Source organism: Aquila chrysaetos, chromosome 14, assembly GCF_900496995.4.
Source record: "Aquila chrysaetos chrysaetos chromosome 14, bAquChr1.4, whole genome shotgun sequence".
Lineage (NCBI taxonomy): Eukaryota > Metazoa > Chordata > Aves > Accipitriformes > Accipitridae > Aquila > Aquila chrysaetos.
This window is the reverse complement of record NC_044017.1, coordinates 16,550,932-17,127,647: the sequence shown is the minus strand read 5'-3', so window position 1 is coordinate 17,127,647 and position 576,716 is coordinate 16,550,932. Positions and strand designations below refer to the sequence as shown.

The window sequence follows — 576,716 nt, the reverse complement described above, 5'->3', positions numbered from 1 at the left end:
AGCAATACAACAGTACATCCAGCAGTACCGTGAAAAAGGTACTAGAGCTTTTATAAGGTCAGTATCCCACTCTGATCTAATACAGTTTTAATTTGATTCCTGTTGATTTTAATTTTTATTTTTTAACCATTTTTTCTGAGTGTAAATTTCATCCCTGGACAGGGAAGATGATTGATTTGTCTGATTATGAGTATATGCAAACTGAGAGTTTCTCCTCTGCTTTTATTTATTTTCTTTCCTTTTCATTATTAGTCTCCTTATTTTTTAATTTCAAATGACTACATTTTTATATTGCCAGCCTGAGCTCTCTCAAATAATTACTACATTCTTACACATTTTTTCTCAGGTACTTACTGAACACAATCCAATTACAATATATTTAAATTCATTGTTACATTCCATTATTTACCTCCCATTTACTCAGTTAGTAGAAATTGCAAGTGCTAAACTACTAGCACCATTTACAGCTTTGAAGTCAAAGCAAAGCTATCCACACAGCAATTACTTCCATAAACATGAGCGTCTTATTCAAAACAGGAACCAGCACGCTAGCCCATCACGCTGCTCATGGGAAGAGACCAGCGAGGAGGAGGGGGGAGTGGGTTGCAGGAAAGCCAGAGCAGAGAGACTCGTCAAAAAGCAGGGAAGGCAAGAGAAAGGGAGAGAAATAACCAAGAGATAAGTAGTGAAGAACAAAGCCAGAAAGGAGAAAATCAAGGAGAATGATAAACAGAGACGGAAGGGAGAAGAGAGAAAGAAGGGAAGATAAGGTGACTGATGTAAGCACCACGGAGAATCAGCATGTTCATCACAATCTCCCTTACTTACTGAATCCTAAGGAGCATTCTGTCACATGTACCTAGAGCCTACATGAATTGTAAAGGGAGTGAAATAGGATATCAACCAAAACCGCAGCACCAGAGTTTCTGAGGCCATGATTTTATGATACAGGAAAGCCTGTCTTCAGGTTCCCGGTACCAGATCAAACTGTTGCAGCTGCAAGGAACAAAGCGCTGATCCCGCATAAGCTTGCTCTACTGGTTCAAATTAGTGCAGAACTTCTGCTGTGTTAACTTTGTACTATTAACAGGCTTTATCACGTGTCATCTGTCCTCCCACAGCTGACATAAAGCCAGCATAACAGCATAAATCTAACATAAAGTTTGTGTTGTGTGCTCTGGCTAATTCAGCAGAAATGTGTTCATAATCGGATTTATAGTGCTGGTCCAGGAGGGCATAGATTTGGTAGTAAACCGTCTTGATACACTGCAAATGTTGTTATGAGCGGAAGGGAACATACCATATACCTGAAACTAAGTATTTACTCTTAGTCAAATTAATATTTTAACAGTCAAAATTATTAACCCGGTTACAAAAATATATACGCATTGTTCAAATTGATACAGAGATGTCTCATCAGTAATAGTCTTAAAATTGTTTGGGTCTGCTTGGTGTTATTTCACGCGTTTTGCCAGCAAGACCTGCCTGCTTCTCCTCAGTTCCCAGGTGAAGTGTGAAAGCTGCACAGCAGCCTCCACCCGCCCCGAAGGGCTGTTGCTTGTCCCATGATGACTACCTAGGTTTGTCAGGCCTTTGCCACGTGCAATATTCCCAGAGATGAAGTTGCAACAGGACAGGCATTCATTAGTCAGTTGACCACTATACAATTATTAAAGCGAGCTAAGGTCAGCTCAGGCCAAGGCAAGGCCAAAAAAAAATCCTTAGACCCTGAGCTGTCAGGTCAGCAGAAAGCCTGCAGACTTTTACTAATAATGGCAAAAATCACGTTTACTGGGGTACAGCCTCAGTGTTGTGTGTTCTTTTGAAATCCTTTGTAAAACTGTCTGGTGCTCTGTAAATCTGCTTTATATTACTGGTAATTGGAAAGATGATCAATAGGAGCTTTCTTTTGCTTTTCAGCTGACAAATCAGCTGTACTATGTACCTGTGAACTGAGCTATCTGGGTTCCAGTGACTAATCCTTAAAATGATGGAGGTCTGAGCTTATATGTTTCTATATGAGGAAATATCCCTGATGCACCTTCTTTTCTCTGTAAAGCATTTAGTTTAGCCTACCTTGCAGAAATCACAAAAGGCATTAGTTCCATCTCAATTATTGCAGTTGCGTTCTGTTAGGATCTAAATTTATTTCACAGCAGCCTGTATTTATGTGTTGTTAACACCTGATTGCTGAAAGTACCAGGCTTAGGAAAGCATCACTGGCAATTTCAGTGGGTCCCTTGAAAGATGGCTTCTAGTCTCTACAGAAAAATAGTGGATGGGCAAACAAAACCCCATGAGGGAAGTGCTGACAACATCTGCTGTGCTTACCTTTATCTAGCTGAAAATTTTGGCTACAAACTCCCCACACCCCTTCCTTCCCCCTTCTTTTTTTGCAGGTCTGCCAAGCATGAATAAAGAGCTCATTTCAGAGCTCAGCAGATGGCGTTCCTCATTGTTATTCCTATTGGTACCCAGAGATGTCTGAGTCCATGGGCATGAGAATGTTATTGCCCACTGCTGTTGTAGTTCCACTTTGACTTTAATTTCTAAGTGTCCATACTGCCAACATAATCTGTGATGCCTCTTAATTAATAATACTTGGCATCCAGTATTGCTCTTAACAGTTTTGAAGTTGTGATATGTATCTATATATTAACAGATTGCTCATGCTGCATTCTCAGTCTGTCAGTAGAAAGCAGAGCATCCAGATGATCCTTATAACCTGGTGAAGAAGGCTGAATCACAAGAGACAACATACTCACCTCTACATATAAGGAGAAAATTGTTATTGGAGCCCTGCCTCCTCCGGTGCCCACGCTGGAAGGTGATCATGTTACTGCTAGAAGAAGTATTTTGCAAAAGAAGCTGTTTTCTCTATTTTAAAAACAGACAAACTAGTGGGTTCTTTTCCTATGTGACTTGCCCAAGAAAATTTAAGCAAATCTGAAAGCAAAGTACCTCTTTTTTCTATGACCTAATCTGTGTGTTTTACTAGCCTTGAAAAAGCAGGTTTAATTTTGGAATTTCCTAATTTATTAGTGGCTTGATTTTGCAGTCTTCATCACTGCGGTTGTAATATTTCTACCCAAGATGTCCTTATAGAAAGATGCCTTTCTATTCCTGGATAGAAATAAGTGTGGGTATGCCAGGATGCTGCAAAGGTTTTATAGACACTCCGAAAAAGTATTAAAAGCAATTGCTACTTCTAGAAAGTGGTGCTGTTATTTCAAATGAATCTTCAGAAAGGGTCTTCAAAACCAGAGAGAGACCACAAAACCTCTCCCTTTTTGCCAGAAGGGTTTGCTGTCTTTCTGCCCAGGCTTCAGATGATATTAGAGTGCCAAGTCTGTCTAGTTACCCTTGGATAAATAAGAGATTTGGTCACTGGCTCGAGGCAGCAGTACATATCTTCAACAGGTTTCAGATTATTTATGTGACAGTGTCTGTAAGTACATGTCTGTATGTGTGCTGAATGTCTAAATTCCCACTATAGTCACTGGAGATCTAAAAGAGGATTCGGTTGCATAGAAAAGTATCTCAGTACCATATGCTAAAAGCATCCATATGCTAAAAGCATCCATAACTTCAACTGTATTTCTCTGCTTCAGTTCTCTGTAAAACAGAGACAATAATAGTTGTGAAAATCAATCTGCTGATATTTTGAAGACCTCCAGTAAGTGGCATACCAGGGAGAAAAATAATTCTCTTGTCTTTTCAGCAGCGTATGATGCATGGGAAATGACAGGGATGCACGTTAATCAAGAAGAATAGAAATTACTGAATAGATGCGCTGACCACTTCATCCACTGCATGAGGGAGAGTGTGTTTCTTAAAAATAGTAAGAAATTCAGTGCTGCATCATAATGCATATGTTGCAGTGATGGCACAAAAAGTGATGTTGCACTAGATGGCAGAAAATCTTCATCTTGCATTTTGTCTCTATTGCAATCTTAATATTTCTTCAGTTAAATTTGTGGGGTTTATGTTTAGAAGTTGGCTTTACAACTGTGCACTTAATGCTTTGCAAATAATGCAACAGGCCTAAACTTCAAATGTTTGGCCACAGGCACATTTTGCCTCTGGGTAAGATGCAACAGCAAATGAGATGTATTTTGGACCTGGTTTCCTTATATTTTTTCTCTTAATGAAACTTTAAACACACTTTGCTCTCTGAGGAATAGTTGTTGTGGTAAGGAAAGAGCAATTAGAAAAAATTGGTGATGATATCTTGGATATCTTGTGAAAGAAAATTTTGTCACTGAGTTTAGCTGGGTTAGGATTTCACACATGGAATGTTAACCATAATAAACGTAACAGGCAGAGTCTGGGTACACTGCTGTACTTCATTAAAATGGCAAAATTGAATTTTCCCTACCTCTTAAAATTTTCATTTTTTTTAGAAATAATTTTCCAGCAGGTATTGATTGTTGAACTCCCTAATAATTTTTCTGTCAGCAGATTTCTATTTACTTTTTTGTGTTCAATGAAAAAAGGGAGTCCTAAGAGTCAAGAATGAAAGTACTAGGTTGCCTACACTAATTATATATCAAGAAAGTACCAAAGGAAGAGGAGATGATAATTCCTGGGATTCTTTCCTTTAGGAAATGAGATATCAGAAGAGATTTTGGAATTCTAATCATCCTAACTCAGGCAAATGAACTTAAATACTCCTCTATTGTAATTTTTTATTGAGAACATGGTATCTTCTTGTTTCTAAAGGTGGTGATTTTAATAACTTAAGAACCATGGCAATATTAAATATACATATTTGGTAATCAATTTCCTTCACTACCTTCAGTCAGATGTTACACAGTGTTGTATCTAGCCATATGCAGTTGTGAAAGGGAATTTGATTATCACATACAGTCTATATAATGTGGCATTGCTGACTGAATCAAATGCAATAGCAATGGCGGTCTTCAGGCCCTGACCCTGCAATCCATTATTCTAAATCCAAATAACGTCCATGGGGCTAAAACATCTAATTCCTAGAGTTCATTTCTACTGTCTAATGCTACATTTTTAGGAATAAACTAAAAAGCTAAGAGCTCAGACCTTTATCTCAGGTCTTCACTTATTGAAGAAGCAACAATTATTCCCTACTTTCATCCAATTCATCCTGGCAGGTAAGTGAAGAATTATTTTCAAACCTTTGCATTTGGAAATGACACCTACATTTCAAAACCATTATCTGCATTCAAGCTATGTTTCTCTGCCTATCCAAACCTCTGTTCCAGGTTCTGTCACATTTTCACTAATTCAGAGTGCTCATTTTAAAAAATGCCAGACTGGGCACAGGCAGTAATAATTCATGATACTGGACAGGGTGAAGGCAAGACAATTTTGTGTTAATGCTTTTTTCAATTCAAAATTGGAACAGACAAATAGAAGCCAAGTCTTAGCAAACCAAGACCAGATGAAATATCTCACTGTAACATATGTATTTACGCATACATATGCATGTGTGTTTTGTACGCATTTCATTGCAGAATGTGATTGCTCGTCTTAAGACTATGTTACTTTTTAAAACTCCTGAAGATGTTTAATTTACATACTTGGGAATGTTTTGGTATTTATACCCAGTATTTGCATTGTGTGCAACAGAGCTCCCTACAGGCTCTGAATTACTGGGTGTTAAACAGAACAATCCTTTAGTTCCTCCTGCATGCAGAGAGTCATTTGTGAGCAAGGAATTAAAAGCCTGGATTCTAATATAACAGCTGGCAAATCAACATTGTGTTTCATTCATTCAATTAAACTACACAGTACGATTTTGGATCTGGTCCAAGTCCTATCCTGGAAGATTATGAGTCTTTCACGGAGAGTTTGATGTAGTCCTCAGCAACTTGCAGCTATCAAATAAACTGCAGCTACCACAGCCCTGGAAGATTTATGACCTTCACTCTAAACCTGACTACAGCTCTCAAGTCCAGAGTTTGAGAGGACCGAGTCTCTGACACTCATTGAGTAGATGGGCTGTATTTGTCAAGCTGACTAATCTCATATAGAATTGATGTGAAGCATTCTTCAAAGTACTGTTAGAAAGATGCTGGATGTCAGACCTGAAAGAGGTCTGTCATCACTGGGGATAACTGCTCCAGTGACAGGCACACAGAAGCAAAATACTCTGCAATACAATAAGAACTTAAAATATTGGCAGGTACATGAACAACAAAATTTGTTTTTTCTTTCCCCACACAAACTGAAATGATACGTATCAGCATGGTATGACAAGTCTCTCTCCTTCACTTATGGGTCAATAAATGAATTTATGCTAAATGATCATGTCTCTTTCTCTTCCAGTTGGTCTTTCTGACTTTGTCCAAGGTCATCGCCCCTGTATAGACTCCATATTAATTGCTTCAAGGAATTACTTTCCACCTGTTCGCCTAAACAAACCCCACTCCCAAACCCCGAGCTTCATTGTTGCACAACATTTTTTCTAGATGCTACTTTTACTTTTTATTTTACTTGCCTCATTTCTCTTTGGGTCGAATTCAGACAACTCAAAAGCAGGAGTCTAAACTGACTGTGTGCATATGTGGTTTTATTTTTTCCAACACGTTTCTGAAGGCATATCAAGGTAAGATCTAGAAACCATATTGCAAAATAATCTTACATATTTTTTTTCAAATCCCTGACAGGTTTCAAATATAAACTCTTCTCTAAAAAAAAATCCTGCTTTCTGTCCCTTAACTTTAAATAGCTTTGTAGATCCCTTCCATACTTCATTATCTATTCCCTGTCATTACCTGCTTTATTTAAATCTGCTGTTTTTCAATTACAGGTGAAATTTTTCTTTACATACTGGAGAGTTAGAAAAGACAGATTCTTTCAATGTTAATATTACTGCTAACATTTTTGTTTACTAAGATAAAAAATCGAACCTACAATCAAACATAAGTTACTAAAAGCACAGCCAGAAAACTTAGATAGAATACATTAGTCTGTGCTATACAGAAGTCCATCTTTGGGCCATGACCACATTTAAATGATGCTATAAGACTCTTCCATTAATATATGCATTTTGACTCTATTATATATTGTCAGACTACCCACAGACATTGTGGTTTCCACGAGAATACAGAAGGACAAATAAAGATGTTACCACTCCTATCAGCCAAACTTAGTGCACCTTCAGCTTACATCATCTCCTCTTTCAGTTTCATAAACTTGTTTTTCACACGTTATTCCTCATGGAGAAAGAAGATACAGCCAGGATGTGGATGGAATATGATGAGAGCTTTCCTTCCGACAATAAGCAAAAAAGTTACATTCTTTCATGATTTTGCATGGTAGTGTATTGGCTCTCAGGAAAAAGTATGACTTTGGTACCTTCTGTTTTATCTCCTGTTTTATCTGCACGTCTTCATTGACAGTAAGAACCTGGAAGCAGAGACAGCTTTAACAAGAAAAGATTTTAAAAATATGCTGGGAAACATGTTAGTTTAAAAGTAATGATTAAGACATTTATTTTAAAGAAAAGAGAAGTAGTCAGACCTGCCTAATTTAGCCTTGGTTTATCTGTTTTTGTGGTATTGTGTAACACAAGTTTAGTGCAGATTTGCACAATAATCTCGAAACGCCTTCAATTTTCAGAACGATAAGGAATTGGACTTTAAACTAATCAAATTTGATTGTGTAGTAAACTCCAAAGTTAAAGTAGATTTGCTTTGTTATTATCCCTTCAATACTTGGAAGTTCTTACAGTGGCTGTTTGATACATATAAGAAGCCTGGCTTCCTTTCACAGTAATTTGTATTGGTGTGAGTCATTGGAAACACTAAGGCAAAAATTTGGGAACAGAGAGAAAGACACCTTTTATTCCTGACAGTGAAAAGTGAACCAACACTTCCCACAGACAGGAGAGACATTGCCTTCACAGCAGATACAGGGCAAGGCATAGGACAGCAAACACCTCTCCTGGTGAATCACCTCCCTGCGAAAAAGGACTAAGAAAGAGAAGTGCCTCTGATTATAACTTCCTTTATTCACTGTGGTTTTTAACAGGAATTAAGGGATTTTCCAACATCCAAACACATATGAAGGGAAGCAAATGGACAAAGGCTGGTGACGCTAGCAAAATGGGAACATCTTCCCTTTTGGTGGTCAGAAAACAGTGAAGAAAACAGGAAAGACAGAAAACCCCGTGCTTGTTCACTCTCTGTTCCTAGTGCTTGGTACCATCATCTTTTCTACTCTTCTCCCCTTAGGCTGACCTATATGAACTATATAGCCTCGGACTGTGTAGCGTGTATAGCCTCAAGCTGTATAGCCCTGGCAGGAGGGATACTTATTTGACACCTGACTGAAAGGCGTTAAATGGAGTTGCATGGAAATTAGGAAGCCAGGTTAGTGAGGTCCAGGACTTGAGAAGCTGGGACTGTGGTTCCTCTACCATAGGAAAGTGCATCCTTTACTACTTAGTTAATCCCTGCAGGAATCCTTCTCATTTTGTACTGGGAATAATTTTGAGTTAACAAGAAAGAAACCACATGATGCCTTCCCCCATACCCTTTACACATGTTTGATATTGTAATCCTAACACTTCACCCCAGAGTGAAGTGTGCTCCTAAGAGATAGCAGCAGAGATAAAAGCTGATGACTGGGACCTAACAAGTCACTTTTACCGGAGAAATTTAGGAATATTTGTCTTCCCCTGTGTCTCTTCAAAAAAAAAAAAGAGATTATCTCAGCTGTGAGCAAGGGAGTTCAAATCTGCTAGCTAGATTCAACCTAAAATGCCATTGTGTGAGAGTCTGCTTAGCTTTGGCCTTTCTAGTTGCCTACATAGTGTTTTCTCTGCAGATGGCTCAGTCACTGAAAAAACACACTGAATGTCACAGCACCTATCATATCGGCTATGAGAAGTGGATATAGCAGCTCAAATTCATTGATACTGTAACTCCAGGGGAAGGAAAGTAAGCTGTAACATCTGTAAACTTTAGCAGATTTGAGGCACCAAATCTCTTTAATTCAGCTCCAATGTTATGTGGCTAAGCAAATTCTAGTTTTCTAGTTTCCAGACAACTTTGACTCTATCAGCTTTCTGAGTTAGGTATTTGTCATATATGTCTTCTATATTAAAATGTGTATTAACGGCTCTGAGTGGACTGTGCTAATGCATGAGAGCTCAGGTGTGAGAATTTGTATGGCTTCTTATTTTGGCTGTACAAGATACTGAGCTCAGGGACGTTTTCTGAGTTCATAATAGTTGTGATCTTACCATTTCATTTTTGTGCACACAGCTCATGGTATTCCTTACACTCCAACAACAAACTTATTTCTAGATTAATTCCAAAAATATATCAATTGTCATAAAAATAATTTTCAAAGTCATGTTCATGTTTTGTTCATACTAAAAAAAGAAGGAATGATTACTCACACACAAAACAATGATGTACCAGTAACAATTTTTTGTAGGACTAACCATCGCTGGAGAGGTAAAAAGAAACTGCTCTGAAAACCATAAATATAAAGCCATATATATGAAAAACTGTCATTTGTCAGGGATGATCTTCTAATTAAATTAGAAGTGGCTGAATTTCCAAATTATATGTGAGTAGCAGGAAAGAATAGAAATATTTTTGCATGTCCAGCACTTGCCATGAGAAGTCTGCATGAGACCTGAGCACAGAATCACAGAATCATAGAACAGTTTGGGTTGGAAGGGACCTTTAAAGATCATCTAGTCCAACCCTCCTACAGCAAGCAGAGACGTCTTCAACTAGATCAGGTTGCTCAGAGCCCCGTCCAACCTGACCTTGAATGTTTCCAGGGATGGGGCATCTACCACCTCTCTGGGCAACCTGTGCCAGTGGTTCACCACCCTCATTGTAAAAAATTTCTGCCTTATATCTAGTCTGAATCTACCCTTTTAGTTTAAAACCATGACCTGTTGTCCTGTCGCTACAGATGCTGCTAAAAAGTTTGTCCTCATCTTTCTTATAAACTCAAAATCTACCATCTAACTGAATTTGTGAAAAATAAGACTCAGTTTTGGTTTGATTTATGTCTTGAGCTTTCAGCAACGCAAAATTCGTATTTACAGATGCTTGTTAACTTTACACAGCACCTACAGATTGTGCAAACATCACAATGTATTTCATTTACATGCTTCCTGGCTAATCATATGCAGAACACTATTTGTGTGAATTTAACTTTATTTTCAAAAGGACTATAGGGCTGAGGAGGCAATCCCCTAAAACAACATTGCGAGGAGCAATTTTGTGTTCTCTGTTGCTTCATTACACCCATAGGCTTAGCAATAACATCAGCCTGATTAGTTCGATTCAGCATGATGCCAGGATTTTAGTCCACTCCATACAGACACAGTCCCACTGTTAGTACTTGTTACAGCCACATAGGGAAACTTGATTTAATAGTTTGTGGCCATATTCAGAGAAGATGTAAACAAACAGAATTGCACTAGTTTCATTGGGCCCAAGACAACTTACTCAGGACCTGAGCAATGCACTCTAAGCTCACAGTCTCCAGATTTTCACTCTAAGGTAACAGCAGACTGAAGGGAACCCAAATGACAGGATAAGACTGCGTTATTGAGCTCAGGTATGGGTTACCTGTGGCTTTCGTACCATGTATGATCATTAGCAGGTCGAGCGCAGCTACCGTGATTGTAGCCCTGCTCTTTTGGGGCTAGTGGGCAGAGGAATAAACTGGATCTCTGTTGTGGGAGTTAAAAAACCATCAGGAGCTACTTAGACTGATACTGCCAGATTATCCTGCAACGCGTGGCAATGCTGAGAGAGAACAGTGGGACTCCTTGGGAGCCTGATATCTCCCATATGTGCGATGCCTCCTGTAACCTTCCTCTTGGATCTCTGTGAGGTGTGCTATGTGTCCTGCTGATTTTGCCCACATGGACATGAAGACATGTGGGTTGGAGAATTATGAAGACTATCTGCTCTTCTTCTAGCTCAGATGGGCAAATGTAATACTCACTTGTGTCACTGGAAATGTTCTCACTGACTTCAGTGTTTGCTTTGCTGGGGCTGTGAGTCAGAATGACACACAGGTGGTGGGGACATGCTTATCCCTTGAATGTTTCCTGTCTATTTTAAGCAATTATACTTATCTGGTTCAAATGACTTTAGGAAACTCAGCATGGAGTTTCCAACTAATTCAGGAGGAAACATGCAAGAGAAACTGCCTGATGATCTGCTCATATATAAATACAGCCTTCATAAACCACAGTTTTCTTGCTGTTAATAACAAGCTGCTGATGGAAGAAAGGAAAGGTATAAATTCATTATCCCCTCCCTTTGTTTTGTGCTTTTCTTACTGAAGGCTGCTGTAATGAGACAATTCTACCTAAAAAGATATGCCTCTCTAATGCAACCTGTTATGGAGAGCAAGTTTTAAGGCATTGAGGCAGTATAAGGAGGTGAAGAAAGGCATGCCCAGTAAGGTCTCTAATGTTAATAGAAGGGATGTCTATTCTGTTGAAGGATGAAAAAAAGGAAAATAATCAAGTTCACACCTATTTTGCTCTCCTGACTGATGAGTCTGGAGCCAAAAAAGGCAATACTTTTATGGAGGGTTAATAGTCTTTCTTAGATCAAGTGATTTAGCTAGAGAAAATGAACAAATGACTGTCCTGAAATTAAGACAGAAAGCCCCAGAGGTATACTGAGCAGTCAAGGCTACTAAGAAGCCATGGAGTCTCACTGCATTCTTCATTGATTTGTATGAAGTGCTGAGCTCAGTAAGGAGGGAATTTTGAGCCTCTACAAATTTTGTAAACTCTGGTTTAGAGACTTGAAAGAGATTCCCCCCCCCCCGCCAAAAAAAGGCAACAACAGAGGACCTTTTTTCCTATTCTCTTCCCTAATTTATGACAAAGACGAACATGTCCTTTCATCTTAACAATACCTTCCTGATTACATGACTTTAGCAACAGTTTTGTTTCCTGTAAATCTCCAGGTACTTTGTGCTGCTCTCTGATTTCCTGAACAAAGACACTCCTGCAGTTCTTTCTGTTTGTGCTGCCTCCACTAATGAGTTCTCAGAGGTACATTAACCTAAATAGCTTTATAAACGAGAGATGTTAAAGGAATTCTCTTGGTTAGTGCAGGGAGATTGGGAGTATGCATAAGAAGCCTTCTTCTCCTCTATTCTCTCTCGTCTTGCATGGAATTTGCTATACTAGCACTTTTCCAGGGAAAAGGGAGCTACCATTTCCATTAGGTGCTGAGCCTGACCTTGATTGGACTGTGTCATCTTTCCTTGCTGAGAAACACAGTACTGCAAAGTATCATACATGCCCATGAGAATAAAAGTCTTTTAGCTCTATGCCTATTTTCCTTCACCAGTTCATTGGTGCTGGGGAACATCAGCTACTCAAAGAGTGAAAATGAACAGAACTGAGCTTTATAAGGGATACAGGCAGGCACCTCAGCATGAATAAGAAATCAGATATCTCTGAGACTTTCATGTTAATTTTCATTAGTACTTGTTTAGTCCCAAGACAAAAAAAAAAATTAAAAATTCATGTGCAAGTTGCCATGCTAAAAGCAGAAAAACCATTCAACCAGGAGCTGTGGTGCAGTGAGTAGGCTGAGATTAGTACTCCTCATTAATATCTGACTACTGTGAAGCAAGGAAGTGAGAGAGAGTTCCTCAGGCAAGACAGGGATGGAGCTAGGTGGCAAAAGATGGCAGCTTTCTCCCCATGGAAGGAAGCTACTGTATTATTTTGCCTCCTTTAAGTGGTGGCAGATAATATGAGGAAGAGAATGCAGCTGTTTGCCACATGCCTAGCAATCAACCATCATCTTTGTATGGTGGTAATTCAGAGGGGAAACAAAAATAGTTAAAATACTTCAAATGGCATCACTGGATAAGGCTTGATATTAAAGCTACTGCAGGTGTGGGACTTATTTGTTCAGTCCTTTTCTCCATGAAGCAAATCATTGGCCAACTGCTAGAAAACCATTAGTGCTGTGGACTGCCATTTTGTGTTCATTTTGTTCAGTAGCAATGATTTATAAATTACTGTGACTCTACAGTAGGCCCCCTATTACAAAATACCACCCCAATCCTTCTTCCATTGTGGCTGATAGAAAAGCTCTTATTGGTTTTAATAGGAACTGTATAAAGCCCTGTGATTGTAGTGGGTAGTCAGGAATAATTTATGCCACCTACTGATCAACCAATAGTCTCTGGCGTTTTTTCTTTGTGTTTGGAATAAGGGAACACAGAAGACTTTTTATTTAAGATAATTTGACTGTAAGACTGCTGACTGGGATTGAACTGTGTAAAGTGTTTTGTCGTGTTCTTATTTGATACTGGATAATAGTAGTAATAGGACTTACTTGTAATTTCTGCACTCATTAAGGTCTTTGAAGAAGGATGGAAAATGAGCTACATATTTATGACTTCCTTGAGCAAGCTTATTAAAAATGTTTATTAATCATGTTGAACTTTGAGGAAGAATTCTGTCAGGTTATTTACCAGAACATTTAACATTTTCATTAAAATTATTTTATTTCAGTTGTCTAAAGTTCTGTAGTTATTCCATGAAGACTTTGAATTGAGCTCATAACCTACCTTCTTTTTAAAAAAAACCAACAAAACAAAACAGAAAAAAATAAACACCCTAATTCAATAGATTCCCATGTGGCCCTCTTCCCTCCAAAAATATATTATTGACTCACAAAAACTCATTGTATGGCTAAAAAAACCCATTATAAAAGTTAGTCTGTCTCAGTGCCTAACAGTTGAGCAAGGATGAGAAATGGTAGGGAAGCACATAAGTCACTGTCCAAGAGTATTGAGAGGGGAGACAGAGCTGTATGAATGATCAGGGGGCTGGAGCACCTCTCCTATGAAGACAGGCTGAGCGAGTTGGGGTTGTTCAGCCTGGAGAAGAAAAGGCTCCAGGGACACCTCATAGCAGCCTTCCAGTACCTAAAGGGGGTCTACAAGAAAGCCAGAGAGAGACTTTTTACAAGGGCATGTAGTGATAGGACAAGGGGTAGTGGCTTTAAACTAAAAGGGGGTAGACTTAGACTAGATATAAGGCAGAAATTTTTTACAATGAGAGTGGTTAACCACTACCGGTGGTAGATGCCCCATCCCTGGAAACATTCAACATTCATTTGAACTGATCTTTCTACTTTTAGTAATCGCCCCTTACTTCCAGTATTGCAAGATTTGGTAAATAAGGTTCTGCACTCAACTTATCCTTTCATGACTTTTCAAACATCTCAGTCACACTTCCTTAGGCTTCTCCCCTTTGAATTGAAGTCTCAGCCTTTTTAGCCTGTCCTCACAAGGCATCTAGTCTGCCATCCTACCAATTTTAGCTGTCCTCACCATTACCCTTTTTAAACTCTGCTATGTCTTTCTAAAACATGGAGATTTCCACAGTTTTCTACTTATCCAGCCTGAACTTTGAAGACAGCGATCCTTCAACAGAACTTACACTATTCTTTTCTGAAAGAATTTTTCAGTCCCTTGCAGAACAACGCTTCCACTGATAAATTTGCACCAAGGGTGGTCCAAATAACAAGGATGACAGAAAAGAGGGCTAAAGAATAAAAAGAAGAATCTGAGAAGAAATGTAAACGTGTGCTATGCTTTTCATGCTTAGTTTTCAAGTTGGACTCAGAAGATGGTTCAAAGCATCCTGCCCATGTGTTACTTAGTAGGGAAAAAAAGTGGCAAAATATTTTGAAACATTTTTTGATCTTTCAGGAATTGCAAGAGAGTCAAAAGTCAGAACGTCTTAATTTTTGCATTTTGCAGGGAGGTTTTTGTCACCTAGACCTGCACACAGTCCATGGCTGCAAATATCTATGTTTATCATTAGCAGTAATTGATCTTACATAGTACTGTAATCAAATGAGATGGAGCTATGAGATTGAGTAGTATGCAAGAAAGTTTACATGTATGCATATACAGGCCCATTTCCTAGACAGCCTTCTTGAAACATTCGTCTTCCCTTTTCCAGAAACCTCATGTTATATATCTCAGTAGCCCTTAGGTCACTTCTAGCTGTACAGTTTTGCATTAGTAATTGGCAAACAGAGGACTGGAATCCAAATAAAATTAAAAACTCACAAGTGAGTGAGTTAGGAGCATGACGCTGCCCAGTTGTGGGAAATGAAAAGGGAGTGATTCCTTTAAAAAAATCTGCAGAAGAGAAAGCAGTTTCTCCCTATTGCCAACTGAACAATATTGAGCTCAATTACTTGTGGATAAACTGGTCTGTAACACTCAGGAACACTTTTAATCTTGTTTTAAAACCATTAAGTGGGAAATAAATTAACATACAGCTTGGCAGTAGTTAATCCCGTGATTAATTACTCAGTTACATTTATTTCATGTTGACATTTTTTTTCTGTCTTCAGTTTCCAACTATTTCCTATCATCTTCCAGAGATGGGTAAGCCAGTTTGGACAAAATAGAAATTGCTGTCAAGTTCAACTTCAACTTTACAATTCTCCAAGGAGAACCAGAGTCCTTTGAGACTGTGAAAATGTTTAGGAAATGATGTTATAATACTTATTTTTTACTCCACGTACACTTTGTGGTTCTGATATTTGGACATTGGTTTGCAAAATAATAGTGCTGAAATATGTTTTCGCCAAAACCACTCATCAGTTCTACTTATTCCATAGTGGATTGTGATCAGTAAAACTGATCACATGTTTTATAAAAATGGTATTCAGATTAAAAAGTCTTTTTTTATTTGTGTGAAGATATCTTTTTAAAAATTCTCTACGAATTTGAAAAATTATTTTGAATTTTTATATATATAATACATTGGTGATGAAAGCCACTGTGATACAGTTGTGGCCATCTGATCTCATACTTGGCTTGCAGAAATCTACTTATTGATTAAAATAAAATCGAATTCTGAAACACGTTTTGCTCTTCACATAGCTCTTTTCAGTTGGCTACTATGTAAGTGACTGTCGTGGTTTAACCATTATCAAATCATGATATTATTACTATGTATCATTACTTTGCCCTCCAAAATAATTCATAGGATTGGTATAGGTGTGCCTAAGTACCTGTGCATGTGTCTTGGAAAGCAGGCATTTCCAGAAAAAGGAATACATCAGACAATATGCAAAGCGCATTTGCAGCTAGTTATAAGCTTTTTAAGAAGGCCAGTGAAAAGATTTTTGGAGATGTGACTGAGAATCTGCTCACTTTCTTTACAGTCACTAGTGCATTATTCTGCCTGAACCTAGTGTGCTGCACTGGAAAAAAATACTCCTGTAATTCAGTGTCTTTAGCTAACCGATCCTTCTAATCTCACCTGTACCTGAACTTCAAGCTTCCTATGCCACAGTTCTGTTTAGTGTCGTATCGCCGTAACTGCATTAGTTACTGATCAGTTATTCAGGTTTCCCAGCGCAGGAAAGGAAAGCAGAAGCTGGCCCCAGTTGTGAAAGACGCCTTTCAACTACCAGGGTGAAAGCTATGCGGAGCGGCATGCCTCCCGCTGGGCCCTTTGCCAGGGGAGGAAACGGCCGCGACACCGCACTTCGCGTGTCCACAAGGGTTGGTGCTATGCCAGGTAGCCCCCTAAACCAAGACAAAAAATAAATCCCCAAATTTCTTTTCAATAAAATGCTTTAACTGAAAGGGTGCCTCATAGGTAGTATCAGCAAGCGAGCTTCTGTAGCATTGTTATCCGCATCCCATCAGAGCGGTCGGCTCAGGAATCCCCGTGGAGGACAGCCCGGAGGCCCTCGCTCTTGCTGTCTGTTGTCTTCAGGACTGATAAAGACAAAACTCCCGAGTATGCCAAGTCGGCCTCTGGATCCGTCTGTGATTTCTTGTGGAATTAACAATGATACTGTTAATTAAAGAGGGTTGAAATTCCACTCTCCAGTGAGTTGTCTTTTAGACAACAACATACCCTTCAAGATCTTTGTGCTGAATAAGCTAGTTACACGATACGGGCCTGTTTCTATGAATTAAATAGAGAAGGTGTTACGTTTCGACTCAGAAGGAGGAAGCGCAAAAAACATGTCATCAGCTAAATGACATGCATTTTAGAAAAAACTGACGGATCATGTAATGTCAGTCAAAGCAGCTCTCAAACTCCAGCTACCCTCTCGGAGCAAAAATTAACTAGATCCAGATTTCTAAGATAGAGCTGTCTGTAACCTCTTTTGTAACCAAATTAAAATTTCACGATGTGTGTGAAATTACCTCATGACACCAGAACACCTATAAAATAAAAATAACATAAAGCAAGCCTCCCAATGGATCTCATTTGGCAAAGTAGTTACTGGGTTTTGCATCACTGTCAGTGAAACTACCTTTTACAAGTGATGGAAAACCCTAAAGCCTTGCAGCTTAGAAAAGCAAATATAAACCTACAAGGATCATCAAGGAACATAATCATTATATGTTTTATATTGCAAGTTGATTTCTGAGAATTTTTGAGATTTTAGGGAAGGGAAGGGAAGGGAAGGAAGGGGAAGGGGAAGGGGAAGGGGAAGAGGAAGAGGAGGGGAGGGGAAGGGAAGGGAAGGGAAGGGAAGGGAAGGGAAGGGAAGGGAAGATGTTCAGGTATTTGACAAGTTCTTACTCCCTTTTCATCTCACATCTTCCTTTTCCTATGTTCTTGGTTCTTCCTTTTGTAAACAAATACATAAATGAAACAGGGAAACTGAAGCCCCATTCCTACATCCAGACTAGGCACCAAAATCATATTTTGCTCATCCTCTCAGAGGCTGTTGGATTATTTTAAACACAATGGAACAGATTAAAAAAAGCCCTAGTGACTAGTGCAATGTCAGCCAGCTAGGATGTTGAAAAGCTGTGTCCTACTATGTGTTTCAATCAAAGTTTATTTATGTTAAATAAACAGCATCCAATAGAGTCCACTTCAGCTCAGGATAGTGGGTCAGTGTCTCTCAGAAAGATACATGGGTTTAAATCTTCTGTTGTAAAAGGTGGAAGTGAACTTGATTCCTCTGAGTCCTGTGCAAGCACATCATTCACATTCACCTCCCGAAAGAAAGGAGACTAGTACATTATCTGGTTTTAGTAAAATCACGGTTCTAAATAGAAATACATTTGTATTTCTCCAGTTAGGAATGATTTGTAAAATACATATTTTCAGGAATGACACACGTTTTTTGGCAGATTTAATGTTTGTGCTTCAGAACACGTGCAGCTGCAATTAGAATTATGGTGGAAGTGTAATGCTGTACTCTAGCCACAACTGTTGAAATGATTGTAAATTATGAAACCACGTACAGTGTTACTGCAAACATTCCAGGCATACATTTAAGTCTTGTGCTTTGCTGAGTATGGACATAACAGCAGAATTTTATGCACCAAGTTTAAAAATTTGATCATAAATGTCCAAAATTAATCAAAAAAATCTCCTTATTTATAGATTCAATATGAAAGGAATGTAAAAGGGAGTAATAAACATTATGAGTGATTAAATATAGAGTTATAGTTCTCTGTAATTAGTAAAGAATAAGGGAAGATTTATTTAAATGCTTATGCTTTTATAAATCTAAGAATTATTATTTTGCTGCTAATTTCTTACATGTTTCTTCTAGCTTGATCACTGCATTCAAAAACGTGATTTAAGCACTCCTGAAAATACTGACATATTGACTCCAGGTAAGCCATGTTTTCCTTTTCTTAGTCTGAAAGGTTAACATCTGAAGTGTATAATATATTTGCAAAACTCTAGTCAGATTGTTGAGATTTGATACTGTATTTATTTTTGGTGAAGAATCTTTATTAATTTTAGTAGAATAAAAGCATGAATTCATGCATTATGAATATGTGTGTGAGTTTAATCAGGAGTTGTCTTGAAACATTAAGTTAATGAACAGAGTTTACTTCAACACGGCTCAGGTAAAATTCCCTTTCTTCTCAAAATTGAGGTCATGAGTCTACAAACATGAAGACTTTGTAAAAAGATAATCACCACGTTGTTTTGCAGCTAAACAAATTATGTTTGTCAGGTGGCAGTAGGTGGCATTATTACACATAGCCTGCAAGTAAATCCTCAGAGTTGCAAGAAGCCATTGTCCCGTCAGTTTTACGTTAAGTCACTCTCCGGCTGATACCATAGCCTTTGGAGCGGTGCTTTCCTAGAAGGAGGACAGTTTCCTCCCTTCTTTAAAATTTGAGTAAATATGCAAAACTAAGAGTTTCTCTGCATACCAGCTGTTGTGTAATGCCATTATTCCTGGGAGGGAGACTGGCTTCCTGTTGTTCGCAGTTGTCTTCATTTTGCGGCTGCTATGGTATGTGTATGGGTGTGCACGTGCACACTGACAAAATAAGCCAAGTTTAAAGTCTGTTCACACTATGTCCTTGATTTCTCCTCCACTGGAAAATTCATGTACAAGTCCCTGGAACTTTACCGCTGAGCAATGAGGCAGAACCACCATAAGAAGGGACTACCGATGTTGAGAGAAGAGTGTGCAGCATACACGAAAGCTAATCCAATTACACTTGTACCATCGAAGTCAGTTGTAACAGATTAAGTATGTGATTGATTATACCTTTCTAGGGGAAATCTTCAGATTTATCTGGAAGCATATGTTTAACACCACTTAAGTTTTCCAGCTAGCTAAATGAAAAGGTATCTGCCACAGTTTGTCCTTTGGTGATGTTTCCGTTAAGTATTAAAACGTCTTTGCAGGAAGCATACTTAAAGAATTTGTAGGCTGCTTTGGAAAAATATTTCAATAAGCTATTGTCAGAGTTGCAAATTCTGTCAGTGTGAAACTTATAAACTGCAACCCATTGCAACCTAATGTATATCTGCATCCTACACAGTCATAGTTATTCAGTGGCTTGCACTCAAAGCAGGGAAAGAAATGATAGTGGAGACTAAGAATGCATAGAATGTATAGAAACTGATTAAACAATTACTCATGAGAATGGACTAAATATGTAGCTATCTATTCCCTACAAAGCCAAAGAGAAAGATATATCTCGTGTAAAAATAATTAACCTCCAAACATATGCTCTAGGAAAGAGATTTCAATAACAGTAATTTTAATAAACCTCTTATTAGTATTCCAAAACATAATGAGCTAAATGAGTTCAGGATTAATTGCTACAAATACCTGGGAAGGTGGAAGTATTTTCAGTGACCTGCATTCCCAGTATTAACTAGGAACTGAGTAAGAAACATAGGTGAGACCACCACCACTGTTAATTGCCAGATGCTGCCATTTACCTTGAGCTCTATAGAGCATCACTAACAGTGTGCCAATCACGAGTATGAGTTCTGGACTTTCTGTCAATATTGTCCCATTTGGTACTGAATAAAGGCAGATTTCTGACCCTGAGGACAAATGGCATAGCACAACCACCATATAGACTTTCTCTACTCCCAAAAAGGAGCTTTCTCCATGCTTTTATTGGGATCATTCCTGGGCTTATTCTATACCTCAGACCATTCCCAGACATACTCCAGCTGACACAGGCCAAACCATTTTGAATTTGCTGAAAATTTAACAATATAGATAAATGTGTGCCAGGATTCCAATCTATCCTGGTCCTGTTTAGTTTACTGGTATAGACGTATACATTGAGCTGGCTGGGAGAAGGAGTGATAGACATTCCAGATTCTGACCTTGTTCACATAATTCTCATTAAATCCCTTGAAACTGTAAAGAAATCTTTAGAGTCACACGAACACTAGCGAGATCAGAACCCGGCTTACAGTGCTGGTTTCAAAGGCCTAGTCTGAAAGTCCTAATGGCCCCTTAGATATAAGCTAGAGATCCAAGCAGCTCCACAGTGACAGCCAAGGAAGGAGGAGGACTTTATTAAGGTCCAATTCATCTCATGTTAAGGTAGCTAGCAGAAAAGGGCCACATGAATAGCCCACTTCTCCCCACTTTATGTACAGCAAGTCAAGGCACATAACTTAAACATATCCTCCATAATTCTTCCATACAAATTTCTTTGTGGATTTAATCTAAAGTCATCAAAGTAACAGAATTTTGTTCTTATGACTTAGTATCAGCTCTAAGGTAGACAACTGTTCTGTACTTTATCTGCTGACTCCTGAAGCTATCATCCAGCTACCAAACTCTTAATTAGCAGCTATTATTACTGACTGTTATGTTGTACACAAGCCTTTTTTGTTTATTTGGTTTTGTGAGCAATTTTTAGCACATTTAATTTTCACTCTCTAAATACTTCCAACTTTCTAGGAAAGGGACACTCTAAATCTCTCTAAAATCAGCAGGGGCCTTCCATTGACCATGAAAAACTATAACTCAAACAAATGTAAGGGCAAAGCACTTTCAGAATATCAGCATGGTAATAGAAATGTCATTAGATGAAAAATCTTAACAAACAACAAAGAATAATAATCTTGAAATAAATGAGACACGTAATCTTACAGAACCATATGGCCTGCCCGCACTTATAGCTCACTTTTCTCTTATGATCTGTGGGGAAAAAAGAAAGAAATTCTTCAACACTGTTGTTCTGAAATCCTGATATAGCTGCATTATGCACAGACAAAAGAAAAGTCCTATTCTCAGTGAATGGACTTTGGTGTCTGTCCAAGGCAATGCTTTAAGCTATATTGGCAAAAGAGGTCTTTGGTCACTATAAGCTGTCTTCATGAGAAATGAGGGGTGAAGAGGTCAGAGGAAAGATTATTGGTATAAATATCTACCAGAAAGCTTTTTGAACGTGCATAACAACTAAAGATAGGCAGCACAGACTGCATAACAGCTAGATAATTACATTCACCGTGTTGGCATATTCATGGGGAAAAAAAAAAAAGTACTTTTAAGGATTTTGTACCCAAAAGATTACTCTCAGAATAACAAGCACTGAAAGGAATTTGGATAGCACAAGTCTGGGACTCTGTTTACTGTTAGTAACGGCCCACTGCAATTACCCATTTGGATACCGTACTTCCAAGTTTTTGCCTATCTGTAGCAGATACTAATTCCATGATGCTTTATCAGTGTGACAGTTACTGTTACCTAGGGAAAATGTATCAGTGATTTACTGGTTTTCCTTTCATAGAGACAGTGAAACTGAAGGACCATTGGGAAATATGCACTACATTTCCTTGAAAAATATTTATAATTTACTAGTTGAAGCTTACTTTTAGAAAGATCATTTCCTGACGAAGTCTCATTCCAAGTTTGTCAGAGTAACGACTGGAACTGAAAAACTGAAGGCGTTTTCTTGCTTTGGTAGCTGAGTTACAGGGAACAGTGAGTCCTAAGTGGTAATGGGAATGCAATGAATTCCCACAGCTTCAGGTACAACGCTCTGGTTTCAAGATGAAAAGACCAAATTGGACAGCAATATTTTGCTAACACTTCTTTAGAGAGCAGTCTATACTTTGACATAATGACGTGCAGGTTTTTCAGGGTTGAATGCAAACTTTTACATCAGATGCTTTCCAGCAGGAAAGACCAGGACAGTATGAGGAGGAAGTTTGTAGTGTGGATACCACCAAGCAGCTCCGGGGAGAGCAGGGTGGGAGAGCAACACTTGGCAATGAGTGATCTAGGGCCATGGATCACTCCCTGGGGCATACGTGTCTCGGAATTTATATGTATCTAATACAGCATCAGCTGGGGCCTAGTAAGGCTGGAGTAACAAAAATGTGTTATGCATACTGGCAGAAATGGTTCCTGAAAAAATACAGTCATAGCTACATCTTTCTCTCTTTTTTTTTTGATGGAGGAAGACTTCGCCTTCTTTCTGCAGCTATTTAGTGGGTAGGCATCCATTCAGAAAGCAGATATGTACTGTCAGGTCCCTGCTCAGCAGGAAGGGTGTTTTGAATCCACATTTGCTGCATGCGGAGAGGGTCCAGTCAGCTCTCCAAAGGCTGGCATTCAGCTGGTTAAAGTGATGCTGCCGTGCATGGGATGAGCAGGAGAGGCAGCAAGAGGGTGTGAGGGCTGCCCAGCTGGGCTGAGGCAGTCAACTGGCAGGGACTGCAATGATGAACTCAGCCCTTTAGCTAGGACTGCTTGTACCTTCTTGATTAAGTTCATTGGAAGTCGGGAAAAATGCATCTTTCAGAATCTTGGTATTAGTTATAGATGTGATGGAGGGGGTAGGGAAGAGCTTTGAAGTGTCTCAGACTGTGTTATCTTCTAGTTGACAAGACCCTGGCTTTCAGGATGTCTTGGTCAACAACAGCAGAGGTGTTGCTGATGGCATTTATTAAAACAGTTCAGGATCTGCTGCAAATACACAGTCCAACTCATAACATTCACTGTAGACCCCATGAGTTCTCTCAGATATTCTCTTTTTAGTCATCTTGAGTTTTCATAATCAGCTCAGAGAAATACTTTCTTTCTACAATGGTGGAGTGAGTCATAGTGGCACCTCTCACTTAAATATGTTCAGATAGACACTTGTACGTTCGGTTCATTATGGAACCAAGACTAGACTAGAGATGAGATGAATTTTCTCATTAATGTGAAAATGCCAGTTTATTTACAACAACAAAAAAGAGTTTGTGGATGTAAACCATTTTCAAACAGAAGAGCTCGTCTTAATTTGTGCCAGATTTGAATGCCTTTAGTGGTTTTTCATAATGGGTAAAACTCCTTGAATATGTCACTCTACAAAGAATGACAGCAAAAAAAAATAAAAAATCTTTCTTGGAACTTGGCTTCTGAAGTGGGTTTTCACTAAAGATGGCACCAGAAGACTCATAACAGAACCCTGTTGTCTGCATCCTTAGCATGATGCACAACTCTTTTCTTGCTGGAAAGAGCCTCTTCTGGCAGCTGAATCTCATTGTTCTTTACAGTATCTGCTAAGGAATTACTAAACTTTGTGGGGATTTCCCCAGGTTTCCCCTAGTGTATTTTCTCCTGTTGCAAAGCTGTAAACATGGGAAATTACTACCAGATACAGTGGGCAGGGCACCATCGTGTGTCCTGTGCTGATGAACTTCCATCCCATGAATGGCCCTGATTTATGTATTTGCTAAAGAGAAAGCGAGGATAATCTCACAGAAAGTTGTTGAAGGATAATCTCACAGGGAGTTAAGAAGGATTAATGTAATCTTATTGAAATAAAACTAATTTCATGTATAGAAGGATATATTTTGCCTAATGAAAGAATAGATAAAATTAAATCCTATGCAATACATTTAACTGGGTCTCTGTAAATATATTTGAAAAGAATAGCAGTTAACTACTATGTTTAACATGTAATGTGAGTTGGAGCCGTAAACCAAAGTTCATATCCCAGGCCTTCCCTTTGTCTGTAACCCAGTTTTTGAGATATTCGTGTGTTAATGTACACTGGTAAGGACTGTAATCCACAGATTACTCCCACAACATTATGACAGCTCCAAAATATGCACTTGGCTATTCAGAAAACTTTAATCTCTAGAGCTGTGTTGTATTTAAAAAGCAATATGTTGTATAATCCTGTAGAATGCTTTCCTGCACACACATACTGCTGCGTGCTAAAAACCTTACCAAAAATTACTCTAAATCAACCTGTTTACCATTTGTTCTGCCACAGTTTTCAATAATTAGGGGATCAATTAATTAAAAGATCAAAAGCACTAAATAGTAGGTCAATTATGATTTTCCTTTTAAAACATATTTTATATGCTTCTATTTATAAACATAAAATAGCTGTTCATATTGAAGCGATCTTTGGGCTTCAAAAGAACAGACGCATTTGAAGCCAAAGTTACCTTTTTTTTTTTCTTCTTCATTTTTGCTATGCATAAATCTTAAATGAACACCAGGCTCCATGCTGTAGCAAATTAGAAGCCTGTGTGTGTAAGGAACATGCAATTTCTGCACATTTCAAAGGAAAGCTCCGAGTCTTGCTTGATAAAACCCTGATAGTGCAAAATGGCTAAAGAATACACAAACCTGTAAGGGGGGAAAGTGTTTAAAAGCCATTTCTGATGTGCAGGGACACATTCCTAATGCTGTTTGTCCTTACCAGAAAAGACTCTTGTTGACATGGCAAAATTGTGTTACAAATTTTCATACCATCAAGGTCCATCACCACGCACACCCATGCATCATCCTGCCATTCCCAGCTACATTTTCCCCAGCTGTAAACATAGAATCATAAAATAGAAACATCCTATTGTCCCTCCTGATACCATGCAGCTTACCTCCCCCAGACCCTCTTTTCGATAACCCTCATCCCTCCTCCATCTGCCCAAGTCCCACAGACCAAGACACCAAACTCTTTGCACCTCCTGCAGAGCCCACAGAAGATGTTCTCTCCCAGCCTCCCATTTCACATCCCGCCTCCCCTGCCATGGTTGGCTTTGAACCTGGAAATGCAAATGTTGACACTGGTTGAATTTCTGCATTCCTGCAGGATTTAAGTGGTACGCAGTTCCACAGGTGGGGCCGGGAGCTTTTGCCTTAAATAATTTTATCCTTAGGAATTTGCTGCACTGATGAAGGAGCAGCTTCATGGTTATTATTACAGCTGGGAGACTGCTGCCTGGAATGAGCTGCCCCTGTGTCCAAGGATCGATTCTGTTATTTGGACAGTTGGTCAACAGGCAGGATTTGCACTGTTCCTGGATGAGTTTGCGCATTCCTGTGCTGTAAAATCATGTTCATTGTCTGAGTGTTTGCAACTCATCATGTGGCTTTTTGTAACAATTGTGACTTTTGTATAGTTCTGAAACCTCTCTAAATACCTTGTGCCATTTACGAAACTAGCAAAAAGCTACTTTATTTCACTGATATTCCTTCATGTAATTAGTTTTTCCTTTAAGCAGCTTTCTGGTCTCTGTTTCTCTTTGTTCCTGATACATACTGTTAAATATACTCAGAAAATGAACTAGGAAATTAGCACTCTGGGGATAAGTAAATCATGTTTTTCTGTTACATTTCTTCTTTCTATATCTCCTTAGAAGTTTTTTCAGGGAAGTCTGTATTGCAAATGGAGTTTATTATTGGAATTCACTTCATTACCCCTAACAGACAGAAAATTTTAAATTTAAAAGATTTAAAATATCATAACTTAAATGCTATGTTTTTTCCAAAGATATTGTTTGATGGGAAAAAAATTTAAAAGGACACCTGTTTAGGAGGATTTTTTTCCTTCTGTTGAAATGCTACAGTGGTGATATTGCCTATAAATACCATTCCATGAAGTTATCAATCCATGAATGCCTAGATCCAGCAAAACATATGATTGTACAGTTACACTTTCTCAAAGCCAAATATTAAACACAGCCACAAATGTTTTCTAAATTAAGGCTGCAATGAGGAATACATAGTTAAAATGCACTGAGAAGAGGTTTCTATAGAACACCTCTTATTTATGCTTTTTTGAGAATCTGAAAGATGATTCTGATATCTTTGGATTGTCACTAAAGACGAAGGTGCTACATCCGTACAGCTAAATTGGATGTTACCAGGGACCACTACTGGTCACTGGATTATGTTATATATAGTACTAAATCAGTATGTTTTAGACCTGCACCAACCAGCATTCTCCCAAACAACTCCTGGGCATAGCTTGGAATACACGGACTATTGCATTGTTTTCAATTAATTTTGAATGTGACCCATTTCAGAATGTAAATGTGTTTGATGTTATGAATATGGGCTGATCCATATTGTTGCACTTAATGGCAGAGAATTGCCCAGACCTATTTAATATATAGCATGGAAGCCTTAACCTTGCCTTGAGAAGTGTTTGGATCTATCACCATTTTCAGAGGTGGAAATAAATTGTAGCCAACTTAATTTTATCAGTAATTAGAGATCTTTTTTTCTGTAACTTAACATTTCATAATCAGTCTCTGAATACTTCCTCAAATTTCAAATGGTTATTACCCAATCACAAATTCAGCCCTACCTGCAGACATTTTTGTATAAATGCTTTTAGTTTTGGTGTGGTTTGTTTTTTTTTTTTCATATGCCAGCAAAGAAACAGCTGTATGTATGCATATTTTTATATATATATATATATCTCCCTATCTTGTTTTTTTCTGCTTGCCCATTCCTTGCAAAATTACAGATCACACTGATCCTTCTTTTCGAGGTGCAGTACACAAATAATATCTTTAACTAAGTGCATTAGGACCTTGTATTTCTTGTGGGACTTTTAGTATTATCAAGACCTTCTAGGCAGACATCAGCCATGAAAATATTCCCACACTAAGCCAAGCTGCAGAAAAGCTTTACCAAGACCCACATGGATAGCAAATCATCAGGTTGTTCACAGTCCCCTCTGTCTGCCCAACTGAAAGCATTGCTACATTTGGGCAGCTGTGAAAGATAGGTAGTTAAAAAGCATGGGAAAGCAGCAGCAGCAAGGAGACTACACATTTCATCTCCTATTGTCAGTTAAGCTTATTGTGAACAAATGCCATGTCTCCTTTTACTTCATCACTGTGTCCTATATGCCATCCTCCTGTCCCTCTGCATTTTCCTCCTGGCAGGGCTAGTGCTTATTTCCTATTAGCTGTTCTCTCTCTGTGCCAGGCAGCCTTTTATGAGTAACTCTGGATGCTATGTAATGCCCCCTTTCCTCATACCTTCTTTTTGCTCCGGACTGAAATCCTGCTCATGTCCCCCAACTTCTCCTTCTCCCCAGTGGCAGGGCATCTGTCGTGGGCTCTGTCATTCTCCTTGTTCCATTAAGACCAGACTAGACCAGACCAGTTTGTCAATTCAGCTGCCCAATACCAAATGTTTTATTTGCTGGGTCATCTTGCCCCAGTTCTTTCAGGGCCATGAGTATTGCCTTGTCCCATTCCCTGCTCCTCCTGTCCTGCATTCACCCACTCCTCTCCTTGCTATCCAAGGGGCAACTCCAGCTTTTCCTTCCCCAGCCCATTTCCTCTTCCTATTCCATCACATTATCATTTGTCTGCAAAATACACTATCAATCCATTCTGTTCTATCAGGAGAGCGCCAGGAGTTATGTCGTATTTCAGGATGGCCTTATCAAGTGTGAAATGACTGATGGATGGAGCTACAGATAGTCACAGAAGTGCTTTGACCTGGGGTTGTGTTAAACAGATGGCAAGGAATGCGCACACACACACCCTTTTCAATCTTTCTTTTCAAATGCCCCCAGTCAATAGTTTTCTACCAAAAAATTATTAGAATAGTCCCTAAACATCTGGATGTGATTGAATACCATCTTTGAAACTACTACTTCATGAGTAAAGAAGGCGGCAAACTGACACTTTTTTTTTTAAATGACTGAAAACTCAGAAAGTGGTGTTAGTAGGGCTGTCCTACAAGTAATGTCAGCTTTTCTGAAATTCCTTTTTTTTCATGGTGCATGGTTTAGCCATGTACTTTAAAGGTATAACTAAATTAATTTCTTTCCCACTGGCTTTTCCTTCCCTTGCAGCCATATGGCCCAAGGTTTGTAACTGAGAAGAGTTCAACTATTCACCACAGAAAAGTGGTTTCAGAATTTGCTGAGCCATACGCATGTCTAAGATAAAAGTGTTTCTGTCAAAAAATACAAAATTTGGCAGGAAAAAAATGTTACCAAGAAGAGAGACTTCAGTTCCTCTCTTAGACTATTCCTATATGTTTTTGAGAATTTTTATTAGCAGTGGTATTTTGATAACAACTATAAAATCTGCTGCACTCACTTAATCCTCCCATTATGTGTAAAAGAGCAATACTACATGCTTTAGGTTAATTAGAACATCATTCCCCAAACAACATACATATGTGCTGGCACTAAAATGAAAACTTTAAGCTGGATGGCTGATTTTAATGCTGCTTTATCATTTACCATCTGTCAAAAAACAAACTAGTAGGCTATTCTGTTCCCTTCTGACCTCTTGCAGAGATAACACTCAGTAGAGAAACACATGGTTTTATCAGGAAGACTTGAATCATCACCCAGTCTCCTAGTTTTGCACAATGCTAAGTACTGCATGCAAGGTAGTGAGCACCATGACATACCATTTGGTCATGAGATTTCTTCGCACTTTTCAAAATTGAATGTGTTTAATAGTTTTCTGTAATTTCCATGCATCTATGATAAACAGGCAGCAATCTGTGCTCTATTCAGTAAGTAACATTGCCTTTCCTTCAGTATAAGCCCTTGCTCAGAAACTTGCGTGAGCAGGGAATATTTAATACTTAGGCAAACTGCCTGCAATAAAACTATTTTGAGCTCTCTTGTAGATGATCTGCCCTTTAGATTAGTTCAGGTTCACACAGCTGCACAGCGAATAGAAATATTTCACAGCTCAATAAATGGGGCAGCTGGTATTTTGATTCATCTCAGAGCAATTTCACTGGGAATCAATAAAGTATGGTGCTCATTTTGAACAAAAGAGCACATTTGATGGGATATCATCTTTGTCATCATGGTCAGCTTCTAGCAGCCTAGAGATGAATGAATCTGTCTCTCAGAGCCTTACTTGTTCTCGTCTTAATGTAAACATTGGCATTTTACTTCCCTATCAGTTATTAGCTCACAAGCATTTGTAACAAAACAAACAAATAAACAAACAAAACCAGAAAAAGGAAAGAAGAAAAAAGATAAACAGAAAGTGTTAAGAATTGCCTGTATGGAAAACAAAAAGCGGTTGAGGTTTCCCATGCTTCCTGGGAGGAATTACCAAATAGGGATACCAAATAGTATCAACACTCCAGGAGCACCTCACTGCTCTAAAATCAGATTTCCATTTTATTTTTTAAGTTCAGCAGTGGTAACCTCTCTGCTCTCTGCTCTGGTTTTTACTTGGCTGTTTTGGACTTGCCAGTACCACTCTTTTCTCTGTCACATTTCAGTCCAGTGGTCTCTAAAATATGGCTCTAGTCTGTCAAGAACTTTATCTTGCACTTTTTTCCACAGAAATAATTCTTAAGTATTCATTTTCTTCTTCTGTTTTCTTTATGTCAGTGATGTTTCCTATCTTTTCTGTGAGATTTTGCTTGAAGGGCTATTGGCAGCATTTCAGATATTCCTTTATTTGTGAAATGCAATGATAACTCATTTATTTTGTGAAGACAGAAAGATGGAACCAGGCATCATCTCTTTCAATAAAACATCATTTGAAGGCCACTGAAGGTCATATCTCTGGCTATTCAAGCCCAAGACTACATTTCTGTTTAGAAAAAAAAAAAAAATTGGCTTGTCCTTCCTTTGCTCCCTCTGATTTAAATAGGTTTTCCTTGCATATTTTTCTCAAGCCTAATTTTCACCGATCACAATTTCCATTAAGGCATAATATAGCTAAGTCGGTAACTTCGCTTCTACAATCATGTAGTTTTTACTCATATGATCTCTTTTTAGCCTGGAATTCTCAGCACTTGGTCTTAGCCCAAAGTTATTTCCTTTTGCTAAAATGGAGTTTTGTTCATCTTTCAGCATTAGGACAGAAGAACCTGCTCTTAAAAATCGTAAGACTATGCTTCATGGGAAACAACTGGACAGTGAAACCTTGCATGTAGCTAAGGATTTTTTTCTCTGAGTAACTAAGTTACTAAACAGGAATTCTAAGCTCTTCTTTCCTTATTTCATTTAAGTGATCATATCTGTCCTGGTTTTGGCTGGGATAGAGTTAATTTTCTGTCTAGTAGCTGGTATAGTGCTATGATTTGGGTTCAGTATGAGAAGAATGTTGATAACACACTGACGTTTTCAGTTGTTGCTAAGTAATGTTTAGTCTAAAGTCAAGGATTTTTCAGCTTCTCATGCCCAGCCAGCAAGAAGGCTGGAGGGGCACAAGAAGTTGGGAGGGGACACAGCCAGGGCAGCTGACCCAAACTGGCCAAAGGGGTATTCCATACCATGTGACGTCATGCCCAGTATATAAACTGGGGGGAGTTGGCCTGGGGGGATCGCTGCTTGGGAACTAACTGGGCATCAGTCAGCGAGTGGTGAGCAACTGCATTGTGCATCACTTGTTTTACATATTCCAATCCTTTTATTATTATTTTCATTTTATTATTGTTATTATTATCATTATTAGTTTCTTTCTGTTCCATTAAACTGTTCTTATCTCAACCCACAAGTTTTACTTTTTTTTCCCCTATTCTCTCCCCCATCCCACTGGGTGGGGGGAAGTGAGTGAGCAGCTGCGTGGTGCTTAGTTCCTGTCTGGGGTTAAACCACAACAATATCACAAAGTGAATACTTTGAAAAAAGATCTGTATGGGTGAAATTTTATTTTTTGTTTTAAATCACAGCCTTTTGAATCTGACCTTGATGTTGGGTTAATACCTTCTCTCCTGAGCTCATTTAATGGCTTGTCTCTCAGCAGATCTGTGACGCCTCCATTTTTTGAGTACTGTGTCCATCACTCCTATCCCAAACAAGAGGATGATGAAGCAGTCAGTCAATGGCCTTTTGACCACTGATGATGGTATTCCTAAAAGAAACTGTAGATGGAGGCAGTAAACTTCACTTTCTGTTCTAAACACTTGAAGAAGGGTATATATTGGCACAGACTAGTACCGTACCTCTTAGAAAAACTATGAAAAAACCCAAACATTTTTCATGCTTTTTTCAAGAAGCCATGTTTCTTTCCCATTCTGGGAATTTGTGGCTGGGGTTTGGAGCACAAGGAGCCCATTGGCTTACAGTAAAAGATTGTCAATGGGATAGCCAAAAGGGTTTCTTGTCTCTGTGCATGATGTTCACACTCATACTTTCTGTATTGCAAACAGTGGGATGGATTTTGCCTGTGGACTCCAGTGTCCACTGAACACAAGTGCAATTTGCCAGTTGTTCTTAGGTGGATTGTGATTTCTTAACGCCAAGATAACAGAGTTGTGTTAACTGTGTTTTGCTAGTAATTTCATATCACCGTGATTTCGGCAAAGAGTAAAGAAAAAAATTGCAGAAAATAAAATGTGTTTAATGTAATGAGGGATCTTTATTTAATATATTTTTACCAACTGGGAAAAGGTTTCTTTTATTTCTCAAAAGCCCTTGCAGCAGTAACTTTATCTTGAATGGTGGTATTCCCCATACCCCAAATATTTTTTATCTTCCAGAAAGCATTTTGAAGACACAGTTAAAATGTACTTACAAGAGACAAACAGTACTGTTACAGGAGTAGCCAGCAACAGACAAAGTGATATTTTAAAGCTATATATAGGAGAAAGGGAATATCCATTTGACTTGCTGTTAAAATATATTGAAGCTCCTGGGATTTTCCTTTTTTCTGTGGTTTTACAGTGGGAAGAAAGGCCAAGAATCTTAAAGGTACTTGGATGTCCAGCTGCCTCTAAAGCCGTGAACAAAGGCATATAAGCCAAGCTAGCTGTCTTGGTAAATAACATTCACGTTACAGTGGTAGGCTGTTGGCAGCTCAAAAACATTTGTGTATGGCTTTGTAGTCTTCTACCTCAGACCTGAGGAAGAGCTTTTGTGCCCCAAAGCTTTCCACATTTCATCTGAATAGATTTTATCTTTCTACAAATCTGTAAATAGCTACATTCAAAAATTTAAGTCCTCAAAATCCTCCTCAAATCCTCCTCAAATTCTGCCTAATTCTGGGTATGCCTGCAACCATATGGTTCTACTTTTTGCCTAGGCATCTGCAAACATATCTGGGGGAGCACCCAGAGTCAGTTGCATTTCAAGGTGTAGGAAATGTGTCACTGAGGCCAAATCCACAGAAGTCCTAGCAACTAGAGGAGTGAAGTAGGAGATGGAGGAGAGCTTCATGTCTCAGCTCTTCTCAGTTTGGTGGGGTATGGATTCTCTATTTCCAGCTCGCAGGAGAGCAACACAAAGCTGTGAAACAGGCTAAACACATCTTCATTTTTCCTGTTGCATCTATGTCACTCTGTGGAGAGAAGTGCAGGATGCAAAGGCCAAAAGAAAGCAATTGAAGATGTGCAAAATTCTACCTGAAGGGGACAGGAGGGAGGAGCTCACCAAGGGGAGGGAAATGCCCTGTATTCTGATTTCCGTCACTCAGTCTTTTAGACACCACTCACTGAACATTCATTGAGTCACTACCAACATCTCTGCTACATCCGAGATTCTGGCCACTTCAGTGGGCTATAGCATCAACAGATTCCACCCAGAAAAATAAATGCAGCCATCCTGACAGTGGTCCTGGAGCCAAAGGAAATGGCAGTACAGCTGCAAACTCCTCTAAGCCTTCATGATCGCCCACTGCCACCACTTCTGACTTGAATTTGAAATTAGTCGAGCCTTGGCAGCTGTTCTTCATTTGTGATCTGATCTCATTTGACATGCAGACCATTGACGGTTCTAGTTGTTGTTAGTAGTACAAAATTTTTTGCAGGACATATTTTAATGCAAAAAAGAACATTGTAGAAAGAGTCTGGGTAAGTTTCTGAAAAAGCAGATATCAACACTGGTATTTCTGTGGGAGGGAAAGGCAACAGGAACGGATTTCAAGTCTGAGGAGTAGATTCATCAAAGGGTTTAAGCATGTAAATCTACCTGCTCCTGTGTTTTAGTGGTAGTATGTTGTAGCTCAAACTGTATTTAGTGTTGAAGTTTGCTGTGTCTACTTTAGACCATCATGTGATCAAAGCAATACTTTGGGCTGAATATTTATATTGCTGTGTGCATGTCACCTTCTAGACCTGACATCGCATACCTCATGTGCCAGGGAAGTCTTAGCTGCACAGTGAATTCAACTCCAGGTTCATAAATAGCCAAAAGACACATTCTTGATACATGTTGCTATAATTAAAAATGAACACATATGGCCATTATAAAACAATTTTAGCTGCCCTTTAAATACAGTGGGATTTCCTTTCTGACAAGTCTCCAAGAAATATGGTTTTTTAACCTTTAGACTACAATTTATCAACCCTGGATTTGTTTGTAAAAGTACTTTTTCTCCTGGGGGAAAAAAAAAGTAATGTTCTTCAGAAAGAACATGGGAATGTTTCAATGGGCTTTTTCCCATGTCTAAAGTCTAATGTATAGGAAATTACTGTCTGTTCCTGGTAAAGAGGCCAAATGTATGATCTGTATAACAGCCAACCAAATATGTCTTTAACTGCCAGCACTTGAGAGAAAAAGAGAGAGGGAGAGAGAGAGACCTGCTTAGTGCAACTTCACTAGAAAAACAACAGGGTTTTTTTCAGGGATTTTTTTGTTTATTAGTAACCACAGAAGGTAAAATCAATCAAATAACATGAATTCTGTGATCATCTGAAAAGTACTGGGATAATGTAAGTGCGTGCTAAATTATTTTTCCTTGTGTTCTGTCACCTTTCTAATTCCTTTCATATTTTCATGTGATATAGTAAAATAAAGATTTTAAGGCTTTTCCCCCCTTTCATTTATAATCTTCTTTGAAAATTTAGTATGCTGGTCATAGCTATATAGCATTTAAATACAGCCTAGTAGCCAGGCTACTAGGCTGTGTAGAACTGTAGTCAACCTTTTTTAAAAAACTCCACAGATGAAATGAACAAATCCCAGACTGAGTGAAACAATTCTACTTCAGAAATAGAAATATGGTAAAAAACTATAGGCAGAAATAAATCCCCAACTTGTTCTTTTGCAGGCTGTCAGACATGGTGTTTTTGAAGGCTAAGCTGGCAGGTAGCAGGAAGGGTACTGGGAGTGTTCTGCAGGAATTCCTTTCCTCCATATGTCCCTCTAGGGCTGTCCCTTCCATCCAGCAGAGTTTCAGGCTGAAGTGGTTATTCTGTAAACGATTGTTGTAGGTTTCTGTTCTCCGGCTAGTTCCTGCCTGTTGTATTTTCTTTTCAAAGGGTAGAATACATAGCAATTATTTCTTCACTTGTAACTTATTTCTCTGAGGCCAGACACAAAGCCATAAAACTCAGAGTGACCAAAGAAACTTCAGATGATATAAAAAGAAGTTACTTATTTGGGATCCAGAGATAGAAATAAAACTGGGACTGCTGTTGGAGGCTGGGAGTCTCTCCTCTCCAATACAACACAGTGATAAAGAAGAAGAGAGAGAGAGATATGAGTGAGTGAAAGAAAAAATTCCAGATAAGTAGAGGAATGAAAGAAAAAGGAACTTTGAAGATCTTCACATCCTAATTTCAAAATGTGCCCAACAGATACTGCTCCAAACTTTTTTTAAAATCCTTACTAAAAAGGTTCCACAATCTCCCTCAGCAATCTGTTCCTCCGCTTAAGCATCCTTTCTCTTAGAAGTGTCTCTAATATCTAACCTAAATTTCCCTCTCTGTAGTTTTAACTTTTTATTTTTTGTCCCATTCCCAGTAGACATGAAGACAAGTTTGTTTGCCTCTTCGCAGTTCCAAGAAGTATACAGAACATGATTTTATATTTTCCCTCATTCTTCTCTTTGCTAGACTAAGCCAAACTCCAGTTCTCTAAGCTTTTCTTGAATATCTAATTTTCTAGACTTCCACTTATTCATGAGACTCCCCATCGCAATATGTCAAAATTGGCCCATGTCTTTCCTGACTGTGCAGACCCCCCTTTCAGCAGCTCTGAATGTTATGGAAGGACTGCTTCACTATTTCACTCAATTCACAGCCCCATCAGCATAAATATCAGTAGTTTCACTAGAAATTTGGAGTCACGGGGTGAGATCCATCTGAACAAATGCAGATATCTAAATCTGATCTGGTCACCCAAGCTTATTTGGGTAAGGGAAATGGACAGTTCTGAAGCATGATTTAAGTAATGCAAAAGGAGATGTCTACATTTGTTTGAGACTTGACTTAAGAGGAAACAGACCTAAAAGTGCCTATTTTTTTCCTTTAACTACATACGGATCCTAGAGCTAACTAACCAACTGAGAGTGCAGTTGCCTAGCAGTCAGTAATAGGAACACATAGCATCATATGTTCAGAAAAACCAGGATAGGGCAGAGTAAAACCAGGATAGGGCAGAATTTTGCTGATTTCCCATGTGTGCTTAAAGAGAAATAGGCAACTGTTTCTTCAGGAATTTCATATTTGCCTTGAAAATGGTGGCTAACCTTCAGAAGCTGCGCAGGCATTCACTAGGACATCAGATGTTACCATAGGATTGAATATTTCTTTAGGATATTAAAGTTAAAGGAAGAACTAGGGGACAGAGATAAGTGAAGTAGCTAAGACTTATCATGAACTGATTTTTCCTATAGCTCTGCAGTTTGGCATATATATGTCACCTTCAATATGTGATGCCTGTTTCATCTGTAATATGCATGCAATTTTTTATACTGCTATAAATTCTTTTAATATCTGAAAATGCTTTTCCGGTAAATGTAATTCTTCCACTGGGAGCACTGGCAAAATTCCCAGTGACTTGAATAAAAAACAATAAAATGCGGAATAAGGGAACAGGACTTAAATCAAGAGTGTAAACCAATTAGGTGTTTTCATGGTTGGCCTTTGAGCTTCTAAATATAATGCCTATTGTTCTGTTTCCAAAGGCACCAATCCTGTCAACCTCGCTGACTCTCTCAGCCTTTTTCATGCCAGCACTAAGGGCTGTTTTCTTCTGTTCTGAGGCTTCAGCCAAACACCATCATTTGTCCTTCCCATGTGTCCCTCTCTTCCTTTCAGTCACCAATGTTCTTAAACTCCTTTTTCTGATCAAATCTTTTAACAGATGATAAGAGGGCAGAACATATGCAAATTATCTTAGTGAAGTGGATACTAAATATCTGAATCAGCAACATAACTTCCAACTACTGCACTAATTAATCTCTTATTTATGACTCATTGTCAACTGTACATTTTTGGAGTGCTGACAGCTATAGCTGGCATCCAGCAGTAAATAATATTCCAGTGGTCTCTTACAAAGTTGGATGCAATTTAAAGCTGTGAATTAGTCAAAATAAGATGCAGTAATGTATAAACACAGACAGAGAAAATTATTTTATTCCATCTTAATTACTTTTTTTTACTTTTTTTATTTGGCTACTTCTGTATTAGAAAATTGAAAGTGTAGAATGTTGTGCTCATTTGTCATGTGCTTAAACACAACCTAAGTTGTTGGACCTTGCTGAATGATATCTATTAAACAGAAATGTTTGTCAGAAGTATCCCCATTACTCAGCAGTCAATGCCATTCACTACCTCAGGCCAAATTGGTTCCCTGGGATGATGCACAGTTAAGTAGATTCCCAATGCATCTGATTAAGTAAAATGTAGAAAGCTACCTATGAATCACTGTAGCATACTTTGCTCACTAAACTTTCAGCCTTCTACAATCTTAGTAAGGGTTTTCCTTCCCGCTCCATGGAAATTACTCTCAGTGAGGCAATTAAACACTCTGAGGATGTGAACATTAGAAATATGGCAGATTAGACTAGGCAGATCTTTCCTGACCAAACTGAAACGGATGATACCTACTCAAGGGTCTTGAAACTGATTTGCAGGTGGTCCTAAAATTGATTTACTTTGTCTTTAATTGTCCTCTAGTAAAACTGCTTCAAGTAAACAATCAGAAAACAGAGTCATAGCTGAAATATTCTCCTTAGCTCTTCTTACTGTCCCTGTGTATATAGCACAGTTCATGCCAGGCATTCAAAACTGTTTTAAAATAAATCAGTCCCTTATTTGAACATACACATTATCAGACTGAATTCTGTCTGAATAACCTTCCCATCTCTATTTGTGGCTATCCCTTGCACCCGTGGGATAATTGCTGTAACAGTATGAGGGATAAAAGCAAATCCAGTAGGGGCCTTCTTGCTAAAAATAAGTATGCTTAAGTAAAAGAAAAACCTTTGTAGCATGCATACTGGTGAACTCAAGGGGATGCTCATCAAAACCTCTCTGCAATTCACAAAGGAAAGAGTCTCCAGATCTACAAGTCTCTATTCGTTCTCTGATTCAGGCTGGTTAGCCTATTCTATCAAATCTTCAAATTTATAACATTTATTCTGTTATTTTTTGCAAGATATGGAGCAAAACTACCTCCAGTTGGAGCCATCATTCCTGTTGTGTGTGCAGTTCCTATTTTTGGGACAACATTTGCATGTACGTACTCAAAATCTTTTAATGTTCGATCTGTTGCACATTCAGAGTTAAACTGTTCACATCTAACTTGAATCATCTGAAAAATAGACCGTGCAGAAGTTAGCTGATATAACCTCCTTTAACAGATTATGGCAGGGAAAAAAATCACTTTTAAAAGATGGCCCAAAATAAGCATGCAAGACAGACTTAATGAATCTCCCTGAGGAATGTCATGTCTCTTTACTGACTACAGGGAACGCCAAGATAGGTGGTTTATGCCAGAATTAAACTGATTTAGTTAGACTTAGCTGACAAGAATCACACCCACAGAGATATAATCATGTCTCTCAACACAGGATGATGACATGGTTCCTAATTTTATCACTTGGCGATTGTAATAACAGAGTTGAAAGTTGGGTGGGTAGGGACAAAATTGTGAAACAAGATGAAAGGACCGTTCTTATGAAAAACATTTCACAGAAAACTGCTGTTTTACAATAGTAACTGCTGTTGTTTAATAATGACAACGTACACTTTCATGAAAAAAAGGTAATAAAAACAATTGAGCATGTTATGAAGGTTGATTAGCTAACTTAACAGCATTTAGTTTTTCAAAACACAGGAGGAAAAGACTAGTTACTGCACAAAGAAAGCAGCCCTCCTAAGTAGGGTAATTGTACATCCTGCTGTCCTTCAAATGACAATGGTTTTCCAAAACATCCATATCTCTGTTGATTCAATTTCTTTAACAAACCTTTGTCTTTTTATAATTCTCCTGTGCATGGATTATTCTTTTCTGCACAGATTATTCTGCACAGATTTTCTTTTATCAAATACTTCTTGGTTTGTATTTTTGACAAAAACCCACTTGTTTTCAAAATTGGAAGTACTTAGATAAAAACAAATAAACCATTTTTTTCTCTTTGTACACAACATCATGGTGAATTTCCACTTTGAAACAAACTTCATCTTCCCATACCATATCCAAATAGCATTTTTCTGTGAATTGAACAACAGTTATGTATGGAAATAAAACTTTTTCAGAGAATCATTAGTAAATGTCACCACATCTTAGCTTTCTACTAAAGCAGCTAATGTGTTATCCAATGCTCGAATCAAAGACATTTGCTATATTAAGTACTGGATCCAAACCGTTAGGCACTTTGTCAAGAAGTTTGTTTTCCTTAGGGGGATTTTCACTGATACAAAAACTGGGGAAGCAGGGAGTGTTTACTAACAGAAAGCACATGTTGAACTTCTGTTCAAAGAGACTGGCAAGAGACTGTATCTCCTTACAAGAACTGACAGTTTATACCTGATACCTTGTTTATGCCTAGAAGAACGTGGACTGTAATTCGTCTTGCTATCTGTGAATTCTGTAAAGAATTAAGCGTTCAAATGGCTAAGACTTTCAAAAATGTCAAAAGCATGCATTTATTCCTGCTTTAAATACAGGTCAGCATGAAAACTTGTAAGGAGTCCACTCAAACAAAAGTAACGAATTTTAAGTACTGGAGAGCTTTTGTAACATCTCATAATGCTTATGTGTCCACAGGGAAAAGAAAGACCCAAACCCAAAGACAGGGGTTGGGCCCGCAATTATGGACATAATAGAAGAAAGGAAAAGGTCTGTAAGAGAGGCAATGTGTTTCTTTATATCTGCGAAGTATAGAAATATCAGTTCAGAGTAAACCAAGGTATGTCAGTGTCCATACAATCCCCTTGAAGGCTGATATAGCCATTGAAGATTTTATACATCTGAATTGTAAAATAAGATAGATATACTCATTGTCCACAAACATAGAGCTAACACAACTGGTTACTTTTTTCCTTCTCCTTTGCAGGATTAGGTATCAATAACTTTATTGTCTAGTCAGAGGAAAGTAAACCTGATAGTGAATGACATAATATGAGACTTTAAAAGACTAGATGAGGTGGAGTAAAAGCCACTGCTTTTTTTTCCTCCACAAAAATCACACTTTCCTATATTCCTTTTCCCTTTCTTGTCCATTAACTTTCACATTGCCTGAATACCATTTCCTTCTTCCACAAAGCAAAGTATCTTTTGAAGAATGGAAGAATAGTCTCTCTCTAAACGGGAAGCCAATGAAGCAAGCCTGCTTTTTCAAGTTAGCACACTAGCATGATGTCAAGAGAGCATGCTCAAGCTATGCGAGAATCTACAGGCTTGAGAATGAGAGAAAGAGCTCTTCTCTAGATTGGAGGCGCTTTGAATGCAGCCTCGTCTCTCTCTGCTGTTGAGCAAAAAGGACAAGGCACAGTTCATGTAATGCTAACAGAGCAGGAATTTTTGCTGCTGCTGAGGTCAACATTCACACACGAATGCAGTCTGGATGGACTTCAACTAAACATCGCTGAGCTGAACCTGTCACCCAGGAAATGTGAACAGATGGAGGAAGCAAATGCAAGAGAGGAAATATTATTAGGTTGGTGCTATTTTGTCCTCAGTGGCATCATTTCTGTTCTTCCACGAGACCCAGAAGATAAGTTTGAAGATGAAAAATACACTGATGGCATTCGATTCATTCTCTTTCTACTCTTCAGCAAGTAGTTATGCTGTGCACCACCACCAGGTCTGCTGACATGAAAGGTCAATCATTCTGTATTTTGAGCAAGTGCTTATTCATCCCCTCCTAAACAATAAAATCCCCTGTGTAGTACAATGTAACGAAATGACTCAAAGCTTCTCAAGCTTTTCCTATGCACCACTTTTACATTTTTCAACTTTTCTTTATTCCCTCATACCTTTTATACCTTTCAGTTTCTACCTTTTTTCTTGTCCTTCTTTTCTCACTTGAAGGAAGCCAAGAACTAAGACCCCTCTCCCAAAGCGCTTGTATTACTGTGAGCCCCTTCCCCTTTCATTTAGGCAAAGGTTCATGCAGTAGGTAAGAATGAAGCGGGATCCAAGTAAGAAAATGAGCCCCAGGCTGCCTATGCCTTTTAAAGCAGCTGGAAATATATTGATACTAGAGGTGTGCAGTCTTCTGAACAGAGCTCCAAGCTGTGCTCCCCCATGATTACAATGAACGCTGTCAATCAAATCTGTGATTTTGCAGATATCTTGACCATTCCCTTTAAGAGCAATGTCATTAATTTCTGCCTTTTTCATGCCTCCCTTTCTAACGTATTCCTTCTTTCTTCAGTGTCCCCTACAGCATGATTAAATTTGTTTATCTGGTAGTGGTAAAATCAGGGTTGTCTTTGGTGATATGTAGTCTCTGTTCCCTTTAAAATATCCAGAATCCTACAGTGGGCAATAAGATCACTGGCTTCAGGAGAACTATTGTTTTCCTGGAAGATTATTCTTGTGTTCACATGAAACCAGGAAGATGCCACTGAGATCAGATTTCAAAGAATCTTTCTCTTCTTAGATTTCTAAATGTAGAAATACATTTCAAAACACTCAGCTTGTTTTAAACCTACTCATTAAACTCTCCTTATTTTTCCCCAGCGACTTCTGAAAATTAACCCAGACGGGTGTTGGATTAATGACTGGTGGTATGCTCCCTTTTATTGTGGGCATAGAAGATTAGGATCAGCACCTGTTTTTTTGACATTTCTGGCCAGGCGTCAACATAGATATTCAGTGATAGTACAATGTTCCTTGGTGCTGGATGCTCATGCCCATCTGCGAGGATGGCGTTGTTCCCATCTGTGAGTTCAGAGTGCCTTTGTCTACGATCAGCGATTGGTTTAATTGAGCAGCCTGTATTGGAGTGAAAGCACTATTACTTCCCCTCCACCCTCTCATGTGCCAGAATGAAGCTGTGGTGACACCTTCCTCATCCTTACTGTCACATCTTGATATTTATGTAACCCTGAAGAGCAGAATGGAAGGAATCAGTCACTATTCACAATGACTGCTAACTGCCAAAAAGACATATTTGTATTGCAGATGACGGAGAATTTTAGTATGAAAGTGTACATAAAAAAGGGCTTTTTAAAAGCTCCCTGCGTGCAGATCCAGAAGACACACAGGGTCAGGAAACACACTAAACCGCTGAGGAGCATTTCTGACTGTGCTCAGGAACAACACCTACAAACAGCTAATTTGGAGGTAGATACTCCCGATCAACTGGCAGCAATGTAAGGGATTCTTTTTATTCAGCAGAGTAAAACACTGTTGCCCAAAGACCATGCCAATCAGTTAAATACAAGACATTACTGGCTATGTCACATCAGGAGAGAGAGAGGGAGGGCACTGGCATCTGGACTTGTAAAGGCATTAAATGCTATTAAAGTCAGAGCTGAGCTGACCGAGGCTCCAGTCCACTGTACTTCCCCTGCTGTCCAGAATTTGGCTTGCAATGTGCAAAATCCAGGTATCCTGAGTGTATTTCAATGGCAGCAGTGAATATAAACCAACAAATACCTTCTCCTAAGTGCACTCCTTATCTCTGACCCAAAGCAAGGTACTGTCACAGAAAAAGAGCATTTTTCAGGCATTTGCTTTTATGTACCCTCCCATTGTGAGCTCCACCATTCAGAAATGCGAACTTGAGATCCTTGTTATCCAGCTGCTTGGTTTGAGATGTGCTTAAGTTTATAAACACATTTTTTAAAGGCTTTTTTTCCTTAAAGTGCTTTTAGTTACACACAGGTTTCAGCTGCAAGAAATGAGATGTCTTTCATGAGAACAGTCTGCCTGTTTTAGTTTCTGTGCCTTCCTGCAAAGCAATATATATATCCATCTTGCTTTCATTTATTCTCCTTTTCATTTTATGGAGGCCTCATTTAGTCTAACTACACTTTTTATTTGCTGATAAGGTGATTCCATAAATTATCTTACTGAAGTAGGTCTTTTAATTATTTCCTCCTTCAGAAAATGTAGTTTTCAAAATTCCTTATTTCCATTACAGTGAATACCCTTTTTTTATATTTCTTATGTTGACAGATTTAATTTAAATATTATTCATGCTGTGCTCTGATTTCAGTGCATTATTTAAATATGCTGACTTACATATTTTCTGATTAATTTGGGGGAAAAAAGGTTATTACCATTAACTGTGATTCTTGAATAATACTGCTGTTGCATATTCATGCTTGTGGCGTATGCCAGTACTATGCAGTGCTAGGACTGCAGAGCTTTTTTAGGGAAACAGGTCCCATACAAATCAGATGAGCACTTCTCCCAAATGTGAATGCTTGTTGCTGATATTATCAGAAACAATTAAATTCCCAGCTACTGCCAATATCTCTGTTAAATCCTTGGGCACTAAAGAAAAAAATTCTGTGGATGCCTTTGAAGTGCGGGAAAGGGACTAGGAAAAGACAGAAAGGAGTTGGCACCAAGGAACTCCAAGGACATATCTACACTGAGAAATAAAAGCATATCAACAACAGTTTGCATCTACACTGCTTTGGGGGAGCTGTCCCCACCACTGATTTGTCTTGGAAAAATTTATTAAGAAGGTCCCAAACAGAGACAGAGAGCAAGCTGGAAATTAACTGGTGTGTCCCTGGGATAGCCACTCTGTCCCCAAGCCAGTGAGACTTCAGGGAAGATCTAAAGCTCGGCATCTGCAAAGAGTGTAACTACCTGTAAGAGCAAGAATAGTAGTACCAAGGCTGTTTATGACTGTTTATACCTTCCCTGAATTTATGACATTTCTTCTTCCCCTGCATTAGAGGGGCAGGCTGCTGCAGGTCTCACCGTGCACTGGAGTCTGTCCTTCTGAAAATTTTTGCTTTGATATAGTCACGGTTTTATTTTTTATGCTCTCATTTTGAATAACTATTTTGTTAGTTTATCACCCTATGGTGATTACTCCTAAAACAATAATTGGCAGCATCCCTTTGAAGCCTCAAAGGGGAGAGGGAGACATAATGTAAATAACTGCTTTAGGCCTAATGCCCAAACACTATTCACTGACAGAAGATATCTCCAAAGCCAGTGGTGGGGATAAGAGAATATACTTTGTGTATTACAGCATCTCTTTCAAATAACCTTTATTCTCACCTAGGGGAGTGAATTATTTAAATACTATGTTAAGGACACTAATCATGTTTCCATTCCCTTTCAAGATATTCTATTTTCTTTTAATAAGGTTTTTTCATATATTAACCAAAGTTGCATTTCTTAGAGGTTCCTTCTTCATGGGATGTTTCAGCCTATAATTAACTGTTTGACGTTTAAGCTTGAGAAGAAAAACAATTTTGCTAGGGTTATTACTAGATGTAATGCATGTTATATACTTTCCTTTCATGTTACTTGTAGTCCGATGAAGTTCAGGAATACTGAAATTCATTTTATGACCAATAGTAAGGAGCAAAAGGGAAATTCACCAGTCAGTGGGGAAACAGGGAGTCTTTCAGACAACTGCCTCAAATCCAGTCCGGAATGGTTGTGAATTGAGATCGTCATTATCCAGTGGACTCTGGCTCTTGGTGAAACAACTGCCTGCCTCAGAGTCAACTTCAAGTGCGCAGGAGGGGAGTCATGAGCTGAAGGGATTTTGAGGCTGAACTACTTTCCTATGTCCAGGAGTGGGCAGTAGAGCATCAGTTTGAAAGAGCAGTTCAACTATTTAATTTAGAGCAGAATTAGTATAATTGATTTCAAGACATATAATGGGGCAACTCACTTGTTTAAAGCTAAGCATATCCTCAGGGACATTTTAATTTTGCAACTGGAGCCATCTTAGTGTTAAGGCACTTTAGTAAGGCAGTAGAGGAAGTTGGTGTGCTTTTCCCAGTTTATAAACAGAGGACTTAACTTTTCATTTCTCTCAGAGCATCACATTTTGCAAGCATTAAACTCACAACACAAATGCTAGAAGTAAAGGAATAGTAGGGTATAGAAAAGGATTATCTAATGGCAAACAATCCACCCCATATTCTGTGAACCTAAATTGTAACTAATGTATCCTGGCACTGCAGAAACCAGATGCAAGGAAGCTATGTAGCATAAAATTGCTTTAAACATCTGTCAAAAGCAAACTGAGTTGATTACATTCTGCTTTGATTTGCTGTAAACAGAGGTTAGTTTCTGAAAAATTTTAGAGGTGTAATCACATTTCTTTGACAGCATGAGACAAAGGTCCTTGATAATATAATATAGGAATTAAGTGGGTTTGAATGAATTAAGAGGCCTTGAATGAATGGTTGGGACCACACAAAAATTCTGTGTTTGTGCAAACAGTGGTATGAATCAAACACAGGGAGAGAAGGAGGGGGTTATGGAGATTAAATAAAATAGCCAACCTTAATGAAATGATTGCCAGCAGCGGATCTCAATGTACTCTGTAAAGGAGGGAAGTCTGTATTTCTTTTGGGGAAAGGGAAGGACGGAGAGGAAGAAGCAGCAGAGTGACAGAGCAAAGCTCTCCTCAACTCAAGAGTCTCATTTCATCTACTAGGCTGCAAATGAACCAAAGCAGTAATAAAAGTGTCATGAAGAGGGCATGGTAGCTCTCCTTTCCAAGAAGCTTCTTTGCAGCGGGAAAATGCTAGTTTCTCAAATCCAATATGGATAGAACAATGAGAAAGAATGACAGAGATGTTTCAGGACATAGTTTTTTGCTAAAGCAGTCAGAATTATGTCAAAATAACCAGTAACCCAGTGATCGAAGGATACAATTGGCATGTGGAAGACACCATCAAATTCCTGTCTATCCTCTCACAAGCTAAATGAGGGCCTGAGTTACAGAGTCCACCTCTCCTTTTGTGCTCTAACATTTTATTTAAACATATAAATATACACTAGTGAATGAGATCTTGATTCGGGAGTCTCCATGGTCTTACTGGAAAATACTAAATCCTTGTACGATTACCCAGTTATCACAGACCCTATCTCTGTGTGTCATACTCTCCTGTTCTTTCTGCCTTGCCAAATATTTCTCAGATTCAAGGCAAATTCTCTTGTCAAAACCCATGAGAAATACGTTAGGACAGAATATGACCTTCAGGACATACAACTTCTAAACAGTTTATATGCAAAATGGAAAATCTTTAAAATGTTGATGTCAAAATTTCTTTTGAAGAATGGAAGAATAGTCTGTCTCTAAATGGGAAGCAAGCCTGCTTTTTCAAGTTAGCACACTAGCATGATGTCAAGAGAGCATGCTCAAGCTATGCGAGAATCTACAGGCTTGAGAATGAGAGAAAGAGCTCTTCTCTAGATTGGAGGCGCTTTGAATGCAGCCTCGTCTCTCTCTGCTGTTGAGCAAAAAGGACAAGGGACAGTTCATGTAATGCTAACAAAGCTCATTTTTGCTGCTGCAGCAGTCAATATTCACACATGAAAATCATAGCAAAACACTCAGAATTTCTGTCTACTGTTGAAATAGAAGTTGTAAGAGGCTTGCAGTCTGGATGGGTCTTCAACCAAACATCGCTGAGCTGAACCTGTCACCCAGGAAATGTGAACAGATGGAGGAAGCAAATGCAAGAGAGGAAATATTATTAGGTTGGTGCTATTTTGTCCTCAGTGGCATCATTTCTGTTCTTCCACGAGACCCAGAAGATAAGTTTGAAGATGAAAAATACACTGATGGCATTCGATTCATTCTCTTTCTACTCTTCAGCAAGTAGTTATGCTGTGCACCACCACCAGGTCTGCTGACATGAAAGGTCAATCATTCTGTATTTTGAGCAAGTGCTTATTCATCCCCTCCTAAACAATAAAATCCCCTGTGTAGTACAATGTAATGAAATGATTCAAAGCTTCTCAAGTTTTCCCTACATGCTGCTTCCTTTTCTTCCACTTGTAAAAGTGGGAGGTGAAATGAAATCCATGCTATTTATTCACTTTTCCCCTGACATACAGTGGGTGATACCTTGTGTATTGTGCAGAGAAATGATCTGGAAAGTGAGTGGTGCTGACTGTAACTGCCTGGGCAGAGCTGTGGGCTTGAACGCAGGCTTGCATCTGTGCCATCTTAAGGCTGCACTCGGAAATCATAGCTTGCATGCTCTGATGCACGGGAGTACTCTGAGTGTGGGGCCACAGTTCCTTCGACCAGAATCAGTTGTTACCATGAAGCCTGGCATATTTTGGTACCCCTGCTGAACTGGTGCTAAAGTGTTTCTCAGGAGCACACAAGCATGACTGTGTTTCTCAGCGGCAAAAGTCAGATGGATCAGCCAGTAAATTAAGTCAGGATCAGCTTGTATATTAAGTTACAGACAGACAAAAGTGTGGCAGAGATATTCAGTGACTGAAAGGCTTGAGAGGCTTGCAAGTTTGTCCAATTTTTTCAACCTCATTTAGCCTACTGCAAATTATTTGTTCCTGGAAACTTCATCCTTCTTAATTTCAGATTATACAGCAAATCACTGGCAGAGTTGGCATAAGTGGAAGGGATCTCCTGGCAATCATCCTTAAGTCCATACATGCTGAAATCTCATTTTTCCATAATGTATTTATTTTAATTTTCAGCTTTAAATCACAGGTTTCTTACTGAAAAAAAAACATTCAAAACATTCAAAATGGTGTAATCTCCCTTGAAACTTTTCAGTTGGCTTTTGTTCTGTTTAAAATGGATGAAGCCAGTTTAAACATATGTTCCTAAATGTACAATTATAGTTCTTTTTTATAATTGGAGGGTTTTACTTGAAGTAGTATTTGAAATACTTCCGTGACCAGCATGTGTTATGAGGCATCTGGAACTTGGCTGGCCAGAGAACAACACTCTTTTTAAGTCCTTTGAATGAAGGAAGCAAAACCATAAAATATCAATAAAGCTATCCATCCTAGGCAAAGGGTGACCAGACACAAAGACAGTCTCCCATCAAGAGTGCCTCAGCCGGGTTACTGTAGGCCTTTCCAAGTCTCACAAAAGCCCTGCTGCTCTTCTCTTTCTCTAGTGCTGGCAACAGCTCATCTTCTTAAGTACTTCCACATTTCTAATCTTTTTTTTTCTTTTCTTTCTTTTTTTTCTAAGAAAGAAATCAAAGACAAATGTGAAGAGGAGTCTTTAGAAACAGGAACCTCATGTCTTCAGTAGGCCTAGTTGTACAACAGTAAAAACCAAGAGAAAAAGAAAGCCACAAACAACAAATTCAAACTTTCAGTTTGTAGATTTGCTTTGCCTACCAACTCTATCAACTAACAATGCAAAGACATGGAAATACCATGCTTTATAAAGAGTTCATGAAAGTGGTTTTAAGGATTAGAGGATTCAAGTTAGGTTTTGCATGAAAAACCCAGGACAGTTTATATTGATGTTTTCCCCATTTAGCCTTTATATTTCACATTGTTAATTTATATTTCACAGAGATTGCATTGGCTATGAAGATACTGTAAAACTTGGGTGCTGAAGGTCTGAGTACAGTGGATAAAGTCTACTCACCTAATCACAAAACCCTTCCTCTATATATTTCTTGTATATGTTCCTCGTAACTTTTCATACTTTACTAACCCACTGCACCTCTCTAGATAGTATACATACATACATCTGTCCACGGCCCATATCTTAGTCTGAATTTTGTAGCCATTCAGACATGAGGACATGAATTCCTTCACCTAAAGAGTGAATGGAACTTCTCTCTGTCTATAATTTACTGCTGTGGTTTTCTTGGTACAGTACTTCATGGATAGCTTCAAGTGCATCTGGTTTCACTTAACCCTTGTTTTGTCTCTATAAATAATATTTTTCCCTTAGTCCATCTTCTGCCCTTTGCTTTTTTTCCCCTACTCTCCCAAATCTGGGGTTTATGAAATCTTTAAACTCAGATTTTTACACCAAAACCTCATGTAAGGAAGTCTGCATTCTCCTTTTCAATATACACTTACAATCCATCAGAAAGATGGTTAAGAAAAGAAAAAGGCTGGCCAATACTTTCATTCCGTTTGTTCTGAATAATCTAAACTCAAACAGAGCTTTCTTCACACCTGTTCTGTAAACTCTCCATTCATATACAAGACAGTAAAACAGGAAGCTACAGGCATTGCACTTTTTATCTATAGTACTTCCACATTTGTGTTGCTTCCAATAACTCCAGATGATGGATGAACCAACCTATGAAGACAGATTTTGCAAAAAAAACCCAAGGTATAGCAGATCTTTCACAGATGCTTCTCAATCATTACTCCTTCCTTTCTTTTTTCCTTTAGAAAAATAATTTAAATTAAACAGATTCATTATATGCAGCACAGTGTTGCCATATGAGCCCTGAACACTTTGTTCAAGAGCTAGGAGTCCAGCCAACTGCTTTAGTTCCTTAAAGAATAACAGATGTGTCCTTCCAAGTCTCATGCTAATGGAATTTAGGCTGTGGTAAGGAGTTTAAAAATACTCTCAGTTGTCTGCAGGCTCTGTTTCGACCCTGTTCTTTTGGTTAGCTTGCTTCAGGTTTCTTTTTCCACATCTTTCAGAAACATTGCATGAAATGTCCAGTTGAGCTGAAGCCACTAGTAATTTACTTTCAGTAACTGAAAACAAATAGTTAAAAATAAAAATCTATGGGTTTCAGTTCTGTATGATAGTTTCTACCAGTTTCTGACTCTGTAACTACTATTTAAAATACATTGAGTAAAATGCTCTCTCTTTGTGTACATACAGTAAAAACCTGTAATCTTTGCTCCTTTACTACCAGCATATGCTTGATATCTTTATTTTTAGCTCCAAATATTAACCATAGTTATGTAAAAGTGAAGCAAGAGATTTGGTATAACCATCCTTAAGCAGAAGATGTCAGTATGTTGAAATGGCAAATGAGGCCAAGTAAGAAATCCTTTGCTTTGCAGTTCACGTTTTATATGTTATGAAGGCCTTAGGATCACAGGGAAATCTGTAGCAAATAGGAGGGGAAGCTACAATGCAGTGACAGTGCAGGAGAAAGTGCTCTTCCACTGTCAAAGCTCTTACTTCAGCTTTCTGCACTTCAACTGTGTGCAGACTAAAGTGAATGATGCTTATAATCTGATTGTTGCTTTGCTCTCTTGTCTCTCTGGGATTGAGAGTGTTATGGAGAAAGTTCCTGAAGGGAGTAGTACTGCAAGTTGCTGTGGTGAGCGCTCTGGCTGCTTGTTTTCACCATTTACTCTGAGTGGTGGGCAGCAAAGAGATCTGGTGGGTAGACACTGGGAAGGGAGCAGAAGAGAAGAGGCCAGAGGCACTGGCTGTGGATGGAAACAGGAGGCTTCTGTATGGCAAGCATTGCAAAGGGAGGTCCTTTATTTTCCTTTTTTCCCTTTGTCCAAACTTGTCTCCCGTATTCCCTGCCCACCAACTAGTATTATTATCACCTTTTTTCAGACATTGCCTTTGTCATCCTACATACCATTCATGTCTTATGTTCGTGCTTCTTCTCTTCCTTGTGTGGTCTTTAGTGCTTGTGGAGCTCAGTTCTGGGAACTGGGATTCTTACAGGCTTTTTCCTCATTCCACCTCATATCCTACTAGAACATTGCCTGGGTAAGGAGGCAGCTACCCTGCATCTTATTCCCTCTGCAAAACTGATGTGGAAACAGTTTTTTGGCCTCTTTATCTTCCCTGTCCCAAGCAAAAGCTCATACTTCTTTGGAGAGAAAAGAACTGGAAACCCTGGAGCTCCTTGTTTGAACAGCTAGTAAGGAAGAAGATGGTCATGGGTTGTCTTCTTCCTCCACAGTGCCAGGTGGCGTTTATGGCAGAGCATATGACCAACGAGGCTACACTGTCCCTTTCCATGAGGCAATACAAAAAGGCAATGAAATGTGTTGGCTCTCAACACAGGACAACCTGTAAGGGCTGGACAAACTCTGTCCCCCTCAGCTGATAGGAGCTGAGGGAGAGGGCTGGTGGGAAGAGAGGAGATTGTTGATGGTTTACAAAGAAGAAGGGAAGCGTATGAGAGATTTTGGTGAAAGGATCTTTAACTGAAAATGATGCTAAGTGGCAGGAAGAAAGGATGAGAAGTGGAAGGATCCGCTGAAGATGATGTATTTCTTCAATATTCCTACTTTACTTCCTTAAATTTATCTCAGAATTGCTATTTCCTAAAAATCATCCCTTCAGAAATACCCCACCTCCCCAACCACTCATCCTGTAAGAATTCTTTCAAGCCGGCATTCACACTTGATTTCCCCTGTTTCTTTCCTATTCCATCTGCCACTCTTAATTTCCTCTTATATTCTTTCCAGAAATCCCAATATGTTTCATTCCTTTGTCCTCAGTTCTGCACCCTTTCCTTCACTGAGACATTCACAGTCCCTTTTCCATTCAGTGACACTCTCACTTCACATTCCTCTTCAGTTCAGCTCTCTTTCCCATACTTCTTTCTTTATTTACTTGTTTATTTTGGGTTCCCCCACGGCCTTTACCACTCAAAAATTTTCCCTCTTAACAGTTTTTTCTTTTCTTCACAAACCTCTCTACTATCTTCAATTTATCCCCTGGAAACTCCTTCATTGCCTTTCTAATGCTTTACTCAAGCAATTTTTCTTTAGATCTATTATTTCCATTTTTTTCTATTTATTTTGTTTTCTTCTGATCTTTTTCAGTAGAGGAAAATGAAATTTCCTTGACTTTTGATACCCAGCAACATAAATTGCAAACTCTTTTCTGGTGATTTCGAATGCTGTAGCCCCAGTAACACAATACCTAACACACAATGGGCATCACATCATAATGGTAGCCACTCTTACACATTATCATCATTAACAAAAGGCAAATGGTACTCTGTAAATATCTTGGCTACACGACTTCCTCATCTTTCAAATCATCTGTAGCAGAACAGTTTGTCTGTAGCATTTAACTTCCTTAATTTTATTCAGAATTATGAGTGAAAGCTTTTAAGCAGCAGAAGGTCATACTTTATATGACAGAGTGCAGCAGAATATTCATGTAGTCATTATTTTATTCCTGAACATCTTCACTCTGATCAGGAATACAAAACCAGTGAAATCCAGCATCTGCTGCAACTGGGACAAGAATTTTGCCACTGATTCTGTGGTCCAAGATACTGTCCAAAATTAAGTATTTCACAGCCTCTTCTACCTGAGTTTGAGTTCTGTTTTGTCTCCTTTTTATTTTTTAGGACACTTAACTCCTAATCTCCAAGCAGACTCTTTTTTCTCCCGCTTTGCAACTTACATTCAAAGCACAGCTCTCTAGTGTGCAGACATCAGAGGCAGTAGGTATCACAGAGCAGGGATAAGCTCCACAAAAGCATAGATATTATGGCCATACCAAGCTGATGGAGCTGTGCGCAACTGTTTAAAAAGTGAGCGTAACAGATGTGCCAAAAAGGACGAGGGTTTTTAAGATATGACATTTTTTGCTCAAAATGCTTTACATGCAGGTTTCTCTGAGCAGAGCTTGGCTTCCTTAGCAGCACAAGAAAACAAGCAAGCTTTGATTAGAGATATTTTACTCTCTGAAGCATGATATTGCAGAGCATGGGTGTTCCTGAAATTCTGTTAGTAGGCTAAAGACAGTTTTCAGTTTGAAGAGGAAAAAACCAGATATATAAAACGTAAAAATGAGGGAGACTTACTTGGTTTATTGGATAGTTCTTGTGGATAAGTATATCTGAAAGATCTAACACGAGGATTCTCAGGTGCTAGGTTTTTTGCTCTAAATTATCTGATTGCACAGCAAACTCTTCAAGAAAAATTCCACACTATTACGGAGACGCCAGTGTGTGAGTACAGCTCTGGGTAAAAAGTGCTATTATGTGCACATAATCCTAAACAGGTAACTAATAATAACAATCATCTCCCTATATTCAGTGTTTGTGAGCCATCTGAGACATACCACAGAAGGTAAGAACCAAATTTAATTCTGTTTACTTCTGCATACATTACTAGCATGCAAAAGAAGTTCATTTGAACCTCTTTCTATTTCTTTAACTTTCCGAACCTCTTTCTTATTCTGTCCTCTATTTTCAAAGCTGTAAGGTGGAAAAAGCCATTGGCCGGCTTAATTTCTGGATAATTCCAGTGATCAAACTGGACTGTGAACTGTCTTCTACCCCACAGTTTTGCAGGCATGGCTTTTCCCTGCTCTGAACCAGCAAAATTTTGCAGCCATCCATAGAGATGTGGCTGCTTCTACTTCTGCTCTTACTCTGTGCATGCCATAATAACAGGTCTTTTGAGAAGAAGCAAAGCACAGAAGGCAAAAGATATAATGATGAACCTGGCACTCCTTATTGCTGCTAACAAGCTCCTTATCTGATCTGTAAGTTTGCTACTAGGGGTTACAGATGTGCTGATTTGCCTGACTCCTGGGAGTGGAGAGGACGCATCAACACTTGCATAGTTGATTGAAGAGGCATCTGTGAGGCACTTCTGCTGCTGCTGCTGAGCTGCACAGATAAGCAAGCAACGCCAAAGAAGAGGCAGCAGGAGCTTTAGGCTCCGCTTCCTCTCTGCTGCTACCCCCTCACCAGCCTTTGCTGTCATCTTGTGTGGGACTGAACCAGCTGGTGGTGGGGGAGCAGGCACAGCTCACTATATTAGTCAAGTATTTGCACCATTGAAAAGGGTCAGCTGCAAAATGAAGGTTATTCTGATGAGTATGACATCAGTTTGATATTATTAGCTGTCAATATTGCATGTTTCCTGTGAGTTTCTTTGTACATGACAGCAACAAAACTCCATGGCAAATACCTGCTTAAAAGACTTGTATGATTCCGGAATCAGTAATAAGGGTCAAATACTCTAAGGAGGGGAGGGTGCAAAATAATAGAGATCTCGGGAATCTCCTTATTTTAACCGGGCATAAAGAAATTGCCAGCAAAGGCCTGAATTTATCTTTCTCCAGCCTGTCCCAGCAAAACTTGTCTTGGTAGCTGAAAGCCTAAAAGAAAAAGCTGTTTGGAACTGGATTCAGAGAGTTTGAACTGAGGAGAAAAGCATCTGTATTTTCTGCTAACACCCTGCAAATGTGTTCCCACCGACGCCTGGTTTCCAAATCTAGTCGAATGAGAATGTTCTATATGTTAAAATAACCACTCTTGATCACTCTGTGAAGCTATTTATATTTTCCTATTTAAATATCCTATTTATTAATAGTGTTCAATATTAGCATAAAGAACCCCCTGCATTCCCCAGTCAGCAGGTAGCAGACATCTCATGTCAGCTATTTTATGAGCAATATAATTAGCAAGGCAAACTGTACAACTTCCAGTTTGATTCATTTGCTGATGCTTATTCTGATTCATTTACAATTATGCCAGTAATTGGCATAACTGTTTAGACGTATTTGGAAAACGTCCATAAGTGGATATCCTAATTATAGATTTATCCCAGTAGCAGATACTCACATTGTATAATAACCATTTTCTCTATCTATCAGGAAGTGCTATGCTGATTCCTAAGGCAAGAGACTAGTGGAGGCTGTGGTCTATTAGATTATTGTGGGCAGAATAGGGAAACTCAAGGGAGGTATCACTGCCTGTCCTCTGACGGTGTTCTTTCAGATTCTAGGCGCTCAGGAAAGCAAAAGTCCTGCCAATTCCAATGCAAGCTGGCAGGGGCATTTCATTTTGTCATGTGCCCAGCCAAATACACCAGAGAAATCCAGTTCCAGGGGAGTTTAAACCACAGCTCTCTGAAGCACACCCAACGGGCAGTTCTCAGACTCATGCCAACTGAGTGAGGGGGTGAGGACCTGCCAGGACTGGAAAGTCCTCAACGTAAGGAGTGCCCCCAAAAGCAGGAAGATCCAACTTTCAGCTCCTCAGACACTCGTGTGTGATCTCCATGCTTGTGCATCCCCAGATTTCTCCACGGGCGATGGGACTTAGCTGACAGCAGCCTACCTCAACCCGCCTTCCCGCGTGTGGGTGCCAGGGGACTCCCCGGCTCCGTACATCTGCTGCCACAGCTGCAGCACTGGCCACGGTGCCTGCTCCGGCGTGCAGCCCCGGCCGTGCACCTGCAACCCTTACAGCGAAGGCAAAAATGCGGAGGTACGCCTGAAGCAGGAGAGAACACTGGGCACTAGAGGACTCAAGTTGTGTCTGGCTTAATGATTAGGAATCTTTAACCCGCGGGCAGCTACACCGGCTCTTTTCATAAGGGCTAGATCAGTGAACTGCATGTTAAAGACATGATGACTTTTACTTTGAGATGTCTTTAATTCACTTCTGATTATGAGACGATCATAACTTTTAATGAAAACTGGATTGTTTTATGAAGAACGGAGTTAAATGAGATTTTTTTCCTTTATATCTCAGATTAAAAAATTAAGAAAATAAATAAAACAACCCCTCCGGTTCTTTAAATTACACCAACTACCTGTTCCACTACAGATAAGTTTTTGCACAATAACCTTAGAGCTGCTTTCCCCTCTAGATAAATTCTCTGAGTTGCTGTTTCCACCAGAAGCAGTTTCTAAAAATCAGGCTGAACGCAGTATCTATCATCAGGCTATTTGACAGAACAAACCTCTCAGCTTAAAAGCAAAGCTACATGTGCCGACTCTAGATCCAAAGGGGCTCTGCGAGGGCTGGTTTAGCACTTCCATGTCATCTCTGCACAGAAGACATCTATACATAAGATAATCACAAATGCACGATAATGCACTTTGCATAACTTCCCTCAGCTTATTCTGATATATCAAAAGTGCTGCTAATTTTGCAATTAGTAACGTGTATTTGAGTACTTTCTCATTAAAACAGAGTATTTTGTACCATGATAACACATTTCCATCCTTTCACTCTTTTCTATAGTGAATGAACTTTGTAAAATGAAGAAAAACATTTTCAGCTTTGCCATCTTCAGAAAGAATAGTTTTGCTTTCATGAGGCAGGAGAAAAACATCTGCATTTTACACAATACAGTAAACCAAAAAATGCAGGTACTGATATTTGACTTGTCTATAACTGAAAGTCAATAGAAAAGTTTAAAACTTGCTTTAATTTCACTTACATCCATCACAAAGACTAAACCAAGTGTTTCCGTTGCATAGCTGAAGCTATTTCTGGCTGTTGATTTTTTCCTCAACTTCATTTCTTCAAAATGAAACAGACATAAAGTAACAATCATCAAGTTTATCCTGATTCCATAATTTCACATACAATGTAAGTTACATATAGCATCAATAATATGACAGTGATCCCTAAGGGCTTTAGTAACATGTAAGTCAAAAGCATCTTGTAGAGAAGAGCTCACAAGGTGCCATGGCAAAATTTCTATCTGATTTTGACTGGAACATAATTTAGTCCAAACTACGAATGAACATCTGGTTAACACTTTGTTTTTTACACACTGAAGTTCATCACTGAGGTTTGTCAATACATCACACTTTCAGAAATAAACTATCAGAAAAAAATGGCCTCGATCTTCAAGTTGATAGATTTTTGTAAAAATTCACAGCCACTTGCTCTATATGTCAGTATGATCTGTTAGCAGGTATAGAGAATGAAATTGCAGAAATTGTTGAGATTGCAACAACAGTTGATTAAGGAAATTAAAAACCAACTTTTTCAACACACTAGTTATCCAGAACCATAGAGCAGGTAGAGAAAAGGGTTAATACTCAGGAAAAAAGCCAGCATCGACAGGGGTCTTATCTACATTGTAATTTAGAATACTCCTTCTGGCCTTTCAATTTCCAGTCTCTAGCCTGGGAGAGATAGGGGCAAGCTGCAATTTGTGTGTGTGTCTGTCTTTGGAAGGTTTATTTCAGCTGCTGCTGAAAAACACACTGAAGCATAAATCTTATCCTTTTAGTTGGAACCAAACAGCATTGTCGTCATTGATTTATCTTCTGTTTGTTTCCTCCAGCAGTCTCCTCTGATTTACTTCCTTGCGTTTAGGATAATATCACAAAAGTAAATTGATGTGCACATTAACAAAAATATATTTAACTGTCTTACTCCCTGCTCCAGGATCCATTTAAGTGTCCACACAAATTTGTACCGAGGGACCCAGCACCAGGTGCCGTCTTACCCCACTTTCACCATTATTTTATGCATCTACCTTGTCACGGTGTATATTTTTTCTCATAAAGTAGACAGAGTTCAACTCTCTGCAGCTATTCAATGCTGGACAGTTTTTCAGCTTAGATTTGAGTCCTGTCTAATATTACAATTGATTAGCAATATCTTTGCATGCCACTAAATTTTAGAAAGTAGTGTGTAATGCAGTGTTACCAGTGAGAACTTGTCTTTACAGAATATAAAACCAGCTATAGGGAACACTCAAGAATGTCATGAAAATTGCAAGCAGAGAAAACATTATGCTCTTCACTTATAAAAAGATTAAACAAAGCAGCTAAGGTTTATATACCCTTTTCTCTGCCCCAAAGAGACTGTTGGTCTAAATGGAATAATACATTTCTATTATTACTTTATTACTGTTTTATTATATTGAGCTATATTTCAGCTTCTTATGGAATGTCAGTGATTATGCACACAGACTTTTCATATTCTAATGAGTTTCATTCTGTCTTGGGAATTTTTTCTGAAAATTGGCACTCCCCTTTTCTCTCGTTCTTATTTATTTATTTATTCTGAAATTATAATGCAAAAGAGTCTCTTTGGGGGGTTTACCCATGAGACATACAAACACACCTGTCTCTTCTATTGAATACCTAATTCTCCAGGGGAGATTTTTGTTCCAAAAATGGTTTATAGTGAAGAAAATAAGTGATTTATACTCTATAGTCTTATGTCTTTCATTGTCTGGCTCTTTTGCTTTTTCCTGCAATTGCAGTACAGTCCTGAAGGTAAATTTGAGAAATCTGTAAAAGTAAACTTGGCTGTCATTTCTAAATCCTGGCTTCTGCAAGGAATCTTGTGGAAGAAAACTAGAGTGGCACCGGAGCTGGGGGAGCTGATAGACACAGTGCAGTGCCCTGGCAAAGTGGTGTAAAAGCTTAGATGCTTCATAGCTTTGGCAAGAAGAATTAGCTTTGTAGATAAGTAATGGAAATATATTTAGCATATCTGCTAAAGTCACTGTTTATTTTGCTCTTCCATTCTCTATAGCTAGCACATTACAGTACTTGCAACAGGTAACCATGGAGGCAAGACAAAAGCTAGAAGGGACTAAAGTTGGGACTCCCCAGTTCAGGTAATGTGCTTCAGTGGTTCTGATTTCCTTAAAATAACATTATATAATGCTTTGGACCTTATGTCTTCCCAGATATAGTCAGCAGAGAATTACAGGACCAAAAGAACGGAAGATACATAACAACAGTTGTGGCTTTGCCCAGGAATCCATAGGTCTGATTGTGTCTGCACCTATCCTGATTAAGATAGAGCTCTTAAGGATAAATTAGACAAAATAACAATCCCCAAGTAATCTGTTATGTATTCTTTTTCTTCAGAATTGAAAACAAATCTCTTCATTTGCTTTCATTTAAATCATACTCTTTAAATTTAATCTTGTTTTGTGAAGATATCCTTTTTTGTTCTCTAGTGAAAAAAAAAATGGACACAACGGAAAAAAAAATTACAGTAGGAAAGGTCAAAGGGAGTGCTGATAAGGGTTTTTTCAGTGAGAACAGTTTATACTGGAACATGGCAGTTTGTCAAACCTTAAACTTTTCATGTAAATGTGTCATTTTAAACAAATCCTCATTGCAAAATCTGTGTAGCTGCAAGGCAAAAGACGAGGAGAAGAGGGAAAAACAGCTTCACAAATTTACTGACAGGAAAATGCTAAGGAAATATCCTGAAGATGTTGAAGAATTATATGCAAATCTCCTACTGTTTTGGATCGATGAAGAGTAGTTAATCCTTCTCAGTCCTTCCTTTTGAAGCTGTTCTTCATTATTTATTGCTCCCAATAAAGACACTAAAGCTGTAACCTGTGCACTAGGGCACTCAATGGGGAAGTGAAGTGCCAGCCCTGAGTCAGTTAGAAGTGGGAATTGACACATGATCTCCTATGGATTAGGTGAATATTTTATCTGCAATGTCATGGTGGGTTATCTCTTTGTGGTTTTGTTTTCTTTTCTGTCTTGCTTTCCCCGATGAAGAATCTGAAAATATCCTGGATTTGTTCCAGTGAAGAATAAAAAAACTTTTTTGAAAACTAATATATTTTTTTCTGAGCCACAGTTCTTGTTTGATAGACTTCTAAAATCAGGAGTGGCTAAGATCTGAAAATGCAGCAGAGACCAGCCAAACGTCTTGTACTGCAGATGGTTCAAAGCAAAGATAAAGAAGCTGAAGAATAGATTGTGCTTTTGGCAGGGAAACCATTAATTGCTGTTTCCAAGTCACCTTCTATTGGTACTTGGACACTTTCAGGCTGTCAGGTTCCTGTTTATTTACACCGGAAAATATTAAATATTTTCTAATGTTCGAATATGGCTGATACACCGGGGGGTTATGCTGTCATTCAGAGGGATGTCAACAGGCTGGAGAAATGGGCCGACAGGAACTTCATGAAGTCCAACAAGGGGAAGTGGAAAGTCCTACACCTAGGGAGGAACAATTCCATGCACCAGTATATGCTGGGAGCCAGCTGGCCGAAAAGCAGCTTTGGCAAGAAGGACCTTGGGGTCCCGGCGGACAATAAGCTGAACACGAGCTAGCAATGCACTCTTGCAGCAAAACAAGGCCAGCAGTAAGTACCGTCGGCTGCGTTAGGAAGAGCATAGCCAGCAGGTCGAGGGAGGTGATCCTTGCCCTCCACTCAGCACTGGTGAGGCTTCATCTGGAGTGCTGGGTCTAGCTCTGGGCTCCCCAGCACAAGGGAGACATGGATGTGCTGGAAAGAGTCCAATGAAGGGCCATGAAGATGCTTAAGGGACTGGAGTCTCTCTCCTATGACAGAAGGCTGAGAGAGCTGGGACTATTTAGCTGGTAGAAGAGAAGGCTCAGGGGGGATGTTATCAGTGTATACAAATACCTTAAGGGAGGGAATGAAGGGGACTTTTCTCAGTAATGCCCAGTGACAGCAAAAGAGGCAGTGGACACAAATTAAAACACAGGAACTTTCATCTGATCACACTAGAAAACCTTTTCACTGTGGGAGTGATCAATTACTGGCACAGTTTGCCCAGAGAGCCTACAGAGTCTCCATCCTTGGAGATACTCAAAAGCTGCCTGGACATGGTCCTAGACAGCTGTCTCTAGGTGACCCTGCTTGAGCAGACGGGTTGGACCAGATCACCTTCAGAGGTCCCTTCCAACCTCAGCCATTCTCTGATTCTTGGGTTGTCATTTCTGAGAGATTTCTTCACTAAATTCACTTTGAGAATTCTGAGATAGAAATAAAAATATTTGGCCCAAATATTACGACTACACTTCTCAAACAGGACCTATATCCAGTACAGTGTATAACCAAATTTTACACCCGACAAACGTAACCACATTTCAATTATTAACTGCTGTGGGTTCATTGTGAGCTACTGCGAGATAGGTATTGAGTAAGAAAGGGTTAACCTGAGAACTAGATCCATTCTGCATTTCAGGAATTCAAGAGGTAACTGTTGAAGTTACCTTTTCATGTAGTCAGTTTTATTTAAGTGATTCATAATTTACTGAGGATCATTTTGTTCTTTTTACGTTGTGAAAGCTCCTGCCAATTTCCCTTTGCTTAGTAGCCCTGCAAGTTTTCCTGAGACTTTGCTGGAAGAGCATGTACAGTTATTCAGACACCCTATGATCTTCTTTTAATATCTTTGAAAAACTTCCAACACATGATTCCAAGGCGTCAAATGAGTTTTATTTAAATATAAACATCTTTTATTCTTGATTTCCCAGTGACGTTTCTTTTCAAACAGATGCCAGACAGTGTTTGCTCCTTGAATGTTTATTAAACACTATCTCTTTCACTCATTTAAATGGGTCCCACCACTCACCAGAAAAATATTTAATTAGTCTGGAATGCTCTCAGCCCAGAAACTGTGATCTGGGAAACAGGCAGATCCTGCAGATACAGCCCCTGTGTGCAGTACAGCCGTTAATGGGTGACAGAGAACCAATTTCCTCTACATGATTTATCACGTCATTGTGTTCTGTATATGGTACCCATGTAACTGAGACATATTCAATCAGTGTTGTAAAGTTACTTTTTTTATTACATTTTGCTCATGGCAGAACTAAGACAGTTTTCATTTCTCTCATATGCATATGGATTATGTAAATTTTTATATGGATGATCATAAGGTCTTTCTTCCATAGGATGTTATACATTGGAGAGACAAAGTTGACTGAGGGCTAGTTCATTCTATTCTTCTATGTGGATGTGGATAGCCGTATCTACTGTGTAGCATGCCAAACGTAGACATTTCTGTACTGCTCACTCTAACCCCATCATGTTCACAATAACCAAAATAAACTACTCAATTTTTATGTTGAGCTTGAGAGAGGGAGAAACAGAATTACCACTGACTTTCAGTTAGGGAACTAATGCAGGGAGAGAGAGAAAAAAATCTCTTAAACTAAAGGGCAAAATTAACCCAATTAATTGCTTAGGATCACAGAGAAATACTGTAAAAGAATGGAGCAAATTCCGTTTTCCAGGATGACTTATAAGAATGTATACCACAAAATCTTTATTTTTGCATTGTTCAATCTGTTTTGCCAAAATTCCAAAAATATACAACTCTTGTGGAAATAATTTGGTAGGTATAAGCAACTGGAAGAAATTCTTGAGGTTAAAAATTGTTGGAAAACTTTAACCATACACATTTCTATCAGTAGTGTGCCTGCAAACTTCTGGTGACATACAAGAAAGGTTCAGATGCATGGTCCTAATGTACCCTCTTATACAAGGAAAGTACGCATTCTCTCTGGGCTTGCTGAAAAGAAGACATGAGATGGGAATAAAAAAAAAAAAAAGGTACTGTACCATCTGTTTGCTCCATATCTGGCTTTGAAGATAGATCTAACATGAAGGGTAACATAAGATCTCTAGATGTATCATATAAAAAGGGCCCTCAGAATTTTATTCCATAAAGCATGTTGGGCCTCTCAAAGACTGAATAATTAATCCATCTGATACACTTCCTGATAGTCCTGCCATCATCCATAGGCACACCAGCATCTTGTGGTCAAAGAAATGAAAGCTGGGCAACTGGTTGTAGGATAGCATTAAATATTAGTTGAATCTTTGCAACACAGTTTTTTTTTTTTATTGTTTTGGGGTTTTTTGAACAAAGTGCTAATAATTACTTTGAGCAATTACTCCTTATAGGGTCATTTTATTTTCATAGACCCATGGAAATTGAAAATATTTGAAATCTAATGTACCTACTTAATCTTCAGCACCTGGAACATCTGTTCTGTCTGTGCTACAGTTTATGCTGCATAACTTACTGAGGTGACTGACCGAAGTTGTTCAATGACTGTGCTCGCCCAATGGCCATGATTATCCAAGACGTTTTCTTGGTGGCACTGTGAAAAAGGTTTGGCACAACATTTGAAACTTTCTGCAGTCTGACATTCGCAGCCAGTCTAATAGGTACCCTATATGTATATGTATGTATTAAAGACTATACAACACTTACATCTGAAAATGGCATGTACTTTGAACACATTCAGCTTCATAAATAGAATAAATAGAATAAAAAAGGGCTCTTTTGTTCTTAGTGGATGACACCAAAGTACTGGTGGACCCAGGAATAATTGCTCCAGATGAGGGTAGGAGCTGACGGACAGAAGGGAAGGAGATCTAGGGCTGGGAAGACGCCATCTTTGGGGCCACATGGACAACACGTTGATGCATTCGTTTATCACCACGCTCAATGGGTGCAAATCATCATCAAGGTTTGCCTGATGTAGCATCGAGCAGGTTCTGGGATTTTTGGGGTGCTCGGGAGGTTTTGTAGGTGTATTTTTGAAGCAGGTGTCAGTAGCTGGCACTATTACAAGGGCTTTCACAGGGTGTTGTGGGCGAGCAGCAGGAAATCTGTCTGTTTTGGTGGTGGTGGTAGCGGGTGGGTGGGAAAGTAAGGGCTCAAATGGCAAGGGAACTGGTTTTCTTACACCTGCTAATACAGCAGGATCATTTATGGAGGCAGAGTCACTGCCTGAAGCCGGGGCTGATGCCAGCTGAGCTCCTGGAACACCAGCTTGGCTGCGACTTGGTCATGCCCACCTCTGTTCCGAGAGGGTGGCAAATAATCTGGAGAAATGTATGACACTATTACATGTGTAATTTGAGGATTTACACAGGGAGAGTGCTACTCGTTTGCCCTCTAAGAGAAGCTGATGTACATGGCCTAGAAATTGGGTGATGCTTAGCAGAGGGACAACAGTATTTTAGCACATGAATATCATGTAAAGGAGATAACTATGTGATTAATTGCACAGCCATATGAGAAACCAATCTCTGCACTAAAATCTCTCCCGTAATCCATCACAAACAAAACTTATTCTGGCCATTCAAATAGCTAGCCTAAAATATTCCTCTTGATATGTTATGATAATTTTTTTACTTCATATATTAGTTTTCTGTCAGTCCTCCTGCCATAACAATTTTATTGTCTTTTATAAAATCCGGTTTTGTAGTAAGTCAGCATTCAATGAAGGTTTGATATTTTGTGACTTTTTGGATTAGAAAAAGGACCTTTTTTACCCATGGGTCTGGGTTTTTATGATGGACACACAGCTCTCACTTTTAGCTCTGACACAAGCTCTTGGAAGTGGCACATTTAGTTCAATAAAGCAGTTTTATGTCATTTGTTAAGATATTCATATTTTCCTCTGGACTCTGAACATACTTGTGATGTCTTATTGTCAGCAGGTGTAAAGACTAACTAGCTCTAGTAACATTTTTTAAAATTCCTTTATTTGTTTTTAATGACTCTGGAATAAATCTACAGGTATAGAATGGTGCAAAGGCTTTTTTATCAGGAATTTTGGATGTCTGTATTATCACTATAGCAAAGTCAGATATGAATTGACCTTCATAATTAGACATGATTAAAACCTTTCTATACTTACCACATGGCACAAAAGTAGTAAAATACATCGGTTTTATACACATTCTTTGGAGGTTTGTTATGTAGACTTTCTTACAGTTTCTGGTGTTAGGATGGTTATTAGTAAAATAGATTTCTTAGAGGTCTGTGCTTCAGAGTTATCACTCTGAATGCTTATTTGTCCATCTGGGGCTATAGCTCTGACAGAGACAAGGTGAAGGAAAATCTTTGCTTTAGAAAAGGGCTATTCAAAGTGATCTAAAATCCATTTCTAAATAAATCTAAAACCACATGGCATCTGGGAAATGGAAAGAGTAGTAATACCTGTGCTCTGGGATGGAGAAAATGATGAACTGTGTCATTTCTCCAGTGTTTTGCCTTGTATTGTGTACGTGCTGTGCTAGGAGACTTGCCTCTCAGGCAATCACAGAAAGCGGAAAGAAAGCAGATGCAAAGGTCAAACTCAGCTGAAATCCCTGCTAGTGCACCTGAGGTATTTGCTGAAAACAGCAGGGAACGACCAGGCTAAGCAGGCAAGAAACTGTCGCCCTGCGAGAGGGTGCTGTTTCCCCCTGTGTTTGGGAGAATTCCAGTATCAGTCGATCAAGATCTGCATGAGGATTTGTGTGCAGCTTTAAAGAAATGCCATTACCTCACATTTACAACTTCCTCCAAAAGGAGATCATTTTTCTCTAATCCCGAGTTACACAGAAATGGCAAAGTTTCATTGCTTCTAAAATTTCCTGAAGACTCAATCAATATCTCTTTACTTGACCGTCTAAGTAGTATTCTTTTGCTTCAATAAATGATAAGCAAAATTCAGTTGCTATGTGTTGCAGATATTTTCAAGTGCCTGCAACTACCAAAGCTAATCACAGTGGGTTACTTCTGTTTTTTGCTCTTGGTGCAATTTCCCAGTCACATATCCTCCTTTTTTTCCGTTTCACTTACTTCAGTATTTGCACACACAAAAAAATCCAATACAAACAATCTTTCTCTTGAACAGTGACACCAAAATGGTTTTTACATTAGGAGCATAGAGCCAAGTGCATCCAACTCCTGGTAACTGAGGGCTATCTCCATTAGTAGAGACACAGAACAAAAGTGATCATGAGTCTGCAAGTGTAGTAGCACTCAGGGTACTATACCTGGAAGAGAAGAGATTTGGGCTCCCACCCCTACTTCACTTAACAATTAACACAAAATTCTTTGTAGGTTTAGATCATAGGGCCAGGGCCCTATGACTGGCCCCACTACTACAGTTAAACTGTGCAGGCAAAGTGATACAAATACAAGGTAATTATAAACTACACTCCTACCTTCCCTACCACTGTTCTTGGAAGAAACTATACTGCATCAAAGATGGTCAGGGTGTTTGCCTGGGAGCTGGGAATTATGGGGTCATGTTTTTTAGAGAAGGGATTAGCAAAGTCTGTGGAAGCTTAAAAGAAAAAAGCTCAAGTCATGAGCACATTGTATTTGTTACCTTACCTCTGTGTCTGTTATTGGTGAAACCATGCTGAGAATAATGGGTTTGGTTCTGGAAAATATAGTGGAAGGAGAGCATTGAATTGGTCTCTGTTCAAAGAAGAGCTAGAAAACAATCAACATGTATTTCTATTCTTTTTAGTGAAAACCTCTGGGTACTCTATTTAACTTTTTGAAGATAAAGCTGTAACTTCATCTACTGAAGAATCAACATGATGAATAATATTTTCATAGAAGGATTTTTGGTCAATCCAGGTAAATGTATAATAAAATCCAACATTTGGAATTTGAAGCAAGACAAATTCAAATTAAAAATCAGGTGAATATGATTCATTGAGTGGCTATCTGATAAACCAAGCTGTTCGCCAACAGCTACAGTGGATTCTCTCTCCTCTTAGGTCAAGATGGGATATTTCAATTAAGGCAAATATAGTTCAAATGGAAGCATATTCTGTAGTTTCTCATAGGGGTGGGTGGATTGATGCCCACAACCTCCCATCTAGCTCTGTGACCCAAAGCTGATCAAAATGAACCTAGAACTGAGAGTGGCACATTGCCATGTGAATGTGTCAACCTCTTCTTGAGAAAGGGCTGATCTCCTGCATTCTTGAAAAGGGAGGTCCCAAAAGTTTAACCCCAGGAGGGCATCTGAGCTGTGAAGGGCTCTCCCGTAATGAAGAGAAAAGTCCAAGATGCACCACACTTCTTGCAGGACCTGCAGGCATGACCTGCTCCACTTGGCTGGGGCAAGGAGGAGTACTGCTGACTGGGAGGGTGGGAAAGGGAACCACAGCCCATCTCCAGGCCATCCCTTCTGCTGGGTTGGCTGATGAGAGAGAGGAGGCAGTGGTAGAGGAGGTCTGGGGAGTGAAGACTCAGAGACCTCACTAATATTACAGATTTTGTGACCATATCAACAGATAACCAATTTGATATTGTTTGGTATTCTTTTTTTCATAGAATCGCAATGAACGAACTACCTTGGTAGTTTAAATTCACCTGACTTTTGATGTCCCTGAACAACATCAAGCATTTGGACATTCCTAAGCCTGCACAGGTTTCTGAAACTAGTTGTGTCAGGCATGGCCTGTAGGCATTCTCAGAGGCCAAACACAGGACCTGAACCTACGCAAAGTCAGCCAGGGGCTATAGTATCATTATGTCTATTCCTTTTGGCATTCCCCTATAATGTTAAACTGCACCTGTACTGCTGAATGCTTCTGCTCTGGGGCTTTCTGGCCTGGTGCTAATGAATGATTGCATTCCCAAACTATTCCACTCTGGGGCACACTGAGCCCAACTACATTGCATAGCCCAGAACCTACCATCTTTATTATTTTGTGCAGTTTTTCAGTTTAAAGCAACTGACCTAATGCCAGAGCTCTGCTACAACCCACCAGACAGTTTTATAGCATGCTACTGAGAAAATCACTGTTGTGTTGGAGGTTGCATAGCCAACTGGGATAATGATGGAAGGTTATGTTGGCTAGAGGGAGCCAAATGTGGTACAGTTTGGTCTGTGCTCTTCAGGAGCAGACTCTGTAGTGAGCTGTCCCAAGAACTGTACCTGAGTTTTGTGAAATGATGTTTATGTTGTGTGAACAGTCAGGGTGCAGAAATGAAGTGGGAGCTGAGACCTGCCTCATAGGGAACAAGCAGGAAGCAGTTTTCAGGAGAGTAGATCTTGCACCACTAAAGCTCTTTGCTTTTATATTAATAACTGAAATATTAAATATTCATCAGATGCAGGACATTAACAAGATAGGTTCACACATCTATCTTGACTTCTGTAAACACCAGCATCTACAACTGTTAATTTGTCTCTCTTCCACCTCCTCTTTTTTTCATCAGCTCATGATTCATGTTTGTAAATCCCAGAAATTTTAAGAGTCTAGTTTTGAGTCTTTAATAATTGACTGCTTGTGTCTCACTGGATATATTCTGTGAGCATAGCAAGAGCTTATAGCACTGGTCTCAATAAACTGCAACATTTCAAAGTGACAAACTAGAAAAAAATGACCCAAATATTATCTCTACCTAGAAACCTTGTTTTGCTGATACCCTTAGCCCATTGCAGCTATGACAACAATACCAGAGAAACTGATAACATCTGCAACTACACAATTTCATGGAGCTAGTCACTTTTGCTAACTGAGATCAAAGTTATTTCCCAAAGCCCATGATCTAATTTCTTCTACCAGGCTAGTTTCGGCTTGTAACTTCTTAAGTTGGTGAAGAGTTGTTAAGCAAACTCCGAGAAAATTGCATATATGGCATTAATTACAGCAAGGCAGATGTAATAATTCTAATTTTATATTCTCAGAAATAAATTCTGGAAGTAAATGAAGTACTGACCAGCAAACTAATTCACAGGTTCATTCTGTGAATAAACTAAAGCGTACCTGATAATCCTCTCTTTACGTGATTCTTAGATCTTTTACTTACTTAACAAACATTGCCCATTGCACAGCTCTTGGATGACAGAAGGTGGTCATAGTCGTATCTAACCCTGCCATAACATTCTGCAAAGTTAAAGTCACAAAACTTTGGGGTTTTTTTCACCACTAAATGGGGATTCTGCAGCTAATTACCTAGGCTCTTTTTATAGTTAATGAAGAGTAATAGGCATTTCCAGAGGATGATTCGGTATACCTATTTTAAAGATCTACCTTGGGTGGGTTGAGCCATCACTGTGAGGTGCCCATGTCTCTGTCCATTAACTATAGAAGGAGCCTAGATATCTAGTTTACACCTAGATGACTAAATCCTAGATGGCTTAAGTTAGGTGAGATAAATCATTCCTGGTGACTGCAGAAACAGATAAGTCTCTACCAGCAATAAGGAGGAGTGTTTGCATTTCAACCTTCTCTTGCAATTTGACAGTCTTGACACAGCAGTCGTCTGTGAAGGAGGCACTCCACTGAGTTAGCTGCTCTCCTTAAAGGGAAACTCGCATGTGGCAGCTCCAGGCCCCATTTGGGTAGATGACTAGATTAGAAACCCCACGCTTCCTCTCCTTTTGCTGAGCAAAAGGAGGTCAGCTTTGTTCTTCACGGAAGGGAAGAACATCGCTCCACATCAGTTTCAAATCCTGTCCGGGCAAGGACAGCCGGCTGACTGTAGGCCATCAGAGACCATCAATGGGCGCTATGGCTGGGCTGGAGAGACTGAGAACAAACCAGGCATATTTTAGAGGTGATGCTATTGCTGTTGAGAGCAGTCGGCAACGTAGTAAAAATCCACAGAAACTGGCTCCAGATTGGCCAATGCTACAGCGAGTCAGTATAGGAGCACAAGGAGTATCGTGGCCCTATGGCCATGGAGGCAGGCACTGACCAGCGCAGTAACCTCCACTCCAAACCAGTGCTACAGATAATCATTTGCAACTACTGCCAAAGTTGGAAGTGGACCAGCATGGGATGGAAAGAGCTGAAGGGTCTCCAGAAGGAGCCACTCAGAGCAAGTCACATACCAAGGGACTAGTGCTGCATGGTGCTGGTCGGTCAAATCCAAACGGTGGATACAGGGCTCCCTGTTGTGGAGTGCTTGCACAGGCAGGGAGCCTGCCAGACGTTGCCCCTGCCAGCGTCTGCGCTCTGACCAAACTGCCTTACATAGTGCTGGCTTTTGTGTAATATAATAGCCAGCACTAACCGATAAGCACAGTGCTATATGAGCTTCTCTGCAAAACACAGCCAGTTCTCGTGGCAGTCTCATAAAGGAACAATTTTGCATATATTGCTTGATACTCACAATTACAGATGCTTCCTGGGGAAGGACTGTCAACGAACTGAAGAATTTAAATGCCTATAAACAACTCATTACTTAATAACACTCAAAGCTCTGAAATGGTCTGCGCTGTTATGTGCATGGGTGGATATCTGGGAATGACCCTAATGAATCATAGAATATCTCAGGTTGGAAGGGACCCATAAGGATCCTCAAGTCCAACTCCCTGCTCCTCGCAGGACTACCTAAAACTAAACTATATGACTAAGAGCATCGTCCAGATGCTCCTTGAACTCTGACAGGCTTGGTGCTGTGACCACTTCCCTGGGGAGCCTGTTCCAGTGACCCACCAATCTCTCAGTGAAGTGAATGTACTAGTGAAGTTAGTTAATTCACCAGCTGTGTCATGTCTTATGGCTCATATGTGAACTCGGAGTGATTTCTGACTACTGGGGACTATCCTGACCAAGATGGTGAAGAATGATCTCTCTCCCACCTCATATTCTCAGAACTTATCATCCCTTCCTGCAGAGTATTTGGATGAAGTGACAGCTGAGAAGGTTATATTACTGATGCTAACAGTCATTTTATTTTCCCTTCTGGAAAATAAACCATTTCTCATGAAGAAATGGCAGCTCCCAAGACTTGAAGATTTGAAAAAATTTCTTCTGCCTTTTTTTTAGATAGCTGTTTCAATACATCTATATTGCTGTAGCATTTCTGCTTAGGTACAGTAACATCTGTACTTTCAAGTAACGAATTTAGAATCATGAATAGTTGCTTTTTAAATGATCAAATTTTATGAACAAGTAGATGAGAGTGTACTAACATAAACAAAGAAAATAGGTGTTAACTTTATCTGAAATGAACTACTGTAGGGTCCTTACTTTGCATTCACTAGTGAAAACCATTCAGCCCTGTTGGCTCTCTGCTCTTTCTGCTGCCAGCAGCACTAACAGCTCACTTGGACTCCAGGATCCAGCTGCCAGCCAAGTAATATAGCTTGGCTTGGAAACTGGAGCTTTCCTCTAGCTTGCGACTGATGCCCAGCTGCTGAGATGATTTAGAGGTCCAGTGCTATATCCTTACTGCAGATGCTTGTTCCATGTGATGCAGCTCCCCAGGCCTGAGGCCGGTGGCTGGAGCATCCAGGGAGCTCAACCATTCCCACAGTGATACTCTCCAGGAGCATAAAACACAGGAAGGGCAGGTACTAACCAGTGACTTTCTTATGGTTTATGTACAGTAACTCTGCGCTAACAGTTAAACTGCTTTTGGCTGTTATCCCCCTAGCTGTACCAGCCTGAGGCAGTCAAGCATCCGTGCTTGTGTCAAAGATGCAGCCACCTGCCCCAGTTTCTCCCTTCCACCTATAAGCTGAAAAGGCCCCCAGGTCTTTGTGACACAGCTCTCCCCTGGGTTCATGGAGTTCGATAACCTCTTACTGGCTGCACATAAAATCATCCCAAGAAACCGTAAGTGTAAGCCCTCACCTGGAGATTGATAGGTAATTGCCTATTTGCTCCCAGCACTGTTCTCTCACTTACTTTCCAGTCACTTACCATTTGTGATCTTAATAACTTTCTCCTCTGCTGTCCTCTCCCATTTTCCCTCAGCTAGTGTCAATGTTTCTTCTTTGAGTTCTACCCACTCCTCCTTCCCATGGCATAGTGACAGCTTACATCCTGAGCTGCAAATCTTCCACTCTCTCTTCCCAGCTCTTAAAGGAAGCCTCTGTGTTAAATGAAGCAAAGAATTCTGTCACCATGAGCCGCAATAAGAACGCAAACCACCTTGACTGAACAGTACCACACAGTCAGAAGGATACTTCCTTTTTTTTTTTTTTAAGTAATTAAAAACATAGGGGGTTTGAAAGGGAATTGGTGACCTGAAGCGGGAGGTCAGCCAAGAGCCTGTGTTGTCTTATCTACCTTGTTATTCAACACCCATTTTCCAGAGAAGTGGAATAAGTGCTATAGAAAGTTACTTCAGTTTAGCGTTCCCACCCCTAGGCTCGGCAGAGCTGTGGGGAGACCACAGCATACATCCAGCAAAGCTACTGCACTCAGCATTACAACTATTTGTTCTTTGTGCTAATTTCCACCAAGGGCAAAATACAATCCAGAGCCCAATCTAAACTCAAAATGTCTTTACAGTTATGGTGAAAGAAGGCACAGCAGGAAGCTTTGTTGTTAAAATTTTATACCGGTCCTTGTTTTAGAACAGATCTGTGACAACAACATCCCCCCCTTCCTCCTTAGCTGCAGGCAGCTCTAATGTGACTTGGTGCTTGCCAAAGACTAACCTTTTGCTTCAGTTTTGCCCATGGGTTGGTATGAGAGATTACTAGGTCCCGGCTCCAGTTAATTACCTTACAGCTAGCCATCAGAGCTCTCAGCAATAATGCCCCGCCGCAGGAAAGCAAAGGGGAGTGTTGTGGATACTTGGGAAGGAGAACAGTGACTGTGATAGCAGTGAATGTAAAGTAAGATCAGGTGTGTGCTCCTCTGTTTTGTATTATGCTCCACCCTGCTACAAGTGTTTCTCCTCACTGGGGCGGGCGGGGGGAAGTTATAAATAAATAAATCATGTGCTGCCTATAGCTATATACTGCTTGCAGCTCTGTTTCCCCCTCTGCTAAGGTAAGTCTTCTGGTACTGACATTATCCAAGCTATTTCTTTCAGTACCTCATCACTGCTGTCTAGTCTTGATTATGTACTGCTTCTTCACCATAAAAGAAGTATAATTTAAAATTAAAGCAGATATTTTATTGATGTATCCTGTTCAGCACTGAGTACTTCAAGATTAAAAACTAGAAGAGATTAACTGTAGAACACAGGGCTTGAAGAGACTGAAAGCTCACCTGGCCCAGCTCATGGCCCCCAGGCACATTCAATTACACCGAAATGATTCCTGGAAATGTTTGTAGAACCTGTTCTTTAAAAACACTGGAGATTGCAATTCCAGAACCTCCCCAGGCTGTGTACATCAGCACTTCACCATTCTTATGATTAGAAGCTCCTATTTTAAGGTCAGAACTACATTTCCCTTTACTGTTATTACTCCCTTTATTCTCGGTGTACATAGGGAATAATTTACAGCTGTCCTCTCTATGAAAACTACTTGAAGACCATTATTCTGCCTTTTAGTCTTTTCCAGTCTTAACAATTTCTTCCAGTCTGCTCACAAGCCTTGTCTCCTAATCCACCAATCTTTTTTTTCACCTTTCCTTTTCTTTCTCTATTCCTTCCAGGTGGTCTGAATCATTCTCAGAACTAATTCAGTTCAGCAAAAAGGTGGAATTCAGCTCTAGATTTAACTCCAGATTCAGACACCTAGATTTATTTGTCTGTAATGTCTGTCTTCACAAGCAAGGAGGGTGTCTAAACTCCTCATAGTCTATGGAAATCTAGTTAATGCAGTCAGTGGAGTCTAGAGAGTTATTCAGATTATCCTAAAGTAGGCAGATTTAGTCAGCTAAACAGTTCTGAAGACTCCACTGGGCTCAGTGCAGTTGCCTAGACATGGATGTCCAGTGCTATTTGAGATGTCTTTGAATGTCCTGGTCAGCATCCAGCTATCGGTCCAGAAGGACATGGTCTCCTATAGTCTCCATGTCACATCAGCAGCCCTATGTCTAAGGTGCCCGATGACACGTCAAAGTGTAGAGATGGCCTCAGATGTTTGTATTTAGGCAACCAAACTGAGTCCACAGCTGACATGTAGATTCTTACACTGCAAAATCAAGGTCAGATACAGATTCAGAGCCTTATTGTCTAACAGTAAGAGTTGGACATGGCATCAGAAGCTGTGCACACAGCCTATAATGATAAATACAAGGATGGTCATAATTTACTAATTTATAGAAAAAAATCGTAACATCCACAAACAGTCAATCTTGTCAGAAGAGAAGAATCTTTTTTTTTTTGTCACATTCTGTGACAACCTGTGCTGGAAGCAGAAAGGGACTCCAGAATCTAAAATTATTATTATTCTAAACTGAGGAGGCGACGATGCTTGCTGGTGGAATAAAATGTGGTATTAGATGACTTTTCCATCTTTTAGCTTACAAGATGTGGGATGCTGTGATAGCTAAACCACCCTCTTCTTCATGCTACACAAATATATACATGAGTTAAATGATTGCTTGCAGCTTCTGTGTTTTCACTTTAAAAATGCCATGTATAAAAATGGATGGCCTGTCAAAGTTTCATTCAATCTAGAGAAATTCATTTCTCCAAGGGGTGGAAAGTAGAATCAAGAGGATCATTTGTGCCAGTGGTGCATATGACATAATGGATGAGTGAAAGTTATAGCTCAATAAAAAGTAATTTTATCTGGGCTGGAAGCTCCCTCCTCATATCATTTTGGATCAGATTCTCATGTGGAGAACAGTAGACAAGATGACTAAAATAGGGAGGATGATAGAAAGGAATTTTGGAGCTATGATAAGCTCTCAAGTTCATAAAAAATGTGCAGAGCCCCTCTAAAACTGCTCTAGATACTGTGCTAAGTAGGAAGAGCATGCCGTGGGAAGAGCATGCCAAGGGTAGGATGGAACAAAGCTGATTTAGTAAGCAACCTGTTGCTGGATCATCTGGGTGAAAATTCTTGCTTTACTAATAGAGTATCAACTCTTCCACATATATTTCATTTCTTTGCCCTCCTCTGGATATTGGCTTGGGGCAGTTCAGGTGGGATTAACTGTTTTCTAGGAAAGTGATGGTATTGAGGGAGCAGGGACTTGCAGTCAGCCTAAAGTAACAGGACAGTCCGTGCAGTGGTCAGGCTCCTCACCAGTCTTGCTCACTCTCTCCCTCTGCAGGTTCTTGCAAGGGGTTTGCCCTCACCTTTTCTCCCCTCCTGACCCAAGAAAAGTCAGTCTTGTTTCTGCTCATCCTCCTGAGCACATGTAGTATTTGCAGCTAACCAGGCAATTCAAGTCAGTATCATTTTACCTCACCTTAAACAACTCATTTCAAAACATGCCAAAAAAAACTGCCATGAAAAACTAAGCTGTATTGATGTTTTCGCTGATACTATAGGAAAAAGGTAGGACACGGAATTTTGGCCAAACATTTGCTGAACTAAAAAGCTTTTCCCGTCCAGTAGCAAGTCAATCAATAAAATTTAGCCCCATGTTCAGGGTGTCCATGTGTGCACTTGGTTTTAAGTCCTCGGCTGTCTAATTGACATATGTCTTCCTTCCTGACACATTGTGCAATACTGTTAGTTATTTCTAGGAAGAAACTGGATGTGAAAATACCCAGTGAGACTGATTATATTCCTGCTGTTTAAGCATGTTCTCCTGAGGCACATTTAGCTGCACTTTGAATAATGTTTCAGTTGAAATTACCTCTTTCCTGGTTTGTTTTTTTTTTTTTTTTTGACAGATGAATAACGAGTACGTAGTGGTGTAGTAGTCCATTTGGTAAGCTTTAGAACAAGGTTATAACCTTTCTACCAATAGTGTTGCTTCTTGTATTTGTAACTAAATTCAATGCAATGAATGTATTAAATTGCTAACCTATGCTAGTAGACTCAGTACCTGGAAATGAACATTGTCTTCAATCATTTTGCCCTTCTATCCAGAAGTACATCAGATATACACTACAAAAATGAGGGATATGACATGAAATTGGAAGATGCCAGATTGAAAAGACATGTTGCTTCTTTAATTTGGTTGTATAATTACTTTCTCTTTTCTCCTTTTTCTGCCCACCCCTTCTCTCAAGATGCTCTAATGTTTATCCCGGGTGTGCTGAAATTCCATATATGAAAATATTCAACCTACTCTCATTTGCCTACATATACATTGAAATGCAAACCTTCAAGTGGAAGCCAAGACACTCAAGAGACCTTCAAATGTAGCATTTTTTGACGTTGGTATTTTATTCTTCCGCTATTGCTGTCCTACATTAAAAAAGCTTAGATACTGTTTTACTAATTACGACTTTTAAGGCCACAGTGGGAATTTGTGGCCATGCAGCAGGTCTCCAGGAGCCTGGAGTAAGAGGCAGCAGCCACTGCTACAACCCTCTGCAAGGGGTGCTATTGGCTCCCCCTGAGCAAGCTCAGTTTTACTGGTCAACACAGAGGGCAGAAGCAGGACCAAAAAATCATCTCATCTGGGTTAGAGTTTCAGGCACCTCAGCAGCTAATTCCTTGCAAGTTAATGGAGAAGATCTGGACTTAGCTAAACCAGCCTGTAAGACTTCAAAAACAAAGGGCTTGTGTGTTCCAGGTGACACAAGTCAAGGACTGCTTTCATCTTAGTTCATCTGATGATTCAAACATGTGTAAAGGCTTTTAAGATTTTGCATTATAAAGTGAACATTTGAAATCATTTAAGATTATTATTGTTATTTAAAAAGAAATATTTTATATGCTCCAGCTGAGAACAGACTTTTTGTTTCAAAGTCATAACAACATGTCTCAGCCAAAGAGTAATGCAGTAAATGAACCTCTACTCTTCCTTACCAAGCACTTTGGGGTCCACTGGTGAAAAGTGCTATGGAATTTCCCATTGTGATAATTACTGTTATTAAAACTGAATTCAATTCAAATGGGGGATGTAGTTTTTGAAGCAAAGCTGTGGCTAAATAAAAGTGAATTTGTATTATCCCCCAAAGCATTTCTAACCACATCTAAGCAAGATATCAACAGCTGAGGCTGTTAACTGTGGAAGCACATGTTATTTTTGCTCAAGAACATTGCTTGTCATTTTCTATAAAGAAAAGAAAGTATTTACATTACCTCCAGAATTTCCAATCACTATGTAACCTTAAAATAGTTTCCAGCAATCTCCTGGAAACAAAAACAAATACATCCCAAATTAGCAAGAAAATGTAGAAGGTTTATGTTGTATTTTTAACAGGGAGTGGACTTGTCATACTTCCATCAGATTGTTCAAAATGTCCATAATATAACTGTTCTTAATTAAATGACTGAAACTGCTCCCTTCATTTCTGCTAATGAATTCTCAAGTCCAACTTCTGCTATGCACAACTTCTCTTTTCTTTTGGCTGAAGTCTCACTTCTGTCATCATAAGAAGAAACATTTACTAATAAGATCATTTTCTTTGTGTGGGCAGACATCTGTTTCCAATTTAGCTTTCGAAAGCCTGGCACAGTCTCTATCAGCTTACAGCGATGTGACAATGTTCATCTTATTGTGCTTCATAGAAAGAATCTTTCCAAAAGTTTGGTAAATTCAGATGTATTAAAAAATTTATAATTTTCTTAGTTCCCAATGTGATGGTCTCACAGTAATATCACTTTTTGGACTCCTTTTTATAGAGGAAAAGCAAGCTATTCTTACTGTGTCATTTATTCTGTTTGGTATTAGAAAACATTCAAACACCTTAATGTTATTAAAACTCATGTCCTGTAATCTGGTACACAAAGGTCATGTATATGTAGCAGGAGAGTATGAATTTCAGCAGAAATTAAGGAAAAAGTGACACAGACAGTGATAAGGATTCTATGGGTACAGATACATGTTCTCTGGAAACTGAAAGACTTGTTTCTTATTCTCCAGATTGTACAGTTATTTTTAATATTTAAAGAGTAACTAAATAAATAAAGGTTTTCAGAAGCAGAAAAGTGAGGATGCAAGCAAATAAATGAAATGTCAACATCTCGCCAACAAAGCAGAGATATAATCATTGTAAGGAAACTGAAGTATGTCCATCTCATTACAGTGCTGCTTCTTTGATCCATTTTGGATATTACTGTTCTGTTCCCACTAATCTTTGTACTTATTCCCTGTGATTATTTGATGTCAGCTTGGGACATCAGACACAAGAAACTCAGCTGAGCTGCCTGAACACAGGCACTGTGTGTCCTTACATGTCCACATGGGGCCCCCCCCCCGGGTGCTGCAGGATGTGCTGGAGACCTTCGTCCAGGTGCCCAGCTCAGGTGGCACTAGATGCCTGTGTTTAGGGACCTGAATCGAACCCAGCATCTCCACAGGCTTCAATAGCTCTGTCTTTATTGTATGACATACTGGTGCTTCAAAGAGCTATGCTGGCATTTTCTATGATGCGTAAATAGGGCTTTATTGCTTTCTGTCTCGTTGCTTTAAAAATACTGATTTCTAGACCCATTTTTACTTATGGACATGGTTCTGTTCTTTTTTTTATCTCTCAATGGTGATATACTTCCAGATTATGCACAAATGTTGACAACACTAGACAACTCTGAAAAATACTATTACAATAATTAATACCAACGGTTTTTGAAATTATAATTAAGACTCTTTAAAGCTTGATTGAGGGGAGTTTTCAGGAACTGCAGTACATGCAAGCAGAGGAGATTTCTTCAGGCTGAATGCCTTTGGATGAGAAGTCTTTCAGCTAAGCAATGCTGAAGTGTATATTGTGTCAACTTTGTTGTTAGGGAGAGTAATTCAATCTGCAGTATCCCAAGTCTGTTCATAAACATTAAATTCAGATGAAAGAGATAAAAGCAATTTCAGTAACATGCAAATAAATTGGAATCTGGAGGAGCTAAGGAATCAGCTTTACGATACACATTGCCTTAAAGATGGTGCAAACAGTTTCAGAAAAGCTATGCAAAATGTATAATTATAGCATTATTTAATGTACATTTCCCCTTCTTCATTTAGCAACCACCAAACAAGAAATTTTGCTTGGATTTCTAAATGATTCTTCATCCTTATCTGAATAGCTGGGTTTTTTTGCTACAGTAACAGCTGTGGCCAAAACCATGGCAATTTAAAAAAAAAGGAAAAAAAAAACCCACAACCCTACCTAACCCTTGCATAAAGGATCAAAAGCAAAATGTAAAATATATTCAGTCTTTTCTAGGTCAATTCACATTCTGCCCTTATTTTAAAAATTAACATAATTTCTATAGCAGCAGTCCAGGGAATTCCAATTTATAATCACTGTTACTTCAAATTTTTAGCCATTATATTCTGATGCCTTTTAAAGATCTTATTTTCTGATAATTAGTTTATTTTCATTAGTTGCTTGTTGATTCAAGCAGCATCAGCAATTTTGTTACTAAGTGAAACTGGAACATAGAAAAATGTTACATTTACTTTAATGTGAAGTATTATTTTCCTTTGCGGGGGAGGGGGGAGAATCTAAGGCATAGATCTTAAAAATGCCTGTAAAAATATTGTTTTAATTCCCACAAAAATGAGCTGAAGAAGTCTAGAGCTCATTCTCATGGAGAATTTAAAATAATCCTCAATTACACTTTAGAGCCTATAATATAGTGCCAGCTCTGAGTACTGCTGGGAAACAAGGGCCAAGTACTTAACTGCATTTGTAATCATGTTGGGTCAACTAAAACAAACCAACCAACCAACCCCACTGTAAGGGTAATGGAGAAAACACAGAAGTAAAATAATCAACTTTTCCTCTTTTAACACATTAATGCAGAAATTAATATATAACAGGACAGCTCACCTGTGTTCTGTTTTGAATGGTAAAAATTTTAAATAAAGATGAATCTCATTAAACCTAATTGTCCGATAATGCAGGATGGAAAAATGGTATTTTACTAACCCAGGCTGATGACTATCTGATACCTCAAAGTAACAGGGAAACTCAGGCATTGTATCTGCATTGGTACTGTTTAGTCATAACCACTGCAGAACATCCCACACAGTTTGCAATTACCAGGAAGCAGCAATCACCATGGATATTCTCAATTTGATCATTCTGTAACACCAAACATTATGTTGCCTATTATGAGTTAATTTTGCATTACATATCTTCTATGCAGATGTTGATGCTGGGTCAGGAACATGGTGCTGTCATGGGAAAGGAGTACGACAGTGCTTTCATGCACTAGGTGTCTGCTCATCATGAACAGTCCCTGGTACAGAAGTTACTAATGACACCTTCTTCATCAGTGTAGCAGAATTCCAACCTAAAAGCTTTTTTCGCTCTCTGAAGATGTTAATGTATAATTCTGTAGAACACATTTAATATAAGGACAAAGGAAAACAGATAAATGTCTTATCAGGAAAGACAGTAATTTCATGTCTGTCTTTTTGATTCCAGTTTGAATACTGGATGTTCTTTAATTTCTAATGACTTTCTCATAAGTCTCTAGGAAACTTGTTCAGATATTTAGTCATTTTATTTGGAGTAAACTGTCACAAACTAGTGGGCATTTCCCCTATTTCTCTTATCATTTGTTTGTTTGGCTGTGAAATCTTGATTTAGTTACACACCCAAGTATTCCCTCAGGCTATTAAGTGCTCAACTACTCCAGCAAAACCTAGGAGAGATGACACAACAGATCTCTTCTACAAGACATTATTTCCATTAGGAGTAATGTTCTGCACTGCAGCAAAATGCATTAATAGCATTGCATTATAATGTTATAATGGGGCTACTGATGCATGTTACCACTCAGCACAGTTCCTTATCTTGTGATTAAGGTATGTGCAGTTTTACAGATACTTTTCTAAACAGCTGAAGTACTTCTGAGAAGTAAAAAAAAAAAAAAAAAAAAAAATACTTTCAGCTAAAGTGCTTTGCTTGTCTTGCATTTTGTGTTTTCTTTCTGAAATCCTACATACTTGTTATATTCTTATTTTGAGTCTTGAATGACAATCAACATTTTCTACAAGATAACAAGGGAATAGAGCAAAATAACACTAAAGAAAAAGACATGTTAACATTTCCTCCAAGGGAACATTACTCAGTAACAGCTTCACAGCATTCAGAACTATTTTGACAGAAGTAATCTGTGCTGCCTCCTTTTTTCATGCATTAATTAAAATTGTAATTAGTGCATCTGTAGAAAAATCACCACCTAATATACAAGTGTCTGTCCAGAGATAATTTTTCTCTCTCCCTTGCAGTTCACTTAATAGTCTCAGCTCTTCCGTGGTGTCAAGGTGACTAGTGAAATTTCATTACAGCATCATCTCATTTCATTGTTTAAGTCTGTGGCTTATATTAGATAACAAAGTACAACATCAATTTTATCCTTGCAGACACAGAGTAATTCAGAGAATTCTGGTTGGTTTGAAAACACTGGAGACCTCTTCTTTGTCTCTTTTCAGAAAGTGCATCAAGTTTTTCTACTATATTGCAGGCTACCTCCACAGGAGCAGGGATGCATTTTTACTGTTCCTGTTGATTAAAGAAAGAGCAACACCTAAAAGCAAAGACACCTAAAGTGGTGATGTGAACATTCAGTTCTGCATTTACAGCTGCTAGAGTTTCTCACGATACTGTCATGTGCCTCCATTCTCAAAGTAGCTCTAGACAGTAGGAATCTTGCATTTCAAGATCTTGTTTTTCAGTGAATCACCTTCCATATAAGAAAATTAGTAGGAATGACTGGAAACAAGGTAGTTAGTAGATGTTAAAATCAAAGACAGCCATAGAAGCTTCCTTGGCTATATGATATTGCCTACTGTTAGCAAAATTATAGAAACCAAGACAATCTCCCACCCTAATCAGGCAAATAGTGTAGAGTTACAGCCAGCACCAGTTTCCCTAAGTGTTCATGGTACACTTAACACTGAATGGTTTCTTCACACTATGATATCCCTGTAAGGTAATAACAAATTCTTAGGTGTCTCAATTTTTTTAAAGAAATTATTGGATAAGGAAGAACTCCTCTCCCTCTCCCTTGTTTATTTTCCTCTCCCTTGTTTACTTTTTTATTTTTCCCCTTTTCCTTTTTTCTTTTTCCTTTTCTTTTTTTCCTTTTCCTTTTCAAGAGGCAAAAACCTCAGCAGAGCCCAGCACATCTTTCTGCTTCTGGGACATCAACCTGCCAGAGCTGGCTCTTGACCCCAACACTCTTAGCTGTAGCTCTCCACAGCTTCCAATCAGCAGTAGATTGGTCTACAAGATTCTGAATATAGGGGATAAAAATCCATATTCAAAGGCATAGAAATGGAAGACTCAGAAAAATACCAATGGGATAAGATTAATATAAAATTACTAATAGCAGCAAAGCATTAATGAAGGCCTAAAAATTTGTAATTGCAAGGATGATACTTTTAGAGATTACTGGATGCTATTCCATTACATAAAAATTTGAAAGAAGACTGAAAAAGAAATAAAAAAATTCAGAACAAGTGCATCTTTTAATACTAAAGTTCTGTAGATAACTGGATCGATAGTTCTATTCAAGGATTGGTATGGTTCGCTGTATCTGGATGATTTTTAAAAGTGCAAAGATTTATATTTATAACGCCTTTAGTACCTGAAGGAAGCTCATCTTTGAGTAAGCAATGAGGAAATAAAACCCAGAACAATGAAGGCACCGATCCATAGAGATATTTAAGGACTTTTCTCCTAACACTCCTAGCACCTAATAATAGAAGGTACATGCCAAAATGTATTTGTATATTCAAATGCTTTATCTTAAGATCTTTCTATGACTGAATCAGAAACTGAACATAAGTTTTCTAAATCAAAGTTGCATGACTGAGTACAAGATTCAGCTCCTTTTTTACCTTCGTTCCCTCCACGTCCTGCCTCTGAATGTTCATGGGGCCACTTACTGTGCAAAAGTGCAACAGTCACTGCTTTACAGTGACTTGGTTTAACATACCCATAAATAGAAATAAATGCTCCCAAATGTTGCAGGGTAATTCAAAGTCTTCTACTAACTAGTGAAATATCATTTTGACAACACTAAAAGAAAGATGAAAAGCAATGCAACAAGTTTATTCTGACCATGCCCACTTTTCTCCAGTTAAAGAACGAAAAATATTATTTTAAAAAAAAAAAAAAAAAAAAAAAGGCAAATTAGTGCCTGGAGGACACTCCAAAAGGAAAGGAATGATGAATGTCATTTAGAATTCCCTGCTTGATTTATCTGCAATATTCATAAGTGTGTGTTTATCCAAAAGCTTTGTCTCAGATCAGGCAATTAATTAAACTAGAGAAGATCTCAAGCAGGAAGAGCTGAGAGTTGTTAACAGTGTATAGCTGATAATCAAATTTGGCTCTGCTGTTTTTCTTGGGACACGTTCCTCTGTTTGCACTTGTACAGCACTAGAAAGATGTGAGATCCATGGCTAAGTAGTACAACATGTAATAAGCAGACCCAACTCTTCAAAATTTGAACAGTTACCCGTAGTGTTAGTGTTAACATTTGTCAGCTCTAGCAAAAGGATGATTGCACCTGAGCATATCTTCACTTCTGTGGGCATATGCGCACAAAGGCTTTTATCCAGCCCATTTTACTTGAGGGTAAGTGAGAAAGTAGGTGACTTCTGTAATGTGAGGTCAAAGCTGAAAAATAAGAATAGCAGAAATGGCAAGGCAGGACAGAAACAAGATCAGGACTGGTAAAAACCCTAAGGGTGAGGATAAGACTTGGTTTCAAATTGTCACAGAAGGTTGTGGAAAGCACAGGAGAAGTCAAAACATGGCAGTAGGAAGGAGGAGGTTTCAAGACCATCCTTGTAATTTTGGTATGGATCTTTCAGAGCACCTAAGCCAGTCCTACATTCTGCCACTTTGGGGGCACTTGAAACCTTGAGACCGCAGTGGCTTTGCCCATAAGAGGAAGAAATGAAACATCCCTCACAAACCTATATTATTTCTACAGCCCAGATCAAATACTGGCTTGTTGCCCCAAGTGCTAGGACTGCAATTTTGTTTAGTGCTTCTGTAGACTGCACCAAATCAAAACAGGCTCCATAAAGCCTCTTCTGGAAATACGTACTCAGGCAGGATTTGACTCCAAACTTTGATACTACAGGACCTTTTTTCCAAGCTTGTTGTTCAGAGTTATGTGTCTAAGTCACCACCAGAGCATCTAAATGTTAGAACTTGTCACAAAATTTAGAAAGATATAGTTGATGTATTTATGTCTCTTCATGTTAGGCAGTTTGAATCCACAGGCTGCAACTTTTACCAAAACCAGAACTCCTTCTGACTGACCCATGGGAATTCGCCCACCCTCTGTGGAAGCCAATACTTCTTGGCAATAAGACTTTCCTACACTTCTTGACTAATGGGCCTGCATATCTCATGACACCTGAAATGGCTGGTTTTTCATTGAAAACCCAGTGCTTGAAATTCATTAAAATCCCCTCGATTTTCATTTATACTGGTAATTCCAACGAAGAAAGGCTGTCAGTGCACGTCTAGATTCCTGAAAATGCGTAGCAAGTGCTTAAAATAAGCAGATACTCCCCTGTACACATATGCAGTCAGCAGCTACACAGCCTATATACACTGTGGGATGTAGTCTTAAAATTAGATCACAAATTAAGATAAAAACATTTGAAACTCTGTTATACTGCTGTAAGTGGAAACCAGCCAACTCCAGCTTTATTAAATTCACAGGTCTTAAAAAAACCCTCCTTTTTTATCTAGCATCTTTCAAAAGTTGCTTGAATGTTTTGTATGTCATATATTTTTATTTCATTACAAAAATGAAGACTACTGTTTGTTTCCTGCATTTGGAAATGTGTTCAGTCTTTTCCCATTTAACGATCTCAGAGTTTTACTTTAAAAATTAAAGCAGATACAAAGTTAAGCAGTCCTTTTGACTGCCAGGGTCACTCACATTCCCTGTACATTACAGAGGCAGGATTGTTTCCTAAGTCTGGGACTCACAAGACCAACAAGTCTCTTAGATACTGAGACCCAAAGTCTCCTTAGATACTGAGCAGAAACTCTCAATTCTCTACCAGCTGAAATGACGGAAACCTGTAAAGTCCTCCTTTTGGCTGCTTTTTGTGGGAGTTCTAGTCTTATAAGACTCCTGTTTGAAAATGACATGTAGTACATAAGTAGTGAAATTACTAATTAGAGAAGCCTGCTGAGACTTATGCATGAGCTCGGTTCTCCAAGCAGCTCTGGGACATCAAAGACATAAGCACATTGACAGTAGCTAAGCAATATGGGACTTGAACATTTCATTTCAAGGGGAAGTGGTTCACGTGGTAGCTCTGTGGCTAAGTCCCTCTCTAAGACCAATACTTCAATTAAAGACATTTCATCAGCATCCTAATGAAAAAACAGTCTGCACTGAAGCATTTTCTGTTGCATTAGATATGCAACAGGAATAGACACAAACTATTTACTGCTAAAGTAAACTTGCCATTCCATTCTTACTGGAGTAAGGACTGACCATCTATAACAAAATAATGAAATACTTACTGGCCTCACTCATGAAAAAGCATGTTCAGTGATACTCATTTGACTAATCCTATAGACATGTGATAACATTACAATTTTTTAATTACTGTAAAAAGTAAATACTTGGATGTCAAAATCAGACAGAAATCAAATAGAACGAGCTAAATGGCTAAAAGAGAGTAAAATCAGTAAAGCAAAATTGTTATGCCCCCAAATATTTGTTGTGAATCAATATTAATTACTGAAATGCCAGTCATTAAGCTAAGAGACTACGTATTTTTTTACCTTTCTGTGAGTCTGTCACTAAACAACAGCTGAGTCAAGGACCAGTTCAGTACTGAAAAAGCATTTCCCTGAACTTGTCCTGCAGGGAGAAGCTCTTCAGCAGTAAGAGCCTGGCACAGGACATCTGCTTGTTTTTCAGATAAGCAGAAGAGCTAGTTCATACGCTACTTTGTAAGTGAAAAGCATCTCCCCAGTCATTACCCCACAGAAGCCAGAGGAGAAAAATCCACAGATAAAGATGCCTAAATTTAGGTATCTGCATGTAGGTATCTATCTGTGAATTAGATGTCTAAGCTCCCATTATAATCAATGGAGACTTTGAGTTCAATTCAGTTGCACATAAATAGGTATTTAGAGCATTTGAAGTGCCAGGGCTATTCCAGTTGGCCTCCAGCAGACATTTCAAGCAGGCACGAATGCCCTGTACAAAGTGTGTCATCTGCCAGCCCTGTGAAGATGTCCATAATATGCATGTGGGAATAGCAACTTCTCTGGGGGAAAATTAATTGAATTCCAGGCCTGCACCAAGCGCAGCAGGAACTTAGACATCTAATTCACATGTGGACATCTACAGCCTGGGACTTAGCTCACCTTGCAAGACACTTCAGTGCCTGCAATACGGAGATCAGTCCCACCTTAGGGGAAGGACTCATTTACCTAAACGTGGGCACCTAGCACCATTTGTGAAGTTTATCCATAACACCTGTGCAGCACTGGTAGATAGGACACAAGGCTTACAAGAGATCTGCAGTCTTCTGGAGAAGTATCCAGAGGTCAGGCAGGATATCCTACTGCAGAGTATCCTAAAATGCATACATACAGCAAAGGAATCCCACCAGAGCTGTTTGCCTCATATGACTGTAATTCCTTTTCTGCATTGTCTGGTAGTGGCCGAACTACTTCTTGCTCCCTGGATAAGGTACCTATAGCAGGTGGCTGAATAAAATTGTAAGGAATATGTGCACCTGCATTCCTAAAATAATGATGATGACTCTATCCTCCTCTGACATTACTGCAGAGTGATGCCAAGTAAATGTATCATCTATATATGTGGCACGGTTAGCACTGACAATTTTAGTCCTGGCTAAGTTAAATTGATATGCTGCCCCTTGCCTATATCCTTTCCACACTGAGAAAGCAGAGCAGCTAAATTACTGCAAAATTTCCCAATGTAGAAAACCCACAGTTATGCTTGTACAAGTTTGGGATTTTTTTTAATTGATTTCTGCTACAGTAAGAGGTACTGAAATCAAGTTCTGCAGCTCAAGGGAATTAAGTAAAATAATGCTGTCTCTGATGCCAGCATATGAAATAGCGTAACATTTTCCATTCAAAATTAGGCATCGTATGAGGAAGATGACCTATGTTTGACCTTCCTGTGTGGGCATGATCATCTAAATTTCACATCTGTTTGTCCAAAAGTAAAGGGCAGTTCCAAGCTTAGCATATACACCTTGTCTGCTCGTGGCTGTCATGATAGCCTGAACTGAATGTAATGAATTTAATTTGTTAAGGGATCAAGTAACTTCAAAGACAATTTGCAGCGTGAGCTTGCTCTGGGAGGCAAGGCATAGCGTTAATTTCCTCTCTCATAACTGAGAATTCCAGAATCACTAGCCTCCAGTATTGGAAAAAAACATATGAAAAAGGTGAGAGAGCTTTCAGAGCCAACTGCATGTTTGGGTGTTGGTCCAAACATCTGTAAGTGTGTAAATTATCTCTAGACACTTAGCAACACTGCATTTGTTTTTCAGCACAGCTTTCCCGTTCTTGTCTTTCTCATCTGGAATATTATGGTGGCATGAGAATAGTAAGGGTGACCTTCCACTTAGCCATGTAAGGTAAGACCAACATTGTTCACAAGTTTTCATCCTCCTTTATGTGAATCTTCCCTGGACCTGTATGTCATACTAGTGACCAAAATCCTTAATCTTTTAGTCACACATTGCAGATATTTAGATTAAACTGGTCACAGAAAGTAAGACTGAGAAGGAACTTTTTCTCCCCTCCCTTCCACCCATGTAGGCAGACACTCATCTTCAAGCATCCCAACCCTAAGAACTGAAAGGGAATGATCCAATAGGATCAAGAGGACACATCCCATATATGTGATTCCTGATCACAGACACGTGATATTTAGCATTACTTTATCTTCGAGTTCTGTCCAGCAAAAGTAACAGCAGTAAATCATAGAAAATAAGATAATTTGTCTAGTATCTTCTGTTTCTGAAAGAAATTTCAAAGTGAGGGCCTAGTCATGAAATTACAATAGAAAAACTGTCATATTATCATGCATGCAGCCTGTAGGTTGTCTGTCAAAAAGGAAACAGTATTTCAAGTAGTAAGTGCATTAGCTATACTCTGATACAAGGATACTTACCAAACAGAAATCTTTTCCTAACCCTGACAGCAATGGGATCCTTGAACCCAGCATCAGCTGAAATGTTTTTATTCCCAACCCTGAGCTTCTCAGGTAACAGAGACCTTTTTCCTCCCCTGGCATACAATACAGTTGACTCCTTCTCAGTCGTGAATCATCTGTCAACATGAGTAATGCCTTTATACACAAAGAATGGCATTTTTTAAGCACTGGGACTGCCTGTCAGTGTACTATACCAACACCAGGTACACTGGAAAGAGACTTGCAAGCATGTCACTGCCCAGGCCCTGTTCTGGGAGAGCGCTGCATGGGAGACAGGCATATTCCAGCCATGCTCACCTGGGCAGGTGGCAGCAGTTCACCTGCCCACAAAACCACTGAAATTTATTGCTGTGCTCTCCCCTCCATAAAATTCTTCTCATACACCCCAACACACAGCCGGGGAGCCACTTTGTAACTAACAATCTTAATGGCTATGGTGAATTAAATCCCCACAGGAGGCCTTCAAGTGCATCTCTCGGTCCATTGAGTACGCACTCAAGGAAAAAGCTTCACCAGGCACTGAAATCTGAAATGGAAAGTCGTAGCACCACCCTGTGATATGCACCTTTCTGTAACCACTGGCTTTCACACTGTTCCCCTCACTTTGAGCATGGTCCAGAATGACTCCCTAAAGCTGAGAACAGGATTAGCTACTTGACAATTGCGAACCTCAGAAGCTGAGATTCAGAGTAGCTTCCTTCAGCTGGCCAGCTTTAAGAGAGATTTACGGGCTCCACTGCTAGAGCGACTAGAAAACTCCGGGGATTTTTGTGTTATAGATCAGGCCGTTGATGTATTATCTTCTGCTTCCTTTAATCTAACAATAATAGTGATCAATTTGCTTATCTCCTCAATTTTCAAATACTTTATGAAAACACTTCTGTGGTAAAAAAGATTGTTTCCCCACACCTTACGTCTCTGTCAATGCCTGCATTTCAGTCATTTAAAACAGGATAACAATTCTGATTTTTAAAATCTTTCTGTGGAATGAAGAAAACTTCTTAATATTTGATCCCCAAAAGCAGAGCTCTTGACTGGACTTGAGAGCCTGGTGATCAGCACCCATTCCTGAGACCAATAAATTCAATACTATTTTTATTTTTTTTTTACATTCATTGCACACTAGATAGAGTTTTATCAGTGCAGTACATAAGTTTATCTGACAATGTGCACATTTGCATCACCTAGGTCTTTTTTTACTAGTTTGTAGACTTACTGCCAATGCAGCTGGATGAAATTCTGTGATGCAGTGAAGGTCACATAAATCAACGTAAGGACCCCTTCTTCCCCCACATCCATGGCAGTTCACATACTTTACATGCAACCTTACTGAGTCTCTCATTAACTCTACAACAGAGGTTCTGGCTCATGTTGTCTTTTCCATTGGTACTTTCTTGTACTACACATTTTCACCAGCTGGGACATTCCTGTGAGGAAGGATGCCTCTGCAAATAAATTAGCTAGCTTCTATCTCAGCTTTCTACTCAGGTCTTCACACAGTAAGGAAAGCAAAACAGAAGTAGGGGGTAGAGGAACATTTTCACAGCAACATTTTTACTTGGCTTTGGATCTGCTGAAACATCGTCTAGAGGAGCAGCCAGCCCTTCCTCTAGTCTTGACTTCTTTATGAGCTGAAGATACAAAGTACTTCACTGTTTTGAGAACTTCAAGAATGGGGAAAAAAAGGTCATACTAAGTATAAAGGAAGAATATAGCTAGAGCTGGTGTGGAAGAAATCATTCCACCTCTGTAAGGTAATGGTACATACAGAAACCAGCATTTCAGAAAATTGGTTCATCTCACTATTCTATTGAACCATATCCAGACCATTACAGCCCTGTCTCAAATGAAATATTTGTAGCTCAAGATGTCATGCTAATAAATGAGATTTTAAATAGAAAACTATTAACAGGTTATCAAAGAGATGAAGACAGGCTCTGTTTTGGCTATGCTGTGACTACAGCTCTGAGTGGAGGAAAGATAGTGGGTTAAAATCAGCAGTCTGTATCTTTTACACATACCATCTACTTTCATTCAGGCATACACACAGAGTTGCTGCTGAAGGAGCTAAATTAACTCTTGGAATAGATGAGAACAGATCCCTATTGCCCTAAGCTTACAACAGTCACAGGAGATGCACTATGTCTGGTGTAGCAGGCTTAGTACCCTGGCAATATCATGTTACTCCCTTCATCTGCTGCCACATTTTATTGCTGAGATCCCTGGCTGCTGGCAATCTAGGAGCACTAATGGAAATCCTGAGTTCTGTCCTGGTCCTACAGGGGTAATTCCCAGGGCCTTAATTTCGTATTCAAACTTTTTTTTTTCCTCATTAATTAACTTCATTAATTCAGTTCTTTTAGTTACTTAATTCAAATTTCCAAAAGCCTTCAAAACTGCCAGGGATAAAGTCAGTTTTACCAAACAAATGGTTTTTCACCACATTTCTCAGGTGACAGCAATGTAGTCAATAACGGCATGCATAGGTAAAGTCCATCAAGCTTGGAAGTAATGATACAGGACAAATAAGAGTGGCTTGTGTAAATACTTAGCTGTGGAGAAAAGCACCATAAAGCAAACTTACAAAATCAAGCTGACATGAAGCATATCCACACAGATTTGTGAAATACATTTCCAAGACACTGTAACGTGAAAGTGTGTATTTATGATCCTATAGCATCTCCCATAAAACTACATAACTCCCAAAAGCGGTGGGCCCTTTTATTTTGAAAGCAGGGACAGGCATTTGGAGAACATTAAGGATTAGAAAAAGAATAAAATACTCCTACATCCCATCAAGATACTCAACCTACCGGTGAAACACAGTATGGGATAGGAAAGTTCTGCCATTGACAAGAGATTCTGTGGAGCTCAGACAAAATACTGGTACCACTGTCAAATAAAGTGTCTGTGATGGCTTGATAAAGAGACACCTCTACTTAAAACAGTAAGTTAAGGATTGTCCAGTTTCCTTTCTACTATTGAAATCATGTTGCATTTTCCAGGGCTAAAGTTTCTCACATAAATCATTAAAAGTCTGCATTAAAAATGCTGTGTACATTGTGTCAGAGAAGAGAGTTATTGGATTTCATGGTAGATTTGTGCTCTTGAAGATACTTCACCCTTGAGGAAAGCCAAGTTGTTAATTTTTAAAATGAGAAGTTCCTTTCAGGCACGCTGTGTTTCCTTGTAAACAAGCTAGACCACTTAACTACCTCACTAACTACCTGACTGTATTTTTCTGAGGCATTTAATTTAAAAGTTCTACCAAGCAATGACATGACTTTTGAGTATTTTATTATGTACAACATCTTTTCAATAAATGGCACCCTAACTCACCTTGTAGAATCAAGCAATATAGGGAGTTAAATAATAAATGATAACAGCATGAGTCAGAAATTAAACAGTAAAAAAATAGGTGAAAGAAATGTTAAAGGTCTAAGTGAGGGGGATTGAATCCCACTCTTTTCTCTTTAAGTACTTGTAATCAAATACCCAGGGTCACCTGAAGGAGTATGTATGCCTTCAGGGAAATGCTGCATTTCTCATCCTTAATGAGATATTGTCCCGATAAGATGAACTTGTTATTAGGAGGTCTCCAAAAGCATGAAGGGAAATGGGAGACAGGACATGAAGGAATGTCATCCAGACACCAGTGGCTCAGAAAATCCCCCTAAAATATCTAAAGGATGCTTTCCTCATGCTACCTACTGTGATTAAAGATAGCAACTGCAGGTACACTGTCAATAGCTGCATTCAGGATTATACATAGGATATTATATATGATATAATAATATATGTATTTTTTTTAAATATATATACATATATATATGAGAGAAGTCAGGTCCTCATGGTCAAGTGTTAAATAAAGACTTGAAGTTTGTTTGGCAGCTTGTTGTTGATAGCTGACGTCTTTACCCTGTTAACCTAAAGGAACAACAGGGAAACCTCTAGAAATCCATGCAAGAACTGTTGTTTCCACCATGAAAATCAAAAGACCAAGTCCAGTGCCAGATGTGACTTTTAAACTAAAGAGAATGAAGCTTTAAATTAAGAGAGAGTGAATTTCTCTGAACTCCAGCAGATTGCAGACCAGCAAGCGTATCATTCAGCAGATCTAATGATGGCTCTTTCACAGCTGTCGCCGTTAACATAAAGTAATTGATCAATGCTGTGTAGAAACAGTACTCCTGCTCTTTCACATCTCTTTGCGGGGGGAACCTAAAACATACTGAAAAAAAATCTTTTACACCAAGAACCTTAATCTACAAAACTCTGTAATTAATTAAAGCTGAAAATCTGATTTAAGACAACCTTGAGTGCTTCAAATCACACTTAAATATGATCTACATTTAGAGGATCTACCAAGACTATCAGTTTAAACTTCAGATTTGCCTATTTCTATAACAATAATCCATAATGATGTGGCTGTTACTCAAAGCGTCCTGTACCTATTAGCAGACTGTTAAACAGAAAATGTACTCGCTGTCAAGTGAGATGTTTTCTCTGCTACTTTAACTATGTCATTAACGAAAAGAGAACTGCAGAACGTTAAAGCATTTATAACAGAGTTCTATGAAGTTCACCATCAAATACCACAATGCAAGCCTCCAGAAACACTGCCTTTCTGTAAAACTGTAACATTGTCAATCCCTAACTCTGGGCGGATGCTCAGCTTTTACATCCCTCCTTTTTTCCACTTTCCCCTCTTCCTCCACCCTCTTGTCCATTTTCCTCCTAATCCACCCCACCTAGGTTGATAGGATAGTCTGAGTAGGTGTATCTGCAATTTTTGCCAAAGTAATGTTGTCTGGAAATTTGGGTCACCATGAAGACTACTTCTCCCTTTAATACAGAACAGTCAATTATTGTCTTTCATCTCTATCCCTCAGTTTATATGAAATCTCTCTGCTCAGTTCATCCTCTTGGCTGACAGCAAATCCTTGCATATCACACTAATATATGGGAATGAGATGAATGTTCATTTAATCTCCTATTAAGATTCCTGGAACAGCTGAATTCTGCTCTTGATCCTTTCACAGGACTGAACTGTGCTGGGAATGAGTCTGGCTTACGTGACCACTGATCTCGAACAGCCAAGATGGAAATGTACAGTGATTTGTATGTTTCAGTGTTTTCAAATTCATGAAAAAGCACACAAAATTTCTTATTGAAGAATTCAATTAGACTGCTACTTGCTGCTGAAGGTCAGTGTCCTTTCTGCTTCTGGATTTACAAAAAGAAAACTGTAACTATCCACAAGTCAAATGGACAAAAGCAGATAGCTGTATTTTCAGGTACATCTCCTTATACAATGTTTGAATGCAGCTCATATCATACTGCACGATCAGATCCTGCTGTTACAGTTCCCACTTAACCAAACTCTTCACCTGTTTTATTCCATGGTTTAAGGTAAAAGGAATGAGTTAAAGATAGTTGAACTGGAGCTGGATTGGTAGCTGAAAGTTTGGTAGTGCATGCAGAAGACACTGCTTGAGCTATAAAGGCTTTACTTTTTTTGCCTGATTTTTGACCTGCCTTAGTCTCCTTTCATGTCACACAGCTGGTTTCTCCCTTCTCCAAGTACAAGTGAGGGATTCTTGGTCCTCTTCGTTTCTGAAACAAAGACCTTGTGCCATGTAGCTTGTTCTGGGCTGTATCTCACCAGACAACATTATGGGCATGCTACACACTCCTGAACAATCTGCACTCTTAAAAAGAAAACAACAGTTTAGGATATGTGAATCTGCTGACAAGGTAAGTCATTTGTAAAAACTAAAAACATATGGCATCCTATTTGTTGTCATATTAAGAAAATGATTCAGACCTGGCAAAGAGTAATTTAATCTGCTGGACATAACTATGACAAACTGGAAATGCACCTTAGAAAGGGGAGGAGGTTAGAAAGGGGTCCTGTGATGCAGTGAAAGACTCATTTTTGCTGTTGTATTGCTCTTTCACCTTCCTATTACCCCAGAGCTGTATTCCCACAAGGGCTGAAATACACAGTGAAAGGATGGAAATGTAGGTTAACACAGAAGACAGATCAAATGTGGGAATCCTCTTCTTAACTACAAAGGGATGAAATTCTTACACTGCTCTTACTATGCATAAATTCCCACAGTTTCTGGGTATATTCATCTCCTTTTAGATTTTGTAGGCTATTGCTACATTTGAGAGAGGTTCTGAATCTTTGAATCTGCTCAAAAGACTAGGAGCAAGAGTGCTTCCACATTGCACAGTGCAAATCCTCACTGCTCTCATCTCATGACAGAAAGTTTTGACTCAACTACTCAACAGAGACTCGAAAGGAGTCTGTGTGAGGAGTAAGTAGCCTCAATGACTTCAGTGCAACCTGGCAAATAAACAAGCATGATCTTAGCAGTTGATATCATTGCCATAAAGATAACAAATAGGGATGAATATAGGTCTCAATTTGTTTCTCACTGAAAGCAAAGAGATTTTGCACTTCATTCAGATTGCCACATATGGAGGAAAAAATTGCATTGCTCCATCTGGAAGAGAAAAGTGAAAACTAAACCTGACCAAGAACTACAAAAATATCCTCAGGTCCAGATTTACGAAGTTGCCTAAGGACCATAACTTCTTCTTGTTAGTGTTGCAAAGTGTGGTATATTTACCTGTGATTTCTAGGCAAGAATAAGCTCAGAGGAGGACCAGTAGCAGCAGCTCCACCCAGGATGCCTGGTGTCCAGAAGACTTTAACAAATGTTCAGTCTCAATGCACAGCAGATATGCAGTTGGTTCAGTATATCTGTGACATGCTGGCCCTGCTTCACACTCTGTGCAGTCAGTCTGCACCTCTGCACATCAGTAACACATCTTCTACACACTGTGGCATAGAGATGCTTCGCACATGCACAGTGAATCTCGTAAGACCCAAATTTATGTATTTCCCAATCTGAGAGCAGCTGCTGCCACAGCTAAACATCTCACAAGAGCCCCTGAGTAATAAAGCTATGGGATATACAGGGAAGGACATTCTCACCCTCCTGGTGAACCTGTAGTATTGTGCAGTGAGGAAGAAAAACCCTAAGGTACCAGAGAGAAAGAAGACGAAATTTAGTGCAGAGTTTAGGCCACAGACTTGGGAGGGGAACTAAACTCCAAGTGCAACTCCCTCTAAGATTCATACATTTTACATTATACACTCAGTGGATGAAGACAAAAAGTGTCTGGGAGCTCGAAGAACTCTGTGTCTTTCACCTTCTGAGTGCTCTGATCTTAGGCTATTATGCCAAAGATGCTCACCATCACTACACAAATACTGTTCCCTATAGACTGCATTAGAAAAAAAGATGCCTAAAATAGGTGAGCAGTATTTTCCCTCTGCACATATCAGAGAGATCCTTCTCATTCTCTTGACTAGGTAGGGTGCTTGCTTTAGGAGACTGTTAGGTGAAAGAGTGCTTCAGTTTCCTTCACATCAAGTACCCAAGTATGTAGTTGCCAATGTACTTTCAAATTTTTTTCAGTAGTGCTAAGCCCCAAACTCTCTCCTTCTATACAGGCTCTTCTCATATCACCAGAGATCTTAAACCAGCATAACTGAAGCACGTGACAGATGCAAAAAGAATCAATGTATGTAAATAATAAATATTGAAAAAAAATGTCTGCTTCTGCAAATTAGGTTGTTTAACTCTTTTTTCATTTATTTTAAACCTGCTCTCACAAATCACATGTTCTGTCCTATCCTCATGATACTTCACACAGCATGGTAAGATGGATGCAGAGTTTCCTCATGTAATCTGAATGACAATATGACTTGCTTTCTTCAGTGCCTTGCATGTGACAAGTAAAACTGCAACTCTAATGCATCTACAAGGGAGGGAGATATTATTTTTGTCTTACAGATTCAAGGAACTATGACTAACATTTAGTTAATGTTTACACAGTGCTTTGATGCTCAGACGTGCTAAATTAGTGACACTGCAGTGCTTCTATGAAGCCTTTTCATGCAATTTCAGCTAAAATACTACACTATCTTCAGCTTGTATTTGGCCAGCAGAGAGAATCCGGAAAGTTTGCTCTGCCACATGAATATAATAACAAGCTTGAATCCAGAACAGTGCTGCTTCTTTGCTTCTAAAGAGCCAGCACACTGTTATTTCTTGATAACTAAGATTTATTAGAGCTGCAATTTTCTCATTGTTTTTATTTCCAGTCACTTCTTAATCCCTTGCACTGCTGCTGTTCTTGTTTAATGGAATAATGCCTATGGTATTAAACCCAGACACTTAAGGTTCCAGCTAACAATGACATTTACTGCAATATCTTTAAGGAAATAAATAGCATCGACTTCTGCATTTCAGGTAATAAAACCCTTAGCAGCATAAGATTTCTGGCATGAACTTCAGATACATTTTTTATCCCTGAGAAAAAAATGATGATTCACATTAACATTTTGAAGTTTCTAAGTGGTGTTTACAAGGTACGGATAAGTAATTATATGTACTCATTTTTCAGATTTTCTCAATGACCATTAGACCATGGAACAAGTTACATTAATTCCAGTGTTATTTTTTTTCCAGGAAAAGTTGCGACTGCAATGGAATTTTCATTATTGTGGCTATCCGTTAGAAATCAAACTGAGATAATAAATGATAAAGATAACTCACATTGAAGAATCACTTATGTGCAAATTCTCTATGCAATGCTTTACTAGGTTCACGGAGGAAGGGCAAAAAAATCAATTTCCTGACCTGCAGGGGGTCTGTAGAGCTATCTGGTAGATTAAATATGTTTCATGGACCCTCGTGTAACCCTTTCCACATGCTATAGGAGAAGGAAAAAACTCCAGATGGAGCCTTCTCTACGCTAGCGCTTATTTATCACTGCATAACCAATCAAACTCTTGGACACCGAAGCTTGGGATCTGCCCTGAATCTTTTCCCTCCCCTTCCATAATCCATGGAAGGTACAGCAACAAGGGAGACCCAACAGGGGATTAAATAGATTTGGTACTTCAGGAGAAATTATATGAGATCATTACTAGTGTCCTGTGGGACCTGGAATTCCACATCTATGTATTTTGTTATGAAGCCCACCATCTCCTATAGCATTAAGCCCCACTGCTTCAGCTTTTATTCTAACAGAATCAAAAGGAAAACCTTGAAAAAGTAGTAATGGGAACACCAAAATTTACCAAGCATCTTTTTCCTGTGCATTTGAGTTTTAGGGTTGATTGGAAGTTCTGATAAAATATTTTTATTCATATTTAAAGCATTCACGTAGTTTTCCCACATGGATTCACACCTGTTTAGTAATATATATACTTATTCAGCAGTCTTTCTCTTAGTGAGGGCTGGTACAGGGTCTCCTTTCTCTATGCAGAAGACACTTGTAGGTCTTACAGACAACTAGGTTCCCCTGCTTTTGATTCAAATGCAGCTGAAATGGTCAGTGAGTTTGCTGTTCAGAAGTTAAGGACAACCAGACAGAGAGCGATCATGTAAGCCTGATTCTTTAGCAACCAAGCTAAGAATGTTAGTATTATTTAAAGTTGCACAAAAAACTCTGAGAGTATGAATACTATCAACCAATTAAAATGCTTCCATGAATCAGCACAAAACTCAAACCCATAATTAGGAACTTTGTTTCCTCGCAGGTTGTGTTAGAAGGAAAAAATACATGTTTCCTTTACAAATTTCAAACAGACTCTTCTTTCCTCTTCAGATGACCTCACTGTGAAGAACAAAATGTCTAACTTTGCTTTGATCTCTTCTGTAGTGCAGTTAAGCATTCAGAGGAAAAAAAAAAGATCTTTGGTTCTCTGAAAACTGATACTGTTAGGACAAGTACAGCAAATGGAATTGAATACCAAATTGATTAATACAGAGAGGATGGTACTGACTGTGACATTTTTTGGTTCATTAGAATGTTCTTCTTCATGGTTAATCATTGAGCAGTCAGTTTATTGCAATAGAAAATCTGGGCTCCTCCTTTACCTGAAGAGTATACTAATTACTTATCACAAAAGCCCGTGTCCTAACTTGTATTTACAATGATGGAAAAAATTGACTTTCAGAGGACTTCATAATTAAGCATTAACAGTACAGGCTTTCTTTGTAGCTAGATATTAAAGAAACATATTACCACATCTGGAAACATTCTGAAAGCAGTTAATGTTTTATGTCTAGTTGGTGCTGATATAGGTAGTAAAATTTGCACACAAAAAATCATTTAGAGGTTTTGATATTTTTCAAGTTTCTGCTTAGGTCTCCAGCTATACAACACTACATGCTCACCAGCAGAGAACAAATTCTGAGCATCCCAGATGATTTACTAGAATTCAGAATTGTGCAATACCACCTCAGTCTCTGCAATACCTATAACACCAAGTCTGGGTAGTATTCAATAATCATACCACTTATTCTTTTATTTATTCTAGTGTCATTAGTTCCACCAAGAAGACTGTGACATTCATAGAAATGCCATTTCTGTGACTTCACAATTCTGCAACATACTACAAATTGCAGCCAGCACTTTTCTGGAAATGTCAAATTTCCTGTTTCTGCAACATATTGTAGCAGACTGAATTACAGTGCTAGAGATGGGAAAAGTTAGTCTGTTTCTCACATGTGGAAAAAAAAAAAAAACATTGCCAGAAGCAACTAGACACTTGTCTGATAAACTGTAAAATGTCTTCACAGTTATTAGCTTGTTTGAAATAGAGAAGAAATCTCTGGTTTGGAAATAAATATTTCATAACCAGGAAAGATTTCTGGGATGTAACACAGCTGAACTGACTGCATTCAGTGCTTTTTGTTTTAATAAGGGTATTTCCATTTGGTTGAATATGAACATTTATGCTAATTTCCCTTTTTTTTCTATATGAGTCAGAGAGTTGGATGCCTACCTAATGAGTGTGATGCTTACCTAATGAGTGTAATGCCTACCTATTTGAGTGTGAAGACCTGTAAGAAGCCTGTAAATGTGGCCTTCAGTCATTCCCTCCTTTCTTCTGCAAAGGTAGGATTCAATAAAACTGACTTGGTTAGAGATCCATATACCTGCCATAACCTTTGCCTGTCTCTCCAGCCTCCAGTCAGGTACTGACTGCTATCTTTGTGCCCACTAGGTACTGTGCTAGAAATGGCAATGAAAGCCAGAAATGGAACAAGAATTGACATTCTGCTTTTCCACATAGTTAAACTTCTCTTGGGGCTTAAAAAAAAAAAAAAAAAAAAGAAGAGTGCTTAACTATTAGCAAAATAATCAAGGGGAAAGTCTTGAAGAGATACTGTTTATAAAAGTACTAGCAAGAATGCTTGAGCTTGACTGTGTGGCTAAAATGACTAAATAGTAATCAGTGTGTAAGCATCATTCAGCTTCTGAGATCACTCCAACCTTTATTAGATGGTTATTAGCTTTGGGGTCAAACATCTTTTAAAGCTGTGCAAAGGACCATAGACTTGCCATAAAGTCCTCTCCAATGTTTCTGTGTTCCCTTGGAATTACATTTGCAAAGACTGGGAGACTCACAAGTCTTCTTACAATAACAGTGCTATTGCAATGGAAAGAAACTCCATAATTCTACACAATCCACCCAACACTGAGGCCTCTGTCCACAAATTAGTAAGTTTTTTTCATATTGTAACAAAATATCGAGGAGAATTGTTTAAAGACTGTACCATTTCTACGTCGCAAAATAAGGAGGCCTTGGAAATACAGAAAGAATCTGTCTTGTGATATCCTAGAGAAGCAGTGAGGTAGAAGAATAGGATTTAAGCTAAGGATTTACTAAAAATAAGAGACCATCATATAGTGATCTTATGAGTGATCTTACGAATGAGCAGCAGAGTATCACTGCACTTGCCTGACTGAACTTGTCTTATGTCCTGGGACTCATGCTTATGAAAACTATCGTACTGTTTCAGATGGTTATAGTTATCTATATGTTTAACATGCTTCTTCCTTCTGCATTGTACCAAGACAACTTCTTCCCTAGAGTTTTCCTGACCTTGAAGATACAGCATTGTTTACATCAATGTCTTTTGATCCTGAACAGCATCTGTCAAGCTAAACAAGTTAAGCTCCATAAATCTGAGACAGCAGCTCTAGCTTTTCAGATAACATGGGATTTCATTCACTCTGAAAAATGGGATTATACCTAATACAGCTTTGCGTCAAGCTAAAAATAAGAGCTCAAATGCATAAGTTCTTTTTTCCTTTTGACAGTACAACTGAGCAACAGGCTTATAGATTTTACAGATGTGGATCGCTTGGGGCCTGACCACTGAAGACAAAGAAAAGTCTCCCTGTAACATCTTTGGGCTCTTGGGGCAGATACCTACCCTTTCTTTTTCCTGCAAAACAGTCTACTCCCTCTATAGATGCTTCCTATTATCAATTACTAACTGGTTGTACAGCCTTACATCTGTATCCAGCTGACATACTAATCAGGGAAAATAAAAACCAAAACACTAGGCTGAATTTAAGCGATTGTGAAAGAATGAAATAAAATAACTTTAAATTTGTGTGTCACTGCTAGTAATAACTCAATAGTAGCTGGAAGGAAGACTTAAGGTTTACAGCAACGCACATAGCTAGGATCAGGGCCCATCAATACAAGGAAGTTGTGGGGGTAAGCTAACAACTTCAGCAATGTAACATCTGAATGCTGATTAAAAAGAGGGAAAGTTAGTTCATGTCCAGAACACTTAGCAGCTATCTTTGACAGGTGATGATGAAACATAGGAATTAAAAAGATATGACTACTGACTCCCTCACATTTATCAGTATATCTGCTTTAATATAGTATACAGACTTAGGTGCTCCAGTAGGTCTGATAGCATCAGTCAATGAATTTACCACTGACAGACTGTTCAACTGCTATTAAAACACATCAAAGCTTTATGTTTTTTGTCTGCCTGGTATGCAAGGTCATTTGAAAGGATTCTGATTATCACTCATTATTTCAATGCCATTTTTCCTTCTCTTTGCATTGAGCATCCTCAGATTCTGGTTTTCATTGTGACTTGTCGTGACTGTTCTTGGATTGCAAAGCTATGAACTGGAGTCACCAAAGAGTTTGTCTAGAGATTTCACAGTGGGCTTATGTATGCGTTCGTTGTTCATTAAAGCTATCCATGGCAGAAGACATCCTCTAACCAGGGAAGACAGACAAGAGATAGGGGGAATGCAGTATCTCATCCATGTGAGTAGACCAAGACAGGGAGGGATGAAATAACTCATAAAATTGGCAAGAAAGCAGAGCTATGAGTTAAATCCATCTCTCCTGAGCTTTAATCCATTACCTTCACCACAATGTTGTCTTTGCTCCCACTCACAGTTTCTACTTGCATCTGAACAAATAGCCTTTCTTCAACTAGAAGATCTGTACAGTGTCATAATCTGCCAAAAGTCCTGTGCTGTGTTCTTTCAGTTTAAGGCTGATTTTCCTAGGTTTGTGCATACCTCCAAGGTTATCCAAAGATCTTCCTTTTATAGTAAAATGTATTTGGAAAGTGGAAATGCCAGATCCTGAGAATGTTCTGAGAAAGTCAATTGCAGTTCAAACACAATTCTGTGAAGGCCTCATGAACTATGGCTCTTCTGTCTGTTTATGACTTCCTAAATCTATTTTGCATTGTTGGAGATGAGAGATCGTACTCAATTCTAATATTCTGTAAAAGCTACAGCCAGTTTAACATCCATCATCCCATCTTCTTACCAACACAATTTTCCTTGAACATGTTGGTCCATTGCTCATGTCCATTCATGGGCTCACTCCCAGCTTGGGCACAGCTCATGGAGTCTATGTTTCCTCTGATGTCAGAATCTCTCAGTGGGCCTTGTTGACGTTTGCTGCCCCTGGGAGTGTGTCTTCTGCACCAGAAGAGCTTTCACGATGACTACCTGCCACGGATCAATGAAACAGAGCACAGTAAGATTCCTTGGGGGCTAGTATACAAACTAGGGATGGGGCACACTGCTCTTCAAAATTACTCCGTAGCCTCTCCCTCATCATGATATTCCATGCATCCATTGCATAGACAAAGTACAGACAACCTCCGTCTTGTGCTAGACGTGTCTGGTACTGCAAAGTAATAAGCATGTATATCAGGGCTCACACATGACCAAATGCCTATGTATATTCACCTCACACAAATGGCTATGCATTATTCATCTGATGGAGTATACTTTGGGGAATGTACTTTCAGTCATAGTATGGACAAGCTCCTTGGTCCCTGGCTGTGTTTGAAGGCCCTCGGGCAAAAAAAGAGCAAGAAATGGGCTGAAGACTAGACAAACTGTGCTGGTGAATGATATCTAACTGAGATGCCAGGTTTATACTCCTGATGTACACTGTGGAGTAATTCCTACAAACAAGAGGACCATAGCACTATGGAAATTAGAAACTGAATGCAAATTAATTGCTTCAGCTCAGCTTTTCTTCATCAGTTTTTTGAGTATTTGCGCAGAGTTCAGCAATTGATTTTCATGCATATACATAAATACAACTAAATAAACTTATGTACTAACAAAGCTGTTCATTTACAGCAGGACAGAGAGAAAAGGAACAAAAGAAATTGCTAGGAACTATAGGCAACTCCAGCTAACAGAGAAAACAGGGTCCTATCCTCTGCTCCCTGTGCTGCCTTCCTAACCTGTTCTCAAGTGGCAGACATTTCAGTGATTCTCAGTACCACAGCACAAAAGACTTAAGTGGACCCTTATGGGACCCAAATCCACAGTTTTATCTACACACATTAAAAAAAAGTGACTTTAATGGGAAGAATGCTTTGTGTGAAAATCTACAAGTTAGGTGAGCTTTTCACGTACTTCCTGATAAAAGATGGGCACCTGAAAACATCTAAATGCTTTTGTGTATCCCTGTACTTGCCTTTTTTTCCCAGGGTATTCAGGATACATCTACACCTCTACATAACAGAAGGTCTGGGAATTGCTTAAGCACTGGACCCATGACTGTCCACATTGCCTAACTGCTTGGCGGCTTCCTGTTTTCATCTCGGTTAACTCATCTCGAGACAAAGCCTAGGCTTTCTCAACATAGTTCACTCCAAGGATTCCTTAAAAAGGCAGCATAGATGAGACTTCATCAAATTTGGCTGTCTCCACCCTCCACAGTCTGCCAGAACTACCCCAGACAGTTTTGAAGCCTTATTTGACTCCATATACCCTCTAGCCACACCTGAGAACATAAACAATTCACTCTGCATTTCGTGCCATGACAACACCTCTGTGATGGGCTGCAAAACAATCATCACGTTATTTCAGACACTTTGAAGTGAATTAAAAATACATTCACACAACATGTCAGTTATGACTTAGCATCACCAGAGAATATCCAGAGCCAAAGGCTATGTCATGTGAAGATGGCTATTCTGTGTGTTACCTGGCCTCAAGGCCAGAGCAAAGTCACTGTTTTATCATTTAGTTTTATCATTATGGACAAAACCAGAGACTGCATGATGCATTACATCCAGTCTCCCTCTATTACAAGCATTACAGATGTTTCAGAAAGAGCAAAAACACTGGACAAGAGACGATTGAGAAAAAAAGTGGGAAAAACAGCCCTGCAAGCACCAAGGTCAGGTAGGAAGGTGGGAGATGAGGTGCTCCATGGTGGAGCAGATATCCACTGCAGCCCACGGAGGATCCATGCCAAAGCAGTTTTTTTTTCCTGCAGCCTGTCGAGAGCCCACACTGAAGCACATGAAAAGTGTGAGGAGGAAGGAGCAGCAAAGAGAAACTGCTATGTATTGACAATAACCCATGACCCCCGTCCCCCTGTACTGCTCAAAGGGGTTAGTGGAGTCTGGGAAAAGGAGGAAGAAAGGTGTAATTTTCATGTTTATCTTTTTGTTTCCCACTACTCAAATTAGTAAACAAATATTTATTTTAATTGACAGTAAGTGAAGTTGATTTGTCCCAAGTTGAGGCTGCTTTGCCCACAATGGTAATTGGTAAGCAATCTCCCTGTCTTTGGCTCCGTCCATGAGCTTTCTCATTCCTGTCTGTTCTATTTCCTCCCTCCATCCTGCTGAGGGCAGGGGGGCAAGTGGCTGAGTGGGTGTTTGCTTGCTAGCCATGGCAAATCTGCCACAGAGTTCAAAGCCCCAGAAGGAACAATATAGGAGCAAAAGAGATTGAAGGCATCACCAATGTCATAAGTCCCTGAAGTGGCAGCTGGCTAAAAAAAGACACCCAAGTGATCCTAGGAAACGAACCATGGCCTACACCAAAGAGGAAGTTGGAAAACCAAAACCAAGGCGGCAATGGTCACTGCCAGTTAGGCTGAGGATGAAAATCTCTTTGACTCCAAATCTGATGATCACATTAATCCTGAACATGTGAACAAGACACAAGCCACATTTCTCAGACTTTCTGTACCATGTGGTGGGCTAGCAGATCTGACCAACATCCCATCTCTGGCCACAGCCTGTCATCACTGTCTCACAGCAAGATGAATACCACTTCCAGAAGCCAAAATACTCATCAAAGAAGAGGGAAACGGTAGGAGGAAACCTCCCTGGCCTTTGCAACACAGAACCAAAAGCCTCTTGAATGAAACTAACACAATAGGGACAGGATGCAACAAACACTATCACAAACAGAACTCAAATATCTTTGACTCTTTTTCAATATGCCATTAAAACAAACAATGAACCATGTCTTACATAATTTAATTGCTTTCAAAAGGCTCTTAGGCATGACACTGATGAATGTTACACAGGTACTCTGTAATATAAGAGTTGTTAATTCTATGTTTAAGTATTTCAAAGATGTCCAGAGAAGAGATTAAGTATTTCAATAGTAATTTCAAATTCCACTCTCATGAGACCCCACCTGGAGTACTGCGTTCAGCCCTGGGGCCCCCAACATAAGAAGGACATGGACCTGTTGGAGCAAGTCCACAGAAGGGACACAAAGATGATCAGAGGGTTGGAGCACCTCTCCTGTGAAGACAGGCTAAGAGAGTTGGGGTTGTTCAGCCTGGAGAAGAGAATGCTCTGGGGACACCTTATAGCAGCCTTCCAGTACCTAAAGGGGGTCTACAAGAAAGCCAGAGAGAGACTTTTTACAAGGGCATGTAGTGATAGGACAAGGGGTAGTGGCTTTAAACTGAAGGAGGGTAGATTCAGATTAGACGTAAGGAAGAAGTTCTTCACTGTGAGGGCGATGAAGCACTGGAACAGGTTGCCCAGAGAGGTTGTAGATGCCCCATCCCTGGAAGCGTTCAAGGCCGGGTTGGATGGGGCTTTGAGCAACCTGGTCTAGTGGAAGGTGTCCCTGCCCATGGCAGGGGGGTTGGAACTAAATGAGCTTTAAGGTCCCTTCCAACCCAAACCATTCTATGATTCATTCTATGATTCTAATAGGTAATTTATTTGTTCTGAAGGTACTTTAGTTTGACTGCATTTTAATTTCAAACTCTTGTCACCCATTGATTTCCTTAGGATGCCAATAAGATAAATAAAGGTGTTAACCAAATGAGACTTTACTTATAAATCAAAATGCGTGTAATAAACTGCAGGCTTTTTCTGTTTGCTACCAAACATTGTCAGTGTTAGAAAGAATTTCTATGAGATTTGCTTCTCATAAACACTAACTAGAATTTAAATAAGGACATAATCAATAGCTCACAGAGAAGGAGATTTTCTATGAATGGCAATGTCTGATTTTGGTTACTTCAAAAATAATAATAATTTGGATCATGGAAGACTTATTTTAACTTTACTAGACAAGCTACACTACATATTTGCATTGGTAAAGAGAATGCATCTGCCATTCTTATATAGATTAATATGTATCTCGTTCTCCTTGTTTTTCAGTTTTTATTGGCACAGTGAACAGAATAAGGTACTGTTCATAATAGGGGTTACTTTTTATAATCGGGGTGGAATTAAATCTTCTGAGGCATAAGCCACAGAAAATAATAATGACTGCAAATGTTCAGAAAGTTGAAAACATTTGATTGCTTTGGGGAAAAAAAAATCAGTGTATTTGAAAAGAATAACAGGATAATCAAGCAAGTCATGTTTTACTATTCCAGTCTAAAGAGCCTTTTGGGTTTCCAACACAGAAGGCAATTTATGGATCATTAATCTATTATTTGTGGAAGCAAAAGGAAAAAAATACTTTTGTCTAGAGACAATGGTCTTGATTCTGATGTTTTTGAAGCAATAAAAGTATATACAAGTCTAGTTTATATTTTTGCCTTTTTTACTGTAGGCACCATTTTAGAATCCCAACTTACTGCTTACAAATATTATTTGCATTTATCAGTTCAATAAACAGACACCTGGCTGCTAAGTCTGCCTGCTCCTTTTGAGGGGCCAAATTAAGCTTTTAGAACTAGTAAATATACGGTTATTATACTTCCAAGATCCATAACTTGCCAGGTCCTCAGAGTTCATAAGATTTGTCATTTGTGAATAATTGCTTTTGAAGTGGAGGTCAGGAACTGAAGCCAGAAATGAATTGATGCTGGCTATAGTTTGTAAACAAGGCTCCCTTGCCATGCTAACTTGATTGTCCCTGTTGTTGTTTCCTTTGGCTTGCTTTTAATCTTGTCCAATTAAAGTAACTACAGAGAAATTAAAAGACTGAGTTTGGGGAGATGTATTTTCTCATATAAATCCAACATCTTAAGAAAACAGTCTAGGGCATTCACATTTTTTCACATACATCTGGGGATTCAACTTTATATTCTAAATAATATGGTGGTTCTACATGTTCAATAGATATGTAAGAAATTATTACAGCATTTTATTTCATTAAAAAGCTCAGAATTAGGATGACTATAAAATACTGCCCTCTCTAAATTTACTCATATTGGTCATCTATTAGCTAGATTTCTATAAAGAAAACTGTGGTTACTGAACATAAAAAAGCAAGAAAATAAGCCTTCATTCTTTGTTCCTGATCTTTTAGGCCAAACTAAAACTTTGAGAAAACACTGACTCCAGGAAGTAGCAATGGTCATTCCAGCAAAAGGAAACAAAAAGTATCTGGATCAAACAACTGGTGATGCACAACCAAAATCTCGTTCTAAGCAAAAAGGAACACAGTGTACATATGGAACTAAGAATTCCTTGCTTGTCCCATCAGCATTTTAGCAGTGTAGTTATCCAAATCATTAGTCCAGTTTTGATGCTACACATTCAGATCAAATTATACAGAAAAATCTCATAACTTATAGTCTTGTAATTGTTATACGATAAAAGTTACTATTATCTACCTCTTTCCCCTGGAACTATGTTCACCCTTCCAATGTTTGTTTGGGTTGGGTTGGCAGTGCCTATCTTCTTCCTCCATCAGAGAGGAGTGTGTTTTACAGCATGTCATCACCTCCCTGAAGGTTTAATTGGGAGGGGTAGGATGTCCACATTAGTGGAATCCTTTCCTCCTCAGTCTTGGTGTCCAACTGGAGTTATTTTTATATGTTTTCTTAACAAGGTCAGCTTCCAGCCAAAATCTGAAGTTTGCCCAGTAGCATCCCTTAGCCAAATCTAACACAAAGGGCTGTTAACTTGTCCCACGATGACTACCTAGGTTTGTCAGACCTTTGCCACATGCAGTATTCTCAGACATGAAGCTACAAGCAGTCACGCAAAAGTCACTTGACCACTAGGCAATTATTAAAGCAAGATAAGGCCAGTTCAGGCCAAGGCAAGCACAAAAAATCCTGAGATCTTTCACTGCCAGGTCAATACAAAGCCTGTGGCCTTTTACTAGCAGTAGCAAAAATCACATTTACTGGGCTACAACAAAGGAAAACAGTGGGAACAACAAGGAAAATCAACAATAGAAAGAGCATGTAAGAAAGAGAATAGAAATGGGTCTAGTGTCTCTGAAAAAGCAGAGGTTCATGTAACAGCGTGGCCACAACCGTGTCGTGTCACTTGGAGTTCATGAATCAAGTCAGGTACTGCTTTTTAATGGCAACCCTTTAAAAAAGATTAAATAGTTTTATAAAGATGATGCCAAAGCATTGCAGTCTCTTTCAAAGTAATGTGATGAAGATGAGCTGATGAAAGCCTGTGTTTGCAATAAAGATTCTGTAGAACTGATGACAAACTGGTGCTTTACAGTTTGTTGGGAATAAAATAATGAGCTTTTTAAATTTTTTTTCAAAATATGTCAATGCTTTTTGTATAACAAAATACTAGACTCTGTAGGATGAGAAAGGATTTTTCATTACACAGGGGCTTAAAAAATTATTAGAATTTTGCAACGACCTGTTGCAGTTCAAAGATTAGGGTTATGGAAAACTAAGAATTTTTTTAGAGGGGCTATGAAGTAATTTCATGCAGGCCTTCCCTGTCATGGCTTTAGAGTAACCACAGTACCTGTCACGGGGCTTGGAGTGGCTGCAGTGCCTGTCATTTTGTTGTGAGATTCAGAGACCTTCTGTTCCACTTGAGGGTACTGAGTAGTATTGAACAGGGCTCGATAGGCATGGGCTAGGCCCCAGCATGCTGCAGTCATTTGTGTCTCTCTGGAATTGCCAGGGTGACAGCATACTTCTTCCGAATATTTTACTAGTTTTTCTGGATTCTGCACTTGTTCAGGGATAAAGTTCCAAAACACTGGAGGTGCTCACTATCCTAGGTACTTGCCCATACTATCCCACACACTCTGCCACTCATAGTTATCCAGCCTCAGGGCAGATCTCTGGGTGATCTTCTTAAATAGTTGTTCAACCCTAAATGGGACCTGAACCACATTCAGGAACATACTAGTTCCTAGCAAAAACGTACTGGGGCCGGGCCCATGCCTACTGAGCCCCACGCTGGGCGCCAAAAAGGACTGTCATGGTTTAATGCCAGCCAGCAACTAAGCACCACGCAGCCGCTCACTCACTTCCCCCCACCCAGTGGCAGGGAATCGGGGAAAAAAGAAGTAAAACTTGTGGGTTGAGATAAAGAAAGCTTAATAGGACAGAAAGGAAAAAATAATAATGATAATAATAAAATGGCAATAGAAGTAATAAAAGAATTGGAATATACAGAACAAGTGATGCACAATGCAATTGCTCACCACCTGCCAATTGATGGCCAGTTAGCTCCTGAGTAGCGATCTGCACCCCCCAGCCAACTCCCCTCAGTTTATATACTAAATGTGATGTCACATGGTATGCAATACCCCGTTGGCCAGTTTGGGTCAGCTGCCCTGGCTGTGTCCCCTCCCAACTTCTTGTGCCCCTCCAGCTTTCTTGCTGGCTAGGCATGAGAAGCTGAAAAATCCTTGACTTAGTCTAAGCACTACTTAGCAACAACTGAAAACATCAGTGTGTTATCAACATTATTCTCATATTAAATCCAAAGCATAGCACTACACCAGCTACTAGGAAGAAAATCAACTCTATCCCAGCTGAAATGAGGACACCTCCCTATATATCAATATCCTTACTTGTTGCATCAATTTTTCACACTGGGTCCTGAGAATTCAGTGGTCTGCATCTACTTACAGGAGCTCTCACTGGCATAAAGGTGGATTTAATGCAATGCTCCAATGAATAACTTTAATCATCCAAGACAGTGGTGTTTGGTAGATCTGTGATTAAACTTGATAGGAAATTTTACCTTGTAGATGTATTTTTTTATAAAATGCCAATTTGTCAAAGTGAAAATTGTTTAAATAAAGACAGCTTTTTGATAAAGTGCTTTGGAAAAATGTTTTGACATTTAAATCCCCCCAAATTAGTATTTTTTTATTTTAAAAGTATTTTCTTTTTAAGATTATACTGAGTCATATTAAAAAAAGATGCATGAATTATTTTACAAAGTAATGAAAAAGAATAATGAAAATTAAAAAAAAGTGTTGATTTATATTTAATGAACATTTTTAGACTCCTGATTCATGAACATTTTTTGGCATTTTGAATATTTAATCCCTGTTGAGAATGGGAGCTTCCTGTGATGAGAAAACATTTTCCTTCCAGTTCCATTCATGAGTGTCCACTGGGAAACTGCAGTAAAATCTCAGCTATATTGCTTACTGATCTTTCTATTTCTCGGGGGGGGGGGGGGGGGGGGGGGGCGGAATCTAGGGAAAGATGCTTTCTAAATTCAGTTATTACTAAAATTTTAACTATTTGCCTTTCTTGTAACTTTAAATAACCCAGCCAAACCACACCATTCTAGCCAGCGGTGATCAGCTTTGATGCTGTTCTGTCATCTGCTGCAGGAACCTGCTTCTGATTCATCTCTCAGTTTGAGCCACTGGGTTTAGGTCCAGGCAACATGGCTAAACCTTCACTTTCTTAATCTCCTTTTGCTACATAGGTGTTGCAAATGATACCATATATGTATGTCAAGTCCTGAAGTATATGCTGCTTCTCAGACAGTTGAAGTGAAGTTGGATACAGGAACACAATTTTGATTGCATATATGCCTTTAGTTCCTTTACTAAGAGTGTAATGTATTCTGAACCTACAGTTTTTCCATGTTTAGCGCATTCTTTGATGCATTGTCATGAAAAAAAAAAAAGAGAAAAAAAAGCGCCAAACTTTGGTTGAATGAAGTTGCCAGATCTGGAATGTGCTGCCCAGCAAACATCAGGTGGTTCCAGGTGAGCTGGAGAAATGCAGGTGAGGAAGAGAGCTGCAAGGGAGCAGGCTGTTCCCACTTTCAAATTCTGCCCAGAGAAGGAAAACACCCGGACTTGAGCAGGTTTATAAGGAGGAGGCTGCTTGCTAATACAGATACACTTCTTGCGACAAAGGTCAGCAACTACAAGGAAAGGGTTTGCTAGATAAGTCCAGTTTGGGAAGCAACTCTGGTCTTTAACAGCCAGCATTAGCAAACTACACCAAATTGCTTCCAGTGAAGTTCTGCTCCAATCTAAGATGCACAAAGAAAAAAACATTCTTTCTCATATTTAAGTATTTTAGACCAAGTGAAATTTATTCTGCACCCTTGATGAGGAATCCCACCATGCTTAGGCTCAAAATGAAAGTCTCCTATGTCTCTTCAGCAGTTAATATAAGTGCCAAGTAATCATTTCCCCCTATCTGATAAAAGTCAAGTAGCTTTATTTAAATGCGAGCAATCATCCTGCTTCCTGCTATCTCCCTCCCCTCAACACGTCCTGTCTCCTCTAATGCACAATGTCAGTCAAGAGTTTTGATTCTAGCACAGCTACTTTGCATTTCTTCATTCCACTGGGAGTTCTCCACTCTCCCCACGTTCCCTTGGAGAATGAGCTTTTATTTGGTCAAAATAATTCAAATAACCCCTGTTTGCCTTACTAGGTGGTGAATTAATTTAACCTGTTCTACTCTTCTACAGAACCAGTAGCCCCATGGACCTTATGCTTCTTTGGACAGCAATGTGAAGAAGAGGAAGTAGGTATCCAGAGATGGTGTCTTTCTCATGGCTTGAAGTATGCTCTAATACATATCCTCCTTTGGCTTCTCTCAAAAAAATGAATTCTCATCCTGACCCTTGCTCACCATTTCAAATGCATTCACAAAGCCTCCTCCAGTGAAGGAACACAAAATACAGTCATTCTAGTCTCTGTTACTTCAGAATGATACACGGGTTCAGGGCCCTTACATTTTTAATTTTGGGGGATAGGATCCATCTGTCTTGCAGCTGTGTGCATTACCTAAGCCAAAACAGGTACTATTGCATTCCCAGCAAATGAGCACACTCTTTAACACTTAAAAAGTAATTATGGTCATTATTTATGACCAACATCTTCAGTGTGAGAAAAGATACTTTGCCCTTCAGAAACTAAATAGACCACAGTCCCAAGCAGCAAACATCAGTCTGACTATGACATTTTCTAGTACAGCTCATAAGCAAAAGAAATGTAAGCAGTTGAGCTGTGCTGATGCTGTGATGACTTAGGGCTGTCTTCTATTTCATGTGCTAACTTTCTCCAATGGATTTTTATTTAGGATGTATCCACCCTATACAGTACTACGCCATGCAGAGATACCTTGAACTGGTGTTTCTGGAAATAGTAACTCTGGAATTTGAAGCTAGAGTGAGTGGTTACCCCTAGGCTAGTTTTCATCTGCTCTTTTTGTAACTCAGGCTAGCGTCTCTGTGTATCACTAGCAGTGCTGTGTAGACAGAGGCAGCACAGCTCTCTGCCCAGTGCTGAACTGCACAATATAGACAGTTTCAAATACAAGCAATGTATGGCATTGCTGCAATGTATTACCTGCTCATTATTGTTGCTCGTGCATCAAGTGTTAGACGGAGATGGAGAGTAGTTATTAAACCATAAGGAACACATCATTCAAGAGACCTCTGAAAAAGGAAAAGCTGAAGAATCAGCAGTAATTACTTTAATCACCTTTGCCAAATTTGTATTCAACCTCCAACATACACGTATGCTCTAGCACATATGCTCCTTTGGCTGTGTAAGGAGAACTGCATTTCTTTAAAATGCAAACTTTCTATAGTTTGTTATAATTACTAGAATTATGCTCCACAGAACAGCTGTGTGACTATTAAAATGCCTTCACAAATGCAGCTTTGCAGAAATACTTTTCACTGAAGTACACTTAAACCTATCCATTTTAAAAATCTAACGTGTGAAAATGTTCTTCAAATTTGTAGCCAAATGTCCACAATATACAGAAAAGACAGGGGGCATGGGTACATACAGAGAAAAATATATACCAGATGTACTTTAAATTCAAAGGACACACTAGAACACCAAATAGGGTTTTTTCATGGTGAATATTCACAGAGCTTAAATCTCACCTAATTCCTGGTGGTAAGTCAGCAAGGGAGACAGCAACTTTGAAGGCTTTTGAAAGGCTCACATATGGCTGTTAGAGGGGAACTGGATCAAGCCAGTGAATGGGAGATAATACTTCAGGCAGAACTTAAACTGTCTTGAGTATGACCTGCAGAGAATTTCTAAAAAGCATTCAACCAGTAACACTTTGATCACAAATGTCCAGCGTTTCCAGAGGCCTTGCAAACATCAAAACCAGTATTTCCCAAAGATGCACAAAGATAATTTCACACTACTGGGAATCAAAGAGCATGTGGTGAGAGGAAAAATCTGGTGACTTTATGAACGGTACGTTTCTAGCATCAACCTTAATGTGTTAATCTGATAACTTTGTCTACAAAACAGAAGGAAAAAGCTAAGCCAATTTCCTTCATTTCAGTGTTGTTATTATAGTTGGAAGAAATAAACAATTCATGGAGTTCTGCAGCAAAAAAAAATTTCCATTGAGTCAGTTCCAAGAATATCTGGAACTGAGTAATCACAACCAGCATTTGCTTGACACATTTAATAATGAGCAGCATATACCTATAAAATATTTTTGATAAAGCTGATTTTCAAATTGTAAAGACATTAATAACTTCTTTGATTAAGTGCTAAAAGATCATTTTATTTTTACAAATAGTTTAGAAATATAAAACCGTGGCAACTGAAGCACTTGCTGGAAGCAGGATTTTGGTTTAGGTTTCATCAGTTCTATGGAATCTTCCATTATATGACTTGCTGAAAGATGCATGATATGATCGGAATGACTGGTGATTGACATGTCCCAGGGAGCACAGTTTTAACTGTTCCATATGAAATAGCTGTCTATCTACCACGGACAAAGTCCACCAATTTCCCAACCAGCCACAAGCCTAGGCTAGTATTATAGAGGTAAATTGTTAACTTGCTGAACTTCTTTTTTCTTTTAATACAAGATTCCCAATGGTAACAAAAAGTTTCTCTTCCTTACAAAGATTTTTATGAAAGCTTGATGTAATCTTTCCTTGCCACTTCAACCTCCCCTATGTGTAAGAGAAAAAGGGGCAGCTCAGACACAATAATTAATACTATTTTCCTTTCCAAAACTAGCTAAAAAGTAAGGAAGGAAATCTACAAGGTAGTGTTTGGGGAACAAACTCGAATATTGAAAACCTGAGAGTCTGACATTGGCCACCTAAACTAAGTGAGGGACTATGTTCTACAGGAAGTACCTGAAAAGCTCATACATTGAGATAAGTACATCAAATTTTTCTTCTTCTGGTTCCACACTTTGATAAGCAATTTTCCTGATCAGTCATGTTTGTATTGCATTTTCCATCCCAAGAAATGCCAACATACATCACAAAACAAGACCATATGCTACCAAAATAGCATACAAATATGTTTTGGAAACAAACAGTTGTCTTCTGGAGTGAAAGATTGAGACCCAATTCACATTACAGTTTTCCAATTATAATTTTGTCAGCTAGAACGTGGAAGATATATACCCCGTAACCAGTTTACTTATGCCAGCAGGTCCCCGGGCGCCAGTACTCCTATGCCAACAAAAGCTCCACGGCTTAGCCTTCATCCTGCAAGAGGGTGGTGTCAATCTGTCAGCAAGAAAGAGTTCCTTCTATCAGCTTACAATGACTCTCCGTGATGGAGCTGTGACTTGGCAAGGACTAGTGTAATGGAGCTCAGCCCTAAGCATGGAAAATTCCAGTCCTGAAGTAACTGATTTGATCAAGTTGTGATCTAGTGACATTTTGAGAGGCACAAGGATGGGATCAGAGCAAAAGCTGGAATTCAGCCTCTATTATAGAGCATATTGTCTATTTGCCTTACAAAAATAGGCTGCTTCTTACAAATACATTCTTCCACTGTGCATCATAAAAAAAAAAATCCAGAGATTGACTAGTATAGAGTATCACAATGTAATTATTAATCTTAAAACTGACATAGTTATTACAAGTAAAATGCAAATTTTTACCTGAGAGGAAAAACTTAACACTGCAACTATATATCAAGGGCTGTGGTAAAATCACTGGCTGTTTTTTAAATTGAGACTGCATGTTTATCTAAAAGATATGCTCCAGTTCCAGTAGGAGTTAATTCAAAATCTTATGGACTGTGTTATGCAGGTCAGACTATGTAATTGCAAATGTCCCATTACAATCAGCTAATCTACTAATTCAATTTTATACTATGCATTTCATATAAATGCTTGTATCCAAAGAACAGAGTCACAATGAATGATTTTAAATTCTTTTAAAGGCTAGAAGAAAACTGAAGGGTTAGAAACACAGTAGAAAACATAAGCTGTAAAACAAAATGGAAAGGATCCCCAAATTATTAACTCAATAATTAGTACTAAAATCTGTTACATAATAAGCAGACAGCTAACATTGGGTTATGTAGACCCAAGATTACTCTTCAGGTGTGCACCCTAAGTACTAGACTACCCTGTTGTTTTCACTTCTGGACTTTGTATTTGTGGCTTCACAGTAATTCTGTTATAATGGGAAAAGAGGAATTTGACCCATCTTCTTCAGCCGTGAAGATAATTTGATGGGGCTTGGTGTCACTCCTTCCTCCTCTCAAGCAGAAGAGGAGATCAAAGTAGTCAAGAGATGGTCCTTGACTTCTCCTTCCACCCATTTTTTAAATGACAGATCTCTCGGCCACTGTGTTTTGTGATGGACACTGATAAGTGTCAGGTGTCTTCTGACTCCTGTTAGAAACAATGCAGGGCAGCAAACATTATGAAATAGGGTATCTTAACTATGTCAGGTACACGCTCGGGCCATTGCAAACAAAGCAAATTAGAAACTATTATTGAAATAAATAAATTCTTATCAATTTTGCTAAAGGATTGGGTCTGCAATCACACAAATGCCTAAAATGTGTTCTCTGCATACACACTGTACTGGGTCTGGCTAGGATAAAGGTAATTTTCTTCACACCAGGCTGTATGGTGCCATGTTTTCGATTGGTGACCAAAAAAGTGTTGATAGCACACCCATGTTTCAGCTATTCCTGAACTGTGCTTGCACAGTGTCAAGGCCATCCCTGTTTCTCACTGTGCTGCCCCAGAGAGCAGACTGGGGTGGGCAAGAGGTTGAGGAGGGACACAGCTGGGACAGCTGACGCCAACTGACCAAGGGGATTCTCCATACCATATGACACGACGCTCAGCAATAAAACAGAGAGGGAGCTTTTCCAAATAAACCTTTGCTTGGGGAATGTCTGGACATTGGTCTACTGGTGGTGAGTGATTGCTTTTAGCATCACTTGTTTTCTTTTCTTTTTTTTTTTTCCCCCTTTGCTTACTAAAGTGCCTTTATCTCAAGCCATGAGTTTTTTCTCACTTTTACCCTTCCAGTTCTTTCCCTCAGCCTGCTTGGGAGGGAGTGAGCAAGTGACTGGATGGGGTCTTAGTTGATGGCTGGGGTCAGCCCACCACAGACACAACATTCAAACTTGTGTTATTAATGCTATGTGTATACCTAAGTTATTATGGAAACAGTCAAATTTTGGAAAACATTTTGAAAACAATATTTCTAAATTGTAAAATAATATAATATGAATATGCATTCATATAAGTAACGTATATTTGCTAAATTCATACTGATGTAATGTTCACTTAAAAGATCTGTACCATTTTAAGGTAGGAGAAAAACTAGCTGGAATTTCTGAAGATAAACAAAATTCAAAATTCAATAGGATTTGAGGATTTGGTCACCTAAATCCTTTACAAGGAGATTCTTAAAGGACAGAAAATGCATAACCTATTCTACAGATCGGTGCAGATTAAGGACTACAGACACAAAGAACATTATTAAATTAAATAAATGTGCACAAGATGTCTGTTCAACGCCCAATATATTGTTCAAAACAATTTTTAGACAATACTTCTTTTTCTGCCAGGGTAGTTTTTAATATACAGGATTACTGAAAGTATTATGGAAACACAAGTGTTTATGCTTACAGTATATCAAATTACAGCATATGTAGCCAAGATTTGGCTTAAAAACTGTAAAGAAGCTATGCATAAATGTCCCAGTTTGAAAAGCATTTGTTCAGAATGACAAAAGTTAATACCAATAAAAGTTAAAAATGTGAAAATAAAGAATGAGTCCAATTTCAAGACTTTCCGCTTGCATGAATATTCTGGGCAAGATATACTGCACATGAATTTGTTTTTTCCAACAAGAAATACAATCTTTATGTAAAATATGCATAGAGAGAGGATAAATCTTCAGATATGTAAATTTTTTTAGCATTTTTATTTCAGTATTCTGAAATATGACTTACATATTGTCAAATGTTTCTGCCTAATACAACCAATCATTTTTTATTTTTCCTAATTTGTGAAATGTCACTAGATTCCACGGCAATACAGAAGTAAGTAAACTAAAAACTTGGCATGAGTAAAATTCACTAATTCACATTTTCTAAAATAGCTCCATAATAACTGTATAAGTTCCACCTCTTTTTAGCCCTGTTAAAAGTACTTTTCACAAAAAAAAAAAAAAAAAAGACTTATAATCCGTAATTCAATCAAGCAATGTTGTTGTATATAATACCCTAGGGTGATGATGAAAGCTTATTTTAAATGTGTTCATAGTAATTTCGGACTAATCTGAGCAGAGAATAACTTAGTTTTTTCAGTGTGATCATTGCCCGTGTTGAACAAGTAACTATTATCAATTTACTGTTATGATGGAAATGGGAAACATCTTAATTTTGCTAGTACTTGTCGTCTTTGCTATAGTCTGTCTTTTTTTTTTCCTTCCTGTTTTTTCTTTGTCTCAAAGAGCAGAAACATATGCCTGAGCACTACATTCTAGAGAATATTTTCACATTATAGTTCTCATTAGCCAACTCTCCTTTCACAAACACTGCTGTGTATGAATGGAGGAAGAAAGAAGCAGTTTTCGCTTTCTCTGGAAAACACACATATGGCTTAAGGAGAAAAGGGCAGTACTCAGGAAACTGTGAAATTCACCATACTTAAACCAAGAGTTGTACTGGCTTAGCTTCTTCCAAATGTTAAGGAAAAAAAAAAAAAGGAAAAGAAAAGAAAAAGAAAAATCTGATAAACCCCCAAAACACCAGTTGGTATAAATCAAACACCTGTGGAACTGCTACCATTACATCCGCTACTCTATCTCCAAGTACTTTCTCTGGAAAGAAAAGCATAGATCAACAACAGCAATACCATCATAACCAGTTCCCAGCATAGTCACGCAACTTTCTCCAAATTCTCCTTTTTCTCCAGAATGACAATTCTTGCTTTGAAGAAAATTTGCTGACCACTTTAATTGGTTATGAGTTATAATGAGAAGACATCTGGGTCCTTATAGCCCTTGCATGGTCACTGCAACTTAGTGCATGAGTGCTCCTAAATTCCCTAAAATCTACTTTAAGCCAGGCAGAAATGAAATGTAATCCAAATAGTATACCTATTCCCTGTATATTATACAGGTAAACTAAATCAGCTTTGATCTCAAATAAATTTGTGATTATCCACAAATAAAGCTGTGTGGATTTTACTAAACTGGTTTATTGCGCTAAATTACAGTTTTTTCTAGGTATAAACTGTACCAACATGGGATGCCTCCTTATAGCAACTAGGTTAAATTAGTCCTTCTTTTGTATATACTTTTCTCCCTGGGTTTGGGGGGGGGGGGGGGGGGGGGGGGGGGGCGGAACACGGTGGTGTTTGGTTGGTTGGGTTTTTTTAGTTTGTTACATTCAGAGTGATAATATCAGACCCAGTGAAATAAGTCTGGAAATTTCATTTAGTCCCAGGCTGAGGTGTTCTGGTACTCTGCTTTGCTAGCTCAGCTGTCAGAAAGGTTCCTACAGCCAAAAGCAATGAACAGCTGTGGGAACCTGAGGTAACCCCTGAAAACTGCCAGAGCCATTTGTGTAAAAACCATCCGATGACAGCCGCTGGTCTGTTTGCATTTTGCTTGTACCAGTGTGCATCAAAGGAAACCCTGCTGAGTCTAACAAGCCTTTCAAAAGGGACTCTGGGCCTCTACAGGAAGATCAGGATGTGCAAGATCTAGGTTTTGCAAAATCTGTGGAAAAATAAGGCTTGCCGAGGCCTTGCCTCTGTGTCTAAATGAACTACCATCAATTCAGGTATAACTCTGACTCCTTGTTGCCAGTGTGTCTCTCTTTGGGCTACAACATTTGATCTTATGCATAAAAATTGCTATGCCAGGTCAGATCAGCAGCGAAGTATTACAATTTCCACTCTACTCCCAAATCCCCTAAGCAGCCAGTTATATAGCAGCCTTCCCCTGGCTAATTTTTAAATTGACACCCAGTGTTTACTCTGTGCACTAGGGCACACAACTCAAGCTTTTCACTCTGACATTTCATTTTTTATTATCTGTGTGTATATTTTGTCCTTCTCTAAAGTGCACTAACCCAATTATATCAGAGGGAGGCAGAGGAGATGAATTTCTTATATTGATTGTTCTGTGAAAAAAAAATCAGTTGTAAATGTCTCTTTCCAGCTCTGCTGGAATTCCCTAGTCCTTTATATATCAGGAGAGAGTAATTGCAACACTTTCTGTACAAATTATTTTTTCTATGAGATCTTATGGATTTCTTCTTTACTTTAATGATACTCTTCAGATTGCCTTCACATAGAGGTTTTCAGTGCTTTTAATAATTTTGTTGCTCATTCCCAGCATTGCGTTAGCTAAGAATTTATACAGCGTGAGCTATTTGGCCAAAAACTGGAAATGAAAGAGAAAAACCCAAGAGAAGGTTTCTTTCCTTGCAGTTGTGTTTACTTTTATCCTATTCTGTTACAGTATGCATAGGAATCGGACTCTTACTCTGAAAGTCTTAAGCCTGTCAGAGTTTAAGAGGCATTTGGACAATGCCCTTAATAACATGCTTTAATTTTTGGTCAGCCCTGAAGTGGTCAGGCAGTTGGACTAGATGATCATTGTAGGTCCCTTCTAACTGAAAGAGCCTATTCTATTCTACTCGGAAAAAAAATAAATTAGATGCTCATCCAAACAGGAGTCAGGTAATTTTTTGTCATTTCGAACTTACCAATAAAGTGAATTTTGAGCAAAGGTGACAGGATAATTTCCCATAAATAACGCATCTGATTCTTGCAGTCTGTTTTTCTGACCAGAGAAATTCTGAATTTTTTTCTCTGTTCTTTGATTTTTTGAAAGTTTTTCATTTTTTTTCTTTTAATCTGTGGCACATTCAGACCTTACACTAGCTGGTAACTGCCAGTTTTTTAGCACCGTTTCTTAATGATGCAAAGATCAGGCAGCCGTGATTTAGGTATGCGCATACATCTGTCAGTCTGTGGATCACTACTTTCATCCATGCCACCTGGGTTTTGTGAAAACAGGAGACCAGGTAATCCAGCCACTGATGGAAAGCTGGTGGTCCCCGTTTTCCCAGGAATTTGTGCTTCAAGTTCAGTTTTGAACTAAGTTATGTTAGTGCAGCAGAATGGTTTCACCTCTTTTTCCTCCACAACCCTGTGCCCCTCCCATGAGAGTGCTCTGGCAACGAAGGGCTCCGCTCCTTTCATCCTGAGCATACTTTAGTTTAAAAACTGACCAGACATAACACAAAACACAAAGCGTCAACAATACTGAGGCTCTTTGAAGGATTTGCTTGAAATACTTGTCATTGCAAGAAAACTATATCCCAAGTGCTTCTGCTCTGAGGAAATCATCTGGTATCACTTATTGCATGAATGAAAGGGTTTCCCTGTGAACTTTGCCAGCAGGTTAGGCAATTCTGAGTTGACTGTGGGTTTCTGATGTAACAGCATGCATCTCTTACAGTAAATTAGAGATATATCATCCTTAGTTATATGATGTGTTCTCTCATTAGAAGATTTTGAGTGTGACATTTGTTACCAGATGTCTGGGATCATCTGGATTCTCCAGAAGGGAAAAACTCACTGTTCCTTTATTGGTTTTTCCCCGCCCAAGAGCACAACAGGATAGGGCCTTTTGTAAAAATTAGCCTACTGCAGCCAGGTTTTATCATCTGAACTTGTATCATCCAACTGTAATTTATGTTCTTCAAACACTGGACCTTATCTGCTGTCTTAAATGAACCTTGCCTGTGAGAAAGCCAGAGGCATATTTTAATTTAAATTTGCTAAGATGAAAAGGAAAAATATCTTATTCTTGCTTTTATATAGGTGATGAGGAACTTCAGTCTTAGAAACAGGGAATGTCAATGTCCTGTGCCAGAGTGATACTAAGTAAAGTGGATGAGGAAGGTTGATCCAGTAGAGGTATTCTGCCCCTTGTCAGATAAATCAAGGAAAGCTGAAGGGCTTGTTTGTTAATTTTTTAAAGAACTGACTAGAGATGATAACATGTCAACATAATTTCCCAAAATGAAGGAACATGTGAAGTAAAAGCAAATCCTTGACATGCATTTAACTTACCCGATATGAAGCAATAAATAAAATAAGGAGACTGCTTCTGTAAGTTGGAAAACCTGGTTGTACTAAAAGACTAAGGGTGGATTTCACCCTACTTAACTTCAGTCACCTCAGCTGAGCTGAGTGTCTCCACTCTCCCTGCCCAGGGACTCAAGGGCAGTAGGCACCTCCAGGGAACAAGTCATCCATCCTGTCTGAAGTGTCTGTGCCAATGTCTATTGATTGAACTATTCAAGTGCTTCCTTGACTACACAGGGCACCCAAAATTTCAGACAGCTAACATTCTTACGCAGGAGCTAGTTTGGAAACTAGGAATGATTCTTTTTTTTTTCAGTCATGTAGGATTTTCACATCTTCTCCAGTGAAGGAAAAATGTAGCCAACAAAAATGAATTGTGTAAGAGCACTGTGTGATGCAAAAATGTCTCCAGCAATTGCAGGGGGCATCTGTGTGTTTTGTACCAGCTCTCAGCTGAGGACTTGCTATGTACCTATTACAGTACTTCTCTGCTTATATTTTGCTCAAGCCATTGTTGAACTATACTTGAGCATCTGTGCCAGATCCATAATTATGCATAATCAGAACTGACACTATCTCAGCAGTTCCCGACAAATGAGAATTAAAAAATACAAGAAGAGTGATTTTTTTTTTAATTATTATTATTACTATAGATTAGGGGCAAAGAATAAAAAGACTTTCTCCATTGAAGTCTGTGAAAGTAATTCAAAAGGATAAATCTCAGTGACTTTACTAAGTCCTTTTCTTAGAAAAGGACTACTTCCTTTTCTTAGAAAGTACAAGTGTCTTAAAACAAAATAAAGTTAAGTTAAAATCCAAACATCTCATAAAAATGCAATTATATTTCAATAACCCCCTGTGGATTACATTGAAAAGAACGTTTTGATTCTGCTGCCCTTGGCTCTGAAAGAAATAGAATAATGAGAACTCTTGGCATTTGCTGCACATAAAGGTACGTGGCAAAGCCATTTTCATTCTAAAACAGTAATTCTTGCTTTTTGCTTATTTAGAGATTTCTTGAGATTTTTTTCTCCTCTATCATTACTTCTAGAACTGAGGTCACATCTGAGCCTTTTTTTCCATTTGCTTTGAACTTCTTACGGAGGTCATCTCCCCTCTAAGCAGCATCTCGACACCCAGTCACTCCAGGTGAGACTCTTGCCCCAAATTCTTTACCTTCATAGCAAGTAATGGTCCCAAAGCAAGGTCTGCTTCAGCACTCTGTGTTGAGGGAATAGATTATTAACAACTTTCATAGATTGCTTCCTATTTAAATATTTGCTGGAGATAGGGATAGCCTTGATTTCCAGGTGATTATCCACTGTTGTGCCATTCATTAGATGTCTCATTAATCATGTTATTACTTTATGCAGTGTGGAACATCACCTGGAAAGATCTGAACAAAACTCATCACGTGCCAGAGAGTCACAAACTGCAAGGATTCCCCAAAACTGCTGTTTCCAACCTTAAAAAGCCTCTGTATGGTATCCTGAAGAATACATTTTAGTTGCAGCTGTCCTTAACAGAACAACAGACAGTCAAAGCTGCTGGATCTCATCTGCCTGCATTAGGACTGGAGTGAGTGTCTGGGCACTTGGAGATCATTGGCTGCCAGTCAGTCCAGTTATGTCCAATACTGCTAATAAAATTGGGCCAGCAGATGAATCTTGGCTCTGAGGCTTCATAGTGTGGACTGGCTTATGTCCATATTTGTGTATATAGTTACAATATAAGTGTCTATATCGGAGCTAGTCACCTCAGTCCTTTTTTGTACTCACTGTAGAGACATGCTTTTCTCAATGTGGTTCACCCCATCCTACAGTAAAGATCTGAGATAGATGACAGAATGGGATGGGCATTTTTGTTACTTGCATCTATTATCCACCTTTATTTCAGGATAAGATGAGTCAGACTTAGGCATGCATCTCACTGCTGATTATAAAGGGAGCTAGGATGACTGGTTTTGACATATGCTGTTAAGTGATTTGAATCCCCTTCTGATGGTAAGAAGCAGTATTTGAGGCATACATTGCATGGACTAAGGTACATTGTACTCAGGAGCAGCACAGAAAGGAAGAGCCAGCTTGAGACACTGCCCTGGGATCTGGGGAGTGAGGAGACATGCGAGACCCAGCAAAGGATGTGGATTTTACTGTAGAGCTGCAGGTTGACCCCAACACATATTAAACTCCCTTCCCTTGAACAAAAACTGGCAGGAAGCCTTGGCCTACAAAATCATGGTTTACTAAGCCATGTAGGTGGTAGAAGGTTTAGGTTTTCACCAACGAAAACATCAGGGGGATTGAACAAAGGGTATCCCCAACTTGGGTGAGCATTCCAAAGTCCTCCTGGACAGAGGTGTGTGTGGAGGGGATCTTACTGGCAGTGCATATGCTGGGATCCCCTCCTTCCCTGCTCAAAATAAAAAGTATATATAGTTTGCAAATTTTACCCCCATTGATTCTGACCAACCAAAAATGTATTCTTCAGTGAACTAAGTATAATAAAAAAATTCATTTAGCCCTAGCTTAAAGCCATGGACACCTCATTTTCCCCATAGGCTATGAATTCTCATCAGGGACTCCTAGAAAAAAGAAACTACTTCTGTCTTTGGCAAGCTTTAGATTCGTGTTCACTTGCTTTTAAGTCATTAGCTTTCAGATCTCTTGTGAAAGATGATATATTTTACAATATGAGATGATAGTGATCCTTATAATTAAGAATATCAAAGAGCCCCAGTGAGAGGTCTCGTTTTGATCATTTGCAGGCTTTTGAAAGTTTCATTTGTTACCCTCCTTTTTTCCCAGAAATCAGTATTTTGGGAAAGCTTGAAAAAAATGGCACTCTACCACTTCTGACTCTAAAGCCATGAAAAAATTATTTTTACTCATTTCACAACATTTCTGAACCATTGTGTGCAAACGCAATTGTATATAAAGAACAAACTTGTTGAGTGTCCTGGTATTATTAATTACTATGATGATAATTGAAATTCACATAATAAAGAAGTTTTTCAAAGGTAGCAATATATGTGAGAGAATCTGATGCATAAAAAAAGCAATACCTACTCATGTATAGTATCAAAACCCTCCTGTCTGGCATTTCTTGGCAAAATCAGATGGGTGTAGAGGAGACTCAGCAAGGAGAATAGCTCACTAAAGTTACTCACTGAGATTATTTGAATTTTAGTTGGGTTAAAATGCAGTTAATTTTTGAATTAGAGAAAAATAAAGTATTCAAGTAATGCCAGAAAATGAAAGGACAGGATACACATGCAATTAGGAGCTATGAATCATCTAGCTTGATGAGGAAACACAGTAAGGAATTGCTGAATGGTGTGAGTGGATAAGTCTCAGGGAGCTGCTGCTGAGGACATGGTTTTACCTAGTGTCAAGGACTCAGTTAAGTGCTCTGTACGCCCTTGAATCATTCTTAAAGAGCATGTATTCTGGGGAGGCAATTTGATTGTGTTATAGATGCTGAAACTGCAGAGGTGGCACACAAGCTGAAAGGGTGTAGAGGCTGCTTCAAAGGAAGCACACATACCGAGGTGGAGGGCAGCGCTAAATTTGCTGGAGTTGTGGTTACACAAAGCAGCAGGAAGCTGATAGCCTCTGCCCTTGGCATCAGAAGTGTACTCACTTCAAGTAGCTTCCCCAAAGCTTCATACAACCAGATGATGGAGCTGCTGAATTACTGGGTTTCAACAGCCCTCAGTGAGATGAAGTGGAGGAGGGGAGTGGCTGACTTAATACATAATTTTGTTAGTAACGCAGCGCTAAACAAGGACTAAAGTGAGTACTCCTCAGTTCTTATGAAGTATTATTATAGTGGTTTTCCATAGTTTATTCTTTCTTTTCAGATATTTTCTTTGTCTCTTGCACTTGATACTTGTGAGTAAGAATAGCTCATAAGGGCAGCCTAGCCCTGGAACTCAGCCATCAAGGGTATTGCCACTGCAGCCACCCCCATCACTTAGTTTCCAAGGGTTTTGCCAGGGGTCAAGATGATTCCTTCAGAGGGAATATGAAACCCAGCGCCTTTCCTTCTAACGGACTTGGCAGAAGAATTGCAGCTAGAACTATTAAACGGAAAAGCACCAGGCACACAGTGTCCAGAGTGGGGAGAAAACTATAAAAGAGCACCAATGAAAAGCACTCCAGAATCTTCAAAAAAAAAAAACCAAACCCCAAACTCACACAAAGGCCTGCTAGGAGATTTCCACACAGAAATGCAGCTGAGATACCATTACCATTACTAAGTGCAATATAAAAGAGTGACTGATATCAGCAAAAACAGAAACCAAGGGAAATCTCATACTGAAGACATAAAATATTCAGTCACTAGCCTCAATATCAAGTTTATGCACATTGATTCTTAGAAATACTAAGCATTATTAGTTACCAAAACTTGGACTTTGCATTCATACAAATAATCATAACGCTATGAATTCACTGTGAAACTTTCTATTTTCTGTGGAGCAAGAACATCGCCCCTCATGACAATACCCACAGCTACTGGGAGATTTAGTCAGCCACCAAACCACACCTGTCAACCAGAATTCAATTCACTTTACTTTATCCTTGTCAAGCCTATTATAAGTTCATCTTGGCTTGCTTGGGGGTTTTTTGTGGGTTTGTTTTTGGGTTTTTTTTTAAAATTATTATATAAAATACGTAATCTAAAATACATGTATGAAAATTAGTTGGTTCCACCACCCCCCCCCCAAAAAAAATTTGAATCAGTTGCGACACCTGGCAAACATATGAAATTTCAAATACAAATCCCATTGATCTGATTGGCAGTTAATTTTAATGGAATGATTTTCCTGTAAGTCAAATCAAGGAATAATTTCAGGCTTTTCAGAGCCACACCACTGTCACTGGCTTAGGGGGAGTGTGAATGTAATTTTAAGCCCCCTTTATCTGACAGGATGGTGTAGTGTCCTAGATTTGGTATCTTGTTTGTTATTAGAAAAGGGTATTCAGCTCACACATTCAACTTCCGAAAGTCCATGTCAAACTTCTCCCTGCTGTTAGCATGTAATCAATATAAAATATTACTCTGGAGTTTCCCACTGGGTAGCATTTATTGCTTGTACTATCTAAAGCATTTCCAGGAGTGGCAGGCAGGAAGCTGCTGGTAGCTTCAGGGCACCCACAACTCTGGCAGATGCCAAAGAAAGCCAGTTTGCAGGCACTTTTTCAATAGTGTGTCCTTTTTCAGAGTCTCAGTGATCTGACTATCAATGATGAATCTATTTTTATTCAGGCAGCTCCTCTCAAATAAGTGATCCCATTGAGTAGTTTTACTTTGAATTTTAGCATTATAGAGGGCAGATTTCTAATAATTCTCCTTTCCAGGATTTTTTTTCCCCTTTTCTCATTACTCTGGTAATGATCTTCCTATTGTCTGTCACCTAACAGAATTCAATCTGGTTGATATTGACTTATGAGATGTCTGAATGACAGCTGTAAGCTTTGCTGCATATAGGTGTCCTATTGACTTCAGTGACGCTTAACATGTGAAAGCAGGGATGTACCTGCAGTGGAACTCTTAACTCTGGGGTTAAGCTCATACGGTGCATTTACCCTACTTAATTAAAGAGGGCCAGGAAACAAACTTCAGCACTGGATCGCTGCCTGTCCCCGATGTTGGTTAGCTCACTCACTCAATTTTGGCCTCCTCAAACTAGCTCACTCCAGGAGGGGCTAGTCCCAAGCAAAGCAAACAAGAGAAACTTCTCTGGCTGCCCAGAGGCTGTGGATGGCCCATCCCTGGAAGAGTTCAAGGCCAGGTGGGATGGGGCTTTGAGCAACCTGGTCTAGTCCCTGCTGTCACGGCCCGTGCTGGACAGACCAGGGAGGGGCCGTGGCGAGTTCGGAATTCCCTGGGGCCGAATTAAGGTGAAACGACACCAAACGACCGGTCGAACGTTTCGCTGACTGCAGAAGCAGCCTGAACGGGCGGCGTTAACAGCAGGTGGCGGGGTTTCTCACAGCGGGAATTGGCGCGAAACCCCCTCGGCAGCCCGTGTGACCCGCGGTCACCCTCCCTCCACAAACACACCCTGCGGGCCTTGCTCCTCCGGGGAGCAGCTCCGGGAGGAGAATGAGGCGAGCCCTCCCGGCGGGCCAGGAGGCTCAGAGCGGACCCCCTGGCTTTCCAGACTCCCTCTCGGAGAGGAGCCCGGCGGCGGCTGGAGCCGCTCCGAGTCCCAGACCTGGTCAGCGGTTGGTGTCCAGAGGGATGAGGTGGGGGGTTATGGGGAAAGCAACGAGAAAGCTCTCACCGGCCCTGGCTCCAGCGCTGCTCCCCTCAGCCAAGGGGTCCCGTTCCGCAGGGCGGGCGCAGGCGGGGCTTCAGTTCGCGCCCTTTTATCCTCTCCCGGCCCCTCCTTCGGGCGGGCACTCGAGCTCATTAGGCTCATTAGGCGTGACGGGCGGTTCGTGCTTCCCGAACCTTCGGGAAAGGGGTCGGCGGGCTGTTCGGGGGCGACGTCCCCTGGGGCGCAGCCCTGACGGCGGTCGGGTCTCTGGCCGCGGCCGGCGAGCTGCCCCGCTCGGCACGTCAGAAGAGCGTGTGCGAGCGGGGAGCCGCGCGCCCTCCGGCACGGCACGGCCTCCCGCCCCGGGCTGGTGTCCGGGCCGGATCGGGGCCGCTCGGCTGCGTTTCGCCGGCGGGTCCTTGCTGGGCAGGGTTCGTGGTTTGAGGCAGAACGTGCCCCGCCGCGATGCTCGAGACATGAACTCTTTCCGTCTCTCACACCTGCCCATGGCCAGGGGGTTGGAACTAGATGGTCTTTAAGGTCCCTTCCAACCCAAACCATTCTATGATTCTATGAAAATTGCTGCAACAGATTTCTCCAAATGGGAACTGCACATATCAACGTGTTGAGTGGTGAAGTAACTCCATTATATGCTCAACTGAGTGAAACAGACTCGTCCCTCCTGAAAGGACCACAAGACTGCAGTGGTCCCCCTACAAATAAGACCCAACACATCTTAGAATCACACATACTCATGTAAGTCTTTTTCTCCTCTGGCACAATAAATTGTGATTTATCTTTTCTGCACAGTAGCTCTGCCTTGACAGGCAAGGTGGGGACTGACACCCTCAAATTCACCCTCGTCTTAAAGTAGCCTGCAGCCTGGTGGCCAGAGTGCTGTGCTTTCCAGCGAGCTGAAGGAAATGAACATGATATTCCAAAGCCTGGGGATTGCTCTGTCACATAAAGGATAGCACAAAACCAATATATTTAAAGAAAGCAGCTGGTGAGATTGTGTTTTGTAAAGTGCTGCCAACAGTATGCCCACCTCCTTTCAAGGGTTCTAAAAAATAATTTTATGGAAAAGGACAAGAAAAGGAAGTTGGAAGAGTTGGGAGCAGTGGTAGTAAACGTGATATTCATGGAGAATCTTCATCAAACAGAAAATGAGGGAAATTCCCATCTTCATAAAATCTGCGGAAAGCCAGGACCCCTTTGTCAAAAACATGTTATGATTGACTCCCATCTGGGCTTTATGAAGATCCAACTTCCTTGTTGCTTCACGAAAAAAATGCCCCAGGAGGTCTTTACTATAGTAGAATCCAGTCCACTAATGGCTTTAAATAGAGGTTGTTCCTGAATTAAGCTATGGAAGATAGATCATACTTTAAAAGCATCCTTGCATTCTTTGATCTACAAATTCAGAAGTGGATGGCAAGCAGAATCTCCATTTTAGTCTAGGTTTATTTGAAGTATTTTACATACTTTTCATACTGTTAATATTTCCTCTGATAAGCCTTGGGCTTTTTTACTAGAAATATATTTTTGTGTATATCCTCAGAGCAGCGTTTAATATAGAAGTTTTACCTTGTACAATTACAAATACATTAAAAGAAAAAGGTATGTTGTCTGCATGTTTTAGTCAATCCAAGTTTAGGTGCACAGCTGAGATTCCCACTTAAGAATGTAGCTGTTCTGTGCTTCATTTATGGTCAATAGAAAGAGACAGGCACTTAGGAGAGATTGATTTCACTTAAGAACCAAATTGTTCTCTTACTCAAGCTATTTTGCACCATGATGACTACAAGACAACCTTGGCAAAGGTGTGTGAGTTCGAGCTAGATATCCAAGTCCCCAGACCCTATGAATCACAATAACATGTAAGTCATTTCATCTTATTTAGGGAAGATTATAGGAGACAGAATGCCACTGCAATCAGTGTCACTTCAAACGTTCACGTAAAAGATGAGCATGATTACTCATGTTTCTACATTATACTATTCTGTCAATTACTCTTACTTGAAACTGAATATTATGGATTTGCAATATAATTGTTTATATCAAACACAGAATCCTATTCCTTCAGCCCTAAAAAAGCTGAATTATTACAGTATTTAATATTGTCACTGTATCACTTCATATTAAAAATAATTACTCTAGCTAACTTAGAAATAAAAGAACATTAAATACTATATCATGATACCACACTTTTTGGAAAAACTGTGGGTTGCCATAACAGTTTTAAAGGCTGAAGCTTTACATAATGTTGAGGAATGTACAAGATGTAGAACATCCATACCCCAAAATAATTACTAAATCATAAGCATTTTGACTGTGGAAAAATATAAATATAGGGACCATTACCAATTGAAGCAAGAAAATAATACAGTAAAATTGTGATCGGAATTTCAAGAGTTTCAGTTAATGATGAGATTCTTACTAAAATACACTTTTTCTTGACCTCTGTTCCCTTCTGTAGTCGAGTCTTATTCAATTTGTCATAAACAAATATTACAATTTTTTACTAGCTGTCAAGTCACTAGGTAAGGAAGGACATACTTTGCATAAAGAAATGCTTGTGGGTGGATTGTGTTACTTATACTCTTCTGCAGAACCATAATATGTTCCGACTGACTTCAGCAGAAGTGCAATGAGATTTATGTCCAGTGAGTTACAGAAATGCAAAATAATTTCCAAGCACAGAAGGTGAAGATGAGGAGACCAGGGGAAAATAAGGGGTCAGTTAAAGGCAGTGTCACTTCATGCAGTTAGTCAGAAATCTCTGAAATGTCTTCTAAATTATTCTATCAGCCTGTGCTCAGCTGCCTTAACAACAAAAACAATCTCTTCATTTAGAAGCCTATGGAGATTGATAGAGGCTGCCAGAGATATTTTGATTTTGATTTTATCAAAAACTAATATAATTTCCCTGAATGAAAAAAGCCTGAAGAAAATGATCTCCAAATTTTCTGAACCGACCAGAGGATGCAAAGAGAAGATGAATGCTCAAAAAAAGTTTCTGAAGTTTTGCTTAGCAAGCTCCTGTATAAGTGATTATCATATATGTAAGGTTATACAACTCTGTACTAGAAACAGATATAAAGTTAACCTACAGCCATAGAGATGGTCTGATTGATTTCATAGACACTTAGGCAGTTCAGGGGCCTAATTTAGGAGTGTAGTCACCCTGGGATCTTTATGGAGTCAGTAGAGAAAGAGACACCTTCAGAGGGTGACCCAGATATTAAGTCATCTGACTTAGACAACCTCTATGTTTGCCCATACCTCTCTTTCAGCTATGTAGGACCCTCTGAGGCTCATCTACCTTCTAACACTCTGTGACTCTGGTGAGATCTCTGCTTGATGTAATTTTATTTGCAATGTCTCTTATTCTACAAACAGTGTATGACAACCTTATCGATGGATGTTATTGCCTGTTAGCCAGGCAATGGTGCCTTACTTAGAGCAGAAGGAGTTTATCATTCCCGCTGAAATGATGATGTTCCAGACTGTTTCTGGGTTGGGGCCCAAAGGGATGACAATATTTCCAAAAGACTAATTGATTCAGGGCATATTGAGAGTACTTAATATGATGTCACATCCCTTCTCAGTTCCATTCAGTGCTGGGTTGAGACTCACTGAAAGTGGATCTAACCACTGGATTTCATGTCCCCAAACCTGTATCTCCAGAAAACACTCTGGCACACACTGTATCTCTGACACCTTTCCCACAGAGCAACACTCTGGAAGCAGCCTCTCTGCTACCCAAGTCATTCCTCACTTCCACATAACCCCCAATAGTCAACCTCACGCTCTGCCCTTTCTGAGTTTCCCAACAAACATCCAGGCTGACAAGCAAGAGAAAGAACCTCAGTAAAAAGTATTTGTTAACCACTGGAGTTTTAGCTCTTGAGGAAATATAAGAGAGTTAGAGTTTGGGGGTTGGGGGTTGGGGTTTTTTTTTTTGGCAAACAGCACAGCCCTAAATTTCATATCTTTCTGAATCTCAAGCCACCCTCTCTGTGAGTCTGACATTTGGCCATACCACAGGTAATCTCATCAGTCTTTATCCCTTCTCTATGTCATACCTCTCTGACCCTCTGTCATGCTGTCTCCTTGCTAATGAGTCAACTGCAGCTTACCTTGGTCTTTAACCCTTGGGGCATGTCCTGCAACACAATTTCATCATTTATGTTGATGGGCAAAAAATTGGAAGTCAGTCAGTAACTGGCTTATGACAGTTCTTCATTCAAAATTTTCCGGAGGTGGTCCCACACTCTTACTGACCAGATCCATCTCTGGAATTGAATATGTTGTCAGGGCTATTTGTTCCAACATTAAACACAAGCTCTGTAAGATCAGGATGCATCCTCCTCAGCTGCAGCTGGCAGAACTCTACTTGCATTGCACGTCTTTGACAGTCTTCTGTAATTTATTACCTTCAAAAATCCCATTCTGTTCTTTGATTTAATAAAATCCCTCAAGATCAGCTATGTTTCTGTTTTGATTTCTTATTGTAGGAAAAGGCCAAACCATAATAATTTCTTCTTTCTGAGTTTTATAACACCCAGTTTAGGTTTTTTTGTATGTTTAGCAAGTATACCTTTTAGCTAAAATGGCTAAAGAATGATAGAACAACCATTCTACCACATCTTATTTTTCAGTATACATTAATCTTTTCAGTACTCTTTTCAAAAATGCTTTTAAAAAGTAAAATATCCTATAAGAATGGTTCTGCTACTTTTCTGTCAATTAAGCCCTGTATATGAATTATTATTGTGCTAATGAAACAGGAAGAGTAGCTATTTTAAGTGTGATGCACACTGTGAAGCTATAATTAACATTGCACATTGTATACATTTACTTGTCCTTAACCAAAACTGGGGAAAATGAGCTTTCTATTTTCATTGTGCATGTAAACATATTGCTTACACTAGTGAATAATCTGAGTAAAACCAGAAACAAATTGCCCTATCAGCATGTCATCCTACGGCCAAATTTCTTATGATTATAAAACCATTATTACGTATTCCTCCTACGGTCCAAAAACACCTACACACAGATGAAAATTAAACTCCTGCTGAATTGATTCCTACATATCCTCTGTCTATTCCTGATGTTTATGAATGTCCATGACTTCTAAAAAGGAATCCTACCATTTTTCTTCCTACTTTCATGCAATCCTTTTGCAGTCTGGTTCAGCGACATCATTCTTAGGCAAGCATAGTTTGGGAAAGCGGTCGAGAAGAACATGACACAGGCGGTCTCTGGTGCTGCTCCAGAGACTACCTGTTGTAGCTTTAGGATAGTTCCAAAATGTACACTCAGATACAAGGAGAAACACTGAAATGATTTCATATTACTGACATTCAGACTTAGAAGTCAGTTATAAAAATGGGGCTTGAGCTGTAGTTGGTCTAAGTTCTTTGAAAATTTACCTAATATCCTTATAAATTAGTTATAGCCCCTGCCAGTTAGACAAGAGAGGTCTCCAGTCATCCTTTCTTCTGTTTCCCACCTCCAAATTGGTATGCAAGAGCTGACCTGGTGCTGTACTTGTCTTATACCCCTGGAGGATTTTCCTGAAAAGAAAAAATCTTCAACTAAACAAATAAATTGTCTTCCCCATTTCTTGCACTGCTGTACTGGCAAATAGCAGTGGTGCAGATCTGGAATTTACATAGGAGTTCAAAGTGGTAGACAGTCAGGCTGCTGGAAGAATAAATCTGTCCAAATTGAAGGCCAATTTATGGCCTGAGATAAATGTATATTTGTATGATGATTTCCACAAGCATTGTGCATTAGTATATCTGAGGGCAGAACATGATCCTGAATTTCAAGCAATACTCAACTGTATGCTTCTTGAACGTTTTCTTGTGCTATATCATCTTACCCTTGCCTAGCTTAGACCTGAAAAAAAATCATATTTCAGTTGTCAGAATAATGCAATGTTAGGTTTGCCAGCAGAACTGGTAATTCAGTGCAGTTTTGAAAAATTGAGCATGAGGTACAGCTTCTGCTCTCACAACTGCTCACCTGCATGGACCCACACAGTTGTGGTACAAGCAATTTTGGGAAGCAGAGCTTCAAGACAGTGGCGGCTTTTGGAGTGGCTTATCTGAAGGACAACTGGGCATCGCCCTACCCAACATTTGGTTCCTCTCTGACTCTAGGCTTTAAAGAAAAGGAAAGGAAGAAAAGTGATGTGGGAAGTACTGGCCCAGCCCTTGCACCCGAAGAGTGTGAGGAAGGTAGGCCTGCTAGAGATGGATAATATCTTCTATGAATTTTATTAGGGAAAAATCCTTCAGATATCCATCCCACCTCCCTAAAATCATCATTAGGACTAGTTTCTTCTTATGACCAACATGAATAAACAAACGTAAAACTTGCCACTATACCATCACAGCTCGGAATTACTGCTCCCATAATAGTACCACGGAAATCACTAGCTCTTACATTGCACTTCCTGCAGTGCCATCTGTTGATCCAGTGCACCAGATGTCCACATCTAAACCACACAGCTGAAATTAAGTGCCACTGCACATCAAAAGGAACACGCACAGACAACTGATCAAGGATCAAAATACCTAGTTAACCGGGAGGAAGATGTTTCTCACCATAAGGCTTCTCCGGTACTAACCTCCCTGTTCTCATCCCCAAGTGAGACATCTCTCCTGTTTACAAAGTGCCTCCAAAAGATGGTCTTGAGAACTGAAATTACTAACTCTACTCAATATTAGAAATCATAGCTTTGATAGAAATACAATCTATTTTTCTCACATTCCATTTTCTCATATAACCACCATTTTTAACAAGTGATAAATTAACATCTTCTCTTCCTCCCATAGGCTACAACTACTTTATCACATCCTTCTATTAAAGTTTATAGTTTTGTCCAGAAGAATTGTTCTCAGCTTGTGTTTAGCTTTAAATTTTTCTGTTCCTATTACATATTTAAAGAAGGGCTTACACGCCTAAAAGTCTGTCTGTTTTTCCACTTTTAAAAGACATTACCTCTCCCTACAAACTTTGACTCATTCAAGCAGGAAATCATCTACCCAAAGAGGCAATATTCCATGGAACTATGGGTATGGGGCAACCAATTCTTCCTTCTCTTTTGAACCTTCCCTTTTTTCACATGGACTTGCAATTACACGGTGCTTGGCTGCTTTTGTTTTTTAAAATATATAAGATTTATAGGCAATATTACAGCCTGACCTCCTTCAGTACATGGCTGCATGTGTTCTTCTTAAGAGAATCCCAGATCAACCATTTTTCTCTGTTCAGTGAAAATTTCCATATATGCTAAATTGTGTGCAGTGAGCAAGATGCTTTTATGTCAGGCTCTTGGGAGCACAGAGGAAACAGTATTTCCCAACTATGTGTTCTGAAGTGCTGGGAAAATCAGGGCATCAAACAAGACATTGTGAAAGAGGATGCACAGATCCTGTCCAGAGTGCACCTCATTAATCAGAGAATTTTTTTAGCTTCAGTGAGCTTGCCTGAGTGAGACCCAGTAGGCCTAACAGTCGAGTCCCATATGTCAGTGAGACTGTTTTGATTTTCACTACTGCATTAGCAGTGCTGGTATCAATGCTAATCAACCACTAATTTTACAAAAGAAATGCTATAAATCTCAGTAATAAACTATACACAGCACACAGATGTAGAATACTATGGCAACAGGTTTAGCTGCAGTTACATCTCCAAACAGGTGAAAGGGGAAGTGACCTAAGGTTACACAAGCAGAAGCTGGAACTTGAAAACATGCACTATGCTAAAAGAATATTTTTACAGTTGTAAAGTCAGCATGAGGTCTCAGCTTAGCTCTCAGCATCATTTTCCTTATCCTTTCACTCGCCCTGGTTTCACCTAGACTCTTCCCCTCAGCAAGTACCATGCTCTTGCCTATCCCAACTGCCTGGTCCAACTTTCATCTTTCTGACCAAACTGAAACTCTTACCCCTACAATCTTTAACTCTATTACCCAACTTTTCTAAGCCAAATTCTTGTTCTTACAGGATTTGAGCCCTGTAGATCTTTACAATACTAGGGCAAGGGAACCTCAAAGCCCTGTTTTCATTCCTGATCCTTCTTCTGCCCATGCCAGTCTATAGACAATGTGAGTCACAGCAGTCCTAAGACAGAACATGCTGTCTCCTTCATTTGGGATCATGATTTTGACTCTCAAGGTCTTTGCTGTAACAGTCTGCTGCAAACACGTACTGTACCAGACCTCCACTGTGGTTGGACCTTTCTTTTTCTAATGTTTATCTGCAAAGCTCCTTTAAGTCTGTGATGTGCCTGGCAACCTCCAATTATTTTTATTTTCCTCCTTTTTCAAGGTAATAACAAATTAAAGTCAGTTCTGTTGGAATAACAGACATTTTGAACAGAGACTACTCTCCTGACAAATTTCAAATTTCTGCTCCAAAACATGGTGCCATTAGATCAATGAAGACATCATCCAAATGTTGGGCTATCAGAAAGTATTTTTCTGTGTGTTCTTTTCCAGATGTAAATCACTGGGTGGCAACTGTCACCAAGAAATTGAAAGAAGATAGTGTTAGCTGACAGCTTGATGCATCTGGCTGGCTGTGTGGTTATAGTGGTATCCCAGTGTTTTGGGGAGCTACTGAATCACCGTGTAACAGGAGGCTGTCTACTTCTCTGTGTACAAAGTAATAAAGCAGTATACAGAAGAAAATATTAGACAGCTATACTCCTTGGACCAATTTTTCTCACAGCTATCTACAGTAAATCAGAAATAACTCCACAAACCTCTGTAGAGCTATTCCAGATTTATGTTTGTAGAACTAAGAGGAGAATCTAGCTCTTTTAGTCTCATGCTATCATTTTATATAGCCAGCTACTGAAATAGTGACTTAGGGCAGGAGTTTCTGAAAAAATATTTGTTGTCAAAGCACATTTATTTTTGCAATAGTTTTGACAGCCAAAGGTAAATGGAATAGTGAGAATATACTGGCCACTTTTGAACTCTTTGCTGGCTGTGTATAAGATATATGTGAACTTTCTTCAAGCATTTAACATGCAACCTAGGCAGTGGTCTCCCTGCTGATTTCTACCCTGCCACTGTGCATCTGTGCATACTCTGTGCATTTTCAGGGAGTAACATGGCCTCTTTCCCTCTTTTTCCCCTGGATCACCTACAGGAAGGGTATTTATAAAAAAAAAAAAAAAAAAAAAAAGAGTCCCAATAAAGAGCATAGCCCACTCCAGTTCTTCCCCACTCACACATGAGCTCAGTTGTTCTGTCCTTTCCAGAGAGCCAGTGCACTACACAGGTCCTCTTCCAAAGAGCAAGTAAGCTAGCCATGGTCGCATAAATTGGAAATCTATTATTTGAGAAGTCTGACCTGTGTAATATGAAAAATTTCAGAGTAAAGTAAGACTTCTAAATGTTACCTGAAATTACTATTGATTTTATCTAAACTGAAAACCAAAAATTTCAAATTAGTTTCAGGACAACTTATAGTGTGGTTGAAGACAAAAAAGTCTGTTTTCTACTTCAGAGTCATTGCAGTGCAACAGTAACCACGTAACTCTTAAGTGCCTGCCTTATTACATGACATTCCACTAAGGCAGCAGTCATTCTAATAGCTATCACTGACATAGATGCACCAGGGTTGTTGAGATTCTTTATTTTCCATCAAGATTTAGAGCTTTTTTTTTTTTTTTTTTTCCCAAATAAATGTAGTAGGTGAAGGTAACTTAGATTGTGCACACTGACAGGCAGCAGATAACTGCGTGTCTGTGGGTGAGTGGGTGACTATCTGAAACTGAACTTTTGAACTCATAAGCAAGCACGAGCCTGCCGCCTGCTAGCTGCAGCTGGTATGGGCTGGCTGCAAATTTTGTTAACACCGAGATGAAATAACTAACTGTGGCATGTCTTGATTCCTCCAATTAATAAAAAGATGAGACAGAATCACCAGTTAGGAAGTTGATTGTGCATTTGCTTATGCATATTGACTATTTAGATTGGGAAATCTGTGGGCTGGAGGATGCAGAAAGAAGGCAGTGAAGATCCCAACTGGAGAAAAGATCCTGGAAGTGGGTTGAAGACCCTGGAGATCAGAGCACTGCATGGAGAGAAGTGCTTGGGACGAGGAGAGACCTTGGCTGCTAATACCTGAGACTGGTACCTGTGAGCAGTGGCACAGCATCACCCGACAAGGCTTTCTGTCTGTCTGTCCCTGGCCAGCAGCCACCTCCCTGCAGGGAGGGACATTGAGACCTGGGGAACATAGTGCTGGTGGGGAGGGAGAGAACGAGCGTGTGAGGAAATCAAGCAGGGTAAAAGCTTTAATCTCTCTGGTTCTTATATAAACCCGAAATTCCAGATCTATCATGGGTTGTTGCTTACTCTGTCTCACCTGTGACAATATAAGATATAATTTGCGCAACCATATAATTAGATCCCCGCCAAACTGCATACCCTTGTACGCAAAACACAGTATATACATTCACAGCAGAAGACCATGCTACTTGTGCAATGATCAATGACTCACCAGCAGCGTAGTCTTCTAAATTTAGTCCCATGCCCTATTGAGGAGTTACTCTGACAATTTACCATGGTGATGCTACCCTTACTAGCTTATTATGACTATGTTCATATTCTCCCTCTTACTGCTGCTGGAAAACAGGCATAAATACTCTAGTGTTTTTCCCTTGTTCTCAGCTGTTTTTCCTTCAAATTCTAACTTCTAAATTGCACAGAAAGAACTGAGGGACAGAAACTGAACAAAGATCACTTAATCTTGTTAAACATGGCAGCAAATCACATTTGTGTCAGAGTGGTGCAGCAAAAAAAAGATACATCCCAATACAAACACCTGTAAATCAACTACCCAATTATTTTCAAACATGGTAAATCAAATTTAATGCCAATATATCTATACATGAAAGAACAGACTGGCTGAGAAAACAAGGAAATTGTATAGAATTATGTGAGTTGTACTTGAACTGAGTTTTGTTCATAATGAAGTCATCCTTATTTGCTTGGGGTTTTTTAGATATTTTGAAAAAGGAACTGAAAACACAAGTTATTAATAAATATTTTCATGTAATTAGACTGTGGAAGAGTCTTTCAGTAGAAATACTGGAAGCTCATTTAAATGCTCAAAGAGACATTTGAGCAAAACTGGGCAGAGCATTACAGAAGAGTCTGCATAATGTTAGTCACATTAGTAAGTAACTGAAAATGGCTGATGTTCTTTTTCAGACTTTTATCATAAAAATATGGACTGCGATTAAACAAGAGCCTGTTTTCTCATAAGGGAGGGACAAATATCCGCTAATACCGGTAGTGCTTATTGAATTTCCTTCTGCAAGTATGACATGATACAGCCAGCACAGACAATTCTAAAAAAAGCAAAGACAAGTGAGGTCAGAACATTGAACCGATGTCAGATACCATTTCCGCATCTCATCTGCTCTCTGAACAAACTGTTACTGCATTTCTTTAAATCAGTAGCTACTCACTGGCTGTTATAATTTCTCTATCAGTTCCTAGGAAGGCATGTATTTTAGCTCTGTCAGGATAATCTGGGTGCCCTCAAGAAAGAGAACTTGATGTCAGCCAAGGTTTTACCAAGATGTTTTCAGCTCTTTCTGAATCCAGTTGTGCAAATCTTTGGCAGCGGTAAAACATTTGCTGTGGATATGGATTGTAAAGCCACTTTGTTTCAGCTCTAACCCTCTCATTTTAATGTCTTTTTTCTAGTTTCCCCATACATAAGTCATGTAATTATTTCAAGATTAGTTCTCCTTGGTTCAAGCAACTTGACAGAACTGGGCACTAAAATATTTGTCTGTCTGCCCTGTTGCTTGAAAAATTGTCTCCAACAACATCCTTTCTACTGATAGCAGATTTTCTTCCTCCTGACGTCTTAGCTAATGTTACATTATGCTTATTTCTTTATAAGAGGTACTTAAAACATTCTAGACATTTTGTAATTTAGCTAAATAAGATAAGCTACACAGCTTAAGGATTCAGGCTGCATCAGTGGCCTCATCTTTTTCATTTCCACACAAATCAGCTTATTTCTTCCTAAGTACTCCCAAAAGCTTATTTAAATATGCCAGAGTACTCACTGCTTATAAAATACATCTCTCCAGATGGCTATATGGACAGACAAAAAGATTAAAAGAGTGCTGTTCACAGGTGCAAAGTGTGAAATTGTGGATGCCGGTACTATACAATCCCAGTGTAAGACCCTTTCTTAAAGAACATAACAGTATTTCAGCTGAAAGCAATAGTATAAAAGAGACTAAAATCCATAGTTTATGAAGCATGGGCGAGTTCTGTGAAATCTAGAGGACTGGATTCAAAGGCATTAGAGTGGTTAGAGCTTTTTTTCCCCCTTATGAGGAAAATCTTCTAATGACAACCTCTGATAAACAAGAAATTAAACCAGTTGGAGAGTCATGAAGCAATGACAGGAAGGATAGACACAGTCATGAAGGATAGACACATCATGGAACACATAGAATAGATGGAAGACTGCAGGCATGCCGGGGAATCGGGATGAGAGAGAAGGCGTTAACCATGTCAGACAATGTTCAAGGACAACATTTCAGGTGGCGAGGGGCTGGGGAGGTTGGGAAGGGAAGGGGAGACAGCTAACCGCAGCAGGCTGGATCTAGCAAACTGAGCAGTTAGAGGCTGCTTTGGAAAAGAGAGATGGATCCTGACACAAGAGCGGAAAGACCCAGGGAACACCACAGCCATAAGGAATAGTAGTACACTTAGTTATTTCCCAGGATTTGCATCGCAGAATGGCTTTTGTCCCGCAACAAATTTGATCCTGTCTAGGAGAAATCCTGCATACATGGCATTTATATGTGCTGCCTCGTTGCACAGCTGCTGCTCTGGTTGCTCCATACCAACCAGTTTCCTTCCCTATAACTGTTCTGCCTGTTTCCTTACCTGGGAGATGTTGTATCCCAATCACTGAACCACTTGATTTCAACAGGTTCTTCAGCTAACCGGCCCTAGTGCTATACCTAGGGAGCAGAGCTGGCTCTGCATACGCTTCACTTTGCTAGAGTAGTATTGTGACAGTCTTTTTACCTTTGCTTTGCATTTCATTAGAAAGTCCTGTGCCGTAATGTTTTTAACAGCAACAGTCCCTTACAACTGATTTGGATGGAGGCAGCTCTTTTGGAGCACACCAGGGCAAAGGGTTTTCCTTGTATTTCCTCAGTACTAGGTTGTACACTAAAAAACTCAGTACTCATACAGTTCTCAGTTTTCTAGTTTCTCAGTAAGGAGCAAAAGCTGAGCTGGAAGGGATGGTATTCTGCTAGATGCCATGCAAACAACATAATAGACAGTCTTGGCCTCAATACATCTGTGATTCAGGCAAGACAGGCAAAAAGTAAGGGAAAGAGTTAAGCCATACATCTCATGTCAATGTAATGGTACTTCTTAAAAGTTAAAATCCAAAGCAGAAGAGAATATTCACATTTCTGCTCCAAGACTTGCTAACTAGTCTTCTAGGACTCCTGGAAGTTGATGGAGAAAAATAGACCCTTCCAGATGTATTCAGAGCACTTAAATTAGGTTTCGTACTGTAGGAATCTGTATCTCCTTATAGGATGTGCCTGGAACCTCACAAAAGCAGCTGGCTAAAGTGTGAAACTCAACTTGTGCAATGGGAATACTTCCTCCTCACCGCACTATATTTTTTCATTTAAAATTTCCAGTGAAAAAGCCGTGGGAATGCTTTATTCTGGAATTTCAAAATTCTTGTCCTTTTGTAGTCACACAGGTAGGCACAGGTAGGCAGACTTGATAAGTGACTTCCTCAAAGATCATATAAAAAAATTGCACATATGGAGTCCCCTCATAGGTATTCAAAATTATTTTACTGTAGGCCAACTTGTTAGCATCATGCCTACCTGTTCCTTGCTTACAAATAACAATGTGTAGCCCTCATTTTGGTTTGGGCCTCTGGACATTGTAACAGCAGAAACAGGAACACAGCATTTGGTAAAAACAAACAGCAAGCAAGGAGTGGATTCATCTTCCAGCTGTGCTTAGTCTGGAACTGCTGCTTTCCTTTTTAGCATCTGTGAACTGCTTTTCTGCATTCAGTTTCTAAAATGCAATTGCCTGGCAGCTGCCTTCTACCACCTGTTTATTAGATTTCTGGCATGTATCGTTGTCAAACTGTATAAATAATTTGGGACCTGCTAACCTGCTGCTCACACTGGGGTCAGTTTTCATTTTGTGTGACAATAGTTGCAATTATTTTTGCACCTTTTTCTTTTTCTGGGAAGTTTTCAAACAGCAGTGAGTTGGTGAGCAGAAAATGATAGCTTTTTATATGTAAAGAGGTATAAGCAGAAGTATGCAGAGAATAGCTCTAAGATATCTACTACATTACCTACATTGTTCTCAGAGTGAGCTATGAAAACCAGAATGTCTCAGTTGGAAAACAATCCAGAATAAAGGAATAGAAATGAAAAGTAGACAAGCAATGTCATGACATTTCTGAGGGATTTGGGCTTTTACTTAGTCAGGCTAGAGCTATTCAAAATGATCAACTACAATCAGACATCACAATAGTTTTGCTTTTTATGGCTTTCTTTGCCCTGGTAGGCCATCCAGTTCATCACTCCATTAGCTTTTTGTTGTTGTTTCTCTTGGGTTTTGGGGAGGGGGCTTAAAGTGCATTATTTGTGTTTTCCTCCTCAAAAGCAGAGAATGGTAAAGAGACCACATCCGTCCTTCAGTGGCTTAGTCTTTTGAAGGGGACAGTTATTAAGCACACTGTGATGCAGACAGCTTCCTCTATAATCATATAAAAAATCCCAAATACATGGGTTTATGTAGTGTCCATTAGTTCATGTTAAGATAGGTGAGTACTCCCAGAAGGCAGGAGCTTGTGGTAAGTCAGCTGCCATATGTGACATGAGATGTCAGCAGCTAGAGGGAAAAATCCAACTCAAGGTGTTTGACTCCTTGGCCAGGAATCTATTCGCTAGTTTATGCTGCATTTTACAAATCCCCATTGTAACTCATTTCAGCAAACCTCAGGAACCAGTGCATAAACAGGGGCAGACTGTAGGTAAATATAGTTCATTTTCTCTAAGTAAACTGAAGACAAAGCCACAGGAGAGTGAGGCTGTACAGGTGGAGCAGACATTGTGTAGGTCTGACTGCATAACTGGCTGCAGAAAAGGTACGGACAGTAAAAACCTCCATTTAAAATCTCTTCTAGTATCTCAGATGAATTTGGGAGTGCAGAGGGATGAAGTCTAAGGCTGCAATATTATTATTATACTTCATATGGATATAAAGTATTTGTTAGGCTGCAAATTACTGATCGGGTCATTTTAACAAAAGAAATCATATGATTCTCATTGATACAGTGTTAGAGCGCATAAACTAGAGAGCAAGAGATTAATTTGGAAACTTGGACCAGCATTTTTTCCTTTGGTAAAAGACAGCTTTGTTTGCCCACAGAGCACCACTGATGGCCAGGTACCATAGAGGACATCCCTTCCGTTGCCCCCATCATTAACTGCCTCCTTTGCTGCTGAGATGTCTTTCTTCCCTTCTTCCCATTCCTAAGTTGCATGGGAGATTCATCAAGTAAACACCTATTTTAGGTAGGTAATATACTAAGAACTGGAAAAAACTTAAAAAATCAAATACATGTAGGAAGAGTAGGAACTAGTATAAATGCATACACATTGCTCATCAATGAAGTAATTAGTTTATTTAGGCAGTATGGAGTCTATTTTCTTCAGGCTTCACTTTACAGAACAGTGCTGAAAATACCAGCAGAATGGTGCAAAGTGTGCCCTCATTTCCCCTTTCTTAATAACACCCCATGTTACCAACAACTGTGAATAGGTGTGAGGAGATGGGCATTGTATCTCATTTTATCACTTTGGAAGCACAGAATTTCTTCTGAAGAACTTCTTGTCCCCCTCTGGTTCCCCAGCAAATATTTACACCATGTGAGATGCCAGCAAGGTATCAAACAGTGGGAGTAAGTGAACACTTCTGCCGAAATGGTCTGCAGTGAAACAGCTGGTGATGTTGGAAGTTAAATTGCCAGTGTTAGACATATAGATTCAGGCTATCTGTAGATTTTTCACAGTCATGCTATTGATATTAAGTTTGGGGCACTAGTAAATCACAAAAAATCAATGTGACAATCTGTTCAAAATGAAGTGGGTTTGAATAAACAGCTCTATGTTAGTATAAATGTGTTCACATTACAGATTTGGATTAAATGAGCTACATTTTTCAGAAGCTTTGTGAAATGAGAACACTAATTTAGAAAATATTTCAATGTGAAGTTCAAAACTGTGGACGATAAAAGCTTTAATGTTGACACACAGTTCTGTGGTGAGTTGTAAAGGCTACATGTCAAAGAGGTAGAATTTACAGGGTTTTGCTACGCATGGACTCTCAGCCCCAGCACAAGTTGTCTAATGGCTTTTGCCAGCGATGTGGGCTAGGCATGGGATGCTGCAGGAGAGGACAATTTCTACCTGCAGGACTCCTGGGAAGCCACTTGCTCAAGGGACAGATCGTGCAAACAGAATTATAAAGAAAAATCTTTGGTCATTCTGCCAGTCCTACAGGGAAAAGTCATGCCTGTCATTTGCACCGTGCTTTCCTCCACTATGCACGCCAAGACCAGCTGCCCAAGCTCAGGCTGGAGGTCAGCAGGGGCCACCAGGATGGGGGTGGTCCCTGCAGGAGGACCGTGACTTTGGCCCTGCTAGGTCCTCTCAGCCCTACCTGTCTTTCCTCTCAGACCTCCTGCCTAATGTATCCGTGGGGTGGAAGTCACACAGGGCTCACATCAGCATCTTGAAGGCAGTAGTGGGACTCGGGAGCTGTTATCTCCAAGTCCTGAGATTGTGAAGATGCTATAGTTGACATTTGTGTATTGAGGCTGCTATTAAGAGACACACACACACACACACACACACGAGACACACACCCCTTTCTGTAGCTACTTTCTACTACTGCTGGTAGACATCACTTTTTCTGCACAGCAGGTATGTATCCTTCCTTTTTCTCACAATAGCAGTTCACCCTTCCTTCTTCCTGATTTAGTTTCAGTATTAGACCTGGTGAAAAAGAAGAGATTCTGTTTTAAGTTGCCAGTTGAAAATGAATCTACAAATGCAGAATAGAAACACAAAATGTGAGGGCAGGAGAGGAAAGAAGGAAAAAAGGACCTTGAAGTACTTTACAAAGAAAGTTTAAGTGCTGAATGACAATGTGCAAGAACAAAATAAAACATTGTATAATGGTACAGGAAATAAAAAGCAATAATAGAATTTAGGAAACTTTTAGTAGATCAGACTCCCATTTAAAAATGTTGCTGGCCAGAGCTGTGTGAGTCCGCAGCCAGAATTAGGTTATACCCCTGCAATAGGAGGTCTGACGGCAGCATGGAGACAGACCCACACCACCTGTATGTAGGCACCATTCACTGCATTGCCATAGTCTTTTGCGCATCATCGCAAGCTGCCCAGCCTACTGGACATCCTGAGTGATTACATGGAGATTAGCACCCCAGCTACTCCGTGACATGGTAGCCAAGATACTGAAATTTAAACTAAGCTGGGTGCCTCAACACAAAACTCTGACAGCATATCTATGGAGCTGTATTGCCTTCATGCACTTAGTGCATTCAGGATGGGACCTTATGTTCGTAATGTAAACAGGAACCATTGTGTCACATGATATAAAAATTTCCCTATATTCAGATGCAGTTTCTTCCCATTGAAAGGAACAAAAGTCTGACCTTGCAGATTTTTCCATTGGAAAAAGGCTTTTTATGAAAAATCAACTGAACTGAAAGTATTTTTCTTTGACCAAAAATTATCTAAATGGCTAACAAGGTAGCTTGGTGGCACTTCGTTTATTTAGGAGAATGGCATTGGTCCAGGAAACCAAATGAGTGCTTGGGAACAGAGTACAAAAATATCTCAGAGAAACATTGGCTGAATTTCACTGCTGATGTAAACGAGTGCAAGACTGTTGAGCTCAGCTGAGTTGTAGTTCCTTATGAGAGCTGTAAATTTAGACTAATATGTTTAATGAGTGAAGCTGGTTCAACACATACTGCAACTTGTCCCTTATTTAATATGAGTGCAATAGCTTTAATTCGTCCCAGAAGACATCAAATGGTGGGAGCAGCACTTTTGCTACTCTGGTATGAAATGCACTAACAAACAGCTTCATTTTAGGAAGAGTATCAGCATGGTATTACTCTTGTAGAAGATGGTTTCTTTACATTACAGCCTCTAGAAGTTGCTCAGAAATATGCTATACAAACCTACATTCCAGGTGCTCTGGCTCTCGCTCTGGAGGTGTTTTAAAGTCCCCTTCTGTTCAGTGGGAGGGCTTTTTGTACAATGATGCACATACTTCATCAGTTCTTTTAGCAAAAGTTGTTTCTAACAAAGTTCTTGGTGCAATTATGACTAATGCAAGGCAGCCTGATAACTCTAAATTTTCCCATTGGCTCACAAATACAATTTGACTGGTTAGGAATGTGTTGGGGATGGCTCAGGACAGCAAGGAAATGCTTCTGATCCTATGTGTGCCAGCACTGTAGAGAAATAATTTGATTGTGCCTGTTGTTGCGTCTAGATTTCAGAAAGGTTTGAGGGAAGCTATGACAGCTGGTTTTGAGTGGGTATTTGTTGCCAAGATGCATTTGAGACACTTGTCCAAAAAGGCTGCTGTTCGTGAAGTCATTTTGGTCTAGCAGATGTAAATATGCCTGGCTTGGTAGCATGTGACTCAACAGTAGCTAAAGAAAAAACATAAACTCTCTGCATATGCTGCTTACCATTTCTCCCATCCTACCTGTGGCCAAGACAGCCGCTACTACTAGAGAGCATGGCAGCTGAAATTTTCCTCTCAGTCACATCCTAAATTTTTATCAAATGCAGTGTTAAGTAAGTCCTTTGTTTTTAAAGTCCTTCATCTCTTCCATGCTTTGCTTCATTCCATATCTGGGCAGTGCTACCAGTCAAATGTAGATAACCTAAGACCTCATTTTGGAAAGCAAGTGTCGCTACCAACAGAGGGAGTGCCTGTCTTCATGGAGTACTTTATGGCTAAACATGGGTACAGGGATACAGCCTGAGAAAGGCCCCTTTCTCCCTTACATAAGCCCATGCTTAGGTCCACATGTAATCTATTCCTGCGTTTCAAGTGAAATAACAGAAACCACTGGGGCAGTGATAAATTCCTATGCTATCACGGGATCGTATATTGAGTTCCACTTCTGTGAAACCCCTTGCAAAAATATGAGACTCAGATGAACAGGAGCCAAAGAGACTGAGTCCTGCAAACAGGTTTCTATTATCATCTAACGGTTAGTTTAACTAAAAATACGTATTTCAGTACGAAACGGACTTCCTTCCAGTTTCCACGTTATCTCTAAAGCCTCTGGCTCAAGGAAGTAACCTGTATTTTAAATGAAGGTGTGGGTTGTGCCCTGCCATTTCAGCTCTACCCAGTGGCAGTGCTGTTCTTCTCTGAGTCCCCTGCCCTGCAACTCAGCAGGTGTTTCTTCAGTGGCCGCCATCCTTCAGATCCCAGTCTGCTCTCACACCCATACACATCAAGACCTGGCCTTGCGAAAGAATCTCCGTTGGATCTGGCTTCTAACACATCAGGTTTTGAAACGGAAGCATCTTAGCAACAGAGATTAACATAAAGCAAATGATCATCAACATAATTTGTTTACAGAGTTGTTTAGCCGTGCTGGATGTAAAGCTAACTCAAAACTTCCTGAGGCCTGTTTCTTTTCAATAACTCCTCTTGGAAGAGGCTTTTGCTGCCACCCCCATAAATTTCAAAAAGTGGGTGACCTCATACTAGGCCCAGTTTGATTTTCAGGAATGAGATGTGTCACACTATTACTACAGGTGGCAAGAGCTGACAGAGGCAGGGTGTGCTCTCCTTTCCCAGCAAGATCATCACCACAGAGCTGGACTCTGAGGATACCGTAACCTCATCAGTGCATGGTCTGCAGCTGCTGCTTGGTTTGTCTAATTTGCAACTGGGAGGCAGCTGAAAAACGGCATTTATTAGTCCAGAAGTGGCATCGCCGTGAAATAGCCGTATTGCTTTTGAGACCCACACCTCTCTCTCTTCATTACGCTTGTACTATGCTGTCAGGGAGTGACAACTCTCATCAGTATTAGGTCAGGGAGCTTTGTACGTTGTGTTATTGCATGGCATAAACCTGTCCTCAGGCCTTTCGGGGTGTCAATCTTCCACCCTGGAGTTTCCTACAGGTGCCAAAAGCAGTTCTGCACTCTGCAGGCCATCCATGAGCTACCTCTTTATGGAAGCGATGCAGACACTTCAGAGCAATGCTAGATGAGATAGCTCTGGTGAAAACAGCTAAGATGGGTGGTTGCTTCTTTTTGTTCTTAACACAGCCAGTATGTCTGTATGGCCCTGCAAAAGGTCATGCAAACACACCCTGTTTCTCTCCATTCATTCTGGCACTTAACTTGCGTCCAACATTGCCAAAAATGGACTGAGACTCCTAATACCAAAGTGCTGTATTCATTCCTACATCTACCCTCAAAGCAAACAGAAACACTATTTTAAATCTTCCTGGTGCCACCATAATGGCTAGTCAGTTTTTATTTTCCCCTTTGGACATGGCTTTTTCATAGTTAGAAGGCTACAGAGCAGCTACAGGTACGCTATTTCCATTTTCCAAGCTGGAAACACTCCTGATGGCACAAAGCTATAACCACATGTCCCCGATAGAGTGGAACAGAGAAGAGCTGTGCAATGTCATCTACCATAAGAATATTGCTGTGATTTGTGGTCTGGTTGTCAACCTGTATTTACTTCTTTGAAAATCTTCACTTTTAAAGTTCTGTTTTGGAAAAATGGGGTGGGAAGAAATGTGCTTATGAAAAGTCTGTTAAAGACTGTTCTGCAACGCAGAACAGTGAAGACAGAAAAATACCCAGCCAAGCCAGGCACCATAACCTTAACTCCTTCCATCGATGAGGAGCTGTCAAGGCCTGATGCTTCAGATCAGTTGTATACAGGATGAGTCAAGGTTAGTTTTGCACAAACAAACTGGGAGGATAGGGCACTTATAATCCTCACCCAAAAGATATCAGGTTACGTGAAAATCAAATCCGGGCTGTAAATTCACTGTCTGGAAAATAACAGAGCAGAAACAGAGGAGGACGGTGCCGCAGGTCAGTGGATTACACTGAAAACTGCACGTGAAAGCACACATAATGAATGGCATAGAGATGTGGGGTGCGAGGGTGAAGCTCTACTTTGCAGTCATTTTTTGGAGGCTGATCCAGCTACTCCATTTAAAGCCAGAGCTTGGGCCAGTGCAACCTGCTCCCAGTAGGGTTAACTGCTTTTCTCTTTGTCAGTAACCAGGTTGCTCTTTAATGAGCATATCTGTTCTTGGAAGGACCCATACCCACCCCACTGGTGAAATTAAGCACAGAGGTACTATTTCACAAGAAGCCTTTAGGAGAGGAAAAGAACAACAAACTCCTATGGAGGAGGCAGGCACTTAACCTTTCTCAAGTAACCTTTTCTTCATGCTGCCCTTGCTAGTGTCTCTAGCATCTTCTCTGTGCAAAACATAGTGACAAAGCAGTACTGTACCAGTCTGAAACAATTTTTTTATCTCTGTCGGTCTGTGTTCTGGTTTTAAGCATCAGGATAAAAAAAAAGAAATTACATTCTCCTTAATGCTGCCTGCTCTATCTAGCCCTTGACACGGTTCATCACCTGGCATCAGCTGAACTAAAGTTCAGGAGTAATCAAGTCCAACGTGGCACTGAGGTTACATGACATTAGGCAATGAAGGACAAGAAGGAAGAAGGAAGGACAGTGAAGGAAATGAAGGATAAGGCTGGAGCCTTTGCTTTTGCTTTGTATGAGTAAAAGCTTTTCAGATTGTTTTCTTTCTGTCCCCAAAACAAGCAATATGGGAGACTGCACATCTACAATGTATAGACATGCTGCTGTATCCATGCTGGCAGGTCAAAGCAGGCTAGAGCTTTCTCTGCCCTTGCTAGCTCTGAACTTGTAAGCATAAGGAAACAAGGTCTAAAACACCAGAGCTGACTGGACATGAACCATTTCAGCTCTGAAGGTGACCTAACCTGGTGCTAATCCAGCTCAGCAAGTGAGCCCTGCTGACATTTTAGTCACTCAGGTGCAGTTCTGGACCATAGGAGCTAGAAGGCTCCCAAAACTAACTAATCGGGCCGAGCTTTTTACTATACAAGTAACTCTTTGCAATTCAGCAAAATTTCAGCTGGCAAGCTTAGTGGAAAGGACAGGCTCATACACAGAAAAGAGTCTTTAACCCCAGGGGTGATAAAGACTAGTTGAATGCGGTCAAGTATTGACAAATCAAGAAAAATAACATCACACAGAAAAAAAAGTGAATTCTGAAAAGCATATCTGGTATTTGGATCCATATTTGTGAATTGAGGTAAGGATTAACCTGAGGCCAACTACTAACTAAAGACAGTTCTATAAAAAAGGAGGCTACTGCGCTTTGGCCCTTGAGTGACCTGCAAGACAAAATGTATTTTACAAGACTTGAACAAGGAACTTGATAGCATTTCCTAATACGGAGATTACTAAACCAAGCTTGTAATAGAGGTGATGTAAGTGATAGAAGTGATGAGAGTAGGAAGCATGTATGGTTCTTATATGTGCTTTAGAAAGAGAGTTCAGGCAGTGTCAGACATCAAGGCCATGTTAATAAGGCAGTGTGCAGGGTACAGAAAACATTTTAGCATGGGGCTTCCGTTATATTTCAGTTTTAAGTTCACCTTATTGTCAGCCTTCTCCAGTCAAATCAAGATTCAGAAAAGAGACCTTAGATTATTTAGTCAGAGAAATTTTCCACTCTTTACATTCTCTGTTCCTTCTGCTTTGACCATGAAATATTTCTTCCATATTCAGCACAATAATGCCTTTTTTTTAGATATGTTCTGCCCCCCCCCCAAAGAAGAGAAAGAAAATACTTGCTCTGTCATCACAAAGCAAACAATATTCACAGATCAAAACCAAACAGCGTGATCAGTTTATGAAATGGATTATTTGGCAAAACAAACTGCAATTGCTAGACATGGGATGAGAAGCTGAAAAATCCTTGACTTTAGTCTAAACACTACTTAGCAACAACTGAAAACATCAGTGTTATCAACATTCTTCACATACTGAACTCAAAACATAGCACCGTACCAGCTACTAGGAAGAGAGTTAACTCTATCCCAGCTGAAACCAGGACAGCGGTACAAGAGGAGCCCATTCAATTTGATTTTTAAGGTTTTCATGAATTTCAGCTGCCACAAATCTGCACTGCTGTCACTAAAACTACTTTGACCTGTGACTGAGAATTTACACTGGTGTTTTCATATAAAACCTGTTCAAGGAATATCCAGAAACATCTTTTTTTAATCTTTTCGTAGAGCTGGTATGTGAGAGGAACTGAGACTTTCTGGCAGCATTATCTGTAAGAGAGGTGAAAAGAAGTCTCTATTCAACAAAGACCAGGAAGTTATTTTCCTCTTATGCCAATATATACTAACAGTGATTCTATTGCAACTAACAAAGTATAACCTCCATAAAAGATATGCAGAAGAGAGAGGGGTGGACCCACCACTCAGGCTTGAATGAAACCTCAGCAAAGACTATACAGGGGAGAAAGCTGTGGCGCAACACTTTAGAGGAGTGGTAAAAGGTGTGCCCTGGCATCATCATGTAAGGCTGAACCAGATAGATTATTAGATTACTATGTTTTTTTAATATGGTATTATGATATCACCTCTGTTTATTATTTTACTCTACATTTATCCTCTTAGATCCTCCCACAGATGAAGGGAGCAATCCCAAAGGCCAGCTATGGCCAAGGGAAGCTCTTTCCGTCTGTAGAGGCAATGAAGAACAAGGTCTGCTCTGCGTGGAGGTTGGGGTGGAGAGGAGGAATGGGCACACACGACTGTCAGGGCTTCTCTTAGCCTGGGTCTTTGTCGTGAGTGGAGAAAAGTCAAAGTCTGGCAAGCAAGGGTTGGTCTTTGGGCCTCTTGTAACAGAAGAGGAGAACTCAGAAAGAAATTTGCATGACAGGAGCTTTGGATAGGAAAGGGCAACTTGAGCAGGTCCCCATAAGGGAAGACTGAGTTTGCTGCAGGAGAGGCTGAGGTGAATCTCTTGAGTTTACCGGCTGTCATAATGACCCATTTGTTCCATGCTGCTGTGTGTCATTTTGAAGACAAGCCAACGCTGAAATTATATGACAGAAGCAATTTAGGTGGGGGAGCACTATCATAAGTGCTGCAGCATCAGTGGAAGAAAAAGTTGGAGGAAATTTCAAAGACAAAAAAAATTCTTATATTTCACACCTGTTAGGAAGGTAATTTCCATACTGTCATCTGGGACAGCATGTCTGCAATGTATTACTTGAATTGTCTGATATAAACCACCGGTCATTTAGACCCTCCTTTTCTGACAGAGGAAAAGCAATTGATTTCTTATTCATGCCACTGTTTGCTGAAGTGGACTTAATAAATTAGATCCCAGAGGGACTCTATGATGGGTTTTTAAACAAACATAGTGAAGTATAGCTTAACCTCAGTGGCCCTTTATGCTATATTTATTAAGCATGACAATAGATTAGATCATTACAGCCAAGGTCTTCCTCATTCCACTAGAATTGTTCGCATTAAATTTGGATTTTATTAAAAGGCATTCTTCAGGGGAAATACAAAATCTCATTCTTTAAAATTTGAATTTTGCTATAAATTTTGACATTTAAGGTTAGCTATAGCAAAGACTTTTCATTTAAGCCCCTTCCAGTGTTCACTGGTTTAATTTTATTCAGCTGTGTATGTGCAAGCAGAGGTGGTAATGAATAAAAGGTGTAGGGTAATGTTGGAAGGGGATGGTGAGCAGAAGTCACATGAGTAGTAAAATAAGAAGAAAACTAATATTGCCTAGCAACCTAGGGGAAAAAAAATGTGCCTGGCAACAGAAAGGAAGGACTTAGCTGCAAAGAGAACACTTGCCAGGAAAGAGAGACAAAGAGAAAGAAAATTCATAACATAAAAAGCCTCAAAAGTGGGGGATGGAAAGGAGCAAGAATGAATAGTTTAGAAACTTGGAAAAGAAAGCCAGCTAGAGCTTGTCTTGCACAGAAATGTCAAAGAGCTCTACAGGAATGGCTATCAGTAATCATTTGCATTGGCTTTTTATCGTGATGAACCAAAACAGGAGATGTAACAAATGTGTGGTCACCCTTGCCATTATACTTGGAACTTCAAAGGGAAAACTGAACTCAAATAATTCTGTTATAAAAACATGAGGCCCATTACCTGGGCTAGAAGAAAATATCCATTTATTTTCCTCACAGAATAGGACCTTGTCCTACCAAGGACTCCAGGCTTCTGACAGTGTAGACAAAATTCAGCTAGTAAACAGCAGCAATGCACTATCAAGAAGCGAAGATTTAGATTAGCTGGTAGCAGAAGAGCATGGACAAATTCACCCTGCCAATTAGGTGCCCTGACAGGGGCAGCTTAAATAGGGGTTTAACTTGCCAGCAGCATTATGTTGTTGACTTTGTGTGTGTTGGAAACAAAGCAAGGTGCTGACCATCACAGCACAAGAGGGGACATTTGCCCTCAGTCCCATTAAGAGCAATGGGATTGAAAACCTCTTTGAAAAGAGAGAAGTTCTTTGATAGTTTCACTGATGGGAATAGTCATATGCAGATGAATTTTCAGCTATGCTAATCTTGGCACCAAATGCCATGTAATCTTAAACATTTCTTCTCAAAATTCTACTCATTGCAGCAAAGGTAACAGGGGTCAGCGTAAAAGAATTGAAAGTAAACCATCAAAAAGTGGAAAAGTAATTTATTCTGCTCTGGGACTGCAGAAACTGAGAAGCTTTAATCACAATAATATGGCAATTGTACCATGGGACTATGGGGCAGAGTTAAGGTTGTTTCAGTGGCCTAATTTTATGCACGGGGGATTTTCTGTTACTTGGGATAACTGCAACATCGATGACATACCATGCTGTCAATCATTATGTGTTATTTTGTACACATCTTAAATCTGTTTGGAAATCCTTTTTTAAATTTTTTTTCTTTAATTTAGCTGTGGCAACAACTTATTAAGTAGAAAATAATTTTAAAATATTTCTCAGAAACCACAGTTATTTCTTCGTTTCCCCAGGAAAGTTGAAACTTCAATATCCTAAACATTTTGAATGACACTTTCAAAAGCAGGAATGAGGAGGATTTTAGACCTGGGGCATAAGTAAGAGATTAGTAGTTTACATTAGCTCCAGATTAGTTAGCAATTTGTAAAATTGAAACTCCACTCCCCTCTAGCTGCTGGAAGGGAAAAGGAGCTTGCTGCTTTTTTTCTAATTTCAGAAGACTTCTTTAATTAAAAAAGGGCTTTCATTTTTTATAGTCTGCCCCTACTTTGAAGTTGTCTTCAGTTACAGCTTCACTGCTATCCTGAGTTTATAACCAACCCATATGACCTATATCACAGGTCCCTCCTTTGCCATTATTTTATATGGGCATTTGATGGCAAACATTGTGCCTAGCAGTCTCTGTTTCTTGTGTCTTTTATTGTAGCTGGGTCTCTGCTTACGATGTGTTATCTTAGCTATTTGTACATACCAACTATTTGTTGTAACAGAGTGCCCTAGCAGGAAGCAGAGCCTTGATTTTCTGACACATTTCTGCTGATCTCTGCTCTGCACAGAGCAGCAGTACTGTGGATAGGTAACCCCTGCTGCCTCTTGGCTTTTTTTACTTTTGACTTTTCTTTTCCATGGCTGTGTGAGAGCCTTGGGAAGCGATGATGCACTGAGGAAAATAACACTAGTAATTTAAGTGTAATGTTATTTGCTGGTTTCCTTATTTCAGACTAAAAGGAAGTATGTGATTAGGGTCATGGTTCTTATTTAATGTATTATTAAGTTTTATGCAAAAAGATGGGCTCAATTATTCCTGTGTGAAAGCACTTTCATTTCACAGGTGTTAGAAGTTATTCTTCTGGATTCCAAGTAAATACCTATTTCATTTTTGTTTCTTAAGAAAAATATTACTATTATTCTTCAACATTTCTGGGCATGACAACAACACAGCAAAGGTTGTTTTTGCTACAGTGTATTGGAGCATCATGTAAGAATTACACATCCTTACATGCCTTTCATTTTCCATATGCCTTCTGTTTCCTGACTTTAGTATGTCTGGGATAGTCCATATTCCAGACAATGGAGCAATAATCTATGACCTTACTTCTCTTCTGTAAAAACAAACTAATCTGATCTTTCTGATAGGTGGGCTGAGATTTCCAAAGGGTAAAATATTCTTTGCTGTTCTTGATTATTGTAGTCTTTACACATCCCATAAGGTTCATGGGCTGTTCATTCCTCAACAGTATGTTTATTTCCAAATTCACCCAAGGTTTTTTAATATTGTAGGTATAAATTGTCTGTGTTTACTGCCTGGTCATTAATGCACAGATTACCCTCCAGCCAGTGACAGAAACATATTCCTGTGACATTGTCTCCTTATGCAGTGGGAAGTTTGAGTGCATAAATAATTTTCTTTTCCTATCATTCACGCAAGGGGATGCTGCTCAACCTAGAGCTTCTTGCCATAAGTAGCAAAAAATTCAAGTACAATGTTATTCTATTTCCTGAGCCACTTAAGCTGCACCAGAGAAATACACTCTCTTCAGTTTATCTGTCCCAAGGAGTACTTTCCTGGATAATATTTGGTCAATGGCCTCTACATGATGCTTTCCAGTGGCTTCTGATGGGTTCGTACCCTTGCAAAGAGCTAAGATTGAATGACAAAACTGTTCCATGCTGGAAAGCCAGTAACCAGCATCTCTTTTTTTATCCAAACTTATTCTTCTCTGTGCCGTTCAGGACCCTAATGACAAAGCTCGTTTTGCTAGAGTGTTGCTCTCAGGTCTCATTCAGATGCATTATTCTCTTGATCCAGCTGCCTCACAACTTTGTGAATAATTTTGCTTGGTTTTGTTTATTATTGGAAAAGGTATTCCTGAGTCTCAATGGTGCCATCATGTAATGTTTCAAGGGCAGAACATAACAGAATCTGAGATATTCCAATAAAACCTAAGATCTGTCAGATCTTTCTCATAGCAACCCTGGGTCTTTCCTGTATTTTGATCTAGACATTCCCTTGGAGTTTTAGTTTCCGGGGGCTGTCCAGATTTCCTCAGAAGCCAATAGATTACTGATTAAGAGGATCTGAGTTTTCCTCAGCTTCAGTATGCCTACATTTAGACCAATACTCACCTCTCAACATTTGCTTTGGCAGTGTTACAGTCTGTCTTGCCATGGCATTACCATGTAGTATGGTCTTTTCATAAACCATACAGTAAATTCAAATTTGGTCTTTGATAAGGGGAATTCTGTTCAGCAATTTTGTGCAAATATCAGCTTCTGATACCAAACATTAGCTTTCCTAAAAGTTTTCTTGACATTTACAGGGCTGCTGGTCTACTTGGTAGTGTATGATAATTCATTTTCTTTGCTGGCTTGCCAGTAATCTCATGGTTTTCCCATCAGCACCATGAAATATATCTTTATAGTCTGTTAAAATTCCTAACAGGGCCCAAAATGATTATACTCTTTCCTCTCTCAGTTTTGTTTTGCAGTCAAATATGTGATGCCAAGCAATGAAGAGAAGAGCTACTGTGATTTCCAGAAATGTTTTGTTGTGTATTCCTCAACAACTTATGTTTGCCTGTTGGCACCATCATAGTTGCATAGTATATCCCTAGTAATTGCATTTCTCCTCAGGTCAAACACCGTTTATGTCCTTGCACATTCACATGGCACCACTGGATGTTCCTGCCTGGTTGGCACATACATGCCTGACTCAGCTTTGTTTGTTTCTTAATTACATTTTCTTCCTTGCTGTAAGTCTCACTAGCCCCCCATCCATATGTTTCATATACCACATGCTGGATTATAACGTAATGGGCCTACTTATTTCTATAAGAAATCTACCTCCTTTTCAGAGATGCTGCAGGCACAGGAAGAACTCCAGCTAAATACGGTACAGCGTGTCTTCTTGGTGCCTTCTCCAAAGTCTTCTGTAACTTGTGCTCCTCTTCCCAAGCTCTTTGCAAACTGCTCCTGCCTTTTTTCTGCCTATACTTTCAATGAGTAACAGCATAATGACAATGAATTGTTCTTGACAGTAATAATTCTTAATCAGTGATACTAAGTGATTTCTCACTGTATGTGACTGGAAATAGATCCCCCCCCCCCAGTATTTTGAGGGATGGAGATGTTGTTGATTTTCATTGAAATTCATATAAGACTTTTGGCTTGGGCTTTGCAGCTACCTGTTTAATCAGTGGGTTAACCTGAATGAGGAGAGAAAGCTTCTAGCTCTCACAGAAGAGGTTTTCTCAAAGGGATTGGTATCTTTATGTCCATTTTACAAGCAGGATGCAAGAGGATAGTGGCAAACAGATTTCACCTGTTTGTTCAATACAAAATGTGGGTAAGATTTGTATTACCCACATTAGATTTTGCAATACCTGCTCTGCCACTGAAGCAGGAAATGTGTCAACTCGCCGTTCAGTGGAAATACTGTGGTAACAGTCCAGGTTTTGAGAGCTGCACTGCAGTCATCTGCCCCAACATAAAATCTCTTTTTTAGGTGTGGGTGGCTTTGTTCAAAGAACAGTGTCCACTTTTCATCAGCAATGGGGACTTCTGTCCGAGTTCAGCATTTGAACTTATCTTGGCAATCAGCTTTGAGATTACAAATGTTTTTCCATGTAAATCACAGCTAGACTGTGGTGGTTTTTTCCTGACATTTTCCTCATTTGCTCCCTTTTTTAAAAACCTTTGATATTTAGACAGACTACATATGTCAGCCAGAGATATATGCCATGGACAGAAATGACGACAGGAAAGAAATAGATTGGTCCCAAGGCACTGAGTCAAAATTAAAAGCCAATTTATTTAATTAAAATTACACAGATGACAAAGAAAATCATCAAAGTATTAAAATGAGAAATAGAATGGGTAATAAAAAAGCAAATGCAAAACTGTATGTGAAACCGATAAACCCATCTACTCCAAGGATACCAATGAGTCTCAGAGATATCCAGGTCCCCACAGTCTCAGTAAGACTTGCTCAGATATTGCTGGAAATTCCTACATCCTCTCTGTGACTCTGTTCCCAGCCCCAGGTGATGGTTTCTCTGCTGGTAGGTATTCTTGATTGTGGCTTGACTTCATGCTGTGCAGCTTCCCTAGTTAAAAACATGCAATTTATGTACTGAGCAGGTCCACCCCGACAGTAGGTCGTGGCAGGTACAGTTGATAAACAGAACAAGCAGACCACAGCGTTTCTTCTCCTGGTGTTCCCAGTGCAGCCCTGAGCTGCACAGCCACCTGCCTCATCCAGTTCTGCTCTGCTCTGGAGGAGGGCTGCATTTTAGTCCTTGAAGTATGCAGGGTGGATGTAATACTGGTATGACCAGAAAAGCTATAGTTTGCATGGCACACGCTTTGGAGGAGCCATATGTTTGTATGGCACATACCTCCCTGGCTGGCTCCACGGGGAGACAGGGCAGGGACCTCCTCCAAAGATCTGGCAGAGACACATCTGGAATACCTCACATGGAGGGGTGAGGAGATACTCTCCTGGGCATACCTAAGCATGGGCTCCTCAGCATTTGTGAGAGATTTCTTCTTCATACAAGCCCACTGTCCCTCAGCAGCCTGTTCTTTGCACACAAGCACAAAGCCTCAAAAAAGCCACAGCTTGCCCAGTGCCGTCCCAGCAACTCTGACATCAGCGCAGAATACTGCAGTTGTCTGAAACACCATCATCCAAAGACAGGTTGTGAGATGTCAGTCCATAGTTAAAAAACCTTCTCCGTAGTGAAATGGGACTGAAAGTGGAAGAGAGAGAATAGTAGCTAATAATTAACCTATAAAAAGGTTAATGGAGTTTCTCTTTGGTTGCTATCTCAGATAGCCTCAATAGCTGGCCATAATAATAAAGGAAGTCACAGCTACATTATTTATGAAAATCTAAAAATAATCAAAGCCCCTAGATAAATATGTAAGCAGAAAAACAAAAATCATGTCTCTCAGCTCAGACTCCTGAGGACTTCACAGAGACACTTTACCACAAAGACTCTTCGTGGTACTTCAGTAATATGTATACCACTAAAGTCAGTTGGCAACACAAACAGCTGGTAAAGGGCTTAATTCAATTTCTGACAAAACTGATGGAAGTAACCCAACAATGTCTATTTCCCCCCCCCCCCCCCGTTTTTTTTCCTTCTGTTTCTTTCCCTGGCAGGTTCTTTGTTTCTGTCTTTTACAGGGATGCAGTCTGCTTCCTTTTAGGTTTTTTTTCCTCTGCTCGCTTCCCTCCCGCTTTTCATACCCTCTTAATTTTTCCTCCCTTAATATTTCTCTCCCTCTTCCTACCTGATGCATGTACACACACACACGACTAGTCACACAGAGTCCTCTTGATATTTCCTTTTCTTCCCTCATCCCTTGTTTTTCCTACCAGATGGACAAGCCAAACATGCCACAAGAACAGCTTGTTCTCATGATATGAAAATACTACAAAAGGAGCCGCTGTATTTTCACCAAGAGAGACCCAGAAGATGGGGTTTTTTTTCCACTGACCACAAAGGTTTCTTCTCCCTTAAAATTCACAATGCTTTCCTGCTTCCTGCTCTGTCACTTAAAGTAGGACAGCTGCTCCCTGGCTGGATGAAGACAAGTTTCAGCAGGAGTACAATTCCCAGATGCAAACATCCGTGGCACAAGTGCAGGTCTGCACCCTGTTTTATCACTAAATGAGGTTACAAAGTAGTGATCCAGGAAATGTTCACCTAATCACACTAAGTATCTCATAAACATGAAACAAGACAGCACCTGTCACAAAGCATTTATAATCTAAATTAATCTAAGTAGAAGACGACGCACAATGGATACAGACAGAAAGCGGCAGTCAAAGGGAGCAGTGAGACATTATTTGTCATCATGATGGGACCCAGGCTCGACACATCTGCACTATAAACAGTGTTAGAGAGACCGGATGCTAAACTCCCTGACAAAATTACTGTTTCTATGATAGTTCTTATTTTTATAGAAGACAGAAACATTAACAAGGAAAAAGAAAATCCTCCACTGAGCTCTTTCTTGGGACGTTAGGTTCTTCCTCTACCTCCTTCACTCAGGGAGCTCCTTTCCTTTCCGACTGCAAAACGTGCAGACCTCATACCTGTGGGACAGAGCTGAGCAACTTTTAGTTGAGTGCATGTATGTCTTCAAGACTTGTCTTCAACGTGGGAGAGGTATTTGTTGATGCCTTTCTTTTTTGGAATACACATTTTAAGTCAGATTTTTAAATGTTTGGCACCTCTGTTTACAGCACAAAGTCTGTAGTTTATGTTACCTTTCAAACAGATATAGCTGTTCAGTCCTCCAAATAAATGTGCAATGAGACAACCTCATGATCTGGCACAGCACCCTGAAAGTAGCCTCCCATTAAAACATGGAAATCTAATTTTCCAAGTGCCCTCCGTTATGGCGTCTGGGGACACAGTAGACTTCATGCTGGGTCCAGGATGATCAGCTTTCAAACCTAAAAAATTGTCAGTAGGAAGTCATGCAATTTTCCACAGAATCATTCCCAAACTGGAGTAACTCCACTTGCCTGTCCAGACACAAGTGAAGTCAGAATCATACAACCAGGGAACAATTCCGCTTGCATGGGACCACTGGGGGCCACCAGGTCCATATTGCACTCAAAGCAGGGCCCACTTTGAAGACAGAACCTAAAATCTGATGTGCAAGGAATAGTATAGGAAGCTACAAGACAGAGACAGAGGTGGAAAAGTATCACTGCTACTGGATGCAACCAGAAGGAGATTGTACTGCAATGAATGGCAGCGGCAGCGAAGAACGAGAGGCAAAAGGGTGCAGACATGGCAGCACACTCATTTTCCTACAAGCCAGACATTTGTCCTCTCCTGCACCAGAAGTGAAGCTGCCTGAATGCACTTCTGATGCTGACGCTTCTCTAATTTTGCCAGAGAACACTGGTAGGCTGTAATATTAGGCAGAAGAGGAAGGAGGGAGAACAGGAAGTACTGAAAAGAGACTTGTTCCCTGAACTTTCATTTCAGTAGATGAGGACTAAGAAGCACGATAACTGCCACGTGCATTGGAGCTCTATCTACCACTCGCATGTGTCAGTTGCTAAGGGGTATTGGAGGCTTTTGGGGTTGTCTGGAGTTTTCTTCCATCCTTCTGGGATGGAAAGAGGTGATGCAACACCGGAAGCCAGGGTAGAAAGAGGCAGGAGGATGGGGATTTGTGAATTCACACTGAACGGGCCTTGGCAGCTGGTCCTAGAGACTTATATATTCCAGAAACATCTTGACCCTCGAGCCAAGTACACTCGCCATTGGTTATAAACTCCCACTGAGCAGGCAAGCTTCTGAGTCATCCCTCCACTTATTTCTGGGCAGTGAATCATCCTGGATTTGAGCAAATCCTGTTCTAGAATTCTGTAACCTCACCCCTAGATGTTAAATCTGGCCACTGTGCTGCCAGTGATGCTCAGAAGAACTTGCCTCTGCTCATTCCCAAGCTCAAAGTTGCGGGTGAAAGGAGAGAGAAGGCCTACGCATCATCCCAGGATCTTCATCTTCTCCTGCCTACCTGTAAGATCAGCACTGCGCAAGGAGGGGAGGGAGGCATGTCTCTCGCAGCAGCCCTGAATGACTTCTCTTCTCTAGGAGGTAAGAACTTGCAGAAGGCAGTCATGCTGGGATGTCCCTTCCCACTCTCTGAAGGCTAGAGTTTCTCTGTCACATCAAGACTGGCTCCAGCAGGAGCCAAATAACATTACATGTAGTGAAATAATTGATACCCTGCATAAGGCAGAGTGCTGCTGTGCCAGGACAGCTCTAATCAGACCATTCTGCTACTGCCTTTGGAATTAATCATTCAGTTTACTGGAAAGGCCTAAATTAAAAGGTGCTTTTTACAGCTCTTTCTAAAAACTGCCCATGTAGGAAACAGCATGATACTAGGGATGAAGGAGACCAAGCTGTGGGAAGGAAGAGTGTGAAGCAGGCACTAGGAAATCACTCTGTGCACACGGCTGAAAAAAAAAATCTAGCTGCTGCAGGAAGAACTCCGAAAATTCTTGTTTTTAAAGAAAAGCCATTTTTGCTCAATTAGAACATGGTCATCATATTATTACCCAGCATGCAACTCATAAAAAAAAAAAAAAGGCTTTGTGTTTCAAAGTATTTCTTCAGGGGAGATCAAAATGCTCTGGGAAGAAAGGGGAGCAGATAAAAGAGCACAGCAAAGCTTCTGAACCTACAGTTCCAGTTACGTTTTGTGTCAGCAAATAATTTGCTTAAACTGCAGACTGTCACAAACAGAGAACAAGTAAATGATTTATGCTGTACATACAACTGCAAAAGCATCACTCAGGTCGTCTGTTTTCTATTAATGTAAATACATAAATTTCACAGGTGGCTTCTGTCTAAAGAATCTATGGCATCCTTTGCTACCTCTGTGTTCTGTGAGGGAAGAATACAGGATACAAGTTATGAAGCACAACAACACTATCAAAAAATGGGAAGTTATGCAAGGGCAATGAAGGAAATGGAATATGTTTTCACAGTGAGCTCAGGCTGTCATAACACCATGGTGGAGGTTACAGAGAGATATGCATTTAAAACAGAAATAAAAAGCTTCTGTGTAATTCTGTGCATAAACTTAATCACAAAATTTTGGGAGAAAAAAACTTTAGAAAATTGAACTTTTCAAACTTAAAAAGTCTTCAAAAGGTATTTATTAATCCTTGCAGAAAGAATATTTTAAAATAATCATTCTTGTCACGGTTGGGTTTGCTTTTTGTGTCCTAGCTACCAAAATTTGCATTCTTGGGCATCTCCTGTCATAACATCCCAGATGAGGGTGGATTTTAAATCATATACAAAAAGAAATTATTATTAATCACAAGCTGATTAATGTTTACCAACAAAAATGAGTTCTTTCTTAATTTCCCTCAGCTACTTTCTTTGGGCATGCTTCAGGGAACAGCTGCCTGCAAGCTACATATTGCTGATCTCTGAATTTTGGGCTTTTCTTCTTCCTCTTTCCCTCTAACTGTTTCTATTTCAGTCCTGGATAATTGGAATGAAACAAGAACTCAAAACTCTGGCCCAAAGGCCAGCACTCTACTTTTTAGCCACCTGTAAAACATTTCCTATTTTAAGTAGCTGTATTGGCCTTATCACTCCAGTATCATAATCTTATTGAAGACTTTCAACTTTACTCTATCTACAGAGATATACCCCTGCTGTTATCCACCTGGGAACTCAGAGGAGGGCTTAAAAATTGTGGCTTGCTCAATTTCAGGATGCACATTTGACCCAGGAACCAAGCATCCCCACACCCTGCAGCATGGCCGGAGGGCAGAGCAGCGCAGGTGCCCTGGTGTCACGCTGCCGGATGGGGTTGACCCTTTGAAGGCAGTTAAATTCTTTGTATGTGGTCAGGAGCGAAGGGACACCCTGGCAACTCCGAAGGTTTCCAGCTGCAACTTTGAAAATGGCTATAACTTCAAGCACCAATTACACCCAAGTGCAGGGACACAGCAAGTCTACACACAGAAGAAAGGAAAGGCTGGGTACTGTATCTACTCTCTGCTTGGAGCCTCACGCTCTGTTTCTTGAACCTAACATAAGATCTGTCCCCATAAGATATGAAAGTTAGTAGGCTACCAGCTGCATGACAAAAAGGAGCCAACATTGGCCCTTTCTGCTTTTTATCTCCTTTCTAAAATGGGAATGCTTGTATTGAACTGTTTTCCATGGTGCTTTGATGCCTACATATCCATGTCTATGTAGAAATGTTTATTTGGCTGTATTGGCTTTGTGTGGCAAGGTTTTGGTGGCGGGGGGAGTTACAGGGGTGGCTTCTGTGAGAAGCTGCCAGAAGCTTCCCCTGTGTCCGACAGAGCCGATACCAGCTGGCTCTGAGACGGACCCGCCGCCGGCCAAGGCCGAGCCCATCAGCGATACTGGTAGTGCCTCTGGGAGAACGGATTTAAGAAGGAAAAAAAGTTGCTGGGACAGACAGAAACGGCAGCCGGAGAGAGGAGTGAGAACATGTAAGAGAAACAACCCTGCAGACACCAAGGTCAGTGAAGAAGGAGGGGGAGGAGGTGCTCCAGGCACCGGAGCAGAGATTGCCCTGCAGCCCATGGGGAAGACCGTGGTGAAGACCATGGTGAGGCAGGCTGTCCCCCTGCAGCCCCTGGAGGTCCACGGTGGAGCAGATCTCCACCTGCAGCCCGGGGAGGACCCCACGCCGGAGCTGGTGGGTGCCCGAAGGAGGCTGTGACCCCGTGGGAAGCCCACGCTGGAGCAGGCTCCTGGCAGGACCTGTGGCCCCATGGAAAGAGGAGCCCACGGAGCAGGTTTTCTGGCAGGACTTGTGACCCCGTGGGGGACCCACACTGGAGCAGTGTGCTCCTGAAGGACTGCACACCGTGGAAAGGACCCATGCTGGAGCAGTTTGTGAAGAACTGCAGCCCGTGGGAAGGACCCACGTTGGAGAAGTTTGGGAAGGACTGTCTCCCATGGGAGGGACCCACACTGGAGCAGGGGAAGAGTGTGATGAGTCCTGCCCCTGAGGAGGATGAAGTGGCAGAGATAACGTGTGATGAACTGACCGTAAACCTCATTCCCCGTCCCCCTGCGCCACTGGAGGGGGTAGGTAGAGAATCCGGGAGTGAAGTTGTGGCCGGGAAGAAGGGAGGGGTGGAGGGAAGGTGTTCTGAGATTTGGTTTTATTTCTCATTACCCTACTCTGGTTGATTGGTAATAAATTGAGTTAATTTTCCCCAAGTTAAGTCTGTTTTGCCCATGACAGTAATTGGTGAGTGATCTCTCCTGTCCTTATCTTGACCCATGAGCCCTTTGTTACATTTTCTCTCCCTTGTCCACCTGAGGAGGGGGGAGTGATAGAACGGCTTTGGTGGGCACCTGGTGTTCAGCCAGGGTCAACCTCCCTCATTGGCAAATGGGAAAAAACAGGAATAGAAAAAAAATGTCCTTTTCTGAGTTTTTGGCAAAGTCATGCAAAAGCTTGACCAACAACAGCAATCAGGAGTAAAAGATACAACAAGTTCAGAGAAGGGAAAACCAAAAGATCAGATAACTGATATTCGGTTTCCCATTTTCCTCCACAGTCACAGAAGAAAGAGCTCAATTTTTCTGAAAGACCGGAAAAGATGTAAGGCAGTTTGGCAGGTCAAGAATTAAAGGTTTTAACAGTGTGGTTGGATGTACTAGAAGATACCTTGGAGCTTTCTAACATAGTGATAGTTTTCTATATGTGATATATCCATGGTTAGATACACACATGATGTGTGTGCAGATATAACAACATGAAATTCTAATACCAGGTACATAAATAATTGTGTGTGATTGCATTGAAGAAGAAGAAAATAAAGGTCAGATAAAGTGGATAACTATTGTCTATCCATGTACATGCTGAGAAAATTTCCTGCCACGTACCACAGCGCTTTACCTTCCACTTACTAGGAACCTTGTGGTGGTTAATTTCCTGATCCTGTTCTTATATACCCAGATTTTAACGTCACTCATGCTTTCAATGTGGCTGGAGACCGCCATGAAAGTGAAAGGAAAACAAAGTGAAAATGGGATGAAGCTGACACTATGTAAAGCTGTCTGACAAATCTCCCAGAATATTACAAACATTCCCAGTGCCCAAGGCATACCAGCCTCCATGGAGTCACATGCACTACAGTATCAGCTGCTCTGAATTCATCCCCATGTGTATAGGAATCACTACACATTCTTCAATACCAGCACAGCTTTTCAGTATTGGGTTTATTGTGATTGTAAGAAGTCTACATAATTTAACTTCACTTTTGTGGCTTCACAATGTTGGAAACTTTGTCTTTGAAAGAGTTGATTTTCAAAGTCACTGTAAGAAATTACTGTATCAGAACAGAAAGGAGAACTCATGCCTGTTCCTATTTAATATTGCAGAACAGATAGTACCTATGAAAAGTAGGGACCAGAGCTTATTCTTCCTTCTGTACTGTCTGGATTACTCCTGATTCCCTTATACTGCGGAAATCCTCAGTAATCCTGGCCTTTACCCACGAGGGCAAGTGAAAACTGCTCCACTGTCCTTTACAACACAAAGACAGCCAGGAAGAAAAAGTTGCCGGCACTCAGCTCAATAGAGAGGAGACAAAACAGGAATGCTGTGTTTCCACAAACAAAGACATACTGTTAGCATTCAGAGAGGGCTGCAGGGCTTTGTAAAAGCGTTCTAGCTTCCTCGCCAAGCAGAATGTGTTATCCATCTTCCATAAAAGTGTATAAATCTGTTTCAGCCACTCTTCTGAGAGTTTTCCAGATTCCAGTGTCTCAGTGTAAATGACAGCACAGAAAGAGCTACGGTTTGCTTCAGTTATTTTGCACTGGTTTGTGTATATAGTCTGCCAGTAATCTGACTGAAATGTTTCACTCTTTAGCAGGAGGGGGAAACTTGGCTAAGGCCAAAAATGCAAGAAGATAACCCAGTTCATGAACCACTGAGTTCACTTGTGAAGAAAATATAATTTGCTTCATTAGATTTCATTCTCATAGAAGACAAAGAGATAGGAATCAAATCACTTTTTGGGTGTCTTTTGTGAGTACCAAACTAAAAGCGATGGTTATTCAGAGCTAAATTTTAAGTATGAAAATACGATGCAGGCAAGTTTAGCCTCAGCTGTGCATATAAAAATTGTAGTGAGCAGTAATTTGAGTACTACATTTCCCTAAAATAATGAAAACAACTTTAATATTAGCACTGAAATCTCTGGCTCCTTATTTTCCCTTTTCGTTTTTTATGTTTTATTTAAAAGTAGATTCAATAATGCACAACCTACTTCAGCAAAGCATGTTTTGGGGTAGAGAGAGGCTAAGCTTACAAACCAAGGGAGTGAAGAGTTTTCTTGGTCCAGATGACAGCTCACGAGATACATCTAAATGCAGTCAAAGACAGTCCTGCCGCTCAGACAGAAACCCTTGTGTGTTTTAACTACCCAGAGAGGGCACAGTAGCCATGGCAACACAAAACTTAGCACAGGCTACAAAATCTGCCCCAGACCTTGGGTGAATGCCAGGGTAGCGTTTAACGCACGCTTAAATTTATCCTGCTGCTTCCAGATCCTAAACCAGATTACACTTGCCTTGGTTCTGTGCAGGTTTTTTACTTCCACGTGCATCCATTCCTTATGATGTATGTCCAGTTCTTGAAGGGGAAGGAAAGATGTGTAGCTGCTGTGATGCTGCTCCACGTGCACAGGGAGCCCTAGCTTTGCAGGATGCTCAGCAGTGTCTTGTCACCTGATTGTCACTGCTGCAGCATTGTAGGTATAAGTAAGGATGCTTCTCGGGCAGTCAGCAAGCACACAAATTTCTTCATGAGCTGCAAGTGGCCTGTGCAGCCTCTGTCATGTTTTCCTTTTTCTAACAATCGTGTCATGGATTAGTGGAGCCACTTGCTTGAAGGACTAAAGAAACGGTGAAAAATATTTGGAGTTGAAAACAAGCAGCTTTTTGTGAGGGAGTCTTGGCAACTTGTCTGGGTAGAGAAAAAAGAAAATTTCCCTCTGAGCAACAAATCAACAGATGACCTACTAGTACCTACTATGGTGTAACCACTAAGATGCAGTTTTTCAGAAACACTTGTCACATGTAGGAGGCAGGCAGAAATGTTTCAAGAATACCTTTCCTAACACCACTGAAAACAGAATTTGTCATCCTGCAGCAAGAGCCAAGTAACACCGTTAGATTTCCGATTGCTCACTGAGGCTGGCCCTTGGGGTCTCCTTTGGGTCAGAGCGGAGAGTTCAGTTCCCGGGGGTGTCAGAGAATGAAATAATATCTGCCCTAGGCTCCTAGAGCTGTTTCAAGCAGAACTATCTAACATTGTTTCTTCAAAATCACCCTTGCCCACAGTCTAGCTGATGCTTATGTGCTTATTGGCCCACTGGCAGTGGTTGCCCGTGGCTTGTGGAGAATTTGCATAACAAATATTGAAGTATAAGATGTACATAAAGTAAAAAAAAACAAAACCAAAAACTTTCAAAGATTGTTAAGAGGGCTCCAGGAGGAGAGGGACCATGAAAAGTTACATTTAGCAGAACAGGAAAATTAAAACTTGAGTACCCAGCCCACTGTGCACCAAGCCTGAAATGCCAAGAGAGCTCATTCAGACATATTAAAAAAAAAATGCATGACTGATATTTTATTCTATTTGAATAGTAGAGCAGCAGAGAATAAAAAGCCAGTATTTGTGTCTTTGTCAGAGATGCAGGAAGAGCCCAACACTGCTTTTTCATTATGCTGACTTTATTCCATTTGAATACATAACAGACTTTGTGCAGGTTTGCAAGAATATTTTTTTTTTGCTGTGTCAAATAAGATGTGTCCTGGGAATTCTGCATAAGCCTTCACAAGAAAAAGAAAAATAATGCCTCGCTCTTCTTCCTGCCCACCCACTAATGGCCACGCTTATGGTATTTCTAGGATAACACAAATATATTATATGCTTTCATAGGCAAATGATAAAAACTTTGCAAAAAACTCCATAGTCATTTCTCTGCCAGCAGCAACACATTCATATATAGCCGTGATGGGGGCAGTGTTTTCAAATCACATGGGGATTTCTGGATGGGAAATAATGTTTAGTCAAAGAGCAAGCAATTATATACAACAGCAATATAAAATTGGATTACATTTTTTCCAAGTGTAATCAAAGCCAAAACAAGTATCTTTGAAGGATTTAGGAGCTGCTAAGATTGTAGGGGAATTAGATTTTTTCTTCTACCTTTTGTTTCATGGATTATCCAAGGGGTAACAGAGCTCACCAGACAATTTTGAGCTTCTGTACTAAAAATGAAAATGATTGCCATCTGCTTTCTATGCTGTTTTCCTAAATACTGTAAAGAGAAGCTTAATGATTTGATATACTGAACTTGTCAGGCTGTATCAGTAATACAGAGAAGACTAGCTGTAAAAATCTTCATTAACGATAGGGAAGAGAAATTACTGCCTCTAACAGTGCTTTGGTGTTTATTGCTCAACAGAGAAAAAAGGTGTACTTAAAAACCACATCAAGCCAGAAAATTATAAGGCACTTATTACTCTTTTCCTGTTCAAGGGACTCAACTGGGGAGGGGATGCTAAATTGTGCCTGATAAAGGAAATACTATGACATGAACATCTTGAAGAGACCATTCCTGCTGATGCAAAAGATTTCCATCCTTCACGCATGATCAACCCAACAAAAATGTTTGACAGTCATGTTCCACAGAATAATGTGCAGTCTGGTGTTCACTGGAGGCAAAACAGCTGAGATTCTCAAAAGCTTTTTCACTGAGCATGTCAAGTTATCCCAGACCTGATTTGGCGATAAAGCACAAGGATTTAGTCACAGTTTTAGTCAGGAAGATAGATAGCCTAATATCTGCAAATTTGTGTGTTATTATCATTGATTATATAGCACCATTCACATGCAAAATGTACTTATTACAAACATCCTTTGGTAACCATCATTAAATAATTGCAACTGTCAAAGCACACAATGAGACCTCTTATTTCAAAAATGTAAAGTTTTAAAAGCCGTGGTATTTCTTTCAAAAACAGTATGTCTTCGGGGAAAATATTAGGAAGTGGCTATGCAAAAGCTCCTCTGGCTCTACTGAAAAAGAAGCAGCACATCTGTTTAGTGGGTTTTGATAGATGTTCTGGGTTTATAGAGGTTCCTCTTTTTATTACTCCAGGAAGCAAGCAAAAACTTTCACAGCATTGTGTTTAGTCCCGACACTGCAGCTGAAAAAATTACTGATAACAAACACACAATTTCTCATTTAGATTTCCAAACTTTATGCTATTACAAGATTTCCACATGGCTTTTTTTTTTTTTTTCTCAACCTATCATCCACTAGTAACAAGTTTTGAGACTAAGAAATATAGATTCCTATGAGGGGTCCAGGAATATGAAGGTATGATACAGCAGTATTTAGGTAGAGAAGATTCTCCAGTTTCTTCAGTTTACCAGTTTCCAAGGGTAATCTGCTCTCCCTGTTTAATTATTCTGTGTTGTTGACTGGTTAAATTATTTTAGTTATATATTAATATTTATGTAGCTGACTGTTCATTGTTACTGGGTGTCAGCTGTTAGCTTCTGCAGAGATATAATGTTTAACTCATGAATTTGGACAGCTGTCAAACTTTGTGACACTATGCATACTTCCCCCTAAATCCTGGGTTTCCCCCAAAACTCAGTTCGAAGGTGCGCTATGCTTTTAGGTATTTCACAATAGACGTGGCATCCAGCATCCAGTTGCTAGATACACCTCAATGGATGCATGGCATACAATTGGTTTCTCAGATATCCCAGCAGTGTTGTTGGGGCTCTTGACAGCCACAGAGAAGCAGCTGATGGGAACTCTCATCTAGGGGGAAATGATGCAGTTTAATGCATGTGGGAGCTTGGTCACAGCACTAACAGACTGGGCAGGACAGCTACTGAGCTTTTTATTGTGGAGCAGGTGTCAATGTTGCAGTGAATGACAAAGGTGTGCAGAATGGAGACTGAAAAATCTGTTTATTTTAGACATGGAGCAGAAGGCCAGGCCAGATCTTGTTTGATTACTGGTGATTCTCAGTCCTGCTAAGCAAGATAGTGTTCAGAAATGGGCAATGGAACAGTTTACATGGCATGTCAGCCACTGGGATCCAGAGAACATGGACATCTTGAAAAACAGGGAGTTGCCACTGACCTGTAGCCCCTGTGAAATGAGTTGTGCACCTATTTGACATATGTCACTTTTACCAACCTTTGCAGCAGATAGGACAAGTGTCCCTGCTCCTATGAGGCAGAGCACTCTGGATCAGGACAGAGTTCACCATGAAGGGACTACTGCTTCTGTCTTCATCAGTTCTAGGCAATAAACAAGCCATCATTAATCTATCACTTTTTTATCAGCAATATATTCAGATAAAACATATTATAAGACGACAATTTTAACACATCGGGTTAACATCAGAAAAGGCAGAACAGTTTGTCAGAACAGATGTTAAGAGAAGAAGCAGTAAATGTAAGTAAGAATCAAATGCAAATATTTCAAAGGGGACTTAAATGTTTTGAGTGATTTATGGACATAACAAAAACCTGAAGGGACAGCAAGGAGTAATTATAAAAGCAGAGATTAAGATAAAAACTGGTATAATTAATATTAACAGTTAATTTGTAAGTGGTACTTGAAACACTAGAAAGTTCAAGAGTATAAAATGTGGCAGTTGCTACTGTCATGACAGCAAATGGGTGGTCAGCTTAAGGAAGTCACCAGCACTGTCACAAACTGAAGAACCATCACAGTGGAAAGCTCAGCTTTGATCAACAGCATAAGAGGATAATGATGATTACAAAACTGAAACATATCGTGACAACAAGCCACAGCTGGAAGCAAGGAGTTTCACGGCTGCTGTTGCCTGGTGAAAGCATGGAAACCTCCTGCCTCAAAGTGCCTCGGTTGCACTGGAAGAAGAACCAGCTGTAATGTCACCTTATAAGATGCAGTATTTTCTTTGCCCACTCTGGTCATCCAGGTCTGCAGGTCAACATGCAGAGAGGAGCCTTTTCAGTGAGGGTAAGAGACTATCTCAGCAGCAGCTGAGCAGAAGGACAATCCCTGCTGGGTCTTATGCAACCTGCAGGAGTTCCTGAGCTACCGAATACACATTTGAATACCTGTTTTCATAACTCCTATGAGTTACAACTGGATTTATAAAAGTACTACAGTCCTAAAGATAATGCTGAGAATGCCTTTACATTATCATTCAAGAAAAACACCATACTAATCACCACCAATTTTTCATCTCTTTCTAAAAAAACTTCCTAGACTTATGTACTGTTTCATCAAATACTGACTTTCAACAGGTGTCCTGGTTTAAGACCAGCCGGCAACAAAGCACCACGAAGCCACTCACTCACTCCTCCCCCCGGGCCCCAATGGGATGCAGAGAAAATATAAAGAAACGCTCATGGGTCGAGACAAGCACAGGGAGGGATCACTCACAACTTATGGTCATGGGCAAAAGACAGACTCAACTTGGGGAAAAACAAAATCAATTTAATTTGCTACCAATCAAATCAAAACAAGGATGATGAGAAGCAAACCCAACCTCAGCACACCTTCCCCCAGCCCTCCCTCCGTCCCGGCCCAGCCCCACTCCCGGTTCTCTCTCCCTCCTCCCCCGGCGGCGCAGGGGGACAGGGAATGGCGGTCGGGGTCAGTCCGTCATACCTTGTCTCTGCCGCTCCTTCCTCCTCAGGGGGAGGAGGACTCTGCACTCCTGCCCTGCTCCGCCGGGGGTCCCTCCCGTGGGAGACAGTCCTCCACGAACTTCTCCAGTGTGGATCCCTCCCACGGGCTGCAGCCCTTCAGGGACAGCCTGCCCCAGCGCGGGCTTCCCCAGGGAGCGGCGGCCATCTTGGGGGGCACCCACCCCCTGCCCCGGCGTGGGCTCCTCTCTCCCCGGGCTGCAGGTGGGCATCTGCTCCCCCGCTCCCCTCCGTGGGCTGCGGGGGGGACAGCCTGCCGCCTGGTCTCCCCACGGGCTGCAGGGGCATCCCCTCCTTCCTCCCTGCCCTCGGGATCTGCACAGGGGTTCCTCTCCCAGCCAGATCCCCCGACTCCCGGCAGGTTTCCCCTCTGGAATCTGTTCTCCCAGAGGCGGGTCTGGCTCCCGGCCGGGGAAGCTTCCAGCAGCTTCCAGCAGGAGCCGGACCTGCGGGCCCTACCCCGGTACCAAAACCCTGCCACACAGGCCCAAAACAACAGGTTATTTCACTTTCAAAGCAGCTAAGAGTAATCCTGTGACTTGCTGTGCCTCTTACTCAGATGATTTGGTCATCGCTTTCAGTTGTGAAAATAGATTGATCAGTTTCCATAGAAATTTTTCACTCTTTTTTTTTAAATAAATAACAGAACTAAAATAATAACATCTGAAATAACAGCTAATAGCTTCTCTGCAAGAAATATCTCAACAATATAGAGCTACACATTTGAAGTGGATTCTGCAGAAAACAAAATTAGCTAATAAGCAAAATTATCTAATACTGAGTTCTGTGCTTCAGAAATTAAGATATTTATACAGTACGTTTAATACACAAAATACAACAAAATCTTTAAAAAAACCAAAAGGAATAAAAGTAGTATACTCTTTCAAGAATTTTTGAGGGTAAGGAACTTCTACAGTATTGAATGTGTCTATACATTATTTAATATATCTCATAAAATATTTTTAAATTAAAATAGTTTGACACAATCTCTAAAACTTTCCACATTCCCTACAGATGGAGGCACAGATACAAGTACGTGGGACAATGTATATCACATGCTTTAATGTATTCCCTGGCCTGCCTGCCTAGCAGCAACACAGACACAGCTACAATAAATTTCAGACTGCAGACACTCCCTGCATAGCATGGAGACTAAAATCCTATATGAAGTTGCAGAATTTATTTTGAATTATCGTAGTAAGTTGGGTTACAAGAAATTAAGGAACACAGAAGGGAAAGGCCGTGAGAATTGGCACAACTGTTGTGTATGCAATGTTGGTCAAGGGGAGGCAAAGCCAATGACTTCGGGATCCAGATGTTTTCTTTCCAGTTGTCTGGACATGAAGGTAAATGTGTGCACACGCACACACTCACATGCACACGTGTGTGTGTGTCTGTTAGCTGGCATAAGTCTATAGGCCCTCTAATATCTGGTCTCCAACACCCAGTCTCTCCAGTAACCAGCCCCTAGATTTACAGCCCTTCCAGTATCTAGACCTAAATCTCTTGTTGGGCTCACCAGCTAGTCTGGCTTGAAGCTCACCGGTGTCCCACACAGAGCACAGAGAGCACCCTTGCACGGAAAAATAGTTAGGAGATCAGATGGTGATCAGATGCAAGGTGGGGCCAGACCACCCCTCTTTATCCTCCTTCTCTCCTTATTCTTATGGTTTTTCTGCCCTTCCTCCCATTTTCTTTTCCCTTGTTCCCTCTGAAATACACAACTTTCCACTAATCACTTTTCCCCCATTGGTCCCAGTTTTCATACGTCTGTACCCAAATTTGGCATTTCTGGTGCCGTTACCTAGGTCATCTCTGCCTTACCTGGTGTCATGAATGGGTTTACCCTCCTCAGCCCTTGTGAGAGCTGGCCATCCCTCGTGACACTGTTGGTCACTTTTGGCAGCTTCAGAGCCTGTTCATTGTTTTGTTGAGCAATGTCTCATGTCCGATCCTGTAGTTCCTCATGTTGCATCCAGTTACCTTCACCTCCAGCCATGGACGAGCCATCTCCAGCATACACTGGCGATGTCTTATGCCTATGCAGCAGTATCATAGCAGCCCTAGACCTATTTAGAGTGAGTGTGGGCTCCTGCCATTCATGTACTATAAATTCTGTAGGATTTCAGACATGAATGGCCAAATAATGAATCTAAATGAAACTCTGCTTACCTTTGCAGTACAACTGATGCAGTCAAAATCATAGATATGACATTATGGTTAGAAAAATGTAAATAAACCTGGTTTCCTCCAGGACAGAAGGGGAACTGAAGGCTTGTGGAAGGTGCTCTTAGTTGCTATTTTCCAAACAGCCATGCCTTTAATAAAATAACATTTCTAATGGAGTACAAACTGTCTTTTGTTCTAAAATACAAAAATAATGCCAGAAAATAGACCCTGAAACTGCGATGTATGTCCTGAACCATGATAGTCCTGAATCACAAAGGAAAGTTTTCTACTTTGCTTCTCTTACTCCCATGCCTTTCTAAAGTATTTTGACATAAATTGACAGACGTGTTGTCTGCTGACTTTACAACAGGCAAAAAGAATTGACTGAGGGCTAAACCTATCCTGAATTATGCTTAATGCAACCAAATTTGAATTTTTTCTGCTTGCAATTTGCTAGGTTTCATTGATAAAATTCTTTCACAGTAGAATTCAAAATGGAATCTGAAAGTCAAATCAATATAATTATGAAGTGTATCTATAGCTCATTCAACTATAGAATTGCATAAGAATTTTTTATAAATGGTAGATAAACAAACAAATCCATTTGCAAATTTATCTAATAGCTTTCTGCAGCAAGATCCCTGTTTACCCTTGCACTTACCAAACATTTTATCATACTGCATGCATGTTATTAAGTCCCAAGATGCTCTTTAGTGAGATTGACTTGCTAAATTGACTCAATTTTGTTTAGATCAAATGGAAGTGCTCTGCACCATCTAAACCAGAGCTTCCATCATAGGGAAGATGGTGGCATCATGCACTATTCTGTACTAATGGTGTGCAAGCCAAGGTTGCATCAAATTGCAGTTGCAACTCCAAACTACTGTGATGTGAGGCTTGGAAGTCCTTAACAGAAAAATTCACACATCAGACAAATTAATAGCTATTATGTAAGTAGGAAATAACAGTACTAACAGTGAATATGCATCTCTTCCCAGAAGGGGTGCAGGTCAAATGTAAAACCATATAGCTGCAAAGCAAAAAAACTCATATACAGCATGACAAAACATTTCCGAGCAGCTCATCAGCTCTGGTTCTTTAGCTGATGATAAACATATGGAGGAAACTAAACTTCAAGATAAATGAAGCCTGAAGATTGAAAAGCTATGAGGGATAAAGTGTATTTAAATAAAAATATTTCCAAAAGCATGAAGTGTAACTTGGAGGACATTTCCTGTTACTGTGGTGGATTTCTAAGTAAAAAGCCTCTCTTGAAAACCCTCTTGCCCAGACTGCCCTGCCTGAAGTCTGCCAAATTTTAGGGCATCCTGGTGAGTGCCTGTCCTGGTTTCAGCTGCGATAGAGTTAATTTTCTTTCTAGTAGCTGGTATAGTGTTATGTTTTTGGTTCAGTATGAGAAGAATGTTGATAACACACTGATTTTTTTCAGCTGTTGCTGAGTACTGTTTATACAAAGTCAAGGATTTTTCAGCTTCTCATGCCAGCTAGCAAGAAGGCTGGAGGGGCACAAGAAGTTTGGAGGGGACACAGCCAGGGCAGCTGACCCAAACTGGCCAAAGGGGTATTCCATACCATGTGACATCACATTTAGTATCTCAACTGGGAGGTGTTAGCCTGGGGGGGGATCACTGCTCAGGGACTAACTGGGCATCAGTCAGTGAGTGGTGAGCAATTGCATTGTGCATCACTTGTTTTGTATATTCCAATTTTTTTATTATTATTGTTATTATCATCATCATCATTATTATTTTCTTCCTTTCTGTCCTATTAAACTGTCTTTATCTCAACCCATGAGTTTTACTTTTTTTTTTCTGATTCTCTCCCCCATCCGACTGGGTTTGGGGGGGCGGGGAGTGAGCAAGCGGCTGCGTGGTGCTTAGTTGCTGGCTGGGGTTAAACTACCATGGCCCAGCCATGTGACACACCGCCGTGGATGCTCCTGGTCACTCAGTATAGGCTTGGAAACTCTCCATAACTGTACCCAGGGCAGCTTTTCAGTACTGCACACATCCAATTAACCCACTGTGCCAGCATCTGCTAACTTGTATTAGCATGGGATGAGGAAACCCGTGGGATGCATAGGACTGTTAACTTCACCCACTGGACCTGGTTCTGCCAAGGTGATGCATGGTAAACCAGTGCTTCCCCTACTGGCTCAGCTGGCTGCCCCAAAACTTTGAGAAAGGGCACACTGTCAGGAGCTGTGGTCTCCCCACAAGCAACCTGGATCCAAGTGTCCCCTCTAAAGTGAGAACCTCCATGGATGCCTTCTCCCCATCCACTCTGTAGCATCCTCTACATTGGCATGGCGGTGAAGGGGGAGCACAAGGCAGCCTGGTGAAGGCCTTTGTGGCCTTCAGTTGTGACACTGTGGCCTTTTTTCTACCCAGTGAGCTGGGAGAGAAGACGCATGTCACCCAGTCCCTTTATCCCAGTGAGAGCCAAGGTCCTTACAAGATTCCCACAGAAAGCAGAGACAAGCTGTTGACAGAAAATAGGATCCCATAGCTCTCCTACAAAAAATTGTATCCTCTTGGTCTCCATGCCTGGTATTGGCACCTAAACTGGAAGCCACACAAAACTCTTAATGATTTCCTTACCAAGGGAACTGAATGATTCACCATCAAATTGGACAGTCCTGGCAGGCCCAGAGATAAGGACCGAGTGAAAGACAGACAACATGCACAAGAGCCTTTTCAGTCTACTGAATGCAAAGCACCCTGTAGCTTTTGGCCCTAAACTAAGCAAAACCCCACCCATGAAGGCTATTTTCCAGGTTACTCCTCAATCTGACTTCCTTGCCGCATCTCTTCATGGAAAATCCCAAAATACACAGATATTCCTGCAGAGCATGAGGTCTGTTCCTGCTTTCCCTTTTATGTCCCTACAAAAGGACGTGGGTACTTGGTCCTGCATGCTCCTCCAGGCACAGCTGCCTGCTTTGGCCAGCATTGGAGGTGGTCTTGGGAATCTCCCCATTTTAGTGAAGCAGAATGGGTTTGGGAGAGGCTTGGTAGAGACATCACATCAGCCATCACGAGCCTCTCCAAGTGCCAGTGCAGGTGGGAAGAAGAGATACATCCCTCTTATTCCTCTTCCAGACAAATGTTCTTCCTTTTAATTACTGCAATCTGGCAGGCTGCAATACTCTCCTAAGACCATCGCAGGCACTTTGAACCAGAAACAACACACACAAACTAATAATGAAAGCTGCAAGGGCATCCGATGGGCCCCAGGGCTGAGCATTTTGCAGCGTGGATGTGGCTGGGTTACTGAAGTGCAGAGTAGCCCTAACCGCATCCCACTTGGCCTGCGGACTCAGAATCCGTCTGGAGCAATTACATTTGTCAGGATGGAGGTAGCACTGCACTAGACAGGTGAATTCTCCGTTTTCCTGTTTTCTATTTCTCTATTCATGTATGTGTCTACCACTGTTTAATCTTTTTTAAATCCAGTATATAGAAGGAATAACTCCATTGCGGTCAACTGGAATACAATATTTTGAGAAGGTGTGAAAGAAGAATCGGGGCTAGAGGTCCAAAGTCTGCATTATTTGCTACTCTTGATGTTGACTTATTCTTTAATCCTTCAGTATGAGGCTTTAAATACACTAGGAACCTCACAAGCCAAACTAAGGAATTATTATTTTAATACAAATTAACCAAAATTCCACTGATTGTTCTAAAGCATGCAAAAGAAAATGACATAAGAAGCCAGGTTTTACCAAAACACAAACACCTCTAACCAGTTGAATCTCTACAGCATCTTTGCTTTTAATTGGATTTTGTGCAATTTTTTTGCCTGCATTTCAGGCATCACTCGTCTATAGCTAGTGAATGGAAAATTAAACTGCTTGCTTTAATACTCAAACCTCTTCCCCAGATGAATGGTTTGGAAGGGATAGAACATGCATTGACTTCAAAATATTATAAAAATTACTTCAGTCATGAAGGTGCATCCACTTCACAGGGCCTGTAGTTCTATCCCAAGCCAAGTATAACCTGAACAGCTCATTATATTAAAAATCCAGACATATGTGCAGGCATAAGCCTTAACTTTATAATCAGAGCCATATAAAGAATTTATGTTAGCAATAGAGCATTTTAAGAGGTTCTTCACAAATTATGACAGTTGAGATAAAAACTGAACTTTCTATTTCTTTGGGTTTTTTTTCCTTGCTTAATCTTATCAATTCACTTTTAATATAAAAGTTAGTGGTGAAAGAACTTTACTTATCTAGAGCTACATTCTCAGCTGTGTTGGGGTTTTGCTTCTTTTTTTTTCTCTCATGAGCACTTCTGATATTATAGTAGAGGTATTCACAACCCAAGGGTCCCCTAGAAATCTGTTAATCAGTTTTGTGAAAGCTGGGATATTTTTCTTCTCTGTGAAGGCTCTCTTATTTGAATACTGCTAAATCATCTGAACTGAAAATGATTTATAAATTAGTTTTGCAGAACAAAGTCTTTGCCTTTAGAAAAGCCTGAATTGCTGTAGGTTACAATATTTTGAAAAGAACGTTACCTAATGCATTTATGCAGTCTTCATTTTAAACCTTTATTCAAATTATATCATTTGAATACAATGTTACACTGCAGATATAGGGCACACTGTATTTCAGGAAGCACATATAAATATTATTTTTTTTAGTAAAGAGCTGTCTAATACAAGTTTGTGGCCTTTCTAGTTATAACCATAAAACAATTCTTTTCTTAAACAAGAAAGTAAATTACTAAATATCATAGATTTTCATACTCTCTGATTTTCACACACACATGTGCCAAAAGAACTCATATCTCTTTTACACTGGATTTATTCTAGACAAAACAGTGCATGTCTTCTTGCTTTATGTTTTGTTAACTCTCCAATAACCTGTTTGGGGCTTAAGCATCTCCCCTTTTTGTTTCAAGTATTTTCACATTATAACCCCTAAAGACAGGCTGACAGCTGGGATCTTGTAACATAAGCAACGAACCTATGTGAACTGACTTTTAACTTTAAAAATCACAGAGACAGAAGGGACTACAGGTAGTCATTAGGCCATGCCTGGCCTTGCACTTAGATCAAGTATATCTAAGTTTTTTTGACACACACTGGTCTAAACTATTCTGCAATGCCTCCAGTTTTAGGGATACAACCTCATCAGTATTCTACCGACTCTTTCCTATCCTTATGCGTAAGCAAGTTTTCTCAGTTACTAACTGGAATCTTCCATCCTATAATTTTGTTATTCCTTTTCCTATTCACCATGGAAATCAGGGACAAATTACCGTCTTCTTAGCAACACTTTTTCACATATCTGACTACTGTCTTCATAGCCCTCCTATCTTAGTGATTAAATAAATTCTCCAATCTTTCAATGCAGGTCATATTTTGTATATTTGTGATCACTCTTAATCCTTTTCTCGGAACTTGTCAGTTTCCTTTATTTAAACGCAATGCCCCAAACTGAGATACTGTTCTGTAACCTTGCTGATAACAAGCAGAAGGAAAGTAGTGTTTTATGTCTTACATACTATATTTCCTGAATATATAAAAATGACTTTTGCCTTTTTCCATTTGTGTCTTATGCTCACCTTGTGATCCAATGCAGCCCCCAGCTCTTTTTCTGAAGTATTGCTATTTAACTAGATATTCCTTCCCCCATGTGTCCAGTTGATTACTCCTGCCCAAGAATAATACATTACACTTGTCCCTATTCAATTTCATCTTACTATGTTTAAGCTATTTAGTCAATTTTTCAAGGTCATTTTGAATTCCACGTTCTTCTCATGCCGCCCAGCTCCATGTCACCTGAAAATTGAGTGAGTGTATTCTTCAGATCATTAAGAAAAAACCTGAACACAGACTGAAGAAACATCCCTGGGGAATCATACTAGATGCATGCTTTCCTCTCTGTTGCAAATTATTGATCATCATTTCATGGGTTGTGAAACCTACCCAGCACTTCTGTATCCACAATATGTAAGTGCTTTATAGAATCATACCATAGCATGGTTTGGGTTGGAAGGAACATTTGAAGATCATCTAGCCAAACCCCCAGATATAGATCATATTTCCCCAGTTTGTTATATAAGACAATACAGAAAGCCCTACTAAAGTCAAGATAAATGGCATTTATGTTCTCAAATCCTGTTGTCCTGCTGCAGGAGGAAATCCCATGGAATTGATAATTTTGTATTGGCTGCTACTCACATCCTTCTTGTCTTCCAGTGCTAACAAATTGTTTGTTTTGTCAGTTGTTCAAACATTTTTCTGAGAGCAGAAATTAAGCTAGTGGCTGAATCACACCCCGATCTTCCTTTCTCCTTATTTAAAGACAGACACTGGCTTTCCCTTCATGAACCTTTCAAGACATTTCCTGCCCATCACATGCTCTCAAACACAACATTATTATCTAATATTTCATCATGAAGTTCTTTAATTTCTTCATTAGGAAACTCATAATCCCTTGCTGACTTGAAAAACTCTAATCTCTAAATTGTTCCTTTCCCATTCAAAGTTAGGGTCTTTACTTTTATCACTGGTATGAACTATAATACCCCTCAGTTGCAACTGATCATTCTTGTAAGGACTGAAGCAAAAAAGTTATTACAAAATTTGACCTTCTGAGTATCATCCAGCAATAGCTTTTCTTCTCTGCTGAACAGCTGACCAATTCACCTTTTCCTTCACCTTCCCTCTGTTACAATTGCACTTCTAAATTGATTGATACCTCTTGGCAGATGCATCTTGGTTTGAGCTTTGGCTTTTTAAAATTTTGTTCCTACATGTTCATGTTATATTTATCATTCATCCTCAGTAGCCTGACCTAGTTTCTGCTTCCAGCTTGATTCTTTCTTGTGTTTTAGGTTCATGCACAGTTCATACTTTAATCAAGCTGATCTCTTACTGCATTTTCTTTCTTTTCTTCACAGTGGGATAGTATATACCTGTGGATGGGTATTGTGTTGTGTGTATTCTTTCTAAGGTGCTAACCCTTTAACAGCATTTTCCTTTACATGAGATCTTGCTTACCCATTCTGTGAATTTATTGAAGTTCACCTTCTATCACTAAGCTGTTATTCCTTCTTCTTGTCCTGAATGGTGATGAATCTTTTTTCTAATGGCCACTTTTAAATGGACCTTCCAGCCTCAAATTCTCATCCATGCCTCACAATTGTCAATGAATATGAAAGAATCTCTCCTTTATTTGCTTTCTTTACTTCCTGAAGCAGAAACTTTTTCCCTGATGCAGTCCAAAGGTTTCCTAAGCAATCTGTTGTATTGCTTTCCCAGCAGATATTCCTCATTATCCCCCAGTTACCTTGTGCCGCATATAAAAGTTCTTGAGACATATCACGTATCATTTTTTCCCTCAGTTCTTTTCTGTTTATGCTACAAACAATGGAAATAAGATGCAATTTAATGCTATACCTTGCATTCAAAGACTGAGTTTTGGAAAATTTATGTTTAGCACATGTCTTGTTTGATAGGCATACAAAGGTCAGGTTCAAGATAGCTTCAGTCATTGACAGCACATCCCAGAGCACATGAGATCTTGCAAGTAAGGACATGTCATATGCTACTGATATGGCACATGGCATTAGGGAGTGAATATGTCAGCAAGCAAGTCTAGATAGTCCATGTGCTTGCGCACAGTCAATCTGGGGTTTGCCTACAGGGTCTTAACACTGGAAATCAGTGGATCTAAGAATAAGCCAGGCTGCTAGCTGCTCATGTATGTCCTGCCTAATCTCATGATAATCTCACTGAATCACACGGAAGGGAGAATACTGGGGAGACCTGCTACAGTAAAAGAAAACCTTTTTGAACACAGCTGAACCTTCTCCAGGAAACAAAAGACACTTCTCAGTATCAAAATCCCAAAATATAAATCTAAGTAATTATGCTAGCTTGAGTGCTATGAGCAGAAAGAACATTAAAATAAAAAAAAAAAAAAAAGAAAAAGATAAACGATTTAAAAATAAGGTAATTCTAAGACACTAAATGTAAACTCCTCTATTTTATTTAAAAAAGATGGGGGTTTTATAGTTCATAGAAATACAGCATAAGAATAAAATAGTAATCTCATAAGATTATACTTGTCATGTACCAGCATACAGGCCAAATGTCCATAGAAGAAGCAGACGTGGAAGTTGTCATTTCAAGTCAAATAAATAAATACTTGTCAAACATAATACAAATGATAAAATGTAAAGCTTGCAAGGTGAAGTTAGATGCTGAGCAGACTTCTTGCATGCAGTGACATAAACAGGGTACATGATGTAACACTGGGTTTCCATGAGGCATAAGGGTTTTAACAGCATGAATTTGAAATTACCCCATTGCAGGATTACCAAGGAGCCACAGATAAAGTGTCAATGGACAAGGTATTTCAAGGGAAGCCAATAATACCTCTCAAGCAGAACACAATGATGAAGACGCTTTTTTTTCTTACTATATACATAGCACAAGTGGGTTTTATAACAGAGCCCAGAAGAAGCCTTATTCTCTATCAGATCATACATAGGGCTTGGGATCATACTTCAGCATTTCAGCTTTCATTCTAGAAAGAAGTGTTTAGTCATGCTGAATATTTAAAAAAGGGTTTAAAAATGTAACTTTAATGTAACCAATATCTTGATTTCTCTCTGTGTCTGTAAAGATCTGGAATTAAGAGATATCAAAAGCACAAACTGGCCCATATATCATAAGGTCTTATTTTCAAGAATGGTCTATCAATCTTTTTGACCTTCAACTTCTAAGTTTTAGATATATTAAGTGAAGAAGCTTTTTAAATCCTAGCCACCTTTAGAGGCATAAAACTTAAGAGAATATAACCACCTGCACCCTAAAACACGGAGGCCTCACCAGCATACTCTTAGTGCGAAAAATCCTTGCAGGAAACAGAACAATGGGAAGGATGCAAGAGATGAGCTAGTGTTTTCCAGAAACTACTTAAGCCATCTCAGCAGTAAATAACAGGTATATGCACTTGTCTTTGTGATGTAAAGATTAGCTTAGTGCTAAAATAATACAACACTCCAGCCTAAAAGGGCTCCTTCTGTACTGAATGCAGAGAAACCTCTCCTTGCAGGTGCTACCAGGAATTTATAAGAACCTTAGAGTTAAGTTAGCTTAGACTTAACTAAGTTAGCTAAAGGTGCCTTCCATCAGTAAGAATCTCCCTCCTTTAATTGCACTGATACCTTATGTGGTGCATTATTCTTCAGGTACATGTTGTGCTGTGTGGCAAAGACTGTATGTAAATTTTTAATTGCTAGGTCATGGACACTTGGTGTCTCTGCCGTTGATTTCGGGGACTCTAATGGTCACAGTGCAGGATTAGGGGTTATATGAATGACTACTGGGGGATGAAAGATTTATAAAGACTATCATCACTGCATGCATGAGAAGAGTGCACTGTGAGAATGCAGTGGGACTTATCTAGCCAGTTATATGTTACCATGGTAAGGGTGGCATTCCTGTCCTCATGGAACACCCCCTGGTTCTATTGTCAGGAGAAGTAATGGTTGTGAAATTGTTGTCCTTACATCAAATAGGTAAGAAGTCCTTCATTATGGTTTGTGAGGCCTCTTCCTTTCCCTTTGTCACACAGAATAGGTACTGGTTAGACATTTTAGTGTCTCTCTTGGAACCACTTTTAATCATGAGCACAGAGCACTCCTTTATTTTCAGCCATTGTTAAAGGGCTCTGAAAGTGCTGAAAAGTGGTGTTATCATACAGTTTATGATTTGAGACACCTGTAGCATATCTAGCTCCTTGCTGTTTTTGTAAAGCTCCCAGAATCACACCCTAGTTCCTGAGATTAGAATCCTTCAGCTGCTGTACTTCTGCACTGATAAGAAAATTTCTCATCCCCATTGCCAGTCCTAAGCACCACAGTGACCCTTCTTTTTTTGAATTATGGCTTAAACACAATAAAATACTTTTTTTTTAATGCCAAGAGTAGAAAGAAAAAGAGCAATATGTGGCCATCTACCCAGAGAAACAGCAAGCAGCATTGCCTGAAAAAGACATAAGATGTACAGCAATAAGCATGCTTAGTAATAGCCCATAGATAAATCAGTTAAACACAGGAAAGGAAGAACAGGTGTGAGCGGGCAGAGTATAATGATAGCTGTCCCTTGGATAGGTATGATATCAAAATAATTTCCTATCAAGAAATAAGGAGCAAATTGAGCCTTCTGCTCCTATACTCAAAACCATACCTATTTTACAAGTGAGGAACATAAAAAGCATAGTTGTTCTATAAGCACGAAATCAAATGAAGCCCAGGTCCGTTATAGGTGGACAGTCTTCCTCCCAGCGTCTCCCCCATCATAATAGCCCCAACACTTCTCCACATCTCTAGTGCACCCCAATGAAACAAGAGGCAGTAATGCTGTTGTTATCCTAGACAAACGCATGTGCTGAGGCACCAACAAGATCCTTCAGCTCTCTCTTAGCTGGGCCATTAGCCTGGACCTCCCTTCTACCGAGACATCAGTAATCACTACAAGGGTGGTAACATAACTATCTTTGAAACTCCTACATGTCTTCCAGTTTGGCTTGAGGTGGGTCAACAGGCCCAAAACTTAGCAGTGGGAGGGAGATGATGTCTAAGTGACAGTTAGCACTTTTTTTCTTTTTAAAAAGAGATAAAATATCCACTAAAATTCTAAATGTTCCAAAACACTTTTCTAATATCACAGATAACACAAGCATTCTGTACACAGGTAGTACACGCAGTACAGAATGAAGGAATATTTTAGCACTGTCCAGGCATGGTTACCCTCCAGTAATGTATCACTGGAAAATCTTGTAGTCTGGCTATTATTAAAAATGATACCATCAAGAATTTTCTTCCACTCTTTCTGACTATTGTATGCTGTTCTCAGAGTTTTACCTCTGATGCACACGAGAAAGATTTTATCTTATACCCTCCAGCATCACGTGACTCTTTGGTGCCTGACCTGGTCTTATAGCCTTAGAAGAATGAAATTTTGCATAAACAGAAACAGTTATAAGAGATGCTTGAAATGCCAAGGAGATTTTAGAACAGATGGTCAAAATATGTGATAAATATGATTTGTCATACCACATAGAGATACAAAAATAAAGGAGCATATGAAAAGAATTTTGCCTTTGTTTTATTTGGGATTTGGTTGTGTCTAATGGTTAAGTATCTACCTGTTGGTTCAGTCTTCCTCAAGTAAATGAAACAGCAATAGAAAGAAGAAGGTGCTTTTGAAGATGTCCCAAAAGAGTTCCAGTTCACCAAAACTAAGCACTTAGTTATTGACATTAATGAATTTTAAAAGTCATTTTAGTTGGAATGGATCTCCCTCTGCAGGCCTTCGAAACCACCTACCTTTCTCCTACAACTAGAAGGGGATTTTTTAAATTATAAAAATGTATTTTATTTATTTATTTATTTATTTATTTCCATAGAGAGAGATATTGGGGGAATCACCAGGCACCTAGGATGAAGACATAAGTGCTGGAGCTAGATTAATGGATCTCCACCCATTATCTTTCCTTTGGGAAAGCAGAATTAAGGAAAAGTTTTTAAGAGAAAATGAAAACAAGCTAGCACCACTGTGGAACAAAATAATGTTTCATTACTTTATTTCTGAACTTTCTTGTAACTAGTGATATTAGTAGGAAAGCAAAAATGAAAGTAAAATACATACCTTTCCAATGTTGAAGACTGATAAATGAGGTCCCTTTTAAAGACAATGTTATTTACATATTCTTTATCTGAGAGTTTGCAAAACTTTTATCTCCTCTCCCATCTGCATGAAAGAGAGAGCCCTAAACTTTTCCTAATAAGTTCCCAAAGCTTCATGTTAGTGTTATAATACAAAAGGCTACTAATATGTTAGTCTGGCTAGTGTACACAAGCAAAGGAAGAGCTGACGACCAACCGCTGTGCCTTGAGGCAGTTTCTGCAGTGAAAAAGAAACACTTGGTCTGAACTCAACTATATAGACATAATGCCAAAAATTAACTAACTCCTGGCTTTAAAGCCCCTGAGAGTCACTAGAAAACTTCCCCAAACTTCGGATTACACTAATTTATTTTCCAGTGATTCTGTAGTGAGTAAATCACTGAACAGACATTTAGGAAAAGGAGTAGGTTTCCTGTTCTTGACACAGATTACCTACAAGACCCAGGATCAGTCACAATGCAGTACTGTAAAAGATAAATTTTTTTTTTTTTGAGTGCATACATACCAATACTGGAATATTAGGCTGGAGGATGGCGATGGTACCACTTATAAGGCTGACAGTGGAGAGTTCATAAGTGGAAGTATGATACCTGTAATACAGGAAGGATGTGTATAAGTTAGTGACATCTGAGAGAAGAAATAGAAGTTTCCCAGTCCACAAAAAGAAGTTATTGAGCCTCTTGAACCATCTATGAAACAATTAGGAGACCTGTCTTCTGCCTGAAAGTACCTACCAAGAAGAAATTAATAATGCAGAATGCAACAGGAGCTTCTGGCTAAATTTTGACCTGAAAAGATGGTACATTTTTTAGCCTTGTTATCCATAAACTAAGTTATTTATTTAATAACTTAAAATGTTTTTAATAACTTAAACTTACTTAAATGATCTATGAGAGTTTAAAACATTTATTCTACACCTTAAAATTAGTGATTTGATGCAGAAATTATCTGATATACAGTAGGTTGGACCAGCTAATAATCGATGTTTCTTCTGGATTTGAAACCTTGTGGATCTCCTTCTGTTGTAGCTCACCCATCTCCAACAACTTTGTGTAATAGGGAACATAAAGTCATTTTTAGGTGTTATTACTATGCTGTTAGTTTTATAAGCAGACAGAAATTACATTCTCAGTACCTATCCCATAATATATGGAGAGTACGTGTTTTAAATCTCTCCCTTTCTGTGTCCTCATTAGAGACTATACATTCAGGAGCCAAGGGAATGCTACATTAATGGCATGAAGTCCTCTGCATGATGAGGATGTTAAGTACTATGGGTGTAACTAATGTCTCAGGCATCTCTAGGGGGAAATTAATGCTGCTTCTTACAGGGTGCAGCTATGCAGCAGACAAGAGAGTGCTAGCGAGCAAGCCCAAGCACTGGTCCTTGACCACCCACACAGGTTACCCCTCACCTCACTCCCTGGCTCTGCTTGGGACTCTTCTAACTCACTCTCAGACACACTGGCCACAGACGGGGCTGGTCCCACACTGTATAGACACAACTTAGTCTGTACCTGGCCCTTTTTTATTTAGCTATATAGACGTTGCCTTAGAGACTTACTTTAAGTCTGCTGAATCAGTCTCTAGGGGATATGAATCCCACACTACAAGCAGAACCACCAATTTGGGCACGAATTCATTGAAAGACGTGGGTACAAACTGAAACACATGAAATTCTGTCTGAACATACCACTTTTTTTTTTTTTACTGTGAGGGTTGTTGAACACTGCAATAGGTTGCACAGAAAGGTTGGGAAGCCTCCATCCTTGGAGATATTCAAAAGCCATCTGGACATGGTCCTGGGCAACCAGGTCTAGGTGACCTTACTTTGAGCATGGGGTTGAAGCAGACAGTCTCCAGAGGTGCCTGCCGACCTTCAACATTCTGTCATTCTGCAAATCTCTTAACCGGTGACTCCAATCCTAGACGAGCTATTGTGATTCAAGCAGCATTACCAGCCTTGGATAAAGGACATACATACAAAATTACGTGGCTATATTGAGGGTTAGTTCTGCAGTTAGCATGCTCATTTGCATGCAAAGGCAGAGATTATATAAGCAGAGAGCTCCTACCACTCTGGGTAGTTGGTGATTACTATGTCTATCAGTTTAGCACTCCTCATCTCTAAGTTCCTTATAAGCAGGGTTAAATACTACCTTCGTTTTTCAGATAGGTCAGCTGAAGCCCCTGGGGTGTTCATGTTGCTAATTTTGCTTGGGAGACTCACATCAGGATTCCCATATGATCCATGGAGAGCAAGAGTCTAAGGGAGGGTCTGTGTCACCCATGACAGTGACTGTTTTACTGTAGCTACAACGCAGGAAACGTAGGAAAACTAATTTCCCTAGCTTAAAATAAATTTCAGGAGGTAGAAGGAGAAATGAGGGGAAACTTCAAAAGCTACACATCCATAGTTAACACAAAAGCCAGTGGTAGTACTGAGAACAAAGTCCTTGTTCATGGATCTTATAGCTCTAGAAACTGAGATGGCTGGATTTGCCAAGAGCGAATGCTGTAACAATCTCTGAGAGTACCTAAATTGAGGGTGGAAGTTTCCCCTCCAAGCTTTTAGACCATCTGAGAAAAACAGCTTCTTGCAGAAAAATATAGGCACACATGGAGGTGCTCTCTGTCACATGTTGGTTTGCTGTGTTAGCCTAGACTTGGAGGTTGTGCAAAAGGGGCCCTTCTGGTGTCAGAAGAGCTTGTTAGAGCCTGTAAACGTCTCATAATCCTATTCGTTGTTCTCAGCACTTCCTGCTTCTCATGTCCTTCCTTTTCTATACGAACAAATTTAACTTGTCTTTCGAAATCTCATTACCACAAGATTGCTCCTTCCTGTGTCAGCCAGGCTTTACTGGTTGATAAAGAGAGAAAACATTTTAATGAAAAGTAGGATTATTAAACTGCAAGTTGTTTATACACAGACTGGTATTCCCAAGTTAGAGCATGCACTGCAAGTTCCCCAGCTGCTGCTCTGCCATCAAGCTCTGTATGTGCTGATTGCCCAGATTTTTGGGCTAGTAAGAGATCATACAGTCTTGTAGGCGATGAAGTGCACTGTGAGCAAAAGGAAGAGGGGGGGGGCGCAGCTAAAACTGTAGCAGTGTTAATGTAGTAGAGCAAGCAAAAGAAGCTTAAAAACGCATGCATCATAGTGTGTAGAAAGCTTAGCTTCACTCCAGCAGAAAGTTGTTCCAGTTAGTTCATGCGATCATTTTGCTATTACTTTGTCATGCCAGTTCCTAATAACAGAAAGGCTCAAGGTACTTTTTTATATCTCTGACAGAAGATACTGAAAATTAGTGCAACAACAAGGGACCCTTCAGGAAGGGATCCTGCTAACTGACATTCCAGAAATTCCTTCTTGTTAGCTTAAGCAAACATATCAGCTACAGTGAAGATATTTATCTGACACGTATTATGTGAGACATATGTGTGACATGGAAGGAAAACAGAGGGTTCCTCAAGCTCAAGTGTTTTCTGAGGAAGGGACTGTCATGCATGACTGATGGTATTTTTCTGCAGCTATCTTGTCTGCCTTAGTTTGCTGTCCTTCCTGTACACTGGGAATGAAATATAAGGAGGCTGATAATGGGAACATGAAATCAAACAATATAAAACAATTTGGATCCTCAAAAGAATTATGTAGGAAATATAATGCTTGATTCCTTCTGGCATGACACAGCTTATTATTTATAAGACTAAAAGCTGGTTCCAGGAAGAACTGGAGATGAATATGCTTTCAACAGTCTGAGGATTATGCTCGAAGTGGCTGAAACCCATAAAAAGTCAGAGATCATGATGTGACCAAAGCAGTCTGCTTTGCTAAGCCAAAGTGGGAGTTAACTGTGCTGGGGAGAACTTACAGAAAGAGAGGAGAAACATGCACACAGAATTTATCAGGGATTTTTCAGGGTAGATATATAAAGTAACTGTTTTCTACTGTTTGCCAGAGAAGTTACGCCTATTTGTGTACCAAAAATTGTGAAGTCAAAAACTAATACAAAGAGCATCCTTTGTGTTATGTGGATTCAAATTTATGATTATATACACATTCAATTCAATCAACAAACAGTTGTTTCCCAGAGAAATGAGAATATTGTGCCTGCCGTATCCACAGATTATAGACATTATCTTTGTTAATTGGAAACCAATAGGACCTTATGTGCATATTTAACCTCCCTTGGCTTTACAATTTCAATGGGAAATTTGACAACCAACAAACAATTTATGGTTCAGTATTATGCTGATGTGTGCTGCAAAGGATGGAAAGATCTGATCTGTGAGATTCTTTAGGACTTGCCTTTTATAAAACCCTTGCATCAAGAAAGATAGTGTTCAAAATATGATACTACCTAATTAGGTATGTGCCAGTGAAAATAAATTACATACACAAAAAAGGTACTGAGGCAGAACGTCTATTGGGTGGTAGCAAAAGCAAGCAACACTATCTTAGCTCATCCTATATCCATTAAAACTGTAGTAAGCAATCTTCTTCAGAAGAGGTCATGTAGATTACTCCAACTCTAACTGAAAGATTAATCTCTTCAATAAATCATCCTGAAGTTAATTATTTCCAACTGACTTAAAAGATCCATGCTGAAGCAGCAGTTTTTAATTGCATTTTAAGTGATTCATTCCTTTGTACAGTCATTAAATGTATGTATGATCAGTTTCTTAGGTCACCAAAATGTTAATCAGTGAAGGTTTATGAGTTTAATAGAAGGTCTATAGGGGGTGGACACTTGTCAGTTTGCCCAGACCATTATATTGCCCAAAACCAGGCTTCAGCAAATATGTAACACAGTCATCAGTTCAGGATCTGTTATGTTAATTGCATTTTGCAGCATTCTGTATTTATTTGTTGCTGCAGAACAAATTTGGAGCAGGGCTAACTTCAGACTTCAAAGGTTTTTTTTCCAGGAAACTACTTTTCAGGGTGAATATAAAAATTGTATCCTTGAAATAAATAGTTGTAAATGATTATTCTGGGCTCGTCTACTTTGCAGAGCTTTTTATAATATCAGGCAATCTCTCTTAACAGGGAAATCTCTCCCTGTTTTTAAGATTCCCAAGAAACAAAACATGCAATCAGCAGACTGAGCCACCTTTTTACTTTATTACTGGCAGTAAGGGTCAAAGCTGGGGTGGAGGAGGGTTAAAAACTGCTTTTTGGACAAGTTGAAATCTTGCGCTATTTAAGAAAGGAACAAAAAAACAAACTGCAGGGCATGGACCTGAGGTTTAAAGTGCAAATCTTCTTGAATCATGGTCTAGTCTTATAGGCTTCCCTAGATACCTGCTAATGGGTATTCTGAGACACAACAGTAAATAGACTTCTGACCCAGTTCAGCTTCCTACTTCCAGACCCTAAATTACAGGAGTGTGTATGAAGGAGTCAGTGTAGCTACATTTGTGAGCTCTGCAAGCTACAAAGAGAAGAGGAGGAACCATACTGAAGATGAAAATAGCAGAAGACTGATCAGAGGCAGGGAATAACAAAGAATGACCTATTAGACAAGGGCTCTGCCCTGGGAAAGTGATGACTAAGAGGACAATATGACAGACAGCTAAAGAAGTCATGGCAGGGAGAAGGTGAATGAGGAATGGTTATTCTTTTCCTATACAAGAACTAGTGGTTGTCAAATAAAATTATGTGGCAGGTTCAAAACAAAAAGGGGAATGAAGCTCTTTAGCATGATATAGCTAAGCCTTGGAATTCACTGCTGCTAGATGTTGGAAATATCAAAAATTCACAGGTGTTTGAAAAGTAACTACATAAAAACTCATGGTCTGGAAATCCACCGAGCATTATTAGATGTGAAGACACTGCTACTGGTTTAGGATGTGAGAACAAGAGTAGGAAATACAATTACATGTTTGCTTTACATTTATGTGCCTTTGCATTCTTCCCTTACTTCTCCCTTTCTTCCTTAAACTTCCCTATTGCTCACTTCCAGAAAGACAATACTGAGCTAGAAGAACCTTTTGCCTGACCTGGCGTACTTGTTCCCATGTAGAAGCCCCTTGCTCCACTGACATTTCTCCCCATTTGCTTTTCCCCTGAACTGCATATACAATTGAACAGTTAAGCACTTAAAATTTCAGAAGGTAAAAAGGGCAGTATGCCCTTCCCTGTCACAACACATTTGGAAGTTTCTCCTCAGCTGTTAGGTTTCAGCTGTAAAAAACTAGACAATTGTAAAAGATGTGGACAGATGAAAATTTGAAAGGTGTCAATGACTGCTTTAATATTTCAATAAAATAAATCCAAGCAAAAATCCTGGACATCTTTAATCAAGGACTAGGCATGGCCATGTAAATTCTATGGTCCCTCTTAGTCCCATGGTGCCTAATTAGGTCATTGCCAGCCTTGCCTACTTCTACCCAGTCTACGTTCAGCCCCTGTTGGGATCATACTTCTCTTTGCTAAGCCCTGCGTATGGGTGGGTAAAAGTTGCTCTGGGGTACAGCGATCTGGCATGCATTATTCAGCAGCAGTAAGGCCCAAGGGACTCTGCTGGAGATGCTAGCCTCACTAATGCTGTCAAGAGTGAAGGGGAGAGCAATTAGGCTAACCCTAATCCCCCCCAAAAATCGCTGGGTAGTGAGGTTCCTGACAATTAAAGGAGAGGAAACAGGACTGTGAGAGTGAAAATATCCCAGAAAGTCAAGCTCTTTGTCTACCTATACAACAGAAGTGTTCTGCTGTGATAAAGTCAGAGTAAGTTCTGATTTTCGCTGCCCCACTATATGGTTATGTATTGTAAAGGTTTACTAAGAAATAATTGTGTTAGTGTTCTTCCTGGTTATGCATCCGCATCTTATAATGAAAAAATAGATGATAATGTCTTTGCTGTACTACATTGTTCTGTAACTGAGAATTAGGTTGTGTTTCATTTTAAGCATTTTGAAAAGATACAGATAATTACAGCTTTTACTAAGAGCACTGAGGCAAATGTGAATTCTCTGGTGAGCTTTTAAGCCTCATCTCAGCACGTTTGATGTAGGACCAAACATTAAAAGTACTCTAGTATTTTTTGTCAATGCTTTCCTGCGTAAATTCTATTAAAAACATATATTCTTTTGGTCTTTCATGCAGAAAGTATAGTGAGAATAATTTTAATATTGCAATGACTTACTGAGATGTCAAAGATTAAATTAGAAATATGAACTACCTATATTTTTTACATTTACTTGCAGCTGGTCATAACAATCTGCAGGGAATATATGTGAAGTAAGTCATCCCTATTATTTTCATTCCTGGGTTATGATACAATTTGGCACAGATTTTTAGCTCAGTTGCAAAAAGTAATGCTGGGCCATACACATTCAGATTGATACACGGTCCCTAGAGGCTGTATGGGAGCAATACAAAAAGTTTGGTAAATTTCTTTAATAAGTAAAGGAAAGCAGCATGCATTATGGAAATGAGAATTTAGTGCAGTATTCAACTGACAAAGGACAGGTCCTGTTCCTTTTCAGCTACTACACAAAGATATTCTACCATATCGAATGAGAACAATTTCTAAGGAAGTAGACATTTTTGAGCTGGAGAAAAGGCAGATCAAACAGAAAAAAGAGAACTAAAATCTGCAGCAAAATATTGTCTCTAAAGGAAGATTATTTTTTTTCTTCTGCATAAACACTTGAATAATTACTCTGCAGTTCTCCAAACTGGAAATTTGCAAAAAGCTGTTTAGCGTGGCTTTCAGTAGTATAAAAAGCAAAAGCTCTTCAGGGTTTCAATTACATCTTCGCAACAGCTGTAGAAAATGTAAACATGCAGATTGTTCCAATATATGAAAACACCTTCATTTACTACTTATTTGTCATACAGGGAATAAACTAGCAGTGATGACCATTGGAAAGTTTTTGATAAATAAAAAAACTTCCAAAGTGGGAAAAATATTGTGCTATCAGGTAGCTGCAGCTTTCCTGTGTGAGCTAATTATTCATGTAGAGTCATTTTCTAAATGTGTCGCTTCAGACAGTAATGGCTTCTAATTCTAAAAAACCATTTGCCTAGAGCAGTAGCTGCTAGTGCTCTAACTTAGCAACAAACCCAGTGCATCCTCCACTACTTTAGCTGAACGAAGATACTTGGCTGTCATGGGCCACTCTTATGACTTCCATGCTAATAGTATCAAAAAATTTTCATTAGAAAAATTTCCACCTCCTTCCAGAAAATACAACTAACGTCCCTAGCTGTCTCCGTTTCCTATTGCACCACAATTTGCTGTATTTCAAAACCAAAGTTCACCAATGGCTGGTTACTATCTGAGGGCTCAGCCCAACTTTTGCTGCAGTCAGGTAGAGAATTTCCCTTTAGTCTGGCACCATTGAAGTGCTGATGTAAATATAAACAAAAAAAGGTATATACAAGTTCAGATTCTCTAGTAAAACAATAGAAAGAATATGAAGAACTAGGTTTTGTCTACTGTCTCTCACATATGTAGTCATCAGCTCTCCAGAAAACAGAGGCTGGGCGGGTTGTCGGTAGGCCCATGAATATACCAGCTGACTGCTGGGCAGTGCCAAGGAGAGCACTAGAAAAAGCACAGACCCTTTCTCTGACCCAGAACCACCGTTCTCACATTCCTAATGCATTTGATGCTCATTAGTGTTTGTGCACGTATTTATTGTAAGACAGGACATCAGTCAACAGTCACAACGCTAGTCAGTCTCCAGAACATTTTTCTTATGCTTAACATGTAGACCACTTAACAATGGCATGGCTACCTTACAACATTTTGTCCTGGTTTCGGGTGGGATAGAGTTAATTTTCTTCCTAATAGCTGGTACAGTGGTGTGGTTTGGATGTAGTGTGAGAATAATGTTGATATCACACTGATGTTTTAGTTGTTGCTAAGTAGCGCTTATCCTAAGTTAAGGATTTTGCAGTTTCCCGTGCTCTGCCAGCAAGCAGGTGTGCAAGAAGCTGAGAGTGAGCATGGCCAGGACAGCTGACCTGAAATAGCCAAAGGGATATTCCACCACATGAACATCATGCTCAGTGTATAAACTGGGGGCAGTGGGCCAGGAGGGGTGGATTGCTGCTCAGGCGTTGGTTAGTGGGTGGTGAGCAATTACATTGTACATCACTTGTCTTTTCTTGGGTTTTATTCCTCTCTCTTTATGTTATATTCCTTTTCATTACTAGCATTATTATTACTGTATTTTATTATTATTATTATTATATTTTATTATTAAACTGTTCTTATCTCAATCCACAATTTTTTTCCAGTTCTCCCCATCCCACCAGGAGCAGGGAGGAGTGAGTGAGCAGCTGCATGGTGCTTAGTTGGTGGCTGGGGTTAAACCATGATATGTTATTAGGTTAATATCAACATATCCTCCCTCTCCTGGTAGCAATATTTTCTACAGGAAAAGGCCAGAACTAACACCTGCTATAAAAACATGCCTGGTTTCCAGGTCAGTTCAGTCCACACTCAGCTTTGCAGCTCAAGCACAACTCTGTGTTATTCATTCTTATACCCTCGCATACCTTAATACTTTATAAACATATACTATTCAAAGAACTCTTTGGAATCTACTTTTCACAAAAGCACCTTACTTTAAGTTCAGGCCTAACTTCCACTGAAGCTAAAGCGGATTTTAAATCTAGGCTTCAGAATAAGCATGACTGCACACATTTCCTGCATACGAGTACATGCAAGCCTAAGTTGGGGTTAAGGGAAAAAGGCAAAGGTGGAGTTCTCTGGAAACGCCATCTCCCGCCTCTGCCACCAGAGCGCATCCATCCCCTTTCTCCCCGTCCCCTAACAAGGGAGAGCCCTTCCACGTGGACCGCTGCTTCGGCTGGAGGAAAGATGTCCTTCTCCCCGTGGCAGGGGGACGCCGGAGGGGAGCCACCGGGCTCGGCCACCTCCAGCTCGCTCCCTGCCGCTCCGCTCCGCAGACGTGGCGGCGCCCCGCGCCCGCAGCTCTGCCTGGCCCTGGGCCGGCTGCAGGCGCTGAGCAGCAGGGAGGGGGCGGCCGGCGGTGCCGCTGGCGAGGAGGAAGGCGAGCCCGCCGAGTCCCTCGTCCTCGTCTGGCCCTGCGGCTCCTGCGTCCCCACTTTCCGGGCGCTACCCGGCTGCGGCGGGGCACCTCGGGAGCGCTCCCCGGGCTGGCGGGAGAGAGAAAAGGTGGCTTGGGTCTCACGCGGCTCTTTCTCCGCCCCTTCCCCACGCACGGGCCGCCAGAAGGAGCGGAGGGAGCCCGGGTGACCCAGCTGCCCTCCGTCAAGCTCCTGCTGAAGGAGCCGAGCGGCCGCAATGCTGTGAGCGTCCCTCCCGGCTCCGCTCCGCCCCCGGACGCCGCTCCGGCCCGGCATCGGGTGCCCCGCTTCTCACCCTCTGCCCTTCTCCCCTGGCCCAGGCGACGACGCTACACGCCAGCAGCCCGGAGAGGCTGGTCGAGCGCCAGGCAGAGGTGAGGATCGCTCGGGGTGCAATCGCAGCCCTCCCCACCTCTCGCACGCGGCCAGGGGCCGATGCAGCTCGCCGGGGGCCCTTCTGCAGCGGGGCTGCTCGGCGAGCGCAGCGCGGGTCTTGCAGGCCGGTGCAGAGCGGCGGCCGCCGCCCGTCCCCTCTGGAAGAGAACGTGGACGTGGCCACGTGGCTGGTGAGTTCGGAGCAGACGGGGGCAGGACGGCCCTTCTCTCCTGCTCTTGCGGGCGGGCACGCGTGCCGCACCGGGGCCGCTGCTGCCCTTCCCCGGGGCGCGTCTGTCCCCGCCGCTCTGCGGCAGGGGAGAGCTGAGCCCCCGGGGCCCCTCGCTCCCGGAGGACACCTCTCCACGCAGGGTTTTTTGCTCGGTTTTCCTCGGCAGCAGGCGGGACCCGCGGGAGGAGGATGGGCCTGCCCCGGCCCTTTGCGCGGCGAGGGACCTCGGCCGCCGCAGAGGTGCCCGGGCCGTCGGGCTCCGGAGGCGGGGGGGCTCTCTTTGGCCGGCCCCCGGCAGCTCTCTGCCGCCAGGACGGCACGCTGCCCCAGCCCATCCAGGTAAGCAAGCCTGGGCGGGGGGTGCCCACCCCGCTGGCTCCTCCGGAGAGGCGGTGCCCCCAGCAGAGGGACCCCGGGGGGGGCTCGGGGACGAAGCCATCTCCTCCCCACGTCGCCCACCTCCGGCCACCCCTGCGTCCCGCCCCAGTGAGAGCTGTGGAGCCGTCCACGCTTGCCCCTGCCCCTGAGGAAGGTTCGCCTGCCCCAGGGCCTGTCTCCGGCCAAGCAGCTCTCCTCCTCTGTCCCCTGCAGGACCTGCTGGCTCTGCTGCACGAGCACGGGCCACCCGCGGAGGGGATCTCCCGGCTGGCGGCCAGCGAGCAGGCCTCCCGGGAGCTCGGGGAGGCCCTCGACAGCGGAGCGGAGGTCCGCCTCGAAAGCCAGCCTGCGCACCTGCTGGCCGTCGTCCTGAAGGCGAACCCTGCCGACCTGGAGCCCGGCAGCTCCGGGCTCTGTCGGTGCCGACGGGCGCCTGCGAGAGCGGGAGCCAAAACCCAGCCGCCTGCTCGTCGGCCGGAGTGCCAGGGATGCTGCCTGTGCTCCCGGCGGCGGTGGTCCGAGACTCACCCGGAGCCCTTGGCGTTGCAGGACTTCCTCCCTCCGCAAGATCCCCTCCAAGCTCCTCGAGGCAGAGCTCTACGAGGAGTGGATGAGCGCCCTGCAGAAGTCCAGCAGGCGGGAGAAGCTGGCGGGACTGAAGGAGGACGTGTGGCGAGCAGCCTGCCGGCTCCCTGGGGAATGGCAGAGGGCGGGACTTGTCTGCAAACGAAGGCGTCCTTGACAAGCCGTCTTTCCTGCTGCCAGCCACCTCTTGGGGGTTGCTCCACGAAGGGACTCTTGCCAGAAGGGCGGGGAGGGAGGGAGGGAGGTGGCCGTATCTCGGCGAAGGCAGTCCCTCTGCTGGAGACCAGGCGTGCCCAGGGAGCCTTCCCTCGGGTGGCCTTGGGTGAGATCAGCCTGGGAGGCCTGTGTTGACAACGTCTAGTTGATTAACGTTGCGTTCCTGTTCCCGTTCCCTCAGGGTGGCCGGCAAGTTGCCCGAGGACAACCTCCTCCTGCTCAAGCGCTTGCTGGCCCTGCTGCAAAACATCAGCAGGAACGCGGCCACCAGCAGGATGACTGCCGGCAACCTGGCCATCTGCGCGGGGCCAAACCTCCTCAGCCCACCCGAGGAGAACACGCTCCCCCTGGACGCCCTGGTGCAGGTGACGGGCAAGGTACGCTGTGTTTACCAGCTGGCTACGGCCTTCCGGACCCACCCCAGCTTTGCTGTTCAGAGGTACCAGGCTGCCTCCTCTCTTCAGCCAATGCTCCTGGGGGAGCTGCCGGGAAGAGCAGCCCCACAGCTGCAGCTTTCTGCACAGAAGCGAGGGTCAGGAGTGGGAAAGGCTGTTTGACCCGTCTTCGGCCATCCAGGTGGAAAGCAATGGTTTGCTGTGTGCAGGTGACGCGGCTGGTGGAGTTCCTAATTGAGCACTATGGGGAACTCTTTGAGGAGGAGGAGGAGGAGGAGGAGGAGGCGGCTGGGCTTGCCAGTGCTTCGGCCAAGGAGTCGCCAGCACCAGGGGCAGAAGTGGGATCAGCAGAGGTACGTCAGGTCCAGAAACAGCGTGACAACAAAAGCCTTCTCCCTCAGGAGGTGGGACTGCTGCCGCAGGGACAAGCAAGGTCATCCACCAGCCTGCAGCTCTGCAAAAGCGCAGAGCGAGGCTGACGCAGGTTGGCCATCACGCTTTGTGCGATGATCCCACCAGAACTGGCTCAGCTGAGCTGAGCAAACCCATCCCCAGGATCTGCCCTTCAGAGCTAAGGTAGCAATCGGGCAGGTAGGTCCTTGCCACCTGTTAGCTTCCACGTTTCAATTGCAGGTGCCTCCAGTCGCTCCAGAAAGCGAACCCCAGAAGAGCTCGTCTGGGGAGAGAAGGTAAAATGAGCTAGCTTTGGTTAAGAGGAGAATTGATTCATGTTTATCATGGCTTTACCTGTCTAACAATACTATTGAATGGCAAGGTTGCCAGGCTCTTCACAGGAAAAGGAAGAACACTCCAACAGAAAGAGAAAACTAAGCTGCAAAGAGGAGAGTGACAGCCAGCCAGGGAACAAAAGGCAGAAGCTGGAACCCGAGATCTCGGGAATGGGCAACTGCAAAAACCCGGGCAGGGCGAGAAGAACAAGGAGCCCAGATGCGTAAGAGACCAACCCTGCTGTCCATCTTTCGACTTTTAACGCTGCTCTGAGTATTGGAAATATTGCCGAGGTGTGGACACATATTTAATTAACGGTCGCAAGAGCATTCCAGACGCCTTTAGAAGGCCTTGAACAGAATAAACAAGAAGACAAAAAAAAGAAAGATACCAATTAGAAAAACACAGGTGCACATTCCACGATAAAGGGAACTTGGCACAAAGAACCTCAATTCGGCAGTTTATCTTGACCAATTAGACTGAGACAAGTTTCGCATGTTTTAGTTGATATAACCAATTATGTCCTATGTTTATGCGCGTGTACAGAGTTAGTATAACCAATTATATCTTATGTTTATGCGCGTGGACACTATGTGCTTGCATGCAGCAACCAATCAGAGCTTTTAAGGAACTTAGAGAATAGTATAAGAATAATCAGCTATGACTAACAAACTGGCGACTTTGATCATCATATTGGTGTCCTGTCGTCCGTCCCCGCATGGAATTTCTCTACATCTGGTGACCCCGACGTGATCCAGTAAGGAACAAGAGGGGAACGCTAACAACTGAAAAGGCGGGGGAGATTGTCGCGGATGCCGGTGGGCTTATAAGAAAGCGCCGGGCTGCTCGAGAGAGGCAGGAATCGTAAGCTTACGTGATAAAAGGCGGCATGGGTATCGCAGCATCTGCGAATGAAAAGGCAGCCATAAAGACATTTATGAGGCTGGTTGAAAAAACAGAGACGGATATTAAAAAGGACCAGTTAGAGGATTTGTTACAGTGGGGACAAAGAAGGGGATTTTTCAAGGACTCTGAGGCTCTCTTCTCGTTGTCTGTTTGGGAGAACTTAGGAAGGGAAATACGGGAGTCTGTACAAGGAGGAAATAGAATAGCTGCGCGTCTGGCAGCATATTGGAAAAAGTGTCTCCAAATGATACAACAAATAACATCAGAAACTGGTGTTCAGGATGCGTTAAAACATGCTTTAGCGGCAGAAACTCGAACCATTAATGCTCCTGCTCCTCCGTCGAATTGTTCGGAAACAGAGACAGTATGCAGAGCACATGAGCCCCCCCCCCCACCAACGGCGCCACCATTAGAAGAAAAAACACCGGTTGCGGCTTTCCCTGTAGAAGAGCTGAATTTTTTGCGGGGGGGAAATAACGCCGATGTTTCCATGGCCCCATTGACACCTGAGGAACAGGCAATGGTAAATCCTTCTGCGAAAAAGACAAGTCAGCCGCTACTACGAGCGGAAGACATTCCCCTGCCCATGGACTCTGGTGATTGGCGCCCAAACAGGGACCCCCAAATTCTGCACTACATTTGGAGAATGAACGGCAGGATAAAAGGAAGATGGGAGGATCCCGACCTATAGACCGGCTGCCCCAGCTGGTGTGCCCATAGAGGCAGATAAGACAGTGCTGTTGTTTTTTCACCCATCGAGGTGAGGACTCGCCCGTAAAGGAGGTGAGCGGTCGGGGGAGGAATGGGGTCTAGGCTTTCCAAAGAAGAAGAAGTGGTAGTTAAGCTCCTCCATATACTCTCAAAGAGAGGCATAAAATATGATGAAGTTTGTTTAAAGTGGCTTTTACAATGGAACAAGGACAGAAACCTTTTAATTAGTGTGGGTACAGCTTTTGAGCTTACTACCTGGGAAGCTATTGGAACCTCCCTATGGGATGAAATTAGTGACGGGTCTAAAGAAGTTAGAGGTCTTGCAACTTTATGGAAATTAATTAAGACAACTCTACAAGAAATGAAAGCAGTTCGTAAAGCATCTGCGTCTGCTTTTGCTGCTCTCTCTCCAACCGCAAGCGAAGGGGAAACGCAGGGAGAAAAACATAATGCAGCGAGAGAAACTTTTGGCTTCCCCGGAGCTTGTCCGCCTGCTCCTGTGCCCTTGACTTCTGCTCCACTCCCTGGGACTGCCGATATTAATCAGCCATCTGACAGTTCCCAAGCCTCCCTAACCGTACACTTAAAGGAAACCCTGCAGAATCAGGAAGCGAGTAAAAATCCGCCTAGGAAAAAAACAGCCCCCAGATATCGCCGCTCAACATGAACAAATTATACCTAGCATATACCCTCCATTGCCTTTGTCTACGCCCGGGTCACCTCAAGAGCACGAAGAGGGGCCGGAGCTCACTTCACAGCAGTTGCAGTCAGTAATAGAAAAGCTGGCACAGCTGGAGGCTGCTGTGAAGCGAGAAAAACCGCCAGCCGTATCCTTTGATGCACCCCTTTCCCCCCCCCCCACCCTCTTCCTCCTCCTCCTCCTTCAAACCCTCTTTTTTTTACCAATGCCCCCTCCTTGTCCTGCACCTATACCTCTGCCTTCTCCACCTCCCAGGGAACCGATCCCCACCTTTCCAGAAACAACGGACCCCCAGAACAGATGGTAAGGAATTATTCGCGATGCCTTAATTGAGGGAGAAATCATAGCAGCTCCCACAGCGTTTCCGGTTATTGCTGGGGCTGGGGGTGGACCTAATCAATGGGTTCCATTTGATTGGAAAGTCATAAAAGAAGCAAAGGTTGCAATTGCTCAGTATGGTTTAAAATCTCCTTTTACGCAGGCAGTTTTGTCCCATATATTTTCTGGGTCAACTTTAACTCCACATGACTTGCGAATGCTTGCTAAAACCTTGTTGTCGACATGGAAATTTATTTATACTGCGCTGGTGCATTTACAGCCAGCAGAGAAAATCATATCAATACAACCTGATACTGCTTTTGAGGAGACAGTCTGTAAGCAGGCCGCTAACGAGCAGGATTCTGATTCTGATAATAATTCTTTTGTATCAGGCAGGGTGGACTCTGAAAAAGAGCCGGATTTATATCCCTCATTACCTCCACCGCCGCCCGCCGCGGCCACCCCGCCGCTGCCTCCCGCGGCCTCTGCGCGGCCGGGACCGCTGCCGTGCCGCCACCGTCCCCCCCCCCCCCCCACCCCAATCGCCTGGTACTCCCTCTCCAGGGTTTGCTGAACTTACAACGGAACCTGGCTTTGCTGCACTGCCTGTATCTCCTTCTCCTGCTAATCCCTCTAACTCTATACCTCTGTCTAATCCGCGACGATTCACTTAATGATTTGGGAAAAAATATACATAGCTTGATGCAACGCTGTCGAGAAAAGGCTCTACAGCAAGGAGATACCATGTTTACTTTTCCTGTTGTATGCACACCTGCCTCAAGTAATGCAAGAACCTCAAGAGTTAGAGTTGTTAGGATCAGTCATCATGAATGTCTGTGTGATGTTTAATTACACCTATAACACCACTCGAAAGGGTCAGAATGTAAATGCTATTTTGCCTGTATATAGAAATGCTACAGCTTGGTGTAACTATATCTATTCCAGAATATCACACTCTTTTTTCTATTCCAGCTGCTTTACCTACGGGGATGTTTTTAATTTGTGGGAATAAAGCGTGGGAGAGGAATTCCATCGAAACTTAACGGGAGGCCATGTAGCCTCGGACGACTTACGTTACTAACACCCGGTATCAATATGATTCACAGTAAAAGGCTCACGATAACTGACACAGGGTTAAGTGGATGGCTAGCAAGTTTGGGAATTATGGGATGGTTGAAAGATTGGCTTATGCATGGCTTAATTATTTTAATTGTAATATTAGCAGTTGTAATGATTGTACCATGTATCATAAAAATAGTTGAACGTATGATTGCAAAAGCATTTCATGTAATTTGGCTTGCACAAAAAAACAAAAAGGGGGAATTGTGGGAGATTTCATAGAAAATGGGCGACATTTCTTTGAGCCTGATTATTTAGAGTTAGCATAAGTAGGCCGCAGTTAGCATGAGTGGGCCAGAGTACGTGACAGCTGCAGTATGAAAGGACTTTGAACCACCAGAAAAACAACAGACATGAGGAACTTGGACAGTGGAGCAATTAATAAACAAGATAACAGAACTGAAGAGGCAAGAAGGAGCTGCAAGAGCTTTAATGCAATTAAGAAAGCTGTCATTTCGGCTTAGAGCATTTAGCTGCGGGATGGGGACTTAGGAGTTGGTTTGTATCTTTGTTAAAAATCGGGGTTTCTTTTATTCTTGTGTATTTTATTAGGTATAATGTTGCTTTTACTGTGTTTAATTAATTGTGTTCATAGATCTTGTAGGTCACCTTGGCCAACATAACAGGTCAAGATTCTCTGTGCATTGCAACCGCATCACAAAGCCCATGAACCAATAGACAGGATGCCTATGACTCGTGCGGCGCGCGTGGCCAGCGAGCACATGCGTCATAGGCTCCCCATGTTGCAACCGAGGCGGATTTTGGCACCCGCTGGCCACGTGTGCTGAAATCTGTTCCTCTCCAAATGTATAAATACCGGGATTTTCCGAAGAGCATCGGGCTGGTGTACGGCAAGGCCATCGTTGCCTCCGTGGGGACGCCCACGTAAAGCTGGCACCTACCGACTGCTGGGCTGAGCTCGCGGCGCAAGACGGCACAAGAATGTATGGATGGTCCATCTTCCTCACGGTCCTTGGATGGACATAGTCATGGATACTGCCGCAAGCCAAAGAAAATATCTGGATGACCCTGGCTGACGTGACCGGACAAGATTGCTTATGCCTCCGTACAGCAACACCAAGCAATCCCTTTTTCACAGGTTTAATAGGGGGTTCCACTGGCATCAACAAAGTTTAAGAACTTATTGATGGAGACCCCTGTGCAGCTGGTCATGGACTCAATGGATGGGAATGCCTGGTTTCCACGGATCGGGCATTCACCCTCGTTACCACCCCAGGAATCACAAATTCTGGGGTCCCTGAATACAGATTGGTATAGTATTATCTGATTTACTGTTAGATGTAGATAGTATTAGACACACAACCTTACAAAATAGAGCTGCTCTTAAATCATTAGTTAAGATAGTTTTGATTTATCTCGTAGTGGGTTTTTTGTATTTTAATTTGTGTGCCTTGTATGTTGCAATGTGTTTAAAAATTAATTGATAGATCAAGTAAGGCTGTGTTAATTGACAGAAAACAAAAAAGGGGGAATTGTGGACACATATTTAATTAACAGTCGCAAGAGCATTCCAGACGCCTTTAGAAGGCCTTGAACAGAATAAACAAGAAGACAAAAAAAAGAAAGATACCAATTAGAAAAACACAGGTGCACATTCCACGATAAAGGGAACTTGGCACAAAGAACCTCAATTCGGCAGTTTATCTTGACCAATTAGACTGAGACAAGTTTCGCATGTTTTGGTTGATATAACCAATTATGTCCTATGTTTATGCGCGTGTACAGAGTTAGTATAACCAATTATATCTTATGTTTATGCGCGTGGACACTATGTGCTTGCATGCAGCAACCAATCAGAGCTTTTAAGGAACTTAGAGAATAGTATAAGAATAATCAGCTATGACTAATAAACTGGCGACTTTGATCATCATATTGGTGTCCTGTCATCCGTCCCCGCATGGAATTTCTCTACACCGAGGTGCACAGAGATGGCCCTGGAGAGGAAGCATGCACCTGCCCTTGGGAGAACATGTATGTCAGGAGAAACATACCACTCCAACCTCGGCAGTTTTCGTTTTGCACAGGTTGAAGCTCTGCTTGTGCAAGGCTGAGCAGACACGCCGGCAAGGTCACAAGACTCACAATTCTGAGTTCTTTGACCTGCTACCTACAGAAAGAGGCAATGTCCCACCTTTCTGTTCACATCAGCTGGCAACCCTAGCGCTGACTGGTATCGTCTGAATCCCAAAGACACAGCCAGCAGTTGTTCCAAGTAGCTATAGACACTGAGATATTGGCACTTCTTAAAAAGCTCCCATTTGGCCTGAGATAACTGAGGCAAGGAAAAAAAAACCAACCCACAATTAAAAAAAAGTATTCTTTGACTGCAAACGTGCGATTTTAGCATGGGACACTGAGGGATGGTGCTGCTCGGGTTTTGGAAAGGACCATGTCATAGCTCCTCGGGGGCTCCCTGCTTGAGCCCTACTGCCTGGCAAAGGAGCACTGCACTTCGCTGTCAACTTGCCGTGCCCTGAGGGTATCACACGTGTTGAGAAGGGGCCGAAGCAACACCACAGTCGCTGCCAGTAAGGGTTCTCCCTCCCGTGCCAGGAATGACCCCTTTTTTACAGCATGCTTCCCAAAGGACGGGGGACAAAGTCACGCCTGTTCCTGCCTTCATGGTTTCACCAGCACTTTCTGACTCTGTCCTTGTAGGTGCCCATCTACGTTTCCTGCTTGGATTCCCCAGATGAGCTCTGTTACCTGGCCTTCGAGGGGCACGATGCAGCCCCAGCACCACCTCGGCGGAGGCGAGGAGAGAGTCACCGTGCCCTTCTGCTCTGGCCGGCAGATTTCACTTGCGCACCACCAAGCCGGAGCGGGCCCGCACTGCCCGCAGACCCATCCCACCCCTCGCAGGCGGCCTTGCTGGCTCGCTCCTCGGCTCCGTGAGCAAATGCCCACCAGCTGGCACATCTCCCCAGGTGGGGAGGTGGCATGTGAACTTCAGGTTATAGGAGCATCTTACACAGGGCGGTGGATATCATCCGAGAGGGACCCAAGGGACATGCTGGACAGCATGTTCCATACTAGAAAACCCTCCAGGTTAAGTCAAAAGATGTTAGGCTATAGCATAGCTAAAAGCATACCTATCAAGGATTGCTTACAGTGTTGGTATATGAAGCCTGTGAGAACTGCAGGGCTATGCAGCCCTGAACTGCATCAAAACCTGATGTGCTCAAGCAATTTCAAAGTAGCAGTCCATGGGATAAAGCACCGTTCCCATGTGCAGAGCTGAATTTCACGAAAAACAGAAAAAAGAGTTGATCCTAATTTGCCTTCAGATACACTGGAACTGTGTAGCCAGGTGATACCCATTGACGGTCAAAACTGGCATTTTCCCTGCTCGTTCACATCTCTTGGTAAGTCCATAAACTGGGATTCCAATAGTCCTGTATTACTATGTCTTATAGAAACAAATTTATGGATATACTTTATACTTTTTTGGATACACTTTATAGTATAACCTGCAAATGTAGTGTCTTATCTTCCTTACCTCCCCTTAAGCCAATATATACACAATGATAGGAGTTCCGGTTTAGTGGTTTTGCTATTTAGAAAGCAGTCATTTCACATTCTTTGAGCACTTGCTTCTAGTAATTTCATTTTGTTTCACAAGACTAGTCTTAGAGTGACTTTTCAGCTATATTAGTAAAAAAGCAGCAAGAATGACAGAAGTCATATCCCCCTACCTTGCCATCTGCATCCTGCAGTGTGCAAAATGGAAAAGAAAGTGTACTGAGAGTCTATGGATTAGGAAAGAAATGACAGAAAGATAATTATGAATGCAAAAGAAGAATGGTAGCTTGTCACATATCTTACTTGACATTTCTGAGTGGGTGTCAAGAAGGTGGATAATACCAGCAGAGCTGCATTGCCTTTTTGCTACAGGAACAAACCACTGCACCTTTAAAAAAATTCAAATAAACTCCAGAAAAGTATTGACCTGCTATCAGAATACAGCTACATCTCTTATACAGCTGTTAAGGTCAGGAAGTAAAGAGAAAATAATTTCTAAAAGAAAAGGCAGACAGGCAGGAGAAAGGAGCATTGAATTACTCCACCGCATTTTTATTTACAGCTACTCATTCTTGGCAGAGAGATGCTGAACCAACTTGCTCGATACACGAAGGGAGCACCCATTGCTGCTCTTTGGTCAGTGCAAGTACTTGTATGCAGCGCACAGCAGAATACCCTTTCTTATAATTCTTGCTCAGACATGACTAGCTTGCAGATTCCATTAGGTTAACAACTCCAGATCAGCTACATGGAACATTCCTTTCTTACTTCTCCTCCGGCAGATCAACTCTCTCTGGACTGATGCAAACACACCCCTTTCTGTCAGTCATAGCTGGAGTTTTGAAAGCAGCTCTTCCAAAGGTTCCAAATACTTAAACAGCCTCTATCATTTTGATACTTGAGCCCTGTACGATGCCAAATGGGGTCAAGCTCCTTTCAGAAGGAAAAATACAAGTGCCAGGCACAACAGTGGAAAGAAATTGCACAGCTGATCTTCAGATCTTGCAGTGATTGTGCAGGTGTCAGCAGAGCATGGAAATTCAGGTGCAACTCTCCTAGCTGGCACCTGAAGTGTTTCAGATGCAATGCCATCTTTTTTTCACAGGCAAAGGCTCACTTGATACCCTCAGCAATCACTGGGCAAAGTAATTAAACTCCCAACTGCTAGGAGCTCTGCACCATGGCAAAACTGAGGCATTTTAGAGAAAAAAAATGCCTAAATCCTCTTTGGAAAATAAAAAATCCCTATGCACTCAAAAGGGAGAAACATCAGATCTCGAGACCTGACTCTGGTCTTTCTTACCATCTCCCTGCCATTCATTTCCCTGCGTCCGTAGCTGAGAACTGCAGATCAGCATTTCGTCTGGAGTTCCTAACCACAACGCGTGCTCCAGATGCTGCTGCTCTGCAGGGCCAGTCTGGGCAGGCAGAAAGTGTACCTGCCGTCTCTGGAGCTTACTGCACACAAGGGTGGAAGGAAAACCAAGGATGCCAAGCGCACTCCCGCCACACAACCATGTGGATGTGGGAGTCGATGGTGCTATTGTACACGCAGCTGTCTGTTTGCTAGTGCTTTATACAGACTTAGAGTCTCTGCTAACACATTGCAATACAAAGTTGTGCCCCATTCTCTTTTCCGTCGCATGAATGTCCCAATGTATATTGCAACCAAAACACCCAATAAATAAAGGATTATTTAAATGCCATTAGGAAATGATAGCCAGCATCCCAGCTGTCTGCAAACAAAGCTGCCTCAAGTCTAAGTACTGACAGAGCGATTTGTTTGCAATAGGACTGAATGACCGATATGTGCCTGTTCCCCTTGCCTTTGCTGGAATACATTGTATGGACTGTCTGCAGTTCTTAGCATTTCTTCACATGCCCTTCTTTCTGAAATTTCTTACTATTTCTTTATGGAAATAAAGTGTCAAATGTATATCTGGCCAGTCTCAGTATTTGCATGAGTCCCTTCCCTTCCTTTCCGTTCCTTTTTAATTCCTCTCTTCTTCTCTGTTTCACCCCTCTCTCTCTGATATTTAACTGTCCAAGAAGACAAAAAGTTCATGCGAGGGTTGCACTTGTATAAGCCTTTTCTGTCTCCCAGGAGCTTTGTTTTTTCTCATAGGAAACCTGAGGAGACACCTGCACCCAAGAAAAGGTCTTGACAAGGAAAGAACTGAGTATGTTACTACTTCTTCTGATCTGGGAAAAAAAGCACCACTTTTTTGCCCATCACAGAGGCTACTGGTCAATATTTCTATTATCTTCCTATGCTTTCTTTCTATCCTTCACATTCAGTGCCAAAGCCCCAAACCTCTTGGCCATGTTGCCATACCACAGACTCTGTTAGGAAAAGAATAATTTAGAGATCGTCAGGGAGCTTCTATTTATGGAAAGGAGATTTTTTTTTTTTTTGTCACCTAGAAAAGATAGATAGAACTGGTAAGTTACAAGGGGACAGCCATTTCAAATCTACCTCATCTAAATAGTAGCTGATGAATTAAAAATTATTCTCTATCAGCTGGCAATGATGGGGAAGACTCCTCTTCCTCAGGAAAAAAAAAAGTACAGGATGCTGAGAATGAAGGGTTGTATGAAAACTAATGTTACCGTGTCCTTGCTCCAGCAAGGGACAGCAAGACAGGGGCAGGGGCAGCAAGGGAGATGAAACATGTTTCCTCATCCCTATGGACACTTTCTACCTATTGGAGCAAACTGGAATGCATGATCTGGACCGCCCAAGATGATCATGATGCCCTCTTGGTGGTCATACTCACTTACAGTGTGCTGGGATGACTGAATTATGCTAAGAACTATATGCCTATGTATGCACTCATACTTATGCAATGTGCAATTCTGATTTTATTTCTAAAAATAAGTACATACTTAGTAAACATGACTCACTGCTCTTTATTCTGGCTTGAAATCTGTATTTGCTCCCCACGTGCTGAGAGAGGAGGGATATCTGGGAAATGGATGCTCACATTGTCAAAACCAACATCAACAAAGATCCTAGGTACTGCTTATGCAAGTCCATTCAGCCTTCTTATCCCTGCCCCATCCATTCCAGTGACTGAGGAGACCTTCTTGCCATTGTAATAGGTTGTGCCCCCTAATAGAGGTCTCGCGCGGGGGGGAGCACACATGCCCCGGTTGTCTCTCTGCTGAGACAGGACCAGTTCCAGTGCTGTACTTGTGATGACCTCTGGCACTTCAGCCCTTTGCTAGGCGGTTCCCCAACACTAGGCTTTCCCCATCTGCATTGGGCTAGAAAGCTTCTCATGATCATGCAGGACCTATGCTCTGCACAGAGGTACAGTGACCCTGCTTAGAGTTTTCACAAAAAAAGCAGCTGAACTTGTCCTTCCAGCCCTTTAAAGTGGATCAGTAAGACTGCAGACACCCATTAGCAACCTGGGCTGGGCACTCACCTGCAAGGGCTCATACAAATTTCTGCTTAGATCAGGCAAAGAGAAGCTGTATTCTGAGCTCCCCTACCTGAGACAAGTTTTCTATTCCATTCAAGACAGGCAGCTAAGGGAAACTCCGGTTCGCAGTTGATAACCCCAGGCCCTTTGGTTTAACCTAAAACAATTGAAGGCACTGTCAGTTTTACTTATGTCTCTGTTTTCACATACCTAAAGCTCCCTGTGAAATGCATTTTTCAGCAATGCAATTCACCAAAATTTGCCCGCCCCTACCCAGAGGTAACTATCCTAGTGTTACACAGCTTGTTACCCTAGTGCAACTATCAATCCCTGTACAGCTGGAGAGAATTTCAGAAAAAGAAACTAAAAATAATGGTGGGAAAGAAAGTTTTAACAAAAGAGGAATTAAGTAGATGCACCTATATATGCATATGAATTTGCCTGGTCCCATAAAGCTAATGTAGGCAGCAAGTTTTAGCTGGACAAGTAAAAAATCTCAAGATTACTCTGTTAAATTCAAGAAATTTGATTGAAAGCACACAACAAGCAGATTAAAAAATCTTCTAAAATATAACAATCAAAAACATTAAATTCATAAAGTAACAATAAAGAGGAGAAACCCTGAGGAAAAGACTAAGGCTTTCACAAAACTAAAAAAATCTGTTTCTAAATCTTTTACATACAAAATAACCATGGAAAAGAACTTTTTCTTATCAAAATAAGAAAAACATTCTCCAAAAATCACAGAGCAAATTCTTCTTCATTTCAAGGGGAAAAATATAATATATTGGAAGAGCTGCAAGTTCTTTTACAAAGCCTGACCCAAGTGAAGCTGAGCAGAAAGAGGAGTGCAATTCTATTTATACGGTACTGGTAGAGTGTAGCTGCTGTGTAGGTACACCAGCACTGTGTAGGTTTTTCCACATATGTAAACCTGAAGAACATTCAAAATACATTTCTTCTAGTGACCTTTCCTTAGAGAAAGGAAATCAGCAAAGCATAATACTTTTACATAGTACACTTACAGCGTACAATTCCTTATGGAACGCATAAGCAAAATGCTTTGCCACATACTTAAAAATGGGTTTATGGCACAGTACTCAGATGTTCTGTGGGCTTTACCGAGATTCTTACAGTTTACTTTGATGTACCCACTGTCAGTCATGATCAGAGAAGATAAAAGACTGAGCAAAGCAGTTAGCTGAGATGGTGTGGCAATTCCTGCGTACCTAGATACCACAGATTCAGATATGCCATGTGTACACACAGACAGAACCATGTGCCTCAGCCAGAAGCCTTTTCATACAAAAGAGGTGAAAATGTAAGAGCTAAAAGAGTTCACAAAGTAGGTAAATCACTGAATCCAACATCGGACTTATTAGAAGTACACATGTAGCAGCTGTTGCAGAAGATTTAGAAAAAATAAAGGTTCAGTTAAGGAAGATAATAGCTGGAAAGCAAAACTGCAGGCCAATACATCGCCTTAGGAAAGATGAAAATTGCTGTAGAATGAGAGCATCTCTGTAAACAAGAATGGTGAAATATGTTTCCTAGCTGGTCAGAAGGAAAACACAAGAAGTTTCATAAGGACACAGTATCTTTGGAAAAAGGTGGGAGACATGGAGGGGTTTATAATTCTGAAATGATTGTCCTGTGTTCTGCCTTTCTCTGTTTGTGAAATGTCTGCATGATACACACTTCATCTTGGGGAAAACATTCAGTATTAGGCAACTGCTATTACAGAAGAGAGCCGCTCTGACCTCAGGAAGACTTTCTTGCTTGATTTAAACCAAGTTATTCAGAACTACATATTCTGTTATTCCATATAAAGGGAATGACTTGCTGATTTCAGCCAGCAACTATTTTATTCCCATTTGCAGCTATAAAAACTAAGGTTAAAAGTAATCTCACATTGTCTAAGGATGCTAATTTAAAGCTGCATTTCTTCCTCTAATTTTCTGTAATCTAATTCTGCAAATGAAAATATGGGAAGAACATTGAGCCACTTAAGAGACTATCAAGGGAAAAATGGTGAGGACAACTGTATGGGTTATAGTGAGGGAATTATAGCCAAAAGCTACAGTAGGGCCTTCTCTTGAGGAGTAACCTGATGAATACAAAGTAAGAGAAAAGCTACTACAACCTATGACTTGTAATGTTAAGTGTTTATTATTTATTTATCCAGACAGTCTCAGCCTCCACACACCATAAGTTCGTGGGGTGGGGAGGCAAAGTGTGCAGCCTCTAGGAGCTAAGTTGTCACTGATGACACTCTTACCTGGCCACATGCCTTTACCACAGCTGAGGTTCCATGTTGTTCCTCTGGTTTCCACACCAATTCATACATATCAGAAGAATGTATTGGAAGCAGGGCCTCAAAAAAAGCAAATACCAAGTCCAGTGAGTGCAAGTCCAGGTAAGAGCAAAGGAATGAGCTGTGTGCCACAGGTGTAGCACTCCAAAATGCACATCAGCAATGTTCTTAGGTGGCTCTGTAGATGGAGGTTAGGAATAACATAAATAACTGAATATAAGGAAGAAGCAACTTTCAGATGTGTCAAAACAGTGCTAGGAAAGATCTGAGAAAATACTCCTTTGGTATATCCTCTAGATATTCTTTGGACATGCACCACAACAGAATGAGATTAAATAGTCAAAACACAAAGTAACATTATGGTAAAAATTCCCACTAACTGCATATCAAGAAACTTACCTTTAAAAATACTATATTTCTAAATCCTAGGTTACAGTTTCAGCAAATAAATGTAAAGTCCTGAATGTAAAAGAGAGAACTGTTTTTGCTAAATTGTCACGTACATCCTGCAGTGACAGCACCTTTTATTGAGATCAACAGGAGCTACAGTTATCCAGTACATCCCAGGACAGGATCCACGTAGCTGCTATTAAAAAGTCATAGATATAAACTCTAATAGGGAAAGAGAAGGCTATCACAACCTGTATAAATAAAAAGCTATAAATTCCAAATGCTGTACTAATTACATTGTATAAATTCAATAAGGTAAGGAAAAAGAATACAAAGGAAGTAGTAGTCAGCACGATTAAAAATGAAATTATTTGATTTTATTAGGAGCAATGTGAAAAATTGTATTGCTTCATTACTAGATGTAAGTTGGAGGCTTACTAGTTCAGTAAAACTATAAAAATTTTGCTCTGCAGGTCTGTTGAGAATAATGAACAATTTCCCTTCTGAGACTAATCCAAAAAAGATGAGCAACAAGTATTTTTTTTAATCAGGTCTGGCCAATTTACATCTAGTGTCTTTCTGAGCCTGTGTAATTACTAATGCAGCCTTCTCAGAAAGTCTCAGAACCCTGGGGAAGCTCCAAAGCACTGGGAAAAACATAAACTGTGTTTGAAGACAGTGGTTAAAAAAAATTGGGTAATTTGGGAACTTTAAGCCTGCCAACCTGCCGTCAGTCCTCTGCCATCCATTTATCCAGTTGAAAACTACCTATGCAATGTAATAACTAGTAAAAAATGATACCAAACATTTGTGTGACACAGTAATGTCCATCGACAAGGATGTATAGAAAATAGATCCTCTTGTATTAGTTTTGCTTTGGTTTTTAAGGCTATTTAGTTGTTAGAAGTTAAACTGTGGTATAATGTTTAATAAGAAAACACCTTGTACACTGCTATGCATTTTGACTAATAATTGGGACAGCATTTGTAGGACAGAACACAGGTGCTCACAGTGGTGGTTTACTGAACATAAACTCCAGTGATGCTTAAATCCCTGGGACTGCCAATGCAAACCTCAGACAGATGAACAGAAAAAACAGAGGACAGGACAGAAAACTTGTACTTGGCTTTAGTGCATTCACTTACTAGAATGAGCAGTATCTGAAATCAGCAGTTCAAAAGATGTTGAAGAGGATTTAGAGGAGAGACACGAGATGACTAAAGGTCTAAATAACGTGCCTTACTGACAGACCACAGGAGCTCACTCTGTTTAGTCATCAGACTATTCTCCTGGCACTGGTAACTTTATTATGCTGTGAGCCAGTTGAGGGAGCTGCTCCAGTTGACAGCTAACCTGCCTTTTTCCATTTATTTGTTTAAGGTTTTCATCTGCACCGGGTCCCTCAACTGGTTCACTCCATGGCCACATAAGCAGTGCCAACACAAAACTGGTTACAGGGACAAGTGGCGGGGAACTGAAGGAAAAGACGGGACAGTTTGTCCCCAGATTTAGATCAAACGAACTGCCTCCGTACGTACCCACCTACAGGATGCTCCCTCCAGCCTCTTGGTGTCGGTGAAGAAGACATTACAGACCCTTCTGGGTGGAAGCCAAAGCTGGTGACATTTGCAGCGGAACAATTAATCAAGCACTGTGATGTCTTCTTTTTCACCAGCAGTATTGTCCATGAGATTAGATGGCAGCCTAAGAGATTCACTGCCTGATTTAAAGACTCTATTCAGGGAAGCCCTGCAGTGTATGCTATGTAGAACAGCAGACTAGATGATCTGGACATTTCTTTCTGTCCTCAAACCCTAGGACGTGATGTGTTGAAAAACATCCAGTCTTATAATCTGCAAGCAACCTATAAACTTTTCTTTTAGAAACAGAAATGCTAATGCATTTGTATACATATACTCTTCTTCTAACATTTTTCTGAAGAAATATGACTGTTTGGTCCAGTTACCTGCAACTGAGCACTCTCCAGCCTTTAACGTGATACAAACAAGTCCAAGTGGATAAATATGCTAGTGCTCCAGCAAAACTAAAAAAGCCATAGTTCTCACCTATAAAAGAAAAGGTGCCTTTACCCAGTTTTATTATAGTTTATGCAGCACTTTTCATGGTTTATTCAGACCACAAAATTTTAAGGAACTGTAAAACTATTTTTAACTGAGTTGTCTTTATCGTCCCTTTAGCGCCACAGCAGATAAACTATTAGGCAGCCTACTGCAAACAGCTAAATCCTTCCCATGTTCCAGACATACCCTGAGACAGCAGATAACATACAGACCGTGAAAGCAAACCCTGGAAATAAGTGGGTCAGAAGTCTAGGGGAGAAGAAGTGCCAGTTTGTGGCTGTTGGGCTGCATGGAGCTTACCAGAATACAAATGCTGCTTTTTTATTCAGGCAAGGTGCCGGCAGCGAGACCGTGCTGGCTCAAGGACTACTGAGCCACCTCGGTCGTGGCCGGGAAGGAAGCAAGGCAGAAGGGGCAGCTGTGGTCAGCTCCGGTGGGTCATCCTGGGGCTTGGGACCCAGCTGCCCACCCAGCTTGGCTCTGACCGCAAGAGTGACCACAGCAGGAAGGGATTGCCATGTAGCACTTGTGAGTCATTGCAAGATCTCCTGGTCCTTGCAGCTTTCTGAAATATTTGTGCCTTGAGCTGTCAGCCATAGGAAGATGTGGAACTGAATTTTACAAGGTGAGGAAAATCAGGAGTGTTTGTACAAGATGACAGATTTGGAAAAAAAAAAAAAAATCCATCATTGAGTTCCCTTACTGAAGGGGAAAAAAAAAAAAAAAAAAGCCACATTCCTGGAATGGTCTCTGCCCTTTTAAAGGAAAAAAACTTTAACCTCAGGCTTCTAATAATCACAGACTTTGCTGTAATACGAGGAGTGAGATTATCACTAAGCTATTTGGAAAATCTGAGTCAAACCCAAACTATATCCAAATCTACAGAAATCTACATAGTTTTGATGATATGCTCCGCTAAAGGACCATTTATTAAGTGTTGGTGTGACCCTAAAGTTCAGCCATGACCAGAAAAACAGTCAAAACTGAGGTGGCAGCATTGTGGGTTATTGCAGTTATCTCTGAAATCAAAAAGAAAGGTCGTTCCCATCACACCAGCACTACGTTCCCCCCCCCCGGGAGAACGTGTGCAGGGAGAGGACTGCAGGAAAGGGCTTTTCCATTATTTTACTTTTTTTTTTTTTTTACATCACAGCCTGCTCCTCCATAAACTAACCAAGGTTGTGGCTTAACCTCAAAATTACAAAGGAAAATGATAGATCACATGCTCTTTATCAATGGAGCTGCTTTTTTATCGCAGTCTAGATAGGCTGTTCTCATCCTTTCTAGCTGAACTTCAGTGAGTTAACACTTACTTAAAATTCTAGTCTGGGAAAATTGTTAAGCTGCAAAAACCAAGTCAGAGGCTTTGTGGAGCTGGGCATCATCTGTATACTGACATCACAGGACACATTGGCTTATTCCTATACACTCCTGTGTGAACTTCCCTCCCTTTCATATGATGTTGAATTAAAAAGGATGATAAAATATTAACCCACATCTGTCCATATCTCTAAGCAAGATGTACTGCTAACATTGTCATTTCCCCACAGCTAAACAGTGAACTTTTTTGAAGCAGAAGAAGAAAATTTCTTTCATCCAGATGATATCAAATAAGACCTAGAACAAACAAATTACATCAAGGACTATAGCTTTTGGGGGGGGGGGGGGGGGGAAGCATTGCAAGATAGGAGCAATGTGTGAATGCATTACTTGGATTGACAGAAAAATACCCTGAATTTCTTGTGATACCAAGAAATTTCCCCATGAGGCTGCTCCCATTTTGTGCAAGGATTTTTCCTGGCTCTGATTTCCTCACAAGGAAATACTTCAAAACCCTGACTCACCGCTGCCAACAGCTTTGATGGAAGTATCAAATACTCCATAGTATGTGCTAAAAAATTTTTAGAGCAAGAGATGTATAACAGAGTTTAATTTTATTCTAGTTTGAACACAGTGGAGAGTGGAACAGGGAAGAAATGTGATAATTTGACCGACTATGGTTTTGACTGTCTCAGCAGTTGTGCTGCGTATTTCCAACAGACTACTAGCAATGGCAGTATTAATACAGCAGCAGAGCCTTACATCTAGTACAGTTCACTCCAAGGGGAAAAACACATGCAGCTCATTTTAATGAAAAACAAAATTAGCATTCAGTTTCATAAAACTAAATGCTAGTACTTTCTAAATAAATAACGCATTTCCCCTAATTTTTCATTAAAAACTATGCTGAAGGTTTCCTATAATAGAAAAACATGAGTCAAATCTAGCCTTCAGAAAATATTTTCCTGCACATTTTGATCCATTTTTGCCAGCCAAAAGGGCAGAAGGAGTCCTAAAAGCTCCATATTTATAACAAAAAGTTTCTCCAGAAAAGGTACCAACAGACAGGTTTAAGACAGGCAGCCAAGAAGGGCTGTTGTAACAAGGCTCAAAGCTGTTTGAGCTACACTTGGAAACAATGCAGGAATTTGGAGGCTGGAAATATTTTTAAGCCATTCTCGTCCACCCATTAATTTGTCTGACTGGCCAGTGTCGCAAAAGTAAGCGTGACCACTTGCCTCCTCAGTCTATACGGATTTAGTACACTCGGACTACTCTGTCCTCCTTTGACAAAAGGTTTTATATAGACAGTGCCAGATGTAAATTACAGTAATTTGTTGTTAGCTTTGTTTGCTAAGGAAATAAGGCTCATACACTTGCATTGTCCATTTGGGTGGACATCTGTCCCCCTTAACAACTTCCGAGATGATGGGTAATTTCAAATACAATTAAAAGAAGTAAAAAACCTCACAGATGTTATGTTCTTACAAATTCCATTAATACTGCTGGCTGGGTAAAGGAAAGGGAAAAAAAATCTGTAGTTCACTGAGGGAGAAAGGTAGAATTCAGCCATAGCCTTCAGCATAGCAGAAGCTGGCTCTGTCAAAGAATGTGCCGTCTTTTGCCTCGTAGAAGTGAAATAAAAGGGATGAGCGTGAGCAGAGTAACTGAGGTGGTAGTGTAAAGGAAATGAGACCTAAGCCTGCAGAAAGACAGACTCAAAGTTTTGTTGCTTGTGGAACAACCTCCTTTCTTAAATTATTGCATGATGACAAAGCTCTCAAGTACTATCAAGCTGTCAAATAAAACAGTTGATTAAACTACCTTCAGCTGGTTCCTTTGCATTATAACCATGCTACCCGAGAAAGCTCTATTAAATACACACGCACTTCACACACGTGGATTATACTAGCAATTCATTACTAACTTTCAATGAAACTGACCACAGGTTTATTATAAATCCTCAGGTTTGTAATAGGTTGCTAGAGATCACAAGGTAGCTAACAAGATCACCCCTCTGCTCCTTAACAGAATTTCTAAACGCATTTCTCTCGGATCATCTATTTCCTTGGGTATTAATGTTTCTTTCATTAAATGAGCACTATATCCAATGTTATTCTCCAGCTTCATAAAACACATTAACATTTTATTTCAACAATTATTCTGTGCTATTCAAATTAAGCTGTTTAATCACTATGGTTTCCTGAGGACTGATTTATATTGACCAGTACTACAAAAATTCTCTGTGACACTTAAAAGTTCTGTTTATCTTGTCATGGCTGTTACTAGAGATGCTTATACACATAATATTCTTTGCTCAATGTTTCTGCTTTACATATTAGTTTGGAGTCTTTGCTGAAGTTACGAATATGATACTGTGGAAGAGAGAGCAAAGCTAATGACATCTTTACCAAGAGTAAAAAGGACAGCATAAACCACACAACTGAGTTAATATATAAAGAACAAGAATTTAATTTGGTATGCAACATTTTCCTAGGAGGATCTTTATTTTCAATGCTATACATGTGAAAATAAGAATGAGTAAGTGGCTCGTTATCTACATGTATAAAAATATAAACATCCTATCAAGCATCTGCAAAGTCACCCTTCTTGATATGCATCACTGAAAAGACCTATGCCTTAACTTCTAATTAAAAGAAAGACTGCCTTTGTTTTTTTAATAGCACTTGTAAATGCTACTGCATTCATCCGTAAGTACGTGAACTGTGAACAACGACAGCTACAAAATGTATACAGTATTGTGCCTTTAGATTTTTGTCCTTCTGCATGTCAACAGGTTAGCAGAGTCATCGTGTTTATCCATTCTTTGAGCTCTCAACAGAATAGACCAGCAAAACCCAGTGACTTTGCCTTGGGTGTTCTACCTTTTAAATATTTTACTGAAATTACTGAGTAATGTTTAAGAAAAATATCATCTTCTGTGGCAAACCATCAAATGACTATTGCGTTTATGGCACCATCATTTTAACCCTAAATGTAATGAGTTGTCAGTAAATGAAGGGCCCCATTTCCTAATACTATTAACGCTTAGAGTTTTTAGCACAGACACAGAGATTAAAAAATCATCAGTTTATATTTTTATTACACCCATGTTTACTTAAAATATGAGAATTTCTGGGTCATCTGCCAGCAAACAGATAGGCAATCATTGATCAAAGTACAGGCAATCTTTGTTTTAGAGATGCATTCAGCCACCTGGAAGCTAGTTACGACTCACATTCAAGCAAATACGTAATCGATTTCAGTTCTACAAGTTGATATTCATATTCAGTTTTTCCATAGAAATAGGTATAGGAAACCAGTAAAACATTACCGTATTATGTACACAGCGTTATATGTAAATGCTCAGCTAGATATATTATGAAATTCTGTAGCACTAAAATGATTAAAAAACTAAATGATTCGTGTAAAATGCTTATATACTGTATATATATGTACACTAAATCACAAGTTCAGTTTAAATCTGCCCCTATTCATAGCTCCTATGATGGATTTAGTAAGCTACCAGATTCTTAAAAAAAGAAAGCTGTCTAGAGTGAATTTGAACACTTTACTGAAAACTGATTTTATACAAAATCTTAAAAAACATACTTCAGAATTACTTAACAGAAACTAGAAAAAGACAGTCATTATTCTCAAGAACGGCATTGTAAAGACCTAGTAGCTGTGATCAATGTCCTTTCACTTGTGGTATAAATAAGTTAAGCACAAAGAAATCATCTCAGAGTAAGGCATAGGACAAACAGGTTTCATTCCATTTTCAGGTGTATTGGCCTCTCACTCTATCTTATTGCTCATCTAATTTGGCAGGTATGCATTTCTCTCCTTTTAAAAATACTCCATTATACAACTATCTACAACTGGACGATACCCAGCGCTTTTGTATGCGCATCTTCCATTTAATCACATTGATAAACCATCTTTCTAATATAAAAAAAAAAACCCATAATGATGCAAATTATTTTCAGTTTTATGCAGTTGTGCATGCACTTAATGAAAGACCAACTGGTGAACAGAGAGACTAAGCACTGAAACTCAACTCAATACATATGTAGCTATAGCTCTTTTCAGAGGAATTAAAGTTTTAAAAATAAAAACCTACTGTGAAATTCTTTGGTTAGAATACTAGTGCTAGCAGTATTTCTAAATTTGGAGTTAGAACAATTTATTATTCAAGAGTTTTAAAAATGTAACTTCAAGCCTTTAATATGTACTGCTAAATTCTTCAACACTTTGGATACATTTAGGATATTTTTTCATGAAGGTCTGAATGGACAGGCTTTTAAATCAAGTTCAGGTTTTAAAGGAAAGTGATTTTGTACCCCAATCTTCAAGAATTTATTAGAAAGAGCTGCTCAATCTTCCCTAGTGTAAAACCTGCTGCTTAGATCATCTGTTCCAAAGCAAGCTATGGCTGCCTCCTCCGGGAAAGAAAGACTGTTAGACAGCACGAACCAAATACAGCTTAGAAGGGGTAATTTCCCCTGAAGAAAGTTGGCATCGTTTTTGTTTTTTGTAAGGACGGGGCTTAATCCTTTCTAAGAAGCACTAAGTTTGTCAAGGAAGAAGTACTTAACTCTCAGCAGAGTCATTGCCCTGGTTTCTTAAAAAGTGGTTTCAGCATCAATCCTGTTGGCTTCAAAGTTTTACAGCACTAACATGACAAAACTTAAAGTAACAAGCAGGGTGCTCTTGATTACACTTATGATGTACATCTGCATTAATTCAACATACAAGATTTCAGCTTCCCAGGAAGCAGGCCCTACCTTCACTCTGGCATGCCTGGTTTCATCTCTCCCCCATTGTTTTGAGGGTGTTTAAGTAAATACGCATTGAGATTTCTACGCATATTATAGACAGTAACTTCAAGAGAATTATAAGGACTTCACACCACCCATGAAAGTTACGATTCACAAGCACTTTAGTTTTTCCAAGCGTCATTTTTTTTTACCTCTCGAGGGAATAAATGCGTGTCTCTGAGGACACTTTATAGTTCAAATGGTTGGTTATCCAGCGAACCTGTCCTTTTACTTCAGCCTTACGCGCCTGCTGTGCAGGCCCTGGTGCGGTTTAAGAGCTTGGAGAGGGGAGTTCAGAGAGATAGGGAGCAGAGAGGGGAGATGGATGCAACCGGTCAGGAAGGGCCACGCGCACGCCTCCTGCAGAATTACTCGTCTCTAGAGATGAGGTACGAGCCGGAGTGCCACACCCTCACAAGTCAGGCATCACTTCTATGTGATGGTCCTTCACAGACATGCATCGCTTTGATGGGATGGGAGGATAAAACGGACCATTACGGGTCCACCCAACAAGGCGAAATCCTGCTTAAGGGTATGGCGATGAGAAAAGACAGCCATTTATCGTGCCATCTTCAGCAGAAGTTGCTGAAAAGCAACCGAAAAGATCCTCAGTCCCTAAACGGGTAGTTTTTAAAACACCCCAGCGTAACCGTGCGCGGACAGGGGCAGGGGCCGGGCGCACGCTTTCCTGGGACGGGTTATTTGTCTGCTCCCGCCACCCCTCTCCTTCCTCGCTACCGACACAGCTACTGGGAGGTCTGGGAGGGCGGACGATGGCGCGAGCCAGGATAAGGCGGCTGAGCAGGGACGCGGCGGCCGAGGCACAACACGGTGGCCTCCTGTCCGCGGGGCCATTAGTAGGTGCGTGCAGGAGGGGTGGGAGCTGCGCTGGGGGCTGACCCGCCTCGTGCGCGGAGGCAGACGCCGGGGTGAGGGAAGGGCGGGGGGCCGCAGCCCCCCTCCACGTCCTCCTTCCTCCAGGCCGGGAGGGGACGGCGGGCGCGGGGGCGTGCGGGGGCCGCCGCCTCATCCCCACGCCAGGGGCCGGGCGGACGCTCAGTCCCGGCAGAAGACATACTCGGTGTAGCTGGTCCAGATCTTGTCATCGGCGGGACCGCCCTGCTCGGGGGCGAAGGCGCAGGTGCCGGTGGAGGAGCAGGCGGCCATGCGGAAGCCGGCCTCGGAGAGCCGGTCGAAGGCTTGCTCGAGGAAGTTGAACTTGAGGTAGTAGCGGGCGGTGTAGCGCTCGGGAGGGCGGTCGGGGTCGCGGCTCTCGTTCAGCGTCTCCCCGAAGACCTCCTTGGCCAGCGCCGTCTTGCCGCAGACGGTGATGCGGGCCACCCGCCGGAACTTGGCGTCGGCCTGCGCCTCCCGCCCGATGGTGTAGGAGCCCCGGTAGCCGATGGTGATGTAGCCCGAGCGTCGCCCGCCCGCCCCGTCCAGCGACTGCGAGGGCGTGAGCAGCGGCCCGCCCGAGGGGCTGCGGCTGGCGGTGGGCGACGGGGCGGAGGCCGCGGCTCCTTCCAGCGACTCGGCCTCCAGGTAGCCCAGGACGGGCGGCGGCGGCGGCTCGTCGGCGCAGAGCGAGCCGTCGCGCTGCAGGGCGGCGGGGCGGGCGGCGGCGGCGGCCCGAGCCTGCGCCAGGCGGCGAGCCAGGTCGGGCAGCTGGAAGTACTCGGCCTCCCGCTGGAGGCGGCTGCGCTCGGGGAAGTGCTCGGGCAGCACCAGCTGCAGGTCCCGCAGGTAGTCCAGGATGTAGCGGAAGAGGAAGCCGTCGCGGTCGAGGAAGAAGCGGCCCTTGCTGTCCCGGGGCAGCTCGCTGGGCTGCTGCTGCGAGAACATGCGCCAGAGCAGCGAGTCGCGCACCGAGACCACGGTGCAGCGCCGCGTCACGTACACCTGCCCGCCCACGTTCAGCTCCACGATCTCCGGGAAGGACGACCAGCCGCCCGCCGCCGCCGCCGCCCCGCTCCCCGCCGCCCCGCCGCCTGCCGCCGGCGAGACGCCGCCGCCGTTGGGCAGCCCGCGGGCGCTGTCCGCCAGGGCCATACCGGAGGGAGCCCGCCGCCGGCGGTGAGCCGCCGCCCTTCCTCCTCCTCCTCCTCCTCCTCCTCCTCCGGCCGCCTGGGCTCCGGCGGGGCCGCCGCCTCCCGCGGGGGAGCGCGCAGCTCTCCGCCGCTGCCCGCCGGAGCCTCCCGCCCCGTCTGTCCCCGGAGCCGCGCTGCCGCTCCGCTGCCGGCCAGGCGCCTCCGTCGGGCTGCGAGCGGAGAGCCCCGGCGGCGGCGGCGGGGCCGTGTTTATGTAGCGCGGCCGCACCTCGCGGGAGGCGTGGGAGGCTGGCGGGAGGCAGAGCCGAGCGCACGGGGAGGGGAAGGGGACGGCCCTGCACTGACGCAGGGTCCCCCGTTGTCGTCCGTTCCCCCCCCACCCCCCCCGCCCCGGTCCTCCTTCCCCGGCTGCGGCGGGGACCCTCTGCCCGCCCGCCCGCTGCGCGGCCGCCGCGCTCCCCTCGCCGTGGACGGGCACGGCGGCGTGCGGCCGGCGAGGGTAAAACCTTTAGGGGGGGCGGCTGCGGGAGCGCCCCGGCCGCCCACCACCCCGGCACCCCTCCGGGCTTCGGGTCGCTCCCCGGCTTCTCCGAGACGTCTCGTCTGCGCGCAGGCAAGACCCCCCTCCCGCCTCGGCTCCGCTCGCCCCGAGGCTGCCGGCACTCGCCTCACCCGGGTCCCTTGCCTGCTTCCGGGCTTGCGAGACACTCGCGCAGCGCGGGTTTCTAACGCCCTGAAGGTCCCCGTGAGAGCCTCCCGCCGATCCCCACCCCTGCGGGGAGACCCGGCGGCAGCCGCAGCGCGCCCCGTCGGGTGGCACGGAGAGCGCCGCGCTGGGGGTGCCCCGCCGTGGGGCTCGGCTCCCGCGGGCCGGGGGAAGGCGCTGGCGGCCAGGGGGACCCCCGAGCGGGTGGGGTCCCCTCCAGCTGCCTGCCAAGCGGCACTTTACCGGGAGAGCCTGGCTCCTCGTGCCTGCGTGGATACGTGTGTAACTGGGTGCCCTTACAGCTCGGATTTAATTTGGATTAATGAGGTACGTCGGGATCTGCGTGAAACATAAGCACCTGTTTAACGTGCGTTGGCAGAGAGCATTTAAATTATGTTTCAGGCTTTTGCTTGAATTTCATCTACATTTCCGTGGCTCTTTGCAAGCAGCGGTGAAGAGCTGCTGCCTCCATGTACTCAGCTGCTGTCCTCTGGGAGTTCAAGTGTGCTTTCCTCCCCGAGAGAACAGCTGAAAGGACAGGAAGGTCTGAGGAGTACGAAGGCAACGGTCAGTGCCTTCCTTTCACAGGGGTGAAAGAAGCCCTCTCTAGGCTACCCTGCTGCGAATGCCCTAATGCATTGGTCCATGAAGTAGAAATGGAAAGATGCAGAGGCATGGGGTAAGAAGTCCTTCAAAAATTGAGAAATGGGAGGGGAAGGACAGGCAAGTTAGCTCGCAAGAAGTGAGCTAAGTTTGCCCAAGAGAAGAAGAGGAAGAAGAGGAAGACGAGGAGGAAGAGGAGGAAGAGGGGGAGTTGAGAAATAGAAGTTTTGAAAAGAGAATAGATGACAAAAAAGCACAATGTGTCCAGGGAGAGCTGACAGGGAGATATTGTGGTCTAAGGAAAGAGATGGGGTGGACTTGGGGCACCGGACGCTCAGAAGTTACAGGAGTTTAATCTGAACAAGACTAAGAGTAGGGTAGCAAAGATGCGGAACATTACTTTTTTCATGCGGGAAAGCCAGCTGCCAGGACTTTGACCACCAAGTATTTTCATTAGTGGGAGCAAAATGGCAAAGTAGGTTAATCTGATGTTTTGCTGACATTTTGTAGCAAGCAGCTCGTTTCTCTCTTTCTTCTTTTGAGGGGAGTAGGAGAGAGGTGAAAACAGTTGTGAAAGATCAGGGGAAAATAAAATAAGCCTGAATGAAGTTGATTTGCTACCCATTTAAACATCTGAGTTTGTTGCTACATAAAAAGGGGGAAGTAATGTGACTTATCTGCTAGCACTCAGGGAACTTTTGTTTTCCTCCCTTTTACTATTTTAAGGTCAATTCACCAGACTAAAAGCACATGAAATTTTCATATGGTGGTTTGCTGGTGACAGTTTCATGGAGTTACTTTAACCTCTCAGTCTCTTAATGTGCCATCTCCCCCCACGTCACCCTGCTCCCGGCCATACTTAGCAAGAAGCCACCTCAAGAGCCTCCCACAGATTCATATTTTAAACTCCGCTTCCCTAGTGTGGGCTCTCTCTCGAGAGCACTGTGATTAAACTGTGCACCCAGAAGATGAGATCATATAATGCTTGTGCAGGCACTTATTCATAGCAGAATTTATAGTGGAAGATTTTGTACCTACCAGCAGGTGAGTCTTACAAATGGTCCCATATAAAAAAATGGGATGTTTAATTCATCTGTTAATTAAACATAATTTCACTGGCATTAGGCAAGTATTAATGTAGGTTAACAAAAATAGCACTAACATATTTATTAGACTTGAGCTTTTTATGTGCCTTGAGCTTTGGTAGATTTGAGACCAGACTTCGTAAGACCTGGACTTAATGGATCTTCCAGCTCACGTTTTCAGAAGTTTCACAGCTGAGTAAGTTATGCTGCTCCTTCAGACATTGGCTCTCCAGAGCTTTAACTCCACCTGCCTATCGTGTAGTGGGAGGCCAGATGAGAAAGACCCACCATTCTCCTGTGCAGCACCGTATGATGTCCAAAGCCATGCGCATTGCGGGGGGACACACGACATGACACACGACATGACACACGACACAGCTGCAACGAGCACCTTATTTGGGCCACTGTCCAAGGTCTTTCTTTAGGAGTACAAACCAGTCTGTCCCACTGCAGTGTCTCGTGTGACAATGTGCAAGCTGACCCCTGACTCCCCTTCAGAAAGGGAGCAAGGAGCCTTCTCATGGGAAGATACTGTTCATACAGCCTGTTCAACAGTCCTGGGCAAAGACCCAGCTTGCAGTGTTTGCCCCTGAGATAGCTGTCATTTTCAGGGCTTAAAAACACGCCCAGCACTGAAATATCTGGTTTGAAGCAACCTCTCTTCAGAAGGATTATCTTCTCTGGGCATCTCACTGCTGCTTTATGCAAGTGAGGATACTTTGCCTGGCTGAAAGGCTTTGGTTATTGTAACTTCTTTAACAGATTTTTTCCTCTTTTCACAAAATATTCAACTGGTTTCTTCTCCATTTCCATTTGTCTCCAGTGAGGAGAATTGGACTTCATCTGGGGGTATTACAATGGGTAAATATAGCAATATTTTTGCTATATTGCAATAGCAACTATTTTTACTTATGTGTCAGTCACCAGGTTGTGTAACATAGTCATAATCTCAGTGTTTTATTCTTATTTTGTGTGGGAGACAGTGAAATATTAGTACATGTAACATTCAAGGCTGCCACAGAATGCCTCGTAAGGCATACACCCCCTGTAAAGGACCTTAAAATATTAAATATGGTCTAATGGGCAGGCTAGACTTTATGACAATAAATGTGTAGTTGAATTTCTTTGACTGTGCAGCACCATGACATTTCTGAGCAATAGCTCCTTCAATAAGACAGTCACATTTCAGTGTTTGCTATTAGCTGCCTACCAGAACTAGCTACGTGTTGGGTGCCTGCTGTCTTAATCTGATGGGATCCAACAGCTTTTCTTCTTTTAATATTTTCAGACGTTTCCAGTGGTCTTGGGGTGTTTGGGTTTTTTTTTTGGGGGGGGGGGGGGGGGTTGGTCTGTTGTTGGGGGTTTTTTTTGGGGGGGGGGTGTCTTTTGTTGCATCAGTGTTTAGAAAGATGTTTCCATCACGATGGGATGAAGAATGAGCCCCTGTTCTGCATTTTGGGTAGCGCACCCACCGGTGGTCCAGCTTTACTCCGGCAGGACGGTTTCCTTCACAAACCGTAGAGGAAGGGTAGCACCTAGTGGGAGTAATCCCACATTGCAATTAAGAAATGCGAAGGGCTCCGAACTATTGCGAGCACGACCCAAGATACATAATAAAGAGAAAACTGTACTTTTTTGGTCATAAAAAGTAGATGCAAACTATTATATAGTATATTCAACTTCTTCGTGAGAAACTTCACAAAGCAAGAACACATTTTATCCCTGTTCTGAACTAAAAGTGGTTGTTAAGGTTTATTATTTCTTCTTTCAGTCCGTATTGTGTGAAATGGTGTAATATTGCTTAGAAAATGCCTAATTAGATATGACTGAGTTATTTGCATTTTTAATACTGAATTCAGTGAAATATTTAGCCTCCTGAATAAAACCAGCAAAAGGAGTGAGTGATCTAAACTGAACCAGAGGCTCAAATATGCTCATTTAAGCTTCACAATCTTGCTTAGAGGATGCAGGAAAAAAGAGTATGGTTAGTCGCACAGCAGAGTTTATTGCCTAAGAGTTGGGAACTCTTCACATTTTTGGGACTTGAATGCTCTCTAAAATGTGTGCAGTTCCATAGGTTTGACTTTGACAGTCAATGGATGGCTACTAGACAAAAACCTTTCCTATTTCTGAATCATTGCTCAGGGAGAAATTATCAGGGTCAGCGTTATACTCAAGTGATACCAGATAGTTGCCAAAGACTTGAATTGTGCATTGTTCCACCCAAAGACAGAATAACTCAGCTCCTTCTAAACAGAGTGCTCGCTCTCTGCAAACTGGCTCACATACTGCATATAGCTGGGCAACAGAAATACACAAATTCATAATTTCCATATTTCATGTGAATTGTAATGAATGGTATCTGTGAAGTTATATCTGATAATGTCTGTTCACAGAGATTGTTTTGCCTGTGTGTTTGCATGTACAGTTGAATATGTTTAGCTGGAACTGCATGTTCTAGGAAGTCCAGTTGTGATGAAAATACACATGTTCAAGCATGAAAGGTATTGAAGAATCATAGAATAATTCAGGTTGGAAGGGACCTCAGGAGGTCATCAAGTGCTCAAGCACTTTCCTCCTGCCAGTGTGATAGACATTGTTCTGAATAATTTTGTGAGGGCAATGCTCTGCAGAGCCTGGGGGAGAGGGAGGGAAGGAGGGAGGGAGGGCAGCCATTAGCTGTGTATTACATGTCCTTGGCCAATACAGAGCTACAGCGTGGCTGAGAAACATAATCAAGTGAGCAATTAGTGAAGTTGAGAGCTGTATTAATTTCCTTCAAGCGCCTTTGCAAAAATTGGAAGGCAAAAGGTACCCTCTCAATGTCATGGTGACATGCAGGTTGTTTCTGCCTCAGTAAAGAAAAGCATTGAAGGGGACACCTTCCACATGCATCTTGAGCATCACTGAATTTGGAGGACACAAGAAAAGAGGCTATGCACCTTATGCCAAATGTGGAAGTACTCCCAGCTGCTTCTTTTCAGGTGATATCTAGGAAAACGTGATTCTTGATTTCCTGTTTCCCTGCTTTGGTTAATTATCAGGAAGTCACAGCACTGTCTGATACCAACAAAAGCAGAGGACAGCGATGTCATTTTATAACATGTAGTGGTGTGGTATTTTACATGGGCAACATGTGAGGTTTTTATCCTGTGCTAAATTGCTCATAAACCCTATGGAGCAGTTTTAAATCAGGGTTCTTCTTGTGAGCCTTGGCTCTCTGAAATTAATCTTCTGTATCTCTGTGAAACGTTTCATTCACGTCTTCAAATCTTCCCTTGGTGATTTTCCTATCTGTGAATAAATAGCATTCTGACCTAGCTTCTACTACAGCAACGACAGAAAGACAACCAGACCTTTGCAAACATGAGTGGAAACTACATTGATCTTCTCCATTAACCATCAACATGGATCAACAGCCTTACACTGTCTCCTAGAATTCAACAGTATAAGGATTCAGCAAAAGAGCTTCTCCTAATAGGAAAAATGCAACTCTATCTAGATAATTAGGATATCAAAACCAACCTCTACGCCCACTTCTTATCAGCCTGCCTTCCTGTATGGTTGGTCAGGCTTCAGAATAGGTTTTAGTGGGGAAAAAGCACGTTTTTTGGAGGAAGCTACAATCAAAAGATAAGAGCATTGGTTTGCAGAGGAGGAAGGTCAGAATTGTCCCTAAGCCTATTCCTCTGAGAAGCTAATCACAAGGGTGGTATCATGCCTCGACAGGAACTCTATCCAAGAGAAAATGCTTTTTAATGACATTTTCAAAACTTACAGGTCTTGCTTATACCCTTTTCTTAGAAAAATGTGTTTTAAAAAAGGAATTAAAAATGTACTGATATAATTGTTCTTTTCAACAAAGTGGTTCTTCAATGGTAAAAGAGATGATAATAATTACATTGGTGATTTTGTGTTTCAGATTTATGTATTTGCTTTAGCTGTGATTATTGGAGGTATACTATTCACTAATCTAGCACTTTTTACCTAAGCTCGTACCCTCGATGGCAGAACTGACCGTATTGGTGTCAAACCCCGCTTGTTTCACAGCCCTTGTAAACTGATAAGCAATATTAAACTGTCAAGGAATCAATGGCTTCACAGTGCTTGTACAGTGCTTCACAGTCCCCTGCTTCCTCGTGTCCCCCCAGGGTAGCATTCCTGAAGGATACTTTGAACACAGTAGAGGTGGTTCCAGCTTTCTGTTGGGCTCCACAGTTAAGTATCTGTCCACCAGACTTCATTATCTCTTGACACAGACTGAAATGAAATTAATGAAGTCTCATTAGAGGCTCAGTGTTCACATTCCCACCTGGAAGATGAAATCCAGTTTATATACACATAAAGAGAGAGACCCTGTATTGTTAGGATACTCAAACTTGTTTCTCCTTTGGCCTCAGAGCACAGACCCTCCTACGCGGAGGGTGGAGCTCCACAAGCTCTTAGCTGCTCCAGGCATCCTGGAAAATACCCATTCTGTCAGGAGCTTGCCAAAGTGCATGTCACTGATGGCTATAACTAGGGTTCATGCCAGTGGGGACATCTGGGAGTGAAGGCTGTAATTAGATACTCTTAGCTCTTGCAGGCAGCATATCTCAGCTGTGGAACCCACGCCAGAATGGGATGCTGGACCTCTATTCACCGATACCCTCCCTGACCTGCCACGTAAACTAAAGCGTCACAGAGAATACGTTTCTTTTCACTTACTTGGCAGGGGAAATTATTTGCTGCCTAACTGCCAAAAATCTCTGCCTAGGGAGTGAAATAGCAGAAGTCAGCCTCTGCTGGGGCCAAAGTTGAGTTTTCCAGAACATTTCCTTCAGCCCTCATCCTCAGCAGTGTTTCCAGAACTACTCCTACCCGTTACCCACTGCATAAGCCAACTTGTTTTTCTGCTCGGACTGAGTCAAGCTTGAAGAAACTTGGAATCAGCTTCATCAGGTGTAGCTGATGGTTCCCCAGCTTCCTGATGTGCCATGCTAATGAGTTGTAACTGCCCAAAGTAATGAAAAGCAGCTGTTTCTTACCTGTAAAGAAAAACTGAGAGTTGCTGCAGTTTGTTTGGAGGTGAGTTTAGCAAGGTTTTCTTCCTTCTTAAAAAAGTTCACTGCATGTATTTTGCTCTTTAGTTGGAGAGGCCCAAGTAGGATTAAATTAAAGTGTCTAGAAAATTCTGAATGTGCTTTCCTCTTTTGAGTGTTTACATAGTGGGATTACCACTCTGCTTTATAGGGATTTCTGGTAAGATATCATCTGTCTACAATATCTGAGGGTTTCAGTCATGTATGTAAATATAAATAATACATTATTGCTAAAAATGAACATATCAACAGAATAAATGTTTGAGAGACTGTCAGGATGTTTAAGAAATATATGAAATCAAGAGTGTAAGTGTTTAGATATAATGAAGTTTTAATGAAGCAAATGTCTGAATTCACAGATAAATCACAGCCACTTAATTCCAGCGGCCTACAGAGACTTTAAGCCCTCAAGAATATAGGATTAGATTTTAAGAAGCTCTCCTCTCCTTGTATACCTGCGAGCTGTTGACAAAATAAAGATTATTTATTAATTACTTATGAACTAAGCACAGAAATTATCTTTCGTGTATCTACAACAAGGCAATGGCAGAAGTATATGCCATAAAGTTTTGCTAGCCTGGAAAGAGTTATGCCCGTGCAAAGGAAATTGATTGTTTGTTTTCACCTTTTAATTTTTCATGTGTGTTGTGTTTGTACAGTTTTTGCCAAACTGGCTTTCTCAGAAAATGGAAAGCTTTCTTCATTGTTGCTTGTATTTTCTAACTGCATGCTGTGAGTCTAGATTGTATCAGAACTGAGTCCCCTAAATTAAATCCTTTCAAATAAAGCAAGCAAAAAAATCTGTTCATCTCAGGGAGGTTAAATCATATAGAAAGAGGTTGAGATTATAGGATGGAGCTTAGTGAAGGGGAGGCTTATCTGAAAGGCAGGAGATAAGCATAAAGCCTGCAGTCATAGTGACAAAAAAGGCTTCTGGAATAAGAAAAGATCTCTTTGTAAGTCAAGACACTGTCTGTGACTGACAGTCCGAAAAAGGAAAAAATTAAAATTGCTAAGCATAAGGCTTGTTAAGAGGGAAGAGGAGAAGGGAAGAAGTGAAATATATAGCTAAGGAAAAACAAAAGAAGTACAGAACAATGACTTCTGTATTTTATGAGCCTTCAAGTTCATTTTCTCAGTATTTTAGAGGAGTACAATAGCTACATAGCCAGCTCTTTAATACTGTATATAGATAATAAATGTGGTTATTCAGGCCTGTTCGATAGTGGAGTGACTTTAAACAGTAAAATACTCAGCAGTAACCTACCCAGGTAACCTCTCTTCCTAACCTCTCAGCCTCTGTCCTCAGGTCAAGGCTGATGTGGCTGTCCCCTCGATTTCTAGTGGAAAAAGGTGAAGTTTGGATCACTGCCATTTGATAACAGGAGATGTACTAGTAGGGCATGTTCTGATTACTTTCTCCAAGAAAACTCTACCTTCTTCCTTTTATTGTACTGGTGCTTTTTTCCATCATCCAGAATGAATATATTCAATGCACTTGTTTAGGTTTTTTTGCTTTGTAGTAGGAAAAAATGAAAATGTTTGGGAAGCCGTAGGGGATGCTTACCTACAACCCTAAGAACTGGCATCTCTGCAGGTGCAAGAGGCCAGATTAGCAACAGTGCCAAATTAACTACGCATCACGCGTCCAGAGCAGCGGTCAGGAGTAGGATGGACTGGAGGAGCAGATGAATGGAATGGAGAGGGTCTTCTGGTAGCTGTACAAAGGAAAAATATTTGTAATTATGTTTAGTATTAGTAACTATGTTACCCACAGGAGCCCTTCAGAAGTGAGCTGGCTACATTCCAGCAATACATATTTGATATACAGGTTGGGGAAACATCAAGATAATCTCATCTATACGTATTATAATGACTGACACTCCGTAAAACTGATTGTACAACCACTGCCCAACTAGTTTTTCTCTGCTTCATGTAATTTATTCTTCTGCATAAAACCCTTTTTTCCCATCCAGTGAGCAAAAATTGTTTTGCTGATATTGTGCTTTCTCTGTGAAGAATAAAATTTGGTTTACTAATCTCAGCCGGGTATTGTCAGTAAGCTTACTGAGAATTTAAACCTTACAGATCACACCAGCTTGAGCTAACACCTGCTTTGTTCCATTCACCAGCCCTGCATCTTATTTTGAGTGTTCTTGTAGGATTTAAACAATTCCTCTTCTCTCTCTATATTCTATATATATAATATTCATCTTACCTAGAGCACAAATACTAGGTTCTGTAAGAAAATTTATGCCACTGTAAAGATTCTTGGTTAAAGACAGAAAGCTAATTAGTGGTCTTAGCCACACAATTCCCACTGACATTACTTGGAGCTGTTTGGCTAAATCTTGGACTAGATGATCATTGTAGGTCCCTTCCAACCGAAATATTCTATTCTATTTTCCTCAGCTTTGAGTATCTCAACTCTTATTATTATGCAGATCATAAATCCATCCATACTACTTCTGGCAAATTGCTGTACAGGAAAGCATAGCTAATTTCATTCATTAATCCCTACCCCTAAAGCACAAACATCTATCACCTGAGCTAGTTAGACAGTAGGTAGTTTTGTGCTCTTTCAAGATGCTGTAGCAGACTGAGAGGCGATACACTGGTAAATGCACGTGAAGTCTGGATATGTTTTGTCTGCTAACACTGCACAAATAAGCAAATATGTACTAATTTACCCCATATAATTTTTTTCTTAAGTTCCACTATCCATCCTTGTTACGTTTGAACTTCATAGTAGCTTACTACCCCAAGTTATATTCAGATGATTTCTTGGGGGTTTTTTTAATTGTTATTATTTTTTTGTGTGTGTCATGTTTTAACTAGTCTGGGAGTATCACGTTCAGTGTCATAATTTGTGTTAAGATTCATAGTAATTTTCTTTAGAAAGGACTCAGAGTATGTTCACAGTGCTTTGGCTGGGCAAACCTCCTAGCCTGATGTATCCCAATGAGGACCCAGTCAAATATGCTTCAGCTGGGAAATGCCAGGCACCTGGTTGTCTGGGAGGTAATGCCGTTAGTCCCTTTCTCACAGCTGAGAATCGTGTCTTGCTGTGGAAATATTCCTTTGCCCCACTCTTGTTCAAACCATAAGTGCTAGAAGCTAACTTGTTTGAATTTGCACTAAAGTAATACATTGGCATGCATTTGTCTCAGCTTTTTTTCTGACAACCTGAAGAGTTTCCAGGCATAAATAAAAATTACTAAAGGCAGTAGTAGAGCAGGGCTCAGGTTCAGCGATTTGAATTATTTATGAGTGAGGACTCTAGCAGGGACAAAAGAATGGGCTTACAAAGCAGTATTAATATACCTTGGGTAGTGAAGCAGTAGGCAAGGATGATCCTGATTCAAAGTATCGGAAGACAAAGTATGAGCAGATTGTAATGCCACATTGTGTGCCAAGTGCTGGTTTTAAAGTGAAAAGTAGTTTCCTTTAGAATCTACCGTGAAGAAATGATGTTCCAAAAACCAGGAAGCAAATCTTTCCTGCTGAATCCACATGCAAATGTAAATATAGAAGTTGTAATTTTGGTCTCTCAACTCGGTGGCAAAGTTCCCTGTGGTTTGAGCCAGGTTTTCACCCAGCATGCATGACTGACTGCACTGTATGCATGCCTTTCCATATACACTTCTTTATTTCATCTAAGCGTTTCCTAGGGGAAGATCTGAAATCTAATTTCCCAAACAGTACAGTGACTTTCCTTCAAAATTTACATATGTGTTGTTGCAGGAAAAAATCACCACCTGTTTGGCAGTTTCTGTCAACCTTTGCAACTCAGTAGTTAAATCACAAATTCTAATCAAATTCTTTAGCACTGACTTTATGGTGATCTTAGAACTACCCTTCACTAGTCAGGTCTGTTGTAACTGAATTAATCTAGATGAACCGCGTCCCTTGCTAGATGCAAACATCGGTGCCCTGTTTCCACAAAGCTTTAGAGTAATAGCAGTCTCTATTAGCTTGTACCAATAATGTACCATTTTAGCACTACGAATATTGTGATAGTTTCTATTATGACCTTAAAATAGTAACTTTTTAGGTGCATTTCTCATAGCTTTTATCAAGGACAAGACTTCTAAGACTCAGGATAATAATTTCAGCTGTTTAGGACAGGTGATGTAGAAAAAAGTGTAAATATGTGCACTATCACTTTTAGGTCATGCATTTTAATATGATTTTGAACTTAGTTTTCTTGTGTGTTGTTCTTTCTATTATCACTCTTGTCTGTTGTCCATCATGCCTTTCTTTAAGGGCAGCATTGTTAATATAAAGCCTTAGTCTGGTGAGATGTTAATTGCCTACAGTTTCAGTAAATTCCTAACAAAACTCTTTATACTGAACTAGCCAAAGACAACAGCATCAAAGTATGTGACTAAGCTGCAAAATAGGGGTGGCAAGATGGCTTGTTTTCTTTTTGAAACTGTGACAGGACCATAATGGTAGCTTATTTTATTCCCTGATGCTTTGCAAGGGGCAAAGTTGGTATTTAATTTTATCGTAAATAATTTTCAAACGATGAATTTTAAAATTATTCTTTAACATTTACTTTTACAGTATACCACCCAAGCTTTGGTTCCCCCGGTGAGAGCGAGAGCCATGTCCCTGGGAGCAGTAGGTGGCAGTGCTGTCTCTGCTCTCTGTTTTTAAGGCACTGCAGTAGCACAGCTCGAAGAAGCCATTTCACGAAGAATGTTCAATAGTTCAGGTTCCTTCAAACAAAGGCACTTCTGCTTATGGGCAGTGCCAGCCAGCCTCATCAGGGTGGTGTGAACTTACCCTCCAGACTCTGAACGGTAGCATTCTCCACGTGAATTCCTCCGAGTCATGCATATAGCATTCGCTCCAGTCTGTGTAGTAAGGAGTATAGCTGTATAGGTATGTAGCAAGGAGTACAAGTGACTTTTCATTACTTTTATTTTTAACCCAATTTTTATTTACCTAAAAGTGAACGAACTGTATATCTTTACTGATGCTGTTGGCAGCCTTCACTGGCAGGTGCAGTTGCCATCTATTCCTAGAGGTTAAAAAACCATGGTACCACTGTTGTGCAAGTAAAAGGTTGTTCCAGAATCACTTGATTAATTAGGAATCACTTTTATTTTAGCTCTTTTCTCAGCAGTAAATACAGTAGCAGTGTCATTGACAGGAGCGAACACCACTAATGCAATAAGGCTAGTGCTTCACCACGTAACTAGAAGTCCATCAGGAAGGCAGTAGATGGGATGGCTGGCCAGGACTTTGTCTTCTCCAGATCTGCAAATTCTGTTTGCAGTCCGTGGTTCTGAGATCAGGGGAGACTGGCTGGCTCGTGTCCACTCTGCTAATGGCTGGGGAGCAGGTTGTCTTGCAGATAGAGCTAACTGAAGTGGTCCATAAAGAACCAAAACACAAGATTAAAGATTAAGCAATGTAGATAATCAGGGGTCCAAAACCAGAGCTCACCACCGCACTCTTTCCTGTTTATCAGTACGGATATGCCAAATAGGACATCTGCTACCTGCAAGGAGTGGGGACAGGACTGGAGGAGGACAGGAGCAGGGACAGAGTGACAGCAGCTGCCTTAGCTTATTTGAAAGTGGTGGTGAGTAAGCCAGAAGAGCAGACCTCATGATGAGTGTGATGATGTACATCAAGCAGGGTCATCCTTTCTTTTTTTCTTCTCCTTTTTTGCCCATATTTTGAATGACAAAGACAAAAGCAGAACCAGTAAAAACAAGAAATGTCACCTGTGTGTGGCCTCTGTTATCCCAAGAGGACTCACATAACAGATGAATTAGGCCTCTGGAGTTCAAGGGAAGTAAGATAAAAGGCACAACTATAAACTGAGAGAGTAAGTGAAGTAAAATATTTTTCTTTGAAAAGATGAGATGTGAATCACTGAGGTCAGCAGTCTCAAGACATGCTAAAACTAGATGCCTACATAATCATCAAAGCATTTCTGTCAGTTTATTATATAAATATGGATCTGGTTTTATCTTTAGTTTGGACTCCTCAAATGGGACATCTGAGTTACCTGATTGGCAATATATTTGATGCAGTGTCACCAAAATAAACAAAATCCCTGGCCTTTTAACACTACACACTGAAAAGACATACCTGCCAAGCTGGAGACACTTGGAAGTTCCCCCCAAGATTAATTTTAAAATTTATTCCTCTAAGTAAGGTTGTCTTATGAAATGCATTTTTCAGAAGAGGTTTGGATGAGAAGTAGTATTTTGGTGAATCAGCTAAGTAAGTCGTTGATTCCGTAAGGGCAGACAGAAGTGGGAGAAGGAAATGAGCAGAGGATGTTGACCCAAGGCTCACTGCCAGGACCAAGAAAGGGGAGATTACTTGTGCATCAGCCTGCTTTGGATTCGTAAAATAGATAGGCCGCATCTGGCAGCGGGGGAACAGACAGCATCAGCACAGACCAGTGTTAAGTGAGTGAAATTAAATCAAATGAACACGCACACACAGAGGCCTGGAGGAACTGCAGACCCATCTTCAGGATTTTGTTCTTTCCTATTCCATGTGTCGGTTAATACTGCCATTCCCATTGAATTATCCCTATGATAAAAATACACCTCTCATCAGTCAGGCAGTCACAACCTTGTTTCACACTGCTGAATCAGGATGGCAATGGCTTTAAAAATGTGTGACTGACAACAAAACTTCAGAGCAAAAAATACATGGAGCCCAGCGGGGAGAAATATGGGAGAGTCCCGTCTAAGGTAGAGGAACCGATTATTGTATGATGTGTCTGCAAACTTCAGCATTCTCATACACAAACTGAAAGAAGATGCTAATGTTAAACAGCGGAATGAGGAACAAGTTAAAAAATAAACCCTGGTACATGTCACAAGTGGTTGTCAGTGCAGCCTTCTGACTAGTTAGTTCACAGAGGCAGTGAAATCTTTTGAAGTTTCCTCTCCCTCTTTAATAAGTCCCATTAGAACAAGTAGATCCCAGCTTCAAAGGTAGCAGGGCTTGTCGAAGAAGAAAGCTGCCCGCTCCTCAAACCGAGGATGGCAGCTTTGTGTCCCACAGTGGCGGTTCCCACGTGAGGCTGCACAGCATTGGCAGGGTGGGTGTGATTATGCAGCAAGTTCTGTGCTCAGATCTCTTTGAAGGGCTTACGCACTCTCCCTAAATTGTTATTGATCCTCTCCATTTGACAGGACTTCCAAAGACTTGAAAAGATACTCCATAAAGCATGCTTCTTAGCTTGATCCCTCACCTGTAAAGTCTAAGTGAATCCACAGACTTGCTGCATTTGAACTGTTTTGTCTATTTCTTTAGATAACAAAGTTTTATTAATTAAAGAAATTGGCATATTTTCTTAATAAAGGCCTGTAAAATTTTTTTGGTTCTATTAGTCCTACAAGGCTTTTCCCAGAACCTCCCTACAGTAAAGGGAGTAGGGAGTTTTGTATAAGAAAGTTGTGGTGTTTAGCTTGTCCCCAAAACACTTCACTAGAGAACATCATTAATAACGGCATTTATTGACTATGGGGAGACAGAAGGTTAGGTGCACTTCAGTATTTTCCAAATCTGATTCATTGATTCTGCAGCCTGTCACTTCTAGAAAAGTTTTCCAAAAAGAAAAAAAAAATAAATTCCTAAATACCACACATCTCTGCTTCGTTTTAACTCCAGTTTCACACTTCTGCAGTTTGAATATGAATGCGACTCATATTTCAATAAAAATTTGCTGTTTGTTATACTTTTCTTCTGATATATTAATAAAATTGTATATCTCAGTGTACACGTTTCCCAGCTGGTGACCCTACTTCCAGTATTAGCGACTGGATTTCCATCATGCTTGAGCAACTACTTGCAAGTGTTGCAATCTCATTTGCGGTCTGAACCGTAAGCCTGGGAATCACCTCTGAAGTATGACTTATTCTCATGGGCTTATTTTCATGGTGTATTTAGAGACCATCTGTGTAAATCTAGGAAGTTTTCCAAAATACAAAGCAGATCATGAGCGGTGTGTCTGATAACGTGTCCATGGACAGTGTGTTCACAGATGCTTCTCTGGTCTTCAACAAAATATTAGTCAAATAGCAGTATTAGCATCTGACACTGTTCTTGTTAAAGTCATTTTTCCAAGTAGTATTGAGTTCAGGTAGAGCTAATTTAGGCAGGATGGGTGAGCTCAGTAAATGGTGAAGTCAGAAGAAGGGAGGGATGGAATGAATCTCAAGAGATCATCCTCCACTCCACCTCTGCACTGAGGCAGGATAAGAAACCTTGGACTAATCCTGGCAGACATCAGCATAATACACCGGTAATGATTCCAGTGAAAGAAATTCCACAATATTCTTATGTGTGGTATTTTAATGTTTCAGTACCCAGTACCCTTCCTGTTATAAAGGGTTTTTTTCACATAAACCAAGAATCTTTGGCAAATACCTAGCAGATTTCTTTTTGTCTTCTTTCTCAGTGGATACAGCAAAGTTGCTCAACAACCTCTTCTTCCTAAAAATACACAGATTGTATTTCTGTATCATGTACCCACATGTGGTGCACTTTCACATTAAAGCTAAGCCAGTCTGAAGGTTAGCTGCTGCCAAAATGAACAACCCTACTTTTTTCCCCATTCAGCCAGCCCTCGTGACTGTGATGAACCAGTTCAGAGGATAAAGTGGAGAAGCTTTTGGTTCTTCAATAAGATTAGTTTTCTGCTGACTTAGTTCATTGAATCAAGCCCAGGGGAGGGCATCAGACAAGTGTCAGCGGTTGGACTGGCTTAGCTGTGATGTGAAACAGTACAACTTCTCTTTTCTACGCTAAATAAACCTCCTTGCACCTCTTTCACAGGCCATGCTTTCTAAGCCTGTTATTGTTCTTAGACTCCTCTGAATCCTTTCCAGATTTTCTGTATCTTTTCCATACATGGTGCATTTAATATATTTCTGTACCCAAAGAATGTTTAAAATGTATGATTCAGTTATGAATGAACAAGCCATCAGGAAAGTTAAGAAGATTTGCTGTTGCTCATGTGCTCTTCTGCCCATTTTTCCATGCCTAATTTGTGTGTGCCATTACCGTGACTTTGCCTGCCTGTGTAATAATTATGCTTACAAGATGGATGGATAAACACAAGCGTGTCATCCTGTGCCACGCTTTTTCAGTTTAAGAAAGGTCATTCCTATCTGCACCCTTCCCTATGTGGTCACTGCTCATGTGGCTATCTCATCATGTTTAATTTGAACTTAGGACATCATCCAAATTTCAGCAGAACCTCAGGCAAGAGTGTATCTAGCCGGAGAAGAAAATTTCCCTTAAGTTTCCTTCAGTTTTGCAATGTGTATACACTGACCTACATTGAGAGTAGGTACATGACAGATCTCAGTCAGTCTTTCATGTAATATGAACTCTTTTGGGGTTAATGGCTTCGTGCATGTATAATTTTGTGGCAATCTATAGGAATAACATGTTAAGATTTGCTGTATTCTGTCTTTTAGATATTTATTAATAATTTATATTTCCCAGTACAGATTCACTCCTGATTCATATTAATATAGTTCTCTCAACACCTGATCTAGAGTCTTGAAGTATTTGTTTCTTTCATTTAAAGCCATCGCCACCTGAAGTCATGTAGTCAACTGAGAATTTAAGGTTTTATTATAATTGTTTCTCGCTCTTATCACTGTAAAAATGTGGAAGATGTGAAGCCTGAGGATACAGAAAGAGCAAAGTTAAAGCAATAAAGGTCCAAAATATATGTGGTCTTTTAAACCCATCGTTTGTTAACAATTGCAAGGTTGGAGTCTGTGCTAGGGTGTCTGCTCTGGATGAAACCCACACTGTAGAGAAGGATGCACCAATAAAGACTCCATCATTGACTGTCTAGCTGAACTTGTCTCCCACTGCAGACTGCGGTAACCTGTGAGTTCCTCTACCCTATGTAACCACATCCTGTCTGAGATGAGCCAGCTTGCTCAGAAATGCCTCATCTGAAGGTAAGGATTGCTGGGCTTTCATGTCCTTCCCTTGAAGGCTCTCATGTGGCTCTCAGAGTACAGAAACAGCAGAAGCCTATGGGCAGGCTCTGGATACGCTGCCCTTCAGGCTCAGAGATGATGTGGATGATGGGGACCTTCAGGCCACGTCTCTCCACTACAGGCTTCCTTGTAGTGTGATGATATGGAGGAAGGAACCCCACTCACCTTTATACGCTGCCCACCCTCCTGTGAGAACCTAATGAGCTTTTGAAGCCCATCTTTCCATATCCTCACAGGGATTTGCCGAGGACTGACCATACCTGTGTCACAGCCCAGAAGCAGATTTTCCAATTCAGCTTCCCCCCTCAAGCTTGCACTTTTTTTCTTGAATGTCCCTGAAGCTCCAGGTCCTCTGTCAGAAACACCAGCCCTTGTGGAGATTATTCAGGCTCATGACTTGTGGGACAGGAGAGAGAAGAGGGCTCACCACTTTCCAAGTGCCACGTCCAGCACTGACTGCCAGCCCCATCGTGATTTCATTCCAGCATGCGTCACACACAGTCTGACTAAAGATCACTATTTTCCAGCATCAGTGTGGCATCCGCTCCTAGGGCGTAAACTGGAGTGGACTTTTTTTATAAAGTTATGGGAAGTTGGCATCCCCTGCACTGGTTTCAGGTGAGACATGCTCCCAGCTGACCTACAAGAATAGAGTGGAAGGAAGGAAGGAATGAAGAAAGGAAGGATGAAAGGATGGACAATTTCTCCACTAAAGATGGGATATAATACCAGGCAGTAAATCTCACAGCACGCTGAGAGTGGCCATAGATCTATCAATATTTTTCACTTGGAGTCAGTGAGTAAGCTCACCATACCTCTGACTCTATCTGCACGCAGCATCACATTAAAATATATTGCATTTCACCCAGTAGATAGGAATAGATACTTTCCTCCCTCCCTTAGCCATGGTTTCTTTCCCACCTTTTTCATGAACACATGGAGAATATGTGGAGGTCTGACCACAAGCCCTTTCTCCTTCTCCCAGACTCTTGAACATTTCCGCTTTGCTGACCTATAGTCTCAGGGAGGGCTTCAAGGTACAGGTCCTCCTGGGATACAGGAATGAAAGGCTAGTTTGGATGCATGATGCAAAATTGCAAACTTTGGACCAGCTGCCTTAACAGGTACTGGCTAGCAAAGATGTCTGTACCTACAGGAAAAGACTGTGGGTACAGTTAATCTGTGAGAGCAGTCTGATCCTAGGAAAGAATGATCTGCTTGGGATTTTTGGCTTGGCTTGGGGTTTTTCTTCTCAGCCACAGCTCAAGAGCAGTCATCAACATGGTCAATTCCTATGTTGTGTCAAACCCCCGTGTCAAGAAGTCTCTGGCACAAAGTCAACTCACAGACAACCTTCTTACTGCGTCTGAAAGAGGCAGGCAGCATTTCTGACCAGAAATGATGGCACTGACAGAACAAAGTCTGGAGCGGAGGACAGATAGCACAAGGCTCGTCTGCCCTAGTCCTTGCATGCATGGCCACGAAAACAGAGGGAAGGAGCTGCTGCCACCATTGCCAAGCAGCTCCTTCTCCAGATGTGTCATACAGCTGGACACAGCCCCCATGGGTATTTTGAGCTGCTCTCAGTTGTCCAGAGGACCAGGAAGAGGCAAGCCAAATGCTGCCAGCAAGGAAAATGAGGGCAGACAAAAAGCCATATAACCCTGGCTCAGGGAGACACGCAGAGCAGCCTGTGTTAGTGCCTGCCAAGGGCCAGCACCGACCGAGTGATCGCAAACTACACGTGGACTGTGGTAGAGGGTGTGGACCTTACTGTGCTGCCGAACTTGGTACCGATTTAGGCTCAGCTACAGAGGCTCTCTGGGCCAGCTGGTTACTCCTGCATCAAATAGCTCTGTATACATTGACCAGCTCCTTCTAAAACACCAAAAAATTTGAGCAGTTGCCCTTTATTTCATGGAGGTTAGTTAAACAGAGGGGCCGCTCCTGTCTCAGCTTGCTGCTGCTAAGGGAGGCATGAGAAGTTAGTGCTAGTCCTCCCTTCCCAGGCAGCAGGGATTTATTCAACTTCTCAGCAGCACAGGAAAATTCAGTGTTGCTGTAAAGCACGTTTCTGGGGGCTGGGAAGAGGAGACCTGGGAGGAATCAGGGCACCTTAGAAAGTGTGAATATATAAGGGCTTGGGGTCTCTTTCTTCCCCTTCTTTTCCTTTCTTCCTCATCTTTGCTTTCCCTGCCCCACAAAAACGTGCTCTTCCAGCATCCCTATGAGACGGGTCACATTTTATTCCCATACAGCCCCATATTATCTCTTTCCTCTCCTCCTCCACCCTTGCCAAGGAACCATCCACCTTCCCTAATTGATTTCCACTGGATAGGCTTCCCAAATTTCCAGGGAGTAGAATAGCATGGGGAAATATGCCTGGGCCTTGTTAGCACAGGAGGAAAAGGGGTAGTGCAGGGCTGGGCTGGGCTTGGAAGGTGGAGGACAGTCCTGTTGCTGAGGTCAGTAGGGCGAGACAGCAGGAAGCTGTGGGGAAAAAACACTTCTGGGCATCAGTCGCCCCGTTCCTCCTCAGGAGCCCTTCCTTTGGCAGCAACAGCTCCAGAGGAACGCAGAAGCACAAAGCAGCGACGGGTGGATCAGGCTGAAACCCACTCAGCTTTATTTTTTTGTTCATAGGCAACACAGGCAGAAAGCTGCCTCCTAAAAGTTGCTGCCCAAGGCAGCTTCCTGCTTTTCTCAAGCAGTGAAACAGCATTGCATTGGCCCTACCCTGTGTGCTGCTGCTTGAACGGTATGGCTTACAACCCGCTGCAATTGTGCTGGCATTTTAGGATGTGCCATGTTTCAGTATTCCTTCATTTGTGACTCAATTAGTTGGGGGAAGAAAAAAAAAAACCGCACCTCCTCTCTCTTCTGACTCCCCCCCCTCTAAGTTTAATAAAATACCATAACAAATCAAGGAAATATAAAAGGAAAAAAAAAATACCTAAAGAAAACACAGACTTCAAAATAGACTTCAATTTGGCCAGATTTGCCCAATTTGATAAAGAATGGAAATAGCCAGATCACAGAAATGGAGAAATCTTCTAATTGTGGGAAGGAGGAATAAGATTGGTTTATTTGCTTATTATATTAAAACCAAAGTCACAGTGCTGGCATTGTGCCATGCAGAACAGTTACCCATGTCAGTAGGATAAGCTGTGTGAGTTGGTGGTACCACTAATGTATATTCTCACTGAATATGACCTGAAGTAATTTTTTAAATAAAAAACGCCGTGACTCAAACAATATATTATTTTCCTTACAGCTAACTCTATTGCTCCTCTAGCATCCAAAGCCACATAAGGAGGGATATCTTCCAGCTACTGTAGGGAATGAAAAAGGTAAATAAAATACTGTCCACTACATCTGACAGTAGGTACCATTTTTAGGTGAATAGTTTTAAACCCTGTTGATGCTGAAGAGTCAACATGGATGATCAAAGGTTACAGAATCATTCCTTTCATTTTGTGAAAGTAGTTATTTTCCTTGATTTCTAATGTTTCCTGCATCTGTCTTAATCTACTATGCTGAAGATGAGTAATGTTAGGGAAAAAATAGTGTCATTATAAATTCTAAAACCCAAAATTCTTCAAATGCTACTTATGTAAAAAAGGACCAATTTAAATCAAATCATTAGCTTCTGCTTAAATGTTCAATTAGAAAAGTGTAATAATAAAAATGTTTTATGTATTCACAGCTCTTGTCTTCAAATCTAACTTTTCTTCCATTTTTGCTGTTATTTCTCCCTTTCATAAATGTTGGTGTAATTAAGCCCGTTTTCTCTTTAGAGGTGAATATACAATCACAGCTAGAAATTCCTCAGTATATTTTACAGTCTGTAACATGTAATATTCAATCTCATGGCTATTAACTACCATGGCATGTTTTGTAATTACACCATAAATCAGACACTGCCATATTTAAAGTGTAATTTTAGGCTGTTTTGCAATAGTTTTTGGTACTTTTGAAATGTATTGGGGTGCAAAGTGCATGATCTAGCTACCTACAACCACAGATGAGGAAAAAAAGTCTTTCTCCAGTTACTGGATCGTCCCAAAAGAGATGCTAAAGGGCAGCGACATGTGTGTAGCTCATGGGATAACCAAGCTGCCTTGGAGAGCTCAATGAGAGCCTGTTGTCTGAGCAGATGTTGCAGTCCAGAAAGTAAGAGGGGGAAAAAAAATCAACCCATGGCGCAAGCTTGCAGAATGAGCAGTCCCTTAGCAACAAGTACTCTGTGGCTTTTGCAACACGGTTCATTGTTCAAATCCTTCCAGGGGGTTTATGTTTGGGAGGGACTAAGCTGAGAGGAGGAGAGTGAGCATCTGCGGGCAAAGCTGGAGGAACACTTCTGCCAACTCACACAGCATCTCCCAGTACCTGTCTCAAGTGCTTCTGCAACTGCTGACAGGTAAATGATAAACTCCCACAAAATTAGGTGAATCTTTCTCCCAAAACCTGTTTCTGTTTGAAGGATAATGTTTTGTTATTCATTCTGCTATATGCTTTAGGTGTTATTTTAGCCCTTCCAGTGCATACAAAAGTTTGTAATGGCATCTGGGATAATTTCCTAGGGGTTCAAAATCCCTGAGTAATAGTTTAGATGCAGAGACACTCTTTTAATTAATGTTGAAGCTTGTCATATACTAGATCTTGATACCCCATCTCCCCACTGGACCACCACCACAGGCTTGCTGGGAGCTGTTATGGCCTGACATCTGGACTTGCTCTGAAATGATCAGGAGGGTGTCTTTGCTGGGTCCTTTCTGTGTATGATGCAGCAGCCCAGCACAGTGACTAAAGCATCGTTTGTACCACCGGCGTTCTGCTGGTAATTTAATTTAAATTGCCACATCCCTCACATACGCTCACACTAATTTGGTTTCCGCTAATCAAACTCTGAATTTATGTTAGTCAAGTTTTATCATCTCCCCAAATGGCACAAGTCCTGTGATGACATCTGGCTGCATTTTGGCCAGTTAATATAGACAACATGATTGCTCTTTGATTAAGAGACCAATGTGTGCTACAGGCTGCCCCAGGCTGCCAAACCCATCAACAAGGAGAAGTTACGGCAAAGTTTACGCATGTACAGAAAACGTATGTGATCTCCTTGTCCTGGTTTCAGCAGGGATAGAGTTAATTTTCTTTCTAGTAGCTGGTATAGTGCTACGATTTGGGTTCAGTATGAGAAGAATGTTGATAACACACTGATGTTTTCAGTTGTTGCTAAGTAGTGTTTAGACCAAGTCAAGGATTTTTCAGCTTCTCATGCCCAGTCAGCAAGAAGGCTGGAGGGGCACAAGAAGTTGGCACAGGACACAGCCAGGGCAGCTGACCCAAACTGGCCAACGGGGTATTGCATACCATGTGACATCATGCCCAGTATATAAACTGGGGGGACTGGGGGTGGGGGGATCGCTGTTTGGGAAGTAACTGGGTATTGGTTGGTGAGTGGTGAGCAATTGCATTGTGCATAATTTGGTTTGTATATTCCAATCCTTTTATTATTGTTGTCATTTTATTATTGTTATTATTATCATTATTATTTTCTTCCCTTCTGTTCTATTAAACTGTTCTTATCTCAACCCACAAGTTTTACCTTTTCTTTCCAATTCTCTCCCCCATCCCACTGGGGCAGGGGGAAGTGAGTGAGCGGCTGCGTGGTGCTTAGTTGCTGGCTGGGGTTAAACCACGATACTCCTACACCTGCTGCTATTATTCATACTGGAGGTCATGCCATATAGAAATCCTACGGCCACCTGCTACTAGTCCAGGTAACACTATTTCTTTAGAAAATAGGGTGGGAAGCTACAGTAGGATGAAGAAAAGCTTTGGGAATGTGGCTGCGAGGCATCCCAGGAAGAAGTGGTGGTACCCCAGAGTAGAGAGGCAGTTCACAGGGGACTGGGGCTGGCTGCGTCACCTTCCCCGACACCTCCTCCTCCTGAGCTCCGAAGCCAAGGCAGCCGAGAATGGTGTAGCCCCTTGTGCTGTCAGCATCTGAATGCTGGCACTAGTACTACAGTTAAAGGCTATAGTATGGGTGAGACCTAAATTTTACACTGGGTCAACAGGAATTTCATGGAACTGTGGTGCCTTCTCACATTGTTATAGTTCAGACCCCTTCGCGCTACGCCATAAACGATGTCGAAGGGGCTTGCCTAATCATTCAGTGACACATTCTTTGGCTTCAAATATGCTTTTGCTGCTAGTGGAGCAGCTTGAGCCCTGTTCACGGTATGTCTATACTGAAATGATCGATCTGCCTTGAATGAGATCCTACATGATTATCCCAGTTATGTCTGGTACCTCTATCTTACAGCTTATTTAAGCAAATCAGTGTCTACATTACAAGTTTAAATGAATTACAAGGACTTGCCTTTAGGAATAGCACCACTATTTTATGAAGGCAAAAAGGACAGTGTAATGCAGACCTAGTGCATTGACTCATAGCAACCTTTACCAGAATGTGGCCTGGCACTTCCAAGATTTGCTGTGGGAAGTTCAAAAAAGGGAATCAAGGGTGATGTAACTTCTCAGAGGTTGCACTGCCATTGTCGCTAGTTGTGCAAGTAAGTGAATAAGAGAACTAGTATAGGCTAGAAATTTCCAGAATTATACATTTTGTGGTGCAGTCATTGCCTACTACATTTGCTGTGTATTATTGCTGGCTGGGTCAGTAACTGCTGTCGGGGTGAACATGGGAAGGTAGGCTTGGGGAAAAAGAGGCACAAGAGACTATAATGATAGTGGTGCAGAGTTATGGGATCCCAAGATTTATGGCTATAGGGCTGCTAACAGGATTTAGATCAAGCTACGCATTCCAGGCCATTCACTAAGATTCTCACCTCTTTACTGTACTTAAAATATCCAAGTAGATGGAAAAGGAGCAGGTCCTGCGCTTGTAAGGCATTTTCAGACCCTCAGCAATAGCAGAGGCTCTGTAAACAGAGCACATCTTTGGCACCTGCCTCCCGTTATCTCATCTTAGTACAGCCCATGAACAAAGTTACATCTTAAAAGCTGGCTTAGAGAAAAGGAAGCCTGGACTCTGTATTTTGTCATAATTTTTTATATTTCTTTAGAACAAAAGGAGCATGAGGCTAAGGCCAAAACTGCTTTCAGTTGCAAACATACAGCTTGCAGGTGTGGGCAGAGTTTAGCCTAAAATAACTGGAGGCAAAAGGAAGAAAAAAGCAGCTTAAAAATGTGATGTCAGCAGGAGAAAATAGACTCTGTGGGGCACTGGATTTCTAAAGCCTTGTTCTGTAATCAACACAGCTCATTACTGTAGCTGCGCACAAAGTTGCAAATGGCGTTTGGATGAACACATTTTGTCTTTCCATCATGCTCACTAGTTAACAAATTGTCTGCCCAAATTGCTGAACCACACGTATTGTGTCAAAGAAGAGGAAAGCAGCAGATTCCTTTTGTCAGGCTGGACAGCCTGTGCCAAACTCTCAGTCACAGATTTTCAGCCTTCTGTTTAGACCCCTACAAATTCTCCTGTGGAGGTACAGGACTTTGTATAGATGCATCTTCCCCCTGCAGTAATAATCATGTTGCTTTCCTTTTTCATGTTACTATTGCAATGCATGGGACCATCCATCCTGCAGTCATGGTTATAGAAGGACGTGACCGTGTATCTGAGATCAGCTACCAGCGTGTGACCGCACATCACGTTGCAAGGCACATCACGGGTCCTGGTTCCCATCTGAATTCACTTTGGAGTCTCTACATGGGATTAAAGGCAGCTGGACCTCTGCGCTTCTTTCCTGTAACAGGTGTTTCAAAGTGTTTGGGGGGAAATAAGACATAGGCTGTAAGCTGTTGTATAGACCTTGTTTTGAGGCGTGATGCAGGCTGATGATGCAGTCCTACACGCTGACACTACACTATGCCTTCTAGAGATGAAAAGGGTTACGGGCCATTTTTGCCCCACTCTGATTGTGGGCTTTCCAGTATAATGCTACCTGTATTAGAGCAGTCATTAGAGCAATAAATTAGATTAATCAGGAGTTGTGTTACTGCATACTTTTCTGATACTTTTCAGCTGTTCAGCTGTATTCACTGTTCCAGCCATTGGAGTTGTCAGGGGAAATGAAAAGGGTCCCACAATGCTGCTTTATACTAGGAAAATTCCCCTTAACTGGCTGTGGGGCTGTTGTGTCTCTTTTGTGCCATCAGAAGCACAGAGGGGTCAAGGACATGCAAATTTCACTTCAATCTCACTTGAGGAGGAGGAAGAAATGAGAAACTGCATGGGATTATAAGTGATATCCCAAAGGTAAAGGAAAAAGATGATTGAAAGAGGACTGACTTTAGGGTTTGAGTATCTTCTATTTAATATGTAATTTTATGGTGGTCAAACACTGTCACAAGTTGCCCAGAGAGGCTGTGGAGTCTCCATCCTTGGAGATATTAAAAACCCAGCTGGACACAGTGCTGGGCAACCTGCTCTGGGTCGCCCTGCTAGAGCAGGTGGGTTGGACCAGATGATGTCCAGAAGTCCTTTCCAACCTCAGCCACTCTGTGATTCTGTGATTTAGCTATTTTCTTCCATTTTTCTGGAGGGAAGAATGAGCTGAAATAACGAAAGTAAATTTAACAAAATCTTTCCCTGTTTCAGCCTAATAGCATGAACTTCTATCAACCTTTCTAACCACTGCCAACCTTGTCAACATGAGCCATCCCATTAGATGGGCTGGATTTTACCAGCACCAAAGGTAATTCTTCAGTACATCCAGGCTACTTCTGAGGTTTTCCTTAACGTGGAAATAAGGGGGCAAGGAAGAAGCACTGAAGCACATTCCAGTTCTGTCTCCCCAGTGGGGTCAGGATTTGGCCAAAGCACACATCTCACCCAGGAACTAGGAAATGCTGCTGGGATGTTTTATGTAGATGCAGATTATACATGCGTGAGTGAGGAAGCTGTAGTATACTCATAGAGACATGTATGAGGGAAGAGGTTTAGTAGCCGTGCTGAACAGCTGCTTATATTTAAGAGAAAGACAGGAAGAAGTTTTAAATGGAGCCTGCACATAATGCAGGTTAGCCCATAAGAAGTATGTATGTGTTTGTAGGGCTGGGTTTTAGGAGTCCTGGGCCTCAGGCTTTGGCTACATCCATGAATAGACACACTACTGCTTCTATCATTTAAGGCACTCTCTTACCCAGTGCAATTTTTCAGAATCAAGTTAGGCACCTGAAGATGATGTCCATAAGCAGAGCTGGCTCAAGGCACAGGCAAAATAGGCAGATGTCTGGGTTAGAGCTTGCTGGGGAACAGCTGATCCCCTCCCAATTCTTTTTACCTGTCTGCGCCCTCCTAAAATTTCACAGAATACTGCTAGCCCTGTTTCTCTCTCCCTGTTTGTGCTGCTAGATTTAATTTTGCATTTCTGAGGCACTGAAACTCAGTTTTGCCTGACAGCTGAGACTCCCTAAGCTGTCTGTGGAGACAGGCTGGACCAGCTCAGAAAGGGGTCTGCTCAGCAGCAGCGCTGGCGCGAGGAGAGGGAGGACTATGTGTCCAGGGACAGGAGCAGGGAGAGGACACAGCCTGAAACAGGACCTTTCAGTAGCCGCTCAAATCAATGTTTAACTTCACCTGTAGACCCATGCTGGTCTCTACCTGGAAGCAATCAGGAGTTAGATAAGGCTTTATAAAATTATTTGAGGCTAGGGTGAGTAAAGGACTGAGGTTCCTAAAGTTTCAGGCAGCACTTAAGCATGGAAGTGCAAGACTGCAATTCTGAAAAAACTTGATACTTTATTCCCTAATCCAGGAGGTTCCCAAATTTCAGACAAACATTACCTTTTCACGTCAGAATTGTTCAGTGGCCTCTACTTATGCTCCTCTAGGGTCTGCTCCCTTCCTGATGGGATGGGCAGGGATTTCTCACTCACCATCTTGTAGTAGTCTGACATTCCCACAGAAGTGAAATCCCTAAACTCGTGGTGGGAGAAGTGCCTCCTTCCTCAGAGAAGACATCCTTGCCTGAAATGCAGAAAACCTGATAGTAGAAATGATGGCCTCACATAGCAATTCATGCTGTTAAAACACTATTAACCTGATGACCTCTTTTCTCCATGCTACCAAATGTAAGACACTCGAATTAGTTTATCAGTTTCTACCTGGTAATAAAATATCACATATATCAATTTACACAATGTGAATGTGACTGGCAAAGTCCTATCACATATGTCCCAGCAGTTTATAGCACAGTTAGTCACAGGAAAGTTGAAAGTGAAGAAAAAAGGAACATCTCCAGGCAGAGGAGGAAATGGGCAGGACAAGATGAGCAATAAAAAAGGCCTAATATTCCTTCCCCCACCCCAGACATAAGCATATAAACAGTGTGAGAGTGATTTCCCCTGATCACTGGCTGCAGCTTGTTTGCTGCATCTTTCTGGGACCACGCACCATCCCTGCAAGATGTGGGCAAAGGTACTGTCTTGTTTCTTTGCACTGTAAGATGCACTTTTCTGTTTAAGCTTTTGTATCCTCGCTCTGTATGTTTCAGTAGGCGTGCATCACACCATGGAATAAGTGGTTCACCTGCTCTAAATGACTTCTGTACCTCAAGATAGTCTTAATGCTTTAGTACAAAGCTGAGTGAGAACTTGTCTGAAATAATGGGTACAATTCTGGTCACCACTGCCAGAAAAGAGAAATCCTATCAGAACAACGCAATGAAAAGCTACTAGCGTAGCAGGGGTGAGTCTGCATTATAAAGGAGAGAGCAGCACAGTTTCGTTTGTTTAACTTAGCAAAATGAAGGCCAAGAGGAAATATCATCACTCTGTGTGGCTATGTGCAGGGGAGCAGAAGAAAGAGAAAGATAAGGGGAAATGGAAAGAGACAATTTCCAAAGAGGGAGAAGCGCTATGTTCAGTAATGCCTATATAAAAAAATAAGGGTGTGTATAGACTGGTTGTAAATAATATATGCCTCTACAGGGAGAAGTTTCTAATGGTCGGAGAAGGGAAGTTCTAGATTAGTTTCTAACAGAGATATCAACAGCAGCTAACACCATCAGCCAAGAAGAAGCAGGCTGAGTTTGCATAATGGGTCAATGCTCAATAGGAAAGCAAAAAAAAAAAAAAAATTAGAAATATAATTGCCAGATCAGCAGGAGCCAGGAACAAGGAGCCACTGCTTTTCAAAGAGGTGAGATCGTGTCTCAGAGAAAAGCTGGGAGTCCAGCTAAGCGTGAATTCAACGGGAGCTGGGAGCCAGGAGCGGCAGGTGCACGGTAGGGCTGCCAAGTCCCATCTCCCACTGACCTTCAAGCTCAGCAAGACTTGGGATAGTAATTCTACTACTCAGGGAGATTACATCTTGCCTCCTTGTGTGGTAGTGGCTGCACTGGATTGAAATGCCACTTTCCCACTGATTTCAATAGCAATAAGAAGGTGCTATGGGAAGCCAGATGTTTTTTCCTTCTATTTGTTTTATATATATGTGTGTGTATATAGATATAGATGATATAGATATAGATATCTTGCAGAGTTACATTACCTGCAGTGCTTACCCTCAAGGACTCAAGTCAGGGATGAAGCAGCAGAAATACAGAACAGACAAGGACACTGATGAAAGTATAAATAAAATATAAATAACACTGTGACATTTCTGGGGGAAAAAAAGGGGAAGAATTCAAACTTTAGTTTTGCTGATGCAATTCATGTAAGCAAGGGCAGGGCAACAGGAATGGCCAGCACGCTAAGCAGTAGCCCAAAACTGAAAGCAAAAAAAAAGAAGAAAGGAAAAAAAATGTGTTTTATTTAAATTAAGAGAAATATCTACTTCTTCTTTTTTTTTTTTTTCCCTCTCAGACAATTACAGGAAATTTTGCCAATGTGATTCATGGTTTGAATGCAAACCACTTGACAGACCAAGTCATTCAGAGAAGCAAGCGAATGATTCTGGATACTCTTGGAGTGGGTCTTCTGGGTACCAGCACCGAGGTCTGCCACAAAGTGACACAGTACAGCAAAGTAAGATGTCTGGCATTAATAAACCCTAAGGTTTAGCTATAAGAAAAACATAGGAACATTTGGGCTATAAGGGGAAACTTTGTCATGGTAAAATTCTTTTGGGGATGGAAAGAGAGACATGGTGTTCTTCCCACTGGAGATGGGGAAACCTCATTGCTCCAAGTTACTTTTAACTCTGGATGAGCAAAAGTCTGTGTAACACTGTACGCTCAGACACATCACTGCAAACACAGTTAATTAAGAATCCCTTCCTTTCTTTCACCTATGAGATCTTATTAAAAACATCAGCAAAGAAAACCACTTAACGCTGGACTTCCCAAAATAAGGGATTGTTAAAGGGATGGAGAGTTAGTAGTTGGTTACTTCCAGTCCATAAAACATAACTGTTGTCTGAGGTACATTGGTCTTGTTTCTCCTCTGGTCTTGCTCTCCTTAAACTAGAGGAGTACTTGACCTTGAGGAGAAGCCTTCCCAACACAGGAGAGCATCAATGAGGAGGAGTTTAGCCCACTGTTTTATCAGTCAGACCTGGCTAGTTGGACTCAGGCTCCAGAGCTCTGTAGGCAAATAAGTCTCTTCACACAGAGATCCCCCCTTCCCAAACCGTGGTAGTTTATGCCCTTTTATTTAATTCCGTAAAGATCTCTTCATTGGCTAAGAGATCTGCACAGCAAAAGGAAAAGAGCAGAGCCCTTTACAGCATGGGGATACCAGCATCAATAGGCCATATATCATTTACCCACAGTCTTGCTAAAATGTAGAAAATCTTTAACTGGAGATATTCGCCAACAAGATGATGACAGTCCTGAGAGCACTGCCGACGGGCAGGGAGAAGGGATGTCAGTGGCCAGAGGTTGTGTGAAGGTACTGAATGGCCGGGCGGAGGGTGGTGGTCTGCCCCCTGAGGTCTGTTTCTGTGGAAGGAGCCCTTGACATAAACCAACAGGAAACAGAGTTTCTTTTCATACTTTCTGATAGAACAATATTTTTCTCATGAAAGGGAGGAGTTGGGTCCCAAGAGGGTATGGTCTGATCTCGGTTACATCAGAGGTACGGGGCACATTTACCCTTGGTTTCAGGACTTTGAATTAATTTACGTCAATTTGTTTCAGATCTACAGCTCAGATATATCCAGTACCATCTGGGGCCACTTGGATTTCCGACTGCCTCCTCTGTATGCGGCTTTTGTGAATGGAGTGGCTGTAAGTGATGCTCTTTTATTTGCTCTTAAATCACACTAATTGATGCCATTCTTGCTCTAGAGAGAACAGAATGCTCCTAAAATCTTAGTTCACTTTATTCTTCTACCTGAAGCCTGCTACAAAACTTTCCCAGACTGTTCTCCTAATGTGCTTCAACTTTCTTCCAATGAGGCCAAGTTCAAATTATAATATATATCTCATCCAACTCAACAGCATCCCTTACCTTTAATGTGGGACTTGGGGCTGTTTTCAAAGGTCAGAACTCTGCAGTTTGTCACAACCATGCTACAGCCACATTACAAAGAGTTACTCTAGCTCTCACTGATTTCACCAGGATCCAAATATCATGCCAACTGGCAAAGTATAGTTACAGAAAAACACAAATACAGACAGATGCACATATACATACACACATATAATATCACAAGGCAATTTAATCTTCAGTTACGCAGCTTGCAAAAGCCAATTATATATTTTGGACACATACTTCGTCATTAAAGCAATAACTGACTCCCCAGACATTTGTCTAAATTCAGATTGAGGCTGAAACCATTTGAAATCAAAATATGCACAAGAGGTGGGGTAGGCAAATTAGGCAATTATGCAAAACTAAGGAAGGTGACCAACCAAGGAAATGGTAATATTAAGCCTATCTAAATTAGCGTGATAACAAGATCAGAGGTCCAATTTGACACCTCATTTCCAATGTAAAGAAAATTACCTTGGAAATGAGATCTGGTACCCCCTTAGCTCCTAGCAGCCCGTGTGATATTCAAATCTGGCTGTTAGCATGTATATGATCATTTCAGATTACATCCCGCTCACAGGTCAATTCTAAGTGCTTATTGAAGATGTCAGGAACACAGTTTACCGGGTATTGGGCGCAACTTTCCTTATTCTGCACTGGCATCAGTTTTTCAAGGCAGGGACTGGGATTTCTTCTGTCTGTTCAGAAACGCAGTCCTCAGAAGTGCATATTCCCAGTATTACGGGGCAAGACCTGAGCACTGGGGAGCCTGACCACCTTCCCAGTTTGCCGTGAAGTAAGACACAGGTGAATAGGTGTGAAAGTTCAGCTTCTAAGGCATTCTTATGTTACTAAAAATGCTGTCCCTGATGGTCTCAAGTCCTTGGGGGTTGTCAAAACTTTGGGAGTTTTCTGACAAGCAGTACATTGCAAACACTGAGTGCACTGCTGGGAGCAGTTTGCTACCAGAACAGCAGCCGTGTGCCATGCTGGAAATGGCCCAAATCTTCCCAAGCAGCTGGGCTCTGGGCATGGGAAAGAGGAGGCACCTCTCTGGATACTCTGAAGGGCTAAGCAGCTCATCCCAGTTTTAAGACTGTAGCTTTCTCCTGCTTCCAGCAACCCCAGGAAATCAGGTTCCTCATGTGACAGGTCTTGTTTTGACGTGCTGAAAATTGAGGCTAAAGTCTGATCTACATTTGTAGGCTTATGCCTGTTGCCTGTGGATGGTTGCACCAGAGAAGTGCTGCTACAACTTTCAGTTAGCTGTATGTTAGCCTCTGCTACAGCTTTAATGGTGTGAGCCCTAACGGCAGCATCAGTCGCAGCACTGGGAAAGTAATTTCATGTGTTTATATACTGTTTTGGGGGAAGTGAAGATTCACCACTCACATCATGGACCTAGAACTGCTGCTTTAATTATACTAGTCTAATTAAAGCAGCAAAACCCTATTGTAGGAAATAAGATACATTGTCATACTGGTTCTAGACTGGTGCAACTTCAATTAGAATTAAACTCCTCTGAGGCAAGATTTGTATTGCACTGCCACTTCTCACCGAGCCATGTTGGGAGTAAAGCTCTGTCCTGGTTTTGGCTGGGATAGAGTTAATTGTCTTCCTAGTAGCTGGTATAGTGCTATGTTTTGGATTCAGTGTGAGAAGAATGTTGATAACACACTGATGTTTTCAGTTGTTGCTAAGTAGTGTTTAGACCAAGTCAAGGATTTTTCAGCTTCTCATGCCCAGTCAGCAAGAAGGCTGGAGGGGCACAAGAAGTCGGGAGGGGACACAGCCGGGACAGCTGACCCAAACTGGCCAAAGGAATGTTCCATACCGTGTGATGTCATGCCCAGTATATAAACTGGGGCAGTTGACCTAGGAGGGGATGGCTGCTTGGGAACTAACTGGGCATCAATGAGCGAGTGGTGAGCAATTGCATTGTGCATCACTTGTTTTGTATATTCCAATTATTTTTTATTATTATGATCATATTATTATCATCATCATGATGATCATCATTATTTTCTTCCTTTCTGTCCTATTAAACCGTCCTTATCTCAACGCACAAATTTTACCTTTTTTTTCCGATTCTCTCCCCCATCCCACTGGATGGGTGGGAAGTGAGTGAGCGGCTGCGTAGTGCTTAGTTGCTGGCTGGGGTTAAACCATGACAAGGTCTTAAAAGAAAGAACTTTGAAGTTTTGTTTTCTAAGGAAAATCTAGTTCTTCGGTCCTTTTTTATACCAGTTACCGTAGTTTCATTTGACTGAGCCAATCTTGCCTAGTCAGAGTTTATTTCTGATGACGAGTCAAGGCTTCTCTTTCCATTAGGTGCACTCAATGGATTTTGACGACACATGGCATCCAGCCACACACCCATCCGGGGCTGTGCTCCCCGCCGTGATTGCACTCTCAGAGGCCTTTCCTCAGAAGAAAAAAATCTCAGGTCTCGATCTGCTCTTAGCTTTCAATGTGGGAATTGAAGTGCAAGGCAGGCTGCTGCGCTTCTCCAGCGAAGCCAGGAATATTCCAAAAAGGTACATAGAAATGCTGTGAGTGGAAGGATTTTTTTCTTGGTGTTAGTATACTTAATTAAATGCCAGTTAAAATACAAATGGCACAGTTAATCATATTTCCTATATCACTTGTCTGGAAATTTAGGAAAGGTTCATCTTAAACATAAATGCACTTACATGACTCCTTACGGCTTAGCTGATAGAAAATGCACTTACATGACTCCTTACGGCTTAGCTGATAGATCTCTTCTTGAGAGCATCGATCAGTTTACAAGGAGGTGATGATCTCCCTATTAATTAAAAACACCAGCAGAAGGGCAATGTTTAAGACCAGAGGTCTCAGGCTCTCCTGGATACACACGATCATGCCTCACTTGCAAGCAGTGGTTTGCTCTCAGCAGAAAGGGGTGACCGCTGCTGGCCTCAGAGCAGAGCCCAAGATGGGGTGTGCTTAGGGGAAAGCCTTGAAGTGTGCAAGGGACTAGATGTCTTCCTTCTATTTTTCTGTGTGTTCCTTCTACCAGTTTTGCAAAACTAGTTCAGAATAATAAAACTTGCCTCCTCCAATATGTATAATTTAGAGATGACTATAAATTATTTACAGATAATTTATAGATGACTATAAACTGTGACGCTTTTGCCATTATTCTGTTCAGTATGCCTTGAACTATGAGCAGTTCTAATGTTTCAATTGCTTTCTGGGGAAGACCTGCTGTAAGTGGTACTACTCCAGTTTAACTTGTTCCTGGGGAAAAATGATAACTTTTTCCATTATGACCACATGTGAATTCTGCATGTATGTTTCTTTAAGGTCCAATGCATCCTCCACAGCAGTGAAAGGAAATTTGAGCTTGTGTATATAGTGAATTCAGATGACTTTTTGAAATATTGTAATGAAGAGATTTTGTTTTCTCAGGTTTCACCCACCGACTGTGGTTGGTACGATGGGGAGTGCCGCAGCTTGTGCTAAACTGCTAGCTCTTGACCAGCTGAAATGTAAAAACGCCTTGGCTATTGCTGCCTCCTATGCAGGCGCCCCACTGGCTAACGCAGCAACCCAAACGAAGCCCCTCCACGTTGGCAACGCTGCCAAGCATGGACTGGAAGCAGCTTGCTTAGCATCACAGGGCCTTCAAGGAAACAAACAGATCTTGGACATGGAGTCAGGGATAGGTGCCTTTTATACAGATTACAACCCACAGGCTCTGCCAACCTTGCATTCCTATCCCTGGCTGTTGGACCAACAAGACGTGGCCATCAAACGCTTTCCTGCTCATCTTGGAACACACTGGGTGGCTGATGCAGCATCTTCTGTTAGGAGGAAGCTTGTAGAGAGCAGTGACAACTTTCTCCCCCTTGATAAAATTGAGAAAGTCATTCTCAAAGTCCCAGAAGTCAAATATGTGAACAGACCCAGCCCTACCTCAGAGCACGAAGCTCGACACTCCTTCCAGTTTGTCGCATGCTCTGCTTTGCTGGATGGCAGCGTGTCGGTCCAGTCCTTCACCAGTGAGAACATTCACCGGCCAGCCTTGCGGGAGCTCCTCGGCAAAACGCAGCTGGAGCACCCTCCTGATAACACACCTAGTTTTGAGAGTCTTTACTGTGAAGTGAGTGTCACACTTCGGGATGGCAACCTGATCAGCGACCGCTGCGATACATTCTACGGACACTGGAGGAAACCTCTGAAAAAGGACGACTTTGAGAAAAAGTTTCAGTCCAATGCCTCCAGCGTCCTGCCTGCAGAAGCCACAGAAGGCATTCTAGAGACCGTGTACAACCTAGAAAAAGTAGAGGACTGTTCTGTATTAAGTAGATTTTTATCAGGACAGTCAGCTAGAGTGCTTTCAGAGAAGCTATGCTTCCTTTGAATGTTCCAACCGACAGCTAGATGCTGTTCACAAAGCAAACGCAAAATTCAGGACAAATTCTTATTTAGTGACTCAAGCACTTTTTAATAGGGCTCCTGTAACACAAGAGCCATGCTCAGTCCAATATTGTGGTTTTAGACCAAGTAAATAATTTAGCGATTGTGTGCACATCTCAATCAGGCTGAACAGAAGATCCTCTGCTGGCAATCGACTTCAATTATCTTTATACCTCTAGAGGCAGATCACTGCTTGCGCACAACACAAAAATTTCCCGGATCTTCTGCCAGAAGTTGGCTGAATGTTCTGCTTCTGCTAAATAACTCCGTAAAGGAAATCCAAATTCTGGAGGAGTATGGAAATGCTGTGCCCATGAGAAACATCACTGTGAGAAGGACAGTAAAAAAACCCTTTATATATTTATTTCTGTAGATTTAGCTCTAAAGCCTCGTTGAAGAGGCCACATTACCTCTGAGCTTTAACGTTTGTGCTAAAATAAACACAGCACATACACAGAGTAGTAGCACTTGCTACTCTGCAACGTGTCAGGCTTTGCTGTAATGATTGGTCTGGCATCGATGAGGTAAAGGTTAGTGCCCCTCCTGATCTCACCAGCTGCTGAGCAAGAGGCACAACTAAACACACCTTCCACTTTTGGCTGCTCTGTGGTATAGGTTTGCTCCTGCTGTATTCCCGCTCCAGTTAGAAGGTGCTCACTCAGCAAGACATGATTAGCACTAACTAGTGATGACAGTTTAGATTACTTCAGGCACTGCAAAGCATGGGCTACAATACACTCGTTATGAGTGACAGAGACCTGTGAGCATCAGAATGCTTCTTACGCTGAGACAATTAAGTGTCCCCAGTGACAATCAACTTACCTTGATAATGAATTCTGGGAATTTTTAGCTCCTGCAGGAGTACAAAGCCTTGCCAGATTGTGCTTCTAAGGTGGGCTGACGACCTTTGCTCACATTTGCAAGATCAAAGCACATGTTCTAATATATATAAGATGTACCTTCCTTAGGGCACTAAACTGTATGCAAAAAAATCACAAAATAAAGCTAATTCATTTTACTAACTAAAAGTCAAATTATTTCATTTATTAGAGCAAAACTTGTGTGTTTTCCACATGCAATGTATTCATTTGTACTTAAGCCTTTGACTCTTGGTTTGTAAAGTCAGTTTATCTAGGGGGCTCTGCAAAGATTTTGGAGGTCTATTAGTTATACTTGCTTAAAGACTTGCAAGGGAAGAAAAAAACCCCAAATAACCACATTCTTTTCTTTTTCCCTTCCAAATAGAAAGTAGAATTTAATCACTCACCTATACTGAAGGTATACAGACTCATTTACAGCTATTTCATCTGTAATGACAGATGGGTAACACCAAATGTGAGTTACTGATAATCATTAGTGATGTGATAAAACCCCATTGGACATGGAGGGTTCCTACATTATCTTATCAAGACTGAATACATTCAGATTCATGAGGAAAAAAAAAAAAAGGGGGGGAAAACCCCCAACACCACCACAACCTTCAATGCATGCTTTCTATTTTAAGAGAAATAAATAAGATAAACTTAGCAATAAGCATTTGATGTATTACAGATTTAAAAAACATAAAACAACAAACCAACCAGGAACTGTAAAGTTTAGTAGTTGCATTATTTTATTAATACAATCAAAGGAAGCTAAATACTTATGCTTAGCTAAATTGATTTCCTTGCAGAAGTCTGTACACTTCCAGTCAGGCAAGTTTCAGGACTTCTTGTACCATTGTTCCGATACCATCAAAGATTTCATGCAGAGGAGCCTTGCACATGAAAGCACAGGTAGTAACTATTTTATTGGCATTATCCACATGGGATTCATTTACATTTTTGCAAATGTGCTTACATCCAAGCTCTGCTATAGCAGATGCCGTTTCAGCATCAGGAAATCTGTAAATAAAAAGACTGTAATTAACATAAAGAGATGATACAGCCATAAAGTTCTGCCAACATAACTTGAATGAGAGAACTACAGTAATATTTAAGTGACTCTTCAGTTGATGATGACAAGGGAGTCAAACAGACTGCCACTATCAGGTTCTTCCATCCCCTATGGACACAACAAGTGATCCGATATCTTTGAAAACAAGGTCTTAAATGCAGAGCCACAGTACGTCAGTTCTGTCACAGTATGTCAGTGTTCTGCGCCTACTACTATTATGCAAGTGAAAATTTGAAATATGTGAAAAATATCACTAATAAGTTACCCAAGGTCTACTGGCACCAGAGACCTCAGACTTTTGCACAAAAGACTGGCCATTTCCCAATCCTAATTCCCATGTAAATTACCTCCATCCATTTTCTTCTTACCTTCCATCTATGTTTTTATCTTGGCCGACCGTGACCTCACAACCAGGAAAGACTTTAGCTGCCAGAACTGGTGATATACAGCACAAACCAATGGGCTTTTTAGCACTGTGGAAAGCTTGGAGTGTGGAGTTCACGTGCTCATTGACAGTACAGTTCTTGCCATCTACAGCCCAGGAACAGAGGTTCTTTGCTACACCAAAACCACCTAAAAAAAAAAAAAAAAAAAAACCAAAACCCCAAGAGCTCAAATGTAAGACACTGCTAAAAGCCTTTAAATTCAATACCAGACAGAAGTTCTCCTTTTTTTACAACATACGATTGGCATATATAGGACCGTTAAGTTACTATACTGAAAGCCTTCAGCACATGAAACGTGATGGGTTTACAATGTTAAAAGTTTAACTGCACAGTTTTTATACCATATATGTTACATAGGCCAGAAAGCTTAATCTTGCTTCAATGAGCAACAAATAGACAAATAGGAAACCTCACATTCATTCGCTAGTCACTGGAAAAGCTGCAACATCTGATATGTACCCCTCAATAAGCAAGAGAGAAATCAGAAGAAAGACCAATGATAGTTAAAAGTAGAAGAGTGCAATTCACAAGAGTAATGCAAACAGTGATTTGACCCTCTACAGTAATTCACTCTCGAGTTTTAGTTCAATACTTAAGCAAATATAAGAGAGCTTTTTTCCTCCCCTAGAATTATTTTTGGATTTAAAAAAAAAATGTTAACACAATAAAAACAAAATGGATATTACATAAAAAGGAAATGATAACATATGATATTCTGAGACATACCAGTTGTGAATGATAACATAATTTCCTATTAAAAATAATGCTGGATTTGTCTTTCTAGGAACTAGTTATAACAATCCTTTACTTGCATTTAATCTTCGTTTAATTGTACTAGCAGATTATATTTTACAGCACCTTCATTTACTGGATTTATAACCGTCAGAATAATCAAAGAAAGAAGGTTATTAGTAAGTGTAACCATCCATTATATTTGATTCCTAATGGAATGTGTGCAACATCAACTTCTCTACAATAAACAAACAGAAATTTCCACAAGTACTTCAATGAACAACATCAAGAAGCTTTGCATTTTTAATATTTTTCCTTTTACTCTTTGCTCACTTTTGAGTGTTATCTGAAATCTCTGAGGTAAGATTTTAATTTCCAAACTTAATAGGGTTTTTTTCCCTCTAACAGTTATTACAGCAACCCTCCTGAGCCTGGGTTATAACAGCATGAAATTAATAACGAAAATATTTGCTAGCCTCTACTCCCTGATCAGCCCTGATGTCACCGACTCATTTTAGCGTTGGAAGTATGTTTCTCTGCGTTACACACCCACTCCCTCTGCTGGCCTTACAACAGAAGACAGTGTAACAACTTCAAAATCAACGCTTAGGCAGTTGTGAAGGAAATATTTAACAGTACTATGAATATTCTGGAAAGTGATCTTCAGCAAGTCCTAATTTCCTCGTGATGCTTTGGTTTCTTCATTTCTAAAGTGATTACAATTAATTCTGTCTGAAAGGCAATTCTGTGGTCTATAAATAAAAAATTATCCATAAACATGTTTAGTATAACTTGATCAGCAGCAGACCAGATACATAATTAAAGCAAAATGTACTCACATCTGACAGGGAATATAGTCTACTTGGCAATCTACTATTCTGCCAACAATTTCAGAGGCCCTAAAAATAAGGCATTACCATGTAATGTCAAGTTCTGGCCTTACTTTTTTACTCTGTTCAGTGTTCTTGTCCACAAGCAGGTACTAAAGTTTCCACAATCTTAAGAAAGAAGGAACAGTGCAATGTATGACCTAACACCAAAAGAACACCCTGGCATTTAAAATTAATGAACTATAAATTAATAAATAAACTGAGATGACTTGCCAGCCCATGAGAGCTTGCTGAAACATTTTCTCATCCTCAAAAGAAAATAAGTAAAAAGAAAGAGAAAACCCCCACACATCACAAATTCAAGAGTATGATTTATTTTCTAAACAGATTTAGAAATAAAAAAGTTGCAGAGGCAAAGCAGTTATTTGCAATTGAAAAACCGCAATTGATTTTCTTTTAAAAGCACCTACCAGGGAAAATGACCGCATCAAATTCACTAGCTTTCAGTTCAGCCAGATCCTGAATGTCTCCTCTTGCCAGTCTGGCACTTTCAACTAACACATTTCTGTTCTCTTCTGTTGGACTTCCTTTTAGGTGATTGACTACATCCCTTTGCTCAATATCGGGGGCAAATATCTTCACCTAGAATATAGGGATGAAGCAATTTTGTGAACATAAACAGAACTCATACATATTGATCACAATAGAGAACATTTAATCAATACAGTTTTTGTTCCTGAAGTCTCTTATCCAAGAGAAGTGGACTCCACAGGATGGATCTATCACATTAAATACCTAAAGTGACAGGTGACACATTAGGATGGGTAAACCTGGCCATCCTCCCTATCCTATTCCTGCAGGTTTTTGACAGGAGTCCACTCTTATGCCAACATTAAACTTACTGATTTTGCCAGGGCCTGCCTTCCCTCTGCAGATAACCCCAAGGACAAACAGAGCACCACAATTTATACCAGCAGCCTGACTGGACACACAGCTGAGTCCACAGAAAGGCTGCTCTTAACTGTTATGGTATCGGAGTGGCAAAAGAGTTTTAGAAAAAAAAGGTTAAAACATAAAGATGCAAACTTTAGAAGCATTTCTAGTGCAGACATTAGAGTTACTCACTTTCCTACAAGACTGGTAGCAGGAAGGAAAAGCAAAAAATGGAAGAACATATTCTGGTTAGGCACAAAAGGGGAAAGCTGCATCAAAAATGTAAAGTTCTGTGAAAGGCGTACTGCAGGAGCTGTTTTCACGTATCTGTTTTGATGCTTGCTTTGCAGACTTCTCAGCGCTCGCCGCTTTAGTTAATTTTAGAGAAGACAATTTTGTGGTAAACGTGGGGTGCTGCCGTTACCATCAGACGCCTGAGCGCAGCTGCACACAGACAGAAAGTGACCGACCACCTTCCGCCACCTGAAGCCACGGACGGGACCAAAGCACACCACATCCCGGTCCAGGCTTCTCCATGGAACCCCGGTTACCGAAAAAGCCCAGGAACAGCTAGCAGAAAACGAGCAGGCGAACCCGAGCGAGGGCGAGCGCCCGACTTCTGCAAAAGCCGATCAGGAATTTTAGCCGGGTCCCGTCTTCAGGAGCAGGGCAAGGCCTCCCGCCACTCCTCGCTCCCCGGTTCAGCCGCCTGCCCGCGGCCGCTGCTCCTGTCAGGGGGGCATTCGCACCGCTGGGGAGAGGGGTGAAACAGGACGGGAGGGAAAAGGTAGGGAGAGAGGTTATGAGCAGGCTTGGTGGTGCGCAGCGGCGGGGAAAAGACCGCCGTGAGGCGGGAGAGGCTCCTATCCCGCAAACAGCCAGAGCCGCAGGATGGCCTGCCCTGCGCAGGGGGTCCCTCGGCTGCTGAGGGGCTCAAAGCGACGGGGGAGACATACCTCTACCTCTACCTCCTCCTCCTCCTCCCCGCCCCCGGGGAGCCTGTCACAGCCGGCTCCGCACACACCCCGCGGGGGTGCCGGGGAGCGGGGCCCCGCCGCCCCCCTACCTCCGCGCCGCCGCGGCTGAGGTGCACCAGCGCCGCCGAGGCCTCGTGAATCTCGCTGCCATCGAAGACGCCGCAGCCGGCGAGAACCAGAGCCACTCGCTTGCCCATGGCGGGCGGCCGCCCGCCCGCCCGCCCCTCAGGCCCGGGCAGAGGCTGCTCAAGCCGGCGATCCCGGGCCGGGCAGCACCCTCGCTGCTGCTGCTGCGCCTGCGCGCTGGGAGCCGGCGCGGCCTCCATTTTGCAGCTTCGGGCCTGCTGGCAGGAGCGGAGCGGCGAGGCAGAGGAGGTGCTGCGGGGTGACCCTTGCCGTGCTGTCACGCATCTGCGTTCCCGTAGCACGTCTGAAAGTTGCTCTGCTTCCAGTAGGACCTCGCAGAGGCTCAGCGGTGTACGTGTGAGGTTGGTTCGTTGTTCTACACGTAGGTGTGATAAATATACTGCTTTGAAAGCCAGAAAAAGTGGAGTTTGGGTAGAGGCCAGCAGTATGGCTGGGTCCTGTTGCTGTTTGTTTCAGTGATACCCTTACTCATCAGACCCGCGTACACCTTTTGGCTCCCTTAACCTCATGTTGTGTTCTAGGGAGCGGCTCCATTTTACCAGGAAAAACAAGAGTTTCTTTGGAAAACCAACCTTTCTTCTTTCACCCGCTCCCAGGTTAGTCATTAAGGCATTGCCCTAGGGAACCAAAGGGCTCGCTTGGGCCAAGGCAGACATTCACTTCCAGTCTCCGCTTTACAACTGTGCACACAAATGCCATACCGGCAACAAGTTGCATTTAATTTTAGCAAGATCTCTCAGCTCTGGGTCCTTTATTTTTTGTGAGCTGCTTCTCTTATAAGAAACTTGGACTTAATAATGAAAACCTGCAATTTTACTGGACCAGAGGGCTGAAAAGCTGGATCTTGCAGAAAAATGAGTGTTTTACAAAAATTTGGAGTATGGGGGTTCTGAAGGGGACATGACAGTGCGTAGACTGGGCAGAACAAAAATGGCATATGAAAGCAAAGTCTCTGTAGTAAAATGCATTCAGCGGTACACTGAGAGGTCAGGATTCTGTGCTGAATGATGGATAGGGAGATACTTGAACAGGAAAGGGCCAAGATAGGGAAACTCCTTGCTTAAGGGCAGATGCTGTCTGCTGAGCAGTGTTTGCTCCAAATGAATGTAGGGCTACAGCTCGGTCTCTACCACAGTCCACACTCTGCCTCTCAGGATTTATCAGGACTGCAGTGCAGCTCCAGCTTAGAAAGCCCTCAATTGCCTGACCACCTAATCCACAGTCATACACTGGGAGATCCCTCTCAGCTCAAAACCCTAGAGTTAGAGCTCTGTACAGCACCAAACCCTCACCTTACTTTCCAGGCTGAGTAGGACCACAGGGAGATTCCAGGGGAGCCATCTCAACCCAGACATGTTTGGTGAGAGTGGAGTGGCAGTTCAACATACTTACTGGCATGGGACTCCTTAGGCTCAGCTGCAGGAGGAGGGTGGGGGGGTATGGAGATTGGGGAACTGAGAGTCTCCAGAGCTGGAATCCCACTGGAGTCCTCCTCATGCTTGAGAGCTAGGAAGAGGCTGCTGTCTGGAAGGAGTTTAAGTTCAATGCACGTTTGGAGATACGTTTGGAGTGGAGTCCCAAACTCCTGTGTGTTAGGGCCATGGTTAATGTTAGAGCTAGGGAACTGAGCACCTTCAGAGCTGGAATTCCCTGCTCCTTTCTGTTTTGACTTACTGGCTCGTCTTCCTGGATGGACCATGGACCTGAATTGTCAGTAACCTCATCTCCAGTCTTGTTTCTGGCCCTGTCTCTTGAGTGGACCTCAGACTCACATTGTAGGTAGCCCCTTTTCTTGGATGGACCTTGGACTTGATTGGGATTTGATATTCCCATCCCACTTCAGGTCCCCCATGTCTCATCTCTGTGCCAGCTCCATAACTGCCCTGGCTCTGTTCCATGGTCTAGCTCCAACTTGCTCATGCCATGTCCCTGCCTTGGCTTTGTGACCTTGTCATGGTCCTCTGTGTCTGTCTTATGTCCACGTTTTCATACCAGCTCATGACATGTTCTTGCCCTGGCTCTGTATCACCCTGAAGTAGCCCTGTGATGACTCTTCCTTGGCCTGGGCCCACAACAGCAAGTAGCAACAAGACCATTTCATAAGGAGTACACCTCTGAAGCCAGATCTTTGCAAGGTGAGAGGACACACCTTGATGGGAGAAGAAGCTGCTGTCAGAGCCCTGAGTGCACTAGTAGCCCTGTAATTAACCTGGCCAGCCTCAGCTGTGGCCTCCACCCACACACCCTCTGGCCACGAACCCATGGGCAACATGTGAATTTAGGCCTGGACATGGAGACATGACCTGAGCTATGCTGTAGGTATGCATGTCCAGTCCTGTTTCCTGTTGTCCTGACATACAGGCTGGTCTTCTTGCACAGACTGTGAACCTGTGCTGCAGGTAGCCTCATCTTCAGTCCTGCCTCCTGGATGGACTTGGGACACATATTGTAGGTAGTCCTGGGCTTGACTCTACTTTGCTGTGTCTGGGGCTGTTGCTGGATCCAGCCACTACTACATACCTGTTCCAATTCAGAAACTTCAGGACTGCACTGTGGTCATTGAGGTCACTGCCCTTGCTTGCACCGTGGTCACCTCTGCTCCTGGCTCGTCCTCCCTTGCAAAGCAGCCCTACTCCTGCTGCTCCCTGACACCCCTAGAGCTAGCATAACTGACAAAAGGTGTTATCTGACTTCAGATAAATGTGTATTTGGAGTGGGGAAGAGAATTCACTGCTCTGCTATGTGGCAGCATCAGAGTTAGGGTGCCAGGGCACAGCGAGGGTTGGATGCTCCCCAAGGGGAGCTGAGCACAATAACAGGGCAAGTGGAGGCAGGTGTCCCAGCAGCCTGGCCCAGTCCCACCCTCCTTGAGCAAGGCGAGCAGGGCAGCTCTGGTGATAGCAGTGACGTTCCCCCAAGAGTCCGATCACGAGGCAAGTCCATGGTGATGGAGCAGATCCAAGGTCAAGCTGGAATAACAGATGCGTGGGTTGGGGTCTGCATCAATGGGGTACGGGGCTGGGCCCAGGCATGGCTGCAGTGTAACTCAGGTGGGAGGCAAGAGCCTCAGCTTAAAAGCAGCTGCCCAGGAAAGGAGCAGGGAGCCCCTGCTGAGGTGTCTCAGCAGAGCTGTTTGGGAGAGCCTAGGAAGGAGCCGTTTCTGGCTTTTTTCACAACAGTTCTTATCAGACCTTGAGAAACCAGCTACACACCCTGAAGGGGTTAAGTGTGCCCTGGGCTTTGGCATACTGTCCCCTTCAGGCTTCAGCTGGTTGAATTGCAGCTCTGTCCTGGACCCCAGCCATTTTCCTACTGCTCAGGATTTGAGAAAGATATTTTCTCTAGTGGAAATCCTGCTCTGAAGGGCTTTAGTTGCCTAACAACAGATTCTCAGATTAGCTTCAGTTTGACTTGGGTAGCTCGCTGTATTTCACAGACTGCATCCAGTTGACTCATCAATTCACTTATCCCTACCCTGCAGCAGATCTGAGAGAGTCACTCTTAGCTTAAAACTCGTGATGAACTTCATCTGCATCCTTATCCCAGCCCTCATCCTATCTCTCAGGCTTTAGCAGAGCCCCTCTGGAATTCCAGCGTGGAAAGAAATCATTTCCCTCACTTGCCCCCTAAGCTGCCAGACAAATCAGGGGCTGCCCTGCAGTCCCAAATGCCCACTGAACTGCACATCTGTCCTGAGCACAGCCCTCATCCTAGCTCTCAGGGTTGAGGAGGACCTGAGGGGAACCCTTAGCCCTACCTTACACAGTCACAAAGCCCAGCCATTCTCCTTTCTTCTAAAAAAGACATGGCATCTGACTTTCTCCCACCCCAACACACAGTTCAGATTGCATTTCAGGCTACGTAGCAGAGTATAGGTGCAGAGGAGTCCTGTATCTGGCTCCTTTTCTCAAGAAGTCTGGCTTCTATATGAGTTCAGGTAACAATTTTATTTTTCAGTGTGCATCCAGCTGACTCAATAGCTATCGTATGCCAGCGTGAGTATAAAAAACCCCGCGAGCAGCAAAACTGCCAGTTATGTAGTTTTGTCTATTGTGTTCCATATATAACTGTAAATTTCTTACGGAATGGCATATTGCCAGTATATAGGCTGGCAGATGTGCACCTGAAGATGTAAGCACCATCCAGAGAAGCTCATTTTTGTGAGATAAGAGCTGTTACTTCAGGTTCAGCAGCCTCTTTGCTGTGACTATTACAGTTTGATGACTCATGTAGATGTTCAAAACAAAACTAGCTGTTCAAACCCACAACTTTTGGCTGCAGCAGCAGGGTTTATTTTCCCTTCTCTCTGTTCCTTCCATCCTGTCGCTGTCAAGGGCAGAGATGGAGAAGGTACTATTTTATAATGGGAAATTGCCGAGAGTCTTCTTCATTGTTTCAGGAAAATGTTTTGGTTTTCACTAATCAAAAGAAAATACTCTGGGAAATGAGAAAAATTTAGGAATCCTTTCAACTCCAGAAGCTGATCTTTGTAGCCAGTCTCAATCTGTCCTCTAAGCCTGCTAGTGGACAAAGATGCAGATCAGCTCTGTGGGTTTATAAAGGGCACTTTGACATGTTTCTGGATAATAAACGAGACATCTGCTGACTCAGAAATTGCTGATGTGAGCTTTTTAGCTCAAGTATTTTTATTCACAAATTTATTAGTCATTTATTTTCTGTGTTAAAATATGGTTCACAACATAGGTCATATGAGAAGAAAAAACAGTACTGTGCTGCAAGAGACTCCTACAGGATGCAATGAAGTAAGATACAAAAATGCTACTAAAATGAAGAAACACCCCCCCCGCCCCAAAACAATAGCTTTGCCATCGTAGTCATTTGACCTGACACCTTCAGCAACCACAGCAGTGTCTGAATGGAGACTTAATAGAGCCAGGACTAAGAACCAGTTCATACTGAATTTCTAGTTTGACTAACAAGCAGTAACAGCACCTTAATTATGTCACTTCACTTCCCTGCATCCTGGTTTCATAGAAGGGATAAATTATGCTTCCTGTATTTCATAAAGCACTTCCCGATTTACACATCAAAATATCTAAAACTAGGAATTACAGCTATATTCCATACAAACACATACCTTTTTGAACAGATGAAAGAGCTGGCATCTTGTACTACACTCAAGCTAGGAAACACATATGAGTAATAGGACACTTTATTTTATAAAGAACAAAACCAGAGCTTTACTTTAAAGCAGATACAACATGCATGAGATTAAAACGAAATACAGAAATATAGGTGTGTATAGATTATGTATACACGCATGAAATTAATGTATTGTGCTGAATGGCATGGATTTTAAAGATAAGCAGTATAGAATCAGACAGCAATGAAGTGAGAGACAGAAATGTTGCTGAAATTAAATATTTTAATAGCTGAGCCATCTTACGGTTTTCTGAACACCTTTAGTACCTCCAGCATTACTGAAACTGATATTCAGCAGCCTATCCTGCATTTTTATGTAGGATGCATGGTTTTCCACCTCGTTTTGTTTGGGTATAGCCTAGCATAGTGCTGACTAGAGAACTGGTTGTTCTTTAGGGGCTCGTATGCAATGACCAGGGATATTTGGCTCCCGATAGTCAAAAGTTCACAGCACAGTTATTTACCCACTGAACAGCACACACCAGCGCTTTCACTGCTGATGCCAACTACCAAACTTGGCCTCCTGGACTCTGACGCCAGCATAGCCGGTTTTGAACTCTACAGAGCTAGAAAAAGCTGCGTTTGCTGCAGGGATCCTGCCGGCCAACCTGTCCTCTCTGTTTCTCTTAGCCAGAGTTCATCTTAAAGATAGTTCTCGCTATTGTCGTAAAAATGAGAGAATAAACTGCCCTGTAATCCCAGCAATGTAAGTTGTTACAACCTGAGTAAGTGTTCTGAAATGGGTGATGGGTACACGAACAATTTAGCTTGAAGCCCTGAAAGGCTTCAGACAAGACTTCTGGCCAGCCAGAAGAGGCTCAGGGCTATGCCGTTTACCACAGCAGAAGCCCTTCTGCCATTTGGTGAGGCCTCACCTCATCGTGCCGGGTCCAGACCCAGAAGTCATCCCTCTCGGTGGATTCTGGTCGTAAGGATGGGCATTGGATGTGCATTTTAAAGTGGCTCCGAAGCAATGCTTGAAACAGCATACCGGGCTGGTGACAAGGACTTCGGCTACATTAAAAGAATGCGTAGCTGTCCGGGTCTCCAGAAAACCGAAACCGTAGTTCAGTCAAGTGACGTCTTTAAGGGACGATTCAGCACACGGCTGGTTTTCCTCAGGAGGAGGACGAAAAACCCGCGTTTGCTCAGCACCCTGCACGTAGCTCGCTGCCCGCCTCACGCCCTCCAGCGCGGGCCCTCGGCGGGCACCGCCGGCCGCCCCGGGCCCTGTGGGCGGGCGCAGGAGCGGCCTCCTTCCCGCCCCGCCCGCCTCGGCCCCGCCGCTTCCCCTGACCGCCCGTCCGCCCGCCGCACCGGGGCCCGGCTCGCAGCCCCGCAGGCCGCGCCGCCATGGGCGCCGCCCGCCACTACCGGCGGCGGCGGCTGCTGCTGCTGCTGCTGGCGGCGGCGGCTTGGGGGCCGTGTTTCTCGGGGGAGCTCCGCTCCCCGCAGCGGCGGTGGCCGGTGCCTTACAGGTGAGTGAGGCGGCGGGGGCCCGGCGGCCGGAGCCGGGGAGAGAGGCGCGTCCCCGCGGCCGCCCGGCACCGTCGCCCGGTCGGCCGGCCCGGCTGCCTGCGCCTGACCGCCCGCCTCCTCCTCCTCGGCCCGCCAGCTTTCCGTTCGTTTATTTAAGTTTTAGACTAACAAGGCCATGAGTAGTTTCCCCTTTTTTAATCACGGGGGTGTTTGTCATTTATACGGTATGTGGTGTGTGCAGCTCACAAGCGTTCGGGAACGGGTGCCCCGTCCCTGGCCTAGAGCTGCGCTGGCTCTGGCAGCAGCGGGATTGCTGCCCCCGGGAACGGCAGCCCTTGCTTTGAAGATGGTCCTTTCATTCCTGTTCTAGGAAAAAGTTGTGATGAGGAAGCCTGGCTACGATTTATTTTATTTTTAAAATTTAAGTTTGCTTCATACTTCGGTTCATGTTAAGTGAAATGGTATAAAATCCCGTTCGTGGCTCTGGAGCTGTCTTAGCTCCAGGAGAAGACCTGGTGGTGTTGGGGAAAGCAGAACAGTGCATGTTCTGCATTCTGCTGAAGCAAGTTGCTATGGCTTTGGTTATGCTGAGGAAATAACCCTCTTCAGGAGGAGGGCTACGCTTGCATGTGTATTTTGTGTGGGCTTCCTGTTTATAAAGGGAGGCATTATAGTTTAGCTGCTATCTAATGCACGCCTGAAGTTTTGAAATCCTGTTGCATAATTCCTATCAGTTAAATTTGTATCAGGTGATGCCAGAAGGCGCAGATCTTGCAGTCACGAGGCATTCGGGCTTTCCAGCAAGTTCAGGGGTTGCAAGGCTGGGTCTCGGGATGGTCAAAACTGGAGTATGAGCCTGTCAGTGTGAGACACTCAGAAATGTGGTATTTTAATGCTTCTTAACATGCTTGTTACCTTCTTGTCAGATGCAAGGTGCAGTGGGAGGAGAAATTGAAAAAGTTAGGTGCACGGTTTAGAAACAGGACTTAAATGTGTGTCTGGCATAAGTCTTTTGTTGGTGGTTTTTTTCTCTTTCTTTCTTTTTTTTTTATTCTTTTTTTCCCCTGGACAAAATAAAGGCAGACATGCTGAAGTACCCAGCAAACTTGGAGAAGAAGTCCATAGGGAAAATCAGCGGTGTCTCAGCAGGGCTACTGGACTATGGCTCAGGAAGTCCTGTGTCCTTGAGTCATCTCATGGCTGGGGTATTTGTGCTATTCAGTAGCCCTGGGCATCTGAGTGTGTTAGACTTTCAGGCTGTGCTCTGGGCAACCTGTGTAGCCAAATCTGTCTTGGTAACACGAATATAGGAACCTTGTTTTAAGTGAAATACAGTGAGTGAATCTGAAGGAAATTGGGAAAGGAAGACTTGTCAGAAAGGTTTTTTGCTGTTCGTATATAGTGTGGTATGTAAGTGGATTCGGTCTTCAGTTTTTGAGTTTTAATAGGAATGATGAATGAAAACAGTGATCCTAGCTAGGTTCTTAGGCCTCTTTATCTAAATTAGCATAGAGGAATAGAATATTTCTGATATTGGCAATATTCTAGAGTAAAAATAGCTCCATCTGGGGAGCTCTTAGTGTAGAATAGTTTCCAAGAGCAAACTGGTCAATCCCTGGGTAGACAAACTGTTAGGAGAGTGTTTTGAGGCACGTCTCAAACTGTCCTCTACCCAGCATCTATGTGTCTCTGATTTTGTGAGTACAAGTCACCTTTTGTAATCTGCATCATTTCCACTCCTTCACTATCAGTACTGTGTACAGTGTGACTTGCATTCATGAGTCTTAAGTCCATAAGTCCTGTTTCTGCAGACATGCACCTCAGTAGCCTTACAAGCTTGTGTACTCCAAGTGTTACAGCATCTGGATGACAGAATATGTCTTTGGGGGTGGCTGGACTCTTGACCTCTTCCGCTCAGCCCTTAGGAAGCCATGAGACAGTTACTCCGGCCATGAAGCTGTGCTTATCATTCTGTGTGCTTCTTTTTCTCAACACAGGCGCTTTGATTACCGTCCAAAACCTGATCCTTACTGCCAAGCTCGTTACACCTTCTGTCCCACTGGCTCTGCCATTCCAGTTATGAAAGAGGAGGATGTCATTGAAGTGTATCGATTACAGGCTCCAGTATGGGAATTCAAATATGGAGACCTACTGGGACATTTGGTAAGGTGATGTTTTTGTTTAACAAAGTTATAGTGGCAAATTCAGCTGAATTCAACAGCAGGTGTCAAGAATGGGAGCTGTAAGGTTGTATGGAAGAGTATTGGAGCACACAAGCTAGGCTATTTATAGGAAAGATACCCAAAGAGCAGTAAGTTTCAAACAGGAGTTACAGAACTTAGCTCGGCTAAAGAAAAGGGTATGACCAGCACTGTTAGTGGGTTTGAATGTGTTCCCCCCCAGAGCTGCATATTGGGAGTGTTTTGTATACACACCCCATTACATTTTGGGTGTCTTTTTTTTCCTGCACTAGCACTGCATTGGGAAAATACATTTATTTGTCCCCTTAAATCAGATGAAATGCTTGCTTAATGTATTAACTTTTCTGTTGTTAAAAAGTTACATATTTGCATGAACATGGATATCTGTCAGGAGTGGACGGCTAGCTGGTCAGAACGGTGGATCATGGGGAGTTGGTTGCTTTTATGGTTCTTTCTTCAATGTTATGATCAGTATTGAATTAAAGTCTCCATTCATAGAGTCATGCAAATATGAAAGAATCTCAACTTTAGTAATATTTATAGCTATAGCAGTAGCATAATTAAGCTTCAAAGCATGATCTCTAACAAATAAAGAAATACTAGTGAACATGAAATGGCAACATCAAAACCAAGCACAGAGTCAAAAATAGAAATAGCTTCAAATATCATTACCTCAGTTGTTAAACTAAGGCTGAATTTATGTATTTACTATAAAGCTTTTAAAAGAAATATTTATCTCATTCCTTTTAAGATCTGGTTTTGGTAACTCAGTTCTGCTCTTTATTTCTTTGATACCCCTGTGAGGTTAAGGATTCAACAGTAATCTTGAGTTTTGATGATGAGCTCCCACTGAGTATCTGCCTCCAAATAACAGAATTTACAATGGATGGATGGACAACCACTGAGACAGTGTGACTGTGACAAAAGTATGTGTGTGATACAATATAGTATATTGTGCATCGATGCTACTGAATCCAAGATGTTAGAGGAGCCCCTTCCCCTCTTCTCACCCTGTTACACAACAGCTCCCAAGCATCGCATCTTCTGTACAGGTCAAGCTGAAGTTGTTTTTATGTTAAAGTTTTGGGGTTTTGGTTGTTTTTTTTCTTTTCCAGAAAATTATGCATGATGCTGTGGGTTTCAAGAGCTCTCTAACGGGCAAAAACTACACAATGGAGTGGTATGAGCTCTTCCAACTTGGGAACTGCACATTTCCACATCTCCGGCCTGGCATGGATGCACCATTCTGGTGTAACCAGGGAGCTGCCTGCTTTTATGAAGGAATAGATGATGCACACTGGAAGGAAAATGGAACTTTAGTTCTCGTGACCACAATATCAGGTAGATTTCAGATGCTTTGGATAGTGCTGATATCATAAAATATAGAGTCAGCCTTGTCTTCGTGTCAAGCGGTATCTTTTATGTTTTGTAGGTTATTCGCAATGTTAGTCATTGATGCTAATTTCAAACTGAAATACTATCTCTGCACTCTCTTTAATACAGAAAGCAGTATGAGGCTGCTGCTTTTGGAGCAACACACACTGAAGAGTTGTTAAATGAGAGTCATTTGGTGTTGCTGTACAAAAACACTTGAGTCTTTTGAGTGTAAAAATAGCAAAACAGCTTATACAGAACCATTATGGACTCTTTTCACGTGGTTTCACCAAAACAAAACCTTCTATTGTGAAGTGGCAGATGACTGCTGAGATAGAAAAACTGGTGAAAATGTGTACATTACTGAGCAAACAAATAAGGCATATTTAGAAATAGTCTCATAAATATAAAAAATATTAATCTCTATTTCCATCTCCCCCATTATGTGTCATAAAAACTGCGCAAATATCCCCAGTAATAGGTCTCTGTCATATGTTGTAGAACAAAACCAGGATTTACTCCTCTACGTGGATGATCACCAGAATAGCTTCCTGGTATATACTGAGCACTGAAATCCTAAAATAAAAAGGTCATTTAAATAAATCTGGTTGATTACTGTAGTAATACAGTGAATGACTTACGAACAAAGTCCACTGAGGACTTGGAGAGTTGCATTTTGTGTGACCAACACCACTTACTCTCTGAAGTTAGCAGAGTGTACAAGGCACAGTGGAGAGTCACATTACAGCTAGTGTGATGTGGTGCTTTATGTTTGCCTGCTTCCACCTTTAGCAGCTTTGCTGGACTAAGTCTCTAGATAACCTATCCAGTGCTGCTAAGAAATTCTAGGCTGTTCTTTAAGCAATTAAATAAGTGGAGCTGCTTTCCTGTGAGTTTGTAGCTCATGACTTATATCTTTGATGCCTGATATCGTTGGATTCTTTTGTATCAATACCAAGTTAAATGTTTTCATACAGTTGTGGAACTTGTAATACTTCCTGCCTGTGTGGATTATTTGATGCCTAAGAAAGGTGAGGTTACGCTGGTGCCTTGTGGAGGCATTGTTACAGCCCTCCTTGTCTCTCTTGCTTCCTGTTTCCATGAAACTTTTAGGAAGGTAGCATCTCTGAGAGTTTTGAATTGTCTGAATTTGACGAGGAATCTGAAAGGTACTGTGGAAGAGGGTGAGTGGGTGCAAGCACAGATGGACAGCATTATGAGCTGAACTTGCTTCCTTCAGAGAGCAGGCAAAAAGCATCCTATCTCATGGGAGAGGACTTTAATGTATGAAACAGCTGGACCCTCTTTGCCCTTGTGAGATCCTATAGAGCTGTTTGTCAGCAGTGTCAGAGACCACAGTGGAGCAATCTCATTTTCTTTTAAAGCCCATTGGCCAGGTTAATGTTATTTAGGGGTATGTTTCTTCTGTGAAAATAGGGCAGGAATATCCAAAGTCTGATTTTTGATTGTCTAGGCATTTTCCAACAGATTATCATGGAGCCATGCATTAACCTGTAATACTTTTGTTTAATTTAAGATGTAAGGCGAGAACTGCATTAAGTCCATCCTGGTCTTGTTAGGAGAGGCAAATCCTTTTCAATAACATGCCTTACAGGATACACACTAGGAAGCTAATCTGGTAGGAGTTAGAGAAGATAAAGGGGAGCTTCAAGCCCATCTACAGTGTATAGGAAGTACCGTTCTTGATAGAGATTGAATGACTTGCTGTTTTATTAAACCAAGTCATGGGCAATTAAAAAAGAAAGTATCCAACACTTTCACTAAACAGAATGATTGTTATGTTTACTGTGAAGCCCAAAAACTCTGAAGTCTGAAGAACAGTTATAATGCCTAGGAGGTGAATGTGCAGAGCTTTAGTTACTCTGAGGTAGTAGCTTGCCCACATGCCTTACCTTCAAGTTAAGTGTGAGATGTGTTTACTCTCTGATGAAGAGTAGAGCCAGCAGTCTGACCTTTGCATCTTGTTTTGGGGGGAGATGTGTGGCATGCAGTGCTTTTCACTGGTCTTGACAAATGCAACATTGCAGTGAATTGAATTCAGACTTAATGCAAGAGGCTGGCTGTTGCGTGCAGGGCAGTGTTAGTGACACAGATCTGTCTGGTGTCTGCCACCCCTGAACTGCGAGGTAACTGCTGCCAGTCTCTTGGCTTGCAAGTCTTGCCTATGTTTCAGCAGCTACCAAGCACAGTTACTGTACCCACAGCAGTAACACTTGCAGCTAAAGAGAGATCATGGCTTGGAACATCATCATGATTGCAATCTGTTGTCTGACTGTGTCTTCTGACGTATCGCACAAGAAGGATCTGCAAAATTTGGTCATGCTGTGAGTGTGAGGTGCTAGATGGATTTGAGTCATAGATGGTTGTACCTTGTGCTGTGACTGAGGAAAGAGAGGGCGTGAAGGGCTAGGCTGACGTGCAGTGCTAGGACTACAGGAAAAACAAATGAAGGAAGATTAGTCCTGTGCTTCAGCTCTATTTTGGGGCAGCAGATGCATCAAATGAAAGGAGCTACCGGAGGGATGAGCTGAGTTAAAGATGTCTTCCTCATTCCAGTTGTGAAATCACCAAAACACTCCAAATGTATTCTAAATTAAAAAATAACCCATAAGGTCTTTAAGTTTACTGGTCTTCACATCCAATTCATATTGTTTAGCCTAGCAGCTGCTCAGCCAGCAAAGCTGAACTAGAAAAGCAGGGTGGCTCAGTCTAAGGTTTCTTTTGTGGAGAGACATGAAAACTTCTGCCCTGAATTGCTGAATTTAGTTAAAACTTGAGGAAGCGCAGAAACACCTGTTGCACTGGTGAGCACTTTGTCAGGATCTCTTCTGGATTGTACCACCTGCCCTGTTTGTCTACATGGATAAAACAAAATGAGAAGTGTCATGGTTCTCTGACATTTGGATGTTCTGGCATAGTAGCAGCAAATGGGGCAGAAAAAGGAATTACAGTTTAAATAACTTACATATAAGTATAGTTTATTCAGTGGGGTATCACTTCTCCCTCCAACCCAAGCCTTGTGTCTTTGTATGGTTAGGTAATGTTGTAGGTAAACTTTTGCAGGGAAGGGAGGTGAGCCTTGAAATAGATGGAAACTATTTTGAGTCACTTTGTATTTGTTACCTTATCTCTGTAATACTTACTTTCATCTCTTACAGGAACCATGTTTAACGAAATGGCAAAATGGGTAAAATACGACAATGAGACTGGCATTTACTATGAGACCTGGACAGTTCAAGCAAGTCCTGACAAACAGTCAACAGTATGGTTTGACTCTTATGAATGCTCTAAATTTATACTGAGAACATACCAGAAGCTAGCTGACTTAGGAGCTGTATTTAAGAAGATACAAACAAACTATACGAGCATAATTTTATTCAGTGGAGAACCTATTTATTTGGGAAATGAAACATCTATTTTTGGACCACTAGGAAACCGGACATTGGCAGCAGCTATAAGAGACTTCTACTATCCATTCAAACCTCATCGGACAGTTGGAGAGTTTTTTGTGGATCTTTTAAAAATAATTGATCGTGTCATCTTGAATCATCAGTTTTACCTCTTCTATAACTTGGAATACTGGTTTTTACCTATGAAGTTCCCTTATCTCAAAATAGTTTATGAAGAGGTCCCTTTACCTATTGGAAGCAAAACATCCTTTGGTGTATAATTGCTTACTGAAGAACTGAACTTGCCCTTATGTCAGAATATCCTTAAGGATTTTGGCGTGCTACCATGATGGTATTGAAGTGTTGTATGTTTCACTGCCAACTGTGAAAGTTGTGTTGGGAAGGCTTTGCTCAACCACATGAAAGACTATGCCTTTTATTCTTGTTACCTGTATAACACATTCATGAACGCTTCAGCATCTCTGACTTGGCCAGCTTCTGTGTAATCGTGGACACCTGCTGCCCGAAGGTAGGCTGATGTGGCTCTTCTTGGCTAAACTCTGCAGTGCCAGAGGGTGAGTGGGAGGCAGCCTGCCTGCTCTGGTCTCAGGCACTCCCCACATATATGGCCGTGTGGCGACAGATAGCACCTGGCCACCAGCAGAGATGGGACACAAGCGTTACAAGGACCTTCTGGTCTGACCAACTCGGCTAATCCTTATGCTGGAGCTAACAAACCTGAGTGCCTAGATGTGCCCAGTTCCCTCAACATGTGCCTTAGATGATTGGTCTGTATTTCTTTGGTTTGTACAACTGGGACCTATGAACTGTTCTCTGGTTCATGACATCACAGGCATTCAGTGTGGTGGGAAGGGGCAGTGAATCTGTTAGAAGATGGCATGGGTGGTATCTTTTCACCACTTTGCTTCCTTCACCTGTACTGTAAACATAATACATATGGCTTTTCCTAAGATTTGTGTGTGTTTTCTAGCACAGATGGAAGGCAAAGACCCTGTTTTGATGTCAACTTTGGTGCATAATTAACTAACTGCAGTGTTCTAGCAGTCTCCTGTCTTAAAGTCCACTTGAGGCTTCAAATAGGTCAGTTTCATAGAAGTCATGTTTATATTCCTTTTAAATTTCTTTAAAAAGCATAGAATCCTTAATGTGAAAGAAGCGATCACAGTTTGGGTGTCAAAGTTGCAGTTAAAAATCTGCACTTGTCACAGGTTTGCCTGTAAAAGCGATTGCAGCCTCTTACTGGCAGTGATGCTTGCACTCATGGTGCTGTGCCAGCTGTGATGTCCTTGAGTCCTGTTCCAGGCTATGCCTAGAGTGGCTTGGCAATTAGTTCCCTTTAAACCCAGTGGACCAAAGCCAAGGGAACACTGGCTTTCTGGAGACCAGTGAGGTGCCTATACACAAAAAATACACCTGCAGCAGCAAAATCATCTCCAAGTGTACACTGCTCACTTTGTTGTTTTGTTTTTTTTTTTAAACTAGTTGCAGAATGAGTAGCACTCCCGCAGAGGTTATTACTGCATCATGGCTAAGCAATAACACAGGAACCCAACTCTGCAGTTTCATTTGGTTTGAGCCAAGTTAATAGCCTGCTGCGGCCAAAGAGGGGAGTACACGGTGCAAGTACACAGTGATTTGATTCAAATCATAAGAATGGCAGAAAATTTACCTTCTATTAAAAAGTCACTAAAATTAATTAGTTGAATTGCATTATCATGTAATGGGATGAGCATGAGAGCTAGTGTGAGAGGAGTGAGGTGATGAGAGCACCTCTGTTCTGCAGGGAAAAGCTGCTAATTAGTTGAACTGCTACATAAAACTTCATCTTCTGCCTCAACTTGAAAGGCTGACTCTTTGCAGCTAAAGTCAGTAGCCCTTGCTTTAACCAGCTGAGCTTCAGATTCTTTAGATTACCCACCAAGAAGGTAATCCAGGAGGCACTAGGGAAGATAAAGGGGTGCAGCAAGCCTGTCTGCAGAAGGTATGTTCTTGTTGATGAATGGTTTTATGACTTTGAAACCCTCAACATTGTTGAGCCCACATTTATCATCTCAGGAAAAAGCCTCAACCTCAAAACCAGTGTCTAAAGCTCTGAAGGGGAAGTAGGGTCATGGAACCAAGCCAGTAGAAGCCCCAAAAGCTGCTGCTTTAGTATTTGCTAAAAAGCTTGTAGCATTGATGCACGTAGAGACCTTTCAGAGCCGGTGGTGGGGTAAGTTATGCTCCCTCATAGTAGAGCAGGTCTCTGCTCAGCCTGACAGTGCTGTTCGTTCACTGTACAGTACTTCCTTGTCTTCATATGGGACCCAGGGAGCCTGCACACCAAAGTCATTCTTTTCTCCTAATAGTTTCCCCTAATAAGTATTTTGTGATGCATAGAAGAGCCTTCCAGAACTGGAAATGCCAAATCCAGGAATACACAGCTAATGGTAGCTGAATCCCACATATCAAAGCTGCCTTGTGCAGCTCCTAACAATCAAAAAGATGGGTGTTTGTGGACCATTAATACTTAAAGAGATTATACAACAGCTTGACACAGCTGATGTTGCAGAGGTAAAACCTTCATGATTATTAAAGAACTTGATCAAAAATAGTAGATGTCTATATGAAAGAAGTAATCACTTTTCAAATGTAACTTCAAGGTTCTGTCAGTACCAGTTTATAATATCCTGGGCTTTTTGTACCTAAATAACAGCCCTTCTCACTTTTCCTATTTCCTGTACAGTCTGCTTAATTTAGCATGTTTTACTCTAACCGTAATACTCTGGATGGTACAGGGAGCTGCTTCAAGGAGAAACAGCTACATCCTAGCATGTATTAGTTGCAAGTTAGAGGATAGTAAATTAGCAGCAAAAAAAAAAAAAGATGAAGACAACTGGACAGGTACTTGTCAAGGATACTGCATCCCTTCCAGGCAGAAGCAGAAAGAAGCGGCTGTATCTGAGACAGAATCTGTGAGTGTATTCAGCAGTAGGTCACACTGACAATCATTTGATGATTCTTTTATGCAGCCACGTGTGTATGCAAGTCTGTTTCGCACTTTGAACTCTATCCTCAGTTTAAAGGTACTGATTATCAATGTAGGAGTTGCCCTTTTTTTAACATACTTGAATTTCTTCTGAGGCCAGTATTTATTCCTTCTGGGCACAAGTGCTGGGGAGAGAGCCCCTCACTTTTTTTGCTTCTCTCAGTTTGGGAGTTTTTGTTCAGAACCTTAAAAGCCAACTGTTCAGACTGAATGCACAGCTGGGTGGAAATAAACCTCCACCAGCTCAAACTGCAATTCTGGAAGAGGTGCAGTAGTTGAAGTTGACTAACTACTGCACCAGAAGTAGTTTCACTAGCACTTAGACTGAAGTTAGCGAGTGCAGTGCTCTGTTGTAGGCAGAATCCAGAATCCTTGAGTTAGGCATATCGTGTTAGATCCAAAAATAACACTGAGGTGATGAATAGGCTACTTCTGTGAAGTTTAGACAAGCCCAGAACAGATCCATAAAGATGACACTTTTGTCACTTAAAAAGCAAATGTTTGTGACATCCAACAGCTTCTGTACACCTGATGAGCTGCTGTTGTTTGTGCCTGAAAACCACCTATTTAGCTCAAGCAGTTGAGGTGGATGTCTTCCTGCTGAAAAAGTCACACAGGGGAGTAGGTATAATAGGATCACACCTAACATTTCACTCACAACCAGCTGGTATTAGCACTTAGTTGCCTGACAGTAGGAACCAGGGGACTGTCCTAATTGCTGGGCTCAAGGATAAGCTCCTGCTTTCTCATTTACCTGTCTCCAGTGAGTGTGTCATTGAGTCATTACTCATGCTTTGCATACAGGAGTTACTGGTCACTTAGACTGTGCATGGTTCTGCTCCCTGCTTTTATACATGTTGCACTTAAGGGTAAAAATATGTGATCATTCTGTAATACAAAAATTTCAATGTCTGCACAGTGGTCTTGTGCAAAACTGCTCAATTTTTATACCACTGAGCTGCTTGGGGTTGTAATCCACACTTCACTCCAGGAGGGTTCTCAAGCAAGGGAGGTCCTGACTTGTCGTACATCAAGGTCAAACAGAGCATGCAGCTCCTGTTCCCTGAAGGACCATGCAATGAAAATAGCTGGTACAAACACTTTCTGCCTTCCCCTCACAGATGTCCTGGATTAGGAGAGCTGCTGCCTTCAGTACCATAACTGAGGATGGTGTCAGTGATGCTGAGGTTCTTCTGGTTTTGAAGTCACCACAACTCACAACTAGGGAATAACTTGAAAAGCAGAGCAGGCTTCTGCTCTTCCACTTACAGCAGAGTCTAAATTCTAAGTCTAAAGCATAAAAACCCGCACCATAGGGTGCTGATTGCAAATTAGCAAAATTAGATAGTAAAAATAGACCTTACCAGCCATCCAGAGAATATCCTCTTTTCAGTCTAGGGAACACTAATAGAAAGAAAAGCATCATCTCCCATGTCACATCACACTTAAAATTTAGTATTAATGGTAGACTCAAGTCTGTGGGGTTCCGTGGTTAAAAACTATTATTATGAATGAGACTTCTGTAAGGAATTTTCCAGCTGATACCATACCATCTAATTTAATGCTGCAGGCCGTGGGAGAAGGGACTGTTCTAAAGCCTGCCTCTTTCCCACAACATTAAGGGTGTTACAGAGTGCAGGGAATAGCTTTTGGGTGCCTGAGCCTCCGAGGGAAGAAAGGAGCCAGCGGTCAGGTAGGTCTGCAGGACTTCCAGCCCAGATACTCTGTTACTGTCAGAGATTTCAGCAACAGGATTAGGAAATCAACCCTTTTCCTCCCACCCTCAAGCCTTTGTTTGGGGGAGGGTTCAAGGGTGGCATTTTATCTCTTAAATCTTGCTCCTTGGGGATAAACCAGCAAAACTGGTATGATGCTACATCCAGCAAAGTTCTTGCCTTACTAATGTTTAAATCAGGTTTTGAGATCCAGGCTGCTTGATTACCAGTTCATTGATTTAAGTCTGGATTGCACATTTATCTTACATCCATAAATGACCATACAACAGATAAAGTACAATACAAGGAATCACAAGAATCTTTCTCCTTACTCATATAACAAATCATGACAGCTGATCTTTGTGCAGGATCATCCTGAAATGGGAAACTATGAGTTTTCTGTCATCCTGCAAGTCTGGGAGGAACAGATACTTTCCTCTGAAAGGTCTGAAGCTGTCCCAGTTCCTCAGCATTTTGCGAGAAAATGCCATCTTACAAAAGCACAAGTGCAAGACAGAGCAGACGGCACACCACAGTCTCTGTTTCAAAGCACATGAACTACAACAGCCAGCAGCGGATGTGATCCTATAAGAAAAACCTAACAAAAAAGATAAAAGATGAACATCCGGAACATCTAAGGTTAATTGTGGTTTCACTGTCCTAGTTTTGATATTATTAAACTTTAATCATATCTCCAAGGAACTTGTTTCTACAGCACCTGTATTTTAGGAAAATGAATTTACAGTTTGTAGTCCGAACTACAGACACTGAAGTTCTGAGTCCCTTTAAGATTTCACAAATTTCCTCATTAATCAATGCTCCAGTTTTAGATACAGCAGCAGCACTTATTTTTACCATTCCATGTGCAACCAACTAGACCAGCCAGAGATGAAGACAGATCTCTCTAAAGTCATGTAACAAAGTTTAGGTTTTAGTCACGCCTACACTCCAAATATAAAGAAGAGGCCCAGTTGACCCCTGCTTTAAATTCACAGGGAATTGATTTGACACACATCAAAATTTTAACAATTGGAATATATATAGCTGATTTATACCTATGTAGTTAGATCAGTTTGCATAGTATTAGTGAAAGTTTCTGACTTAAAAATCCCTAAAAAACTCACTTAAGTTCACAAGTTTGTAGCTTTAGGTAAACTGCAGGAGTTAGTTAATGTAAACAGCTGCTCTTCAATCACTCACCTTTTCACTTTTAATATAACATCTCATGGTAAACTAGCATTAATGGTCAGGATCACCCCAGCTGTTTGGCATCAACAGCTTTCAAGGGTAATTTTATATCCAAAAAAAATGAAGTGATGAAGCACTTGTGTCCAGAGGTAAGATTTGTGACTGCACACATTAACAACTCCTACCCAAAACTGGACAACGAAGCCAATGCTGGATTATCCTGTTATGAAAACTGAAGAAATAAAGGTGAACCCAGGGAAAATTATTTTATACAGCTGTAAGACACCCATGTTCATGCTTCTAGTGAACTTCATGACAGTCTGTGGTATTCTTGTCACTACTTGTGTCATGGATTTTTATTTATTATTATTCATTTGTTCCAACATGTGTAGAAGGCAAAATAAGAATTTTACAAGATTCGCTAAAAAGGAGCATTGTAGGTTTTCCTGAAGCTACTTAGAATATAGGCTTGCCTGGGAAGTTTGTTTTATAGCTGGACTATTTGAGCCAAGGATGCTGTAATTGGTTTGATGTATAAAAACTGCTGACCTTCAGTGGAAGAGAGAGACAACTGCTTTCAAGTGGTTTTCTTACCCTTGAACATTTTGATAACTGTTACAACCCTGTGTCGCATCTGTGAAGGCCTTTTTGAAGTCTATGCAATAAAACAGAGACCTTCTCAGAAAAGGCCAGCCACTTACCTTGCTGGGGAAGCAGTTCCACTACAACTAAGCATAAAGCCTTCAGCTGCTAACATGTTCCCCACCTCAGGATCTGATGGAGGTCTCTCTGCGAGAAGCCGAACGCTGGGCTTCAAAGATACGAATTCCAGAAGTGAGGGAACTCGGATATCTAGGCTGTGTCTCACCTTTCAGTTATTCCCACTACCGCAGTAGTATGCAACAGACCAACTTACCTTGCCAACAGCAGGACACCAGCAGTCAAGGCCCAAAGAGGTTTTAGCTGTGTTACTAATGAGATTACTTCACACATTAATTTAGTGAAAACATGTCCTCTTCCCCACATCAGTAGTGTTACTCCACCTTTATCATGCAGGCAATTCCAAAAGTCAGAATATAAAAAACAGTGAGCTTTTTTACTTTTACAGACTAAATATATTGACACCTTTTATACAAATAAAAGCAAATTATAGTATTACATTAATTTAACAAATTCTAATACAAAAACTGCGTATTTCATAAAATGTGATTTTTAAATCAAAGGTCTACAGAAACATACAACTCCCCTACAAAGATGTCCAGTCTGCCGAGCAGTGTTTGCTCAAAATATAGTTATGAACTTAAATGCGCTCATAAGTGTATTACACTTGAACTATACGTCTGGATAAACATTACTGAACTCAGAAATGAAGAAAATCTACCGATTACCAGAACTAGCTGTACAGCCCAAATGAGAAGCAGCCACCAGCTACGTTCAGTACAGCCCACAGCTGGGGCGGCTTTGCCTTGCTGGTGGCTGACCACACCTCAAACACACTCAGCAGTCACCGGAATACTTTAGTGTTACCAATCAATAATGTAAAAGAGAAAATATCGTAACTGTTGGCGGTAAGAAATGAAGTCACAAGCCACATCCAGAACACAGGCAATACATTGCCTACACCACTTACAGACTAAAATCTTTCTTTAATGAAACCGATTTACCAAGTATTCAAAACAAATTTTTGCCTATTGCTCTACTTCACGCAAGTTCACTGCTTTTAGGTGTTTAAATATTATGAAATGATTGAACTAGCTGAATTAAAGGTATACAAAATGATCATCTATCAAACATTCACTTTATACATAAACATTTCTGAAACAGATTTACAGTATACAATTAGTTTATACAGCCTAAGCAACTGTTACAATGTCATTTCTTGCCAATTGAAAGCAGACAAAAGGTCTTAAGATTTTTGTTAAAAGGTTCTTGGTCACCGTTCAAATTTTAACTTTCTTGTCTCACACTGTTCATCACGTCATCACATTTTAACACTGCAGGGTTCGTTTAATAAACTATACATTATTCCATCTAACCGTATGCTGCAAAACTGGTTAATGTGCAAGAAAAGCTCATTAACTCCGATGTGTTTTTAAATACAATGTATCTACATTTTTCCCCAGAATGCTTTCGCTTCCTGAGCTAGACATAAAATACCTTAAAACAGGTTTAGACACAGATCTGAGACCCCATAAGCAAACTACGTTAAAATGCATAGAGGGGAAAAAAATCCACACCACTTTTGGTAGCTTGCACTACTATTTGTTTGCACTCTAAATACATTTTAGATGGATCTAATAATCTGTTGAATAAGGTAGCAAACTTAACATTTTAATTATCTAAACTATATTATTGTGTATTGCTCTTGCCTTTTATGACTTTCATATAAAAGAATGTGTATATTTCACAACCTACTAAATGCTCCTTACAATCTTAATCCTGTCATCTAGGTGACTGGATTTAGAAATACTATACTCTGCAACAGAAGCGTGCAATTTTGGTGGGGTTTTGTTTGTTTTTTAAGATCAAATCTGATCGTGTTCAATACTAGCATCTAAATCAAAGAAGGACAGCATATTAAAACTGGTATTCTGCAGGTACATTTCAGTATTTTAAATACATTTTTTATTTCCATAGAAGTTTGAGGTCACTGTCAATGAAAAAGAACAAATCTAAGACAGAAAACAGATTTTTGTTTGGATGAGAAAGGATTTTGGAGCTATCCATGATTTCTATTTTTGAATCTGGATTTCATAAATCATTTTTGAATGAAAAATTAATTTTCTAATGAAACAATGAAGTAACTTACAGTAAAAACTATAGTATCATATAAGCTTATACAGTAAATTGCAATATGGTAAGCTTGGGTTTAAGGTGCTATTCCATCTGCCCTGAAGTCTTTTAAGGACTTTACCATGTGGGCATCATGTCCGGGAACCAGACTCTACCGAGATGCTTTGAAACTTCCCAATGAATCTGCTCTAAGCTGTATTTCTGATCAGGAATCAAAACTTCCTCCATAATAGAAAGCTGAGAGAGACGACCACCACACATCTTCACAAACTCAACAAAGGCACTGCAAGAGACTTCACATTCTCCTAGGCCAACGGCTGACAGATACTTGCAACGTTCCGCAATACGGATCAGCTCCTCATCAAGTGGCCGCAATCCGTTGGCGCACACCACCAGTTCAACTAACCGAGGACACGTCATCCCAACACGGCCAAGTACGTCTTTGCTTACCGATCTTCCAAAGTAAAGGTGAGTGACAGGTATTTCATAACGAAAGAACGGGTCAAACTCTTCTTCGTACAAGAAAAAGTACATTACTAAATTTACTTTAGGAGAATGCTTGATGAAAGCGTCCCAGCTGCTCTTCTGAATTGTGTGGAACTGAGTCTGTCCAGGATTTTCACTGACAACATCAATGCGCAAGTGTTCTAACCTGACATGTTTTTCAGAAGACAAAGCAAGCAGAAGCTCATCACTCAGCAGGTGGTAGTTCAGTGCCAATTCACGTAAACCATGGCACTGGTCAGCCACGCAAAGGATACCTGGGAAAAGAGAACATTATGAAAGGGGTTACACAGATAAATATACTAATAACCAAACAAGAAACATATGAGTGAATTTGTTTATGTACGAAGAGGGTGCAAAGACCACTTATTTCAACATGCAAGCAAGACCTAACATCAAAACAAAATCATACTGGACAACCAAAACATGAATCTTTTCCACATAAGCATGGTCTTCTGACTTCTTTGTGCCTACACGGTAAGATGCACATACACTATGTGACTACATCACTATTTTGCTAGGGAAACATAAAGAAGTTAACATGTTGCATTGTGTACTTTCCCATGGGGGTTGATTCTCCTGTGACAAATATATAAATACCATACTCTGACTGTTCTGCCCGGTTGTAGGACCACATATACTCAAATTCATTTTTGTAAGAGGGGCTTACTCATAATAAAAGTATTTCCCTAGCCTGCTCTAGAAGAACTGCTGTCCCGCTCTGTGGCTGACAAAGCAGCCATGACTGAAATCTGTCACCTGAGGAAAGCAAACCTAAAACGAATGCTAGATTTTAACTAAATTCCAAAGTCGCTGCTGTCAGTATTTGTTCTTTCTAGCAAAGTATTTAAATTTGGAAAAGCAACAGCAAAAAACAGGGAAAACTCTAAAAATTGGGAGCATTAATTCCTAGAACAGTAATTTTCAGACTCTAATGAATCAATATAATCTGCTGCTCATGGAAGACAAAGACATTAACAAAAAGAATTCAGTTCAGTCTATAAGGTTTCCACTCATCCTATTTGCAGATATAAGCAATGGTACCACACTAGTAACAGTACTTAAAAAAAAAAAAAAAAATAGCATACAGCTTTCTGCATTTCATGTGGCCCAGAAAACTGTGAAATTCAGGATATGGTCTTTCCATTAATATAGGAGATGAGAACACAGCATTTAATATGCAGCTAAAAAACCTGAGCTCAATACCCTATAGCTTTGAAGCAATGGGAAGAAATATAGAAAGACAGTGGTTATTTTAAGGTGCAGTTATTAAACTCAAAAGAGAAGCCTACACTGAGCCTAAAAACACTTCCTTAAGAAAAATTACTGTAAAAATATTGCATCAATATATACACTAAAAAAGTATGTATTTTCCACCTCAGGATCTGCAAGAACACATCCATCAGAAGCTCTTCTAACTATATCAAATACTGTCATTTCAAATATAAAAAGTTCGTTAGATGAATAAAAAAAGCAGAATTTAGGTAAACAGAATTTTAACCCAACTCTTCTTGCAACTATTTCCTATAGAAACAGTTTATCTGTGTAAGCACACTCATTATTTCATTTGGGGGGAGGGGATGGGATCCAAGATGAAGTGAAAATCCAGGGGGGGGGTTTTGTTTGTTTTTTTGTTTTGGTTTGGTTTTTTTTGTTTTGTTTTGTTTTGTTTTTTTAAAGATTGGACTACAAAATTTGAACAAGTAAGTATAACTACAAACGTTTGTGTACCTTCAAAACATTCCAGAGATCATTTCCTGTCCATAAATCATAACAAACAGTTATTCTCACAGCAATACTCCTGCAAGAGCTACTACAACCACTCCATTTAAGCAGACCCAGGTGTGCTGCTTCCTAACACCTAGGTCTGTCGACACATGAAATATTTTAAACAGCGTTTCAAAATTCAGATACATTGTCTCATCACTACAGTTTCAGAAAACAACTTGCTACAAATTTAGCATCCAAACCAGCTTGTGCAGACTGCCATCCTTCAACAAATTACCTTTGTTAACTTTAAGGGTACCTTATTGACTAGTGCAATGCAAAAAGGGAAGAACTGGGGTTCAACTTGCTGCGATCTTTTATGGGTCTAGGACTGGATATCCACATTCCATACTGTCAGTGAAATTATGTATCCTGCATATAGAACTGACAATGAATACACTGTAGATAGTTACTGGACGGCCTGCCTGGAGCCCACGCAAGTGGTACGTTCACAGAACATCCCTAGGCGCTGCCTAAACCTTTCTGTCACCAAGGGGTAAATCGCTCTGGTGTCATACAGCACAGATTCGCATCAAAAAAATCCCTTTACTAAACTGCTGATGCAGACACACCCTACATTCAACTCTTGTCCCCTACCCCCCCACTCAGAGAAGCAACCCTTCTATCCCCAAAGCAGAGCAGAAACGCAACCCTTACAGAAATGCTTTCAGTTCCCTCTGTTCCAATAGCTAATATTTCAGGTAATAAACAACAGCACATTGATGTGGATTTAAAAATAACCATTATTTTGTTTTACAAGGTACTGTTGCAGTTCTAATGCAAGTTAAAGTTCAGAGGGGAAAAAGGAAGCAGAAGAAACTTCAGATATGCTCACAAAGATTAGAAATACACCACTGCCTTTATTTCTCCAGCCCAAACCCAAACATGCCTCTTTATCTTTGTACAGTAACTTAGGGATTATTCAGAGCACCCTTTGGAAGCAATTCACAGTTTGATATCAATCTTTTTCCTTCATTCCTGCAGCAGTGAAGTCTCTCTTGCACTACTTGCATTACTGTTCTCAGTCCTTCACTAACAGATTTCTTAAGAACTTACCTAGTAATGAACATTACACCCTGCCTCCCTGCCAGAACCGCAATTTGAAGGCATGTTACACCATTTTAAGTGCATCTATAAGTAATTAGTTTTGCATAACTCATGGCCCCTTTGGTTCAATTAAAGTTTTTCCACACTTATAGCAGCCTGTTAATTGTAATATTCCCATTAGAAAAAAAATACAGGTAAGTCTCAGTACTCAGTTTCTCATTTTCCTTCAAGACTGTCATTTTTGCAGCCTGCCTGCTCTGAAGCCAACTATCCACATACCAGGTCCTTTCTTTTGTTCCACTTTTTTTCTCCATCTCTAGGCTCACCCATACCTGAATTAAGCCATCAAATTCTTCTGCTCTTTGCTTAGCACTCTCTTGTTTTGTCACTAATGCATCTGATCCCATTCTATTCACCTCTGCTCCATGAAGGACAACTGTAGTTGTGCTCCTTGTTCCTTAAACAGGCATTGCCATTTCTTACCCATTGTTCCTTCAATTTAAAACATCGTACAAGATATATCAAACAGAATACAACAGTCAAACAACTTCATAAACTCACGCCCCTCTCCCAAATTACCAAGTGTATGATGTTCCATAAAACCTAGCAAGGATTAGCCACAAGCCAGCAAAGTCTGCCAGAGCTGACAGGTTGCTCTTGGATCCAAGTCCAAGGAAATTACTCTCTTTGCCTAGCTACAAATTACTGCTGGAGCCTATGCCTCCTGAAAGACATATTATGCCTCCTGTGCTTCTCAGACACAAGGGTTCTCAAACAAAATTTTAAGTCAGAAAAACCAGTCACTCAAGCTAATTTAAACAACCCCCTATCTACGATTACAAAGCTTTGAAGGAAATAACATTCCAGTTAACACGCTGGTGAACACTTTGCTGGACAAATCTGCTACAAACCAAACCTGCATTTTCAGGACTTCTTTATACAAAGAAGTTTTGTTCGAGAGCTATACCTGCAAGAGGTATTAAGTTTGCATTTTGTTTGATATCACTATAGCAACATGCCCTCTGCTACGGTATCATTTTCACCACATATTAGGAGTCCTGCTGGTGAATTTTACATACAATATACCTAATATTTACAGTTGCAGTATATTTGCATGAAGAAAGTTATGGCGATGACAGTAGTTTCTACTTGTCCTCAGAAAAGGAATTTAACTAAGTTGCCAGCATCTCACTTAAAACTCCTCTTCCATTTCTCGGTGAAAAACTGTAAGTGTTAAGTTGATGGGCTGTGAATCAATCTTAAACTTGCTGTGCATTGCATAAGTCTTCCACAAACGTTAATATTATGAATCTCAACAATCTTAAGTGATTTCATTCTGATACTAGCTGGCTTCATTCTTAATACAAACACACTTAGAGTGTTAATGAAGTACATTTGGTAATGGCAGAAGTTCTGCACAGCTCAATCTCATCTCCCCTCTCCAGCAAAAATTAAACTGCTTTCTTTCAGAATTACTAAACCAGCATCTCCATAATCCATGACATTGCAACACTCAAAACCCATAGATAATGAACTGCAGAAAAGGAACTCACATCACAAAAAGCTTAACTGTACTGGAATACTTACATAGTCATTGCAGAACTAGTGCACTATCAAGTCAATACATACTCTTTTAAGTTCTACAAAAGGTTAGTTATTTGTCCAGAACAGACATGCACTATTTTATTATTAGCCCAGTAGTCACTCTGCAAGTGGTAGGATGGACGGACTGACTGACAACCAGTTGAATTAGTATTTTATTCAGTGACAGTTGCTGTAGATACCACATTCATCCTCACTCTCATCCCACCCTCATTTTTTCAGGGGTTTACTAGTTTCAGACAGAATTTAATGCATACATTAAAAAAAACCCCAAACAAACAAAAAAAGCCCCAAACCAACAAAAAACAGAGTAGCTTACCAGCTGGAGAAACATGAGGACAACTGCTCATTTTCAACAGTTTGAGTGTGTCACTGTTGTTAGCCACTAGCACTTTGAGAGATGGATCATCTACTGGTGTATCATCAATCTTAAGCGAAGAGAGGGATTTGGAGTTTACAAACACCACTGTCAGTGCAGAAATAAAGTGAGACTGGGAAAAAAAAAAGTTTAAATGAAACAGTAGTATCTGAAATAAAAATCTCAATGGTTTTACACTGTTCACAGCAGTCCTAGTTTTCTTTTACTTATTGACAGCATTTGCTGAAAAAGCATTCTTTTAAATTATGCAATATCAAAATTAATACTAAAATTGACATATTTGTAAGCAGAGGAAGTATAATCATTTTTTGCTATCAATCTATGTATTTGGCAAATCAGAATGTCTAACATTAAACAAATCAAGAACCTGACCCAGGACAATCCACTACACAAACTTAAATCTATAGGAAGAGCACAAGCAAAGAGAATGCCTAGAGGCCCTAATTTTGAGGGTAATTTGCAAGTTGCACTCTAAAAGAACCATCTTCTGGAACAGGAATTCCCACATGGTGAGTTGTGCTGCATTGGCGAGAGGCAAACACAGTCAAGAGTGGAAACCCTGTACTGTTAAGATGTGTCCAAAGCCAAATAATACTACTCCCTGTCTACCGTCCACACAGAGTATTTAGGGTTTGAACAGATTTGTCTTGGAATGCTAACTGGAGTGGTCCAAATGGAGCCAAGGAGCAGGTGATCAATTAATTACTGATTAAGGAGCATAGATAATGGCAGTCCATTGCTCAAGGTTGCTCCTCAGCATTTTTATGTAACCATGGAAACTTACCAGTAAAGACAGAGCCCAGGACACCTTAACTTGAGAAACACACACTAAGGAGCAGATAGAGCCGTGCTTGTATGAAGGAAGTGAATAATTAGCTTATCTTCACAATTTCTTAAAAGATTGACTAAATAGAAGACTTAAAAAAAAGTACTTCCTCCATGCACTACATTAAATATCCCATAAAATTACCTGCTACTTTGATTTCAATACTGTTTTACTCTGAGCCACATGCACATGTAGAATCCTGAATAGTTATATGAGAGAAGACCTGACAACAGTATTTGCCCAATCTTAGGTGACATAAGATTGGTTTTGCTAAAACTCACACACAATTAGATTTAGAGCAGGAATTAATATTTTTATAACTGTCAGTCAGTTCACGCAAATGGAAGCAAAGTTCAAATCAGAAGCATTAGGCATTTTGGCTTTAGGGACCGCTCCCAACTATACTGACAATACACTGATTATATATGTCACGTACTAAAGACAAGGTGCTTTAATAGTATTTCCACTCTGTATTTCAAAAGTGTTAGTGTTACATTCTAAATACAGAAAATAAAAATGCCATCTCCTTCACTAAGAAGGCTGTAAAATAGAAAGGCAAAGAGTTAACCATGTTTACAAAAACAGGTAACTTGAACGTGTAGTTTGAAAAGCTAACAGAAGACAGGCAGTATCCCAAAATGTAAAAGCTGGGAATTTAATGTCTTTTGAATATTGACACATATGTAGCCTACAGTATGATTCTTTAAAAGATTTATGTAGAATGTGCTCATTGAAAGGACTAGGCAACACAACACTAAATGTGATTTACAAGTATTTGGCAGACGTCTCATTATTTGAAATCAGAAGAGCGCCAGTGAAGATAATGCAAAGTAGTTCAGACTTCCTATACAGTCTGATTAAAAAAAAAAATTAAAAAATTGTGTAGTGTTAACCATTTTTCAGATCCATTCATCTTTGCCTGCTTCTCATCCAATGGGCCTGGTACTAACAGCTTCCCCTAAGAACTTATTCATGGTCCAATTCTCTTCTTTAAAAATCATTGCTGCTGGTAACATGTGCCAGTGACAATATTATTGGAGTGGTAAATATCAAAAGGCAAATTATGCCTAGAGTTGATTTTGGCTCATTTTGAATATAGTTTTAAAAGGCCACATGTGAACCTGTTAGGAACAAAAAAACAGAAGCCTGTATTTTAGAAGCATTGAAGCTGAGTAAGACCATAGCATGAATGACTACAAATAATTATTCAGCAAGCTGAACAGGACCATAACATACCCTTCCAGTGAAAACTAAGCAATAGAGCTAAACCAGCATTCAGATTAAGAAATTATACAATATGCAAGAGCTGAAAGGACAAAGTATTGCTAACACACTAAGCCTGTGGAGTGTTTTCACTACATTCAGGTTTTCTTAGTCACAGCTCAAAGTACATGGAAAAATGAAAAAACCCCATACAAAAGCTAATTAAAGATCTGGAAAATCTTTGAAAAATAAGGATTAAAAATACATATTCAGGAGGACTACATGACGTGGCTGTGATCACTGCCAAGGACAATAATTGATAATCCTTCTGTAGCTAACCTTGCTTAAACCCTATAGCCTACTTCCTTTCCTGAGGCTGTCCCTTCTTCCTTGTCCTTGTTGCCATCATCAGCAATGACATCACTGAGATCCAGCTAATAGGCTAGCTGTATCTGGCCCTTCACATACATTTGGACTGGATTCAAGAACTGCGGCTGCAAGACATCCAAGATGTCCCTGCCATAGAACAAGCAGCCCAGGTTACCCCAACCACTCTCCTACTCCTCAGCAACAGTACATTTGTACCTCGCTAGCAGGAATTCTTGTTTAGAAGCACATATAAGAGATTTGCTGTGTTCTAGATTAGCTGTCTTCTAAATAAATCTAATTTTTGGTAAACATGCAAGGTAAAAATCTGACAGATAATTCCAGAAATACAGAGCACTTTACCTCAGAATCCGACAATCGACTGCGTAACATGAAGTATTGAAAATCATGATCATATTGCTTTCTAAAGAGAGCTCAGTGATAATATAATCCCTACAGCAAGTCCACATGGATAAAACTCTACCACTCATGCAATTATAATTGTCTCCTAAACATCTCCCACAGTCTCACAGTACAATTACACAGACACAAATCATCTAGCCTCCTGACTTGCATCATGTTGCTCAGTATTACATTGAGGTCAATAGACAGGAGGACTTGGAAGAACAAGGTCAGGACTAAGTTCTCACATGATGCAGAGAATGAGTGAAACTTTAGTTAGCCATCTGTCCTGGGTTCAGCTGGGATAGAGTTAATTTTTACAGGAACCTGGGAGGTGGGGGGGCATAGCCGGGGCAGCTGACCTGAACTAGCCAAGGAGCTATTCCATACCATGTGACATCATGCTCAGTATATACATGGGGAGTGGGCCGGGGGGAGGGGGCGCCTGCTCTCGACTTTCGGTGGGGGAAGTGGCGGAGCGTCGGGTCCCGGGTGGTGAGCAGTTGCACTGTGCATCACTCTTTTCTGTATACTCTTTCATTAGTACCGTCGTTGTTGTTGTAACTTTTTTTGCGTTGTCCCAGTAAACTGCCCTTATCCCAACCCTCGAGGTTCCAGTTTTTTTTCTTTTCTCTCCTCCGTCTCCCCCCTATCCCACCGGAGGGGGGCGGGAGGAGTGAGCGAGCGGCTGCGTGGTCCTTTGTTACCGGCTGGGCTGAAACCACGACACCATCTTAGTACAACATCTCAGTTCCTCCCTTTAATAGAGCCCAGTAATAAAGTTTTCCTTACCAAAGATTCTTATTCTTACAATAAAACCTTTCATAAATTATAGAGATACTGTATGAACCACTGCAATATTTTGCTATACAAAAATATACATATTAAAATACCTTTGGTAAATCCATGAAGCTTGGCCGGGCAGTTGAAATTAGCCCAAGTGTTTTCAGAGAGCAATTCACAAGCTGTGATAAAATATCACAAGCTGCTTCTGCAGATTCCTTGCTACTGTCCACCTTAAAACAAAACAGATTTATTGTTCAGAAAACACTGAATCAAACACACTCTTTACAAAAAAGCAGAGTAGAGTAGATTTACTTCAATGGTTTTTTTCACTTTACCTTCTGAAATGTGATGTCAAAAAAACCCACAAAACACCTCATTGGGAATCCATCAATGTCATTCTTTTCCCCTCCAAAATACATATCAAAATTCCAAGATAATTTGCTATAAATTTACCACTCTTCTAAACACTTTGGTAAAATTCTGCATCATAGAATCATATAGAATGGTTTGGGTGGGAAGGGACCTTTAAAGGTCATCTAGTTCCAACCCCCCTGCCATGGGCAGGGACACCTTCCACTAGACCAGGTTGCTCGAAGCCCCATCCAACCCGGCCTTGAACACTTCCAGGGATGGGGCATCCACAACCTCTCTGGGCAACCTGTTCCAGCGCCTCATCACCCTCACAGTGAAGAACTTCTTCCTTACATTTAATCTGAATCTACCCTCCTTCAGTTTAAAGCCACTACCCCTTGTCCTATAGCTACATGCCCATTTAGCATGGTGAGGGGTCAGCTAAACAGTTTCTTCCAAGATATTCAAACCACATAAAGTAATAAGCAAGTGGAGGTTCATTTGGGTCCAGAGCCTACCTCACTTCCTCTTTATATTCTTCCTTATCAAAATGCAGGAATTCTATAAATCCTTTACTGTGTGAAAAGCTGCTTCCTTTTACGGTGACTCAGCTTATAACAGAGCTGCTGGAGAGTTAAGTGCACTATCATATGTACCTATATGACTGGGCCTTCATCATTAATATCACAACAGATATGCAATAGATACTCTGAAAAAAAATCTTCATTAGTCCACTTGTTACACAACCGAATCACTTAATGTGCCTCCAGTGGAATTTCCCCCAACACTCAGATGTGCCTTCTGAATAACCTCTTATATACAGTAGGCATGACAGCTTTGCAAACCTACAGAACAGTAAAAAGCTCGATCACAATATCAATTTTAAGTCTACCATAAACCATGCTACCTTGTCAGCAACTGATCTATGTCCAATGAATGTTCATTTTCTGCTTGAACACAAGCTGAAAAAAACTCCATTTTCAACAATCCAATCTTTCTTTGCCTACAAAAAAAAATCCTCAAGTTTTCAGCCTTGGCAGAGTAACAGTCACTGTTATATCCAATTCTTTGTGATTATTCTTGCTACTTAGTATTTCCTGCGATCTAGTGTTGATTCTGCAACACTAAAGGACAAGTGAAGCGACACGTTCAAGAAATGATGTGGGTATCACCCTCCCAATGAAGGGCATCCGAAATCCTTCAAAAACACTTGGTGCAAAGCAACATAGACAGGAGATAGACACTGGAAGGTCATTCCAATACTGCTATAAATTTTCTTTATTTGGACACTGATAAAAACCCTGCAAACCTTGTGATAACAGTTTGTAGCTGGTATTGCATCAAGCAATAGCAATACACGTGACAAGGCAGAGGTGCCCCAGCTACCCGCACACTGATCATTCCTACATTAAAACTGCCAGATTTCAGAATCAAACAACTAGTACGTCCACCTTGCTGCATAAGTTACTTCCTTTCCAAATTTGTCACACAGCTGATGCATATGCAGCCATGACTGCTTCACAGCATCCTTCCAAAACACAGTGATATGTAGGCCAATGTTAAAGGTTTTCATCTGCTGAAAATAATTCCATGATGTTAACAAAGCCAATTCTCACCAAATGGTATTTGTCTCAGCCACGCACAATCAGTAGATATACCATCCTGTGCAAATACCATGTATTTTTTCAGTTAACTGAAACACAGCTGTGCTGAGGAGGTGCCATACACAGACAGTCCCATACAATTTAGTACTAAAACTGCTAGTTGCTTACTAGTAGTACTGAAGTCTCTCTCTATGCGTTAGATGTTTTCTGACCGTGAATATTAGATCCAACTCTCTAGAGGATGTGAAACGGGGAAATGCTCACTTTATGCATCCTGATCAAGCTTAATTCTGAGGCAGATACCCACATGTAGAGTAGTATCAGAACTGAACTATTTCTGCCCTCTCATTGAGGCAGAATTTTAAGCAGCTAAGATGCTACAAGAAAGAAAAAAAAACAAACCACCAAACAAAAAAATCCCCAGGCAATGAAAAGGTATGTTCAGAACTGTTATTCCAAGTTTTGGTCCTGAAAACATACCCAAATAAACAAATGAATTGGGAGGTAACCTCCATGTCTGCATGCTCATTTAGAGAACCCATTTCTTCAGTATACTACGCCTGAAAACAAGGCCCACCACACTGAGAGCTGTTGTACTTCTTTTTAAATAACTGACAATCCTAATCACAAAAATAACATCGTAAGTCTTTCGTAACATTTTGTGATGTTCTTTAATTTTCAGCATGTTAAAATGTTTTGATCACAATTGTCCATTAGCACTTATCATCAGTATTTCAATTACTGACAATTAAATCATACTTCTCATGCTGTGATATTTATATAGATGAACCATCAAAGCTGTCTCAAAAGTATCAGAGATATTTCCTTAAAATATTCTGAATGAAAAAAAAGAGAAAGAAAGAAAAATAACTAAGTTTAACAGATGCTTTTATTTTTATAAAATTACTTTTTAAAAGCCTATAAAATACACTACCTTGAAGCTTACATACTGCAGGTGATTGGAATGCCTCTTTATTATTTGCTTGATTAGTTCAGGATGCGTAGCCCTCAAGTAAGACGTAGCTGGTTGATTCAGTTCAAACTCAAAACACCTCCAGAGATCAGGCATATGAAACACTTGGTTCCAGCTTCTGCAGACCTGCGATGCATGAGCACGATCCAGAAGGGGCAAGTACTGAAACACCTGCAGGATAATGTCTTGAAGCAGGTTTGCCCAGTCAGGACTCTGCACAACTATGGTTTTCTCATCTATAACCTTGTGTCTCTTGGATTCTTTCTCAGTTGTCTCTTCAGATGAACTGCTGTTGGCCTCATTCGTTTTCCTTCCTCGTTTCATTCTATAAAAATATATTAAAAAAATTCTATATATTTTGTAAATGTAACAGAGCTGAAAAGAACAGTATTAATAGAAAACTGTGGAGGTGAAAAAGCACGTTTTCTGTAACCACACTTTTGCAGGAGTGTGTGCCCCCTGCTCCCCCCAAAGGAAAAAACCCAATTAACAATGAGTTTGAAGTGGTAGTCTAAAAATAACATTACCATCTAAACAGATATCTTTAATATTACTTCTTTAATCATTAACAGTGCCAATCCATTTGTAACAGCCAATCTCCTTCAGTGTTTCACTTTTGTTTTGGGAACACTTTGAACCTAATTTGTTTTACTATTTTGTTCATTATCGCTCTACTTTCCTACTGATGGAAAGATATTCTTCTGAACAATTTTGTGAACACTGACATTCATATTGCTGCCCCAGTCCTATTCACCAGAAACAACATTTGAAACTGTGGAAGGCAAAAGGCAGGCAAGAAAGTAAATAGTGAGCGTATGCATGTTTGCAGGTATTGCATCTTGCAGATGTTGTATCTGGCCAATTAATTTTTATTCCCAGACAGGAAGAACATTTACTTTCTTTTTACTTATTTAAAAAAAGGTTACTTCAATATGCTTCTATTTTAAATCAGTATCCTTAAAAATATATTTCATCAAGAACACTGGTGTGCTTTCATCTTTCCAACTAACTAGTAAATAGGGATTATGAAAGATTTTCAGTAACAGTCTGGAAGTTTCAACCCGCAAAAAAAGTCAGCAAACTTTCTTCAAAATCATATTAAATTCAGCAAGTCTGAGGCAAAAGGTTGTCTCATTCTCAGTAGCACATACTTCTTCCACAGCGGTCTCACTTACAAAAGTTCTACCTTATATTACACTATTAAAGAGGAAAAAAACTTCACCACTACATAAATCTGAAATAAATCTAGCTTTGGGTTTTGATCAAAGCATGTTCTTTTGTACATGCCAGCTTACAACTGAACTTAGCATCCAATCATTTATTTTTAAAAGCCTCAGTGCAATGCACATCATGTCCTAAAGAACGATGAATGAGACCTCACGCTAAACTACAATACTCAACTGTAGTCTCTAAAAAGCTAAGAGAATCCAGGGCTGTCGTGGGCTTGATACATACAAACACCCCCCAGCCCCCGTGATTTCTACAAGATAAGCATGGACTTTGTACAAAGTGAAATAATTCTGATTTAACATTCAAGTACAATTACACATACAAGATTATCATATGCCCAGTTCATTTGGGATCTGCACAATTAACTTTCCCTGCTATGTACCACAAGTAAGTAAAAGCTTAGAAGTCTTTTTTAAAACAAAGTGTAATATCCTAGATATACAAGTGAAAAATTATACTGTTTATCATCCAATGCATCATAGAATATTTTCTCAAAGCCAGCATCTCCTTAACTATCTTTGAAACACTTTAATCCTACCTACTCACAAGACAATAGCAAGCTGTCACTTAAGGTCTGAAGCTATTCATAAAATGATGCAAACAAACCTGAACATACTGTCATGAAAGACTGATAGAATTTGCCTTGATTTTTTCAACTTCATTTTTTAATCCCAGTAGCACTGGGGGCAATCATTAGATGAAAACAACAAAAATCTCTCCTTGCTCCCTGAGAACTGTTTACTGTGATTCACAGCTCATGACTATGAGACTACGCAAAACATGACTCCTGTGCTAAAACAAGTTTTCCACCTGAGAGAGAGTTCTGTTGCTGAGCCACTAACTTCACTGGTATAGAAGGAAAGCAAGAAAACTGAATAGTGACTTAGAACCATCTGCAACTAACAAAAAGATGGAGGAACTGGATTTTGCAACTGTGAAAACCGAATAATTAAACTTAATAACTAATCAAGAATTAGATTAGCAAATTCACTGCAAACCTGTCATGTCTGTGTTTGAGATAACTGCTAAGCATAGTCCAAGCATATTACTTGTAACAAGCTAGTCTGAAATGCAATACTCCTTTAAATTTTACGCTAAGTTGTGGGGTACTATCCCAAGTTTTTATAGACAGCAAATGAAGAAGAGACAATACGGCCATCACTAGAGCTATACTGATGATGAATTTCAGGTCACAGTCTCCCCAGGAAAATAAGATGCTATGTGTTCTAAGTGCCATAGCTTGAAAAGTAGGGGATGGGAAAAGACATTTCCAAACAACTTTTTTGTTACTGACATCTCAGATGCTCCTGTAATTGAAAAGAGGAAGTAATCATAAGTTTTCAAAAATATTTCCTTGTGGCACTTTTTTAAAACAGAAAAACGTATCTAAGCTCAAGACTAAAAAATCCAATTTTAAGAATCAGATGACTGTTTTGTCACCTAGCTTCTAATTAATTTGTTCATCTAATTTTTGTCATCTTGTTTCAGAATTTAAAGTATTGGAATAGCTTTTTAAAAACATAACTGGTTTCAACCTCTTCACATGCCTAACAATAAAATAAATACAAGATCAAAAGAATGCAGATTTGCCTACAGAAGTTTGCAGAGTCATCTAAAAATTATTTATAAAAAAATAAGGCCACTCATGAGAGTAAACCTTTCTGCAAATTTAATATAGCGACAGGCAAATGCAATTAGGCAGTTCAGTTCACTTTGATTTATGTATCTGATAGCATAAAGACCTAACCATTTTAAACCCAAAGCCAACAGAAATAACTTTTCAGCGAGAAAGACACTGATGCAAAATTCCATGGTAGCATACTACTGCATGGATACAATCTATTTTTCAAACAATGATTGCTTATCGCCTCTTACAATGCTTGAGCCATCAATCTTGCTTTTAACTCTCTCTGGCATACTCAGGACATGCTTATCACTGATCAGTTTTTCCAAACTGCTGCTATAATCAACTTTGCTTTAAAATCGAAGACCTTGACAGAAAGGGGGGGAAAAATACGCAACTGTACCAGGACAGAAAGATGGGTGAAATCAGGATGCCTGACTCCTTAAGATTTTTCCAAGCAAATTTCCCAACCTATTGTAACAACTTGTTTCTGAACTCAGTGTTCTGAACTCCGCATCTGGGCGCAACCCACGCTACCTTCTTGCAATAGTCACGTTCGACCATAATCGCATAGTTCAGTCACCGAGGAGGAGGAGGAGGAGCAAAGCACATGCTTAATATTGTTTTTATTACTGAGTGAGGTGCAGACAGAACACAATGGCAGTTAAAAACAAAACAAAACAACTGTGGACGGCTGTTTACATCTTGCTGATAACGCTTGCCCATGAACAAGCCTAACTGAGCTCGCTGCGGTGTTTCACCGCTGAAGTAAGGCTGTTCTGGAAACAGGAGGAGGAGTGCGTGCGCTAACGGGGGGAACGGACTGAAAGAGGGGGCGACCCAGACGCAAACCTAACCCCTCACCGCCGCGAACGACTTGCTCCGCTAAAAATCATGCGAGACGTACCACTTATTACTGCTATCAGGAGAAGGCTGCGAGGCAGCGATACTCTACGAATACCGGGGGTAGGTTTCAAGCCCCGCTGCTCCCGGAGAAGCTTCCCCTCAGGGTCGGCTCCTTCGGGCCCGGGCCCGGCCCGGGGCGCGGCGCCGCCGATTTCTGACGGACGGCGGGCGGACGCTCCGCGCCCGGGCAGGGCCCCAAGCCCTGCCGCCCCCACTGCTGGCCCGCCCGCCCGCCCGCCTCCTCCCCGCACCGGCAGCGCGGCCGGGGTCCCCGGGAAGGTCCTGCTGCGCCGCCGCCGCCCACCCCCTTCCAGCCCCTTCACCTGCCGCCTCCCTGCTGCGCTTCGCATTAACCGGGACTCGGGCCGCGCTGGCGCCTCCGCTCCGGCCACATCGGCTCCCTCCACCGAAGCCGACCCCAGCGCCTCCTCCGCCCGGCTGTAGCTCTGCTGCCCGTCCCGTCCCGTCCCGCCCGCGATCGCCGCTTCTCTCCTTCCCTCCCTCTCTGTTTACTTCCCAGCAGCGGAAGCGACGCAAACCAGCCAAAATGGCGGCGGGCGGGCTGCGAGGCGGCGCCTCCCCTCACGACCCCCCCCCCCGGCGCTGACGGGCGGTTGCCCGCCGTGGCGGCCGCCCTGCCGCCGCTCACGGGGACGGCGGGGGCCGGTCCCGCTGAGGGCAGCGGCTGCTGGCGGCCGGCCGGCCGGCTCGTCCTCCCGCCCTCTTTCCGCCTCCCCGGCTGCCTCGGCTCGGCGCACGCCTCCTCACCGGGCCGCCGTGGCGGGCCGCCCCTTGGCTTCGCCCGGCTACTGCAGCGCGGGGTGGCAAGGCCCCGGCTGGCCGGAGGCGTCCCAGACGGGTGGTCGGCGGCCGGGAAAGGGAGGACTGGCACCTGGGGAAAAATAGCGGGGTCATACCGGCAGAGGGGCTCGGTCTTCCTCACCGATAGCGCCAGTTATCTCGGTAATTTGGAAGCGCCGTGCCAGGCTAGCCTGAGGAGTGAATGTAACGGAGAGAGCAAACAATCAACGGTTCGTGGGTCCAGGAGGCGCCGGGAATGAAGCGCTTGGGATGTTGCCTGGCAAAGAAGACGATGCTTGGGATGTTGCCTGGCAAAGAAGACGAAGTGATGTGTGACAATTCCGTTGGGTTGCAAATGCCTTCTTAGGACATGTCCCCCGTGTACGTAGTGGTTATGAGCCCAATTCCCATCACTAAGTTTCTTTGGAACAGCCAGATGTGTGATCCAATGCTCTCCCCAATCTTGAAGTGGCTTTGAAACACAGTAACGGTTCTTCAGTGTCCTCTCAAATGTCACCATCTGAAAGTTCTTTGAGAAGCACTTTATATAAAAAACTCTTCAGCAGCATTTTGTTGCATACTTCAAGTGTATTAAAAAAGAAACTTTGGGGTTTTTTCTTTCACTTCAAAGTCTAGTTCCTTGAGATTATTAGTGGGGAAAAAATGACTTGCATAGAAACAGGAACATTTTTCAGTGATAAATGTTCATATTAGGTTTGAATTTCTATGAGGGAATTGTGTCTACTTCTCCAATTCAAAATGTCTTGAGACATTTACAACAGCTCAGCCATTATAGTTCTGTGTGTATTTATAAATCTATGTCCAGCCTTCAGCTTTTCAGGAAGTGCAACAAAAACCTGGAAATAAGAGGTGGGTTATCACCTCACCTTGAGCAGATTAATGAGCATCTTGGGCATGCTTGTAATAGCAAATATGTGACTGTGTAACTTGTTCCCTTATAAAGAACAGCTACACAAACCTTGGTAAATAATGATGAGGTGTGTTTATGGCTGAAGCCAATACTGTCAAGAAAACTGAAATAACTGTTTTGCTGTCCCCACTGGGAAATGTTCGGTGTCTTCCGTTCTCGCCGTTCAGGAATTCTCCTTTCGGCCCCACGTTCCAGTTCATAGCTGGTTCTCTAAAGGTGGCAAGGTAACAGCCCCCAATTAGTTTCTAGTAACGACAAGTTATACTTGCAGTTATATAACTTGCAAGCTGCTGGAGATGCAGGAGAGGAAGGTAGGTTGACTGCAAAGGTTTGACCCAGACCTGGGCCCAGTACCTAGAGAGAAGGATCTACTCTTTATCAACGAATGCAGAGCAAGCAGCCGCCACTTCTCCTGGTTACCTCCCTTATTGTTTTCAGGCAGCATTATACTGATGATGTGATGTAACTGACCTGTGTCATGTGAAGTCAGTAGAAATACCTTTTCACCAAGGTTAATGCTCTGATCAAATTCTGCTGTCTGCAGAAAAAAAATTTAATATCTTGTGGCAAAAAAAAAAAATATTTTCTGGGTCTGTGTAGAAGTCTTGGGAGATGTACGATAGCTGCAATGTCATTATTTTGAGGTAACGTTATTTTAAAACCCCTACTGCATTATCTGAGTTTAGACGTATTGACTCACTGGGGGAGACTTATTACAGTGCCTTGCAGTTTTATTTTGCTGCCTGATATTTGGAGCAAACAAAGTTTGCTTCAATGCCTGTGCCCTGATTTGCTTTGTTGTAATTGCTTGAGTATGTTTTAGGCATGCTAAGTGTAGGAGGAGAAGAGAACTAGTGTAGAAGGAGCTCTTTGAATCACACTATTTGGGGACATAGCAGCCAAAATCAGCAAGAAAGGCAGCTGCAGCTCCGTACTTAGAGCCAAATCTGGCCCCGGACATGGCGCAGAGCGCTGCCAACAGTGTCTGTTGGCAAAGCATGAGAACTGGGGAGTTTGTGAGAACTGAATAAAAGAAAACCTATGGGCAGCTGCTGATGTGGGCACCCTCTCCTGGCACCTGGTGAGCCCCCCATGGGTGGCTCTGGCTTAGCTGGTAGGCAAAGCCATGCTGTTTGTAGAGCTCTTGGCCTCTGAGGTAGCTGGCACTGAGACAGGTGGCAGCAGGTTAAGAAAGGTCCAAGTAGCAAAGGTCCAAAGACAAGATTCAGAGCTCTGGTCTGGTCTGTGAAAGAGCTGTCTTGTTGGCAGCTGTGGCAGGGTACCTTGAAGCTTTGGTTAGTAACTTGAAAATCTTTAACACGTGTGTCTTCATTAGGTGGTTTCTCTGCCTTACTTATCACTTAACTAACAGCAGATGTGTTTTTGAGAGAGGACTATTTTAAATGATAAAGGTGAAATTATTTTTGTGTACAATTTTAATAGTACCAGAAAAAGTCCAGTGGGCTGTACTGAGCCCGGGTATGCAGAAGCGAGACTATTGAGAAAACTGCCTTGTAATTTTTTATTTTTTCAAAAGAGAAGGGGAAGCTTTCTGAAGTTTCAGTCTTTCTGGTTGGAGAGTCACTTGAGTATGGCAGGGATTTGAAGTAGCCCTCACTTTGATCATGTGAAGATGAGGAACAGCCCACAGACGCCCTTCCATAAAAGCCAAGAGAATGATAGTCGGTAACAGCCTACTGTCTAACGGGAGATCTCACCACATCAGGCTGAGGCCGTACAGGTACACCTCTCCCTATTTCAGTTGACAGACTACCTGCCTGATGAAACCTGCAGCAATGTTGTAACCACGAGGTCTTGGTTGTAAATGCTCCAGCTTTTAGCACTGAAAGTCTCATTTGTGCTGATTTTCTGGCTGCATTCAAGTAGCTCTGAAGCAGCTGTGCTCCGCCCTGATAAGCCTGGCTTGCATCTGGCTAGGAAAAAAGTGCAAAGGCTTAAATAATAGAAGCAGTTGGAAGAGAGTTAAGTAACAATAAAATAGAGCAGATCCAGCTATGAAAAATACGTGAGGCTTGCAGGGCATGAGTAGCCCACTCCAATTTAATGAAAATACAAGCTGTGAAAAATATGGGCAGATTAGTGTGATGACTCAGTGGCTGAAGGACCTGTTTTAGGCTGCCTGTCACAGTCTTATTCCTCAGCAGACTGTGCTGAAAAAGACAGGAAAACAGACTGTGTTCTTTAACAATGCCAAATGAAGTTATTGTTTTTCAGCAATGGATATCATTGTTCAGGAAACTTCCCTTTTTTTATCCTCTTAATATGTCTACACAGGAATTTTTTGTAGGGGGAGGGAAGTGCTTACACTTTTAGAATACAATGTTAGGGACTGATAAAGTAAGTAAATATTATCTGTCACAAACAAGGCCTTATAGAACAGGAGCTGAAACTCACCTGTTTTTCAAAAAGTAGCCACAGGCAAAATGGTCCTTAAAACAGAGGGCCTCAACTTAAGGCCTCACAGCCACAGAAAAATAAAAAGATAAAACTAAGGATGAGTGACAGCAGGGTGGACTGTTGCCTGCAACAGGCTGGTTACTTGATATTGTTGCTCATGCTTCAGTTAAAGCTGGGGATAATTGCTTTAAAAGGTTCCTCAAAACTCACTGTCTAAACATTATTTCTGTCTCTAGAGTCTATAGTGATTCTTCCCAGATGAATGGCTCAGATGGTTTCTTCATTTGTAAAAACTATCGTATCACTCTGCTATATATTATAAGATAACATAGTAAAATTTGCCATTTGCTAGAGCTTCTCTGATAGAGGACTATCATGGGCTGGCTTTGGCTAGGAGATCCATACAAACGGGCTGAACGTGCTGAGCTGTGCAGACAGCAGCGTGGACAAGAACTGAATGTTTTCATAGTGTGGACCATGGATGACCAGCTGACAGGAGAACAATACTGCTGGAAAGGGGTAGTGCCATCTCATTGATAGGTTGCCCTGACAACATCCCGGTAGAGGAGCTTATTGGTTTACAGGAATTTTCTCTGTGTTCTGTACACGTCCCTGCAAATCGCTTCAGCTGTCTCTGCCAGTGGGTGAGGAGTTAACATGATTAACAAGTTAGTGGTAAGATTAAAATCCCAAACAAACAGGTTTATTGCTAAGAGAGGGCTGGCATTTGTATTAGGATTGGCCTTGGTACCAAGGCGCTGAAGGAGGGTACCTTATGTAGCATGTCAAATGGCTCCTGCATGGACACCCTAATGCTGGTTTTCAAATATGGGTCCAGGGCCTTGTTTCTAACTCTTGTATCCCAGCACTGGGGGCAAAACCTAGATATTGTTCATCAGTTTCTTCAAGATACAAGCGTGCTGGAAGAACAGATCCAATGTCCTGCCAGTAAGCACCTATTCATGGGGAATGTCAAACTCAGTCAGCAGTAAGGCACTTGGGGCTTGCCAGAACGTAGGACTTGCCTGGTGGGAGGTGTGTAGTTGTGCTCAGCCTCCATCAGGAGGGAAGAAAACATTTATGGACCCAGGCCATACGACACCGTACCAGGAGTATGGGACAACCCAAAGGTATAGAAGTAGAGACAATAGTCTTATGAGTAACAATGTCTTGAACGGGGATGTTGTTGCTCAAATCCTGTTTGTTTTGGGGAAAATGGGGACAGAGGTGGATGCAGATGCAGCGTATCATCTTACATTATGTGTATTGCAGCAAAACCTATGGGGGTAAGTTTTTGCATTTATACTGTACTTGGGGTCATCCCTGTTGCTATTACTGCTCCTTGACAGAGTCCACTGATATGACCTGCCTCCAGGCAAATGCTTTTAAAGGGCTGTTCAGGTTCACCAGTCAAGTTTCTAAGTCTCATTGTTAGGAATCAGCATTAGGATGGCAAATTACTGCTAGTGGAGTATACCCTGCCCGTCATACCGAACTGCCTGAATCTCTAAGCATTCCGAGATGGTACAGCTCTAAGTGACGTGACAGTGCTGCACACATGTCCACAGTGGAGTATGCATTTCCTGCATGTGCCAGTGTGTTTAATGCCATCCTTCCCTCTTCTCATGGCTGCTCAGATCGAGTGGACACCACAGGAGAGACCTAGGAATGATGCTGGGTGGAGTGGGAACCCTTTCCAGGGCAGCTGACCAAGCAGAAAGGGTAAACTGTGCAGGGGAGTACGTACACAAAGCCACATCGTGGCTGTCACAGGAAAGGAATATTAGGGAATGAACAGAAGGGGAGGTGGAAATATCATCCAAGAGCTAACATGGGCTAAGGATGCTGAAATCACCTGGTCCGTCCCCAAGCAGGGAGCTCCTCCCATACCAAGGAGTGGTGCTCACTCATGCAAGTAGCTACAGCGGTAGAAGCCAAGCTACAAGCAGGTAGCTGCATGGGGGATTAATGCAAAAAGGGAGGCGTTTGGCTAAAGGGCACTGCCCCGACTGACCCTCAGTGGTGCAGTGTGCTTTCCTGTGGCCTCAGGTGGAGCAGTAATGGGCCACAAGTAGAGCTAGGGATTCAGGGGTTACCTGCACCACTGCCATCCTTGCCAGATGGGGCTCCTGCAGGCTGGTTTGTGCCTCTGCCACGTGTAGTTGAGGAAGTCGGTAGGCGCAGCCCTGCATTGGTGGCTGTACTGATGTCAGAACAAACTGGAGCTGTAAATAACTGACCCATGGATGCCACATTTGTCATTCTGGTATTGTCTACCTTATAGAGCCCTGTTTATTGACCAGTTTGACTTATAGATAGGTGATGTGCTCTAGGTAGAAGAAAAAGTGCAAGTAGTGACCAATGGAAATGGCACTTTGTGAATATCAGCTGTTACACCAGTATCCAGGGAGGATGGTTATCCCAGCAGGCTGCAAAAAAGAGTGGGAGTGTAGAAGCAGTGCTATGATGGTGACAGCAAATGGCACTGTGTGTGTTGCTCAGCAGCTAACCCAAAGCAAAGCCTGAAGTACTGTTTAAGGTTTCAGTGGCCAAACCCCCTATTAGGCACACCATGGGAAGAAACTGTTACAACCAAAGTGACTGAATTTCAACTAGCAGCAGACAGCCTACACAAAACCTTGTGGCAAGAGCACAGAGCACCATCACAGGTGCCTCTTCAATCCCAACAGACTGCAGAGCCTCAGGCCATTGCCTGAGAAAACTCACTGGCTAGCTGGTGGGGGACATCTTTGGGTGATTGTCGATAACTAACTTGTGATGTCCCATTGCACCTGATTGCTGTGCGGTTGATTGTAATCAGTTTGTTGTTCTGTATTTGGTTGCATCTATGTAGGTATACGTGGTGAAGAGCCCACCACCTGGAATGCTTGGTAGCGCAAGTTCATTACTACTAGAACCCAGCAGTGAGAGCAGGGGGTGTGACAGCGCAGTCCTTCCAGTATGCCTTGGGCTGAGGGACATGGGGCGTTCTGCAGTATAACTACTGCACTCTCAGTCACCTGCAATGACTGGCATGGGTTAAGGAGGTGGCTGTGGCGAAAACCTACGAAGTTTGAGTTACATCCTGAACGACTGGATGGTCCTGAAGCTCCCTAGCTAGACTCTATTTAGGTGAAACAATGAACTAACTTAGTACGACGTGATTAACGAAAACCGTTTCGTAAGGACCAAGATTATCAGGCCCTGACGGTGACTGGTTAACTATCTATCTGTGCCTTATTAACTTTTACTGTTCATTTTGTGCTCGGTGGGTGGGTACACCCGTGAAAGTTTAAGCTATTTGTAAATAAATGATGTATGATCTGAGTGGGAGTACTGTGGCCTCACCTTGGCCCGGAGCTGAGTTCCGTATGAAGTGGCTGAGTGTGGTGAGCTGTGGCAAACAGGGTAGGGCAAACAAGAACTGAGTATTTCCCTTGCGTGGGCTGTGGATCAACAGCTGACAGAAAAGCACATGAGACTGCTGGAAAGGCATACAGCAATCTTATTGTGGACTGATCTGATTAGTGGCCTGTACTGGCATCTGGCTATAATCAGCGGTAGAGATCGGTGCAGGGGGAGATGTGGTGACGTGAATGTCTGACAGTGTAGGAGTGGAGTGTCCGAGGCGCAACCATTATGTGTGGGAGCTGAGCTCTACCCAAGAGCCTGATGCTCACGCTCGGCTGTGCCATCTCCCTGGAGTAGTAATCAGGGATGGTCTGTCATGTGAGAGAGAAACATTTCCCTGACACTGCCTATTGCTCACTCAGTCCACTTAATAAACTGAACATAGCAGTGTCATGTCTTTTCCCCACTGTAATCTCAGTTTCCTAAATTAATACTCATATTAATCTAAAATGAAAGAGAAGGCTGGAAAATTCAAACCCAGAATTAATTTGTAACTATTGTGCTACACTCAAATTTTCTAAAAAGGATAGTGGGTCAGACACCTCAGATTTGTCTGCTCTCTAACTCATTTTTCCAGAATGTCAAAGACCTGGGACCTATGTCAAGAGCCTATGCATAAAGATATAAACCACTTCAAATTATGTGCATTAATCTACCACTGTATTTAATTTGTCTTTCTTCAATATCCTTTTTGGGCAAAAGTTTTCTTTTTGTATTCTCTTTTAATGATTCCTCATCAAGTCAGTTTACAATTAGAAAGATGGCTTTTCTAAACCAAATGCCCTCTGAATTAAGTTTCTATTACAGACATCTAATCCATGACCTGGGAACATGGAAGTGCTGAAATCCCTGGTGTAAATGCAGCCATACCTTTTATGTACTGGTTGACAGCTGCATTCTGAACACTTAAAATAAGCTTTCTCTTTGTGTACTTACACAGGAAAAAAAAGTTCTCACTTTTTGTAACATCTTATATTGGCTTTAAAATGGTACAGCACACGCTGTACACTGGATTTGGCAGCTCCAGGTTCTGCTGTGTGTCTCCTTGGCTGTGTGGTCAGCCGGGAAGAGCAGCAGTGCCCAGTCTGTCCGGGGCACTGCTCCTCCACATGGCAGCTCTGCTCCTGCACACTGGGGTGGAGGAAAAGGCTCCTAAAATGGAGAAAGAGCAGCCAGAAAACAATGAAAGGAGAAAAAGGGCTTGACTGTGGTAGATTAGGACAGAAAACAGCACCTGAGAGTCCTGGTGAAGAGCAGGGGAGCAGCGACATGAGGCTTTGAGTGTAGGCGAGAAGGGAGTGAGGAGGGGGGCTGGGTTGTGAAGGAGAGACATATCTGAACAGTATGATAGGGGATCCTTAAATACACTGGGCTCTGCTTTCTTCCACCTTCTGTCCTATGTACACCCTGTTTTACTCTAACCACTGGTTTAATACCACTGGTATAATCCAAATTTACTGCAGTACCTCCCAACTAATAGGTATATTAGTTCTGATAACCCTACAGCACATTTCTTGTGTGATCAATAGTGTATGATGAATAGAAGAGTCCTTAGAACATCATTCTGCATCTTTTACTCTACACCTGCCATTCTGAAGTGACTCAGGATGTACCCAATAGGAGTTCACAGGCTGTAGATACAGGATTGACAAGTATTGAGTAAGGAACTTATATTTTCAAATAAAGACACTTAGTCTTTTTAAGGTCCATAGTAGGTCTCCAGGAAGTATCCGGCAACATTAAAACACGAACTTCCAAACCTCAGACCACAATGTCTACCCTCCACCTGCCAGGATGCACAGAGTGCTATGCCAGAAGAAAGGCTGATGATCTGTTCATGAAAAAAAACCCCATTAACCAGGGAACATGGAGCCACAAACATGCAAGAACACTTCAAACTTTGACCTTTCACTCTTCGTATCTCGACATCCTCTCACCCCCCGCCCCCCCCGCCTTGGTTCTGAAGGCTGTGGTGTCATGGGTTCAAAACATTGCTTCTGCTTCAGACTGTAGAGTAGGTTGTGGTGACTTAACTTTAAAAATGGACATTGTAGTCATCTACATCTGAGCTATTCAGGTGCCTTGTGTTTTATATTGAGATGAAATGAACCATATCCCAGAAGTGCCTGCCCCTCCCCACTGAAGATGACTATGTCTGAGGTAAACATCTACAGTATGGACATAATTTGGACAGGTGAGTCATACTCTCTGTTTCTGTAACTGAAATACAACATAGGAAGAATCTTTACTCTTCAAGATGCTGAATAAGAACACCACACTGGCTTCCTCCTAACATTCAAATAGAGGGTTTAATGTGATTTGAAATTGTGGGTGATTTTTTTGTGGAATGAAGGGTTTCATCACTGCAGGCACAGGACCAATCTTTCTCTTGCTTGTTATTCTTTATGTGCATTGCAAATTAAGTTTTATCTTGCACCTTTCCCTGCCTGCTACTCATCTGTAGTAATTTGATTTTGTTTCCTTTCTTTTTTTAAATATATAATTCCTGACTTGGCTACACTGACTGCTTAGTACAAGTTATATCCTTTGTTTGCACTAGGATAGCTGCTGGCTGTGATCTTAGTATAGCTGGTTGTTCTAAAGAAAATGTCAACTCCCCTAAATAATTTATTTCTTTACACTTGATTTCCACAGGATCTTACCTGAGACTTCTGTCAATTTACTGAATTTCTTTATCTTGTTTTCTCTCTTCTTTCCTTTCAGAATCATGAATGTTGTCACTGTGTGGTTGTTTTCCTCTAAACTGCCTTTCAGTCATAATCAAATCTAGTAAAGCCACCTTTTAGTTACTTTCTCTACTTCATATAGCGTTTATTTCAAATATATTCCAAGAATTTACCAAGCAGCCTATCTCCTGGCGTATATCTTTCCAAATAGATAGATACCCAACTAGTTAAAATTCCTCACTGTCACAGGTTCAGTTGGTTGGATGACTGAGCTGTTTAAAAATACGATGTGGCATATTTCTTTGCAAGTCTAGCGCAAGGCCTGTGTTTGACAACCTTCGTCTCTATGCCTGCAACCTCTCCCACCCCCCCCCATTGCTACTGTGAATAAGATGAATTGTATTTCAGAGGTGTGTGTTTTTCCCCAGCTACTCTAAAGCGCAGACAGACATATACATTACAGATGGCTGAAGTTAGGTGAGATGGTTCCAGTCCGATCAAGGTGCTGTGACCTATCAGGATGCCACCTACCAATATCTTAACTGTGAGAGCAGTTGTTCATGTCTTTACTTGAAGTTATGGTTTGCTTTTCACTATAGAGGAGCAGAGGACTTGGGACTCTGATGAAATGAAATGAACATTTCGGGATTCATGGCAAAAGTGGGGGTGATATTTTACTGAAGTCTTAATAACTGATAAAAATAATGTAAAATAGAGTCATCTTTTGTGTTTTAAAACATTGTTGGAAATTGAAATGGAAGTACAATACTTCATATGAATCCATACGTACATTTATCCAGCTTTTCTTTCAAAGTTTTGAGCAGCGCTTTTTATGTCTTAGGTACTTCCATAACCACCATTTCACCCAATAAACTTTCCTACTTCTTTTAAAAGAACCTGCTGAAGTAATTATAAAAACCAACCCCCTCCTCCCCCCACCCTGTTTTAAAAAACATTTCTGAAAATAGAGGCTTACACATTCATTAGACTTTCACTGTATAAAAATGTACAGTGGCTTTATTGACATGTACATTCCATTATGTTTACAGCTGCAAGATATGAGGCACACTCAGTATTGCACTTCATTAAAATTTCAGGCTCAAACATAACCCAGAAGTTTAAATGAAACTGCTGTTGTAATTTAATAATTCTTATACAGGACAAACATTGATACCTTTATATACAGTGTGATACTTGTTACATTTATGCCTTCCTAACACAATTTTTTTTTTTTATAACAGTCTAGGAAATAAACCAGAATATTCCTCTTTCCCATCCCCACTTGTGATGCGTTACAATTGTACAAGATTACAAAAAGTCAGTATACAATAATCAATTTTTTTTTTCCTTTCTCCTGAAAGCCAGCATCATTCATAGTCCACAGACACACAGATCCTTTAATAGCAATTATTTATTTGTAAATGTCCAATGTTTCCTAGCCGATGACTGTAATGGCCACATGCAAACACCTCACAAGTTTTGATGTCTCGGTTCAAAAAATGTCAATATCTCACAGCAAGAATTATGTACATGGTATTTGGCATCCTTCTTGCACTGTAAATTGTTCCTTTTACCCGGATTATGAAATGGTCCCATCCTCATCCCAGCTGGACTTTTATTTTCAGGACACTTGAGGGATGAGGGCACCTGTTTTGCTCTGGTAAAAAAAAAACAAATGCTAGTCTAAAAAGTGTGAGCATTTCTGCAAACCCCACAACCCAGAGCAAATTCTTCACCAGTGGGTGGATGGACAACATGAAGTGGACATTCTGTTCCTTCAAGTTGTTTACCTTTGGGACCTACAGTGAATTCAAGGGTGAGGGGAAAAGAAAAGAAAAGATTAATGCTTGCAGACTCGATGTAAATAAACATACATTACACTTCCTCAAAACACATGCTAAGTGAAGGTAATATGTCTATAATATGAACTTATAAGGCATCAAAAATGAAGACGTAAGAAACAGCAGATAGAAAGGTGCTTTCACACAGTCAAATCCAAGCAAGAAGTCTAGAGGCTTAATAGGCCAAGAGAAAAAATGCCATTCAATTAGATCTGACAAAAAATGATCAAGAACTGTTAGCTCCTTAAAACAGTTATGTCAAATGTTGAACTGGTATTTGAAGGGGAAAAAAAAAATATCAAACTGCTGTGTAATTTAAAATACACCAAATTCAAAGTAAAAAAAGGCAAAAAACTTACAGGGAGAATCACAAAATAAGTTTAATCTCATTAATACTGTGGAAGAAATTAGCACAATCTAAAAGCAAAATCGATAAATATGATCAAGACGTACACTCCGCAGTAAAAAAAAAATTCTAAGGTTATATCAGGAATCTTTATTTCTTTTTACTTTTTTCATGTAAGTATCTTAAAAAGATCTCACTTTTTTTCAACAGCAAGATAAATAACGTGACAATGGCACATGAAGTTAGAAACTAAGGCACTGGCAACAGTTTGCACATGACAGGTACCTAACTACAGATATATCATTTAATAGTAGTGTGTTAATTTTTTCAATATAATTGTAACACATCATTACACATCTGGAGTCTGATTTGGTGTAGGTAAATTGAAATGCCTTTCCGTATCAAAGTATCTAATGTTTAAAGGACTGGTGTGATGACGTTGCCTGTATTATTGCCAGAAAAGCAAAAAAATCAAAAGCTTGCATTGAACAAACCCATTCTAATATTATTCAAGATACTGAATTTAAAACTTGTATGACTGACCCTGTGGTTTTTCTAAAAATCATCAGCAAGAAAAGATAAGAATATCAATTAGAACGGATTACTCATCTCAGAATTCAGTGTGGTAAATTTGCTTTATAAAAATACTACCTGCAGGACAGTGTGGGAGTTCTTCTTTAGGGATGCTTGTCATTCTTTGGAAATCATCATGGCAAGCATTGCAAAAATGCGTTGTCCCAAAACAGAAAAAAACAGCAACTGAACAGCAGTAGCGGCATTTGTATTCTAAGAAATCCGTACCGTGTTTGGGACACATCTAAACAAAAGAAAACAAACACCAATAAATGAAGTAGCCACGCTGTAACAATCTGAACAACACATTTCTACATTCTGTAGTATATATTAATATTATACAATACATATAATTACAAATGACTGTGTACAGCTCGGGTACTCTGAGCTTCAGAATGAAATAAAAACATGAATATAAGTTCTTTACTTACCTGAGCCCTTGAAACATCAGAGCATGCACCACAAATAAGCTCTCTTGGATCATAGTCATCTCCTTGTCCAGCTTCAGCATCACAACGAGCTTCACCACCAAAATATGCCTAAATTTCATATAGGAATGATTGGCCATTAAACCAGAGACAACTATTATTTTAAAAATTCAATTTGTAACAGGAAAATGGTGAATAAGGGTCATTACTGTAGTCTCCACTATTCTGGTAACTCTTGACTCTGACTCTGGTTACATGTTTTTGAGGCACTAAGACAATGTCTCTTGATCTCAGGATAAACAAGACTAAAAATTGTGCAATGTACTCTGGTCTATGCAAGTGACTGTAAAGCTTTTGAAACAGTATTTGGATGCTCTATGAACTGTATGTAGGAAAGACAGGACTGAGGCTGAAGGCAGCAGAGAAACTTTCTACCAGGAGGGCTTTTTACTAGCCGAAAGGAGTATCAGTTTTTATGCTCGTGTGGGATCCCTTATAATTAGGATTTTGGTATTTTCTACAAATTCATTCTACTTTCTCATCTTATTCTACCAGGATATACTGGGCACAAAAAAAGCACCAAGTAAGACTGCCAGGTCTGATGAATTTCCTCATATACTAACGTGTTTTCACTTTAGTGAAAGTGGAGTAGCGAGATGAGGCAATGAGTAACTTCCTTGCTTCCTTTGTTACCATATTATTAACTAATTAGACAATGCACAAAATTCTTGCTTTCAGCAATTCTCGCCTTTTTGCAGTGATTGTAAAAGGATAGGGAAGGTGGTCTCAAGGCAACTATGAGGAAGGAAAAATTCGAGAAGCCCACCTTTCCCCCAAATCTGCAGACTAAAAAGAAAAGGGAGAGTCCTATGCAATGTATGTCAGGGAATTAGGTAGTAGTTTCGGGTGAACAGGTGCTGGAGGAAGGAAAGAAACTAGAAATTAGATAGTTGAATGTTGCTGTTCAGACATATGGACACAGTATGAAAGGGAATAACGAGATACAAGGGAAGGAAAAAAAGGCAGTAAGATAAACACTGAAATACTGAGTATTAAATACTGGAAAGAAAGTGTAATGAAAAACAGGGACAGGAATAAAAACTGGAGAAAGTAAGATGAAAAAAGAAATTATTTTTGTTAAGGGAATTAAAAAAGGCAGTACACAAGTTGCTGAAGGATGAGGAGTGAAAATTCATTAAATGTGGGAGGCAGGAACAAAAGTGAACTGAGTAACTGTGTAGTTATGAGCGAGAGGGATTCACTACTGCTCTTCTCTAGCATATCAAAGTTAATCCTTTGCCCTCTTATTTCCAAATTGTGCACTTCCATTTAACAAAAAAATTATTGGGGTTTCCCTTGAAAATTTTATCAAGAAATTGCCTTATTCCATTCATTCCTAAGGGAAAAAGGAAAAAGGTGTGATCAAGATGGGCAATAAAATCAGCTTCAGATGAAAGCAGCAATGGGAGGGGGTTCAGTGATTATCCAAAATTTCTCTAACCATAGATAAAGACTGTTTGTCTCTTCTCTGCTGGTGGGGAAACCAGGGACTGTTTGTATATGATTTTTGTTTTCTGGATAAATTTCATATTGTCTACCTGAAGACAACTGCACGAATGTGACCCAGAGTCTATCAGGCCATTTCCTCCTTCTACTCCTTTTTCGTTCTAACACTTCTGCCCCAAAGTCAGTTTACTGCAGTTGCAATGAACTCCCACTTGTGTAAAAGTGATATTTAGGTGGAATCTTAGTAAGGAACTCTCCATATCAAAGAATTAGAATGAAACCTATGTTTATACTGTTTTAATGTTCACGTAAAGTATGAGTTGGAAGTGGGATGAAGGGATGGGTGGTGTTCTAACACAGTATCATCTGCACATTCTTCTAAGAGGGCTACCACCTCAACATGCTTTTGGTTTCTGAACTGCTCTGTATATACTTTTGAGCTTTACAAGATAAGACACTATGGACATCTAATTTGCTCAACACTTTTCTTTTTAAATTATGATTTAACAACAATTTCTTTTCCTGCTTTTCTACTCCACATACAATATATTAAATATATGTTGCATTCTTTAAAAAATTACTTTCGAAACTATAACGTAAGTTTAATTTGAGAAAGTACTAATCAGCATACCTTTTTGCATTTGTAGCAAACATAATAAGCATATCTGTTCATAGCATAGCCAGCTGGGTCATTATAAAATCTAACACCTGGTGTTGTGATGGCCTCACTCTTGTGCAACCCTTCATACTCCAGTCTCATTAGTGCTTTTCTCCTTACATCTTCATAGAGTTCTTTGATTGGATCAAGCAAATCCTTTAATACTGTATGATTGATTTTGTTCTGAAATTAAAAAAAAATGATTAAAATATCTTGCATCTTTATTACAACAGCTGTAAGCATTTGTATTATGGTCAAACAATATAGTGTAACGGATGTCATAAAAACCTAAGAGCTAATGGACATTTAAAAAAATGGCTGATATAGTATATACTTTGTATGCTGCAAAAATAGTAACCAGGAATGCTTCTTATATGGCCTTTTGTTATATGAAATCATCAGCCCTTACAACAGACTGTAACAACCACAGAGGGATGATAAAGGGTACATTAAATATTCACCACAGCACAGGAATATTCTGATCGTATGTTTTCTCTGATTTTGGTCCTTTTTGACTTATTGCTCAGCAATTAAGAATAATGACTGACAGTCCTCTATGCCAGCTCTTTATCATTTAATGACCACAAGCTATTGCCATAGCAATACTACCAAAATACAGCATGAAGGAAGAAAGTCAGCATGCAGAATGGCTGACCATTCACAGTTTCATATTCCTAGGGTGTTAAGGCACTCTCCTTCCCAGCAGCTGTCCTATGCTTTTGCTTATAGCAATTATGATTTTGTAGAGTACAAGAGGAATTTTTAGTAATTTAAGCTGAACTAAGTACATAGATTCTTCAGCTCTGTCCTCATACTGAAAAACAAAGCAGCTTTAAAAGAGGTTAGTAAAATAGAGAAGCCAAGTTTCCTGCTTCAGACAATGTGCATTAAGACTACTTCTTCCTCTCCTTGCTATCCCCAAATATTGGGAATTTACAATCTGATGGTGCCAAGAATAAAACAGCATTAAGATAACGTCTGCATTATGCTTTCTTTTTAAGAGGACCCTTACTTCAGGGACCAGTAGGGGAAGGTAAAAAGACGCATCAATGATACCCTTTCTTTGGTGACATGAGAAATTAAGGAAACAAGTGATGTATAACTAATTTATATTGTAACAAGCAATATATTATTAAAAAAAATCCAAACCAGAAACCAACGACAGTATTAGGTAACTTTTTTGACCTAGGTAGTAAACACATAGCTCATTTACCTTGCAAATAGGACAGGACATAAACCCGAAAGTTATCCTTGGCCCAAGCCATCTGTTTTCTAGTACTCGTTGACAGCATTGCAAATGGAAAACGTGGCTGCAGTCCAGCTTTAGAAAAGAATACATGTAAGTGAACACTGAAGTTACATTAACCACTATAATAGAAGTAGTAATTTGCTTTTAAATGGCAACATGTATAAATTCCAAGATTAATTTATTTAAAATCCTAGAAGACCCCTATTTTCTTCTTAACAAAGAATATAAAATGGTCATTAAAATCATAACCTTTCCACCCCAAAAGCACCAGTGGATATATCAAATATATACGAAGTATATCCATTAATTACCTTAGTTGTTTTTCTCATTATTTTATAAAATATCATATATTTTAATAAAGTAGACACAGCAAACTAAATTGATACAATCTGCTTTCTTGAAATGGCAGTAATGCCAGACAAAAAGAAAGCTTTTAAAGTACCTTACATATTGTTACGATGTCTGTTTTGAAATTTTTAAAAGTATAATCTGAAGGATTTTGTATTTTAACTTCTTCCACACTTAACATTACAACCATAACACTAATCTCTTAAAAAGAAGGGGGAAAAAGAAAGGATAAACCTGGATAGCCGGTGCTGCTGAAAGTGCTTCAGTAAAGCAGATCATGCACATGTCATCAGCATCTTGTTTAAGAGTTGTAGCATTCTTATCACAGCCATGCAAGCATGGCAAACAGTGCTCTTCATTCTTAACGCCTCCACATGGATGACCACAGGGGTGTGTCTTGCTGCAGGCAATTTTAGCATACTCCTATTAAAAGTAAATAATTAATCTTCTTTTCCCCTCCACTGAACAGTTTGATATAGTGTTGCTTTTTGAAGGATTGCTGGTTTGTGCAATAAACTAAGACGAAAGAATCATGATTCATGTTGTCTGCTGCTACAGCAGGTACTTAGGAAAAACTGCACATTTTGTGTACTTGAAGTAGAACTGATACCTTCGTTTACTTTTGTTACTCCCGAATAGCAATGGTATAACGAAGCCATAATTTTTAAATTTTAACTTTTAATTTTAATATAGTGAAATATTCTTTAATCCTCCATGTGTATTTTGTATATTAACTGCCTCATGCATAAATATTGCTTGCCCTGTATTACAGTCTTTAAGATATCTGCAGATTTAGGTCCTTCAGGAAAGGTATGAAGCAACCCAGTCTTAAGAACACATTATGAGCTGATCATTAACCAGCATAAAGCACTTTTATATGGAGATGGTATTTTAACCACCTCTAATTCCTATCCCTAGTAAGTAGAAAACTTATAAAAGTTGCCCAGAAGCTAACAACAAATTGAACTGAATCAATATAACAATAATATAATATATTCAATAGGCTGAGAGAGAAAAAAAGAAGACAAATTTGTCACACAAACAGAAATAAGCAGGGTGGGATAAGAAACTGGTTAGGATTCGGCCCTCTGCCAATTGTACCTGTACTATAGGGCAAAAAACCACTTAGGACACATGGAAACAGCTGACAAACCTGGCCAAGTCTTAAATGTTCTGTGCTCACATAATAAGCAGGCTGTTATGCACGCTACTTTTACCAAGCCTTCCAGTACACTAGACTTTGTGTTGATAGTGTATATTGACTTTTTACTTGGAACAGTATTGTGAAAACTTGAGATACTTTTGAATAACAAAACTACCCAGTATTTTGGTTGACTATTGGTGTTTGTAGCCTGTAGTTAAACTAAACATTTACAAACTCAGAAGTATTTGAATTACAATGTAATAGTCAATATTCAAACCTTTTCATATGAGAGGTCTGATTTAAAATGGATCACAGGGATGAACAAGGATTACTCAAGGAATCAATTCGATACTGCAGTCCCTTCTATTCATGTAATTCACGATCACTGATATTTGTTAATACACACCTGGCAATCTGTATCAGAACAAACGCTTCCCACTGCTGATAATTCTGTTCCACTCCTACATCCACAGAAACGACATGCTTCAGAACTGCTCGTGGTTGGTTTACCTAAGTCCGCAAAAGTAAACAAAACCAAAAATTGTTGTAACAAAACATAAGGGACTGATATTCTAACAACAATCACAGAAAACAACCAGAAAGACAGCAGTTCTTACACAGTTGAACTGTTTTATTTTATTAACAAACAGTTAAAAGCATTGCCGTAAAGCAGGTGAAAACCCCAACTGTTTTTTTTTTTTTTTTTTGGACAAATGCTCATGTAAAAGGTAAAAATAATCAGGATAAAGAGCAAGTAATATCAGTTATGTTTTACCTGTCTGTTCTCTAAACTCCACCATAGCCTTCATAGTTTTAGAATCTGCTAATGCCATCAGCCAGAAAAGTTTGGTCCTACCACAACCCTCATGGAGATCAACTTTGATAGCTTCTTCTTCTTCTTTGAATACCTGTCAGGTTAACCAAACAGATAATAAATAGGATCTCTATGTTATTTTTGTCACCATCTCTCTGGGTGTTAATCAGATGTTTTATAGATTCTGCAGAGTTTGTCTACTGCAGGCTATTTGGTTTATGATGCATTCCATAATTTGTAAAAATTGCAGAATGGATAGGTAAAGGCTTGGTGCTTTTAAAAGTAAATATAAATAAATAACACTTGAGCTAACATGTCTGGGAAACAATAGTGCAACAAGGCTAAGAAGAGAGCTGCACAACTTTTTTTCTAATTTAAAAAACATGGGGCTTGGACTTCATAACTACTATTCAACTCATCCAGTAGACCACAGTATATTAAAAGCACAAGATAACATTAGAAATATCTTCACATAACCATGCTAGTAGTTTATCAAAGCAACATTGATAATTATGGTCTTAATAATATGTACTATATAATAACAATTATATATAAGTGTTTAATACTAATATTTTTTACTTTTACATAGAGTGAATACTTTTGGCTACAATAAGGAAAATATAAAATTTTGCAAAATTCAAAAAACTGCATGAGATCCTTAATGGACTTCATACAGTCTCTTCTTTTTCTCCTTTCCTAAGTTTTGAAGGCAGTTCTGTTTTCATTCATTTCACCTGCAGTGCAATAAAAGTTAGAATTTTCCTAGGTATGGATGTATAGACTCAATTTAAACTTTGTTTTAATTCCTATTAGAATCAGGAAAAAAACCCCAATTGCTTCACAAAGGATTCGCATAAGCAGGTTGTAGTAACTTACATGCTGTCCTTTCTTGGAAGGAAAGAAAATACATTAAAGAGGTATGTATGACAGAAATTGGACAAAAACCAGGAAGCTAACAAAAAACTGGAGACAGGGAATGTGACAGAATTTAAAATTTGAGGGAATTAACATGAGAGATGTAAAGGTAAAGGTGGTAAATAAAGAGTATAAGTTTAAACATGCTTTCAGAAGGAAATAGGAAAATCTGAGAAGTAGCTATTTTGGACAGATTAAAGGAGATGCAAGGACTTCTTTGAGACAAGAACTTACTTTTTATCAACTGTAATCTGAACAGGCTATATAGGAGAAATCAGAAAAATAAATGAGACTAGACTGTGCTGTGCCATGACAGAAGAGTAGACACGTAAAATCATCATCTTAGGATGACAAAACAGGAAAATTTCAAAGGGGATTGCAAAGATTCTGGCTAAGAAATAAAAGATAACAGATCCACATGGAACTTCCAAGGCTGAGTCTATGCTGCAAATGCTAAGGCACCAAGAAGACCCGTAGAGTGAAACTCAGTGCCAGTGATCTGAAGTTTACCTGATGCATGCTCTAGACTAGCTGATCCCTTGCACTGAATGACCATTAGCAGCGTGTCCCTGCATCTATCTTTTTTTGTTGTTTTTAGTTTCACTTGGAAGGAATCCAGTTTATGCAATCCAAGGCTGCTCTATAACACAAATCAAAGCATGGTAAGGAGATAAGGAGACCTGCTTCAAAAGCCCATTCCTGATCCTAACTAAAAAGAGAATGTAGATGCACTCTAGGAGAAAGAGAATGATTTCCATTGAATTAACTTTATTAATGAGGTTCATTATTTTAGCCTTTGTACAAACATAAGTAGTCAGAGGAAAAGGGGAAAATAAAAGACCACAAAAAACACAAAGAAAAATAGTGTCAAGAAAGAGGAAACGTTCAGTAGTTTCAGAAGTAAAGCCATCTTCAACACTAATTTCAATGAGAAAAAGAAATATTCCAAGGAGAATGTAGTTTCAGGTTTAGAGGTGAAGAGGGTAAGAGAATAACACAAAAGAACACTAATTAGCAGAGTAAGAAGCAATTTGTAAAAACTCATCTAGGTAAGTCAAAGACAAAAGATGCTTCAATCCTAAAAACAAAACCAAAAGAAATCAGGAAATTTTCAAGCTTATGGATATGACAACATATTTCTCTGTGAAGAGACAGTGAGAGCTGGAGGAATACTGAAAAGTAAGAGAAGACTGTCATAAAGGAACCGGTAGGAATATTTGCTGTCAAGTGGTCTTCCTGAATATTAAAAATGTATATACATTAAAAATGAAGGGGTTGACAAGCACTGACTTATATGATAGAGGGAGTAAGGGAGATATAATTTAACAGGAATAAAGAACCAATGTGTACTTAAGAAAGTCTATACAGTTCCTAGATTTTCCTAAAAAAATGTTCGAACAAGAGAGAAGAAAGCTGCTGTAGCCTAAGAGTTTGAAGTAGGGACAGCTACACGATTTCCCAGTCTTCTTCAAAAGATAAAGGACAAGAGAATTTAACCAGAAACAACTAAAAAGAATTAAATGGAAACTTATCTATCCCATCTCAAACATAAAAGAAAATACCTTTTCAGATTTGGTTCTTGCTACTGCCTTTTGTTTGTACATTAATTGGGGAAATGCACACAATGTATGCACTGCATACAAAGTGATGTCATGTATACTCTACCTGTCTCTGATGAGTTTTTGTTCGCCGATGGAGATGAAGGAATCGGTCACAATCTGTACACAAATTCCCACAGACATTACATAAAATGATTGCGGCAGTTTCACCATCATCATGGTTATCACACATTGGCTGAAAAAAATTAAGAAAAAAAAATTAAATAATTCTCTCTTTATTAAATCCCTCATTTCCTTCCAGCATCTGTTTTTATTCTCCACCACTCATCCCCCCCAAATCAATACAGAGGGATAAAGAGCTTGTTCGGACTATTAATTGTATCTTTAGAATAATCAGTACCTAAACAATCACTCCTGGACACAAAAAGCCCCAATTTACTATATCAGTTCTTCAGATATTCTTCAAGTTATATTTTGCGCGATGTAGCGAAAATGCGTTTTTCAACAATATAGTTGAGACATCTTTTTCAACTAGTCTGAGAAAAGATTTATGTGGTAACAACGGGTTATGGGAACGTTAACAGAAAAGTTCAGAGATATCAGTACTCAGGTCAGTCAACATGTACGATATTAACCCTTAATTACTTTGATACGTTTACTCAAATATCTAATTGAAGCTGTAGGTCATATATAACTCAGAGAGAATACAGTCGAAGTAACAAACTTCAAAACCCACCATAAAATTAAGTTGCTCTACTGATACAATTTTTTAAAAATTCAACACGGTTCTGTTTTGCAGTTCAAAATACCTGTACAAATAGAGTTCAATGACTGACTTTGATTATGCATATGCATACGTCTGAGAACAAGTTTCCATTGTGCTCCCAGAACATATGGTTTCCATGATATTGCTCATGCAACTTAGAACAGAATCCTTTCAACAGCAGTCCTGGTGGGGGACACACAGTTCACCTCAACATCTGAATATCCTGGTATAAAATAGGATTGGGGAATTTCAGGCTGGGTTCAGCAGCTTGTATCCCTGCTTGATGATGTCTTGGCTACTCTTCTGACATTTCCAAAGCTCTACAGAAGTGCCTTGACTTTCTTCATCACCTCAGAAACTTTTGTGTCGTCCTCCTTCTCTCAGCAGAGTTTTAGTCCTTGCTGCTGCTGCTGCAGCACTCTCTCCTGTATTCTCTTTCTGCCTACACTAAACTGCCTTGGGGGCTTCTTTGTGCTAAGCATCCTCGGTTGCTAGCGGGAAGGCACAATATTCCCTTGCCTCCCAAAGGGACTCACCTAACCAAGTTATAAAGAGACCAGCTTCATTATTTTGCTCTTTCCAGGTTCGTATTAAAAAATCATAAGCTTTTTGTGATACTGAAAATATAGACGGAAACTTGGATTAATCCATCATATTCCATATTAAATTTGTAAATCCTCTGGGTAAATGGTAGCTTTACTAAATTCAGTTAGAAAGAGTTTCTTTCTCTTTTGGGCAATCGCTCTCTACTAAGATGGGGAAGAAGCAGCTAAATTATAGAGAAGTAGTTATTGAGGAACACAAAATAATTTACTTTATTATGTGACAGAGATCCAGATAGAAAGAAAAAAGCTCTGATAGAGGGTGTTGTATAACTGAGTCAATCTACTCTCAAAAATCCATCCTACAGGTGTTAGGAAGGCCTTGCTCCATCCTGAATACCAGTAGACTTGCTACCTTATTGTTTTAAGTTGGAATTTTTGTTTTCCGAGTAGTGCTTTTCTAGAACACAAATACTTCAAACATGTACAGTCTCCACTGGGGACAAAAGGGAGGAAAAAGGTTAGGCCAAGCCTACCTTTCCTTATTATTTTCAATTCTTTGACTACTGAATAAATCAAAATAAGACACAAAAAGATATGATTTTCAGTCTCACCATCTGTTTCTGTTGTCCATCCTTTCCCATCCATCTTCCTGAGGATAGTCTATCAACATGATCCTGATCAAGTACACAGAGGGATGCTAAGGCCAGCCATAGCTATTGAAAGGCAAGGTAGAATTAAGTGTTTTAGGAAAAAAAAAAAAAAAAAATTCCAAATACTGAAAATATAAACTTTGGCAGACAGGAATGTCACTGTTACCTGCTAACTATATCATCGTTAGCTGAAGACTGCCCATACAACGCAAGTTTTTTCTTTTCCAAAAGAAGTCAAGCACACAATAAAACTTACTGAACTTTTGGTAACTACCTTGTTTCTTTCAGTTGTATCACTTTATGGTCACAAATATAGTAGTTAGCACACAAGAGAGAAACAGTGAAGAAAGATCAACCAGAGTATATTATAGAAAAAAATGGCAAATACAGACTTGCATATCACTCCCAAACACTACAAGCTTTGGGGGAGAAGAAATTCAAGGACACAGTCTTAATTTAAAAAAAACCCCAAACAACAAAACTTGTAGGTCATTGAGATTGGTTTCCCTATGTTCTCTCCTCGCTGCATGGGGCATTTGAGATTACCTAGAAAAGCGTTCTGAGCTAACTATTCTTCAAAGGAAGCTTTTCTCTCTTCCTCTCCATTGGCTACAGTGAAATCCTAAAGAGATAAGCTACATGAGCATAATTTGTCGGTAGGCCTGCAACCCAAACTGAAACACACTTGACAGCTGCATTTTGCAATAGTTTTTGATCAAAGGTTTGATTTGAACAAAACGGCTTCAATTGAAAAACTCTACTGCACACCTCCATGACAGAACTAAGTTCATTCAGAAGGAGAGCTAGGCTGACGTTCAGGGCTCCTCTGAGACCTGATTAAACTAACACAGTGACAGCAGAAGCTGGTGGTACTCTAAGACCAGGTCTTCCAAAGAGCAAGAGAATATATGAGTAAGGGGATGAAATGGATGACTGGCACAGCCTTTTAGGATGGAAAACAACATGAGTGTCAAATGCTTGTAACCATTACAAACTTGTTCTTTTACATGTAATTATTATGCTTGAGAAGCCAAAATCTGTACTCCCTAAGATGGTAGGAATGTCATAATTTACAAGTATGCTTTTCATGGTATTTCAAGCAATCTATTAAGGTTAAGTTAGTCCAAGTTTCTATAAAAGAGTCATGGAAGAAGTAAAGACAGAGAAAAAAAACCACTCCAGGTAAATAATAAAGGGCTCAGCAAATGATTTTTCATTTTGAGACTAAAACACAGGTGAAGCTTAGCTTAATTGTCCTAGAGAATATTTGTTACTAAGTGTTTTCATAATAGTCTTGAGATGTGGCAGCTGATGACCTAGAAGTCAAACCACTTAAAATAATCGTGCAGAGAGCTGGAAAAAGACAGCTGATACATATTGTGCAATTTTCCACACAGATGATCTCATAAATTTAGTAAAAGGCAATTATCACAAACTTAAAGCAGAATTACCTCAAGGATAAAACCCCAAATGTATAAGCATAACACTTATTCTTCATTACTTGGGAGGTACCCAAGGTAGATATTTAATTAAAATTCATTTTTTACTGGTGTATTTCTGCCACAAAGAAGAAAACCCAGTCTGCTGGGACAGAGAAAGCAAGACTTTTATTAGGACAAACAGTTATTGCCTTAGTTAGGATACCTGTCCATTATGCACACAGCTAGATTTGGAGAATATAAACTGTATACTGTATGCACTGTTTCCTGAAACAACCTGTGTAAGGAAGTTTTTTCTAAAATATAGGAACACTCTTGGATGGGCTTCTACTGCGTGTTTACAATGAACTAATGTTAAGTTCAGTAAAGTTCTTACTCTGGTTGTTGCAATGCACCTCACTGGTGATCTGTATTCTTCTTCCATTTTGGTCAGAGCTATGATGGTTTCAGCAATAGCATTCTTTGTCACACGGGACCAAGCTTCTGACAGATGACCCTGTTAAAGAGGAAACTCAATTTATTACAGCTTTTATTACTATTAAGAACAACTAAAACTGTAATTAGAGGTGCTACAAGCAACATCAGGTTGGGATCTCAGGTTAGAATAGAAAAAGAGGAAGTCAGGGATGACTGACAAATCAGGTGTTTTCAAATCAGACAGATCTGGTAAAAATTAGCTCTCAAATAGGTGACTGAGATAGTCTCTCAGCAACTATTGGAACAACTAACTCAGAATAGGTAGAGGGCATGTGATCTGAAGAATGAAAGGGCATATTCCTAAAGCCCTGCCTGGAGAAAGAAAGATGTAGAGCTGGAGCACAAGTAAGTGACTGTGAACAACACACAGATTACAGTGGGTTCTTAAAGAAATCAGCTTCACTTGCCTAGCTCGGCTTTCCTGAATACTCTCCACTGTTTCTATATTTGAAAGAAAGAAAGAGGAATACACAGGAAACATCAGAACTATAGCATACTTTCCAAACCAGCCTTAAAGATTCTGAGCCTATGGCACTGACTCACACCCTAAAGTTTCCGATTCAGAGATTGCTGAATCCTTAAACTCTTAATGTAATCTCTAAATTTCTAAACCTCATGCTAAAGGTGACAGAAGTAATTGAGACTCACTGGACTCTAAAAAGGAAACTACAGTGACTAACTCAAGTATAGGTACCTACACATTGCAAATGTTGAAAAAGTGAAAAGAATCACATTTGTAACTCTTACAAATTGGCTACTAAGACTGATGTCACCCTACTGATAATTAGCAGCTCTAAAAAGCCTCAAAGAAAAGTTTTTAAACTAGGACCACTCTGTCCTGGTTTCAGCTGGGATAGAGTTAATTGTCTTCCTAGTAGCTGGTGCAGTGCTATGTTTTGAGTTCAGTATGCAAGGAATGTTGATAACACACTGATGTTTTCAGTTGTTGCTAAGTAGTGTTCAGTCTAAAGTCAAGGATTTTTCAGCTTCTCAAGCCCAGCCAGCGAGAAAGCTGGAGGGGCACAAGAAGTTGGCACAGGACGCAGCCAGGGCAGCTGACCCAAAGTGGCCAACGGGGTATTCCATACCATGTGACGTCATGTCCAGTATAGGAACTGGGGGGAGTGGGGGCAGGGAATCACTGCTCAGGGACTAACTGGGCGTTGATTGGCGGGTGGTGAGCAATTGCACTGCGCATCATTTGTACATTCCAATCCTTTTATTATTGCTGTTGTCATTTTATTAGTGTTATCGTTATCATTATTAGTTTCTTCTTTTCTGTTCTATTAAACTGTTCTTATCTCAACCCACGAGTTTTACTTCTTTTCCCGATTTTCTCCCCCATCCCACTGGGGGGGGGGCGTGGGGGGGGAGTGAGTGAGCGGCTGTGTGGTGCTTAGTTGCTGGCTGGGGTTAAACCACGACACCCTCTATTCCTCCACCCTCTTTTGGGTAACAGGGCTAACTCCCCAAACAAGTTCTGAGCATGCCTAAGCCACAGAGGACCCTTACAAAACATAATAAAGAAATGTTATTACTCCCACCATTGACTGGCCTCAGTCAGGTCTGCCTCACCTAGAATGAAAGGCAATAAAGTTCAGATCTCTTCTTCATAAAGGAGGAGAGGAGGGTCCTTACTGTTCAGCTACTGAGTACTTTAAACTCAGTCCCAATCATTCCTTAAGGAGCTGCTACACTTTTAAGTAAGCAATTCAGAATCTACTGAAAGAGGAATTTATATCCACGTCTCAGAGGACTACATTTTATCTGACTGACTTGATCCCTTTCTTTTTTGTAATAAATAGTTACATATTCCTTCCAAGTAGAATGGCTTGAACAAGAGAATTCAAGACCCACACACCAGTATACCCAAAAGCCAGCACAATCGGAAAACTATCAGGTATGTGGGAGACGGAGCCTAGCATACTTTGGATATGCATACAAGTTGCCGTATCTGACTCCAGACCTTTAAGAACATTCCTAGAAACTTCTGCAATGGTTTTGGAGAACCAGATATTAGCAAATGCAACAGTTTCATGGGTGAAGGGCTTGAAAGGCTAGAGGAGCTGCTTAGACAAAAATAAAAGCATCTGATTCTAGTCAGCCAGCCATTTTCTGTTTCTACTAATCTCTTTCTTTTATTCCTGGCAAAAGGTCTCTGCTCAGCTTAGTTTTAATCAGCTGTTCATTAAGGGACAGGCTCTCCCATCATCATGGGAGCCAGCATCCCATAGAACAAGGACCACAGAGGTTGCTTCAAAAGACTTGAGCAGGACTATTTAAAAATACTGCAGAAGAGACTTCACTGTTTCCCTGATGTTTTCCCATTTACCCCAAACATACTTACCAACAATGGCTACAAATGATACTGGCAATAACCCTTAAAAAAAAAATAAACCTTGAACAAATTACCACTCCCCCTCCCCAATTCATTCCCAATATGTTGCATCTCATACACTGAAAAAAGTACGGTGCCTGAGAAAACTATATAGGCATATACATACAGGGGGCACCACGTTAATCCTTGCATTTACTATCTTCTAACTACTTGTCTTTGCAACTGCTAATTTTTTGGTCCTAGTTTTTATAAGCAACTTCCTAAAATGTTGATAAAGTAAGCAGAAACAAAAATCCATCACGTGGAATCACAGTGGTATCTACGACAGACCTTTCCCCTCTAGTCATTGCAGCAACTGAAGCAAAGACTAGAGCGATCGTTTTATGCATGGACCAGCAATACTGAGGGATGAGACACACTTTAATTGTAACTCTTAACTAAAGATGAATTGTGAGATTCCGAAATCTTGTTGTCAGAATCAACAGTAGCAATTGCAGAGAATTCCCATCGAGCCTCAGCAACTTTGAGAAGGGATCTCCTTAATCTAAGCACAGTGAATCGTTTAGATAGAAGACTATACCTTTTTCTTCTTGAGACCAACTTACATTTAACAGCTCAACCCAACACTAACTGTAATAGAAAGTAATGAAAAAAAGTACTCTTCATTATCAGAAATATTTTAATATCCTCCACTTATTTTAAGGATAGAAACTTACTGCTGCCATGTCTTTAATGAGTTTAATAATGATCTCTGAAATCTGTGTAGGTGTTGAACCCTTCATCCACCAATGGCTTTCACCTCGCCGAATGTAGCTGCAAAAGACATATGGAAATAGATGAAATTAATCCAAGTAATTGGATACTATTTGTCAAAATCCACCACAGATGAATAGCGCACATATTCAGCATATAGGAGGTTGTGGTGTTTTGTTTTGTTGTTTTTTGTTTTTTTTTTTTTTTTCTAAATCAATGTCACTAATAACATGACTCATACTGTCAAAGTGTCATACATTTTTCTGTTTATAAAACAAAGATTATAAAAGACAACATAACTGACTTCAAAGAATGGAATTATTTTGTGCCTTTAGCTTGAGATTGTATACATTTTTTTTAAACAAACCTGGAATTGAAGATCATTGGAAGTGTGACTGTAGTAACTCCTTTGCCTGCAGTGGTGCCAGCTGTCCCTGTTATAGTAGTTCCTTTGGCTTTTAGCTGTACAGTGAGAGCTTTGGCAATGCATCCCAAAAACATGTCTAAGATACCTAGTTTATTCCAATCTCCTTTTTCTGTTGAGTGAATGATATCACTTATATCTGCTGGTGGAAGAGACTTCACTCCTATAATACTAGCCAGGCGACTAGGGGTTACCTCGGGCAAAACACGTCTTAGTAACGATGTTACCTGGAGAAAAAATCAGAACACCACACTTATTACCAAGACAGCTGGAGCTTTCAAGCAAAATCAAATAAAGTCTTTCTTCTTCACAAGTGTCCTAGTTTCAGCTGGGATAGAGTTAACTGTCTTCCTAGTAGCTGGTACGGTGCTATGTTTTGAGTTCAGTATGAGAAGAATGTTGATAACACTGATGTTTTCAGTTGCTGCTAGTAGTGTTTAGACTAATGTCAAGGATTTTTCAGCTTCTCATGCCCAGCCAGCGAGAAAGCTGGAGGGGCACAAGAAGTTGGCACAGGACACAGCCAGGGCAGCTGACCCAAACTGGCCAACAGGGTATTCCATACCATATGACGTCCCATCTAGTATAGGAACTGGGAAGTGGGGGCGGGGAATCGCCGCTCGGGGGACTAGCTGGGTGCCGGTCGGCGGGTGGTGAGCAATTGCACTGCGCATCTTTTGTACATTCCAATCCTTTCATTATTGCTGTTGTCATTTTATTAGTGTTATCATTATCATTATCCGTTTCTTCTTTTCTGTTCTATTAAACTGTTCTTATCTCAACCCGTGGGTTTTGCTTCTTTTTCCCGATTTTCTCCCCCATCCCACTGGGTGGGGGGGGGAGTGAGTGAGCGGCTGCGTGGTGCTTAGTTGCTGGCTGGGGTTAAACCACGACAACAAGTTATTTCAGTAAGGAGGACTGAACCTACTTTCTGTACTTAAATCACACCTGTAAGAAATTCTGTAAAATTTCTATCTTTCTTTGAAGGGTTTATTAATATGCCCAGTGAGACAAGGCCAAAGAGTCCAGAACCAATCTTACTCAAACAATACTTAGTCTTCATATAATAATAAAAATATGCTTGGTACTGGACTTATGATACAACTCTGCTTTGCTTGCACCTTACAGACATGTTACCCACTTTGCATATAATATTTAGATATAATCTTTAGATGTCACTTTAGACTTCTGAAAACAGAGTACTTGCCCTGAGGTACTGAGAATCATGACACTCTTTTCCCCCTCCTTTAATTTTCCTTGGGATATACTAACTGGAATTTTTTGAAAAGGAAATCTGTGCCTATTGCTCTGGATCTAGCAGAAGCTGTCTTGAAATAACATGCTTCAACCTTACCAGCTGGTGGAACTGGGGTTGAAATTGGTTATATCATGCAAAGTTTGGTCCAAATCAGGATGTATGAAAACTTAAGGAGTTAACATTTCTCAAGCCTTCAATGTTTTCTTGAAAAACTGTTTACATTTTAAGGAGAAAAAACAGTTATTTTGCGTATCTGCAATATATCAGAATTACTAAGTGGGGCAATATCTGCCCCTGGGCAAGTTGAGATGTGACATTGTAACAGTTCAGAAAATTGGAAAAGCAGAGAGTATGAGATGGAACTTCTGAAACAGGAACTAAAAATTCACCTAGAGAAGGGATACCAGCTAGCAACAACAAGCTAGTGCATTAACTGTACTAAAGCAAATATTTTATATGTCTATATATTTATATCATGTGCAAATAAATACACATATACTCAGACAGACAACATTCAAGTTCAGAAAGAAACAGATATTAGAGCTCTACCTGAGGATACCAAGAGTAGAAAGGAATCGCCTAGTTCCTTCCATACTACTACACTCATAGCCTGAGTGTAAGACAAAGATGCTAAGGACTCATGCTAGATCAGTAACAGATGCTGCTAATTAAAAACCTTTCATCTTACCTATACAGGCTATATGGGCTTTAAATATGCACAATATAAAATACCCAAACAACACTGGAATTTTAGGTCCTGTCCATGTGACAGACATTTCAACTGTGCTCTACTCATTCAAAGTCTAATCTCAACCAATGAAGCCTCTGCTTCATCTGTTATGCTGTTTTAGCAAGACAGTCATTAGATATATCATAATTCTAGCTTCCACTGTGCCTCAAGGTCAAATACGATATTAAAAGGGCAAAAATTAACTATGGCCTCCTCAAATCATGCAAATATTTACCAACATTTGGAGTATATGCAGCGCATATAGACAAGGGTAACCGTGTAGCACTCAGACCCTTTCCCCACAATGAAGTGGCACAAGATCTTACTAAAAAATAAGCAGTAACTTCACTAGCTTCCTTCCACACCTAAAAACATAAGAATTCTGTATAAAAAGCAGTTATTTGCAACAAATAAATGAACCAGCTTTTAAACTTCATACATTTGAGAAATGGGAAATTAACAGCTTTAATATTTAAAAGAAGCACCTCTTGTTCTTGCAATTATATATAATAATTCTGGATGATGATGTCCTTTATAAATAAAGTAGATAAATGCAATACATGAACTTTAAGTTAAAGTCTCCTTTTTGGAATGTAATACGTAACTCTGGTCTAAATTTAAGTACTACCAGTCACAAGGCAGTGCCAACTTCAGAATCTGAACTTTCATCTTAAAAAAGAGATTTCTTAGTCATTGCAACAGAAAGGAAATACCTGACAAACTGAACATACATGACAGGACATGAATGAATCTGTTGAAAACATGAACTGGGCTACTGTGAAGTAAGATTCATTGAATACTGTGAAGTTCAGATTCACTGAAGAATCCTTTGCAACATTGCTCCAAAAATGAAGGCCGTGTGTTTACATAAAAGACCCCCATTAGGGCACACAAAATGATTAATTGCTCTTCTGCATCCTACTTCATTTCAGCAACAACCCCTGCCATACAAAATGTATGTCCCTTTGATATATGGTTTGAGAAAGCACTTTATCCTGCTCTATTCAAAATCCTTCAGAATAAGGACAAGAAAGGTGAAGACTGATATTACTCAAAGGTATTTCAGAATAGTTTGCTGATTTGGGTTCATGATGACATAAGTGTTAATTAAGCAATTTTGGGTTCCTACACCTCAGTTCTACCTCTTGGAGACAAAGCGTTACAAACTTACTCAAAAGTGAGTTTATTTTAATTTCATAACTGTAGCCTTCATTGTCTTCAACACTGTTTGTGCCTCCTACAAAAAGTTTTATAGAGTCAAATTGTGGTGGTGCTGGAGTATATATGTATTTATATATCAAACACATAAATCTTTATCACTTTAACCCCATTCAAAAATCGGGAAAAAAACCCTAAACCTCATACTTAAATTCCAAAAAGAGATTCTGTAATTTGTTTTTAAATGTTCATAAATTTCTATTTGCCCTCTCCTCATGACTGCAATAACAAAATGAGTTGCTTTATTTACAGTTATTCCCTATGTAGAATATAGGGATGATCTGAGTATGATTGGAAAAACATTTTTTGAAGTGAAAACACAAAATTACATTTCACCAAAAAAGAAGTTAAAATACATATTATACTATCACGCACACAATTATAGGATTCTAAAGACTTTTTTCCGGGAAAACCAAGATAAGGAACAGTTAGCACCCACCTGTCTCTGCACCCTGGGAGAAGCAGTGTGTAGTAATGAGAAGAGATCCTGAAGCAGAGTCAGCTGCTGAGCCAGATACTGCCGGCCTACATTGGAACCGCTCAATGCCAGAACCATTGATAGCAGCTCAAAGCAATAAGCGTCAGAAGAAGCATCTTCATCATTAGGCTGCGAGTTGGCGTTCTCTTTGCTAGAGATGGCATGCTCCCATTCTTCACGCACACGCGTTGCTTCCATTCGTATGGCCTGGACTATATGAGCACATACCTATCGAAACAGGATCCAAATACATAGTAACTCTTAAAAACTTTTAGAAAGTGAAAGAGATTGTGGTTTATGTACTGTCACAGCTATGACTAAAATGGCAAGCCTGTGAAATTTGGCCTGTGCTTAAATTACTTTTCAACATAAATTCAAATGAAGAATAAAATTTAGGGTTAAATTTATAGTAAAGATCGGGTAAAATTCTTTAGAATTAAGATTTAGATTTAATACTGAATTTGCTCAGCTTCATTCTGGAAAACTTCACTGAAATACATCTTTTTTTTAATTGTAGTTCCTGCCTTTTAATTTGCTTTTTACACAGAATTCAGATTAAAAAAAACACACACAAAAAGCCCCAAAGAAATACACTTACTCAACACCCACAAAAGAAAAGGACTTAAAGACTTAGTCTCATTTAGTTTACTATTTGAGAAGCTTAAAAAATTTTAGAAACCATGTTTTCATTTTACCAATAGCATGTTAAAAAGCATATTTAAGAGATTTTAAAGTTTGCTAAGATGGGTGACAAAAATGTAGATTCTGCGTGACTTACTAATCTGACAAACTTCAAAATGAATCTAATAGCTCTTGTATTACTGTGAAAATCTTTACGGCAATGTTTGTCTTGTGATAGGTGTAATAGAGATAATATAAAAGATGCTTTAGTTCGTGTATTTAAAAAAGTAAGTATTCAAAAGGAAAAGAAAAAACATACTCTAACTACTGCATTATGTTAAAAAAACCAAAGATAAGTAAGAAAACCACAGACCCAAACTTTCCTTGATTGCAGGAAAGAATAATTTAAGAATATACACTGATTACCTTTTTTAGGATTAATTTTATCAAACCTAAATACTTCTTGATGACAGAAAAGGGGAGAAAAAATGTGCAAAACTAAGAATCTAAACTCTGTCACTGAATCTCTCCTAGAAATTTGAGAGAGTCTACTATTGTGCTAATATTATCAGCAAACATGAATAAGTACCATTTACAACTCAATTCTAAAACTTTTCTTTTTAAATTGAGTCTAATACGATATAGTTTTTTATCCTACTAAAATGGATTTTTTCAGTGTCAATGCAGATTTTTCATATAAAATGCACACACATATTATTTAAAACGTAAACCAAAAGTTGATTATAAAGAACAGAAGAATTGAAAGTGTTAAGTAAAAGATACTGCATTCACTGAAAATGAGTATATTTATTACAACACGCAAACATTTAATCCTCAAAGCATTTCAGAATGAACAAACCTGCTTTTGCAAATTTGTCAGTTTGCTCCGGCTGAATATGATCCCTACCATGTGCTCCTTCAGGTCTGCATCTGATGTTGCCTTCATGAAAAGCATATTTAATATTAGATAAAGAGTTTCAAGAACATTTCCTCATTACTGTAGCAATTAACATGGAATATCAACAAACTTTGTTCTAAAAGTTTGTAGCTTTTTGTTACAGAGAAATGTTATATAAGCAAGATCATTGAACTATGGTTAATAAATACCTCTTAGATGTATTTACTTTCTTTTTATAAGAGGAAATTTGAGCAGGAAATAAAAGAAAATAATCAATAAGCAAAAGAAGTGAAGCAATAATTATCTGAGATTCAGCCTTTTCCACATAGCTTAATACAATCACTGATTAAGCCTTTGTAAAGCAGTGCATGGAATATACTTTTCAGTTTATATATTGCACAATAAAAGAAACAGGGAATGCACAATTAAGTTACCACACAGCAGGTGTGAGAAAAATACACTTTTACAAAATGAGTAATTCAGTCATGGAACTTATTGCCACAAGATACTGGGTAGAGCAAAACCATACATCATCTGAAAAACAAAATTACTTTCATTGAGGACAGTCCAATCCTGGCTATTAAACATGATAGTCCAGATACAGTGACCTTTTCAGGAACACTTCTTAAACTAATCCTTGCTGGAAGACAGGAGAGTGTACTAGGTAAAAGGATACTAGTGTGGTTTCTTAATACTTTTTCTCGAAACATCAACAGAGCCCCTCTTAAGGCACAAGACAATAGGCAAGAAGGACTTTCAGGTTGACCATTACTGCGGGTGTTAAGTACTTCTGTAATTGGAGGCATAATTTGTGCCACCACTGCTGTGATGTTTCCATTAAATGCATATGCTCAAATTATAATTTACTAATTAAAAAAATCAATGATAATTTTTAAAAAATAAGCAATTGTGACATTTTGCTTCTGTTTTGATCTGAAAATTATGTAGCGTAAGACATAGGACAAATACTGAAAATCATCCTGGATCAATTTTTCAGCAAAGTATTATTGATAGAATACAAATAAATACATTGTGTACTTTTTCTTCTCCTTCTGGGGAAGACAACAGTGCTTTTTCTTCTTGTTCTGGGGTTGGCTCAGCATCTCCGGAGATGAGTTTTCCAAATACCTGGAAGAAAGACAGTGACAGTTAGCTTATCTCAAAGACAAACTTGTGCAGACGCAACATTTTACAATAAAGCATAAAGCATTGAAAGTCTATGATTTATAGTAACTTTCACCATATAACACATCATTAAATACCCACCTGGGATGTAATAAGTCGGAATACTCGCAGCGTCTCAGATTCACAGTTTCTTTGTTGAGCTACACTTGCAGAAATCTGGCCTGCTATTTTAATGCTTTCTCCATCTTTCCATCCAAGAATTTTCACTTGTCGAACTCTTAGTGTGTTCTCTGGACCCTTCAATTCAATTTTGATGATGTGATTATCACCCCCAGGAAGTTCACTTGTTACCCAGCCAATATGTCTTGAATCCAAGTCTACCTATTAAACAGGAATATAAAGATGGGAACTGACAGTACATCAAACAAAAAAGTCACCTACCTCTAAAACAAACCCATCGTATCACTGAAGCCAATACAGTGTTTGCTATGAAATTTTCATCCTGAGCAGTAAGACAATCATGTTTAATTATAAAAATATTCAACTTCATGAATTCAGATAAAAAAATTCTGAAATTTAAAAAAATGACATATAGCCATTTATTTTTTGTCTTTAAAGCCTATTAGAAATAGTTCTCTATCCCTTTTATCCTCTAAGCAACAGTTCACATATTCAAAAAAACACTTTGAACTAGTATTTGCTCACTACTTTCAATTAAAAAAAAAAAAAAAAAAAAAAGCCGCCATAATTTAACTGAAAACTTAACACACAATTATCAGTAGTTAAGTTATTTCATCCCTATTTACAAAAAACCCTGCCAAAGAAATTGTAACTCTGTGGAAGTCAATGTCTGATATCCTTATCAAGAGATGCAGGACTTAATACCTGTAAAAAAGACAGACGAATTGTATCAAATTAAGTTTATTTAAAAATAAATACGGTTAAAAAAAAAGAACGAAGACATTATATGATTTAAACTGTGATGTCACTACTGGAAGCCAAAAACCGATAGGGTGCAGTGCCTCACATCATTGCTCAGAGCAACTCCAGTGGGCCCCAGTTACACTGGGATCTGAGCTAAGTGAGCCCTCTCTCATATCCACAGGCTCATTTATAATCAAGCTAATATTGGTTCTTTCCCATTTCTATGCTAATTCTCAGTGTCTGCACTGAACTGTGCTGCAGCAGACAAGACTGACTTTTTTTTTAAAATACCACAAGACAGGGTATGCATCAGTTAGCAAATAGCACGTGGGTGTGTCTGAAGATAAAAAAAAACCTGTTGGAGAAGTGTCAGAGGACTGTTCAGCAAAGAGGGAGCAAAGCTGAACCAAGTCCCGTCCGTCTTCTGGGAGTGAACCATCCCTGGAAAAATGCCTGGGCACTGTGTTTGAGCAGACAGAAACAAGGCCAGGCAGCAAGCTAACAAGCTGTACGAATGAGTCCAGCGCCTGAGCTCTGCCGTCGCCGCCTTTTATTTAGCTGGATAGCCAGGCATAACAAGTCAGTCTTCTCACAAAAAAAGAATTCTCCAAGAGGGGTGTGCATGTCCATCTGTATTTTCTGTCTACATTATATATACTCACAGAGAAATACACGCACAAACTTTGTATCTATCTACGTATATACACACACTTCACTGTTTAGTATGAGCCCACTGTACCAAAGTTTTATTTCTTCTGATTTGTAACGTCTTTTGGAGCTGTATCTTTGCCTTAAATACTCTCTGAGGATAAGAGGTAGAGAAAAGCAAACCATCTCTCTGTAATAAGGTAATGCTTCTTCCTGAACAATTTTACCACTGACTGTCAATAATCCAAATAATAAAGTTTTGAGCCCAAAATGGTTAACTGCCTGCTTGAAACCTTAAATATCTTTGATGGGTCACACCAGTGTCAAAATACAAAACCTTGTTCTCTGTGTAAAAAACATACATCTACCCTTTGGCTTAGCAACAGAAGTATAAAGACCGAATACCATTCTGAACTTGAGTCTCTGGACATAAGTCTTCAGCTACCTGAAGTTGAGAACTAAAACGGCAGGGTAAAATGTGTGCTATAAATGTCTATTAGACCATGTAATGAGAAAAACTCATGTTGAAGGTAAATGATTTATTTTCTCCTTTCTCATGGTGTTCTACTTCTGCTAACTCTTAAGCTGCATTTCTCTAATGAAAAATGATTCCATGAAGCAGATAGAAGACAATGACAGTGCAGCCCTAAGAAGCCAGGCATCAGAATATCTAACAATGTGTAACACTACTTAACGCAATTACTTCAGGTATATTCAGATATAAGTACCCTAAAAGAAATCAAACAGCTTGTTGGATCCTATATAATGCACTCTAAACAGTCTTTTTTGGAAACTTTCTACATGATCACTTATCCTTTCAGCTGTTGTAATTAAAAAAAATAAAAATCTAAGGAACATTTTATATTACCTTGTTCTGTTTCAGTAAAAGACTAAAAGCTTGATCAATATTCAGTATATATGATTGAATTCTGTCATTAATAATACAGTATTTTCCAAGAATATTATAATGCCTCATATTTGTAAAATAATTTCTCTACCATATGAAATGGAAGCTATTTGCTTAGAAAATCTCTGCTATATGCAGCCAAAAAATGATGGCATATTTTTCAATGTCAACTGTTAAAATGTTTACCTGCTTTATTCTGCAGAGATCTTCTACTGCCTTGCCAGTTAGAAAGGTCATTGAAGTCACTTTGTTCTGCAACAGACAAGCAAAATAAGAACAAAACACTTCAACCAAGGACCATTCTGACTATTTCTTCCATATTAAGAGAGTAAAAGAGAGACAAGTTGTTTCATTACCAAAAAAAATTTAAAAAGTGATCAAAACCAAGGACAAAGAATTCCAAAGCACAGCTCTGAAAAAAAATATGTAATTTGCTCCTTGTATTAAAAGCTGTAGTTGAAATAAAAATATATTTGTAACATTACTGTACAGATCAATAAACACAAATGCACTAACTCTAGAAAATAGTTCAGATTTTATGAAAACTCCTTATTTGAATGCTTTTACAGAAATCATGAGCAGGAAAAGTAACTTATGAAATAATTAAATGCTTGAAAATGCATCGGAAATTGAACATGGCACTGAGAATTAAGGTAGCCCGTCTTAAGTTCATGCAAACTGCAATTTTAGTTAGATCAGTCTGATCATATCAAGTAGTGCTTTCAAAACCACAGCAATTAGAAACTTTACTTTGAAATGTGAGCTTCTGAATCAGAATTACAAACTCAACTGGACAAAGAAAATGGTCATTCTTGATTGATAAATATAAACAACTTTGACTATGCACCTTCAATGAGACACATTTAATTTTCCTCTTACCCCAAGATCTCTGGAATTATCTACATGAACACACACATAACGTGCATTGATTCCTTTTACACAGTTAATTGTGATGTTTTTAGTTTTGTTTTTATCTTCATCTCCTGACTCCCAGAACGTTTCTGTAGACCCATCTGTTAAACTACCAATCATGGCAGGTCGGCTTGATGTTTTAATGTCAACAATGCTGGTTAGGTCTTTTAGACAAACCACTATACACAGTTCCTGTGAAAACAAATGTAAATACTTAAATTATCTGAAAGTAAGCCCAAATACAGGCATTATTTACAATTTTTAAAACCATACAGACATTTCTGTTCTGAGGAACATGCTCTCTGAATTAAAGAAGAAATTAGTCATTTATTGGTTCAAGCTATTCAGCCCTTTAAACCAAAGGAAATATGACTAGCCAACAGCTGAATATATTAGTAAATGCCTAAATGTATTAATAAATGGATAAAAACACTTTAAAGATTTTCATCAGGAGTACTGATTTGTGCTCCTGAGAATAACAAAAGGAAAAAAAAAAGATATAAGCAAGTAAGAACTGGAAGTACACAGCATTTAAAAAAATGAACTAACTCAATGAACCAAATTAATTAACTAAATGAACTATGAGAGATCCCCAAACACTTTACCTGCAAACAAGCACTTACAAGCACTGCTTCAAAATTTAGGTTTGAGTGATATACAGGTTAAGGGTCAATATTTGAACGTCTACAGCTACATATGAGAACCTGAATATCAGCAACAAGATCCCAAACTGAGATACATTCAAGGAAATATGACATTGCAATAAAGAATGTTTTAATTCAAACAGAATGATCAGAGGAAGTACAGGGTGTTCACAATTGATCTCTGCTTCTGAGAGGTGTAATACTTGCCTGATTCATGACTTCAAAACCAGACTGAACACTGATACTAAAACTCTCTTCACTATCTCCATCATCAGATTTAGACAGAATATTGTTGATATGATGAAAAACATTGCTCTGGTGCAGGAACTGGTGATCAGATTGTTTGAATTTGAGACTCCAGCACCTGAAAACACATTTATGGCACTTTGAAATTTTGAATATTGTTGAAAAGACATAACTTACCAGTGAAACTATTAATTACATTTTTGCTTCTTAAAATACTTTCTATAAACTTTTAACTTCAAATTTTTGCAGCATCTTAAGTGTTTCTATGCATCATTTTAAGGAAGGCAGGAGTAAACTTTTCTTAGAATTTTAACAGTGAATAGAATCATTATTAATAAATCCGTATCTTCGAGACAAGATACACAGGAAAAATTTCAAACAGTTTAAGGATACTATTCAGACGACAGATTTCTGAGCAAAAGGTATTATGCTACCATGCACATACACAGAGATACTACCATATTATTCAATAATACGTTTTTTTTTTCACAGTGGAAACAGTACAGAATTTAAGAGCAAATACATTTTTCTCTATAAAGTCTTTTAGACTATTATATATATGTATAAACACGTATACATCTTTTACATAGATCTTTCCTATGCATAAGGATAGACATGCTCCTTTTCACACAAGCATATAAAGTTACTTCAAGCTTCCTATCTACACTGCAAAATCTTTCCACCTATAACGTTACAATGTTTACAGCCTTTTAAGAATTTTCTTAATTTATGCCCACCTTAAGGCCATTTGCTGTAATGCACTACCACTCGGAAGAGACATCATAAGATCAGAGATTGTCTGAAGAAGGCGATGAAAAGTGTGGGGTAATGGGTGAGCTGCTTCACCAGCAATCACAATATCTGACAGAGGATGTTCACATACTCTTGTGTCTTTTTCCTGAGATGTAAAGCAATTTGTATGTTTTTAACGGGCTTTCAGAGCAAAAAGGTTAAATAAATAGAAATAAAAACATTTATGATATTTGGTTTAAGACTAACTGCAACAATCCTATAATGAATGTGAACTTCAAAGCAGTTCTTCTCAGAAAATTTTTACAATAACAAGCTATACATGAACACCAAACAAGGAATTCAGAAAGTATATGGTATACTACCACATATTTCTCATGATTTAAAGATGTGGAAAAATTACACTGCAATAAATTGAAAACAAAAAACAAACTAGAAAAAAATAACATATTCCAGCTGTTAATAACTTTTTTTGAGCAGCAAAAACCAGCCATAACAAACTTGCTAATTAAGCTAAGGTTATCCACTGCTTTTTCATTAGAGCTGTGAAAATAATGATTTAGTTAAGGTGTGTCAGTATCAGAATGGCTGTGCATTGGGAGCCAAGTTCCACTAGGCAGTGGGTACGAACGCAGTGGCAGAAGACCAGAGGGTGGGGGCCATCAAGGTGTGTTATGGGGAAGAGTAGTAGAGAAAGAAAAGGAGGTTCTGATACCCTGTTTCAGAAGACAGGACTCATCTATGAAGGATACAAACTGTTTTCTTTGATTCTTTTTTAAAAAGAAAATCTGATTCTGCTTGAACCATGGAACCCAGCTGCATGCCCCCAACGTACTGACATCCAAAGCCAGATTCAGACTTACTATTTTAAACCCATTAAATTGTCTATGTATATTCTTGCAAGTAGATTTCCCATGGATCTCGACTGCTTGAATGCCTAGAAATTCTATGGTATTATTTGAAATGAATTTTAGGCACATACTTACCTAGACAAGAATCATCAAACCAGACATTTCTCTGTGTTTTCCTGGAGGGTGTAATATGGTAAAGTGTACTCGGCATATGAGGCAGGAAGCATAAGATTGAACTCTACACTAAATATAACCAATTCAGAAAAAATTCAAAGCCTAGGTATTCCCCTACCTCCAAGGATCCTATCTACACAGAGAGCATCCTGCTCCCCCGTCTCCTCTGCAGCTTAGTAATTTTTGCATTTTGTTTCACTTTAGCCAGGACATTGCCCTTGAACCTATATCTTCCACGTTAAACCATTTACGGTTCCAGACCCCCATCCCCCATTTTTCCAGAATTCATCACTGGGATTTCTCATCCTCTCTCAGTATATTAAAAGAATATGTAAAAATATTTCACATAAGGAAATGAATCCCAGTTGTGGGAAAGAACCAAACTACCTTGGATTTATTACATTGTGTACATATTTTTACATAGGTATTTTTACCATATGATCAGACTACTGAAGGAAGATGTTGTGATTTGAATATGTCACCTGAATGATATTTAACAATTAGCTGAAAACTGTTGCCAGTTTCTTGTATGCCATAAAATTATTCATCCTAGCCAAGTGACCATAGGGAATTTTTTAAGTCCCACCTTCATTATATCAAAAGAGAAGCAGCATTCCCACCAGAGCAAAAGTGGCATATTTTAAAACTCCTTTCTAACGTCCTTTATCTTTCGGTCAGTAATTATCAAAACCACAGCTAAGACAATATTCATTTATTCTTTTATATAGTAAAGGTTCTTATTTTGGAGGCTAACCAGCGTAAGGACCAGTGGGAACACATTTCACTCACTCTAGCAGTGGTTTTGAGGTAGCAGTTGAAATTATTACAAGATAGAAAATTGTTGGAGCCAAGCACAGAAACATTATTCAGAATATAATACACAGCTACTGCAAATCAGCTTTAATGTATACATACAAGAATTTGGCACACTTGAAAGTAAGTAAGTAGAATTATAAATCTGCATGTTGATACAGTAACATGGAGAAGTTGATATCCCACATAAAATTTAGGACAAGATTACAGTTGCTTTGTAAAGAACTGTAGCAACGTACCAGGGCTGCAATGCTGAAAAGACTCATTTCAGAACTTCTCATTTCAAAGCTGGATTAGATTTGAAGTGATAAAAATTACCCTGACTTACTAACAGCACTAGCATGATTTCTTGAGCTATTCATTGTGGACATGACAATGTTTTCAGAGCTAAATCTAGAAGAGATTGTATGAAGATACTGTCCTGGTTTCGGCTGCAATAGAGTTAGTTTTCTTTCTAGCAGGTGGTGTACTGCTATGTTTTGGGTTCAGTACTAGAAGAATGTTGATAACACACTGATGTTTTCAGTTGTTGCTAAGTAGTGTTTAGACCAAGTCAAGGATTTTTCAGCTTCTCATGCCCAGCCAGCAAGAAGGCTGGAGGGGCACAAGAAGTTGGGAGGGGATACGGCTGGGACAGCTGACCCAAACCGGCCAAAGGGCTATTCCATACCATGTGACGTCACGTCTAGTATATAAACTGGGAGGAGTGGGCATGGGGGGAATCGCTGCTCAGGAACTAACTGGGCATCGGCCTGTGAGCAGTGAGCAACTGCATTGTGCATCACTTGTATATTCCAATCCTTTTATTATTATTACTGCCATTTAATTGTTGTTATTGTTATCATTATTAGTTTCTCCCTTTCTGTTCTATTAAACTGTTCTTATCTCAACCCACGAGTTTTACTTTTTTTTCCGATTCTCTCCCCCATCCCACTGGGGATGGAGCCAAGCACAGAAACATTATTCAGAATATAATACACAGCTACTGCAAATCAGCTTTAATGTATACATACAAGAATTTGGCACACTCGAAAATAAGTAAGTAGAATTATAAATCTGCATGTTGCACCACTGGGTGGTGGGGGAGTGGGTGAGCGGCTGCGTGGTGCTTAGTTGCTGGTTGGGGTTAAACCACAACAGATACCTTTTGGAAGCATGATATGTTAGAGTATACCATTTTACATGCTACATTTTCAGAACTACAGATTTTTCTTAATTCACTAAATTAACTATACCTAGTGTATATATAATTACTTAAATTAACTACAGATTTTCAGAATTAAATATAGACTTAAAGCACTGAAAGACACAGCAGACCAAACAACAAAGCTTCTCTGAAAAATATTTTCTCTCTCCTTTTTGGGGGCAAAGGAAGAATAAAAAACAAACAGCAATTTTTTTTGTTACTGGATTAGAAATGTCCTTGTGCTTTTTTTTTTTTCTTCTTCTTTCCCATGAATACTTGCAAAAATAGTGCATTAAAAGACTAATTCATCAGCACACAAAATTTGGCGATTTTAGATGAAAAATTATTTTATCTATGACTATCAAGAGTTCAACTACAATTTAAGACTAAGAATTTTTCATTCCATAATTAAGATTCTGTTTCATAGAGAGAGGTTTAAGATTTGTTTGGGGGTGGTGTTTTGTTTTGTTTTTACACACATAATAAAAATATTTCTAAATAGACTACAAAATCAACAGAGATACTGTATTTATGAAAGGAATGCTGAACCTCTTACTTGTTCTGCATTTTCTTTATTTGATTTATTTTCTTCATCCTCCTCTTCTTCAGGCTCTACAGGTGCAGGAGTCAGGGAAGCCACAAAATGCCATAAAATATCATGGAGAGAAGTTGTTTGAATGACGTTACAAAGAAGCCAGTTGAAAGCCTAAAACAAAATACACACAAGGTTAAGCAAACCTGGAGTAACACCATTTCTTAAACCATTTATATAACACGGTGCACTGATGCTTTTGGACAAGCAAATAATAATGCAGAGGTCTTGAAGACACATTGCTCTGTAGCTAAAACAGTTTATTAAAATGACAACTATATTACCAAAGACATAGCAAAGTAATTCATAAACATCATACACAAAAATAAGTTCTTTGAAAAAAGCTTTAAGGATGAAAAAGCAAAGTTCTTACATATTTTCAGAGATTATTACAAGATGAGGTGGCAGCACTCCTTACTATTCAAATTGGTTAACAAAGTAAAGATCCTTTTTAATTTAGAACTCTGTAGGCTGAGATTTTTTGGTTTCCTTGTTTGGTCTCTGCCATTGGCTGAATTAATCAAAACAATTCAGCCACTTCCAAAAAAATCAACACAGTGAGGTAAAAAAGGTTTTTTAAAATTGTAACATTCTTATATTCGTCTAAAAGCTGAAATACTTCTGCATGTTGATGTTTGGAAATTTGATGGGTGGTGCTTAACAGTAGAGGTGTGTTTTTTACTTTATCTGAGAAAATCCACCTATATTTTCACACATTACAAATACTTGAAAAAATCCATGCTGTATACAAGATCAGAAAAAACTCTACTAAAGCTTAGCTGAAATTATTAAAAAAAAAAAAAAAAAAAAAAAAAGACCTCAGTGAGGATGCCTCTTGCAGCTTTTATTGAAGCAATTGATCCTCAATGGATCTTTTGGCTGCTCATTCACTATCTACATAACAGGGGTAGCATTCACCCATCTCAGAAGAAGTTGTGAAGTATCTAAATATTACCAGCATCAAAACAATTCTAAAAAAATAATACTTAGTCCAAGATTTGAAAAAGGAATAGCAAGACCAGGAAGATGGTGAGCAAATGGGGAGAAAACAGTATTTGTGTAATTGATTTTTTGCAGCCTTAATAATATTCTTTTATCAGAGATTTTCTACACAACAGATATACTATTAAGAAGGTTTACAGGCAATACTTCTGTATTCATAACTTTTAGAGTTAATAATACACGTAAATGAACTTTTAGAATAGGTTTACTGCACATCACAAAATAATTTCTTTTTTGTTTTTTTGATTCTATATAAAAATTCTTCAAAAAATTTCTAAAGGCAGAATTTACAAATGTCTTATTTTAATCATACAAGATCCATTAGTACATTAATACCTCCATGGCAAAGACTCGGCAAGCAGATTTCCGTAAGGCTTGTTTCATTGCAATTTCAAGTCCTTCCAGATCATGGTGCTGGATTACAAATGCCAATACTGGCCACTGGAAATTTCTCTCTCCTTTGGAAAGAGAGCTGTGGGCGGAGATTAACCGAGAAAGTTCAGGAGATGGATGTCTCAGGAGAGAGGACCCCACTTCTATTCAAAAGCATAAAAATATGCATACATTAGATTCTTCGTGCATTTTAATTTTATAGCCACAGTAAAAATAAAAAGCAATCAAGTAATTTTAGAATTGATATTTTTGTTCATTTTTTCTATGAGAAAAATGCATTAAAAAAAGCAATGTGGAAAAATGATGCCTCAACTGAGAGAGAAAATACCACTTTAATTTTTAAATCAAGCACAAAAGATGCAACACAAATTTCAGAACTGCAGTAATTCCTGAGCTGTTCTTAGGCTAATCCTGTGCGGATTAACAAACAGCTAAAGTTTATTAATAAACACAAATAAAAGCCATTACATGTATTTATAAAAAATTACATTTGTCTACAGTTTCCAAGAAAACTGCAAATCCAATGCCATATCCTTGAATATTTTTTTCACTACTTCTGATGTCTGTGCTCTTACCCGCATCTCCACTGTTGACTCTTCTCCTAGGGATTGCCTTTACACGTGCTGGCAAAATTGAGTGCTGTTTGTCATATTCTGATGCAACAACTGAATATGATCTTTGAAAGACTGTACGCTTCGCAAGATCTGTGTCTGTTATTGGGCTGGTTTCCAAACTACAAAGAAATCAGTGAAGTTATAGACCCATTAATGAACATATAGAGTATACTTGAATTATACATAAATATTAAATAAAGACACATGCATTTCATAATGACAATGCTACTACTGCATGAAAGTTTGTCTTATGTACCTAATAACCGTTTAAATGCTGGAAAAGAAGGAACACGTATTAGAACTACACATGGTGAAAAAGCATGCAAGTGCTTTATAAAGAAATATAATGAAGTACATGGTAAGTTCCAAGAATTTAGGTATTTTTTAGAGAATACAAACATTCAGATCATGCCTAAATTGAAGTTTCAGACCAAATTTGCCCTGAGAATGCATGTGAAAACATCTATGGAGTGAATTTTTAATATGCAAGCCAACTGAAATTTAGAACTTTATGTGAAGTAAAAGTTTCTGACATCATTAGCCTTAAAGCCAATTTTCAATTGCTACGGCTATGCCTCTGACATGTTTTACTCCTTACCTTCAGTGGACTTCTTACAGTCTGCAGAAGAACTCCCAGCTTATGCTGTCCCTATAGACCTCAGGAGATCATGGTGTCCACAGTTTTAATAAAGGAATATACCAATACGATGCACTCTTAAGGAGTTTTGTTAGAAAAGTTCTATTTCTGAAAAGACTACATTGTAGATTGTAGTATTCCAATAAACTGTTTTTGCAGTCAGTACAAAATGTAACAGATTGAAATAAAAACAGATTAAAAGCAAGTTTTCTCTTTATTACATCCTCATGATAATATGAGGAATCACCATTTCACACCTGAAAACCCCGAGCATCTAAGTTGATTCTGGACTATTATTAAGTAACAGTAAGAGCCTTTTTTTCCCTGGCAAAACAAAAAATTCTGTAATTGCTTGAATTAGATCACGGTAAACTTAATGAGATAAGCAGCAGCAACATTTGCTTTGAAAAATGTAAGCTAATGAAATTCCTTCCTGTTCAAAATTCCCTTCAGAATGAAATCTTGAAAGGAGTTTTAACAGCCACTTCCTTTCAAAAAGGCCATTAATCTGCACTACAGTCAGTTGTGTTAAAGAATAGAAATACAGGGGGAAAAAATTGCTATATTTTCAAGGAGTTTGCAACAGCTATGGTCCTTGGACCACTGCTCTTTAGATCACTTCTTCAGTTCTGTACTTCTGGAGATTCTGGAAAAATTGTATTTGTCTCTACAGGGAAATAAGCAGTCCTGGAGTAAGGTTTTATATGGATAAATTTCCCTGAGGTATGCTAAGAGTCCTTATCAATTTCTGAACAAACTTTTTTTCATATTTAGGTTGTAAACCCAAGACCTTTCTAGAGAGAAGCAATTGGTTTGCATTACAGTTAAAAGTTTCAAACCCAATTTGCAAACTTGCATGGCTACTCGTTGAAAATATACCTGCTATGCTATGATCCACTGAAGATATTTTTCTAACTACAGCTTCATATGATTTTGGCTTTTTTGCTGCCATTTCAGAGATTGACCTGAGCTGATGTGATCCTTTAGCTACTTAACTACAGCAATGTTTTGGGTTTTTTTTTGTTGGGTGGTTTTTTGTTGGGTTTTAATTGGTGTTACGCTAATGCTTTAGCATTTTTATGTAGTAGCTAGAATTACAAGGAAGTACCTTGGGGGCATAGATTTCATGTTACTCTCTGGCTCTTCAAAGACATTAGGGCTTGCATCAGGAGTAACCGAGATGTATGGCGCAGGTACTGAAGTTGAGCGCAGGTACCTCATCTCATCCTGGAAGAGGTTGTCATCCTGGTACCCAACAAAATTTTCATGATGATGCCTACATCAAATTAGATTTTTAAATTAGTATTGAGGAATACAAGTTCCTGAAACACAGGCATAAACAAAAGTCCTTTGCTAATACATTTAGCCAGCCAAGGCTATTCATTTACTCCTCACCTAACACATTTAAGCTGGTTGTGACTTACAAGTGTTAGTGGAAAATATAACGGCATTTTCAAACAAGAAGGAGTGGGGATCACCCTTTGCTATCTTTTAGTATTTTCATTAGGTATTTCCATCATGTATTTTAGGCCCAAATGTCTATCCATCATAAACACAAGACACTACAGTGAAATCTACTTAGAAATACCAAGTAAGCACAAGTCTTCTGGTTTCCTTCTTACTGTTTTTAACTGTAAAGAGAGAAAAGTAGCACATATGTCTGCTACTAACACACCAAGTTAAACTCTTCAGAAAATTCTAAATTCTTCGGACAGAAACTAAACTGTTGTTAAAAAATATTTAGCATCTGAAAGCTATTCAGGGTATATTTGACCCTTGGAGCAAATACAATCTAAGAAATTGAACAAGATCATGGAAACAGAAGAGAAAGAAGAACAAAGATCACAAAGAATTAGGAAAATATGTGTTTTTCTATATAAGTTTTAGTTTACTTTATACACACACATTTTTATCCAACACTATAAATAAATGAGTATTAAAATCAATATTCGTAAGCTTCCTTTAATTACCTTGCTAAAGTCTGTAGATAGAGACATGGCATTTTAATGGGAAAGTCTTCAGAAATTCCTTCTTTGACACTGGGAAGTTGAGATTGGAATGCTTTTGCAGGGTGATAGCAGAGGATACTAGGCTCAGCAGCACTACTCAGCGACAGTAAATACAGTGCATTGGCTTTAATCACTTGATGAGCTTCCATAGTTGGCAAGGCACGAGGAGTCTTAACTTGCATTGGTTTTCTCCTAGATTGTTTAATCTAGAGGAATTTTTAAAAGGTGTATTTAAATTATACTTCATCACAGGAAAAGCTGGCAGTGTCACATACTAAAGTTGCTGGATTCTTCCTGTTATAAAATATTTTCTACTACAAAATGGCCCTTCTATTATTTTCATAACTTTGCAAATTTTTAATAAACAGCTAAAAGTTTTGATGTTTGCCTCAGGATGAATTTTGTATGCAAAAAGTTTCAACAAATTTAGTTTCAAAAATCAAGTTAAATTAGCACTGTTCTGCTTATCTTAAAATCTCAATATATCTGTGTACTTTAAACAAGAATTTGAAATTGGTCATGGAAGACCAATATAAGAAGAACAACTTTTGTCCTATTCCCATTAAAAATTGCTCTAGTTTGCCCAGTGTTTGGCACCTGTATCCAATGATCTGGATGATTAAGAATATTAAAGAAACCATAAACATATAAAGTTAAAATAATACTCCTACTTCAGTAAACAAATAAAACCAAATTCAAAGTTAAATAAAGTGACACATACTTTTAAAAAATAAGGCGTGAGAGATTGAAAGAGTTAATGTCTCAAACATTGTGGTGGGACAAGTTCTGCTTAAAGACAAACCCTGCACAGCAAGGAACCCAGGTGAAAAGCCCATCAGGGAGGGCGTGCTGGAGGGCGGGCAGCTCCCTGTTCTGATAAGCTGTTCTGATACAAAGATCAAACAATGGCCGTGTCTGCAGGGAAGGAGAAGTTACTCCACAAACAACCCCCAAGCCCAAAGGCTCACAAACTGCTCATTAACCTGAAGGAGGGGCAAGGATGATAAAAGGACACAAACTGAAACCCCAGGCACGCAAGCCCACCGGGACTGGACCCCTCGGCTGACTGGACCCCTCGGCTGACTGGACCAACGCTGGACCCAGGACCGGTGAAATCTTTCTCTCTTCCTTTCTCTCTCTCTGTCTTCTTCTCTCTTTCCTTTTCCTTTTCCACAATCCTTACACCTCGTCCATTTTGAGACATAAACCGTTGACCAAGTCTGAGACTAAGAGTGGATCCAGCCGCCCCTAGACCCTTCTCTGAGGAGGAGTCTGGAAAGCAAGGGGGTCTGCTCTGAACCTCCTGACTCAACGGGAGGGATCTCCTTATTCCCTGAATTGACGTATATGGTTACACGGTTTACAAAAGTAGTCTTATGCCAATTCCTGTTGTGAGAAACCCTGCCACCTACTACCACGCCTCCCCAGTTCAGTTTGCTTCTGTCATGAATAAAATCTTTAACTGATCATTTGGTGTCATTTCACCTTAATTTAGCTCGAGGGAATTTCGAATTAAACACGACTCCCCGGTCTGTCCAGTCTGGGTCGTGACATAACGTACTACATTCAATGCTGCAGTTGTATTGGGATAGAAAATAAAATTACTTTACAAATTTGAAAACACTACCATCTGAAGGGAAGAAATCTGGTCAGAAGTAATCAGTAAAGTTTCTATCTTATTATTTTAAACCTATCAATGACATAAATGGATATTCCAAAACCTTCCAAAATTCTGAAATTCCACATTTTTTAAACTGGCCCTACATTATTTCTAAGTTGTGAACACAGTACTATTAAGCAGATAGAGAACTAAACATATAAGAAACAGATGAAAATACCTTCTCTCTTGCTGCTGCTTGCTTTTCACGGAGATATTTTTCTCTGCATCGATCACAAACCAAATACCAAGTGCTTCCTCCAATACCACCATCGCCACAATTACCAGCCCATCCTCCACAAAAGTGCCCGATGCTATTATAACCTTGGCCACCTGCATAACGGCCACAACCTACACCCAGGAAAAAGATGAAAAAAATGTTACTTCAAAAGAAGGATTATTATATTATTATTTATTATTGTAAAAGAGGGATGGAGAGGGGGAAGGAAGATGCTTCTTTTACTGGCCTATTTTTCTCCTTTTCTGTATCTCTGAACTGATTAAAAACAAGGTGCATATCCATGTGTCCCACCAGTATCTAAAGAAACCAAACACACTGCAGTTTTCAAGTTTTTATTATGAACTTGTTCAAAAAATCAACAGCTCCCTATTCAGACAGCGAAGTGATGGTAAGGTCAGTATTATATGTTAGCCAACATTATCTATAATTTAACAAACATAAAAAACCTACCCCTCTGTCTAACAAAGCTTAAAAGGTAACGAAGTGCATTCCTTTGCTGATTACTGTTTCTCAGAAAGATTCAGGGCATTTATAATTGCTGAATAAGGCAGCTCCTTAATTTTGATTTAACTTTGCATACGGTGCTAAAACGAGCACGTACATCAGCCTGAACTTCACTAACTGGCAAAATAATTAGTTATGTTTACAAGCTAGAAAACACAGAAAGCATTTTGTCTTTAACAAGGCTACTTATTACTAGCTATATTGTAGCTAATCCCTTCTATTAGTGATCCCTTTTCTAAAGAAAACACAACTTATGTACCTTTTGAACTCAGTTGACTAGCTAAGATAATACCAAGCTAGCACTGATTTATCTCATTTTCCTAAAATTAAACAAACTCCTGAAAAAAATTCAGGGACCCACATAAAGATACAAAATAGCAGGCTCTGGCTGTATTTTACAATACAAACTGTCTACAGACTTGAACTGGATTTCTTTTTTTTAAGATACATTTTAAAACAAAAAAATTAAGTCACTGATACCCAGTGCTGACACAGCAGATAAATAAAAGTTTTCTACTATTCATACTAGAATAGTAATAGAAAAAAATTGGCAACATAGAAACTCTAATTAACCAAACTCATATTTTTTATTTTATTTCCAATTTTCTCATCACAGTTTCAAGTCCTAAAGTGTAACAAATTGCATGCTTCTTGAAGAGCTACTGTAAAGCTAGCTCATTACTTTGGCCTTGTTTCAAACAACTTTCTTCAGCACCTTTGAAAGCTTAAATCCATAACTACTTAAAAGTATGTACACAAACATGTAAATAATTTGTAAGTAAGTGTGTGTAAGTTTTAATTTAGCTTATATAGTGAACTCTGTTAAAATGTTAGACAAGACAGCCTGACACATTTTCATAACAGTAACTAATACCAAACTGTGTGTGTGCAATATACTTTACAGATGGACACAGTAACTAAAAAATACGTAATCTTACCTGGATGAGCTTGTCTCATGTGGTAAGTCACTGGATATGGATGGGATTCTCCACATAACTCACAGATGGTGTCTTTTTCAGGTCCTCCCACTGCAAGCTGGGCCATCTCACCAAAAAGATTTCCCCTTGGCCTAGTCTCAACCTTTTCTTTTTTCTTTTTCTCTTTTTTGGTTTTCTTGTTATCTTTGTCACTTTCCTTCTTCTTTAACACTGCACAAGAACCAGGACTTGGAAAAATCATGTTTTGGGAAGCTGCTTTAATAGTTGCTAAAGAAATATCTTCCCAGAAAGCTACCAAGTGCTGCAGTGTTAATGGAAGAGGAGACTTGGATTTCATTGTGTGATGACTGGATGTTTCAAAGGAGGTAGTTTCAGTTTTTCCATCCTCACACTTTTCATGCAGAGGTGGTTCTTTTAACATAGAGAGGACTTTGTTTTTATTGATGCTACCCATCTTAGATATATCTGGTCCATGAGGTGAGATGTTGAACATGTTAAGAGCAGATGATATTTCCAATGAATGTCTATTTTTCAACTTGGTTTCTTTTTCCTCTGCAGGTTGTTGAGTAAGACTGCTTCGTATTGGCGCATGCTCTTTGGACAGTTCTGGATTAAACTTCAAAAAAGATGAACAAGCCATAGCATCATGAACTATTCCTTCATGCCAAAGAAATGCAGCAAATACAGCTCTAGCACATTCTGCAACGGAAGGTGACATTGCTTGCTTGGCAGGCTCTACAGGCTTGGAGCCATCTCCTTTGAAAAGAAAGCTGGATTTTTCCTTTTTGGGTCTTGTGTGCCTACCAGCACATTTACGGCTCACTTTTGGAGATGCTCTCATGTCTTGCTCATCTTTCAGTGGTGCTTTTCCTATGCTGAAATGAACTTTATTAGAACCATCATCCAGACTTCTGAATTCTGTGTTGTCTTCACAAGTGCTATCTGTAATGCTGTTAGTCTTTAAAGTACTTGAAGTACATACTTCAACTACCTCACTGTGAAGATTTTCCTGTACAACATGAGGGGAAGGAGCTCTATTTTCAGTTTCTGTAACAGGTTTTCCATCTTTTGCAATAATTTTTGGTTTGGGTGAAGTAGACCGCCCCCTTAAGGGTTCTGTTAGTGGTACTTTCTTTTTGCGAAGCGTGTCTGGATCTAATGTGTAAGAATCTGATTTGGAGCGTTCTCGAGGAGGATCAAGCTTTGTTTTTACAGGGGATGAAGCTTTCTGAGGTAGAGTTTTGTCATGGGGTGATGAGGATCGTGGAGAACTAGCACCAGATCTAACGGCTGTAAGTGTCTTTGTCTTTGGAGAAGATGACCGGGTTCCTGGCCCTGGAGATTCAGCTCTCAGAACAGTAGTTGTTCTTCCATCAGTTTTTAGTGTTTGCAAAGTGTTATGATTTGGAGACAAAGACCTGCTGTGAGAGTCTGACCGCAATTTTGCAGCATCTGATTTCAGCATAAGAGACTCACTGGCAGATAAGCCTTCTGTATTCCTAGGTTTCTTCTGATCAGCAGCAGCTCTATTCATTCGCACATCAAGCTTGGGTGACCTGCTGTCAGCTCTGTGTTTTGATGACATGTCTGATTTTCCTGCTGGAGAAATTGGTCTAGCAGCTCCTGTGAAATTCATTCGGTCACCTGTTCAGTATATTTTATAATTAAATTATTATAAATTGACAGAGATACCTTTAATAATACAAAACAAGGGTTAAAGACCTGAACACAAGATAAAAATCAAACACATGCTTCTGTTCACATCAAAATGAAAGGAAATATAAAGGGAATTTTTTTCCCCAAGAATATTTTCAATACATTTCTTCTAACAAAGATACAAAGATACAAGTGTTAGGAAATATTTACAGAGAAAACACTACTATGGAGGTATCAAAAGGCACAGTTCACTATTTCCACAAAACACTAGTAGAGGAAGCACAATTTACATCCTTAGGTATAATGCCAGGAGTTAACTAAGTTTATCACAGCTGCAACAGAAATCAGGGATTATTTGCTATCTCTATCTGTGTCAGCCTGACTGCAATAAGAGACTTGCAGAAAGATCAAATATATTACCAGATTTGTTTTCTTTAATGCTCAAAAGTCAGGAAATGTAGGAAGTAAATACAGCTATAAGGCAAATTGCGTAAAAAGGCTTACAAACACGCTTGAAATGATTCACGTTGATGATGTCAGGTATGCACCTTTTTAAGGCCACAAATTATCAATGTTCTGCTACCAGAACAAAACCTACTAAAAAAAAACCCCCATCTTTTTCAACCACTAAGCTAAACCATCAACTCTGGTCAATGATATTCTCTTATTTTGATGCACTAATTTATTGTTCTTATGCACACTGACTTTATACATACATAAATCTACAGAACTATAAAAACCATGGGTAGCTTAATATAAACACATACAAAACAAGTATACATGAACAAGTAGCTCATTAAAGCAATCTACTTCTAATAATTCTGTGAACACACTCAGTCTCTCTTGTAGAATTTGTATTTTGAAAATTCAGATCAGCAATGTTGAAATTACTGGCAAGCAATGCAGCAGTTGTGAATTAAACATAACTGTCTCTCCACAAAGCATTACACTGCAAAGTCTTAAACGTATAGTTAAGTTCTTCTGATTTGAATGCATTTTCATTTGTTAAACAAGAAGCTTCTCTAGTAAAGCTTATAGAATTAGGTCACTGTACTTTGGATTATTTTACATTTCTAGACACTAAAAGGTTATTTCCACTCATCTGGGCACATTTTTGGGGAAACAACTATTTGTTAAAAGAATAAAGTTTCAATTAATCAGAGAATATTTGCAAATTTGGACCTGGATTTCTAATGGGAAGAGTCATCTTTTATCTAGTACCTTCAGTATTTACTTAGAAGGTGGGAAATCTGTGTTTACTTCCTTCTGCATTATGGGATCTGAACCAACTTCTTCCAGTTCTCAGTCATGAAGCCTTACCCCTATGCTAATATACAGAGGCATGGAGTGATCTCAGTTTTTCCTACTGTTACCACTCACAAAAACAAATGTATTTTTTGGAGCAAAGTCTAGCAATCCAGATGTTTCCTCAGGTTAGAAAACAATTCATATTATATTGTTACCTCCATATTTAAGTAGGTTATAATAAAACAAATAGCAACAGGAAAAAGTGAAGGATATCGGAATATTTAACAAGCTTGAAGGTTAGGGTGCTTTCTTGGCTTCCCAGGACATAGGACATGGTAGAAGTTCATACTTTCCAGGCAGAGGAGGAATATTTTGTCTATATTCAGGAACAATATGCCAAATATAAACAGTAGAATATAATGAGAACATCTCAAACATCATCATAATCAATTTTGAGATTCTAATCAGTCCTTATCCTTTTTTCTTATGAGTTCTATAATTATTTTGGGGGGTCAGGGTGGGAGAGGAAGGGAAGAAACAGCATTGTACATCATAGTTTATAAAAAGATTGTTCTTGCTAAAACAAAAACCTAAAAAGTTTCTTAAATATCAGTCCAAGCATTTTGCTCATGCCAGCTCAGTTGTTCACCAATTCTACTGATGAGCTATTTTAAGATGCCTACTTCGTGAATATATGAATTCAGAAAATTATAATTATTTTATACACACTTTTCCCAGAAACAAACAAATAAAAAGATGAATTTAAGGTCTGCCAGATGAGAAAATACTCTAGATAGAACCTTTTACAGAATTCCTCATAAAGGAAAATATAGTGAAAAGATGACAATAATCTTCTTAGAGGACATAAAACACTGCAAGCCATTCAGCAATGTATCAAATTCAAAGTATATGCATGACTAGTGAATATCAAGCAGGAGAACATTCTAGAACAAAAGTGCTTATGCAAGGCATAGCTTAACACTAGCTTCCAGCAATAAAAAATTTTACATTTTTTTAAAAACGAAGTTTAGAATTTGCACAGCGGTAAATAATCCTAATTAGCATTCTAGACTATCAGCACAAAAAAATCCCCCAAATGAAAAACTGCATAATCACGTAGCAAACTGTTTTATTCGTATGCAAACAACGCCCACCATGTATTTTTCCCCTTTCTTCTTCCATATTTCATTTGCCTATTGTTTGAAAACAGGTGTTATTAGATTAGATTAACAGTCACCTTTCTGTTTACAAAGCAGAAAGATAGCTAGATCATGTATCATGAAAGTGCTGCAGCTCAGGAAGGCAACACTGAATTGGTTATATCAAACAAGCTCCCAACAAATACCAAGCTTGAACGTTTACTTCGAAAACATTATTTTATTAAGTGAATGAAATGAAAATGAATGGAAAGGGAAAAAAACCCCATTTTGAATGTAAAAATCTGAATAACCTTGCTGTGTTGGCAGGCATACCCACCCTTCAGTTTGTGAGAGAGAGATGAAATAGCAGAGGCAGGCCCAGCTACATCACTAGTTTTGTAAATACGCTCACGAGAAGCAAGGCAGCAGGATGGAGTTTCTACAGTGGAAAACAGTTGTACAGAAGCAGCACAGATTCAATGGAATAAAGCAATAAAGATAAAAACAAGCATTTCAAATTATATGCATCTCCTTTGTTAAGTATTCTGAATTCATTGTTTAGACTTCTACATTAGTTTTAAATGAGAAACAGTTACTTCAAAATGTTTTCCCTGATCTAAAAGAAGGTCTTCTGTGATTTCAGTATTAGTTTCTAGGATCTAAAAATGTAATAAGTATAGACTAGCTACTAGAGATTTGTGGTTTATTATAAAAAACAGCAGTATCTAGTTTTGAACTGAACTCTGGTTTGAAATGTTAACTTTTAATCTGTGAATTCAGAGATGAGTTATTTGAAACTGCAATATAGCCTTCTAGATGACCAATTCTCACATTCTTTTGAGAAAATTAGAGAACAACTAAATCTTTGTGTTGGAAAGTCTCACTAATCACTGGAAGGAATGAAGAAAAAGATATTAAACCCATCAAAACTATCTGTTTTCTAATCTGAATGCACCTCAATAACGTAATGTTTTGAAAAACTTCATGTATGTCATGTGAACCGTAGTTTCTCAATACTATCAAGAGACATAACTAGCAGTAGAAGAGTTTCTATCAAACAGTATAGATGAAAACAAATCTGTATCAGCCCTTAAAAATAATTTTGCCTAAAGAAAAAAAAACAAAGTTAAATTCTGATGTAATCCAAGATAATTTCAGTAGAGAGTCTATTGACACCAAATCCGTTAGAGATACAGCTCCAAAGGAAACTTGGAGTGAGATAATAACAGGGACTTTTAGTGTATCATTTTACTTTCCTTTAATGATTTTAATTCTAATTCCTATTCCTCTCTTTAGAAAGAAGTCAAATTCTTACTGCAATAGTAATTTTAAGAGAATTTGGATGTTAGAAGATACTGTATTTTAGAGACACCCTTTTGTACAAATGCAATAAGAAAAGTGTATTGAACATAAGTGATTTCATTGCCTGCACTGCTTAAGACATCTTTTTTTCTGGTACTACATTTACTAACTTGTACACATAAATATACCAAACCCCCTATCTTATGCAATGAGCTATAGTTCTATAGACTCTACAATGAGAAGATGTTCACGTTTGACATAATTTCATTCTTTAAAACAAGAAAATAATGTCTATTTTCTCAATCCAGTATTACTATATATTTGAGAACAGCAGTATGATGCCTACAAATGACACAGAGAGATCCAATACTACCTATATAGCTTCTGAGTAACAGGATGTCACTCCACCAATTTTTAAAGGTAAAATGCAGAAAAACACATTAGGAGCACAAAGCAGCAATAGAGGCAATCCTAAGAATGTCAATTTGACACACTAGCATTCCACTCTATGAATAATTAAATTAAACTCTTTACTAAATCCACTTTCACGAATGCACATTTACACTTCATTCTATGAGAATACTTACATTTTATAATGTTGTAATCTAGTTTATGTTGAACAATGTACTACTACTCAATCGTTTCAAGGGGACTGTGGGTCAAAGAGAATAAGTTTCCCACACGATCTCCTTGCTGCCTTAGCAAACAATGTATGTCTATCCAGGATAACCGGTCAGCCCCAGGGACCAGTTTTTGGTCAGGATTCCTTCTTTTTGAATCACCCTCAAAGACTACAAAGACTTGAAATACAAGGTAGGCAAAGTCTATCTCACATCACATTTGAACGTGACAGTGTATCTTTAGTCGCACTCCTTCCTTCAACGCAGAAATAGCTCCAGCTTGAAAAGCCACACAATATGGAGACATAAGAGGCAGTTCAATTACTATGGCAGGATGCAGTATTCTAACAGCCATGCCTACTGCCTCTGAGGAAACGCTGGTGAACCAATCCAGGAGCCATGACATAGCACCAACTGGTCCACGTTAGTCTTTTTTAAACAAACTCTAAAACAAAGTGGTAAGATGTCTCTGGAGAGTGGAGATAAATGTCACTGCTTTTCTGCATGATGATGAAGGAAAGCACTGACCTGCTTCTGCCCTTTTGCCTAAGCAATAGATGCCTCTTCAGAAAGAATGCATTTCTCTTTCACTCGCTGTTACTGACATGGAAGCTACAATATGGCTGTTAGCTGAATTTCCTCAAGCACTGCAATCAATGTATCTTTTTTCACATCCTGAAAATGCCAAATGCCATAGTGACAGCTGGACAAGGACTCTTTTTTTTTCATGAGTAAAAGAATATACTGAAGTCAACAAACATTTGAATATTAAGTATTAAAAAGGGCGAAAAGTATTAGATACTGTTATAGTAGGCAAATGAGTGAGTGAATGAAAGCAAAAGCTGAAATGCAGTATCATTAGAAAAATATTAGCAATGTTCTTTACCCAAAGGTAGGGTCTGGAGCACCAATACTTGAGTCACTTAACTTTATTAACTGAAAGAAGCATTCCTGTGCTAGACGAGTAGATAAAAATGATTCTATAATTTTATAATTTGTACTACGATTTTTGAAGATGTGATAAGCTAAATTTATTTCTAAAATAAAGCTTGACACAATTTGTGCTCTTCCTCCAAACTTTACGATACCAGTCGCCCATGCACCTGGACAAATGTATGCTTGATACTTATCTCCGATTATCAAATCTGTAAAGCCTAGGGTATGAAACTGTTCAACTTATTAGCCCAATTTTTCAGGAATGATGCTTCAGCAATATGCAGCATCTGAAAAAACAGTTAAACCAATATTGTCTGGCTGCTTCGCATGACAATTAAGTCATTTCAGCATAATACAGAGGAGATCAGTGTGCTTGGTTGAGATTACTGTCTCACTCCCTTTTACTGCGAACACTACCGAGAAGGGTTATGTGCTCCATATGTGGGCTGGTCTTTTGTGCCCCCTTTACAGTTTAGGAAATGCAGATAGAAACACTGCAGGCAAAGCCAGTGGTTCTAAATGCTCTGTAACTAGCACCTAGAAAGGAAAGGAACAAAACCAAAAAGAAAGTGGTAGCACAATACTGAAGGGATGTATCAAGGAACTTCTGACATGAATGGTAGGGGCTAATCATATATGGTGGGACCATATGCTGGATTGCAGCTCCACGGCATGGATTGGCAAGGAAGCAGCCTGAGAGGACACTATGAACGTACTGAACAGCAACTCAGCGCTGCAGCTTCTGCCTGGACTGAGATGAGTCAGGAAGCAGCAGCTGTGCTGTGCAGCGGCTCAGTGAGCTGCCAGGGCTGCAGTGGAAGAGGGAGAATGTGACAGATAAGGCTAACAAGGGGGGTCCAAAGCCTCTTCAGCCTATAAATCCGTTCTTCATATGCAATAGCAATTGAGATGTGAGGAAACATGGCATAAAGGTCTAACATTGGTGACGGCAAGGTCTCACACTTCCCTCCCCAAGTTCAGAGTTCAACAGTCAATTGTGAAATTTTGATAACTGATGCTGGACAGCCTGGCGAGATCCCATTTCCCTGACTTGTCATATCTAAGGAGTTTTATGACCCAGCACACACTGCTGAAGGTTGAGAAACAAGTTGACCCTTTAGGTTTCTACGCTTCACCTATACTCAGAATTCAAGCAGAAATTTGAGTCTTCTGTGCTTTTCACAAAGTTCAGAGACAAATCAATCAAGCAATCAGTAACAATCTTGCAGATATGGGAGGTTGAAGTCCTGAGCAGATCTGTTACTGATGATCTTAAACTTCTCAGAAGCAAGCATATGCAGGCTGGAGTAATTACAGATTGTTTTGTTGAAATAATCAAGGAAGAAACATACATAAACTTGAGCTCTTTCTGGAAAAAAAAAAAAAAAAAAAATCCTTGCTAAGATTCCAAGTCAATACAGCTGTTCCTGAACTCCAGGTAGGTTCAGGACTCCATCTCTTCTAGCTTTTTTGGACTTTTAGCTGCACAAAAGGCTGACAAGGAATTAAAATACATGACAAGAGCATCTTAATTTTGTCTGTCCCCGTGAAAAAGAAAACAATCTCTCAGCTTTTTTCCCTTGTGGGACCATGTGTGAAAATTAGCAAAGGAATTAAGTAGGACAGAGCAATCAGCCCTTTATAGAGTTCTAGCAAATAACACAAAACTAAGTAACACTGTTCCCCCTTCTTTTTATAATACGCCTTCTGTAACAAATTCTTCGACAAAATACACAGGACTCTTGTTAGTTTAACTATTTATGATGTAAAAAGAATAACAGAGACACTTCTCATTTTTTCAAGCATTGTATCTGAGGAAGTGGTTGTCCAAAACTGTAGTATTTCCACAAAAAAATAACCAGACACTGTATCGGAATATAAAAGGTTGTGACAAGTCCTTTCCCTCTTCCTTAAATGAATTTCGAAACCAAGCCAAACTGCAAGCACAGAAACCATTTCTCAGAAGAAACCAGCTAGCTACATACTCTTCTAAAGAAAAACTACAATCTGTCACTGGCACAGAGTATGTTTTATAACCAGACCAACGTTTTTCTTCCTACTACAAAAATCTAAATTAAGGAAATAATTCTAGAGGACATTCAGCATGATCCTAACTTTCCTCAGATCATGCTTCCAAATAAAATTTCTCCCCAGGAGGACAGATATCTGAGGAAGAACAGAAAAATGGAAGTGGTAGACTAAACTATTTAAGCAGACTTTCAATCAAGACCAGTATTTAGTATATAACCTCTGCACCATGGAAATCTAGGCTGGCACAACTTCTTTCAACTATTAGACTATCATTAGTCCCTTTAAGATAGCAATTATTGACTATAAACATTAATTTTAATTTTTAGATCTAACTGAACTGCAGGAAGCACTTAAGGACAGAGAACATAATTTGAAACTAAACCTAAGCATATTTAGGGTAAAAATCCAAGTGACTTGGGATATGTTGTTTAATGGATTTAACTTTTAATTACATGTTTGATAACAGGAGGCTATAAAGTGCTTTGGAAATCATGAATGAAAATTGCACACTTAATCTGTTACAGTTCTATTATAGCTGCATCAGTGTTGAACACAGATTAAAAACCACACAGTGGAATTTGACCCAAATAGAATTTTTCTGTCTAAATATTTTTATTGCATATATGCCTTGCTATTCTAATTAATCTTATATTGCAAATGAATCCATTACTTTCTAATATGTAAAGTTTCAAGAAATACAGTAATAATAGAATAACTGCTTAAAATAAAATGTTTAATCTAGAGTGCCTTATATTCCTCATAATTTCCTTGACTATTAAATGAACAAGTATATGAATATAGTCTTACAGGCCTCCCTGACAATATTCTGCATTTGGATGAACTTGTAAATGGAGGATTAACAAATTTGCAAAAGACTAAGGAAGTTCAAACAGGAAATTTCCCCCATATAATTCTTAAATTTTGATAGTGAAAACAAAAATGTTAACATTTCTCTCCGTTATGCATAATTTATATTATCTGCATCAAATCTTAAATTACATAATAAACTGTTTGGAAGAAAGTCCTTGTATCAAATCACAGTTAGTGCAACAGTACACCAGTTCTGGTTGATGATTTTTGCCCTCCTGGAAGGGCAAATAACCATATCAGTTGAGATCTTGTACTAAGCTAAGGTCCCAAATCAGACACAAACTTCAAAAATTTTTCCAGTTTCATTATTATATTATTTGGTAGACTACAAGTGCTACCCCTATCTGACAAAAAAAGGCTTCTTTTTGAATCAGGGATCCTTACTAAAACGCAAACCATGGATGTAGCTTACTGAATACAGTTTATCTACATCTGTTGGATAGGTGAATCCATTCAGCAAGATCTTGTTGGGCAACTAATAAAAAATGTTGACAGCTTTTCTTTTCATACAATAGAGATCTAAATGCTAAAGGACAAATCATCTGAAATTTGAAATAAGACAGTTAGGGTTATTTTTGATGCAAAGTTGAGTAAGAAACTCTGACTTTACTACTCTGAACAAGAGAAGAAAACTAGAAGTGATGAGAAAGAATATACGATCAACAAATTCTCAACGACGGTGTGCTGATGCCACTGGCAATCAGCTGTTTCATCTGAGTAGGTTTTGGAATATTCTGCTTTCAGGATGTTGGTCTAAGTCCAGCATAAGTACAGAAGATCACTGTCAGATCTCAGACTATTTCTGATAGTCTTTATAAAAGTGAATTAGAGATTTCAATCTAGTTCTTACATGAAGCACTTCACTGTCACTTCAATAAGTTGAGCTGGATAGATCCAGGACTACACAGACACGGGTAGGGTCTAACAGGGTCCCACAAGAAAGAAATGAGGCACTTCTGAAGGACATTTTCTCGGAGACAGGAGAAGACTAGTATTCCTGTGACCCATACTATACCTGGTTCTGCATATAAGGAAGAATTTACTACAATGTCTGCTATCCATTGTGAATGCTGAGCTTTTATTTTTCATTAATCAAAACCTAAACAGTTTCCTGTCCTCCCAGCAGTAATCGGGTTAACTGCTATTCACCTCTAGGTGCAAACTTTCATGCCCATGCCAATCCTATGAGCACCCAACAGAAAACTACCAAAGCCTTTCTTACAAGTAGTGCCAAGTTGTTCCCACTGTCCAGCTACATTCCTAAATTTAGGAATGATGACAAAAATAGAAATTTAGGAGGTAAGAAAATTTAACACCTATGAATTTACTGCAGTCCATTTTTGATGTTAAAAGAATTATCAACATTTTGTACCATATAAAATATTTACCTTAATTATAAACCCAGAGTTGCATACAATATTGGAAATGCACTTTTATGACTTATCTACACTGCAGAACACATACAAAAGCAAAATATCGTCAATATAGAAATTAAAGTTGAACAAGTATACTTCTTTAGGAGCATTACCTCACATGCTTCTGAATCATGAAAAACTTAACAAAACAAAACAAAACCAGGAAGGTGCACTGAGGGATGATTAGTAGCTGGTAAGCAACTGAGAACAGCAATGTCAAAGCTGCAGAAATGGACTGATGAGGCAGGTAAGGCTGACAAACTTACTCTGAAGCTGTGGCTGAGGCTGCTGGAAGGAAAGGGGCTGTCCGAACACAAATGGACTGTGGACTAGGGAAGAGGGAGGTTTTGCAGCTTGATCAAAGATGGAAGGAGCTGGGAGATTTGGCCGTGACTGAATGGAATTCAGTATGGCACTCAGTTGGTCACCTGTAGTGGGCAAAACAGTCAAAACTACAACCTGTTACTTGTCATTCTCCAGAAAGGCAGAGTAAAATGGTGCTCAATTAAAGTTTAAATGATGATAATAGAGAAAGCTCATAAATCTTATTTAGCCACATATAACTTTGGTTGTGGCTAAACATAAAATTCTCACCCCATGCATGGCAATAAAATTACTGAAAAGTACAAGCAGGGTTTTGAAGGATCATGGATATTTTACTGCAATTACTTAAAACACTTCAAAATAGAGATTTATATTCGCCTTGCTAAAAAATGAAAAGCAGCCAAAGAAAAAACCAGAAATCCCTAGCATTTACAATAATACACACATGCAACAGAACATGCAGAAAAGGATTAGAAAAACTGATGAGAAGGGAAAGATAACATGTAATTAGGCTTTGGCAAGTGTATTTCTGTGCCAAGGCTTTGGTAAATATTTGCTCATTTTTGCAAATATCTTTAAAAGTATTCTGTCATGCAGTTTTTCAAGATCAGATTGAAGATAATTTTAAAGAAGTAAGTACCACTTAGGAACTGGAACTGGTTTTCTGAAGAACTACATGTATTTGTTGTGAGGCAAATGAAGGCCTTCAGAAAACTAGCATGTTAAAAATAGAGTTTTAATTTCTGTATGCCAATTCTCAAAAAACTCTATGTGAGCATTAGAAATACATGAAGCCTACAGTAAGAAGGCAGTTTATCACACCATGTTATAACTTGAAGTATACTTAGTAATACGAGCTGGGAGACGCCAACGGTTTGAGAGCCTCTCAGATCTGAACCATCACCAAGCAAATCCTAGCAGCATCACATACTCTGCAAATTCGTATCATTTTGACAGCATTCTAGAAATCTTAGTAAAAAAATTAGCACCTAATACAGAATTTACAACTCACTGAACTTACAACATTTTTGGGTGATTGTCAATTGTCTTTTCACGGAATTAGAGAAAGACTGGTAGGTGTATGGAACCCTGTATTACCCAAGAACTCCAAAATTAAATTTTGCATTTATTTTCTTGATATTTTGGTTTCAAAATTGAGAGAACAAAAATAACAGAAAATAGCTGGAATGCCTTTCTAAACAATCATCTACAGGTATCAATAAATCAATTTTATTCCACTGTTTTGGAAGTAGCATACCTAAAAAATACTGGATTCTGTACTTGGGCAGCAATCATTCCTACCTTAATAACCCAGAAGTGATTGACATGTTTGACAAACCACTATTATTCTTAAATACGACGGGCCTATTTCCTAAAATGAGTAATTATTTTAAAGGGAATAACATCTGAGAAGAGGTTGAAAGTCATCTGCCCACAGTGATTAAATATGGAAGTGGGTAGGGCCATTCATGAGGAATATTAAAGAGTTGGCTGCTACGTAGAAGGCTGGAATAGAGAAGACATAGCTAAATCAAACTGAGTGATTGTGGGATGTCTTCTGCCTCTCAGGTAACAACACAAACACAGACCTATTACATAGGAATCTTTACATTTGACCAGCAGTTTGAAATGCTCATAGATTGTGACTGAATTTTCATTGAAACTAGTGCATCCCTAGAACAGAAGTTCTTTTTACAAACAAGCACCTCCAAAAGAACTGCTTTATTCAGAAAGTCCCCTAAGAGGTCGTGTTTGTGCCTTCAGTTTTTTATTTTCCACAAAACTCAAAGCTTCTTTGACATGAGAATGCAAAAAGACTGTATATAAAGTAATGATACAGCTGAAGAATTCTGTTTTGGGGAAAATAATATCATTATTCTTTCAATATAGTTGCCAGCAACTCTCCACTCCTGGGCAATTCAGAAGGAATTGCACTACACGGAATGAATGAAGTCATCTAGCTGAGTTGCTCACTCACACTAAACATCACAGCTTGAGGGTACGTCCAGAGAATAATATGTATAAAATGATATGGAATTTAATACCAGGAGTAGCTTCCAAACTTTCTGGAACTGTAATATCCCAAAGAAACATCTTAGAAACTGTTTAAGATAGGATATAGTAAAAAGAATCACAATGTCTTCAGAAACTAGGATGCCTGTTAATATAGCATATTGATCTCCAAGATTTTATCTTTGGACAACACAGGAAAAAAAACACCTTCTCCTAATATGATTCTGCAGAGAAAAAATAGATAAAGCTTTTGCACTATTACACAATTGACATTGAGAGACAAGCTGTAATACTGCCTCACACGCTGAACATCTTAAACACTTCCACTTTTGTGATTCAACCATTGCTTTGAAATGAGTATGGCTGAACTGGGAAAAGCAGTTCTGTATAAAAGGCCCCATAAAACAAAAGAAAAACACTTCAACTTTTCCAGGCTTTGTCCAAAAAATGGGGTTTCTATAGCAATGCATGGACAATTATGAACTGCTTCTTTATGCAGTAAAACACCATGAAATGATATAAAACTATTTCATGTTATGAAAATAACAGACTAGAACATGTAAGGATAATTTTTTCCCTTACCTCTTCTCCTTTAAAACAGGTCTTAAATCAAGTTGTTTTATTTGAGTGACCACTAAGAATACATGCTGGTGTTAAAAACACATAGCACAACTTAGGCCCACATTTGTAGTGGCATGGACAGAGTACAGTGATTTAAGAGTAGAATGACAAAGCTCTGTGTTTCAGTAATATTTCTTAAGGACATCTGCCCCAGCAAAAGTCCCTTCTGTATTATTGAATCTTCTTGATCTAATCAATGAATGAACAGAAGGCATGCAGTTTGAGTTTATTGTGATGGCTTATATATATTAACATCTTGGTTAATATAACAACAAAATAACCATGGTTAAAAGAAACAATTATTTTATGTCAGAAGAATTAACAAGGTTTTATTTATTTCCCAGCATTTGTAACTGGTATCTACGTGACTGAAAGGTAACTTCAGTTTTACAACTTAAATCTCAAATGGTATCTTTTATCTTGTCATCCCATTAAAGGCACTTAAAAAATGTCAAGACAGGTGAGAAGTGTTTACAAATGTTTCTGATCATTTTAAAACACGTTTTCTAAATCCAGTAATTTTCATATCGTGTTTTACAAGGATGTATTTTTCATTTCTGCATTATAGTTTTGTGCCTACAGAAAGTCTCAACTTTAGAGTACTATGAGTGAAATTTAAAGCAGAGAAAAAAGCAGTTACAACATCAACTACATGTTTTGTAAAACACCTTGCAATTCATTGCACTACTGCTTATGTCTTTTGGAGGACATCTGATGGTGCCTAAAAGAGTAGGAAATGAATAATAAAAATAAAAGCAAACTTAAGAAAAACATCATTTTTTAAAATGTGAGTGTAAAAACATACCTTTGTTATTTCCAAGGCCATAATCAAACCCTTGTCCATTACTACAGCTTGTCCCCTTACTGAAAGCTTGTATTGAAAAAGGACTTGGGGGAGGAGTCTGAACATTTTGATCTAGAAGGACTTGCTCTGTAAAAAAAACACATTCCTTCAGAATTAGACCTTCTTAGTAACTGATTTACATTGGAAAGATGAGTCACAAGGCAAAGGAGTGATTTTTTTTTTTTCCACAGATAGCCCTCTTCCACTCTACTCAATTATCTTCAAAAAGAAAAGCACATCTCTCTTCTTTAGAGCTCATGCTCTAAAAGTATGAAGATGGAGGACATAATACCATGCACACTGTTTTTATGTTTGACTGAGTTGCTGCTAGCTGCCACTTAGGAACAGGCTTAACACTGTGTTTCAGTAACATCACACCGTTCAATGTTTATTCTTTGGACAGCAATTGTTAAATTCATTTGAGAAAGCAGGGTGGAGAAAGGATAGTTTTCAGAGTGGCAAACTCAGAGGCAATAAACTTTTAATCCTGGCTACCCCTTAATAGTTCACGGGACATAAGACATTTTTTTTCCCCGACAGATTTATCCATATCTGTTACTGAGTACTACAGTTTTGCTTTCTGTATGATACTAAAAAAACCTCCAACCAAAACCAGCCTGGGGTCTTTCAGAATATCCATAGAAACAGAAGAGCCAAGATAAATGAGAGATAGAATCCACTTGACTATTTAGATTTATGGAGACATTACTGACTTAATGTGATCAGAAATATCATTCCAAGTGATGATCTCTAAGAAAAAATTCACAAGAAATCTCCCAAGTGGAGGTTAAAAGTTCAGGTTGGCAACTTGAGCTTTTTCTGTTGTAAACATACTAAAATTAATAAGTATTCAATTAAAAAGAAAAAAATCACAACTCTTCTAAGAACTATTTTTAGAAAATTGCATTTCAGGCCAAAACTGCATTTCAGGGTACAAACTTTTACATAACACACATATTCAAATAAAAAAAAAAAAATCACAGAGAAGGTTGGAAATTTAAACTCAGCTTAAAAAAGAAAGGATCTAGAATTTTCTCAATTAGAGGCAACTCAAGATCTTGTAGTGTTTCAGCTACGCATCTGGATACCTGTCTACAGACCTTGGCATTCAGTATGACTTTCGCTTTGTCTCTGACAGAAATCCTACTTCTTTCTGAGAATTTCATTATAATTTTATTAAATAATGAAAATACAAAAGCAATCTGAAAGATGGTATTATTTATGGATAAAAATATAGACAGTTGCAAATCTAGTTGGAGCTCCTCCAAATCCTAATTTCCCTCCAGCAAAAGCATTGAAACTGATGACAAAGAGTATTCCTAATACATTTCATGGCAAAGAAAAACAATTAGTTTAAATAATTTTCAGATGTGGCTTAAGAGCATTAGTTTTACTTGGTACTGAGATGGACTAGCAACGTAGAATAGTTTGAAGTATCTCAGTAATTGCACTGATAACTACTTAAACTGCTTTAGCTAGATGCACAAGAGACATCTATCTTCATCCTACTTATAAAAGCATAGACTCATCTAGAAAAGAATAAAACCAGGCATGTTGAGGCATAGGACTTGCATCAGAAAGTTTCTAAGATGGTATCCCTATGCACTGGATTGTAAAAATCCTACTACAGAGTTTTGTCCTCAAAGCCTGGAGCTTGCATTTCTGTTTTTCTGTGAGAGCAACGATATGCTTAAGACATCCTTCAGTAACAGTGCATAAGTATCAAGAATCTGAAGATAGACCTTCAAAAACAAGGGTCTTGTTTAAATTCTTCCAAATTTGGGAATTCTTTCTTAAAGCACAGATATAGCTTGAGAAATTATAGAAAAGATGAAATGATCGATAAATTACTGAAGCTGGAAAAGACTACTTAAAATACACAAAATACTGTCAAGTGACTTGAATGTAGGTTATATCTATTCCTCAGAATAAGTACTCTTGAACGGAAATTTTTGCACACTGCTTAATTTATTAACTGTAGAGAAATGATATTCTACTGGAAAAACAAACAGCCTCATATTAGGATAGAAAATGATGACATTAACAACCCTATTATTGAATATGTGTGCTTTCAAAGTAAGGTAGTGTTCCAATTCACAAATACTTAGTTTCTAGTATCTACTTGGGCACTTGGAGCACCTCAGAACTTGACATTATCAGACATAACTAAAAATAGAGAATCTATGACTTCAAAAAAGATACTGTGCTAAGTATTAAGTAAACACTTTTTTTTTTTCACAATTTATACATTTTATGAAAAACTCTTGGTTATTCCCTTTCTTAGCAGAACGTTTTATACCTTAAAGTAAAGCAGCAACAGCCTACAACAAATACTTAAGCATTAGCAAGGAATTACTTTGTTTTAATATGGTAACATGATGATAATTATCAGAGTATCTAAATGTAAAATAATTTTCAGCACAAAATGTTAAAACCAGAAAAGGGCAGAGAGTCTGTTACAAAGAACAAATAAGAGTACAATAAGTACTACCTAAAAACATAAGCAGAATATAACTCCTGAGGTGGAAGTTTTTCATGAAGACATCTTTTGGAAAACAGATGCATTAGATCCCATAAACAGAGTGGGAAGATTATAAATTGAAAATGTCCAGATTTATTCACAAAACAGAGAAATATATGTTGAAGAAAAAAAAAAGGTGGCTTGAAGTAAGTAACTCTTCAAGTGAGTTGAAACACACCAGCCTCTAGGGAACTCTACCAAAGTTTTATTATCAATGGAAGAACCTTAAATGTTTCTCTCTGATAATACCTGTAAGAAAATAATCCTAATGAAGATCCATAGTAATTTTTACTAGAGATTGGAAAGGCAAGAGGGACACACTGGACAGCTGGGGTGCTGTGTCCAGTTTCAGGCTCCCCATCAGAAGACAGACTGAAATGAGTTCAGTGGAGGCCACCCAGACAGTCAGGGCAGTAGAGCACACAACATCTAAGGAGAGAGAGGCTGAGAGATCTGGGTTTGTTCGGTCTTAAAAAGAGAAAACTAAGGTGAGATCCTATTGCTCCCTTCAACTACCTAATTGAAGGATTCAGGGAAGATGAAGCCAGACTCATGTCGGGTTCAGAGTGATAGGACAAGAGACAATAAACAAAAGTTGCAGCATGGGAAACTGTGATTAGGTATTAGGAAAATTTTTCACCATGAAGGTGAGCCAAATACTAGTACAGGTTGCCCAGAGAGGCTGGAGATAGTTAGAAGTTGACTAAACAAGGACCTGAGCAACCTGATCTAGCTGAATCTGCACTGACAGGGAGGTTGGATAGATGATCTCCTCCAGAAGTATAAATACTGACAGATCACTCCCTGTCTCATCTTTTAAGAGAGCATAAGTAGCCCATAATCTTGCACAGGAGAACACATCCAGATGGGCTGGGACTATCTGTTAAGGAAATAATGGTTTCAGAATACCTCAAGGTATTCATATGAAGCATTCAGGGTGAAAAAAAGATATTTTAGATCAACAATGATAGCCTGTTTGGAGGGAGATCAACTAGAAAGATGATTCAGGGGTGCGGGAGCAATAAAAATCTTTGTGCACTAACATTTTGTTTATGTTTTCTTTTATTATTTCTAGGTCTTACCCAGTCTGAACGTGAATTATCAGGACAGAAATTCTGCATTTTAAGAGAATGCAATCATACTTTGCTAACTAGAATTAACTAATTTGATGTAAATTTTAAATACAGTGTTAAAAAAATGTGAACAGGTTTTAAACAGGATGCTGCATGACAGACATAACAAACTTAACAAAATCAAAAGGTACATAAATAATTTATTCTGCTCTGCTTTTCACAGAGACACAAAGTAGACCAAAGAAAGCTAATAAAGATGCACAATTGCTTATTTAAAAATGATCCCCCCAGCTAAAAGAAGGATGGTTACAATTATGAACCATAACTGGTACAGAAGAAAGCATGGGGAAATATTTTTAAATGTACTTTTAAAAAACATTTAAAGAATGTTTACAAACAACTTTGAAGTCCAACTGTGTAAAATAACTCAAACGAAAAAGTGTAAATTAATGTTATACCTGTTTAAAACTCAGTTCCTTCTTTATTTATTTGTCCTGTTTAGATTGCTTATTTTTACCTAAGTTAATTTAAAAAACAAAACAAAACAAAAACTTGCCATCTTCATGTCGGAGGTACTGGTTTCCACCTCTGTCTCTAGCTAATGACCATGCCTCGCCTTCATCACTTTCACAGAACTCTACCATGCTGTTCTTATCCATTTGCACCCATGTACCTTCTGAATTAGTCACCTGATGCACACATATAAAAAAAGCACAATTTATTGACTTTTCAGATAATTCAGTAGCATGATTCAGCAACTTATTATAGTATCTGAAAAACACACTCACTCCAATCTTTATATTACAATGCAAATGTAGAAAAAAAAAGTTTCTTAAATTAAGGCCACAGGCTGAGGCAGACTGAAGTACCAAAACTATTTACGGCACATTTACAGTTAGGAGTATTTCCAAAAATCCTGTTATGTTCCAACCTGTTTATGTTCAGAAGAAGCAAAACGCCAATACCACAACTTTAGAACATCCAAACAAGCCTCAATAAAAACTTGAAGGAAATATTCACCAAAATATGCCTTTTTATTGGTGGCTGCAACAGTAGAATTATAATACCAAGTTATATATGAAAAGTTTGTATGAGTACTAATTTTGTTCCTAACATTATATTTAGGAAATAGCATGACACACTTCATCCTTAAGCCCTTCTTAACCATAAAACACCACAGCTGGACAACTGGGAATAGTAACAACAGTTCAGCAACTGAACACACAAATACAATCAATACAGAGAAACAGAATAATTTGTTAATTGGTTAAGTCCTAGAGAAACATTTTTTCAGTGAAACAAAATTCTTCCAAAGAATATGACAAAAAAGTAGAACAAGAAGCATAATTTTGTAAGGAATACTGTAAAAGAAATATATAAGCAAGCACATGTAACTGCAGTACGATTTTAACATTATTCCAATTAATGCACACATCTAAGAGGCAAAAGACATAACTGCATTAGTATTTATATTATAAACCAAGTTCAAAGGTTAGTATTTATCATGAGGGTTGGAAAAGCAAACCTGTACAGGGGCAGATTCTTTTGTTGCGTTTACTACTGTTATATACTGGTATCTATGAAGACATGAACTGAAGCTACAAGGATCCATACCTCGCCCACTGCCTTGACTTTGTTTCCCAGAACTAACATTCCAATTGGGATACCTCTAAGGTTAGGGCAGCTTCTGATGTTGTGACCTGACGGACCAGTCTTCACTACCTTGTACACTCCAGGTCCACCTCGAAGGAATGGCATATCTTGTTCTTGCATCACTGCTTCCTGTGGGCAGTGTGAATTTAGGTCTTTGAAAAAATCATCAGTATTAGACCTAGATTCCTGGGAAATTAAAAAAAAAGGCAAAACAAAACAGAACAGAATAAAACCTATTAATAATACCTTTGAACTCTTTAGATAAGAAATAATTATTTCAAGACTACAACAGCTAAATTTCAAAGCTAAGAGATATTAGTTACATTGCTAATTTTAGTGTGCAATGATAAACAACTAACTACTAGTGAATTGCATATTAATTGAAAAGTCACCATATTACTCTTGAAACAAAAGTGGTATAAATGTAACCATTTATATAAAGGAATATCTCATATCTACCATTCGAGACAAATTATTTACTCTAACCGCTTTCACTAAACCTTGTTTCATACTGACATTTATCAGGATACACGCTCACTCCTCCTGCTGTATTTGCAAAATTTTGTGAAAAAGTCTGGGGCTCTGTAAAAGGAATTTGAATATTATCCCTTTCTAAATGATATGCTTCTTTTTTGATTTCACATTTAGAATACATTGTTAATTTAAAGGTAAAATTATGACAAAGAGAACAGCAACACCATAGATTCTTAAATGCACATGTAAATATTAGTGCATATTTATTATTTTCACTATGACAATAAAAATGGCCTGCAAATTTATTTCACCTGGTACCAATTACAGATTAAATATATACCTAAATCTGAAATGGAAAAAAAAAAAAAGAGTTTCCTACCAAGAAAAATTGGTAGTTACTAAAAGAAGAGACATATTAGCATTGATTTTTCAGCCAGCCATAGCTTAATAAAAAGGCTATTGTACAGAAAAATATAAGGGATGGATATAACGTAACGCACATTTATATCAGAAGAAAGCAAGTGAAAAGCAGGAGCGAGCTCTGTTATGCTTATAATGCAAGTCATAGGTGCTTTTAAAAGAACATCTGAAAGTTAAGAACTAAGTAATGCCCTACAGGATGAAGCCAGTGGTTCACCTAGTCCAATATATTGTGTTTAGCAATGGCAACAGGAGACACTCTTTAGCATACAAGATTTTATTAGTGGTCTGTCCCTTTTATACCAACAGCATTTAAAATCTTTTTATTGTGGATGTTAGAGGGTATACCCTATTTTCCTTAGTGTTTATTTATTAATCTGATTTCTGTAAATTTCTTCTGAATGTGCTGATACTTTCTGCTTTCACAATCTCTTGTAACAACACCTTCCAGGAGTTCACTTCCTGCCATGTAAAAGAATACTTTCTTTTATCAGTTTTAAACCAAACTTCTGCTTATATTATTTCCTTTTTAATTAATGCAATTTCTTCTGATCTCTTTAATTATCATATTTTCAGCTTTTTGGTATGGAAGTCCATGCACTATGTCCAGACTCATACAGCAGTCTTTCCAAGAAACCTTTATACAAAAATGAATCTGTTCTGTAAATATATAACTTTCAAAGCAAGTTAATGCAAGCTGAGGCAAACTGGTTCAAGGAAAAAAAAAATCTGTATTGTTTTAAACACTGTTTAAACATTGTCTAGATCTTGATATAATAATAAAGTAGTTTATTTTGGGGGAAAAATTCAGTGGAAAAAACAAGTTTTTAAATCTCTAAACCAATATGTACAATGCTGAGTGTCATCTTCACTACAAAGTTCATATGAAAAAAAAAATCAATCTCAAAATGACTACAGGGCTGCAAAGAGATTTAGAAGAGCTCTTCTGTAGATAATTTATATGGCTTAACTGTACATATAACATAACTTGTTCCTATAATTGTGTAATTTTAAAAAAGATTAAGAATGGGCTGAGTATTTATTAAATATTTGTGGCTTTACTCATACAAATATCATCTTATTAGATGCTGCAACTTAATGTGTACCCTCCAACAACAGAGAAAAATTTACTAGCACATTCTACATCAAAAAGAGAATGAAAGCCTTTATTATGTTACTAGGCCATCTCTCTGAATTTCTGATTTGGTTTGTTAAAAAAGGAGAGTGCTACTTGTGAATTAATGAAAGTTCAGTAATCTGCCTTGGTATTTTTTTCTTATCCTAAAGGAAGAGACAGATACACAGCATTCTATGCAAATCTGCTATTTCCTGTAAAAATAATTCAAAGTAAAACAGACTTCAAAGAATATTTAGTGTAAAGTTGAGTCATAAGGTACAATCTGAAAACATGAGATACAATGTGACTATTCCTGTCATTTAACTCACCTTAGGGGGTAAAGCTTTGGAAGTCCATGAAAAAAAGTCCAAATCCCTTACTCCTTGGCTAGCATTAAAGACATTCTGAGCAACAAAGTTTAAAAAAAAAGACATATATCAACAAAGAAATGGGAACAAAGAAACATTGGAGGAAGAAGCTCGAGGTACTATAATGCAAACTTTCTCCACAAGTAAATTTACTGGTAGAATGTTTTGCAAAAGGGGAAAGTTTTATTTTCCTCATCAAGTCACCTGAGTCCATTGCTCACCATGGCAAATCATCCATTAAACAAAACCAGTTTAGTATGTCAAAAGCTCGAAATGGATGTAGTGTGTCATGCCATTTACTGAAATTAAGAGCCAGACATTTCTTATAAAGCTTTAGACTTTGTGCACAGAAAAATCCCACTTTTCTGTTACAATTAAACAGTAGTTGGTCCCACCACAAACCATGGTTTTATAGCAAGACAGTCTGCTATTCTGAAAGATAATTTCAAGTATTGCAAGACAACTGCACATGGACTTTTAGTCACCGAGTCAGAACTGAAAAGATGCAGAAGGGCTAAGCCCACTATCATTCAAAGCAATTCACTTGCACAGAACGATTTCACCAGTTTGCACATCAAAATCGCACTCTTTCCCAGAGCCAAAAATTTCACAGTGTGTTGTAAGGAGAACGATTGCTAAGATTTCATTAATTTTATAAAATATACAATGCATTTACTAGCTTGTTATGAATTATCATAAACCAAACAGAGCTGCCAGAGAGACATCACTAATTTTATAACCAATTGCCTGTACTATAGAAATGAGCACTGCTGTCCTGTGTATTTTTTCCTCCCACAGAACAGCTAGGACAGCATTTTTTAATCATTGGAAAACATGAAAAAGCAGCCATCTTTTGTCCATAAACTGGTTTCCACTCATTTCAAAGAAATTTTCACCGTTCCTGTCAAATGAAAGAATTAATAGTACATATATAGTATTTATGACAGAATCCCTTTGGCAAAGCAACCATTTTATCTATATGAACAGAGGTATCAAAATCTTATTCCCTATCCCCATCCTGATAGGGGAACCAAGTGAAATCCCCAGACAGCAGTCACGTTAAAATTTAACAGTAGTTAAAGAAAAGGCAATGAATCCCTCTAAGCAGAAACAAGTACAAAACACTCTTGGCATGCCTCCTCCTCTGTATTCCTTGAAAAAATATTAACATGGTAAAAGTAAATAAACCCATGCTTCTATCTCATGATAGAAGCAAATCATCTAGCTGTATACTGTTTGCAAAACTTCTGCTTACATCAAGTTTCAGCAATACAAATGATTTGCAATTTTGACAAAACCAGGGAAATTATCAAACACCAGTATTTCCTTAGAATTTAGTAGCTCTACCCAAAATTGGAAGAGGTACCAATGCACTAGCGAGATATGTTTTGGGGCATTGGGGAAGGTGGGGAGGGTTTTAGGAAGACTGGCAGAGTAAAGGCTTATCAATTTGACAGAAAACTACGACAACTATAAAAAGCCTACATTTGCCTAATGAAAGTGTACTTCATAGGCATCCAACGCAGTTTAACCAACTGATTACATTACTTTGCAGCATATCTCATATTTTGTGATGGAATTCTACTGTACACAGAAACATGGACTACCCATACCTAAAATATTTAAGTACCTAAAATATTTAAGTATCACTTCAAAGATCTATTTTTGTATGTTATAAAGCTGTATGTGTAAAACATACAAAAGAAACCAACAGCAGTGAAGCGCGACCATGCTGGCTTGGCAACACCGAGATGATCAAACTAGAAGCTCTCTTTTGCTCTGGGAGCTTTAGAGCTTCCTGGCTATTAGCACACTGTACAACAGTTTAGATGAATAGATCAGGCACGTATTTGAGAATTACATTTTCATTCTGAAGAAACTACTACATACAAGCTTTATATTTAGTCCTTATGCTACCATCTGTAGAGTTAGTTCATGTTTTCCTTTCAAGCTTCCTCTTCCAAAAACTAAAAATAATTTCAGGAATTCATACTTTTTTCCAATAAAGTTTAAGTTTCAGAAATAAAAAAATTAAATATAAATTACTTCATTTTGCCACAAAAAATTAGTAGACCATTAAGAAGCATTTAAAATCTCAATTGATATTATTTTTCAAAGCGAAGGCTTATCTTGAACAACCATCTTGACATTTTACCCAACATAGTCTTACTCTCCAATTGCCTTCCATCCTGCCTAAAATGACAATAGAAATTTCTTGTGAATGTCCTTCAATGTTTCCACAGAACATTCAGCTTTCTGAGGTTCTGTGATCAAACACTGCAGTCTACATACTAATTTTGGTTCTTTCTTCCACTGCAATAATGGTTTGAAAAACCCGCAGTTTCTCAATCCTGCTTGCCTATGGTGGCTGGGGAATGTAATAATAATATAACTGGGCAGCATCATACAATATTCCTTACAATAAAGTTTTACGTTTAAAATGCAGTAACAAAAACATACTTAGAATATGATTTTTAAAAAGTCATGTTCCAGAGCTTGACCAAGATAAAAGTCTACTTCTTCCTCACGTGTACTGTTTTACGTCATATATGCCTTTCTACTAAATACTGCGTGTAAGCATGAATACATAACTGTCTATGTAAGGAACTTAAGTGTTTTTTCAAAAACAGTTACCTGAATGTCAGAAGACAGAAGGAAAAATAACTACCAGGCATGGAAGCAGCTTATCCAAAACCGCAATCTATTCAGACTTATACTCTTATCCAAAGTCACCATCTCTTAAACTCATAGTCTCATAATTGTGTTACCTACAATGGACTGGATGCACAATTTTAGATCAATGGCTACATAGCAGTTCCTCATGAAAGGAGAGAGCAACAAAAGGAACAGATTTGACTACGCAGATTTTCTAAGAAGGTAAATGACCACAACTCAAATAAATAAGAGTCTGGTGACTACAACAGATCTCTGCTTTCCTATGATCACTTGTCTTTAAATATGATAGCTTTGATCAAAATATACAGAAACAGTATATTAAGGAGATCTAGGACACTCAATGTTTGCTTTATCATAAAATATCTAGTTTATCTCAATAAATAAACATAAAATGTAGATACAATATATACATCAAGAGGACAAGAGGCTAAAATTAACATTGCTGAAAAACTACTGTTTTTTCTTTGTTCACTGTTCAATTAATACAGTGACAAAACAGAATAATTAAAGCATTCTATTAAAAATATACTTTTTACATATTTTAGAAAATGTACTGAGAGATTTTATTTACTTAAGGGATGATTACAAAAAGCCTGTATATTTAAATGTGACAAAGTAATGTAATTGGAATTGACAAATCTGCACACTCATGAGCTGAATAAAAATGGAATCTAATAAAGGTAATATTATTAATTTCAACAGGGAATACCATGACTAATTCAGCCACTTGATTTTCCATTTGTAATTTTAGTCACATGAGAGACTGTTCCAGTCTGTTTCCTTCTTCTGAAACTAATACTGGTAGAACAGCTTCGGATTCAAAAAATCTTGTATATTAACAGATTTTGTTTTTAACTACATTCTGCTCATCGTGTCATTCAGTCACCCAAATCAATAACAGGATGAGCAGATATGGATTATTTCACAATTTAACCTACAGAACCTTTAGCATTTATTACTTAATTGAACATCTTTTGCCACATGAGTCATTCACCTCTAGAGGACTGCACTGATCAAATTTGACAGCTTACAAATACAGTTCTTTTCTTGGACAATTCAGAGAAAAAAAAAGATAAATTTTTGAATATTCTCAACTTAGTAATCACCTTAAAAGATATTTTATTTTAAAACTTTCTACCAAGAAAGCAGTATCGCTTTATATGATCAAGATTTAGCAGGAAAGAGAGTTTTAAGCTAAGGTACAAGAATCAGGAGCTTACAAAAGAGTTTACTGAATTTCATCAAGTTGTGTGGTGCATAATGCTAGAATTGCATGCAGTAAAGACTAAGGCATTCAAAAGTAAACCACCGAACCTTGACTTTTGTTTTGTGGCCTTTAAGAGAGAAAGAAAATGTTAGAGAACTTTTTTTTTTTCCTTTTTCCTCTTATTATTATCACTCAAACCAACAAATCTTAATGCTTAAATATGGTCATAATGAAATTAAATAGTTTCAGGACATGCTAAGTCCTTTCAAAAATCTGAAAATATGAGACAGATGCAAAGAAACCTTCCATCTGAAACTAGCTCAAAACACATCTCTTATTATACATAGCTACATTGTTACAATAGTTGCTTTTGTAAGACTTTTGCTACATTGGCCACTGTCTGCTTACTGATCAGAAGCTAAGAAAGCATGTGACTTTTACCTTGTGTCATTAAAGACGTAATGTAACTGGTTACTTAAAAGAAAATTAGGCCTATCTACCAGCTCCTAATAGTCTAAATGGTATCAAAACTACTTCACAGCACTGTTTAAGGAAAAAAAAAAAAAAGGCAAATATTTTATCTGAACTTTACAGAAGCAGAGAGTGAAATGTATGATAATTAAATGCTGGTTTTCACATTTCATAGTACCTGACCTACTTATTCAAATGAAATTTGAATTTTCAAGATTATATTATCAAGATTGAATGTTCAGTTATTGATTTATGACAGCCATTTCCTTTTAGGCTTTTCTCAGGGAGCACAGGATATGTTCTCTAGAAATAAGTGTGTCATAGAGCCATTTGAAATACACCAACTAATAAGTTCTTGCTAACCACATACATCACTGCTGAGCTCACAACTGTTCCCTTCAGCAAGTAAAAAAGTATTAGAAATAGTTAAACTAAAAAAAACCAAACAAAAAAAATCTAACTGAATATAATACCCATCCAGACTCACAATATTTACTGAAGTTAACTACTTAGTTAGTCAAGGTGAATTCACTTCTGTCATGGGTAAACAGGTAAAAATCAACTGCTGCATACAAATACTGTTTCATGAAAGTATAATATAGCAATTTTCTAATACGTATCAATTTCTAAGGCCAAAAATATGAGCAAGATTTTAAGCAAAGCTTAATTTTTTTCCATGTTTTCATACATTCTACAACAAACTACATAAATATGCCTGTCATCACAGTGTTTGAGTGACTGATGGGTGGCTGACTACAGAAATAATTTGCTTTGCAAAGGCAATATCAAAGTAATTTCCAAAATAAGCATTTTATTGAAAGAAATATCCAAATAGAATTATATCAACAAATAATTTATAGACAAGAAGGTGAACAGGAAGAAGATCTAGTCACATCATGTAACAGTATTTGTCAGAACATGGGCTGCAGCCACAGGGGATTTATGAATTGCCAGATTTGGCTACTAGCAAACAGCCCAGTTTCACTGGAACTGGGAATATCTCAGTTCTTCTATGATTGGAAAACATGAACAGGATGACATTACTGGCTGCAGGTGTTTAATTTGGCCAAATATTTGTTAATGGTCTTCAACTGCAGCAGCAGCTCACTCATATAAGACAAAGCAAATCTAAATAGCAGTATTTGCAATTAGACCTGGTTCTTGCATTCTGGTCTGAAGAAACCAAGGTACTGCCCACTCTGAGGAATGCACAAAACCAGACGAGCCAGAATGGCCTGCACTTTCATAAATTTTTTGAGAAATCTTGGTTTGGCTACTATACTTTTTTCTTTCTTTTTTAAATTTTTTTAAACTGTCTCTTGTTTCCAGAAGAGATGTAACCTTTGAATTGTAGTGATGCTGATCACCATTAAAGTTATCCAGATAAATTATGCTTACTCTTATTATAAATTCAGTCTTGATGCTCTGGGATTCTTTGATAGCTAATAAATTGATAACTCAAGGATTCAGGTGTAAAACTCACAAAAAATATACACAAAAACCAGCAGAGCCTAGAGAACTTTTCAAGTTTTTTTAAAAAAAGCCTCAATTACATTGATTCACTGCAGGCTGCAAGCCTCTTCTGAAATCATGGCATCAGTAGACCACTTTACAGACATCTTGCATCAGAAACACCTGGTGCAGACCACAATCTAATATGATTATACTTTTGTACGCTCTTATAGTGGTTCTTGCACTTTTGTTTCTCTTCTAGGAGAAGAGGCTTCAACACAAAAAGCCTCATCCCTTTCTACACTCCACCCTCATTACACAATAGCCCTCAAAAATGCAAACACATATAAGGTAGTATTTGGTAATTAAAATATTGTTTACCTCAGGACTCATTTGCAGCCTTAATTAAAGAAAGTCTTGTAATGAGGATAGAGTGTACTTTTGGATATTTTTCAAAGGCACCTTTTACTTACGTCAACAGGTACCAGAAGGCTCTTGCCAAGATGTTGGTTAAAAGAGAGACACCAGGCTTCAGTGTAACCATTCATGTTAGGAACATACTTCTTTATTGTCTCATCATTCAGCCTCAGCCAAACACCATCATCATTGTGGATCTATGGGAAACAAGCAACAAAAACGAGCCATGCCCTCCTGTAACCATTCTGTAGCTAGTAAGGATTAAAAGACTTCAGACAAACAGACAATAATAGCAAGGAAGTAATGATCTTCACTGTGCTGACATAATGTAAGAAGAGGTAAAGAGGAATATTGACAAAATCAGAATTTCAGAGCAATAGGAGGCATATCTTTTTAGAAGGCAAGGTGCGAAGATAAATTTAAATCAGATCATGCAATAACAAGAGTTGCTTTGAGAGAAGAGAGGAAAGAAAGCCAAGCCTCCATAAGCCTCATAAGTTCCCCACTTTCCATTTTTCCACTGCTGATATAACTTAGTAAATTGCAAAAATATTCCTTGTATATGAAGTTATATTGTAAGAAAAATACATGCATAGTAGTCTAACACACTAGTGATCTCTCAGAAGTGTAAGTGAAAGATGTAATGAAAATGACACCTACATCTGAATTTTTGTGTAGAGTTGAAATAGTAAGTCATGAACAGCTAAATCTTTAGAGATATTATTATAAGATGAACTCTAGGAATTTTGTTTCCTCATATCAGAGTCTCAAAAGTTTGTTACAGGTTTTCAAGTAAGTAAATTAAAAAGAAATGACAGCTTGAAAAACTAAATTAGTAAATATTTAGATTTTTGCAATTTATACTCTTATGTTCTTAAGTTGTATATATCAACATCTAAACATGAAAGAAAACATTATTTGCATGAATTAACTTTACATCTTAGCCCAATTTTCAACAGAAATGTCTTATTAATTACCTCGTCAATGAAAGTGATGGATCCATTGACTTTCACTATGCCTATTTGCTCACTCTGAAGGGAAGGGTGGCTACGGATACGAAGCCCTGCACTGTCCTTGGCCACAAATTTGCGAACCTAAGAGAAGCAAAGGAAGACAGTAAGGAAGAAAAAATTGGAACAGAGCTCTCAAAGAGTAAAAAGAAATAGGTTTAACAGATTCTGAAATGCTAGTGACAAGATGCCAGTCTTAGAGTTACAGTTTGTTGCTAGTTTCCCATGGCTGCTGTGTATAACTTCGCTTTTTTTATATAACCAATAAAGTCATAATGTGCAAAAAAGCCCTAAAAGTGCATTGACTCAGTCTTGGAAAGATCTCTTGTTATACCACACTATTCAGTACAAGCTTCCAATTCTTTCAACTGCTCCCCCCTCCATTTTATTCATTCTTGCAAGTTTCAAGGGTTTTGCCTTTTCAAATTTAGTATTTCCAGTAACCAATCAACCTGGGATTACCCGTTCTCATTTGTGCTACCGTAACATTGTTTAGTCAGCTTCTTGGCCAAAATTTGAATTTTTTTTTAACTGACGAGTTAAAGTAGCCATGTAAAAATAGAAAAAACAACAGATCTTTCTACTTCTTTATTTTATTTTTCAAACAGCTATTTCAATAGTTCCTCCCTTGTTCATAAGAGGGTTAGATCAGATGCTCCTTGTTACTAGTTTGATTTACTACAGCCCCCAAAATTGCCCAGTTGTTGTTCTCTATCATTTTTTTCTCCATTCAAACAGATTATCAGGCACCTGTCCCATAGAGAACAAACATAAGCCATTTTGGTCTCTGGTTTTAAAAAGTGCGTATTTTCTATGCATGTGGTATACAACCTTTTTCTTGGAAAGTTATTTTCATACTCCACACGTAAAACTGAAAAAAGTATCAACTGAAGTATGGACTCAATCTTTAACTTAACATAAAGCACAGAATGATATGGAAAGAATAAACCCAGGAAAAAGTAACAGCTAACTGCATGAAGTAATTTCTTTTTTTCCTAAAGAAATTATTTATTTTAAGAAATTATATTTATTTTAAGGCTAATTTAAAAAAAAAACAAAACAGAAGCATGTAAAGAATTTCAACTGTAATGTACTCCAAAACATGCAAGGTTTTGCTTACTAACAATCCTGTTACTCCAAGGATTTAGATTTCTCTCAACAGGCAAAATTAAGACTTCCAAGGTCCTTTTAAAAATATAAGGCTGAATCACTGCTGACAGCATTCTCAACATAGACAAGCCTATAAACAAAGCCTTGCAAATTAGGGGTCCCCGCATTATTACCCCAAAATGTTACTTCAGAAAATCATGTGAAGGGTTGGCTAGAACTTGGATTAAAAACTTGAATTTAGAGGAAGAACAACTCACACTCAAGCTTTGGATACGCGCAGGCCTGGAAAGAGCATCTTTCCCCTTTGCAGCAGCTAACTAGTTAATAGAAAACTTAATGCTGTTAACTACAAACTGTTCAGGGATCAGATCCACTGACAGACAATACAACAAAAAACAGATGAAATGTTCTATTATGTTCATTTCTGACCATCACGAAAACCTTAATTGTCCGAGTCTTCTTTCTGCTATAGCATCTCTTTGCTTGGAATATTTCTCTCAGGCACAATGGTTCAGCAACTCTGTCCTCTAACAGCCCCACAGTCAGTTCTTCCATGGAGCATACACAAACTGGATTCCAACTAAAAGAAGTGACTAATGCAGAAAGGCTTAGCAATTAAGATGTACATCAGTGCACAGCAGTTTAAGAGCTTTGCTGCCATGCCTTCTTATTTGCTGAATCTGAAAAGAGGTACTCCCAGCAGCACAGAAAACTGCGTTATATAGGATAAAGCAACCTTAACAAGGGGGTTAACCTTCTATGAAGAGATGCACAAAACCATTCCCTGCCCAGAGCTTTTGGGTTTGGTGGGTTTTTTTGCAACTGATGCTAGGTACTTGTTCAGTCATGACAGCAGAAACAGTCAAAACATGTTAGTGACCAATCATTCTGGTACCAGTCTTGTCCCTTCCAATTCAGCTAAACTAGGACTGCTTTCTTCTAGTTGGTTCCAACTCCCCTGAATTACATTACATAGCTTGAAAGATAATGTTTCCCTCAATAGCATGTGGAATGGAATTTCCTGCAAATTAGTTAATCTAAGTTTCACAGCCAATGAGGAGGCAGCAGTTCTTATGGGTCGTATACTCCAGGCTGAGTCCAGATCACTATAGTAATCTCCTTTACCAACTTGGATGGACAGGAAAACCACATTTTCATCTGACTTCAACAGAGTCTAACAGAGAATGAAGAAATCAATACAAAATCATAATACATTATCCATTTTCAACTTGTGATTCAAGTAGGGTTTGACTACAAAATTGGAATGTTCCACTGCCTCAATGAAAATATTTTGGTGTTTCTAGTTGAGAACAGATCACCACTGAGAATGCACTGTTAGTGTCTTTTGGTTATAACTATCTGAATTTTTGGGCTGACAAAGAAGAGGAAGAGGCTTCTAGAGCTCAACTAAGCCCTTTTTCTCAGCAAAACATGATTTGGTATATTGGACTGTCTCTGATACATGTCTAATCTGCGTTCTTGGCTTCAGAAGCATGGAGCACAGTGAAATAATTACCTTCTGTATTATTTATAATACTGCTGTTCATACACAAAGAACTATTCTAACCTGGTTTGTTATGTGATTTATTATAACACAGAAGAAAGAAGACTGATAAAATGATTTACCATGAAAGGTCTAGTATATTTTTGCAGAATGCTCTACAGATGCTATATACAGGACAGAAAGATGGCTCCTTTTTCAAAGAGACTACAACTTGGAACGAGAAACAAGACATGCAAGCAGAACAACACAGGGAGATGATTGAACACTAAGTAATGCCTCAGAACACCAGAGGCCTAACTTTTATCAAGTACTTTTAACTGTCATGAAGACTGTTACTTGACAAAATGTAGCTATTATGTATGAACCAGTCACTTCAATTTCCACTGTAGTAATTGAAAAGAAAGACAGCACTTCCACCTAGCAATTTATCTCATCTTAGAACAGATGTTTCTCACACTTTGGTGACAGCAAACACCACATACGATTATCAGCTTGGATGGAGATACATTAAGTTCTGTGAGCTGAATCTCACCCAGTAGGAATTGGGAGTTTCAATTAAGATAATGAAGTAACCAGGAAGTCTTCCTTCCAAGAGAAGGGAGAAAGCCTAAAAGTATTTTTTTGGGGAAAAAAAAAAGCAACAAACAAAAAAACCCAACAATGAAAAACCCCAAATGCAATGAGGGATAAAACATTGTGTAGAAACTAAAGGTAAATTTATTATTTTTATTTTGAGGTGTAGGTCCAGGGAAAAGAATCTTGTTAGTGGCAGAAGCAGACACTAGATGCATTTACAGACTGGGGAACCATACAACAAAGTTACTGTCTCTAGATTAATCTGAAAATTGGAAAAGAACTAAATCAGGATGCGCTGTGTAGCTAAGAAGTTGGCAAACACCTGATCCTTTCTGTAACCATGTATTTCTTAGCCACCTTTGCAGTTGTAACAAGGCAAGGAAGGATAACCTTGTGGTATTTCAGAATTCCACATGTTTTAATTCATGTTATTCAATGAAAAAATGATTCAGCACCTCATTTAATAACCCTTCCTTTGCATCTAAGAGGAAGTGGAAGATGGTTCCCTCATCTGGGCATTTTCCTTATAGGACTGCCACACCACCTTTCACTTTTCTTCTGTTATTTGTGTCTACTTTAGTCCTTCAGGGTGGAACTATAAGGTGAAATGGGGAAGTCAAAAGCTACAGAAAGGGTAACTTTAAAAAGTAAAACCATGATATTCTAAGAAAGGAAGATACCACTAAAGAAACTAATTTTGGATTTTATATTGACTGAAGAAAGATCCTTATCACAAAACAAACAAAATCTTTGTAAAGCCTTTTGTACAATTAATTTCGTACTACAATATCAAAGATAAAGAACTAATAATAGTGCAGAATGCAGTCTGTGACTTTCATAAGAGTTGCACAACGTTTGTGCGACAAGCCAAGACTAAGGCAGTTTTTGTAGAGCTTCTAACAATTTAATTAATGGATAGACAGAAAGAAAACAGAATGAGTATCTTTCATTTTATCCAGTATATTCATTTAATTCCATTCAGCACATTAAAGTGATTTGCGAATATCCATAAGTACTGTACCACTATAACATGATAAAGTATGTATTAAACAACAGTAAAATCCCACCCAAATATAACTATCGGGGGTGGGGTGGGGGTTTTTTTCAGTTCTTCAAACCTTGTTTGGCTGAGGCTCTGCTTTTGGTTTAATAAGTTGGGTTCCAGGAGGTATCATTCCCTTTGGAGGGTCTTTTACTTTCACTTCTAGTCCAGCATCTATAAGCAAACAAAGACTAAGTTTAAAAAAAAAATATAAGGGGATATATCAGTTAAACAGTAACTACAGTTTATCTGTGCTACAACTCAGAGTAGGCAAAATAACCACTTGCTTATCTGTCTGCCATAAACAACACTTGCAGTTGCTTTCACATTGTTATTTGATACCTGTTACACCTTGTGTACACAGCACTATTAAGTAATTTTGTATCCTAATAGTGTCTGTAGGGCTATGTTTCAAGAAATAGTGAACACAGAAGAGTTTGATGTTTGAGGGGGGCAAGTGAAAGATCCTGGAAAGGCAATAGCTTATGCATGCTGTACTGCTGCAGATGCTAATCGCAAAATGTGAAAAAAAGATAAAAGTCTTAAAAACCAAGTTACGCAACCAGAAAAGGCCTGTAATGTAAACAGCCAGCATCTTTAATTAACAACACCGTTATAAAACCAGAAAGTATCAGAAAAGATCTCAACACAGTAACATTCTCAGATTTTAAAGAAAAATACATGTAAAGAAACAGTTCAAACTTAGGTAACAGATGGATGTAACCTTGAGTAATAATCTTAAAAGAAATAGTCTCAGCAATCACTGTTAAAGCCAAACTACAAATTAATGGTCTCAGTAGATCTTTTTGGTTTTTTTGTTTCATTTTACAGGGTGACCCTTTGAAGAGCAACAACTTGAAAAGAAGCAGCCAGACCTAGTGGTAAAACTGTTGGTTTCAGTAACATTTTTTTAAACAAGCGTGGAAGTAACAGAAGGAATCTAGAAGTACCAAGAACATAAAAGGCTTGAAACTGAGGAGAAACTAAGTGCTACCAGGACTTAAGCAGTTAAAAGCTGACAGAATTATGGGTCAAGCATAGGTACATGAAAGCTTGAGAGGGGATAGTAAGATACTATGATTGAACCAGAACAGAAGTTACATTGAAGAAGAATAGCATAGATAAGTATTAGAGTATACTCACACCTGTTTAATAACCAAGGTCAACAACTGTATTCTAGCATTTCTAAAAGTTAACCCTACACAATGGCTGAGGATGTAGAATCCACGTAAAAATATAACAGCAGCTGATTTGAACTACAGTGTAAAACTTGTCTCCAGGGATGGCAGACTGGAAAAATTACAACTGAGTGCACTGGAGGCTCCTATGAAGGAAAATGTTCTTGTTTGAGGAACAAAGATAAGATTCATAAAAGATCATTAATGGTTATCTTCTGTAGGTAACATAAAACTGAGCATCCCATTCCAATCCTATGTGAAATATGTGTGTTTGTATTTCTGAGTACCACTTTATGTATTTACAAAAGGTGCTGTACAGTATTGGGAAAGAGGAACTGCTGGTGCTGGCGAACTCATTAAACCCTCCTGTCAGATCTGGGCTTAACTACAATGCCTTCAATCTCTCTACTGCCATCTTCACCATACCACCACTAAGACTAACAAGAGAGTATTCAAGATACAGACTTTTTTTGGGAGGGGGAATCTTTCCGCCGCATGCTATAGTATCTCATAGTATACTCCCAAGGACCAGCAAGACAACTAAAAGATTTTCAGCATAGAAGAAACCCAAAGGATTTAAAAATTAGTACAAATAATTGAGACTTAGGGTAGAGTATCAGTTAAGACCACACTTTCTCAATTCTTCACAGAAGAAATTACATTATTTACTCCTGCATGGTCAGGAACAATTTCTGCTTTCCTTAGGTTCCTCAGTGTTTTTTGTTTTTTTTGTTTGTTTGTTTGTTTGTTTTTCCACCTTTAACTATACATCTCTGTCACTCTCAGCTGAAACAAGACATTTTTCTTGCAACAGTGAGAGTAGGTAATAAGATACTCTATTAATCTGGTAGTCTAACCACATTATAAATACGTGATTTGCCACATATGTCCCTATTTCCATAACAGAATAGCTGTGGTCTTTTTTTTTCTTCTGAGAAAGAAGAGAGAATTAGATAGAAAGCTTCTGAACCAAAACTTGGGTGCTAAGTTTTGCTATGAACTGTAATAATAAATCTTAGGAGCACCAAGACATACATTTATCAGTATACAAAGTGGATTTAATATAAATTTATGCTTAAGTATAGTGAAAAAATTAAGTACCTATTTCAATGCCATCTATAGTAACGTGAATGGTATAGAGACCAACAGCTCCAGGAGTCCAGTTCGCACAGTATGTACCATCATTATTGACTCTGATCAACATGTTTTCACTGGGTCTAGGCATAAAAAAACCCCAACAATTGAAATCATTAAATAATTATTGTCTTCCTGGAAATCATCTGTAATACTTAGTTTGAAAACTATTTTTTCTGTCAGATCATCTAAATAGCATTTTCCCCCATCCAATGTACGAACCCCATATTATTTATTATGAAGTTATAACCCTCTGCCACATTTATTTATAGCAAATGATCAAAGAACACCTTCAGAGAGTAGATAATATGAATAAGGAATCAACATTAGAACAATTAAGAATGAAGGTTCTTAAACTAAATCTCTAAATTTAAGAAAAAAATATAATAATACACAATTTTTATAGTGTTTCTACCCTCAGACAAGATTACCTGGCAGTGAAGGCTTGTGAGTCTAGGTGTAAGCAGAAGTGACAGGACATGCTAATTTAAGTCCCTAATAAAAAGTAATTTTTTAATGTTTACCTCTTTGGTGTTGGTGAAGCAAAGCGTAGTTCTTCAAAAGAATAATTTTCATATGCCTACAAACAAATTAAATTCAACAAACATAAAATCAACAGTTACAAGTTATACTGCGGTCATGAATAAAAGAAAGCAGAGTATTTTCTCAAAGAACACACTAATCTAACTTTACACTTACCAGAAGCATTGATCAGGGAACCAGAAACAAATTCCAAAACACAGAAACACAGACATATATATATACACACATGAAAAAAATATCTTCACTTTCTCTTTAAATTGCCATTATTTAGATAATAAAGATAGCTATTGCTAACAAAAACCTTCGTTCACAGTCAAGTCTTTGAATCTCTTCTAATCTCACTTGTATAGAAAGCCTTTGAATGCAGGTAGTGTCTTGAAGACCACGTGAAGATAAGAAAGCAGATGTTGCAGGTCAAAAAATGCAAATCAGCCCAGTGGATTTATCAATGGAATTTTGGATCCTCTTTGTTTCTACTCAAAGTGAAGAAGAAATTCCCTCTGTATTGAGGTGATATTTCCATTGATTCCCACTACAAAAAAACCTGGTTCATTTTCACAGATTCTTGTGAAATAACTACACTGATAAGGCCCATAGGAAGTGAATAATGATAGTGCTAGAACTGCACAAAGTACCTCAGCAAGAATCTCGCTGGGCTGCAATGGTTGCTGAGTTATCAGATTCCCGTGTTCAATCAAAAACAACAGGGGGAGAAGAGGTGAGATAAGAATATTTGAACATTCATGCAGATCAGCCATTTTGGGTCTCTATACAAGGATATAGTTTTGGGTATCAGTGCCCCAAACATGTCATGATTTATTGTCACGAAGTAAGAAGCTAGAGTTTCTAATCATATTTGGATGTTTCTATCAAGTACTGATACAACATGCAGGCTGGTATAAAACAAAAAGGACCAGGGACATCTGCATTTTACACTGAAATGAGTGTGCTCAGTAATGCAGAGAGGGAAGTAGAAGAGAATATTTACACTTTCTTGAATCAGAAAAGTTGTTAACAAGCTAATCAAATACAGCAGGTAACACATTTGCATCTCCCAGAATGTCAGACAGTCCTGAATTTAAGCAGTAAAATATCAGCTATCTTCTGAATGAAAAAAAAAATGTCAAAGTTTTGGATGGCAAAGACTTAATCTGAAAGGAACCTCTGGAAGATTCCCCAAGAAATGTGTTAAATATAGAAGTCAAGCATGTTTCAACAAGAAGAGACAGACACTTTTTGTATTTTACCTTGGTGTGTGTCTTTCACTTTTTATCTTTTTGTAAAGATTTGTACTATTATTATTTATTCAGACAACTTTAAATGAACACTTGTGTTTTCATTTTATCCTAGCCTGATTCAATTAAAAAATGATTACATGTTAACAAGCTAACATCAAGCATTCCTCACTCAAAGGGTCCATCAAATCCAGAAACGAATTTCTAAACACCCTGCACTTGCTCCACCATCACTTACTCCAGAGTACTGAATGCGTTGCAAGATGTGCCACCATAACAGTTGCATGAGCAGATTTGACACCTATTACCGGAAAAGAAGCAACAGGTACCAGTGGCCAGTGGTTATCAGAAATTGCATCTGGGCTCCAACTTTGAATAAATAAAGTATTTTTTTTCCCCACTCAAGTCACTGGTAAAATTACCAAGTAGCATCAAGCCAAGAAGTGATCTTTGCAGTGTCCCAAATAAAAAAACAAACAACAAACAAGCCAATCACACTTGTCTCCTTGATATACACTCCCTGGCTATAAATACCTTTTCAGACATGTGATTTAACAAGTTTTTAAAGCCTTTGTTGCACACCATACTGATTTCATAGTTCTTTCATTGATCCATTAAGACACTATTTAGTAGCCAGTTACACTATTTACATATAGCTACTGTAGCACTAACTTCTGCAGAAAACAAACCTGTACCATCTAAAAGATGCTAGTTTGCTGATTTTTTTCCCCTCCATAAATCCATACTGATTATACCAAGTCTTATCCTTCTCTAACTCCTGATTAATGAGGTCTTATTAAGTCATCTAACCACTAGTTATACACATTATGTCATGTCTCTTAACTGGGTCAATGTTACCTATATGTGAACTTATCACAGGTGTTAAATATATTCAAATCAATACTAACTGCTCAGTTTTCACCTCTTTAAAAACTGTTCGTGGCAAAGTCTTTGAGGTGATCCATTTGACAATGGCTAATTTCAACAGATGCTGTTTAATATTTATGCATTGATACACAAATCATTTGTATGACCTTTTTACTATGCTGAGCTCTGACCTTTTTTTTCTATGTTCACCAGTTCTAGTTTTTAATATAGCTTCACTGCAACACTCCAACTCCACATGGATACATTGGTTTGGCTTCCCCTCCACCATTTCAGTAGCTGTTTTCATTTCTCCTGAGTGACTCAGACTAGTTTGTTCATCAGTGTAATCAAAATCAAAGACAACTTTTCTTTTTAAATGCTAATCCAGTTTATAACTGCTTTAGAGATCAGGCAATTGGCCCTTTTGATGTACCTAGTTTTCTGCTGGACTTAAATAAAATCAAAGTAATTTGTAATTAATGTAGTTTTACATTGTGACCAAACTGAAATGTACTTTTTTCCTTCTCCTTTGCACTCCTTTACACACTTTGAATCCTGAATTTTATAGTTATATTGCTAAATTGACAGTAATTTACCTTCATCATTGTAATAGCAATATATCGAGCTTCTTTCACTATCATTGGCTCATAGGAAGAATCAAGCTTTGGTGAAGGAAGTCCTCCAAAGGTCATATCGCTGCTAGGGGAAGCAGCTGTTGCAGGACTCCCTGGTATCCGCTGCACCTTTTTAACTTGTTCTTGTTGCAAAGATGTTTTTTTCTGAGAAACAGGAATAGCTTTGACTTCTACCTGCAATAAGACATGCAATACAGAACATGATTTAGGGAGAAGACACACACACTCATTCTTTTATATCTGATAAGTTACAGCAACAAAGTGCTTAGAGTACTCACTATAAATCCAGCTGTGTCAAAAACCTATGTGTCTACACTTAACAATTTGCAAAACCAAGCACAGCACCTCTGAAAAATGTATATGTACAGGAGAGAAGCACTCAAATGACTTGGCACATGATCAGTAAGGGCCAGTGTCAGTTCTGCCAGTCCCAGACCACTCCCTGGGAAGCAGCACATAGTCTGGTATGCCTAGCTAAGATTTCCTACAACAGAAAATGCTATGAAGTAGGAAGAGAGCCTTCCAAATGAGTGCACAGGTTTCAGAGTGAATCATTGGGGCCTGCTAGATCTGGATCAGCAGTGGCCAGATTGGATTTTGGCTAGCTTTGCCACCCTACTACATCAGCACTGTACATTTATACTGTGCTCTTTAATGCATATTTTAACTGACTTTTTTTTCCCTCGAGGTACCACAAACCTCCATTAGTACAGGTAACAGTCAGCTGTACCTAGTTTTGTGAGGGATGACAGACTATCTGGAAAATAAGTATGCATCACTCATCCTAAATCTGCAGTAAAGTATGTTTAAATACTGCAAATTTCATGCACTGTTTTATCAAAATTTTACTTTATTTACTGGAAGTTACATATCAGTGCATTGCACACAGAATGAGTCCAACAGAATGGTTAAATTGAATTAAGATCTCTGTTACTTTAATATATTTGTGAAGAAAAACAATAATTTAATAAGAAATCCAGCAATAATTTTGATGATGCTATTTTGACATATCCTTCTCCTGATTGATAGAATAAAATCACTAAAGAGTTTTCTACTTCCTCTGTCACAAATTTAAGTCAGTAACCACACATATAAATTTCATTCAAGCTGTGTTTGTGACTAAGCTGATTCTTGTATTACTGTTGCACTCACTGTTCATTAATGAGTTTACAGCTCACTGTAAGATAACTCAATTATTACATCCTATACAAAGAACATCTGAGAGCTCTTATCACAGGAATTATGCCTTGGTAAAAAGGTACTTCATCTGCTTTTGGGCTTCAACAAAACCAACTACTCCGCAGTAATAGTGGGCTTTAAAACATAGATGTAACCTAATTAGAACTATGAATACAAAATTGTTTTTACAATTTGTTCTGTTTGCATGCTTCACTACTTCAAAGCAAGCAGCCAACTTTTACAACGCATCACATCAGTTTTACTCCAAAGTGTGCAAATATTTTCCAATTCTACCTGAGGCTGTCATGAAGACTTCCTTTACAGTACTTCAACAACAACAAAAATTTTTTAAAAAATCAGTGATTAACTGAAGAGGCTGAAGTAAAACCCAAGAAACCCAGACCTTGCCAGTTATTTTATTAATTTCAAAGACTACAGGAACTTCCAAATATTAGAAACAGAAAAGGGGGAAATGCTGTTCTACTCTAAAATAAAGTGACTATAAAGGGGTCCATCAATGTGCTTCTGATTCTTTTTTCCATCACTTCGATTTATAATACTTTTTCCTGGCTTACAAGTTAAAAAAATGGATTCTTGTCACCTTACACATCACCACCATCAAACGCCACCTACAACTGATTATTTCCACAACTACACATGTATAGCCCATTACAGACAAGATATAAATGGCATGAAATGGTGTTGGCATAATCAGAATTTGATAATTTTGTGGATTTAGAGGTAAGAAAATCTGACTACACTGAATTTACGAATGCCACTTTCTGCCCTATACAAGAGTATTCCGTGGAATATCTACAACAAATACTAAAAGATAGCATGATGAAGTATAAGAACAGCCAAGATTACAATAGTTACCTTCATATTAGGAACATGAACAACATCCCCATACTGGTCTTTTGTTTGTACTGTAATAACAGTTGGCCAGCCACATCGAATGTCATCCTTATTCAAAATCAATGATGTTTTTTGAGGATCAGCATATGAATCTGGCTGAAGCCACCTATAGCAAAGAAAAACACCTGACATTAAAATTTCTTATAGCCCCCCAAAAGATAAATTCTTACTCTGTACAAACATGACTTCCAGCTAAGAAAGGATGTAGAAGGTCTGAATACATAAATGCTTTTACCTAATATATTAATAGAAACAATATGGCCAAATAGTTTTACTTAACTAATATTTGATGTAAGTATTAAAGTTCTACAGCTAGTTGTATAGACAAGCAACAGTGCACAGGTTTTAAAATGTAGCAGATAACTACACATTTTCTATTTTTCTGCAAAGCTTAAATATTACAACTATGAAGTAATGGGTTTATTCATGCAGCACACAAACTTTTACCTTGCAAGTCGTCCACCACTCGATCCTGGTACACAAGCAATGAAATCCTCCAGAAATGACTGCTCATTGCTTTGTACCTGCAGTGGAAGATTTCCTTCGAGAGCTTCCAAAATGGTTGGTGAGTGAGATAGTGCCAAGCCTTTCCCAAGAATGCCAGAATGAGATTTGCACACCTTTTTTTTTTTTTTTTTTTTTTTTTTGCAGAGGTTGAGATGAGGGTGAAAGGATGGAGACATAAAACAGCTTTTCAGTATCTTACATGTAGACACTTTCCCATAATATGACACAATTGGTAAAGACATTTTGGGCATTAAAAACTATTCAAGGAGGAGAAGAGTAGATAAACTTTATTCTGACAAAAGTTTAAACAAAAAAGTCAGCTCGGTCTATAAAACAATAATTTACGTCAAAAGAAATTAAATGAGCTTGAGTTGAGGGAGAATTTCTGGAGGAAAGAATAAGGTAACATGAACTTTCATGTTAAGAGTATCCTAAACTGCTGAATTGTGAATGAAGAAAGCCGTTCTGAAAATGTGACCAATGAGCACGTTCCAAAAGAAAATAAAAGGCGAGAGATGTAACTTACAGAAAGGCAGATCTCAAAGAAAGATATTTTTGGGTAAGACAAAGGAAAAGAAAACCTTTTGCAAGAAGGGAAGGAAGGTGGAAATATGCATAAAATACTGAACAGACAGGACTAAAAGCAAAAGTGAATCCATTACTTGCATGCACACTCCTAGCTCACTTTTTGAATTAGAACACGGTGGGTCCAAGAACAGATTGCTGAAAAATATTTCTTCCAAGGAACATCTGATTCCTCCTAGACAGTTTCTGTTTACTATTCTGTCATCTAAGGCCTATGCAATGGTGTCATACTGTAGCACTGATGTTTTTCCAGCAAGTACTGTGACAACTGAATTTCAGAACAGTTGCCCTGAAGATAATTAGGAAAGAGAGAGAACGTGAAAACTCCTTTTTCACTGTTCATCATCAGCTAGGGGCTATAAATACGGAGTTACTGACCAGCATTAGCTACCATCACAACAAACAAAATACCATCATCAAACCAGAACAACTGCAATCATATTATTTGGGAATTGATAAACGTTACTGCTCAGCTGAAAATGTTTTTCTGCAATTGCAAAGACATGAAGGATTAATTTTGGTAATATTTAAAATTTGCTAAATAGTGCAACTTAAGCCAAACACTTAGATATTCTGAAACATACCTGGTCATCTAACTTTCTGTGCGATATTTTATGCATTTTTTTCTAAGCGGATTTATTATAAAAAAAAGATTTAATGTAAATACTAAACTTCTGTAAGACATTCTTAAACTGTTTTATAACCAGCTGGATTCCCTTCTATTACAGAAATCTCACAAGTGATTTTTCTCCTGTAGCAGTCAAAAAGTTTCAATGCAATTATGTGCTTAAGTATGTTGCAATGGATAAAAAGCCGCAGTATACCTGTAAGGCAGCCTCTTCAAGTATCTCAAGATCTTCTTCAAATTCATTACCTGCTGTAAAAATATAAACACATATTTTCATAACAATAATATTGACTTTTATCTCTGTATTATGGAATGTGAAATTCAATTCTGTTTAGTGAAGCCTTTTATATTCCAAAATTTAGGTTTGCATGATGATGTGTAATATTGTTTAACCAGCAGCTGAAAGATTAATATTTTCAAGTAACACAGTAAACATGCAGTACTGTGTAGTTCAGTGCACAAGCAAATAAACAATATACATTACACAAAACAAAAATTTGGTACTTCTCTTCTTATCTCCAAGACAGTATGTATGGCAAATCTTTGTATGTGACTGGATACTTTCAGAAAAAGATTTTGGGAGGTCAAGATGGTTTCTGGGAAGCAGTACCTATAAGTATGCACCAGCTGCTCCCTTTTAAGAGCTTACCCTAGTAACAGTATTTGAAAACCTGATAAACTCTGCACAATTTTGTAAATTATGATTCCTCCTAAAACATAAAACTCAAATACATTCTATTATATGATATTTCCTTCTCACAAATACAACTCAAAAGTCTGATTCCAGGGTGACCAGAATTGCCAAACACAGTCTTTCAACAGAAAAGTAAAACAGATAAGGTTACCATATTTCTACTCTCTCTCTCAAAAACATGTCAGGCAATTCTACTAGTCAGAAGAGAGAAAGAGAAATGAGAAGAATCACGTCCTAAGGCATTTTTAAAATTCAAAGAAAGATAGATATATAAAAACTCTGCCCTCAGAAATAACTTTGACCACATTTGAAACAATTAAGTAATAATGTTAAATACATCGATCAATTCCACATTGCTGTTTCAGTCAGATCTTTGTCACAGACCAGATCTCTCTCTTGGGAAGTATCATCTTAAATTTAAGTCTTGGAGAACTGGCAAGGAGGAATTGTGATCTTTTGAACATGATAACTCTAACAGTATTTGAGTATACTCTCAGAGATAAAGTTTTCCTAATACATGAAGGAATCACCGTCTGGTCCATGTTCCGTTGGAGCAAAAAAGGCTAAACCTTCTTTGACGTTCTTTCAAAACACTTTTTTTCCTAATGGTTCCAGAGGAATAGTTATACAAGTATTTGGCTACTTGTATACGGAATAGACCCACTACAACAATTACTAAAAAGCAAGGTACCTCTTTGTGAAGGACAACCTCCTTAAATTCAGTACACCAAGATAAATCATGCGAATAAAGCTGAAGATGGAGGGGTCCTACAAGGATACCAATAACAACCAGTAACTTTGATTTGAAGACAGTTCAATCATTCTATTTTCCTTGACAGAAAGTTTGTGAAGTCTCTTAGTGTCTTCATTGAAATCACCAGGTGTTAAGAGCACTTAGTTGGATCCAGAGGTCTAAAGAGTATCTGGGAAATGGAGCAGGATTGACATTGCCTAGTTTTGGGCAGTGAAGCATGAGATAACGAGCTCAGACTTAGGTATTACAAGGTATCTTTATAGCAAATGGAGCAGAAACAGGCTCCTCCTTTGTGTGATTAGTTTAATTTTTCTTACATCTTCATCTTAGGATGACATGAACCATTCCCTGAAGATGTCTAAATTAACTCTAAAAGAAGGTTAGAGCTACTAGCTTAGATATAGATACCTCACTTCTAAATGCCAAAGTTCAGGCATTGTAAATTAAGTTGCTAATTATTTTCTGGGGTGAGCCTTTTTTTAATGTTACCTTCTTTAGCCTGTATACAACCACACACAGAACAAAGGTAAAATTGTAGAAATTATAAAATAAAGTATGAAAACTCTAATAAAAAGGGCCTTTCTGGGTGTACGCATTACAAGACAGTCTTTTATATGATTATATAGGTTTTTCTTAAAGGACACTCCATTCCATGAATAAGATGATACGGCTCTGCAGACGAGCAATGGCAGTAATACAGTATTTTTTAAGACACCATTTCACTTGCAGCAAAAGTTAGAAGATACATAATCTAGAATGCAGAAAAAGAAAAAATAGTCTGATACTAAGGCATGTTGCTCTAGAAAACCACATTTTTACCTCTTTTTCTGCCACACTGTTTTTCTGAGACACCAAGCAAAACACTTAAACAACGCAAAATTACAGACAACTGAAAACCATCTTAAAATGGCTGCACAGTGGTTTCCATTTGCAAATAATGCAAACTAAATAAACTAAACTGCTGCCTATAATTCATCAGTTTTGTTTATTCACAGGGTCCAGTAGTCTTGTAGAGAAACAATACACACTTATATCATTAGCATTGTAATATTAACAGCAACACTAACAGACTTGGCTGAAGTCCTTGAGTTGGTGTTAGCTGAACGGTCAGATAAATCAATTGGAATTACGTCAGTAATCAGGAAACTCTTTACAGGCAATGCACCTATCCCTCCTCTCTTGCAGATCATACACAACCACTTTTATAGGTGGCTGAGACTGCACAGGTAACTTAACTGCATGCTTTTTTTTCAAACTCCTATCTGAAAGCATAAAAAGCCAACCTATGTACAACCTACTTTCCCTTCTTGTTTTAGACATTCAAAATTAGAATGAAACAAAAAACCTCTTTAGACAGAAGTACGAAGTTTTAGAAAACCTGGGAAATTAGGTTAGAAGCATTTCAATTTCAGCTTTTTTTTTTTTTTTTTTTTTTTTTTTTTCATAGGAGAACAGCAGGATAAATGGGTGCTAGGGAAGTCAACAAAACTAGGGAGTTAATGTGGCTGTTTGGAGAATAAAAGAAGAGAACACTATTTAAACTATAGAATTGCCTGTACTTTTGAGAGAGAAATACAGATCTACTAGTGCAATTGAGGTGCCTATTTACAACATAAAGTAAGAAATTTGCACATTCAAATACACAAGCAAAATACCAAGTTAAAAAATTCAAATTAGGTTTTGTGGTTATAACTGCATACTGATCAATGCCCTCCTGCTCAATAATACACGCTTCCAGTCTCATTAATAATATCTGAGCTCTTGTTTGTGCTCCTAAATTAAAATGATCAAAAAGATATCCTATTCTAGATTATGAGCCTGGTTCTGCTATACACTAATGTTAATTAGGAGAAAATGCTATTACACAGAATATGGCTGCATCATTAGAAGTTCTAGTTCAATCTCCATAACCCTTAATTTTCATACATTTTAAATTGCATTTGGGTTACTATAAACTTTTATTTGCTGCATCTGCTGTAGAAGTATGTATTTCTTTTGTGACTGTAAAAAAACCGACCCTACAGCAGAAATATTTTAGGCTATAAAGTCTACAGATGCAGTGGTCACTTTCAATTTTAAACAAGTAATTTTAAATTTTGCAATTCAATGCTGCAGGTATTTTTCATTCAGAAAGGTGTGGAGTGCAGGGAGAAAAAACAGTGAAAGAGAAATACAAATAAGATACCTGCACATCTGTGAAGTACCACGAGGAAACTGTAGGACATAGCTCGTACACTGATACTCTACCTGTGGATGGGGTGAGTTGGTTCAGATTTAAATAACCAGGTTTCCCTCCTCCCCATACACATATGAAGGGAACAGTGTAAGCAGAAAACACCACCACTTTATTTTTTTTTTATTAATTCAGTTTTAAGAATCAATTTTGTATGATTATCTCTAACTATAAGCAACATTAAGACTTAAAGGTAGTATTAATTCACAAAACCAGAAACAATGATGAAATAACAAAGTATATTCTTTTAGTAGGACTTACCAATAGGAAGTGCTAGATCTTTCTTCATCAAAGCTGCTGCACATGATCCTCCTAAATTTGCCAATTCTTTCTCCAGCTGAATAATACCCTTCAAATTGAAACAAATTATATAACAAAAATAGTGTCTCAGAAAATAGGACAATGAATATGTTTCCCTGACACAGCTTTATCCTAAGAGATATTAATTGTGTGTTCCAGTTTGAAGTTTCTCAGTGATACACTACTTGCCGTACAGATACTGTCATGTTTTGCTGTGACATGGGCCAGTGTACCAAAATTTTTAGAACAATTTCAACTTAGTAAGAGTATTAATAAACGGGTTACCATACTTCTGGTAGCCTAGTAAGAACATCTGAAAATGATAATTGTCTTCTGTCTGTAATGTTAAAGAGAAAGAAAACTTCCTAATACAAAAAAAAATCTACCGATACATATTCAGATTGCAAAGCAATGCCTCTTCTAAGCTGTATGTACCATAGATACCACACAAGCTCACATTCCCATCTTGTTTAAAGGTAGTACTGTTCATAACTTTTTTTCCTCTTCCCTTTCTCTAGTTAGAGAAGCAAGGATAGGAAAAAGATTCCAGAATTTCCCTTTCTCCATTTTAAATCCTGGGAGATGCCCTTGACAGTTTCTCCCTTCTATTCATGCTGGAAAGTTCCCATTGATGTTGCTGTTCTAGGGAATAAGAAGACTCCCCCCCTCCCCCCAGACTTGTCACTGAAAACACATGAGAGTCTCTCCATCAGTATCTTTCAACCTTGTTCTCAAGAAAAAAAAAAGAACAGACCACCCACACATTTTCAAATACATGGAGGGAAGGAGGCTGGGTGCAAGGAATGGGGGGAGAGCAGTATGGCTAGGGAGGTTGTAGCTACTTTTTTAAACCATGAAGAAAGGTGTCTTATATTTTCCCTTCAACCTGTACCAGCTACACGCAGGCACAACCTCTTTAACTTTGCTTACAAAAAGGTGTTGACACTAACATCAATTTTTAAAATTTAAAGAAATCTATGAGTGGTTCAGCGCACCTCTGACAGATGCCTCTCATGGAGGAAAAAAACCCCCAAACCACCACCAAAAAACAGTGGAGGAGATGGGAAACCTCCATCTGATGGAATTTCTAGGCAAACTGACAGAAACTGGCAATATATAAAGTAGGCAAAAAAATCGTTCTTTTGGAAAGAGCCTTCAAAATCAGTAACCCTAGACTCGCCTTTTATTCTCTGAGACTCCCAAGCAGACTGAAAAATCCCCAAAATGCATTTTAAACTAAACTCATGACAAACTGCATCTTTAGGACTCAAACCAGCAGGTTCTGAAATAGCAAGCAAGTAAAGATGTGAAATGTGGATCAACCCATCAGACAGTTCCCTGCTGTGTGAACATCCTTCAGGCAGAAGGCAGCTTTTGCATATATTTTGTGGATTTAATAATGAGCAGCAAAAAGCCTTCGCATTCATCAAAGCACAGATCTACAATTTTTTCAAAAATCCTAGGTTTAAACAAAGTTTAATAGTTCAGCTACACCCAACTCCTTGATGTACTTGCTCACACTCAATGACATCTTCCAGTTTTTGCAGAGACTTCCCTAACAATGAATGTCATTCAATATATTATAGTTAGGTAACAGTACCAGAAGCGTGTCCTTTGGAAGGAGAGAGAATCAGATGTGCAAAAGTTAATCCCACTGACTTGAATTAGGTCTTATTGATACTTTGTTCCTTTGAGCTACAGAAAACACAGTGGTCACCAGAACATAGAGTTCTTTTTCTACCAGTGGTAACACTTGAGAAAATTGTCGTCACAAAGTTCCCAAAGGAAGGAGAAACTTGCATTGTGTCCCCAATTGCTTAATCTAAGTTACTTATGGAGGCTTTAGTCCTGAGATGCAAGGTAGTTGCATTAACACTGTAAAATTTGCTTTTCTATTTATAGAACTTTAAATTAGAGTGTTTGGGCTATAAAAAGGTATGTTTGAAAACAATTACTTGGAACTTTTCTTTAGATGATACAGTTAACACGTGGGCTGGCATGTTTTAGCACTGAGTGTCAAAAACTTGCCAGCAGCTTTGTTTGTAAATGCTTTGAAAAAATTAATGACATATATGGATCTGCATCTTTTCTTCTGCTTAAGCAAAAATTATTGCTATTACTCAAACACAGACTAGTTAGACTATCTATAGGATTTATAAATCTGATTTGCTGCAAACCAATAAGATCATCATAGCTAATAATCTTATGGTATGTTTTCTTATCTGATATGCTATGAAACCCCAAAGAATCTCAGGTTTTGAAAACCTGAAGACATGATTTAGCTTGAGCAGAATCCAGGAATAAGATGAGGTAAATCTCCTGTGAGGGTTATAGTGTAAGCAAGATGCAGACCTCGTGAAGTTCACGTGCAGCAATAGGCCCAAAGGCTCCCAAGATAAGGGAAGGGCTATTTTTCTGGAATTATTATAAAGCATATTAAGCATTTTTAGCAGTCTCTTAAAATAAGCCAAAATAAAGCACTGGCCCAAGGACTTGAAGAAATTTTATCTTCCATTGCAACAAAGAAACAGTGGTGGAAACCACTCATGTCCTTAAAGGCAAGATGAGGTGACCACCGTGCAAAATCTCAGGTAGCCTAAATGAGCACAGCATTTCCAGGGACTCTGAGGGTTCTGGTACGAGTGAGCACTGGAAAAATAATGGAAGTTTGTCATCCCATAATTGGCAGTGAAAGTAAAATACTAATCACTGTGTATCTGAAAGCCTCAATCCTTTGGATTTCTGATGGAAGACTAGGTGAGAATTTTTGGAAATTTCATATCCCGTTGACATACTAGCTAAAATCATGCTATGTATTTGCAGACTGTCACAGTCATTAAAAAAACCAAACCAAACAAAAAGCCATTCCAATAATATTCAGGTCAAAGAATTCCAAACAAATAATGTCTGTAACAAAAAATGTTAAAAACTTATACAAAATTAATTTAAAAGTATTTTGCTAATGTTATTTAGTCAGAAGTAGAAATACAAATATTTTTACCAAAAAAACTGGCCTTATAGGAGAGAATTAATAGGTGCAGCAATTGTGGCCATTTCACTTTTTCCTTACCTCATCAGATCCTGGACTAAATTCATATCCAATTGCATAACATTTAAAACCATAAAAACAAGCCTTTTCATCCTTCACATAGTCTGATGCAGTCTCCAGAGAAAAAAGAGCTTCATTTCCTTATAGGAAGTAAAAGGAAACATAAAATAAATTAAAAAAAAAAAAAAATTAATATTTCTCCTCTTTTTGTATGCTTCTTCAACATGAGCATATATGAAACCCAGGCTTTATATAAAACATGTAAAGCCAAGCCATGAATAACACACAGATCAACACTTCAGATAAGAAACCTAATGTAAACATCATCAATTGATGTACAACCAATGGCTCATAATGAACTCTTGCCAGCTTGGACAAAGACACTTCTTCAACTTTGTTTTCTAAGATAATTTTGCAGAAAAATCAATTTTTCTTCCACTATTTTAATAATTCACATTACTAGAAATTATTGCAGTATCTATCTATTACCTGGCAATACTAATACCATGGTAGGCCATCCTGAAGATCCAGAGAATTTTTTCAGTTCTATCCATGAATTAAGGTTTTCATGAACAGAAGCATGCTTTGGTCCAAATCCCAGACTTTGTGCAATTCTGACAGGAATTAGTAAACGAAGAACATCCTCTGATTGAGCAGTGCCACACTGAGTGTCAAACTCTATTGTTATCCACCTGACACATTCAGGAAAAGTCACCTAAAACAAAAGAACAGCCTAATTATGTGCAAGTTTGGGGTGTTGTTGGGTTTTTTTTTTATATTTATTTCTTCATTTCCATGTGGTTTTAACTCTTCAGGCTATGCAAGTGATTCAATTATGTAATTCTGTACAGTTGTTTTGATATGCTTTAGATTAACATTAACCTAATTTATTCTTTGAAATTCAGATATACCTGAAATGTTTTATATCTTACAGAATTATAATCATGCATTATATCTTATGTTGCACTTACAATACCATTTGTGATTGTTTTTAAGAAGTCTGCACAGGATCATTAAACAAAACAACCACAGAATACTACAAACGTTTAACTCTCAAATACCTTCTAAAATGCAAAATTCAACAAACACATTCAATATCTGTTTTGTGCAATCCTAGAAAAGTACACAGCAGCTGAATCATATTGTGAATATGGCCTGCAGTACAATAGCATATAGCTACAGAAATTCAAAAGCAGTAACAACTAAGCCTAAGGCTTCAGATGAGCTCCATAAACTTTCAGAACAATAATAAGCATCATGGCATCAGGAAGATCATACGATAACTACATTTTCTGCAGTGGATGTCTTGCTGTCTCACAGGACAGGCAAGTAGAATAGTGGAATAGTAATGACCTCCTGCAGCTTTTACTTGATTCCAGGTTTGCTACCTCTGGATTTACAGTCATGGAATCAATGTGACTACAGAACTCACTATTTCAAGAACTGAAACATAGGATTTGTCTCTCAGGCTTGTAACTTATGCCTCAGCCCTTCACTCAACTAGAAGAAACACCCTTTCTCTATTGACATTGAAAAAAAAATCTAGTTTTATTGCAATAGTCACCCATGTAAGGCAGAATGATTCCTACTCAGAGTGACTTAACACAGTTAAGAGGACTTCAGAGACTTCTGCAATGCCAAATCATGGTCCAAGTGAAAGTAATTAATGAAGAATTTAATTTGGCAGACCAGCAATAGCCAGCATAGGGATCTCTGCACTATAATACATATTAATTTGACTAGAATTGACATTAGGTATTTTTACAAAGCATTGTTTTAGCATTAGGTAAGAAAGTCTGAGATATGATTAGATAATGTATACATAAAGACTTCCAACTTCTACAGTCTGTAGAGTTAGAGCAAAGAAACTGTGTGTGACAGTAGGAAAATCTAAGACTGAGCAAATTTAGGGACTTGCAGTAAATACCTGCATTAGGGGGTTAAAACTACACTAGTTTCCACTATACTTACTGGACAAACAGAGGTTTCTCCAGAAAGCAGTACAGTAATAATATAGGTAACTGTCTCCTATATTAGAGAATATGAATTATCGTCCATGGCAACAATTTTTCAAGATGGTAAATGTTGACAAAACAAAACCCACGCGTCAAACGCTTTTAAGAAACTGCATGCACACTTAGAAATGGTGCTTACCTTATAGTGCGTAACACAGGCAGGTTTATAGGGATGCTCGCTTTCTACAACAGCATAGTGATTGGAGGTAGTACAAGCTGAAAGCCCTTGCTCCGGTTGGTTTCCAGTGGTGCTGTCTGTAGACTGATTTGGGTTAAAAGCTGGAGGGGCATATTTCTGATTCAGAACTGCCACGGAAGGAAGTAACTGTTGTACTAGGCCAAAGACCTCAACAGCAACCTGTAACATAACACCACACGCAATGACTGGGTGAAAACAATACTCACAAACTTACATTTCTCTACAATGGGTGTTTTGGATACTCTCAGAATATCACTAGTTCATTCATTCATTTTCCAATCCTGCATCTACACAAACCTGACAGAAAAAGCATCATTACATTAATCTCAAGTACTCCTCTTGGAGACTTGCCAAAGCTGAAACAAAAATACATACACAACTGCTAGATACCTTCACTAAAACACCATCTACTAAAAAGCCATAACAACAAGCAATAAGCATGAGTTGACAGAAAGCAAATACCATATTGAAGTAAAAATCCAGTTATACTTCGTTTTATAACATTAATATTGTTATTTTCAAATATTCAACGTATTTTAATGCACGTAGTGTTAAGCATCTCTTTGTTCCCTGTAATATTTATAACATTTTCAAAGGACAGGAACACTTCTAAGGCAAAACACTTGGTTCTAAACACCAGTTCATCACAGTAACAAGGTAACTACAATTTAAAACTATTTTTAACAAAATGAATCTGCTAGATTTCAAGTGGCCAGTCCTCTTTCCTCCCCCTTTAAAGAGAAGTCAGAGGAGAGCTTACAGTTCATGAAAAAGCAATAAAAGGCAATAGTGTCTACTAGCTAAAGATTAGTGACATTTGTAAATCTAATAACAGATTTCAAGAATGTTCCAGACCAGGCACATGGAAGAACGCTATCCCAGTGAAAAGTAAGGTTATTTTTATTTATAGCTGACATCTTCCCATCTCCAAATTTGATAGAAATAATCTTAATTTAATGAGCAGTACCACTACTTTAGATGTTTACTGTAAAAATAGAATTCACATAATATAAGAAAATATTTCAACCCACCAATATTCATCAATGAGTCACAAATGCAGATCCTTCTAACTTCTTGTTTTTTCCTACTGTTAAAGCCTGTCATCTTTCCCTCTGCTTCCTTATGGTGTTTTTTTCCATAATGACTTCAATTTAAGTTAAAAAAAAAAAGTGATTTTTAAAACATGATGTGTTTTTAAAATTCTTGACTCTTGGAAAATTTATGAGTCACGTGGTCAAATATAAAACACTAATTCATAAAATCATAAGAAATTAGGATGTTCAGATTTTCAGAGTAAACCTTTTCCTTGTGTAGCATTCTTAAATTTCTTCAGTAATTTCTGTTGAGGAGCATACCTTGGGAATAGCTGCTGCTACTGGTCCTATGTAGGCTATTATGAGGGGAAGCAGCATTGAAAACAGACTGGAAGAGCTGAGTAATTCTGGAATGTCTTCAGCTAAACAAAGATAATTACAACACAGGTATTATTAATAAACGTACCATGGTTCAAAACACATCTTATTTTTCTGGTTTTCTTCTTACGAGTTAAACTTCTAGTTTCTACACTAGTTTTTACTTCAAATTATTTTTATTATCTAGGCATTGTCAAATTCTAAACCTGCAAACTTCACCTGAGACAAATGCGCCATTATATACAGTTCTCTGTTAAAAAATTTCCCCCTCTTAGAGCCTAAGTTTATTGCATTCTTTGCCATTTTGTGAAGCTGTGTTTGTACTTTATATGCTATAAAAGCTAGCACAAGCTCCTCCTGGCCCTCCAAATCAATTTCTATAGCACTATGTAATATTCTGGACATTTTGACTAGAATGGCTGAAGATGGTAGCTTAAAACCATTTAGATTTAAGGCTAATGTCTACATTTCTCAAAAATGGATTTTTAAGTGCTTATAGATACATTACACTCACCAGTCTTCCTGATTACCACCACTGTGCAAAACATGCAATAAAATTTGGAAATGACCCATCATAGAATATCTTTTGGAAATAAAAAAAAAAAATCTTACCAGCTTTCATATGATACTTGCTAAATTGATGAGCAAATTTATACAAGGTATCTGCCTATGCTATCTCAAGTACAACTCAATGACTTAAAGTTACTCACAGTTTGATACCTACAGGAATGAAAGGTTAGAATAATATTCTTTGGAAAGCAAAAGAGAAATATCACAATTTTTCTATCACTGATATTCTACTATTATCTTTTGCTATCAAAGAAAAGTTTTGAAAGCCAATTTTCAAAAGCCTTACCATCTACAGCAAGAGCCCTGTGCAACAGGTCTTTGGCTGCTCGTACAACAGCGCTCACAACAGAAAGAGCCCTGCTACAGTTTTTATCTTCTTCATTAGCTTTGTTCAAAAGCTGTGATTGCAGATCTCCATCATACTCACTCCTGGACAGTGGATTAAGTTAAAGTAAGTTCACAAAATACAAAATTATATTAAAAAAAACATGACTGAATTTTGGCACAGATCAAGTGAAACAATTAATTTATGATAAGGCAATAATGGAAACAATCAAATAAACTATACAGGATATTTTGGAGGCAATGCCTCAGTGTTAGCCCTTTGCAATAATTTTATTTTTATTTGGCAGAAAATATGAAAAGCATTTTCCAGAAATGTTTCTTTTGACTAGATGCCTTTTAAACCACAGAAATGTATTAATTGCTATGCTCTTCCAAGCCCAACCACCTATCTTGATAAAAAACAGAATAATACTAAATGCATCACAGAAACAAGTAAAACTCTTTCAATGGTTATCTCTGCAGTATCATAACAGGGAAAAAGATTCTCCCTCCCTATTCTAAAGATTAATTTTGGTTTTGGAATACAATCTTAGGCATACCCTTAACGAATAGTTTTTTCTTTGAAATCCACTCTGTATGTCAAATCAGGTTCTCCTAAACAACATTATGCACAATACTATTTCAATAAGGTATATAAAAGATCTGGTTTGACTTGTTTTTTCAAAGCAGCCGAATGATAATTATAAACTAATTCAAGCCCTCAATATGATAGTGAGTAAGCTTTGGCACAGTCAACTAAAATCACTTTAGCATGTAAACCAAAATTTCCCATTCTCTTTTGGATTTCTTATGTTTGTCCAGAAAGATTTGATCCTTCACAACATCATTCCAGAATATTAAGATTCCAGGACTGGCACCTCAGCATGCTCAAAAACTTTACTTGGAGCAGCTTAGTGCACAATAAGGATACCTATCCTTCCCTGTGACTTAAATTAACCACCCTTACAAAGAGATATTTTTTTTTTGGTCAATGTGTCCTAGAAATGTAGTTTTGCTGTCAGCCTCAAGCTTTTTTAATTTAAATTTATTAGTGACTGACAGTGGGTGCAATTCTAGCTGGGTACTTTTCCAACAAAACCTTCCAAAGCATTTCTGCCCATATCAGAAGTGCATTAACACACTTCTTTTGGTATGGCCTTTCTTGGCGCTTGCATAAGCAACAATTCTATTTGTATTTGAGCACCCTTCAAATAAAATCAAGTTGGAGGTATTAGTTGATGATGAACATTTGTTCCTTTACTGTAGACAAATCAAAACCTCAAGTCATTATATATCAAACTGGGAATCCTCAAACTGACTAAGTCCATAACTATAGTCCTCCATCAGATAACATTTAAGTTTCTGTTGTCCAAGCAGACTTCAAGAGACATTGTGATTACAGGCAGCAGTCTGCAAATTTTCCAAACAAAACTTAATTTATTCTGTAACAGTTCCGAGTTGTGCCATTATGGTCCTTCAAATGCTTCTTAGAATTTTCTCACAGTTGAAACAAAAAACCTGAGACTGTTCTGATCTGAAGACAGCACTTTGGTGTGTTTTTTTGCCATATGTTAGCTTATTATAAGGTAGAATGCCTTGAAGCTTCCATTTACTGAAGTTTTATGTCCTTTGCTTTTCTGAAATCAAAATAAATTGTTATTTCTCCTTTAATCCCTCTTTTGCTTATATAAAAGCAGAAATTCTAGGAGAGGGAATACATGTTTTCCTTGTCTTCTTTCCTCCTTCTTAGATAATATGACACTTCATAATAAAATTCCTCCAAACACTGGAGGAATTCCCTAAACACAGATGTTCAGGATCCCACAAGACTAAATCAACAAAAGTATCATGACAAGCACCACTGTAATTCCATTCTTTGATAAGCAATTACTGTTACTACTGACAGGCTGGATCTCTGGGTCTTTGAGTACAGCCAATCTCATGTTATAAAAGATTTTAGAACTATCCTGTATCTTCAAATATACTGTTACTATAATTTTGCTGGCAACTTTATTTCTTCATATTTTAGCTCCTTTAAAACTTTAAGAGCAACATGTTCTTGTGATTGTTAGTCCAAAATACGTCACTTATTTTAGCATTACTTATTTTATCCTCTTCATCTTTTATTAGGTAGGTATATCTTGCACATAATTAAATATCAAAGTAAATTACTATTCCTGGCTCCTTTTATTCCTTGGATCTGCTGTTGATCAGCCTTTTATGACAAAAATTGAGACTTGAGTAAAAGGCATGACACGTTTTTTTGCTGTACAGATAATGGTAGCAATTCATATATTTGGGTGCTGACACATTTTGAAAATCATGTCTTCATACGTATCAGGGTAAGCACCTCAAAAATGAAAGCAATGCTTTCTGCAAAAGCATTACCTTAAGTGAATTCCTACTATCATCCTGAAAGGCTAAAATAAAGCTTCCCTGCAGGACAATCAGATGCTTCAGTTGATTTTCTTCAGGCGGTTGCAGTTTCTCTTTTTAAACATTTGAACTCTACAGTAAGAGAGGAGACAGTTCCTATATAAACAGACCTTGCTTCACTACATGATGCAATCGTTTCTGGCAACAGAGGAAGGAACTGAATGAAATTGGAGAGATAAACATTCCAGTGAGTAGTCTCTCAAAAATTTCTTAGGTTATAGAAAAGACAGAGACTGAAGTAGTGCATCTTACAGCTTTAAAGCAGCAGACAATGGACCTTGTAAGAGAGGTCAACCATCAAATTATTTGTCAAGTCAAAAAAAAGAGAACCTAAAACAAGACTGGAAGACGCACCAGTACAACTGGTGTCCCCAAAACTGTCTTCACTAAATAAGTTAATTCTGAAACCACACTGGAAGAACACAATACTACTGTTAAAGAAGCCCTTTCCTCAAACACACTCCAGATGTATTGACTTCTGTTACTTCTCAAAAATAAATGTGATATAATAGCACTATGATGGTTTTATTCACTTTTCTTAGAAATGGATCATGACAACACACGAACCTGTAATAAAGAATCTGTGGAATTTGTCCTCGTGTTTGGTTTGTGCCATTACTGCTCAGACTACATGTACTAAATGTAAATGTTACACCATCTGGACACTGAACTGTGGTCATTCCTCCATCTCCATTGGCAGTCCGGCTTCCATAATTCCTCAAACGAACTGCATATTTCACATTTTCCTTAAAAAGGAGAGCCAAAAATAGTATGCAGTATAAAACAAATATATAAGTTAGGCTTCATGGTATTATGAAAGCTATTATTTCACATTAATACTGGAGAGTCTGAAAAGTCCTTCAAAGCACTCTACAAAAGAAATTAACTGAAAAAGATTCAGCATTTAACAAAAGTCAGAGCTGTTCTGTGTTCCCAAACTACAGACCATAACTTAAGTAAAATATTACTACTAATACTTGAAGAGTGACCAGGTACCCCAGAAACTTAGCTACGAAATTGCACACAAAAAAGTTGCACATTCAAGAATATTCTAAAATTACTAAGCAATTACAATCTATTTTATGCTGTTATAACAATTAAGGTTTAATTTCTTTTTGCTGCCAGGATTTCAACTTTTCAGTTACCTGGTGAAACTGAGACTTTATAAAGCAAACATGTCAAGATCAACTTGTAAAGGTGTACACAAAAAAACAATTTACGTTGAACATTCTGATTTTTGTTATCTAAAGAAGTCATATGAAACCTACAGATGCACACTTCTTTTATTTACCTTCAGTGGCACGACTTTGTCAAGTCTGATTTCAGCTATATCACTGGGAGAATCATCTGTGGTGTAAGTTCCTTTAACCAACTCTAAAGATGTCCACCTATGAGAATGAGTTGAATCTCCAGTATGTTCACTCTGATTCAAAGAAACAAAGTCATTTTAATACATTTATAATGTAAATACATGACACATTCATGCAATTGTGCAAGTTATGTTTTCTTGCATAAATCGTTACACAGCATTACAAATAGAACAAAGCTGGAAAACCTGTTCAAAGTCAACAGTAAAGCCTTTCTGCTAAAAAGGAAAGTACGGAGCAGAGGTTAATTTCCCATAGCAACCTATGCTTGCCATTTGGAAGGGATTAGAACAGTCAGTTAAAGCGAAAAACGGTGTAAAAGAACAGAGGTTTTTCTTCATTACAAGAAGACACAATACAGTTTTATATTTCTTCTAAGAGAGTACTTCAACAACACATGAAACATCTGTAGCTACAGCCTGACCATGCTGGTAGGCTACCCCTTTCTTCAATTTTTGGTTTAAAATGTTTTAACTTGGTCTCCTTTATTTCACTATTTCCTTTGCAGTTTGCAGAGAGATAACTGGTACTAATTTACATTTAGCTCCAGGAAGTGAAAAGCCCACTATGCTTCAAATATTATTTGTAATAAAGTAAGATTTCAAGACCATAACCAAGGTAAGGACCCTACTGGATATGGTATGTAGCTTGCAATACCACAAAAATCATCACCACAAGCAAAAAAAAAAAAAAACCCTACCTACCAGTGCACCGTTTTACTGGTAGCCTAGACTGTATAAGAGTATTACAATATTACTTTGTAAAACATATTATGAAAAACTCTGAGGTTACTTCTGTCCAAATTGTTTTCTCAAATGCAGTACTTACATCATCAACTAATACCTCCAACTCATACTCATGAATTCCTCCTCCACCATAAACAGAAAATCCTACTACAACTACACCAGGTTTGTCGACAGAGAAACATATTGCGTCAGGGGATCCATTCCCAGTATTCCAGCTTCTTCCCTGACTTGTTTTAGTGAATCTGTTTGGAGTGGATTTGACAGAATGGAGAGAGTTCAGCCCATCAACCTGCAGAAAGATAAATACAAGCACCAGAAAAAATTAACTGCTAAATGTTAGACAACTTTAATAAACCAAAGTTAAGTGATTTAAATTACCAGATTTTCAGCTGGGTACATTTTAGAAGTCAACTGATAAAACATGTAAGATGCCACTACTGGGGCTTCTATTCAATATCGACTAAAAAGAAAAAAGAAAATATAATTTCTGGTAATTGGGAATTAACTAGGAATAATTAGGAATCTGATTCCTATTTTTTCCAAGTATTTAAATATATATATTTTATAGGATGAATTAGCACAAAATATAGCTTAACTGTACTACAAGACGACTTAGGTATTTCTGCCTTGGATAAGGTCAAGATTAAGAGAGGACAGATACAGGTATTATGTAATAGTAAAAACATCTTAAATCCAGATGCTATCAAAAGCTCAGTTCTTTCTGTGAAAAAAGTCTGCTGATAGTACCACTCTCAATTTCAAATACAAAGCAAATAAACCGGAAAAAGTCTAATGATACAAACAAATATAATACACATATAATATTTAATATATAAAGGAAGATGTGTGTAAGGAGTATCTTACATATAAAGGAGGAAGACAATGCATGAACAAAACACATTATAAATTCTGACCCATAATCAAAAGCAGATAGGATTAGAACACGAGGCACCCGTGATACCACGAGAGGCATAGAGATGCTCAGGTACGTGGCACTGCCTCCAGCGAGCACTGAACAAATATATTTTGAGTGTGTATATGCAGAGACATGCATGCAAAAAGAGAAGCACTCAAAAAAAATTGCCATTTTTTAAACAATTTGCAGTATTCAGCAGCCATAACGAAGTAGCTCATTATCAACAGACTTCCCTAATACAGTGAATACATGTTAAATATCTGAAAGCTACTGAGAACTGAGAATTCCAGCATCTGTGAAAGATCTGCATATCTATAAAATTCCTACCACGGCCTGTATCATATTCATTATATACTTGTCCTGAAAGACTTCGAGTAATGATTTTATAGAAGCTTTACCTCAGATCCTAAAGCCGATGCTGTAAGCTCACTCACAATACTAGCAAGCAACCCACAGGTATTAGAAACCAGATGTGAAGAGAAAAGTTCATTTTCTCTTCTAAGGCTGTTCCGTACTGGTAAAACAACAATGACCAACATCTTTTCCAGCACTTCCCGAAAGCTCGTCATCCCTGAAACATTTTCTTCACTCTGCATCATGAAGAGAAAAAATGATAAATAACATCGTTCTTACTTAAGAAAGAAACCACATTGATTTTCACATATTATAAGCATTAGGTAATTGAAAAATCTGTGACTTCTTAAAGATAAGAAATGACTAGAGGGTAAAAAAAAAAAAAAAAAAACCTCTCAAAGCTATCATAGTATGTATTCCTTTGTAAAAAACCTGATTAATATTTTTAATTTCCAGAATGAGGTGGTGTTGACTTTCTTTATTGCATTGGAAAGATATATAGGTGTCCTTCTCAGGAGGGAGCTTTTCTTATAGTCCTTCTTGCCATACTGTCTATAAGCATATGTTAGAATACAACTGATATATAGCTACCTATGGAACTCTTCACATCATTGTCTTCCCCATTGTCTAAAAGAAACTCAGAAGCTTTTTGGCTTTGATGTTAGCAAAGAGAATCTTCTATGCAAACAGGTAAGATAAAACCAGTGGTGGGATGCTTATAAAAAGAGTTGTTCTTTACTGAATGAAGACTATGAAACAAATCTAAGCTTAGGCATCTCCTGTGTCTTCTACCTAGCAGTGACATCCACTGTTTTTCAAAAGTTATCCACACTGAAAGTCATTCCCAATAAGGAAAAATAAAATCAGCTCTGCTGATGAAAATCAAAGATTTGTCTTTCTCACCATTTTGTCTCCCAAAAATATCCAAGTAGTGAACAGATAGGGAATATAACCAGGTGAAGCAATCCTGTATAGACACCTGCACAGAACTTTCTCTCTTTCACAGTTAAGAGGCAGCTGTACCCAAGATGGAAATATTATCTTTGCATTTAATAGCTTTTGGTGACTTTTTTTCTTCATTAATTTGTGCAGGTGCTTTCTAAGTCTGTGAAAGCTTTTAGCATAACAATGGTCTACAGGAATATGTTCCACAGCTTAACTGCATATTTTATGAAGAACAGCAATCTTTTGAACTTACCTTTTGCTAAGGTCTCTGGTTGCTCAAAACTTTTGGTATTGGAAGACTCAACAATTATCCTTTATTTACCTTTCATGCATCATTCATAATTTCATAAGATCATAGCCCTCTTGTCTTCTAAAGTGAAGAATACTATTTAGTAGTTCCATATCTTTGATTACCATCTTTACCCTTTTCATTCCTGTAAATCTACTCTGGAATAACAGAACTGCAAAAATACAGCATTCAAGAGCCCTTGATTAGGAAATCGTTTAGTAACTTTTGATAGAACTGTATGAACTGGGCTTCCCTTGCCCACCTGCTTGTTGATGCCTTTAAAAACTCCAGTTTGAGACATGACATTTTATTACCAAAGCTGTGTTGACTCTTCCTCAAAACACTGAACCTATCCACATGTTCATTCTTGTGATCATGTGAAAAAGCTGAAAAACTGTTGCAGAAAACAACTCCAAAATATATTTCTGCCAATTTAATATTCCAAAATAAATAAGAGTAATTTTTGCTCAGACATTCTCCAAACAAGAAATAATAGGAATATTTCAGACTTGAAGATGAAAATTGGATAAAATAATAAGTTTCTGAAACAAGCCTTTTAGAAAGAAAACACTCAGGCAAATTCAGCTACATCCTTATAAAGCTAAAACTTCAACTTACATAACTGGGTTTTTTGTTGCAAAGTAAAACAAGTTGTTAAATTTTTAGCATATATCCTAACCTGACTAAGTTTTTCCATGTGTGCAACCAAAAGAGGAAAACGATGTGCCAGAGCAGAGTCATTCTCAGTGCTGACTTGTTTAACCATTGACCGCAGCAATGCCTCTCCATCATAAGCAATTGGAAAGATAGAGGTCAGTTTTACTGAAGTATGGCAGAGAGCAGACATTACAGCAGCAAGAAGCCGGCTACTGGATGTTTTGAAGTTTGCTTCCTGGATGTCCTAAAAATATAAAAACAAATTAATAGAATGGCACTATTGCATTCAAAGTAAATGAGGGAGAAACTACTTTTGAAAGGAACTTTCCAGTTTTATAGCAATTATAAAAATAATTTAGAGAAAGAATTTCATATACTGTTAGCTTTCCTGTGAATTTTACATTATCTTCTCTCATGAGCTTCCATTTAGATCTTTCAAATTGGAGTAATTAAAACTTGGTCCACATGTTTTAAATAATAAACCCATTTAAAATTACTTTTGAAATTATGGCACCCTTTGAAGACAAAGAACTTCATATAATTAACCAAACAATTTAATCAGAATAATATATTAAAGAACTGATTCTTCCTTGAATTTTTATATGCTAAATGAATTTTCATCCAAAGCAGCAAATTGTTTATATCTTACTGCAATCAATGCAAGCAAGCAACTACCCTGTTTAGCTGTGGGATGCTGATTCACAGTAAGCAAGATACTTAGAAGGAAGTTGTTGATTATAGAATACTATTGCCAGCTTCTTAAGTACTTTGCTGGATCAGAACACTGTTATATAATAATGAGAAATTATTCACATATTAGTGATTAGTATAAAAATGCCACATGTATGCTCCTAAGCAATGTGCAGCAAGAGCAATCACATCTAAGGCATGGCCTCAACACCAAAAAAGCAGGTGCTGACAGTTACCAGCACCACAAATTTTCTTCACTGTCCCAGAGAGAGTCTTACTGCTAAGGGAGACAGAAGTTCCTAGGCTCTTTTTGAACTTGGACGCTTTTAAAAAAAACAAAACAAAAACCCCAACCAAAACCCAATTATGAAAAAAACCGAACTACAGCAGAATTCAAGTTGCAAACCAGGATAAACACTGAAAAGGAATAAAGGTTTTAAATACTGCTTGGCTTCTCTTTGAGCAAAAGGGCAAGAGTGAAGTTGTAATATTTACTTATGCCATTTTAATGTACCTGGTCCAAACAATTGAGCAAGTCACAAAGACATGCCCACTGCAGAGCCGGTGTTGGATAAAATGAATGAAAGCAAGCTGTGAATGTATTATGGCATTCCTGAAGAACAGCTTCTAAAAGACTGAGAGGCTGACTGAGATATCCTTGTGGATCGTTGTCCAACTTCACCATGCAATGATCAACTCCTTCAGATAAAATTTTTCTCAGCAAGGTCCTAGTTTTCCCAATGCAATCTGCTAGTTTGCTGGTTTCTTCTACAACTGCCTTTGCCGTAGCTAGAAGTTTACACAAAGAGGAGTGTTAAATGTACAATAAATGAAACATTTTCATATTAAAATGCACATTTTACATGCAAATAAAACAGCCAGAATTTAGCAATGTTGATGAATCTATATTCAGAGAAGTTAATTTCAAAAGGAAAACAGTGAAGGGCTACATTGAAGAAACCTGAACACCAGAAACTTCCAATTTTCTGGTCTTTCATAATATATGCTGCATCTTAATATGAGCATTGTTAAACTACAGGCATGAAAAACAGATACTGTCTTTCAAATTTAAATTGTGCTCACCACCAAAGCAGCTACTACGTACGGAAATGGGAAAAAAGAGGATACAAATAGTCCAAAGAACTCAACTGTCAAGCCAAACAAGAAATTAACTTTAAAATACACACAAGTTACAGTGTAAACATGTGGTGTTGGATGCTTCGTTATGCAGACAACTGCAAATACCCCATTTCTGACAGCAAGTCTCTAAATTGCTCCAACAAAACCATCTGTACAAGAAATTTCATCTTATAGCATATCCTACATGAATACTTAGAACAAATTTTGAATGTCCTGTAGATTGTTATTTGCTGATAAACATGAAACACGTGAATTAAGAGGAATACCTGATATTGGATATATTTCACAGGTGTAGACCCTCAGCAACCTCAGGCAGCAAGTGCCCACAAAACGCAACCTTTCTAAATCCAAAAGAGTAGCAGTGTATTGGAATCCTTTAAGTCCACGAAGTTCTTCAACTCCCAGCACCAGTGTTGTCCAGCTCCAGTGAAGAATGCTCAATAAAGATTCAAAGCATTCCTATTTCAGGGTATGAAGGATACAGAAGACAGATTTTGTGTTAAAAACAAAAAGTGAAGTTTCAGCAGCAGTATAAGATGAAAGGAAAGAGCTTCTATATCCATGTTTATTATGAAAACATATTTATATCTATACACATCTACCATACAACACACAAATCCTATTTGCTTGAGAATAAAAAAGAGCATTGAGACTCTAGGGAACACCTCACTATAATACCATGCTAAAAGCAATTTATAACATATGTTATAATATTAAGTGTGTGGAAGTCTTTCAGTTATTTAAGAACTAACAACTGTTTGTATTCTCCTGTAATACAAATTTTTCAGTAAATTTTACTTGCTCTGTCTGCATATGAATAGTGTAATACCAACTTTTAACAGAATACATTCTTGCCATAGCAGTAAAGACTTATTGGGCTGTCTTCGCTTTGTTTTTAAACAATTATGATCTGCAAGATCATGGGAACTATATCACATTTACAGGACTTGAAAGTTCAACAGAAGCACATGACAATCCACAAGAAATATGAGGATTTTAAAAAAGTTTTGTTTGTCCAAAAATTCATTTCTACTATTATTAAATGTGGTTGATAGTTTCATAAGGTTGTATCTCAGAAGGCAAACTACAAGTATTTGGTATTGAATACCTTCAAGCTGCAGGTATACCATCAAGCTGCAACAATCAAGCTGATTGTTCATAGTTAGTTATAAAATGCCTAATGCTCCAGAAAGCCCAAACTCTCCTCTTATCCCAATTCAGATCTATGGTGAGGGATAACAGCAGCAAGATAATGAAGAGGGAGGATACAATGTGAAGTATTAAAAGCCATAGGAGTTCATAGCTTAATGCAAATATTTTTAAGCAAACATTTATTAAGAGTAGCTATTAATATATCGATGGTTACTAAAAATGTAAATCATGTAGATAATATATTTCTAGAAGAAACCTGAACAGAAGATCATCCTGATCATCAGAGAATACTGAAGAAATGGAGAATACATAAATGAGAGAAAGCAAGCTGGTTAAGAAAATCGGACTGTGAGTGTCCATATGGAGGCAATAACTTCAATGTAACTTATCAGTTGAGAATACTGACAGTACACATAATGCAGTATAAAATATAAACCAGGATGGAACTGAAAATAATGTAATCATTGCTTGTAACAGGTAAGGAAGGGACTTCAAAATCAGGAAGACGGAATTGGCCTTATCCTGCACGATAATATTGCATTTCAACTTAATGCAGTATTCCTCAAAATTTGACTAACCTCCTTGTGTGTGAAGAACTGCAGACTATTTCTAGTAACAGTTGCAGTTCACTGTGCCTATTAATACTCCTTACCTCAGCTTATCAAAATTTAATTAAATGCTATCTGATCGTCAATGTATATTGGAATGCATCCAAGAGGTAGATGAATCTCACCAATGACTAATTAATGACAGTAATTTGAAAGCCATGGAAGAGAGCATATAGTAAAGCTCCCTCAAAACTCTAAAAAGCCTGCTAATATTAATTTCTTGGCAGGGAGTAAGGCTTGTACATTAAATACAACCAGTAAGAATGAACTCAACACCACCCCCCCCCAGAAAAAAAACCAAAACTAAGTAGCTCAACCTTGTTAACAAATACATTTCCAGACTCTCATCCTCCGGTCAATACCAAGCTTAGCTTAGTTTACATCTGAAATCTTCAGAAAAAGTAAAAAAAAATACCATGTTCTATATATCAGTGTACCCAACTTCTGCTTCATAAAGCAGACAGAAAAAAATAATTAGTTATTTCCACATGTACGTCTTTCAGTTTTCTGAACTTCCAGGAAACACAGAAGATTCTTGATAATACTCACCACTGAGACAGTTCTGGCAAAAGATCTCTTTAAAATATGCACAGGTTCACTGGTTTGCTGTTTTCCTTTGGACGTACTGCCATCACTTGTTGGCAGCCTGGAAAAACAATTTAAGAACTGACTTGAAATCTGCACTTCTTACTTTTAGCAGTTTTTACTGTTTGTATTGTTCAAGTGGAACAAAAGCGGAAGAAAAGTTTAAGGTAATTATCAAAAAAATGTTCAATTTCACCATAACTTCCTCCAGTTCCTAATCCTTCTAGACCAGTAATCAAATATCTTGAATTCTGTTCAACTGGCAGAATTCTGACAATTGATAATAAAGTTGAGATTTAATTACATATTACATTATTACAAGTATTTACTGTATTTCTTCAGATGGAATTTTTAAGACTAGAAATGTTACTCCTTAAAGAACACTAGTTTTGTGGAAGTAAAAATGTATGTGGAAGTAAAAAATACAGGCAGCACCTGTTACTGCAGCACCTTTCCTTTTGTGCCTCTCATGGCTCTTCAGCCATATCCTTCCTTCAGAGGCCCCAAGGCTTGGTGGTCTTTGGCTACAGCCATCCCTCCACCGAAATCACCCTAACAATTAATAGGTTATGCCAGAACTTTATGTGCATCAGTCAAAATGAAACCTTCCTCTGGAGAGATAAATATCTATGGACACAAAGCTTACTGGCCAAAGTGAGCTGTTCTTATAAGGGACACCTTGAAAAGGACATGCTTAGAAAGGACATAGCAAGAGAACTGGTATGAAGAGATTCCAAGTTTCAGAATCAACACGGGGCAAGGGGGAATATATATATATCTATATCTATATATATAGATATAAAAATAAAAAAATGTAAAAATTAGGTCTTGTATATATCTGAGGAAATCTGAAAAATATATATTAGCAATATAGTGAAAGAGTTCTAGCTTCTTAAAACAGAGTTACATAACAATTATCATGGGAATAATAAATTTATGGTAACTTATTGTAAAGCACAATTCATTGCCATTTTTTTCTTCATTAAAATAATCTGTTTGATAGTATACTGCACCTAGACTGAGCCCTACTAAATACAGTACTTCTGAACTAGCAAAAAAATGAAGCATGTTAGATGAAATTATGAGGCTCTACAGAACTAAATGAAAAACTCAGAACATATGTGAAGAATGCAAGAAAACTGCAAAGAAATAAATGTTGGTATAATGGATTTATTACTTTTCTCAAAGACACTAAGCTTTCCATAAATTTTTCAGATACTGATTTCCTTAGCTTAATACAATAATAATGTCATGACACATATGCTTACTTTAACAGGGCTTCTGTTTAAAAAACATGTCAATAAATTGTTCTAAACAGAGGGCAAAATATTACCTGTATAGCAACTGCGGGATCTGCCCTGCATTAACATCTGTACCATTATTTGATTTCTTGGAACTTTTAAACTGAAATACAACACTGAAAGAGAAATATGGTTATTATTCAAGTGATATTAGATCTCTTCTTTTGCGTTAAAAAAGAATAGAAAAAAATATACCCATCATCTGTAGTAATAGAGGCCTGTCCATGAGATCCACAATCACTGCTAGGTCCTGACACTCTTGCCCAGGCTACATACCACCAGCCAGCTTGTAGGAGTACTGGTTCATCAAACATCATTGCATACTTCTCTCTGGGAGAAGTAAATTTTGAAAAAGATATATGTGAATTAGTTTTTAGATTAATCTTTAACAAATTACACCCTGCTTATAAAAGAAAATTGAAAATTAATGGAACCAATTATTATTCTCAAGTATCTATTATATTCAAAACTTAAAAATATTTCATTGAAAAATACTGTAGTCATTAAAAAAAAAATTCACAAGGACCTACAAATGAACAAGTCTAGCTTGATCGTGCATTTTGAAACAATCAGATATCAAATGCCAAACAGAGTACCGATAGATTAAGTTAAATTAACACACAAAAACCCTATTACTTGCAGTATTATATAGTAAATGTAAAGTATTAATGATATTTTTTTAATTCAATTTCAGAAAATTTTTGTAAATTACAAGAGCTCATACATAAATTCTTAGGAATTACACATGAATATTTAAGAAAGTAATAGAATATATATTTAGGGGTATTGACACACAAGAATTAAACGTAAAAGAATTAGTCACTGATGATTTGAATGTTAAATTATTTCATAACAGGGAATGAAAAAGCAGCTAAAACATGGCTAACCCCATCCATATGCACAAAATCTTTCAAGCAATAACTGCTTGTATTCTAATGAGCTGAAGCACAATAACCCTTCTTTTGGTTATGATAATTCCATATTACAGTAAGTTTAATGATGAGTTGTTTAATGCAAATGCCCATTTGTGCTTGAAAGCATCCTTTTGATAGAAGTATTAAAAAGAGCTGCTGCAATGTTTTGTCTTGTCTTCTCATCAGATGAATATGCGATTTGACTTTGATTTATACAAGAGCAAGTGTGAGATTATTCTTCCTTCTTTTAATTTAGTACCATAATGGCTTGGCGAGATATTTGGTGTTTTACTACTTTACCCAACACACTTTGTTTGAGTGTAAGTTTTACACCACTTGCTAAAAACTTCTAATGATGTAGGTCTCTGTTGGTATTTAAAGTGATTTTAAAATATGTGTAGGAAGAAAGTAAAAATAAAGATCAAACAGTAGGTAGAAGTAGGTAAGGAAAACATCTTACCTAGCAGCACAATCATACGCTAAGACATCTGTTTCAGCAAGAAGGTCTCCATCAGTCTCATGGTCTCCCCCATCTGGACCCAATTCAAACAACTGGTGGAGTAAGAAAAAAAGGTAAAAACACATTTTAGGTATTAGGAACTTCATAATACCACTTTTTCCTCTCTGGCATCCTGGAAACCGTCTACTACTATTCTTTACCCTTCCCAAAAGTAATTGCTAGTTACTATCACTGACAGGCAAATACCGATCTGGAAGTCAGGATTTTGTAATATTATTAACTGTTAAAAAATAGCAGTTGACACTGACCTCCCAGCCTTATGCCCAGATATATTCTTAAGTGGAGAAACTCCCTAAATTTTGCCTGCAAGTCAAATGCAGAGCATCTAAAAAAAGGCAAAGCTGGGCAGAAGGTGCAGGCTTCCTGTCATAGAATGAAATGCACTGAAGATACACTCAACTTCTCCGGAAAGGGATAGCTTGACTGTTTAGCAGAGCTAGTCAATAGTGTCATAAACAGGTGGTGACTAGGACAAAAGATGATACCCTTTTCAAAAGAACTTGGGTTTCTTACACAGTCAAAAATCATTTCTACAGTTTGATGAAGTTGCAAAAGGACCACAATACACGTCTATGACTTCTCATGCAAATGCCAATTTAATACACAGTTTATCTGTGGTAGGACTGGCAAATCTTATCTTTGCTATAAACTAATCCTAGACAACCAGAAACAAATTGAAAAAATAATACTAGAGTGCTTTCATAGGATTACTACCTCTAGTATTTAAACATTAGTCATGCTTTTTTTTGTTAAGTTTCTTGGCTTTCCTTAATCATTTACAATTCTCAGTCATTGTGTTAAACTAAGATAAAGTACAACCACTTATTTTGGATCTCCTGTTGTCTTATGCAAATGTTACTGCTAAAGCATATGCCATCCATTTCCCTAAACCAAACCTTAATACCTATTCATCTGAAAATAGAAAAAGAAAACTCAATAACCCACTAAATGACAAGTAACAACAATAACGTATTCTGAATATACACATCTAATATAAATCTCAGACAGATATTAGATCCTTTCTTTACAATGTCTTTCAGGGAGTTTCCAAAATCCTTATTAAAGACGGGAACAGAAGCTACTTATCAGAAACCAGAGCTCTGTTATCACACTGTGTGTTTGTGTGAGCTTTTTTATCCAAAGCTATTTATTTATTTTAAATCAGCACACGTGCTCCAGCCCTAATCATCCTTATATTTGGCACAGAGCAGAGTTAAGTATGTTTTCTGCCATTCAGTCTCAGCTGAAGAATCCCAGCCGAGAAGCTATCCAGAGAGCAGTCTGAGAAAGAAGTGGCAGGGAAAGTGGGAAGCATGTACTAAAGAAATTGCAGCTACTGATAAGCACTCTTTTACTGGTTTCAAGAAGCAGTCCCTCATGTATCCTGACATAGGACGTGATTCTAACTTGAAGCCCACAGCACCAATTTTCTGCAGACGGAGCTTTGTGTAAATAGATCACAGAACCATTTGACCCACTACCATATCTGCTCAAAACACCTGTAAGATGGCATAGCATTTCGTGAAGGTAGGAATGGGCCAATTCTTGACAAGTAAGAATAGTAATTCTCAGATCTCTACTTCACCCACCTTACCTGCATAAGGTTCATTACTTCTCACTGAGAACCCTTCTTGTAGTTCTATTACTAATGCTTTTAATATACAGTAAACCACTCACTCATCAAGAAATAAAACTAACTTACCTTTATTTTAGCAGTGTATTCACCCCTACCTCCAAAAAGACCAAGACCACCTAACAAAATATCTGTATCAGCACAGAAACGGATAGCTTCTACCGAGTGGGCTGAATAACCCCAGCCTCCTCCATGACCTGCAGAAAAAAAAAACCAATAAAAATAGTTGATCTATCTTGGTCTTTTATTCCACAAACCTGATCAGCTTGTGCTATAAAATTTCACTGTGTACTTACTTTCAAATCTGTTAACAACACTATAGTCTTCTTTAGAATAAACTTTCATCACTGCTTGAGTCTCTTCTTCTGTATTTGCTACACCCATTTTTAAGTCCTGCATAGCAGCCAAAGTATCAAGACAACCTAAAAGAAAGCAAAACCAAAAGAACTCAAAATGTCTTACTGTTGATTATAATCAGTGAAATGGAAATGAATACTAGTTAAAAAGATCAAAGCAACCTAACTGTTCTGTCCCTAAACCACACATACGCTACCAAATATTGTTATAGCTTTGATTAGATCTGGGGTCACTGCTGTAGAATCTAAAGGTTCACTACTGAAGATTGATTTCATTTAATTTATTTATTTTCCAGAATAACCAAGAAATGTAATTAAACCTACTTTGCAACTCTTCCAATAGTAAATAAATCGACAGCAACACCTTTTTTTTTTTTTTTTTCCCCTTTTTACATTTCCCATATTACCAAAAAAAAGTTGAAGTAGTAACTGAATTATGGGCAGACTTGAGAGCCTTCATAAAAGGCATTTTGTTTCATATGCATGGATACCTAACATGCCTTACTCTGACTCAGACACAAAAAAGTACTGTTCAAGTTAAAATTTATCACATCTCTAACACACAATGAAGGAAGCAGGACAAAGAACTGATCACTCGTCACAATCAGTGAGCTACAATAACTTCCAAAGCTGCACTTTGGAGCATTGGATATGTTGCATATGGCCAGTTTATACATGAACACAGTGGGATTATTTTTTGTTTTGGTAGGCTTTTTAGACTACAGAAGGAAATCATACTACTCTTAGTGCCCCATTACACAAAACTGCAGAGTAAATTCTAATTTTAGATACTGCATTTACTTTAAAATAAAAAAAAGCTTATATAAGAGTACATTGTTCCTGTCTTTTGGAGACTCGAGGTTAACTTAACACTACTGACTTTATTCTGCAGACTGTCCAAAAAGACCATCTAGGAAAGTCTCTTACTTTATTATGCTGACCTCTAGTAGCAGGTTCCATCAGAACTCTAAAATCCTCTAGCACCATTAAGATGTCAGAAGATAACTATTTTGATTTAAATTAATGCATATCAGCCAGATCATAAGTGTTAAGAGCGATGGTGAAAGATTACAAAGTAAAATTTTAACTCAAAAAAGTCAGAAAGCTGTTAGATTACAATTCATTTATACCTTAAGTAATGTTTCTTTATTTCATCTAAGCTTCTGACTCATCAACTATAAATGTATACCTAGAATGTGCAAAGCTGCATGAGATCTGGTGGTTAGAGCTTTGGAACCTGTTGGTAGAGCAAGTTCTGGACTCAAAATACTACACCGGGATTGCATGTCTGGAGCTGAGGGAAGTCTGGAATCGGCAACTACTGCATTGTAACTCCACAGTTCCCTAGCATTTGGTCGAAACCTAGAGCAAGACAAAACAGAGTAAAAAAAACCTTTCACCTACTAAAAAAATACAAAAATCTAACTGATGATTAAATTTTATAAGCTATTTAATGTAAAATGAAGATCTGCTAGTACAAACTCTTAAAATTCAACATCATTACACCAAATACATATAAACTTTACTAGCTTAACACACTAGCAAATGGAAAGACACAAAAATATTCTTATTGTACTTCAAGTCAAACAGTCATATAATGGGTTTACAAATTTCAGAAAATGTTAGACACTTTTCAAAGCTAATAAATATTAAAATGGTATAGTTTATTAAGAAGCATGAAATAACTAGCAAAGTACTAGATATAATGGCAGATGTGCTCAAAAATGATAATGATGCCAAGTGAGAGGTACTCACCTTCAAATAAGAGTAAAAAGATCTTGAGAAATCCAACATATTTTGTTTTTTTTTAAAAGGATAACATCATCTTGTGAGTTTTTAAGGGATTATAGAAAAGGGCAGCATAAACAAGGAAATACAAAGACTTTCTATACTATAGATTAACATGGAGAAAAAGAAAATGAAAAAAAATGAAGTCTTTGATATTACTATGCAAAAGGAAGAAACAGTTAGAAGACATAGGTCTGTGGGAGTGTTCTTAATAAGCACAAAAGGATTTTTCACTTGTACACTGTTCTAAAAATCCAAATGGGGCTAACATGGTCTAATTAATGGAGAAAGAAATAGTTTTAACTAAAAATATTATAGGACACCACATGTATTCAGGATTTCAACAAGTTATCAGTGTGCAAGTTTATACAAATACAAACACATATGAAATTATTTAACCACTTGAATTTCACTACCACCTGAAAAAGTCATAAAGCTCTGAAGAAAATTCTTAAAATCTATGTAATCAAGAATGCTGTCTCTCTGTATAGAGAAACTGCCCCCTTCATTTAAATAGGCATGAATAAAAATGCCCAGGAATAATAATTTATATACCAAATATTTAAATACTAATACACATATTCATGAACATGTTTCTTCTTTAGACTGTTCTAATATTTTCTATTAAACAATTGGATATAACACAGAAATAAATCTACACAGACTCCAAGAATCCATTCTTCAGTTAAGTATTTAAGCTCTAGATTTAGTTCTACGGTCCCCAAAATTTTGCAAGACAATAAAACATCTCAACCCATGTTTACCCCTAATAATATTTTTAACATGTGACTTTGAACTTCCTCAATCTGAATAACCATTTTTAGTGTGCTACATCAAGTTGAGTGTCACCATGTTTTCTCCCCTGAAACTTGCTGCTTTCCCATGGCCATCAATAACTGCATTTTTCATAAACTGAGTCTTTCAGTGTGTTTAATCATGCTGATAGTATCATGACCAAGAGCTTTAAGGGATGTGGGTGCTACTCTTCCTTATTTCAAATCTCAGCATAATTTAAGTAAGAAGTGGCACCTAGCTAATGAGATCCAAACAATTCTGGGGATGTGCATAATGCAGAACTACATCCATCCAAGGAACTTCAGATGTCAAAAAGGAATGTGCCTAGCAAATACGCATGCTTCAATGTTAAGTGGCTATTAAGTTCTTGAATCTCAATTTTGGATGAAGACATCCAAAGTAGGATGCAAGTAGCCTATGGACACAATGATCTTTTAAAGATATGATCCTACATGATACTGTCTTTTCCAGATGAATGCAGACTAGTTGGTTCCCTGCTTTATTCTAACTGTAAGTCATTATTCTTGTTTTGCCTAAGTCTTCAAATAGTTTAAACATCATCCATCACTTGCATTCAGATAACAGTTCAAATTTCTCTCCCAAATCCTGGCTAACATAGCTTTTAAATCATTATAGAAGAATCGGATGTTACGATTCTGTTTTGGAATGAGGGCTTATGATCTATGCCTTCTCAAAGACTCCACTGAAAGCAAGCACCCCAAAGACTGTGAAATCACTACAACCATAATTTGAATGTCTATGTCATCTAAATAAGTTTCTTTATTTTGACCTCCCAAATGTCAAAACTAAAAAGCATACTATTACTCCACCCCTTCTCCTATTCAAGTCTTAACCACTAATGCCTGAGAGAAGGATGAAGACTTAAGACACAAGGTTGTGGAAGTTGGGCATGGCAAGAGAATTATTCAGTGAAGTGTTAAGTAGATGGAAGAAAGTAAGGGAAAGATAAAAAGAGTAAATAAGTGGAATAGATTGGGGTTCCCCAAACATCATGATATTGGAATGAGAATGATGCAAAAAAGAAAAGAAATCAAAAAAATTTGGGCAAGAGAAGATGTTTGGTTTGGGCTTACTTGAACAAATCATCCAAAAAATGTGAAAAAAGATACATGGAAGACTAAAAATTGTTTTTCATCTACTAGGGAAATGAGCATAATCAAATCTCCAGCCTCCCAAAATGTTTTAAAATATTTCTATAGTACAACTTTAATAGCTATAATCCACACTTGCCTCCAAATAACATCATAGACAGGATCCAGACACACGCCAGAACCTTGAAGGTCTTCCTGCTCAGAATCATTGAATGTTTTGCAACTGCCATCTACTTTGTTTATCAGAAGACATTTAAAAGGAGGAGGTTCTGATATCGAAGCTGGTACCAAACCTAGATCAGGGAGCAAAAAGAGCAGAAAACCATGAAGACTCCACTCATTACGTGACATTTCCTATGCATGAAGCACTAAAGTAGTAGGGAAGAACAGTTACACTGCTACAGCAAAAAATAAACCATAGTAAGATTTAAGTGCAAGAAAAGTTCAGACTTTTACATTCTTATTTTTAATAAAATTGATTTCTAAAGGAGCTAGGATCACCATGTGCAGTATAACTACAAAACTAAAATATTTTAATTCCCCCTATTCACATTTTTGACTTGTTGTCCTACTGTTCACATGACCAAAGCTATTTTTTCTCCAATACTTCTATAAGCATTTAAAATATTATAGAAGAGTTCTTGCCTATTATATGCCTGCTTGCAAATATCTCTGATGTAGCAAGCACATGAGAATTAATGAGAGCTTCGTCGATCCGGAGAAAAGTCTGGTCTCCACTAGCTCCAATCCATGTTGCTTTGCGTCCATATTTAGAGCCTATATTAGGCATAGGTGCTGGTTTTGCATTCCAGTAGGGCATATCCAGAATTGGCCTGCCAAGCTGCCCTTTCTATAAAGAGAATGCAAGAATTAGTAAGTAATAGTAACAATAAGTCTCAAAGATGAACAACTTACTTCAATAGTTTCAACATACAAAATTAATTATGTGGAAGAGATAGCTTACCACAAAATTACCTTCAAAAAACAATGGCTACTCTAAGTCAAGTGTTACACATTTAAATACAAGGAACAAGTTATTGAGAGATATTCTTCTCCCTATTCAGTTAGGTTTTTGAGTAAACTCTTTTTTTTTAATGCAACTCAAACTCTCCATGACAGATAACCTTCCTTTCCATTTTCAGAATAAAATATAAAAGCATTATTCTCCTTCAATACTCAATATCCAAATAACTTCAGTGCTAGACAAGGAATGAATTAATGGAGGGGGGGAGGGGGAAATCTACATTCACATTCAGACAGTCTAAATTCCACTCAATTCTGAAATTATATGGACTATAAGTCTTACAGAGCAAATACCTCTTAGAAGTACCTAGAAATCAATTAGCACATCAAACTTGAGCTACAAAGAACATGAAGTGCAAAAACAAGCACCTCTGCATATGCTCATTAACATCCTGACCTGGAGACCTAAGGCCTTATCTCCTATGTACAACTAGTTACTGAGAGATGGACCAACAGTTCTTATACTGTACTTAAGTATGTAGTAAGAACTGCTGCAATAAATCTGTTCAGACTCCATCTACCTCACTCAGGCAAAGGAAATTCATTGCAGGCTAATGAAGTCAAGGTAACTTTTTATTTAAAATGGTAAGGGAGAAGAAACACGCATGTACAGCAAATACCCTCTGTCCAGCATGCTACTCATCACTCTTTCTACATAACACTGTATGTAAGTAAACTTAGTGAAGACTTTTTCAAGAAACACACTTGCTTTTGAGCTTGCCTTGACTTTATGAAGCTTTCAACAAACTTTCAAGCATTACAATGTTAAAACCAGATGCAGAGAACAGGTGGTCTGAATTTATTTTTTCTTTTAGAAAAAGAAAAAAACCGAGTCAACAGAGAGGCTTTTAAATCCTATTTCTGACAGTGAATTTGGTTTTTCAGGAGCTAAGTTTCACTGCAAGTCAACAAAGCTTAAACTTTTATGTGTCCAAGCCACTTTTGACAAAAACATGGACACCAAAGCTCTTACTTGAAAGTCTGAAAAACAACAAAATATTACCTAATCAAAGAGCCATCTTGTGGCACACTTTTAATTCAAAACATGATTTTCTGCTTCTAAAATTTCAGTCTTCACCTTTTTTTATTTTTTGTAGAAAGACAGATTTCAAAAGGTGCAATTTCTCCTCTGTTGTGTTTGGCAGTACAGAGTTTTTAAAGCATAGACAAATAGCTCAATACCTATACTCTAGCTTTTGCCAAAAGGACATTAGTGGGAAAGCATGACCAAGAGATGACTCTGGAGAGATTGTAGTGAGGGGGGTATTTGCCAAGACAAGGAGGCACAAAGGCCTAAAGTCGGGATGAAGGGGAACTAAATGATGTTGAAGCGCTTATTCAGTGAATATAAGAATGGATTCCACATGGACATAGGACAATATACGTCATGTGGATATTAGAGTACCAGAGTTATGCTGTGTTATACTGAGCAATAATATCCGCTCAAGTGTAAGCGTAACTTCTGCAACCCATTGCCGTTTCTATGAAAGAAAACAGCACACTTATTTTTTTTCTAATGAATGCAGACAGACAGGTAATAGAATATGCAATAGATACTTATTTGCAACAGAGCTTGCAACAATAAGAGTTTGAGAAAACTGGTGCACCTTATAAAATAACACAGTTTTAAATCACAATCTTAATTAAAATACAAAAAACACCAAGAATTTCTGGCATCATGCTTTTCTAACCACAACAATATTAGAGGTTACATTTTTAAACATAACAGACACAAAAGATATGCAGAAGTCATGAGTAGTTCTATATGAGCAAGTACAAGCAGTTTTGAAAGGTCTTTGAACAACACATTAACTACTAGCTTATTCCCATAAGTATTATTATTATCTCCTTACTGAGAAACTTCCAAATGTGAAAACCTGGCCATCCATTAAGAGAATAGCTGTATGGTTGCTCCCAGCAGTAACTTGTGTACTAGGACCTGGTAATGCTTGCACCAAAGTGGGACATCCCCTATATAAAAATAAATTAATTTTGTATCAATATATGCTTATGCAACATTTAACACATACATAGTATTATAACGATTTCAATCACTGTGAAATATATTCACTATGTTCACATACTATACGGAATCAGAGTCAAGCAACAACTTGCATATTAAATGAACAAAGGTATAAAAGACTGTACCAGATATAAGTTTATGGTCTCTTGTTACAGGGACCAGATCAAGTACCCTCTCTTCAGTTAAACTCAGAAATTAGCACAGAATAAAAATGGTTAATATTTAATTGTAGGATTACATTAATGTTACTGCAGTTACACTAATATATATGTGTGTGTATATAAACTATATTGCAATGAACTGTAGCAGTAAAAAAATTCTGTTGTGAGGATGCTGGTTAAGTGCTTCAAAAACCTGTTTGCATTATGAAGCAATCAAAGCCTTACATGGTTGGTATCCTAGTACAATTACCAGAAGCAATATTGATATGGCCCTCCTGAGATCACTGTCTAGGGAATTATAAAAGAAAGAGAAGGACTACCCACCTCCATCAGCTTTCTAATGGAGAATAAAGCATTAAAAAACTGCTCTCCATCAAATTCATAGACTCAAGAAAGAAAGAACAAACTTCTCCAAACTGTTTTCCAGAAAAATCTGAAAAAGTCTAATCCATGTGCCTCCCAAATATGGACAGGTATAAGAAAATAAATTTTCCATTTCAGTAAAAATGAAGGAAAAAACCCAATAGGATGGTCAAGAAGCAAAGAAAGAAAACTTGAAGTGATGACTTAGAATTGAAATAGCAGAAAAGACAAAAAAAAAAAGTATAAGACACTAAAATTTTTATCTCAATCCCAAAGTGAACAGGAGCCCTCAAGAACTGTACCAGACTTTGAATCCCATAATGAATGTCTACCTAGACTTCAAATTTATTGTGGATTTAGAAAGACTGTGAATTTGAAGAACAAGTTATTCCCAAATAACACTATGTTTGGCAACTCTGACCCCAGAGAACAGCAGCACTATCTAAACTTACTTTTAAACACACACTTTCAAAAGCAGGTTAATCTAAAATAAGAACAAGTTGCAATTAAAAAAAAAAAAAAAAAAGGTGTCAGCCCACAGTTACCTAGCAATTGTTTAGCAGCTGATATGCAAGAAGATGGGTTATCTGCATGTTCTGATTTTGGCTGAATTGCAGGTAAAACAGGAGTCAAGAAAGTAGGAAGGAGAGGCATCATGTGTTCAACAGGGAAAGGAAAAGGGTAGATGGGAAGATGTGAACATATGGAAATGTGGAACAGAGGAATGCAGCATGAAGATAGGCTGATGACCTGAAGGAGGGGGAACACAGGTATACAGAAAGAAATTATTCCTTCGTGAATGTAGCTTCCAGTGAGTGATTCTAGTGGAGATGGGAGAGACTGAAGGGCAGCATAAAATTTGGTAGAGGATGCATAACATGACATTCATAAATTTAGAAGCCTTTGTTGGTCTATAGGCACATGGGTTTGGACATCACTGAGATTACACACAGACACACAGAGCAAAGTTTAGCAGCACCAATGATGAAACATTTTAAAAACAGAAGAAACATTACATTTGCCTCCCATTAACTTTAAGGAAGCTCAAAAGGGCACCGAAGCAGAAACAAAACATAGTTAAGAACTAATCCAAAAGCATTTCTGTTAAAGGGAAATATTTTTATTACTGTTTTTTTTCTCTCACTCAAAATTATGATAGCTGCTGGCATGGAATTATCAATACTATGCTTGTAAAAACAAAGTGAATGTTTCACCTCTTCGCTGTATGAAAGCCAAGCTATTATCACCAGAACTATTTATCTTTCTGTTTTGGCAATTGAATTTATCAGCAATGTTATCTGAATGCTGCGTATGGTATTCCCTTGGCAACAGCGGACAAGCAACTAACGTAGAGAGATGTAATATGGTATCCTCTTAAACAGCTCTTTTATTAAGATCACCCAGCTTTTGGAATGGCCAACTACAGTGTATCAACTAAAGAAATGAACAAGAAAAAGTTTAAGACATTTAACTACGTAAAAAAAATAAAGTAAAATTACAGAAAAATAGTTTTCACTTTATAAAAGGAGGAGGAATTTGGAAAAATACAGTAAGCCAGTTTGACTGATGTATATGGAATTTAAAACCTGTGATACTATTGAGTATTTCCCTATCCCTCTGAAACTCAACACAGAAAAGTTCAGCACAGACACTTGAGAGTCTGAGAAACTCTGTCCAAAAGTTTTGATAACCAGGGTTTCTCCATTTGAATGGTAGAAAGCAGTAAGTATTCTTCTGGGATGGAGTTGAAGGACACATTGGTGTCAAACTCACAGATTCTTTGGCTTCTGGATATGACACAGGTACTTGACACAGGTCAATCACAAAAGAGCAACCTCAACTATACAGAAAGTAGCCTGAGACCCCTTGGGAAAATGTAAGATTGCTGAATAAAAAGCAGCAGATATACATGCATCAGCTAACTCAGGGTCCTGCAGAAGGTCCAAATGCATTTTGGCTGTCCACACTGAAACCCACTTCTATCCTGAAGGGTAAGCATTTCTGGGAGCAGATGTGGTGTTTGAAAACTCGTCCTGCATCAACTGTTCGAACAATCGCTGTCCGTGGTACTCATGCAGCCAACAGCCGGCTGCCAGGTCGAGTAAGATGTCACTTGGGGCAGCTGACCGTGGTGCTGTAAATTCAGATTCACCATGGGGTGCTACTGTGTAGTGGGTAAAAGGGAACCAGTCCTCACTTCTGTCAATTGCAGGCAGAGTTGGACAGTATGGAGTTAAAAAGAAAATGGAGATTTTTAGCTTTCAGAGGTAACTGGAAGTTTGGTGAAAAGATGTAAATAAGACTTGCACTCCACCACTGAAGTAAAATAATCAGACAATGCACCTAGAAACACGGTCCCGACAAACAGATATGATAGTACACATTTTTTTCTAGACATATTAACAGTATATAGTCTCTATGCTTTGTCTTCAAATAGAACATAGCTGACTGTCTGTGGAAGGTCTGCTCAGTTTTCTTCTAAGCTACTGTTGAACCTTCAGAAGCAAAATCACATCAGGATTATCTTACTTCAGTCATTCCATTTCTAGAGCATGACTGCCAGATCACGTGCTTGCTAACGTAGTGCTGAAGTCAACAGTTGGTACAAGAAACGAAGGCAAATTTTGAACAATAACAGAAAGATCCTGGAGTTTTAAGTCCCAGCTTCTTGAGAGAAGCATCAGCAACAAACAGGCCTTTGCTTACCTGAATACAAGACATGCTATTTTTCACCAAGACTAGATACTGCAAAGCATTTCTTTCTTCCACTGAGTTTCTATCCACCAGCATCTAATTTGAGAATATAAGCAGAGACTGACAAATCCTTCATGTAGTGAACAGCTCATCAACATCTACCACTGTGGATTTTACAACAGAAACCCTACGCAGACTAGTTTAATGGCTCCAGCATACTGATATGGAAAAAACGGCCTCCCAGGAACCAGATTACTTGTATTTTAAGTGGTCCATCTGTGAATGGCTGAAGTCTTTGCTGGAGAAAAAAAAATAACACCACCTTGTGCATATTGCTTGTTCCTCCACACCATTTCAGCTCTATTAATGGTTTACTGAGAATCACATCATCCTGTTCATCTGCTGTTTGCTTGTGTGCATAAAACATAGTCTGAGGTCCTTCCAAGGCATGTAATATACCTCATTCCTACTGAATTAGGAGGGAGAACTTGTGGTGTTTACCATACTCTAATAGAGGAGTCCAGAATCCCCTTAATTAAGGAGAAAGACATGTCTGGATAGGTGCACAGAATTCAAAATAGTTAAGCATTTTCAAGACTTTTTAAAAAATAGTCTCATCACTAAATCTTCACACTGCAAGACAGAAGTCTCTGAAAGGGTAAGTCATCAATCGATGCCCAGGAACTTCCATTATTGCTTCACCTGGCAATGAAGATGGCTCCCTCAGATGAAAATGAGAGTTCCGGCATTTAACCTGACAGTTCTTGTTCTCAGGGGCCTTCATACTTAGATATACTAGCTAGGCTGCCTAAATATTACTCTTTTTTTTTTTTTTTTCTCTCCCCGAAACACAGTGGAGTATCAGCTCCTGGATTCAGAAGTTGATGTTCTTCCTGAGGTCAATACAGGCAATGTGACACACTGCGTGACTGACATACCACTGACCTGGCTGGAGCTGGCCATCTGAGCACCACTGCGTCCCAACTGAGGTGGAACTCTGCATAAGGACTCCCTGTTTCCTTCTCTGAATCCCTTACTGTGAGGACAGAGGAGAGATCTCTACTTAAAGCTGGAAAAAGAAGTACATCAATGAGGAAATTATCATTTGAATGATGGTGCTAAACAGCAATATAGTACTACAGCCAGTTCTCATGCACAGGACATAGTCCAAATTTCTTCAAGGCTTTTTCCAGACACTCTCTAGGGTCTGTTGTAGAATGATACAAAGGTCAGTGCCAAGTCGCTTGTACCTCCTCAACTTCTAGGCCTGGTCAAGCACTATCCTTTGGCACAGGATGTTTCATGTTCTCTTCTAGGATCTCACTTGGAACTACATTTGGTCTCCATCCAGTTTCTGTCTAAATGAGCAACAGATGTAGGGTTTACTGCCTGAAATTCTGACAGATACAGCAGATAGCTCCGATGCCTTCAGAAAAGCCAAGCGATTTCAAAGCTGGAAACAGTAGACAGTAAGTTACCAGTACAAATGCCACTGCTGTTTGTACCTCTTCAGGCGTTAAGACAGAAACTGCCCTTATTCTAACAGTGACTTGAATTGCCAGCTAAAGCAGCTGTAGCTTGGAACAAGTATCCAAGAATTTCCAGGAATGAAAAACAGAGTACTTATCTGTGATACAGCTCTACCATAGGCAGAAACACAGACTGCGTTCACCAGTCCAATGCAAACTGAGTAGGGGTAACAGTTTAGAGACTACCATTAGGCACAGCAGTCAATACAAAGTAACACTTCCAGTAAACTTTCTTCCTTCCCTCTCCCCCTTTTGTTTAGTGAATCCAATGAAAGTTTTAAGATGATGAAGATTTCTTCAGAAACTTGACAAAAGAAATGATTTGGAAGTCTCCAAAGAGATTAGGAGGATAGATATTCAGTAATTTTCATCTCACTGCTATAAGAGAAATGACAAAACTGAAGACAGGTCATGGATGCTCCACTCTGTATGCCTTTTACATAAGGAGACTAGGCATTACTGGACATACACAAAGCCTCAATGATTCCTACTATTCAAAATCCCTTGTCTTATGTGTTATATGGACATGCCCAAAGAACAACATTATTACATTTCCTTTTATGGCAGAACACTGATTTTTTTTACTTTAGTGAGTAGGTAAGATACTAAGGATGAGATACTAAGGGTGAGATTGAGCTTCACATTAAAGACACTTATATTTATCTATGCTCCCACTGTGGTCAACGGAGATCAAGCCCATAAAGTTTACAGAGCTACTGAGCATACCTAAGGTAGATAAGTAGTGGGTAGTTAGTCAAATAGCTCTCCACACTCTGTTGACTTCTCTCTTTCCATTGACCACAAAGAAAGCACACATCACTCTCATGCTGACATCCAGAATAAGTGTCTACAAAATGCAGCTGAGACCCAAGCTTAGTGACTTAATTTTGTATTAATAATAAACAAAACAAAAATGAGAATTTTATCATAACTGATAATGGTGTAACAGAAACAGGTTAATCTAGGTTTACAACATTGTACTATTTGAATTATTGCATATGTAGTATTTTACAGAAATAATGAAATCTTGATGAGATTTCAATGTCATTCTCACATATGTAGGGAGAATTGAAGAGACAGAAGCATTTCAAACTCAATTATCAAAGCTATGCTAATAACTATGCACAGAAGCCTTCATGTATTAAACAAATTACTTACACAGTACAACAGTACCGTTACTGTATCTATATCCAGGGGATTATGGGGAAAAAGTGCAGAACAAGAGCTTATCGACTTTATTTCGACAGTATTTGAGTTTTCACACTTGCTATCTACAGAGAAACAGAAATTTAGCCACTTTTTATGCAGCAGTGCAGCAATACACAATCACATCCTGTAATTACCAGCTCACCTGGAATTAACATCACCATGTCCAAGTTGCCCATGCTGCCCGTATCCAAATGTGTAAACATCACCATTCTCCATCAAAACCACTGAAAAACAAACAAAAAAGGAGATTATTTTTCTGACATATGCACATGTTAACATGGTACTGCCCCAGTGCTGGTTAGCCTTTCTGAGCAGCACAGTTAACAATCCCTACTGAAACACTAAGATGTTTCACTAAGAAACACTATACAAGATTCTACAACCCATCACAGCTAGCATCTCTATGCAGGGCTAGAGCTCTGCCATACAGATGTCTTCAGATGACTCAAAAATTGCTTAAAAGCTCTGATGTAACTCAATACATGATACTTAGTCCTTTTCACTGTTGAAGGACAGGGTAGTAGGCTACAAAATGATACTGCAACTTTTTCAATCTTTAACACTCCCATGTACCTCCTTGTTGAAAATTAAACACAAAGCAGTGAAAACACATATGACAACATTAAAAAAACCAACAAAAATTCTACACTATAATTAACATTGATTTATTTGTTTTTACCTGAATGGTGAAATCCACAACTGACTTGTACAGCTCGCAGTTCACAGTCGAAGCGGACAGCCCCTGGTGGATAGGTTGTGATTTTGCTGGCATCCTTCTCACCTCTTTCTCCACTTCCGTCTATAAACAAAACTTACAGTTATATCCCATGTCTTCTAAAAGAGTTATATTAGAAGAATGAATAGATCAAGAATAGTAAATAACTCCCCACCCCGCCATTTGTAAGGTAGGAGAAAGAACTCACAGAATAGTAAGAGAGAGCTCAAATGTGGCATCAAAGTAGATGTGAAAGATGACAGAAACTCTACTTCCAAACAACCTACTACAAAGTTACACACTGGAAAATACCACATCCTCTAAAGCAGAAACTTCCAAAGAGCATACAAAAATGACCAGCAAAACAGGAAATTCAAACAACTTCAGAAGTTTTGCTTAATAACCATCACTTTCATTCAATAAAATAGCATTATGAAGTACACAGAAAGCACTGTAGTTAAACTCAATAGGCATAGCCTGGTCTGGTTTTTTTTCAATTACAACTTCTTAAGGATTTTACTTAACTCTAACTTGGCCATATAGCCCTTGTTTTACATAACTACCAATTACTTATGCAGCTCATTTCTAACAATGCTGACATACTCACTACTCACACGTCTGTTTCTTGTCTAAGATGCACTTTTAGACATTGTTTCTGTAATTTCTTTTAGTAAGTATGAAGTGCATTATTGGTTCCTACAGTCAAACTACCCTCGCATTAGATAAAAGCACTGGAGTGAAAAATATGTGTATTAACTTCTTGAAAGCCACTATCTTCTCCAGAAATCAGAATGTTTATATCATCTAACAATTACACTATAATTGAACTATGTGGTCACAGGGTCACAAAGGAAGGTAGTTTCATAATACTAGCAGGAAACCAACATGACAGAGAAACAGACAACATGCTCATCACCATTAAAACTCCTATACCTGTGTAGAAAGCAGGCAATGAAAGCTCTAAAGAAAGTGCATTTTCACAATGAAAAATTTCATATATGAGTTTAGTCACACTGTGTCTAGCATAGAGAAATGAAAGAAAACACATTAAGTGAAAATAACTGCACAAAGGAGATTCCACATTCCTTCTGAGATAATTCTGACCGATTACTGCTTTATTAACAAAATTGATACAGGGAAACAATTGCTGCTCAAAGCATTCAAGGTGGTGTTAATTTAGAACTATATTTATAATTTCTACACATTTTCCTGAATAATCATTAGTGGAAGTCTGAACTCTGAGACTTCATTACTTAGTGTGCAGCATAGCACTTACAAACTTACAAATCTTTTAAAACATAATTCTGTTTTTATACATATTGCTGAAACTTTAATTCCTTTTTATTGCATGAAAACTGCTGATACAGTAAAGTCATTTCAGCACTTTTATTACAAACCAATTTTAAAATATTACTGTTCTGAAAATAAAGCTATTTTTGAGTGATGACTGAGTACAGAAATAATATGAATCTCCATGTAGTTTACATCTGTAAAGGAACAGTGCGTATAGGTGTTAAGTAATGCTTTTGAAGAATTAGGTTTAACAGCATACGTAAAGCATCCCTTTGAAAATGTGGGTGCCCTTCATCAAAAAGAATCACACTTCCACTACATGTTGGATATGTGTGAAATGGAGACATGGTAAAGGAATGTCTGCTCTCAGAATTGCCATGGGATTTTTGAGTTTTTTCCAACAGTGTCAGTTGTGTACCACCAGACTGCATGCACATTAGAAAAAATGTTTCTGAAGGTCTGTCTGCAGCTTTTTTTGTTTTAACAACAAAAGCAAATACAAAGAGACAGAACCACTATTTAACAACAACAAACCCTGAAAACACAGAATTTTTCCTCCTAGTCATGTAATTCTGCCTTAACATGCATCTAGTATTTTAGTTAACAATTTGGCTATTTCTTAAATATAGTACCTTTTAACATTTTATGCCTACTTTTGAGTTAAACTCCACATGCCAAAGTAATCAAGAGATGGTTCTAAGGGCTAATATTGCCACCAGAGTTATTTATTCAGCAAGTGGCCTACTTACTGCTTCTGTCTTTCACACAAGCTTTTTGGACAGGAGCAGAAAAAAGCTAATTGTTCTGGAAGTCTACCCATGGCCCCAGTCTCCGTCTCCCCTCCTTCCTCAATCACTGATGACTAATGAAAATGTAAGCTCTCCCACTGTGCAAATGCACTTGAACAGTCATCTGCCAGGAATGCACATCCTGTTAAGTATGTGTCATGGCTGCATGCACTTCCTACAATGAAACTAACTAGACACACAGCAACCATGTCACCTATGCACAGTCATATTAACAAAATGTAGCAGAAGTTAGATGCGCAGGTAGATGTGCTTCTCCTGCCTCATCGTAAGAAAATAATACTGCTCTTAAGTGCTTCAACAACTACTAGTAAATAGTTGAAAATTGCTGTTTTCTCAAATGACAAATATGTGATACTGCCTTTAAGTAAAAGATGATTCTAGATATATTCCCATTTTTTCCAAAGTTGCAAATGAAAGGATAACGCCATATTACCCTTAAGGAAACACTAAATACTATTGTGCAAGATATAGAGACAAGTACATTCACATGAAACAAATTGAGAAATAAATTTATTTTAAAGGAAAAAGTTTTACAGAGTTGGCATTTTCAAATTCCAAAGTTAACGTCTCAAAGCCTTTAAGAATGCAGGAATGGAAGCAACTGTCTTCCATACACATCTTTGCTTAAGTATGAAATTTGCAAACTGAAAATGGAACTCCTCTCAGCCTTCTTTGCATGGTTAGTAACTGTCTCATGACTTTTTAATTGGCCGGATCTTCAGAACTTGATAAGCACTCTAAAATAATTTATGTGCTGTAAGTACAAAACCCTTGTAACTAAAAAAAGTAAGATTCAGCTAGCCTTGTTTAGAGAGGAAATAAAAGTCTTTTGACTAAAATATATAAAGCTAAATAGAATATCACTACTTATTTTAGAGCAATACTTTTGGGCTACACTGTTTATCTGTATACTCCATTACATGGCCAACAGATATCGTATTTTTCCACCAGCACTGGCCAGGAGAAACCAGTTCTACAAGCTCTTACACCTAGAGAAAAGGCTGCAAATAAACTGGGCCACCCCCTTTCCTTTCAGTACTTTCACAGAGTCAAAATTTATTTATGTGAAAGGTGGATGCAGGAAGCTTATTTGCACGTCTTGAGGAACAACTGTAACTATGGAGATACACGCTTGCTTTTCTTCAAACAATTGTGCACATATTCATTTCATTAGAAGTGATATCAAACAGTTGTTCCTAAAAGGGAAGCATAGAAAGGCTACTGAACCAGACACTCTTCTGGTTGAATGAATGGAACCTTGTAAGCAGAGCAAGTTATTACCTCCAGTGTTATCTGACTGGACTACCACTGGACAGAAACTTTGACTCTTTCAACTCTCTGAGAGAAGAAAGCACCAAGGAAAAGCTTCAAAGTGCTTCCTGCTGTCAACACCGAGGGGTGGGTTCCATTAACAACTTCACAATGAGGGTTTTCATCTTGGCTGTCTTGTACAGTCAGGGAAGGAAAGTGAGATAACTGGAAATACAACGAGCAACAACCCCCCCCCCCCCTCCATTTTCCTTAGAAAATTCTTAACTCCTGAAGACAATTTTTCCCTCTGTGAAACATGCTCCAAAGTTCTGTTGGCTGATATTGCTACCACAAAAAAAGGTGCTTTCCAGGAATGGAGAAAAAGCTCCTTCAGTACCAACAGCAAGTGAAGTCATAAGATATAAATGAGAGTTCTGCTGGCAAAAAAACCCCACCCCAACATTGTTACAGAATGGCATCTTGGACCCTTGGTCCAGACCTGAGGAAAACCATTTTGTTAGTGTTTCCCAGCTGCAGTAAGGGTGATGGTATTTCGTTTCTCACTGACCATCTTTGGAGGAGGGAAAAAGTGCTTCTAAAGATGTTAAATACATTTCTTCTCCCCACAGATGACAAGCTTTAATGGAATATGACTGTACACAAAAAATTCTGAGAATAACTGTCTCTTTAGACCACACCATTTGGCAACAAATCTTTGTTCATTTCAGCAGCGATTACCCAAATAAAGCATATCAGTCAAGTTACTGGTTAGTATCTATGATGTTCAACCCTCACAGGATGTTCTGAATGCCTTAATATCATCTATAGTCTTTATATACAACAACATTACTTGAACAAATCAGCCTGTGACTGCAGCTACTTGGCTGTCCACCACAGGCTTCAGCTGAAATGTCTGTCACCATTATTATAGCTACAGTGCAGGGGGAAAGAAACCTACCTGTGGTTGTGAAAATCATCCATCCTATGAGGGCAGAAAAAAAAGTAAGTCTGTTGGATGTTTGAGAGGTTGCTACAGAGCTTACTTGAGCTTATAGATGAAATTTGATATGCAGAATCACAAGTGCATAACACTTATGATAATGTGGTAATAAACTTGCATTCTAATTACAAACTCAGTAATAACTGTGTCCTGAATTTTTGTACCAGTATTGACTTACCTGTTCAGCTCAGCCAAAAAGTAAATGCAAACAGGAATTTACTGGCCAAATAATTTATTCCATTATCTGACACGGATACAAGTAAAACTGCAATATTGAGAAATGGCAAAGCACATCCATTATCTCCATGTACTTACTTTTCTATGCTATATGAATACAAACCCCAAGAAGTGTATTTGACCGAGAGTGTGAATTCTTAGGTATTTTCTGTGACCCGGATAGCTTTTTCCTCGATCAGCCACTGCTGGTCCTGCTTGTTTATGATTTGCAATGGTTCACAGCTGCAAGTCTCCATTTGCAGTATATGACATGAAGAGTTATTCCTAACCTCTTCAAAATTCTGGGCAACTTCATCTAATGAAATTTAACCCTCAAAAAGAACTACTAAATGATGCAGAAGAGAGGGGCTGGTAAGAAAGATAAGGAAGTCTGAATAGAGAGACAGAACTCATAATAGCAAAAAAGGTATGCTATAAGGAAAGTCAACTTTGTCATTAATAATTGTTATTAACAAATTAATATTTGTTGTTATAACACATGACAACTGCTACTGATTATGTATGCTTGTGAGGTTTGACATACTCTCACATTCTTCAAGCCTAAAATTTCAAGAAAGTCCCTGTCTAAAATGTCTCCTTATTGGTGACAGTGTGTAAAAACCTAGTAAAGAAAAAGTGGCTCCGAAACATTTTTGGTGCAACTTTTATCTTCCTATGCAAAGAGCAAGTCTTAAGCAACATGTCTTCAGTTGTGTTTGGGAACACTTAGCAATGAAAACAAGACTACCAGACTATGGAAATGTCAATATGGAACATATAAAGACTCCAGTATCATTCACTTCTAAGTCTTAGATGTAGGTTTTCATTGTTAGCTGTCTTTCTCCAACAAGTGCTTCAAACTACCCTTCAGACAGTATATTTTACAGTTAAAAAGTAAATTACAAGTAAATTTTCTTGAACTTCTGATAATTTTGTATTAGCATTTTCAAAATGGTTGATATATAGTTTGTTCCACCCATGCACATTCAGCTCCATCTAGCCTTTGTCCTTTTGAGGGTATTTGGTTTCATATTGTTTAGAATTTTTTTTTCATTGTCACTACTCCCAAATACAGGAAAAAGGTGGGATTTGCTTGCAGAATCTTAACTGACTCAAGAAGCTTACCTTGATTTTAATTGCTACTCAGTTAATTTCTACAGAAACTCTCAGCTCTACAGTTAAGAAAATTCTACAGACTTCCATTAATCTTTTTTACTCAGATTCCCAGTGATGAAGTCCACAGGGACTGGAGATGCAGACTAGGAACTCACTACCTCATTAAAGAATGAGGATGAAGCACAACCTCATTTCTCTTCTTAGTGTCAAAGCAGTCCATGAACACCAACAAGGTGGGACCTACTCTTTTCTACCTATACTTGTGATGGAGACACAGACATAGATCACAAAAATTATGATTATGCTTAATATGCATTTTTTGTAATAACGAGGATCTTGATATGCAGACCCTATAAATGTGAAATGAGTAGATGACAATGGCAAGCTTTCCAGAAAATGGGTATTTTGAAGAAGTTGAAGGAATTTTCAATTATGCAATTCAACAGAATTCCAAAAGTAAAAACCATAGATTTGATAAGACATACAAGTACATATCAAATATACTTTTTAAATTAGGCCATAATTGTCAGTCCCAAAGAAGCTGTTCATATTCAAGCTTAAATATCATTATCAAGAGAAGTTCTGCAGCTGCAAATGGAGAAGCAGGAACAGGTACCAGCATATTTAGTACTGGCTTCATCAGTAGTACCAGCTGAAATAAATTTTCCTTGCCTGAAGATCTTAAAGGTCTGGTTGGTGTGAAGAGTTACAAGACTACTTTAGCAGAAACATCTGAAGTAAAAATGCTGGTTTGGAAAGCATCACATTCAAAACTAAAACAAAAGAACATGCTGATTTCAATGTTATAGTGTCCTTTTACTGAAGTCAACATCCCTGCCTCAGGTTGCTTGATTATTGCTTTTACATTCTCTGTATAGTAAAAGAACCATGCCTTTTAAGATGAGGTATGCTTCTCATCTTCCTCACAATTCCCACCTTCCCCATTACTTTGGTAACAACCCACTTCACCAGTTTTCCTTTTTCCCTTGGAAGCTCTTCCAGGAGTTAAGGGGCATTTCTAGTGGAATTTATGGTTATCTTTTGAGAAGCAATCTTCTGAGGCAGAGAAGGGTCTCAAAGGTTACTTGTAAAGATGTTACAATCTTCCTTATCTGTTTAGCACAAGACACAAAGAACTAAAAGAAACTGAACATTTCCTTGCATATAGCCTTCCTCAAGGAAAAATAAATGTTCGGTTCTACAGAGCGTATCTGACAATCTTTCAGCACGATACAGACCTTTGCATTGTTCTTACAACTCCAAGAAGCAATGTAAACCTCAAACTGACACTAATGAATACACCTCTTGTAAGGAGATACTTGAGCTGAAGTGAGTTCCAACTACTAACACATGCCAAAAAAGTACAGATGTAGGCAGGATGAGCATACTCCTTCATGCACTTGCCTATGAGATCAAGGGATTGCAAGCAGTACAACTTGCAGTAGTACCCAGCTCAAGAATACTGGTCATCAGCAAATTCTCACTCAAATGACAGCATTTAAGTTCCATATGTTTTGTCTTTCAGCACCCAATCTCTCCCACGGAGATTATGATAGGTTATTCTATCTAATCTACTAAGATTTAAAGCTCAGATGATATGTCTTCCAGATAGATTGAACATATCTTCCACAAATACAAAGGACCAGATTCTGCTTTCATTTCCGTAAAATAAACTTAAGATAATTTCATGATCCAGTATGTTCATATCTAGGTAGGCCCATCACCCACACACACTGAATTCATATCCCAAAAGGCTTCAACCTGTCATACAATTTGTTTGCATACATGCCAAATACTATCACTAACTTTTGTTAATTCAACTGAAATGCCATTCTAACAAATATTTTCCTATTTAGCTATTCTTTAGAAAATAGCTGAAGCGTTCTGGGCCCTCACCATTTTAGGAGCTTTCCACTTACTTTGATCAGGTCTGTAATCTACATCGTACATGTTTATCCTTTATATATAAATACGTACATACAGACACATCTATATACAGATATATACAAACTACGATTAGATTTGATACAGCTCAACTTTAATAAATTCAGTTGAAAGTTTTAGTAATACACTACCTCTTCCTAAAAAAAAAAAATAATAAAAAAAATCACTTATATCTGAACAAATTACACATTTAGGAATTCAAGGTATAATGAATTGGCTTTCCAGACATACAAAAAAGTCAGAAATATCAGACACCCCCTTACTTACATTCTGCAAAAGAATGTTTAACTCAAGAATATTACACTGTAAAACCTGTACTTTGATTTGTATTCTCCCTGTTCAAAGCTAATAAAAAGAAAAGTATTGTTTACGTTATTTTAAATATTTCATTTCTAAAAAAGGCTTGTTAAAAGATAACATACCTATGAAAAAATTTATGCTAGAATTAAGAAGTCTGGAATTGATAAGTTAAAGCAATCACCCCAGATACACAACACAGTTTCAGAAAAACAACGCAAATGCAATGCAGCAGTCTGAGTCACTGGAAGGTGTTAAAGTTTCCTACAGTAAAATTAAAGAACCTTAAGAATGAGACAGCATTAGAAATGAGAAAAGATACACAGAAAGAGAATGCAGATTTCATTAAAAAAAAAAAGTCACTTTTAAAAAAAGGTCAACATTTAAATGCATTTTCTTTCTCCTCAGGTAACAAGATACTAACAAGAAGAAAGGCAGAACCCATTTTGTGCAGTTCTTTGAAAAGACAGATTCAGCGCATGGAAGAAGTGACTGGGAGGATGGACTTATTTCCACCCTAGCCAATAAGGAAGACCAAATACCTTTGTGCTTGTCCCGTTTATGCTTTAGCTGTGCTGGATGGGGTCTGATTCTGGCTAGAGCCTGTTCTCGATGGTTCATAAAAATAGGACCAGGAAATACAAGGGGGCCTGAGGAGAAACATTTTGCACATGCATAGGAAAGCTCACAAAATGGAAACTGTGTTAAACAAAATTCAAATTAAAAGCAATGAAAAAAAAAAAAAAAGATAATTATATAATAATCTTGTTTTCCTAAATTCAAAAGGCCCTAAATAAAAGTTGCCAATTCTTGACAATAAGACCAAAATATTATGCAAAGAAACAATAAAGGTCCCATAGTGACAGTTTTACCTGAACTTATAAGTATGCAACAAATATCCATTACTGTCTTTATCAGTTAAAAATATTGTCATGTCTTACATCCTACAATATTACATTCAAAATACTAATTTGGAACAATATCATCATACCAATGCTAAATTTAAAAAATATAACCATACAACTGTTCATAATTACCATATTTGAAATGCAAAGTTATCACTTATAGAGAAAATAGCTACCCAAACCCACCTGTTTCATGAAGAAAATTATTCAAATCATACAATTTTTTTAATCTACTTCCTAATTTTGAAATCTATTTATTTTTAAAATATTTCCCATTTATGTAAAGGTCTTGAAGAGAAGATTCGAATATGAGCCGGCAGTGTGCCCAGGTGGCCAAGGCGGCCAACGGCATCCTGGCTTGTATCAGAACTAGCGTGGCCAGCAGGAGCAGGGAGGTGATTGTTCCCCTGTGCTCAGCACTGGTGAGGCCGCACCTCGAGTGCTGTGTTCAGTTTTGGGCCCCTCACTACAGGACAGACATTGAGGTGCTGGAGCGTGTCCAGAGAAGGGCAACGAAGCTGGTGAAGGGTCTAGAGCACAAGTCTTATGAGGAGTGGCTGAGGGAACTGGGGTTGTTTAGTCTGGAAAAAAGGAGGCTGAGGGGAGACCTTTTCGCTCTCTACAGCTACCTGAAAGGAGGCTGTAGTGAGGTGGGTACTGGTCTCTTCTATCGAGTAACTAGTGATAGAACGAGCAGAAATGGCCTCAAGTTGCAGCAGGGGAGGTTTAGATTGGATATTAGGAAAAATTTCTTTACTGAAAGGGTTGTCAGGCATTGGAACAGGCTGCCCAGGGAAGTGGTTGAGTCACCATCCCTGGAGTATTCAAAAAGCGCGTAGACAAGGCACTTCAAGACATGGTTTAGTGGGCATGGTTGATGGTTGGATTCGATGATCTTAAAGGTCTTTTCCAACCTAAATGATTCTATGATTTGTACTTGAAGAAAGCAATGATGTATATATTTAAAATTTTCTGCAGACTACTTTTTCTTTTTAAAACCTACACCCAAGCAGTGCTGTATTAAGTTTAATTGAGGCTGATTATATGTTGATCATGGACCAGCAATTTGTCCCTTAAATCTGTATTTTTCCTCTATTTTAAAGGCTAAGCATGCCACCAAGAATTTCTTTGGAGGCATCTCCTTCTTCCAGAAGTCTCAGATTCAATGGAAACCACGAATCAGGAGCAGCTAATTCTGCCAAGTGCCACTTTCACCATTCCACCGGTTCCCAGACTCTGTCCTTACATAGACTTTCAAAAACAAACAAACAAAACAAAACAAAAAACCCCACCCCCCCCCCCCCCCAAAAAAAACCACCCAAACCAAAACACCCCAAATCAGGCTTTGTGTCATGTTATAAACAGTTTATGCGAAACTTTGAAAACAGGTATTCCTCCTCCTTCCCCAGAATCACTGATACTTTATTTCCTTAGCTGAACTTTATTAACAAATTAATGTAGGCTAAGTTTTCATAAGTGCCCATTGTCTCAGGTTTCCTGCTGTCAGCTTTAGTCCATCAGTTCCTTCACTAACAGTATGGAAAGAAATTTAAGTGGAAGTTAGGACAAATCTATCTCGCTTTAGAACCTTCAGATGAAGAAACTTGTCTTCACACACAGAAGTTCCCAAATTTTAGCATTAACTTAAAAAAGAAAATTAAAAATGTTTTAAAAATCCACTACTACCTTTCCCCCTAGCTTTGACATTCATACATGTGTTAGGTAATACAAAGGCCCCAAACCTCATTAATCATGTATGTTTCTACACACGGCATAGATTTTTTGTTTTGGTTCTACTGTATTTATCTGGACTCTCTAGTTAATTAAGAGCTCCTTCTGATGTTCAAGGATCATAATTTGCTTTTGCTTTACCTTCATCTTGCAGATTCTTCCTTTAGTTGTCTTGGTATTGTTCCCACTTTTGACAGTCTCCTCTCAGTTGAAGCTTCCATTTAACAGATACATTTTTGGTAAAGATTACTTTCTGACAGGCCACTTGCTGCGTTTAATATCCTACTTCCCAGAGTTTAGACTTACACAAAAACTTACACCATGCTTTCCCTCCTTCCAAGTTGGAGGATAGATACTGAGAAGTATACTGAGGCAGACCAGGAAAAGGCAAGAAAGGGGAGAGAGATGAATGACAAAGAGATTATGAAAGCTAAAAAAGTTTGAAGGACAAAAGATACAGAGAAAAGGTGGACAAAGAACAGGAGAAAATAAGGAAAAAAAAAAGGGGGGGGGGGGAGAACAAAAGTAAAAGGGACTTGCTTACTGAGAAGTTCCTAATGAAATGAAAAGTCCAAGAAATAGAGAATGGACAGGACAATATGACAAAAGTGAAACTCAGATTAGGAAAGTCACAAAAAGAGATGCAAGGACTGCAAAGAGTGTGGCTTGAAGTGTGTGGATCTAAGATATTTGTGGGTGATTAAACAGAAGTGATCTCTAGATAACTTAGGCAAAAAATTCTGAAGTTCCAGAAAATGCCTGCACAACAAACAGCCCAGGGGACAAGACACAGCCCTGAAGGCAGCCTTTGGCATTTTAGCACTAAGAGCAAAGATGGCAAAAAAAGAGAGAATTTCAAGAGGACAGAAGGAAGTGAAGTACATTAGGGTGAGTAAAAGAACTACTGGAGATTTGGGAGATAGAGAGTGTTTAGGAAGCATAAAAGGCTGTCAGCTCCAGTATGGTGCTAGTAGATAGCTGCCTTTAGGTGCCAAGCCACTTGCCTGAACTACACTCCCCTAGTCAAGATGACAATTCTGTAACAGTATCTAACCTTCTGATGAAAGCAGGATTTATCTTTGTTTCTGGATGTTCCTATATACTCTCCATTCCCACCCATTATGTAAAGAACCTGAATCCAAAATAAAGTTAAATGCAACGTATCTCCATTTTGTCATAATCTGTATCCAATCCATGTAAGAGGATGTGCAAGTCTGTCATCCTCTTTGGCTTTTTATACATGCTAAAACTTTAACATTATCATAATATGAAAGGAAATATCTACATTTTGATTACATTGTGATGCCTGCATGTTCAGTCATTTGCTGGCAAGATGTAAAGTACCTCCTCTCCCTCCAAAATAACACCAGAGGAAACAAAACACTAGGACAATTCATACAGACCATATCTGCTCTCTGCTTACATCTCAGGTTGCCTGTACAAAAGGAGCAGAGTTTAGGTACTGTGAATTATTTTGGTAGAACAATTTAGCCATGCCTTAGACACCTCCTTTATTTTGTTAAAAAATGCCACAGAGTATTATTTGAAAAACTCTTCCAGAAACCTCTAACATAGATCTACATGGGGAATAACAACCTGTTACTATTTTAGTAGCTCAAGTTATGGAGATAAGCAAAGGAGAGTCACCGGTAGACTGCAGTGCTGCTATTTTAAATCAGTTGCTATATGATACAAAATAACATTCACTCTCTCACTTTATATTTTATAGAATGTTTTGCCATAGCTAGGCTGCAAGGTTAAACATCCCTAGCCTAGGAAATGCCAAAATTAGCTTTTCTTTCTTGGCCCTGCAGGATCCAGGCCTTTCAAAATGGTCTTTGTCTGGCAGTGAATTAAGAGCATAAAGGAAAAAAATATTTATCCACAGAAATAATTTCATTTTCTAGCAAAATAGAATGCATTTATTAAACAATGCAGTGGGCTACAGGAAATATACACAATTAATATCATTCTACATGCACTTCTGTGCTTTGCATTCTTGGCCATCTAAGCACTTAGGCAGAACTATCAAAGAGTTCACTATTTGATTTGAATTTATATTACACATATTTTGAATTCTTCTAGTACCTTTGTCTAAACAAATGCTATTTGGCAAGCTGTGATTACAGAAGACTGAAATCAACGATCTCAAATGGTGACTTCTACACTAATGCACTGAATGTAGCAGGCTACCTGAAAAAATAGTACACGACCACACAAGTGAAGATTTTTTTTTTTTTTTAAATAATAAAATAGGGAGGCAAAATCCTAATATAGAAAAGTAGTTATCTAATAGGTCAACAGGTGGTAAATTTTAAAGAAAAATATTTCAGAAAATGAAACTGGGGACAAATGCTTAGTTTCACTTCCAATAAAGCGGAAAACATTATACCAAGATAACGTCCCACCTCTACAGCCTTAAGGGAAACAAAAGTTAATATTCCTGTGAGGCAGGGATACTAGTTAAGGTGCATGTTCTTTAAAACTGTATTTTTCAGACTATGAGTTGTAATTTAGTATTATGTCAGAAATATTCACAGAAAATGTCACTGTGCTGTGCAGGCACTAAGGTTAATTGCAGTTTGCTTCTTTTGTTCAAAACACTGAAAATAAAACCAGGATACATGTCTCTTCCTGTGTTCTTAAAGCTCTTTTCTACTGACACTTAAATTGTACAAATTGGATGTGGAAGAAAAATTATTATGGCTTTTTATAGGGGTAAAAAAGAGATGCATGCTATCCAATAAAAGCATGCAGGGCAATTTGGGGGTGATAGAGAATGAGATGGAAATAAGATTTATGATAATCTTAATTTTGACACTTTCTCCCTTCTGTATACTATACTGTGTATATATTGTTAAATAAATGTGAAAGATGCATTTCTGTATATAAACACATCAGGTAAATTAGAACAGTAAATATAAACCAGAACAATTCTCATTGAGTCTATTGCAAATCTGAGTTCTAAAACTATAACAGAAATATAAGTATTTCTACTTTAAAAATCAGTTTTGTTAACAATAATCACCTCTTTCAAACAGTAATCACAAACTCAAATACAACAATGTAATTTCACAGAACTGTACCTGCTGGTCATTAAGGACAAAAGCCTAGAGCTTTCTCTTGAAAGCATTCTTAAACAGAAAGTCATGTACGGGTTTGATATTGTTTCAAGTAAAAAGGGTTTTTTTGAATTGTTTTGGTTTAAAGAACTTTGAAACAAATATAACCTCCAGGTCCTGAAAGCATCAAAATAAATATTTAACTAAAACTATAGAAAGAAGCTGCACTGATGTTTAATGAAAAATATTGTATTTGAATAGGTAGTTCTGCTGTATATTTAGGTATATGTTCAGCAATGAACAGAGAATAGTGTTACTGACAAACTGATTCCAAGCTCATAGTGGCTTGGGGCAGATGTTAAACAGATTCATATGATACTCAGCCTACCACAATAAAACTAATTACTGAATTAACTCAATCAGTTACACTTCAGAAAAAAAATCAAAAATTGCCCAAATATAGGCAGCCTCAGATAATACTGTCTCAAAAGACAGTAGCTTTGACTAAAATCAATCAGTCTTCTATGGGTTCTTTTGTTGTTCCAAGTAGAATAAGACTGATGAAAAATAATTTTCCCTTCCTGTAACAGCATCGAAAGTTAAACCTTGGTTAACTACACACCAAATCTGTGTCTCAGTAATGATCATCTAAACGTTTTACATCATAGGTTGACAAAGAGAAGTAGTGAAATACCAGGGAAGCGCAAGACCGTTTGTTATCACCATATTGAGCTATTTCTGTATTTTCAGCTTATTAGTTAGGTATAGTTTATTTAAAAGCGATTCTCACAGCCTTCTGAAAAAAACAGAATTATCTTTAAGCAATAAATCGAGATCTGCAGTGTGGAAACCAGTACACTTCCAGCACTTGTGCTCTTACACCTCTGTCCTAAACTTTACTCCTATTTCAACACATTCAGTGGGAAACTGAGAGATTTCTTTGTGAGTTTTTGTTTTGTTTGCTTGCTTGTTTTAGGAATGAAATATTTCTACATTTACTTAGAAAGCTTTCATAGTCCTCTTGTTTATAAGACATTCAAGATCTACTGAAAATATTTATATTGACTAAAGGTCACCAATTGTAACTAAAGAGTGATCAGCAACATTCAGGGATGGATCCTATTCTTGACTATCAAAAACTACACATGCTTCGTTCCTCACTGATCTGGCATAGAACAAAAGCCACACATTAACACAGTACAACCCAGAATAACACACTACAACACAGAAATCATAATCCTGACAAACAAAATAGTGTATACCTGAAGGAAAGACCCTAACAGAGCTAATTTGGCCTTTAACTGACTAATCAATATTTTCAAAGAAGTAAAAGATTGAAACCTTTCTTTGGATCTCTAAATATGCAAGGATTTCATTAGCAAGGATTTGTTCAGTTACATATGCACAAATACTAGAACTTTTTTGGAAAACTAAACAGTCTGCCTATTCTTCATAATATTAGCATAACTAAGTTTTTTCAGGTTGCAAACCTTTTGCACAGCAAAATGAAAATCTAGTAGATGATTTAAGTGTTCTTGGTCTCTCTCATGAAAAGAGGAGCATCATAAGAGTTCTCAAGAATAGTACTATTCTTTCCACCAACTCATGGAAAACCACAGCATTTGGATGGAGAAGCAACAAAACTCCAACTTTTTCATCTGATTATGTAAATCAATATTGATTATAAAATCAAATTTTCATACCTGATTTTGTAAATCAAGATCTCTAAGTATTTGTGAAACACTATTCCCAGCTTTACCACATAAGTCATTCTGAACTGAAATAGGAAACTAATCTCCAACCCTTCCAACTAGACATACCCACTACCTCCAGTAGCCACATAGGTATGGAATTTCAATGTTCTTTTGATACAGAATATAATATTGATGTGTGCAACAAGCTGGCCAGCAGTATCTTTTTAGCTACAGTCCCTATACGCCTATCAAACCAACACCACCACCACATTCCCAACATTCATCACCTGAGACTCTGTTAGATCCAAAACATTTTCTTTTATTTTAAGAGACAGATGGCATACAAAAGGGATAAGCTGCTCTGGTTCTACTTCTAACCACAGAAATGGAAGCAAACCAAAATGTTTCTCTGCTGCTCCTTTTTTTTTTTCTTTTTTTTCTTTTTTTTTTTTTTTTTCTTCTCTCTTCCCCCTCTGAACTGAAATTTACCTCCCAGCTCTGTCATCATTACCTTTCTGGGCTGAACAGCAGCAGCTTTCAATAATATCTGGGCATTCAATGAGGATTCAAAAAAAAATTTATTGTTAGCTGTACCTAATATTTGCCAGCAGTATGCAATGCAGCTCCAACATGACCTAGACAAAGGAAGAAAAAAGTCTTCTCTTCTCCACCTCGCAGCTAAAATTAACCACAAAGATTCAAAGAAAAAGAAATATTCCATGCTTTTCCACATGCATAGGAAACTATCAGCTTTCTCTCCCTTGTTGCTCCTTATTTGTGGTAAGACCCGTAATTTCTTACATGCAAGTGAAATAAAGCCACAATTTGCCCCACAAGGTTCACTGGTGTGGGGTCTAGGAACTAAGTTTGATCACAACACGCATTTTATATCGGAGTAAAAACAGTATCTAATTCATAAAAGGAGAATCAAAATGGTATTTACTAACACAGCAGGAACCTGAAGAGGAAAACATTCCAATAAAGTTGTTCCTCTTCTCAACACGCAATAATCTTACCAACCACATCATCATGCTTCACTAAAATATTATGATTTATATCAGTCTAAATCTCTCATGTTTAATTATTTGCGAGATTAAGACACTGAGGTATTTTAAAACAAGAAGAGTACTGAAAACCTGTTAAGGTATGTACTGTTTGTGTGGAAAATCAACAATAATTCCTGAAGCAGATAATACACAAGGCAAGAAAATTTTGAAATGATGTAGTGTTTTGTTTTTTAATTCAGTCAGTGTGTCAATTTTTTCCATGTTATTTAAATATAGAAAAGTTCATTTTATAAAACAAGAAATGCTGCTTACTATTATACAACAGAAATTCTATATTATCATAATATTTTCATAATTATAATAATAAATAAATTATTCATATTATAGGTAACTAGCACTAGACAGGCTTGCAGTCATTTCAACTCTTCATATAAAAAGGCATATAAACTCTTCATATAAAAAATGTTTTAGCATCTAACACTTTAAAAAAACCTATTATTCAACTAGGAAAGAGCAAAAAATGAAAATTGACTACATGAACGTGATACAAAATGCTACTCTTCACCATTAAAATTCTGATTCTTATGAGTAGACTTCGTCAAATTTTTTACAATTTTCCAAAAGCATGCTAAATAACATAAGCTAGCTATTTAGGTTCTGATTTTTGTTTGGTTACTGTATTGGCTCACTGGAGCAAAACTAATTAATTTCCATTCTTAGAAAACAGACTAAGAAGTTTGCTTAAAATGTTCAAGCCTCTCATCAATAAGAAAGTCACTTACCTCTTCCTTCTTCCAATCTATGTCTCCTATTTACACGTTGCCGCTTTTCTTCTTGCCGTAACTGAAGGTGTTCTTCAATATTAACTCCAGGAACAGGGACAGCTACACAGATTAAGAAAATAAAATACGTAAAACTATCTTTAAAAATTGTTACGACGGTAATAAACCCTAGAAGTTAAGTAAATGAAAACTGAAGCCTACTTACTACCTGCTCTTTACATGGCTCTGACACAATATTTAGAATTAAAGCAGTTGAGTAAATCTGTAGAAGAGTTTAAGGCCTTATCTCTGTATTTCCTGGTTTTCACAAATCTGCCACAATTCCAATATCACTGAATAGTATTTAGTACTTTCTTTCTATTAGGCATATACATATTATATTTAGTTGTTATGGTTATCTAAAATTTTCCCAAAAAAGTTTCAGAAAGGATTATTATTAAAACAAGCATAAAATTGCTTATATATTGAAAATGTTTTCAAAAATAGATTAGATAGTTTTTAGTTTAGGAATGCTTTACCACTATACGCTCTGTGCTTACTAAGAAGCATGCAATTACTTTAATGCATGTATACATCTGTACGTAAATCTGACTTATTTACCAAAATAGCTAATTTAACAGGAATTTGAAACAAACCGATAAGCACTTTTTTAAACAGAAAACATGACTTGAATGAACGCAACAATAAAACTACTATGAGCACTACTTTTTTCCAATGTTTTTTCAGCCAATTGCAGCAACCTAAAAAAAATATGCTTTGCCCCCAACATCAAACAAAAACTCCACCTGGCAGCACTGTCACTTTTCTCCAAACAAATGTGGTCCATGCCCTCACCTCAAACTATGCCAAGCCCACACAGGACCAGGAGCTGTTGTCTATCCTGATAGGAGAGGAGTTAGCAAAGCGGAGCTTAGCACAAAAACTGTAACTCCACCTGGTCATGCATGAGAATAGAGCTGTGAAGCAGAGCTGCTATTGCCACATTCACCATCAGTATAAACCTACTTCGGTGATAGCCATATACAAGCAAATTATATTTAGAAATATCCGTATGGAAGTATCAGGACTGCACAGCGAGGTTATTTTTGGTCCTTAGTGTTAACTTATCAAGAGAACCACTTCTAGTTTTTATTTAACTTCTGCTTGGGGAAAAAAAAATCCCACACTTAAAAGTAGAGTATATAGTTTTCTACTATTACTATTCCCCTCCCCCACCACCCTGATAAATTGGTGAGATGTATATTTTAAGTCACACATCTGATTATTTTATGGTACTTTTCTATACCAGATACCATATCCATATATCCATGCCGGATTAAGGGCTCTATGTAAATCTAAATATAAAAAAAAAACAAGGAAGGAAAGTCTGATCTCCAAAAACCTGTATTTGCCCAGTTGTAAATACAGAGAATACAATATTAAAAATTCTGTGATAACAGATCTTACAAGGCAAGATCCCAAACTGTATTTTCCAATAATCATACCAGTTGGTAATTTTTCCCCTAAGGTGGGTATTTTGAGGGGTGGGGTGGGGTTAGGGTGTGGTGGGAAGTGTTTCAGGGTTTTTTTAAAAGTACTTTCCACATTCCTGGAAGCTTTTTCTCTCTGAAAATTTCTAACAGAAAAAAAAGTTTTCAAGAAACAATATTCCCCATCTTTTATGTGACTGCAAAAAACCCTGATAAAAAGATTACAGAAAAATTTTCAGGCTATCAAAAAAGGACAAGAACAACTTTGTAGTATCAGCATTAGTATCACAACTGCACAGGTCAAAATGGCACACGTCTACAATAAGGGCAACTTTGAAATATTTCACTTACCAGAATGATCCCACTTTGCTATATCACCAATAAATAAATCTGCCAGATAAGCAGCATTTTATCCATTTTAACAATACACTAAAACTGTCCTGTAAGTCTAAAAGTTCAGTAATTTGATTAGAAAGAACTGCATTATTTAAGATACGAAGTTTTATCATACAGAAGAATCAAAATACTAACCGAAATATTAACTGAAAAGAACAAACTATTTCTAAACTAACCTGCTATTCCAATTCAAGTTCCAAAAGTCAGCAGTGAGATTGAGTTTATTAAAGAGTTCAAACAGATGTACTGAGGAAAAAACAAATGTGCAGTAAAAAAGAAAATTAAAAGCCATCTTGCTAATTCATATCACTTACCCAGCAAGAGATCTAAAGGTATCATCTCTTTTACAGCATCAAGGATTCCTCTTTGCCTTGCTTCTTGGCCATCCAGTTCTCTAGCACACGCCTTGCAGCAGCCACATACAGCACAGCCTGACTCACCTGAGCCACAGCCACAGATTCTGCAGCAAACAAAGTTGCTTTATCACTGTCTTATTTCATGCATTACTGATGCCTTGGTAATTAAAACATACATTATTACTTTGTTCTATCTGTGGACACGTAATTTTTCCTGAGGTAAACAAAAAGTATAGCTAGTTTAAATCCTAGCTGCTGTTGCATGGTACCAGGGAACATACACTGACCATACATATCTGAACTGACTTCTCAGCACTAACTATTCTTCACTTAATTAAACATACACCACATGAAAACCTGAACAAGGAAACAACAAGCACATGCAATGCTGGAGAAATAGTAACAGCAATACGTAAAGCAGTGGCTCTTTATGCAGCTCAACCCTGAAGTAATAGATAAAAGCAACTGGAACAGCAAGATAAAAAAACTTCCATCATAGGACGAAGAAAGGTTATCCCAAAGCCAGCAGCTCTGTCAAGAGGCAGATTACATTAGCGTTCATATTCAACAGCTTCTAGTAAAGAACTATACGCTAAAGAAATGTAAAAAAATGCATTTAAAACTAAATCACCTGCAACCATCACAAGCTATTTACAAAAATTTTAACCTACTTCAGATTTTAAAAGCACAGACTCTTTTTAGATGTAATGTTACCTTAGACTGAAGTTTAAGAACACATCAACTCAGTTTACGTCCAACACATGCTTTAGCCATTCAACACACTATAGCAAGTATATTTCCATATGTTTGCTTACCCTCCAGGTACTCTGTCAGGACGCCCACTACTAACACAGCTAGCTCCATATCCTGTACAATCTCCACATACTGTGCACACCATACACTGCTCCAGCTTCCACTTATGCATGCCTGGAGGACACATCATGGACTTCTCATCTTTTTCATCCAGTTCCTCTTCTAGGTCTTCATCCATTGCTGTTGCCATGTTCTCAACTCCAAAACCTAATTAAGATATTGAAACAACAGCTGTTTTCCGAGGCCAACAGTGGCTACTAAGGAAGCTCTGAAGAACACTCACAGATCAGATTTTAAAAGAAATGACTAGGCATGCCTGATTTGCATGCTCAGCCAGCATAATGACACTCTTGAAACCTCTCTGAGCATGGGCTGGGGTATATAGCTAGGTTTCACAACTAAAAGGGAAATGAAACATTTATATTCAGTATACAAGTAATAGGTCATTTACTTGTAAGGTATAAAATACTCCAATCCAGCAAAGGTGAATAGGTTTGACTTTTCATACCTATGTTCAGGAGTAATGGAAACGTTCAGTTGTGCCGAGAAAGATGTAAACTTGCATTCATGCCCCACTTAGGCAAACAACAGCCTCCAGACTGAATGCAAACAAGGAAAGGTAGAAAATTTTTTCTTACTGGGTCAACCACATGTAGTAAGACAAGGAGTGATGAGGTTTGGTTTTATTATATTTTTTTGGAAGAAAATCTTTTTCACTGGCAAAAGAAAAGTAATTGAGGGGTTTTTTTAATGTAACTAAGTTTATGAGTATGTGCAAAACACCGAATACCTGACAGTTGAAATGAAAGCATCCATACCTGGGTTTTTTTTAAGCTCATTGCAGGTACTTAAGCTTTAGTTACCGAAATTATATTTTGTAATAAAATGCTTAGCTATGTTTTCAGTTGTGATATTTTCCAGCACACAAAACAAAAGGAATAATGTAGGTCCCTCACCCTTTCCTCCCTGGCTCATGGAGCCTGTGTCTCGTCCACACTGTCCTTTATTATTTACGCCAAACGTCCAAACTTCACCATTCTTCATTAATACACAGGTGTGAGCTTTGCCCATGGCTACTTGAGTCACAAAATGGCCTTTCAAATCTGTTACTAAACCTATAAAACATAAAACAGTTGAGTGGTAAATCGCACTTTCTACCCAAGAAGGAAATTTCAACAATACAACAAAATTGCTAGTGGATACTGACAATTTTTGAATTGACAGCAAGGAAGAAAAACAGCAGCTACAAAAAACAAGTGCTAGAATAAGAAGTGAAAGGAGAATTAGGCTTAGGCCATTTGTCCTGCAAAGAAAGAAAAGCCAAAACCAAACCAAACCCGGCTGCAAATTACTTGTTCTGAAAAACAATTCTAAAAGAGTCATAACACCATTGGAGTTTATTTCTTTAGTATTTTTATTTAAATTGAGATGTACTGGATCACCTGCAAATACAAAACAGGCTGTCTTGTGAGCAGCAGAGAAACACATAAGGCCTGGTTTCCTGCAGCCTTTGTTCATGACAAAACATGTCTCATTTCTGTGACTTTTTCCTGTGTGGCCTTCTAATGTCAGATTAATACAACAATTTTTTTTTTTTTCTCCCTAGCGGAAGCATTCATTTGGGTATTTGTCACCAGTGCTGCTATATATTTTTACAGAACTTAAGGAAACTGTCTTCTCTTTCTATCTTTCTGTCATACTTGGCTGAATTAGCAGAAATTCAGAAATCTATTAGAAGAGTAAGAAACACACAAACATAATTTCCACAGGCTAAATACTTCCAGACTAATTTCAATTACTCTACTTGAGAAATCACTTAAAAGACAAATATTTAACTTACTTGTACTATCAGAGTAAATGGCATCTTTTCCAAACATGTAGAGTTCTCCATCTTTTGAAATTACAGAACTGCTTCCATTATTGCATGCTGTAGATATGACAATCTTTCCTTCCATTTTAATAATTTTTTTAGGCTTATATGGTTTTGACTGCCGTCTGCTTTTAGCTTCAAATAAATAAATAAATTGCAAGTCATTCTACCAAAAAACCTTCAAAGGCACAATAACATTTGTTTTACAATTAGGGGTTAGTTTTTAGGCTGCTACTGAAAAAAAATCCATCTGTGTGATCTCCTGGTCTAATTTTTATTGGATTAGAGTGGTTTCTCTCAAAAAAATTCAATGGCAAGCAAAGTCATGATTAGATAAGTATCTTTCAGGAATGATTCTTCAAGTTTTTCTTTTTTTATATACTGAACTAACTTTATGAACTTTACAAAGCAGCACATAGTAAAAAAAGTCCTCATTGCTATCAGCGAAGTACATATATGACAATATATGCACAATAAGTTCACAGAAAAATGTTACACAAGTTCATTTAAAAAAAAAATATTAAATTCTCTATTTATTAGAACCATGTTTAGAAAACCTGTGAGTCACAACAGATTCCCACAAGATGAAAAAAGGAAGAAAAAATACTAAAAAAACCCCATCCCCAAATCATTTTTTGCAATCTGGCCCCAAAGAAAACAGTAACAACATAGCTGAAGACTGGATAAAACAACAAACAGCTACCATTACTGCCTGTGAATTTTCACCCAAGTCAGAGAACTGCCAGCTACTTCCATTTGCTGACAGTTACCAACTTGCTACAAAGAACACCCACCCACCTTACTGACAGAAACCCAGTCTCCCTGCCCAGGTTTAAAAGAAAACAGGGGAGAAGAATTAAAACTTGTGCATATCCACTCGGAGCCAAATTAGAGTGACAAAGAGAACCAGATGAGTCAGAAGAGAGTTGAACTTCTTTTAAAAGAACTCAGAAAGACCTTGATCATGTCCTTGAGCAGATTCTACAGTAAGAAGATCTAGTAAGTACTAAATCTTCTCACCTGAATTTTGCTAGTATAAACAAAAGCAGTGACAGCAATTTACTTCAAAGCGCTAAATTTTTGTTTCACCTGAAATTGTAGATTAATTAAATATACAACAAAAAGAATCAGTTTAATTGTATTCTGGATAACTTCCCAATAACTGTGCAAAGAAATCTTGAAATTTGTGCTTTTAAATGTATTTCCTGAAATCTTTTTATTTGAATCTCTTAAATTTACTCTACATTTACTGGAAAAAGTAGTATGATTTTGTCCCACACAGTTTTCAGTAGATTTGCGTTTAAGACTCTACAAAGTTACTATCGCACATACCATTTTTGTTATCCAAAGAGTTTTACACGAGTACTACTATTAAGTTCCTCTCCCCTGAACACATTCAAGAATCCACTCCATATGCACTATCAAAATTTAAAATATGTTCTTGCCTGTATTTTAGTTATATTACATGGAAAACCCCACACATTCTTGGGGAATACTGTCAGTGTAGTTAATCTTTCACAGGAACAAGTTAAATATGCTTTGTTTCTGCATGAGCTATGCCATACCTCATGTATGCAGCCCACTGAGCTTTTGTTAACAACTTTCTTGAAAAGTAAAACTCCTACACAAGCTGACTGAGACAAAGCTGGACTCTACCACTGCTGTTTCTCAGGATTTTAAATCTATTTTTAAATTGTATTTTAAATCAATTTTTGAATTCTAACCATCTACTACTACCACCTAGTCTTGAATTTTATACCAACTTTTGAGTGTTACTTATCATATTTCTAACTGACTGCACTGAGACACAAAAATTTCAGTCTTATTAAATCTGTGTTTAAATTCTATGGCTAGCAGACCGAAGTTTTCCACAAACCTGCTTTGTGAAAAATATATTAATTTTAATGGTAACATTAAACTACACTATTGCAACAGAGAGACTGAGAGATTAATTTGAATTTGAGTTAGGCTTCAACACTATATGAAAATGCCATCTATGAAATATATATTACATTATCCTATTAAAATGTACACATCGTGAGGCTGACAACTCAAAGATATCAACTTTGTTTTAAGATCCTCAGGAACTAGGTATTTTTCAAAACACATTCTTCCCTCTTTTTTTTTTTTTTTTTTTTTAAATTAATCTAACACAACATAACAGAACAGTCTGTTTCCTAAAGTGAAGTATTTAATTTAGTATCACAGCAGATCACAGCTTTAGGGCACCTAAAGCTATCTTTCATTGTCTTATAAAGTGTATTTCAACCTAAACACACAACTTTAGAGATCAAAACTAGGAAATTTGTTAATTTTATATTGAAGAGGCATTTGTTAGTCTGAAGATCAAATTAATCTGTCTTCTCTAATGTCTGAAGGGCTCTGCTTGACCAAGCACAGAAGACCGTGCTTCTACAATTTCTAACCATTGTACCTCTCCATTATGGAGAGGCATTAGCTAGCAAAAAACCCATTTCCAAAGTTCTCTAAAACAACAGTGAAGAGGCAAAAGTTTGGCTCTTCAGTTTTTCAGACAAATCCCTGGCAGACGGCATGGTGCCTTGACCAAAATTATGACTGCCTTTTCTCAGGACAATGCTAAAATAGCACTCCCACCACACAATCCCAACTGTGGTAAAACTGAGATCAACATCTCTAGCTGGGAGAAGCAGTGGCACTGGTTGTCAGGACCTGTGGCTGGCGTAAAATTCAAACCCAATGGCATGCCTACATGTTCTTGGAAAATGTTAAAACTCTTCTTTTCAAATTAAAAGGTGGTTAATAGGCTTTTATTAACCATTGGTCAAGCAAACATAATACATACTTGATTCGCCATCCTCTCCTTTACTAGCCGAACCTGTGAAGAATATGCTTCCATCCTCAGCCACAAGTAAGGCATGTGAGCCATCATGTCCAACAGAGAACTGAATAATCTTTGGAGATTTTGTGATTGGGAGTTCAACCCATTTTCCTGCTGAGGGACCACCTTGTTTGATTCCAAGGCTCTGATATTTGCCAGTATAATAAATCTAGGAGAAAACAGTTTATTGTTTTCAGTTATGCCACAGCACTTCAAACCTGCATCATTGTTAAAGTTGCATTGTTTTAAGATCCTGTCACTTCAAACCATACAGAACTTTTCCTGACATTGTTTACACCTTTCAATACCTCTATCCTAAACCCATGAATTTTGACTTAATGGGGGAAACATTCTGATTAGATTCTGCTTGTTTTGAAATGTGCTTTCTACTGTGCCACAGAGTTAGTTTTCACATATAATTGTTTGGCTAGATGAGTTGAACACACAAGAAAGAACTGTTCAGAAGAAAACACTCAAGAGGAAACTAAGCATTTAAAACACTTAAGAGAAATGTCTGGTCTGTGTAAAAACAACATAGTATTATAATAAAAATAATTAAAAATACCAATTACTACAAATTTTAATATGCTTCAACACATTTTTAAAACATTTTCAGTAAATGCACAGTGGCCACTGAATACATAAATAACATGGACTAAAATATTTCACATGAACAAATGAAAAACTGATATGGACTAAAAAGTTTCCTCTAGAACCATGTTACTCAACAGTAATATAAAATGGCTGTGTTAAACCTATGTGGGGCACCTAAAGCCATTTTTCATTGTCTTACCAAGTGTGTTTCATACCTAAACACATAACTTTAGAGACCAAAACTAGGAAATTTGTTAATTTTATATTGAAGAGGCATTTGTTAGTCTGAAGATCAAATTAATCTGTCTCCTCCAATGTCTGAAGAGTTCTGCTTGATCAAATTCTGTTTCATACTACTAAATTCTATTAGGAAAAAATAGTTACGTTTATTTATGAACATTTTCACCAATCTCACTGTTTTGACAGCAGCAGAGCAAGGCCTTCATTCCAATAAAGCAATAAAATTCTGAACACAGGAAAACAAAGAACTATGCTTATACAAGTAAAATAACATTAGTTTCCCAAAACAAAATAGAAACACAGTAAATAATGTAAAAAATCATAGTGACAGTAAGCAGAATTATTTCTAAATTTCAATGAATATGCAAATGCCTCTGAAAAACAGTCTCCACTGAGCAGAACCAACATATCGAATCATTAAGAATAGGTTTAAAGAAATCAATTGAAAACTTTGCATAGGGGAAGTCAATAATTCTCTGAAGCATTGGAAAAATCAGGTTGCGATTTAAATAAATTACTATGGTCAGACTGTTTATGGAAAGTCATGGGGTAAAAAATTTTGCAAATGTGCTAGCACATCATTTGTGGACAAAAGGTAATTTTGTCCCCCAAATCTAAAATAAACCCTCACAATGTCTCTAAGTAAGACTGACTGTAGAAATTCCTATAGATTCAAGCCACAGATTTCTCAATGGTTCCAACACCATCTGTTTATGTTTTTAAAGGGAAAAAGGCAAGTGGTTATTTGAAGTGGGCTCTGAAAATGTATTGAAATACAGTCATATAAATTCATTCTAACATACTAAAAAGGCAAAAAGGAGTTGTGGAAAATAATAATTAAATTAAAAAACATGTAGAAATACATTGATGAAATTTGCTATTTATTACAGAACATTTTCAGTACCTTTCCACTAGCAGTTTTCATTAGTGCAAACTCTCTTCCAGCACCAAGGACAGCTGATTCCTCATCAAACCCTGTACCTGTGCGACAAGTAAGATTGCGTTAACCAGACAGTTTAACCAGGCAGTTTCACAGACCAGTTTACGGACCTAACTCTGCCAGGGAGAGTTTGTCATAACAAAGGTTCTAAGGAAGTTACAAGTGAAACAAAGTTTTGCTGCCACAAGAAGGCTTACTGGGCTAGACCTGGCAGAGTTGTTCAAATGGGAAATAGCACCAGCGTAAAAGCAACTGAAGTTGGTCAGATAAAAGGTTCATGTGGCCAAATATGCTTTTGTTCTGATAGTGCCCAAAGCAGACACCTAACAGCAAAAAAAACCAAAGCAAAGGCCAAGTAACATTTCTCCAAAATACCTTTGTAGACACCAACAATTTTGCATCTCAAATTCTGATGCAAAGGTATTTTCCACGTATTTAGTATCTTTCAATGCATTTCTTTTCCACTAATTCGGCCAGCAGTCCTTTTAACTTTTGTTAACTTTGACCCACAGCAAGGAGTTCTATAGCTTAACTACATGTTATACGAGCACTATTATGAAGTCCAAGCTTCAAACAATTATATATTTATTATACAACTAGAGGAAAATACTGGAAAACCATGGATAGTGCTATAGACAGAAAGGTGGTTCAAAATGAGTGTATGGATTACTGAGTCAAACAATGCTTTAGCAGTTTTAAAACCCTTGTACTTCTCCACGTGTTTATAATGGAGCTATACCTTCCTTCACATAATAAAGGCAAAAAAAGGGAAGGACAGTGTTTCAGTTTTATTATTTGAATTATTAGGCTTGTTATTAACCTTCGAAGAAGAGAACTTACTGATAATGTGCAAGTCTTTCTCCAGATCAAACAATGAGATGCCACAGGCATGTAAGCATTTTCTCGCAAGCTTAAGCTGCAGTTCTTGTTGCAGTACTGGCTCAGTGCTTGTTGCAAATATTCGCACTACAAAGCCATCCTGCAATAAATAAATAAAAATCTACTTTATACTGTATAATAAATGCATTAATTTACTTTTCATGGCCTAAGTGCATCAGTATAATACTATTTCAGAGTAAATTATCAGAGAACACATTGATAAAGTAACATTTATTATAGAGGAGAAAAGAAGAAAGTGCCAAACAGGATGAGCTGAAGATAAGCATCTGACAGACCTTAAACACATACTGAATTCTATGAAAACACACTATGAACACTATAAAAATAGTGAATTGCTATAGAAATAATTAACTCTGAATCTCACTACAGAAAACTTGCTTTTATAACTATTTACGTCTATCTTTTAAGCCCTCAATATCTTCAGATTTAGAACTCAAAATTCTGCATGCAGTTTAAGAGTGAGTGCTTTAAAGAGTAGCTGAAACAGGTTTCTGTCTACAAGTGCAGATGAAGTATCTTCATTTGGCCATGTTAAAAAAAAAGTTGTTCTGTTAACAAGGAAATGGATTAATCCTGGTTTTCTTATAGTTGCATATCTGGCATCTTTTGCCAACCCTGTCTCACTCCACCCCTGCCCCATCCCTGTTTTACAGCTTTCTCACTGTCAAAAAACAGTGACCAGTCCAGAACTAAGAATGTAAGGACTGTCTGCTGAACAAAACAGAACAGCTAGAACTGTTTTGCTGCTAGTAGAAGCACTTATTTGGGTTTCCACAGCTTTGGCCAACAGGCAATTTTCATATAAAAATCTATTGGAATGTAGTATCTTTCATACCTTTTCTATTAAATCTGGCTGAAATTCCCCCCAAAGTACCAAAGCAATTACAGGAAATTAAATTAGAAAAAAAAATTGTAATTAAGCTCTGAGAAGCTTATACCACAGAGGTCCTGTAGAATAACATGTTAAAAAGCCATTATTCCATGTATAAGATTTTTTTCTCACAAAAAGCAACAAAGTTTTTCTTAAAACTTACCTGAAAAATTAAAAAAACCCTGAAAAATCCATCACAAATCAAAATTGTGTCGATAAATACCAAAATACTGCTCTTTTATGCACAAATATGGCAGTTTCTTATTATCTCTAGTTACATAGACGTCTTACTTGTGTTAGCGAAGAAAAAGCCAAACATTAAGCAAAAAGGAAGCTCTAAGTATTGTAAAATAAAACAATTCAGTTGAGAGAAAAATAGTTTACCCATCATATGTAATACTTACATCTCTAGATGCTGCTATTTGATTAATATATTCTCCATCAGTGAAAAGGATATTCTGCCCTTCAGTATGACAATCTGTGAGAGAAAGATGAAGTGCACTGCATCAGTTTATATTAACATACACACACTGTTCTCTGCTTCTGTTTAATTCATTCTCACTACAATCAGACTATAAGAGTTGTAGTCGGTCTAAAGAGAGATCATACTGTCCTGATAACATTATTTTATGCTAGGATCTCCTCTCTCACCAAAAGCATATAATACTCTTTTGTCCCTTGTCATGGTTTCAGCTGGGATAGAGTTAATTTTCTTTCTAGTAGCTGGTGTACTGCTATGTTTTGGGTTCAGTATGAGAAGAATGTTGATAACACACTGATGTTTTCAGTTAGTCTAAACACTACTTAGCAACAAGTCAAGGATTTTTCAGCTTCTCATGCCCAGCCAGCAAGAAGGCTGGAGGGGCACAAGAAGTTGGGAGGGGACACAGCCGGGGCAGCTGACCCAAACTGGCCAAAGGGGTATTCCATACCACGTGACATCATGCCCAGTATATAAACCAGGGGGAGTGGGGCTGGGAGGATCACCACTCAGGAACTAACTGGGCATTGGTTGGCGAGTGCTGAGCAACTGCATTGTGCATCACTTGTTTTGTATATTCCAAATATTTTATTATTATTTTAATTTTATTATTGTATTATTATCATTATTAGTTTCTTCCTTTCTGTTCTATTAAACTGTTCTTATCTCAACCCACAAGTTTTACCTTTTCTTTGTGATTCTCTCCCCCATCCCACTGGGTAGGGGGAAAGTGAGTGAGCAGCTGCGTGGTGCTTAGTTGCCGGCTGGGGTTAAACCACGACACCCTCTAAGAGTTATTAAAGCACTTCTCATTGTATGAAATGTAAGGGGTTACCCCAATATTTAACTACAAAAACATTTAATATTCACCTGTGAGGGGTATTCTAAACTATTATAACACAACTAAATTCTAATTTTCTGGGAGTGTTAGTCTTTCTCCTTCCCCAGAGACTTTTTTTTTTTTAAATAAGGGCCATTATCTTTAAAGAAAAGTTTCATCAGTCCAGCATATAAAACCCACAGAAATAAATGAAACAATCAAACTCTTCATTATTTGTCTCATTTTTCCATTGTTCATAAATTTCACCAAACTATTAAATCCACATTTTTTGGAAAACTATAAAGCATGTACTCGAATGCATCATACATTTATTGAAAACAGGTCAGCTATTTCCAAGAAAAAAAGGCAGGGAAAGAATTCTGCCCATATTAGGGGAAAAAAGAAAAAGGCCACTTTCTCTACAAGTTTAAAAGTATGTCCCTACACCATCTCTTCTTCCCTTCTTGCTCTGCTGATGGAGCTATTAAGAGATTGATATTATATGGCTTGTGTGGTGCTTGTTTCACTGATTACACAGGAAATAGACCTCTTACAAAAATACTACAGGACAGCTACTTTACACTCTAAATAATCTGTTTCATAACCTGAACAAAGATCCAGTATCAGTCATTTTATCTAACAAATTCAATGCTAAGTGAAGCACACATAATATATCCATAATATCCTTCTGGCACAACCATTTGCTATTTTTTGCTAGCTAGCAAGAGCATTTTATTAAAAATAATACAGCTGAAAACCCCCCACAGTATTCACAAACCCATAAACCTGTTTACTTTTTAGTACTATACTGCCCAGTCCAATATAGTATCTTACCAGGAATAGAATATGCATTAGGTGGCCTTCTCTAATTCTCCCATCTTGAAGTAACAGACCTAAATTAGGCAACCTCCCCCTTAGAGCACACACAGATATGAATCACAAAGAGGGTAAGCAGCAAGCAGGATGGAGAATGACAGATACACTGAAGTTTGAAAAATTGCTCTCTCAAAAATAATCTTGGATTTAATGACCAAAGTCAGTTCACGTTACTAAATCTCTGTGCTGCAATGCGATATTAGTGATAAAACAAGAGTTGTTAGTAACTTGAAAAGAAGTTTCAAAAATTATCTAAATGACATTTCTGAAAGGTTATAGGAAGTTAGCAAGTATTAAGATCCATTGAATGGCTGAAAACTACATGCTCATGTAAGCATAACAGTCAAGGAAACGGGATATTCTGGCCACCAGTGGGTCCATATTACACTGTTTGGCCTATTTCTTGAGTCATTTCAAGAAAAGGCAAGCCTCCCAGTAAACATTTTTGGGGGTTGTTTGTATGTTTGGTAGGTGTGTTCATAGAGGAAATCTGGAACAGGGATGCTAGCCTTTTTTTTTTTTTTTTTTTAATGTATGTTCTTCAGAAGACTTCCTGAATATTAGCACTTGATTAGATAACATCCAGGCCCAGCATTAAATATCAAATTAATGGGGAGAGTAGAAAATGGAAGCCAAATGGAATATCTGTGACGAGTAGGATAGTATAGTGTCTCAGATAGCAAGGAGCTCTTATGATCAATTGTAGTCTTATTCAATCTGACTTTGGAAATTCTGGCTACAAAGATATCCAAGGTTTCTCTCTGGAGATTACTGTAACAGAAAGGGCTTATGTTTTACTTAAAGGACATAACTACAGACATCTGTTAATCACAGCCTCCTTAGAGGCTTCAGGAGATATTGACTGTCAAGCATCACCTTCCGTATTTACATAGTGCATCCTGTGCCTGCTAATAAGTACTCTTGAGTTCATTTAGGCTACCCTCAGTTAGCAGTACTTTTCAGACTAAGTGAATAGTCCTGAGCTCCAAGATATTAATGTGTAATTTCAAAGAACAATGAAACCATATACCATGTAACTTCAACTTCTTCAGCTGAACATAGCAACCTTTCTCTAAGGTAGATAGTAAGAATTACTGTTAAAGAAACGGTCAAGATGAAAACCTCCTCTGTAAATTCAGGTCCAATCACCTAGAAAATCTCATAGAACTCAGGGATTCTTTTATGACATTTGGACTGGGTAGACAGATCCACAGCTCAAGGACAGTGTATGAAGCTTGGCAAAGGCATCAGATACAAGAATGTTGACATACAGTCTGGTAGTTCCAGATATGTTGTCAGATTTGCTAGATCATCTATCAGAGCGGAAAGACTGCCCTTTGCAGTAGAAGTTTATGGTTTCAAGAAGCTGGTGGATCCTACTGTCTGAGAAAGAAGATAATGTTCCATAGTTCACTGAGTTTCCAAAGGTCACAACTTGTAGCTAAGATCAACTCCTAATCACATCTACTAATGAACTCCTAATCTCCTACGCATCCCTGTAAGAATAAATATGAATACCTTATTTAAATGCAATATCACCAACCCAGGAATTTGAAAGAGATTAACTCCAGATAGAGCCATGTCTGAACACCATACCAACTAGGAGCAAATAGTTGGAGTCATGTCAGTATTCAGCTGTTAGCGAGGTTACTGCCCTCTAGTTCTATCCCGTGTGGTTTTTCAGAACTACAACATGCTGCAGGTCATTATTAAGATTACAGTGGAGCAGCCACTACTGTTTAGAGTTATGTACCTACTCAGGCTTCCTCAGGATAGGTCACATACCTCCCCCCGCCTTCATTTATTTCCTTCTAAAGGGAAACAGAAATAACCAGAAGCAGACCCCTTGGAATTTGTCCTAGCCAAAAGAACAAGGCCATATCTGCTCACAATATAACACTCAGATAAGTGTGTACAAAGCAAACCAGCAAAGTTCAAGGGCTGAAATACAAAGGGTAAGAGTTATGAAGAACATCTAGCACCCACTTTCATAGCATCACAAACCACACGAAATGCAATTGTGTGAAATAGTTTGAGGGATTTCTGAATGGGTATTCCCACAGTTATAAGATTTGCTTTTGCACTGAAAGATTAATACATTTTTGTTTAGAAGGCATACTCTTGTTTAATTTGTGCCTTTTTATAGGATAAACACAAGGCTGTCTTGCAGAATGACGCTTGTCACTGAAATTTGCAAGAGAAAGCTAACAGCTCAGAGTTGTAGACTTCAAATGTGCTCAAGTGTCTCTCAAGACTCATGAATTGCACTGATTTCTTTACCAACGGTAACTTAATTAAGGACCTCAAAGGACCCTACTGGTTGAAGAAGCTGCCTTGAGGTGAAAAAAGTGGAAAAGCAATCCTACGAGGCAATTTGTCAGGTCCTTGAATGTGCCCTCACTCAAATTTCTCATACAGCCCCACAAAGACCAAGCAGCTTAAATAGACATCCACATTTTAAGGACTTGCAGAAAGTTGCGTAGACTAGATTCTACATTCACAGTTTGTTTCAAAAATTACTGTTTGTGTTAGAAATACAAAAAGCCTACAGAATTTTTCTGAGGTTTCAGTCAGTGCCTTCTTATTTTTGTCAGGATACAACACAAAATCTTTCCTCTCATCTATAGAATAAGCGTATCACTGTTCAATCAAAAGATATTCTTGTGCCCTTCTACTGTTCACATGAGTGGCTAAGAACAGATGTGTTTCACCAGGAGGCCTTTAAAACATGTTCCAGGAACATCCTCATTTTCTAAACAGAGACCCAAGTTATGAGGCTCCTCTGCAAAAAAGCCAAGCAAAAAAGCCAAACAGAAAACCCCCAAAAAACCTAAACTACAGAAAAATATCCCCAAACAAATAAACAAAAACCCCCACCAGTTTAAACATCAGAAGCATGGTCCATCACTGTTCATTAGCCTCCTTTGTTTTTTGGATACATTTCTACCTATATTAAAAAATGGCTTTGGTCATAGTTTGTAACTACCTACATGTAACAGATACTGGAAACAAAGTCGTATCTGAGCCAAATGCTCAAAGTTCAAACGAGGAAGAAATAAAAATTCTTTAAGAAGGAAGTTAAGCTCTTGGAGTCTTTAAATTAATATGACCATACATTCTAAAATGTTGCAATATTCTTCCAGTAGTTGGAGTAAGATGCAAGACCTCTGAATGAAATACTGCAGCTAGTCTAACACAGCAAATCAAAGTCATAAAAAAGCAGTCTCTTTGTGATCTCAAAATCTGTCTCAATTTCTCTTCTGCTTACCTGAAAATACATAGCATGTAAACAGTGAACTACAACCGTCTTCTCGTATCTGGAGGTTCTTACCTGGCAAAGCAACTGTACCGTCTTGTTCCAAAGTTTCAGGGTTTATTCTTACGGCTGTCATACTGTGATTATTCGCATCTCTATATAATAAATAACCCTGGTAAGAGTAAGAATATATATATTGGTATGAAAATATTCTTAAATACGTCAAAGGATATTGTCAAAAGTGAAAAAATGCAATCATTATTTTAGGTATTGTTTAAAAATTTTGGAAACCTTTTACATCAAATTTGCTTCATTTCAATAATCAACTTTTTTCCACTAATCAAATTCTGCAATAAAAACCAGAAATTTGATGTCCTTCCTCTATACTTTACACATGCTGTGGATCAGCATGCTGAAGCTCGTATACAGCTTTTGAAGCCACATATAGCAATTCTGTTCTTCATATGTGTATACAATTACAGCTAAAGGCCACAGCCACAGCAAAAACCAATGTTCCTGTCCCCGCCTTCCAAATCAACAAAAGATTCACAGGAATTCTGGGAAGGAGATACATATATAGAACAGTGATCATTAATGAATATTAATATGTGCATTAAAAACTAGGGAATTTTTCAAATATGTTAAGTAACTACTTTGACTCCAACACTAACAGGATTCCATGTATTTATTCTTTCTGAGCTCTTCATCAAAGAAATTCCTGCAAAGTATATGGTGATTTTGGTGACACCGGCCATGACACAAGGTTACATACAATGAGTTCTTATACTGCTCACCTCCCAACTCCTAACCAGACCTAGAGGAAGGGAGATATTTGGGACTAATGATTTCTTCTTTCTGTTTCTCCACATGCAGAATACATTCATTCCCCAAAATTACCTATTCTGGTCAGCAACCCACAGCAAGAAGTCTCCCTTGGTATACCAAAATAGCATCTTCTCTCTCTGTTCATATGCATATTTTTTTTAAAGGTTTGATTCAGTCATCAGTTTAGAAGGTTACTCAGTAAAAAGATTTGCCTATCTGAAACTCACATTTGAGGTTTATCGTTTATACCTATAAATTTGAGTGCACTTTTAAACACACACAGTCAAAGAAGTTTTGCTTTAGCTTAAACTAGATAGGTTGCATAAGCCCCCACATTTGCATAATGTGCACAGATCCATGTGAAGCAATATGGCAACTTTGCTCGCATATCTTTTTTGATCCCACAATGCCTGTGAACCCTTGAAAGGTTTTTGAGGGAGCAGGGTAGAAACAGGCGGGGAATTTACACTTAGAAAGCACTTCTGCTATAAAAGCAGCTACAGGAAAGGAAAAAGATTACTTAAGGGCACTTATGAACATACTCATTCAAGGTGACTGAGGCCAAGCAAAGTAGTATTCACCTACAGGAGGGTTGCAGAGGCCAATATGCATAATGACTACATAATGATTCTAACAACAGCACTGTCATAACAAGAGATATGACAATGGCTTGCACTTGCTTGAAGCATGATTGGCCTCAGATGTGGATTCTACACATCTAAGAATAGATACATTTCACAGGGACATCACTAAGGCTTAACCTCAGAATATCTTCATTTGTCAAAGAGTCAGAGACCCTAATTACAATCATCTAACAACAACAGAAAAATCCAACCAACTCTCCTCCTCCTGTCTAAAACTACTTGAATTTTCCTGGATAAATCAATCTCTGTGAAATGAGGAAAAACAAACCCACACAAACTAGGATAATTAAGTAAAGAGCACTGAAGTAGATTGAAAAGCTTCAGTCTAAAGTAAGTCAGATGAAGTGAGAAAAATCACTTGAATTTGAGCTAACTTTAACCAAGCACCTGAAGGGAAATGAGACTGAGAACACATCTTACCTCTTTTACAGACACATACTTAGCAGCAAGTGCAACTTACACATCTTCCTATAAATATAGCCCCAGAGTGACATTTTTCCAACTAGCAGTGCCTTTGAGTGCAGTCACTGTGTGAGTGCATACACCTGTACAAGCACTCAAAGAACATCAAATATATTTATAGATATGTACAGGATGTCCAAATGTCTAACTCTATATAGTGAAACTGTATGGATTCTATTCCTTTCCAAACTGATAAAACAGGCTCCTGAATGAGTGCAACCACACACATTTGTATTGTGCCAGTATACCTTTTGGTGATCTGTTTCAAATCTAAACAAAACCAGATTCTGTATATATCTCACTTCAAAAGTGTGGCAAGGAGTACACTTAATTTCACACTGGGACAATGATATCACTCAGTTAATTGTAAATATACAATAAAAATTGCTCAGTAGTCAAAAAATGAAGTAAATTCATTGTTCTCTGAAATTTAATTTTTGGTTTGTTGTGGCGGTTTTTTTCATTTTGGAGGTGGGTTGTTTGTTTTTTGTTTTTTGTTTGGTTTTGTTTTGTTTTGGGGGTTTTTTTGAGAAAGAGAGAGAGAGACAGCACTCAGTGGTAATAATAGGATTCTAAAAAACTGCACTATTTTTATAATGAATGCCAAAGGTATAAGAAAAGGTGGTTGATATTCCAGAAACTAAGTCTAAAAAAACAAAACATCCAAATATAGCTAACTCTGCAGTGGTAACATCAACAATTATCTCTACTTATGGTTTACACACCCTCAATCCTCCCCCAGCAAAAACAGCACTTCCTTATTTTACTGCAAATGTCTTAAAATCAATTTCTTTTCATAAATAGATATTTCAAGTATTTTTTTTACACTGTTGTGTTGGAACAGCACATTTTTACATCCACTGACTTCCTTTATTTAAGAAGCACACATCAACTGACTGTACAATTCATAAATTTACTCGTTAAACCATCATATTTGAGAAAGTCTTTACAGTGACAACAGAAATCAATGACACTTCATGACTCCTTTCTATATGCCAGTACCATCAGATGTTCTTCATCTTCCACAATTTAAAAGTCAGTACCAAAAAATTTATTTTTATAACTAAAGCCAAAGGAACAATACAATATCCACATAAGCTTACTCTAAGCCAACATCTACTTAAATTACTCATGAGGGATGGGGGCGTGGGGCACATGTTTTAAGTATTCACCTACCTGAGCATAGCCTAACCAAGACTTTTTTTCCTTTCTGTTTTTGATGCGGGATGTAGAATTGTATATATGGCCCTGAAAGGCAAAAAAACTCCAATCACTTAACAAATATCAGACTGACAATTTTACACATAATCATTTACCATCTAAATAACAACGTCTTCAACTATATTGAGAAGTGAAAATTGTAAGAAAATGCTGTAATATCCTCATAGAAATCACAGAAAAAGTTGAGACAAACTGTAAAAGAACTGCTCATTAGTAAGCTACAAAAGATCCTCAATGGAAACAGGACATCATAAAAGTTAAGTTAAAATATTAACTATCATTCGTCAGACAAGAAGAAATCACATTACCCTCACTGTCCCGCTATATCCAGAGCCAATTTTGTAAAGTCCATCTTTACATAACAGATAGAGGAAAAAACCATCACTCTGAAGTAGACACTGGTCATCTTCATCTACAGATATTTCTTTCAATGGCCATTTGTGCATCAAGGCTGCCTTCTTTATCCCATTACTGAACCAGTCCTGGATTTGGATTTTGCCCACCAGAACTGCCTGTACACTCCGCTGAAGAGAGTTTAAAATGGTTGGCACCTAAACAGTAAAAGAAATAGCGAGTGAGTGAAAAACATGACTTTTTTTTAAAATGTATTTTCTGTTCTATCCCCAACTCAAGAAAGACAAAGAAATACCTACTCTTATCTCAAAAACAGTGAGGCAAAAAAAGTTAACTGGATTTACGCAATAGATCTCAGAACTCATGTACACATAATTTACATAAATTCCCAGATACAGAGAAGTTTTAGCTCAAGACCTGAATAGTCTGACAAGCATGGCTGCCATTATTGGTGAGGATAGCAGAGATTGCTTGCAGTGTTCTTCCTGTCTCTCCCCATGCAGCTACCAAACTGAAGAGGCAAGCGCAGGAAAGTGCTGTCAAGGACTGTCCTGTACTGTCATTCATTCCCGTGCTACGGACAGTTATCTCCAGAAGAAGCTGGAACAGGGATTCTGCAGATAAAACACAGCAATTACAAGTCACAAAATCATACCAAGCAATTTTCCAGGCAATGGGAAATTAAACTTACAGAATACATGATACATCCTTCCTCAGCCATTAAGTTTAGCCTTATTTCCAGACAGAAAAGAAAGTGTCCCATTTAAATAGGCCTAAAACATCCTTAACTTTTCATTCTTTTTCAGCCAGAAAATGTCGAGTCTTTATAATCACAATGGCTGGAGAACAAGAAAAACTAAGTCCTTCTGTTACAGTGGAACACATTAATAAGAAATGGGCCAGAAGGAGTTACTCTACCTGCCTATTCAGTCTACCTCATCACTGAGATGATGTGTAGGTCTTGACCAAACTTATCTAATCTTTATGACCATTACCCATGCTGAAGCACATCCCATTTCCCAAAAACGAGCATTTCAAATCAAAGTTTGAAAATTATTTTGATCATATGCCTCTTTTCAAGCACTATTTAGCAGCTGAACATCTGTAACAATCAAGGTGTGAACAGAAATCCACCTCAATTTTTTTGATAGTATATACAAATAATCACTAAAGCAGTAATCAAAACAAAGCCTTCTTTGTAGCTTTTTAATACTCTGTGCATCAATACAAAATAAAAGCTTTCTGTAGCAAATTACAATCATCTTTGGAAATGGAATACTGTTGAGCCATAATGTAGGAAAACATACATAGAAAGTCTGAAGATATATTTTATTTTTTCATTTTTAAACAACAGATGCTACAGCCTAGCCTTTCTTGAAGTTCTATAAACCAGTAAAAACTATGAATTAACAAAAGATAATTGGATTTTAACTTAAAGGACATAACCAATCATACACTCAAAGCCATCAAGAGTTCAACTTTTATTTTCAATATCATTAAAAGCAAAATTAATTTTCAGGGAAGCTTTTGGATTGCCAGAAGAAATAAAAGCAAGCATTCTGACACTTTGTTTAGCAGCTTTATACAAATTACAACATTAAATAGCTAAGCCATTGATTACAACAGCAGGTTGCAAGAGAAGTTCACTGTAGAACTATGTTCTTTCCAATAAGACTAAGTATTTTATAGCTGCAGTAAGACAAATGAATCACAATTTGTAAGGTTATAAGGTTTACTATGTGTCAGTGAAACTCGCATTACACAGCAACAAAATATGACTGTATCTATATACACACACACCCCTTTACATGTTAACATTCCTGTTCCACAGAAGATTAATGCTGAGAAAGTACTGGTTACATACACCGTAAGGAGTTTACACTCCAGAATAAAGTCAGTCAGTTCAGAACAAGCATGTTACTATCTCACAAATACTTGCTAGGAACCATTTTCTTCTGTCCAACACAATAACAGATGTATGTTAATACAAATACAGTAACAGATAAGATATTACCTAGGACTTCAGGAGGCTCTGATTGCAGGCCTTCTGGTTGCTGGCCCTGGAGCACATTAAGTAGGGCTTGTAGGCTCCTCAGGCACAAGGATGGATGAGAAAATCTCGTCTCCTTTATCAGTTCAAAGACTTCACATAATCCAACTTCAATGATCTAAAGAAGTACAGATATTTCAGAGTATCTGTTAATATAATATTTTTGGATCTTGATCAATAAAGATATATCCCAATGTTCACAGAACAAGACAGTTACTCGAATAACAAAAATGTAATACAGAATACAATAGTAATTCAAAAGAGAATCAAAATCAAGAACCCACCTACACAACTGTACTAGCAAATATTACACAGCAGTAATGTCATTATATGAAAGAGCATACCTAAGCAGAGTAATAGTTCCCTGAAAAAATAAGGAAACTTAAAATTTTTTGGACAATGTAAGACACTGTGCCTCTGAGCCCTTCTAATTTCTACTGAGTTCACACTTTATTTGACAGACCTCTTTTTCCTTTTTCCTTGCTCATTAATGTGAGCCAGCAAGCTAGAATTAGCTTGCAACCTCACTTGCCAATTTGAGTAATGATACCTTTGACAGCTGATACTGGCAGCACTAGCACTTTCCACTCCAAGGCCTCTGAGATTGTTTTTGTGACAATATAAAAAATAAAGATTAATTGCTTGTCACTAAAACTCCATACGTACTCATCACAGACATGCATTACACCAACTAATACAACATCTGTAAGAGCACTGTTACAGCCACTCCTAACTTTCCCTTTTACAATTCCTGAATATTCTGGGATTACAATTATGCTTCTCTCCACTGACTGTTGCCTTTCACTTCCTTCTCAAACTCAGTATGTAATAATGATGAGGATGAAAGAAAAGTGAGTAATGTTAACTCATTACAAATAAGCAACCATGTCTTCAAAACTTCACTATGTGTTTCTGTCAGGAGCAAAGCCCCAATGTTTAGTGTTTAATATAGATTCACCCCTGAGTAAAATCTAAGGAAAAAGACCGAAATGTGAAAATAAATAAAATTGTTAATGGAACTGCCACTCATGCTTAAAAAAAGATCTATTCTGAAAGTTCTACTGGACACCTTGTAACTGTCTGCTGTCATTCAATTTATTTTGACTCCTGTCTTTCAGAAGTTATTTTTACACCTGTTTGATTTTTGGAGGAAAGATAGAAACATAATCACATCAAGTCTTCAAAGTGCAACAGCAATTTTCCTGCAAATTACACCTTACATTTCATATCTTCAATGGAGTGGGGGAAAACACATGCACGGAATCTACAGGGGGAAAAAAAAAGGTCAACAAAATAACAGAACAGATGGTTTTTCCAGGATCCAAAACTCAGCATCATCTTGCAGGCTAAAGAATAAAATACACTGTAGTACATTTTTAGAAATATCCTTTCTTTTCAGTGATACTATCTTTGAGAGAAACTGAGAAGTTTCTTGTATTCTTCCCAATCTTCAGACAGAAGACCTCATCTAGCAGCTGACAGACGCAGCTGGAGAAAGCAGAGAACCTAACACAGTGGAGAAAATAACTTGACTTTAAAATTAATTATTGGGCAGGTATATATATCTTCCTAATTCATCAAATCAGATGATTTTGGACTAGATGGACTACAAATAAAACTATAGCTATTTTCTGAGCAGCTGGCTTATAAGGCTGTTCTTTATTCCCCACAAAGGGCATACCAACTTTAGATCACATACATGGCACACTTTAAACAGTATACAGTTACTTGCCTTTGGAAGTTTAATAGGTGGCTCTTTGGATTCCTCCTCTTCATCACTGTCTGAATCCCCACTCTGTACACTGTTCTTTGAAGCCAAAGATACAGATGCTTCCTTTTTTTGCCACTCCAACACACAATGGCGGACATTGCAGTAAACATTAAAAGCTGAAGGGTTGCTATGTAGTCTGATATCTGGTATGGTTATTGTACTCTCTAGGTTTTCAGTCTGAAAAACAAGATTAGTTTTAGGTTTATTAGAAGTTTCAAACTTTGCTAAATACAAGCAATCCCAACACTCTCAATAATTTTGGCCAACCAAATGATTCTCAAACTGGAGACTGAACTCTCCTGTTGAAGTACCAATTATAATTCAGGCAGGGAAGAAAGGAGGAGGAGGAAGAAAATATTCCATCTGGCTTTAGTCTCTACCTCTCATAACTTGATGAGGACACTAGGACAGAAAATGAAATCAGCTCAGGCTACAGAATAGTCCAAACCTGTGCCACAGTCAATAGCAGAATTCAGGATTTATCTTCTTTACAGGGGTCAGCTGTTTTTTTTTTTAAATTATTATTATTGAATTTTAAAATGCATTATTTGTTATTCTAGTTGTTAATTTTAATCTATTGGTAAATAACAAAAATTTAAGCTCTTTGCTAAATGTATATTAGAAATTTAAAATATCATTAGTTGTTTTGTAATTAAACGAAAACATGGCAAGTTCAGAAACGCTCCCAGCATGATGCTATGGGTAATAATTTTGTGGATAACAACAACCTAATGGACAAACTACTGAATGCAAAAATCTATCAAGGCCTATGAAATCACAGAACACCATCCAGTTTTCAGAAGACCTGAGCCACAAAGTTAAGAGTTGGGAAACTTTTCTGAGAAACTACCACCACCCTGCCCTACTCTTTCCTTGGTATCTACTACTGGTATATTACTGTCAGCCACTGCCAAGACACAGAAGAGCCTTCATGAGGCTGTCATTAGACTTGGAAAAATATTAAGAAAAAACTTTTTTTTAAAAACATCTTTTAAATTCCACCCCATACTCTCCCTTTCTGCAACAGTAAGATGGAACAGGAGGAACAATAGACTTAAAAAACAAACAAAACCCCACAACAACAACAATCCCCAGGCAGGATTATGCTTTCTCTTCTGTCGTAAGCTACCAAAGACTAGGCTGGTTTGAGCACAGGCTACGAAAAACTGGACTTCAGGCATATTGGAAGAAGCAATTCCCTATAGCACCTTGGTGTAGACAGAGGGCACAGAGATTTTATAAGGAGAAAAGGCCTAGGGTTAAAGGTACAGGACAAATTACTTGAACACGCAAGGCAAAATTTGGAGGAGCATTAGGCTAGACTGAGTCAGGGTCTAACTAACTTCACAAGGTTATTTTGGTTCGTTTCTAGTATTCTTGGGGGGCAGTGAGGGTAGAAGCTTTTTATCTTTTTCTTTCTTTTTATTTAAGGGGGAACAGATATTGTGAACAACCACATTCACTTGGCAGGAGAGCACACAGTGAATTATATTGGAGTGATTTGGAACACACCAGAGTGGAAATACTCATACATCTGTGACAGCAGTGATAGGAAAGAGGATTTTAAACTAGCAGAGAAGAGGGGAAAAGAATTATGAGAACCAGTGAACTGGATAATGTTTTAATGTGGTGATTTATTTTTCTACAATAAGGTAGCCACAATTTTGTACATCAAAACACAGCAATGGTTCACAACACATTTTTATCTGCACTTATCTTTTTATTATTACCAGAAATAACACAGGCTTCTAAATTAGACCATTTAACACCATATGTTATAAAGCTTAACAAAAAATTCAAAATAACTTCAAAATATTTCAAAGTTTACATATTTCCTTTTATTTTTTACTATAGTATTATTCTAACTGTACTGGTACATATTTACATATCCGTCCTTTTCATTATTACTACAAAATTACTGCAAGCTAACACATTAAGAAGCCATGCTTTACTCTGTAGCCTATTTTATCCAACACAGACAGTGTGTTAATTTTTCTTACCTGTGTCAGTGTTAGCAGTAAGATAAAAATATAAAGATAATGGGGTTGGGGAAGCTGGTAAAAGCTCCCTACATACATACTGAAAGTTTGGGGTGGGGTTTTTTTTTTCCCTTTTTTTTTTTTTTAGCACAACAGAACTTCTGCTATTAGGGATTGAAACACAACATAAGTTTAGTCCCTGTTCAACGTGAATATCTTTGAGGTAATAAAGCTGCTGGTAAAAACCCACAATATTAATCAGTGCAAGAACTCAAGATACAACCTCATATGTTATTCCAGTATCAAACTGCATCAAAATAGATTTGGACTGATACCAATGATAATGAGCTACTACATACTTTAAAATTTATTTAGCACCAGAAAACTAAACGGTTTTAACATATGACTCTTCTGTATGTCAAATATCCATACACATAGCCCAAGAGTTTTTGCAGCTGCTGTGAAGGCAGAGGCACAGTATCAGCTTTCAGCTTTAAAGCTAACTCAGTTGAACTGTACAGGTTAAAAAAAAATTTAGTAAGTTTCCTATGCACTTCCTAGTTTACCGACACTTACAGGAAGAGAAAAATAGCTGGAACCTCTGAAATATCTCTATCTGAAGTTCACTTATCTATAACTAGTATCATGTATTGTAATTATAACTTCTGTGAAGAGTTTCCATTCCAGTTCTTTTTTGTCAGGAGTTCAGCTTAGTCTTTTTTCCAGAACAGCCGAAGTTCTGTAGCTCATGTAGCCTCTTTTGAAACAGGCTGGACAAATTGTTTAACCAGCACAGGTAATTTTAGACTTTACAGTGCTAGATAAAGTATCAATGTATGTTTTCTTGCCTATTAATAATAAGGTGACTAATTTTCAGAAGTAAACTCCTTCCTTATTCTCAATACTTTATAACTATTAAAAATTCCCTTACCTAATGCTTTAGCTTTTAAACAGTTAAGAACTCTAACCATTCTTTCTGTGTCTCAACTCTTCTACAACAGTACACAAACTATAGCTATATACAATAATCTCCTACCCAGACTTCAGTATAGCACAACATACTCCAGGAAATCCTGCTCTATCTGAACAGTGTAGCACTAGAATATACGACTCAAAACTAGAGATTAATTCCTAGCTTGATGTTAACCCACTGTTTACATTTCTCTGTTCATACCTCCACTTTCCCTTCACAATACCTATTTCTGAGAATTGTAAATTCTTTGAAACTATAAGTATCTTATACTCCATTCTGTCATACGCTTGACAAATATAGTAGCAGTCCTAACAATGTCCCTTAAGAATAATTTTGAAATTCACTACTTGGTTTTGTCAGTTTAAAAACACTGGCCCTAGGACTGTACTAAATAAATCCCTTTTTGAACAATAAGTTGTTGGGTTGTAAAAGCAGGTTAAAACTTAAGGATAATTATGACTTTCACTGTTTACTGTCTTTCATTTGAGGGGAAAAAAACCTCAATTAACATTAAATGTATAAGCATACAAATGCTTAGCATGTCTCAAGGCAAAAGAAAGGTGCTGAATGACAAGACACATTGTTTCTGCTTGGAGAGTAGGAACAGAACTTCCAATCATCATGCTGTTCTCTCTCTCTCCCCCCCCAAACTTCATGGTAAGGTAAAAACCACTGATGATTTATTCGTGATCAATTTGCTCAAGTCTCTGAAGGGCTTTAACTATAATATTTGTAGTTTCCAGGTCTTTGAAACAAACATCTGTTCAAAAGTGGAGGTATATATGAGCAGGTTGTATAAACATCACTTTCTTAGTTTTCTTTTACAAAAGGCAGAGATAGAGCTGGGAAAAAAAACAAAAAAAACCAAAAAAACTCAAAACAGGAAAACTTTCTGCCCCTCTAATGCAAATGCTCATTCAGTGAGCAGCTTGCTTTTTTTTTTTAACGTTTTTTTCTTTTTTTCAACAGTGGTAGTAGAAAGTATTCAAAACAGACATCAGAAGTTTTTTCCATATGAGGCAAGTTTCTTCCTTTCCAGATTTCAACAGATTCCTAACTTCACTGAGGTGAGATGAACTGATCAAGTTAGGAGACTAGGACTTAAGTTCATCCCATCATCAACTGGAAGTTGCCTTTTCTGCAACAAATGAGAGCCATGGCATCGGGTCACTTCTACACAGCCATACAAACTTCCCAATAATAAGAAATTCACACTACCACCTGTACAGTCTTACTACTGGCTCATAGATTTTGAGGTGGAACAGATCACTATGAAAATCTAACCACTAACTGTGCCTATGGAACACCACCAAGTAATTCTTAAAATAGACTTTATTAGTTTCATATAAGTTATAACAATTCTCTTAATGATATTGCATTTCATGTTGACACAAAACCCTTCTGCATTGCCAACGAACATTAACAAAATGTTAATGAACTTCTAAGAACTCAGTGAAGCAAGTTCTTAATTTTGTGCAGATCTAGGATTATTAATAATCCAATCAGACTGCTCTTGAGCTATGGGATACATTATTTCAAGAAAAAAACCCACCCTAATAGCTTGTTTTCTTGGTGTTAAGTGTATGACAGGTGCATGAAACATCTTCTCATAACACTGTGGATAAGGTGAAGAGCAACTATCAATTTTCCGCACCTCTAAATGTCCTTTTCTTAATGGTTACTGGAATACTGCAATCCAAAGCACTCCCTAAGTGTAAGAATGACTAGAATTCCAGCTTCTAGGATGTCTGAGTAGAACACAAGATGATAGGCTCTACATTTTTGTTCTCCCAAAGCATTTGGTTTCTTGGAATATGAAAGTGCTATCAATGTCAAAAAGTAAGGAGCTTCAAGACTGGAAAACAGAATTATGTTTTTTTGATTTAGTGGTTTTTGTATGAGCTGTAAGGAAGTGGGACATTCTGAAATCTTTATCGTTTCATTTGGTATCATCATAAATTCAAAATGTACCTTCTTAAATCAAGATACATGATGAAACATACATTGTAAAACTTAAGAGATACTCAGTGTTTGTCACATCTTCTGCCTTGAGTGCTGGAAAAATTTATTTGTGCTAGACAGAACATCTAAAATTAAATTTTGGTGGAAAGGAAGAGCAATTTTTAAACATGACGTCATTCTTACAAACTGTGCAATATTAAACTTCAAAAAGGAGATTCTCAACTGAAACCATACAAGGTGAGGTAACAGTGATGAAAGGTCATCTCAATGGCCGGAAGGACTAAGGCATCTTTTACAGAAAATCTGTAAAGGCAGTAAACCTAATTAAATCCCTCACAAAAGTTTTCTGTATTTTAGGTAGACAAAACAGAAGCAGATAATGTTCTCCAAACATTTAAGATAAAATTAGAAATGCCTTTAAGTTTTAAAAAATACTGAAGAACGAACAATTCAATCCTGAACTACTGAATAATGAAATCTAAATGCAAGTCTGAGAAATTGCAATGCCAATATAAGTAAAGAATCATGAATATAGGTTTAATACATGAAGGTAAAACTTTATTTCATGTGTTACTTTTTTTCTAAAAGATAAGAGGCTATCTTACAAGAGAAAAACTGAAGCGCAGATGCCCATAGCCTGATGTGTGACTTGTCCTTGTAAATATATAGTCCCTGCTAAATAGAAGGATACATTATGTAGGAGAGGTTAAAGGGCACAGGTTTGGTTCACAAAATAGAGCAACCAGACTCACAAGTGCTCTTCTCAGTTAGCCTTTTGTAATGTTCCAGTACACTCAAGGAAAAAAGTGGGAAAACCAAAACCCTCTGGTCTCCTTTACACTTGTTTCACACCTAAACAAACTGTTTTCCCAAAAGACAAAATCCATAAATAGCTTATTTTCTGACCAATTTATTTCTTTCCTCTTGAACCAGATGACTGCAATAATGGTTTATTCTCAGATGTGATGGAAATAGACTATAATCTAGAAAAGGAAAGTTAATCTGTTGTTAAATATAGGTAAGGCTATAATAACCATCTGATCCAACCTCTGCATAACACAGAGCATAGAACCTCCCCAAATTCTTCTGTGAACAATTCAAACATCTCTTAGGAAGGGATTCGCTCTTAAGGCTGAAACACCAAATAATACAAAAGCCATTGAAAACACTGCCAAATTATTTGAGAAGCTACATGTGTTTTTAATGAGACAAATATTTATCCCAGTTGATCCACCTTGTACATCTAATCATTAGCTTACAATAAATGTCTGCTACATGAACTGTCCTTTCCCAAGGTTTTATTTCTTCCATTTGTATAAAGCTAAACAAGTTATAGTTTAAAACATCTGCATAAAGTAAGCAGGTGGATGCCAATCATTGCAAGTACATTCTTTTGTCTCTGGCGGACTCCAATTTTTCAGTATTCTTCAGATAATGTTATGAGAATAGAAGATGGTGAACTCTAGCTTTCCATCCAGTCTCTCAGCTAAGTGTCCTAAACAGCACTTTTATGAGTTAACAGTGAAGTGGGAAAACTCCAGGGGATAAAAAGGGGGGAGGGAGCAGAAGCAGCAACATTCATAGGGTTGAGATAAATTAACACAGCCTACAATTTTCTAGTGATAATTGTTGCCAAAAAAAAAAAAAAAAAAAAAGGCAGGGGGGCAGAATCCAAGGTGCTACACCCACACCTAATAATCATATATTTCTTTTCTATGTAAAAGTCACTCTATTCAGCACTGAATTTCTAAAGTCAAAACACACTGCACTGACATGGAAAACTTTTATACATCTGTTTAAAAAAAAAGATACTAAACCACAAAACCAAAAGTTAACGGTAGTTCAAATACAAGTGATCATAACACGACCCCAGCTTAGAAACAGAATAAAGCTCAAACTACTGGGCTGCATTAAAAACCAATTAATGTTTTATACTTAAAATATTTAATGCTTAAATGGAGGAAGTAATTTTCTTCCAGTTGTTCAACAATGATTTTTTTTTTAATGTTCTTTCCTCTTCAATTACACAATTATCATTTTTAGTAAGTGCAGGATATAAACAACAAATTTTTGGGTTCCTTCAGCTTATTCTTAATTTAAGGCCCTCCTTGCCTCTACCAAGCATATTAAGAGAAAGCTCCCATCTCTGTTCAGACTAAAAGACCCTGCTTCTTAAAAAATAAACTGATGCACTCAAGCTCTCCTGCTCAGAATGTCCAGTAGAGATGGACTTTTCAATCTGCCCTATTATAAGGCTTCAAATGGAAACTCACATTTTCCTGACAATATGCACATCTGTTTTCAGACATTCCAGTACAAAAATCATCATTGTGCTTATTCTGCACTGGTAAGCATGGGGATGCATTGAAAAGCATATGGTGGGGAAAAAAAAAAAACCCAGCAAACCAACAACAAAAAAACAAGGAAACAACCAAGAGCAAAAAACCAAAACAATCCCACTTTGTCAGTAAACAAAGTTTGATAACCTAAAGATACGAAGCTGATTTTATCTTTCCCTTTTCGGCTACATTTTTCAGGAAATACAAAATTTCCTGCTATCATGCAGGAATAAGGTGGAGTGTCTTTCTGCACCTCAGTGAGTCGGAACAAACACCAATGCCCTGCTGGTCAACCCTGGCCTGCCTCAAACACTGTGTAGAATAGAGGCATCAGTAAAAGACACACAAAACCCATTATGCCTTTCAAAGGCAGATAAATCTCACTTAATGCATCAAGTAGAAGCTGTTTTAAATCTAAGAAAAATCTTGAAAACAATCCTCCATAGGCATGAGGTCCAGAGGTGATCAGTTAGTGCCAAATCTATAACTACTGACAAGAACCAGCCTTTAATATGCTCATGTTGCCTTTGGCCATTCAGAAGGGATCCTGCCAATCCATTTATCCAATACAACTAAATCCAAGAAGCACATTTGACCATCAAGCTTGTGAAGAACAGCAGTTCTGGATTTAGCTTCCTACTTGGCAGTTAAACTAGGGCACCACTATCCAGAAAGACAAGGTTCCCTTTATATAGTAGCAATGATCACAGCTGAAGAGTTATCTTGTTTTAAAAGCATAAGTTTCTGACGCCAGACAGAACACACAAAGACCAACTACATTCTGCAAAATTTCTTCAAATTTCTAGTTTGGTTTTCTGTGCTGACAGTGGGTCTGATAAAATCATGAAGAGAACAAGCTAAAACTTCTAATATCATAGCAACTGAAGAAAGGGCTGAAAAATACAGTTTGGACCATAAATATTTCACTGTACAGTACTGAGAACAGAAGTGAAGATAAGCCCCTTCTATACCATAGTCTGGAGCTGCACTACTTGAGATAAGCAGAACAATCTGGTAAGTATCCAAAAAGGCAACACCAAATTAAGAGATACAGGGCTTGCTTCACCCTCCACCCTCCTAAAGCCATCTGTCTTGAGATAGAGTAACTACACAAGGTTTGGCAAATAGGGATAAGATGGCCAATTTGATCTACAGTGTGTTTGTATTATAAGGGCATTCAACTGACTAAAAAGTGTTTCCACTTGGTATTTCAGTGGTTCTGTCCTTCAGAACCATTCCAGAAATGAGCTACTTTCTCTTTACCAACTACAATGGGAACCTAGGAAGAAGTCTCCGTGCCTGCAGTAAGCCTTCATGAAAATCCCTCCAAGACTCTAGCTTAAACAGAGAAATAATAGCTCTCTAATAGAGAAAGAATGCAGCAGAGCAGTATTTTAAAATACAGTTGCTTCTGCCTAGATTTCTTCTCTGCAACAAGTAAACATGTAAACATTTTTATGAAGTTCCTATACTGCTCCCATACAACTCCCAATGCATTTAAAGTGATGGGGGCAAGGGTTACAGTAGAAGAAAATATTAGCTGAAAGTATCATCTATTCCATTATGAAGGAATTTTCAGAGGTAACTTTGGATTCCTTTGACACTGAATGCTCCCTTCCTCCTTTAGCCAATATGGACAGAAATCTTGGCAGCTAGCATGTTAGCTAGACACACATCCCTTAAATTTTAACTATAAGACCAACATGTTTAGCTACTTTTACTGTTTAGGAACTGGAGAACCAAAAATGCTGTTCATATTATTTCATGCTGAACATTAGTAGCAAACACAGTTGAATAAGGTTAACATTGGTATCACAGTCATGTAGAATACAGTAAACAAACAATACTAGCCTTTTATTATCTTTTCTAAACAAATTGCTAGTTACACTTATTTTTTCTTGTATTTCTCTCAATTGAAATTACTTTAATTTTTGATCAGAACTCTGTAAAGTTAGTTTCAGACTTACCTTGTTGCGTGTTTTTACTTTCAATTTAGTCTTCTGTTTCCTTTTCAATTTTTTCTTGCTAAAAAGTTTCTTACTTCTGAAAAAGAGCAGAAAAGCCATGAGAACAAAAGAATTGAACACCCTTCTGTATCCCATGGTAAACAGCAGCACGAGCAGAGGAAAAAAATGTCAGGAGTTCTCTAAAATATTATCTCCTAAGCAAAGGTAACCAACACAGGCAGAATTTCAGAGTATAAATCAGAATATAAAGCACTTAAAATGATGCTTTCCTAATGCTTCACTGAATTAAGGGCCTTTACTGTCATCAATTTAAGCAGAATATATGTTAGGACAGACAAAAAAATCCCTATATTTTATACTGTTTTACAATACTGTTTCTATTACAAGTCCATTAGTGCCACAACCAATGCTAGAAGCAAGAATTATTGACAATTCTCAGTAATATAACCTGTTAGTACAGAACACGTATGTTTTGTGAAGTCTTTACCAGATAAACATTCAAGCCCTCCAAGACAAAAAGGAAGCTTTAAAAATGTATAATTTGGCAGAAAATGCAGTTGGTGGAAGAAACTGCAACTTTTGAACACAAGCTTTTTAGATTTTTGTCTGGACTTTTGCCACCCTCAGTTTACAGGCTTTTCATTTCCATCCCTTTACATTACAGCTCTAGCTAACACATGCTCCTCTAATCCTCTTCTGCCCACACCTCATTCCTATCACATTCTTTTTCTCCTCCATTTTACTACCCTGTTAAAAAAAAAAAAAAGACACCATATACACATATACAATTGTTTTGTCACCCTCACCGAGATCACTCTGTTTGAGATGCATGCTTTTTAACCTACTCTATATTTCTCTGGTCTGTTCAGATTACAAGCTCTCTGAAAAAAAACGGCAGATGTTATCTGCAGCATACAGCTGATCCTATACAGGACTTTAAGCAACAGCTACTAACATTCCTCTGTGCCACTTAAACATTACTCAGATAGTTTACTGTTCAGATGTGTGGTGTGGTCAACACGCTGGAGGGAAAGGATGCCATCCAGAGGGACCCTGACAGGCTTGAGAAGTGGGCCTGCACGAACCTCAATTTCAACAATGCCAAGTGCAAGGTCCTGCACATGGGTTGGGGAAATCCCAAGCACAAATACAGGCCAGGCAGAGAACGGATTGAGAGCAGCCCTGAGAAGGACTTGGGGGTGTTGGTTGACGAGAAGCTCAACATGACCCAGCAATATGCATTTGCAACCCAGAAAGCCAACCGTATCCTGGGCTGCATCAAAAGCAGCGTGGCCAGCGGGTCGAGAGAGGTGGATCTCCCCCTCTACTCTGCTCTTGTGAGACCCCCACCTGGAGTACTGCATTCAGCTCTGGGGTCCCCAACATAAGGACATGGAGTGACTCACTGCTGGAGTGAGTCCAGAGGAAGGCCATGAAGATGATCAAGGGGCTGGAGCTCCTCTCCTATGAAGACAGGTTGAGAGAGTTGGGGTTGTTCAGCCTGGAGAAGAGGAGGCTCCAGGGACACCTCATAGCAGCCTTCCAGTACCTAAAGGGGGCCTACAAGAAAGCTGGAGAGGGACTTTTTACAAAGGCATGTAGTGATAGGACAAGGGGTAATGGCTTTAAACTGAAAGAGGGTAGATTCAGATTAGATGTAAGAAAGAAGTTTTTTGCCGTGAGGGTGGTGAGGCACTAGAACAAGTTGCCCAGAGAGGTTGTGGATGCCCCATCCCTGGAAGTGTTCAAGGCCAGGCTGGATGGGGCTTTGAGCAACCTGGTCTAGTGGAAGGTGTTCCTGCCCGTGGCAGGGGGGTTAGAACTAGATGATCTTTAAGGTCATTTCCAACCCAAACAATTCTATGATTAGTTGGAAAAATAAAACTACAGAATCTGGACGTCACAGGTAGTAAGAAGTTGCACTTTCAGGTAACAAATTGGAAAGGGATTGAGAATCAGAAGAATCTTAGTATTGTATTCAAACAACTTCGTTCTGAATAAAAATTCTGAGGGACTAAAAACGTGTTGCTTACTACTCTCTCCTGCACAGCATTCAGACTGCAAGAGTATGCAAGTCTCATGGTCCAGCAGTCAAAAACTGGAAACTAAAGTTTGACCAACAGCCACCAGTCAGAAAACAAGCTCAAAGAACCCCTGCAGAGTATCCCAAGAAAGCTGCCTGCTAGAAATTTCATCACCTTTCCCTTGTTCACCTATTAACAAAGAGGGAGGTACATTCCTCATCAAGACACTTCCTGCAGAAACAAATCAGGTCATCACTTTTCTTATAAGGAACCGCCACCATTATCCCACAGTTAAGAGAAGTAATTCAGTGAGGGGGAACCCCCCACCCTCCCCAGTAAATTAAAGCTTATAAAGAGAACCTAGATGACCTCCTGAGGTTCCTTCAATAGTAAAGTTTCAATATGTAACAGTATACAACCTATTTATGAAGCTGGGGGGAAAACATTTCATAAAACCTTTGATGTCCAAATTTCTATAATCAAACGTCATAGTCCATTTCACTATTTAGTTATTCTTACATTAGACAAGTTTTTCTTCCTTATTAGAGTTTAATGCAGTTTATTATTATTCTGCTGTCAAACATGAACAACAGCGCAGTCCCTTCCATTCTGTAGCCACTCAATCTTCTTCTCTGGACCAAATAACCCTTTATGAAACTTTCACCCTAACTAAGTGTAAAAGTCCTGATTTATTTTGGACATCTGGGCTCTCTCAGTCCATACCACAAGTAAACCACATTGACCAAAACTGAAAACAGTACTTATTTGCTGTTGAGAAGAGAAAATAGAATTGCCTCATATGCCTCCAGGGTCACACTTTTAACTGTATTCCAGGTATTATTTGGCAGCTTCACAGCAATATGGCATGGCAGATCTATGTAACACAGAGTAACTTGAAAACACTTTCCTGCAAACGTTCAAACTGAGCTTCCAATACTCTTTATCTAGTTGTGCTGTTAATTATGCCTTTTAAACACAGTACAATTTGCACTTACCAGACAACTTGATAGGCATTGTTGTTTTGTTTTTTTTTTTTAAAAAAAGGCCACTAACTCAAGTTGCCAAGACATTTCAAATTTAATCCTGCCTCCCAAAAACCTTGTAAACTCTCCAAATTTGTTACAGTCTGCAAACATTATAAGCACTTTTTCATCTTGTAAATATTTCACAGGACCAGTCCCTGTATTTTTGTATGTATTTCTCTGTGTGTATGTATACACCTAGAAACCCCCCAAAATTAAGCCTCCCCCCCCCCCCTTAAGATTGGGCTCATTTCCAAAGTGACAAAACTCCCGCCATTTTGCAGACTAACTTCATGTGTCAATAATAGCTAGACAATGTTTTCTCCAATTAGCAAGCAGGAAAGATCAGCAATGGGCTTACTTCCTCTTTCAGATTTGAAGTCATGGTGCTATGATCTCCCTCATTCATACACCAACCATTAAAGATGCTGCAAGTATAAACTTCTCCTAGTCACTTCACTGTAGCAGTCATTATCTTCAGCAAGTTTTAGGCTTGAATAATTTTTTACATGGAAACAACCTGGGTATAGAAATGCCATGCTGAGAATCCACATTATTTCTTAAAACAAAACCTCAGGGATACTGAAATCCCAACATTTTTGTTGGTAAGTATGCTTTCCCCCTGTTTCCAAACAAAACTTCAGAACTAGTAAGTGATTAATTAAAAAGTTAAAAAACCCTTATCGACACTAATTTTATAAACAGTTCTGAGCAATCTATCATTACTATGCATAACACCAATATGTTTATGATGTATCTGCATATAACATATAAACATATATATGATTGTCCACAGTTCTACTGTTATATACATTATGCCAAGAAGTTTTAATATTCAGATAGGATAAAATATAGGCAAGTGTAGTCATGAAAAACAACGTTAAGCAGATTATGAGTAATTTCCTGTTAGAAACCACATGTGTTAATTATAAGCCTGACTCTTCTACTGCCTGAAGATTAACAAGACCTGATATGGCTCGGTTTGATTTTTTAGCTAAATTATTAATTATGTTTTTGATTAACAATTGTAAATTGGTTTAAGTTATCATTTGTAAAGGTCCTGAAACTCTATGCTGACAATCTGCTTCCAGTGGCAGAATGCCTTTAGCCTTTAACTCAGCTGTTGATATTGTTTAGTTCACACAAACCAAACACTGATTATCAGCAAATCTTAGGCAGGTTTTCTGCAAACTGCTTCAAGCCTTTGTAAAGTTTGAGATGAAGTTAGCAGTTTTGAATTGGACCACAAAGGAAGTGCAAGTCAAACGAGTGCAGAACATGAAGATACCTTGACAAGAAAATACTTGTGGCAAATGGACCCAAAGAAAGATTGAATGGTGCTATTACAGCCTTCACAGAAAGACCTGTTGAGAATAAAAGCAAAGACCTAAAATGTTCAACCCTGGAATACGGAACAATTGTCTCAAACCAAAGGGGAAAAGTGGAGGGTGGGCAACAACTGATTGCTGGACAACTTAAAATAGGTAAAATAGCTGTTAAATGACACGACTGCAACTTCTGTTCAGCTTTGAGGCACTTGTAGTAGAACAAAGTAAAAGCATGCTTAGTTTGTTTGTTCTCAAACCAGAAGTAGCATTAGCTAGTACATGCAACATCTGCTGCATTATTAAGGGGACGCTCTTCATTTGTCTCAACAGCGTGGCTCCTTCTCAGTTCAGAAGAGCTGAGGAAATGCAAACAGAGCATCTTCCCTCCAAGTCACAATAGTCCTGAATTGCAATTCATAGCTTAAATTTGTGAAGGAAGCTTTATGTGTTGAGTGTCCCACCACTCAATGTTTTTACTGAATTACTCAATATGTGTTAACATTATGTTAACCTTATGTTACGTGTCACACCTGCATAAGCTCTTCTAGGCTGTACGGTACACTAAAGGTGTCACTGATGAGTGGAAAAAAAATACTACTCTGTTGCTGAGGCAGAATAGGAACAACAAAAGCGTTTTAGCTCAGACAGCAGTCTGAGCTAAAACCTTTGCTTCTATCTGAAATGTGTTACCAAAGGTCATGGTAGCTAGTACAGCATTAGACCCAGTCATTCTACTGTTAATTAAATCTTTGAATACATTTTTGGAAAATGAGTGAATTTAGTAAGCCACATGCTAACACATGCTAAAATTTTTTAAAATTCCAGCTGGCTTTGACTCAGTGTATTTGTCTAAACTTGCTTGCTCTGGTTCGATGGCTAAGCATCTTCAGGAAGAAGTATACTGTTGACAGGAGAGGTCTATAAAAGTCATGCTGTGTCCAGACAAATGACAAATATACCCTATTATTTTGTTTCCACAGGTGCTTACTCTACACAGTTAGCTTAAGCATTCAAGGGCTACTGCAAATGCTCTTAACAGGCAGCAACCACTCACTAACACTGAAATGAAACACTGTCAGATTTGTGATATCAGATAGTTCTTTTGTTGCCTCCACTTGGTGGATTATTGCTGCTGGTGGTCAATTTGGTTGGACAAGCAGCAGCAAGCATTTGCTTCTGAACAGCCCAAACTGAAATCCCAAGCTGAAATTGTCAAGTAGCCCATAACTGCAAGCTATTTTATGTCTTAGGGTCCTTCATCACAGCATTGAGTTCCTTAAAAAGCTCTGAATCTACTAACACGCTTTACTCAAGGGCAATGAAATGCGAGTACTGACACGTGGACATTGATTGAAAAGTAATTTAGTGATGTTTCCTCCACTGTTTCACTCAGCTGCCCCCATACTGAATAACAGCAGAAGATCAGCAATACTCATTTTTATGTGCAGAAATCACATAATAACTAGTGCCATTTGGCAGCTTTCTTTGTACAGGTATATTACTGCCATAAAGGATCTACAAACTACAGAACACATTATCCAGAGGTTGTCACTACAAGATGGAATATCATGTTTGCCATAAAGGCAGTGGGACTACAGGAAGACTAATTGGACCAAAGCAGTTTGTTAGACATCAGCCACAGTGCCCCACCTCACCCACCTTAAGTTCTGCCCAACAAACTGTCAGGGGAGTATATGACTTGCACAAGTCTATATGCTTTTATGACTTTCTTTTTGAATAAACGTATTACAACATCTGATTGCCACAATTTTTCGAAGAGTTTTCTTTACTGTCACCCAATAGCAGACAGAAGCTCCACTACTCCTAAGTCACCACTGGAGAACTGAAGTACTACAGACTTATTTACAAAAGGGAGATGGAGAAGAAAAGACTATTTTGAGTAAACAAACCTGTATCAACATAGAATGACTGCCCAGAAAATGCAAATGACTTCATTAGTCTTTTCTTGTAGTCTCCGGGAGGTATAAATTATACTTCAAAGAAAGCAGCAAACACAGTAATTTTCAATTTCTACCATTTAGTTTGATGGTTTTCCTTTACCTTCCTACAGCCAAACTTCACCAGAACTTTTATCATAGTTGTTGCAGAACACCAACTGAATTTTCCTTGTCCTTTTTGTGATTCAGACAGAATATGAAACAGTTGATGGTGAGCCAATTGAGAGCTGAAGCTTTAGGATTAGAGAGCAGACCAATATTGTTTTGGGTGTCTGCTGCACACAGTCTGATCATGAAGAAGTAGATGAGACCTGCAATAAACCTCACATTCACAGGCGTTCATGTTCATATCTGCTGGAAAGGAACACAGCAGGGCACAAGCAATGCAGGAGGTTTCTGGAGCTCATGGATGATAATTTCATGACACAGGTGATTGAGGAGTCAATGAAGGAAAGCACTTCGTTGGACTTGACACTTAAATAAAAACCCAGTCAGGTGCATGCAGGGTGGGGGCAATCATGGATGCAGTAACAATGCAGGTAAAGTTTGGGAACCTGGAAGAAGGGAGCAAGGCAAAAGTAGGATCACAACCCTAGACTTCTGAAGAACAGACTTTGGCCTGTTCAGTGACCTACTTGGAAGAGTCTCATGGGATACATTCCCCTGGAGAGAAAGGGGTGCAGAAGAGCTGGCTGATTTTCAAGGATCACTTCCAAGCTCAAGAATGGTCTATTCACACATGCAGGAAGTCAAACAAAGGAGACAGGAGGCCTGCATAGATGAACAAGTTGCTCCTGACAAAGCTCAAGCACAAAAAGGAAGCATACAACAGATAGAAGCAGGGTCACGTCACCCAGGAGAAATACAGATACATGTCTGAGTGTTCAGGGATGGGGTTATAAAAGCCAAAGCCGACCTGGAGTTCAATCTGGCAAGGGACATGAAGGACAAGGTTGGCTTCTATACGTGTATCAGTAGCAAAATGAAGACTAGAGAAAAATGTAAGCCCAATGCTGAATAAGTAAGAGCCTGGTCACACGTGACACCGGTCACCTACACGTTTACTGGTAAAACTAGCCTTCAGCAATGCCATGTCCCTGAGACCAGAGAGAAAATCTAAGTGATTACCCTCAGTGAAGGAAGTTCAGGTTAGGGAACATTTAAATAAGTCAATGGGACCTGACAGAATGCACCCACAAATGCTGAGGGAGGTGACTGATGATACTGCAAGACCACTTGCAGTCTTTGAAAGGTCAGAGTGACTAGCATAGGTTCCTGAGAACTGGAATAAAACAATTGTCTCTCCTATCTTCAAGAAGAGCAAGAGGGAAGATTGGGGAATCCAAACATACAAGGGACAAGATGGTGATAGCTAGTAGTCAGCTTGGTTTTATGAAGAGGAAATCACGCTTGACCAACCTGGTAGCCTTCTACAATGATAAGGCTGTCTGGAGAGAAGTGGATTTTGTTTATTTCAACGTTAGTAAGGCTTTTGACACTGTCAGTGACAACATTCCCATACACAAACTGACGATGTACAAGCTAGATAAACATGGACTGAAAACAGGCCAAATTGATAGGGTCAAAGGGTTGTGAATGAAGGGACAGCACACCTTCAAGCCAGTTTGCAGATAGTACAAAACTTGGAAGAGTTGTTGATAAACCAGAGGGTTGTGCTGCCATTCAGAGGGACCTCAACAGACTGAAGAAATAGGCCACCAGTAATCTCACCAAGTTTAACAAAGGGAAATGCAAAGTCCTGCATCTGTGGAGGAACAAGCCCAGGCATCTGTACACACTGTCAGCCAACTGACCAGAAAGTAGGCTTTCAGAAAAAGACCTATGGGTCCTCATGGTGGACATATTGAACATGAGCCAGTAACACTGCCCCTGAAGCAAAGAAGGCACACAGCCTTCTGGACTGGGTTAGGAAAAGCATTGCCAGCAGGTTGAGGGAGTTGGCTCTTATACTCTACACAGCACTGGCAACAGCACATCTGGAGTACTGTGACCAGTTTTGGGCTCCCCAGTACAAAAAAGACTCACTTACTGGAGCAAGCCCTGAGAAGGGCCACTAAGATGCTTAAGGGACGGAAGCATCTGTCACATGAGTAGAAACTGAACAAGCAGAGATTGTTTAGCTGGGAAAACAGAAAACTTGGGGGTGGGGTGGTGCAATTTCTCAATGTGGATATATACCTAATGGGAGAGAGTAAAGATGATGCAGCCAGGCTCTTCTGAGCAATATCCAGTGATAGGCCGAGAAACAATGGGGAAGAAAAAGTGAAATACAGGAAGTTCCATTTAAACGTAAGAACTATAAGAGCGGTCAAACACTGGAACAGGTTGCCCTGAGAGGCTATGGATTTTCCATCCTTGAAGATATTCAAAATCCAACTGGACAATGTTCAGAGCAACCTGCTCTTGTTGATCCTACCTTGAGCAAGAAGGTTGGACTAGACAGTCTCCAGAGATACCTTCTAATCTCAACTATTCTGTGATCCTCACTGTTTACATACTGAAGTAAAATTTGACTGTGCTTGTACATTGTGGAAAAAGTACATTTTTTTCTGATTATGACTTTAGCATTTTTCCTGGTGTCATGCCATGCTTCTGATCACACTTCCAAGTACAGACATACTGAGCTTTTCATCTGTTCACCATCTGGATCAGCAAACATACAGCAAATTCAGGCATAAGAGCAGACTTCTATGAGAATTAGTCAGCATAATCAAACCTACAATACTATGCAAGGGAGGAATACAAGAACAAGGGAGGAAAACCACTTTATCACACTTAAAATATATGCCTGTATTAAGACAAGCCAGTCAATTGAATTGATCCACACTTTCTTGTATATATAACCAATGCCCAACAGTATACTAAGAAGTGCATGACAAAGAACATGCTAACATGCAACAATCACAAGTTTTTCTGTGCAGATGGATCAATGTGGACACTGTGTACAGGATCTTTAACAAGACTTTTCCAAACTTTAGTGGTACAAAAAACTTGTACATATCTCCTGGCAATCTGAAAATATAATTTGACAAGTGGAAGGTACTTAGAATCATTAAAAACACTATCTGGAAAGGATCCTGAAAGGTCAGTCTTTCCATTCCCTGGTCCAGCACAAGACTAGACAAATTTCACTTCATTCCTGACAGGTGTTTTCCCTGTAGAGATATTAAACACTGCCAATGATCACACTTCCACCATGTCCTAAGTAATCCTACTAGAAAGCTCTTTGTGAGTTTTCTAAATCACCTTTATGGCAATTAAATGCTATTTTTTTTACATCTTTATTGTAGAAAAATCGGTTTATTTTCGTCTTTTTCCAGGGCTATCTTGAATTTATTTCAAGTCTGAGGAGAAACAAGTCTTCTGTCAATTATGCAGTCTCAGTTCCTTCAGCCTAAACCACAAATCATTTACACCACTGACATCTAATTTCACTCTCTTTCATACTTGTAACTAGTCCTTCTTATTGAGAAAACAAACAAAAAATAAAAAAAAAAAAAAAAAAAAAAAGAGAGAGACACACAAAATAAGGCCCAGAATCCTGAAGTGCAAAGGAAAGGTCAAGAATTACTTCATGTGTCCTACACAAAAGAATCTGTCACGCATTTGGAAAAAAAAATCTGAAATGCTCCAACAGCATGACACTTCTGAATCACCTTCACTTTATAATTCTATATAATGTGTAGAACCTGTCATGAGGAACTCCTACCTTACCTTTTATTCACTGTTGTTTTTAGATTTGTGCTTACTGGTTGGGGGGGGGGGGGTTGAAGCTAAGCATTTGCTGAGATTATTATCTTCTGTGTATCTGTAATCTTTCACAGTTTTGCATCCTCTATGAACTTTTTCATCTACAATCTCAATTCCAACACCAAAATTGTCAATGACGAGATTGAACAGTTCAGGACCTAGGACAGGTCCAGATGCAGGACAAGAGCTACTACCTCTTCTCCCATGCTTCCCCCTTGACAGCTAGCCATTCCACAGCACCTCTCCAGGGTTGTTGTCTTTGTAGCTTTAAATCCACCTTACAGTAGTTCTGCCTAGAACAAGCATAGCCAAATTGACAGGTGGAAGGCAACACACTCAAAAATTCCACCTGAAGAAGGCTACAGTCCAGCCAATGAGACAACTGGGGCAACATGAGCTTTTCTCACTTGCATCTGCTTGAAGATCAGCCCATGCTTCTTGGTGCAGGCTCAAGGCTAGAAGTAGAGCTCTGGTATAGCTGATCTGCTGTAACAAGATATTCTAAGGTTTGGTTCAGTTCAGAGCAAGCTCTGAGTTGAAGTACAGACTATGGGGCACTGGGTCCAAACTCAATCATCATCTGATTTTAGAACAAGCTTAGCACTTAAGATTTCTTTTGGTGAGATGCTAATTATTTTCTGTATTTTTTTGAAAAAACAAACAAGTTTTAGACAATTGTTAATAGTGGCTAAGTATTACATTTCCCAGACAGGCCTCATCATAAATCCATTTTATGTCTAATTTATCACCTTCATTTATAGAACATATAACTTTTCCAGTACTTTTAGAAATGTAGTCAACAGAAACTGTACTAGAGTATCTTGAGTCCATTATCTTTATCCATTTTTAGTCAGGCACTGTTTACCAGTTTGGTTTATACTGGTCTTCTAGAACCTTATATATCTTCTATGAATTCTCTAAGGTAATTCCTAATAGCTCTGAAATTGCCTCAGGGACTTTTTCCAACCACTCTAAGGGGGAATTTCATCATACTTGTGAAAATACCTAACTACTTTCTAGCCTGTTCTTTCTCTATTCTTGCCTTCATCACTGATTGCAATTGTTTTAACTTACTATAAGGCAGAGCTACTTTTTCTAACAGATCTGCATCAGAATTTTCAGCCATGCAGAAAACCAGGAGGTACTCTTCTGATGAAGTACAACAATGTGCATTTTGAGGTTTTTTCCTTACCTTCTGTAAGCAGATAGATTATCTGACACATGATCACACAGATGAAGGGCAGAGCCATTATGGAGAGACATTAAAGGAATCACAGCCTCTGCTGGGCTTCCCTATCTCCTATGCCATTTAATCCATCCTCCAAAGTGCTCCAAAACAGCTGTTAATTTGTAATCTAGTTTCAAGGCATCTTAATATCAAATACAATAAAGGAGAAACACAGCTGATAAACACCAGTGCACTTGTCAGCAAAACAATTACCATTCACTGTCTCGTTGCTACAGAAGTAGAACTACAAGGGCTTCAAAATACAGGAAAGGGAATACTAAAGAAAAAAGGGTTATCAAGGCTGATCAGAAGATCTGAGGGGATCTCAAAATTGTGGGACCATATTTCCTCCCTTATTGCAAGAAATAAGTTGCTCTTTAATCTTATTTTACAGGGCATCCAGACTTGCTGTTAACAACTGAAAAGCATCTAGCAAACATAAAGCCAAAGGAAAAACAAAGGAAAGAGAAAGTTCAACAAAAGTTTGGGACAAACAAGCAATGGCTCACATGAAGAACTTGACAATGATAAGAAACAAAACAAAGGAAGTAGGTAGAGCTTTAGTGGCCTAATCAACAGATAGAGAAGAGGTTTTATGACCAGAGAACTAAATAGCAAGAAAAATATGTGGAGTCTGGATGTTGGCAAGGAGATGAAGAGGCACCAGTGGCAAAATGCAAACACTGAATATTGCAAAACATATCAAAGTTGCTGCTTGTCTTGCATATTCCCTACTTTGATACCTCTCCTCATTTACAGAAGCTACAATCTTAAGCAGCCTTACTTCTACGAACTGGAGGAATACTTTTTCTTGAAAGCAACTACTTCTCTTAAGAGTCTCCATGTACAAAGCCTCCCATATTTAGCTACATATTAAGTGTCCTTCCAATAAAAATCCCCCTTGACTTCTCCAACCTCAGTGTGCTCTCTGCATTACTGTTATTTCAGCTACCAAGAATCCTAAGTATCTACAATGAGAAACTGCCTTACAACACACCCCATAAAGCAACTCAAAGTAAACAAGTTGTGTAATCAAAACATTATATGCCTTCTATAAAGTTGGCATACAGAATGTGTCACTTAAGGGTAGGTGCCTTAAGATTGTATCTGTAACTGTAAAATGAGAGAAGCTCAGAAAATGGCTCAAGTACTAGGTCCAATCTATACTACTGAACTCCTAATTCTGTCCTTAACTTGGTTGTGGGTTACTCCATCTAACTCCCTCCAACACAAATCTACCAACTAGTGTGAAAGTGGTTCAAGGCAACTGGACCCAGCAAATGTTTCATAATGTTTAGAGGTTGCCCTAAAGTACCCTACAACTGAACTTTCCTAAGGCTTTCTTTGCTTTATTTTTTGCCTTTACAGATACCTCGCTTTGATGACTAAGTAGCCACAGCTAATCATTCCTTCTACTACTGAAATATCCAACTGCTTTCAACCATGGGGACAGTGTCAGCAGACTGCAAGAATAAAGAAGGAAAATAAATACCACTCAAAACCCCCAATCTCTTCTTGTCTTGATAAACAAAAGGTCTGCTTACAAACAGTAGTTCCAAAAGCATTTTAATGCTTCATTTTTCATATCACCTAGAATAATACCTATCAAGTTCTCAAAAGGACTTGCCATAATATAGTTGACAGGGAATAAAATACTCATATATGAACTGAAACCTGATGCACAAATATGTATCATACAAATACACAAACTCTCTTGGTGTAATGCAAAACTAAGTATTAGCAAGCTTTATGAAATATACATGCACACAGAGTATATAATATGCCATATACTTCCATCATAAACTGATCCCAAATTTTTACCTTACAAATCACAAACAGAAATAGAAAAAAAATCTAAGAATGTATATTTCTGAAAAAATAAATACACTAATCTAAACCCTTTCACTGTAACTTGGCAACAAAATCTACAGAACTTTTCAGAAAAAATGCCTTTTGCTAACACTGGTTAGTTTCCTTCGGTTTGAGAATATTTCTGACAAGGTAACACTTGGTCTGTGAAGTACTTCATGAAAAATACCTCCATGAAGCAGTTGCTTGACCTTTCCTTCCTCTTTGCACAGTTGCAGGCAGGTTAGGAAAAATTACAGTTACTGCTTCTGCCAAAATCACAGCCAAAGTAGCTCAGTTGCATGGCAGTTGGCTCCCAGACCATATTTTTGCCTGTTGTGATACACTAGAAGTTTGAATATGATATTTTCTAGCAAAACAAAACCAAAAAAAAAAGTGGAAGACAGGCTGCAGAAGAGGAAAGTCAGGATTTTTGGAGTAATATCCCCAAACTGTGGACTAATTGCCCCTAGACACTCACCCGCTACCCCAGCAAGACTCAAAAGACCTTAAAACAGCTAAAAAATACTCTTAAGTAATAAATGACACATACTTGGATCTTCTAACCATGCAGCTCTTCCTACAAGAATGTTAGGAAAAATATGTAGCTTTAACTTATTTAAAACTGCACCTGTTGCTACCTTTTCAGTTCCCCTGTATTTCCTTTACTTCTATTGAGCTATAGCATGGAGGTCCAGTCATGTTTCTGTAAATATACTAACAACAAAAGCAGGGCTAAGGAGAATCTCCACCCTTTACTGGATGCATGGGGAAACATAGCAACAAAGGATGAGGAAAAGGCTGAGGTACTTAATGCCTTCTTTGCCTCAGTCTTTAAAAGTAAGACCAGTTGTTCTTGGGATACTCAGCCCCCTGAGCTGGAAGACAGGGAACAGAATGAAGCCCCCATAATCCAAGGGGAAAAGGTTAGCAACCTGCTACACCACTTAGACACACACAAGTCTATGGGGCCAGATGGGATCTGCCTACGGGTATTGAGGAAACTGGCAGACATACTCCCCAAGCCACTTTCCATCATTTATCAGCAGTTCTGGCTAACCAGGGAGGTCCCAGTTGACTAGAGGTTAGCAAACGTGATGCCCATCTACAAGAAGGCCAGAAGGAGGATCTGAGGAACTACAGGCCTGTCAGTCTGACCTTGGTGCCAGAGAAGGTTATGGAGCAGATCATCTTGAGTGCCATCATGCGGCACACACAGGACAATCAGGTGATCAGGCCGAGTCAGCATGGGTTTATGAAAGGCAGGTCCTGCTTGCCTAACCTGATCTCCTTCTATGACAAGGTGATCTGTTTAGTGGATGAGGGAAAGGCTATGGATATTGTTTACCTGGACTTTAGTAAAGCCTCTGACACCATTTCCCACAGCATCCTCCTGGAGAAACTCGCTGCTCATGGCTTGAACAAGCGTACTCTTCACTGGGTAAAAAACTGGCTGGATGGCCAGGCCCAAAGAGTGGTGGTGAATGGAGTTAAATCCAGCTGGTGGCCAGTCACAAGTGGTGTTCCCCAGGTCTCATTATTAGGGCCAGTTTTGCTTAATATCTTTATCAATGATCTGTACGAGGGGATCGAGTTCCTGAGGGGAACCTCAGGAAGTTTGCAGACAACACCAAGTTGGGTGGGAGTACTGATCTGCTTGAGGGTAGAAAGGCTCTACAGAGGGATCCAGACAGGCTGGATCGATGGGCCAAGGCCGATTGTATGAGGTTCAACAAGGCCAAGTGCCAGGTCCTGCACCTGGGTCACAACAACCCCACGCAACGCTACAGCCTTGGGGAAGAGTGGCTGGAAAGCTGCCTGGCAGAAAAGAACATGGGGGTGTTGGTCAACAGTCACCTCAATATGAGCCAGCAGTGTGCCCAGGTGGCCAAGAAGGCCAATGGCATCCTGGCTATCTCTTGAGATAACACTTTTTTTTTTACTGTGAGGGTGACTAAGCACTAGCACAGGTTGCCCAGCAAGGTTGTGGAGTCTCCATCCTTGATGATATTCAAAACCATCTGGACATGGACCTGGGCAACCAGCTCCAGGTGGCCCTACTTGAGCAGGGGGGGTGGACCATATGAACTCCAGAGGTCCCTTCCAACCTCAACCATTCTGTGATTCTGTGACTGATTCTATGAAACCTCCTGCTCAAGCCTCACCAGTGCTGACCAGAGAGCACCTCCTTCAACCTGCTGGCAACACTCTTCCTAACGCAGCCCAGGAGGCTGCCTGCCACCTTTGCCATGGCAGTACATTACTGGCACACAGTCAGATTGCTGTCCACCAGTATGCCAAGCTATTTCTCCACAGAGCTGCCTTCCAGCTGGTCAGCTCCCCTGGGTTTATTCCTCCCCTAATGCAGGATTCTGCATTTCCCCTTGTTGCACCTTCATGCGATTTCTCTCAGCCCAATTCTCCAGCCTGTCCAGATCCCTCTGAATGGATACACAACCACGTGATGTATGAGCAACTCCTCCCAGTTTTGTACCATCTGTGAACTTGCTGAGGGTGCACTCTGTCCCAGCATCCAGGTCATTAATGAAGATGCTAAACAGTATTGGCCTTAGTATCAGCTCCTAGGGTGCACAACTGATGACTTGCCCCCAGTTGGACTTTATGTCACTGATCACAAACCTCTAGGTCCACTCATTCAGCCAGTTCTCAACCTACATCACTGTTCACTTACCTAACCTGTACTTTGTCAGCCTTGGAACACTATGGAAGACAGCGTCAAAAGCCTTACTCAAGGTAAAGAACATCCACTGCTCTCCCTGCCCTGAACATATCTGTAATTACCTATGGTTACTGAAAAATACTGGGAGTACTATTACTTTCCATCAAGGGCTACAGATTTTTTAAGGAACTCAGCAGTGAGAATCACTAAATAGGAAAATTGCTCAGCTTCATAGGCAGATCTCAAAACAACGCTAGAGAGCACAATCAATTTTTCCCCCAAATAATAAAAGCTTTGTATTTTTTTATTGTCAACAATGACAATATTATCCTCAGATGACCTGAAATATTTATAATTATTGATATAATCTTCATTTAGCAAGCCTAAGATCTAATGCTTGAGGAACTCTGATTTTTAATAAAGTGGGCAATAGTTCAACTGTCATTGTAACAGCCATGTGTGTGCCCTCCAAACCATTACCAGCTTATGCGCTATCTTCTTTGAATTATTAATCAAGCACTCTGACGTGAATTTTCATCCATGCCAATATAAAAGGAAAGTCAGGGCTTAAGCAGTATATTTACAAATGGAAAAAATCATCAAAATCCTGTCACCTAAATCCATAAATCAGGGTAAGGAACACCAACTGCAATCCAATTAAGACAGGCTTAGAGGAAAACAGAGGCAGACTAGTAGGACAGGCTATATTGGGCTTCTAAGGCACCTGAAAAGGAAAGGTTAAGAAAACTCAAACCAAAAGGAAACTGAGGGATTTGAGACAACACTGCCTGGGGAGGAATATAGAGCTATGTATAGTTAAGACATCAAACATCTGGAAGATGGGTAAGACTAACAGCCACATTACTATGGTCTGGAACTCCTCTCTGCACACTCTGTTCCAGAAGAAAAAGACCACCTTACTACTTGATTGTTCAGTTGGGGCTTTAACATGCTACTGTTTGTGAGCTGAAATTGCATATCTTTTTAATCATGACTTTAGTTTCATAACTCAGAACTATTTTTCCAGCCTATGACATCAATCTGTATTATCTTTACTATCACAGTATCTTTTTAAACAACTAGCTTTTTCTTTTTTTTTTAAACCAAAATTTTGAAGGCTTAACAAAGAAAGGGGTTATTCCAGCTGCTGGAATATCCTAAGGCCTCTCCAATACAGTCTGAAATGTAAATACTGCAGGTTCTATAAATGAAATTAAAATCCAACTACACAAGTAAAATGGATCTGATTTTCATTTAACCATGACAAAAGTGCAAAAGTTAAAAACAGAATCTGGATCCCTTTTATAACTGAAAAGGCTTCTGAAACAGCATAAATCTATCTCATATAAACAAAGAGAACACACAAGAAAGCACCCCTACAAAGTATTGTCCACACAAAGAGAATGATCTCTCAGTACAACCACTGACAGATGTAATTTCTTTTCTGTAATCATCTGATTTTTCTTTATTTGCTGCAATGTTATCTATGAAATTAGATCTATAAGAACACATGCAAGGTAAATATTCTACCTCAAGTATTTCTATGTCTTACCCTTAACAAACATTTTTAGGATTCTTTTTATTAAAAAAAAAACCAAAAAAAAAAAACAAAAAAACCCACAAAAAACAGAGTCATTCAACCATAGCAAAGATGACAACATCCACACCTTTGGCCACTTTCCTGTCTAAACGCAACCACCAAAACCAAAGTGCATACAAAGCTATCTTACATAGAATCATACCAGCAGAGTTTTAATTTAGGGAAGATGCTCCATGAAGTTTAGGAAGAACTATACTTGTTAAGAAAAAGCATATGACGAGTGGTTAATGACAGTATAATATCCTTAGAGCGATTACTATTGCAAGCAAACCAAATAAATTCTACACTGTCTTCACTGAATAGCAGAAGATGCAACCACCTAGTGCAAACAACTGAAAACTCACCAGTTTACAGCTGTCAGTGGTCTACTCCATATAACAGTATATTCTAGAAATAAAATGGGATAGAGAATTGATTGATTGATTCTCTAATAATTGATTTATTCTCTTCAAACAAAGAGAAATGGATTAGAGACATGACTACTCTGAAAACATACAAGTGCAATGAAGACGTATGAGCACATCTGTTAGAATAATGCATTGGCTAGTGGGAAAGGAAAGACAAAACCAGATAAGAGGCGAGTCATAAGTAACAATACACATAACTCACGGTGAAACAACCAAAATAAGAAAGAAGCAGCTGAAATAATAAACACAGGAGAATAAGGTATTTATTTAAGAACAAGCTCATCTGAATGTAATGTAAATGGCTGGCTGCAGATCTGTATAAAGACAGTCAGCTTAAAGGCTCAGCAATAGAAAAAATGAGTGATGTTATCAACTGCAACATGTTTTAACCCTGTTAAGGTTAAAACTCTTAGCTAGACATTTTTCCAGACTGACAGAGATCGTGACCAAAATAATTTAAATACTATGGCACTGCAGCACAAATTAGAAAAGAGGCTTCCAATTATTTTCATTTGCAAACATAAAATTTTTCAGTAGCGGTTTGGATCATTCTAAAGAATCTAAACTACAAACAACAGGCTTCTACTTTTTGACCTTATCTTACTTTCTCTTTGTATTGGCTTTTGCTAGGACAGAGTTAATTTTCTTCAGAGTAGCTTGTATGGTGCTTGCAGTTTGGATTTGTGATGGAAACAGTGTTGATGACACACCTATGCTTTAGCTGTTGCTGAGCAGTGCTTGCACAGAGTCAAGCAAGGCCTTTTCTGCTTCTCACACCACCCCGCCAGTGAGTGGGCTGGGGCTGCACAAGAAGTTGGAAGGGGACAGCTGACCCCAACTGACCAAAGGGATATCCCATACCATATGATGTCATGTTCAGCATATGAACCTGGGGGAAGAAGGAGGAAGGGGAGGACATTCACAGGTATGGGGCTTGTCTTCCCAAGTAACCATTATGCATTATGGCACCCTGCTTTCCTGGAGATAGTTAAACATTGGCCTGCTGATTGGAAGTAGTGAATTACTTCCTTTTTTGCTTTGCTTGTGCACACAGCTTTTGCTTTACCTATTAAACTGTCTTTATCTCAATCCATAAGTTTTCGCTCTTCTATTCCTCTATCTGTCTCCCCCATCCCACTGGCAGCAGGAGTGACCAAGCAGCTGTGTGGTGCTTAGCTGCCTACTGGGATAAAACCACAACACCCTTTCATAGAATCTATAAAGTATTTTCCAAGAGTTCACAAACCTCAGTCCAAAAACCATTACCTTAGACAATTATGCTTGGGAACACAAGTCAAGGAAAGTTAAGGGAAGAAAATGAAAAGAAGGAATGGCACTAATCTAACCAGAGGGCTCCAGCTTTATGTGGTGACAAGGAAGCTGAATTTTTGTTTCTTTTCTAAGGTGTACAACTGGTATAGATTTAGATTTATTAAATTAATAACAAGAGAAAAGAAAAAACCTCACAGTATTCTCAGGCCAAAGTAGTCATAGATATACTACATGCAAAGAAAGAAGTATCATTCAGTTACAACAATAAAAACTAATTAAGTCCATCAACATATTCATCAGTCTGAAGGGAGGCAATGAGCTATAACATGCTATTTACTATGAAATACTGGCTACTAAGAAAAAGCATATTAAGCTTATTAATATGCTTCATAACATATGAAACATTAAATCTAAATGTACAGAAACCATATACCTTAATGCAGTCATCTACAGCAATGTGCCAATTGCTAGTATTCCTTTGGAGGGGCACAATGGTAGGAACTGGCTGTGAAAGACCACTGGGGAAGATTAGCTGTGAAAGAGTATATTTACAATATAAGAACTTTAGTTAATTATAAGACAACTATTTCAACCAGCACCTCAGTATGAAGCAGTGTTTATGGCAAGCAAGGTAAGAAAGAAAAAGACAAACATGCAACCATGTATTTAAAGAGATGCTGCAAGGTATCAAGTTTCCTAAGTAAACTAAGGATGTGGAAAACAGTTTGCATGAAGTACTTCAGCACCAAAGACTGTATTACTGATGCACAGAGTCAAGCCGTATGTGCTTTCTATAAAGACATAAATAGTCTTTAAATTATGGGTTTGGTGAAACATATGTAATCACATGACAGGAGAAGAATTTACTAAAGAAACATCATCAAAATATTTTGGACAGGAGGAAGGTCATAATATGGGAGGAAAAACAAAACCAAACCCCCACAACTGATGGTTAATATAGCAGAAACACAAATTTAACATCAAGTTTTTAAGTATGCAGGAAGCACGTTTACTACATTTAACACAGCTGGCAGTAAGGAATGGTAACTTCTTAAATTGCTCCAGCCTAACTTTAACTGCTTCTATTTGCCACCTAACAGACCATCAGCATGCCAGAGCAGATAGCATAATAGAAACTGAAACTTTAACTGGCATTTCCTCTCAGTTTAAAAAACAAAAAAGAACATCCAAAAACCCCACCACAAACCAACAACATAAAAGGAAAAAAAATAGAACATACACACAGATGGTTTCTAATCAGTAGATTAGAATCCCAGGGGGACACAGATCAGAAAGTCTGAAGATTACTGAGAACCAGAAATCAGACTTTATATGAAAACTGCCAGCAGAACTCACAGACCTTTAAAAAAATGGAAGCAAAGTCCAATTTCAGTTAAGCAAAAATAAGTTTGATTATGTCTCAAATTACCAGCTGTAGCCATTCTGAAATAAGTTAAAATATTAAGCAGAATGAACCACAATCATTGCAAATCTAATACGCTGATTTCTCTCCTATCCCACTTAGGAGTTGTATTTACTTATGTTTGCACATTAAAATTCCAAATTCTTGTGAACTTCAGCAGAATATTCAGACAAAGTTTGCTAGTTTAAAGTGGAAGAGACTTCATTATCCACAGGAAAAAAAACCCCACAAAATTCTTGCAATGACCTCATATAGATTTAATTGCTAAACGTATAATGCTAATATTTGAACCAGACGTGTTACCACTATTAAGAACTTTGCCATTGTATAGATACCAACACGTACAATCATATTCCCACAAATTCTCTCATCAGTAATCCCCAAGCTGACGTTCAGAGAGGATAAATTATTTTAAAAGTTTAAAATACATTAAATATGGTATTTAGGAACTGGGCTGAGCAGCCAAGATCCTCAAAGATGGCAACAATATCAAGAGATCATCAAACATCAAGGATTAATCTAGCAATAAAGGAAAATGACATAAGGCTTTACCTGTGCTTGAAAAGCATCTACAAGAATGCCAAAACCCAAGAGCAGGTAATGGGAATTGAAAAAGAGGCAATAATCTGCTGTCTTTATTATTTACCTTACTAAAAAGACACTTCCCGAGACAATTACCATATGAACACTAGAAAGGCCTAACCAATAACGGCCGAAATATTACATCTAAATAGTTAGGTACCCAATACAAATGTTTCAGTAACAAATTGATTATGTGGAGAACATGGCAATCTTCTCCACTGGTGAACATTCAGAATGTCACTATTTAACAGTACAAACATCGTAGCTGTTGCTACTTGACACCACTCTCATAGCTAACAAAAAATAGCTTAACAACTTTTTGTAACTTCTGTTCAATTCCAGTCTGGCCTATAATTGAACTTTTAACTGAAGAGCAAAAGGTTCCACATAGTATTATTTTGTAATCCAAGACAAACAACAGCGGGGGGGGGGGGGGGGGGGGGGGAATAAAAATCACACAATGTGATTTTATCACATGCACTAATTCCTCTCCAAACTACACACTTAACTTGTAAATGAAGGAGCAGAAGGATACATGACTACAAAAGACAAAGGTGTCTTTTAACATCACTGGGCTTCTGAGGCTACTTCAGCCTCTATTTTTATGAAAAGGAAATGCATTTCCATCAGCCCATAAAACCTGAATATTCTCGTGGATTCTAGTTTTTTTAATTTTTCAAATCGTTTATATAAATTATATTATTTTTATGTATATGCACACAAACATCTTAAGCCTCTTAACATAATATTATTAGCTGCTTTCCAGCTTCTATTATTATGTTTTCTACGCTAACGCTGCACAAATACAATCCATGTTAGACTAAGCAACTGCTACAGATTTTTAAAAGAACTATTATGTAGAACTGTTTTCTTTATCAGAATATAAGGTAAGGAAGATAAGTAAAAATACACTGGTTTAGTCATCAGTTAATCCCTATTAACCAACAGCACAATATAGTATTAAAACATTACTATACTGCAGTTAAAGCCTACAGCAGACAGCAACAGCAACTTTCATCAGCTTTTCTAAGGCACAGGTTAGCTTAATATAAGACTCAACAGCACATCGATTTTCCAATAAAATAAAGTTTTAAGTTTACATAAGGGCTTACTTAATTTTTTTTTTAAATGACATTTACAAAACATAAGAATTGAAAAATATAATAGAATATTTCAGTCGGAAGGGACCTACAGAGCAAACCTTTTCACAGGAATAAGCAGGAAAATGTAATACGTAATGCATAATACTTCACAAGAAACACCGCTATCATTTTGTTAGTCTTTATCCATAACCTTTATTTTCTCAAATGAATGCTTCCAAACTATCTGCAATTATAATTTCATTTTTAAAAAGCATCAAGTCCCAAACAACAAACAGCTTACAGCTTTTGTAAAGGCTTTAGATCTGAAGAAATTAACACTTTCTGGCGTACCAACAATCAAACACAAATTTCACATATCTAAATTTACTAAACATGGTTTCTACAAATTCTTTAGTAACTTGGCAGTGCAAAGGTGAAATGCTTCAGTAGTGTTTCTCAAGTATATATTTCAAAATTTATTGGAAACATCCCAGGGCCAAGTAAGCACTGCATTAGGAGCATAAGGGAAGACTTTGTGTCAACTTCAAAAAGCCTAAAGACTAACCCAATGATCAATTTTCTCCAGAGGATGTATAATTTACAACTATGAGTGTGGATGAGCTGGCCTACTTCCAAAAATTTCTTTTATCATCCAGTAGAAAAAAAATCACCATAAAATGAGAGAAAGTTGGCTGCCTCTTCTTCAGCCATCTGATTTCTGGTTAATGGCAGAAATCGTACATTCCAGTCATCACTGAAATTCTCCTTGATCTCAATCAAGCCACTTCACAACATTAGATTTGTTTGGGGATTTTGTCCCCACAATACAAACAGAAGCTTTTCACCTCTGAAGGATCTAAGTTAAAAGAGGCAACTTTAGCAACAAAGTAATGGACAAAAAAAAAGTAACCCCCCAAAAGCACTTGTATTTTCAAATGGCTAATGTTTTTAAACTAATTGATAGAATGTTTCTACTGAGCTTTATGAAGCGAACAAATTAAGCACCTGACAAGCTCAGCAGGATGGCTACCTTCAGTAAGGAGCGTAACAAATTTTCAATATTGACTATTCAATAAATACTGCTGCATCTCTGATACCTAATGTTACTACAGAAATCCAGACACGGCACTCACAAGTAAATTAAAGTGCAAATGGAACCAAAGAACCTATTCAGAAATGATTCTTGGATCTGCATGATGTTACTTTTACAGTTGCTGAGTTGATATCCTAGAGACAAAAAAAAAAAAAAAAAAAAAAGATATGATGATCTTTACTAAGATCACTTGATAAGCTGTGAAACAGATGAAAAACACTTTGACATGAGTATGAAATTCATGCCATTTTTAGAGTATATTGTTATTGTAATATTAAAATTTCAAGTTAGTAAAAATTCTGTAGTGAACATTTTCATTACAAAACAGGCCACACCAAAGCCATTACAAATTTGTATATCTATCCATATTTGACAAAGCCAAAGAACACACTGAGCCTGATACTTCTGGTAGTACATACATAGGTAAAAGAAGAGTAAAGGTACTGACAGTTCAGGGAAAACCCTGAGATGCACAAGAGATAATAGCAGCAATTCAGCTGGACAGGGATGTTTCTTAGGATTAAGTTACACAACAGAAAAACTGTACCTTTGAAGACGGCAAAAAAGTGAAAAATCAGAAATACCTTACTTTGCAAATACAAAGCTTCAGGACTGAAAGCAGTTAACAACTTGCATTACTTCAGTAACAGAGAGCAGACTGCCAGTTCCATCTACTCAGAATCCAGCATATGAGAGAACACTCCAACAACATGAAGTTTTTACTTGCCCTCTGAAGAGGCTCATACTTCCTACTAGTGTTTTACAAACTTTCATGGCTACACTAGCCATTATGCCATTACTAGTCATTTTCATATATTTCAGTAGCCACAAAGCAGAGACTACAAACTAGGCACACTCAAGAGTAGATTTATCTTCCAAACCAATCTTGACTTGACAAGTAAATTTCCTACCGCTAGCAGTACTGTAACAGATTCTTAATTTTGTTATCTGAGCAAAAATGGCTGCATGTTAAATTGCAGGATTAGATTCTTCTTTCTGTTTCCTTTCATAAAATTATTACGCTGGCACTGGTGACAAAAACAGCAGTTTCTCTGCTCCCACCTCTCTGTACATAGATCTTTGTGCAACCCTTCACCTCACGCTGTCACAAGTACAATCACAAGGTGAGCCAGATCAGGGAATTAGTCTGGATTACAACAAACCATTTTTGCCAAGTTAATTTTAACCCAGAGTGATTCTCTAATCTGTTACTGCAAGAGACTATATAAATAATTATGTCAATGTGGCAGGGGGAACAAGCACACCAACCGAACGGTCTCCTTTGGAGGCTGAAGCATTCATGACATCACAGCCAGTATCACATGAGGAAATGCAAAGCACTGCTAATTCTGTTTCACAGCCAATTACTGCATCCTACTCAACACATGATATTCATCACTTTCAGATGACAGCCAGCACAAACACCTTGCAAATGTGATATTAATCTTGTGACTTTCAGATAATCACCACAATGTTTAATTTCCTTATCTACGCACAAGGATTTTCATACTGCCTTCTAGTTCTTCATAAGCATTAAAGACAGGTTTGGAATAAACCCACTCACTGAGGCAGGCGTTGGTCATGCCACGTGAAGTGTAGAGTACAAATTTGCAGACTTGAAGCAAAATTCTACGTCGACATATTGCAAGTAGGTTGCACTATCATTCTTCAAATTAGTCTTCTTGGAGCACAGGAAGAATTTTACTAATGTTCATAAGCCAATCTGTTTAGTTTTTTAAGCTACTTCAAGTTATTTTTCTGGTCACAAACATTCTTACTGACAGATTAAGAGGCTTCAGATTTTCCACATAGATAAAAATCAAGTTAAGACTCTTGTTATAAACTGTATTATCTTAACCTCCAATTAATTTATCTGGCACTGTTATCTACTGTAGAAACTAGATGCAGTCAGAAATCACTTTAAAGCACCTCTTTAGAAAATGTTTGTAATTTTTTTTTACCATTTTTGTCTGTTTAAGACTCCCTGGTGGCTGAAGTTCTCAGATCTTAAATTGCAATATTTTGACACTAATATGGAGAAAGGGTGGAGATCATGAGCAGTACCTTGGCTGCCACTAGTCTGATACATGAGATGTTGGGGGCGAGTACCAAGTGGTAGCGGGGCAACTAGCTGATTACTAAATACTCCTCCTCTCAAAAGTCCTACAGTAGACATTGGCTGTATTCACTAGTATTAACTAGCTGTCATTTACTTGTCAATAGCTTAACATTACCTGTTTACTCTGTATGAGGAGTCTGGCTTCTTTGATTTGCTCTAAGATGACACAATTTAGGCAAGGTACATGACTAAATCTAGCCATCAAGAATAAAGACATACAGTAACTGCAAATGTCACTGTTTCTTTTAACTGGTATTCTCATAAGAATCTGCTAATAAGAAATAGAACCCAAAAGAGTGCAATCTATGGTCTCTTGGATTTAAAAGTAATTATTTTAAGAACATCAGTTAAAGGAAACATTAACATTTACACCCACCAAAAGCTAGCATTTTCTACAGTTGTAAGTAGAAGAGATACCAGTTGAATTATCCTGAAACCAAAAAACATGGAGGACACAATGAATTCAGAACTACAACTTTAAAAAAACACAGACACGTTAAGGCAAAATTCAGACAAATATCTGAACACCATGGAGCAATTGCATGGCTGATTTCCTTGCATTTAGTAGTTTCCTTACACTTAGCACCTGCAGTCCCAGGACTGAATGAGACAAAGCTCTAACAGTAGGAAGAGAAGATTTAAAGGGAAAAGCATGAGCACTGAACTGAGGAATATATGCGGTATGAAAACACTCACAGGTCTACATAGAGGAAAAAAGAATTATGGTTTCCCTGTCATATACTCTGACAAGAACTCAGTCATGGCAAAGATGTCGAATGACAGTGTTAACAGTCCACGTTTCCAGCACTTGCCATAAGCACATTGGGAAAGTTATGTTATCCTTTTAGTTTCTTATGTTAATTCCACTCCTAGACACAGCCTTTCTGGGGGGTGGGGTGGGAAATAAGCTTTACTGTTCCCGTCAGACTGAAAAAAAAAAAAAAAAACCAACCAAAACCCCAAACCGACGCAGCCAACCACCTAGTGCTTTACAACCGTTTACAAACTTGAGAAACAACGGTGACTCAAAGCTCTCCTCACGACCAGGCCACCCACGGCACAGCTTAAGGCCAGCAGAGGCTGAGAGAGAACACAGGAAGGTGCGGGTTTCGTGTCATCCGCATCCTCAGCGGTCTCCGGCGGGAAACAATGGGGGAGCGCCCGGGCACGGCGGGGGAGCCCGCCCCTCGCCCCCCTCACACAGAGCAGCCGCCAGGCCGGGGCTCCGGCCGGGCACCCCGCCCTCGCCTCCGCCGCCCGGCCCGGCCCCGCGGGGTAACGGCCGCGGCGGCCACGCGCGAGGCCCGCCGCCCCGCCCCGCCTGTCAGACGGACCTTGCGCGCCCAGGTTGAGGGGGGGGGCGGCGAGGCACCCCGGGCGAAAAGCGGCAGGAGCAACAGGCACCCTGCTGCGGCCCGGGGACGGGGCCCGAGGGCCGGCCGGCAGCTGCCGGCGGGAAAGGGAGCCCCGAGGGGCACCATCCACCGGGGCGGGGGGGACACGGACGACACGCACGGACACGCACACGCAGACTCAGGGAGCGGGTGGGGGCGGCACACCTCTCCAACCCCCCGGCTCCCCCCGGAAAACCGCTGCCTAGGACGCAGCCTCCCTCCAGATACCGAGGCCGCCTGCAAGGCGGCAGGGGAAGAGATCACCCGAAGGAGAAGGGGAAAAATAAGGCAGGGCGGCTCAAGGCCGCTCCGGCGCACGGCAAAGCGCCAAGGTCCCTCGCTCGGGCGGCCCCGCCGGCGGGATCCGCGGGTGCCCTGCGCAGCAGGCAGAGACCGCGGGGTTCGGCCCGCTTCAGCGGCGCGACAGGCCCCGGCCGGAGCGAGGTCTGGCCCGAGGTCTCAACATGGACACCGTGAGGAAACGCTCATGCATCCCCCCAGGCGGCCGCGGAAGGACGGGCGGAGCGGGGCCGTTTACATCGCTACCCTCCGCCACAAGGGCGTGACGGAGCCCCCGGCCTCCGCGCTGGGGGAGGGGAGCGGGCACAGGTAACTCCCCCCCCCCGGGGCCCGGGAAAGGGAGGTGGCAGCGCCATCTGCACGGTAACGCCGGCCAAGCTAGCGGCAGGGCCCGGGCGGCGGGGAGGGGGGTGGCACCTGGGCAGCCGCCGGGTTACATCACCGCCCCCTCCGTCCCCCGGGGCCCGGCGGCGGCCACATGGCAGAGGCAGCGGGGGCAACCGCGCTGCCGGACGAGGCGGCCTGCGGAGAGGATGAGGAGGGCGGCGGCCCGGAGAGGAGAGGCGTGCCGCCGCCGGGGGGAAGGTGCGCGCACGGGGCCGGGGGGGGGGCAGCCGCCGGGGAAAGGGCCGCTCCCAGCCGGCGACAGGAGGGGCGGCGGCGGCCGCCGGGGGCCGCCCGTCTCGCCCGGGAGGGAGCTCGGCGCGCGTTACCTGCCCGGGTGGCTCCCCAGCTCCCGGTCGCTCAGCGCCGCCGTGTAAATCTTCCGGTATCTGTCGGCCAGGGCCTTCCCGGAGAGCAGCAGCTGGTAGCGGCTCCGGCAGCCCAGCGACGGCGGCGCCAGGGCGCCGGGCAGGGCTCCCAGCCCGCCGGCCGAGCCCTCTTCGGGCCCCATGGACCCCGCCGGACCGGAGCCGCTGGAAAAGAAGAAGAAGCCGCCCTCGGCCCCGGTGCAGGCGGCGACGGCGGCTCCCGCAGAGGCGGCGGCGGCTGCGGCGCTCATCCCCCTCCCCGCCCGCCCCCTGGTGGCTGCGCTGCCTCCCGGCGCCAGGCGGACACAGGCGGCTCCCGCTGCCTTCACCGCCGGGGCCCAGCCATGGAGAGGCCGCAAAAGCCGCCGCCGCCGCCGCCCCCGAGGCTGCTCATCCACCCGCGCCGGGGCCGGGGGTGCGGGAACACCCCTCTCCTCCCCTCAAGCGGCGGCTGGGGGCCCCGCCCGCCCGCTCGCCCTCCGCCCCGGGCGCAGCGCCGGCCGCCGCTCCCTCCCGCCGGCGGGCGCGCTAAGCTCTGGGCAGGACCGTGTGCCGCCGGGACGTGAGAGGGGGGGGAGCGGGGGCCGGCCGCTCGCTTCCCCCTTCCCGCTACGGGGGGGGGGGGGGGGGCGGGCGGAGGCGGGGGGCGGAGGCCGGCGGCTGCCGCTTCCCCTCCGGAGTTTCTCCTCAGCGGCGCCACCGCCCTCTCTCCGCGCAGCCGCCCCGACCCCGCCTCCCTCCCGCCGCCAGCCCGGCCGGCGGGCGCATGCGCCGCCCGGCCCCGCCCCCTCCCCCCCGCGCGGCCCCCGGGAAATCCGGGGCCGAGCGAGCGGCCGCACCTGCGGCGCGGGGCGGGGCGGGGCGGCCGCCAAGTGGCCCGGAGCGGTGCCCGCCCGCGGTCGGGCTTCGCGGGGAGCGCGCCCTTCGCCCCGCTGAGAGCGCTCGCCTCTCTGTCTCGTTTTATTTGGGTGTCCCGCTGCATCTGGGCGAGACGCAGAAAAAGTCCCGGTTTTGGCGAGGACAGCCGTCGCGGCCTCGTTGCGTCGCCGAATGGCCCCACACCGGAGCGTTCGGCGCACGCCTCGGGCACGAGAGGTCTGCTGTGACCAGCCGCGGCGGCTGAGCCCCGGTGCGCCAGCGCCCCGCGCCCTGTTCCTGCGCTTCGTTGTGCTAGCTAGGCAGGATCTCCTCCAGGAGCAATTGCCGCTCTCGCTTACTTAATGCCGAGTTCGCTAAATCCAGTTGCCACCTTAGGCCAAGACTGCCCGGGGTTGTCATCACTGGCTCCAAGATAACCTTACCCGCTTTTAGAGGGTAAGGGGGGCATGGCGGTAGGCACTCTTAACAGTGTATCTTGTTACGTTACCTCCTTTCACCCAGGTTACTTCTCTTCACATCTCTTGCTTCTTACGTTTTTACCTTTTATCTCTTGGAATTGTAGCCCTGCAGTTTTGCTGCACTTTCTACTGCTTTACGCAGCTGAAAACTTTAGGTGTACAGGCCACAGTACATGTAACTAAAAAAAAAAAAAAAAAAAATTCTGCATGCCAAATGGGGCTTGGATTGCAGTCTGCAGAAAACTGTCATCCAAAGAAGGTGCATGCTGTCATATTTTCTTCTTTTTTCTTCTCCCCTCCAAAAGAGGACCCAAATAAAGCCTGGGATTCTGCTGATTCTGAATACAGATAAATATTTTTGCAAATGATTTCTTTCTACATAACAGCAAATGTAAGAGAACTATGCAACTGTCGTCTTAAGCTTGTGTATCGCCCACCAATGCTTAAAGCCAAATTTCAAGTACTTTTTTTTTTTTTTTTTACAGAGAACTGGGAATGTCAAAACCAGTGAATTCACACAGGTTTTCTCAGAGGTAGCTGTCCAGGTAGCAGAAAGACATCCAAATTAGTGCCATCACTGAAGAAAAAGCTACTTTCTGAATGCAGTTAGAGGCACCAGAGGCCATCCAAGAAGTATTTAAAATATTAAGTGAATAAAAAGCTTTCAATTATAATTCTTATATGGCAATGGGTGGGGAAGAAAGAAAAAAAAGAAGAAAACAATAATCCAGCAGCGATAAAAGGAGCCACAACAAAACAAGCACCATGTCTTATGGTGCTAACCACCACCCAATTGCATTCCCTCTGAGAATCAGCGTAATATATCTTTCTAGCTCCTCTTTTAGTCATTACCTGAAATCATTCCTACAGGCAAGAACCAGAAGAAAAAAAAAAACAAAACCCAAAAAACTAACTTTTAGCTCATTTTTTTATTTTGTTGTAAGCTGCTATGTTATATCCAAATAGTAATTTTTTCTTCACCAGACACACACTGCCTGACAAATGGGCTATCTTCTGGTATGACATCATCTGTCACATCTCAAAATTATTTTGCACTAGTGCTGTTGCAGCCATCTTAATGCGCTTGTCATAAAAGCTAAGTGCTGGCAAACTGTTATGAAAGTGATGCAATTTATTGCAATTCTTGCATATTGCTCCAAACTCCAGAATTTGTCTGGGCTTGTGTTGTACAGAGCCACACACAGTGTGGTGAGCAGTATTCTTTGCAAGCTGCAACTGCTACTCCACACCTCTTTTTATCTCAAGTCTTTTTGCTTTTGGGGGGAATCTTTCTAAGTGTCCACAATGCCGAGTCCACCTTCCATAAGCTTCAGCCTGTGACGAGCAATAGTGTTTGGCAATGTAACTAGGATCTGCCAAGCAAGAATAACTCTGGACCTTCTTGTAGTCCACCTCCAAGCTCTCTTTCTCTTCACTTAAAATACAAAGTAGCCTCCAACTTGTGAGGCTGTTAATGTCACCAACTGGGAGCTGGATGTTCAGTCCTCATTCGCAGCCATATTTTCACTTCTTGTTTGGTCCTCAGAGGAAGCCACCTTTTCTCCCCCCACCCCGGCTTTTTTTTTTTAATATAACTGTGGTACTCATATTTCACATTCTTTCTCTGAGATGGATTCTGAGCAATAATACCAGTACTGTGCCACGTAAGAACATTCAGGAGTACACATTTCATCTGGACCAGCCTTATGCTAGATCTGATACTGACTATACTCTGTAGTTAGCATAAAATCATTACAGGTTCAAATTTTGTTGGTTGGTTTGGTTTTGTTGGGTTTTTTTTAAAGTGGTAGTATAGCTTTGGCGACTCTGTTTGCACTGGATTAGCCCTTTACTTTATGTAGCTGCAGAGTTCTTCACCTAGCAGTACATGTTTGAAAAATGGATTTATTATACCATCAAAACAAACTCAGTCAACTGAAAGATACTATTAAGTGCTTTGCAACCAGAATGTGTCTTCTGACAATACTCAACTCTTTTCCTGTTTGCTAACATCTGCTTGCTCTTACAGAATGAAACACTTTGCCAGTCAGCCTCTCCCTTTTACTTTAAGGTGGGGTTTTCAGCAGTTGCGTTCATTCACATGGCACCTTTATAAATAAGGTTTAGCAGAACAAATTGTTCAGAAGTCATCCAGAAGCAGAGTCTGACAGTCTGTCTTGTTCACTATCACTGCTCATATGGACCAGCATTGTACAAACCTGAGTTTCAACACAGCAGAACAAGCATTTCCACCAGGTAATTCCAAAGCTCCTATATCCGGCATGACTGGACATAAAGGAGAAAGTTCCATGATTTCATAACCTAACCCTTATACTTTTCAATTGTATTTCCAGGCCTTGGTTCTTTAAGCTTGCAAAATATGGTACAAACTAATATAGTAATTTCTTCACAAGCAAGAAGGGAGTCTGGAATAAGAAAACTTCAAAATATGTAAACTAGACAGTTTACATATCAAATTGCAGCCAGGGAGTTATGAACCACAGAACTCAGTACTTCTGCAATAAAACTTGTGATTTACTACAATGAGGTGATGTTAGAGTTCTTTGTTCACCTGAAACAGCTTGCTCTTACCATCACATTTTCTCCCCAAATAGGACTTAAACCAGTAATAGTTTGGGGGGGGGGGGGGAAATCCCTTGGTCACTAAGCTTCTGTCACTGTCAAGACGTGTTAATGTGAGGCTGTTAATAGGATTAGTTAAAGACACTATTTTTCATCACATAGTTCCAACAAAGCTGAAGTCTATTTTGGCATTCTTACTTTGTAATGTACATCTGTCTTTATTTTAAGTCGTCAGCATTTATTTTCAGACTTCATTATTATTGGGGACGGGACGACACCAAAGCCACAAAGCTTTACAACATAATTCTTGTCCTGTGCTTTTCTATCATAAAGAGTTCTTTAATGATAAAAAGCACAGGACAGGCACTATGCTGCCTCCGTATTAGAGACAAGGCCTTCTTCTCCATTGCTACAATGGAGACGCTTGTTCCTCCCTATCCAATTGTTTTCCAGGTCAAATAGCAACACCAACTTATGCTTACTCATGTTTAGTTTCTATATACAGCACAAATGAAGGAAAACAAAGTGCACATTTTTAAAAAATAAAAATAATTAAAAAAAAAAAAAAAAGGAAAAATCCAACTCTCCAAATATATTTGCTTTGTCTTCTTTTTTGCAAGGCAAGTTTTCCCAGTCTTAATTGTAGAGACATGCTAAAGGAAAACAAACAAACAAAAAAACCCCACTTTATTTTTTTTATGCCAGCTGTCACAAATCCCAAAGAGCCTCCTAACCAAAAGGCCCTTCTGTGCACCCCTCCACCCACTTTTGCCTTTTACTTTCTATTGCACTAATGTTTAGACTTTAATTCTACCTTAGCCAAACTCTTTTGTCTTCTCCTTTATATGCTTTCTTTAAAACTCATTTAGTACACACCAAAAAAAATTGTGCAAAGTAAAAACTTACAGCTCCAACATTTCATAACGCTGAATCATATGTATCAGCTCTTAAGTTAAGATAATGACTTCTTTTAGGTGGGGAGATCAACAACAAAAAAAACCCCCAACAACTTAATTCTGCCATGGTGATGTGACTGGTATTAGAATAAATAAAAATAGGTACACGTTCAAGTAAATGCAGTATTCATGAGTAACTTTTTCCTTTCAAGATTGTAGCAATTAATTATTTAACCATATTCCACCAGATTTCCCCTTACATAGAAATTCAGACTTTTTCCTACCTATATTTGTCTAAACCACGTATGCACAACATGAAGACAAACACATTTGAAGAAATATTTCCAGAGCATAATCTGCAATCACCCTGAAAAGCAAGAAAAGTTACCCAGAACATTTTAACCAACAGCACTATAGTGTGTGAATGAAGTGGAAAAAAATTCAAAGAACCAAAAAAAAGTATTAGAAACCCACAAAGATGACATATTAACAATGTTTTATAAGATATTATTGCTTTAAAAATACAGGTTAAAAGGAAGATGTAGTGTGGTTTGACATTCAAGTCTACATATGCCAGTAAGCTCTGAAACCGGACCTTGGACTGAAACTTGGAAACCTCAAGTCCTCTTCAATGTAACATATGGAATAATGTTTATTGGATTGCCACATAGGATGAAGAAATAAAATACAGACTAGGATGCAATCCCATTGAAAAGTCCTACCATAGAAACACAGGACTGGAAAAATCCACTTGGGTCATCAAGACGAGTCTTCTGCCAGAAATGGCGCAATATACATGAGAACTAAAAATCCTGCATCCTTTACAAGGCATGGAACACCTGAACTCTATTGGAGACTAAGTTGGCTTGGCAGCAAAAATCCCCTAGCAGTTTAAACATGCTAATCTGCAACCAATAATGTTGTGTATCCCAAAAAGAAAAATGGGATGAGATTATATTTCCATGTCTACTGTATTTTCACACAAAACTGAAATCACATTATTGAGACTTCTCAAATGGATAAAACAGGTCAATTTTAAATTCAAATTCCAGACTCAAAGCAGGATGCCAGGGATATATTTAGGACAATCATGTTGTCAGTGAAAGCTTTGGAAGTCTAACTAGGAAACTGAAGGGATGGTGCTGTGATCACAGAAAAAAGCAGTCTAGGGTCCAACTGCTTAACACCCCCCCCCAGTTATCCATGGACATATTTTTAGTAACTGTAAGCTACTTAAAACAGCTTTCTTGAGCAACTGTGAATTAAATTAAGCCATTTCAGGCTTTGTATTGTTTTTAAAATGCAGAGTCCCAAGGTTTGGCTAAATTAATAGCTAAGTGAACTTTCTCAGCTAAAAGTTCAAACACACAGAGACTTTCTACACATGAATCATCACATTGCATTTACTGACCTCTGAGGTCTATGCATATACCTGTTGCTGCACTAGCTGCATTATTCCCTGTGGTCCCCCGCCCCCATAGACTTATAGTTACTAAGAACTACTACATTAGTCACTTGACAGATTATTTTCTTACTAATATGTATCAATAAGGCAGGCAAAAGGAATTTCCCATTTCAACTGGTCCTGAGAACAAGCACTGTTCCTGATATTTCTAGGAGCATACAGTAAAAAGTTAAACCAAGAAGCAAGCATGCAACCCACAACGTATTATTCTACTTAGATTTTAATGTCTTTCAAAGCATTTGGACAAAGACTACTTGGCCATTATTTGTGGGACATTCTCCATCTCTGCTGCTTCCCATGCTAGATTCTGCATCTGAAGGTATGAATTTTGGCAGTTCTGCTATGAGATACTGCTGTTTCTCACACAGTTTAGTAACATGCGTATAGTACATTGGGAATTGGGTCTTTGTTCTGGAGGCTTATGACAGACCTGATAAGACAGGGAATGGATCTTAACCAACTGGCTTCCTTAATCCTTGCTCTCCCTTCCGCTCCCATTCCTCTAACTCAGAATTAGGAGTCCATTTAATTCCCTTCTCCCCAAAATTCTTGTGCCACAAGTGCCTTTGCTCACCTGCATTTAGAAGCATCAGATGCTGTGCCTGTAACAGTTTTGAAGGGTTTGTTTTGAAGCACTTCCCTCAGATCACCATCTGCTATAGATTAATCCAGGTCCTATTGCTGTTGTAAGTTTTACCTTCTTTCCTATTTGCTTTTTCTTAAAGCTTTAGCATGTGTTATATAGAGGTCTATTGGGTTTGCACAGCAAGGTTTTGGTAGCTGGTGGGGTGGACTACAGGGATGGCTCCTTTGAGAAGCTGCTAGAAGCTTCCCCTACGTCCAACAGAGCCAATGCCAGCCGGCTCCCGGTCAGACCCACTGCTGGCCAAGGCCAAGGCCAAGCCTGTCAACGATGGTGGTAGTGCCTCTGAGAGAACAGATTTAAGAAGGGGAAAAAGATGTTGCGCAACAGAAACCACAGCTGGAGAGAGGAGTGAGAACACGTAAGAGAAACAACCCTGCAGACCCCCTGGTCATGAAGACGGAGGCAGAGGAGGTGCTCCAGGCGCCAGAGCAGAGATTCCCCTGCAGCCCGTGGTGAAGACCATGGTGAGGCAGGCTGTCCCCCTGCAGCCCGTGGAGGTCCACGGTGGAGCAGATCTCCACCTGCAGCCTGCGGAGGACCCCATGCCGGAGCAGGTGGGTGCCCGAAGGAGGCTGTGACCCCGTGGGAAGCCCACGCTGGAGCAGGCTCCTGGCAGGACCTGTGGCCCCATGGAGAGAGGAGCCCATGCGGGAGCAGGTTTTCTGGCAGGACTTGCGACCCCATGGGGGACCCACGCTGGAGCAGTCTGTGCCTGAAGGACTGCAGCCTGTGGAAGGGACCCACACTGGAGCAGTTCGTGAAGAACTGCAGCCTGTGGGAAGGAGCCATATTGGAGAAATTTGTGAAGGATTGTCTCCCACGGGAGGGACACCACGCTGGAGCAGGGGACGAGTGAGGAGTCCTCCCCCTGAGGAGGAAGGAGCGGCAGAGACAATGTGTGAGGTACTGACCCCAACCCCCACTCCCTGTCCCCCTGTGCTGCTGGTGAGGGGTGCGGGTGGAGGCAGTGGAGAATTCAGGAGTGAAGTCGAGCCCAGGAAGAAGAAATGGGTGGGGGGAAGGTGTTTTAAGATTTGGTTTTATTACCCTACTCTGATTTGATTGGTAAAAAATTAAATTAATTTTTCCCCAAATTGAGTCTGTTTCACCCATAACAGTAATTGGTGAGTGATCTCTCCCTGTCCTTATCTTGACCCACAAGCCTTTCATTATATTTTCTCTCCCCTGTCCAGCTGAGGAGGGGAGTGATAGAACTGTTTTGGTGGGCACCTGGCATCCAGCCAGGGTCAACCTACCAGAAGAAACATCAATTCTGGAGAATCTGAAATCTCAGATCTTACAGTTTAGCATAATTTCACACCTACAGGTGCAGGATCCATGGATTGTTTATAACATGTAGCATCTGCTGTGGACAGATTATCGGGATGTCCTCTTTTAGTTGAAAAATTAGGGGAAAAAAAACTGTGGGTATTCTCATAGCCAGTGTAGTACGCAATCTCTCAAAGGACATTAGGAAAGCCTTTGCACAGTTGCCTTCCCTCTGCAAGAGGTGCATTTCAAAGCTGTTTGTCTGAGTGCACAGCAACATGCTACTTTCTTGCATCTCTGTCGTCTTAAGTCAGAATTTTCTTCTATTTCTTTGTCTCCGACACAGAGCATAAAACCCCACCATTCCTTATTCATCTTCTTTGCTAGCCTTTTTACAAAGCAAACAGGGCACATATCCTCCCCAATAAGACTGCTGTCACATTTAATAACACATTAACTTTAAAGCCCATGCTGGGAATACATCTTCTCTCTCTTTAGTACCAGCTTAGGCCCACCAAAGAAAAATTCCTCTCCATTGGGATGTCAGTCCTAGGTAATACAACTAAGTTGACCTGTGTGACTTATTAGGCCCAATCAAGGGACCAAGTACTGAGTGAAATAGAAAGGATCTTTCACTTACTTCCCTCCATCACATTAGTGTGTGCACACGCACGCACACACATGCACGAGTCAAAGCAGAGCTATGTGGCTCTGTGGTTTAGAAGCTGTGCGAGAGTAAAGTCCACTCACATTAGGTGGGGATGATTTTTAAAATTCTCTCATCTCAGGGGGTGGGGGGGAGCGGAATATGTTCTCAACTAAAAAAAATAATGTTTTGTTATCCAGTCATTTGTAGCAGCATACAAAGAAGCTGGTACAGCTTCACAAGATTAGTTTAACGCTCATGCTCCCTGTGGATGAACTTGAGAACAGTTCATCTGCACCCTGTGCAACATCTTCCACTTCCCAGGAAATTGTTCTGGTTGCCTTAAATGAAAGGTTATCTTCATGTTTGTTTGTTTTTTCCTCTGATTTCTTGCTGAATTTGCTCTATTTTTTTCATGGACTATTTAAATGTACAACCATGCATGAGATTGGAGAGGGCAAGAGATTAAAAAACAAACAAACAAACAAAACAAAAACCAAACCCAAACAACAAAACCCCAAACCTCCACAGCCTCTTCATCCGCCTATTTGAAGAAATACAAGAAATATAAGCTCTTGGTTAAAACTGAGGATTTGAATCAGAGTGAATTTCAGTATCCTTCAGTACTTCATATTTGGAAGAATGCTATAATCACTAGGCTAGTGGATCTCTAATGAAGGAACACCTACACTGAGCTAATTCTAGGTACACCATATTTCAGCATGTTGTAGTGTGACTGGTGAAATAATTTGCAGAGGTAGAGCTAACAGACTAGGATGTGTTTCTCTCCTTCTAACCCCTCAGGAGTTTAGAACAACAGACAAGCAAACAAAGAAGCCACCTTCCCTTTCCCACCCCCAGAAACCTGCCAAACATCTCTCTCATCAGTTCCTTCAAAAAAAGTTCTCTATGGTAATATAAGAAAAGGAAGAAACACAAGGATATGAAGGATGTGTACTGTAACAGGGGAGGAAAAAAATTTAAAAAGGGGGGAGGGATGAGAAGACAGTAGTTCAGGAACCCAGTCTAACCAGAATTCTCCTAGAAGTTATTACAACAGGGGAGATTAAAAAACCCTCTAGTTCCCTTCACCTTCATATAGGTATCACACTAATAAAACAACAAGAAAAAACACTGAAAACATGCAACCCAAACAACAACAAAAAGTACCCCAAGCCCCAAGGATCAAAATAATAGTTGGATTTTTTTGTTGTTGTTTTTGATGTAAAACTGTACAATCTGAAGCATTCAACTTCAATTGCTCATGAGGAAGAATCGGGTAATTATTTGCAGAGTATCATGTTTTAAGGAAAGCTGCTCTTGAAACTTACTAGATTCATATGAGAAACCCAAGGGAGAATTTTTTTTGAAGCATTTATTAAAGAAATGAGAGGTCAGCCAGAGATATGCTTTTGAAGGACCAGGAAATCTCTAATTTGGGACCAGATTTGTAATTTGAAACATGGTAATGGGACCGTTTGTAATATGAATCAAAACCCAACAGAGAAGAAAACTGCCAGGATTCTCCATCAAACTTAGAGAAAGTACGGACTTCAGTTACCCAAGCCCATCTACACCTTAGATTACAAGCTCTGACAAGAAAATAAAATAATATTACGGAAGACTGACTGAGCTAGCAAACTACAAAGATACATGCAGGGATTAAGTGAAATTCATACACCAAGTGTAAAAAAATACAAGCAGAAACACCTTTCCAAGCAGTAGAGCATATAGCGTGAGAATAAGCAGTCATAAGCACCATTCTGCATTTGAACAGAGCTTCTGTATCTGGGAGAACCAAAAACCACACTGAAGAAATTTAGGCAATGCCCTAAAAACCCCATATATCTTCTTAGAACATATTAAAATCCTCTTTGGAACAGAGTTGTAGCTATAGCAAAAATTAAGTGGCTTGTTCAAGAAACAGCTATAGCCAGCAACTGAAATGTTACTGTGAATATGAATGGAACACATGCTTAATTCTAATGGACGTTTTAATGTGTATTTCAAATGTCATTAAGAGTTTTAAGATTAAAGAATAATTATGAAAGCAGAAAGGTAACATGATCAATCTTTGAAAAGATTCATCCTAATTTCGATGTCTGAGAACTAAATACAACTTCTTGAGAAAGTGTACTAACACCAGTTACAACCTACTAAACAGTCCTTGATTTTGCTATCCCTTAACTTCTGTTTTAGAGGGAAGAACACCTGAAGACAGAAAAATCAAGAAACCTACCAAGAGAGGGATGACACAGGAAAGGAAAAACTAAAATTCCTGCAAATGGATAAAAATTACAAGGAATAAATGATAGTAAACAGAGCTATGACAAACAAGAAAAAGTAAGATCACACCAGAACACAATGGTATATACATACATAACACTCAAAAAAATGTCTGCATCCATCGATATTTCTTACTTATAACTCAAATGCCACTAACCTACCTAAGTTATTTTTCTGGAGTACTTACATTACCTTGAAGTAGCCAGGTGCTTTTCATTCCATTAACACTTAAGACAGATGTTAGGAAGATCTACAGGACTAAGCTTTTTAAAACTAACTGATCATAGAGATGAGCCACAATAAGAACTCTAAACGCCCTGGCTCAAGATTCAAAGATTTTTATTCTTCCCCCCCCCCCCCGAACTGTCCTGGTACTTAAAGATCTTTTAAAAGAAGAAAACTAGAACACTATATTTGTGCTAGTATCAGAAATACAAACAGACTGACAACAATAATTACTCTGTAATTATTTTAATGTCATTCCTTAGGTAACAGAAAGGACTGCAGTGCTAGACAACCAAAGATGAAATAGCATTGGTTATGCTCTTATATAAAAGTAGGTCTCATTAAATAAACCTTTCTCTCTTTGACAGAACTACAAGTATAGGCTTCCAGGTTAGTACTGCACAATGTTCCAACTCAGACATCAACACCATATAGAACATTAAATAAATAAATTATTAACCAGCTGATTAACAAGTTCTTCTGAAGATGTATCAGTATATGTGATTTATCCTTTAATAGGATTTACTTCTACCACAAAGAATGCTTCTACCATTGACCAGATGCCAATTCCACTCATACTATACAGTAACTCAAAAATTAGTGCTGTACAAAAAAAAAAACCCCACCCAACAAACAAACAAAAAAACCGCACAAAGCTACATAATGTTTTCATTTTTACAATCAAGTTACTTTGTAGGTTTTTTCCTCCCAAAGAATATGCTTTTTAATACCCATATTAAAAAAAATAATAATTACCTTTGTTACACTTTTGTGGTCCTGTTTCTGTTATTTAAAAAAAAAAAAAAGTAACATAGTTGTGATAGCTTCCAGCCTTGTACAACTACTGCAATTAAACAGACAGGCTTTATTTTACAAACAAACTCAAACAGAAAGTATTATTCAATTCATCAAGCAGACAAAAGCCTACTGCTAACCTTCAGTTCACACGCCATATTTCACTTTCTTTTCCTTCCTCTTCTCACCCCCAACAACATCATTCTTTCTGAGCTTGGACTGCCTCTAAGGCTGTCAGCTGGGAATCATATACCTTAGCTGATTCACAGCTGTGTACTATTTTTTCACAAAGGGAGGCAGGCTATTTTCCCAAGTCCTTAAAGAATCCATACTCTGTTACCATAACATCTAAGCATAGTGTGGTATCAAAACAGACTTAAGGTAATCCTTGATTACAGAATGGAGAAGTGAAGAGGAGAAGAAAAGTGATTCTATCTTTATATACCATGTTGTTGAGTTATACCTGTTCCTCCTGCCATTGCCCTTAGTAGAAGTACTCCTTACTGAGTTTAGATTGCCAGAAAAAAAGTTTGGATACCTGCTAGCAAGATAGAAACATCCTTCAGGTTGCAGTAAAAAGGTGCTTACCTGGAACAAGGAATGAATCTGATCCTATCCATTGTCCGTGCCCCAAAGGTCAGTGGAGACATGCAGGATCTTATAATATTGTATATTTGTCAGTATCATAGAAAGAGTATTCATGTGTATGTTTTATATGTTTCTATGAAGACATTAAAGAAGTATTTAGAAACAAATGATTCATCAGCAAGCATCAATATGGGCAACTATAAGCTCTGGTCACAAAATTTAAGATTTTAAAATAGCAACTTTTAAAGTAACAACTGTGTAAATTACATTATAATGTTTGTTGCATTAATGCAATTAGGAATCAAAGATGATGAATTCTCAAATATTGTGTGACAAAGAGTGTTCACTAAATCACATTCTCATATAAATTTAATGCCAGGGTAATATTCTGTGTTGTAGAAATCATTAGACATAAGGTGAAGGAGCAGCCATGCTTTTTAGGTAGAAACTTACCTATTTGGGTTACATATGTGTCTGTTTACGCACCCTGTATTGTTATAGATTACAGAGTGAAAAGTAAAATGAATTCATATGTTATAAAGTTTAACATTGATATATTCCTCTTCTATATTTTTAAACAAACTTCTTAATTTACGGTTGACTGACTACTGAGTAGCTATAGAACAGGTGGATTATTAGCCAATTAGTTTAATTTTGAATTTTGAATGCTCTCCTTTTTTAAAACTGGTGTAGCACATTTAATAACTAAAAAACCCCCAAAGAACAGAAATACAAGAATGATATTCAGTGCAGTTTTACCCAGAAATGAATCATCAGCTTTGTGAATGCTATATCCTCATGTCTGTATAAAGCCATACAGATACAGGTATTTGGAGCAACATACAAAATAAGTAGTCTTATATAGATGGACTATCTCCACTCCTTTCTTCCAGAGCCACTGAGAGGTGATGTGAGACATGGACTGTTTGCAATGTAGTGCTCAGAAATAATCTGGAAGCGCCACGTGTTAACTGTTGAATTTAGGATAACCTGACAAGCCCCTTAGCACCTCCCTCCATTCAAAACAGTTACTGGAATAATGATTTTAAAGCAATGAAGTATAATTAGAATTTAGTTAGCTACATTTCAATGAAGTTTTCCAATGTTTCCTGCTCACAACATTTGCACTTGGAATAAGTTGGAAGATAACTTACAACCCCTTCTCTAAGGTAGTTGTTCTTGTCATAAAAATGGAAGGCATATTTTATCTAATTTTAGTCATCTGAAGGTTAGGCATCTTGGACTAATCTGGCTTGAAATTTAACTAAGTACATAACATATCTTGGTCTATCACTAGCAGCTAATAATCAATATCTTCCAGGCAGGATTCACTCATTTTAACCACCTATGTATGTATTAGCTGTGTTGCCTACACTAGACAAGCTCTTTCATAGTAAGTGAAGAGACAAGTATCTCCAAAAAGCAATTCATCCCACCTGTCTTAGGCATCTGTTTTTATGGTGGAATGAATTGCCCTCCAGAGGTGCCCACCATATTTTAATTAGAGCTTGAAACAGATAAATAGTACATAAAAGCTTTAGACATCTTTTAATCAGGCGGTTATGATGATTTTCCAGTTTCTTTACTCATCTCGATGCAATGCAAAGTAGCAAAATATGAAAGCAGGTATGGCTTACAGTGCAAGTCTTTCTAGAATGGGGTGATGGAGCTATGCTTTTGGTTTCTGCTGTTAGAAGGCCGTTTACTTTGATTATAGATGAGCATTGAATGCAATTTACCTTTGGCTATAGCTCTGTTCTGTTCTAAGAGCAAGTAAAATCAAAATATATTAATTCTCTTTAGCCCTTCAACTCTTACTCAGACATTTTCACTGACAGTCTTGTAGCAAGCCCTACCAACCTCATTCCCTGACATCCACAACAGAAAAAGTTGTATTTCAAAGTTCAAGAATCTTGCTGACCAGCTACTGCCATTTTATTTTCCACAACAGTTCACCTTTAGCTGAAACTATATCCCAGTGTAGTCCTCAGACCTTAATTATTAGAATGCTCCTAGCTACAGCTCATTTTACTAATTTTCCATTGCACTTAAACCAGGGTTGGTTTTTTTTATATAGGAACTGCTTTTGACTGCTGCTTTAAGCTGCTGGGTCAGCTGATCCCTTAACGTGTCCCAGTTTTAGGAATTTCTGCAACAAGTTTCATTTGCTTCTAAAATTTATATTTTCATTTTTGCTAGTCTTTTTTACCTCACGAATTTCCAGGATTTTAGTTCTGCTATGTTCTGAGAACAATAGAAAACTGGGACTTAATTTATTCTTGTCCGAACCTCAGTTAACATGTTTATGCTGAGGCTGTAGGCCATATAGCCCCATGCAATTTTTAGATATATGCAAAGATAAGGTGATCCCTCTCGTGGAGTAGACATCTCCCTAATATTAAAGAACAGCCCAGGAATAGCTCTTAAAAATTCAAGACCTTCTGATTTTTTTTTACTTAGCAACAGCTCTGTATAAGAATTAGGATGAAGCTACTAAGGCTATTTGGATTTGCAGAAATGCAATAAGGGAAAATTTAGGCTTAAGAAGTTTGCTTTATCTGGACAAAATGAACTGAATTATGGGCATGCTGATAAATAGAAGTTAGGTTACTAGCAGAAGGACTCTAGTTACTGTTTTAAAATCTTACCTGATGTCTAGTAAGGAAAGGAAAGCTATGCCTTTATGAAGTTGGAATGTCTTGGATGCTTAGTAAATTGTTTTTAAAAGCACCCAAGTTCAAAGTTAAGTTATATTAGTAACTTAGCTATGACAGTTTGGTAATATAAGCTAATATAAGTTCAGTTTAAATGAGTGTAGCTAATAGTAGATAATCTAATGTTTTGAAATGCTTTGGAAATGAATATGTTGGGTAGTTTCAGAAGTCTAAAAGGTATGAAGAGAAAAGAAATATCTTTCTTTGAAGATTTCCCCATAATTTTTTATGAACATGAAGCTATGCTTTCTGTCAGGTCATTTTAGAGGTAAACCAGCAACAAGGCTGGAGCTTTGATTCTAGTAATTAAATGAATTTAACCTTGATTCTTGATTTCTACTGAATTAAACTGATAACTTCCTTTAATAATCCTAAAGCGACTAGCCCAGAATGAATGCAGCAAGAGAAACAAGCGTTGACTGAGCACTATCTAGTCAAAATCTGAACTGACAGCCAAAATTTTAGAGCTTTAAACATTGGTTCTGGGAAGAGACAGATCAGCCATTACTACACTTTGGAAAGGTAGGTCACAGGAAGCCTCATAAGAAGAACCAATTTCTACTCTTTATTTTCTTATTTGACTTCCCTTCTGCTATACTAATAGCACTTAAGGCAATCCAAACTGTGGAATGTGGGGGCATTTCCCAACGTCTGGGTCCAGCTGCAAACTCCAGCTTCATGTCAGATGGAGTGCAAGCCTTCACCATCTTCCCTTTCCCCCTCTTGTTTGTTTATGAAAGCTTAGGGAAGAGGAAGTGACTTATCTGTGTATCAACCATACGGCTACTGCTCACAAATACTGGCATGCGGAAATTTTTTTAGAAACCATGAAAACATGCCTTGCAACACAGTTTATCAGGAGATAATAAGAAACAAGGGCACTCAACAAGAAGCAATGATTAAGAAGAGACAGAGAAACAGATTAGTAAAATGTTAAGAATATTAGCAAATCAAAGAGAGATCAGCCAGCCAGTCTGATAAAATTAACCAAGGAAATTAGCTGCAAACTAGATTACCTCAACTGCTTTGGGCAAAATCTGAGGCGATTTTGTTAAAAAAAAAAATTGCAATCCTAAGATTAATGGTGATGAAAAGAATGGAAAACTTTTTTAGGACTGCTGAACTTGAAACAGTGCTTCATCTGACTATTTGGTTTACTTATACAGAAGAAATATAGATATTTGTGTTTTTTTCCAACTCTGCTTTCTGCTCTGCAGATTGCAGTTCATTCTGTAAGAGTCAATAGTAGTTTAATCAGCCAGTATGTTAAAAAATTTTAAAGGCCAGATTTTTCTGAACTAATTTTAGGCAAATAACCCAAGATCCAATATCAGGAAAGTAATTACCTTTGATTTTCAACAGTCGGTGGGTGACTCAGAAGATAGGTGGGATAGTTTGCCATCTGGAGGTGCCATTGAGAGTACATGAGGAGATGCATGAGTCTTCTCTCTCTTCTTCCATGTCTTTAAACGGAGTTTATGATGACCTAAATTACAAATCTGGTATTAGATAGGGTAAATCCACAGACTGTTTCTGGTGTCATTCAGACTACAGGATCTTCAGGTTCCATCAGTAAAAAGACAAAATTTTAGTCTGGCAAGAGAACCCGCCTTTCACTTAGTATCACAACCAAAATCACCTTGCTGGAATATTTCCCATGAAAGAAGGTTTCTTGCTGTCTTTCCAGTCAGAGTTTGAGTCGATGAGGAAATCTGCACGATGAATCTATTTTCCAAAACAGATTATACACATGGGGAATTCTTGCTGAAACACACAATAGTTGTTGCAACTGGATACAGCTTCTCACACCTTCTGTAAACTGGATTCAGCTACATCACTAAAGAGTCCTATGATCTGCACTTTGTAGTCCCATATAGAGGTAAAAAGACCAGATTCTCCCCAGCTCTATTTTTTGTGCCTAAAGCTCCATTTGGAGGGGAGGGGATCAGTTCATTTAACTCTGTCCCTTCTGTAAGAAACATGAGAGGAAACAGCAAAATCATAAAACAATGAGTGTGCTTGGCTCCACACATTCTCCTGTATCCTGTTCATAACATATTCTCCAGGATTTTTTCATGGTTTCAGCTTTAATCTTAATTTAGATGTTTTAAGCAATAGCCTGAGATGTTACTGGCTCACGATCTGACTGGGGACCAGCCCTCCTGCTGCAAAAGTACCGAAAGAACTGACAGCATTTGCTAGGAGTGAAATTATCTAGCTCTAGTCTCACGGCAGAAACACATCGCCCAAACGTAACTGCTAAGTGCCACTGGAGATGCCCTAGAGAATTCAGGACGTCTTTGATATCCTATACAGAGGACCAGCAGCTGAGGACACAAGTCCTGTGAGACCTGCACCTTTCTTCAGTGACAGCTGGAGGCAGGGATGTACCCTTGGTGCCTCTGTTTAGGCAACTGAATCAGGCCCATGTTGACCATTGAAATGAACACACATGTTCAGGATGGATGTTGTATCAGCGGGCTGACATGGCAGATTTCTGTCACAAGCAGAAATGGTCTCTTGAAATGCTTTCTGGCCCCAGCAGATCATTCAGAATACATCAGAGATGGGGAAGCAGAAGTCTGGCTGAGTGGCTGGCACTGGGATAAATATGCTTCAAGTGATTCTTCCTGCAACTGTCATCCCAAAGATGATAACAGACTGTGAGATAAGAAGCCTTAATAATGTAATTGGACTTATGAACTTGTATACTCTGCAAGTTGCTCCATAGTTGGGAGAAAAACAAGTTGCCTGTGAAGTCCCAGAGCAGACTGTTTTAATGGATTTTGGTCAGTTAAAAACTGAAAGGTTAGACTATTTGGATACTAATGGTACTCATGACAGCCCTTTGTGGGGAATCCCTTTGTCTAGTCCCATGCAAATTTAACAGAGTTTCTGAGACTCTGCCTGGGGCTGTCTGAAACTAGTCATCTCAGCACTGCTCAGTGGTGGGATTTAGCAGTCTGAAAGCAGTTTACTCAATATCTTCATTCCACTTAGCAGGCTGAAAAGGTCAATCTGATAATTTCACCACAGCTCAAATTGTGCAACAGCTGTCCAGGAAAGCAAAGAAGAAAGGGAACCACTGAATTCTCACTCCACATGCCCACAAAACCCCAGGCTGAGTTTGGTCACGTGGATGCATGTCCTGTTTCTACTTTGCCTGCTGAGTCAGGATGCTCAGTGGCGAGGCATGCATCTTGCAACTGCTGCAAGCCAACCGTTCCTGGCTTGGCAATCATCTGCATTGCTCTGTAACCCAGACAAACACCATGAAGCTCAGCTCAGGGATAAAGTTCAAATCATCCCACTGGACTTTTCAATTCTACTCATATCTTAAGGGAGATATCTCTGAAATATTTGAGAAGTACATAACTAACCTCTTGATAAAACTAATTATTATCCTCATTGCTTCTTGGACTGACCTTGATGGTTTCAGGAAAGTAATACAGAGGGAAGTCTGCAACAAAGCCTTAGAAACCTTTGAAACACTGTTCTGTCCACAGCTGTATATAGCTTTCCAAATTAGGTTGTCTTACAGACACTCACTTCAGAGACAGGGAACAGTGCATGTTATCCCAGAGGGTTAATGGAGAAGGGCACCTGATCTATTTGTGAGTCAGGCTGTTCCCTTGGGAGAATATTTGCTGAAGGAGTGTTTAGCCATTTACATTTACAAAATTGGTAAAATATTATTTACTGAAGAAGATGTAAACTCTCATCCAAAATGACCTCTCCCATTCCTGGAATGACCATATGCAGTTAGGACATTAATGACCAGATTAATAGGTGGTATTAGAACTGCTACTGGAAGCATAGCAAGTATTGTACACACAATTGCACATACAGTTGGAGACAGATGTCAGACTATGTAAGCATTTCAAACAGGAGGGCAAGAAACGGTTTGGGCTTTACGTACATTGTTAAGAGCAGAGAGACTATAGGAAACTACTAAAACTACTGCTTTGCAACGCACTTATTCTGTGTGCTCCACTTGGAAGGCAGAATTAAAGCCAGATAGCTGGAAGTGAGCTGGGTGCAAATAGCTATTTCTTTGTAAGAAGTAAATAGGAAACAACAGAGCAGTTGATGGCTATGTCTGTGAAAATAAGCACCTTTCGAGTCCAGTATTTGTGGTTCTAGCTTGGCTTCAGCTCTATTCAGAAGCTGGTCCTAAACTTGGATATTTAATTTAGAGGATATGCGTAGATTACAGGTTGAAGCCTGGTAGGTGGCTCTTTTTCCTGCAGTGAGGAGTCAAAAGTTGACTCTGTACTTCTGATTTGGTTTAAACTCCAGACATCAAATAACCCTCCAAGGACTTTTACAAGTCAATACTTTGTAATAAATTTAAAAAAAAACAACAACCGTGCATGATCAAAAAAGACAATAAAAATGTCCTACAGGCTGAGAAGAATAATTCTTTAAAAAAGGCTTCCCTTGTTCATTGGAAGATAAACTTATTTAGGACAAGTTTCTCAGGATGGTAGGTTCTTCGGAGTTTGCCCTTTTCCTGTTTCCCTTTGGGATTCATTAACTCACTGCTGCTGCATGTATCTCCCTCATGACTGGTAATACCTCCCAGAAAGACAAATGAGCAACCACTGTCACTCTTTTTTGAAGAACAGTTCATATTTTTACAATTTCTCTCCAGCTTTATTCCCTAAAAGAACTGTCAGGTAGATTTCATACTCTGTTATGCCTATTACATTTTTTTCCTGAGAAAGTGACATCCCTTAGCCATAGAAAAATCTCAGCTTTTGCTCTTAAAAGAAGACTGGGAAGAGACTGTTATGCTGAAGACTGTATTAGATTTAAAACTAGTGAAAATGATGGAATAAATATAATAGGGTAGTTCAGTGTAGTTCACATTAACTCATTATTCAGTTGCTTTTCAGAATAAATGTAATTGTAATTTTATGGTACCTTGAGACTAAATCAAGTGCAAAATAGAATATTTTATAGGTGGAGTGAACCTAGGTGAGTATAGGTTCCTGTATAATTTTAATTTGGTATGTTGGTGAGAGAAGAATGTTTTTATCTTACACACATCCGTCAGTTGGCTTTCCTGTTACAGACTTTAGGAAAGTATTTGCCTTGGAAAGAAGAGACAAATATTCAGCCACCATCTGGAAACAAGCAGTGAGGAAGCACCTTTTCTATAAAAAAAAATAATTAGTAAACAGGAGACCAACTGAACCCAAAAACCATATCAAGCAGAAGTCTCATTTAAATCTAAAAGAAAGGCAAGTGAAAATTGTTCGTAAGAAACGACTGCAGGATAAGATGTAGAGATGTTTGTCCAGCATAATGGGTTTTAACCTGTGATATTTAGACTTCTGGGGACTGTAAATTCCTTCTAAAGAATAAAAAAACTAGGTAACTAAGAAAGACAGGATGATTATTTGTCAGTGAACTTAAATTGTTCTATGTGCTACTGAAAAATGGCTAAGCTTCCAAAAGTAGAAAAGGTTGAAAACCACATCTCTAGTACATTAGCTCATCATTGTGGCAATATTTGAACTGATACTGTCATTGGTGTAGCTGTATTCAGTTACAAGGTCAGCCTTTGACCGTGAAGCCCTTCTATGAATTCTATACAGAGTTTATTCCAGGTAGGACTGCTGGTTTCAAAATAAAAAAAGAGACAAAGATTAAAGTAAATTTCTAATTTTTTTCTAAGAAATTTCTAACTTTAACTCTTAACCAAATATTTTTTGAAGCCTTTATAATATTTTGAAAACTTTGAGAAAACATAAGGGCTAACTTATCTGTGTTCTTGTACATCTGTGGTGAAATAAAAGAGGGCCATAGAGTGGTCTTGAGCACGCTACTTAAATGTTAGCTCAGTTGCTGTCTCTGTGTTGGCTTACCTCCATACAAGACATATAAAGGGGCCAGCACTAAGCAGTGAAGATTCGAGGTGGTTAGTGCCATTTGCCCTTGGATTCCTGGCCCTTTAGGTAGGTTAACAGTATGGGCCAAGTTATTGTTTAAATATATTTATTTAAATGCTGTTACCAACAGTGTTAAATGCTATTCTGTTAGTGACCAGGCTGAATACATTATATATGTTTTGTGGCTTCTTTTATGGTTTCCATTATCTTATCATCTTATCCACTTGCAGCAAAATGTATTTAGGAGACTGAAAGCTTACAGAGCAGCGCAGAGTGCCTGAGAAAGCTTTTTACTTGAAAGTGGGCACCAACACTCTCTTCCTTAGAGAACTCAGCTGGGATCATGCTTTTCTTTCATAGAATAACCTAACGATTAGCACAGTTGCCAAGGAAATGAGAGACTTATATCCTATTACGTCCTCTAGCTGAAAGGGCTGTAAACCAAAACTTCCTGGGAGAATACATCAAAAGACTGGATATGGGAATGCTTTTCAAAATTACAGAAAAAAAGCTTCCTCTTTCTTAAAAGCCATGTAAAAATAGCAGAAGGATATTTAATTTTGAAGCCAAAGGCATAAGGTACCTACTTGTATGGCAGAATACCACAGTCCAAGTCACAGGATAGTTTCTGTATTTTCTTTAATGAGTGTTTCGCTGATACTATATGTCTCTGTTTTAATAGAACTGGCAGTTGGTGGATTTTTTTTTCCCAAATTATTCCTTGAGTATATTAAACCTACTAAAACAGTTTAGCTAACTAAAAATTTATTCTCTGAGTTTTGCACATATTGCTTAAGCCTCAAAATCCCATGATTTCCCTTGCTGTGATAGTTTCTTGATTACTTTCTCTTTGTCTCATGTCTTGGGTGGAAAATGAGGAGAACTTTGATGGATCTCAGTCTCTATGGGAAGTCAACCCACAGTCTCAGAGACCCAAAAGCTCTGGGCTTCCTGCACATAAAATTCACTATTACAGTGAAGAGTTACATAATGTCACATAATATCACAACCTTTTCAATCTTTGTGTTCAGTTTGAAGCAGTAGACTGTGTCCAGTACTCAGTAACTTGGGTCCAAAATGGCTAAGAGACTGGGCTTATCAGTGAGTAATACCTATCCTATACTACTTGCCAACAGTTAGGAAGAAAATTGTTGTCTGATAACTAGAAAAGACAACACTGACAATGCCACAATGTTAACAGTTAACGGGAACATGTTTTCAGAGTATTTTTGTTATCCATATAATCATGAACAATGGGAGTGGAGTGTTTGTTGCAAACATTGCTTAATTACAGTCCAATTTTATTCACATGCATTATATGCCCTAGATTCCAGTAAGCTTTACTTAAACAGAACATCTGAAAATTGCAGTGAGCATTTTTCAGAAAATTTCATGAAGGAATGCTGGTTTGGGGAAGGATTTTTGCTTTCCATAGTTCCAAAAGCACAAAATACAAACTTTTTCTCAGGTAAAATGGCAGGTCTTTGCCCTTTTGGAACTGGAGGATAGTAGCGAAATAAAGGAAATGGCTGTCTTTGCTAATATAACCTCCATGTCATTCCCATTCAGTACAAAAGAACACAGAAATTCCTAAAGAACAGGTTCTTCAGTGAATTCATTGTCTGGGGGATATTTTTCCTCCACCTGTGTTAAATGAGAAACTAAATATATGAAGAGAGGAAGAAAAAGTTAATGCTTGTAGTATTTAGACATTTAAATAATGCACAAGATTTCAGTGAATTTTAGCACCCTGGCAAGTTTCAACAGTCTGCTATTCTCTTGTTAATATTGTGAAGAGCAAGGGGAGATGTAGCATTGGGTGCTATATTTCTTAGGGGACCCATTTGAAATAATTCTTCATCCATAACAAACCACTGCATGTATTTCCTCTCCTCACAGAAACTGTTAAGCTCAGAGCGAGCATTGCTATGGTGATAATGTATTGACTTTTTCTCACAGAGCCAAGAAGTGGAATCCCTTCTATGTCTGAAAAAGATGCATTTTTTTATTGCTTACCTGTGACTGGTGCCTTCAGTCCCTGCCAGGGAAGGCTTTCAGTAATAATAATACATTTGTTTTCAATACAGCAAAAGTTACATTACAAGCAAAGAAAACAGTATTACTAACTATTCTAAATATTAAGGCCAAGCATAGCTCTGAATAATGAAGCAGTACAAAATATCACTTAATTTTTCAGGTTCCACTGTGACTCATTGCTTAGAAATAAAAAACCACAGAGAATAAATCAGTTTATGATAAAGATAGTTCATTTGGAGCTCAGGAGAAGATGACTTTTTAAAAGACCAATGTAGCAGGGCAGAGGCATCCATTGTGTAAATGGGAACTCAGCTGCTCTCCACTTTCCTCATCAGGCATCTTTCCGTGTCACATCAAAGTAATGAAACAACGCTGTGATACAGAGAGGACTAGGGTATGTGTGTAGGCCACAATTATGTTCTTGGCAGCTACATGGCAATAGTCTGCGGCGGGGTTTAATTATTTCTCAGCTTTGGTGAAGCCAGAGAGACACTTTGGTGCTGTACAAGAGCGGGGATGTGTAAATTGTCAACGGTGGCTATAGAGATGGATATTTCTGCTCCTGAACCTTCCCACTGTAAACCTATGGCTGAAAAATGATTTAGTATAAATGAAGAACACCCTACAAAAAAAAAAAAAAAAACCAAAACAAAACCCCCAAACTAGCTATGTTTTTGAAAGGTTAACTATTTTAATTGATCTAAGTTACCTCAGAAACTGATCTACATGTAGTTTAGAGATTCCAATCTTATGCTATGAATACGTGAAAGGATTTGCCAGTTTGCTGTTGAATAGTAAGAGGAAAGAACTGTTCCCTGTTCTTGCTAATTTCTCAGATGATGATACCAGAGGGTTTTTTGATGTTATCAAAGACAGATACAGTAGCGTATAATTGGAGAGACTGTTTAGAATTAAAGTTTGAGATTTTTCAAAGCATTTTAACTATTTAGACCATTTTGAAAATTCTAGATGGGCTGTTATATGATTATGGAGGCTATAGACCCAGGATGTTCCAAATATGCAGACAATCCTTCAGATGGCAGCTCTTTATCAAGTTTATCTCACCTGCAAATGGGAGAATAGATAAAAAGTGGTGGTCTCATATGTCATGGTTTAACCCCAGCCAGCAACTAAGCACCATGCAGCTGCTCACTCACTTCCCCCCACCCAGTGGGATGGGGGAGAGGATCGGAAAAAAAGTAAAACTCGGGGCTTGAGATAAGAACAGTTTAATAGAACAGAAAGGGAGAAACTAATAATGATAATAATAACAATAATAAAATGACAATAATAATAATAATAATAAAAGGATTGGAATATACAAGTGAGGCACAATGCGATTGCTCACCACTCACCAACCGATGCCCAGTTAGTTACCAAGCAGCGATCCCCCCTAAGGCCAACTCCCCACAGTTTATATACTGGGCATGTTGGCCACTTTGGGTCAGCTGCCCTGGCGGTGTCCCCTCCCAACTTCTTGTGCCCCTCCAGCCTTCTTGCTGGCTGGGCATGAGAAGCTGAAAAATCCTTGACTTAGTCTAAGCACTACTTAGCAACAACTGAAAATATCAGTGTGTTATCAACATTCTTCTCATACTGAACCCAAAACATAGCACTATGCCAGCTACTAGGAAGAAAATTAACTCTATCCCAGCTGAAACAGGGACATCATGTCAGTCTACTTCTGTATCCTACAAAATATGATACAGATTATTTCTTATATGACTGCCTTAGAAACTGTATGAGAGTAGACGGTTGAAGGAATAAACCACTGTAGAGTTTGCTTCTACATCTTAAATAGAGAGATTTTCTAAGGATCTTTTTTTTTAATATGAAGATCTGTTTGAATTTCATTGTTGTTGCAATGAGTAGTGCATTTATAAATTCATTATTTAAAAATAAACATGAAAGTATTAATATCTGACATCAGCATGAAACTCATACAATACAATTTAGATCATACTAAAAATTACTGTCAAAACACTGAAATTTCTTAATAAATTCTCGTGAAATAATTTATAAGTAATAAACACAGTCAAAACCTAATTCCCCACATTTAACATTTGAGGCAGGTAAGGAGAGAAGAATTCAATGAAAAAGCACTTATCAATAGCCATAACCGGGGAAGAATCAATAATATTAGAAAGTGTAAGATAAATTAAACTTTTTTTTGTTTGCCAGTATAAGTTTGATTTTAGTGTAAGCATTTTAAAATGCATTTTCATACCCATTTACAAGAAGGGCCCAAGAGAAGACCCAGGAAACTACAGGCCCATTAGTCTCACTTCAGTCCCTGGGAAAATAATGGAATTAGTCCTCCTAGCAACTATTACTATCCAAGTGAAGCAGGTGATTGGGAAAAGTCAGCACAGATTTATCAAAGGCGAATCATGCCAAACTAACCTGATCACCTTCTACAACAAAATAACAACTTCTGTCGACATGGGGAGAGCAGTGGATGTAGTTTACCTGGACTTCAGCAAAGCATTTGACACTGTTTCCCACAGCCTTCTCCTAGACAACTTGGCAAGATACAGATTAGATGGGTGGTCTGTGAAATGGGTAGGAAACTGGCTAACAGGCTGCACTCTGGGTGGTGATCAATGGTTTTTACTCAGGCTGGCAGCCTGTCACGAGTGGGGTCCTCTAGGGATGGATACTCAGCTCCATGCTGTTCAACATCCTCATAAATGATCTGGATGGTGGGCTTGAAAGCACCCTCACCAAGAATGCTGATGACACCGAACTGGGTGGTGAGGTGGACATGTCAGAAGGGAGAACCACCTGACGGTGAGACCGGGACAAGCTGGAAGAGTGGGCTAGCAAGAACTGTATGAAGTTCAACAAAGAGAAGTGCGAGGTCCTGCACCTGGGATGACATAACCAAAGCGTCCAGTACAGGGTAGGACCTGTACAGCTGGGGAGCAGCCTTGCTGAAGGGGACCTGGGGGTCCTGGCGGACAACAAGCTGAACACAAGTCAGCAGTGTACTACTGCAGCAACAAAGGCAAATCGGGTCCTGGGTTGCATCTGCAAGGGCATTACTAGCAGAGATAGAGATGTGATCACCCCACTGTACTCAGCATGTGTTAGGCTGCACCAGGAGTACTGTGTCCAGGTCTGGTCCCCACAGTTCACGAAAGATGTGGACAGACTGGAGAAGGTCCTGGAGAACCTGCCCTGTGAGGAAAGACTGAATGAGTTAGGCCTTTTCACCCTGGAGAAGAGAAGGCTTGGGGGACCTCATCATAGTATTCCTGTACCTAAATGGTGGCTACAAAGAGGACGGAGGCTCTCACTTCACAAGGAACCATATGGAGAAGACAAGGGGCAAAGGGTACAAGTTGCACTGGGAGAGGTTTCATCTTGAAGAGGAAAGAAATTTTTTACAGTGAGAACAATGATTCGCTGGAAAAACCTCCCCAGGGATGTGGTAAAGTCCCCATCACTGGAGGTTTTCAAGATGCAATGGGACAGGCTGTTAGATAATTTCATTTAGGCTCCCTTTCCCTTGGAAGGTTGGACCAGATGATCTTTCAAGGTCCCTTCCTGAAGATTATGACAGCCTGCTTGTTTAGTTGTCTTGTACAAAGACCATGTCAAATCATTTCTTGGATATATTGTCACTGATAGTATGTTTCTGGGAGAAATTGAAATGCTGTTTTAACTAGGTGGTCAGATGAACATCTGAAGTCATCACTTGCTGAGTGATAGGACAGGGTTAAATGTTCATTCTAACTGAATGTGTACAGGTTTGTGTTGGGTGTCCATGGCAAGGTATCAGCAGTGGGTGCTCTCAGGCATGGCCTCTGTGAGGAGAGACCCTGTGTGAGACACAGCCGGTTCCGCCAGCTCTAACAGACCCACCGCAGGGCACGGCTGAGCCCCTCGGACAAGGTGGTGATGCATCAGCAAAAATGTTTAAAAAAAGGCAAAAACCCCACAGGACAGAGAGTGGAGAAGGGAACAAAAAGAGTGAGAAACAACAGAGGGAACACCGCGGTCAGAGGAGGGGAGGAGGTGCTCCATGTGCCGGAGCAGAGATTCCCCTGCAGCCAGCCCCTGGAGGAGACCGCGGTGGAGCAGGTGGATATTCCTGAGGGACTGCAGCCCGTGGAGAGCCCACACTGGATCAGGGGAAATGCATGAGAGGGAAGTAGTAGCAAAGAGAAACCACCATGTACTGACCATCACACCACCTGCACTGTTTGGGGTGGGGAGAGGCAGAGGTGTTGGAAATGGAGTTGAGCCTTAGAAAGGGAGGAGGAAGGGCTTAGCTTTAATGTTTATCTTTGTTTCTCACTACCTGAATCTATTTTAATTGCCAAATAAATTTGAGCAATTTTCCCCAGATCGCGCCTGGTTTACTCACGACAGTAACTGGTAAGTGATCTCCCTGTCTATCTCAACCCATTAGTTCTCACATGCCACATTCTCTCCCTGTCCCAGTGAGGAGGGGGAGTGAGTGAGCAACTGGGAGGGTGTTTGGCCCTTAGCCAAGGTTAACCCACCACCATGTTTTGAATCAAAATAAATTCTTTTAAAATGCATATTTCAGCAATCATTATGATGGTCAATGCTAGTTGTGTTCTCTGTTTTATTGTCCAAGGATCATTATTATTAATTAATGGGTATGGATTTGTTTTGTGTTGAGCATTTAAAATTTATATTCAATAAATGGAGAGACTTTGGAATTCAGAGTAAGTGTTTAACATTAGATGCAAAATTAACTAAAACAGAACTGCTAAAATACTTTTGTGACCTCATTTGGGGAAGAAATAGAATATTTCCACATTTTATGGTAGGGCAGACATATATAATGAGTCTAATATAACAAGTGAATTATTTTTATTAGCTCATCTGTAGTAATTCTCTCTCTAAAAATTCTTAGTCAAGGACACTGAATCTTATCATTCTGATCATGACGGATGCTATAAATCATCAGATCTCACTGAACTCAGTATCTTAGAAACCTGAATCTCTCCTGAGAGAAAGGCATTGCCTGGTAATCTGAGATCTATATTATGAATCAGAAATATCTTTGTTTTTCCTTACCAGGCTTCAGCGCGGTCTCCAATTAGCTAGTGTGGGAGCTATCACGAATCGAAAATGGAGCATTTGTCAACAATGCAATGTTGCTTTTCATTTTTGAGCATACTGGTATGTAATAGTAGGAACACCATGTCCTGTTTTGGTCACTATGTTTTTCTAAAGCTTTAGATGAACTGGAAAGAATTCAGAGGAAATCAAAAGAATGATAAGAGGGTTACAAATGCTTATCTATGAGGAAAGGTTGAAGAACTTACTGATACCACTGTGAGGCCACTCTGTTATCTTTGAATGGTCACGGTGATTGAAAGAGGTCCTTGATGACTAGGAAAAAGCAGATGTTATATCCATTTCAAAAAGGGCAGGTAGAATGATACAGTGAACTGTAGGTCAGTCAGCCTCCCTGCAGTCTCTTGGAAGATTACAGAGAAAGACCTCATGGAAGCCATTTTCAAGCATGTGAAGGACAAGAATATGTTTGGGAACAGGCAGCATGGATTTACCAAGGCCAAAGTATGCTTGACTAATTGCTGTCTGTGATACTACTGACTCTTTGTATCGGGTGGACGGAGTGGAATATGTCATTTGCCTTGAATTAAGCAAGGCCTTTAACGTAGTCTCCCATCATGTAACCTAGAAGAGGCAATACAGACTGGATGGACCACAAACTGGATGAAAAACTGTCTGGAACACCAGGCTTAACGGGTAGTGGTCAACAGATTTAAGTCTTGACTCTCAGGGATATTCCTCAGGGGTCAGTATTGGGACTGATTCTACTTAATACTTTCATCAATGACCTGGATGATGAAACCTTTAACAGTGCAAGTTTGTGAATGACACCAAAATGGCAGGGGGTGGGGAGGGCAGTGAGGGAGGAGGGCAACACTGACCAATACACTGGAGGGAAAGGCTTGCCATTTGGAGCAACCTTGACATCCTGGAGAAATGGACTGACAGGAACCTCACAGAGTTTAGCAAAAGCAAATGCAAAGTCCTGCATCTGAGACAGGACAACTGCATACAGCAATACAGGCTGCTGAGATAGCAGCAGTGCGGAAAAGGACCTTGGGGTGCTGGTGGACAACAAATTGAATGTGAACCACCAGTGTGCCCTGGTGATCATGAAGGCCAATCTCATACTAAGGTACATTAATAAGAATGTAGCCAGCAGGTCAAAGAAAGTCTTTATTCCCCTTTACCTGGCACTCTGAAGGCCACATCTGTATTGTGTCCAGCTTTGCGTGTCCCAGTAGTAGAGAAAGTCAGTCCAGCAAAGCGTCATTAAGAGGATTGAGTGGCTGGAGCATATAATGTATGAGGCTGAGTGAATTGGATTTGCTCGGTCTGGAGAACAGAAAGTTAAAAGGGGATCAAACTGCTGTCCTCAGTGACATAAAAGGGCCATATAGAGCCAGACTCTTGAAGGAGGTGCACAGCAAAAAGACAAGAGGTATTGGTCACAGGTTGCAGTAATGAAAATTGTAACAATATAAGGAAGAAAATTTCAGGGTGAAAATTGTTAAGCACTGGAACAGATTGCTGGGAGAGGTAATGAAATTTCCACCCTTGGAAGTTTCCCCAAACAAACTGATCTAACTTTGAGGTTCGCTCTGCTGTTAACGCTTCTAGAAGGACAAATTGGTCAATATGCTTTTGGTTTAAAAATAAAATGTGGTCTTCCCTAGGAGCACAAGGGAGATCTCTGAGGTTCTTTCCACAGCTTCATTTCTATGAATCTTTTAAAGCTATCTCTATAAAAAATAAATTGTGTTTCGCAGCATCTAGCTGCTGGGTTCTTTGATAAATACTGGAATGTACGCCTGTGAATAAGGTGCCTATGCTTTGTCTGGAGTTCTGGAGTATTCAGGCACCTAAGAAAGGGAGTCACAAAAATCAGTGTGTGGATTTATCCAACTTTGTCTGAGCTTCCAGTATGGATGGTTTTTGTTCACAGTAGGAACTTATTCCAGGAGCTGTGTGCCTATGTAAATATTACAGAGCACAGGTAGAAACTAGAAACTGAGGTGTTCCCTCTCTCTCTCTCTCTCTCTCTCTCTTTTTTTTTCTTTTAATCAGCTGCTCAATTGTTAGTATACTCAGCAAGGTTAGAGATGTTGTGAGAATTAACACCAAGTCAGCATTTTTAAGTACTTTGAAGATAAAAGGAAAAAAAAGAAAAAAAGCACTAATTATCATTACTAATTAGCATCACACCAAACTTGACTCACTGACTGGTTTTTCAAGTCTTAAAAGGGTTGTCAGCAATCTTCTGGAAAACTTGAAAACCTTTTTCTCACAGACAGAAAGTGAGAGGTTGGAAAGCATTGCTATAAAGCCAGGGAACAGCTCTGGGTTTTTCTGACTGCAATCAGAGTAAAATCAGCGTCAGGTGAATCAGAGGCTGGCCTTTAATTTGGGACCATTCTCCAAGCCAAAAAAGTAATTATTAAACAAATGTAATGAGGCCAGACTCATAACTTGTACAATTCTATGAAATCAAAGATTTTCCTTTCCAAGATCTATACCTAGTGAGTCTGCTCAATAGGTACGATTGATTCCCTGGCTTCTGTACTCTGCCTCTATCATTATAGACATATACACCTGCATGGGTATGGCTGTCTCTTTTCCATCACATATTTTTATGAAGATAGGGTAGGATACAGCCTGTCTTAATTTTAGGGCTGTTGTCTATGTGTGAACTAGGTGGCTTAGATCTAATTACATTATGTCTAGAACTAGATATAATAGATAGCTATCCAGAGCTGGAGAGAGATTCAGATGATGAAATGTGGGTGTCCACCCCAGTATGAGATTAATAGCTTTCTAGAGTCCATCGACTGGACCAATATCTCTCTACTAAAGTAACAGAAGCCCTCAAATTTCTCTTACATGTAGACCACCTACATTATAGAAACTTAGACTTGGGCAGGTTGAATCCCACCTATGTATATCAGGCATGTTTATGTTAAATGTCCCCATTGGCCTAAACAATTACAATTGCACTGAGCAAGCCTAACACACACGAGCAGAACTAACCCCTTCCCAAAGTGCAATAGAAGGACCACAGTGAGACAGAGAGTTGTTAGTGATGCCTCTCCTTACTCCTTACTGGCAGAGCGTGCCATGCAATGTTACCCTTTCACGCACTAGTGTAGACGTTGGAGCATTTAGGAAAGAGATAGGTGGTTGGGCTGAATACCACCGTTTCCCTGAGGCATTCAAATCTATATCTCTAGAGAGTCAGCCTGAACAGCGGATGGTCTGTTTTGAGAGCAGATGCTTTCCATCTCATTTCCCAAAGAGGTGCCAGCTATTGCAGCAAGAACTTCAAAGTTTATTGCACCATAAAAAGGTAATTGAGTTTCTTTCTGGGACAACCATATGACCGTTAGATTATTTTACAAGAAATGTCATTCCATTTTGTGAGGAACCTGATCCCATCATTTATCACTGGGCAGGTATTTTTATCAATTAGCTATTCCCTGATGTAACATTTGATAGCCTGCCACTTCCACTGACCTATCTCAAAAGACAGGAATTGCTGCACCTGCATTTTGTGCCTGCACCTAGGTTTCACTGCCTGTGAGACTGAGTCTGTCATGGACAATGGCAGAGGAGTGCTTAATTGCTGATCACAGTGAGGCTTGGGCCAAATTACTTAGTTGTTTAAGACTGTTGCACTTCTAGGCACACATTTAAACTGAAAACATTGAGGAACCTGCAGAGTTTAAAAAGTTATGCAGAAACTGGGGGAAGATTATGAGAATCTCAGTTTTGGTTTTATATGTACAAGTATATATGTAAGTGCTTTTTAGGCCTCTGCCCAAGATGTTATCGTAACTACTAAAAATAATTCATGGCATCTGTCTGCAGGCACGGTTTTAAATTAGAGCTGTTTCTCATTCATGAACTTTCACGTGTGTGTTCAGGGTAAATACATTCTTCAAACGTTTATTGATTTCTGGGATGAACAGATCTGACAGTAACAGGAGGCAGAGCTGCTAACTTCTGCAAGCTTCCAAGATTTAATGTACTTTCTATAATCCCTGAGAGTGTAAAAGGACCAGCCTTAGCCTATTAATTACCAGTGTTAACACATAAGATATAAATCAAAAATATAAAACATAAGATATAAATCAAAACATACATTTCCTTAGACAAGTGGGTTTCCTGAAAAGTAAGTGTTTTGGCATTGTTCCTGAAGGAGTAAATGGAAAAATCCAGGATTACTGTAATAAGTGAAGCTCACAAAATGGCTTACAATTTTAAGGCTCTATGGACTTTGAAAGGAAATGCTGTTACAGGCAAATGCTGTAGGCAATAAACAACTTAGCTGTTTAAAGTTAGAGGTCTTAGATGCTTTTAGGCATCTGTGCCTATAAGTCGTGTATAAGAAAGCTGGGCTAGTGACCTGAACTAGAGTCACTAGTGAAAGGAAGGAATTTGGAGCTTCAGTATGCGAACCAGTGTATCTGACTTCATGGAGCATGCCGCTACAGAGTAAAAGGCATTTAGAAATTACAATTCAGAAATGTATCTGAATTCTGCTCGTCTCTGAAGCTTTGGTGCCCTGCACAGGCTGCATAGAAATGTCTTCTTATGCTAGAAGTGTACAGGCTTGAATTCCATGTAAAAGACAATGTTTAAATCTTATTTTTTCCTAACAATCAAGTAAAATGTTCTATTTAAAAAGAGGTGCAAGCTGAACTACTTTACCCTATTGTCTTTTAAACCATGATTTGGGATGATATCCAAGGCCAGCTGAAACAGGAAAATTTAAATCAGATGGATTTATCTTCATAGTTTAATCAGTGTCTTTTTATATACGGTAAAATCGCGTGGGTTTTGAAATGACCACCAAAATGAAAACCAAATGTCAAAGTACCAGTTTTGTTGTCACAGTTACACAGTTTCTATAATCCATGCACAGCTATTCATGTTCTTGCTTACAAGATGCTGATTTTGTTTGTTTGTTTGTTTGCAATTTATGATACTATTTTATTGTATTTTTGAGCATATATGTCATATCCAAGAGGCTAATCAAAGACGGAGGAGCAAGTGTATACCATTTCAGATGAGGGCAGAAGACATTTAATTTATACAACTTCTGAAGGTCCAAGTGTTAATCCAGATTCCTGATAGGCTTTTCTGGGAGCTACCTGGATCTGCAGTCATATTCCAATTCAGGATGCTGTTGGAACTTGAACAAGGGTAAAATATCTGTTGAGAAAGCTGGAAGGTAAATAAACTACTTGCAAATACAAAATATAAAGTGTTGCAAGGAAGAGACAGGTGGCAGGATGCTCCCATTGTCAGTGAGGCTACAAAAGCTCATTATCAAGTATAAGTTACCATTTAGGGGGACAAATAATGATGTTGAAGGATTGTTCATTAGTCACTCATTTTGAAATAGAAAGTGCTGCGTATTATGAATGGTTGCAGTCATCAGAAAGGATCTCTTAGTTTACCTGGAAGTGATAACAAGGACTGACCTTACAGCACAACAAAGCTTCTTTGAAGTCATATGGAAGTGAACTGCTAAAGAATCAGTCAAAACCCACCTATGTTATAAGCTAAAAACCAAGCTAGTTGAGATAAGAAAGCTAGGATGAATTTTAGATGGAGAATGGGCAACTCGTTTACCTTAATTAAAGATAGGTGAGATTTGAAATGGAGCTGAATCTTACTACAAAGTCCTTATAGTACATATAATGTACTGTCATAAAGAGAAAATTATGATATTTCTTTATGGTACATTACATTGATATTTTTCAGTTTTCTACTTGGAGAATAGATCTCTTCACCAAGAAATACGTAAAATATGTTATATTGCAAATACATATTTGTATCATTAGAGAGATACATATATATCTACCACCAGATAGGAAGGTGAGTCATTCAGAAGACAGTGTTATCACATCTGAGCAAAAGTTATAGCCATGTATGTCTTAAAGAATCATCATCAGATTTCACTATCTTAGCTGGTACTGGTGTCTCAGATTTCATGTTCACTGACTCACTGATTCAAACCAAGAGCTCCTATTTCTGAAGAGTGACCTCACTGTCAGGATGTGAGAAGGATGGTGGCAAAAAGCGTTTCTTTCAAAGCTGCACTATTTACTTGGCAGAAAATAATTCAAGATTTATTATGCTGCTGAGAAATAAATAAATAAAAAGAGGGATTTTGAACCTAGCAGACTGGAGTGCAGAGACTGGTATTCCAGTTACTGAATTGCTTATGGGTGTTAAATAGGTATGGGCTAGTCCCTGGTGTTTATGCACCTCTAATAGCATTCTGAGATGGGAGATGGTACTGCTTAAGAGAAAGCATTATTTTATTGACTGTTTCAGACTGAAGGTAGAGGTATGGAGAGACAGCCTATTGTTAATTGAATTCAAGCAGTTTAAAAAGTTAGCACTGAGCCATGTTAGCAGCAGTGTATTCTCCTAAGATTTCTTAAAGTGAACAAAGGTGGGCTAGCTTGAGTAATCAAGAAACTATAATTCAAGTGTATTTTCATATAGCCTTAAACTAATAGCTGAAGGTGGTAACTTCTTAAACCATTGGATTTTTTCCTGTAGGATTGCATCTGACAGTCAGTGAACATTTATTGCATCGTTATTATCAAAGAATTATTCATAACAAACAGTTAATATCAAAAAGTACTATCAAAGAGTTGTTCAAAACATCTCTCCTAATCCAGATATTGGAAAGTGATCTTTTTCTTTGGCTGTACAGCCAACCTTGTGTTGGGCAATTTAAGTTTTTTCATTTGGAAAAATTGCCACCTTCAATTTTTATTCAATATGTGATTGATTTATTCATTACAACTAGCTTGGCTGCCTTGGTGACACTGTACTAATATCAATATACTTTTCAGAATAAAAGTATTAACAGGTTCTTTGTAAGTTCTTAATAGGTCACAAAGAGATAAATAATATGCATGGTAAAGCAAAAGAAAATACAGAAAATTGTAGATTCTATATGATAAGAAACTTTGCCTTCATAATAAAATGTGTTTAAAGGTCAGTGTCAAATTCAGTGATACTAAATTTTGGGTTCTGAACATTATCAGATCAGAACACTTTATACAAACAATATCAGTATTTCAGATTAAAAAAACCCAGGAAACACAAAAATTGTTTCTCAAAATTCCTTCCACAGTCAGAACTGATTAAGGCTGCTGGTTTAGGGTTCCTACATTTTAATTAAACCAAAGGATGTAAAAATTAAAATAGCACAGGCAAGCTAGGACACTGGGAAAGTACAGAATAAAACTTCTGGCTGAGAATAGCAATGAAAGAGTGAGGTCAGCAGCACTGGTAGGGAAAGGTGGAAGAAAAAAAAAAGCAAGCTTAAAACAAAACAGAAGGTGAAATACACATTTTTCATTCTTTAATTCAGTAGAAGGATCTGCATTTTAGTTACAGCTAACTAGCAAAATGTCACTGGTGTCTTTATTAGTCACTTTGTTTTTGCAGTGATAATAGAAATTACTGGTGAATGAAATGGGGGTGACAGCCACTGGAAATTAATCAGTTTTATAGATCCTTGACTCAGAAATTAGAGATGGAAAAGACCTTTCATGGTGAATCATCTAGTACAGTTTGCTGTCCATTAGAACATTTTTTTAGTATTTTATGTTGCAGCATTTTAGTGTGTTAAAGGAAGGAGCTTATACCTGGCTCCCTTGGGAGATTATTTCATATCTAAGAGATTTCATTGGACCTAACACTGCTTGTTTCATACCAATGAAATTAATAGGACAACATGTATTTGCTACCAAGGAGTTTTTAAAGACTTTCACTGTCATTGCTACTCTTCAGTTTCAGCTGTTTTTCTTAATCATGCTTGCAAATGGAGATATGCTCAATTTGTTACCACTTAGTGGGTTTTTTCCTTAACACAAAAAATTATTTAGGCACCTTCTGAATTTTCCTGACCTTCTGCAGGGTAAGGGCTTTCTGTCATTTCCCAGGGAACTATAGAAAAGGTGAATATACAAAAGTTACTAGCTTTGAAATTATTCACTTTCTTTATTTCTATCCCTTCCTATTTTTTTTCCAATTTTCCTTTTCTTAACATTTCTCAACAAGTTATCAGGAAGTATCTGATTACTTCTTGGTGTCAATATTGCTCATGTGTATACAGCTTAGAAGCTGTGACTGTGTAGGTGTCTTAGTGTGGATGTACTCAATATAAGTTGAACCATGTGAAAAAAGAAATCTGTCTCTTGAATATTTTTATTTTTCACACATTCATTCTTAATTTTCTATCTAGTTTTCCTTTTGTGCCTCCTGTAGAACCACTGCTGTTTTATACCTTCCTCTTTGCTCATTTCCTCAACAATTGTCAGATGACAGTATATTGCAGCAGCAGAGAGACAAGAAAAATATCTTAATAGGGCTACTGATCTGCTGTTTCAGACTGATACCTATATTGACCTCAGCAGCTTTGGGAACATGTACCTGGATAACATAGTAAGAGGTGGAAAACCAAGTAAAACAATTGTGGAATAGTGCAAAATAATTTCTGAGAGTGTCTTGAATTTGTGAAAAGATCATGGATGACTGTGACGATAAAAGAAGTGATCTATTTTAAAAATACAGTAGGGAAAAAAGCATACTTTAAGTTTGAGCTGCTAACAGACAAAGCTAATGAAAGGAATTGGACAAATAAACTCTATAAAAACAAATGTTTTGAAAGGAGTTGGACAAGAAATGCTCATTTGTTTAAATGTGGTTTTTTTCATTAATTTCTATTAGCATTATATGAATGGGTATAATCTGTCAGAAATGCATTTGGAAAAGAAAATGCCACGGACATGTATAATGCAAAAAGCTGACCATGACAGTCTTTCGATTGAGTATTTATGTGGTTGTCCTGAGAGCTTTTTGTGGGTTTGCTAATGATATTAAGAAGACAGTAGTCTAAAAACAGAGAATTTAAAGAAATAAGACTGATAAACGTCAGCTGAAAATTTGAATGAGTATATGTCACTCCAGTAATTCTGAGGAAAAAAAGTCACAAAAAATCAAGGGCTAGTTTTGATATGCTGGGAAAAAAAGGCTCTATCTTGAAGTAAGAGTTTTTGAATAAATCATTTACTATGAGTGGTTACAATCATAACAGAACAGGGCAGTTAGATCCCATTTGGGATATTGAGTACATTTATGTGCATCGGATAAAATGAAGAGAATAAACGTGATTAAGAGTGGGATGGAGCAGTCAGGTAAGTAAAATTTCTCAAATTAAGTAGGAAATAGTGTTTTTACAAGGGATAAGGGAGAAGATAATGTGCAGGAACCACAGAATAATAGCAGTGGGAAAGCAGATTAATTCATTTACCCAAGGTCCTCACCTTGATTTGCAGGATTTGCAGCTAGGGTGGATGCACTTGCTTGCAGACCCTCTTAGGAAGCAGATGAAGGTGCATCCACTATTGTGAAGCCTTGATCAATGGGATAGACATAGAAACATCCAATGGTGGAGAATACAGAAAGGAATAGAAGGGATAGGAGGAGTGCTGACCAAGGTAGGTGGACTGGGACAACTTTGGGATGGAAACCGGCTGCTGGTTCTCTCTGCATTGCTCTGCAACCAGTTAGGCATCTTCCTAGATCAAAAACTGATCCACTGCCCTGTGAATGAGTGCGGAACTAGCCTCACCCATGAATGCTGACGAACTGCGCATCCAAAACATTTAGAAGTTAATGATTACCACTTGCAAGAGGAAAAATATTGGGGGTATCACTTTTGAAGATACTGAAGGTACCCATTTGCTCAGTTGACTTAATAGCTATGAAGTGTGTTGCTTTCCAGGAGACAGAACCTGTGAAGCTGACAAAAAGGTTATGACACCCATGTGACTGTGATTACCATGGGTCATAGGCTGTAAGGATGCTGCCAGGAGTGATCTTAGGCAGGTAAGTGGCTACATAGCTCTTGGAACAAAAGTGAAAGCTCCGCTGGAGTTCTCTTCAGTGCCCCTAGCTATTGGTAACAGTCCAGGTAGGTGTAGGTAAATTAAAAAAAAACATATGGCTGCAGACCTGTAAGCAGGGTGACTTTGTCTTCATTGCCCATGGGTGATTTTCTAAGGAGGACAACTGAACAGAGGTAGGGTTCATTTCTTCCACCGGGGTTTTCAATCAGGTGATACCAACGATGAAAGAACATTCTCTATACTGTGGAAGAGGAGAATTTTAGATTAGATTAACAAATGATGGCAGCATAAGTTTACAGGTCAGCATTAAAGGCCTAAAACTGAAAAGAGGAAAGTCTTTACACCATAATGGTGATAGAAAGAATAAAACTGTATAGTAAACATTTTAGGTGTATAATCTAATACGGTAGATTAGATTTAGATGAGAAATGCAGATGATGGGCTTGATGTCTTAGTACTCAAATGGAATAATCATTTAACTTGCATTACAGAAACTTAGTTCACAGGATTAGAATACTGATATAGGAAAGTACAGTTTAAACTGTGAATGGAAAAGAAAGATGTTGCCTTTCATATTAAAAATATATAGAAAGGCATTCAAGCCCGCCAAATAGTGTTGTGGTTCAACCCCAGCCAGCAACTAAGCACCACGCAGCCACTCGCTCACTCCCCCACCGGTGGGATGGGGGAGACAATCAGAAGAGTAAAAGTGAAGAAACTCATGGGTTGAGATAAAGACAGTTTAATAGGTAAAGCAACAGCTGCATACAGAAGTAAAGCAAACCAAGGAATTCATTCACCACTTCCCATTGGCAGGCAGGTGTTCAGCCATCTCCAGGAAAGCAGGGCTCCATCATGTGTAATGGTTACTTGGGAAGCCAAGCACCATCACTCTGAATGCCCCCCCCCTTCCTTCTTCTTTCCTGTCGTACTTTAACCCCAGCCAGCAACTAAGTGCCAAGCAGACGCTCACTCACTTTCCCCTCACCCAGTGGGATGGGGGAGAGAATTGAGAAAAAAAAGGTAAAACTCATGGATTGAGATAAGAACAGTTTAATAGAACAGAAAATAAGAAATTAATAATGATAATGGTAACACTAATAAAATGACAATAGTAATAATAAAAGGATTGGAATATACGAGTGATGCACAATGCAATTGCTCACCACACACTGACTGACGCCCCGTTAGTCCCCGAGCAGCAATCCCCCAGCCCCACTCTCCCCAGTTTATATACTGGGCATGACGTCACATGGTATGGAATACCCCTTTGGCCAGTTTGGGTCAGCTGCCCTGGCTGTGTCCCCTCCCAACTTCTTGTGCCCCTCCAGCCTTCTTGCTGGCTGGGCATGAGAACCTGAAAAATCTTGACTTTAGACTAAACACTACTTAGCAACAACTGAAAACATCAGTGTGTTATCAACATTCTTCTCATACCAAACTCAAAAACATAGCACTGTACCAGCTACTAGAAAGAAAATTAACTCTATCCCAGCTGAAACTGGGACATTCTCCCAGCTTTATATGCTGAGCATGACATCATATGGTCTGGAATATCCCTTTGGTCAGTTGGGGTCAGCTGTCCCGGCTGTGTCCCCTCCCAACCTCTTGTGCACCTGCAGCCTACTCACTGGTGGGGTGGGGTGAGAAGCAGAAAAGGCCTTGGCTCTGTGTAAGCACTGCTCAGCAGTAACGAAAACATCCTTGTGTTATCAACCCTGTTTTCAGCAGAAATCCAAAACACAGCCCCTTGCTAGCTACTATGAAGAAAATTAATTCTACCCCAGCTGAAACCAGCGCAAATGGTCACAAATAGACACATTGAACTTACTTGCCTAACGACAAATGTTGTTTAGTGTTGTGGTCAGGGTCTTCTGTAGAAAATAAAACCGTAAGTGTCAGATATTGTGGCTTTTTAAGGGGACCTTAAAACAGCTCCTTGGAAACAGGAGTTTGTGTCAGTGGAAAACCTGCAGCTGTTCAGTCATCAGCTTGCAAAGAAATAGAGCAGATGGGTTAAGGTAAGGTGATGGAGAGTAAGACTCTTTTGGATTTGGTTATGGCCAAATGGGAAGACCTTACTGAGAAAGTAAAAGTAGATGGATAAGGGTTAATATGAAATAATGACTTTTAAAGTTCTTTACTCTTAAGATGGAGAAAACAACTCATATGAATTGATTTCAGGAAAGCAGACTTCAATGAACTCAGAGGACTGATAGCTGAGAACCCATGGAAAGAGCATTTAAAGGAAGAAAGACCACAAAGGCTGATAGAGTCTTAAAAACCATATTCGGTCACAAATGTAAAACTCAGTGCAACGAAAGGCTAGGAAGTGTGCTAAACAATGAGTTTAACTGGGATATGAACTCTTCAGCTACTTCAAACATCAGAAGGAATTTCTCAGAAATTATTAAGGATGAAAATAAAGGAACAGCATGAACTTGTAGAGACAAACCCACAAAACTATAAAATGAGAAAAACATTCTGTAAGCATACTGGTACTTAGAAGAGTAAAGAAACATCTCTACACAAAAGGAAAGGATATCCAATAGTGGAATATCCTGAGAACTCCGGAGTGTTTAATGTTTTTTTTTTTTCATTTGTGGTGGGTTGACCCTGGCTGGGTGCCAGGTGCCCACCAAAGCCGCTCTATCACTCCCCCTTCTTAGCTGGACAGGGGGGAGAAAATATAACAAAAGGCTCGTGGGTCAAGATAAGGACAGTTTAATAAAATGAAAGCAAAGGTCACGCGCGAAAGCAAAGAAAAACAAATGATATTATTCTCTACTTCCCATCAGCAGGCGATGTCTGGCCACTTCCTGGGAAGCAGGGCTTCAGTACGCGTGGTGGCTGCTCCGGAAGACAAAAAATGCCCCCCCTTCCGTCTCCCTTTACTTAGCTTTTATATCTGGGCTGACGTCATATGGTATGGAATATCTGTTTGGTTAGTTTAGGTCAGCCGTCCTGGCTACGTCCCCTCCCAAGATCTTGCCCAGCCCCAGCCTACTGGTGAGACGGGGAAATGTTGGAGAGACAGCCTTGATGCTGTGCCAGCGCTGCTCAGCAGTAGCCAAAACACTGGTGTGTTACCAACACCTCTCTAGCTACTAATGCAGAGCACAGTTCTATGAGGGCTGCTATGGGGACTATTAACTCCATCTCAGCCAGACCCAATACATCATTCTTCACTAAAAAGCCTAATTGGTTAACACAATTAACACACATGGAAATAGAGGTAAGAATCATTGTAATATAAGAAAAAGAAGAGGGAAGAGATTCATGAGTCATTTTCAAATCTGCTCAGCCAAGTAAAATTCACAGCAGGAGATTCAGCAAACTGAATGAGACCATCTCAAAGACGTTAGCATTTATATCTGAGAACTCATGCAGAATGGATGAAGTTCCAAAAGACTGTAAAAGGGCAAAAATAACACTAATCCTTGAAAACCATAGGGAAGGAAGTAGACGAGGAAACTATATACAATTTAGCCTAACTTAAATTCCTGTAAAACTACCATAACAAATAAACTCATTGAAGGCAAGATGAAAAATAACAGCCCTCATCAATTTGTCCATTACAGATCATGTCAAACCAAATTATTTCGCTTTATGACAGGGTAATAGGCCGATGGATAAAGAAGCAGCAGCAGATACGATGTATTTTGACCACTGAAAGTCTTCAGGCACCATTTCACATGACAGTTTCCTGCAGAAGCTAGGGATCTAGATGATCCCACTGTAAGGTGGCTGCACAGCGAGGTGCAAAAGTGAAGCTCAGAAGAATGGTTTCAACGGCTTGCTGTCAAACCGTAGGGATATATCAAGAAGGGTTGCACAAAGGCCTGTCCTAGGCTGGACACTACTTAGTGCTACCATTAATATCTTGTATCAAGGACAGAGGATGTTTACTACATTTGCAAGCAATACAAATCTGGCTACAAGCACTAAGGATGGCAGGATTTGAATTTAAAGTGATCTTGACTGACAGTCAAGAGTCAGTCAGGCTGAAATAGTTATGTTTGAGTTATATAACGACAAGTGAAAGGTTTTACACATTGGTAGAAAAAATCAAGTACAGAAGTTTAAGATGGAGAAGGCTGGCTTGGCCTTAATTTTTCTATGAAGGAACTGGTTTCCTGATTACAAACCAAACGTTACTTAAAATCGTATTTTATCTGTTCATCAATTTTTAAGGCAATCTTGTTAAGTGGGTGATATGCATGGTTGGAGAAAAGTATCTTCTTGTGCCCAGGCTTTTAGTCAGATGTACCTCCTCTTCTTCCTGCACCTATTTTCTCATTTAGCAGTGGATGGTTCATCTCTGCTTTTATGATCTGACAGGTACCATAAGCTTCAGCTATCTTTTCTGCAAAACTATGAAGCGAAGTCTTTTAGTCTTGGATGGCCCTTCTTCAGCAGCCAAGAAGGTAGCATGTGTCAGAAACTCAACTCCCTGTTTACTTCCAGCTGATGACTACTGTGTTTGCTTCATCCTCAGGCTGCTTAACTGATGATACTTCTGAGGTACTGCTGTGAATATTACCATTTTCTGTCTCCAGGATAGTGGGGCCACTCCCTTATCAGAGATGTAGTGCAATGAATTAGGCTTAGCTGATCATTTCTTGGGACACAGGAAAGGATTAGTCAGTTGCTTGAGGTCAGCTCCAGGGCCCACCCCTATATAAAGTTCCAGACACCCCCCTACCCCCCGAAAAAACATATTTGTATAAATAAATAAATATCTGTATATCTAAGTCATTATTCATATAAGTTATAAATTTGTACAACTTCTAGACATACATGTATTTACGTTGTCATATATGTGGCATATGCAGTGATCAAAATGGAGGAATTGTGTATCTCTACATATCTGAACTGATTGAAATCTACAGAGTAATTTAGCAATGCTAAGCAAATTAATGACATCTAAGAATATTATCCAGAAAAATGCCTAGGTATTGAAATCTGTTGCACTGTAGAGATAGTGGACATTCTTAAATTAGGCTAGACAGAGTATTAATAAAAACATTTTCACAAAGTGTTGAAAGTATCAGTGTTAAGTCCATAACACATAAAGATGTAAGGCAAAACTCTTTAGTGAGAGGTTATGAGGGACTTATGAAGTTATCCAGCTGTCATTAAAGGAATGAAAGTAGTTTTGTACTATAGATGAGCTTTCACAGAAGACTGAGTGCCTATGATCCCAGATGAGCAGACTTTAAGCTAGATTTTTATCTATTTCTGAAATTAAAAGCCTGGTCTTGTGAATGCTCCCATGTATTTAAATGTGAGGCCTCTGCTATCATAAGCTTTTTTACTCCTTGAGTTGATGTTCTAGTGAGATTTCTTCCTGGAAAAATTAGATTACTCCACTGTGAGTCACACAAGAGCCTGGGGAGTGTAAAATGTTTAGTATGAGTATGATTAGCTCCGTATACAGTGACATAAATATGAAGGTGCTCTGCACACAAATTATTTAAGTTAAGGAAAGTATGAGGTATTCACATTTTCTTAATTAGAGCAGAGATTGTATTTACATCATTCGTCTTGATTATAAATGTTCATACAAGGCTCTGGGAAATTGTACTAAACCCTTCAGAAATGTTTGCACTGCCTTAGTATGGGGAGGTATAATAGACAGTGTGGGGATATTCAAACAAAGTATAGTCTAGACTAGGATTCAGTGATTATATCTAAATAATGAACTAGTTCTTGATTTCATATTAATAGTTAATCCAAATGGAACAATACTGAATTGTGGTTGTATAAAATATTTGCATTTTTAACTGTGATTGAATGGCATGCATGAAATCTGTTTTGTTCCATTGATTTTCTTTGTAAACTTGTCTTAGCTAAATTACCAATAGCAGATTTTTAAATGAACAAGACCTTTGCTTAAATAATGGCATAAGTGGGATCATATGCACAATGTGGTAGTCTCTTAATTCTGCCACTTCTTTTACACCTAACTTCTATGTGTACCTACTAATAATTTTTTCTATGTTGTCTGACACTTGCCTATAAAGTTGAAACTAGTAAAATAAGACAAGAAAACTGACAAATGATCTAGAGACTACTTTCATTAGTAAAGTCTCTGAAGCACAAGTTCAGTGTCAGACAGATCAGTGACTCTTCTGATTTTTAAAATATGACATGTACAGAAAATGATGGTCCATTGACTGGGTTTTTTTGTTCTTTATGAACTTTCTGCCACTGCATTTTGTGAAAGGTCTGAAGAGAAAACAAGTTTGGTTTCCTTACAAGGAAAATACTCTAAATATAAACATAACTATTATGTGTATACATATAATACTTTTAAGTAATAATCAGTGCCAAGGACAGTTGGGACTGTGTATTGTCCCATGACTTGCCCAGTTCCTAACAGGAATCGGGTAAAATTTAGGCTCAAGAGATGATCCAAGAGCTCTTTGAAGATCATGCTACCTAGAACTTAGAAGATGTCTCTGCCCTTAAGCTCCCTAACTATTTAATTGAGATACTAGATGGTGAGGTGGCTAAACTCTACTTAAGTCCCTTAGAGGAACCCAATTATCCAAGCATTTTAGTCAGACTTAACCCATGCAAATTGCACTGAGGTGTGCACAAAGGTCGGTGTTTTAATTCTCAGAAAACATCATGGACATAACAGTGCCTTTTTTCCACCATAGCCTCATCACTGCAACATGTATCAAAGAAATGGGAAACCTGAGTTCATATCTTCTGGAGCCTGAGGTGATTCAGATGCACAGATCTCCTTTCATAAGAACACATTCATCACTATCAGAGTATCTTAGTTAGTCTGGGGAGTGGTGTCTCCATTCTTCTTCTTGAAACTGGGATACATTGCAGCAAAAAATGCAAAACAGAGGTATAGAAGATGAAAACTCAGTAACCCAGTGACTGGGGTTTTCAGCTGAGATGTGGAGGGACTTGTGCCTTTTTTAAATCAAAGACCTGTCTAAAGGAAACTGTATCAATTGTTAAGTTCTTATGAAGAAGAGGAGTTTCATCGACATACTTTAAAACATACCTAATCAGTTGCCTACTTTGTAAGAAGAGTCAGATATTCTAGGTCCTTAGTGCCTATAGCTATGTAATCTGCAGTGTGAAAGAGATCTTTTTTGCGTGTGTCTTTACATGAGTGTCTTTTCACTCCTGTTCCAGGCTGGTTACTTATTCAGCATGTCAGTTGCTCTCCAAAGACACCTAGAGCTCCCCACTGGCTGCATAGCACCCATCACACCTCTGGCACCCTAAGTAATCCTGGTAGATCAAGGTGCTTACTTATTAGACATTGTCATGCCAAAGCATCTGTGATCTCAAGCACACAAGGGAAGCGAACATGGGTCTTCCACATCATAGGCAAAGGCTCCATCTGCAAGGCTAATACATAGAGTGGAGACACACACTGTTAGTGTAAGGATCTGGACTACGAATCCCATGTAGTTGCATGGGATTTCATGCACAAAAAAGCAGTGTTTAAAATACACAGCTTTCTTTAGGATAGCCTACTCACTGCTCTAAATTCAGGCAGCTCTTCATGCACTCTGCATGGAGCTCTGGGCTGTGTTCTACTTAATGGTGCCTTGCTGCACCAAAGTCCTTTCTCTGAATCTAGCCCTAATCCCCTTTTCCTGATATAATAATACATTAAAAAGAGATAGTAAAAACACAGAATCAGCAAAGCCATTCCACTGCCTGAAACTATTTTTAACTGCCTTTTAAAAGTCGACAAGAATTTACATTGACAGTTATCAATTGCTCAGAAGTTACTAGTTAAAAAAAAAATCAGGCGAGTTAAAAAAGGGACAAAGAATCTTAAAACATTTCCTAAAATTTACAAGTGAAAGTGTTTTTAGCTCACTTGAATTAGACAGCAGGCATAAATGGGACTGAGCATTAAGAAAACTACAAAGAAAAAAAAATCTGCAAAGTTGAATACATGGAATTTATCAAGTATATTGCTATTTGTAGTAATACTATTACTACTAATAATGCAGTATGTGTGCACTATGTTTGTGAGGTATGAAATAAAATATATTAATAAGTTAAAGCTATTGCCTCGGAAATTAATTTGTGCCACGCTATCTTTTAAATTAAGCAGTCAAATGAAGAAATATTTTATGTCTCTAAATTTTAACCTATTGGTCTACTGTTTTCAACATATTCATAAGCAATTGGATGAGCTACAAAACATTAAGTGCACAGCAAAGTACAGAATATTTTTATCTCTGCAGCCTAGAACTGCATGCTAGTGGGGGACGCATAGTAGTTGGATTTCACAAATTCAGTCTAGCCCTGGCACCTCTCTCAATGCAGACAATTCTGCTCCTATTCCTTTGACTGAAAGAAGTAGTTGATTGTGTTATCCATATGAACAGCAGGCTGAATAACAAAGATTACAGGGCACATGATTGTGTTCTTGCCAATGACAACAAAAGAGTAATGGCATGTTGCCACCTTCTATCATTATAAGTCTTCCTTTGCTTCTCCCCTCTACAGTTTCAAAAGAGGAATTTTAGCTTTAGTTAATACAAGGTAACTTTTTGTGGAATCATTCAGTAATACCAAATAATCATGGTTAATGTATTCTAGAAGTTGCATTACTTTCTTTCCTTTAAAATTAATGACATTTTCTTATGCTTTTTAATCAGTTTAAATGAAACATTCTGTTGATAAGGGATTGAATTACTCTAACTGGAATGTAGTGCAAAGGAGGCGTGATTGGCTCTTCTAATCTGATTGAAACAGGTGGAATTTTTTAAGATCCTGTGGAGACTACAGCAGGTAGAAGACTGTAAGACTGTATGCATAAAAATATGTTGATATTTGCAATAATTCTGTTTCTATCCAGACTGACTTCCTTTGAATTCTCTCATGCAGTACTCACAGAATAATTTCCGTAAAGGTTTTACGAGATGGGACATAGCAGATTAGGGTGTTCTTGGCATGAAATGATTTACACATTCCTGGTGCGATATGTGCTTTGTAAAGTTTGTTAGGAGAAAGGTGCCATGTTGATATCAGATTAACATCTGATGATGATCCAAGTATCACACTGTGAAATGAGTTGATATTTCTGTTTGCTATAAATAAAGGTTTGCGTGTTTAGTTAAACAATTTTTGTTGCATAACAAAAGAACTTTTTTATTTCTAATAATTTTATTTTATTAAGATGTTCTTGATTGTTACTGATTAGGATGACATTTATCTAAAGTCTCATTTAGCAATTAAATTTTTGATGAACCAAGTCATTTTTTCTGTTGCTTATTTATAAGAATCATAATTTGCATATGTGTATGTCAAGGTTAGCCAAGCTACTGCCAAATTTTCTGACTTGTTATTCATGAATGCCTATGATATTGGCAACTCAAATCATAAGATGTCATTTTTGTTTCCTAATTAAATATCTCAGACATCTGTAAATCAGAAGTAACAAGTAGTTGCTGCCCACAAATTAGTTTGCTCACACATGCTTTACTGCATTTATGATTAGAGGATGTCATACATACAAATATCCATTCTAATAAGAAATCTTTCATGAAAAGCATCATGAGCATTGAAACATGAGATGCAAGCATGACTGAACAAAACATCTGTTGATGAGCACCTTCTAGGTGCTTGCAAAATGTTTGACTAAACCAAGCATCCATTGCTAGATCTAATTTGCAAGAAATGTTGTAAAATGTAAGTAAGGCTACAGATTAATAAGGAGCTCACAAGGAGATGGTTCTTCAGTAGCCGATTAGAGTGAATGGACTAGATAAGTCTATCTTCAGGGATCTGAGCAGTCAAAACTTTGGTTAAATATTTTTTTTCTATATAATTTTTTTGCATGAGTTACTGTTCACCTGTGAAAGCCTCAAATTATGAAATGCGTGTCTATCCAGTTGGATGCGTGCTCTTTCTCTACTCTTTTCTGATTAGATACAGGAGTGGTCCTTAATACCTAACAATTTGTTGTGCTAAATGTTGCTAAATAATTCCCTTTGACCTTTTATTTATATAAGTCCTAGCTACAAGGAGATTTGAAAGAAAACTAGAACCCCAAAATGTTAAGATAAATTATTTCCTATAATATATTGTGATTGAATAGACAAAAGAATACAGTTACTCAGTATCACTCCTCAACGTATGTGGTTTTTTGTTATTCCACGTACAGGGCACATTCCTGTTGGGCTAGGAACATCAGCAGTTAAGTAATAACATCAGTAATTCCCCTGGAATAATCACTGCATCAGCAGTTAGAAGCAGAACGTGTGGGAGGCAGCTCTTAGGTAGCCAACTGGGGTGAGAAAGTGTTGGAGTGCTGAGGTGGGAGATTTGCGGGGTCTCTCAGGGAGTTCAAACCTGCATCTCCCCTCTCAGGATAAGCCTCACCACACCCATCTAGAAGACGTGAGCAGACCTGTATCCCATCATAGCCATCTAACCTCTGACACTGGGTCAGAATTACCTTGCTGGTTAATGATCTGCACTTGAATTAGGAGTTTCATGCCAACACCAAAGTTTAGGAACAGAGCAGGTTTCAGAGTATGCCTTTATAGCTTCACAAGAGACCATTCCCATAGCTACTTCCCCTGATTAATTAGATAGCAGAACTTCATTAATGACTTAGCAGCAGGGTAGCTTGTACCTTCCTCTAGGAAACAGATTAATAATGCATAAAATGCAGAAATTACATACAGAAGATGGTACATATTTACATTTTAAGTTTCAAATCTCTGAAAATCTGATGCCAAGTTTCAACAGAGAAGCTGAATCATGTTATTAAGATAAGACTTGCTTCATGTGGCATCCCCTGATCCAATCAAAAAAAGGAAAGGAAACAGTAACTTATGTTCATGAATGTTATTTCTGTTCATTTATTTTTAGTGAAAATTTTGTATAAAGTGCAGCTAAGAAGCTGATCTTCTTTAATGGAAATCATTGAATTGGTCCCCACAGAGGAGAAAAAGAGGAAGAAGGATCTTTTAAAGTGATGGCTGATTTCTGCAATCTGTTAATGATTCCCTTGGAGATTCCTGAAAGCATCCTGGAGACAAATGAATAAAAATTGCAGCATCAATGGTTTTGTCTGGGGAGGCACTATTGCTGCAAAATTCCTTGTCCCAGACAGAGTGAGAAGTATAATTTGCAAGCACTATTACTCCCTGCTATTTGAGACCACATAATGTGGACCACATTAGCTGAGAGAGCATGCCCACATCCCTACATACTGAGCTTATTTGTCAGTAATTACTTCATTGCCAGTCTCTTCAAGTTCAGAACATAAGTAAATAAGCACATGCTATATCTGTGCTTTATTCAAGCTTGCAACTAGAGGCCACCCTGCTAAGCACCTTAGAGCTGAGAGAACAAGCGCGAGGGTAACAAAATGTGTAATTCTGATATAATGAAAAAGCAAGATGCTTTTTCACACTCAGATTTATTACAAAACATTTGTAAGATGTTTCAAAGACCCCTGCTACATTCTAATTAATCAAAAAAACTGTAAGAATGCAAGGAGTGAGATCTTTGTGTAAAAAGTAAAACAAAAGGGCATATCTTTGTTGAATCCATCCTGGGATATTTAACTTCTGGAAGGTCAAAATATGCAGACATTTTTGTTTGCTGGAAGAGCAAAAGAACTTCTGACTTCATCTAAGAAGACATTTCTTTGCAAGCAGGTTGCCCTTCAAAGCTGTCTGTTCCTACAGCAGCAGGCTTCCTGCTTGCAGAGACAAAATTATAGCATTAAGCAAGAGATAGATTCTCCAATTTTTCAGAGCCTTGACCGAGGGGAAGGCTCAATTATCCTTGCATTGCTGGAGGGGGAGGGGAAATGACAGGTGAGAGAGGAGCAGAGGCTGACCACATTGCAACTGTTGTAGAGAAAGGAGAAGTGAAGTACAGCTGGTTATAACTCTATTGCCTTCCCTCTTCTTGACCTTCATTGCCACATTGTGTCTGCAAGGCTTGACCTCACGACCACATCTATACTGCTAAATGCATCCAACTCTGATTGAAAGTGTCTGAGATAATGGGAAGGCTGTGATGGGGCCCAACAGCACGATGTTTTAATGGAATGAAATTAAGGTAGGCACGGCGAGTCCTAAGGGTTAATGGAGGGGGAGAAAAGGGCTCAAAACCTACCAGAATAGCGTTGGAGGATGGTTAGGGCAAAGGGTGCCAAATCTGATGCTGTCTCACTATACCGCATACTATTTCTGAACCTGGGATTGCAATGCCCAGAACAGGACCCAGGTGTGCTCAAAAAAAATATCTATTAATCTTTTCACTTGTCCTTAGCATTTCTGTAACTGTGGGTGGAAGTCAGCAAAACTATAGTATAGTGTATTCCACTAGGCTGAAGTTTACTTTAACCTTTTAGACTCACAACAAATAGCTGTAGAACTATGGTATAAACTGCAAAAAGCTGAAATGAATTTCAGAAGTCAAGGATGTGCATATTTTCTAAGTTAAATAAATAGATAATTGCCACATCTTGTACTTATCCATCTTCATGAAAGGTACTGCAGTCTAAAAACTCATCTGCCCATCACTCAGAGAAGTGAATTGTCACCTTAATCTCATCTAGTTTGTCAGAATTTGCCCTGTGGGTTTGTTACAAAGTTTTCCAGCATTAGCAACAAAACAAAAGCTTCACAGTAGATTCTTCTGGGAAGTTTGTGGCATTATGTCTACGCAACAAAATCACCTTGAATTATGATGGTGTGTAGGTAAGGTACACATAAATAATTTCCATATTATTTTCAGCATCTTTTTCAAAACTTGCATCCGCCTTTCTGTCAGTGCTCTGCATTCTGTCCTACAGCAAAAGTTTGAGGCATTTGAGTTCCCAATTTAAAATATTTTCGTGCTGAGATTGCCAAAACTAGTTTTGAGCCTAAACTGGTATGTTCTGTATAGAACTAAAAATCTGCTCGGGCTGTAAGATTATGTGGAACTGCAAAGCTGAAGTAGACATTCGTACAAAAGTGGTCTGTTGTGCACTTGTATTTGGTACCATAACTGGTCCATGTAGGTTGACCTGTCTTTCCTGTTTTCTGTGGGCCTTGATGAAGCCCACACAGTGATTCCACCTCATTTTCAGCCAGCAATTTGAATTTAAAACTTATGTAAAATACAATAAATATTTTCCTTTTTTTAATTCAGTGCAGATGATAAGACAGATGCAGAACTTCTTTGTGATTGTAACTGGGAGAGAAGGACATTCATAGGCTTAATCTATAATCCAACCAACCATATATCCATAATTATTCTTCTAAAATATAGGTCATATTGTTAAACAGTTCATTTACATTTTAAGTTCCAAGCTCTAACTCAACAGATTACCATACTTTTAAGAAGTTATCAGTAAATTTAAAATATGTTTTAAATATGTAAGTTCGGAGTTGCCTTGGGATTATAATATTCATATTAAGACTCAAAATGGAAATTATTTCAAATACTTCATTTAGATCTATGAATATTTTAAAAGACCAATTTAATGTGTAGGATGTAACACAGTGCCTAAAGACTGTTTGCAAATCAGTGAAGTTAAATGAGATAGTCTCTGTATTTTCATTTTAGGTTATTTTAAAATATAGGTAATTTCTAGGGAGTATCACATGAAGCTTTTTGCTTACGTTTTGTTAATTATAGCATATATATTTTTAAAGTAATACAAATTACTCAGCCTTTATTCTTTTCTTAACAAACTGATGAATCATAGCAGGTGTCTACATTAAGTACCAGCATGCTGTTTCAAGCAAAAATGAGCACAAAAGCACAGAGAATACCCATATAAAATATAAATACTAATCCATACAAAAAATATTTTAATGATTATTGACATTAGCAGGTTAGGAAAAGACACAGGAACTGGGGAATTTATTTTAGAATTTTACTATGAAAGCCTCAGTCATTCTCCCAGGTTGCTACTCATGCTGTCAATATAAATTCATATTTATCTTTCACAGAAATTGTTATCAATGATAATTGTTATAAATGCTAATAATATTACAATCCCAAGACTTTCTTCCAGAAAAGTGGTTGATTGATTGCCTTATTTCATGTCATAAGAAACAGAAATCTGGACTGAGAGTTCTGAATTGCAAATATTACGGAAATCATTACAAATTACAATTATAACAAATAATGATGCAGGTATTTGAACTTTTTTTCCCCACAGCTGGTTAAAGCTGACAATCATGATAGCATCTATGTACTACTGTGAACACAAGGAAGGAAAGAATGATCAGCCACATAACATCAGCTCTTCCACCTGCTGAACAGAGAAATTGCTGTATGGTATTTCTGGAAACTTGACCATGCATGTGACAGCACTGTGCTGAATACAGCTCCAGTACTGCCTGGCTTTCCTCCCTTGGTCCAGCAAATGCTCTCCCGGAAAACACATGGGCATAAAATGCACCACTCCGTGGTTATGGTGGTGAAAACTGTTACCACCCACGTCAACCAGGAAGGCATCCACAGCTAACTAGCCCTACCTAGCACCTCCTCGGAGTTGCATATGATGCCTCTTTCGTCATAAAACAAAAAAAGACCATTTTCCATGCTGTTTATTTTGTTCTTAGTTGAAAAGGTCTGAAACCATGGGAGGACTGCATTTTTAAAGTATGAAACTGAGACTATGCATTCAAGCTGTCCTCCAGCAGGCATTTCAAAATGAAGCAGCATCCCAAAAGTCTTGCGTCATATCTATCAAGCTGACATGGATGTAGCATATGTCATAAAACATCTAAAATGGCACTAGATGCTGACGGTTGGGCATTAAATGTCAACTTCTCTTTTTCTGAGGGAAAGCATGTCTTCAAAACTGTGTTCTAAAACCCAGAAATACTGCATATGCATATTCTTGCTGCAATTAGGGAAAAAAGAAAGAAAAAAGGGATAGCCTGTAAACTTTGTCTTTTAAAATAACAATGCTAAAATATATATTGTCACTTCTTTAACTAGCTTTGAGATATAAAATGAGAGAACTAATAGCTACAACACAAATTTTACTTTTAGACAGTAATTCTGATTACTACCCCATTTTCAAATTCTGACTAACTCTGCAGTTTGTTTTGTGACCAAAACTCAGTCATATAGTATGTTAAAAGTTGTAATGGAGCCTTTCAAAGCAACAAATCATTTCAAACACAAGCACTTTAAACCATATGACCTTGATAGTCTCATATCAAACTCTGATTTTCTCTGCCTTTGTATTTGTACTCTGAGAAAGTGTGGCAAAATTAATTGAAGGAGTATTGAAAATTTTCTTGGTATGAACTGGAAAAGCATACACAATTACAAATATGTGGTTCTTTTCGCAATAACCCCGAAGGGATGCCATCCACCCAACCTGATGTGGCCCTGATTCAATGCTGTTTCTAAAGGAGTTAAATTCTACGATTTTCACGGCAGTGTCTTAACAGCAGGCTCTATCCTGCCCCATGTCAAACCCCAAAGCAGTTGAAAGTATTGGGAAGCAAGAAAATAGCAGAGAAAGGAATATTAAAACATATAAATGGTCAGAAGAATCACTGGAGATGCAAAATCTGACTACTGAGCTCTAAGACTGACATGATTTTACTTTCAGCAGTCAGGTAAGTATGAGTCTTCTTGAATAGTGACATCACCTGCTGACTTTTTAAAAGTCACTCGCAGTCCTACAAAGTTCTTTGAAAGAAAGGATGTGAACCTATGTTTTTCAAGGGAACATTATGCAGATCAAAAGGCCCTGAGCTCTAGAAAGTGGTGGGATTTCAGACGTCTTTTGGTGAAGTCTAGACATTTGCCTGCTTAGCATGCTGGCTGTTTCAAATTCTATCCTGAGATATCTTCCTTTACAGTGACAATGCAGATCATTCTCAGGAGGCATTTTATTATTCACATAACTTTTAGGAAGCTAACTTCTTTCTCTGGATTAGTCTTAAATTGATCTTCTCTGACCTTCTTATGGGAATGATTTTATGCAAAGTGAAAGTTAAGCATCATTCTGAAACGAACAATATTGCTTTTTGCCATTTTATTTCAAGAATATTTTGTCATTATATTTGACAAACAGTTAAAGCAACAAAATCCCAGCTCTTTCTAAAAACATACACATATGCTTTATTACAAGGCAACACAGCCTCTGCTGAACAGAGGTGCAATCACACTGCTGTCAGAGGTGGTGAGCTGTGGGCTAAATGAAGCATCATTGAAGGACCTCAGTAATGAATCCTACTCCTGCTCTATTCTCTGCTGAAAAGGCACTTGTGAGCAGGGGAAGCTCTGTCCCATTATTCACAAATATTTGGTTTCTGAGCTTATGGTACTCATTAAGCATTTGAGAACATGGCCAACATGTCCTCCACAACTCTGTCAGATTGCTTTATGTTGGTCACTCAACAACCAACAGAGAGAATTTTAGTTACTATCAAATGCAGTGCAGGTTGGCCATAGATTTGTAAAGGCAATTGCCTGAGCCTATACTGAGTATCATTTAAGTCCAGCACCTTTTTTAATCCTCTGAGCCATGCCAGATCTCTAGCAATCCTACGATTGAAGAACTAATGCATTTAAATCAATGTTTAACTTACAGTGCATTTTACCTGTAAAATGTTCATTGCAATACAGGAAAGACTTGCTTGGGTATCTCACAGAGTTACTAGGAAGAATGTTACTGTTTTAGCAAGAAATTTGTGACATTCCTGGTGAAATATCAACAGGATGATGATTTATTTTTCACTTAACAACTGTATTACCCCATTTGCAAGCCTTTGTCTGCACCGTGACCTTGTAATAACCGTAGTTAACTGCTGTCTGTCTTCAGTCTAAGCAGTTATTTGAAGAGTAATAGCAAGTGTCTAATTTGTCCCTTACTATTTATTAATCTGCTGTATTACTATGTCAAACATCTTTCTAAAGGTTGATATGTTAAATACACCACTCAACTCCAGATTTCATCATATTTGTTATGTCTCCTTACAGGAGCTTCTGACTTTTTTAAGCTGGATCATATTTTTGACTTTGTAATTGACCCATAATTTTTTCCAGGATCTTCCTTGCTGCAAAATCAGAGTTGCCAGATAATTTATTGGTTCTTTCCTATTCTTTTATTAAACTTGATGTTGGTTTGGCATCCTAGATTCCTATCTTCTAAGGGGTATACTGGCTCTGTTCCCTCAAAGGAGTCTTACTGCCAAATCAGGACAAGGCAACGACAAACTCAAAGCCAGGAGGGTTGTACTGGCAAGGACTTAAAAAAACCAACAACATTTAAGCTTCAAGAAAGAAGACCTGAAGTATTGATTCAGGCAAGCATGCCAACTTTCGAGTTCTTACTCTTCAATCAGAATTGTGTAGATATAGATAGCACATACCCAGGGGTACTGCCTTTTGGAGGATCAGAGTAGAAAACCACAGCTGTAAGCCTGACATCCAAACACTCAGTAGAGCACCTACAGTTTCTGAGGGTTACACAAAATATGCTGCTTCTAATTAGCGCCATTTTTTCAAATAACTTCTAGGTTCAGAAAGCTGAACATTTTGATATAGGCAGTAGACACTCACACAGTGATCCTAGTTACAAAGCCAGAAGTGCTTAAAATAGAGCATGTCGTTTAAAAATCTAATTTTGAGACACCCTAAATGATGATGAACAGATTATATTTTCTCAAAAACAGTTTCAACATTTATTTATGCTCTGCTAAGTTGCATTTTTTCTTGGTTCTCCTCATTTCTTTAGTTTCTGTTTGGAACTCAGCCCCTTGGTACGATATATAACCTCACAACATATCACCGTTTTCCTTTCGCATTACTTTTCAGTGATACATTACGTCAGTTTTAAATACTTTTTTTGAAAAAAATAAAGAAGTTCTAACATTGACCTAGTGAGCATTCTTAATGTGGGGGTTTTTTTCAGTAGAAATATAAAACTTAACTTTAGTGGCAGATCAAATAAATGATCAAAGAGAAGCTCTGGAAAGATTCAGCATTGCTGTAAAGGTAAAGAAAAGATATGCATCATAAAATTAGGAATAATTTGGCAGAGTTTCAAGACACTATGAGACTTCTGATAAACACGGTAACAGTCTCTTGTACTGGATTTTTCAAACAATTTAAATAAAAACAACAATAAACTGCCAATGCTGTCCCCACCCAACATAACTATTAAGTATGTTAAAATGATAGGGTACAAATTAAAATGACATTTCAGATCAAAATATGTTCTAGATTACCGCTGAGTTAACATTGAGTAATTTATGTAACTCAGTGAAGACATACTACTGAAAGCAGCTATAAAGGGGTTTCACAAGATAGTTGCATCAGTTGTAAAATAACGTGAGACTTTCCATGCTGCATATCAAGTATCAGTATCTCTCCCTCAGCATCACAGTGGGGGAGAGAGGTGAGCAAAAGCTTGTCTACATAAAAGGGAAAATAGATATAACACTACCTTGCAAACAAAGCTCAGGGATTCAACTACTTAATGGAATAAATGTCCTATGAGAAAGTTTTTCTGTCTTCTTTGAGATACATTTATATATAAAAAAATATATGTATATTTTAAAAAAATTGTTAGAGCAGCTATTGTTCCACTTCCATCCCAATTATTCTGTGGAGGCTGAGTGTGTTTGTGGCACAGAGCAGCCTAAAGACACAATCAGGGAGCAGAATGAGGGCCTCATTGTGCTGAACAACCAACAGATGAATCAAGCTGACAATTGAGAGACGACTATTTGCATTTGAAAAAGAGTGAAATGAATTTGCTACGCTGAGGTCTTAATCCTTCTACTTCTAATCCTGCAGGTATCTTAATTCAAGTCAATGGGATCACTTGTTTGAGTAAAACAAGCAGGATTTAGTTCCTCCTCAGTGCTACGCATTCATTAAAGTGAGGGGCAGAGAGCACTAAAGCAGTCAGACAACAGGCTTGCCTTCAAGTCCTTTGTGTCTGCCGGAGAGGAAGAGGGACACTCAGAACTGCTGTTTTTCCTTTCAAAAGACAGATTGTGCACGCTGTTCTTTTTGCATTTCAGTCTTTCATCAGGGAACAATAAAAGATACTGCACTTCCTTCTATAAGGCTTGTTTGCACAGGAAAATTCACTACTGCATTTATAGTAGCATATAATCAGACCAGTGTAACAACCCATTGCTAATACTGTTATGCCAGAATAGTTACACCATACATTTCTCCATTTTAGACAGCACCTTTGTTCTGAAAGTAAGATCACATGCCAGGTGCCTACACTGTTATGCCTACAGAAGTCCTCACTGCCCAGGATTATTTCCTATGATGTAGTTTAAGTGTCCTCCTGTATACTGCTTGGTGCTTTCATTGAAGAAATACTCAATTTGATATTTATGCAAAGAGCTCCAACGATCTCAGTGAGATCTCCTCTAGATGGGCTTATCACAGGCACCCACAATGCCTCCTGTCAATATGATTCAGGGATTAATCCCCATCCAACAGGGAATTTGGAGTTGCATGTGCCCACCACATAATGTGAGTAATTATATGGTCAGCCTTGACCTCTCTCCACTGTGATGCTTGTTAGCCCTTTGCTCTCTTATCTTCAAAGCCACCGCTTCCCTTCTGGCTAAGGACCAGAACTAACTCAAACCTTTTTGGCAGTGCAGACAATTTTTGTGGAGAAGCAGGTTTCTAGGAAGCTGGTAGGATCCCACAAGGGTAAGATAGGGTGGGGAAGATCTGTAGGGTTCTAAGGAAACTACAGGTAGGGCCAATAGATACCAAGAAAAAAGGGATCTGCTGTGAAAAGGCAGAACTCCCTCATTCCTCTCCAAGGCCACTACTCCCTTTTAGACCTTTCTCATTCCTGTGGTGATCTGGACAACCATTTTGCTTACTGCTTTTCACCCTCCAGAGTTTCTCAAATTGTAGAAAAGAGCAAAAGAGGCAAGGCTACCCCACTGAAGAAGGAAAGGAGGTAAAGCACAGCAAAGCCAGAGCTACACCATGTAGCTGTAAATGGTCCTCTATACATTTCCTCCTCAGGAGGAACAGAAAGCTGTATGGGCAGAGACATGCTTTTTCAGGCTAAACCAGCTCCATCGCCAACTCAGAAACAGGCAAAACAGTCCATCTTGCCTTAAAACAGCTGCAGGATAATATATAGGAGAGCCAGTCCCAGAAACTACTTCAAACCAGAGGGCAAGAACTCCAAATGAAAAGGTAAAAAAAAGGAAAAAAAGAACAGCACCTTATCTGACCCTTATTTATCTTCCCTGCTCAGTCATTTTCTCTATATAATTTTTTTCCTCCTAATCTGCAAAGCCAACAAAATCTCTCCAAAGCAAGCTTCACACCTGCCGTCCCCAGGACTCTCCCCTCTACCAGCTGCTTTTAATTGTCAGGTTGCGCACAGGTGGAAGAGGAAATTAGAACCATCATTAACCATTTCTGGGCTGTTTCCCTCTCGGACATGTATACCTCATCATATAAGCCTACATGTAAAATTTTTTATAATTTTCAACATTACAGTAACTAGGTTAAAAACAATAAGCTGGCACACCCAATGCTGCTTTCCAACATGATGTCCCAGCCCTGTAATTCTAACAAAAGGCAGGGTGAGGGTTATAATGAAACAGTTTAAATTCTCCTTAAATAGGAGAGGAAATAAAACTAGCCATTTTTTGTCTTGCCTTTTCTGTAGTAAACAACAGAGCAAATGTTCTTATAACCTAAATGGGAATATAAGATGAGTGCAGTATCATAGCAACAGAGGTTTGTATCAATATTTGAATGATTATGAACATCCTTGTTAAGTGCATAGGATATTGATATTTAATAAAGAAAACCTAGTAAATTAATGCCATAAAAGTAAGCTGTCAAAACTGTGGATTTTAGATTCCTTACTATTGGTATTTATTTAACACTGCAAGAGTGAATTCTGATTCCCAGGCATCTTTTTTAATGGCAGAAGACAGATCATGAGAAAAGGAATAGTAAGTCCTGCCACACTGGGAGCAAAAACCCTCATATGTTTTTGGAAAGGACTTTGTGCTTCACAATTTTCAAATCAATGTGCAAATTAACCTTTTTCAGAAATGAGTTTTCATGTTTACTGTTCAAACAGGGTGAATTGTCAACAAGAGTGTGACATGAAAAGCTTGTTTTATTGATGTTAGAGGCAAGAATACCATCTTCTATAGAATTTGGTCTGTATTGGTCCAGAACAGGGGTTCTGTGGTAGGCTGGACGGGATTTTCTGTTTTAGATGATTTCTTGCACCAAGTTACTTAGGTCTATTGTGTCCAAGTTCTTAAATATTGTGTGTTGTAACCAAGCAACATGACTAACATTTTGAAAAGCACCTAGCTAGCTTCCTACACCAGGGCTAGATTCACAGAAAAATGTGCTGTTACAGTATGTGCCTTGCAAGGACATTGCTGCCTAGTGAAATCCCTCTGGAGCAGCATGGGATGAGAGTACCATGCACACCAGGAGAGGTATTTATATGTGTATGTGTTTGTGTGTGCATGTACATGTGCATGCATGTGTAGAATAAGGGCTTATGAATGGGGAGCATAAAACCCCAGCAAGCCAAATAAAGAGCTACTACAGCTGGTCAGTACGAAATATGGGGGGGAAAGGCATCTTAAAAAAGACAGCAATTTAACCCTGGGTTACATGAAGTACTTGCATTAAACTAGGATCCAGAATGATGAATGTAATTTGACACCAGGCTTCATTCGTGTGCTGTCTGCCACTCCCTGTCACATTTTAATTGCTTTATTCAAGATAGAAAATATTCAGCAGGAAGGATTGAGGGTATTCCCTCTTCCCAGGACAACCTTCTTGCTGTCTAAAAAATTGAAATGGTTTTGAGGAATGTGAAGAATGCAACCGAAATCACCTTACACAGCTTCATTACCCTCCAGCTATATTTTAAGGAACAGGAATTACTTTTGAGACATGCTTTTAATTTGTAGGAATCAGTAATCGCTTCCCTGTGATGAATTCTGACTGGAGGGAGGCACTTGCTTCAGCTGTGACCAAGCCTCTCCTTGTCTGGCTGGAAGAACAGCCAAACAAGGGTATTGTTCTCCTTCAACGGCTAGTTTGGAGGAAGAAAAAGCATCCCCGTTCTTTTGCCGCAGTAACTGGATCAGTTTTTCCTAAAACTCCATGAAAACCGGTACTCTGATAACATCACACTGGGTAGGGCTTGACAGCATGCCCATGGTTAGCTCGTGAGCACTTATGTAGGAAGGGAATCACACCACTTGATCCCATTTTGGGGCTGAGTGCCAGTCTCTAAGTTCTAGTCTCTCTGAATATGTCCATTTTGTGAAGTACCAGTTGCTGGTTTTGGGGATTTATTGCTGGCCTTGGGGTCAGATGGCACGGACTGGCTGAAATCCATGA

The 576,716-nt window shown here is 39.2% G+C and overlaps 6 protein-coding genes and 1 long non-coding RNA gene across 29 annotated transcripts; 2 read left to right on the top strand and 5 right to left on the bottom strand.

Moving 5' to 3' along the window:
- Positions 1–166,727: 166,727 nt before the first annotated feature.
- On the bottom strand, positions 166,728–185,190 carry LOC115350664. Its single transcript, XR_003926552.1, has 3 exons — positions 185,109–185,190; positions 169,189–169,292; positions 166,728–167,747 (listed from the first exon to the last, which is right to left on the bottom strand). It is a non-coding gene; the product is annotated as an uncharacterized LOC115350664 (long non-coding RNA).
- Positions 185,191–216,860: 31,670 nt separating this feature from the next.
- KCTD12 (potassium channel tetramerization domain containing 12) lies at positions 216,861–221,427 on the bottom strand. Its single transcript, XM_030036258.1, has 2 exons — positions 221,380–221,427; positions 216,861–221,343 (listed from the first exon to the last, which is right to left on the bottom strand). Exon 2 carries the CDS (start codon positions 221,279–221,281, stop codon positions 220,289–220,291), a length of 993 nt encoding a protein of 330 aa, XP_029892118.1. The 5' UTR covers positions 221,282–221,343; positions 221,380–221,427; the 3' UTR covers positions 216,861–220,288.
- A 3,597-nt stretch (positions 221,428–225,024) lies between these two features.
- On the top strand, positions 225,025–257,759 carry ACOD1 (aconitate decarboxylase 1). Of its 10 annotated transcripts, XM_030036252.2 has the most exons (11): positions 225,025–228,741; positions 238,999–239,558; positions 239,952–239,953; positions 242,037–242,112; positions 243,049–243,182; positions 244,368–244,548; positions 247,404–247,500; positions 250,613–250,774; positions 251,887–251,976; positions 254,555–254,760; positions 255,656–257,759. In XM_030036252.2, the coding sequence occupies exons 7-11, from the start codon at positions 247,474–247,476 to the stop codon at positions 256,608–256,610; spliced, it is 1,440 nt and encodes a 479-aa protein (XP_029892112.1). In that variant the 5' UTR covers positions 225,025–228,741; positions 238,999–239,558; positions 239,952–239,953; positions 242,037–242,112; positions 243,049–243,182; positions 244,368–244,548; positions 247,404–247,473; the 3' UTR covers positions 256,611–257,759. The 10 variants fall into 10 exon arrangements, with proteins under 10 accessions (XP_029892112.1, XP_040984549.1, XP_029892114.1 ...); XM_041128615.1 differs by lacking the exon at positions 239,952–239,953 and having other exon boundaries at positions 238,999–239,380; XM_030036254.2 differs by lacking the exon at positions 239,952–239,953 and having other exon boundaries at positions 238,999–239,886.
- Positions 257,760–258,260: 501 nt separating this feature from the next.
- LOC115350553 (glutamine amidotransferase-like class 1 domain-containing protein 3A, mitochondrial) lies at positions 258,261–262,827 on the bottom strand. Of its 2 annotated transcripts, XM_030036259.2 has the most exons (5): positions 262,609–262,827; positions 261,735–261,746; positions 261,080–261,251; positions 258,970–259,174; positions 258,261–258,549 (listed from the first exon to the last, which is right to left on the bottom strand). In XM_030036259.2, exons 1-5 carry the CDS (start codon positions 262,714–262,716, stop codon positions 258,357–258,359), a joined length of 690 nt encoding a protein of 229 aa, XP_029892119.1. In that variant the 5' UTR covers positions 262,717–262,827; the 3' UTR covers positions 258,261–258,356. The 2 variants fall into 2 exon arrangements, with proteins under 2 accessions (XP_029892119.1, XP_029892120.1); XM_030036260.2 differs by lacking the exon at positions 261,735–261,746 and having other exon boundaries at positions 262,609–262,821.
- Positions 262,828–269,148: 6,321 nt separating this feature from the next.
- CLN5 (CLN5 intracellular trafficking protein) lies at positions 269,149–277,264 on the top strand. Of its 2 annotated transcripts, none has more exons than XM_030036257.2 (4): positions 269,149–269,307; positions 271,306–271,471; positions 272,625–272,850; positions 276,063–277,264. In XM_030036257.2, the coding sequence occupies exons 1-4, from the start codon at positions 269,183–269,185 to the stop codon at positions 276,572–276,574; spliced, it is 1,029 nt and encodes a 342-aa protein (XP_029892117.1). In that variant the 5' UTR covers positions 269,149–269,182; the 3' UTR covers positions 276,575–277,264. The 2 variants fall into 2 exon arrangements, with proteins under 2 accessions (XP_029892117.1, XP_040984553.1); XM_041128619.1 differs by lacking the exon at positions 269,149–269,307 and adding an exon at positions 270,040–270,172.
- Positions 277,265–283,871: 6,607 nt separating this feature from the next.
- FBXL3 (F-box and leucine rich repeat protein 3) lies at positions 283,872–301,106 on the bottom strand. The gene is made up of 5 exons (XM_030036256.2): positions 300,932–301,106; positions 296,810–297,173; positions 294,028–294,150; positions 290,278–290,449; positions 283,872–285,799 (listed from the first exon to the last, which is right to left on the bottom strand). The coding sequence occupies exons 2-5, from the start codon at positions 297,170–297,172 to the stop codon at positions 285,156–285,158; spliced, it is 1,302 nt and encodes a 433-aa protein (XP_029892116.1). The 5' UTR covers position 297,173; positions 300,932–301,106; the 3' UTR covers positions 283,872–285,155.
- Positions 301,107–311,839: 10,733 nt separating this feature from the next.
- MYCBP2 (MYC binding protein 2) lies at positions 311,840–516,410 on the bottom strand. Of its 12 annotated transcripts, XM_030036239.2 has the most exons (87): positions 515,927–516,410; positions 488,083–488,158; positions 478,824–479,039; positions 477,056–477,209; positions 475,459–475,655; positions 474,996–475,238; positions 474,643–474,714; positions 471,611–471,707; positions 466,507–466,580; positions 465,172–465,310; positions 464,296–464,372; positions 462,522–462,726; positions 459,668–459,832; positions 458,784–458,942; positions 457,830–458,034; positions 456,973–457,118; positions 454,794–454,895; positions 453,516–453,551; positions 446,155–446,262; positions 437,651–437,770; positions 437,114–437,195; positions 430,846–430,963; positions 428,615–428,819; positions 428,109–428,262; positions 425,464–425,636; positions 424,215–424,340; positions 423,988–424,115; positions 422,226–422,317; positions 421,047–421,181; positions 420,884–420,967; positions 419,515–419,611; positions 417,472–417,664; positions 416,580–416,854; positions 415,398–415,619; positions 413,529–413,720; positions 412,297–412,503; positions 411,393–411,524; positions 410,669–410,847; positions 407,628–407,770; positions 406,715–406,815; positions 405,300–405,518; positions 403,635–403,860; positions 403,167–403,285; positions 400,058–400,145; positions 396,312–396,364; positions 394,843–395,015; positions 394,357–394,501; positions 392,263–392,475; positions 389,546–389,601; positions 388,989–389,104; positions 386,786–386,883; positions 382,445–382,561; positions 381,524–381,664; positions 375,206–375,280; positions 372,827–373,051; positions 371,769–371,901; positions 367,580–367,705; positions 364,083–364,244; positions 356,980–357,081; positions 352,600–354,243; positions 351,098–351,267; positions 349,221–349,465; positions 348,359–348,526; positions 346,575–346,732; positions 345,943–346,142; positions 344,569–344,718; positions 340,976–341,136; positions 340,200–340,356; positions 339,316–339,540; positions 338,623–338,688; positions 336,099–336,338; positions 335,862–335,960; positions 334,794–334,874; positions 333,275–333,541; positions 329,573–329,856; positions 329,169–329,265; positions 326,014–326,133; positions 324,160–324,261; positions 322,344–322,472; positions 319,725–319,857; positions 319,356–319,459; positions 318,040–318,228; positions 317,422–317,529; positions 316,182–316,391; positions 314,048–314,155; positions 313,695–313,860; positions 311,840–312,655 (listed from the first exon to the last, which is right to left on the bottom strand). In XM_030036239.2, the coding sequence occupies exons 1-87, from the start codon at positions 516,214–516,216 to the stop codon at positions 312,540–312,542; spliced, it is 14,403 nt and encodes a 4,800-aa protein (XP_029892099.1). In that variant the 5' UTR covers positions 516,217–516,410; the 3' UTR covers positions 311,840–312,539. The 12 variants fall into 12 exon arrangements, with proteins under 12 accessions (XP_029892099.1, XP_029892101.1, XP_029892102.1 ...); XM_030036241.2 differs by lacking the exon at positions 356,980–357,081 and having other exon boundaries at positions 364,083–364,268; XM_030036242.2 differs by lacking the exon at positions 356,980–357,081.
- Between the last annotated feature and the right edge of the window lie 60,306 nt (positions 516,411–576,716).

Bases quoted from the DNA above. Each gene is read 5' to 3' on its own strand.
- KCTD12 (XM_030036258.1), bottom strand. From the start codon at position 221,281: ATGGCCCTGGCGGACAGCGCCCGCGGGCTGCCCAACGGCGGCGGCGTC.
- LOC115350553 (XM_030036259.2), bottom strand. From the start codon at position 262,716: ATGGGCAAGCGAGTGGCTCTGGTTCTCGCCGGCTGCGGCGTCTTCGAT. The intron at 259,175-261,079 runs GTAGGTGCTTTT...TTTTTTTTTTAG, and splicing joins TGATGCGGTCATTTTCCCTG to GTGGTTTTGGTGTAGCAAAG. The intron at 258,550-258,969 runs GTAAGAAGAAAA...TTTTATTTACAG, and splicing joins GATAAAAACATAGATGGAAG to ATTTCCTGATGCTGAAACGG.
- ACOD1 (XM_041128615.1), top strand. From the start codon at position 247,474: ATGGGCTGGATTTTACCAGCACCAAAG. The intron at 247,501-250,612 runs GTAATTCTTCAG...TTTCCCTCTCAG, and splicing joins GGATTTTACCAGCACCAAAG to ACAATTACAGGAAATTTTGC. The intron at 251,977-254,554 runs GTAAGTGATGCT...TCTTTCCATTAG, and splicing joins CTTTTGTGAATGGAGTGGCT to GTGCACTCAATGGATTTTGA.
- FBXL3 (XM_030036256.2), bottom strand. From the start codon at position 297,172: ATGAAACGAGGAAGGAAAACGAATGAGGCCAACAGCAGTTCATCTGAA. The intron at 290,450-294,027 runs GTATTTTAATAT...TTTTTTTCCCAG, and splicing joins GCTTCATGGATTTACCAAAG to TCTCACTTTATTTCTGCACT. The intron at 285,800-290,277 runs GTAAGCTACTCT...CTCTTTTCCCAG, and splicing joins TCCTCATGTTTCTCCAGCTG to GTATCCTTTGCGTGGCTGAC.
- MYCBP2 (XM_030036239.2), bottom strand. From the start codon at position 516,216: ATGAGCGCCGCAGCCGCCGCCGCCTCTGCGGGAGCCGCCGTCGCCGCC. The intron at 474,715-474,995 runs GTAATGTGATTT...TTTGCCTTTCAG, and splicing joins GATATAGCGGGACAGTGAGG to GGCCATATATACAATTCTAC. The intron at 357,082-364,082 runs GTAAGTTTGTCA...TTTCCACTGTAG, and splicing joins GCCTCAGCCACAGCTTCAGA to AAACTCCATCCTGCTGCCTT.
- CLN5 (XM_030036257.2), top strand. From the start codon at position 269,183: ATGGGCGCCGCCCGCCACTACCGGCGGCGGCGGCTGCTGCTGCTGCTG. The intron at 269,308-271,305 runs GTGAGTGAGGCG...TTCTCAACACAG, and splicing joins CGGTGGCCGGTGCCTTACAG to GCGCTTTGATTACCGTCCAA. The intron at 271,472-272,624 runs GTAAGGTGATGT...TTTCTTTTCCAG, and splicing joins GAGACCTACTGGGACATTTG to AAAATTATGCATGATGCTGT.